We start from the raw sequence: 576,716 nt of genomic DNA, 5'->3' as shown, positions 1-576,716 counted from the left end.
GAGTTGGACACAACTGAAGCGACTTAGCAGCAGCAGCAGCAGCAGCAGCAGCTTTGTTCTTGCTCAAGATTGCTTTGTCTAGTCTGGGTCCTTTCTGATACCATGTGAATTTTAGGATTGATTTTTCTAGTTTTGTAAAAGAATGCTTTTAGAATTTTGTTAGGAATTGCATTGAATATGTAGATTGCTTTGGGTAGTATGAATATTTTAAACATGTAGTTCTTGATTGAAGTCTGTTAGGAGAGAAATCTTTAAAGTCTAAGTTCCAGGACTTCTCTGATGGCTCAGTGATAAAGAATCTGCCTGCCAATGCAGGAGACATGAGATCGATCTCCAATCCTGGAGGATTCCACATGCCACGAAGCAATTAAGCCTACGCACCACAACTATTGACCCTGCGCTGTAGAGCCTGTGATCCACAACTACTGAGTCCATGTGCTGCAGCTACTAAAGCCGATGTATTCAAGAGCCTGTGCTCTGCAACAGGAGAAACTACTGCAGTGAGAAGCCTCCACACTGTCACTGGAGAAAAGCCTGTGTACCAACAAAGACCCAGCACAGCCAAAAGTAAAAACAAGTAAATAAATTTTTAAAAAGCTAAATTCCCCTCTTGACTATGTTGTTGTGGTATGGGAATGTTATCTAGGATCTTGAGACGTTTTAGTAGAAAGCTAATGATATAGTATAAACATAGATTAATAAAAAATGTACATTTAGATATAAATCTTTTATGCTATTGCTATATATTTGCTATATTCTGTGAAGAATGGGCTATAACAGAGTCTCCAAAACTGCTACAGTATCACTGAAACATTTCTGAGACATATAATAAATTCAAGAGGAAATATTTGTTCATGGCAGATGGCCTTATAATTATTTTAAATATTTAGCTAGATGGCTTGATTTCTCTTTAAAATTATTACTGAAGTTATTTTGGAAGAAGGTGGTTAGGTAGAATTCCACCATCTTGGGAGAGAACTTCAGATTAAGTTTTTTTTTTTTTTTTTGTCATTGTTGAAGAAACCATTAATTTTTCCACTTATCCCTTATCCCTGCTTCCCCATACCGCACCCCCACCCCCCATGCATAAGTCCTCTTCCCTCCTTTCCTCCTCCAGAAAAGAGGTGTGGATATTTTGAAAAGGAAGCCTCTTTTTTCCATGCCATGAATTTTGCCCACAATGGGCTAATTGCCAAAGCAGTTGGCCACCTGTGGGAGTAATTAGTCACTTGTCAGTCCTTCTGAGGTTAGTCAATTGCAGTTGCAATTTATTATATGCAGTTTTGCATCCACAAATAACCATGGCTATTAAAACCACCCATAGAGAAAAAAAAGGGTGGACAGAAATTTTTTTTTAAGTTGGCATTTTGCTTAGCATTTATGAATGAAGCTTGGGTAACATTCAGTCCTATTCATTTTATCCCAATCCTCAGAAACTGGAGTTAGGGATACTGAAGAAAATGTATTCCAAAGTTGTCCTATTGGGAAGGGTGGACAGGAAATATGCTTGTGTTTTTTTTGTAATTTTTCTTGATAAAGTTAAAAGATGATCCTTGTTGGTTGTTTTAAGATTTTAGCCTTCTCTGGTACAGATGTGTATAATGTAAAATGAATAACTTTATGTTTAAGGTGATCATAGCAAGAGCTTTGTTCTCATGGATGAGCAGCAATGTGATGGCAGCCATCTTGGTTAACCATTGTGCAGATAACGTGGTTTACTGGTGGGAGAAGAAGGAGATGACAGAGGATGAGATGGTTGGATGGCATCACCAACTCAATGGACATGAGTTTGAGTAAACTCTGGGAGTTGGTGATGGACAGGGAGGCTTGGCGTGCTGCAGTCCATGGGGTCGCAGAGAGTCGGACTGAGCAACTGAACTGAACTGTTATGATTATATCCAGGGGAGGAATTCTCCATTCTAATAATTGAATTCTATATATTGGATTATCATAAAAAGTACCTTATGTGTTCCATAACACCTTATGGAAAAATCCCAATGAATTTTTTGACCAACCCAGTATTTATCAATGGCTACTGTTACCAGTTATGATGCCAGGAAGTAAAGAGTATATAAAAAGATGAGCAAAAAATAATTCAGGTAACTAATGTTTCTCTGTCTCTCTCTCTCTCTCTCTCTCTCTCTGTGTGTGTGTGTGTGTGTGTGTGTGTGTATTAGAAGCAGGGGAAATAAAAAATAGCATGTAAAAATATCAGGATTCTCTTGGGTACAAGGAAAACAGAATCTCACCCAAGTTGTCTTAACAAGAAAGGATATTTTTAGTATTTATTAGTTATTGAATTGAAATGTTTATAATAGAGTGGGATAAATGTGAGACTTTTTTTCCAGGAGCACAACACTGTCACCAACTACCCAGATTCTCTGCATTTCTCTGCTCTGCTTTTCACAGTGCCTGCTTCATCCTGAAGCCATGGTTCCTACCATGGCTATAACAGGAACTGTTTTTCCCAGATGAACTCAGCAAATATCTCCTTGTGTGTCGTTAGCCCAGACTGAGTCATGTACTTATTCCTAAAGAAATTACTGTGACCAAGGGGATGGATGCACTAACTGGCTTAAAGGCCAATATTCTAGTCCTAGGGACAACTCCACTTAAATATCAGTTCAGTTCAGTTCATTTCAGTCACTCAGTTGTGTCTGACTCTTTGCGACCCCATGAAATGCAGCACGCCAGGCCTCCCTGTCCATCACCAACTCCCAGGGTCCACCCAAACCCATGTCCATTGAGTTGGTGATGTCATCCAGCCATCTCATCCTCTGTCATCCCCTTCTCCTCCTGCCCTCAATCTTTCCCAGCAAATATAGTGAGTGAGTAGTCTGAACCTAGGTAGATAGGGGGAGGAGAGAGAGGGATGCTGGTAACAATAGCTATCCACTGCAGACAACAAGAATTCAATTGCTGCAGTAAGGTAGAGATATAGTACACTGTACTGTGTAGGGCAGGCTGGGTGTGCGTTAACACTGTACTGTAGGAGTATTCAGTTCAGTTGCTCAGTTGTGTCTGACTCTTTGTGACCCCATGGACTGCAGCACGCAGGCTTCCCTGTCCATTACCAACTACTGGAGCTTGCTCAAACTCATGTCCATTGAGTCAGTGATGCCATCCAACCATCTCATCCTTTGTTGTCCCCTTCTCCTCCCGCCTTCAATCTTTCCTAACATCAGGATCTTTTCCAGTGAGTCAGTTCTTCATATCAGGTGGCCAAAGTATTGGAGTTTCACCTTCAGCATCAGGCCTTCCAATGGATATTCAGGACTGATTTCCTTTAGGACGGACTGGTTGGATCTCCTTGCAGTCCAAGGGACTCTCAAGAGTCTTCTCCAACACCACAGTTCAAAAGCATCAATTCTTCGGTGCTCAGCTTTCTTTATGGTCCAACTCTCACATCTATATATGACTACTGGAAAAACCATACCTTTGACTAGACGAACCTTTGTTGGCAAAGTCATGTCTCTGCTTTTTAATATGCTATCTAGGTTGGTCATAGCTTTTCTTCCAAGGAGCAAGCGTCTTTTAATTTCATGACTGCAGTCATCATCTGCAGTGATTTTGGAGTCCAAGAAAAGAAAATCTGTCATTGTTTCCCTATCTATTTGCCATGAAGTGATGGGACCAGATGCCATGATCTTCATTTTTTGAATGTTGAGTTTTAAGCCAGCTTTTTCACTCTCCTCTTTCACTTTCATCAAGAGGCTCTTTAATTCCTGTTTGCTTTCTGCCATAAGGGTGGTATCATCTGCATATCTGAGGTTATTGATATTTCTCCTGCAGTCTTAATTTCAGCTTGTGCTTCATCCAGCCTGGCATTTCACATGATGTACTCTGCATGTAAATTAAATATGCAAGGTAACAATATACAGTCTTGTTGTACTCCTTTCCCAATTTGGAACCAGTCCATTGTTCCACATTGGGTTCTATACTTCTATACTGTAGAAGTATAGGTGCCATCAATATTCATGTTCCTAGGATGCTAAAGAACAGAAACATATTTGAAAGCCTTTGTTGCTTATCATGTTATTAGGAATGTGGCCACCTGCTTTATCAGTTAGCTCATGAAATCCTTTGCTTGACTTTAGACTATGACTCTTGCTTACTAAGAGGAAAAAAACTCAGAGACCTTCCATGAGAAATCTGAAGAAAAAAAAAAGTGTATGAACGTATACACATTTGATCCTCATTATTTGCAGATTTAGTATTTGTGAATTTGTCTACTTGCTAAAATTTGTTTGGAACCTCAGAATCAGTGCTTGTGCTTTCACGGTCATTTGCAGACATGTGCAGCATGGTGAACAATCTGAGCCATCTGAAGCCCACGTTCCCAGCTGAGGTCAAGTGAGAAGATGCTCTGCCTTCCTGTTTCAGCTCTCATGCTGTAAACACATGTCCCTTTCACAGTCTATTTAGTGCCACGTTCCTCGCATTTTTTGTGTCTTTTGTTGGTGATTTGACCGTTTAAAGTGGCCTCCAAGCATAGTGCTGAAGTGCTGTCTAGTGTTTCTAAATGCAAGAAGGCTGTGATGTGCCTTATGAGAAAATACATCTGTTAGGTAAGCTGTGTTCAGGCATGATTTATAATGCTGTTGGTTGTGACATCAATATTAATAAATCAACTGTATATTAAGTAAAGTGTGTTTAAACTGAGGCACACATAAAGTAATGTACTGATTGGTTGATGAAAAAGTTGTGATCCAGAGGGTCTCAGGAACTTAGCTTTAATATTTCCTCTAGGAGTAATGGGTTCAGTATTCACTAATTCAGTGCTCACAGTGACTTTGTAGAATATAACTACCGCAAGCAATGGGAATTGACTGTATATATGTGATTTCATTTAAACAAATGAAGAATATCCAATATCCAGGCAAGGATTCAGTCACAGAATTCTAGTATGTAAACACTTTATTGTTAATTCCTGTTAGTTAAAAAAGGAGAGTTCAGAGTTTCTAAGTAGTCCACTTGAGGAGACACATGCAGTCTCTGCAATTTATGTTTCTCTCCACCTGGACTCTTCTATCTGTGTCCTCTCTACCTGAAATGAAAGGTTATGATTTACAGGCTTCCACTGACCATAGCTTCAGCCTCATTCACTGGATGTAATGAACAGTAACACATGATGAAATCCACTGTCTTGTCGAAGACCGCCTTTGTTACCTTCCTTTCCCTAATGCTCCCAAACCAAACTTTGCAAAACTTTGAGCTGCCACTGGAGATCATGAGTTGAGGCCCACTAAGTCAGTTATGATGGGTCGGATGAGGAGGTGTCCTCTGTATCTAGGATTCTGTGTACATCATTCCAGTTGACTTTTGTTTCACTCAAGCTTGGGCTGTGTTGCCAGCAGCAAGTATGCTGACTGAAAACTGTCACAACAGCAATCATTACAATCCGGGAGTTAAGTTTGACTGGAACATATGTCTTCAATTTTAATAGCTCAGCTTCCCAGATGCCCTAAAGGAGAATATTGCCTGAGAAGGAGCTTTTCATGTAAGAATAATTTGTGTTAAGTAGCTCAGTGATCTGTTTGTTAGGTTAGAGCTGACAGTTTGTTTATATTTCTAAAGGGGTATGATGAATGGGGGAGAAGTTGATGCTAATTAGCCTAAATTGTTCCTAAGAATGTAGAGGGCTTTGCCAGTTTCATTGTTTCTGTTTCTTTGCACATTTTAAATAATTGAATGGAGCTCAGACCATTCATCATAATTTCAGGCAAGATGGAAATAAATGAATTTAGCACGGGTCTGCATGTGTAATGGAAGATATCACTTTAAACGGCAATTAGATAAGACATCAACTTGGGGCTAATGCAGACTATTCTAATCCATTTGCATAAAAATATCAAACATGAACGTTTTCATTTATTCCATTAATTATCTCTGTCATCATAGGCGGATACAGACTTTCTTTTTGAAAAATCCATCTATCTCCACTGAAGAAATTGTGCTGTAGTATAAAATTGGGGCTCATGGCTTCTGAACAAAAGATCTGTGGCCATCTTGCTAAGAAAGTTCTCTCTCCTCCCCTGATGTCATCATACGTCTCTCAGAAACCTGTTTGAGGATGGACTTCATGCCTGGCCAGGTAGATAATGAAAAAGGCAGGAGAGAAATATTTTTGAAACTTAGGATTTATATAATGGTTTGAGTTCCACAGTAAGAGTTAATATGCTAGTGGGGAAATATTTTCATTATTTCTCAGGAGTCCTCAAACATGTATTTCTCATGTATGCTAAGTTATATAGTGATATGATGCTAAGCCTAAGCCTACAATGTAACTTCCTATCTGAGTCAATTCAGCATTTCCTCTAGGTAATAAGGTTAACATAAATGGATTATTTTGTAAGAGTATAGGAAAATATATATATTTTGTTAACACACATTTTGAGAGTTAAAATAAAAAATGAAACTAAATTTGGAAAGTCTATGATTTTTTTCAACCTTTTAATCCTCATTGGAGGCCATTCTTTTTTAATTTATGCACATAAAATACCACAGGAAGAGATGGTATAAATTTGTGGACTGTGGAGAATGAGTGAACATTTTTGAATCAGGATCTTTAAAAGGGGTGAAATTTGAGTATGATTAAGTTAGGAAAAAGCCTCGCTTACGGCGGAAGTCGGAGACTCTGTATACATTATGGGCATGTCATGGCTTTTAAAAAGTTATGTTAGACTTCTATACAAATTGTGAAGGAATTTGTATAACCCCAAACAAAATTCTGTGTGGTTCTGAACTTTTCCAAAGTTGAAAAAAAGAGGGAGAAATAATGCTGGTTATTATTCCTATCAGGAGCAAACCTTACTTTCGGTGGGCTGGTTGCTTATACCGCCTGGGTGTTTTCCTGGTCACTAGTTTTCTCGGAAGGAAATGATCCTCAAGCTTAGGCTAGCCACGTTTGTGCATATGTGCCCTATAATTGGCATTTATTAAGGAGACCTTCAGTTTGATGGATGACTGTCAGAGCCGAGCCTGCCGCTTTGAAGAGAGTTGACTCTGCCGAGTTTTGTTACATTAACTCATTAGAACTCTGCACTGCTTCAACCGGCTCTTTGTTTACTTTCTTATAATTAAGATTTTTGAGCAATCGATTTTCAGAGACTTGGCAGGGGCCCACTCCCAACTTGGAGACTTTGCCTGACAGAAAAGTATTCAACAGAACAAATATTCACAATAAGAACCTGTGAGTATTAAAAGTGAGGTTTTTATATTCTCTTTAGTTAGCTGCCCAGTTAATGAATTGCTTTTAAACATAAAAATGGTTTATTAAGTATCTATATTTCATTAATGGCATTATTCCTCAACTTAAAAAAAAGAGATTCCTACAAAAGCAACAGCTGTAGAAATATTTTCAAACCAGGGTATTAAAAATTGCAGCTTGTATGTATTGTGATATTTTAGCAACAGTATAAGCAAGTAATTAAGAAATAATTAGGAAAACAAAAGGTCATCAGAATTTAAAGATATATTTTCAAGAGAAAAAATGCATCATAGATGCATTTAAACATTTTATTGTGAATAATTAGTGCATCCCAGTAGTGTTTTTTCACTTTTATAATTGTGAAAAATCCCCAAAGTTGTGATGACATGTTTAAACTTAAAACTGATATTTCACTTTCTCTTTTGAAACTCCAAAGAAAGTACACATGAAAATGCTGAAAATGAGGATCTTTTCCAATGTGTGTTGGTGAGATGAACCGTATTTCCTGTATGCTTGATGTCCTACACATACACTATCTGGAGAGGCACAAAATGGTGATGTGGTGTTTGTGTGTGTGTAGTTTGAAATCTTTTCAGTTGACATCTATAAAAACTAAACACTTGAGGAGAAAGGATGTGCTTTTACAAAAAGCAAACATGGCTGGAGAATGTTTGCGCTAAGATTTCAGACTCATTCATGGTTGTCTGTCTTCTGACTTGTTGTAACTAGTTGATGACGTGATTATCTTTGAGGTCTCTTTACCAAAGATAGTGACTTGAGGAGTATGCATTCATCATGCCGTCCTGATATCTAGATGAGTCAAAAAGGAAAATAAAGAATGAATGAGGAAGGAAAAATAAACAGCATCTATTTATGAAAATGAAGACTGTGCTGGATCATAATTTATAGGCAGCTCTCTAAGTAATGAGTTCTTAGAGTAATTTTACGTGCAGCGCTACTGTGAAACACTACTAGGTCACTTGACTGATGTTCACAGAAGGCAAGGGAAAATGAAACTTGGTTGTTTTTAGGTCACAGATAATTCAACTTTCTTTATTCTCTTAAAAGAACTTGAGTTAGCAGAAAATAGTTAGACTTCTTTGCCAATGAAGACAACCTTTTAAGTTTCATGATGAAGTTGGTTCATTTGTATTTTATTTAGAGGATGGAAAATACAAGTAATTGACTCCTTATTTGGTCCACAATGTTCAGTTAATGTATTCAAAGTTATTACTAGATTAAAAAAATGAATTCACAGGTCAAAACTTCCTTTATTGTGGAGGAAACTGGCAGTCATCAAAAAGGCCATTAAAAACAGTTTAATGAAGAAATATGTGACTGTTTAAGAAAACCGTCTAGTCTAAACTTAGCAGGAGGGCCATGGGTCCTTTTCCTACTAGGCTGCAACAGTGTAAGAAAATAATCTTGCATCTTTTAGACTTCTGTATAAGTGTTCACTTCAGAAAGTTATTACTTTAGCTGAACAGATAATATACTATTTTACATGGAAAACCTGAAGTTAAGATAAAGTTCCTGCTAATTTTATATTAAAATGTGTGAAATTATATTTTAAACTTTAAATTGATACTTTAGTGGTAACTAAGGTTTTAAATGCTTTTCCCTTTCAACCTAAAAATGATGGTGTCCTGTGTCATAAGCACAGTTCTAAATACTATACATGATTAACATTTAATCATCATAGCCCTTGAGGTGGGTGCTGTTATTACCTTCACTTTAAAGTTTATAAAACTGAGGTATTGAGAGGATAAGTAACTTGAGCAATGTCACACAGCTAAGAAATAGTAGGTTAGGGATTTGAACATAGGCATTCTGACTCCAGAGTCAAGGCTTTTAACCATTCTGCAGTGCAGCCATTAGTTTAAGTTGTTGAAGATCTATACACAAATATCTAAATCCACCAAATTTATTATTCAAAAGACTTCAGGAATGGTATTCCAAAGATTATTTCACTATGTTTGGAGAAACTTTTCCAGAAAGAATATTATGTTAATATACCTATATACATAGTAATATCCTTTTTTCTTAGCTTTCATATCCCAGAACATGGCTAACAAAAGGGTTATAGGCTTAACAGTGTGGTTAGGTTTTTACCATGTGTGGTTGTTGCATTTTGGGAGGGACAGAATCTGACTTATGGCCTACCCAAGCAGTTGTAATATTGAGCCATATTATAACAGGGTTCTGCTTTGTTTTAAAAACACAACTATTATTTTGAGAAGGAGATAGAAACAATAGTAAAAAAAAAAAAATAATCTAGGCTCTAAGAAGTAGTTGCTATAAAAATTTGCCAAGTTTTCAGAAGTGAGTGTTTTGAAGTCTGTTTAACAAAGTCCAGCAACATTTAGGTTCAATAAAGGAGACTGGTTTTTATCACTAAAGTGGAGTAATGAATTCTGGGATAATCTAAGCTGATTAAACTTAAAACATTATACTTTTTTGATAACTTTAAGAAAGAATGTTGGAAATTTGGGTGAACTACAGCTCATAAACCTTGTTGAAGATAATTCAGAGGTATAAAATGCTTTGTGTAATTTTGGGGAGATTTCAAATTCCTAGACAAAGAGATTTTGATTGCCAGACATCTCTGAATTATCTAGCAGAATACAATGTCCATACAGGAAATACTCTGATGAGGAGACTGGTGAGAACCAATGCTTTCATCTCAAAGTAAACAACAGAAAGTGTGTACAAAGATAAAGTGTATGTGAAGACATTTAAGCAGTAGATAAAATTTTGTGTGTTTTTTTATTCACCAAAACTGAATGTGTTCTGTGGTTTGAGTATGTAAGAGTGAGCAAGACAGAGGGGAAGTAACATTCTAGTGAAGGAGACAGGAATAAACAAATAATATGATGTCAGATAATTTTAAGTTATAAAAAATGTAAAGTTGAGTAAGGGGAGAGAAAGTGATGTCTTTGGGGACATGCAGTGGACTCTTTTAAACAAAGTGGTTATGAGAAGGCTTCCCTTAAATACAATTTGAGCAAAACTCTTAAGTGATCTAAATAAATAGTACATTAGTGGCGTTTGTCACCTAGGATAAGTAATTTTTAACATTTCTATCCTCTTTAGATAGAACTATTTTTAGTAATATTAATGTAACGAAAAGAATGATGATAATGGCTAGAGAAAACAGCAGACAATGAAAAAATGTTATCAAGCTTTATGGTAGTATCATGCCAGTAACAAATTAATTAAAAAAATAAAATAAACATACTGTACAAAAGAGGGAGGGAATAATGGATTAGTACTTTTAAATTACATCATTGTATTTTTTCTGTAAAATGATAAAAATAACATAACTATATCATATGCAGTTTGCATTGTTTCACATTATAAATCCTTTTTTGAACAGCTTTAGTGAGATACACATGCCATAAAATTCACCTATTTAAAATGTATAATTCAGTGGGTTTTAGTATACACATAGAGTTGTACAGTTATCTTCACAGTCAATGTTAGGATATTTTCATCACCCCAAAAGAAAAATCCCATTCTCTTTAAAATCACCTCTTGTTTCCCTGTATCACTACTTCTCCTGCCCAGTGCTAGGAAGCCACTAATGCACTTTTGGGGTCTATAGATTTGCTTGTTTTGGACTTTTCATATAAATGAAATCATAAGTATGTTCTTTTGTGACAAGCTTCTTTTGTTTTGCATCTTGTTTTTAATGTTCATCTATGTTATAGCATTTATTAATACTTCATTTTTTAAATTGCTGAATAATATATCATTGTATAGATATACCACATTTCATTTATCTATTTATTAGTTGATGGACATTTGGTTTATTTCTACTGTTTTTATATTACAAATAATGTTGATATGAATATTCATGTGCAAGATTTTATTTGAATATATGTTTATATTTTGTGGAGTATATTCCTAGGGCTCCCCTGATAACTCAACTGGTAAAAAAAATCTGCCTGCAATGCAGGAGACCCTGGTTCAATTCCTGGTTTGGGAAGATCCACTGGAGAAGAGATAGGCTACCCACTCTAGTATTCTTGGGCTTCCCTGGTGGCTCAGATGGTAAAGAATCCACCTGCAATGCGGGAGACCTGGGTTTGATCCCTGGGTTGGGAAGATCCCCTGGAGAAGGGAAAGACTACCCACTCCAGTATTCTTGCCTGGGGAATTCCGTGGACAGAGGAGCGTGGCAGGCTACAGTCCAGTGAATCACAAAGAGTCGGACATGACTGAGCGACTTTCATACTCACACATATTCCTAGGAGTGCAGTAGTGTCTGGTGGCTTACTGGTAAAGAATCCACCTGCAATGCAGGAGACACAGATTCAACCCATGGGTCAGGAAGTTCCCTGGAGAAGGACATGGCAACTCACTCCAGTATTCTTGCCTGGAAAATCCCGTGGACAGAGGAGCCTGGTGGGCTACAGTCCATGGGATCTCAAAAGAGTCAGACTCGACTTAGTGACTCGACAACAACAAAAACAACAGCATGGCAACTCTTGTGTTAAGTCTTTTGAGGAGCTATCATACTGTTTTCCAAAGTGGCTGCATCAGTTTGCATACCCATTAGCAACGAATGAGAGACCTAACTTCTCCAGCACTCCTTGCCAACACGTTATTATCCAAAATTTTGATTCTGTCCATCTTTGTGAGTGTGAGGTGGTAGTTATTTTGCGATTTTGATTTGTATTTCCAACTCATTGGAAAAGACTCTGATGCTGGGAGGGATTGGGGGCAGGAGGAGAAGGGGATGACAGAGGATGAGATGGCTGGATGGCATCACTGACTCGATGGATGTGAGTCTGAGTGAACTCCAGGAGTTGGTGATGGACAGGGACGCCTGGCGTGCTGCAATTCATGGGGTCGCAAAGAGTCGGACACGACTGAGCAACTGAACTGAACTGAACTGAATGGCTAATGATGCTGAACATCTTTTCATTTTTTTATTGGCTATTTGTATGTTTTCTTTGCCCATTAAATTCTTTAAATTTAATTTTTATTTGGAGTATAATTGCTATACAATGTTGTGTCAGTTTCTGCAGTACAACAACATGAATCAGCTATGACATACACAGATGTATACCCAGACACATACATATGTCCCCTCCCTTTTGAGCCTCTCTCTCACACATCCCCCATCCCACCCACCATCCCACGCATCTCAGTCACCACAGAGCGCTCAGCTGAGCTCCTCAGGCTATATATCAGCTTCTCACTAGCTATCTATTTTCCACATGGTAGTGTATATATGTCAATTCTAATCTCTCAATTCGTCCCTCTCTCCTTCCCCCACTATGTCCACAAGTCCTTTCTCTACATCTGTGTCTCTGTTCCTGCCCTTCAAATAGGTTCGTCAGTACCATTTTTATAAATTCGATATATGTGTGTTAATATACAGTATTTGCTTTTCCTTTCTGACTTACATTCACTCTGTATGACAGGCTTTAGGTTCATCCCTGTCACTACAAATGACCCAATTTCGTTTCTTTTTATGACTGAGTAATATTCCATTGTATATATGTACCATGTTTTCCTTATCCATTCCTCTATTGAAGGACATTTAGTTGCTTCCATGTCCTGGCTATTGTAAATAGTGCTGCAATGAACACTGGGGTACATGTATCTTTTTGAATTGTGGTTCAAATGCCCAGGAGTAGGATTGCTGGGTCATATGGCAGCTCTATTTTTAGTTTTATTTTTCAGGACCTCCACATTGTCCTCCATAGTGGCTGTACCAGTTTACATTCCCACCAACAGCATAAGAGGGTTCTTTTCCCCCCACACTCTCTGCAGCATTTATTGTTTGTAGATTTTTTGATGTTGGCCATTCTGACCAGTGTGAGCTGATACCTCCTTGTAGTTTTGATTTGCATTGCTCTAATAATTAGTGATGTTGTGCATCATTTCGTGTGTTTGGTGGCCATCTGCTTCTTTTTTTTTTTCAATTATATTCAGTAGTTTGTTGTATTTTTTAGATTCTACAGATAGGTAATATAATATCACATTTGTCTTTCTCTCTCTGATGTATTTCACTTGGCATTATGCCCTCCAAGTCCATCTATGTTGCTACAAATGGCAAAATTTTGTTCTTTTTTTTAAATGGCTGAATAGTATTTTATTATATATGTATACCACATCTTCTTTATCCATTCATCTACTGATGGACACTTAGATTGTTTCCATACCTTGGAAATTATAAATAATACTGCTGTGAACATTGGGGCACATGTATCATTTTGTCTAGGTGTTTTGTTTGGATATATACCCAGGAGTGGAATTGCCAGGTCTGTTTTTAGTTTTCAGTTGTTTGAGAAACCTCCATATGGTAGTTCTGTTTTTAGTTGTTTGAAAAGCCTCCATACTGTTTTCACAGTTCTTTGCCCGTTTTAATTGCTTTGTCTTTTTTCCACAAACTTTAAACTTTTTATTTTGCACTGGAGTATAGCTGAATAACAATGTTGTGGTAGTTTCAGGTGAACAGCAAAAGGACTCAGCCATACATATACATGTATCCAGTCTCCGCCAAACACCCGTCCCATCTGGAATTGCTTTGTCTTTTTATTATTGAGTTGTAAGAATTCTTTATATATTCTAGATATGTCCTTTATCAGACTTATGATTTGCAAATATCTTTTCACATGCTATGGGATATCTTTTCACGTGCTATGGGTTACCTTTTCATTTTCTTGATGGTTTCCTTTGAAGCACAAAAGGTTTTAATTTTGATGAAGTCCAATTCCTAGTTTTCTTTTGTTGTTTGTGCTGTTGGCATTATCTAAAAAACTATGGCCTGGTGTGGGCTTCCCTCATAGCTCAGTTGGTAAAGAATCCACCTGCAATGCAGAAGACTCTGGTTCGATTCCTGGGTCAGAAAGATCCACTGGAGAAGGAATAGGCTACCCACTCCAGTAGTTTTGGGCTTCCTTTGTGGCTCAGCTGGTAAAGAATCTGCCTGCAATGGGAAAGGCTACCCACTCCAGTATTCTGGCCTGGAGAATTCCATGGACTGTATGGTTCATGGGGTCGCAAAGAGTCAGACATGACTGAATGACTTTAAAAAAAAAAATGGCATGATGCAAGTTTACAAAGACTTACACTTATATTTTTCCTATAAGTCTTACTCGTTTCAACTCTTGAACTTAGGTGTTTGGTACATTTTGAGTTAATATCAGATGAGGGCTTAACTTTATTCTTTTGCATATGGATATCTAGTTGTCCTAACACCATGTATTAAAAAGGCTTTTTCCCCTACTGACTTGTTTTGGCACTTTTGTTGAAAGCTAATTGATTTAGAGGTGAACATTTATTTCTGGACTCTAGAGTGTATTTCACTGATATATGTGATTGTCCTTATGCCAGTACCAGACTGTGTTGATTACCGTTATCTTTGCAGTGAGTATTTAAGCTGAGGTGTGTGAATCCTTCATCTTTATTCTTTTTGAAGACTGCTTTGGCTACGCTGGCCCACTGAATTTCCCTGTGCTTAAAATCTTAAATACAAATCAAAATTCCAGGAAACCAAATGAGATGACAGTTGAAATGAGTCAAGTTCTATTTCTTCATCTTTATAATCATTACCACAATTTACTTCAAGTCTACTGTTTAAATTAAGAAATATGTAATAACACAGAAGTTGGAGACACAAACTACCTCCAATAAACTATGACTGTCCTGAAACTATTGGGAATTTATTGTTGAAATGAATGCAAGATGAATATTTGTGTTTGTGTCTGTTGGGGGCCACCTATATACCTGAGAGTTCTCTTTAGTAACTTCGTTGTAGGATACAATGTTTATTAAAAGACAAATCACAAAGTATTTTGGGAGGAGAGCAGTGTTTTATCATTAACATTGTTTACAATTGCTGGTACATGATGATAAATAAAAAGTAGGCTGACTTTTAGTTGGCTTTACTATTGTTTTAAAATTCTCAAAATTGCCTGTATGCTGTGCAGACTACTTTACCAGCCCACCCTCGGGATGCTACTGAGGAGGAACAAATTATTCTGAAATCTAGAGGAAGAAACTTCCAGGAAGGGGAAACAGAAATGTTAAGGCCTTGCATGAGTTTGAGATCTCTAAGGAACTGAAAGAAGGCCATTACTGTAGCTGAAGAACAGAAGTTGGGGGTGAGGTTAGAGACACTGGCAGCCAGGGTAAATAGTGTTTTATAGCTGGGACTGCCTTGTGACTTGTGGTCTGACCATGGCACTTCTGAGAGTGAAAGAGGCTACTGTTAATTATATCATGAAGGTGAAGGTGAAGGTGAAGTCGCTCAGTCATGTCTGACTCTTTGCGACCCCGTGGACTGTAGCCTACCAGGCTCCTCCGTCTAGGGGATTCTCCAGGCAAGAATACTGGAGTGGGTTGCCATTTCCTTCTCCAGGGGATCTTCCCGACCCAGGGATCGAACCCAGGTCTCCCACGTTGGAGGCAGATGCTTTAACCTCTGAGCCACCAAGAAACACAATTATAGTTAATTAATGGGATTTTCCTAGGAGAATTAGGATGAATTGCCACTTTGCTTAAAGGATATGGCACAGAGTTGTTTTTCAACTACCCAAAAGGACACCTATGATGAGGGTTAAAAATTCTTAAATTCAAGTGAGTAGTAATCTGACCTGATACCATTAGTGTACTGTGAATTAGGAAGACTGATAGTGTATTATGTAGTGGTTTAGAGTAAATGTTTACCAAACTTTAGCATTAACAGCTTATGCCCCACTCCACCAAATTATGATTGAGTAGTTCTGTATTTCTAAGAAACTCCCTGGTGCTGCTGATACTGCCAGTCCACAGAGGACCATACTTTGAGTAGCATTGGTTTAGACTTTAGGGAATGGATTCTAGAATCAGACAGACTTGGTTTGAATTTCAGATTTTTTGGTTACCAACTGGGTGGGCTTGGTAAGTTAAACATTATTTCCATAGCTCTTTTCTTCATCTGGTAAAATAAGGATTATAATAATCCTTGTTTTATATGAGTGTTGTAAAGAGTAAATGGGATAAAGCACTTGTACTGTGTCTAACATTATCACAAGTACTTAGCATATGGCTTCCCTAGTGGCTCAGACAGTAAAGCATCTGTCTACAATGCGGGAGACCAGGGTTCGAGCCCTGGGTTGGGAAGATCCCCTGGAGAAGGAAATGGCAGTTCACTCCAGGACTATTGCCTGGAGAATCCCCTGGACAGAGGAGCCTGGTAGGCTACAGTCCATGGGGTCACAAAGACTCAGACACAACTGAGTGACTTCATTCACTCACTCACTCATATGTTATTACTGTACTTAGAAAGAAAATAATACTCATGAGATAAAACTAAGAACGTGAATTAGTGCCACATTGTGAATCAGCACTAGTAGTATATACCTGCAAATGTATGTATACCCTAGAACAGTGGCATATTACAGGCTCTTCGTAGTAGTTGGCTGAATAAACAAACTGAATCCATTTAATAGTACTGTGTGGACTGAAATAATTATTTCTATCCTGTCACCCCTCTCTTAGAGTCTTTACCTGCTGCTAAGTGTAAGAATAAGAAACATAAGCATAAGAAAATAAGAAAACATAAGAAAATTCTGTCTCGTAGCTGCAAACAGTTTGATGTATTAATCTAGTTAGGGTAGATTTAAACTTGAAATTGATGAGATATGTTGGGAGTTTCTTGGTATTTCAGTATACAATAAATTTTAGACTTATTATACTATCTTCAAATTAGAGGTAGTTGTAGAATTATATACTTTAAAATTAGTTTTATTTAGATTTTTGTGCTAAATTATAGCTGAGTTAAACACAAAAGTAAAAAATGCACCTCCACGATCCTATTTCTAGAGGACAAATGATAGATCAAATTACTGTGAAAAGATACCTAGATAATAGGACCTGCTAATATCAGGTTGGAATGGTTTCTGTTTTGCTCAGTGACTGTGTGATTCCCACAGCACAAAGTAGGTACTTGAGTGTGGGTGGAGAAAGGAAGAAGAAAGGGAGCTAAATTTTTTGAATACTTGTTATCAGCCAAGTACTTCACCATGTGCTAGGAAATTTACATGTACTAATTAATTGCTTAGAGCTATTGTGTGAAATAGGTATCATCACTCCTTTTTCATTTCTGAGACCTGAAGCTTTTAAAGAGACAAAAGGAGAAATAGGTGGAGCCAAATTTCTTCTCCAGGTGTGTCTATAAACACCATTCTCTGTTTTTACTACTGTCTTTGGAAAGGGCACTTCTATAGAAAGTCACCATATGGTTTCCCAGCAAAGTTGCTGCATTGTCATAGTTTCCTGGCTTGTTTCTAACAACAACGGAAGTACCTCAGAGATTCTAGTACAGTAATTGAATAGCATTATTCTTGCTAAACCTTTACGGTTTATCCAGAGTTGATCTAATTCATTCCATTTCATTAGTTTTCTCTTCTATGCAGCATCTTACTTTATGCAATACCCAGTGATGGGATTTGAAGCATGAGCTGAGGGGCTTCCCTGGTGGCTCAGATTGTTAAGAATCCACATGCAATGCAGGAGACCCCAGTTTGATTCCTGGGTTGGGAAGTTCCCCTGGAGAAGAAATAGGCTATCCAGTCCAGTATTCTTACCTAGAGAATCTCCATGGACACAGAAGCCTGACATGCTGCAGTCCATGGGGTTGCAAAGAGTCAGGCACGACTGAGCGGCTAAGAAAAGCACAGCACAGCATTTTTGCTAAGCCTTTATGTTTATCTAGAGTTGATCTAATTCATTCTATTCCATAGTTTTCTATATGGCACCTTCAGTTCAGTTCAGTTCAGTTCAGTCGCTCAGTCATGTCCGACTCTTTGCGACCCCATGAATCGCAGCATGCCAGGCCTCCCTGTCCATCACCATCTCTCAGAGTTCACTCAGACTCATGTCCATTGAGTCCGTGATGCCATCCAGCCATCTCATCCTTGGTCATCCCCTTCTCCTCCTGCCCCCAATCCCTCCCAGCATCAGAGTCTTTTCCATTGAGTCAACTCTTTTCATGAAGTGGCCAAAGTACTGGAGTTTCAGCTTTAGCATCATTCCCTCCAAAGAAATCCCAGGGCTGATCTCCTTCAGAATGGACTGGTTGGATCTCCTTGCAGTCCAAGGGACTCTCAAGAGTCTTCTCCAACACCACAGTTCAAAAGCATCAATTCTTTGGTGCTCAGCCTTCTTCACAGTCCAACTCTCACATCCATACATGACCACAGGAAAAACCATAGCCTTGACTAGACAGACCTTAGTCGGCAAAGTAATGTCTCTGCTTTTGAATATACTATCTAGGTTGGTCATAACTTTCCTTCCAAGGAGTAAGAGTCTTTTAATTTCATGGCTGCAGTCACCATCTGGAATGATTTTGGAGCCCCCCAAAATAAAGTCTGACACTGTTTCCACTGTTTCCCCATCTATTTCCCATGAAGTGATGTTTACTTTATGCAATATCCAGTGCTGGGGTTTGAAGCATGTCTTGCTGACTTGCAGAATTATAGAGACCACTGAAGATATTTTAATTTCTAATTATAATTGTATTTCATCATCCTAGGCAATTATAGAGCAATAAAACTGTCAAGCCAATAATGATTTTGGCATAATAATGTAGCATTCCATCAGTAAACCTTGAGAATAAATAAGACAGTAAGAAATTCCTGTTTGGTGTAACCCTTGAGAGACAGGGATCATTTCTTTGGAGAAGACAGCAGCAAGGAGCAGAACATCAGTGAACTGAGCCCTTGCCCTGAGGTGAGACACTGCAGGTGGCATACCTCTTCTTGGATCATGTCTTCTGTACCAGCTTTGGCACAATTGTGTCATTTTACACAATATATCACTAACATTGCATCTTCTGTCAGTTAAACTATCTCAAGAGGTCGTACCTGATATTTTATCTGATACCAGGGGGAAGCATACCCAAGGGTTAGAAAGAGTTAAAATGGTCCTTAAAAAACCTTCTTCTGATTGAGGTATCACTGTAATACCTGTATAAACTCATGATTTTTCTCATATTCTCAAGGCTGAAGAAGTTCACAAGAGCACCTTACTGGCAACATGCTCAGGGTCTAAGTGGTACTTGGAACTAAGTGGTCATTGGTAGTAACTATCAGCTGTACTCAGGGGATGGGTAAAATATTCCTCCAGCTTAATAACATCTTGGTTTGCCATTTCCTTCTCTATGAATAACTGCCTACTTTTCTCTAAACTAGGACCAAGGAGAATAAATAAAGGTAGTAAATAACCATTTAACAACCTTAGTTATTTGTTTCACTCGACTTCTGAATTAGCCAAAGGTAATTTAACTTATATGCAGAGTACATCATGAGAAACGCTGGGCTGGATAAAGCACAAGTGGGAATCAAGATTGCTGGGAGAAATATCAATAACCTCAGATATGCAGATGACACCACCCTTATGGCAGAGAGTGAAGAGGAACTAAAAAGCCACTTCATGAAAGTGAAAGAGGAGAGTGAAAAAGTTGGCTTAAAGTTCAACATTCAGAAAATGAAGATCATGGCATCTGGTCCCATCACTTCATGGGAAATAGCTGGGGAAACAGTAGAAACAGTGTCAGACTTTATTTTGGGGGGCTCCAAAATCACTGCAGATGGTGACTGCAGCCATGAAATTAAGACTCTTACTCCTTGGAAGGAAAGTTATGACCAACCTAGATAGCATATTCAAAAGCAGAGACATTACTTTGCCGACTAAGGTCTGTCTAGTCAAGGCTATGGTTTTTCCAGTGGTCATGTATGGATGTGAGAGTTGGACTGTGAAGAAGGCTGAGCACCAAAGAATTGATGCTTTTGAACTGTGGTGTTGGAGAAGACTCTTGAGAGTCCCTTGGACTGCAAGGAGATCCAACCAGTCCATTCTAAAGGAGATCAACCTTGGGTGTTCTTTGAAAGGAATGATGCTGAAGCTGAAACTCCAATACTTTGGCCACTTCATGAAAAGAGTTGACTCAATGGAAAAGACTCTGATGCTGGGAGGGATTGGGGGCAGGAGGAGAAGGGGACGACCGAGGATGAGATGGCTGGATGGCATCACGGACTCGATGGACATGAGTTTGAGTGAACTCCGGGAGTCAGTGATGGACAGGGAGGCCTGGCGTGCTGTGATTCATGGGGTCGCAAAGAGTTGGACAGGACTGAGCAACTGAATTGAACTGAACTGAAGCAAGTATTTGGGTCTGGCTAAGCTTAGATAACACTGCTACTGTCCTAGTAACTAGGCAGAAGTTGGGGCAAGTGATACTTATAAATTCTATGTGATGTCTTGATTATGGAGCATACTGGATATATGATGGTTCATACTTTCTTTGTGATGAATGAGCCAGTCACTGCTAAGTTTATAGCAGGTAATGTGGCCTGATGTACCAATGAAGAAAGAAATGTACATACATTCAATGAGTATTTATTAAATAGCTTCCAAGTACCTGGTGCTTAGTAGTAATTAAGACAAATGTGGTCTCTGCCCTCAGAGAGCAAATAGTAACATGGAGGAGACATTGCTTAATATTAAATAGTATATGATGAGTGTTGCACTAGAAGTTAGGGTGTTTTACAAACATAAGTGGGTCCTTGATCTATTTTAGGACAAACTACGTGTTCCAACTGAAAGCATGGTATGTTCTAGGGACGAAAAGATGCTCAGTGTGACTGGAAGAAGACGTGAAACTGTTGCAGGAAGGTGGACCCCTTCCAGGGCCCGAAACTGGGCTCTTGTCTAACACTCGGAAATGAATTGTCCGAGGAGACATGCGTGCTGACAAAGCAAGAGATTTTATTGGGAAAGGGCACCCGGGTGGAGAGCAATAGGGTAAGGGAACCCAGGAGAACTGCTCTGTGGGGTGGCTCTCAGTCTCGGGTTTTATGTTGATGGGATTAGTTTCCGGGTGGTCTTTGGCCAATCATTCTAATTCAGAGTCTTTCCTGGCGGTGCAAGCATCGCTCAGCCAAGATGGATGCTAGCGAGAGGGATTCCGGGAAGTGCACAGACACGCAATGTCTCCTTTAGACCTTTCCTGAACTCTTCCTGTTGGTGGTGGCTTATTAGTTTCGTATTCCTTATCAGGATCTTCTGTCATAAAACAACTCATGCAAATGGTTACTCTGGTGCCTGGCCAGGGTGGGCGGTTTCAATCAGTGTGCTTCCGCTAACAACTCCCCCTGAGAGACTTCATACTCAAGATACTTCTTGGGAGTTGGGGTGGAGGTCTCTTTCTTCTGTAACTTCTTCCTGCTGTGGATGGGTGTAGGCCTGCCTAGCAGAGCAGAAGTCTCTTTCTACCTGATCTAAGTTGGGGTGTTCCATGTCAGAAACCAGCTTCTACCCTTGTAGTAACAGCAATTTAGTTTGAAACTGTTGGCCCCTCTCAGAGATGAAATAGACAAGGGCCAAACAGGAGACCTAACAGGATAGTCATCTCTGGTCCCCGGAAACAGAAGGGAACATTTGGGGTGAGGGTTGCAGGGTTTGTGACCCTTTTTGATTGTTTGGTGGTGAGGCAACAGAGCTGTGCTCCAGGAATCTTGTGTTCAGTCTGAAGTTACCATCCTCCACCTGGGTGGGGGCACAAAGACATTGTTATGCATATTTCCTTGAGTAGGAACCCGGACTCTGTCTGGAGGCTGTACCAACCTTTGTTTCTGCTGTTTCTGTATTCCGCCCCCCTCCCCTTTCCTGATTAGCATTGTTTGAATCCACCCTTTGGAACTCAGGGAAGGTCAAGGAGGCTGAATGAAGCCTATATCCTACAGATAAGAAATGGAGAACACAGAATTGATCTCTACTCCAGAGCCCTACAGAGTTCTGCTCAGTTTTAATTTAGGGAACTAGGCAACTATGACTGTGATAACTTCCTGTCAAAATGGAGCATAGGACTGCCTCAGCTTGGAGTATAGACACTGAATTGGAAGTATTTCTGAGTTCCCAGTTCTAGATCTGAGTCTTGTATGATTAAAATCTCAATCCCTTGGTCTGCCATTTTGGTGTAACAGACCCAATTAGAAGTAGTTGGAGGAGTGATAACCTGAATTTAGTAGACAAAATAAATCTCATTTCTTTTTAGAAGAATAGGCCTGAAACCCAGTCTGGACCTGGCACTTCAGGGAGACTTGTAGCCAGGTAGCCAGTTGCCTAGTTTTATAAAAAGTAAGGTTACTAGTAAGGTTACAATGTCCAGCAGACATTGGTTTGAAATGGTGGCATCCGAGCCTGACACAACTCAGAAAACTCAAGTGTTTAGCGATACAAGGTCTAATCTGAAAGTACACCCATAGCATCACCTAGTTATTTCCCAGGATATCTGAACCATAGCTACTCTATGGTTTTACTCTTTGACTTATAATTGTAAACTTTTCCTTAATAGCCAAAGCAGATTTCACCATTAATGATGTCAGTGTTTCTCTAGGTATGAGAAGATACAAGAATTGGGACTCATAAAATCTTCTCCTGAAAAGATCTAACTATCTGAAGGCCTGTTCTGCCAGTTTTTCCTAGAACACAGAGTGCCTCATTCCTGGTTTTCACCCTGAACTCCTTTCAGGGGCATTAAAAGTCAGCAGTTGCAGTGGTCATGATTTAATCTTTGTAGATGTAGATGGCAAGTGTCAGTCTTCAGTTGGCAGTGCCCATTTTTGCTCATAAACTTGACCATGATGTTGAGGGTGGCATTTCATGACCATTTTATCCCATGGTGCTGAGAATGTCCATTCTCAGTTGGCAAAGATTTTGTTGACAGGCCACTCAATGTGCTGTTACTGGACTAGGCCATAAAACAGTATCCAAAATTCTCTGGACCACCTCTTACTGGCCTCTTGGTCTAGGAAAATATTCCCTCTTGTTGCTTCTTCCCGTATCTAGAGTTATACTGTTGCCAACATCGATCTCATATGGGACTATATATTCTATTAGAGGCCTCAGACACACATTTGACAGTGTAAGAAACAGCAATTTTGTAAAACAAGTGAAATACAAATAACATAGCCAGCAGTATTAGTAAAGTCACAAGTAAGAATTAAGTTAAGAGCTTCCATTAGATGTAGCACAGTATATCTCACGTCATCTGACTTAGTCTGCTCTGTAGAATCTTTATCTTCCAGGGAAATTACATATTGGCACCACTGTCTATAAGGCACAAAGCCCAGTTTTCTAGTGTTACTAGACTGATTATCCTTCAGTTCAGTTCAGTCGCTCAGTCGTGTCCGACTCTTTGCGACCCCATGAATCACAGCACGCCAGGCCTCCCTGTCCATCACCATCTCCCGGAGTTCACTCAGACTCATGTCCATCGAGTCCGTGATGCCATCCAGCCATCTCATCCTCGGTCATCCCCTTCTCCTCCTGCCCCCAATCCCTCCCAGCATCAGGGTCTTTTCCATTGAGTCAACTCTTCCCATGAGGTGGCCAAAGTACTGGAGCTTCAGCTTCAGCATCATTCCTTCCAAAGAAATCCCAAGGTTGATCTCCTTCAGAATAGACTGGTTGGATCTCCTTGCAGTCCAAGGGACTGTCAAGAGTCTTCTCCAACACCACAGTTCAAAAGCATCAATTCTTCGGCACTCAGCCTTCTTCACAGTCCAACTCTCACATCCATACATTACTACTGGAAAAACCATAGCCTTGACTAGACAGACCTTAGTCGGCAAAGTAATGTCTCTGCTTTTGAATATACTATCTAGGTTGGTCATAACTTTCCTTCCAAGGAGTAAGAGTCTTAATTTCATGGCTTCAGTCACCATCTGCAGTAATTTTGGAGCCCCCCAAAATAAAGTCTGACACTGTTTCTACTGTTTCTCCAGCTATTTCCCATGAAGTGATGGGACCAGATGCCATGATCTTCATTTTCTGAATGTTGAGCTTTAAGCCAACTTTTTTGCTTTCACTTTCATCAAGAGGCTTTTTTAGCTCCTCTTCACTCTCTGCCATAGGGTGGTGTCATCTGCATATCTGAGGTTATTGATATTTCTCCCAGCAATCTTGATTCCAGCTTGTGTTTCTTCCAGTCCAGCGTTTCTCATGATGTACTCTACATATAAGTTAAATAAGCAGGGTGACAATATACCACCTTGACGTACTCCTTTTCCTATTTGGAACCAGTCTGTTGTTCCATGTCCAGTTCTAACTGTTGCTTCCTGACCTGCATACAGATTTCTCAAGAGTTAGGTTGGGTGGTCTGGTATTCCCATCTCTTTCAGAATTTTCCACAGTTTATTGTGATCCACACAGTCAAAGGCTTTGGCATAGTCAATAAGGCAGAAAGAGATGTTTTTTGTGGAACTCTCTTGCTTTTTCCATGATCCAGCGGATGTTGGCAATTTGATCTCTGGTTCCTCTGCCTTTTCGAAAACCAGCTTGAACATCTGGAATTTCACGGTTCACGTATTACTGAAGCCTGGCTTGGAGAATTTTGAGCACTACTTTACTAGCCTGTGAGATGAGTGCAATTGTGCGGTAGTTTGAGCATTCTTTTGCATTGCCTTTCTTTGGGATTGGAATGACAACTGACCTTTTCCAGTCCTGTGGCCACTGCTGAGTTTTCCAAATTTGCTGGCAATATTGAGTGCAGCACTTTCACAGCATGATCTTTCAGGATTTGAAACAGCTCAACTGGAATTCCATCACCTCCACTAGCTTTGTTCATAGTGATGCTTTCTAAGGCCCACTTGACTTCACATTCCAAGATGTCTGGCTCTATGATTTAATTGTTTCCAACACAGAGGAGATTTTAAACCTAAATTACCATAGCCTGGTGTTATCTATATAAATCCATCCCATAATTGTTGGAGATTTTTTTTCCTCCTTTGCTGAAACTTTTCTTGTTACTCTGATTGAGCTTGAGTAATAGAAAAAAGCTCAAATTTATGACCAGAGTCAGAACAGGCATTATTAATTGGCCCGATGTGGGGATCCCATCTAGTAATATCACAGTGACCTGAATATGACTATAATTTTTTTTTTAAGTAAATTTTCTCAGGGCCAACCAGTAAGAGTCTCGTAGTAGAGAAATTTACCAAGGTAACCCAGAACTAGACACAGGTAATTGGCCACAAACCCAACAATTGAATTGATTTGTAAAACTAGCATAGAATCAGGCCTATGATAGAAAAGCACTTGATTTATATGCAAAGGTCTAAGAAGTCAAGAGAACATAAATGATCATACGAATCAGGTCCAGCATCTTGGGGAAGCTGTTTACCTCTGATGTCGTCGTCTTCTCATCCTGGTGTAGTGTAGTTTCTCCTGAGAAAAAAGTCCTTCTATCCAGGTTGGAGACAGTCTCTTAAATTATGTCTTTTTCTAGTCCTGGTTGCAGGTCATGAGGCATCTGATCTTCATCCAAAGATAGATTACTGAGATCAGCTTCAGAAACAAACTTAGGGTATTCTTTAAGAATTCAATTAAATTTTACATTAATATCACATAACAGCAAAGAACTATCTAAGATATGAGTCTTATTAGATGCAGACCTCCATTAACAAACTGGGATTTAACATTTTTTGAAATATCTTTTTCTCCCTAAAGTTACCCTCATTTTTATCAAATATAACCAAATTAAGGCTACTTTGTTTGCAAAATAGGTCTGTTCTCACTAATTTTGGTCTGATGATTTATATAACCATAATTGATTATAGACTTTTTATTTTGCTGAAACATTTATAGAGTCTCAGACTGAACTTTTAAAATAAAACAAGGCTGGGAAACTCACACCAAAGGCTTATCACAGATTTTTGCCTAACAAATCTAAGTGAATTCTTCCCTTTTTAAGGTCTCAAAAATTTCTTGAGATTTTTGAACCCGTGAGATAACCTTCCTAACTCATTTGATAAACTTACTGGAAACCTAAGAATTTCCAATTTTTGGAGGAGTCAGATAGAAAATATTATTGTTTTTTGTTTGTAACATTTAATTTTACCAAAGTATTGTTATAATTAGTTTGATAGGAAGGTTTTCCCTACTCCCTGAAAACATAAGATTCAAACCCGTAATTTTTCAGATAGAAACCATAAAATTTGTAAGCATATTTGCTGGTTCATTCAGTCCTTTTGTTAACTTTTGTGAAGTCATCAGCTTTTCCATTAGAATACCAGGACATATCAGAATGTTAAGAACTCTGTATAATTTCTAGAATATCTGTATTAGTAATTTTATCATACATTATAACATGAGCAGATTTATTACTCATTTGATAATCTTTCTCATGTAATTTAACCAACCAAAGAAACACAGTTTAATATATCTCTTTGGGATGTTTCAGAGGCCCTCTGAAGTACCCCAAAGTTAACTAGAGGGTCAAAAGAACTTCAAAAGAATTTGATTTAGGAAGTTTTATCGAAAAGATCAATCAAAAGGGTTTAGAACTTTGGTCAGATTTAGTTGATGGGTGTATCATTTAGCTTGTTGATATGTCACAATGGGCGTAAATACCAAGGCTCAAGGTCTAGTGAAAGTCAGCTCTGTCATCTTGGACCCAACTATTCAATAGACTTCTAACACTTAGCACACTTGGCACAACCCTTAGAAATTTAAGTTATGCCAATTTGGAGAGACTATTTTAGACAGATATTTTTAAAGAATAATTATTCTTAATAGAGTTTATATAAAAGCTCATATCTCATTTACATTTTTTATAAGTTTCTTCACTTGAGGTTATTTCCTTGTTGACAAACTTGTAACAGATATAATATTTCTATTAAACCTAGGTACAATGAAAATATTCTACTTAATGTTAATTACTCTAAGACATGTCTATATTAGATAGGTCAACAAACAAACATTAATATCAGGTATTTAATACTGAATATTTCTCAGTTCACATGAACCTGAAATTTATGGTTTAATTTAGAATTATTTGATTTGTAAGCGCTTACCTTTTTTTAAGCCAAACAAATAGAGCTCATTTACAAATTAACCTCAAAAATATTACCCAGAGACAAAGACATACCAAGACATGTTTAGACAGACACAGTGCAAGATCTAGCTTCAAGTCTTTTTTCCCTTTTTCCTCAGTGTCAGGAGTTAGAGATGGTCTAGATAAGTGTTCCTGAGAGCCCTGGTCTCAAGGCACAGGGAAAGCAAAGCAAGTTCTAACAAAATGGCAGCAGGTCTAACCAATTGGTGGCCAGACAAAGCAAAATGGCCATCAAAAATCACAGCACAGAACACAGAGTTAAAACACACACATATAAACCTGGCAGTCCTCATCAGACACTCCCTTAAATACAAGAATACAGTCTCTCAGGAAACCTCCTATAGAGACACAGAACTTCAGATAAAGGAAAATATCTCAGGTCTTCAAAGATTTCAAAGGCAGGAAAGGAAGCCAGGTTGAAAGAAGAAGGGAAGGAGGCGGGAGAGGGGGGCAAAAGGGGTGGCCTTACAGAAGTTTCCTGCCACCTACAGATACCCAGGCGTTATGGGACTTTACCCTGGGCCTCCAGAGAAAGGAGGACTGGAACTCGACCCTACCAGAAATCAGACCAGACCAGAACCAGAATTCGAGTTCTCTGCTAAGAGGAGGTGATCAGTCTCCAACGCTCAGCTCAGGCTGAGGGCCCTTCGACCAGATTCCTGCGTCCAGGACCGGGGGACTAGAAAAACGGGGAAGGATAGGAAGGGTTAAGGAGAGGAAAGAGAGAGGGAAGGGGAGAGAGGTCAATAAAGTCTCTTGTTCCTTACCCGGCCGGGGCACTCTGCCCAGTTGTCCACATCAGGAGGAGACCAGGGACAAAAGGGTCCCAGTTGTGGCTGCTGGGTCTGGTCCATTGGCAGGCAAGCTGGCCCCTGAGTACCCCGAGTTGTCAGGATGTCAGTCTCAGCGAAGAAGAGTCCCCGCCAGAGTCACCATTTGTTGCAGGAAGGCGGATTCTTCCAGGGCCCAAAACTGGGCTCTTGTCTAACTCTTCAGTGGAGAAGTAGAAATAGATTAGATAGTAAGAGTCTTTTAAGTTAAGGTGTTTAGACTTGATTATAGGAATGATGAGAATTATTTGTGGATTTTAATCTGGTATGTATGATCATATTTGTGTCTTATGGGGATCACTTCAAGAAGGATTACTCTGAAGGCTGTGTGGAGGGAAAATGAATGGCACAGGAGTAAATAGTGGTAAGGAGACTGGTTAGGATACTGTTTAAGCAAAATTTGTCAGAGATAACAATGACTTAGGGTGGTGGTAGAGATGGAGATAAAGGAAATTAACGTGATTCTGGGGAGGCATTTTGACAGGACTATGTCTTTAGTTGGATGAGACAGAAGAGTTGGAGAGATCCTTGGATTAATTATATGGGCTCCCTGGGTAGACTCTAAAGCCACAGGGGAAAAGCTTAGATAGTGAGCAAAGAAGAGCAATGACTTCACTTCTGAACGTGATGCACTGGAGGGTTTATGAGATACTAAGTAGGCTGTTGTTCATCAGGCAGTTAGGTAAGTGAGTCCAAAGAGCAGCAGATATGAACTGAGATGAAATATAGGGGTGAGCAGTACATGGATGCCAACTGAGGCTCTGTAAGTTAATGCTATTAGTTATGCAGACCCGGAATGGGAACAATGGAGGACCTATGATGGAGCCTCAGAGAAACACTGACATTGATTTTTTCAAAATGTGATGGTTTAAAGATAACATTGGATGAAAACATCTTAAAAATGTTTTTAAAGAAAAAAGGAAAGCTTGCAAGCCTGAGAGTTTTCTTTTTCAGAACTGATTTCCCGGTTTACTTGCACCTCAAGTGAAGTCATACAAATTCCAATCAGAGTCTCTTCTGTTGTGGTTAAATTGATTCTTGAACACAAACCATTTTAAAACATGCAATGAAAAAAAAAAGAATAAAGTAAAATCAAAGCATCAAATTATCCATGGCTAAAACTTTTGAATTTAGCGCATAATGAAAGCAACCATAAAATGCAGTGTTGCCAACATTCAGTGACGGCTAAAGAAGAACCTTGCTTCCTTTCCCTCTTTTCACCACTGACTTACAGTATCTTGCCATTTTTAAAATCCTTTAGAGATATGGATCTTTTTGTATTCTCTCTCCCATCTTGATCTCACAGGTGTGTGGCAAAAACCAAGAATAATGGCTCCCAACTTGCTCTTTAACTGCTTGTAAAGGACCTTTGAGTAATTGGCAGAGCCACTCTGCTGTTTTATGTGGACAAACCCATGTCCACAAAACTTTGATTTTTGGTAAGATTGTAGTAGAACTCTTCCTCCTTCTTAAACACATGGTGGACCTATTCCTTATCCTGACATATCATCCAACTTTGTTTCTGTTTTCCCCTCTGGGGAAGATGATGTGGTTTACATTCTTTTAGAAGTCTTGGACACCAAGAATGTTGAGGTCAGCCTAACTGGGGAAGTGAAGGAAAAAATGTCAGTTAACCCAGCCCTGAAACCTCAGGAGTGTGCTCCATAAAGGCCATTTCTCCTTGTTTTTCTTTTTTCCTTTTGTATATTAACCACAAATAACCCATAGCCTTTAAATCAGATTCACAAAAAGCCACCAACAAATGTTTAAGGCATCTCAACAAGGTTTCCAAGAAAGTCTTAAATTGTGTTTGTATGATAAGCAATATATCAACTTTCTTTTTTTACCCACTGTCTCCTATTGATGCAAAATTTACTGAAATCTCAAATTTTAAGAAATCAGGAATGTAGCAGAAGAAATCATTATATTTCTTTAAGGTAACTACTTTTAATGAAATAAATGAATGTGTAGTTAGACAGGGAAAGTCCAAGGAGTGAGAGACCTACATGCCCTCCAAAATAGTTGGATGCTAGTGTTTTTTATGGGCAATTCTCAGTCAGTATAGAGAAATACCTTTCTTTAAAAATAAATTAGAAGACATTTCTAAAATGTGTTTGGATTTAAGTTCTTTTAATTTGGGAAGAAGGAAAGCAAAAACCCAATGGAGTAGATTAACATTGAGGTTATTTTCCTGGCAAATTATAGTGGCTTTTTTTTTCTCCAAAAAAACCTGTGGATTTACTAAATATTACATTAATACTTTCATTTAGATTTGGGGAAAACACACACGCATACTCAAGTATACACATATATGTAAAAGTCCTTTCTTTTCCTTTAGGAAACATTTTTAATATTATCCAGCGGAGAAGGCAATGGCAACCCACTCCAGTACTCTTGCCTGGAAAATCCCATAGACAAAGGAGCCTGGTAGGCTGGAGTCCATGGGGTCGCTAGGAGTCGGACATGACTGAGGGACTTCACTTTCCCTTTTCACTTTCATGCATTGGAGAAGGAAATGGCAACCCACTTCAGTGTTCTTGCCTGGAGAATCCCAGGGACGGGGGAACCTGGTGGGCTGCCGTCTCTGGGATCGCACAGAGTCGGACACGACTGAAGCGACTTAGCAGCAGCAGCAGCAGCAGCAGCAAAAATTATGAATGACATGTAAATAACCAGTGTTGGATGGTATGAGAAAGAATAATACAGAGTTTTGAATATTTTTATAGAGGGATCTGCTCCTGCACACCTGGTCTTTCTTCTGAGGCATACTTCCATGTAGTGTATTACATAGTCTAAAATTCCTTTGTTATTCATGCCACAGAAATTTCCACGGGTTCATATACTGTGCCTGGATGTATAACGTAGTGTGGAGATAGTCAAGTAAAGGAATAGACAAAGGGAAAGCAAAGTAATTCACTTGAAATCCACAGACCTTTACAATGCTGAAAAGTAAGTAAAAGCAGATGTTGTAAAGTTTAGAAAATCAAGACATTATTTTCCTGTTTCCATTGAATTTTTTCTAAACACATTATAAGTAAGCTTTGAAGTAATACAAAGTCCTCTGTTTGTTTTGCTGATAGCATCTTTTGTAAAAAACTTTATCAATGCTTGTTTAAGTTGTAGACTAAATGATATCTCAGTTGGTGAAAGAACTGACTGTATCTCCTGGCAAATACAATACTGCAATGCTGAAATTACTTACAATGTCTGAGTCACTCAGATATATAGATGATTAGATCTTTGGAGTTTAATGTTAAACAGTTCAGTTATTTTGCTATGAAAGCACAAACATGGATCCCCAATATTTCATTATTCATACACTTTGCATTTAATTTTATATTTTATGGAGACTTTGTTTTACTGAGTAATAGAGAGAACCTGCTTTGTGAATCTTTGGAATTATTCTGAAGAAGGTGGCCTCGGAATTTGAAAATAAAGCTATTTGTGTTGCTCTCCTCTTCCCTTCTACTCTTCTCTAATGCAGACGCTTATTAAACTTTAAAAAGTCTTACAGTGTGGCCTCTAGATATGAAGGTTATTTCAAATGAACTATCATCCTTCGATTTGGTTCTGAAACTTAATACCTAAAAGAGCCCGAGGGAGAGTTCATTGCCAGAGCAAGGTGTTTGCCAGCTCAGGGAAGCTCCAGGACAGGTGCCCATCCTCACATGCTCCCGCTGGCCCTCATCATTCGGAGTCACTGAATGTCTTCCAGCTGTTAGAGAATGTCCTGGGCTCAAAACAGCATCCCTGCTGAGGTTATTTTCAGGGTCTAAGCCAATTCTGGAAATGACTGGCTGCTAAAATATGGAACGAGGGAAATCAGTTTCTATCAACAACATAAACCATCATCTGTCTGTTATTACATCCATTCAGCTGGGTCACATATGACTCAATAATCAAATTACCACCCTATATATCTTAAATCTGTATGTTCATTTGACCACCATATGGACATGGAAAAGCAAAAATAATTTAGGCTGTCTTCTCTATATTTTTTTTCTTTTAAATGTGTTTTTCTGCATACAAGTAAAATGCCTGTAAAATTTTGAAAATTATATAATATAAATAGCTAAAATCTCCAGTGGGGGCCTCCCCTCCTCCCTGTCACTTGACATGTTAACAGTTTGGTGTGTTTCAACTACTTCTTAATCATTCATGGAATTTTCTATTGCTGATATTTTACTAATGCAATTTTGGCCTTTTAAAATTAATTTAAGTGAAAAATTAGCTGGATCAATCAATAAAGAACTTCAAAAGTAGGTAAAATTTAAGTGGGAAAAAATAAAGCAGTTTGTTTTGTTTTGTTATTCATGCTTCAAATTTTTTCAAGAAGCATTTGAAACAGTTTACAATGAAAACCAGGGCAAAGGAAAATACAAGCAAGAGCTACTCATAAAGTGTAAATAAGAGAAAGAAAGGGGAAATAGAGAAGAGGGAAATGGTAAGTCAAGAAGTTGGAGTGGTAGAAAGTTGTGCTGCTTGACAAAAACAAAACAAAACAAAACAAAAAAACATTGCTCAACGTTTCAAAGTGATCTTCCTAGTTCTTACTGGGTTGCAATAGGAAACCAGTTCTTTCAAGATGAATTTGCATAGGAATCCATCTATGATCAAAATATGACCCTCACAGGGTCTTTGTAATTAACAATGTCACTTTCAGGTAGGGACGATGCTTCATATAAATCTGTGTTTCTAGGACCTAGCACCTGAAGAAGGCAATGGCACCCCACTCCAGTACTCTTGCCTGGAAAATCCCACGGACGGAGGAGCCTGGTGGGCTGCAGTCCATGGGGTTGCTAAGAGTCGGACACGGCTGAATGACTTCACTTTCACTTTTCACTTTCATGCATTGGAGAAGAAAATGGCAACCCACTCCAGTGTTCCTGCCTGGAGGATCCCAGAGACGGGGGAACCTGGTGGGCTGCCGTCTATGGGGTCGCACAGAGTTGGACACGACTGAAGCGACTTAGCAGCAGCAGCAGCAGCAGCAGGACCTAGCACCATGCTATCCAATTGTTATTTAGTGGCAAGTAGTGTCCAACTCTTGTGACCTCATGAACTTCGGCACTGCCAGATTCCTCTTGCTCATGGACTTTCTAGGCAACCCCTGGAGTGGGTTGCCATTTCCTTCTCCAGGGAATCTTCCCAACCCAGGGACTGAACCCAAGTCTTATGCATTGGTAGGTGGATTCTTTACCACTGAGCCACCAGGGAAGTCCCTATACTGTCTAATAGCAGACCCTAAACACATTTAACTGGAGAAGGAAATGGCAACCCAGTCCAGTGTTCTTGCCTGGAGAATCCCAGGGATGGGGGAGCCTGGTGGGCTGCCGTCTATGGGGTCGCACAGAGTCGGACACGACTGAAGCAACTTAGCAGCAGTAGCAAACACATTTAATAGAACAGCAAATGAATGAAACAGTGAATCAAACAATGAGAGAGTGACCACAGTACTTGTTAGCAGTTTATTTATGATGCGTTTGTGTTCCACCTATGATTGTTTTGTGTTATTATGTCATCACCCATTAAATTCAAAAGCATAATGTTCAGTTCATTCTTTTTTTTTAAAAACAAGTATTAGCAAGTGCCTAGTGGCATAGTTTGAGAAGCTGTAAATATTAAAGTAAGTAAGACAGTTTGTGCTTTCACAGAGCTTATAATCAAATGGGGCAGATAGAGAAATAAAATTTAGAACAAAAAAGAAAAACAGTTGCAATACAGAGAATCAGATAGATAAGTTCAGGATGCTGTGAAAGCCCACAGGAAGACTAGCTATTGCAGACCAAAGAAATGGGAAAGATGAAATCCTTTGAGACCAGAACAGGGCTGTAGGGTGTGTACAGAGAAACATGGTTGAGGTATGTAGCTGCCTTTTGATCTGGCCTAAAACAGGGGTAACACTTAGACTCTTGAAGAGAGAGATGTTTCAGGCAAGATTTGACTCATGTCAATGTATGGCAAAACCAATACAGTATTGAAAGTAAAATAAAGTAAAAAAAAAAAAAAGCCATCATATAGTGAAAAAAAAGAATATTTAAAGTTCTTTTAATTTTTTAAAATTGAGATTATTAGCAAGTGTCTGAGGAAGAGATATCCTTAGCTTTAGACTGAAGGACAGAGGTACACTAAATGTTAGGTAGCATGGATTATTGTAAACTCTGATGTATCTGTTAAGTCCCAGCAGGAAATGGGTCATGGAAAAGGCATAATTGAAGAGAGATGAATGGAAGAACTATTGAAAAGATTGGGTACATTTAAGGAAGGGAGAGTGAAGCACCAGGGTTTGGCAACCTTGGGAAACCACTACCAACCATGGCCATAGCTGAAGCAGAAGGCTGCCTTATAGGCTTTCTGGCCTTAACCAGCAGAAACAGTTCTAAACTAGGCTTGGAGCGGAAGAAGCTGGGAAAGAAATATTCAACTCTCTCTCCCCTCCTGCCTTTGAATTCTTATCAGTATCTCCCTTTGGTTGAACCTAACTGGATGTCAGTAGGCAAAAAGGGAGTACAGTTGATGTAGTTCTTAGAAATGAGCCTCTTGGGAAAAAGGTGGAAAAGAGAGGAAGCAAAGGGGCAAATGAAGAATATGTAGCATAATTAAGGATCTTTATTTCTAATTCAACAATGAAGTGCTGTCCAATTTCATTCAATAATGGATATAAGTTATGAAATATAGAAAACATTGGTTTCAACCTTAGAAAAGAATACCAAGTCAGTAGAAACAATGTTCTTTGTTGTAGAAAACACAGTTTTTCTTTTTTTTTGCAGCATGTGAGATGTTTTGTTGTTGGCAATGCTACAGAAAAAAATTAAAGATTTATTAAATGAGTAAAGTATTAAGTTGTCTTTGGAATAATTGCTCTTTCTTCTTTCCATTTTCTAAAGGAAGATGCTACTTGATTGATTTAGACAGAGGTCAACTGGGGAGATAAGGAGACTGGTTCTAGAGAGGGTTGAAGAGCCAGATTTCTGAGCCTCTTTCTAGAACTTTCTAGGAATTTTATATCTCAGCTGCTCAAAGAGGTTTTTTTTTTTTTTTTTAATGTAGAAGAAAGCCAGGAGTTGATTTGAACACTATAGGTATGCTTCAAGACTATATTGTTGTTTAGTTGCTAAGTTGTGTCCAACTCTTGTGACCACATGAACTATAGCCTACCAGGCTCCTCTATCCATGGGATTTTCAGGTAAGAATACTGGAGTGAGTTGCCGTTCCCTTCTCCAGGGGATCTTCCCTACCCAGGGATTGAACCCACATCTGCTGTACTGGCAGGTGGATTCTTTACCACTGAGCCACCAGAAAGCCCTAAAGTCTAGAGAAATGATTAAGTTCCTTGGTCAACCAACAAGTAATGTGTTCCCAGGAGGCCACCCTAGGTTTTGCTCAACTAAGACAGGTTTGCACTTTATTCTGAACCCATGCCAGAGCGCACAGTAACAGAGCATTTAACCTGGACACTAAGAAAGCCTGTTGGCTTCAGGAACGATGCCCAGGAGAGAGCTTGGGAAACAGGGACGGGCTGTACTGAATGAACCTGGGAACCAAGCTCAAGAGTGATGCCTTGTCCCAGGACTAAGTTGTCACCTAAGTGTGTATGGTTTGTATTATTATTGTTGGTATTTAAAGGTTATATATCTGATGGTAACTGTGTTTTCTACATATGCATGTGTGACTGGAAGGTCTACTTCATAAGCAGTGGTTCTTTTAAGGCTGCTAGACCATTTCCTGACTTCTCATTTTAAACAATATTTCCAGAAACTGTTCTCCTTATGACTCTTGCTCTTTGGTTTGCAGTCAACCAGAATCCTTACCTCAAATAAAACCCTTGCTTGTCCCCTACTTATGACTGAGTGTGGGAGGCTACTGACAGTGCTGCAGTTTCCCAGAATTCACTAATTTGAAGCGGCCTTTAGGACAGCTTTGGAAATCAGAGCATGGGGCCTGGATGAAGAGTGCTCTCAAAATTTGGGACTGGTTTGAGAAAAATATGAAGGTGAAAATACTGTATTAAATAGATTTCAAGATATATTTCCCCCACACGGTAACAGCTCTGAAACTAGGGTATATTGTATAGTTGCTGTAGCCTTACAAAGGGCTTCCCTGGTGCCTCAGCTGTAAAGAATCTGCCTGCCAGTGTAGGAGACATAAGAGAGGCAGGTTTGGTCCCTAGGTCAGGGAGATCTCTGGAGAAGGAAATGGCAGCCCACTCCAGTATTCTTGCCTGGAAAATCACATGGACAGAGGAGCCTGGTGGGCTATAGTCTGTACGGTCTCAAAAGAGTCAGACTCGACTTAGCAACTAACCAACAACAACAACAACAACAAGCCTTACAAATAATTAGCAGCATTTTCCTTTTGCTACGTAAAAACAATGGTGCATTTGATGATGGATGGCCTCTTAGAGTCCTTGAAAAACTGAACCTTGGAAGGATGTTTGTAAATGTAATTTGGGTATTTTTCTATCTTCAATAACTGGAATGTATCTCTGGCACTAAAATGTAACCCCCCAAAACAGTAACCTAGTAATAATTTTGTAATGATTACCAGAAATACTGAATTGAGACATTCTGAGACTGTATTCTGACTCAGAGCCTATGCCATTTATAAGGGTAGGGGTTAGAAAGATGGCTGCATATGAGCCAGGCATTTTTCTTCTTTCCTATGAAGTAATTGGAAAGGAATTGTCTACCTGGGGCTTATATTTAAAAGGAAATTGGAAATTGCTAGCTTATAACTGTTTACCTAGCATTATCCAGGTCTCTGAAAAATAGTATCTGATGGGCACAAGTTGTCTGTATCACTGTCATGATAGTGATGTATTCTGCGGTAGGATCAATGTAACATGCTTTTCCATTTTCATCAATACCATGTAAACATCTTTGCTTTTATTCTCTACTTGCCAAGAAACCTGAATTAGCTTTCGGGGGATTTATGCTCTTGAAGATCTGTTGGACGTTTTATAAATGGGTAATCACTTTGGAATGTGGCTTAATATGAGCACAAATGGACAAATATCCTAGTATCTTCCTGCATGTATGGTCACAGCACTTCATCTTGTCTTATAAAATTATTTGAAAATTGTGCTTTCAAGGAAACTCTTGATGTTTCAGAGCCTTGTGTGAAGAGGCCTTATTCTGGAGACATTGGTATGATGCTTGTCCAGTGAGGAAGGCAGCCCAGGATTAAGAGGCGGTGAGCCTGACAAGGGCAGCTTGCTTCCCCCTCTGTGCCCTATCTTCATTGACAAGCACCATTTCACCCAAAGCCCTTCTTGATTCCAGTGTGGTGGTATGTGGTGATTCCACAAGTGTCTTAATCATTTCCAGGCTTGCTTATAAATTGTTTTAGAATAAACAATCTCTTTGTGCCTCATTATGCACTGTACCAGGAACATGGTGTGCAGTTCTGGTGAGCTCAACGAAGATGTGATTAAAGCAAGCGGATCCAGAGAAAGTTAACTAACACTGGCAGAAGAATAGGCCTCTATATTGATTAATTAGCTTAAATTGGTGAATTCATTCACTGAATATTTTTCCACATGTAGCGTAAAAAGAGGAGGACTCTATTTACAAAAGAAGAAGGTTGAGATAGAGGATGTGATTAAAATCTATAAAATTATGAAAGCTCTGCTTTCTTATTTATAGAATTCTGGTATTCTAGGACTCAGAGCACTCTCAGAAACTTAAAAGAGGTCTACAATGAATAGAGACTTGTGGAATGCATTATCCCAGGATGTGGTGCAGATTGAAAATATAAATAGATTTATTAAAAGCTAGATAAGCTCATGAATAACAGATTGGGGAAACAATGACACTTTGGGGGTATGTCCACAACTCTTAAAGGGGATCAGACATACTCTTCTATTCTATGTCCCTTGGTGTGCCCATCAGAGAAGGAATATCGTGATGAAATGGACCACGGGGAATGTATATATAACAGTTGGTTTAGGAAGGTAAGATAACTGCAAAAATGTGGATGAAATTGGGCTCATTAAATTATCCAGGTTCCAAAGATATGTAAATAAAAGAGCTGCCTGTGACTTCTAGAGCATTTGGTGGAGGACTACCTCTGTGAAAGAGTGTACTTTGTATGCTAGGAGCATCTGATCTTTGTTATCAGAGGAGTGAACAATAATGTGCATATGTTAGACACAGGCAGAATTAGGGATCATGTAACCTTCTGTTTCATAGACCACCATGTTGCTTGTGTCAAGCCTCGTTTTGCAGAGAACTAAGATTTTGCCTGCAATTAATGCATAATAAATGAGACCCAGCCAAATATATATAAAAAAAAGAAATGAAAGTTTCCTTTAAGCTATATCCTTTTAAAATGTTCCTGGAAGGGGGCCTCTATTCTTTTATTTAAAACAAAACGGGAAATGCGGTAGAAATATTTTTGTAGTATATTTTTTTTTTTGCAAATAAATTTTATTGGCATTCTTTGTTGTCTCTCCCAGTATGAATTAGTTCCTTACATGATTTACTTCTGTTTTCAACAAAGAAGGCTGAAACTAATTTAAATTAAAACAGCCTGCAGTTCTATTAGGATGCATGTGGTACTGTTTCTCACCTTCTATCTTCACTGATGATAATAATGTATTTTTTCTTTCGCCAATTTGCTGTCATGTTTTAAAAAAACATCTCCACATGCGTTCATAAGCACATATTTGTACATGCATGAAGGACAGAGGCATTTAAAAATTAGGAGGGTATAATCTATTATTGCCACAGATAATGCTCTCAGCACTTTGTGTTATGAGATGGTGGATGCAGATAGATGCTATTGAAAACCATATCCTTGAGTCTCAAAAATGATCAACTAATATGATCATAGAGTTAAGTATTAATAAGAGAAGCACTTAAGTTTTTTTTTTTTAAAGACTTGAAATGCTTGATTTAGCTCCTAATGTTTTGGTAGTCTCAAAAATTATAAGAAAATTATGTTTACAGATCTTTTCCTGCTGTATGATTTCTTTATGGCCTTTGTATGTCTTTTACACAGAATATGCATGCTAGGTGTTAATAAGAAGTCAATGCCTATGCCTATACAATATATTTTTCAACCGAGGAGCATCATTTGTAACTGAACAGGCAAATAAATTACACTGGATATTAGCATCTGGAAGTGTTTTTCCAGGCAAGTAACTAGTGAGTTTAAGTCAATTAATACAGTTAAATTGCATCTAAAATTAGATGGTACTAAATGATTTCAATATAGCTATGTGATACCAATACAATATGTATTAGTATCAAAGAATGCAGCCCAAACTGAGAGAACAAAACATATATAACTCTTTGTGAAGTTTCATTTAATGAAAATCTACTGCAAGTAAAAACATCATACCTTAATTTGTTATAGTGCTTTTACATTTAAGACACACTTTATTACATGTTATTTTATTTGCCCCACAAAATAACCCTGTGTAAATTGTCACTCCCACTTTATTGACAGGGAAACTGGTCCCAGAGAAAGTACTTTAATCAACATCATAGAAAAAAAAATCTCCTAATGTCTCCCTTTTCTGATCTTTGTTCTTTTTACTTCGTGTTGCTAGAGTGACCTTTCTCCTGCTTAAATTCCTTTGAATACTTAGCATTGCCTGTGTGTTTCTGTCCATATTGTAGTGACTTACTAGCCTAGGCCTCCCTTGTGCCTGTCCGTATTCAAGCCCAGGGTTTGGAAGCTTTTTGTGTAAGGCACCAGATAGCAAATATTTTCGACTTCATGGTCTATACCACAGTTGTTGCAGCATGAAAACGCTCACGGATTATATGCAAACAAATGAGTATTACTGTGTTCTGATGCAACTTTATTTACCAAAAAAGGTGATATCCCAGAATTTGGCCTGCAGGCTAGTTTGCCAACCCTGATTTTAGAATAAAAATGCCTCAGACTATAGGAAGAAATCATCAGAAAGCCTATTTATATTTTGTTTTTAATTCTATCCTTTAAATTTTTTGTGTGTATAATTTATATTATACACAGTATATATGTATATTTAAATTATGTATTGCTTTTTAATTTTTATTTATTATTATTAATTTATTTTTTGGCTGTGCTGTGTGGCATACAAGATCCTAGTTCCCCAACTGTAATATACTGACTTTTAAAATTTAGGCTATTCATAGCACATGGTTGTTGTTGTTTAGTCAGGAAGTCATGTCGGACTTTTGTGACCCCATGGACTGCAGCTTGCCAGGCTCCTCCATCCACGGGATTCTCCCGGCAAAAATACTGGAGTGGGTTGCCATTTCCTTCTCCACTCACATGGTTAATATTATTTTTTACTGTAGGATTTGTACTTGGTAAATGTGAGAGGTTACCTGTCTGCTCTACCAACCTACTCCAAGGCTTCTGGCAATTTTCAGGACATAGTGGACTGTTCTCTGTCTCTGTGCTTTTGTTCATGGTATCCTCTCATGTATTTAGCATTCTTTTCACTTGTTATTCCTTCTCAGACCTTCCCCTCCAGGATCACATTCATTGACGTATATTCTTTTTTTAGTTGTGTTTTAATCGGAGGAAAATTGTTTTACAGTGTTATGTTAATTTCTGCCATACAACATAATTATACATAATCAGCCATTATTATACATATCCCCACTCTCTTGAGCCTCCCTCCTCTCTCCCCTGAAGTATATTCTTTTAAAATTCCTTTATCTGTGGTTTACCAGAAGGAAAATTTCTTCATGTGCCTGAAAACATCTTTATAATAAAGATAATTTTGCTGTGTGTAGAACTCTAGGTTGGCAGTTTTCTCTCAGCACATTAAAGTTGTATTGTAATTCCATTGACTTTTGGACTTCAGTTTTGTTTTTGTGAAGTCACCTGCCAAACTGCTGCTATTTGGAAGTAATCTGTTATTTTTTCCTCTGGCTGCTTTCATTTTTTTGGTGTAATGAAGTTCTACTCTGATGTTGCTTTAGGTGCATTTTATTTACCTGCTCAAGATTCATTATGATTCATGAATTAGGGTTGGTGGCTTTTATCACTTTACAAATATTAGTTATTACTTCTTCAATTTTGTCCCTGTTCCTGCCTCAGTATTTTTATCTTCTCTTTCAATTAAACTCCAGTTAAACATATATTTGCCCTCTCTCCTTAGCCTGTGTATCCTAACCTCTCTTTTATATTTCTGTTTTTTCCCACTGTGGTGTGATTCTGAATAATTTCTTCTTCCCTGCTTTCTAGTGTACTAAGTTTCCTCTTATTTAGATTGCAGTTGAATCTATTCATTGAGATTCATTTTTTACCTTTTTATTGGAAATAACTTCAAACATTTAAAACACATGGATAACTTGAAGAAAAAATAAAAACAGTACAAAGAACATCTGTAAACTCTGCCCAGATAGGCCTATTATGATTGTACTCCATTTGCTTAGTTATTTGTGCTTTGTTGCTCTTTCTATGTTTAATTGTATATATTATATAAATTAAAGGTATATATATATGATAAGTAATCATTTTTATATAGATATACATATGTGCATATATGTATATATGTAAATATTTTTATGAAGCATTTTTTTATTCCCTCCCCCCACCAACAACCATAAATTTGTTCTCTAAGTCTACAAGTCTCTCTGTTTGTAAATAAGTTCATTTGTATTATGTCTTTTAAGATTTCGCATATAAGGGGTGTCATACAATGTTTCTGCTTTTCTGACTTATTTTACTCAGAATGACAAATTCTAGGTTGCTAGATATTGCTTCATCTTTACTTTCTTTTGTTGGGTTTTTACATACTATATGCATTTTTGTAAGCCTCTTTAATTTTCTTTGACAAGATGGAGTCCGAGTAAATAAAAAAATGTGCACAATCATTTGGGTAGTGCGTGTTGTTAGATGCTTTCCTTTCATATGTGACATCTGTATCCATCTCCTGCTACAGCTTTTCTTTCCTGAGATGCTGCAGGAATAGAAGCACTTGTAGCACTTGTATACATCATGGTCCTTTACCCCTGATTACTTCACTATTTGTTTCTGAAGAATAAGGGTATTTTCAAGTAACTACAGTAAAGTTATCTACTTCAGTAAATTTTGCCATGGTAAATTTAAGTTCAACAATTAGAGTATTGGTACGGTGATTCCCTGTTGACTCAGATGGTAAAGAATCTGCCCGCAATGCAGGAGACCTGGGTTTGATTCCTGGATCAAGAAGATCCCCTGGTGAAGGGAATGGCAACCCACTCCAGTATTCTTGCCTGGTGAATTCCATGGACAGAGTAGCCTGGTGGGCCACAGTCCATGGGGTTGCGAAGAGTCAGACATGACTAAGTGACTAACACACACAGTGCTTTTTATCTAATCTACTGCTGTATTCCATTTCTCAGTTGACTCAAGTATGTCTTTGATAGCCTTTTTTCTCCTCCATTTCAGTGTCCAGTCTGGAGTCAGGTATCGTATTCACTTGTCATGTCTGTTAAACCTTCTTTCATCTGAAACATTTCCTTAGTCTTTATTTGTCTTTTATGATAGTTACTTTTTGACAGACTATAGTCCCTATACCCACCTTTAAAGAAAAGGGGTTTGTCTATGTTCCTTCATGGTTAGAGTCAGGTTATGCATGCTTGGCAAGAATACTACATCAGTGATGCCATTTCTTTCTCAGGGTATTGTATCTGTAGGTAGTGGTAGTAATTTTGATTAGTCAGTCAATTTATCTGATTTCTCCACTGTATAATTATTTTCCCCCTCTCTTGCAACTAATAGTTTACAGGGTAACACTTTAAGATGATACGAATATTCTCACTCTGTGAAGGGGAAATGGGGAAGAGTTTCTGTTCAGTGAGTATAAGATTTAAGTTATGCAGGACTGCTGTTCAAGAGATCTACTTTACAACATTGTCCTATAGTTTACAATATTCTCTTGTAGACTTGAAAATTAAGAGGGTAAGTCTCATGTTAAGAGTTCTTATGTCAATTAAAAAATGAACCCTTTGTCTGTAGAAGGTAATAAAATCAAGTAAATAAGTTAGCTGTGCATGTAAAAACAAACAACAAAAACAACAAAACTAAATAGACTTCACCTTATAAAAATTTCCCGCTAGATTTGGCCTTCACTGATGATTCTTGCCTGATCTAATCTTTACTACAACTGTTGCAAAAACCTTTAAATTAGTTTTATGTATAAAATCTATTCTTTTCAGATAAAATCTATTCTTTTTGCTTAGGGCACATATTGATATTTTCCTTTTAAATTTTATTCCACTTTTCTCTAATTTCTTTTAATATGGTAAGATTAACTGTTTTATAATAGATACGCAATGATTCACTATCTGAAGTCTGTTGAAGATCTGTTTCTGCATTTTACTCTTTCTCATGGTACTTTTTTAAAGTGATGTGAGTTAGATCTTCACATTTACTCAAGGCTCATTTTATGGTTGCAGCTTCTTAAGGACTTCCCTTCTAATCTGCTCAGTAAAGACATGTTTCTTTACAGTCCCCTGGAGTTGGGTATGGGATAGGGTGAGTTTACTTCTAGTTCACCCTTTCCTTGAGAATATAGTCCTTCGGGGAAAGTGCTGAATGTAGGGAATCTCTTTGATTTGTCTCCCTACCTTAAAGGACCTGAGCTTTGATTTCTTCTCATCCCAAGAGGTCTACAAATAAAAACTCAAAGTTACCTAGCTGACAAATGTCCTGGAGCAAAATGAATTCCAGAGCTCTGCTCACCTCTCTGAGTTTCTGTTTCCCTTAGATTTTAGCCTGGTTATTCTATACTTGTTAGCTTTTTAATGGGTTTAAGATGTTTTCTACATTGACTAACATTGTTTTCAGTGGGAAGACAGGTTTGAATAACCCAAGTTGTGGTATTCCCTCTTACTATATTCTCTGTATTGAGTGTTCTTCTTCATCTGTTCTGTCCCTCAAACACCTCCTTAGTTTTCACGTATCAGTTGAAGTGTCATCTCCTCCATAACGATACCTCTGAAAAAATCCCTCTCCCGAGGTACAGTAGATTATTCTCTTGATCCAGTTTGCCTTCTTGTCTGTCTTTCCCAAAGAGACTATGATTTCTTTGAGAGCAGGTATCATATCTTGTTCATTTTTGTATCCCTAGGACCTAGTATTGTGGCTGGAAGATTTTTTTGTTCCCAGTGATTAGTAGGTATCTAATGTTCCCAGATACATAGTAGGTATCTAATAAAATTATTTGTTGACAGAACTTTTTCGTCACCTTGGAATTGAAAAAGACAATGGGACAGAACTGGAGAAGGCAATGGCACCCCACTCCAGTACTCTTGCCTGGAAAATCCCGTGGATGGAGGAGCCTGGTAGGCTGCAGTCCATGGGATCTCAAAGAGTCGGACACGACTGAGTGACTTCACTTTCACTTTTCACTTTCATGCATTGGAGAAGGAAATGGCAACCCACTCCAGTGTTCTTGCCTGGAGAATCCCAGGGACGGGGGAGCCTGGTGGGCTGCCGTCTATGGGGTTGCACAGTCAGACACGACTGAAGCGACTTAGCAGCAGCAGCAGCATGGGACAGAATGACTAGGACAGAATATAGGACGGGTGACCTAAACAGGTTAATTCATAGGATGAGGTGTTCGTGATGATAGTAGCAGTGGTGGTAGAATTACTGTGAGTCTGGAAGGGATACAGTCTGGTTTATCTAACTGAACAGAAGCGAATTTGGAATGTTTAGGGGTTTATAATTCACAGTTGTTCAGAGATACAGGCTAGGGAAGAGGATCAGTAGAAATCATAGTTCAAACAGTTCCTGAACCTGAAAGTTAGATGAGGACTCTCAGTGGCACAAGTGGAGGTGGTTTCAGCAAAGGCCTTTGGCTTGCATTCTGGCCTTGAGACTTGACTGTTGTGTGGGACTGTGGTGTGTATTGAGCAACACATGAGCTGCTCCTTAGGGTAAGGCAAACTTCTTTTGGGTTAGCTATTGCACTGAGGGCTAAATTCTCTGGAGAGAGATTTTGCTTCCACCAGGCCTGCTTTTAAAACTTCAAAGTTTGGCTCCTTCTAGCCTGATTTACCTGGCACCTTTCCAATAAGTACCAGTCAAGCTGAAGTATCCCCAAATCCATGATAATTGCTGCTCCTGGCCCTCCCTCCACAACAAATTCCCCAATTTTTGCCTTTGCTGTATTATTTTCCCATTCTAGAATACCTTTCTTTGTATCTGCTCATGGTTCAAGGCCCAACTAAAGTTCTACCTCTCATAAGATATCCTCTCTATTATCTAGCCCATCGACCAAACTCCTATAAACTTATCTAAACTCTCAATATTCTGCATTTAATTATATTCAATTTTGTCATGCTTCTTAATTATTTAACTAGGGTTAATCCTCTTTCCCAGTCTTGATTGTTGACTCCTTAGAGACTATTATATTCACCTGGTGGACCATTCATTGCTCTAATTATAGTACTGGTTATACACTCAAGAAACGCTTTTTGACTTGTTGAGTATAGACAGAGAGCATCCCCATACCTCTCAAATCATCCTGTCCTATGTGTGATAGCATCCTAGAAAATTCTAGGAGTTGGATTGAATAGAGGATCCTTTTTGTTTCATTTTATACTCTTTGTTTTACAGATGTATAAGAGGGGATTATGTGATTTTCCCAGCTTCAGGCATTTAGAGATTTAAGTCTGGGAGTGGCATAGACAGAATTACAGTCTAAGCATTGATTACTGCAGTTTAGGACTTACTCTTCTCCTGACTTTTCTGTGAGAGCACAGGCGTAGCATCTTTTACCCTGTAATGGGTAGTGTACCATGGAGATGTGGTGTTGTTTTCCTTTCCTGACTTCCAGTGTCTATAGAATTTGATTTAAATCAACACATTGGTGAAAGTTATACCAATTGGATTTGTTTAATCCATATGTAGTTAAAATTAAAGAATCACCAAAACAAAGTATTTCATTACTTCTGTTCTGTTTACAGGTTCTTTTTAGTGTTTTATTTAGACTGTCACAGCTACTCTGTACATAGCAAAGCTATCAGTGAATTATTGTACATGGAGTTTCTCCAGGGGGGCCATGCTGTTCTGACCATTTTCCCATGGAAAGTTCTGCCAGCCCGTACAGTGCCCTGGTGCTTTAAGTCTTCTTGTGGAGGTGGCCTCCCCTTAGGCGGTCATTCTGAAGAGTCTTTCAAGAACCTGAAATGTTGCCATTGGAGCGTTTCCCAGAAGGAAATTGAACCACAATTTTTTTGAAGTTCAGGGAACTCTCTACCAGGAGTATGTCATGTGTCTAGACATATTCTGATGTGTTTTTCATTACAATAATGTAATAACATGAGCTGCACCAAATGATAGGGTAAATTCATTAAGACTGTTTTCTTGTCTATTTCTTTCAAAACACTCAGCAAAAAACACTATGAACTACCTACATGTAGCATCTGCTTTCTTTGTTTCTTTTCCCTTCTAATTGCTTTGTACTTAATTTTTCTCTCCTACATCCTCCCCCCCCCTCTTTTTTGCTTCTCATTTTTCTCTGAGTAGGAAAGTAAAAGTAAAAGCTTATCAATTCTGCTATATTTTTCAGCTGATTAGAGAGAAAAAAATCATCCTGAACTGACTAATAGAGAGTCAGGGAATTACAAATAAATCAGCAGTTGCATAAGGGAGGTAATGAAATTTAAAGGAAATTGGGATCTCTACTGCCATGAAGAAAATAAATGAGACAATGTAGAATCATTATAGGAAGACTGGGTGGTCTACAAGAAAGAGGGCAGATTGTGCAAACTGACATTTGAGGAATCGACCTGAATGTTGTTGCTTGGGACCAGTGCTGTTCATTGATGTCATAGCAAAATGTGCTTAATTTGTAGAACACGTGAGGAACCCTGGCAGAAAAGGCAGGCTCTGCAATATAGGAGGGCTTAACCTTCTTGTCTCTGAGGTGTGCTTCCTATTTAGAATAGAAAGTTCAGGGGCCCTAACCTAAGAATCTCCCTGGAATCCCAGCTGGACTGTCTCCGTTCCAGCAGGATCAGAGCACACCTGTAGGAAGAGGGCTTTTCCTTGCAACCACCCACATTGACTTCCTTGTGCATACCCTGGTTTCAGAGATGACCACCACCCTCTCCCAGCTTCAGCTTACAGGGAGAAGAGAGGCTCTATTGGGCAAAACATGCCCTGGCTCAGGTTGTTCTCTGTGGTTTGGATTTCTGGTACTATTGTCTTAACCCACTGATCTTCTTAATTTCTGGGCTCTCTCCTCCTTTACATCCAGATCTCTCTGCTTCTACTCACCTGGTCTAACTTGCTGAATTCTATTCTCTGTTTTATTTCTGACTACAAGTAGCCATATTTGTCCATGTAGTTGTTTCTTCTTTTCTAAATGCCGGGAAACTCAGAGCCTCTAATTCCAAGGTTGCAGCTGTGTGCCATGGGCCAGATCTGACCAACAGTTTTTTTTTTTTTTGTTTGTTTGTTTTTTTAGTATAAAGTTTTTTATTTTTTTAATTTTAAAATCTTTAATTCTTACATGTGTTCCCAAACATGAACCCCCCTCCCACCTCCCTCCCCATAACATCTCTGTGGGTCATCCCCATGCACCAGCCCCAAGCATGCTGTATCCTGCGTCAGACATAGACTAGCAATTCAATTCTTACATGATAGTATACATGATAGAATGCCATTCTCCCATATCATCCCACCCTCTCCCTCTCCCTCTGAGTCCAAAAGTCCGTTATAGACAGCTGCGTCTTTTTTCCTGTCTTGCATACAGGGTCGTCATTGCCATCTTTCTAAATTCCATATATATGTGTTAGTATACTGTATTGGTGTTTTTCTTTCTGGCTTACTTCACTCTGTATAATCGGCTCCAGTTTCATCCATCTCATCAGAACTGATTCAAATGAATTCTTTTTAACGGCTGAGTAATACTCCATTGTGTATATGTACCACAGCTTTCTTATCCATTCATCTGCTGATGGACATCTAGGTTGTTTCCATGTCCTGGCTATTATAAACAGTGCTGCGATGAACATTGGGGTACATGTGTCTCTTTCAATTCTGGTTTTCTCGGTGTGTATGCCCAGCAGTGGGATTGCTGGGTCATAAGGGAGTTCTATTTGCAATTTTTTAAGGAATCTCCACACTGTTCTCCATAGTGGCTGTACTAGTTTGCATTCCCACCAACAGTGTAGGAGGGTTCCCTTTTCTCCACACCCTCTCCAGCATTTATTGCTTGCAGATTTTTGGATCGCAGCCATTCTGACTGGTGTGAAGTGGTACCTCATTGTGGTTTTGATTTGCATTTCTCTAATAATGAGTGATGTTGAGCATCTTTTCATGTGTTTGTTAGCCATCCATATGTCTTCTTTGGAGAAATGTCTATTTAGTTCTTTGGCCCATTTTTTGATTGGGTCGTTTATTTTTCTGGAATTGAGCTGCATAAGTTGCTTGTATATTTTTGAGATTAGTTGTTTGTCAGTTGCTTCATTTGCTATTATTTTCTCCCATTCAGAAGGCTGTCTTTTCACCTTGCTTATAGTTTCCTTTGTTGTGCAGAAGCTTTTAATTTTAATTAGATCCCATTTGTTTATTTTTGCTTTTATTTCCAGAATTCTGGGAGGTGGATCATAGAGGATCCTGCTGTGATGACCAACAGTTTTGACTGCCACATCTAGAGTTTATTTGCATCGTGTGTGTGTTTTAATTGGATTGGTTGCTAATAATGTTTTCAGAACTGAAAACTTTCACCTTAAAATCTGGTGTCCCATGAAAAGTTGAAAGATTTGGCAGCTGATGCCTGGAACGGTGTATGTTTCTCTCTTTAGTTCTCTGTAGTTCCCACCATTCCTGCTTTTCTTATGGGTATTATTATTTTTTAATATAGTAAAGAGAGAAATGGTATATTTTCTTTTATCTCAGTGTTTGTAAATGTTTTTCTAGCAAGATATCCTTCAATCTTGTTAGCTTCCTGATCCCTGAAAAGCATTGACTTGTGACCACTCCTTAGGCCTTGCTGGAGTGGAACTTATGAGGTGTCAGGCCCAAGTTTGGATCCAGACAGTGTTGCTCGATGCTACTCTAGTTTTGGCTGGCCCTCTTCCAGTGCCCTCCCTTGGAAATCCCAGACTAGTTACCTTGGGGCGGCAGTATTTGACGATGCCAGGTTCCATCCACACAGGACCCTGTTTATGTTTGTCAGCTCTGTGAAGACTTCTGTTACAGAAGCTGATGCTTGCAGGTTTGCCTTTGTGGTCATTCTCTCCTGCTGTGTACTCAGTCATTCAGTTTGACTCTCTCTGCGACCCCTGTAGCCTGCCAGGCTCCTCTGTCCATGGGATTATCCAGGCAAGAATACTGAAGTAGGTTGTCATTTCCTCCTCCAGTTTCTCCCAGTGGCAAATACCAAAAATCTATTTCTTAAGCTTTTTTGTTTGTTTCAATAAACCTATCCCAAATGGAGTTAGGGCTGTTTTTAAAAGTGTGATTCTGGGAATTCCCTGGTGGCCCAGTGCTTTGGACTCTGTGCTCTCATTGCCAGTGACCCAGGTTTAATCCCTGGTCAGGGAACTAAGATCCCACAAGCTGGGTGGCATGGTCAAAAACTTAAAATATTCTACTTCATATAATTCTATATAAACTTCTATATATCATATAGAGGTCCAGCTTAGAAACAATAAGCTTTGTCTCAGAAGAAGGGGAAGAATAAGTTGCTAAATAATATATATCACGATAACATACTGAAAGATACTATCGTGTAATAATTAATCACTGCATAGTAGTTAGTAGCACTGACTTTGGAGCCAGACTCTCTGGGTTCATATTCGTACTTTGTCACTGTCTAGCTGTGTGTAGCTGTGGACAAGTTATTAACCTTCTGACTTAGTGATGATGATAACAATATATACTTCATAGGTTGTTGTAATGGTTAAAAGCTGATGTTTATACAGTGTTTGCCACTTAATAAGTACTCTATAAATGTAAGCTGTTACTGTTATTTGAATATATCTTATGTGGTAGGCTCTTGTGTCAGATACAAAGATAAATAAGACACGATCCTTACCCTGAAGAGGCTGATGGCTTAATAAATGAGAAGATACTTAAATAATGGTAATTCATTATTTACCATTATGTAAATGTAATACCACAAATACATGCAGGTTAGAATAGTGACCAGGGAGGAAGGGACCCCTATCTGGAGAGATCATGGAAGGTTTCATGGAGATATTTAACCTTTCTTAAGAGAAGTATTTGAGGGAGAGGGAAGGAGTCACCATTAGTTGAGACACCATGTACATTCATGTGATCCAAGAGTGCAAGGCCAAGCAAGGCTCTTAGGGGCAGACTGACACCTGGTGCTAGTCTGTACACTCCTGCATGGAAAAGGACCTGTCAATTTTAGCAAAACTTGACCACAAATGTGACAGGCCCTCAACAGATCTTGCTATGGTCTTCAAACTCTAATGTCCCCAAAATGTAGTCAGTATTTCAGCTGTTGTTACAGTGCATAACAGAGTAGCATCTTGCTAGTCCAAGTCATGCTCCTTCTAACCAGATAGACCAAAATCCAAGTACCCTAAAACTGGGCAAGGTCTCAGGCATCATCTGGTCTAATCCCTTCACGTTACAGCCAAGAATATCAAAACCCACAGAAGAAAAGTAACTTTTATAAAATGATTGATTACCATACCTGGCAGCCCCGAACCCAAAATAAATATTGAGATGCCTTGATTATTTCACAGAAGTGATATAAAACAAAGATAGCCACTGAAGGTCTGCTTTAACAGTTGTGTACACAAGTTTGTCAAATGAGTTGCATCTCTACCAATTTTAACTCTACCAGAAAAGCAAGGGTCACATTAATGGTAGTAGAGATATAAGGGCTTTGTTATGTAGTAAAGATTGTTTTTTTCATTATTAAATTTCTTACTGTGCTGTGCGCTGTTGCTTCAGTCTTGTCCGACTCTGTGTGACCCTATGGACTGTAGCCCACCAGGCTCCTCTGTCCGTGGGATTCTCCAGGCAAGATACTGCAGTGGGTAGCCATGCCCTCCTCCAGGGGATCTTCCCGACCCAGGGATCAAACCCATGGCTCTTATGTTGCCTGCACTGGCAGGTGGGTTCTTTACCACTAGCACCACCTGGGAGGCCCCAAATTTCTGGCATTTAATAAATATTTGCTGACTTGATTTCAATAAATTTCATTGAATTGAGTGGCTCAGATGATTCACTCCCTGGGTTGGGAAGATTCCCTGGAGAAGGGCATGGCAACCCATTCCAGTATTCTTGCCTGAAGAATCCCATGGAAAGAGGAGCCTGGTGGGCTACAGTCCATGGGGTTGCAAAGAGTCGGATATGACTGAAGAGACTTAGCACACAAAAATAGTACATATGGAGAATAATTTGCCATTTGTATGCTTTAATCATTTTTAAAATTATTTATAGAATTTTGAAAGTTTTGGATGAATATACTATAGTTCTGCTGTTATTTGAATGTGGGAAAGTTCTGGCTATAGGATCCCATGAACATATTCCAAATTCAAAATTGCATTGGTATGATCATTGCTGTGTGGGTAGAAAACTGTTCATATGGAAAACATAAAAAAGCAAACCATTCCAGGCACTATGAGATTTAGGCTGAAGGTTCATCTGTGCAATCTGTGGGTATCTCGGTCTTTGATGTTAATTTGTTAAGATATCAATGTTCTAGATCTTAATATGAATATGCTGTTAAAAATGGAAAATGCACTCAAAATTCTGAAGGAAGCATCCACTGACAAGATAGAATTAAAACTCTTGGAATAAGATGTTTACCAAAGGAAAGCTTGTACTTGTATGAAAACTCAAGTTAACATAAAAAGTGACAACAATGTAGTTCATCATTATAAAGAAAAAAGGAGAATAAGATTGGGTCTACTTCCAATTGTACATGGGTGTTCACTGGACTCAGTCAATGATATAAGCTTTTTATTGTTTAAGGATTATTATATTTTATTTTATTGTTACTAATGTTATTGAGTTAGCTGGGAGAATTTCACAAGATTTTAAAATCCAGTAACTTTTTGGCTGAGGATATGAAAAGGGAGCTAGAAAAATCAAAGGAAATTGCACAGTTTATATGAATATCCTCCGTTTATAACAATTTGTCCTTTTTCTAGCTGAACTTGCTAAAACTTTCCTAACTTGAATTTATCATAAAATTGATTGGCCAGAAAAAAAAATACTTTGCAAAGGGCAAGTAACTCAAGACCCACCTGGAATACAGCTTTAGGTTCCAACTGTCATTGTATCACAGATGAAAGCAAAACAAAATTGCTTCAAAAAAAGAGCTGGGGTGAGGAATGTCAAGACTGCAAAAGTTAAATATAGTTAGGGAGCCTGTGACTAAAGGGAGGTTATTGTAGGCTTGTATACATATTTGAAAGTTCTAAATCCAAAGGGAAGAAAATGGTACTGTGTTACTTTAGATATAGTGGTAACAGTTTAGAGGAGGATCTAGATTAAATCTCAAATAAAAAGTACATTTGTGAAATATATCTTACATGGTCTTTTACTTTCTCTTGAGATATGGTTTAAAAACCCAGCTCTCAGTGTGTGGAAATTTATTTAAATGCTTCCAGGGAGGGGAATGAGAAATTTGAAGTGTTTCTAGTCTTTATGGATTGAGGGTTAAAAATCAATACTATGTCTAGATAAAGATTTTCAGAAGTTTGTACGGGAGAAAGAAAAGCCTGATAGTTTGCAAAGGTGTGATGGATATGGATGAACGCTTGCCCCTCGTATGTAAAAATAAATTATCTTTCAGTGTTGACTTGGCTACAGACTCTGAGTCTGTAGTTGGAGGTCAGTGCACAGCAGGGTGGCCAGAATGGAAGGAGGAAAACTGTGCAGGTCCATTGTGGGTGGACATGGTGGGAAAGAGTGCGAGTCATGTCACAGATTTGGAGAATGCATAAATCACAGAGGTGAATGTGTGTCACTTTATGGATGTACAGATTGGGTATTCTGTTTTATGGAATTTATGTAGTACTTGCTGAAGTTTCATAGTGTCTTCACTTAGGCTGTTACCTAATCTTTTAAAGAACAGAGTGAGATAGGAATCTTTGTGTCTAGTCTGTAGCTCTGGACAGTCATTCATGTATTTGGTGCATTGATGGGGATGGTTGAAAGACTAGGCTTAGCTAGGACTGTCATTTGGATAGCTTACTCCTTGCCCCTCTAGCAGAAAGATCTCGGAGTAGTTGGATTTTTATGTATGACAGGTTAGGTCTACCAACAAGTGTTTCAAAAGGGCCAGGTGGAAGCCTTGAGGCTTCTAAGTCATAGAAATTCTAAGGTGTCGCTTTTACTGCATTCTTTGACCAAGCAAGCCACTAAAGTGAGTCCAGATTCAAGGAGGAAGACGTGAGATGCCACCTTTCAATGCGAGAGGCATTGAAGAATTTGTGGCTACTTCCCAGGTGGGGCTGGGGCTTCCCAGGTGGTGCAGCGGTAAAGAATCCACCTGCCAATGCAGGAGGTGCAAGAGATGAGGGGTTCAATCCCTGGGTTGGGAAGATCCCCTGGGCTAGGAAATGGCAATCCACTCTAGTATTATGGCCTGGAAAATCCCATGGGCAGAGGAGCCTGGTGGGCTACAGTCCATGGGTCACAAAGAGCTGGACAAGACTGGGTGACTGAGCACATGCACACACATAGAGTCTACTCCAGGCTGCACGCCTACATGGAGAAGGCGATGGCACCCCATGCAGTGCTCTTGCCCGGAAAATCCCATGGACGGAGGAGCCTGGTAGGCTGCAGTCCATGGGGTCGCTAAGAGTCGGACACGACTGAGCGCCTTCACTTTCACTCTTTACTTTCATACATTGGAGAAGGAAATGGCAACCCACTCCAGTGTTCTTGCCTGGAGAATCCCAGGGGCGGGGGAGCCTGGTCGGCTGCCGTCTATGGGGTTACACAGAGTTGGACACGACTGAAGCGACTTAGCAGCAGCAGCAGCACACTTCTACATTCCTACCAAGTGCAAAAGAGAGTTATCTTCTTCTCAGTTCCTCCAGATTCTCAGCTCATTGTGGCGTCCTCTTTGAAGCCTAATACTCATTAGCTGTTTTAGACTGAATATGTCCATTCCAAAATTCTTATGTTGAAATCCTGACTCCCAGTGTGATGATATCAGGTTATAAGGCCTTTGGGGGTTAATTGGGTCATGAAGGTAGAGCCCTCATGAATGGTATTTGTGCCCTTATAAGAAGAGACACTAGAAAGCTTGCTTTTTCCCTCTCTGCTTTTCTGTGTGACGAAACAGCTAGAAGATGGCCATCTACAAACCAGAAAGTGAGTTTTTATCAGCACCAAATCTGCAACTTTGTTGACCTTAGACTTTCTAACCTCTAAAACTGTGGGAAACAAATGTTTGTTGTTTAAGCTACTCGGTTTATGGTAATTTGTTGTAACAGTCTGAACTAAGACATTATCTAAATCAGATCCAGATGCTAATGAAGTTACTTGTATGTGATTTTCTCAGGTATAATGTCATTCCCTTTGATCTGAACATCTGTGAATTAGAGACAAATTTATCAAATCTTCCCGAACCCTCACCCCCTTCCCATATAGCTAACATACAGTATTGGCGCAGGCACAGGATGTCTACAGTATACATTTCCATTCACAGAGGGATAAAACAGGAGGTGCATAGCCAATAAGGTCTGTGGCAATTCTGAATTCCAGCTAGGCAGATGTCACCAGTTCATTGATCAGAACTCAGTCCTTTTCCCTGGAAATGATTGTCTGTAGCTCTTGGCATGGACTTTTGGGACTTTGTTTTCACACTGAGTCATTTTTTCTTTTCCTTTCTCTTTGCAAAAGAACAACCTTTCCCAGTCTTGATTCCTGCCAGTAGAAGTTTGGGAATCAAATTCCTTTTTATTTTTTTTCTCTCTTGGATTGTCTTTGTGCCTTTTGGTTGAGGCTGACACACTTTGTTAAAGCAATTTGTGGGCTTCCTGTGTATCAAATTACAATTCGCTTAATTAGTCAAAAGAAACATCTACATTTTATTCCAGAAACTTGCCCTTCTCAGTGTTGAGCTGAATGTCTGGGTGCTGTGGAACAATGGCTTTAAAATAGAAGCCTGTCATCTAGTTGGAAAGGGCTGTGAGGCACACCTTTCAGATTCCTGGACACCAGATCGTCTAGCAGAGAAGGTCTAAGAAGCATACCTATGTGATTCCTAGGCACTCTACTAGGCATACCCTTAAATGTTTTGGAGAGAGTTTTGGAGTCATACTTGACAGCTTTAATCTGAGACCAAGCTTTATTTATTGGACTCTGGATTTGATTTTTGCCCTGAAGTCATTTCTAACTTAAGAATATTTTGCTCGGAGAAAATAGAGATGAGAAACAGTTTTATTTAACCATAGAAAGTTCTAGATCTTCTTTTCCCCCTCAAAACACTTCTTAAAAACCAAACAATTCTTCTTTTAATCTCTTTTGTATTCCACATTACTAAAGGCTGTAATATTGTCAAACTTCCACTGTATCAGGGTGCCCTCCTTTTGCAAACTCCTTAGCATTTTTTCTCACTCTCCTTTAAATCCGCACGAAAGTCTCTCTGAACCTTTTAGCTGTCATTGCTAGTCTCTCTGAAGCTCTTCCAGTTTCTCTGGTCCCCAAATCAATTTTTTTAAAACACATTTTAGGTTTTTGTTACTGCAGATATAAAAATATGTTCCATTTACCTATTAATGCAGAACAAGCTACTCCAAAATTTAGTGGCTTAAAATAAAAACTATTCTATTATAGCATTTCGTAGGACAGGAATTTTTGGCAGCTCTTGGCCATGTGATTCTTTTTTTCCATGTGGCATCAACTAAGATCATTTGGTGATATTTAGCTGTAGATGAGCTGGTTTGAGAGATCTAAGGTGCTATGTATGTGAGTTCATGTCTGATGATGGTCAGGATGGCTGGGAGTCTAGCCTTACCTGGGACTGTCAACTAGAATTGTCTAACTAATGACAACTTAGGGTTCCCAAAGAATGTTAGGACAAGATGGAAGTTGCAAATCTTATGTTGATCTAGGCTTTGAAATCTCAGAATGTAACTTCCATTGTATTTTATTGCATAGGCAAATTGCTAACACCAGCCCATATCAAGGGAAGAGTAACTCATAGGTTCCTTGTTACTCTTCTCAATGGAAAGAGTAACAAAGATTTTGTAGTCATCTTAATCTACCATGCTTATTATTCTAAGATGAACTTTAAAAAAATGGATCATTATCAATTCAGGTGTAAATATATTCAATGTACTTCAATCCATCAAAGCTATTATTTTTAATTGATGTTCAAATTGTCTTATTTTTGACTAATATGAGCCTCCTCAAGTTGACTTCTGGATTCTTTTGACCTGATGCTTAATACCACGTGATAACTTCCATGTTATCTGTTAGATGACAAAATGTTTCAGGCTTTAGATTTCTTCCCTAAACCTAGAGTCAGCCATTTATCTAAGACGTTTTGGTATGTTATAGTAGGAAATAATATTGTAAGACCACAAATTGGATGGTCCCACCAAAAGGATTATGAAAACAGTTAATAAAATGATTTTTACACTTGCTTTCCCCATTTCCTTAATTTGCAAAAAATACTGTACATACATTGTCAGATCATGTAGCCATTACATATGTTTTTTAACCTTCCCTTTTCATCCTTCTTTGGTCTTAGTTCTGAAAATCACTTTATATTTAATGCCATGGGAGGAGGTGAATTCAGGAGTCTCCCATGTCACCATCTTGGATTGGAACCCCCAAAAGTCTTTTATTAAATGTTTATGTTTATTAATGATTTTACTGATTGAGTTCAGAAATTTGAATAACAAATTATCTTTGATGAATACTTAATTTAAAACAGCACAAAAACAAGCATGGAAAAATAAAAACACTTTAAAAGAACCAAGATATTTAACATTTGAAAGGGACATTTAAAACATTAATTCTAAAATCTGTGTGTCATAATCCCTCTCCTCTTCTGAAGAGTTAGAGTTCTGGGGAGTCAAGTGGGTAGATCCCAGAATCTTTAGTTTTAAAACACTCTTCAGGTGATTTTTTTTTTTTTTTTTTACTATACCATATGCCTTGTTGAACCTGTTCCCCAACGAAGGATTAGAACTGGTTCTTGGCAGTGAGAGCAGAGTCTAATCTAATGGGAGGTCCCAATGGGAGACCAGGGAGGAGAAAGCAAGGATGAAGTTAGAGTGTTAATTGACTATCTCCCTCACTACCTCGTCACAGTGGCTGGGCTCTGACCCCGGGAAAAAGACCACAGCTACTATCAGCTGTCAATAGCCCTTCCCATGCAGCTGTCCTCTCAGGATCTGGCCCTCCTTGTCCTTTTAGGTTCTTGGGTGGAAATGACTTCACTTATCCCAGATGTACTACTGGAGGTCTCTGATAGTAAAGAGGTAAACAATTAGATGAACAAAGTAACTAAGATAGTACTGAAGTCAGTGAAAAAGATGGAATAGCCTAAATTGGTAAGTGGAACTGTTATTTTAAATGAAGAAGCCTGAAGAGTAGATACCTCTGTGTTTTCTGAAATAAGGTCAAAATACTTGAAAACTAGGCATATAGGTGGCTAACCAGCTTTTTTGGTTAAGAATCTAAAATTCTGATTTGCCTTATGCCCAGAGAGTGAACCATTCAAACTTTCTACTGGTAGAGGCTTTGGGTTAATATTTACATAGGAAGTTACCTTGGATCTTAAAACTACTTGGTTGGCGCTTCAGCTCTGTAGTACTGACTTTAGCAAGGAGGAGATGATTTTGGCTTGGAAGGTGTAGAAGTTGGGCCAGATTTGTCATCTACTTCTACCCTAAATGAATTAATTCTAATAAAACTGCTTATTTCTTGGGCTTCCCTGGTGGCTCAGTCAGTAAAGAATCTACCTGCAATGTGGGAGACCTGGGTTCAGTCTCTGGGTTGGGAAACTCCTCTGGAGGAGGGCATGGCAATCCACTCCAGTCTTCTTGCCTGGAGAATCTAATGGACAGAGGAGCCTGGCAGGCTACAGTCCATAGAGTTGCACAGAGTTGCACACGACTGAAGCAACTTAGCATGCATGCACACATTGTACTAAATAAGACATGATATTAGCATTAATTGCATCTGGTTTTCTTTTTTTTTCTTTTCAATGTGGCTACTAGAAAATTACAATTTACACACATGACACACAATTGTGTCTCACTGCATATCCTTTCCACAGCATTGATCTAAATGTTAGAGTCTAAAGTATGTACCTTTTAATTGTTACTTTAGTAATTCTTGGATCCTTTGAAATCTGTGATGGAGCTCAATCTTTTTCTATTCATGAATTTTTTTTTTTTTTGCAAGACTTTCTGACTGATTTATTCAGTTACAATAGCTGAAATATCGGAAATTCAACAATGGCAGTTGTTAGTGATTTTTAACTCTGCTTGCTTTATAACCTGTATGGAGATTTAAAACAAATAAAGATTACCTTAACCCTACCCCTGCAGTTTCAGAAAGTTTTGGGGGAAGAGGAAGAGGAGTGGTCCAGCATATATTTTAAAAAACAAAAATTAAAGCAACCCCCCTAGAGGTGAGTAACAGTTGGGAATAGCTAATTAATGAGGCCGGACACAGTATTTGAAGTCAAGGCTGCCAGGGTAAAACTAGAAGGTGTAGCTGCTGTAGTTATGGATCTAAGTGGCTGAACTCTCAGTTCTCACTGGGATTCAAGCCTATAAAAGTTTGGGTGCTCACTATATATTAGATCCCATGGTCCTCTGAAGAACTCTGAGCATGAGGCACCCATGCCAAACCTGTTTTTCACAAATGTGAGCTGAGAATCAGGTCACGTACTTTCTCAATTAAATACCATAGCAGAGTTTTGGACCTTTCTATGGAGATTTTTTAGTGCATCTCCCCTGTCAGAAGTCAGAGGCAAGTAGCCAGTGACATCTCCGTGATTACAGCATTTTGAGTCTACTGAATAGTGTAGATCTATTCAGGCGCTGGCACCTTCTCTTTTAAGGGCAGAAGTACACTTTTTACTGCAAGACCAGGAAGCTATAGAAATTTAGTTCTGCCTCTTCCCCTCCCCGAGTCATGTAACTTTCCTTTGGTAATAGTTGGTTGAGACTCATGACTCAGGTTATGTTGACAGTTGTTTTCCTACCTGTATGTTATTAGAAAGTGGTAGTTTAGCATATTAAAATTGACACAGCCTCTGGGAGAATTTGTATGGCCTACCTTAATCCTGCAAAATCAAAAGGTGTTACTGTTCTCATGAGTTCTTTGTTGTTGTTCACTCAGTCCTGTCCAACTCTTTGTGACCCCATGGACTTCAGCCTGCCAGCCTTCTCTGTCCTTCATTATCTCCCGGAGTTTGCTCAAACTCATGTCCGTTGAGTCAGTGATGCCATCTAATTATCTCATCCTCTGTCACCTTCTTCTGTTCCTGCCCCTGCTCTTTCCCAGCATCAGGGCCTTTTGCAATGAGTCAGCTCTTTGAATCAGGTGGCTAAAGTATTGGAGCTTCAGCTTCAGCAATAGTCCTTCCAATGAATATTTAGGGTTGATTTCCTTTAGGATTGGCTGGCTTGATCTCTTTGCTGTCCAGTGGATTCTCAAGAGTCTTCTTCAGCACCACAGTTTGAACACATTAATTCTTTGGTGCTCAGCCTTCTTTGTGGTCCAAATCTCATATCTTAACACGACTACTGGAAAAACCATAGCTTTGACTATTGGACGTTTGTCAACAAAATGATATGTCTGCTTTTTAATACACTGTCTAGGTTTGTCATAGCTTTTCTTCCAAGGAGCTAGTGTCATTTAATTTTGTGGCTGCAGTTACCAACTGCAGTGATTGTGGAGCCCAAGAAAATTAAGTCTGTCACGGTTTTCATTTTTTGTCCATCTATTTGCCATGAAGTAATGGGACCAGATACCATGATCTTAGATTTTTGAATGTTGAGTTTTAAGCTAGCTTTTTCACTCTCCCCTTTCACCTTCATCAATAGTTTCTTTCGTTCCTCTTCACTTTCTGCCATAAGGGTGGTGTCATCTGTATATCTGAGGTTATTTGTATTTCTCCCAGCAATCTTGATTCCAGCTTGTACTTCATCCAGCCCGTCATTTCGCATGAAGTACTCTGCATTTAAGTTAAATAAGCAAGGTGACAATATATAGCTTTGACGTACTCCTTTCCCAATTTTGAACCAGTCTGTTGTTCCATGTCCAATTCTAACTGATGCTTCTTGACCTGCATACAGGTTTTTCAAGAGGCAAGTAAGGTGGCCAGTATTCTCATCTCTTTAAGAATTTTCCACAGCTTCTTGTGATCCAGATAGTCAAAGGCTTTAGAAGACAGCATTTTTTTTTCCTGGAGGTTTTCCTCGTCTTCCTTTCAGATATTATGTTGAGAAAGGAATGAAAGTAGTGGTTGTTTTTCAAAACAGCCTAAATAGGCTCACAAACATTGTAAACAATGAAAGAACTTTGTGAGTGAACCTGAAAAGAAGTTTTTAAAGAATAATTTTCTTTCTAAAAAGGTATTCATTCTTTGGGTGATTATGGTAAGTTAATTTTAAAGTTTGTTTATTTTTTCACTGAAAAAGGGACAAGCCCATATATATTTATATTTCTTTTAGGAGTGGCATGAAATCCAGCACCTACAAGTCTGTGCTATTAATATATTCTTATTGTTTTTCCTGATAAGCCTGATAAAGTTAATTGGAAGCCTGACATGGAATGGGTGAAACATTGAAAACCACATTTACTTTGCGTGAAATTCAAGAAAGGTTTTGCTTTCTGTCTCCACATATGGATATCAATAAAACACTTTTATTTTGTAAGAGCAAAGCAAATCAAAAGCACAAGATTGCATTTTGGTTTTTAATCAATGTGAACTTCTTTACTGCCCCATTTCAAAACTCTGCTGGGACTGATTTAATACTTCTTGTTATGTTACATATTTTCTTTGTTTCTGGAATGATCGTGCTGCTTGATAAATAATTACTCAGCATTCATTCATTTATTTTTGCATTGCCATCTGGGTTTGGTGAGACCCAGAGCCTCCTGCTTTTGCCTCTTAGCAAAGTTCCAGCAGTGGACCATGGTCTGCTCTTTGCTACGTTGCCACTTAAGGTCATGTTTTTCTTTTTGCTCCCATACTTCTGACTTTGCTCTGGTTTCATGGCAGTTGATTCGTATGGTTATCCTTGTGTTAGTGAACAAAATGTACACTTCAAAATATGTCTCAATTGCCTGGACCAAGTGTCTTATTTACATGTTCCAAGGGTCTGAACTTGACACCCAGACTTCATTTCCTCTAGCCTGCAGTGTGCTCTTCTTAATCTCACAGGAATCGATTTCCAGATTGGTTTAGGGTTAATACAACCCTACCAGTATGCATTTCCTTAGCCTCAATGCCTTTCCAAGTCCTTTGACTCACTGTGACTTTTAGAATTATTGAAGTCTTGGAAGGAAGACTCTAGTTAAATTACTTCATAGTTCCTGTAGGAGAGATCTCTTTGTGATTAGTGCAGCACAGTAGTTGCTTAGAGGCTTTTGAACTGTAATGTCTTAAAACAAACTGCAGTAAGGCCAAATGTTCCGGATACCATTGTCTGGTTTCGCTCCTATTGAAGACAGACCCAGGGAATCTTGAGTGAGTAGGAACCAGGGGTGTCGTGTGGGGAAGGAGTAGTTCAGTGTTGCAGCTAGCTGTGATCAACAGGCAATACACTATCAGTTGTTTTTTCACTGTCAGGTTTTTTACACTATCAGTTGTTTTCTCATTTGTGCTGGGACCTAAAAATTCCCTATCCTGTACAATCTGATGATAGAACTTTTAATTGGGGGTGGGGTGGGGCGGAGAGCAGTAAAGGCAGAACAGTATCATGAATGCACACAGACTTTACAAAATCAATTCAACATCTGCTTCATGGAAACTTGATCTGCAAGTTTCAGTTTATCTTGTTGGTAGTTTGATATTAATTGCAAAGTATCTCTAACAGAAAGTTCAGGATTTGCCATTATTATTAAAATGACTTTAACAAAATTTTCTAAGCCTTTTTTCTTCTAAATACAAACATATTGAAAGATAGTCCAGTTCAGTTACAATGCCATTTTGAAGTTATTTAACCCTCCTGCAACTACCTGCATCCATAGTGGGAAAAAATGTAAGGCCAATATAAGTCATAGTCTCTGACTGTGTGAGAGAAAACCTAGCTAATCTGATTTGACAGGCAATTAAGAGAAGAGATATGCTCTAGCCTTCCTGTTCATTGCAGCAAATCTGGGGAAACCAGACAGCTTCTTCAGGGACGAGGTAGTGCAGCGTGAAGAGCAATGCCTGCTCTAGAGCTCTGGCACCACCACTTACTAACTGTGTGACTTTAAGCAAGTTACTCAACTTCTTTATAATTTTGCTGCCTCATTTGCAAAATGAAGATTGTAGTTTGTTTGTTTTTATTCCTTTAGTCGCTAAGTTATGTCCTACTCTTGTGACCCTGTGGATTGTAGCCATCCAGGCTCCTTGGGATTTCCCAGGCAAGAATACTGAAGTGGGTTGCCATTTCCTTCTCCAGGGGAATCTTCCTGACCCAGGGATTGAACCTGTGTCCCCTGCATTGGCAGGAAGATTCTTTACCATTGAGCCACCAGGAAGCCAAGGATTATAGTACACCTAAGTAATAGGGCTGTTGTGAGAATTGAGTTAATTCATGTAAGGAATTTAGAAAAGGTCCTGGCACAGAATAATCCCTCACTGATGTTGTTTTAGGTACTGAAGTGAAAAACATTGGTAATAAAATGTCAGCCTAACCTTGTTAAGCATATTTCCAAGTATTACTAGGAGACAGCATAATCTCTGTAATTCCTCCATCATCCAGAGAGAAAAGATCATTTCACAGATACTCTAGAGGGAAGAAACTATCACTCTTCAAAAACCCTAGGGGTGAGTCAATCACAGAATCAGATAGAGAACCCAGGTTTCCTAATTCCTGGTCAGGTGCTGGACCATGATCAGGATGAATGATGTTGAACAATGGCTCTGCTGTTCAGAGCCTGACCTTCCAGGTCCGAATGGAGACTCCAAAACAAACAAACATGAGGTCTTGTTTTTGTTACCCTGGGGTGGAAACTGCTTTCGACTTTGGGGAATTAAACTCATTACTTTGAGTTTCTGGATGTTTGGGGGTTTCTTCAAACTGAGTTCCTGTCATTATTTTGTAGTTCTCATTGAAACTCACTCTTTTCACTTTCCAGTTCTGAAATATTAATGACTTTTTTTCCTCCAGCAGTTTGCCTTTCTCATTCAACTATACGTGCCATCATGGACTCCTTTAAATGATGGAAAGTATTAGATTAAAAAAGTAATTACAGAAACATTATAGAATCCATTAATTCTATGATGATGGTTTCCAGAGAGCTTTCCTTCATAATTGTAGTAGTTTACATCACACCTATGTTATACCAAACACTTTCATAGTCCCTAGAAAGTCCCAGCATAGAGATTTGATTATTTAGTCCTTCTTCTTTAGATAACTGCACACATAGAAATGTTTGTAAATTTTAGAATTGTGTAGCTTCAGATTTGAAAGGAGTCTTTGCAGCTCTCACAGACAAGTGGTTTTAAAACTGTATTCCATCTAACTCTTGGCACTTCAGAAGCAACGTGCTATGGAGCAAAGGGGCTAGGGAACAAAAGTATCTTCCTTTTTCATTTCCCCAACTGAATTTTGTAAATGTTTTTATATATTGGTCATCTCTGTAATATTTATTTTAAAGAAAGAAAAGACTTCTCAGTTGGAATCATGTTTGGGGAACATTGATCCAGCCCAGTTTCCCCATTTGCCCAGGAGGAAACAAATGGCAAGTAAATACCTAAATTTTCAGATTTGGGGATTTTGCCACAAATTTAAAAACAATATCAACCAAAAATTGCAGGTCAGTTATTAATTTAAGTCAAGACAAATTTGGGAGAACTTTATTCAGTATGTAATTTCAAGATTTACTTTTCTTTTTTTTCACAAACTTGATGTCTTCCTTGGATTTTAGTGCTTTGTGACTGTACCTTACCTTATTTTAAAGCAATTTTTTAAAATTTATTTTTGGCTGTGTTGGGTCTTCATTGCTGCTCAAGTGTTTTCCCCTAGTTCTGGAGAGGGGGCTGTGCTCCTGTGGTGGTGCACAGGCTTCTCACTGCAGGGCCTTCTTTTGTTTTGGAGCATGGGCACTATAGTGCACAGGTTCTATAGCGCATGGGCTTCAGCAATTGTGGCACACAGGTTTAGATGCTCTCCACAGCGTGTGGGCTCATCCCAGACTAGGGATCAAGCCAATGTCTCCTGCATTGGCGGGTGGATTCTTGACCACTGAGCCACCAGGAAAGCCTTGGACCTTACCTTAAGAAAACCCAATATTGTATATAGAAATTCAAGTTTCTAAAACTCCAGAGAAAGATTCATTGCATTAGACAAAGCCTGTGTTCCTATAAATAATAAAGTCAACATTCCAATGCTACATTGAAAGCTGGTAGTATTTCTAAAACTTGCTTAATCTTTCAGGATCTCTTTTATGTAATATATCAAAATATACTTGCAGTGAAATTTCTGTTGAATACGTGAGTGTTCAGTTCAGTTCAGTCTCTCAGTCATGTCCGACTCTTTGTGACCCCATGGACTGCAACATGCCAGGCTTCCCTGTCCATCACCAACTCCTGGAGCTTGCTCAAACTCATGTCCATCAAGTCGGTGATGCCATCTAACTGTCTTATCCTCTGTCGTCCCCTTTTCCTCCTGCCTTTACTCTTTCTCAGCATTAGAGTCTTTTCCAATGAGTGAGTTCTTTGCATCAGGTGGCCGAAGTATGAGAGCTTCGGCTTCAGCGTCAGTCCTTCCAATGAACATTCAGGACTGATTTCCTTTAGGATGGACTGTTTTAATCTCCTTGCTGTCCAAGGGACTCTCAAGTCTTCTCCAACACACAGTTCAAAAGTATCAATTCTTCAGCACTCAGCTTTCTTTATGGTCCATTGTTGAGACAACTCTCTCATTGTCTATGTTGGTCATAGCTTTTCTTCCAAGGAGCAAGTGTCTTTTAATTTCATGGCTGCAGTCACCATCTGCAGTGATTTTGGAGCCCCCCAAAATAAAATCTGACACTGTTCCCATTGTGTCCCCATCATTTTGCCATGAAGTGATGGGACTGGATGCCATGATCTTAGTTTTTTGAATGTTGAGTTTTAAGCCAGCTTTTTCACTCTCCTCTTTCACTTTCATCAAGAGGCTCCTTAGTTCCTCTTCAATTTCTGCTGTAAGGATGGTGTCATCTGCATATTGGAGGATATAGATATTTTTTTCCTGGCAATCTTAATTCCAGCTTGTGCTTTATCCAGCCCAGCGTTTCTCATGATGTACTCTGCATATAAGTTAAATAAGCAAGGTGACAGTATACAGCCTTGATGTACTCCTTTCCCAATTTGGAATCAGACTGTTGTTCCATGTCCAGTTCTAACTGTTGTATACTGTTTTCTCATACATATGTACCTGCATACAGATTTCTCAGGAGGCAGTTCAGGTGGTCTGGTATTCCCATCTCTTGAAGAATTTTCCACAGTTTGTTGTGATCCACACAGTCAAAGGCTTTAGCATAGTCAATAAAGCAGAGGTAGATGTTTTTCTGGAATTCTCTTGTTCTGGCACATTAGGAGGAAATTGAATATATAAAGAGAAATAGAAGAGAATGATAGATTGAGTATCATAGACCCACTGTTATAAAAAAAATTCACACATGCCGTGGATTACACAATAAATGTGTTTTCCCAAAGACTGAGTGAACAAAACTTTATAAATTAAGTTCTCCAGGGAGATTAGTATATTAATGGATCTTATAATGTGAAAAAGCTTCTTAATACAATTAATATCTTCCTAATTTATCTTCTTTAGAAAGATTTTGCATAGAAATTTTCTTAAATCAAGTTGTATCCAAGGAATATTTCTTTAAGAGTTAGGAAATGTACTTACAACTCAAACTACATTGTTGTTTTCTACTTACAAAAAAGAAACTTTGGAAAAATGAGGGTCTGAGAAATTCCTTTGAGAATTGTTAGACATCTTTTGGAGATGGTCAAATTAAGTTTGTTGTTTTTATTTCACTTGTGAGGTTCTCCACCTAGAAGAAATTGGAGGGTATTTCAGAAACAAGTTTGATGATATCAAGAATAAGAATTTTTCTCCCTAAACATAACTTAATATTTTTGCTGTTCTTGGAAATCAGAATAGACACTTTGCTATGTCCTTAATACAGCTTCCAGCTAGCCATGTGGCAGCTGAAGCAAAAAAATTTCACATTCTGCACTCTATTTGTTTGCCAGCTTTAAAAACATATCAACAAACTCAGAGTATCAAATTCATAACTCTGTTTTTCTATGGCAAGTAAAGGTTCCCCTTAATGTATTATGGGGGAGAGATCATGGAGGAAAAATGCTACAGGGGAAGCACTTTCCCTAGCAGAAATTGCCTAAATCATAGCTTCTCTACTTGATGTGGTAGGAAAAATGAGGACTGATTCACTGAGGTTTTCCTGACCACCTTACACTCATTTACCTTGATTTAATCCAGTTTAAAGATACAATAATATTTGTAGTCTTTAGATTTAATTTGTATTAGGAAGACTTTCCCAGTTTTGGTGGGGGTGCTGTTGAGAAAATTGGGATTCTTAGTCATTTATGCAAAAATGTATCCCAGGTTGTCACCTGCTAAATTCTGCATGATGTGCAAAAAATGGCAAAAGGAATGTTCAATGTGTTGTCTGATTTTTTATTTAGCTGTATATGTAAGCCCACTGCTAGACCCAACCATCATGGTTTGGCTTAAGTCACATTACTATATTTGAAACTGGCAGCACTTTTTTCCTTTTACATATGTGGTTAAATATCAGAAAATTCTGTAACTAGCAATTTTTGTTTCTGCTCAACAGAAATAGACCACATCTAGGTGGTGGTGATAGCTCATGCCCGGGCATCATTAAATAATTATTTTAGCGTTTAGTATGCCAAATGGATTGATTTCTCAGAGACAGCTGGTTATAGAGTCAGACTGACTATGTTTCCAGTTTGTAAGTATGCAAATAATGAGTTCTGAACTCCTTTGTCACAGGCGCCTGAGTTACAAAAAAGTTTAAGGCAAAGCCTGTTCCTTCAGGAATTTCTAAACTAATTAAGGAGCAGAAATAAATGTATGAGATACATGAGCTAATTTTCCATTTAACACTGCTAATAAAGGCTGTGTTTCCAAGAACTTCATTTTAAGCCTGTTGCTCTTTTCCATTCTTTAACTTTTTCGTCCTTCAAGTCTGTAAATATGAGGAAGTGTATCTCCATCTCCAAACTCCTGCACAGTCGAAACCCATGTTTATATCCATCTAAATTCTGTACTTCTTTTGAACTTTATCATCCTCCCAAACCCTACTGTCACTTCTTAATCCATTGTCTATTTATGTAGTTGCTCAAGCCTTAAATATGGGAATCTACTTAACTTTTCCCTATGCAGTTAATGAATCAACAGGTACTTAGAATACTATCAGAACATTGTTAATTGGCTATACCCCAACACAAAATGTTTTTGGTAGTAAAAAAATTACAAAAATAAGGTAAAAATAAAACAATTACTTAGAATTCTATTTCCTTTGTCTTTTTTACTTTCTTTGTGGTCTGTCCACTTCCCCCAGTCTCTGCATCCACCACCTTAGTCTATACCTCCATCCCCTCTAATCTGGGGCTACTTTGATACCCTCTTAATTAATCTTCCTATCTTTGGTCTTGTTTTCTTCTAGCTCATTCTACACAGTAAAAAGTAAATTTACTTATGAATTCAATTGCTATTTAAATGACTTTAATACATATCGATATAATTTAAGCTTCTTACCCAGCACATAAAAGTCCTTCTAAGTAGCTTCCTCTGCCCCAACCATGCCAGGCATATAGAACTACTTGTAACTCTTTGCCCTCACTCTGTAACAAATTTCTGCATATCCACCAAAATCCACCTCAAGCACTAGTTCCTCCAACAGTCTTTGCTGAACTTCTCTTCCTGAAGTCTAATTTTCATGGTCTTTGCTGAGGCCTCAGAAGCCCTATGCTTATCTCCCATACACCAAAAATCACACATTACTATAACTATCAACTTTTTTCTCAGTCTCCATCTTAGACACCATGGGCTTCCCAGATGATGAGGTGGTAAAGAACCTGTCTGCCAGTGCGGGAAACGTAAAGGTGGGGGTTCAATCCTTGGGTCAGAAAAATCCCCTGGAGTAGGAAATGGCAACCCAATCTAGTACTCTTACTTGGGAAATCCCATGGACAGAGGAGCCTGGTGGCCTACAATCCATGGGGTCTCAAAGAGTTGAACATGCCTGAGCAACTGAGCACACACACAGATACTAGACACCACATTAGATCCTTAAGAATTGATACCTAGACTTGAGTGACTCTATCTTCCAGTGTCTACCACAAAGAAGAGGCCCAGTTAACACCTTTCAGATAGGTGTATCCTTGCAATGAAAGACTACTCAGCAATACGAATAAATATACTAATGATACATATAACATGGATGAATCTCCATACAATCATGCCAAGTGAAAGAAGCCAGAGGAAAAGGAGTACATACCATATGGTTCCATTTATGTAAATCTAAAAAATACAAATTAATCTGTAGTGGCTGAAGAGATAGGAATGTGAGGAAAGTACAAGTTAAAGTCGCTCAGTCGTGTCCAACTCTTTTCGACCCCATGGACTATACAGTCCATGGAATTCTCCAGGCCAGAATACTGAAGTGGGTAGCTGTTCCTATCTCCAGGGCATCTTCCCAACCCAGGAATCAAACCCAGGTCTCCCACACTGCAGGTGGATTCTTTATAAGCTGAGCCACTAGGGAAGCCCAAGAATATTGGAATGGGTAGCCTATCCCTTCTCCAGTGGATCTTCCCAACCCAGGAATCAAACCAGTGTCTCCTGCATTGCAGGCAGATTCTTTTACCAGCTGAACTCCCAGAGAATCTCATGGATTTACCAAGGGAATCCCTTGGGAATGGAAGGGAGGGATAACAAAGGAGGATGAGGACACTTCTGAGGGTGATGAATATATTCATTAATATCTTGAATTGTGGTAATGGTTTCACAGGTATATACAAATGTCAAAAATTATCAAGTTGTACTTTTAAAATATATACAGTTGATTGCATGTCAATTATACCTTAGTTAAAAACACTACCAATAAGACAGAGTCAATAAATACTTTTAAACTTTATTGGGATATGCAGTTAGGGACTTGCCAGAGAGGCAGGATCGTGTCTGCTAATATCCCACTCCGTACCTTACTGTCATTCTGCCTCATCTGATGATGACTTAGCAACTGTTCTCTGCTTCTAAGGCAGTGTCAGACTCCATTTTTTCGGGGGTATTGGAAGTAACTAGAACTTCGGATCTTGGGATTATAGATAATATTCTAGAAGAAGCAAAGAGGGGGCTGGGGAAAGGCATGTCCCATGTCCCTGTCATGGTGGGGGAGAGGAGTTGTGTCAATGGCACTGATACTGGAAAACCCAGGCAGGTTGAGGTCTCAAGCCCCCTGGCATTTATGAGTCTTCTGGCACAGGAATCTTTGTCTTAAGGAAAGTGGAAAGGTAGAGACTATGCTAGTCTCTTACTAAGACCGGAATTAAATGCAGCACTGATTTTAGGGTCAGTGAAGACTCTGTTCTACATCCTCCTCCCCCTATAACATTCTTCTCACTTTCTGAGTGAGTGAGTGAGTGAAAGTCACTCAGTCATGTCTGACTCTGAGATCCCATGGACTATACAATCCATGGAATACTCTAGGCCAGAATACTAGAGTAGGTAGCTTTTCCCTTCTCCAGGGGATCTTCCCAACCCAGAGATTGAACCCAGATCTCCTGCATTGCATGAGGATTCTTTATCAGCTGAGCCACAAGGGAAGCCCTCTCACTTCCTAAATATTCTCTAAACTCCTCTCTCAGGAGATACTTTTGTAACAGGAAATGAGGCTTAAAATGGAAAATTCTTAAAAGAGTGAATATATTAAGATTGTGATAATTAATTTTAGGTAAAGTTAAAAAATACTACATCTTGCTGCTTTTATTTGGAGAAGTTAGAATTTAAGGAGGCACTTAATATCTGAAATTGAGAAAGGAGAGAGGACTCTCACAAATGTTGAAAGGAAGGTTGGAAGCAAAAGAAACATTTTTAAAATGTTATTATTTTGCCAGCTCTATTTATTCTTCATTTTTGTACCAACAAATAGAAGGTGAGTATACCCCATGTCACTTCAGAAATCTTGAGTCCAGTGGATGTTACTAATAAGCCTACCTGATAACAAAGGACCATGAGTGAATATTATTTAAGAGATGCTTTGCTATCACAAGCCAAATAGCATGATAGCCAGAAAAGTAATTTCAGACTTCAGTCAGGTAACCACAGTTCTTGATTTTCCTCCATTATAATACAGTGAGCACTGAACTAAGAATTCTAGAAACACACAAAAAGTACTTGGTTATAACATCATTCCATGCTTACAAGGAGCCTTGAGTTTCAGTAAGGACGAGAAGTTATATGCAAATGAAAGAAGAGTCATATAAAAAATATAAACATCTGCAGAATATAGAAACTTCTTTCTAGGCAACTTCTCCTGATATTGTGCAAACAGAATTGTTGAAGGGATTTAGTTGAGGAGAGCCCTGTGGGGTTAGTTTAAGAGATGATTCCTGGCAGCATTCTGAAGAAGGAGGGATGTGAATTGACAGAGATGATCTGTGAAGACTGCTGGGCTGAGGGAATGAAGAGTTAGGAGCAGGAGACTAAAATTCTCTTGAAACATGAAAAATGACAAGAATCAGATACTGGTAAAATGTAGGCTAGAAATGTGTCAGGGGGACAAGGTCAAGAATAAGCAAGAAAGAAGGGAAGAAGTCACCAAAATCACCTCTGAAGTTTGCTGGAAAAAATTGCTAAGTAATAAGACAAAAGAAAAGAAAAGATGGAATATCATGAAAAGGGAGGAAAAAAAGAGATGGAATTCTAGCCTTGGTTGATAAATTGTCAAGTAATGACTTCTTCCATATGGAAGCAATGCTGGTGATTCTAGTCTTCCCTTTTGAGAAGATTCAGTAGTACTAACTCAAAATCAAGTTAACTGCTTTTTAAAAAAAATAATAAAATAATGATTATCATTTAGCAAAAGTAAGATCATGGTAAGACTGTTCTGGGGAACTCAGTGCTGCATACTAAAGAAGATCTCTCAAAAAATCTGTCTGTTACTTTGCTGGAGGAAACAGAACTTAGAAGTCTTGCCAAAGAAGGAGACTGGGAAGGGAAGGTGTGCCAGATTAAAGGACAAAATGATTTATCTGTTAGCAAAACATTTGAAAAGCTTTAAATAATTTTGTTTCACCAAGAACTGAGCCAAGTTTCTCACCATCCCCCCTCATCCCACAACATTGAACTGCCTGCCCCACTTCTCCACATCTTTCTCCCCTTTTGAGATTGTCTCTGCCTTCTAACCTGTCATGATGCATGTACCAGGGCACATTGTAAAATAATTTGATGTTCATTTATGGAAAGAGAAAACATTTCCTAAATCTTCTTTCCAGGCCACCTGTAAACCAGAGACAGGGCTAGCTAAGTAAACAGGAAGGCCACCATCCTCTGCTTCAGAAACCAAACATTCACACAAGGTCTGATTCTCTGGATAGGTGGGTTAGTCAGGTCTGAACATCTGCTTTTCTTAGCCTTCCTCTGCTTTTCCCTCCCTTGATGTAGAATGTCTTTAACTTTATTCATGTGAAAAAAATTCCCTTTATAGAATGGAAGCAGGTTTAGGTGACTTGAGCTTTAAATGGGGGAGGGGGTGGGAAGGAGCCTGAAGAGGAAAGGTATATATGTATACATATAGCCAATTCACTGTGTTGTATAGCAGAAACTAACACAATATTGTAAAGCGATTACATTCCAATAAAATATTTTTTTGGAAAGTATGAGGAAGTGGTAGAAAAAGAAACCAGTCAGATTCACTGATTAAAGAGCATGCAGAAGGATACATTATAGAGAGATAGGCACGTTGGATTTTTTTTTTTTTTTTTTTTTTGATTAACTAAGAAGAGATTTCATTTTGTTGCTAAATGTTGGGTATGTATGATAACAGAGCAGGTGTATTTTAAAACTGCTGGCAGCAATGCGAAAGGCAGCTAGAAACCCACATAGTACATGGGAAGAGTCTGCCTAAACCTCTGGATTTCACTCTGTGTTCCTGATGTGCAGTTGCTTTTGGATTGCAGCACAGCCTTGGCGTAAAATTTCTACTTGCTCAAAGTGTTCCAGAAAAAAAAATCTCTGGCATTTCCTGTTGGTTGGAAGCTGTTTGGCTTTCTGCATTACTATTTAGTGTTATCATTGGCCAAGCACCTTTGCTGGGTAGAAAAATACTGGTGCAAATTTTACTGGCGAGGTGGGAATAGAAGCCATAAAAATTCTCAATTTCCCTTTTAAAAACTTAACTCATTTGTCCAGGAGGAATGAATACAGAAGGACAGGAGATTTTAAACTTCCCGTACATCTGGGTACAGCAGTGTATTTTGACTCCAAGCACAATAAAACAACCTTACTTGCTGGTGGTATATGACATAATGACCCAAATATGTTTTTAAAAAATCATTTATTGCTGTACATAAACAGCGAAGTTAGCGCAAGGGATGATAAAATAACACGGGTAATTCTTCCTTTAGCTGGGAACCATTGGCGGCCCATTAGGATTCCAGATGTAGCTGTGTGTGCTTTTCCATTTGTTTTCCAATGTCTAGTGCTTATGCCCTTGGTACCTTGACGGTGCTTGTCAGGCATGTTGGCTTTTCAGCTTGAGGTCTTCCTTGGAGAAACACACTGATCAGGCTCTGGGCTATAAAGCACACTATTGTCTTGGGTCCAGTTTGTTGAGAATATAAGACCCAGGGCAGCCTCCTGCCAAAGGTCAAATACCAGCTTGACCAAAGTTCCTGAAGTCAACACTGGACCTCCCCAGACAAGAGACACTTCAACTCTTCCTGAAGAAAAAGTGTTTTTGTATTTTTATCACTCTAAATAGCAGAGATTGTTTGAGTTCAATTAAGCTGAAATGCATTTCGATAAATATTTATTATTGTTACTCCCATAAAAAAAAACAGCTTCCTGGGTCAGATGCTTATAGATAAAATAAAAAATAAATTTTATTCCCATGTTTTGGGCATTAAAAAAAAGAAGCAATCTCCCAATCCAGGAGATAGTCTAATAAGTAGTGGAGGAGGACACAGATGTAAAACTGTACAGATAGAATCATTGTGTTTTAGGCAGAGAAAGAAAGCAGCTAAAAATAGAACTGTAGCTAATTTAGCTAGCACCCTCACTGCCAAAAATGCATGTCTGAAATCAGGTGGGTGTTTCTGTATGAGTCACTTAGCCAAATGTAAGATTTATAGTTCAGTCTTGTATATACTCTAGCAAAGATTCAGAGCATCAGTTTATTACAAGGCTACTATTAAGGATGCTTAAAATTCCCCAGCTTTACACTGCTCACCCCAGGGGTCTAGCTTTAGCTAGTTATGATTGGGCCTGGCCCAAATGCTCCTATTAGACAGGGATTTAAGTATTCAACAATACAGTTAGGCCTTTTCTGTGGAGCTGAATGCTCTTCCTCCAGGGGAGCTCAACTCACCCCTCCTGTGTCCAACAACAGGAACTTCCCTTTGCTTCTTACCACTTTTCACCTGTGCCCTGGCTTAGCCAATCGAAGGAAATAATGCTTAAAGAAAACAAAATAAATAGCAGATGGTCGAGTGTACTCTGGGATGAATAAATTACAGTTGCAAAGGGGGCAAAGTGACTTAGTGGATGCACACTGCTGTATTTGTCGCTGACATACAGGATGCTCAGCATGCTGACCTCAACATGTATCAGGCCCACCACCATTAATCATTCCACATAATCCAAGCCAGAAATTTAATGAACCCAAGGGATCCATGACCCCTTGGAGTAGGAGCTGAGAAAGTGAACTAGAGGCAAAATACAAAATACGAAAATGGCTCCAGATAAGATGGCAGTGACTTTACAGTGCCCAAGAAACTCAAGTGATTTTGGACGGACTTTACCTATATAGAATCAGATGGCATACAATCATCTGAAGAACTATGTCCTCTATGGTAGGTTCATTATCTCTAATAAATAATAAAATAATTAGCACCCGCCCCCCCTGCCCCCCGCCCACCGATATCACGTTGTCATTCAGAAAAGTTTTCTAAGTGGTTAAATGGAACCTTTTAGACATCAAATGGTGTAGCACATTCATCATCAAAATAAACCCTGGAGTACCTATACTACAAATTTTCTTTAAAAATTTGCGATTTACATGTAATTTTTGTTAATCAGAAAAGTTTTAATCTGAAATATTTGGCACTCTCCCAGTCTTCATCTATCCATTTGTGATAATTTTTTTTCTCAGTTTAGCTACATCTTTTACAGCTTTATCTCTTATTAAGGGACTAAAAACATATTTCTACACATCAACATCCTCTGAATAGTTCCATCAAGAAATGGTGCCAAAATAAAGAAGGGGATAGAAAACAGAAGTCAATAAATAACAAATTTAGTTTCTTTTAGACCCACTGAATACTGTCCATTAGATGTGCCCCGTTTCTTATAGTCCCTGGAGCGATGAAAATCAAGCAGCTAGACTTTGTTCCAGTAGTTGAATATGTATTCTTTCTTCTTGCTGCTTACTTGAGTTTTTCTAACAACAATTTTATTTCAGTTTCCTCAGAAAATATATTAACATGAAGACTTTGAGGTGGAAGTAACTCAAATGTCCACTGACAGGTGAATGGACAAAAGATAAAATATAGCACATATCTAAAGTGGAATATAATTCAGCTTTAAAGAGGAAGAAATGCTTGTCACATGGATGACATGGATGAGCCTTGAGGACATTATGATAACTGAAATAAGCCTGTCACAAAGAGACAAATTCTGTATGATTCCATTGCTTGAGATTTCTAAGACAGTCAAATTCACAGAAACAGGAAGTAGTGGTTTCAAAGGGCTGAGGGAAGGGGAAATGGGGAGCTGTTGTTCAGGGGTATAGAGTTCCAGTTCTGTGAGATGAAAAAGTTCTGGAGATCCATTGTACAACAGTGTCAATATACTTAACACTATTAAAGGTCTCTTAAAATGGGTAAGCTATTTAACTTCAGGTAGTGTGTGTGTGTTTTTAAACACAATTAAAAGAAAAGATGAAAACATTGGCTGCATTCTCCTTTACCTTTTTTATTGTTGATTACAACAGTCCACTGGTCCACTGGTATACAGTCCAACAGTCCACAGGTATACATTGTGACTTGGTACTTTGTTAAGTTCTCTAAAAAGGAAGTATGTGGATTAATTTTTTAAATAAACACTTTATATTATCAAAAATTGTAATCATTCACTGAATAGAATAGTTCAGGTCAGTTCAGTTCAGTCACTCAGTCGTGTACGACTCTTTGCGACCCCATGGACTGCAGCATGCCAGGCTTCCCTATCCATTACAAACTTCCAGAGGCTACTCAGACTCATGTCTACTGAGTCGTTGATGCCATCCAACCATCTCATCCTCTGTTGTCCCCTTCTCCTCCTGCCTTAAATCTTTCTCACATCAGGGTCCTTTCAAATAAGTCAGTTTTTCCCATCAAGTGGCCAAAGTATTGGAGTTCAGCTTCAGCATCAGTCCTTCCAATGAATATTCAGGATTGATTTCCTTTAGGATGGACTGGTTGGATCTCCTTGCAGTCCAAGGGACTCTTAAGAGTCTTCTCCAACACCACAGTTTAAAAGCATCACTTCTTCAGCACTCAGCTTTCTTTATAGTCCAACTCTCACATCCATAAATGACTACTGGAAAAACCAAAGCTTTGACTAGATGGACTTTGTTGGCAAAGTAATGTCACTGCTTTTTAATATGCCGTCTAGGTTGGTCATAATTTTTCTTTCAAGGAGCAAGCGGCTTTTAATTTCATGGCTGCAGTCAACATCTGCAATGATTTTGGTTGTGGTGGTGGTTTAGCCACTAAGTCGTGTCTGACTCTTGCGATCCCGTGGACTATAGCCTGTCAGGCCTCTCTGTCCATGGGATTCTCCAGGCAAGAATACTGGAGTGGGTTGCCATTTCCTTCTCCAGGGGATCTTCCCAACACAGGAATTGAACCCGGGTCTCCTGCATTGCAGGCAGATGATTTACCAACTGAGCCATGAGGGGAGCAGTGATTTTGGAGGCCCCCCAAATAAAGTCTGTCACTGTTTCCATTGTTTCCCCATCTATGGAAGTGATGGGACCAGACGCCATGATCTTAGTTTTCTGAATGTTGAGTTTTAAGCCAACTTTCTCACTCTCCCCTTTCACTTTTATCAAGAGTCTCTTTAGTTCTTCTTTGCTTTCTGCTGTAAGTGTGGTATCATCTGCGTATCTGAGGTTATTGATATTTCTCCCGGCAATCTTGATTCCAGCTTGTGCTTCATCCAGCCTGGCATTTCGCATGATGTAGTCTGCATAGAAGTTAAATAAGCAGGGTGACAATATACAGACTTGACGTACTCCTTTCCCGATTTGGAACCAGTCTGTTTTTCCATGTCCAGTTGTAACTATTGCTTCTTGACCTGCATACAGATTTCTCAGGAGGCAGTTCAGGTGGTCTGGTGTTCCCATCTCTTTCAGAATTTTCCACAGTTTGTTGTGATCCACACAGTCAAAGGTATTAGTGTAGTCAATAAAGCAGAAGTAGATATTTTTCTGGAACTCTCTTGCTTTTTTGATGATGCAGCGGATGTTGGCAATTTGATCTCTGCTTCCTCTGCCTTTTCTTACTCCAGCTTGAACATCTGGAATTTCACAGTTCACATACTGTTGAAGCCTGGTATGGAGAATTTTGAGCATTACTTTACTAGTGTGTGAAATGAGTGCAATTGTGCAGTTGTCTGAACATTCTTTGGCATTGCCTTTCTTTGGAATTGGAATGAAAACTGATCTTTTCCAGTCCTGTGGCTACTGCTGAGTTTTCCAAATTTGCTGGTATATTGAGTGTGGCACTTTCACAGCATCACCTTTTAGGATTTGAAATAGCTCAACTGGAATTCCATCACCTCCTCTAGCTTTATTCATAGTGATGCTTCCTAAGGCCCACTTGACTTCGCATTCCAGGATGTCTGGCTCTAGGGGAGTGATCACACTATCGTGATTATCTGGGTCATGAATGTATTTTTTTGTATAGTTTCTTCTGTGTATTCTTGCCACCTCTTCTTAATGTCTTCTACTTCTGTTAGGGATAATATAATCAACCATATATATTCCACTTAAAAAATTTTTTTGTTTAATCACTAAGTCATGCCTGACTCTTTTGTGACCCCATGGACTGTAGCCTCCCAGGCTTCTCTGTCCGTGGAATTTACCAGGCAACAATACTGGAGTGGGTTGCCATTTTATTCTCCAGGGGATCTTGCTGACCCAGGGATCAAACCTGTGTCCCCTGCATTGGCAGGCAGATTCTTTACCACTGAGCTGTCCATTACCAATGATAATTTATGTTATAATTATAATTAAATTATAATTACAGTTGTAGTTTTTCCAATCTAGTTTCATCTATTTTTCCACCCTTTTTTCCTCCTGGAATATTTTGAATATTTTGAAACAATGAATAGATTAGGTTTTGCTTATAGGCTTGGCACTTATTTCAGAAACTCAGAGGGTGTTGTTTAAAGATCATGACATATAAAAATATTTGTTATTTAAATGTAATATTTTCTATTGTACCTTCAGTTCAGTTCAGTTCAGTCACTCAGTCATGTCCGACTCTTTGCGACCCCATGAATTGCAGCACCCCAGCCCTCCCTGTCCATCACCAACTCCCTCCAAGTTCACTCAAACCCATGTCCATCGAGGAGGTGATGCCATCCAACCATCTCATCCTCTGTCGTTCCCTTCTCCTCCTGCCCCCAATCCCTCCCAGCCTCAGGGTCTTTTCCAATAAGTCAACTCTTTGCATGATGTAGCCAAAGTATTGGAGTTTCATCTTCAGCATCAGTCCTTCCAATGAACCCCCAGAATGGACTGGTTGGATCTCCTTGCAATCCAAGGGACTCTCAAGAGTCTTCTCCAACACCACAGTTCAAAAGCATCAATTCTTTGGCACTCAGTTTTCTTTACAGTCCAACTCTCACATCCATATATGACCACTGGAAAAACCATAGCCTTGACTAGACGGACCTTTGTTGGCAAAGTAATATCTCTGCTTTTCAATATGTTATCTTGGTTGGTCATAAGTTTCCTTCCAAGGAGTAAGTGTCTTTTAATTTCATGGCTGCAGTCACCACCTGCAGTGATTTTGGAGCCCAAAAAAATAAAGTCTGACACTGTTTCCACTGTTTCCCCATCTATCTGCCATGAAGTGATGGGACCAGATGCCATGATCTTCATTTTCTGAATCTTGAGCTTTAAGCCAACTTTTTCACTCTCCTCTTTTACTTTCATCAAGAGGCTTTTTAGTTCCTCTTCACTTTCTGCCATAAGGGTGGTGTCATCTGCATATCTGAGGTTATTGATATTTCTCCCAACAATCTTGATTCCAGCTTTTGCTTCTTCCAGCCTAGCGTTTCTCATGATGTACTCTGCATAGAAGTTAAATAAGCAGGGTGACAATATACAGCCTTGATGTACTCCTTTTCCTATTTGGAACCAGCTTGTTGTTCCATGTCCGGTTCTAACTGTTGCTTCCTGACCTGCATATAGGTTTCTCAAGAGGCAGGTCAGGTGGTCTGGTATTCCCATCTCTTTTAGAATTTTCCAGTTTATTGTGATCCACATAGTCAAAGGCCTTGGCATAGTCAGTATAGCAGAAATAGATGTTTTTCTGGAACTCTCTTGTTTTTCAATGATCTAGCGGATGTTGGCAATTTGATCTCTGGTTCCTCTGCCTTTTCTAAAACCAGCTTGAATATTTGGAAATTCACGGTTCACATACTGCTGAAGCCTGGCTTGCAGAATTTTGAGCATTACTTTACTAGCATGTGAGATGAGTGCAATTGTGTGGTAGTTTGAGCATTCTTTTGCATTGCCTTTCTTTGGGATTGGAATGAAAACTGACCTTTTCCAGTCCTGTGGCCATTACTGAGTTTTCCAAATTTGTACCTTAATTTCTTCAAATATAAAACTCAGATAGCTGTGCAGTAAAGACTGTGGGGGAAGGTCTGTGATTACAGGAATAGGAATGTTGAATGGGAATGATCAAACCTTCATGACTTTAATTTGGCCCTGCTTTGGAAGTATGAAAGAGGTCTAAAATATTAATTCTTAATGGGAATTCTTTAAGAAGAATATCTATATATTTTTTGAATATAATGTGAGGTAAAATCTTTTTAAAAAATATGTGTTTGTTTTACCACTTGTACCCAGAGCGGAAGAAGGAGCTAGTCTGGGTCATCCACCCATCAGTCCTGTGACCTTGGGTGATTTGCTTCATCTTTCTGGGGCCTTAATCCCTTCGTATGTAAAATGATGGCTTCCTTGGTGGTTAAGACAGTAAGGAATCCGTCTGCAATGCAGGAGACCCAGGTTCCATCTCTGGGTCAGGAAGATTCCCCTGGAGAAGGGAATGGCTACCCTGTCCAGTATTCTTGCCTGGGGAATCAATGGATAGAGGAGCCTGGCTACAACCCAAGGGGACACAAAGAGCTGGATCTGACTAACACTTTCATTTTCATGTAAAAAGATGGCTTTGGAAAGAATAGTTGCTAAGGGCTTTTCTAATTTAAGAATCCTATGATATGAGAGTAGTAGTGAATATTTGCTACGGAGTGTTTCAGTAGATTAAATTCATGCCTGAATTTACTCCAGTAAAGGCCCTACCTTTTGATGTGGTTGCCACTATTCACAGGTTATGTAAGTTGAGATATAGTCTCATACCTTAGCCAAAATCAAGTGAAAAAATACCTATGATTCAAGGTAATCTGTAAATTAGTGTAGAATAGTTGCCAAAACATTTTTTGTAAGATCTATGAAAGTTTTATTGAAGTTGATGTGATAAACATTATTTTATATTCTATATTCATTTTGTTTCTAAATTATTAAAACTTCAAATGAAAATAATCTCTAATGAAATAATTTGAAGCCTAACTACGTAAGGGCTTACGTAGTTACTTTGAACCAAAGAATTTTTTAAAAGAGGAATTTTTTCATTAGAGAATTTAAGAGGAAAAGGAAAAATGTGTGGGAAAGCTGCTTTGAAATGGTTGGCTGTAAGCGTGTAAGCCCTGTGACTGTAAAAAGTAATGTTCACTATTCAAGTGCAAATGGGCAGAAAGTCTTGCTGCCTTGGAAGGCTGTGGATTGTGGTGAACAGCTTTTGCTGGAGTCCTGAGGGAAAGGAGGAAGAAGGCAAAGGGAGGGGCTTAGAGAATGTCAGTCTCTGGAAAATCCATTTCTCTTGAACAGTGGTGTCCTGCTCACCCTCAGAGTAAATGTGAATCATCAAAGAAGCAAAGGAAGTAGAAAAGAGTATCTGGAGTAACTGAGAGCTAGAGGAAGATCAGGACTCCTCTCAAATATGTACAGATTTGAGAGTAAATTTTTCACAGAGGAAGATTCTCTTTCCAGCATAAAGATTCTATCTGGAGGTACTGCTCTGACACTGCTTATGGAAACATGTCTGGGAACTAAACAGAGTTTGACCCTATACTTAGCAGTTAAAGATGTACTGTTTAAGTAGCTCCATTTTCTTTATAAATTTGAGTTAATGACATTTGCCTATCACTTCAGGTTTACACAGTAACAACATCAGGCTTTGTGCTTCTTGAAAAGGAAACACCAACTATGCAAAATTTGTGGGACCATGTGTCCATCCATATTACCCTCCTTGGATTGCAGACAGCTAAGAATGTAGACTGGCTTCTTGTGCCTTATCATTTCTGAAGATCTCAGTGGAATTTATGTTAACTGTCTGAAAAGGAAAAATTAAACCTTCCTGCTAAATACTGCTTTTCCCTGAGTTCCTCTCTAATCCTTCAGTAAACTGTATACCCTGTTGCTCTAGTTCTACAGCACATTTTCTGAATGGAAACCCCAAACATGATATATTCTCTTATTTAAGCAATATTGACCCTGAAGAAGGATTATAATGTGGAAACATTTTAGAGAAGTAACATATGTAACCCTGTTGTTTCTGTTATTCTGATGTGCTGGCAAGCACTAGTTAGAATAATTGGCAAGGGCTAGGAAGAAATACTATTTAGACTTAGGAAAGCTACAAAACTATCCCACTGGAAAGGTAAATATGTCATGTTTTGTGTCCAGCAATAATAATTGCAACAAGAACATCTGAGACATTTCCCTGGGCTTTACACCACCTAATTAATTTTCTTCAAAATATTTTCTCTCTCCCTCTCTCTGTGTTTTTTGTTGGGAATCAGGTTGAATGTATCTAAATGAATTACAGTGCTCTAAAGATGTCACGTTATTGAAGAAATGTTATCCTATAATTTAAATAGTTGTTAGTATCAGAAAATATTTTAATATTATGGGTTTTTTTCATACATTTAAGTATCCATTTAGTGATATAATGGAGATTGACTTAAAAATTAATAGTGGCCAAGACTTACGTCTTTGTTTTCTTCAAGAACTTAACATCTGCGTTAGACACCATTTAAAGCTTCTCTAAGTCATTAAAAAAAAAATTACTGGAGCATCATTTAAAAAAAACTACCAACAAACAACCATTGATTTGTCCTTTGTTATCATAGACAAGCTGAAGTAGAAATAAAGTGTTTAAGAGAAGTGAAGTGAAGTGAAGTCGCTCAGTTGTGTCCGACTCTTTGCAACCCCATAGACTGGGGCCTACCAGGCTCCTCTGTCCATGGGATTTTCTAGGCAATAGTACTGGAGTGGATTGCCATTTCCTCCTCCAGGGGATCTTCCCAACCCGGGGCTCAAACCCAGGTCTCCGCATTGTAGACAGACGCTTTACCGTCTGAGCCATCAGGGAAGTCCTTAAGAGAGGAATAGCATTGATGATGATGATGATGACAGATGAATGAAAAGCAAAAGTCCACAAACAGGAAATGGTATTTGAAGTGACTGGAGTAATCTATCTTACTCTGAGTAGTACTAAACATAAAAGCCTCTTCCTCAAGAATCTTCCTTTGTTGTGGTTCTTTATTGTAATTGTTTTTCTTTTCAACCACTATTGGTATGCAAAGGTTGAATTAAAAAATGTTTTAAATTTACACTATTAAAATAGACTTGTTTGGGGGCTTAAGAAGTAGTTGTTCATTAGTTGCTTTTTGTAAAATATCTATTCAGAAATGATCTTCACAGTTTTTTTGAGAATGGGGATATAATATATCACTTCAGTAAAACTTGAAAAACTTAGCATTTTTAATTTAAAATATTAAAATATTTTCTCAGCATAGATACTGAAAGTTATTACTATAATGTAATTATGTATTGTGTAATTATGTCTTGGAAGATTTAATCAATTGGTATTTGAAAAGGTTTATAGGTAAAGTTTTTAGAAGATTACGTTTCTGGAATTTTTTATACAGTGGAATTTCTGATGCTACAGTAAATTAAAAAGTTGGATGATTTTCATGTGATATCCTATTTCACTAATACAGAACAACCTTGAACCACACTAGAGCAATAATTACTTAACCTAAATCAGAGACCAAGCCAGGCCAAACAGCTGTTTTCATTTTGTTAGGAGATCCATTTGATTTACTTTTTTAGTCAGCTTTCATTACTGTAGAAGACAAAACTTCACTTGAGTTTTTAACCCTGAATTCTCTGCCTTGTTTGCTGCCTGCTGTAAAATTGCATGGTTGAGCTGCCACAGCCGCTGAACACGCTCCGGAGCTACTGTAGTGTTGTAGGGAGGCTGCACTTCAGCTGGGAAAAGAGGAGCTTCCCGAAAACAGATAAAATCTAGGTCCTCCTCGCTGCCCTGTAAACAAACAAAACAAAACTCATTATCCTTAGGCTGACTATAAAAGAAGCCTTTAGGAATGAATTGATATGAGTTCAAATCAATGAACTGATTTGAGTTCCTATAGTAACTTAGAAACTAGAGAAAGGAATGTTCCAGAGACGCAGAGATAAGACATTTGAATTCAAATGAGTTACTTATCGCTAGATTCAGATGTATTAGATATTAAGTCATTACCCCTAAAATTGATCTATTATTTGCTGTAGTATGTCCTGTTTTAAATTGTGAAACCAGTTTTCCTATAATTTCTAAAAATGTGGATGCAGTATTTTGTGGTTTATATCATGCCATTTGTAATTCCGTAAATATTCTGTTCCCACAATCCCCAGTGAAAATGTGAAAAATACAGTAAGTCCGCTACATACAAAGAGATTCATTCCAAGAGCCTGTTCATAAGTCTAGTTTGTTCTTAAGTCTACCAAAGTTAGCCTAGGTACCCAACTAACACAATCAGCTATTAGTACTATACTGTAATAGGTTTATAATGTTTTTCACACAAATAATACACAAAAACAAACACAAAAGATAAAACATTTTAAATCTTATAGTACAGTACCTTGAAATGTACATGAAGTACAATACCAGTTACATCACTGCTGCTTTTAGCCTTGCTTCCAGACATCCTGGACTTGAAATAAAGATACTGTACTACTATACTCTATACAGAACTGTACATTAAAATACACAAAAGCACAACCATTTGTAGAGGATGCACATGACAGTGTACACCAGACACATAAACTAACTTACATGATTGGACATATGAACACATTTGCATCTTTGAAAGTTTGCAGCTTGAAGGTTCCTATTGCGGGGGATTACTGTACTGGGACCTTGTGACACCATGGAAAAAGTAGCTTAAGCCATTTCTTGAGATTACTGTCACTTGGGAAAGAAAAAAGATTACTTCAAACTGTTGGTGCTGATTAAATCTGTTTTTCTCTTCCCTCAAAGCAGTCTGTGTCTACTCCTTAAATAAACAGAACCTGTCAAAACAGTGGGTTCCCTGTGGCTACACAGATTGGTGTAAATAGAATCAGCTACACAGAGACAACTCTTTGATGGTCATGATGAATTCTTTGACATATTTATGCCATATTACAGACCTTCATTTCTTAACCACTTTTATCCTAGAGTCTTCAGTTCAGTTCAGTTCAGTTTAATCACTCAATTGTGTCCTAATCTTTGCGACCCCATGGACTGCAGTACTCCAAGCTTGCCTGTTCATCACCAACTCCCAGAGCTTGCCCAAACTCATGTCCATCAAGTTGATGATGGTATCCAACCATCTCATTCTCTGTCATTCCCTTTTCCTCCTGCCTTCAATAATTCCCAGCATCAGGGTCTTTTCAAATGAGTCAGCTCTTCACATCAGGTGGCCAAAGTATTGGAATTTCAGCTTCAGCATCAGTCCTTCCAATGAATATTCAGGACTGACTTCCTTTAGGATGGACTGGTTGGATTTCCTTGCAGTCCCAGGGACTCTCAAGAGTCTTCTCCAACACCACAGGTCAAAAGCATCAATTCTTGGGTGCTCAGCTTTCTTTATAGTCCAGTTCTGACATCCATACATAACTACTGGAAAAACCAAAGCTTTGACTAGATGGACCTTTGTTGGCAAAGTAATGTCTCTGCTTTTTAATATGCTGTCTAGGTTGGTCACAGCTTTTCTTCCAAGGAGCAAGAAGCTTTTAATTTCATGGCTGCAGTCACTATCTGCAGTGATTTTGGAGCCCCCCAAAATATAGTCTGTCCCTGTTTCCATTGTTTCCCCATCTATTTGCCATGAAGTGATGGGACGAGATGCCATGATCTTAGTTTTCTGAATGTTGAGTTTTAAGCCAACTTTCTCACTCTCCCCTTTCACTTTTATCAAGAGGCTCTTTAGTTCTTTTTTGCTTTCTGCTTAAGTGTGGTGTCATCTGCATATCTGAGGTTATTGATATTTCTCCCGGCAATCTGATTCCAGCTTGTGCTTTATCCAGTCCTGCATTTCTCCTGATGTACTCTGCATATAAGTTAAACAAGGTGACAAAATACAGCCTTGACGTACTCCTTTCCCAATTTGGAACCAGTCTGATTTTCCATGTCCAGTTGTAACCATTGCATCTTGACCTGCATACAGATTTCTCAGGAGGCAGGTCAGGTGGTCTGGTATTCCCATCTCTTGAAGAATTTTCCACAGTTCGTTGTGATCCACACGGTCAAAGGTATTGGTGTAGTCAATAAAGCAGAAGTAGATATTTTTCTGGAACTCTGTTTCTTTTTCAGTGATCCAGTGGATGTTGGCAATTTGGTCTCTGCTTCCTCTGCCTTTTCTAAATCCAGCTTGAATATCTGGAATTTCATGGTTCACGTACTGTTGAAGCCTGGAATGGAGACTTTTGAGCATTACTTTGCTAGTGTGTGAGATGAGTACAATTGTGCAGTAGTTTGAACATTCTTTGGCATTGCCTTTCTTTGGGATTGGAATGAAAACTGACCTTTTCCAATCCTGTGGCCACCGCTGAGTTTTCCCAGTTTGCTGTTATATTGAGTGTAGCACTTTCACAGCATCATCCTTTAGGATTTGAAAGAGCACTGGAGTCTTAGAGTTCCCTGAAAGAGACTTTCATGGTCAAATAAATTTTGTGAACACTTCCATGCATATGTGTTAGTAGCTCAGTCATGTCCAACTCTTTGGGACCCCATGGACTGTAGCCTGCAAGGCTCCTCTGTCCATGAAATTCTCCAGGCAAGAATACTGGAGTGGTAGCCATTCCCTTCTCCAGGGAATCTTCCCAACCCAGGGATCGAACCTGGGTCTCCTGCATTGCAGGCAGTCTTTACCATTTGAGCCACCAGGGAAGCTCAAACACTTCCTTAGAATATCACAATACATGATAGTATATTGTAGTTCTGAGAAACCCAGCAGAGAAAAAACTCTTTTAAACCTAGTTTAATTTAGTGTTTCCCAAACTTATTTGAGTGTGAAACACTGTTTTTTTTTCATGTGACACCACAATATTCCATAAAACAGTTTTTCTTTGGACACTAGTTTACACTGGAGCATATGCCCTTTCAGTTCAGTTCAGTCGCTCAGTCATGTCCGTCTCTTTGTGACCCCATTAATTGCAGCATGCCAGGGCTCCCTGTCCATCACCAACTCCCGGAGTTCACTCAAACTCACATCCATCGAGTTGGTGATATCATCCAGCTATCTCATCCTCTGTTGTCCCCTTCTCCTCCTGACCCCAATCCCTCCCAGCATCAGAGTCTTTTCCAATGAGTCAACTCTTCGCATGAGGTGGCCAAATAGATATTATCTAATTATTTATTCAAATGCATAATATGTGGAATTTAAAGTTGTGGAAACAAGGAGCTCTTTTTTGGTGTGTATTTTTTTAATAACAAAATAATTTGGAGGTCTTGCTGCTGCTAGCTAAGAAAGACACTTGGAAGATTACTAGCTTGGTCAAGGCTCTTCATAAGAACCTTTATTAAAGAGTAATCATTTTGACAAAACCCAGAGAACTACAGTGATGCCTCTACCTTCTAGCCAACTCATAATAGTTAGTGTTGGAGAAGAGTCTTATTGAAACTAATTGAGAACTGCTGATGTGTTGAAAAACAAAGATTATTTCCTGTGGTGCAACAGAGTCTTTACAAAGAACCATAGATTGTATCGCAGATGTTAGTACCTCACAAAGAGGAAAAGTTAGTTGAAGATTGTGTCTTTGTTTAAGAAGTCTAGTCCTTTTCCAAGTCTGTATTTATTGATTTATGGCTTCTCTGGGTCTTTGTTGCTGTTCACAGGCTTTCTCTAGTTGTGGCGAGCGGGGGGCTCCTCTCCAGTGGTGGTGCACAGCTTTCTCATTGTGGTGGCTTCTCTTGTTGCGTGGGGTTTCGGTAGTTGCAGCAAGTGTGCTCAGTAGCTGTGGCACAAGAGCGTAGTTGCCCTGCAGCACATGGGATCTTCCCGCACCAGGGATCAAACCCGTGTCCGCTGAATTGGCAGGCGGATTCTTAACCACTGGACCACCAGAGGAGTCCAGGAAGTCTAGTCTTTAGGAAGATGGCTGGTGTCCTGTGGTGCTTTTCTGTTATCTAAGACATAGACGATTGTGTCTGAGATAGTTCCTGACTCCCTTGGTGAAGTGTAAATGACTGCGTGTTCCATCTGGGGCTTCTTCCTTCACTGTAAGTTCTGATATCTACCACCTAGTTCTGTCCACTCCAGTTTGAATTTATGCACTAGTCCCTTTATCTCACTCCTTTTTGTCCCCCACCCCCTGTTTTTCTTTCTTTCTCCTTTTTCTTTTGTTTCTTTTTGATTTTTAAGGAAACTTGAGCAGGAGTTGCTAAAACTGCATCTGCAACAAGCAAATCAAGGAAGCAGAAGAGTGCAAGTCTCTATCTGAAGTTTACTCTTTTCACAGTCAATTTAATAAAATATGATTGACATTTACTAACAAGTATATTCTACAAGAGTGAAGAGGAAGCCAGGTGAGAAAAAGACTCTTCAATTGGAAGAAATATGAACTATAGTCTTTGTTTATTATTCTCAGCTTAGACTCTTATAAGTTGTTTTCACTTGATGTTGAAACAAATACTTTGGCCTTGCAGCTGGTAGAATCTGAACAAAATTAATTTGCTATTATGACAATTGGATTAATTAACAGCAGAGCATTAGTGATACATCTGATGGCAAATGTCAGGCCATTACTACCATCACCACCATCAATAGCCATATGCCAAAATAATAAAAATAATGTCTTTATATTGTATAGCTTTCCATAGTTTTAAAATTACTTCCATTTATGTTATCTTATGTTCTTCAAGCAGCCTCAAGAATTAGATAATAGTGGAACTATTATTTCTGTTTTAGAAATGAGCAAAGTCAGGTTCAGAAAGTTTTAGTGACTTCCCCTCTGTTATGAAGTTAGAAGGGGAAAATTGAGGTTCAAACTAAGGTTTTTCTGACATCAGTTCTTTCCACTTCTCTATACTGCCTGAAGTATTGCCTATTGTGAGTGCTTACACGCTAAGTTGCTCCAGTTGTGTCCGACTCTTTGTGACCCTATGGACTGTAGCCCACTAGGATCTTCTGTACATCAGATTCTCCAGGCAAGAATACTGGAGTGGGTTGCCATGCCCTCCTCCAGGGGATCTTATCAACCGAAGGATCAAACCTGTGACTCTTGCGTCTCTTGCATTGGCAGGTGGGTTCTTTACCAGTAGTGCCACATGGGAATCCCTGTCTTACTGTAATTTTCATTAAATATTTTGTCTTCCACTAAGTTAAAAGAGTACTCATCCTGCTTTTAAACCTTAAGGGTATATAAAAAAGCACAGTCCTGTAAGTTTGACAGTGCTGATGTCAAATATAGTTATATTTTCAGTGTTGTTTTTTTGCCCCAGCTATTTGCAAAGTAAATAACTGCTTGCAAATTGAAAGATTTAAATTTACAAGTGCAAAGTATTTTCTAAAAATTATGCTTCCTCATGAAACACACAAAAACTTTTCCACCATTTCTGAAGCTAGACACATGTACATAAGGAAATTAATTACAGGCACAGAATGACAAATTAAAAGTATTTGAATTTTAATCTGTTGCTTAGTTGTTTGAGTAACTTTGCTTTTCCTGCTTAGATCAAATACAAATTATCTGGGAAAGGAAAGATGCCAACAAATACATATAGTATAAATAACAAAGCTGTTGGTCTGTTTAAAAAGCCTCATTATTTTCTTCCTCTAATAATCCTTCAAATCCAGTGATGTTTATCTTCATCCCAAAGTTAAATGTTTTGAGAGACCCACCTAACTTTTTGTCTAGAGGATTATGCAGAATTTGTTTGGAGAATCCATGTGCTAAAATTTGAATCAGTTATGCAACTTGCTAACTTTAATGTATAGATACCAGTGACTCACTGTATATCAGTGGGGTGTGGTCTTTGAAGTGTGGGTTCAGTTGTGGGTTTCTCAGAACTAGCTATACTCTGACTTCATCTGGTCCTCTTTGGAACCAATGATGCTCCCATGAGACACTGGCTGGGATTAGGGTGTGATTTTTGTTGTGTGCCCAAGAAGTGTAGGATATATTCAGCATCGATATAAAACAGGTGGCTGAATTATAACACAAAGCACAGGAGAGAATAGGACTGCCCCCACAGAGGTCAGATTTCCATTAGCAAAGCTAAGCATTGGAATGAAATGATGGATTAGTTCAGTTAGGCAAAATCTTGCTTACTCACTTTGCCCAAATTAACACAGTTTTTTTTTTTTTTTTGTCCTCAGTGATCTGGATAATTACTTCATTTCACTGCTATCCTCTGTTTGTGGAAGCCTGGCCTTAACCAGTAATTAACATGGCCTGAATTACAATTTGTCAGTCCAGTTCAATTCAGCAAATAAATTTATGGAGCACCTAGTACATGTTAATTACTATGCTGTGTTTTGAAATTCAGAGGTGACTAAAATGTGGTCTTGTCTCTTAGGAGTTCACAGACTATGCTGGTAGGGAGGAAGCAAATTGTAGTATCGCCACTGTAATACAATGTGTTAAGTGCTGTGTTAGTGATGATGGTCAGGGAGCCTGTTCTCTGAAAGTATGCATAGGAGAAATGTTAATCAGAAGTCAAGGAAGTACTGTTTGAAGTAAGTGTAAGAAGGAGTAGAGGGTGGAAGAACATTCTCATTATTTACATTTGAGATTGTAAATGCCAAACAAGTAGAGAATTAAAGTTCTTGCACACAAAGGCAAAGATAGTTTTAGAAGTTAGTTTATTACATATACAAGCAACTCCTGCAGCTCAATTCCAGAAAAATAAACGACCCAATCAAAAAATGGGCCAAAGAACTAAACAGACATTTCTCCAAAGAAGACATACAGATGGCTAACAAACACGTGAAAAGATGGTCAACATCACTCATTATCAGAGAAATGCAAATCAAAACCACAATGAGGTACCATTTCACACCAGTCAGAATGGCTGTGATCCAAAAGTCTACAAGCAATAAATGCTGGAGAGGGTGTGGAGAAAAGGGAACCCTCTTACACTGTTGGTGGGAATGCAAACTAGTACAGCCACTATGGAGAACAGTGTGGAGATTCCTTTAAAAACTGGAAATAGAACTGCCTTATGACCCAGCAATCCCACTGCTGGGCATACACACCGAGGAAACCAGAATTGAAAGAGACACGTGTACCCCAATGTTCATCGCAGCACTGTTTATAATAGCCAGGACATGGAAGCAACCTAGATGTCCATCAGCAGATGAATGGATAAGAAAGCTGTGGTACATATACACAATGGAGTATTACTCAACCATTAAAAAGAATACATTTGAATCAGTTCTAATGAAGTGGATGAAACTGGAGCCGATTATACAGAATGAAGTAAGCCAGAAGGAAAAACACCAATACAGTATACTAATGCATATATATGGAATTTAGAAAGATGATAATGATAACCCTTTATGCGAGGCAGCAAAGAAGACACAGATGTACTGAACAGTCTTTTGGACTCTGTGGGAGAGGGAGAAGGTGGGATGATTTGGGAGAATGGCATTGAAACATGTATAATATCATATAAGAAACAAATCGCCAGTCTAGGTTCGATGCAGGATACAGGATGCTTGGGGCTGGTGCACTGGGATGACCCAGAGAGATGGTGTGGGGAGGGAGGTGGGCGGGGGGTTCAGGATTGGGAACACGTGTACACCCATGGCAGACTCATGTTGATGTATGGCAAAACCAATACAGTATTGTAAAGTAAAATAAAGTAAAATAAAATTTTTTAAAAAAGGAAAAAAAAGAAGTTAATTTATTGATCAATCAATGATGGAGAACGGGGACTTCATTGGTTTTTACTTTCTTTGCTCTTGCTAAGATAAGTTAGTTCTCCTAACAGGGGAAGTAACTATGAACTCTTAATCAAAGGTGCAGAGAAATTGGGTTGTTTTAAACACAGATATTTTTTTAAAAGATTCCTCTTGAACTTTAGTGATGGAGCACCAATTTAAAACAAACATGATTTTTAAAGCAGTACATGGGTGCCCAATTGTACCTAGGCTTTTTCTTCCATTTAAAAATTCAGTCTGAAGTTTCCTGGCAGCAGACAAGTCTCTACATACTAATCCATGTTAAGGGAAATGTTGACTTTTGGGACACTGTTGGAGTAAATATTGACTGTGAGATGCCTTCCAGGAAACCAGCAGAATCAAAGATTGTTACAGACTATCATTTGGGTTTTCACCAGAGGAGCAAAACAGTGCTGGAGGTATTCTCAGTCCATTGGTAATCATAGCAATCAGAGGCAGTGTTTGAGAGTTGGGATGGTGACCTGGAGAAGTGATACTGGAAAACAGAAAGGATCCTTTAGGAAGTTAAATTGATAATCAGGGTTCCATTATACCTCTTCTTAATAATTACATGCTATTTTTTTTAATATACAAAGTGGGGAAATGTTGACTAACAGAAGCATGTGCTTGGAGTAGTTTGTCTAGAAGAGACTTGTCCCAATCCATTTATTTTCTTATCCCTTTACCTATGACATGAGATTTCAGCATAATTGGACATAGTCAAAGTTATTGTCTGCCACCACAGAACTAAGTAAAGGAAAATATTTCAGATTCCAGGTTTTATTAACTCATAATTGGAGTAATGTTTTAGGAAGATTAATTGGAGATGTGTGCAGAAGCTGAAGATCTGGTAAAATGTCAAAGCAAAGGCGTTTGCACAGAATGAAATAGTAGTAATCCAGGATAGAGGTGTTGAGACCTGGTACTAGTATAATGGTGGTAGAAAAACAGTAAAAAATAAAATAAAAGAAATACAAATGGAAGGACGGACAAGATTAAGTAACAATGGCATGTGGATAGAATAAATGATAGAGGGGTTGGAATGCTGGTCACAGAAATGGCCAAATGGAAAAGGTAAAAAGTGAAAATAGGGACTTTGCTGGTGGCCCAGAGGTTAAGAATCCACCTTGCAATGCAGGGGATGTGGATTTGATCCCTGTTCAGGAAACTAAGATTCCACATTCTGAGGAGCAACGAAGTTCACATGCCACAAGCCTCATCTAGAGAGTCTGTGCACTGCAACTAAGACCCTGCCTGTGGCAACTAAGACCCAGTGCAGCCAAATAAATAAATGTTTTTGTTTTAAAAAGTGAAAATAATTTGAGGAGAAAAGAGAGAAAGTGTTGGTTAGGGCCAGTTGGGGAAAGATTTGCTGAGATTATGAGAGTCAGATAGAGAGAGAGAAGTGGGGCAGAGAAAGAGAGCTCTATCTTATGTTATTGATAACAATAAAAGAGTAGTTTGTTAAACTCAAGTAATGGGGTCTTATATGGCACCGATCTTCAGAAACAGTTTGGTTTGGAATATTGAAATGGCTTCCCTGTCCCTATTCTTCTTCTCCTATTTCAATAAACACTTGGTTCATCTTTAACATAGTATTATTTTCTTAACAGAAGCATTTAAAACCCAGCATGTTGGATTTTTAATGAAATATCCAAGAATCTGTTTCCTACTGTGATCAGTGTTGGTATGCTACGTGCTCAGTCCCTCAGTCATGTCCGACTCTTTGCAACCCCACGGACTGTAGCCCACTAGGCTCCTCTCCATGGGATTCTCTAGGCAAGAATTCTGGAGTGGGTTGCCATTTCCTATTTCAGGGGCTCTTCCTGACATAGATATCAAACGCACATCTCTGGAGTTTCCTGCATTGGCAGGTGGCTTCTTTACCCTTGTGTCACCTGGGAAGCCCCAATGTTGGTATAATATATCTAAGATTCTCTTATTATAAAATATGTTTTTATATAATTACCTATGCTTTACATCCTTGTTACAGTTATTAACCATTATTTTAAGTTAGACTTACACTATACAAAAAATAATGCCAGTCTCTCAAATGTCTTCCACCACATCAGTGGATTTCTAGAGAATTTTTTACTTTCTGAGTAATAAAGGCATCAAAAGCCCTATAGGAAAATAAATTCCCTATGAGCCATCTAATTCTCAGAGATTTATTTTAAAAATAATCCTCACTACCATCTTTGTCATACAGCTTCACTCTATCTTTTAGGTGCTCCATTCCATTCAGAAATCTTTATCTCTAAGGAGGCATTAGTCCAGCTTACTTTATGCTTCCGATACTTTCTTTTGGGCTTGTTAGACTCTCCTGAGAATGCTCTGGGGAGAGACTCTCCTTTGCATGTTCTTTTTCAACCCCTAGTATTTCTGGACCTCCTGTGTTCTGTATCAAGGCACAATAGTTACTGGAGAAAGTTAACAAAAGTACAAGTTGTGTTATAAGTGCTTTTTCTGGGACTTATTCTGGTACCAAACTTTCCTTCCTCCCCCTACTTCTGGCCCTACCAATTTGCAAGTTGTCCCAGCCTAACTGAAGCAGGGATTTAAAATCTGTTAGAGAGCTCAGCTGTTGATTTACAGAGCTGAAGTCTGCACAGAGGAATCATCTGTAATGGGATTCTTTGCTCCCAGGAGAGACATTACATAGCAGAGCTGTAAATCACTGAAGAAATAGAGAAGGAGGAAGGGGTGGGAGGAGGAGTATGCTCAGTAAAAATAGGATGTACTATTGATTAAAGTAGTTGTCTTTAACTTTTTATTTTTGTCCCAAGGAAAGGAAGAGTGGATATTTAAGAAACTGAGTGTACTGTATTTGTTGTCCTAGATGTTTTGATTTGTTTGGTTTACCAGTTGTCTCTTTTTTGCCTCCCGGGATTTATTTTTGGGAATTCACTTTTTAAAAATCTGTGTGACTGTGTATTTGAATCTGATTTACAGCCAGAAGATTTTACAATCAACCCTTTTGCCCTCACTGCATTGTCCCTGAATCAAACTATAATACAGGTTTGATCAGGGTAATGTACAAGGTGTAGTGATATAAAGTTCTAAGTGGAAATGTCCTGAACACATTGCCAATGCAGTGAGACTAGCCAACAGAGAAATAGATGACCTCAGGAAATGTCTGGCTTAACAAATGTATATCTTTAAATTGGAAATCTAATTATTTGCCTTAGATTTGCACTGCTGGGAACCTAATGCAAGACCATGTTAAATAAACTTATTATTTCCGTTTTTCATTTAACCTGTGGGTTGTAGTATGACCAATCTGTTTTATATCCTCAATCAACAGATGATTGTATTTGGTAATAATTTATCAAGAATAAAAATCTGTTTTTGAAACTAATCACCTCATGTTAGGTCTGCCCTTTTTCAAACCCACCATCTGATATTCATTTTGTCTGCAAGACAAACATACTGATGAAAATGCATATACCACAGGATACAGCCAGTGGAATGAAGCATTTCCACTCTTTGTATATATTTAGAACATTTTCTGTTTTCCCAACAGATGGACCAAATTTTAGTATTAAAGAAAAAAATCAATTTTACATAGTACAAACAAATTGAACAAGTACATTGTGTATTTCTAATTACTTTGTAGCAGAATGTCCAGTGGAATTTGGGGTCAAATCAGGTCATATCTAAACTCTGTATTTTGACTTTTTTCATATTTACTAAATTTCCCCCCCCCCCCAGATTACTGGATGAATCTCTAAATGGAAAACACTGAGTTTCATGTATTTTCCAATTAATTTATATTTAATTTAACAACTTTTGCTTATGTACAAATATTTGACGTCGTTTTTCTATAAGTCCAGCAACCTTACCATAGAAGGTTTACAGAAATGATACATGGATTGGATTATAATCCTCAAAAAATTTTTTTTCTTTTTAAATTAGGGCAAATTACTCTGCTCCTGTTCTTATAAACTAGCTATATTGACTGACTTTTATCCAGCACAGTTTTGCCACTGGCTCCTCTGGAAAATTAGCTGACATTCCCAAAACTGCATTACTTTAAAAAGAGTTAACTTTTAACAATATATTTGAATTTATACCAAAAATATACATGCATTTTTTTCTTACTCAACTCTAATTAAAAACTATACTTATTTCACCTTTCATATATTAGACATATTACATATCTTAATTTTGTTAATAAGAAGATCTGGGGCTACAGATTTGTTTTTTAGAAGACACTCTGTAGTCTGTTCTCCATCTAAATCATAAATCTGATATTTTACTCTTCTTTTAAGCTTCCTGTGGCTCCCCAGCATTTATACGACAAGAAAGGCCTCCTTAGTTCTTTAGCATATGGTTGTACCTATCTTTTCAGCCTCATTGCCTTATTCTTCACTTTTCTCTTTAGGTCCCAAATAGAGTTTTCTGGAATTTAAGTGCTTTTGCCCAGCTTCATCAGTTGTCCTCTTGACCTAGAATGACCTTCTTCATTTCCTTTCTTACCACATTCCCTTAAGTTCAGGACTTAATGTCATATTCTAAGAAGTCTTCCATGATTCACAGCTCCCGCTACCAATGCCTCTATCATGGACTGTGTTGCACAGAATGTCCAGAGTATTGGAAAGACAGATGACAGACAAGTAAACAATTTCAACTGTGTCAAGTGATGTAAAAGAAATTAGTATGGTGCTGTGAGAAAGAAAAGTAGGATTAGGCTACTTAATGGTCAAGAAAGAGTCTTAAAAAGTGACATTTAAACTGAGACTGAAAATACAATGTTTTAGGCAGAGAGTCACATACAAAGCTCCAAAGTGAAAAGACTGGTGTATCTGAGCACCCAGAGAAGAGGCCACTTGCCTCAAGTGATCAAGGGTATGATGGCATGAGATAAGGTTGGAGAGCTAAATGGAGGCCAGACCAGGTCAGTCTATACCACTGGAGGCTTTCTTTTTTTTTTTTTTTAATGTCAGTAGACACACATTTTATTGTCCATTGCCAATAACAAATTACCCCAAAGTGAATGACCACTTATTACCTTTCATAGTTTCTTTGAGTCTGGAATTTAGGAATGTCTGGTTCTGGCTTGAGATATCTCATGAGAATACAGTCATCTGAAGGTTTGACTGGGATGGGAGGATATACTTTCAGGGTGTTTTCCTTGTATAATTCTCAAGTTCTTGCTAAGGGAGACCTCACTTTCTTTTCATGTGGGCATCTCCAAAGGGCTGCTTGAGTTGATTTTTTAAAAAATTTTTAATAATTTTAATTGGAGGCTAATTACTTTACAGTATTGTAGTGGTTTTTGCCATACATTGACATGAATCAGCCATGGGTGTACATGTGTCCCCCATCCTGAATCCCCCTTTTACCTCCCTCCTCATCCCATCTCTCAGGGTTGTTCCAGTACACTGACTTTGAGTGCCCTGTTTCATGCATCAAACTTGGACTGGAGATATATTTCACATATGATGATATACATGTTTCAATGCTATTCTTTCAAATCATCCCACCCTCGCCTTCTCCCACAGAGTCCAAAAGTCTGTTCTTTATATATCTGTGTCTCTTTTGCTGTCTCGCATATTACTAAGCTAATGAAAAGAATGCATTTGAATCAGTTCTAATGAGGTGGATGAAACTGGAGCCTATTATACAGAGTGAAGTAAGTCAAAAAGAAAAACACCAATACAGTATATTAATGCATATATATGGAATTTAGAAAGTTGCTAACAATGACCCTATATGTGAGACACCACTGGAGGCTTTTAAGCAAAGGAATATCATGGATATATTACCTTTCTTAATGCTGTTATATAATAGACTGTAGGTGAGCAAGCATCTCAGGGGAACCAGCAAGGAGGCTATTGCACACATTTGGGCTAGGGATAACTTTCAGTTGATCTTAAGATCCCACTATCTTCAGAATAGTTACTAATAGTTACAGGTGACCCTTGATCAACTTGGGTTTCTGCTATGCGGGTCCCCTTACATTTGGATTATTTTCAGCTATTATGTATTAATACTACAGTACTATATCATCTGCCATCAGTTGAATTCAGGGATGCAAAACCACAAATAAGGGGGGGCTGAGTGTAAAGATAGGTGGATTTTTCATTTTTCACCTATTCAGGGGCCAACTATATGTCTCTTAAAAGTTCTTTTGAAACCCAAGTGAAGAATTATTTGGCAATATTATTATTCCTCTTGCAGTAATAATGCCAGTGACTGGAGAAGTAGTCAGTGTTGAGGTGATGCAGGTGGCACAGGCCCAGGGAAAGAAAGTAGATTTTCTCCAAGTGCACAGTGACACCATGGAGGGTTTTAGGAATGGAGTGACATGCTTCAGAATTTCTAAAAGTGTGTAAAAAGTAAATTATAAAATTGCAAAAGCAGAAGATAACAAATATGATAGGAGGCTGTTGTAAAAATCAGAGGAAATATGATGGAGGTATAGAGTAATGGCAATGTGAGATAGCAGAGGGTAGACAGATTCTCAGTGTTTAGGACTAGACTGGATGTGGGGAATATGAAACAGAAAGATGTCCCTGGTTTCTTGAATGAACAAGTAGATAGAGGTGTCAAGTAAATAGGAGACAGTGTTGGGGGCAAGATCAGTAGTTCAGTTTTAGAGATATTAAATTTTAGACATCTGTGCCGAAATAAGATTTTTTTAAGTAGACAGCTAAATATATGGATTTGAAAGTAATGTACATGTATTTATAAATTAAATATCATATTATGAATATAATTTTTTTTTCATTAAAACCAAATTACAAGAATTCTTCCATATCTATAATATAGAATTACTTCATTATTTTTTTAAAGTTGCATGATAGTATAGCTGTATTATAATTTAATCAAAATTTACATATGTGGTAATTATTATATATATTATTACATAATTTTTCAAGTATTTCTATAGGATTTCAAGAAGTAGAATTTATCGATCAAAATGTATACACATTTTGAGTTCAGATAGAAACTGCTGCCCTTGAAAAGAACTGTACCATTTAACCAGGTATTAGAGTGCCAATTTCCGTAACATTGGACTCTTATCAGTTTATGTTATGCTCTACAGTCTGAAAGGGGAAATTGTACTCTCAGTGTTATCTTACTTTACTTTCCTGTTATCCATGATGTTGAGCACTTTTTCATGTTTATTAGCCATTCTATTTTTTGGTTTTCTGTAAAAAAAGATATGAAATCATTCTAGAAATGAAAAAGCAAAATAAAATTCAGATATTTAAGAGAAATAAAGTGAGAATTTAAAAAATGAAGGAAGAAAAGAGGGAAGAAAGGTAACAGAAAAGCATAAAGTAAAGAAGTAGAAGCCTAATTACTATTTGCTTTTTTGTTATAGTCTCATAAGGTGACTTATGAGAATTTTGAAGAGTGACTGGTTGGGGGAGGGTTAAATATTTTATGAAAATCGCATTATGCTTTTGTGTATAAAAATATGTTAATAAAATACTAAAGGTAGGTTTTGGAAGGCATTTTAGAAATCAGTGTTGTTGTTATTGATTTTTAATATTTATTTATCTAGCTATAGCAGGTCTTAGTTGCAGTATGTGGGATCTAGTTTCCTGACCAGGGAACAAACCTTGGCCCCCTGCATTGGGAGCGTGGAGTCTTAGCTGCTAAACCATCAGGGAAGTCCCTGGAAATCAATGTTTTAATGTCTCTTTTAGTTACCTATGTTATATATATATATACATATATATACACATATACATGTCATAAAATATATATTATTATCTATATATTAAGAGACTTGAAAACAAATCTGTAAATGCTCAAGAAGCTTTGATGGCTAAAATAGAGAATGATAATGAGGAGCCCCATGAGGTACTTTTTTCCCTTGGAGTAGCCCAGTGTACTTCATAGAGCATCTGTTCTTTGCAGGCTACTACCATAGTCAGAGCAAACGCAGTAAGAGGTCACCCACAGCCATGTGTATCCTGCCCTATTAATAAAGGAAATGTTGACTAGGACACTGGGGATTAGACACAACTACTTTTCTAAAATGTCATTGAATTGATCTTTATCCGCAAAGCCAACACAGACATACGAATATTTAAAATGAGCTCCTTGCCTCTCAGATTTCAGTAGGATAAAGCCTGGTGTTTCATTTCACACCCATGGAATAGTGGTTCCGAATGGCAAGAAGTCTTTTAAAATCCTATTTGTTAAAGCTTTTATTTTCAAATACTACTCCAATTATTAGGGTTCTTGGAGTATACATTTTTAATTACAAAGCAATTTAACTTTTGTTTAACTAGACTCTGAGCACTATATTCTACGCCTATCCCCCCAAGGAGTCTGATACTGTGCTGTCAGAGTTCCAGGTTCATGGTGGTTGGACCAAGTTGGCATGTCCCCAGAGTACGCTGGCCTTTGGAGACTGCTGCTAAGTCACTTCAGTCGTGTCTGACTCTGTGTGACCCCATAGACGGCAGCCCACCAGGCTCCCCCGTCCCTGGGATTCTCCAGGCAAGAACACTGGAGTGGGTTGCCATTTCTTTCTCCAATGCATAAAAGTGAAAGTGAAGTCGCTCAGTCGTGTCCGACTCTTCGCGACCCCATGGACTGCAGCCTACCAGGCTCCTCCATCCATGGGATTTTCCAGGCAAGAGTACTGGAGTGGGTTGCCATTGCCTTCTCTGTCTTTGGAGACTATTTATGATCAAATCAGTTTTGTCATTTCAACGGTAGGAATGATGAGTTAAACATAGCCTAGCACTGTGGATTCTTGGTGGCGATCCCTAACTTCAAGAGCAGTTGTTTTACACTAAATGTCCTAAGTGGTGGGCCTACTAGAAAAATTGAATCCTTTAAGCCAAATAACTGTTTTTATTATTATTATTATTTTTCAGATTTTATTTTGTTTTATTTACTCCTTTGGCTGTGTTGGGTCTTTGTTGCCATGCATAGGCTTTCTCTAGGGGCTACTCTTTGTTGTGGTGTGCAGGCTTCTCTTTGTACTGGTTTCTCTTCTCTGCCTGGCTTGGGGAACGCAGGCTCTAGGGTGCATGGGCTTCAATAGCTGCCGTACACAGGCTCAGTAGTTGTGGCACGGGCTTAGTTGTTCCACAGCATATGGAATCTTCCTGGACCAGGGATCAAGCCTGTCCCCTCTATTGGCAGGTGGATTCTTATCCACTGTACTACCAGGGAAGTCCCAAATAACTGTTGTTAAAATTGGGAAATTTGGCTACCACACACATGCAGACTTTGTTCTAAAAATGGTTTATGTACTAAATGATGGAATCATGAACTAAATAAGAGTCAGAAGTTGACTAATATTTACCAGTACTAAAGACAATATGAAATGTCTGTTAATGCCTTGAAACTGAGGTTAACTTTTCAGTGATAATTTAAAGTTATTTACTACTTTCTTCATGTACAGCTTATATTACTTGTGGGCATGATATTACTCAACCATATAATTTAGCTTCTAATTTCCTAGTCATCTTATTTTAAGGGTGGAAGAGGAAGAAGTTATAGTACTGAAGTTTTCTTATACTAGGTTAATTGCAAGTGTGATGAAATATGTTAATTACATGTAAAAAGTATACAGCAAGATAACATAAAAAGACATTTGATAGCAGCAGCTTTTAAACTTTATTCCTAAATATTACAGCTGTTCTCTCATTATGCAGTCTGTACATCTCCTAACTTCAGTGGTCATATACAATAATAGACCTTTGGATTTAATATCCTTGACTTCACTCTTCATGCATAGTCCCAAAGTCGTGATGGGTACTAATTTGTCACTTGGCGGAAGCATGGCTTTGCATTTCTTAAGGTGGGTAGGAGCAAATCACTGTGGTTAGAGAGTAAGCCCAGCCAATTACAGTGCAAGAACTTCTCAGGGCAATTTAGGTGTTCCAATTTGATCATTGCTATATGGTAATTCTTGCGAAGAGTAAAGATTTGCTGTATTTGTGAAAAGTAGTCCAGAGGGAAAAAACCCAAGAGCCAAGTGGTGAATATGATAAAAGTGAGAATGTAAAAGCCTCTGAAAAGTGATGTTTATTTATTTCACCATGATTTAGGTGTATGAAGTGAGCTTATTATATACTCCACCAAGAAAGAGAAATGATTTATAAATCTATTCTGGGAATGCTGTAGCCAATATAAGAATTGCTCATCAAATAAGCATTTTTAGCAAAGTTGGAAAGGCCATTGACTTTTGGCATGATAAATATTCACCATTTGGGGGAATAATTGGGTTCTTATCTATAAAGTACTTGAGACAGTATTTAGCACATAAAAACCATGCAAATATTATCTGCTGTGATCATGGTGATTTAAATGATGATGTAATTGTGGATGAGACTGTGAGAGAAAACCAAAGACCTCTATAAGTATTTGCATACATCAGTTATCAAGGGTCTGCTGTGGTGTCTCCCAGTTAATAATAAGTATTCAAAGGTAAAATGCTTGATATGGCTTGATCAATTTATTCTCATCACTGCTTATTTCTTTAGAAGTTCTCATGAATCTCAAAAGCATAAATATCTCCATTACTTTTAAAATTATCTCAATTAGAGTTTCTGGGGGAAAATGTGTACATCTGTGAGTGGTTTAATATGAACACATAATAATTGAGAATTTGTTGTTTTCAGTTGCTAAGTTGTATCCGACTATTTTAGACACCATGGAGTGCAGGACACTAGGCTCCCCTGTCCTTCACCATCTCCTGGAATTTGCTCAGATTCATGTCCATTGAGTCAGTGGTGCTATCTAACCATCTCATCCTCTGTTGTCTCTTCAGTCTTTCCTAGCACCAGGGTCTTTTCCAGTGAACTGGCTCGTTGCGTCAAGTGGCCAAAGAATTGGAGCTTCAGCATCAGTCCTTCCAATGAATATTCAGGACTGATTTCTTTTAGGATTGACTGGTTTGATCTCCTTGCAGTCCAAATGACTCTCAAGAGTCTTCTCTGGCACCATAATTCAAAAGCATCAATTCTTCAGTGCTCGGTCTTCTTTATGATCCAGCTCTCACATCCATGATCTCACATGTCACAAACATGACTACTGGAAAAACCATAGCTTTGACTATAGAGACCTTTGTTGGCAAAGTGATGTCTATGCTTTTTAATACCTTTTTTTTTTCACTTTCAATTTAGAATTTAAGAACCTTTAAAAGGAGCATTTTAAACATTTTAAAAATTGAGTTTAGATATTTCTCTAGGTTCTGTCTGAAAGACTTCCCCTTGCTCTTGGTTGCCTGGCAGATCCCTTTTCTGATCCTTAAGCCTGAGTCCAAGTCCTGCTTCCTGCTGAAGCCTCCCAGGCTCCCTCAGGCTTATGGACTTCATGCTGCCAGTGTACCACTCTCTGCCTTGCTGTGTTACATCCTAAATTGTCATAAATTTGCATTTCTCATGCTAGACAGCAAGCCTGTTGACAAAGAAAGTGGGTCCTTACTAAATGTATGAATGAACCTCAAATCATTTCACATGTGACAAAAGGAGACAAGAGAGACCTAATATTTCAAGCAAAAGACCTGGTGGGCTACAGTCCATGGGGTCGTAAAAGAGTTGGGCATGACTTAGCAACTACACAACAACAGCAATATTTCAAGCAATGCAGATGCCAGGCAGTGACCGTATCAGAAAAATTGTAAGTTTCTCCCTGTCCCCTGGAAAAATATTTTAAATTATGAGTTGATAGTACACAGCAATAGTAGAGGAAACAACTTTTATAAGAGAAATCTTCATTCAGAGAAATCTAGAGAAGAAATATAAAGAGGCTTCCATCAGTCCTTAAATGTTATCTTAGCTTCATTGGTGACAAGGTTGAACTAATGTGGTCAGTTTTTGTAAAAACAATTGAGTAGCTACTGCATTTCAAGTACTATGCTATTGTTTCTCAATGTTTCATCTTACTCAGCCCTCACAGCAATCCTATTCTGAATGTCATTGTATTTTCCCAATTTTCAGATAAGGAAATTAAGGCTAAGAGAAGCAGTACATCCAAAGTCACAGGTAATAAGTGGCAGACTAAAATTTGAACCAGATAGTCTGACTCAATTGAAGTTTTCTACCCACCATTCTATTCAACTTTTAATTCTTACTCACCTAGATGATTATCTGAGCACTGGAGATATTTTTCATGTTATGTCAAGATGTCTTAAGTTGTTAAGACGTACAAAGGTGTGATATATTTCCTGAGCCCTGCGTCTCCCACTATCTGCGCCATGGATTTATGGTTGATTTTGCCTGTCCAATCCTGTGTTCTCAGCATTAACATCTGGACTAGTAGGACCACTGAGAGGACCATGTCAAGACGTCAGTGTGTCTGTAACTTTCACTGAGCATTCTCTGGCTAGGTTGTTGCTTTTACTAGGGGGGGAATTTGCTTAGAGGGCCACAAATGAGTCAGCGTTTTCATTATGTTTAGACACCAACACTAATTCAGAGATGTCACCAATGATGCTAAAATAACATTAAGGGACAAGTGGAAACCGTTTTTTTTTTCCTTCTCTTATCCAGATTTTTCTAAACTAAATCCTTTATTCCTTACTTCCAAGGAAAAGCACCAAGTCTATCACTGAGGTAAATGAATACATATGGGCGCTGATGGAGTGAGATTAAGAAAAAGGAAAGAGAGAAATGAGAACAGGTGTTGGAGAGACAAACAGAAAAGGCTTATATTTGCCTTGCTGTGCACTTGCCTACATCTGGGCCCTGGGTTCCTCTGGCAGGTTTTATCTCCATGCACTTCTGTTTGTAAAGAATTATTCTCCTGGACTAAGATTGTCTTCCATTTTCACTTGTTGTTTGCTGGATTCCTTTGGTTACACAGATGTTGTACTAGAAATAGGAAAATATATGTGCTGCCTCTTGATATAAAATTGTTTTTGTAAACAGTCCTTTAACTTGCCCATAAAATAACTGGGACATAAATCTTTGAGGAAAAAACTTTGAAGAAGGAACAGAACATTAGCACTTAATCAAAGCAGCTCTTCTTTCTCCAGTATCATCTCCTGTACCTCTTTGTAAGGCTCTCTCTGCGTTACACCAGGTGGTTAAAATCACAGGATGCTGCTTTAGCAGGTGAACTGGGTAGATATGGTGAGTAATCATAAGATATAGTTTAAAACTCAATGGTAGAACAGAAAAATCAGATTTATATGTAAAAGTTTCAAGCTTGATTTCCATCACTTTGCTTTCAATGTTTCTATTTTTAATTTATGCAAACTAGAAACACCAATTTGGGTAAAACTGTATCAGATTTTTCCTTTTCATATGTTACCTTTCTGTACAAATGTCTCTTTAGAGTAAAATTTGGATTATATAAAATGGAAAAAAAAAAAAACAAAAATAATGACAGAGGTGGTGCCTTTATATTGACATGGTTCCAGTTGCTGCAGAAGACTATATGAGCTTTGGGTACCACATCTATTACAATAGCTGAAACTCGATCCCCTCTACCCCCACCCCCATCCTGATCCCAGCCTCCTTTGTTGGGTTCTATAGGGACAGGGCAGCATTAAGATTATGTATTTAACCTATAGCACTTTCCCGCAAATGTGGATAAAGCGAGTTAATGCAAGTGTCTAAAATTCTGTTCAGTAATTCGGCAGAATAAACTCTTGTTTTGGAGCAAAGAATACAGGCAATGATTTCTGGAGCATTGACTAGCCTGGCAACTGGTTTGATTGTCTCTTCCAGCGATCAGCTTTGAGCAATCTGAAAATTGTACAGTCCTTTCAGCCTGATGGTTTACTTGAGTGTGGTGAGTGAGAAGTGATGTTGGGAGTTTGAGTAGCAATCATATAGACACATTCTTTAAAATAATTAGAAGTAAATGCAGAAACTTTGAGATGGCAGAGGTTTTAAATGGATCGGTATCTTTTTTTAATGTAATTGTCATACTTTGGTTGAAAAGATGAATGAATATTAAATGAATTAACTCTTCCCTGAAAGTGTGCCAGTAAAATCAAGGTAGATGAATGAGCACTGTGTTTTCACCAAGAGAAATAGATTTCTTAGGCAAGTTATGGTGAGTGGTCTGAAAATTCTGGCTTTTTAATGCCAAAAAATAAGTTCCAGACTATTAGAGGTAATTTTTAGCCAAGGTTTTTGCATGAGTAGTTCTTGGAAGTGCTGCATGTAATCTGGCCAAGCTAGTGTAATGGCCAGTTCTTGGAATAAATAACAACGTGTCATCTCATAAAAGAGTCCTGCTACAACAGATAATTCATACTGGTGATTTGACAACTAACCTCATTACTTTTCAGTAAGTTTTGGTCTGTATCATCTATCTTTCTAATCTGTAAATCACTCTCTGGTGTCTTCACTTCGGTAAGTGATAAAATGACTTGGCATTAGTTGCTGCTATAGAAAAATATGTTTTAAAAAGTTGATTGGTTGCAGGATTATGCCGTTTCTTTATTTTGGGAGATTGTGACAGCTCCATTTTGGGTAGGGTGAGTTGTAAATTTAGCACATATTACTGGAAGAAATGGCAAATTTAAAAATACTTACCTTAGAGTTACCCTTGGTGAGTAATACTATATTTATTATATTTCTGTGATTCCAAACCTCTATCGCTTGTTGCATCTGATATCAAGTTAGTATAGCTATTTCCTTTTTAAAAGGAGAACTAACATAAAATATATATGTTCATTGTAAGATAATTCCAATTGTAGAAGCATTAAAATATGGGGAAAATAGGAATTAAGGAAATTAAGGAAATAATGTTGGGTAAGGCTTGTCTGAGATTCTGGCACAGTGTTTTAGGAAACTAATTGTTGATAATCTTGGACAGTATGTAATTTTGCAGGCTCTCTGCTCTTGCCACTCAGTAAAACAAATTGTTGAAAGATTTTGCTAGAGGTTTCCTTCTTTATTTCATACTGTGTTGGTAAATATTTTCACAGGGACCTTGTTTTAGCAAGTTGTTTAATAAATACATGAATTTGCATGCTGTTTTACATACATATAATATTTTAAGAATGGGGTATGATTTGAGCTAAGGGGAGAAAATTGAGATATTATATTGGGTTGGCCAAAAAGTTTGTTCGAGTTTTTTGGTGGCATCTTCAAATGAACTTTTTGGTCGTCCCGTACTTCAAAACAAAATACTAAAACTAATATAGGAAATTTTTCATGAACATTTGAAAATACTGCAAAAAGCTTAGAAAACTAGGCCAATGACTGTTCTCTATCATTAGTGAGACAAGTGGGAAAGCTACACTTTGAAAATGTGATACTCTGTATATTATTCAGTTATTTAAATGTAAACATGTTTATCTGAACAGTTTACATTGTTTTTCATATACTGGTATTTTTTTTAATACTTAAATATCTTTGGAATAATTGGTGGGCTAAAGCCCAGAACACAGTATGATTTCCATTACCTATCAGTTTTTGTTATTGTTTTTTAAGAAAATTACATTGTTATTTACTCAATAAGTGGATAATGGGCTTTATTTTTTAAGGAGAAAAAAGACAAAATATTCTAGGGATACAATGACTGTATATTTTATTTAGGCAAGGAACACACTGTGTTTTATGCTATAGTTCTTTTCATTTTGTGTGTAATGTGCTTTAATTTCACATGCACTGGTATGTGTAGCTTTGAAAAATTTTAACTTTGAGTCACATCATATATATATATGCATGAAAGGTATACAGTATATTGATTTATAGGGGAAAGTAAATTTCAAAATATACATAAAGCAAATCTAATCCATAAGTGCAGTATTTAAAAATGAAAATGTATGATAACGAGGTAAATGAATTCAATTCTTAACAGATGCTGCATTATGTTTCATAGTTTGTAACAAACCTTTTTTAAAAAAACTTTTGTGTATCATTCTACTACCCAATCATGGCTATTTAATAAAATATAATGGATGGATATCGACATAATTCTTAGGGTATAAATAAGAGAAACTAAACAAGATACCATGTTGGCTATAGATGGAAAATAAGAACCAAAAACAAGAGGTTAATTTTGAAGAGCTGTCTCTGAGCTTCTTGTGGAAGTCAGTTAAAGTGGGATTGAACCTGAAGACTTGCTTCTCTGACCTTTGCTGTCTCCAGAATTCTTTTTATTGTGGTGTGTGTGTGCATCTGTGTGTGCGTGCATGTGCGTGTGTGCATGCAGTGAGGTGCAGATAGGTGTATGAGCAATGGCTACTTACATGAAATAACTGGGGAGCTAATATTCCGGAGGGCAGTATCCTTAGGGGATTTGGAAGTTGCACACACATGTGTCTCATGGAGTGCCGCCTCTGCTCATACAGCTGGGTGAACCCAAAGCAGGGATTGGAAAGGATGGGTATAGATCATAATTAATTCCTTGGTCTGGCCTCTGTCCTTATTCCTCTTTGTGAAATGAGGGCATGAAAAGGTGTTTTAAAATCAGGAAGCACTATAGTGTAATAGTTATGAGACTCAGCCACAGAATCAGCAGATTTGGGTTGAGCCCTGGCTCTGCCCATGCCAGGTTTCCACAGCAGGTGCCTCTGACTAATGAGCTATTTACTGGGCTCAGAAGGGAGGGAGGGAGCATGTGGCCTCCCAGGGGCTCAGCAGCTGGTCCGTCTTCTGGAGGAACCCTCAGCAGGCTAATGGCTGCTCACGCCAGAGGCAAGAGGTGGTCAGAGAACGGGTGGAACAATTCTGGATCTTGTTTTTCTCAGAGGTGTTTACCTGATCATTAGCCATTTGGTGGCACAGAAAATGTTCAATCCATCCATCTTCCTGTCTAGTGGCTTTTTCAGTTACCCCATGAATTATACATTTTCACTGACTTAACACGTAACTTTGGCCCAGGTGCCCTTAAATGCATCACTAACATGAAATGCATGTGTTGGCTCTGTGGTCAGGTTTCAGGTTAGTAGATAAAACACTCTTGACATCTTTAATACCCTTTATAGGGTCTTGTATAAATAATAGTTGTCAGTTGATAGTTTTTTCTTCCAAGCATCGATGACATTTCAAAATAGAATTTGGTGGGTGGCTGCAGGTTGTTTTTGGAAAATAAAGACAAGCTATTTACTTGTTTTACCATCAAATGACTCTTTCATTATTTTGCCATTTAAAAAATGTCTTAATGCCCCATGGAACATGTGGCACCAATGAGCTAATCATAGTCAAAGAAAACACTGATTCTAAGAGTGGTTTGCAGCAATACTCTCTACTTGCATTATGCTTACAGAGGGAAGGATTATTAACACTTATGTTGGTTGGGTTCTCAGAATGCCTGGCCTTGGGTAGAGTGACACACAAAGCTAAGGAACATGTGGCCTGGGTATTGGGACAGTGAAGGGAAGATAATGTTTTGTGGGGGTGTTTCCTTGGAAAATAACATACATTAAGAAAAGTACATTTCTTAACTGTACAGTTTGATGAATATTTACCAGTTGCCTATGACCAGCTGACTAGGAGCAAGAAACAGATGTTACTAGACCATTAAAATCTCCCCTTGTAACTCCTCCCAATTAGTATTAACATATCCCGAAGAAACCATTGTCCTAACTTTTAACTTCCTAGTATTGCTGCTTTTGAACTTGATTTTGATGCAAAGAGCATGCTTACTTTTGTATCTGGCTTGTTTGTTCAACATTGTATCTGTTAAAGTCATTCATGTTACATTCAGTTGTGATCTGTTCATTATAACTGATGTCTAGTGTTGAATGAATAAACTACAGTTTACATTGATGAATATATGGGTAGTGTCCAGTTTTTACTGATTATAAATAGTGGTGTTATAAATATTATTATAAATGTCTTTCAGTGAATATGTGAACATTTCTGTAGGGTATATAATGATGAGAGGGAATTAACTAAGAATCATAGAAATGTTCAGCTTTAGTAGGTACTACCAATTTTTCATCATATGTATTACCATTTAAAAATGCAAATAATCACTGCAGCTCTCTTGTTGCACCATGGTTTCTGAATTATAGACTTAAATGGAAAGACTGTACCAAAAGATTATGGACTAGTCTTTAACTCTAATGCAGACTCGTTTGTACATAGACATATACTATATTCACTGCTGCTGCTGCTGCTAAGTTGCTTCAGTCGTATCTGATTCTGTGCGACCCCATAGACGGCAGCCCACCAGGTTCCCCCGTCCTTGGGATTCTCCAGGCAAGAACACTGGAGTGGGTTGCCCTTTCCTTCTCCAATGCGTGAAAGTGAAGTCGCTCAGTCCTGTCCGACTCTTAGTGACCTCATGGACTGCAGCCTACCAGGCTCCTCCGTGCATGGGATTTTCCAGGCGAGAGTACTGGAGTAGGGTGCCATTGCCTTCTCCAACTATACTCACTATATGCACTATATTTACTAGTATTGTTATATATAGTTTGTAATAGTTTTACCTGAATATTGCTTTTTATCTAGCTGCCTTCAGTTTTCTTCTTACTTTTTACCATGTTTGTACCCTCAGCACCATCACTATATTATAGATACTCCTATTAAGCTCATTTTTACAGACAAGGTACAGAGAAACAGCTTTTCCAAAATTCTATAGTAGGAAGTAGGGAAGAATATGCACTCTTTCTTTACATGTAACATCTTTAAAACAAGATCTTAAAAGTCTGACCAGATATAATCCTGAAGACCAGACCTATATGCAGAGAAAGCTTATAAGCTCAGCAGAGCCATTAATAATTCTGTAGAAGACAAAGCATTTGGATAATTTACATTAAAACATCTGAGATGAAACACTGTAAAGCAGTTATATTCCAGTAAAAAAGAATAACCTATTGAATGCTGAAAAAAAGATGAATATTAGATGAACATATTGTGGTAATCATTTTACAGCCTGTAAACCATACTGTCATGCTGTATGCCTTAAATTTATACAATGATATATGCCAGTTATTTCTCAGTAAAACTGGAAAAACATTTTAAAATATCAGATGAAAAATTTCTACCATATAATATTTACCAATACTAAATCTATACCAACCTCAGTGAGCATAGTTGAGAACCATGGTTAAGAATACAGGCCCTGGAACTGGACTGTCTGCGTTTAAATCCCAATAGCCCATCCAGAGAAACTAGTTCTCTGCAGAAAATGCATGAGACCTTGCACTTCCCTTGTGATGCTTTCTGCTGAGGTCTTGTACTGCAGTTATTTTTTTTTTTTCTTGTGTCTCTCTACCTGACCACAAACTCACTAAGGAACAGGTGCTACATCATAGTTATTTTTAATCCCTCAGAGTGCCTAGTGCATATCTTAATGATAAACATCAATAAGTAATTGTTGCAGGAGCAGTGAGATACTTAGCATTTTATGACATTTACTATTTAAACTGCATCTACTTTCTGAAGAACCAGAAACAACTTGCGAGGAAAAAAATGCAAAATATGGTATTTACATGTTTCATGGCAATTGAGATAAGCTGAGTACACCATTTAGGCAATGACTGACTTAAATTTCTTGTAGTTTAATGCAAAGTGGAATATATGTTGAGTAAAATGGTTCCTATTTTCTAGGAGAAAATAAATATGTATCTTGGAATTATTTATTTATATGTCTTCCTTCTTTCTAGATAGGGCAGCTTGTTGTGAATGGGGAATGTGTCTTATTTAAATTTGTATCCCCAGAGCCAGTCAGTCACAGTGTTTAACATATGGGCAGATGAATGAATGAATGAAAAAAAAAAAAAAGAAAAGAGGGGAAAAAAGGAAGAGAGAAAAGACATTTCTGGGAATTTTCATAAGAATATTGGAATGACTGATACATGTTCGCCATAGCAGTGTAAGAGAATGTAGAGCACAGAGGTTCAGAGCCAGAGCTGGTCTGCTTGGGTATAAATCTTGACTTTTTTCTTGAAGCAAGTTACTTAACTTCTCTGGACATCAATTGCTTCATCTATAAAGGTTAATAATATTAATAACTGACTCTTCAGAAAACAAAGATCATGGCATCTGGTCCCATCACTTCATGGGAAATAGATGGGGAAACAGTGTCAGACTTTATTTTGGGGGGCTCCAAAATCACTGCAGATGGTGACTGCAGCCATGAAATTAAAAGACGCTTACTCCTTGGAAGAAAAGTTATGACCAACCTAGATAGCATACTGAAAAGCAGAGATATTACTTTGCCAACAAAGGTCCATCTAGTCAAGGCCGTGGTTTTTCCAGCGGTCATGTATGGATGTGAGAGTTGGACTGTGAAGAAAGCTGAGTGCCAAAGAATTGATGCTTTTGAACTGTGGTGTTGGAGAAGACTTGAGAGTCCCTTGGACAGCAAAGAGATCCAACCAGTCCATCCTAAAGGAGATCAGCCCTGGGATTTCTTTGGAAGGAATAATGCTAAAGCTGAAACTCCAGTACTTTGGCCACCTCATGCGAAGAGTTGACTCATTGGAAAAGACTCTGATGCTGGGAGGGATTGGGGGCAGGAGGAAAAGGGGATGACAGAGGATGAGATGGCTGGATGTCATCACCCACTCGATGGTTGTAAGTTTGAGTGAACTCTTGGAGTTGGTGATGGACAGGGAGGCCTGGCGTGTTGCAGTTCATGAGGTCTCAAAGAGTTGGACACAACTGAGCGACTGAACTGAACTGAAGAATCATGAAATAGCGCTTTTAAAGGTCTTGGTATATAAGCGCTTGACAAACATCAGCAATTAATTCGTTTGGCATATTTTTATCAGGGCTATACTGTTCCAGGCACTATTCTGTGTGCAAATGCTATAGAATTTAGCAAAACAGGTTTTATGGAGCTTATATTCAAATAGGGTATGGAGACAAAGAACAAATAGCCATACAAAATCAGAGCCTGGTGAGAGCAATGAAATAAAAAAGGATAAAGGCACAGAAGGAATCATGGTGGTGAGATGGCCTCTAGGAGAGAAGAAGTGTGGATGTCCGAGGGAAGAAACCTAGGTGGAGAAGCGGTGAGTGTAGGCCTTGTAGTGTGGAGTGTGCTGGATGTAACCAGGAACAATAAGGGGTCCAGTGAGCCTGGAACAGCAATGAGCAATAAGTGAGATGGAAGGGGTAGGAGGCTTGTAAAGACTTGTATGGTTTGGGGCATGGGAGCAATGGAAGCTGATTTATAATTGTAAAGGATAATCCTGGCTGCTATGTGAGATGAGATAGTAGCAAGATGTCAGAGGAAACAAGGATAACAATTAGGAGGCTATTAAAATAGGCCAGACAAGAGTTGATGATGGCTTAGACTAGGGTGGTAGCAGTGGAGATGGGAAGAAGAGATTAGAATTGCGATACAGATAAATTTATACTTGACTTGATTTGCTATTTGATTGGAAGAGGGTGAGAGAGAAAGAGAAGTGAAGGTAAACACCAGAATTTGGGGGTCCAAGGAACAAGGGCAACTGGAGATGTCATTAACTAAGATGGAAAAGATGAGGATGATTTCTTCTGGGTGCTGGGAGTGATCATAGAGTTTGATTTGAGTATAAGCTTTTATTCATTTATTCATTCACTGTTTTATCAATCTCTGACTCAGTACCAGTACTAGACACTGTACTAGACTCCTGGAGTAGATCACTGGGAAAAAATGAAACAGAAAAGAAAAGATCAAAACTCTCCTCTTTAGAAGTTTTCATTCAACTATGGGAAGCTAATAATAAAATCATAAGTATTATAAATAAGTGAATTTGCCATTACCAATTCACTGCCCTGGTCAGCTCTGTCTGCTTCTAAAGGTGTTGAGTTGAGTATAAGTGGAAAAGACACAACCTTTTCCATTGTGTCTGATGATGCTTTCTTCCAGTTTGCATTTTTCTCCTCATCCCTGTTCAGATGCAATAAATAGGCTTTTTTTGGTCACACAATTCATACCAATTACTATCGCTAGTGTTAATTTATATCTGAATTCTCCATAATGAAATACGCACATGCACGCTTATCTAAACTGAGTATTGCATAGATATTTATGGGTGTGTGGTGGTCTAGTTTAGGGGCGCCAGCTCCTTTCTGCTTAATCGTAAGTTGTTCCAAGTAAGTAATTTATTCCAGAATCATCTTGTCATAGTTATTCTACATCAAATTTATATTTCTCTACTCACACTAAAAACCTGTCTAGCTTCTTGCTCACAGTCAGTCCACTCTGGTGCAGCATTTTCCAGTGATTTCCATATTACTCTAAGTCCAAGAGATAGACCAAAAGAAACGTGTTCCATGATAAAACAAGTTTAAGAAAAGCCATATTCCGCATCACGACCACTTGGAAATTCACATTGTACATGATCATTTTTAAGGCTCTGAGAAGTCTCACAGTTATGAAATTGTTTAACTCTGTCCACTCAGCATATCCAACACTTCCTTTACTGTGAAACAGAAACTTGCTAACATTCTGTAGAACTTGTGCGTCAGGCCTCGAACCTTGGGAAAATGCTGAGTGGGTTGACAGCATCATAGGCAAGAAATCCAGAGAAATGTGTTCCAGTGTTGAGGCTGGCTTTGTTTGTGTAACCTTAGACAAGGCAGTTAACCTCTCTGTTCCCTAGGTTTCCTATTTGTAAAATGGTGATAACAACAGGCCCTCCTAGGCTTGCTTCAGGTTTTACTCATTACCTTTAAGTGTATAAAACATGAATGAAAGCACTTTGCACAAGTTTAAATGAAAGAACAAGTTTAAATAATGTAGTCTTAAATCTTATTTTTGTGTCTCTTCAAACATTTAATTTCCATTTCATGCATAGTCTGAAGTAATACTTATTTTTAACTTATATAGTAATTTTATTTCCAAGTTTCTCTTACCAACAGTCTAATTTGTATGTGCTTTGATCCAAGCTAAGTGTAAACTGTCTCCTCCTATAGGAAGTCATCCTCAATTTGGCCTTCTCTCATTTGTCCCCCTTGACTCCTTTGGTCATTCATTGAGAAAGTCTGCCTCTCCTCTGGTTTGTAGCTCTGCAAGGGCACAGACTACATCTTCAGTACCTGGCCCATTGTAGGGGTTCCATTTATTGAGCTGAATCCTAGATTGTTCCATTTTTAAGAATTACATCATCCTGTTTTCAATTATGGTACCCACAAAGTTGGGGGAGGGGTGCACTCTTTCCTTCATCTTGAGTGTGTTTATCATCAGGATTCCCACAACATAATCCTTCACTGACTTTGCTTTGGTTCTAGTTCTGAGAACAAATTGTCCTGTGGTTCAGAGCATTGCCTGCTTCCCCACCGTGATTTGGGATGTTCTTTCTCTCTCATCCCTAACTTCTGCTTAGTGAAGTCAGTCGCTCATCAGTAGAAGTAGGAACAACTCCAAAGCTTCCTCTTTCTTCTTTCATTTGAATGAACAGCTCTTCATTTTGAACCTCTTTATCCGCTTTTCATGTACTTGTATTTGTCACCACATTTCTGTTTGAAGACACTTAGGAGACAGAGCCCGTGGCTTTGTCATTTCACCTGAGTCTTAAGAAAATGCTGACTTCTTGGCTAATTTCTGACCTTGGTCTCTCTCTTTAATCCCACTGTTTTCCCCTTTATTTCTTCACATGATTGTTTTGGTTTCATTGCTTGTAAGTTCTCCACAATGCCATTTCCTCATACAGGCAGCAGTCTGTGAGAACTTGAGGAGAAGAGAGCAAACATCCTAACAGTATAAAGGAGGAGTAGGATCTACACAGCCAGTGTGATTAATCAACTTCTATTCATTGCTCACAACAATGTATTATTATCCACATTTAGCAGATGAGGAAATGGAGTCACAAAATAGTTAAGTAAGTTGCCCAAGCCAGAATATAAAGAATCCAGGCTTTGAAACCTGGGCATCTGGCTCCAGAGGCCTGTCTTTTAAGCACTGTGTTATTCACTGTTATCATACACAGTATGTCATTAATATCTGATGCTGAGCATCTGTGAGGACCTAATTGAGGCTGGGTAGCACAGCAGAGCCTGGTGGGCTGCCGTCTATGGGTTCGCACAGAGTTGGACACAACTGAAGCAACTTAGCAGCAGCAGCAGCAGCAGCATGGCTTCAATACTATGATCAAGTGAAGCAGATAACTAAGACAATGAAATATAGTAGACTAGGAGATGTAGGTTAGCTGAACAAGAATACTAAGTACAGAGATTTCTGATATTAATGAAGATATTAACCAAGAGACGACACAAGGGATGTGATCGACTGTGAGGGCAGGGAGAGTGGAAGCAGCTATAGCAATAACAGAAACAGAGAGTGGTTGGCAAGGTAGTACCATAGAATGGTAAAGAACTTTTGGAGGCATAGGTTGGAAACCAGGCTTTGCCAGTTTTAGTTGACTTTGTAGGTGGCCTACCTACAGTAATGCTCAAAATGCAGTGGTTGAACAACATATTGAACCTATATGTTGAACAAGATCTGAACAACATGTTGCCTCTATATCATATATTGCTTTCTTAGAGATTTTTCCAAGTGTTTAGAGTCTCTATGCAATTTTCTGATATACTTGGCAAGTATATCAGTGTATTTAGGACAGGATCATAAGCTAATAAAGCATCTCAGTTCCTGATGAGGAGGAAAGAGGTTTGGCATGGTTTGTAGTAGCTGGCATGGAACCTACATAAAAGTAAGTATCCTGTGTTCCTGTTCATAGTCCTACTCCAGGCAAATAGTCTCAAAATCTGACATTTAAGACATATTCTTTCTGTAGGTTTCAGCTCAGTAAATACAAGTCTTTTAATGCTGTGTATGGCTCTAGTTTGCCTTTGGCTTGAGGTTGTTTTTTTTTTTTCCCTACTCAAAGAGATGTATAAATTCTCTGCATATCTAAATCTCTGAGATAACAGATTATATGAATGAAGAGAAAAATCTGAAACAGGTTTTCAGATTTCACAAGGGGCATATGATGTAGGAACCATTTCACTCCCACTCGTCTCAAATTATAATAGTGAAGTGGACTTGAAGGAAAAATCATTTAAAATATCAAAAGCTGGACTGAGAGTAGGAGCAGTCAGATAGCTATTCAGGGCACCAACACATGACTCTCTGTAGTAGTGTGGTCACTTCTATGAATGAGTTGCTTAGGGGGTGACCACAAAAGGTGTGCAACAGTAGCAGCAGATGGTTGCCATACAGCTTCCAGGGCCAGTGATCCTGTTCTCTGCAGGCCTTTGGTGTACAAATGGGGATCTGGTGGTCCTCTTCCCCACCCTGCCCCACTGCCTCCCTGTCTTCCTCTTCTTGCATCCCTCACATTTAGTTTACAACAGTGTTAGGTGAATAAATAGCATCAGCTTGAAGGGGCCAAATTATTAGCCTGCCTTGTGAATCTAGTGTCTTGGTCAGAGCTGTGCACTATTTAAGGGAATATATTAAATGAAAATGTTCATGTATTAACTTGGTGTTGCAAAAATGTAAAACTGAACAGCTTGGCTTTTTATTATGACAAATTATGAAAAGGTAGCATCACACAGACAAGAAAATATGATGAACAGTCGAGAGATTCAGGTTCCACTCTAGAGTCTGTCTCTAACCAACACTGAGCATTGGGCTCATGATCTGAACATTTCATCAACTGCATTTTTTCATTTTGGTTTCTTTATCTCACTTATAATAATGCCTTCCTTAACAAATCTTAATGTCAGGAGTATTAAGCAAATCAGTTTCTTTGGAACACTCTGAAAAGACACATACTTCCAGGTAGAATATATACTGAAGAAGAATATAATGCAACAAAAACTCACAGACTTAACTAAAGCAGTTTTTTTTTTTTGAAAATTTGAAGAATTTTATTGCCCAAAAGAATCTCTCAGTCCAATGTGCTTACTACACTGAGGCCTAGAGAAGTTGCTAAAGGCCACAGAGCTTTGCCTTGATATTTAAAATTGCTGAATGTTTGGAAACCACCTCTCAGAAAATTGCTTGTGAAATAGCAAATGGGAGCAGAAGGAGAAAGTTTTATTCCTTTCGCCTAAAGTAGCCCTTTAGTTGTTTCCAGCTCGTTTTCTTTAAATATGAACTGAAGGCATGTGTTTCTGAGTTTTACTGCCCGAATTTTGCCTTGGTGTTTATTTCAAGTGAAATGTTGCAATCACAACTGTAATTCTCGCTACATTTTTTCCCCAATGAGCTTGGCTCAAAAACCTATACTACTTCTTACACATTATATGTTATTTATTGGAGAAAAGGGAAACCTCAACACTGAACAAAAATAACTAGCTTGAACCAATAAAATTAATTTAAAAATTGTATCAAAGGCTTGGAAAGGCAGGGTGAAACTATATGACTTCCAGTTACTTGATCACAGCCAGATTTGATGCCCAAAGCAACTATAGGGGAATTGTGCTAGAATGTCCTCTTAATAAGCATTCTCTGAATAGACACCAAACTGGGATTATATTATATATGCAAGGATTTTACCAGAAGATACTAGGGCCAGCCTCAGGGGGGAGCTACCTAGCAGCTGCACAAGACCTTCCGTTTTAGAACAATTAATTCAATGCTCTGCTCTGCCAGTCTTAAAATTCATGATTTTTTAACAGAGCGCTCCACATTTTGATTTTGTACTCAAAATGATGTGATTGGTCCTGAAGGAAACTGGTGTGAAATTAAATGGGAAGAAAGCCGGGAGAGACAGAGCAGCTCTGTCTGACCTCTCTGCAGAGCTGGCCTTTGAGGCAGGTGGAAGGAAGGGAAGGTGGTTGGAAGCGTTCAGCTTGCAGTGCAGTCTAAAAGGAATGGTCGGTAAAACCGTCACAAAATGGAGCCTCGCAATAGGCAGTCAGAGGAGCTCAGGGTCTTCCGGAAGCCGCCTTCCTCAGCATGGCTGCCGGCCCTGTCTTGCATCTCACAGACCTTCAACTCCTTGAAGCCTGAACGACCTCTGCTGCTGCTCTGCACTCCGGCGTGGTATTGTGCAGAGGCCATGCTCCCCACCACCCTACAGCTGTGCATGGCTCATGACAGGGCCAGCAGCCATGCTGGGGAAGGCGGGTTCCAGAAGGCTCCAATGATTAATTTGCATTTTTAGAAAACTGGAAGGTAAATAATGCTTTTGTCCGTATTCTCTCTTCCAAAGTCTTTACTATTACAGAATACCTAAAGGCCTTAGGAACAAAATAACTAACAGACCAATCAGATATTAAAATTGCACAAAGTAGGAAAATAATTCACAAATGGAAAATTTAGAATAAGCATATATATAATCCATAATTACAATTAAGAAACTGTGAGATATTTACTCTTTAGTAAAAGTTAGTGTTAAATTTCTATGATCTTAAGATTTGCCAACCACTATTACTATAAGTTGAATTAAATAGCACACTTAACACACTTTGGGAAGTATAATGAGACATCAAAAAAAGAGATCCGAACAGAAGGCCCAGGACAGACCTTCGAGAGTATCATTTCAGACAAACTTGAGAAGCCATTTACCCAGCATTAGGGAAAACGGAAGGAGAACTTCAGTCATTTGCTTATGTAACTATTTTTAAAGACCTAATTAGTTCTATTGAATTATTGTGGTGGAGGAAGGATAGAAATATGAGAACTGGTACAAAGTAAGAGGGAGAATAAAGGCGATAGTGACTAAATTTGAAAATTTCAAGAGCTACATAATCCTCAACACAAGGACCACTTGGTTTAATGGCTTGTTTCCTTTTATTTATTGCTGAACACTAAGCAGGAGGTCCATGGGCCCATGTATGTAAGAGGTACTGGTAGGTTCAGTGTACCTGCCTTCACGGGCCTGGTGCTGCTCAGGGTCAGCTGCAAGCAGATCCAGACAGGTAGGAGAGTGCTGGTCTCTGTGTCTGTTCTCCGATGATTCACCTTATGCCCCAGGCTCACATTTTGCCTCTTGTAAAGTGGATTTACACCTTGTTTCCAGTGTGTAAAGCTGCTTGGTCAGAGAACAGTGGGGATGAGTCAACTAAAGACAGAGTGTGGATACTTATCTTGTCCTCTTCAATGAACATGCACATGAAGAAACGAAATTCATTCTCCAACCATTTTTATTGAATTCTTCACAAATTTCTAAGTTCCTTAGTAAGGACCAGTGAAAGGGAAATGTCTGGTTAAGAAGATGTCTCACAAAGAAATTGATTCCTCCCTTTCTCTGTGCCTTTTGTGCTTCCTTTCTTTCTTGAAGGAAATAAACAGAACAAGATGTGGAATCTTTGGGACCACCTTTAAGATATAATGCATTTTCTTTTTCTGAACTTCTTTCCAACCTGAGAAGCAGGTAACCTAACTGGGTTTGGAGAACAACATCTCCCCCACCCGGAAATATCTGACCACTCAGGTTTAATTTATTAGTCAGTCATCACTCAGGGTATAACTAAGAGAAATCAGTTATTAGAAACTGAAATGTCCTCTTTGAACAGAGCTCATTATCTCTGAGGTTACTAATATTGTGTATGTCTCATTCATCATTATGTGTAAGTGAAAAGCTCTTCTGTTTACCAATTCAATGCAAAAACTCACCTCCTTCCAGTAAATGAAATGTTTTCCTTGTAGACTTATTTTGTTGTTGTAATTCTCATGGAGTATAGTCATTTTCTGAGCTTATGGTAAACTTAGGTGAAAGATTGTCAAGTGGTCACATTTGGGGGATTGATGAAGTGTTCCTGTTCTTCCTGACAAATTCACCCAGAGGGACACAAATTTTCCAGGGAATGTTTTTTTCATATAGAAAGTTGTATTAGTCCCACATTAATTAGTATTTTTGATGAAAATGATAAAATTTATTGTCTGGAAATGAAAATATCAATCTTTCATACCCAATTTGTCCGTTGTGCTTTGGTACAACCTCAATCAAAATGGAGTTAATCAGGAGTGACCTCATAGGGTCACTAACTCTAAAATTAATTCTGGTTTTAATGATATATGTCTCTAATTTATACCTAAAAAGTGTGGACCACCTGTGTTGTTGACTGGTTGTGATCATCTTGAGACCTAAGGGATTTGTATCAGGAGAAAACCCAGACATGCAGGATACATGTTTCTTTAAAGTGATGCTATAAAAATTATTTTCTCAATTAAATCTGTGATTCACTTTTTATTTTGTAAAGCCATAAAACTCATGGCTTTGAAATGATTGAATGTATGTTTGTGATTTGTTTTCACTACCCTCTTTCCTTATTACCCTTCTCCAATGACACCATTCATGTAGCATAACCACAAGCCTTTTAAAGTATATTTCGTAGCCAGGGCCACATTTGGCACTGGGCTGTAGCTTGCAGTGACACAATTTTATAGAAAATAGCAGTATTAATTAGATATATTCTGGTGAGCTAGAAGTAAATGTTTCTGATTGTTGTCTGAAGCCAAACAGGAAAATGTAAGAGCAATAATAAGTATGTTCTCCCTCATTCTGATATACCAGCATAGGCAAATTTTTGGCTGGAAAAGCATAAGTGAGTAATTAGATAATTGCTGCCTTGATTGAGCTTAATAGGAAACATTTCAATTAGGCTAAAACTACATAGAAAGGAAGTGGGTTTTTTACAAAGGGAAACATTCCTTGTCATGCAACTGTCAGCTTGTGCCCACACTAAGAGATGGGATTAAGTGGATCTCTGCAAAGGAAACAAAAAAGAAATGATTGCGGTAATTAGACCTATACTTAAACATTGTGTCTTCTGATAGAATTTCTTGATGATTCTAGCTTCGATAACGCAGCCCCTAGAAATGGCTTGCCTGTAACAAATTACTGCCTTAAATCTGTGGCAAAATAAGTTCCTGGAAAAAAAAGTTATGATTTTCTCATACTACAAAAACTAACATTCTAGAATTGCAGTCCTCTTCTCCAAGCCACCTGCATGCTAGCAAGTAATCAGAAAAGCCATTTGGGGCTAGTTTGCATGGTTAATGGTTTCTCCTTAGCATACCTTGAGCTTATATAGCCAGTTGCTGACTCAGGGCTTGAACCAGATGTAAAAAAAAAAAAAGGGTTCCTTTCTCAGAGTAAGTGACCAAGGAACAGAGCTATTCTTAACACCCTGGGAATAGAGGATATGACTTCTCTGGCCCATCAACATAAGGGTTTTATCCATGGGGAGGTAGATGGTTCCACCCACAGGTGGTTAGGTTTGTGAGGATCGTGTAATTATTGATGTCATTTCATTCCCCCAGCCTAAGGCCTCACGCATATATACGGTTAATAAATTGTCAATGTTTTCATATTGCTTTATATGAAAAAGAATCACTTGATCTCTTGCTACATGAGAAATGGAGAAACCACTGACAGAACACCCAACTACTATACCACTTCTGTAGAAATGGGATATGTTGCCCAGATCTTATAAGGATTTTGTCAAGTCAAACATAGGCCCCACTGAGTCCTGGGCACTGATGTTACTGAAACAACCCCCCAAAGCAGTTGATTCTTTCTGTCTTTCCTGAGTGGCATCCTTCTGCCTCAGTGTTTCTGCTGTATGAGGCAAGAGCCCAGGGTAGGAGACAGCACCTTCAAGAGAACATTAACTTCCTTGTACTGTGGGGTGGCTAAGAGCCTGGACTCTGAAATAAGGTATGCCCAGTTTTAAATTTGAGCCCTCTGGCTGTGTGATCTTGGGGTACGCTACTTAACTTTTTCAAACCTTAGTTTCTTCCTCTGTAATAGTATTACTATTAGGGAATAATAGTATTACTTCCCTTCCAGGGTGCTGTGATGAGGAATTAACGAAGTAATGCTGGTAAGGCCTTAGCACAATGAAGCACTCAAAAATTCTTGGTTCTTTTTGTTACTAGAGGGTGAAGATTGTCATAATAGAGCAAAGTGCTTAAGAAATGCTTTCTGAAGTCAGTGGTGGCATGGCATTGCTTCCATGTACTCTTCTCCAAACCAATAGCCAAGGTCATAATGCCTTGAGTCAAGGCCACCTCTTGCCTGCTTCAGTCTCATACACTACAAAGCTGGTTGTGAAGATGAGGAGCCCAAACTGAGATGAGCTGCAGCGTTGCATCAAGCAGTCCCCATTAACAGTCTTCCCACTTCTGGTCAGTGTTGTTCAGCCATCTGATAGATGGCCCAACTCCAATTGTGGTCAACCTCTCTGTATAGAAAGTAACCCTCCCTGCTCATTCCCAGGTAAAGCTGGCAGGTGTGTGATATTTTTTCCAGTGCTAATGTCTAAAAATGCTCATTGACATTATTAGGACTTTTACATAAAACAGGCTTCAGATGGAGTTAGCTTTTTAAAAGAGTCCATTTGAAGGGAAAACTGCATGCTGTTGGATAGAGTGATTTGCACTGATTTGTTTTCCAGCACATGGGGATGAGAACTCCCATCCTACTGACCATAAAGTTAAAAAGCTTGGGACATGGCTGACTTTAGAGTCTTACAAATCAGTACTTTGCAGTTTGTAGAGTGGCCATGGTAGGGAAGACTTCTTGGGGGATGAGTCTGTGAGCATGTGGTGTGTCAAATACAGAATTCTTTCTGTTTCATTTTTCTCTTTCCCCAAAACCAACCATGATCGGTTAAACAGAAAAGAATTTCAGGCTCTCATTTAGTGTGTAAAGCCTTAATTAGTTTTTCTTTCTTTATGAAGGTGGCCTGCTAAATGAGTAAATAGAAAAGGGTCCACCAATCGGTTCCATGGAGAGAACCGGGGACAGTTCCATAGAGTGCTGAAGACAGTGCAGTTGGGGCTGGGAGGGCTTGTATAGTTGGACAGGCCTTTGCTTTTCTTAAAGAACTGATAGTGATTTTCAGTGTCCCCATTGTTCTTAGACTGTTTATGAACAGTTTTCCTATGGGGAAGTGCCAGCCTGGAATCTCAGGTAACAAATCCCAGTTTTGTGACAAGACTCAGGTGCTGTGTGCCCTGCCAGACAGAAACAGCTTGTCTTTTCTATTATACTTTCTCCTGTGTGGTTCTGCATGCAGTACTATGCCCTTTCTCTAAGAACCCCTTTCACTGAGAGTTCTATTTTATGACAGCAGTTTGACTTGCTGCCAAAGAAGCTGGAAATGAAGGAAGTTTAAGATAAATATCAACGGTGATTTTTTTTTTCTTGGTCACTCTCTCTTGCTCTTTTTTTTTTTTTTAAAGGAGAGTCATATGCTCATATCCTTACTTGTCCCAGTAGAGGGTCAATTACAACCAGTTGGCTGTAAATCCAATCCAAGAAAAACACTGCAAGAAGGAACTGTAGCACTAGATACCAGGGGTCTCTAGAATCACTCTAAATGTTAAGAACATGTCAGCTGTGAACTCAGGGCCTTTAAGCAATATTTTAGGACCCAGCTCTTCCCCACATGGCCCCAGAGGAATAAAAATTAGCAAGGCATTTTTGTATTTGTTTAGATGTTTTTTTCTGGAAACTGTTAAAAGTTAAAACAAAGCCATAGTTAAGACTTCATTAATGACGTGATTAAAAGTTCGTTAGTAGGCTGTCCATAGTCAAAATTAAACTGTAAAAACTGGTTTGTTTAAGGCCTTTTACCACCCAAGTTCTTTAAGATCATCATACCTCAACTATTGCTGACCTAAGCAACAGTAAACATTCACCCTTTTCCCAATATCTAAAGAAGAAACAGTGTATGTTAAGGGAGAAAGTCTTTACAATGATCATGGCAATAATAGCAATTACATTTTAGAAATTAAAATGAGTTTTGGAAATGGCAGCTCAAGGAGAACCTTTCTGACAACAGTTACACCTCAGCCATTACAGTTTCAGCTTTAAAAATGAACAGTTAAGAGAACTTAGTGTACTGAGGGGAACTGACAAAGATTCTGCATTGCAGCAACCGTTGCTCACTTCCTGGGGGAGAGCAAATGGCAAGGCAAGTGTTTTTTGGCCCTCCATCCAGGTGAGAACTGAGATCCAATTTCTTCATCCTGCACATACGTACAGTATGAAATATGATAATTTAAAAATGAGAGCAGTAACGACCCCTTGCCAAATGGCAGTAATTGCTTTCAAAAATTGATTTTTGCATTTTATGAGATGTTTGTCTTCTATCTAATAAGCTTCTTTAAGACATTCTGGCAATGTGCTAGAATTCTACATTTTCGTCCTGTTATTACCAAACTATGTGATATTTAGCAAGTAATTGAACCTCTGTAGGCCTTAGTTCCTAATCTATAAATCAAGGGTGTTTAATTAAAGGTTTAGATGACTATTTCCAGTTCTTTCATTCCAGAATCTATGAACCACGTTATCCATTAAACCTCAAGCTTGGCAGTGAATCAGAATCAGCTTAGGAGCTTTAAAAAAATGCAGATACCTGGGCTCCATCCCACAGAGTTCCACTTTAGTAGGTCTGGGTGAAGCTGTTAAAGCTTAAAAATAGTAGATGTACAACCGTGGGTGAGATTGCAAAAAATAGTTAACTGCTTGCCAGGTACTCCTGTATTCCTGGGTAGAGCAACCTGATCTGATCATTTAAAACATGATCAAGTATCTTGTGAAACCTTTCTGTTTTGGCTTCTGTATCCTGGCTGCCTTCTCTCCTAGGCCAGTCGTTTCAAAGTTCCATGCTTTCATGCTGAATACATTACAAAATGTAAGCATCCCATATATAAACTCACCTGTCATATATGTGGTAGAACGCTGTGTATACTAACTGATGTGTGGAGACTGTGACCTGTATAAGAAGCTTGTTCTATTTTATCTAGCTCATGAAATCGTCTTAAGGGTAGATATTCAAACTGGATGGGAAGGCATAATTAGGGGATAAAGAAGTATCAGGCAAATTTACCTTTAATCCTTGTAATCAGAAAGGCATCAATAGTCCATTCTACAGATAAGGAAAATAAGTCTCATTCAGGTTTTATCTCTCTTAAGATTACGCAGGTAGTAGAAATGGGACAGGTATGTCTAACTCCAGAGCCTGTGGTCTCCCCATAAGATCTTGTGCTGCTAAGAAGGGAAGAAGGCCATTCTGCATAAGCAGGGCTTTTCAGGTGCTCCAAGGTCATTCTTGCAAGGAATATCTAGTTGGAGGGCTATCCATGGTATCCCCAGGCTCCACTCCATAATTCAAGAACCCTTTAACTTGGAACTTTAGGAGAGTAATGGAAAATAATGCTTGAGAATGGTCAAACCTATATGGAAGAACCATGGTAAGGACACGATGAGACCAGCTTTCTTAAACCTATAATTTGTAGCACAAATTGTTATTGTCTTTTTAGAAAGTAATTTGGCAGTATATATCAGGAATCCTAGTTACATTCACATCCTTTGACCTAGAACATCTGCTTCTAGGAATCTGTTTTTAGGGAATAATTATTGGTGTGAACTAATATTGAATAAAAATAATGTTCTTTGGAACATTATATATAATAGGAAAAAGGGGGACAATCTAAATATTTAGTGAAGGTGAATAGTTCACTATACTTAAGTACATCCATATGATGAAATATTATGTAGCATCAAAAATAATGCTTATGAAGAGATTTTAATGAGGTGAGGAAATTTTAATGATATGTGAAAAAAAGATGCAAAACTATATGGTATGATCTCAGCTATGAAAATAAAGGATGTAAGCATTCAAAACCCCTAAATGTTAACAGTATTTATCTCCAGGCAGTAGGATTATAAATAAGGTTTGAAATACTTTTTATGCATTTAATTTTTTTCTAAAATGATCATATATTATTTTAGTAAGTGGGAAGCACATTGAAATATACTTTCAAAAATAATCATAGAGTTTCATTAAAAAAAGATTGGGTAGAAATAGATTAAGGATAGTAGACCAGAGTCCTGAGTTCCAAATAAGTCTAAGCAAACTCACCAAAATGCCATTTCAGTTCAGTTGCTCAGTCATGTCTGACTCTTTGCAACCGCATGGACTGCAGCATGCCAGGCTTCCCTGTCCATCACCAGCTCCTGGAGCTTACTCAAACTCATGTCCATCAAGTCTCTGATGCCATCCAACCATCTCATTCTCTGTTGTCCCCTTCTCCTGTTTTCAATTTTTCCCAGCATCAGGGCGTTTTCCAGTGAGTAAGTTCTTTGCATCAGGTGGCCAAGTATTGGAGTTTCAGCTTCAGCATCAGTCCTTCCAATGAATATCAGGACTTATTTCCTTTAGGATGGACTGGTTTTGTCTCCTTGCAGTCCAAGGGACTCTCAAGAGTCTTCTCCAACACCGCAGTTCCAAAGCATTAATTCTTTGGTGCCCAGCTTTCTTTATGTCCAACTCTCACATCCATACATGACTACTGGAAAAACTATAGCCTTGACTAGATGGACCTTTGTTGGCAAAGTAATGTCTCTGCTTTTTAATATGTTGTCTAGGTTGGTCATAATCCAAGGAGCAAGCGTCTTTTAATTTCATGGCTGCAGTCACCATCTGCCATGATTTTGCAGCCCCCCAAAATAAAGTTTCTCACTGTTTCCATGGTTTCTTCATCTAGTTGCCATGAAGTAACGGGACCAGATGCTATGATCTTAGTTTTTTGAATGTTGAGTGTTAAGCCAACTTTTTCTCTTTCCTCTTTTACTTTCATCAAGAGGCTCTTTAGTTTTTTCACTTTCTGCCATAATGGTGGTGTCATTTGCATGTCTGAGGTTATTGATAATTCTCTTGGCAGTCTTGATTCCAGCTTGTGCTTCATCCAGACTGGCATTTTGCATGATGTACTCTACATATAAGTTAAATAAGCAGGGCGACAATATACTTTGGTAGAAATTCTTCCTGTCTATTTGGGCTACATTTTCCTTTTGTGTCAAATTAGGGGAATAGATCAAAGTAATGTTAATAACCTTTTTATCTTTAAGATTTAATAAAAGACATTCTTATCACAATCTTGCTGTAAAGAATCTCTGTTTTCTAATATGAACAAAAATAGAAGTGTTACCCAATAATTTCTCTTGTCTCACTTTTTTTTCTGCACTGAAATAATAATTAGGCTATAGCAGAGATTCCCAACGTGTTTTGAGGACATTAATAGTTTTGAAACACAAGAAACGATCAATCCAGATAAGCATATGGACACATAAAGACAAATTATAGCTAAATGTAAACTCTGAACTGCTCCACTACTTAGTACACCTGAATCTGGATAAAATAGAAGGCTAACTTTGAAAGCATTCCTGAGATTGCAAGAAGCCAATGGAAGTCTTTAAGGGCAAAAACAAAAGATAAGAAACAAAGATCACCTGAACAAACAAAAAGACAAATAACACAAAAACAGAACCCAAAATAAAATCAAAACAGCAAAGAGTCCCATACCCTCCAAAAAAGTCTTCCACCAAATACTCAGAGAACTGAAGTTGGAAAGGAGAGCAGTAAATGGTGGGATAAGGAGACTTAGACTGAGGCTTGCTGCAGTATGAGACTGCTAACCTACAGTTTCTGAATTCGCCAGGATTCTCAGTGGGGGAGTTTACATGATCTCACACTGGTTGTGCCCTACGCTCCTAGGAGAAGTAAGTGCAAATCTTCCGTTTAGGAAAGCAACCTCACTGTTGCCTTTAGGATTCCCACAGATTAAGTCCTATTAGATGTGAGATTATAAGGATCAACCAAGCAGATAAATGGGGGTAGAGGCCCAGGAGGGTCAGGACATTGGCTACATACAGGGGGGAATGAGCACATAAGTGGATGGATTGAGGATAATGGGAATAAAATGTCTTACTTTCGGAGATGGTTGTTATTAATATAAAAAAGGAGAATACAAAGTAAACCTCGTAGTGTTGAGTTGGAACTGCAAATATTGATGTGAACTCATGACTTTCTATATGTATATAGATATAGGAATAAACATAAATCTAAAAATGTATGTATATAGATAAGAGTGTGTATATACACATGCATATATGTGGTTGCTCTGTCCACTTGAGAGTGCCTGAGAGATCTCAGTAGTAAAGAGCATTGTGCTGTGTGCTTAGTTGCTGTCGTGTCCGACTCTTTGTGACCCCATGGACTGTAGCCCATCAGGCTCCTCTGTCCATGGGGATGCTCCAGGTAAGAATGCTGGAGTGGATTCCCATGCCCTTCCCCAGGGGATCTTCCCAACACAGGGATCGAACCCAGGCCTCCCACATTGCAGGCAGATTCTTTACCATCTGAGCCACCAAGTAAAGAGCACACCTAATACCTAAATCTTGGTTTCTAAGTACTGCTCTCCACTAAAAGGAACTACGGTTCTCTGGAGAAATGGTGCATTTTCAGGGCATGGGGCAGGCATAGTATAAGAAAAGATTAGGATGTCTTATATCAGAAAGTAAGGACACACTCAAAGAATGATGGGGACATGTGAAAAGGACATATATAAAACAGTTTGAAGGGGCTCTCACTGGCCAAATCTGGGACAATTTGAGTGTTAATAATGCTAATGAATTTTATCACATTGAATAGAATAGGAAGCCCGAGTCCTCACTGATATAAATAAATGAATGAATAAATACATAGAGACAAGAGAAAGTTCTTTTTCATAGTAGAATGCTGACTATTAAGTGTAGAAGAAGTATACAATTAGAAAATTATAGCAACCATTATAGTAATAATTAATTCAGTCAAGAAATGTCAATATATGTTAAAATTTGACATCATGTGCCTCTTGATCTGTTTCCTTGAAGTAATGATATATTTAGAATCTGAGTCTTATCATGAGTAAGCATCATAAAAATCACAATTGAAATACAGTCTACAAACTCACCTTTAACCTTGAAAAATGGTATATCATAAAGGTCAAGGAAGGACTGAAGAGCTGTTTGAGATTGAAGGAGACTGGAGAGAGATAGGAGTTAAGTGCATTGTGATCCTTGATTGTCTTCTCTGCTGTAGAGTGCGTAACTGGGGCACTTGGAGAAACTACTGGTATCTCTGGGTGAAGTGTGTAAGGAAATTATTTGTATTATTTTTGCTATCCCTTCCTAAGTTTGAACTTATTTCAAAATAAAACACGTAAAAAAATCACATTAAAAAAATAATCAAATGAGGACTAAGAGTCAGTAAGAACAAAAAAAAAAGAGACAAATCTACAAAGTATTTAGGCATTTGAATTATAAAGATAAAAATATAAAATACTGTTATAAAATACTTAAAGAATTAAAAAGTGAAATTTGAGAAGCACATAAGGAAGGAAAAAAAAGTCTTTCAAAGAACCATTAGGCAGAAGAAGTTTTAGAGGAGAACTAAATTTAACTTGTAAAAATGAAAGAAAAAAAAGTGTTCAATGTACAGGCCAAACAGAAGATGAAAGTGTTTAAAAGGATATTAGTTAGCTGGAAGAAAGAGCTAAAGAAATGATCCGGATGTAACTCAAAGAGGATTGAGAGTAGAATTGAGAAGTTAAGAGATTTGGAGAATGCAATGCCAAAGTCCACTATGCATTTAATAGAATCTCCAGATGAAAGAGTAAGGAGGACAGAGGAGCAGCAATACTTTTTTTAAAAAAGTAATGTTTAAAATAATATTTAGATAGGATCACTGACCCAATGGATATGAATTTGAGCAAACTCTAGGAGGTAGTGGAGGACAGAGGAGCCTGGAGTGCTACAGTCCATGAAGTTGCAAAGAATTGGACACAGCTTAGTGACTGAACAACAACAATATTTAAAACATGAAATACATTACAAATAAAGGTTGGCACTACTGTATACCAAGCAGAAAAAATTTAAAGTCTATACGTGGACATATCATCATAAAACTACTAAACACCAAAGACAAAGAGAAGAACTTACAACCATAGAGAGAAGACAAATCATCTGAAATGAAATGAAAGTTAGATAACAGTAGATTTCTCAATAGCAATAATGGAAGCCAAGAAATAGTAGAATAACATTTTTATAGTGTTGTTGTGTTTGGAGATAAGGCCTTTAAAGAGGTAATTAAGTTAAAATTACGCCTTTAGAATGGACCCTGATCCAAACTGTCTGGTGTCCTCATATGAAGAGGGCACTGAAGCATACAAAAAGACACCAGGGGTGCATATAAATACACACATAGGGACAACCATGTGAGAGCAAAACAGCCAGAAAGTAGCCATCTATCGGACAAGGAGAGAAACTTCAGGAGATGGAGACATTGCCAGTACCTTGACTTTGGACTGCAAGCCTCTAGAACTGTGAGATAATATTGATACATTTGTGTTGTTTAAGCAACCTGTTCTTGGGCATTTTGTTATGGTAACTCTAGAAAATTAATAGCATTAGTCTTCCCATTTATCAAAAGCAATGTTAGGCTTTACTCTTTCTCTCACCTCTCTTTGAGCTTGAACTATAGGTAAATGGGATCATTTCCACAGGACAAGTTGCAACTGGGCATAGGCAAGCCTAGTTTCTTGGAATATATAAGGGTAGTCATCCTCATGCATGTTTTAACTCCATATTCATCACTTGTTTGTGTAGGAGTTAAATTGCCTGGGTAGCATTTTAATTCTTACCCAGTTAAAATGCCTGGGTAAGACCCAGAGCTAAAAGGAAATTTTAAAATGTGACAATACGTTCCTTTGGGGGGCACATTGTGTCATACTTTTTAGTTGACGTACTGTTTAGTTTCTATCTTTCAAACAATATCGTAAGCAATTTCACATAATACCAGTCACTGCAGTTCCTTGTTCACACCATGGTCCCTTAAATAGCCTTCATGAGGTAAATAAAAAAAGAGATAATATTACAGAATCCAATTAATTTTGCCACTATTCTGAGATTACTTGGAATGTATTACCCTTAAGTATATGGGATTAGAAAGGCAGAGGTAATATAAACCTATGAGGATAGGGTTTTTTGTTTGTTTTGTTTACTGCTTTATATTAGCACCTATGCTAATGCCTGTAATATAGTAGGCACCCTGAAATATTTGTGAAATAAATAAATCAGAGCCATACCAAGCAGACTATGTTTTTTTCCTGCAATGTCTAATTTTAGATTAAAAATGAGGGAAAGATGCAAAATTATGAAAGTGAAACCGGCAATACAGACTATTCACTGATAATCACTCAATAAGTATAGGCCATCTAGAAGACTTTTATACATGTTTCAGAGTCTTATACTCAAGACTTTTAAATATCAACTGAAGAGCAAAATATCTTTCTTTTTAAAACTTTATAGATATTAAAGTCTAAGGATATTTAATATTAGATATTTGTTTTGGAGCCTATTCAGCCATACTTTATGATGGTTATTAGCCTTTCCTTTGGCCTATTTTGAAGAAAATTCAAAAGGAATTAATGTCTTTAATGTAAGCTTGGAAAAGTAAACAAAATATGTTTCCTTAAACATGTGTGTGTGTGCTCAGTTTTGTCTGACTCTGTGAGACCCATGGACTGTACCCTGCCAGGCTCCTCTCTCTGTCCATGGAATTTTCCAGGCAAGAATACTTGCTGCTGGTGCTGCTAAGTTGCTTCAGTCGTGTCCGACTCTGTGCAACCCCATAGACGGCAGACCACCAGACTCCCCCGTCCCTGGGATTCTCCAGGCAAGAACACTGGAGTGGGTTGCCATTTCCTTCTCCAATGCATGAAAGTGAAAAGTGAAAGTGAAGTCACTCAGTCGTGTCCGACTCTTCGCGACCCCATGGACTGCAGCCTACCAGGCTCCTCCATCCATGGGATTTTCCAGGCAAGAGTACTGGAGTGGGGTGCCATTTAATTTTCCAGGGGATCTTCTTGACCTGGGGATTGAACCTGTGTCACTTGTGTCTCCTACATTGGCAGGCGGATTATTTACCACTGCGCCACCTGGGACGTTCTTCCTTAAATAAGCAGAATGTTATTTAGTAAACTATATCTATATTAGTCAATTTAAAATATCAATCTACTTTAAAATGTGCTAGACTCTAATGCCATTATTCATGGATTCCTGTGCTTCTTTGTGTGTGTGTTAGCTCCCCCCCACCAAGCTTCTTTTTAAAATTTTACTTTTTGTTTCATGTGTGCAAGCCCAACAAGATGAAAATAGAGTTACTGTGTTGTGATATCTGAGTAACATTTTCCTATTTGGGGACACTGGAAGTTTATTCACTCAAGAGTATTCACACTAAGAATGATACTATGAATAATACACAAGGAATAATTCAAATTCTTAAATGAGTCACACTTTCTGTGATGTGTAACTATATATTTGTGTGATGTGTGATGTATATTTTCTTTTTTTTCTTTTTCCTTTTGGCCCTATCTCAGAGCATGTGGGATCTTAGTTCCGTGATCAGGGATGGAACACATGCCTCCTGTAGTCGAAGCGGGGCTCTTAACCACTGGACTCCTGAGGAAGTCCCTGTGATGGTGTATTTTAAGAGATCTTCCTATATGACATACAGTCTTTAAAAATGAGTTTAAAAGATTCCAAAATCAGTTCTAGGTTCAATTGGTGTTGAACTTTTACCGTTTTCTATAAGCACTAAGATTACGTAATGTTGACAGTAAGACATTCTCCATGTTTTACAAGCACTTTTCAGAATATTTGACTGTACTCTAAAAAGCACAAAATCATAAAGATGTAGAAAACACAGAGTGTTGTTTTGTTGATTTTGTTATTCAGTCACTAAGTTGTGTCTGACTCTTGTGACCCCATGGACTGTAGCCTGCCAGGCTCCTCTGTTCATGGGATTTCCCAGACAAGAGTACTTGGGCGGGGGTTGGGGGTTTGCCATTTCCTTCTCCGGGGTATATTCCCGACTCAGGGATGGAACTTGCATCTCCTGCCTTAGCAGGCGGATTCTTTATCTCTGAGCCACTACCAGGGAAGCCCCAGGGTGTTTACCTGACACCAAAACAATCATTCAGTTCATGAAAAATGCAAAGAGTAAATTCAATTATAAAGAAGCCTGTTGGGTATTACGTGAAGTAAATACTTAGCTCAGTATTATTTTCTTTATAAGTAGTTGTTTTTCACTCTATATACCCAGCATGCTGCTGCTGCTGCTGCTAAGTCGCTTCAGTCGTGTCTGACTCTGTGCAGCCCCATAGACGGCAGCCCACCAGGCTCCCCTGTCCCTGGGATTCTCCAGGCAAGAACACTGGAGTGGGTTGCCATTTCCTTCTCCAGTGCATGAAAGTGAAAAGTGAAAGTGACGTTGGTCAGCTGTGTCCGACTCTTAGCAACCCCATGGACTGCAGCCTACCAGGCTCCTCCGTCCATGGGATTTTCCAGGCAAGAGTACTGGAGTAGGGTGCCATTGCCATTTCCGATATGCCCAGCATACACTTTAGTAAATAAATAAAAGGTAAAGAATAACCCCTTCTTCTGTGACGGTCTCACCCTTCAAGCCAGAAAAAAATGTCAGTGACCTTCCAATTGCTCCATAGATAACTACTGTGGGGTTAAGCACTTGACTAGATCTCCATACAGGCTCCTCCTGTCCATGGGATTATCCCAGCAAAAATACTGGAGTGGATTGCCATTTCCTTCTCCAGGGTTTCTTCCTGGCCCAGGGATCCAATCTGTGTCTCCTGCGGCTCCTGCATTGGCAGGTGGATTCTTAACCACTGAACCACCTGGGAAGCCCATAGGATAGGCCTGGAAGGAATATAATCAGAGCATACACTGTCTCTGCTGACAAGGATAGAGGCTATTTTTGAAAAGGAAATCTCATTGTTTAATGGAGAAATAGTTTCCAGGCCACAGGTTAGGAATTTTTGCTTTCTTGATTGAATTTCTGTAGCCTTCAGTTCAGTCAGTACAGTCACTTAATTGTGTCGGACTCTCTGCGACCCCATAAACTGCAGCATGCCAGGCCTCCCTGTCTATCACCAACTCCCAGAGTTTACTCAAACTTCTGTTTGTGGCCTTAGAGCTTGCTGGATTATAGGTTTGCCTAAGCAAGTTTTTAAAAATACTACCTCAGCAGGTTTTCAAATTATCTCACAATCTCATATATTAATTTTTACTGAAATTTTTAGTTGATTGTTTTCCAAAATAGTAATATAAGCTCTAAGGTAAAAGACTCCATATTCTACTTAGTTTGAATACCTCAGAGGACCAGGTACTTGGCAAATTCTTGGGTTTTGAGAGTACCAGAATCATGATGTCTAACCTGGTAACGGCATAGTGCCATCTTATGGGAAATTGTCTTTTAAAGACCAAGAATAGCTACTTAATAGCAGTGACCAGTAAGTTAGCTAAAAAAGTGAGGATCCTAGCAATGCTGCTGAATGGCTTAGGCACTGACATCATCTAACTCTCTGGGGAAGGGACATTCACTTCCAATCTAGTGGAGAATAATTAAGGAAATGATGTACAATACACAAAACTCAATTTTTCAAGCCAAATAATTGTAATATTCTAGAGCATACTGCAAAGAAATAGAGGAACAATAGAATGGGGAAGACTAGAGATCTGTTCAAGAAAATTAGATATTCCAAGGGAACTTTTCATGCAAAGATGGGCTCAATAAAGGACAGAAATAGTATGGGCCTAACAGAAGCAGAAGATATTAAGAAGAGGTGGAAAGAATGCATAGAGGAACTATGCAAAAAGATCTTCATGACCCAGATAATCATGATGGTGTGATCACTCGTCTAGACCCAGACATCCTGGAATGGAAAGTCAAGTGGGCCTCAGGAAGCATCACTACAAACAAAGCTAGTAGAAGTGATGAAATTCCAGATGAGCTATTTCAAATCCTAAAAGATGATGCTGTGAAAATGCTGCACTCAATATGCCAGCAAATTTGGAAAACTCAGCAATGGCCACAGGACCAGAAAAGATCAGTTTTCATTCCAATCCCAAAGAAAGGCAATGCCAAAGAATGCTCAAACTATCACACAATTGCACTCACCTCACACGCTAGCAAAGTAATGCTCAAAATTCTCCAAGCCAGGCTTCAACAGTACGTGAACCATGAACTTCCAGATGTTCAAGCTTGATTTAGAAAAGACAGAGGCTCCAGAGATCAAATTGCCAACATTTGTTGGATCATCGAAAAAGCAACAGAGTTCCAGAAAAATATCTACTTCTGCTTTATTGACTACCCCAAAGCCTTTTACTGTGTGGATCACAATAAACTGTGGAAAATTCTGAAAGAGATGGGAATACCAGATCACCTAACCTGCCTCTTGAGAAATCTGTATGCAGGGCAGGAAGCAACAGTTAGAACTGGACATGGAACAATAGACTGGTTCCAAATAGGAAAAGGAGTACGTCATGGCTGTATATTGTCACCCTGCTTATTTAATTTATATGCAGAGTACATCATGAGAAATGCCGGGCTAGAAGAAACACAAACTGGAATCAAGATTGCTAGGAGAAATATCAATAATCTCAGATATGCAGATGACACCACCCTTATGGCAGAAAGTGAAGAGGAACTAAAGAGCCTCTTCATGAAAGTGAAAGAGGAGAGTAAAAACTTTGGCTTAAAACTCAACAGTCAGAAAACTAAAATCATGTCATACGGTCCCATCACTTCATGGGAAATAGATGAGGAAACAGTGGAAACAGTGACAGACTTTATTTTGTGGGGCTCTAAAACCACTGCAGATGGTGACTGCAGCCATGAAATTAAAAGACGTTTGCTCTTTGGAAGAAAAGTTATGACCAACCTAGATAGCATATTAAAAAGCAGAGACATGACTTTGCCAACAGAGGTCCATCTAGTCAAAGCTATGGTTTTTCCAGTAGTCATGTATGGATGTGAGAGTTGGCCTATACAGAAAGCTGAGCACCAAAGAATTGATACTTTTGAACTGTGGTGTTGGAGAGGACTCTTGAGAGTCCCTTGGACTGCCAGGAGATCCAACCAGTCCATCCTAAAGGAAATCAGTCCTGATATTCTTTGGAAGGACTGATGCTGAAGCTGAAACTCCAATACTTTGGCTACCTGATGTGAAGAACTGACTCATTTGAAAAGACCCAGATGCTAGGAAAGATTGAAGGTGGGAAGAGAAGGGGAAAACAGAGGATTAGATGGTTGGATGGCATCACTGACTCAATGGACATGAATTTGGGTGATCTCCAGGAGTTGGAGACAGACAGGGAGGCCTGGTGTGTTGCCGTCCATGGGGTCGCAAAGAGTCGGACACAACTGGTGACTGAACTGAACTGAACTGAGAGTGTACTGTAAGAGGGGGGTATTATATTTTATAATTTTACATTACATTAGATTTTATACTCTTTTGGGGCATGAGCATCATCATGAAATATAATTTATTCATTTATGTATATGGATGGAAAATGCTGCCTGCTCTACCAGTAAAGAATCAGACACAACTGAGCAACTGACACACCTATCAGTAAACACAGGATGTTGTAGCCTTCAAGCCATCAGCCATTGCCGCCACCCACAGCTGTGCACCCTTAGGGGATTCAAGATAAGATACAGGGCGGTAGATAGTTATGGTGCATGTCAAAGGAATGATTTCAATCAGCTCAGACTCTTTCATCCTCCCAAACTTACAAAAGCACTAAATTCATGAACTTGAGATGTCTCATTTTCTTTAATTAATAGTAATCTTTTGATATTCTGACTACCTGGTTTTTTATTGCAAAATTCTTCTGTATCCTAGGCTCCTCCCTTATCTCTTCAGAGCAATCCCTCAGAGCTATCTGAGAAGCTGTCTTCCAGATTTAAGTTCTTAGTTTTGTCCATCAAATAAAACTTAATTCTCAACTTTTAGGTTGTGCTTTTTTTTTTCAGTTGACATATACAGGTATTTTTTCATATACGTGTATGTACATTGATTATTTACATACAGATTAAATATTATCCATCTAAATTGTCATATTAGAATTGTTGCTGCAGTTCTGCCACTGCTCAAAACGTTTTGTTATACTCTTGGATTTGTGTTGAGTCACAGAAGAAGACAACTAATCACTCATCTAATACTTTACAGGCACACCTTGATTTTAACCAAATGGTACCCAGCTTGACCATGTTATTGCCCATCATTGCCTCCAAATTTGAATATTTACAAAATTTAAATTAATTCCCAGAAGAAAAACTTGATGACCACTGAGGTGAATAGGAAAATTAAAAAAGGAGAAGGAAAGAAAAAGCTTTGAGGACATTTCCAAGAGAATTCTTAAAGTGCCCTGTGCAAAGGGAATGTTCACGATACATCTTTGAAGGAGACAAAACCTATTTTAAGTTTTGAAAATTAAATATTATCTTTATCTTTTAAGTAATGTCTTCTTTCCCTCTTTGGGAATGATGTGTAATATAAGTAATACTGTCATATGCTGCTGCTGCTGTATAGTACACTGTATAATTGATGGTATCTAAGAAAACAAACTTTATTAAAAGATCCCACTTGCATTAGAACATACAGAAAATCATTTTGTTTTAACATTTTCCTCCAAAAGCTGTCTTGCTCTAAGAGAGCAATATTCTCTTTTCTCAAGAATTTGGGAGGAGGTGGAGAAGGCAGTGGCACCCCACTCCAGTACTCTTGCCTGGAAAATCCCATGGGCAGAGGAGCCTGGTGGGCTGTAGTCCATGGGGTCGCGAAGAGTCGGACACGACTGAGTGACTTCAATTTCACTTTTCACTTTCATGCATTGGAGAAGGAAATGGCAACCCACACCAGTGTTCTAGCCTGGAGAATCCCAGGGACGAGGGGGCCTGGTGGGTAGCCGTCTATGGGGTTGCACAGAGTTGGACATGACTAAAGCGACTTAGCAGCAGCAGCAGCAGTGATAGCTATTCTAGACTTTAAGGTCCCCACCGGGGTCTAGACTTTAAGGTGTTTATGTTTCATTTTTAGGGAGAATATATTATTTCCAGTGGTTTTATTATATAGCAGACATTTTCAGTAAGCCCTGTCCTGAAAATCTTTTTAGTTTTAATTTACTGAAGCACTTAGCGTTTACCGTGTGCCAGTAGGTCTGCAGAAGAAAGAAAATAAGACTGAATCTTCCTTCTCTGATCAGTCAAAATGCCTTATTTATATCAAGAAAAAGAAGAGAAAGTGTTCATTTAAAAATGAGCCAAATCTTCGCCAGATGACAAAACCCAAACCTAAACTGTTGAGGAGAGATTAGGCAATCAATCACTAGGTCAGAAAAATAAACTAAGGAAAGAGGATGGAACAAATACTTAAATGAAAGTAGAAAAAATTGGTGCCTTGAAAGCAAAGTCCTAAATACAAAAGTGTTACATGTTTAAGATGAAATACAAGTCATGTAAACATTTTGTCCTCCATGTGCACAAAGAGAAAATTTACGATTTTGAAAAATTGTGAATAACATTGAGTCCCGAGTACATGTGATCTGGTAAACAGTTTGAGCGGCTGCATGATGATTAGCTGCTGGGGAAATGGTACGCAGGGCCTTGCATCCAGCAGGGAGGCAGGAAGAGATGACTAGTGCTTTTCACGCAAGGCTTTCAAAGCAAGAGGATGAACTCGGCTAGGTAGCAGGTGTGGCCACAAAGCAAGAGGAGCACACCTGAGGTGCAAATCCTCAATGAAACTTGCTTCCTCCTGAAGCTGAGCCTCCTCTGTCCCACCTGGTGCCTGGCAAGTGACTCAGCAATTTCCAAGAGTCCTGGTTTGAATCAGCCTCACCCTGAGGGTGGGGTCCCTCTGGAGCTTGGGCTAGCAGGAGAGGTAAGATGCAAATCCTCTCACCATATCCTGACCCCACTTTTCACGGGCACTTTGCATTTGATTTTTTTTTTTTTTTTTCATCTACAGGCCATGGCTTGTTCTTAAGGAGCCGCTAGTCATTTAATTTCAGTGATGCCTAAAATGTGGGCTAAACAAAATCAAATGATATTGTAGGCAACAGCAGAGAGAAGTTTGGGGGGTAGCTGTGTAGCTATGAGCCTTGTGAAGATACTCTAAATAGGTTAGGGTTTGCCACTGAAGTTCCTCAGGGCCCTGGGGGACATTGCAGCCACTCCTCGCCCAATACTGATCTCACTTTTAGATGTTGTCATATGACATTTATGCAAGGGGGCCCCCACCACTTGTTGGGGACCTGCCTACTATTGTTCCATGGGCTCCATGCATGTTCCTTCTCTCCTGTGCTGCACGACTGGTGGTCTGCTGTAACTGCACAGATGTTCTCCTGGGCTATTTCATGATTATTTTTCAAGTGGCCTCTTAGTCAAAGGATGGCAGGTCAGCACATGAAAACATCTGCTCTTACCATTTTTCTAAGCAAACAGCAGATGGCATTGCTGCTGTCCTTTTGATCTAGAGTGAAAATTCCCAAGGCTAAGGTGCTGGTTTACACTGACACTGCCTGGTAAGGGACTGCCCAAGGGTCTGCCTCCCCCAACAGTACCACTGCCTTCAGCTGTCTTCTCTGCAACGCTTCTATTTAGTTTATTTCTTCCTGAGACTCTACTTCAGCAGGGTGTCTTAAACTTTGATTCTTCCTCCTGTGATTGTTGCCTGATCACCTCACTGGTATCAGCCACGGTCCCCAGGTTTCTTCCGGTTTGTCACCTGTTGGGGTTCTACTCCTGTTGCCAGTGAGGAGACAGAACTGTCAGTCTGGATCCCCTCAGGATTTGGACACTGGATATGTGTGTACCATGGACCAAACAAGGTTATCTGGGAAATCAGTTCAGTCGCTCAGTCGTGTCTGATTCTTTGCGACCCCATGAACTGCAGCACGCCAGGCTTCCCTGTTTACCACCAACTCCCGGAGCTTGCTCAAAATCGTCGATCAAGTCTCTGATGCCATCCAACCGTCTCATCTTCTGTCATTCCCTTCTCCTCCTGCCTTCAATCTTTTCCAGCATCAGAGTCTTTTCTATCAAGTCAGTTCTTCGCATCAGGTGGCCAAAAGTATTGGCCAAAGTATCTGGGAAATAGCTGAACCTGAAACACCTAAGCTTTTTCTAGGTGTTTGTTAAGCCAAACAGACCATCTTAAAATTACATTTTTAACAATTGGACTTGTAAAACTTTAATGTATATGTTCCTTTAAGTTTGTAATCCATTGAACACCTGTTATCTGTACAGTGCAAAGATACAAAAGAAATTTCTTCTTCAACTTTATTTTCTAGATTGAATGCTAATGTGTTGGAAGGAAAAAACCTTACACTTTTTCCTTATTAAATTGGATTTTCAGTATATATTTCATTGTAATATAACCTTAAGTCATCTGCTTCCTCATTCTCTAGCATCTTTCTTTGGTAGGGGTGTTTCTTTTTTGATGTCATCAGTCAAGTTCTTTATGTATGTCTTTACTTCTTCTTCCTAATCTTTTATATCCTGCCAAGAGTTCCAGGAAGCTTCGATTTCCTCATCTGTAAAATGGGGATAATTAAAGTATTTTCCTTATAGAATTATGAGGATTAAATGAGATAATGTATGCCTAGAGAGTGCTTTCAAAGTGGCACTTGTCATCATCTTCATCATCATTACATCATTAGTAGGTCAAGGTGTCAGAAGACTCAGCTTGATTGTTTTCCTTGCTGAAATGTTGGGCACCATTATTATCTCTTTTTTTCTCAATGTAGGAGCCCATTTGATTGCTTTTTACTACTTTTATATCTTTTGTATTCCAGCTCTGCATTAATTGTTTTATATCTCTAGAGAACTATACTCAGATACAGTTCTTGAACTGTTTTTGGTCTTACTTGATATAAATATTTATAGCTTTTTGAGTTAAGCATCCCCAGGTTTATTTCATAATTTTAACATGGTATAGTAATTATCACATTTAAAGATTTATTTTGATCTTTGCCTTTGGTTGTTCACTAAAGAAAAAACTACAGTCACAAGGTTAAACCCTCACAGAAAGAGTGAAATATATTGAAACATGCTGAAGAGAGATCCCATGCCTTTCCATCTACTTCCAGTTTGCTACTTTCTCCTGAGTTCCACCCCCTCTGATCTGCACCGCCTGTGATGATTCAAAATGGCAGGTGTGCACGCATGCTTCCTTGCTTCTCGTGTATCAGATGGCCAGGTTGTAGTAGCTCCATTCAATTTAAATTTTATGCAGCTATGCAGCTACCAATGTCTGTTATGGGCTTCCATGGTGGCTCTGCGGTAAAGAATCTGCCTGCCAATGCAGGAGACCCAGGTTTGATTCCTGAGTTGGGAAGATCCCCTGGAGGATGGCAACCCACTCCAGTATTCCTGCCTGGAGAATCCCATTGACAGAGGAGCCTGGCAGGCTGCAGTCCATAGGGTTGCACAGAGTCAGACATGACTGAAACAACTAAACAGCAGCAGCAATGTCTATTGTATTCTTGCAGATCAGACTTTAGAATGGCCTAGGCTTTTAGGATATGTACTTTTTCACAGCAAAGTATTTGGAGGCTCAGGAAGTAAAAACTTTTAGAATACTCGGCAGGCACCTGAAGTGATTAGAAAAAAGAAATAATACATACGCCTACTGTTTTTCTAAGACAAGTTCTCAAAAGTAGAAGAGTTGTCAAAAATGAAGGTCTTGGTACATGCTACTCTTTCAGAATTATATTAGCAAATAAAAAGGGAGGAGTAGAGGGGATATTTAAGAGAAAGTATGAGTCATGTTCCTAACAAGAAAAGGCAGTCACCAACTTTGTGTGGAGACAGTCCCAAAGCACGTCTGTTAACGTCTAAGTCATTCTAGAAGTTGGGATTACCAAGAGTCAGTAAAGTTTAAATACCAGTGATTAGTTTACGTAACACTGGAAAAACAAATCTCTTTCTATCTTTCAAACAAATATTTCTGGTGAGCCCATCCCAGTGTCCTTTTATTTCACTTCCACTCAACTCTTTTGAAATTTGTCATATCTTCTTATTCAAATGTTGCTCTTTTTTCCCCTCATGTGTAGCCTTAGGAATCAGGCTGTTCCCCAAAGAGGTTTACCCATCCTCAGGTAACTTCTTTCTTAATTTAGTACCACATTCAACTTTGTCCTTGCTAATTCTGATTTGAAAATTCAATTTGCACACTTCCTTTTCTTGCCCGAGTTAGGCCTGATCTTATTCCTTTAAAGGAATTCTCTTGCGCTGTTTCCTTTGCCCTTTCCCCTGAGCTCTTTCAGTTCATTTCTTTGTTTACTTTGTTTCCTTCCAGCTTTAGAACTTATTGTACAGTCCAATTGGATCAATTTAACTACCTGTTACAATTTATTGTACTTTTCGTTTAATTTTCATGGTAAAAAAACTTTTCCTCTTATTAGTTATGTAACATTTCCTGGGAATACCAGACCACCTGACCTGCCTCTTGAGAAATCTGTATGCAGGTCAGGAAGCAACAGTTAGAACTGGACATGGAACAACAGACTGGTTCCAAATAGGAAAAGGAGTACGTCAAGATTGTAAATCGTCACCCTGCTTATTTAACTTATATGCAGAGTACATCATGAGAAACGCTGGACTGGAAGAAACACAAGCGGGAATCAAGATTGCCGGGAGAAAAATCAATAACCTCAGATATGCAGATGATACCACCCTTATGGCAGAAAGTGAAGAGGACTGAAAAAAAAAAGTCTCTTCATGAAAGTGAAAGAGGAGAGTGAAAAAGTTGGCTTAAAGCTCAACATTCAGAAAACAAAAATCATGTCATACGGTCCCATCACTTCACGGGAAATAGATGGGGAAACAGTGGAAACAGTGACGGACTTTATTTTTTGGGCTCCAAAATCACTACAGATGGTGACTGCAGCCATGAAATTAAAAGACACTTACTCCTTGGAAGAAAACTTATGACCAACCTAGATAGCATATTCAAAAGCAGAGATATTACTTTGCCGACTAAGGTCCGTCTAGTCAAGGCTGTGGTTTTTCCAGTAGTCATGTATGGATGTGAGAGTTGGACTGTGAAGAAAGCTGAGCGCCGAAGAATTGATGCTTTTGAACTGTGGTGTTGGAGAAGACTCTTGAGAGTCCCTTGGACTGCAAGGAGATCCAACCAATCCATTCTGAAGGAGATCAGCCCTGGGATTTCTTTGGAAGGAATGATTCTAAAGCTGAAACTCCAGTACTTTGGCCACCTCATGCGAAGAGTTGACTCATTGGAAAGGACTCTGATGCTGGGAGGTATTGGGGGCAGGAGGAGAAGGGGACGACAGAGGATGAGATGGCTGGATGGCATCACGGACTCAATGGACGTGAATCTGAGTGAACTCCGGGAATTGGTGATGGACAGGGAGGCCTGGCATGCTGTGATTCATGGGGTTGCAAAGAGTCGGACATGACTGAGTGACTGAACTGAACTGAACATTTCCTGAATCTATAAATTGTCAGTTTTCCACTCAAGGAGGTTGACTCCCAAACTGACCCTGGCCTCTCCCCCCGAACTCGAATCTGTCTTCCTCCTCGGCTACCTAACCTCAGTTGTATTGGTGTCCCTCCAGTGCTGTAAGCTCGTGATGTTCCTGTGTTTGGTAATGGAGCCACTCAGTTAGCCTAACCCACAGATTTGGTGTTTTCTTTATCTTAGGCTTCCTTTTCTTGTTTCGCATTCACCTGGGTACCACATCCTATAAGTCAGCTTCCGGTGTGTTTCTCCCATCAATGAGCTCAGTTCCATGCTTACATCACTGAGTTCCCTTGACCTTCACTGCTTTTCTCCTCCCGCGTTGCTCCCAACTTAAAACTCATGCCCCTGCCATTGCCACCACCCCGACCACGTGTCTCACCCTCAGCTTTCCTGCTTCCTGCCACTTCCAATCCATCAAACACACAGCTACCAGGCTTCCTAATATGTGGCTTTAGTAGTTTATTTCTGCCCCAGACCTTTCAATGCCTCTCTGCTGCCTACTACCTCCCTTCCCAATCCCTACTGCAAGGACACTGGTCATTTCTTTGAGACTTGCTCCAGGAAGCCATGCTTGGTTCTGCTATATTGCTTCCCAAGCCTGCTGGTCAGTCTCACTTTACTTATTCCTCTTTCCTCATCTGTCATCTTCTGTTTCCTGTTATGGCCTACTGTATTTATTTCTTTTTGACTAGAATTTAATACCCACAAAAGTGACAACCATTGCCTTAATTAGTTTTGTATTCTTCATGGCGCCCAGCATAATACATGCTTGGTACTTGATAAATATATGTTGAAAAAATATATATGTATGTGTGTGTGTGTGTAATTAAATATAATCTCCAATATCTTCATTTACTTGTTTCCTTTTTTTTTTTTAACATAATCTTCACAACTAGTGTGTCTTTACTGTTGTGATACTCCAAGATTCAAGACTTCCCCTTCCCAACCAGGACCTGTACTTTACAGAAGAAAGTGGGAGAGAATAAAAAACCAGTTATTATCACATTTGGATTAATGCTGAAGGAACTCAGAAAGTTCATTTCGGTTTGCCTTGCCTGGCAAGCTTACATATTTACCTGAACTTTAAAAATCTTGAAGAGCTTTATTTGCTTATAAATTTATCTCCTCTGCTAAGAAGCCGTTGAATCCCTGCAGGCAAGGACTGATTGAATATATTCAATGTGTAAATGTTGAATATACAGATGAATGTATAAATATAAAAGAAGCTGGATGTTCTCACATTACTTCTTTTAAGAGTGCTTCAAAGAGTAAAAGATTAGTAATGACTAATCTGTAGTTATTAGTTACCTTTATTTTTAGTCCAGCACAGGATAGCTGCATGAAAATATTAGTTTGAACTGTATGAAACTAGAGATGTTCGAGCATTTTAACAAAAACAGCAATTTCACATGGCTCAACCTATGTAGGTATGGATTGGGACAAGTCTTGGAATCTATAGAACTTAATGTTAGTACCTTGGGTCTGTATATATCTGGTTCTTTCTTCACCCTAAATTGGTTTGTTACTTTACTTTTGACTCAGCCTATGGAGATAAAGTGCTAATTAGTAATGCTAGTTGTTAGTCATTACTGGTAATTATTGGCTTAATTCTCTAGTTACATGTTCATATTCATAATTAGTTGGTTTTATTATACTAGTAATTAAAATATAAAATTAATTGAGTATTTTCGTTTTTTCATGTTGGCCTAAAGGTATATACATGCCATGTCATGACTCTGACTCAGTAACTTTCATGCATGTTGGTGAATTATGCTCTTAGGCTCATCCTCCATTCACTGACTATTCCATCAGCAAGTGTTTCTTGAGCATCTACTCTGGGCATACCACTTCAAATAACATAGGGTTCCTGGCTTCAAGGAGAGATGGTATGAACAGTGCCCGGCCTATAATCTTTGCTCACTGAACAGTTGCTGTGATAATCATTATTATGACGATGGTCATAATCCCAAGTGATAGCAAGCTATACTTTAAGAATTGTTCTTCATAATAATAAAAAATTACTGTCATACGTTTTTTTTCCTTCTGACATTTTTGTGATTAAGGAGAGTGAGAAGAATCTAGAGGTGTCATCATTAAGTCAATGTTCTATTGTGACAATCTTATAGAAGTTTATTTGAATCTTTGCTCAACATCGGCAGAGACAATGGGGTCTGAAGCCTCACTCCTCTTTCTGCTTTTCCCCTGTTGGGAGCTAAAGCACTGAGAAGCATTTCCCCTGTGAGAGCATGGCTCAAAACCTGTACCACCAAAACAGTCCGGCTTGCATATGTCTCTATCGCCTTCCTGGGATAGGCAGTTGGAAGTACAAAAGTGAGTGTGTAGGGCTTCTTTGGACTCTACTACTCAGCTTGGTTGGTGGTAATAAAAACTAGAGTGTGATTTCAGGCCCTCAAGTGTAAAGTAGTTTCAGTGTGATTCAGCCCTTCTTTGCACAACGGTCTTCCATAGCCCACAGAGGAAACCAGACTTCGAGACAGGAAAGCAGGATCTAAACAAACCTATTCCCACTCCTGGAAAAGCAGCTCAGCCCACAAGCCCTAGAACAGGACCCTGGAACTTCAACCTTGGGGCTCAGAGGCCACATATTTTTTATTTCATTAATTAGTTTCTGCTTTGTACATAAGTCATGCTTCCCAAAATTTAATTGTAATTGTTCTGAGATTATTCAGAAGAAAAATGAAAGTGTTAGTCACTCAGTCATGTCCGACTTTTTGCGACCCATGGACTGTAGCCCGCTAGGTTCCTCTGCCCATGGGGATTCTCCAGGCAAGAATACTGGAGTGGCCATTTCCTTCTCCAGGGGATCTTCCCTACTCAGGGATTGAACCCAGGTCTTCCACATTGCAGGCAGATTCTTTACCACTGAGCCACCAGGGAAGCCCTCTTCAGAAGAGGAAAAAGCTAAATTTTTTTCTGATATGCTTTCTTATTTTTCATATTTTTTTTCTGATGCCATCCTTTGATTTTTATGTCTCTGCCACTTCATAATTTAAAAAAATCAAGGCCAAATGAACTCTAAAAGCATGTGTTCTTATTAGACTTATTATTTCTGCTTTATTGAGAAGACTTGACCCCTTGGCTGCTTTATCTTGGGATCAGGCTGTATTTCACTGTATTTTCTTTGATATATGTACAGTAAAATACCAGATCCTAAAATAAAATCCCTTGCTGGGCTTCTTCTCCCTGGGAAAGAATACACTTTATGGCCAGATGGAATGGCATCATGTCTCACTGTTGGGGTAGTACAGAAAAGACAACATCACTGAACGCTATCCATTCTCATTCAGCAGAGGCTCCTTAGTTTTGTCAGGTGCTGTAACTTGGACCCAACACTGAGCTGCAGCTCAGGAGACAAAAACAGTTGGAAAACTTGGGGAAAGGCTCTAAGGGTCAGTGAAATTTACTGTGGGCAGCTGCTGCTTCAAAGCCACTCTCTGTGCAGAAGCCTATTAAGAAGTAGTAGGTTACGTTCCTGCCGTTTCCCCCAGCATGATGGATGATGCTCTGAAAAGAGAAAAGACTTCCTGTTCCATGGAGGCGGCTTTCTCGAGGCTGCCTCACCACGTTTCTCAGGCTCTCTCCGTTCCATTTCTAACCATTGAATTCACTGCTCCACTATGTTTAATAATAACCTGGGTTTGTCAGGAATGACTGACTGTGACTCACCAGTGACTGCTTGTCCATCAGCAGGACCTCCCACTCTCAGACAAGGGACTTAGCTATGCTGTTGGTGCAGGGGAGAAGCTCTGTGAGGGAAAAGAATCAGGTTGCCAATGGTCAAATAACAGAAGTGACTTCAGAGTTTGCTTGACCTTTTTTGCCTTCAGAAGGATTTTCACTTTACCTTATGTTAAGACTATGGAGAAGGAAATGGCAACCCACTCCAGTGTTCTTGCCTGGAGAATCCCAGGGACGGGGGAGCCTGGTGGGCTGCCTTCTATGGGGTTGCACAGAGTCGGACACGACTGAAGCGACTTAGCAGCAGTTAGCAGCAGGTTAAGACGTTATTCCTCCCTGACTTTCTCGCAGGCCCTGGGACTTGCCTAGCTCACTCCTACCTCAGAGCCTCTATATGTGCTGTTCCCTCGACTGTGCAGGCTTTTCCCTCCTCGCTTTACTTCTTTCTTAACTGCTGCTCATCTTTCTATTCTCAGATGATGAGAGAAACGTCCTCCTTGCTTCCGGAACCCCTGCCCTTCTTGCTTAAATCAGAGCTTCCTGCTTGCTATGTCCATAGGACAGTGTCCCTTCTTTGGCAGCACAGTTTCAGTGAGCATTCAATGGATGTCTTTCTCACATTCTGCATTATTAAGTACCCTGTCTATCTGTGTATTTCTCTCTCTCTCACACACACACACACACACACACACACACACACACACACACACACACACACACGCACCCACGATTGCACAATGAATGCCTGTTCTCCTTGCTCCAGCTTCAGGTTTCTCAAGGACAGGAATGGTGGCTGTCAGTCTCCATCATTGTACTTCCATTGCTCACTACCGAATGCATATTTGTTACTGCTGGATATAGTGATGTTTAATTTCTCTATCATTAGGAAAGCAGAAACTTGTCATTATATCCTTTTTATAGGCATAAACAGATACACAACATTCATGGTATGAGGTACCTTTTAAGGGCAAAGCTGAGTTGTTTACTTAGTAACAAGTGTAGCAATCTCTCTTTTTTTGTGAATGAAGAGTCCAGTATTTTCAAATCAAATGAATATATATATTTTCAAATAAAGTTCTCTCTTATTGACCCTATCAAACAATTGTCATCAAGTTCTGGTTATTATTTAGGACAGTCCTTTGCTCTTTTGACTGATATAGACAAAATGCCTGCTCTTCTGAGGCTTATCATCTAAATAAGAAACAGCAGATAAATACCAGGGGAGAAAAAGTTCACTTGGGGAAATGTGAAAGTGAAAGTGAAGTTGCTCAGTTGTGTCCAGCTCTTTGTGACCCCATGGACTGTAGCCCTCCAGGGATTCTCAAGGCAAGAATACTGGAGTGGGTTCCCATTTCCTTCTTCAGGGGATCTTCCCAACCCAGGGATCGAACCCAGGTCTCCTGCATTGCTGGCAGATGCTTTATCTTCTGAGCCACCAGGGAAGCCCTGGTGGAAATGTGAGAGAATCACAAATATGAAGAAAGTTGAATTCTGTCTCCTACATGGTCAGATCTGTGGATTCAAGAAAGATAAAAATGTAACTGACCCTAGGTTAGTGGTGATTTGTTCAGATGTACAACCCATAAATCTTGTGATTTCATTCTAAAATTAACCTGATATTCTAAAGGAAAATAAAATCAAGATTCCTTACAAGATTTTCGGGGTGGCAGCAGGTGTATTTTGTTGACAGTTGTGTTTCCACAGAGCAAAGGCATTAAGTATTTAGGGAAATAAAAATGCACTTGGAGGTTTCCTTTTGCTGTCTAATTTAGAGGCTTTTCATTCCCTGAGAAGTCCTTGCAGAGACTTCTGAAGGAGAGGTCAGGAAGGGAGGAACTCAAGGAATAAAGTTCTGGTCCCCCTGCCTCCTCCCACCAACAGTCCTTCAACCAGAAGGGCTCTGTGTTGAAACCTTCTTTTTAGAATTTTAAAATCTCATTAGAAGAAAGAGTTCTGCCATGATTTGCAGACTTTTGTTTTAACTGCAGAATTTAAGAATTCTTGCTCAGGGTAGATGACAAAAGTCAGTGAATTTGAATGATGGAGGAGAACAATGTTAGTAAGCAGGGAAGTGTGAGTATAATATGTCAACAAAGAGAGCCATAGTCACATATCCTGTAAGAAAAGCAAGGAATTGATAAGATCGTAACACTTATCCACTGATCAGTGAGGACATTAGGTCAGGCTCTGTTGAATCTGCTCCAGGACACACAAGGGCTCTTCTTTGAGGTATCTGAGTTGACTAGAAAGAGACTCTTGAGCAATTCCTTTGATCAACTCAGGAATTTCCTCTAGCATGCCTTCATGTTGCTTAGAGGTTCATTCTCTGTGGTGAAAATAGTGGGAAGTTGTTGGAATGTCTGTAAAGTCTTAGATTGCTGTGCTGATGGGAAACTCCCCTCTTCCCTTTTTTGGACACTTTCTTGAAATGTTTCTTTAGAGATAGCAAATGAGGCAGAGAGCAGAGGAAAGAGAGAGGTCACCTTGAAAATGGAGACTCAGCTCTTTCTCATGACTGTGACACCTCCATGCCATCTACTTTCTTGTTCTATGTGGTTCCTATCCCAAACCAAAAGCATATTTACAAATTGTTCTGATGATTAGGGCTGTCTTAGATAGTCTGATTTATTTTTATGTTTAAATATTATATTAACTAAAAATTAAATGAAATGAAAATGTATTTTAATAAAGTGTTAATATAATATTTTCATAAGAATATGAAATTTGTCATAATTCATGAGAATCTGTTAGAGTGAGAAATAAATTCAGAAGGAAAATATTTCTGGTCTAGTGTACTCCAAAAAATATTGGACTTGCTCCAGAATATTTTGCTTTTATTTTTGATAGGAATAAATAGGAATGCTATAGTTCTTACTTGGAAAGTATGTCTATATATAGATCATGTGTATTTATATACCAAAACCAAGTGAGATTATTCAAACATTGGAATGTTAGAGATTATAAAATTCTCTGTAAATTTCTGTATCTCATGGGGGTCTTTGTTCTTTGTTAAAAATTAAGAAATTTAATGTTCTATTGACAGTCTTTAAACATAACAAATGTTTGAGTCTTAAACATATCAAAAATCATAACCAAGATTCAGCAATCTGGTTGAGGAGAGATTATTTTAAAAAAGAATGAAGCCTAAGCTTTTAAATTTAGTGGAGTGGAAAAGATGGATAACTGTGGAATTATGAATTTATTATGTTTACATGGAAAGTCATGGTGATTATGATATGAAATAATGATGTCCTTTGATTAAAGCATAGCTCTATTCCATAGGTCAGGATCAAAAGGGAGCATTTTCACCTTCAAAGTAATAAATTCTGAGGACTCCAAAGGACCTTCCCTGGTGGCTCAGATGGTAAAGAATCTGCCTGCAATGTGAGAGACCCACGTTCGACCCCTGGGTTGGGAAGATCCTCTGGAGAAGGGAATGGCTACCCACTCCAGTATTCTTGCCTGGAGTATTCCATGAACAGAGGAGACTTGAAGGCCTGTAGTCTATGGGGTCAAAAAAATTCGGATTCCAAAAGAGAAGTAAGGCTAACAAATATTTGGAAAAATAAAAAAAGTCAAGTGAGCACATCTACTAGCCAGTTGATCCCAATCCTTTGAAAGCAACCACGAACATTTAAAACTGACTGAACATGGAGTAGGTAATTGGAAGACAAAGTCAGATCTAACCGGAACCATTCCTTTAGGTAACTTAGAAAAGCCTTTTCTCAATCTATAGAACTATCCACATGGATAGAAAAAACTCACCTAATCATACAAATCAGAACTAAATTGATAAAACAGATATAAGCAAATTGTTACCCTCCCCATCACAAGCAAGTCTATAATTCTGTTATTAGAATAGATATGTCCATATAAATAGTTTATCTTCTTGAAATGCACTGCTAAATTATAGTTCTGGGTAAGCATACTGGCTGGGATTATGTGATTATACTGCAGGCGCTGATTCTACTTATATTTATATTCACTTTTACTTAATACCTGAGTGTATTGTTTGAGTGTTGACAAGGTACCAATAATGTTACTTTGTCCTTTTACTGCACCTCTCAAGAGAGGATCTTTAAGAGCTTTACTCACATTAGTGTGTTATTCCCAGGATTATTATTCCTGGTTTATAACTGAGGAAACTGCTTCCCATGGATATAAGTAACTTGTTCAAAGTCTGCAAAAGAAGTCTCTAATGTAGCTACAAAGCCGCTCCTGATTCCAGGGCTTGACTGTTCCACCCTCGAGATTAACACTTGAAGGAGGTGTTCTGTGATGGCTCTCACCCAGAGAATGGTCATGTGGACTCCATTAAATTAATCAGCATTTGTGAACATGCACGAGTGATCCATTTTGTAGAGTCCATACAGAAGGGGTTTGCTGAGCAAACAAAGTAATAGAAATGTAGAGAAAAAATGGTTAACTTGCTGCACCGAGAGATTGCCAAGCACTTCATCTGCACTGGCTTATACTCAATATGCTGATTATAAACAAGCTATTGATTCATAAATTAAGATGCATATTCTTAGAAACATTTTATTGGCATTTGGTTTGAGTCTATCATAATTAGTATTTATGAGAAGGTGGAAAAGCTATATTAATTTAAAAATATATTTACTCATGTTGGTTTTTCATGGGTTTATTTAGACTAGGAAATTATATATTTACATAAGAAGTCTTAGAAAACAAAGGCACTAAATAGTGTTTACAAATACAGTGAAAGTACAATTTCTAAAAGTGGTTTCAAGGGAGAGATGTGGAAGAGTATTGTGGAATTGTGAATGCAAGCGATCCTGATAGACAAGAAAAGCCATTTTTCACCGAGTGTTTTGAGTGTCCCTCCACTTTAGCTAGCAGCTTTCTTCCCAAACAAAAAAATGGTGATGTTCTATCTATGATTCTTTAGGGCTGTGCTGTATAATGAGAGGTCATCAGGTGCTCCTGGCACTTAGAGCAGGCTTGCAGAGTTGGAGCAAGATTGGCCTGGCTTGAAATGGGCGTAGATGCACTTCTGTGCATATACCTTTGGCAGCTCATTTTGCAGGCAGGGTTAAAGTTTGTAGCAGCTCAGTTTTCCACTGGTGAAGAGTCAAAACATGCCTTCTAACCATGAGGGTGCAGAATACCAGGGAGAATGGCCTGCTTGATCATTCACATTAATTCAACTCTATTTTGATCACAGACCCATACGTGGTCTTATTATATCTTTGTGCCGAAGGCAGATAGAGTTATTATGGTCCCTGCATGAATAATCTATTATTTTCAAATATAAGTTTTCCCATTACTCTGTCAGCCATAAATACCTTCTTTGCTAACATGCTTTACAGAATCACGGTAATCTGGGGAGGGCCATTTTATAACCTCTGTTCACATGATCTAAGCAGCATATTTGCGTGACTTAGGGGAATAAAACAGGAAAAGGGGGAAATTTTAAAAATAGAATAAGCTTAATGGCTTTTTCACTTATCGTTTCTTTAACCAGTTTAATATACTGTGGGGGGATATGCACTAACCTTTGGTTGAGAGGGGGCCTATTTTGTAACCAAAAGAAAGTGGAAAATATTTCTGGAACATTTGGACTTTCTTCCAACCTCTTAAATGACTCAAAAGAAATATGGAATAATAAAATAAAAACTTGAAGGCTGCCAACTCAGGTCTCACAATAACTTTTTTGCCAAAGACTAAAATTACTGCTATTCATATTAATAGTTGTACCCCAATACAGAAAGAAAATTTCTGGCTCAGTCAAAACTGCATATCTACTACCTCCAACTCAAATCCTAGAATCAAGGGAAGCAATAAAATTATAAATTTTTAGAAATGAGTTTCATTGTGTTTATGTCTGACCCCTAAATGAGACTCACCCTTAGAGGCACAAGTGTACCTATGGCCAATTCATGTTGATGTGTGGCAAAACCATCACAATATTGTAAAGTAATTCAGTTCAGTTCAGTTCGGTTCAGTCGCTCAGTCATGTCCGACTCTTTGCGACCCCGTGAACTGCAGCACGCCAGGCCTGCCTGTCCATCACCAACTCCTGGAGTTTACCCAGACTCATGTCCATTGAGTCGGTGATGCCATCTAACCATCTCCTCCTCCATCATCCCCTTCTTCTCCTGCCTTCAATCTTTCCCAACATCAGGGTCTTTTCAAATGAGTCAGCTCTTTGCATCAGGTGGCCAAAGTATTGGAGCTTCAGCTTCAGCACCAGTCCTTCCAATAAATATTCAGGATTGATTTCCTTTAGGATGGACTGGTTGGATCTCCTTGCAGTCCAAGGGACTCTCAAGAGTCTTCTCCAACACCACAGTTCAAAAGCATCAATTCTTTGGCGCTCAGTTTTCTTTATAGTCCAACTCTCACATCCATACATGACTACTGGAGAAACCATAGCTTTGACTAGATGGACCTTTGTTGACAAAGTAATATCGCTGCTTTTGAATATGCTCTCTAGGTTGGTCATAAGTTTCCTTCCAAGGAGTAAACATCTTTTACTTTCATGGCTGCAGTCACCATCTGCAGTGATTTGGGAGCCCCCCAAAATAAAGTCAGCCACTGTTTCTACTGTTTCCCCATCTATTTGCCATCAAGTGATGGGACTGGATGCCAAGATCTTCGTTTTCTGAATGTTGAGCTTTAAGCCAACTTTTTCACTCTCCTCTTTCACTTTCATCAAGAGGCTTTTTAGTTCTTCTTCACTTTCTGCCGTAAGGGTGGTGTCACCTGCATATCTGAGGTTATTGATATTTCTCCCAGCAATCTTGATTCCAGCTTATGCTTCCTCCAGCCCAGCGTTTCTCATGATGTACTCTGCATATAAGTTAAGTAAGCAGGGTGACAATATACAGCCTTGATGTACTCCTTTTCCTATTTGGAACCAGTCTGTTGTTCCATGTCCAATTCTAATTGTTGCTTCCTGACCTGCTTACAGATTTCTCAAGAGGCAGGTCAGGTGGTCTGGTATTCCCATCTCTTTCAGAATTTTCCACAGTTTATTGTGATCCACACAGTCAACGGCTTTGGCATAGTCAATAAAGCAGAAATAGATGTTTTTCTGGAACTCTCTTGCTTTTTCCATGATCCAGCGGATGTTGGCAATTTGATCTCTGGTTCCTCTGCCTTTTCTAAAACCAGCTTGACCATCTGGAAGTTCATGGTTCATGTATTGCTGAAGTCTGGCTTGGAGAATTTTGAGCATTACTTTACTAGTGTGTGAGATGAGTTCAATTGTGCAGTAGTTTGAGCATTCTTTGGCATTGCCTTTCTTTGAGCTTGGAATGAAAACTGACCTTTTCCAGTCCTGTGGCCACTGCTGTTTTCCAAATTTGCTGGCATATTGAGTGCAGCACTTTCACAGGATCATCTTTTAGGATTTGAAATAGGTCAACTGGAATTCCATCACTTCATTCAATTAAAATAAATAAATTAATTTAAAAAAGGTTGGATAGTTACATGGTATTCTATGATCTTTAACTCAACTTTCAAATAATTTCTTGATTCCTTTCTGCATAAAACATATGCTATCACTACCTTTTGTGGTTATTTTCTATTTCTGCTACTTATTTAAATTTGATGCCATTTGATTGTGTTTTAAAAACATTACACCAAGGAATAGCATGGAGCCTAATAGCCAGAAGCAAAATAGTAACACTAGTAACGATTTTTATGTGACACCAATAACTTGGATAGAAAAATAGAGAAAGGACGAGTGGTAGAGACCGGGGAGGCAGTGAGCCACCTTGAAAGTGGCTGCAATTGTCCAAAGATGAGGAGATCTCACATCCGGACTGCGGAACTGGAGTTGAAATACTTCCAAGATGTGGCGTCGTTTATAGGCTGACTGGGGGCTCTAATTCTCCTTCTTTCATTGTTTGTATGGGAAATTATGTTTTAAGACATACAGGAAAGAAGGAACGTGTCTGTCCTGGAGGGAGCTCTCACAGTTGGGTCAGCATTTAGAGTAGAGATTTAGGGAATACCTCTTACCTGCCCAGCTCCAGGGAGAGGATGCTCCTCTTCACTTCTTATGCAGCATTTGTGTGCTAAGGCATTTGTAAAATTTTTTTCCATCATTTGGTAGGACCTGCACTTCCTTTGCTCTTCCCCTGCACAGCTATAGCTTGGGAGTCCGCTGGAGAGCCCACCTGCCTCTCTGTTCCTCATCAGCATTGGAGTGGGGATGGCAGGAAGAGGAATGGCCCTGAGCTTGTGGGTCCAGACTGAGACGAAGGACAGTAAGGGATCAGCACCAGGCCTGGAGCCAAAGTGACCCTCTTAAAAAATTTCCGGGCCTCATATAATAGTGGCCACTTTCTCAGCAAAGCCTTAGAGCAATGTTTTTCAAAGTGTGGCCTAGTTGTTCTGCCTTTATCAGAACAACTAGGAAAGGCATGCTAAAGCTGTAATTTCCAGGTCTTATCTCAAACCTTCAGCATCAGACTTTCTGGGGGTGGATTTTTTCAAGCTCACTTGGATAGTTCTTACCTGAAAGTTTGAGAACCATTGTCTAAAATTTGCTCACCTTAACAGATTGTGATTAGTACAGGGAGGAGAACAGCACTGTTGCTGTCAGAATTCCATTTGAGCAATTAGGCCATCGTGTTCTATACTGTGTGAACCTTCCTTTTTCTGATTATTGGCAAAAAGCAACAGTTACATATAATGAGAGTGGCTCCATGCTTGCAGTGGCTTGGAGAGTGGAATCACCGCTGCTGTTTAGATAGGTGTTCCCACGGACTTTCTTGCTTGTTTTGGCTGTGACTGTGTTTGGTGCTGCTGAGCAGGGCTGTGCATAGAACTGCAGCCCATCGCTCTACATTTCTCACTCAAGAGAGATTTGTTGGAAAGGTACAGGCCAGCAAAGAAACCAAATAATGGTGAGGCCATATTCAGGGAGAGTGGGTCAGAGAGCGAGGGAAGGAAAGGACTGAGGTGGCAGGTTGGGGCAAGGAGGAAAAAGGACAAAAGGAAAGAGACGGCGAGAGCATGACATCACAGAATCTGCATTTTAAGAGAGGAAATTTATATGAAAAAGGCATTCTCACTCTTGCCTGGAGAATTCCATGGAGCTGGGCAGGCTACAGTCCATGGGATTGCAGAGTCAGACATGACTGTGCAACTAACTTTCACTTTTTTTTTCATTCTCAATAAAAGAAATATTGATATTTTATGCTTTAAAAAAACATAGTAGTTTATCTAATATTATCTCTATCCTCTTCTCTCTCTATTCTTTATCACATGACGCCCTGAACATGAAAATCTAGTTCTGTTTTATTAAAACAGATTTTCTCAATCCTGGTTTATTCACCATTGTTATCCTAGAAATTCCACATAACTTTATTTTATTTTTGCTTTGCCTATTTTTTTTTTTTTTAATATCTATTTAGCTGTGCTGGGTCTTAGTTGCTGCACATGGGATCTTTGATCTTTGTTGAGGCATGCAGGATCTTTTTTAGTTTCAGTATATGGGATCTAGTTCCCTAACCAGGATTGAATCCTGGCCCCCTGCATCAGGAGCTCAGAGTCTTTGCCATTGGACCACCAGGGAAGTCCTCCATATGGCTTTCTCAGTCACATGTCTATGTGTGGATAAGTGGTCAAACTACTGAAACGAAAAAGGTGGAATTAGATAGAAATAAGATTCACAAGAGTAGAAATAGGGATGACATTAAATGGCCAGTGAAAATGGATCTTGGTTGTATAAACAGCTGTGTGTATTTTGGATTAAATGATTAGATTCCCATTTTCCCATTTAAATTAAGAAAGAAAAAAAAGACTACCCATGAATCTCTTCACATTAGGCTTTTGTGGGTTTCATACCATCTCATCTCATTAATGCTCTGAACAGTCTGCAGAGAAGCAGGAAGTGAGTTCTTGCCCAAACTGGAGAGAGGGAAAACCTAACAGCTAGAGAGCTTACGTGACCTGCTGGACATTTTATGATCAGCGCATGGCCAAGGAGGACTCAAATCCATTTCTTCTGGCTCTGAGTTCAATGATCTTTCCAATGTGCTGCCTTCTCTTTTAATATTCTAAGGGAAGATAGATGTTAAGACTGCTTCTTGATCACTGATTAAATTATTACTAAATAGGTACTGGAACATCCATCATGGGTTGATCTGTTTATTAGGATCAGACTGAGGAATTGGGATCTAAATTGTGCAATCCAGATTTAGGAAATTCAAACAAAGAGGTGAAGGTGGAAATGAGCCAGAAATTGGGTTGCCCTTCTTTCATTTCATTGTTTTCTATATGCGTTTCAGGTCAGCTGGTGGCCTGTGCCCTTTCTTCTCCATCTCTTTGGCTTTGTGGAGAGCTTTCCTTTCTAAAGGCCCTTAGATACATAGGCAAAACTGGCCATGCTCGTGTTCAGATACCTTTTTCTCAGGTTGTAAAAGCAGGTGAAACACCACCTCCTTCACCTGCAGTCAGTGGGGAATTACAGGGAATTAGAACACTTAAAGACATTTCTCGGGATTTGTTTTTAGAGACAGTAAAGAAAAGAAGGTCCTGGTTTCAGTGAGTAGGACCAGATACAAAGGGCTTGGGATCTAGCAGTTAAATCAGTTGACTCCACTTGCCCTAACTTCATCATAGGATTCTTGATGGAGGAAGGAAGGGAGGGGTACAAGCTCCTATACTGCTTGCTCCTACAAGTCCACTGCCCTCATGCTGTGTGCCCCGGCAGCGTGGGGCACATCTGTTGCAGCAGCAATACTGACTAATAGCAAAACTAAGCCTTAAGCTCATGCCACATACTCTGAACACCCTCGTAAGACATTTTCAACTTATAGTCAAAGCAACCACAAGTACATGATAGTGTTTACCCCACTCCATGTTTGTGTATGGCAGATTCATTTATTTATTGGTAACCTAAGAATTTGTGGGGTCAGTATGCACTGTCTAGCAAGAAAGTTTAAATAAAGAAGACTGAAGCAGCGTGTTGTCAAATCTACCAAGAAGCTGGTTGCAGAAGACCATTTTGGAGTGTGGTCTTGTCTTTGGCAGCGTCCTTCAGGTGGGCTTGGCTCTTTCCACTCCATTCTGATTCGCTTGTGTGGCAGCCCTGTGTAAACTCTTGAAAACCAAGTGGCAACTCTGTGTCCTCTCTCTGGCTCCTTTGTACACGCATGCGTGCGTACGTGCCTATGCACATGCGTGCGTGAGTCTGACAGTGTTATGTGGGTGGAGACTGTCAGTCTCCCATATCTGGGTAAGGCCTCAACACCTAGTAACAAGGCTAGTTTCCACAGGGCATACTTAATGACTCTTAATATCTCCAGTGTCAGGAAGATTGTCTCTGAACTAGTGCTGGGTGTTCATTGCATAAAGGATCATAATGAAACATACCTGCAGGAAAACTTCAAAGGAGTTTAATCTTGGAAATTCCTAAGAGGAAAATTTCTTGAATGGTTTCCTAATTATGAAACTTTGTTCAGACTTATTTTAAAATTCATTGTGTGAAATAAATGTGTGTGGTGATTACATAAGACGGAATGTAAAACTGAATGTTGCCGGAGCTGTAGTTGTCTGTTCTTCTGAATGTTTTCTGTCTTAGGCAGGAGAGCTGAGGAAGGTGGGCATGGTTACTCACTTGTGCCTGAGGCACACAGGCAGTTAGGCAGAGTGGGACAGTGGACGAGTTTTGGCAGTTGGCTGTTCCTGAGCACATGCACCTGGAAATAGCCTAGTTGCATTATCCTCAGGAGTTATATATGTGTATGACAGTAGCCTAATGGCTGGCTGAAATGAGCCTTAAAGAGTAATTTCTGAAGACCTTCTTTATTCTCTGATAGTCATGGCCTATACTATTATGTATGTTCAAGTTAGTCAGTACTGTATTTTATCACTTCCAATGGAAAGAAGAGACTCTTACCTAGAGTTACCCAGAAAAAAAAAAAAAAAAAAAATATATATATATATATATATATATATACACACACAAACAATGAGAATAGAAATGAATATCGTTAAAGAACAAGTTCTATATATTAAATCCATTTTTCCTGACCTGGTCAGAAGTCTCTAATGCTAATTGTTAGAGTGAAATTAATGCATTGATGTTGAAAGAGAAATCAATTAGCAGGCACATTTTTCTCAACAGAAATATGCTGTTTCAGTGGGTATTTATACTGGCAGCTGCGTTTGAAATCCCAATCAAAGTTAAATTTTGTTCAGGCAATGTGATTGGTTTATAAGATTTGGAAGTTTTATGTCATTTTAGTTGGGGCTGATGCAAGATGCTTTCTGACTGTTGGTGGTTGTCTGGGAGTGGGGCATAGAACTGTGGAGCTGGAAGGATCTGTAAAGATTACCTGTGGTGCCCCCATTGCCATACCCAACCACCTTATCTTGTGAGGAAATTAAAATCCATTGAGGTGTTCCCTTATTAAAGTAGCATAGTAGTGACTGAACTAGGGTAGGAACTCAGGATCCAGCCACAGTTAACCTGGTTCACCCCTGTATCAGTTTTGAACACTTCCCTTAGGCATCCCAGTGAACACTAAAGAAGGCCTCTCTTATTCCCAAGGGCCTCTGCAGGTTGCTGCCCTTCTTTGAGTTTCTGGATCTCTGCCAGCATCAGCAGTACGCCTGGGACTGAGGAGGAAGCAAGAAATAAGAGGAGAAAAGAGGGAGGGGGAAGACACACATAGAAGAGTGTCCCTGTTTCTAAAATAATAGGATGGACTTTCTCTAGACTGAAAAGGGTGTCTGATGGCCAAATCCAAGACAAGAGCCAGAAATGCTTTAAGCAGTTGATAGCATCATTTGACTATGCATCCAGCCTTTCAGTGTAGTGCCTTTCAAAAACAACAGAAATTTGGATGAAAAACTTTTATTTCATTTCTATTTGTTTGCATACAGAGTCATGAACTTAGGGGTACCTAATAATTTTTTTTTGCATTATTTGTACGTGTTGCTATATCCATGACTAAACCATGTGACATGATCTATAAATAAAGGTATCTATTTTTGGCCACTCGAAAAATAGTTGTTAGATGATGGGCATTTAGCACAAAAATTTTATAAGTGTCAGGGCTTTTTTGCTTTCAGCTTCAGTGGATATCCCTATGATTAGTGACTTACTTCAGCTGAGACCCTTAGAGAACACGTAAATATTGATAAAAATGGTTTGAGTTTCCATATACTTTAAAACTAACATAATTCCTGTCCAGCCACATAAAATAGGTATGTGATAAATATTTTCTTTGTTGAAAGAATGAATGAATGAGGCGATGCTAGGGAACTAAAAGTGGCTGGCTAAATTAACAGAGATTGGACTGCTTAAAAAAATTTTTGGCAACATTAGCCTAATGTTATTTGGTAGACACAGTAAGGTACAGTATGCATTGCTAACCTCATTAAGTTCCAAATAAAACTCTATCCTTTACACCATTTCTACAAGAGGTTTTATTAGATTTCCTTAACTGGTGTCATATTTTTTTGGCCAGGGCATTTTTAACCAGCTTCACATAAATAAAGTTCTATTTTGTCACCATGTCATAGTAAAATAAACTGCTTGTACTATGCATCCCTGCCAAAGCCAGAGCAGACGGGGCAGGGATATAAATGTGTCAGTATTCGGGGAGAGAAAACACATAAATGCACATGGCGACTCTCTTAACTCTGAGGCTCAGCATGATACTAATTCATTTGGGTGACATTTAGAAAGCTACTCCCAACATAAATAATATGTATATGGTGGGGGGTATCTCTGACAGACACACAGTTGAAAAAAAATGGCCTGAAAGAATGCACATCGGATTTTACAGGTGCTCAGAACATTAATGTACAGTGATGGATGATCTTTTTGCTGAAGGTTGACATAATGTTGAATGGAATGCTTTGTTTATATCTGGTACCAAGTTTATTGACTAGCACCAAAGGGTAGGACCAGGCTGGGATTTGAACAGTTCCCCCCACCTTTTTTTTTGTGGAAACTGTTTTCTATGTCCCACCCCCTCACAGGCAATAGTTCTTAAGTTGTTTCACAGATATCATTCCACAAGATGAATTACTCTCTTTTTAAAAAATATCTTAAGCCTAAGTATTCATTACCAAAGGTGAAATTTTTGATGAGTAAATATGAAAAATTAGGCAGAGAATATTTTTAACACATTTATCATACATCTTTAATCTGTTTGTCATCTCTAATGTGTCCACAGTTAAAATTCCCATGATAAATAGTGAGTTGCTACCGAGAGTGCCTGTAGATAAAATCACGAGACCAACAAGTCAACCAGGCCATTTGAATGACAGCATAGACTTGTCCCCATGGTGCCCTTTCCCATATGGATGAAAACAGAATTAGAATAAAAAATAGGAAAAACTTTTAGTATCTATCCAAGTGATAATTTCCTTTCACCACCAAGTAGGAAATTATCACTATACAAAAGTAATCCCTTTGGGAAAATTTTCCAAGTACTTAGCATAAATTATTCCTTTCATGATGTCAGCCATTATACTAGTTATTATAACCTCTTGAGCAATGCTGTACATTCTTTTTTTTGTGACAGTTGCACCTTTCAAGTTAATTTTACCATGACCATCTTTAGTCACTTTTAGTTTGTTGGCTCATTTGTTCATTCTTTCATTTATTCACTTTATTCAGTAAATATTTCTGGTCATAACCAGAAAAGTCATAACTTTTCTTCCAAGGAGCCATGCCTACCCTGTGCCAGGTTTTTAGGAGGAGGCAAAAATGCATCAGACAAGGGACTTCCAGTGGCTTAAAAAGCAGTAGAGTAAATAGAACAGGTGTGAAAATGCTCCAAATATGAGGTAGGATGTGATACACGTCCTTAGATTGTTGCTGGCAGCACTTGGAGGTGAAGATGCAGGAATGACCATTAGTTCTTTCTGGAGAGCTCTGGAAAAACTTCCTAGAAATGGCAGTATTTGAGGTGGACTTTAAAGGTTGCCTGGAATTTGCACCCCCCAAGAACAGGAAAGCCGCAACAGACACAAGGAAAATGAAGAAAGGTGCAGAGGAAAGGAAGGGAAGGAAAAGTGAAGAAACCAAAGAATGATGGGAACAGAAGATGGGACCAGATCACCAAGGACCTTGAGAGGCCAACTAAAGGGTTCAGGCCTTATTCCTTAGTCAGTGGGGAGGAATTCAAAGTCTTTAGCAGAAACAAACTTGATTAGCACTGTGCTTAGAAAAGCACTCTCCAGAATGGTGGTGGCTATGTTTTAGTCACTAAGTCTTGACCTACTCTTTCCGATGCCATGGACTGTAGCCCACCAGGCTCCTTTGTCCATGGGATTTCCCAGGCAAGAATACTGGATTGGGTTGCCATTTCTTTCCCCAGGGGATCTTCCTGACCCAGGGATCGAACCCACGTCTCCTGCATCTAATACATTGGCAGGCAGATTCTTTATTGCTGAGCCTCCAGAATGGGGTGGAAGATAAAGAGAAGAAAGGTGAGGACACTAGTTTGATGAATGGGAAAGAATTCCTGTGAAAGAACATAGAGAGAAAGAGGGGGAAGTGGAGTGGAAATATGAGGCAGAGGTCACATCAGAGGGTCAGAGACATGTTTAGGGGACTGATGCATCAAGATCAACTTTCAGATTTCACCTGAGGACTAGGAAAGTTAGTAAAAATGGGGGCAGGTTTAGAAGCGGTAAAATGCCAAGTTCATTTCTGGACACCAGTATGATAATCTGGATCTACAGAATCATAGTATACGTATCTTTGAATCCCCAATTTCTAACAAAATGTGGATGCTGAATGAAGTTGAAATGTTATTTGACACACAGATTATCTCATGTGAAGATGTCCAGTAGACAGTTGGAAAATCAGGCAAGTCATAATTTATTTTCTCTCTTCACAGTGCCTGGTTGTAGGATACAGTTAAATATCTAGTAGGTTTTATTTCTTAAGCAGGAGAGTGGCTAAAACACATAAACAGTAAATAAACATTTTTGAATGTTTCTTTCTTATTGTGTCAATTTCAAAAGTGATATGTATACCCTTTTCCCAGTTAATACAGATCACAATATTTGAAATATGTGGTCTTATGATGAGAAAAATTTTATGCCAAAAAACTTGGTGCCAATAGAGAGGTGTCCTCTACTCAGGCAGTAAAGGACACTTCTAGCCGTTTGCTTGCAAAACAAATAAAGAAAATTATTCAAAAGTGTTCACCTCTGTTTGTTTTGCCATCTATTGAATATTAATTTTAGCAGGCATGGATTTATATTTTTCAGTTTGGAGCTAACCACTTACAAACTTTTATATCCTATTTTGTTCCGTCTTGATTTTTCCTTGGTGTTCCATATCCCTAACTTTATATATACTTTAAGATTTCCAACTTGATTTTGCACACCGTTTATGCTGTTTTCATGTTACAAAATAGAAATATTAATGCAATCTTTGTTATTTAGCCCAGCTTTCCATTTACACAAAGTAGCCCAAAAGTATCCCACTGTATTTATATTAAATTCAAGAGCTGATGATTAAGAAACCTCTTAAAAGTTCAAGCACATTGCTGATTAGCAATAGCTTACATGTAGTATGTCATGTTATCATTAACCAAATATTTTCTGACATTCAACCCCTGATAACCAAAAGCAGTGTTTAGACATGGACCATAATGCAGGCAATTGATACTTCAAAAGTAAATAAGTAGAGGTGGAGATAGAATAGCAAAATGATAAAAATCAAATTCCAAAACACTGCTGAAGGGTTCAGTGAAGACTGGGTGGCCACAGCTTGATGATAGATGAGTAACCAGATCTAAATGTTCTGTAAATACCCAGCCATTTGAGAGAAGTCTTCTTGAATATCCCATTCTTCATACCTGAAACATGACAACTTGTAGACTAAGCCCAAACTCTAGAAGGTGTAGTCTTTTTTCCCAAGACCCCAGTCCTGTATACTGGATAAAAATGGGATTTGTTTGTATCATGCTTTGGGCATTTGTCTTTTTAGGATTTGTTGTTATGATGTTAAGGCATCGCTGTTTTTTTGTTTTGTTTTTATGCTTTATTGTGTAAAACACAGAAAAAGCGTAGACTTCCCAAGAATTGTCTGTATGAACTCTAAATATCTGGAAATTGGTGAGACTTTATGAGATCTAGACTTCGTTGGTTTATGAGTTGCTTTTAATCCTGATGTCACTTATTGTTACTGGGTCTTCCCTTGTGGCTCAGTTGGTAAAGAATCTGCCTGCAATGGAGGAGACCTGGATTCGATCCCTGGGTTGAGAAGATCCCCTGGAGAAGGAAATGGCAACCCACTCCAGTGTTCTTGCCTGGAGAATCCCATGGACAGAGGAGCCTGGCAGGCTACAGTCCTTGGGGTTGCAAGCATCAGACATGACTTAGTGACTAAACCACCACATGAAAATTTCACTATGTATTTAGGGAACAGTGGTATGTGATATATAGTAGTAAAATTGAGAAAATAATTCCACCTTTCAAGAAATTTATCCACAGAGATAATAATAGTCATGGACACATATAAATGTAGGCATAAGAACATAAAATAATAGACACCCTCCCCCCCCAAAATTGATATATTGTTTCCTGCTTCAATAGCTGTACTGCCAGGAACTGAAAAGAAGAAGATAATTGTTCATTCTACTGTGATTCTTTTTTTTTTTTTGGTTCAAGTTAACCCTGCTTTCATTGTACCTGAAGCAAGACTATCTGAAGCATGAGCAAAACAAACCTTTGCAGGATTCCTCCGCTTAAGGTGTATGTAATCAGTGAATCATTCTGTGGGGTTCCAGAATACAAATTCTTAACTGGTGAAATCTCTGGAAAACCCCAAAGATTGTAATCAAATCTCTGAATTGATTCGGTGTATTTGAGTGAAACTGTGCTGTACATCCACAATGGCAGATCAAGATTGCTCTCTTAGTGATATAGGAAATACCAGGATCTCTCAGCCATTTATTTCCCTAGTAGGGACAAACAGGCTAACCCATGAAATTGAGAAAGTGTCTTTGGTTTGCCTGACTTTCATCCATTCATTTGTTTATTCCTTTACTGGTTTGTTCCCTTTTTCATTCACTCAATCATTTGTTCATTTATAAAAAGACATCCAGATTCTGTTATCTTAGGCATTGAAGTCAGAAGATGAATAAAATGATTCTTCACCTTGTCTAGTGGGACACACAGAAATGAACAACTATATATTACAATGTAACAACTATTACCATATACTATGGTATAATTACTTCTTTTAATATAATAGAACTAATATGAGCACATTCTTAAGGGAAATGGAGAAAGAAAATACCCTGATAGAGTAGAAATAAGGAAAGGCTTTACAGTATAAATCAGTGATTCCCAAATAATTTTTTCCTAAAAGCATGCCAATCCATAATGGAGTCTTTATTGGTTTGTGTGAAATAAGAAAAGTAAAGAATACATCTTCATAATTAATTTTAATCAGTTTAAGGAACTGTCACTTTTAAGATTCTGCCCTTTCTACTTTTGTGCTATTAAAATGTCCTTTCTGTTTTGTGAAATAATGGTAAGAGTTGGTGATGGTAATCTAAAATTTTTTCTTGCTTGGTAAAGTGAAAACTTGGCAACTCAGTTATTCCTTAAATTTTTTTTTAACTTACTGGTTTGTGAAGTCTGGTCATTTAAGAACCATGTGGACAATATTTGAGGTTAGCTTTTGCTTAGGTTTACCTATTGTCCAAATCCTGACAATAGTTAGAAGGTAGTAAATCCAGAAATATTATATTTCTAATGGCAAGAGAATCTGAAAAGATAATTAGTTTCAAAGAGTGTAAAGTATCCTCATGGGCAGTTCAAAAGACACAGAGTCATAATTGAATAAGCTTTGTCCAGTGTTCCTTTTCTTGTCATTTTGTGAACTCATGGTTGTCAACCGTACTTTACCACAAAATTGACCCTGGTTCCATGTCAGAGACAGACAATTCTGTAGCATGGACCAATGTCTGTTTCAGTGAGATACAGTCTTATAGTAACTGGATATGTTTGTGCTTCCACTATAATTATAACCACTCCAGATTTATCTGCTTCACTGATAAAGAACCGCTGAATTGGATGAGATTTCCTAACACCTACCACTTATCTGAAAAGCTGAGTTTTCCTCACTGTGATCTGCACCCGTGGCAGAACTCTGGAGACACAACCAAATGGTTATGAGTCTTACATCCACAGCCTTGGTTTGTGCAGATAGTAAATGCCCAAACAGAAGGGCCAGGCCCCGTAGTCCTACTTCTCTGAGTCCTGGCCATGTCCAGTACAGAACACTGGACAGAACAGGGGTTAAGAGCAGTTAATGTGTCCAGAATGGAATAATTTTACTTGGTCTGCATTGATACCAAATTGCCAATTCTTATGCAATCACAAGGCAGAGTATTTTAAAACAATGAGAGTATGTACAATAATATACAAAAATATATTAGCCCTTTCTTATACAAGCACACACATAATTAGCTTGCACAAATCTCATACTCATTCCTCCCAAGTGATTAGCCTTGTCTCTATGCCTAGACAGAAAGTATATAAGCATACAGTTAGCATTGTTTTGCTTTTTCTTGCTATTTAAATAAAAACCAGCTCAATTGGATAGTTTTGCAATGGCCAAAAGTTAAGTAGAGCTAGCCTATTTTCTTAGAGAATCATGAGTTGGCTAAAATTTAGCACTGCAAAATATAAAAGGAATGGAGTCCTAAAGATAGCTCTTACAGTTAATTTTTTCAAGAAATCATTTTTTATTCAGTAATGGCATTTGGGAATATTTTAGAGATCAAATAAACTTTTCCTTTCATTTTGAGTTTGAGGGAGCAAGCTCAGAGAGGATAAGTGACTTTTTCAAGAAGGACAGTCAGATCTAAGCTAATACCAATTGGCTTGTTTGAATATTACTATTAGGTTGGTGTAAGTATAATTGCAGTTTTTGCATCTTGAAATTTGCTGTTTAATATTGGAATACATTCTTAATAAATGTGGTTATGTTATACATCATATTTTAATATGCATTTCTTGTTTTATGTTTTTTTGCTAATGACTTACTACTTACTGTTTATCATATTTATTTTGGACAATGGAAATGATGTTAGACAAAAAGCAAATTCAAACAATTTTCTTATCCGAGTTCAAAATGGGTTGTAAAGCAGTGGAGACAGCTCACAACATCAACAACACATTTGGCCCAGGAACTGCTAACAAATATACAGTGCAGCAGCGGTTCAAGAAGTTTTGCAAAGAAGAGAGCCTTGAAGATGAGGAGCAGAGTGGCTGGCCATCAGAAGCTGATAATGACCAATTTGAGAGCCATCATCGTAGCTGATCCTCTTACGACTACACAAGAAGTTGCCGAAGAACTCACCGTCAACCACTCTATGGTTGTTCAGCATTTGAAGCAAACTGAAAAGGTGAAAAAGCTTGATAAGTGGGTGCCTCATGAGCTGACCGCAAATCAAAAGACTCGTCACTTTGAATTGTCACTTCTCTTATTCTGCGTAGCAACAACAAACCATTTCTTGATCGGATTGTATCATGAAAAAGAAAGTAGATTTTATATGACAACCAGCGATGACCAACTCAGTGGTTGGGCCAAGAAGAAGCTCCAAAACACTTCCCAAAGCCAAACTTGCACCAAAAAAAGGGCATGGTCACTCTTTGGTGGTGTCTGATCCACTACAGCTTTCTGAATCCTGGCAAAACCATTACCTCTGAGAAGTATGCTCAGCAAATCGATGAGATGCACCAAAACTGCAATGACTGCAGCTAGCATTGGTCAACAGAAAGGGCCCAGTTCTTCCCCATGACAACGTCAGACTGCATGTTGCACAACCAACACTGCAAAAGTTGAACCAACTGGGCTACAAAGTTTTGCCTCATCTGTCATATTCACCTGAGCTTTCGCCAACCGTCCACCACTTCTTCAAGCATCTCGACAACTTTTTGCAGGGAAAATCCTTCCACAACCAGCAGTATGTGGAAAATGCTTTCACAACCAGAAGGAAACACGTTCCAAGAGTTCGTTGAATTCTAAAGCATGGATTTTTATGCTACAGGAATAAAGCAACTTATTTCTTGTTGGCAAAAATGTGTTGATTTTAATGGTTCCTATTTTGATTAATAAAGATGGTTTTAGTCTATTTATAATAACTTAAGATTCACAGTTTGATACTGGAATTACTTTTGGACCAACCTAACACCCTGCTTATTTAACTTATATGCAGAGTACATCATGAGAAATGCTGGACTGGAAGAAACATAAGCTGGAATCAAGATTGCTGGGAGAAAAATCAATAACCTCAGATATGCAGATATGACACCACCCTTATGGCAGAAAGTGAAGAGGAACTGAAAATCCTCTAGATGAAAGTGAAAGAGGAGAGTGAAAAAGTTGGCTTAAAGCTCAACATTCAGAAAACGAAGATCATGGCATCCAGTCCCATCACTTCATGGGAAATAGATGGGGAACAGTGGAAACAGTGTCAGACGTTATTTTTTTGGGCTCCAAAATCACTGCAGATGGTGATTGCAGCCATGAAATTAAAAGACACTCCTTGGAAGAAAAGTTATGACCAACCTAGACAGTATATTCAAAAGCAGAGACAGTACTTTGCCGACTAAGGTCCGTCTAGTCAAGGCTATGGTTTTTCCTGTGGTCACGTATGGATGTGAGAGTTGGACTGTGAAGAAGGCTGAGTGCTGAAGAATTGATGCTTTTGAACTGTGGTGTTGGAGAAGACTCTTGAGAGTCCCTTGGACTGCAAGGAGATCCAACCAATCTAGTCTGAAGGAGATCAGCCCTGGGATTTCTTTGGAGGTAATGATGCTAAAGCTGAAGCTCCAGTACTTTGGCCACCTCATGGGAAGAGTTGACTCATTGGAAAAGACTCTGATGCTGGGAGGGATTGGGGGCAGGAGGAGAAGGGGCCGACCGAGGATGAGATGGCTAGATGGCATCACTGACTCGATGGACGTGAATCTGAGTGAACTCTGCGAGTTGGTGATGGACAGGGAGGCCTGGCGTGCTGCGATTCATGGGGTCGCAAAGAGTCGGACACGACTGAGCGACTGAACTGAACTGAACTGAATACATTTACTGTTGCAGTCCATGGATTGCAAACAGTCAGACACGACTTAGCAACTGAACAACAGTACATTTTAATTGTTTGTTTATATTTTTGAAAAACAATTCTTTGCAAAAAAATCTACTTCCTGCACAAATATTTAGACAAAATAATTAACTCTGTCTGATGGATAGGTCTGTAGATAAAGGAAAGTCCTATTTCTTTTATTTGCTCCAGTCTGATAACTAGAGGAATTGACAAGGTCTGTGCATTGGTTAGTAAGGAGCTTGGCATTTGAGATGCAGACAGTTGCAAGGATTCAGAGCAGTGCAGTGGAAAAAGTGGTGGAAATAGTGTAACTAATCAGTAGTCCCCAAATTTCCCAAGTTATATATTTTTTAATGTTATCACTATTTTAAGTTACTGTGTTGTTTACACCATGTTTTGGAACACCATTATTGATTCCTCAAAAACAGGCTATTTGTCTTGGTAACTACTAGGAGTTTCTTTGCTTTGTTTCTTTGTTTTGTGATGACAAGAGAGAAGTCAAATTATTTCTCTCTTTGTGTAATTTTAAAGAAAGACATAGTTCATAGTGTGTGACTTGGTTACCAAAACTTTGCCCCTGAGACAGAGAAGGCTGCATTTGTAGGGTTGGGTAGCTGTGGTTGGCTTCAGATTGCCTCTTTTTTTTATTTTGTAGAGTCGAGGCAGAGTATATCAACAATGTGATTTCAGCACCCATGGTGGAGGAAATCTTGGTGTTAGGATATGGAGCCTGGTATTTGGTCTCTTGGAGAGCTGTTGAAGGGTGGGGTGGGGAGCATGGATTGTATATTCCTAGCTGCCTGGTTGAAATATCCTTCCATACTCTAAGACAAGGGTGCAGGGACTTAGGCTTTGATTCTTGGGATTCCCGGTTTTTCCAGAAAATGAGAGGGAATAAGAGGTCCAGTTAGCCCATTTCTTCAAGTAAGAATTTATAAAACAAATCATTTGATTATCCCTTGAAATGAGAATGTAAGTTGGAGGTTGGGCTGTGGGGTTAAGTTTTTGCTGATGCCAAGTCAAGTAATTGACTAGTCTAACACCAGAAAGATCCTCAGTGTTTCCCACACTGCCCTTTAACTAGAATACAGACTTCCAGTGGCCAGGGACTATGCCTATTTATTCACCATGTGTACTTTCTAAAACATGGTAGGAGCTATGATTAGTCTGCTAAGGTGGCAGTAATAAAATAACCGCAGACTGGGTGACTTGAACAAGAGAAATTTATTTCCTACAGTTCTAGAGACCAGAAGAAGTTCATCAACAAGGTGCAGCCGAGTGGGTTTCTGATGGGACATCACTTCCCAGCTTGTAGACAGCTGTGCCCTGGCTGTGTCCTCACATGGCCTTTGGAAAGAGAAAGGGGTCTCTGGTATCTCTTCTCCTTTTTATAAGGACATTAATCCCATCAGATGAGGAGCCCTCTTTATGAATTCATTTAACCTTAAAGAATCTTCCTGCAATGCAGGAGATGCGGGTTCAGTCCCCGGGTCGGGAAGATCCTCTGGAGAAGGAAATGGTAACCCACTCCTGTATTCTTGCCTGGGAAATCCCATGGTCAGAGGAGCCTGGTGGTCTATAGTCCACAGGGTCATAAAAGAGTCAGACACGACTGAGTGACTAAACAACAGCAACAACTTCTTAATGTCCTTCTCTCCAAATATGATCACATTGGGGATTAGGCTTCAATATATGAATTTGGAGGGGGATGTAATTCAATCCATAACAAGGTAATAAAAGTTTATTGGATAAATGAATTGATAAAATAAACGGTAGTTATTCAGCAACAATACAAAGTTAAGGGTGATGTGTGATTTTGTAAAGTATCTTGCAGCAAATTCCATGGTCCAGGATTTTCTCAAATGCATTCTATGGGATGCTAGTCTCCCAAGATGCTCTCTGAGAATAGGATTTACATGGTTTCAACACATTTGGAGAACTCTGTATACTATATCCCTCTCTTGGAGAGTCAGATTATACTTTAGCATAGTAAAACCTCTGCTATGTCAGAAAAGAAAACTGTTAACTGTGTTTAGCCCAGACTTTCCGTCTACATATTGGATATAGAACCTTCCCTCCAATTTTTTTTTTTAAACTGGTGCTATTTATTGCCCATTTTGAAAATGCCTCAAACCCTGCTTAAGGGTAATATCTGTAGGCTCAGAATTGGAAGGGGACGGGAAAATGGAGATTTCTAGTCTATCCTGTTTTCCATTTACCATTTCAACTCAACTTCAGACTCTCAGGACATTGGAATCTAGAAATAGATATTAGTATATAAACTTAAACTTTATATCATGGTAATAAAAATACAAATTGTTTTATTAAGATAAAAAAATTATCTCCTAAATATGGGACTGACTGTGGAAAAGAGAAGGCCCTTTGTGTGGGTGTGTGGCCTAGAGGGATGGTAGAGGGGGGTGAGGGTACGTGTGTGCATGTTCAGTCACTTCAGTCATGTCTGACTCCTTGCAGCCCCATGGACTTTAGCCCGCCAGCCTCCTCTGTCCATGGAATTCTCCAGACAAGGATACTGGAGTGGGTTGCCATGCCCTCCTCCAGGGGATCTTCCTGACCCAGGGATCGAACCTGTGTCTCTTATGTTTCCTGTGTCTCCAGCATTGGTAGGTAGATTTTTTACCTCTGAGTCATCTGGGAATCCCCTGACATAACTTTTATTGTGCTTTAAAGACAAGTTTAAAGCATATTTTTAATTGGTTTGGCTTACAAACGTCTAATTAATTTATGTTAGTTTATGACATGAATTAAAAATCTTCAGTGAAATGCATACTAATAATGATACGTAAAAGGCATGTCTTAGGGTAAGTATAATTTAAAGTTCTTATATCATAGCTCAAACAATGAGAAAAGGGTTTTGAACCTGTGTGAAAGCACTTTTGATTGAGAGACAAGTCAAGTTGTTATCTCTCCTTCATGATACTCTCATGAAGAGAATACTGGCCTATGAAAGAATCTACAGCTCGATTTGGACTTAACCAGAACCCATCCCTCTATCTAAGCCTTGGTTTTCTTGTTTGTAAAATATGGGGATTTGAACTAGGTGATTTGTAATTTCTCAGCCAATATTCACGTTTTGTAACTTTATCCTGTAGATAGTTGTTGCAAACCACATATGTAAGTTCAAATTTTTGAGTAGCCACATTCTAAAAAGAAATTTATTTATTTACTTTTATTCTGGCCGCACTGGGTCTATTTTGCCCTGCAACGTGTGGGATCTTAGCTCTCCAACCAGAGACCGAACCTCTGTCCCCTGCATTGGAAGGTGAATCCATAACCGCTGGACCAGCAGGGAAGTCCTGAGTAGCCACATTTTTAAAAAGTTGAAAGAAACTGATGAGATTGGTTATATTATTTAATATAATTAATTCAAAACATTAACCTATCAACATGGAATCCATTAAAAACATTACTGAGAGTTTACATTGTGTTTTTAATACTGAATCTTTGAAACCTATGTATATTCTACACTCACAGCACGTCTCAGCTCAGACTAGCTGTATTTCACACGCTCAGTTGCCGCTTAGGCCTAGTGGCTCTCATATTTGGCTGCACAGCTGTAGACTCAGAGCATTAGAAAGACAAACTTTTCATCATTATTTGGTACCAGAGAGTAAATTTTCTGCTTCTCAATGTTTGTTGTTTTATTATATACTTCTAGGTGTCTAGTTACTACCATTATCTTCAAGGAGGTTTTCATTAAATTATTGCTTACTAGGTTTTTCTCCTGCCTCTTTTCTGTTTTTCACTATGGAACAGTTTTCTTTAAGTGCAAACTTGTCATTTATGTTAGCCTCTGTGTTGGGTTTGTAACTCACTGCTGCTGAGGATGACAAGCTTAGCTGAATCCATTCATATCCTAATTTAGTGTCAGAACTCATGCTTCTGTAAATATCTTAGGAAAGTATATAAATCTATATGTATATAGCTAACTTAAAAAAACTGTTTTCTGACTTGTATTATTAGACTAACTAATTAGGGTGGCAATTTTAACAAACTGGAGCCTATGACTTAGATATTCTACACACCTACATATGTCATACATAAGGCAGTGCTTAAAACTGTGTATATAGTTGAACGTATGTATGATGTAGTTTTAAAGTCATAATTGCACACTTAGGAACTGGCATTTCTAAAGTGATGTGTCCAAACTTCCATCAGAGTTAAAGCTCCTTCTTATTAATACTATATATTTTTCTGTGCTCTTATAAAATATTCATACTTTAGAGTAATGATGGTCCCTTCTTAGAGGAGAAATAAATATCTAGTTACTAATCCAGCATTCCCTGAGAAGCATTTGCTATTTATTTCCACATACACATCATTTAAAATGGAGTAATGCCTAAAATGTGTTTTGGATGCAGTACTTCTAAGTCCTAAAAATAGTCCCTTCTAAAAGGAAAAATGAATCTCAGGTTACTAACCCAATAAAACCTGAGATGGTTTTGCTGTGTATGTTCACATATATATCGCTTAAAATAAAGTACACCCTAAAATGTGTTTTGAGTGTCACATTTGACAGGGAAAATGTATGCAGGTGACCAGGACTCTGGCTTTCGTGGCACAAAAGTAAATCAGACCTGAAATACCATCAGATGTGTGTGTCTGTATATGAGAGAGGCCTTTCTGGAACAGTCTGTGTCATGCATTTCAGAGCAGACATGGTAAATCATCATAAGCTGAGGACCACCACTGTGTTTATGGAGCAAAAACCCAGCTTTTCTTTGCTGGAGGACAAATGATCGCAGGGCTGGAACGGAGTCATGTGCTTCGGACTGACCAAAGACAAACTATCCTTGAGTCTAGTCTTCTTAATTCACCTGTACGCATCTCACATTATTACTCAGGTGCTAAGCAGGAGTGCTTTTTGTCTGCAAGGCTGAAAGACCCTTTAGTTTAAAGTATGAACCTTCTCTGGTTTACTTTGAGAAAGTAAAATAAATGCTATAGTGGTTGCTAGTTGTAAAAAGTTGTTAAAATACACAAGTTCTGCCCCATTTCCAATGAAATGCTGTGACTTAAGAATGCCTGTTTATTGTTACTTGGTGTGCAGCTGAGCTATGCAGGTAAATGTAATTGGATTCTCTTTCTCGTTCCTTTATGCATTTCATTATCACTTATGGGCTGTTTGAAAAGCCAGAATTGAAACAGCCTAAAGATTAGAGAGCTAAATAACTTTTAGAAACTTTTGCTGAGCATGTGGGGTGCAGTGAGGAGGGTTGGAGGATATAGAATTAAGAAACTTCTCACTATTAACAGATTTTTTACAAAAGAGAAATAGTTTCCAGAATGGGTTTGCTCCAAGACAGTCTGGAGAAAAGTTGTAATGTTATGCCAAATAAACACATATAAAATACTAAAACATAGTCTGAGCATAGGTTGGTTTGTGTTAATAGCTCATTTCCATTATCTGTCAAGTTAGATTTCATGCTCGAGCCATGACACACTGACAGCCTCGAGGTATTAGTAAGATTATAGGGGTGGCCATCTTTCACAGGACTGCTAGGCCAGGCAGTTGTTGAGCAAAACCAACTGTTACTTGGATTTTAATTAATTGGACTTCTGAGAATTGTGACAATACATTTGAAGTCATGATTTATGGAAGAAAAATTTCACCTACTCGGTATTTAGAAGGTCTTTTTCTTAATGTTGATTGTATCAGACAGGCAGATGCGTGTATAACATAGAAGTTTAAGGAGGCACATGTTAATGTTATTGAAAGATTTAAAAATGCACACACTTAGATTTTGTTAGAATTACCATTGCTGTTATTTACCTATGACCCTATATATTTTGGAGAAGGCAATGGCAGCCCATTCCAGTACTCTTGCCTGGAGAATCCCATGGATGGAGGAGCCTGGTGGGCTGCGGTCCATGGGGTCACTGAGGGTCGGACACGACTGAGTGACTTCCCTTCCCTATATATTTATTGGCATTAATAACTGACAAAATATGAGTTTATTTATGGTATACATAGTTAAATTCAATGAATTACATTTAAAGTAACCACACATGCTTCTTTCTTTTGCTTTGTTAAGGGCTAATGGCTAGTAAAGGGCTTCCCTGGTGGCTTGGACAGTAAAAAATCTGCCTGCAATGCAGGAGACCCGGGTTCAATCCCTGGGTCTGGAAGATCCCCTGGAGGAGGGAATGGCTACCAAATACAGTATTCTTGCCTAGAGAATTCCATGGACAGAGGATCCTGGTGGGTTACAGTCCATGGGGTTGCAAAGAGTCGGACATGACTAAGTGACTTATACTTATTTGATGGCTTTAGTAAATACAGAATTTAGAAGGGAGAGGACTTAATTCTTGAATGCACTATAGTTTGAGAGTTGCCAAAGATTTTAACACTGTACTTTAATAATAAACTTTTACTATATTAATACAGTGTGAAACACAGGAGTAAATTGGTATTTGCAAGTGTGTTTCATTGTGTTATTTATAATTATTTATAATAATATATTTATTTATAATAAATAAATATATTATTTATAATAATAACATCATTCTCTTTATTTCTTGTTCTGAATCTAGTATTATCTGTTTATTCCCAACATTCTTGAGGTATTCAATCATTTGTCTGATGCCTTTATCTTGTACTCACACAAGTTTGAGTATCATCACTCTCAGCGTACATACATCACAGGAGTAGAGAGTGTATGGCTAGCTTGCTTACATACATATGTTCAAACTCTCCGGGTTTGAATGGTGAAACTTTTTTTGCCAACTTTTAAAATTTAGTTATGTTCTTCACTATGATAAAATACATAACATAAAATTTGCCATCTCAGCCATGTTTACATGTACAGTTCAGTAGCATTAAGTATTAATATAGTCACATTGTTTTGCAATAATCACTACCATTCATCTCTAAAATTCTTCTTGTCTTATAAAACTGAAACTCTGTGTACATAAAATAATTATTCATCATTCATTCCCCTCCTCCCAGCCCTGGGCAACCATCATTCTAGTTTCTATCTCTAGGAATTGAACTACTCTAGGTAGCTCATGAGAAGGCAATGGCGACCCACTCCAGTACTCTTGCCTGGAAAATCCCATGGACGGAGGAGCCTGGTAGGCTGCAGTGCATGGGGTCGCTAGGAGTCAGACATGACTGAGCGAGTTCACTTTCACTCTTCACTTTCATACATTGCAGAAGGACATGGCAACCCACTCCAGTGTTCTTGCCTGGAGAATCCCAGGGACGGAGGAGCCTGGTGGGCTGCCATCTATGGGGTCACAGAGTCAGACACGACTGAAGCGACTTAGCAGCAGCAGCAGCAGGTAGCTCATAAGTGTAATCATGCATCATTTGTCCTTTTGTGCCTAGCTTGTTTCATTTAGTGCATTGTCCTCAAAATTTATCCGTGTTGTAGCATGTGTCAGAATTCCCTTCCTTTTTAAGGCTGCTGCTGCTGCTGCTAAGTCACTTCAGTTGCGTCCCACTCTGTGCGACCCCATAGACGGCAGCCCACCAGGCTCCTCTGTCCCTGGGATTTTCCAGGCAAGAATACTGGAGTTTGTTGCCATTTCCTTCTCCAATGCATGCATGCATGCTAAGTCGCTTCAGTCGTGTCTGACTCTGTGCGACCCTATGAACAGCAGCCCACCAGGCTCCTCTATCCACAGGATTCTCCAGACAAGAATATTGGAGTGGGTTGCCATTTCCTTCTCCATTTTAAGGCTGAATAAGATTCCGTTGTATGTATATACTACATTTTGTTCATCCATTCATCTGTTGATGAACAGTTGGGTTGTTTCCACCTTTCGGCTGCTGTGAACACGGGTATAGAAATATTTCTTCTACTCCATGCTTTCAGTTCTTTGGGGCCTGTGCCCAGAAGCGGATTCACTGGGTCATATGGTTGAAGTTTATTTTGAATAGGCTAAAAATGAGATATTATCACTTGAGTACATGGCACCAATTCACATTTCTACTTCCTTTTGTAGCAATATTCTTAACTTCAAAATTTCACTTTCTTCTTTAAATAAAGATAACTGTCCTCATTACCCAGTAGTTTTGAGATGATTATGGGAACATTTTAGAGGCAGAATGAATAACCACCTCCTCTTACACTCACATGTAGTCCTTAAAAACTAAAAATAGCAATCTGGATCAGAAGGGAGAAGTTTTATTATTTGGTTTGATTTTGGTTGTCCTAAGAAGGTTGGCTGGGAAGGGCACTCCTGGAGAAAGGAATCTGGAGAAACAAACATGCTTTGGCATGTTCATGACAAAGCATGAGATATTTCAGTTTGAAAATTAGAATTGGTTCACATAGCAAAAATGAACAACGATGGGATAATCAGCTGCAGCCAATGAACCTCATTTTAGGGCACTCAATTTTGGTTCTCTGTTTTGGCTTCTGAAGTAATGTTCATTATACCTGAAAATGATAGGAGATGGAATGGGGTGGGAGAAAGAGAGAAAGATGGAATTTATCATTGCTGTTGAGGCCACTGGTCAACTCAGTGAGCTTAGAAATATGTTACCAATATACAGTGGTTTTCTTGTGGATTAACTAGGATGGGTCACAGTCATTTGTCCATGCCTGTGTCTGGGCGGGCTGCTGGGAGCCCCACCCTTCTGATGTTGGAACAGATGGCTTTCTCCTCAGGCTGTCTGTCTGAGAGAGAAAGAAAATCCTGTCACCATCTGCCATGTAGCTTCATACAAAGAGTGCTCTTCTCCACCATAATGGTTTCCCAAGTCCTAACCATATCTCACATCTCAGCCACCTCCTTCAGGAAGCCTTCCTTGATACCATCTTCCCCAAATCCCCTCCTTGAACTGGACGCAGGTCCCTTCCTCTGAATTTCTATGACGGACTATCTGCGCCCACTGTGGCTATTGTTTTTTTTTCTACTACTTGTCCCCATATCCTTCCCTCGCATTCATGGCAGGCTCTTGATCTTTTCATCCTTGTCCTTGTCGCACAGCTGGGCCAAGATCCCAAATGTGGACAGGCTTCAGGACATGATCCTGGTAACTGATCTCTGGGGACAGAAACCTTTACCTCTGGTCACTCCTAGGCAAAGTTACCTGAAAAAGTGCAGAGATGGCCACAAGACCATGGTTCTGTGATGTGACTGGAGCAGGGTTAGGAAATAGGTTGAATTTAGAATTTCAAAGGAATTTGGGGTGTCCTTCACAGGAAACTTTGCCTTGCCAGTGAACTTGACCATCCATGTGTCCATTTGGGGTCTGTCTGTCCATTCCCCTGTTGGCGCTGTGCCCTTGGCTATCCCAGAGAGAAGGAGGACTCTACTGTAGCTCCACCAATAAACTTGGTGTCTGCCTGCAAAAAATTTCCAATGAATTTCTTATTTTTCTCATAAATTTAGTAGTGATCATATCAAACTTCATATAAAAAGTCAATGACTATTTATTTTCTCAGTCAATTAATCCCATTTGTTGCGAAGAGGTTTCCTAGTCAGCCAAAGGACACTTGCTCACTGGAAGGCCAAGTCGTATGGTCCAGGATATGAGTCCGGTTCTATGTTTTGAGAAACCACCCTGACCTGCTGTGGCAGAGCTCTGAGGTTAGTAGTGTATCTGTCATATGGAGCCAGGGGAGTAATGCTGCTCTGAATGTGGATTGTCCGGCAGTTCCCTGCAGTTTCAGGAGAACCAGAGTCACAAGGGGTCACTGATCTTGTTCTCTCTAGTATTGCAGCAGGGCAGAGAACACCAGGGCAGTACCAACCCTCCAATAGAGTGATACACAGAATAGTCCAACCATATGCTCTGAAATAAACTTCTAGATTTCTAAGACATAAGACAAACCAATTATGTTAGCCAAAGTATCAGTTTTTAAAGTTGAGCATCAGTACTGTAATATAGGATAAGCCTTAGCACCTCATTAGGTGCGAGATGTCATCAGGGTAATACAACAGGATGAAAACGGGTTGCTCTCCATGATTAAAAATGAGGGGAAAAGGTTATTAATAAGAGAGATTGTGTATGTAAATCTCTCTCATCATGTATTAGTTAAAAATTAAACTAGCTTCCTTAAACAGTATAAAACAAGGGCTTCCCTTGTGGCTCAGCTGGTAAAGAATACACCTGCAATGTAAGAGACCTGGGTTTGATCCCTGGGTTGGGAAGATCCCCTGAAGATGGGAAAGGCTACCCACTCCAGTACTCTGGCCTGGAGAATTCCATGGACTGTATAATCCATGGGGTTGTGAAGAGTCGGACATGACTGAGTGACTTTCACAAAACAGTGTAGCTGCTTGATAAAGCAAAGCCGACCTGGAGTAAATCATGGAGTACTTGCACTTTAGTAATCTATGTTATGCAATTATGAAAAGGTTGACTCCTCACCTACCGTAAGATCAGTCTTGATTTGACTTTAGTAAGATTTGATCCTTCTTGGTCTTCATCATAAAATAATTACCAACCACTCCAAGAATAACAAAAAATAAGGAGATCAATGCAGTCCTTGGAATACTGATAGGGACAGTGAAGTAAAATAAATTTCCTAGTGTAGAAAAATATAAGAAAACTTCTCCTTTTGGAAATCATAGAATCTCCCAACGGGAAGAGATCATTGATTCACTTGGGGAACTTAATTGATGTATGACACTCCCCGGTAAGTTTTAGGAATTCTGCCTTTACTTGCTTGCATTGGATTGGGGAGCACATTGCCTTCTAAGGCAGAAGTTCTCCACCAGAAACATACCGTACCCTAGTTCCAAAAAATAAGAGAAGGTAGGGCTCAACTTTAAATATGTCCTTCCCCTAAACATGCTGAGAAGGAAAAACAATTATAACTCCGCATGTAATACTGACATTTGAAAATTCCACATTTAATGTTAAGTAGTGTTTGGTGACTTATGTCCCAAATACAGACAGAACTTCGCAAACAGCCTGTCACCTGAGTTCATAAAAGTTCTTTGCTCGACAGAGAATAGACTAGTGTGACCAGGCTTGGCAGAGTTTATCAAGGGAGGAGAAAATTGCACAATCCTTGTTTTCGCTATGTTATATTTTCCACCACAGCTAGTCATAGTCCTCGCTTCCATCCCGCCTCTCCAAAATTTTTTTAGTCCTTGCATAAAATTAAAATTGCAACTTCTGGCCGTATACTTAAGTTGAATTACCCCAGGTACTTTTCATTTATCTTCTTTTCAGAGGTGTGTGATAGAAGGCATAGATTGAAATAATTAACATGTGTTCTTTTCTCAGCCTGGTAAATGACTCTGCTACTGCCTTCTCCACTAGGTGCCAGCACAGCACCGCTCCCTGCTTGTCTTCATTTCTGGTTATTTCAGCTAATCCTCCAGAGTCCTGAATAACGTGGATTTTGCATGTACGGTGTACTCTTGTTTGGTTGGTTTGGTTTAGGTTATTTTGACTAAATTGAATCAAAAAGAGTCTCATTAGATTGGTTTTCTAAGCCCTAAGAATTTCACTTTCAAAAATTATTCAAGGTATGATGAATTTAAGTTGATACCAGCAGCAAGATCTTTTATTTTTAGTCTAAGCTCTTGCTTACAAGCTCAGTATTAATTGTGGGAGAATAAATAATTGTCAAAATAATTAAAGACTAAGCAATCATATAAATAATTTTAAAGCTGGGAGGTATATATCTAAAGTAATAAAAATAAAATTTTAGATGGTTACTGGTTTTGTTATTCCAGAAGTAGTTTTTAATTTGCTACAGTTATTCCTCTCTCAATGTTGTGTATGTAATTTAATGTGTCATTTGTTTTCTTTCATCCAGTTACATGTTTAAAATTTATTTGAAGTAATTCTTAAACATTCAGAATGAAGATAACACCATATTTACACTCATTCTTTTAAAGTAGTCTATTGGTGATGGACAGGGAGGCCTGGCGTGCTGCGATTCATGGGGTCGCAAAGAGTCGGACACGACTGAGTGACTGAACTGAACTGAACTGAACTGATGTATGTAACAAGCTTCAAAATTACATATTTAAGCACATTATTGTTCACCTACTATCACAGATTTCATTATTTTTAATTAATTAAAAAAAATAAAAACCTTGAATTTTTCAATAATTAGCAACTGTAATAATAGAAAGTAAAAATTATTCTATGAACAAAAGCAGTTATATTTAATTTTGTATATCCTAATCTATGGAAGGAAGCACAATAAAAAATTCCAGGCCATAATTAAATATATACCACAGATCTTCTATCTAGAAAATATCATCAAAAGTGCACATTTTTTAAAATTTTATTTTTTATTAAAATATAGTTGATTTATAGTGTTGTGTTAGTTCCAGGTGTATAACAAAATGATTCAGTACTATGTATGTGTGTGTGTATGTATATATGTATGTACATACACTTCCTTTTCAGGTGTTTTTCTGTTATAGGTTATTATGAAATATTGAGTATAATTCCCTGTACTGTATAACAGGTCCTCACTGGTTATCTATAAAATACAAATTAATGCGGTGAAAATATTTATTTAAATGTTGGAAGCTATATGATTCAATATTTATATCAAAATTATATTAATTTCAAATTTATTTGATGTAGTTATCTTGATAATGTAAGTTTACACTATAGTCAATACTATTGTTGCCATCATGCTTACTTTTTCCTAAATGTCAAATATATAGTCAAAACATTCTCTGTATAATTTTTTGCAATATAATGTTTGAAAATAATGAAAACCATAAAATATTTACTGCCTACACTGTGTATTTAGGCTAACGGGGCAGTTGCATTTCTAAAATGTGAGATGATATTTTTTCCCCCTGTTTTATGGTAAATTATAGAATAGGATCACTATTGTTACTGATCACACACATTTTAGGAAAGACCACTGTGTGATCCCAGAGTTTGGTTTGATACTGCTTAGTATCAATATTTTGAGTAAAGCTTGAATTATTCAAATATCAGGAAGCTTCCAGACCTATGTAGGTATAATACATCCTGCATAATTCTGTTTCTCCATTCTGATTGTTTCTTTTAATCTGTAGAAGTACTTTTGTGACAAGAAAAAAAGGAAAAGAAAAGCAATGAAATACTGTTTAATCTGAAACAGAGGTTCTTAAGTTCAGTCTCAGAAGCAAGATCAAATGTCGTATCCAGTCATTCTATATCTGTAATTCTTTCACAGTACTTTTCTTGAGTTTCTCAGATCAGCCCAAATCCTGGTTGGAAAACTGTATTGTGTCCTTTTTTAGTATCAGACTGTCATAGTATGGTCAGCGTCCTATCCAACTTCAAACATGGTCATCTGTAAGTTTGAAGTTCTTTTTTCCTGTGAAGTTCAATAAAAGATTTCAGTGTTGAATTCAACCCAGACCACAGAATGATTAAATTCATTGTTTTTGATATGTTTTTTTGCATGGGGAGATATTATGTAATTGAGTTGCTTCCATCTTTGCAATTTATTTTCTTTAAAAAAAAAAAAAGGTCAGGCTATTAACTATATATGGCAATTAAAGGAAAGTGCACTGAATGTCCTGGAAACCCAGTACTTTTTTCTGTGTTTGATTTAGGCGTCTGTAAAAGGACACCACTCATGCCTTTATAGTTAAAATGCTGTCATTTCCACAATAAACTCCTATTTTTAGGAGTTTTGGTTTATAACTCAACCGTTAAAAAAAACCTACATTCAAATTCGTGTATTTCTTCTTTTAATCTGAGAGAAAATTTTACTAAAAACTTAGAATCATGGCAGTTTCATCATTTTAAATTTGGAAGAAACCAAATGAAAAAAATGTCAGTGGTTTTGAACGCACTTTTTTTTTTGTTCTTTTTCATTACTTATATGGGAAAATACGTTTTAATATATTCATTCAAAGAGACTGCCAGGGTTAGTTTTTTTAAAGTTGTAAATATGAATTCTCTATCAAGCACATTTCCTTCTGTGAGGGGTTTCATGGCAATATGATTGAAAAGAATATATTCACGTACATTGATTTTAAAGTTTAAACGTTTTTTTAAATACTGAATTTAAGTATAATTATGAAACTTTTACAATAAATATTTTTGTGTATACATTTAAAAATTTCCTGTTAGATTCTCTTTTTATAAAACTGTGTGGGAAGGTAGGTATCTACAGAGCTAAGGTGATTTTTAAAGTCTGCTTCTGTACCCTGTGGAGAGCTACTGTAGATGACCCAGATTTCTTTAGGAAAGTCTGAAGTACAAAATGATACTAAGCATAAGAAAAGAAAACACAATAAGCAGAAATGAGATTTCCTTATTACTTACAGTTCACGTTCTTAGTCACTAAAAGTGTCCATGTTTTCTGTTTATTCATTTACAATTCTAGGTAAGTGTTGCTAACAGTGGCTCATCCTTTAAATTTCCCTGTGTCTTCTAAATCTGTTTTTTCCCTTTTGCTAAATCCATAAGCAAAGCTGTACGTATACAACTTACTTATGTGTGTATGTAAATACTGAATATTTCCCTCTTGAGGAACCTATTAATCTATTTGCTATAAAATACAGTTTCTTAAAACAGCTTCTTCTTCACATACAACAGTGGGAGGCAGATTATTGTGAAAGTGAGAGAAAGGAGAGAGACTGGATTGGTTTTGAAAGACCTGACAAAGCTCAGGTAACCTGGCGATGGTATGTCAGGAAGATTTAGGTGGACAACAAGAAGATTATAGAGATGAGAAAGAGGGGCATAAGTCATGTTTACTCAACAGAATCACTTAACAAAAATTCTGTCCTAACAGTCAATGTACGTCAATATATTCTTTTCAATCATATTGCCACGAAACCCCTCACAGAAGGAAACGTGCTTGATAGAGAATTCATATTTACATTTCCCTCCTCTGGATCCAGCTTACTGGTTTAGGAAGAAACAAGCCGCCCTCCTTTGCTTCCGTGAAACACAGAAACATGGTTTTCTTATGTTTTTCCATAAATGAATCTGACAAATTTAGATATAATAAAAATTGTTACAAGTTATCTGGGAAACAGAATTTTGCAACCAAACTCACTATTAAGCAAACTCTGTTATATGAAATTCCACCTCTACACAAGAGATGTGTTTGAGGGAATTTCATTGATTATACACAGATTCATAATTTAAGTAAATTTAAGTAAAGTTAAGTAAATTCTGTTAATGTATTTAAAACATGATTAGATTTGCAAAAATTTGGTTTACATAAAACTTTAGAAAGCTAAAAGTAGTGAACAAATCTATTATTATGTAAGCACAAGAACATTAAATCTGAATACAATATAGGTTGATCTATTTCCATGATGCAGTGAAAGAAATAAATTTATGTTTAAATAAATTTGTTTTACTCATCATATAAGCCATCTATATATGTATATATATACATATATATATGTGTCTGTATATACATATACACACAACCCAACTTGACTGTTTTTCATCAGGTTCTTGTTTAGAAGTTTATGAGATTAACTGATTGCTTAAAGAGCCAAAAATGTCTTCATGGTTGATCCTGTTTGATCATTAAAATGAGTAAAATAACCAGATGTGATCTTTGTGATTAAAGTGGATTGGCTGTGCAATGATCCCATTGATTGTTGGCAATCATTTATTATTATGTATTGAAAAATAAAAATCAATCAAGCAGAAGAAAGCCAATGTGATCCCAAATTTAGGCAAATGTTGAGTAGGATGCAGAATAGAAGGGGCTGACACAGAGGTGCCAGGGATCCAACCCTCTGCTCCTCTAACACTATCCAGAGTGTGACAGTCTCCAATAAGTACTTTGCCCCAATGCACAAACAAGGTGGTCTTTCCCTTGTGAAGAGATGTGTCATCTGGTATCAAGCAAACCTGGCTAATTAGAGATCTACATCAATAGACTCCTGTGGAGTCTTGGTCAAAGCCCAGGGCACCATCCACCCTGTGCATGAAGATCTGATTTGTTGCCATCCATCTTTAAATCAGATTCTAGGTGTTGCCAGGAGAAGGCTTCTGTAAGAAAGATAAAGTTTAAAAAAAAAACACAATTTAACAGTCAGACCTATATATACAGTTTAACAACATGTTTTCAGGGGTGTTTGAGAAAATAAACCAGGAGTAGAAGACTGCTCAGGCCTACTCACAGCAGTGTCCTGGGCTCTCAAAGGAAACAACAAGCCAGACATAATTGGTCCCTGGGGAAAGAAATAAATTCAAATGATAATAATAATAAAGTGTTCTCTCCAGAAAATGTCTGAAATAATAGGTTAATTTTAAACATAAACATGTTAGTTAACCCATGCTTGGTTAGTATATAGTTTTATTTCTTGGCCATGCATTAGAAACTCAACCATTAAAACATTAAAAAAGAAAAAGTCTTTTTTCTCTGTGCCATGAGTTTTCTCTTCTTTCTGACCTCATGGCCATTGCATTTGCTTTGCTCTCTGCCCGGATTGCTCCTCTGGCACCTTGCATGACCAGCTCTTTTTCCATTTAATAGAGTGTTTTTATCGATGATAGTCTGTCCTCTCTCTGTCATTGTTTTTTGTTTGTTTTCTTCATGATTCAAAATGAAGTTGACATGGTTTCCTTTATTTTTTCCTACTCTCCACACCTGTCCACTCCCAATTAGCTCAAGTGGGTATACCACTTCTTGAGAGGGAGGCTCTTTGGTGGCCCTATTCTTCCTAGGGGCCCCCTACACTGTGGGATGATGTGGGGCGAGATGGGACTGTGTGCCTTCAGCATCCACCCAGTTTGCTCAGACACAGCAGTTTTTACAGTGCAACTGCAGGGTTTTGTTCAGCAACAGGCATTCAATCAACTAGCAAAAGAAAACTTAGCAGTGTTCTGAGACGGAAGCAAATATTTAGGAAATTCTCCTTGCCTTTTTTTTTTTTTTTTTTTTTTGTCTCTCAAGCTGAAATGTAATACCTATCTGTCCTTGTTGTACCAGAGAAAGAGTTCTGACTGTGTCTTTGTACCTCTAGTTACACTGATATAAATGAACCTCAGGCAGCATGAAAATGCATGCAGCAGGGTGGAGGGATAGCATTATGCTTTGATCTCCCCCGCCTTTAAGCATTTATTTTGTTTCTACATGAAAATCAGTTTGTAATTCTTCTAGGATACCAGACTGAGAAATTGTATGATTTTCCTTTTGGATAATCTAAAAGGAGAAAGTGGAAAAAATAAAAGTGATATGAAAACTATCATATTGACACCCCCCCCAAAAAAAAAGCCTCGTATGTATACCTTTATTACTAGTCCTGGTATTTCTGCTGATTAAAGAACAAGAAAAATAGATCTTGCCTTCCACATGTGCTTTGGACAGACCTATGGCTAAAAATCCTTAGGAAAAGATTCCCAGAGTCTTTGGGTGATTTCCATTTAGTCTGAGAAGTTCTGGTCTGTGATTGAGTTATCGCCTTACATTGTCAACACTTCTATCACAAAGCAGTTCCCAAACATGGAAAAAATTGTCAGAGGCTTTGGAAGCTAGTGCAGAGTGGTAGTAATCATTTAAAGGGCTTATCTACCTACCTTGAGCAACACAGAAGCTGAGAAAAGGCAAACAGTACAAACGGTGGCCAGGGTATGGGAAATGGAGACGGGACATGGGAAGGGGGGATCATGAAAAGCATTCCAGTCTGCTTGGTCCTTCACAAATCCTAATGAGATAATAGCTCATCCAGTCAAGCCCATTCCTTACTTTCAGGAAATGCCACACAGGTAAATGAAGAAATTATTTGAAGAGGGATCATGATGGGTGTGGACTGTTTGTGATTCAGCTTGGCAGAAATGTAGATGCTAAAGATTTCTTTAAGCCTGACTAGGATTGATTTCCCCTGATGGGCTTCTCTCAACTTCTGTGGTTGTTGGCCTGAGGTTTGCAAAACTGATGGTACCCATAGATAAAAACCCAGTACCAGTAGCTGAAGGAAATGTGGAATAATTTACCCTAGAGTTACTATTCTACCATTTAGAGACAAATTGTCTCTTTCTTGATATCCAAACCAGGCAGAATTCTACTCTTTAAACTCTAAGGTGGCCCTTTTAAAAACAGAAGATCTAAATGTATTTGTCTTTTAAAAGGAAAGCTTAAAAATGTTATTTTACAGACAGTCGGAAATTTAAAAATGAGAAAGATGAAAAAACCTATGACCTTACTATTTTTGGAGGGGTGTGGTTGGGAGCAGAATCTCAGAATTAGATATAAACCACATTTATTCTGATAGTACTTGAAGGGTGTCCTCCCGCTACTTCCAGGTTTCTTTGCTAGGTTTGCAAACAGTGCTTTATTCTGTTTCAAATATACTGTAGTCTGATATATTGCAGGGGATGGCAGTGAGGAAAGAAAGTGAAGGTCGCTTAGTCATGTCTGACTCTTTGCAACGCCATGGACTATACAGACCAGAATACTGGAGAATATAATAGCCTTTCTTTTCTCCAGGGGATCTTCCCAACCCAGGGATCCAACCCAGGTCTCTGCTTTGTAGGCAGATTCTTTACCAGCTGAGCCACAAGGGAAGCCCAAGAATACTGGAGTGGGTAGCCTATCCCTTCTCCAGCAGATACCCCAGCCCAGGAATCGAACTAGGGTCTCCTGCGTTGCAGGCAGATTCTTTACTGAGTTATGAGGGAAGCCCACAGTGAGAAAATTTGGAGTTAAATCCTCTAACCAATCAGACGTTAAAGAATGACAATAATGAAATAATGTGGATTTATTTCACTAAGACGTTGTGATGAATGTAGATATTAGATGCCTCCCATATGAGCCTGTTTGTGTCTACAAAATAATTTAGTTCTCAGGACTAACTGAGAAAGAAAATCATAGTGTGCACAGTGGCATCATCTTTCACATAGTCCAGGTGAGAGAATCCTTTGAAAACAGTTACCATATTAGAGTCAGGGTTGGGGAACAGAGGGCCCTCTCAAGTCAGGCTCTCCATTAGGTCCCCCCCCCCCCCCCCCCCCCACCATTTGGCGACAGTTTGCTCCATGTCTGGATGAGTTGAAATGGAAAGATGTGAGGAACTGAAATTTAATTATGATTCAAAATTATCCTGTTAGGAGATATCTGTGAAACATTAAGGTGCTTAGCAAGAATAGCATTTGAAATACTATGTAGGCAGCTAGAAAGTCTACACTAGTTCAAGACTTTAGGATCCTAAAAAGTTGTTTGGAGGTGTCAGTGGCAGAATATGGATTTTAGACTGAGTTGAGAGCCTTCTGGGATCTCTTGATTATCTTCCTATTTAAAATATGCTGATAGATTAGAGTCTTGGTGATAGAGTCTTGGGGAGAACCATGAGGTTTTAGCTGCTGATATTTATTTATTCGGGCCTCCCTGTGGCTCAGATGGTTAAGAATCTGCCCACCTGGATTTCATTGATTCGTCAGGGGTAGTGCTAGGTATGGTATGTTGTTTGAAGTATCTTGTGGAATGAAGCTCATAAAAGTGAAAAAGCAAGGCTACTAAGATGGAAATAGTGCCAAGAAAATGTAGGAGGTGCTTTTGTTGTTGTTTAGTCACTAAGTTGTGTCCAACTCTTTTGTGATCAAATGGACTGTAGCCCACCAGGCTCCTCCGTCCATGGGATTTCCTAGGCAAGAATACTAGAATGGGTTGCCATTTCCCTCTCCAGGGAATCTTCCTGACCCAGGGATAAAACCTGTGTCTCCTCGATTGCAGGCAGATTCTTTACCACTGAGCCACATAATGAATGTTAAATAAATCTTTAAGTTTTGGGGATAAAAGACACTAAGCATACAAAAAGTTTCAAAATCTTAGCTCTTCTATTGTGTGTGTGTGTTTGTGTAAAATCTAATTAGAGTGCAAGAGAATTTTAACAATTGTATTTTGTAAACTAAAAGCCAAATTGTGCTATCTTCTTTTCACCTTGTAAGTCTTGGAGAATTAGAAGTTAAGTGGAAATGGCATAGGGACTAGTATCATTAATTTCAGTCAGTGGTTGGTAGCTGGTGATTTATAGCTTTAATATAGATGAAGAGTTAATTCCCAAGGGATTTTATACTTTCAGTATTTTTTATCTCCCAAGATAAAACAGATGCAGATTTGTTGTAAGGGAGAATTTGAATCTAAGAATTTTAAGACTCTAGAATTTGTTACTCAGAAAGTTGTGTAACTCACTAGAATTTGTGGACTTGCTTTTGCTTAGATACTTTAATTATTAGAAAGTCACCTTTCTTAAAAGATTTATTCATCTTTGAAATAAAGTATGTGAGGTTCCCTGGATTATATTTAATAGAAAGGTATAGTTTTGCCTGAGATTTAGTCAGTGGTTCTCTACTTATTTCCTTAAAGATTAATAGCAGTGTAATTTCCACTTTTTATCCAAATAAGCTTCTTTTTAAAACAATTTGGGTTTAAACAAATATGAATTTGAAAAATACTCTTTCGGTGCTTAAAAAAATCTAATTAAACTTTGGTATTTTTCTAACTAATATTTTCCCTTTATTTATTTTCCTGGAAAGCTAGCTTGTAGTCAAAAGCCATTTCTAAAGATTGCTTTAAACGTTCAGCCATTCTTAGCATCAGAGCACCTAATGATGCTAAAATCTTAGGATCCAAATGTCTCCTCACCCATCTCTTCTATTCATTTCCTCTTTAGGAAACTAAAAGAAGAATTGTTGTGAGTAAGGTTAAAAGAAACTCCACTTTGCTCTCTTTTATCCTTTTATCTACAGCACAGAAGCAGAAAGAGAAATAAATACTATGGTATTGCTAAGTCCGTTATTTCCCTATTCATGAAGCTTTCCATCCTGGGACTTGAGAAGGGTACTGAATTGCATTCTGATTCCTCTTATTGAGCTTGAAGATAGTTCTAATATGGAGGTGGATGAAGGTTTTATTAGTTTAGCTTCTCTGTTTGGTATTAGTGCCTACCTTAGCTTTGGGTGCGTGCTAAGTTGCTTCAATCATGTCCCTCTCTATGCAACCCTATGGATCGTAGCCTGCCAGGCTTCTCTGTCCATGGGATTCTCAAGGCAAAAATACTGGAGTGGGTTGTCATTCCTTTCTGCAGGGGATCTTCTCAACCCTTGGAGCAAACCTGCGTCTCTTACATCTCCTGCACTGTCAAGTGGGTTCTTTACCACTAGTGCCACATGGGAAGTTCTTAGCTTTGGGTATATTAGCCAAAAAATGTTCATGAGAGATTGTCTTCTTCTAGGGCCTGGTGACTCAGATGGTAAAGAATCTGCCTGCAATGCAGGACACCCAGGTTTGATCCCTGGGTTGGGAAGATCCCCTGGAGATGGGAATGGCAACCCACTCCAGTATTTCTGCCTGGAGAATTCCATGAATGGAAGAGCCTACAGTCCATTGGGTTGCAAAAGAGTCGGACACAGCTGAGCGACTAACACACCTCCTAGGGCCTGGATATTTTATAATAGAACTTTTGAACAAAACCTAAGTAAAGCTTTTGAGCAGAGACAACTGATTTCCATTACAATCAACCTCTCAAGATTAACAACTGGTTCTGCTGTTGAAGTTGACAAGCATCAAATACCCTGGTGTGCAGGTGTCCCTGTTTTGTCATTGGAGAGCTGGTAGCATAATCTTCAGTGGACGCATGATCCCCAACAATGAGGAGTTTCTCTGAAAGCTGCCACCAGTTGAAGATTCATTTTTAAAACGCAAGAGTGGTCAACCCAGGTAGGGCTCATGTTTTCCTCCCCAGCTTTATAGACACAAAGTAAACATCTTGTAAGCTCTGTCCTGTGCAAGAAACCATCTTTTATTAGTCATGCACTTTTAATTCCAGTTTTAATTTTAGTTTTTAACTATATCTGATTAGGGGTGTGTCCTGATTTTAGTTATTCAGTTCACCTTGCTTTCATTTTGGGATTTAAACTTCCATTAGAATAACTACAGTAGGCTTTTAACTTTAATGTAATTTTATGTAATGCTACCAAATAACAATACCTAATATTTATTTAGTGCTCTTTCTTAAGGCTTGAAGTATTTAATGTGCTTTTACTTATTTAATCCTTATCCTGTGAAGAATATTAGAAGTAGGCCTTATTATCTCCATTTTATAGGTAAAGAAATGGAGTCATGAAGTAGTCAGGGAGTTTGTGAATGTTCTGAGTTCCGAGTGCACTTATGATGATTTTTCAGTTTCCCTGCCTTCCCTTCTCAGGGGACCTTGTTGCCTTGCAATATACTATAAATACATTATACAGTGTATAGTTTTACTATTCTCAGGCCCATCAAGTTTAATGGGGTAGCCTGGCATGGTTCCTAGAGCAGGATCATGTACATGATAAATATTACTTTAGAAGTTGATGGATTTTGGCTTGAACATGCTTTACAGTTAACGAACATAACAAAAGGGAACATGTGCCATTTTGTTTTGTTTCTCTAGCACCTAATGTGGTGCCTGGCACATAGTAGGCACTCAACAAATATTTGTTAAATGAAAACACCTCATTAAAAAAGTGGCACGATGAAGAACCAGACTATTAAGACAAATAAAAGGAAGTACTACTTTACCCAGCAGGAAGTGCTTAAATAGGACAACCTACTCCACCATAAATCCTTTGGTTCTTGTTGAGGATCAGCTGCTGATCTGGGTAGAATGTAGCTCCAACCAAGTGTGTTGACTTATGGAGTTATTGATCCTAGAGCTGAAAGGGCCATTTGAAATCATTTAAGCCTTCTCTTCAAAAAACATTTTTAATAGAGGAGGAAATTGAGGTTGTATTTCATTTTGCCTTTTAGAAACATAAATTACCAAACAGACAAATTTACTTTTAAATTGTTTCATTGAGTTATCTGGGAAAGGGAAAGTGAAGTCGCTCAGTCGTGTCCGACTCTTTGCGACCCCATGGACTGTAGCCTACCAGGCTCCTCCCTCCATGGGATTCTCCAGGCAAGAGTACTGGAGTGGGTTGCCATTTCCTTCTCCAGGGGATCTTCCCAACCCAGGGAGGGAACCCAGGTCTCCTGCATTCCAGGCAGACGCTTTAACCTCTGAGCCACCAGGGAAGCCCTTTAGTTATCTGGGAGGCATATATTTTTTCTTACTTATATGGAAAATTTTGCCAGATTGAGGTGCAGAAAGTTTAACGACTCTTTAGGATTACATGGAGACTCTATGGCATAATCCAAAGGAATTCTATTTTTTGGCTATTTCATAGCAAATAGAGACTATTGTCAGAAACATCTCTTTCAAAATTTCACGTCTCATATTACAAAACGTCTCTAATTAGCTCAAAATACATGGTAAAATTCTCAAAAATCCTTGAAAATTAGTTTAATTTTATTTTGCCACCACCACAGAATGACACAGAGCAGAATTCTGAGAGCATTCTAGTTGCCACTCGTTATATACAGTTAACAAACCTTGTGAATTCTAATTCCAAGTCCTTTAAATTTATCTGAATTACTGCATTAGACTCTTAACCACACCTCTCTCCTTTCTATATCCCTTCTTTAAACAATTTCCCACAACTAAGGTTTCTAACATATAACCCCATTGTTTCTTTTCTGGCTTATATCTTGTGATGACTCCCCATGGCCTACACAATTCAGTATAATGTCCTTCTCAGAGCCTCCCATCTTCTGGCTTCTGACCATCATACCAGCCTCACCTTCTGCTGTTCAGAGTATGAAGCATTCACCACATTGATTGATGTATGCTTCCTGAACTCTCTACTTCTACATTTTTGCGAAAGCTTATCCATCTGCTAAGATACTTTTCTCTCCACTCTATCTGCTGGATTATCCTCATATGTGTTATGGTGACCTCTGACAAGCTTCTTATTTGCCTCTAGTTTGAACTGTGTGCCCCTCCTCAGAGAAACAGCTTTATACTCACAGTTGGAAGTAATATTTATGATTTTCACTGCATAAATGAAAATATCATGGCTTTCAATAACCCATTTATTTCCCTCTAGGAATGTGTAATTGAGGCCTGATATGTGTCAGGTGTCATCGCAGTCTCCCTTGCTTTAAATAAGGGACTCAGGAAATTAACTCAAGGTGCACTGAACTCACAAGTGGAAAAGCAAATGAGTCCATGGGAGTCTGAAGGAGAGATGTCAAAATTAGATAGACAAAATGGCTGAGTCCCTTTGCTGTTCACCTGAAACTATCACAACATTGTTCATCAGCTATATTCCAACACAAAATAAAAAGTTTAATAAAAAACAACAACAAAAATTCAAAATGATGAGAAAAATTAGATAGGCCAGTTCAGGGAAACCTTTCTAAAAAGAGGTGATTTTTGAGCTGAATTTCAAAGAACAAGAAGGAGTTAGACAGCAGAGGGATGCTTGTTATAAGCAGAATGCAAAGGATTTGGATAAATCAGTGCAGAGGTACCTAACTCCCTCTGATGGCTACAAGAGGTTTAATTTGATAGGAGGGACATATGAGGAGATGGTAGGGGATGAGACTTGAGAGGCAGGAGGATGCCTGAACAAAAAGACCCTCATGTGTTAGATTGAAGAATTTAAAATTCATGTAACTGTTACTGAGAGATATTGAAGGATTTTAGATAGAAAGATAAGAGGACTTTGCTGTAAAAAGATTATTAGGATAATAATGTGAAAGATAGCTAGCTATGAAGTGGGTTTAGAGGGTCTGTGGGAAGTGATATTGTGTCATTTAGATGAGAAGTTCAAATGTCATATAAGGCAATGACAATGTGGATGAGGAGGAGTACATAGAATCAAGTGATATTAGGAAGGTAAACTGGAGAATTTGGTGATTGGATCAGGGGCCTGAAAGAATGGGGAGGGTTTAACATGACTCGGTTTTCTGATTTTAGCAACTTGTGGAAAAGTGGTTCCTACTTTATTCTAAAATCTCACTGTTTCTTTAAATGTTCAACAGTAGAATAATGTTAAATGTTTTTCTGAAAACCTGATTATTGGTGGTTTTATGCTGTGTTTTTTAGCTTGCCAGAACTGAATGGCTTAAGATAACAATTTCTTAATATTTTTTCTGTTGGCAATGGTTTGATAAACTCAGCAAGTTGTTTCTCACTTGGGGTGCAGCTAGATGCAGCTAGGGCAGGAGTCATCTGAAGGCTTCGTAACTCACGTATCTGATTCCAGGCTGTAAGGGCTGGTTGGACATTTCTCTCTCAAGAGGCCTCTGTGTGTGGCTGTGTTGGGTTTCTACACAGCATGGTACTCTGAACTTCTTAGAGAGTGGTTGCTTCCTCCAGAAGTGATTGTTCCAAGAAGCCAAGTGAGAGCTGCAAGTCTTCTTAGAATCTAATCTGAGAAGTTATATAGTGTTATATTCTATTGATCATGGTAGTTATAGACCAGCTAAGATTCAAGAGCATAGAAGTGACTCCAACTTTCAAAGAAGTAATGGTTACACATACATGGTTAGCCATCTTGGAGAAAAGCTATGTTATAACCTCTTGTCATAGTTCTTTTTAAGTGAATCAAGGTTTTCCCTTGATTCACTTTCACCATTTCCCCTTAAATATTTTTTTTTCTCTGTCCTAATGGTAAAGGAATTACAGAACCATTTTTTACTTAGGAACACAAGATGTTTTCCAGCATCCAGTGTTTACATGCTGTTTATTCTGTTCAACATGATAGCCAAGCCTGCTAATTCTAACCTATACAATTCCTATCACTTTTCCATAGCCACACACCCCCAAATCTTCTTTTATCTAATATTCTCTAATTAGAAACAGACTTACCTTTTAAGAAGAAAAAAAATAATTGCAATGTTTACTTTTCCCATTTTTCTCCAAGACAGGGATAGTCAATGAACTAAAGCAATGAAAAACACATTGAAAACAGAATATCTCTATAAAAGGCTCTGTTTTAGCTACTTAAGGTGGGAATCTAATTCTCTACCATTTTAATAGGAACAAAAGTCCTATGAACTGTGAGTGGAATATTTTGGTATTCATTTGACAGATATTTAGTATAGGCCACTGTGTCCAGGCATCTTGCTTGGTAGAATTGCTTACTCTTACAAGAATATTCAGAGAAGACGATGGCACCCCTCTCCAGTACTCTTGCCTGGGAAATCCCATGGATGGAGGAGCCTAGTAGGCTGCAGTCCATGGGGTCGTGAAGAGTCAGACACGACTGAGTGACTTCACTTTCACTTTTCACTTTCATCCATTGGGGAAGGAAATGGCAACCCACTCCAGTGTTCCTGCCTGGAGAATCCCAGGGATGGGGGAGCCTGGTGGGCTGCCATCTACAGAGTCGGACATGACTGAAGTGACTTAGCAGCAACAGCAGCAGCACAAGAATATTCTTGCTTGTTTAGAGCAGTTTTTATCTTTTATGAAGACCTTACATGGTGTTAGGTACTAAATTACCATTACTTTGAAGTTTTTGTAAAACATAATGATGCTAATATAGCTACTCCTGATATGTCAATGGAGTCATATGAGACTGTTTTATGGTGACTTCACGATTTGAAAAAATGCTCCAAAATAATAAATTCCAGTTCCATTTTCTCTGTATAATTATTTCTAACAAACCTGCCATTATGCAGGATGAGGGAATTCTTTCTTCACTTCCATTTAAGTGCTGTTGATATTTATAGTGTTAGTTTTTCCTGCAAATAAACTCCTTGAACAACTGGGCAAACTGTTCACATTTCTCCAGAATGATTCTTAGCCAGGAAAATGGGGTACATTTTAAGAAGAGGATTTTCTTTGCAGGGATTTTGTTCTGATTGAATAACCAGATGGAGAGTCACGGATTTGAAAATGTTTAGCTGAGTAGTTCGGCATTCTCGACTGGGTTCCACAGTAGGATGCCAAATAAAAATCACAATTTAAGCTGTTATGAATTAATGAGAGTCTGCAATACACATACCTACTCATTCTAACCCAGACCCTAAACACGCATGCATTGTGGATAAATACGTTGGAGGATAAACACGGATCCATAATGTACAACATTATCCTCCCATTAGTTAACCATGGTGAAGTTTGGAAAAGTGCTTCCATTATTTTTTTAAAAACACAACACTCTACTTACAAGCTTAATCCTACCATAAAAGTTGATTGAAATCTGGCAAAAAATAAAATAAATAGTAATCAAATTAACTGCATTTTATTTAAAAGCAAAGCCATCACGTTTAATGTTTCTGGCATTATTCCTTAAGTAAATTAGTCCTCTTTGGAGTACCTGTTTATTTTTCACATGTGACTATTATAAATTCTTATGCTGTGACTGTTTCCAGGACTTAGGAATTACTCTGAGTTGTTTTAAAGATAAGGGTATCAACTCAATGTTGTCATAATGAGGCAAACTATATCAGGAGGGAAAACTGCTCCCTGGGAAAGATTAGATGCTTTAGGAAGTCAGCATTAATGCTTCTGGGTCTCTGAGGTGTCATTAAGAAGTCAGTGTTTTAGGACCTTAGCTTCCATTGCCTCAAGTCGTGTGCTGGGTCCCAATAATTCCTAATGAAGGCTGGTTTCTACGCAATAAAGAAAATAGGAAGACTTGCCCCGCCCCAATTATTTGCTCATACACCACTCCTAAGGCTATGAGCTGTTGAATCTGTGATTTCAGACACCAGAGAGTTCATTATTAATATTTTTGGGGACAGGCACAAAGCTGGATTCAAGTCAGTTTTGGTTTCTATTTCCACGATTAGGCAAGGATACTGTGGATACTGGAGAAGGAAATGGCAACCCACTCCAGTATCCTTGCCTGGAGAACCCCCTGGGCAGAGGAGCCTGGCAAGTTACGGTCCCTGGGGTCCCAGAGTCAGATACAACTTAGTGACTGAACAATGACTGGATATAGAGAATTTGTTTTAAAAGGTAAAGTGTTTCTCCACACAAACTGTCTCCTGGGGTGGTTCTCCATGCTGCTAGAGTTGCCTGTTTCCTGATCATCTAGCTAGAGGTAGCATCAGAATCTATATAAACAGAGACACAGTCAAACATTTCAAGTGAATGCTGTTGCTGCAGACTCCAATGGGATATTCCTAGCCTTGCTGCAGAATTGTCAATTTCCTTCCTGTTGTCCAGGAAAGTAAAATAGAAAGAAACCCCTCTGTTTTCACCTACCCATCTTTAGACCTCCAGACATAAAGATGACCCTTGGAAGAGGAGAATATGTGATTAAAAAAAAAAAAAAGATTCAGGCTGTTTCTGGATTGATATGGCTAAAGAGCTATTGAAAATCTTCTAATTTATTCAAATGTCTAAAATATCTTATTAATTCAATAATTTTACAATGCTTTTAAAAAAAAGTTGTTAGTGGCATCAATACAACCTAGAGATTTCTCTAATGTGTCAAACTGGAGAACTGAGACATTCCGCAAGGGATTGGTTATTATAACTTTTCAGTTATATGGAATTACTACACAAGTATCCTCTTTAGATTTAGTTGAAAGCAGCAGATAGTCTTTATAGTTCACCTTTTTTTTTTTTTGTAGATGGGGGCACTACACAAACATGACTGTATTCCGAAATATTTAATATATGAGTACCAGTGTAGTAAAGTATCTGCGCTACTGTAGGAGACAGTATTCTAAGCCGTGATCTCTTCCAAGTCCACACTCTTGGTTCTCAGCCGGGTGCTCCTGCGCTTTCATGTGCTAATCTTTATGCATTTCATCACGATGTTGCCTTCTCTGCTTTCTCTTTTACCTGACTTCTTGGTTTTATTATTTGGCATCTCAGGATAAATGTCACTCCATCTGTATCCTTAGGTAGTTCTGAGAAGTTCCCTCCTACTGTTCCACTTACCACCGCTGGCTTAATCTTTCTTCTCCCTCTTCCAACAGTTTTCTTTTGTTCTCCCTCAAATGTCTTTGTTTAAATGTGTTACCTTTTGTGTGTGTGTGTGTCCTAGCTAAGAAATTGTTGCCTATCCAAGGTCAAGTTTTGATACATTGTGTTTTTGTTTTTATTTGGTTAAAAATATTTCTAATTTCTGTTATGGTTTCTTCTTTGTGACATATTTTGAATGGTATTCTTTAATTCTAAATAATTAGGAATTTTCTAGATATTTTCAATCACTCATTTTTATTTTAATTCAGTCCTGGTCAGAGAATGTACTCTTTTTTATTTCAATTTCATCAAAATTATTGAAACTAGTTTTTATGGCCCAGCAAATAGGCCATTTAGTAATGTTTCTTGTACACTTAAAAGACTATATATCCTGCAGTTGTTGAAATGGAGGGGTTTATAAATGTTAGTACAGCCAAGTTGGTTGATGATCTTCACCTCATCGATGTACTTATTGATTTCCTGTCTTCAGCTAACAAGTACATTTGTGAATTTGTCTGTTTCTTTTTTCAGTTTTGTCTGTCATTGCTTCATGCATATTGAAGCTCTGTTATTAGGTGAATGCACATTTAGGATTACTGTGGGAGTCTTTTGTTGACTCTTCTATCATTATAGAATGTCTTTCTTCATTCTGATAAAATTCTTAAGTCTATATTGTCTAATATTATTAACAGTCATTTTTGTTTTTTTGTAATAATTAGTGTTTGCATAATATATCTTTTTGGGTTTCTTTAACCTATCAGTATTATTATATTTTATCTACCAGACAGCATATAATTGGGGCTTACATTTTAATTTACTCTAAATGGATAAAATCTACCATGTAATAGTTTAAACCTTCTGCATTTAATGTAATTATTGATGTAGTTGGATTGAAGATTATTATTCTACTTGTTTTCTTTTTGTTTCAGTTTAATTTTTTCCTTTATCTCTCTATCCTTGCTTTCATTAGGATTATTTTTTACTATTGTACTGTATCATCTTTATCACCTCGTTAGCTTTTCATTCTTATTTTTATAGCTTTATTTGGTTTTAATTGATATAAACCACATATTTAATGCATACAGTTTGATGGGTTTGGACATATACACATACCCATGCTATCATCACCATGGTATTAAATATATCCATAACCTCCAAAAGTTTCCTTGTGTGTGTGTAGTAAGAACACTTAACATGAGATCTACACTATTAACAAATTTCTGAGTGCACAATACCACACTGTTAACTATAGGCACTAGGTTATTTAGCACATATCTAGAACTTTTTCTTCTAGCCAAACTGAAACTTTATTCCCACTGAACAACAGCTCCCTGCTTCCCTCACCCCCCATTCCCTGACAACCACCAATCTACTTTCTGTTTCTATAAGGAAAAGATACTTTTTAAGATATTTTAGATACTTTGACTCTTTTAGATGCTTCATATAAGTGGATCATGCACTGTTTGTCCTTAGGTGATTGACTTGTTTCACTGATTATAATGTCTTTCAGTTCCATGCATGCTCTCACAAATGGTAGATTTTCTTCTTTTTGAAGGCAGAATAATATTCTATTGTACATATGTACTGCATTTCTTTATTCATTTGTCTCTTGATGGGCTGTTGGGTTGTTTGCATATTCTTGGCTATTGAGAATAATGGTAGAATGAGTATGTGAGTGCAGATAATCTCTTTGAGATCCTGATTCCCATTCTTGTGGATATATACTCAGAAGTGGGGTTGCTGGATCACGTGGTAGTTCTATTTTTAATTTTCCAATGAACCTCCATACTGTTTTCCATAGCTGCTACACCATTTTATATTCCCACCAACAGTATATAAGGGATCTAGTTCCCCTACCATCTTGCCAACACTTACCTTTTTTTTTTTTTTTAAAATAATAGCCATTCTAACAGGTAGCAAGTGATATCTCACTATGGTTTTGGTTTGCATTCCCATCATGATGAGTGACTTTGAGCACCTTTTCATTTACCTACTGGCCATTTGCATATTTTCTTTGGAGAAATACCTATTCAAAGTCCTTTGCTAATTTTTAAATTGGGGTTTTTTTTTTTTGGTTCTTGAATTGTATGAGTTCCTTATATATTTTGGAAATTAACCTCTTATCAGATACATGGTTTATAAATGTATTCTCTTATTTTGTAAGTTGTCTTGCACTCTGCTGCTGGTCCTTGGCTGTGCAGAAACTTTTCAGTTTGTTTTAGTCCCATTTGACTATTTTTGCCTTCTGTTGCTGAACTTTTGGTGTCATATTTGTGAAGTCATTGCCAAGATCAATGTCATAAAGCTTTTCCACTATGTTTTCTTCTAGGAGTTTTATAATTTTAAGTCTTTCATTTAAGTCTGTAATCTATTTTGAGTTGATTTTTTTGTGTATGGTGTAAGATAAGTGTTCCATTTCATCCTTTTGCATTTGGATATCCAGTTTTTCCAATACCATTTATTGAAGAAACTTATCTTTTCCTAATCATATATTCTTGGCACCTTTGTTGAAGTTATATGAATGGATTTCTTTCTTGACTCTCTATTCTATTCCATTAGTCTATATGTCTGTCTTTATGCCAACACCGTAATTTTTCATTACTATAACTTTGTAATAGTTTGAAATCAGAATATATGGTGCTTCTAGTTTTGGTCACTTTCTAAAGACCACTGGATCTTTTGTTGTTCCACATAAATTTCAGGATTTTTTTCTATTTCTGTAAAAAAATGTCATCAGGAGTTTGGGAATAACATTGAAATTGTAGATTGCTTCTTTTTTTTTTTTTTTTTTTTGATCGCTTCAAGTAGTATGGACATTTTAACAATATTAAGTCTTCCAATTCATGAACTTGGGATGTCATCCCGTTTATTTGTGTCTTCCTTAATTTCTGTAATCAATCCAAAGTCATATAAGGACAGTTACAAAAAAGATTACAAGCAAAATTCCTGATGAATATAGATACAAAAATCCTCACCAAAATACTAGCAAACCAAATTCAACAGTACAATGAAAGCATCAAACATCACGATCAAGAAGAGTTTATCCCTGGGATGCTAGAATGTCATAACTTACACAAATCAGGAAATATGATATATCACATTAACAGAATGAAGGATAAAAATCATAGTCACCTCAATAGATGCAGAAAATGCATTTGACAAGATTTTATACCTTTCTTGATAAAAATGATGAACAAATTAGCTATTGAAGGAATGTCCTTCAACATAATAAAGGTAGTACATGGCAAGCCTACAGCTTGTGAAAAGCTGAAGAATTTTTCTGTAAGTCATAAACAAAACAAGGATACTCACTGTTGCCAGTTCTATTACATGTAATACTGGAAGTACTAGCCAGAGTAAGGAAAAGAAATAAAAGGCATCCCGATCTGAAAGATAGAAGTAAATTATTTCTGTTTTCAGTTGACATGATCTTTTATAAGCAAACTCTAAAGACTCTACCCAAAACTGTTAGAACTAATAAACAAATTCAGCAAAGTTTCAGGAGACAAAATCAACATATAAAAATAAGTTGCATTTCTATACACTAACAATGAACAATTGGAAAAGGACATTGAGAAACAAAATCCCATTTAGCATTAAAAGAATAAAATACATATGAATAAACTTTTTTTACATGTGAATAAACAACAAAAAAGGTGAAAGACTTGCACACTGAAAACTATAATACATTGATGAAAGAAATTAACAAGACACAGATAAATAAAAAGGCATCCTATGGTTATGAATTTGTTTAATTTTTTAAGTGCTTGGTTAAGGGTTTACAATATGTATTTTTTATCTTAATTTAGTCCACCTTCAACTAATATTGTACCACACTCCATAAGAACCTCACTACAGAATGTTTCCACCTTTTGTGTTCTGTTCTTTGTGCTATTGTTGTCATGCACCTTAATTCTGCATATGTTATAAACCCCAAGGAGCCTCCCCAGTGACTTAGTGGTAAAGAATACACCTGGTATGCAGGAGCTGCCAGAGATGAGGGTTCAGTCTCTTGGTCGGGAAGATCCTCTGGAGGCAGGCGTGGCAGCCCACTCCAGTATTCTTCCTATAGGCTCAGGAGACTGGCGGGCTACAGCCTATAGGGTTGAAAAGAGTCCAACGTCATGTTGGAGTGACTTAGCACGCACGCATAAACCCCACAATACATTTAAACAGTCTACTGTTGTTTAAATGAATAAGGAAGTTTTTAAATTTTATTTTTAAAAAGTTTAAAAATAAGAAAAATTATTTTACATTTACTCCCACATTTATCATTTCTGGTGTTCTTCATTTCCATGTGGAGTTCCAAATTTCCATCTGGTATCATTTTCTTCCTGCCTATAGGACTTCATTAATATTTCTTATAGCACAAAGAGGTACAGGCAATGAATGCTCTAAAATTTTGTTTGGAAAAAATATTTACTTTACTTTTGCTTTTTAAAGATGTTTTTCTCTGGATGTAGAAAGCTGGGTTGTCATTTTTTTTCTATCATTTTTTATCTTTGTTCTTCTTTATATAATGTCTTTTTTGGGACATAAAGATTTTCTCTGTCATTGCTTTACAGGAATTTGAATATAATTTAGCTTTGAATGATTTTTTTCTTTAGCCTGCCTGAGATTTTTTTGTGCTTCTTAAATACACAATTTATAGTTTTCCTTTAGACCCTTGTTATTTTTGATGGGACAGTGAACATTGTAAATGTTACATTGTTGGGTGTCTGGATTTCACTGTTCTCCATTAAAGGGTTTTTAGTTTGTTTTTCAAGTAGTTAAGTTACTTGTGGATCATCTTGATTCTTTCAAAGCTTGCTTTTAAATTACTTAGAATGGATCTAGAGTATCTTTTATCTTACCACTCTTTTAGCTCTGCTACAAAGTTGTGACCCTTCTGGAGTCTGTACTCAATGTTCCCTGCTTTCAGTGATATCTCTCCATTCTGGCTGTTTAAAACATGTGAATATCTTCCAGCCCTATGTGAGCTCTAAGAATATTTTAGCTCCAATTCCCTCATTGGAATTTGCTTGGTCTTGTAGAATTTTATTATGCATATATGCATGCTGTGCTGAGTGTTAGTCTCTCAGTCATGTCTGACTTTTTGTGACCCCATGGCCTGGAGCTCTCCAGGCTCCTCTGTCCATGGGGATTCTCCAGGCAAGAATACTGGAGTGGGTTGCCATGCCCTCCTCCAGGGAATCTTCCCAACCCAGGGATAGAACCCATGCCCTCCTCCGGGGGGTGGGGGGGGGTCTTCCAAACCCAGGGATTGAACCCAAGTCTCCCATGTTGTAGGTGGATTCTTTACCAGCTGAGCTACCAGAGAAGCCCATATTCATCCTACATTTGTCCAAAAAAAAAAAAAAGGCAACAGGACGGACCCTCATGATGATTTTCGGAGCTCCTTCGCTGCGTAGCTGATTCCTCTCTGGCTTTGTATTCCAAATTAGAGCTGCCTTGGTCTTCCTGAACTCTAATCTCTGTCTCCTCAATTGAATAAACTACTGTACTTTGGTTGGATTGCCCCTTCCTACACTGCTGTCTAGAAATTATTTCCAAGAGGAATGCAGAGGCAATCATAGAGATAATTTGCTTCCCTTCTTTCAGGGAAAACAGCCCTGCACTGATACTCATCTATTTTCTGAAAACAGCTGCCCTGTATTTTGTCCAGTTTTCATGTTGTTTTTGTAGGAGGGCAAGTTCATTTGTTTATAGTGGGAGACCAAAATCACAGCTAGAATTGAAAGTTTTCATACTGTAATTTTTAAAGTGATTTTTAAAGTATAGTATGCATACAAGAAGTGCACAAATCATAAATATTTAGCCTAATAAAACTTTCACAAAATGAACACACCTGTATATCACAAAACATAATCAACACCCAACTAGTCCCCCTTTTTCCCCCTTCAAGATATTACTTTCATCCAAGAAAGGATATCCATTATTCCAGAAGCTATTAATACCATCCTAGGTTAGTTTTGCCTTCTTTTGAACTTAACTGAAGTGGACTCATACAATATGTATGGGTCTGTATTCTTTAATTCAATCTATTTAGAAGATTTATCCATTTTGTTTTACATAGCTATCATTCATTCATTTTAATTGCAGTGTACTATTATAGTATAAAATAATTTGCTTTACACCTAATGGTCTAATTTAAAGATGTTACATTTATGAACATTCTTATGCTCAGTTCAGTTCAGTTCAGTCACTCAGTCGTGTCCGACTCTGTGACCCCATGAATTGCAGCACACCAGGCCTCCCTGTCCATCACCAACTCCCGGAGTTCACTCAGACTCCCATCCATCGAGTCAGTGATGCCATCCAGCCATCTCATCCTCTGTCATCCCCTTCTTCTCCTGCCCCCAATCCCTCCCAGCATCAGAGTCTTTTCCAATGAGTCAACTCTTCGCATGAGGTGGCCAAAGTACTGGAGTTGCAGCTTTAGCATCATTCCTTCCAAAGAAATCCAAGGGCTGATCTCCTTCAGAATGGACTGGTTGGATCTCCTTGCAGTCCAAGGGACCCTCAAGAGTCTTTGGTGAATATTTATCTTCCTATTGGAAACATTCCTAGAATGGAACTGCTGTGTCTTAAAGCATGTCCATATTTGGCCATAGCAGACATTGTCAGGTTTCCAAACTAGTTTCACCAGTTAACAGTCCAGCAATATATGGGAACTTCAGTCCCACATCCTCAATGACACTTGGTAATGTTTGTGTGTGTTTATTCATTTTAGCCATTCCAATGGGTGTATTATGGGTCTGATTTGCATTTTCATGATGAATAATTACAGTGGAGAACTTTTTCATATATTTGTTTATATGAAATAACTTGTAAGTCTTGTACCCTTTTTGTCCCCTCGGTTTTTGTTGATATATATCATGTGAATATCTTTCCCCACCTTGTGACTTTCCTTTTCACTTTTATGATTAATCTTTTGGTAAAAATTATGTAACAATTAACGTAGCCTAACTTATTCTTTCTTATATAACACTGTCCGTAACTTTTAAAATCTTATGTCCATCACAAATATCTGAAAATGATCTCCTATGGTTTTCCTTTAAAGTTTTATTGTTTTACTTTTGATGCTTAGATGTCCAATCCATCTGGAGTTGATTTTTGTATTTAATGTGTTATAAGAATCAAGATTCCTTTTTATTTCTGTATGGATATCTAATCGTCCCAGTACCATTTATGGAAAAGACCTTCTTTTCCTTACAGTTCTTCACTGGTACACTAATTGTAAATCCTGTGATCCTTTATGCATAGATGTACTTGTGGATTTAAAAATTCTATTCCATTGGTCTATTTGTTTATTCTTTTGCCAGTGTCACATTATCTTACTATAGCTTTATCATACGTCTTGATATGTGGTAGTATAAGTCATGGGAAATAGATGGGGAGACAGTGGAAACAGTGTCAGACTTTATCTTTTTGGCTCCAAAATCACTGCAGATGGTGACTGCAGCCATGAAATTAAAAGACGCTTACTCCTTGGAAGAAAAGTTATGACCAACCTAGATAGTATATTCAAAAGCAAAGACAGTACTTTGCCGACTAAGGTCCGTCTAGTCAAGGCTATGGTTTTTCCTGTGGTCATGTATGGATATGAGAGTTGGACTGTGAAGAAGGCTGAGCACCGAAGAATTGATGCTTTTGAACTGTGGTGTTGGAGAAGACTCTTGTGAGTCCCTTGGACTGCAAGGAGATCCAACCAGTCCACTCTGAAGGAGATCAGCCCTGGGATTTCTTTGGAAGGAATGATGCTAAAGCTGCAACTCCAGTACTTTGGCCACCTCATGCGAAGAGTTGACTCATTGGAAAAGACTCTGATGCTGGGAGGGATTGGGGGCAGGAGAAGAAGGGGATGACAGAGGATGAGATGGCTGGATGGCATCACTGACTCGATGGATGGGAGTCTGAGTGAACTCCGGGAGTTGGTGATGGACAGGGAGGCCTGGTGTGCTGCGATTCACGGGGTCGCAACGAGTCGGACACGACGGAGCGACTTAACTGAACTGAACTGAAGTCCTCTAACTTTGTGTCTTATCACAGTAAACTTAGCTATTCTAAGCTTTTGCATTTTCATGTAAATTTTGCATCTTTGGGACAAGAATTAGTGTGTCAATTTCCAGAAACATACTGTAATTTTTTCTACTATATTGTCATTTCATTGAGGGTAAAGGATTCTATTTACTTTTGTAACTTTAGAACCCAGTATGTGCCTTGCATGTAGAAAGTGCTCAGTGTATGTTCATTGAATGAACAAATGAAATATCACCTTCCTTAATGGAAAAATCATTAGTACCACTATTGTCTCCTTTGAGTATGGTCCAGACTATGGCTAGGTGAATTTCACACAGAACAAGGGCAATTCTCTGTTAGTCTAGGGCAAAATTCACTGGGCTACAGTTTCTAGCTTGTATATTACTATCTAAACAACCTTAAAGGAGAACTCAATTTTTAAGAATGCATTAGACCTAAAAGTCTATAAGTTGTTTTGTGGAACAGTTGAAAGCAAACAGATCTACTTTTCCATATGACTGACCCTAAATCATGAGTCAATAATTATCAATGTAATTTATTTTCCTAATACATAGGTAGTATGTAACCATATTTATTGAACAAAAATGAGCAAATAACTTTGGTTAATTTTAGAATTCCTTTTGGGTTAAGTGCCATAATATTTCAGATTAGAGCTATGGAATTGCTAGTGCTTCTCTTTTTCCAATTCCGTACATTTTAACTACTATAATTGAAACCCAGACTGAAAAATGGAGGTGAAATACTAAATTTTTCATTTGGTATAGCATTACTACACAAAACATGTTGGTCTTTTCTCTCTCGGGGCACTTCTTCCAGGGACACTTAAAGGAGGTGTGATGAAGTCACTCCTTGAGAATGGCCCAAATCTTTTTAAGATATATGATACCTTCTCAGCATGTGGAGCCTCTCAAAAAATATTTACATTAGTTTGTTTAGAGATTCTGTTAGGGTAGCTTTCCTGATTATAAAGAATATTTAACCTGCCATGATTTTAAAACTATGTAAATATAAACATAGTTAAACTGACTTAAATTACAATATTAAAATATTATATCACATTCCTATAATGTATGTGAACATAAAATTTTACAGGGAGCCTATTTTATAATTCTAAATTTTCTGTGAAAATAAAGCTGTAATTGATACCAAGAATTAGTTTACCTGATTTTTCCCACATATATCTCTGTAAGAGGATAGATATATTGTTAAAGAACACTTCCTGCCATAAATGTAACTAGAAAAAAAAATTTCTTAAAATTAACACAGTATCTAGAAGAAAGGTTATCTGGTTTACTTGCCAAATACACAAAAACTTCTAAACTTGCTTCTTCAGCTGCATTTTATGCATTTGTTTCTATTTATTTGACTGATTTCCAGAGTTAAAATTAGTAATCAGAAAAGGAGTTAGAGAACTGACAAAACAAAATATCTTCAGGACATCTATACAGAATAAGAACTTTTCATGCTGGTGTAATTTCATTTACAGAGAATGAAATTCATTTGGCAAGATCTTTACTTTCATTCATCACATTATTTGTCTTTGTGTTTAAATATGTGATATAATAATGTGGTCTGCGGTCTTTATTAAGGAAACATTTTGATTGCAAATCAAGTGAGTGTATATCTCTGATTCAATCAAAATTCCTACTATCTGTTCTCCTGAGTTATTACAAAAAATTTGGCCCTATGATATTTCCAGTCTTTGGGCATATATATATATACACACACACACACATGCGTGTGTATATGTATTAATATATATGTGTATGTATGTATGTATGTGTATATATGTACACATACATATATTTCCCCCATTCTGTGAAAGAAATGTCAAGGAGCAACATCTTCATTTCAGGAGGTAGAGAAATTGCTTTGGACATAGAAAGGGCCATTATGAAGTTCTAACTTTGGGGTAATATGTTGTCCCAATGTCAATTTGCTATACCTCTCAACAAGTATTCATACAAAGATTAAATTGTACTCAGAAATAATTTGGTGCTTCTAAAGATGGATTAGAGGTTTTTAACCTAAAAAGATGACTCCATAAACAAATCATATTCAAACATGGATAAACAAACCTAATGAAGATATAACCTAATAAGCAATTTCCTAATTCCTAGCATGGAATTAGGTTTAAATCTCATTGAGAAGCAGTTTAAAGCATTTTATCAGATGCCAAAGTGGATTTGGTAAAGAATTTTGGCTTCAAAAGATTTAGAGAGAACTATAGCATCTAAAGTTATAAGAATAAATGTATCTTATCTTTCTAGGGTGAATATTTCTAGGAGCGATGGGAAGAACATGAACTCTGTTTTGGTTTCCATGGTTGGACACTAACTCTTTTTACTGTCTGTTTCTCTCTGTTTTAGTTACTATCTAGAAGTTCTGACTGATCACATAAAACCTCCCCCCTCACCCCCTCCCACAAAAGAGGGCTGTTAAAAAAAAAGAGGAAAAGAAAAATTTATGTGTTTTACACTTAAAAGGATCTTGTGGGCTTTTCCTTTTACAGCTTCTCTCTATTTTACCCCATCTGATTTTTGTGTGTGTGTGTTACTGTTTTTCATTAGTTTTTTTTTTCATTCATTAGTTATTTTTAAAGGTAATAAAGATGTGTGACAAAGTTATAGCTTTTGCATTTTTTCTACATTCAATATTGTATTGGTTTCTGATCATTTATAATGAGAAAGTATGAAATTTATATTAAATTGAAGATAATTTCTAAAAACGGCTCTAGATTTACACAGTATTGTGTACAGTATTTCCATGCCCTTGATGAAATCCCTTTAAAGCCCTCTGTGTTGGACTTTGTCATCCTGCAGTTCTGAAAACAATTCTGATTCAAGTCCAGCCAATTCCCTAGGTCCAAATCAGGAGTCTGTGGTAAATTTTGTTTTTCAGGAAGGATTTAAATCAGCTTGAGGATGACAGCTTTTCAATAAGTTATTTAGGAAACTGGGGATATTTGAGAAATACTTGCTTATCTTGCTGAGTGTGGCATTTTAGAGGAAAATCATGGCATCCACAATCGTTCCTTGATCTCTATAAAGACATGTGATTCTGGGATGGGTGACCCATGGGTCTGACTCAGTGTAACAAGGCTGTTTGTGGACATCTGGAGCTCAAAGCATTGTCTAACATCTGCTATACTGATGTTACGATTTTCTGCAACTTTTTCAGCTCAATCTTTGTAGTAAGTCTTATGCAATAAGAAAGCTGGCCTGAGCTAAGGAACTTATGGGGTTTCCATTTTATATTCCTTTTTAGGGAGTGTACTTCTGCATCATAGTCACTGAAGAAGTCTTTGTCCCTTTCCTGAGGCCTAATGCCTTGATCGCTTTAGGTATTCATACATAAAAAGTAAGCCACAGACTTTGATGATAACACCTAATCATGAAATGGTAAAAAAAAAAAAAAAAAAAAAGTAATAGGATTATGATGCCAATTTTTAGTTTTTCAGTTTTTAATTTGCCCTTAGGTTGTAGTTGACTGAAAATGAAATTCAGATTTCCTAAAACTTCACCTTTATCTGTAAATGTTTTTACTCTTTTCTACTCATGTTACAATACAAATGTAAGGTACCTCCTGGATTTTTATGTAATTAGCATTATGTTTCTTAATTAAGGAAACAATTTTCTTCCTTACAAATAATATTTCACTAATGTTTGATTGGGAACTATCAAATGCCATCAGTTTGCTTCTATATTTTCTGCCTTATTTATTTAGCTTTGAATCCAAAAATTGAAGCATCTTTCAGTGCTTGATTGGTTCATTTATTTATCTAATCAACGTTATTAATTTTCCTCCTATTGTGATAGATGCTAAGATAGAAATATGGGCAGTACGTGGATTCGGTTTTCTGAGGAGCTCACAGTTTGGTGGGGAAAGGAATAGATATGTACAAAATTATTATAAGAAGCAAGGCATAAACAAGGAACTGTGGGAACAGGATTCACTCTCTTTCACAGTGCCTCAGTGGCATTCAGAAGGCAGACAAGTAACTCGGCATTCGAACGCTTGATGTTCAGAGGACCAGGGTCAAACAGGACCTGCAGTTACTTTCTAGGGCCAAAACCAGGAAGCCCACTGAGGTGGGAGAGTTGAAGGTTATAGGCCAAGTCCAAGACAAAGAAATAGCATTTGGATGAGCCTTTGTCCTGTGAGTGGTGGGTAACCACCTAAAGAGGATGTTGTTAAAGTCCAGTCAAGAAATAATGAAGGTCTGGCATTTGGTAAAGACAGTAGAGATGGAGAGAAAGGAAGAGATTTGAGAGAAGTCAAAGAAGTCCCAGGACTTAAAGCCTGCTTGGAAATGAGAGGTAAAGGTATCTAGTATGAAGTCCAGTTTCTGATTTGAATTACTGCCTGTAGAACATATGGGAAAGTCAAAGGAAGAGCAGATTGATGTTGGACTGGGAAGAGAGCTGAAGAATGTGTTCTGGTCAGATGGAGATTTGGGGGCTCCAGAGATATCTAGGTGGAGCTGGCTCAGGAGGCAATTTAAAAGCTGGGTCTGGGCCTTAGAGAGATCCAGTCTGTCAATAAATATTATAATACAGATCTGGAAGTCAACAGTTGAAAGGCAGTAGTTATAAGCTAATTATTTTAATAATTCCTATAATTCTATCAGAGTCTGTGTCCATTTTATCAAACCTAATTTAACTTTAAATCTATACTAGTTAAACAAAATCAACGATGTATATCATATGGCCTGCAAGTGAATAGCATCTTTTTCAATGTTTTGGTCAACTTACCAGCATATTCACATTCCGTGCATGCATGCTAAGTCACTTCACTCTGTGTGACTCTATGGACTGTAGCCCACCAGGCGCCTCTGTCCATGGGATTCTCCAGGCAAGAATACTGGGGTGGGTTGCCATGCCCTCCTCCAGGGGATATTCCCGATCCAAGGATCAAAACTGCATCTGTTACGTCTGTCTCTTGCATTGGCAGGTTGGTTCTTTACCACTCATGCCACCTGGGAAGCCCATATTTACATTATCCATAGTTAAAAAGTGAATTTAAATGAAACCTCAACCAAAACTAGGTTGGAAATACATTGTTTTGTTTTGTGCTAAAACAGCATCAGTAGCTCTGAACTATATAAGCACAAGAGAGAATGAGAAATATTTATATTTATTCTCCTTGACAGTGAGGTGTTAAATTAGTTTTTGAGAGGACACAAGATAAATAGCCAAAATGAGAAGTGAACTCCTCAAGATACAGCATCTGATATCTTTTTCATGTCATTTTATGATTCCTGGGATGCTGTTAGCATTGTCAGAGACCACTGGTATTGAAGACAATCCAGATCTTTAGATCTCTGTTCTTTTCTCGGTGAAATTTTCTGTTGTTTACAATCCAGGAAACACTTTAATAGATTTTTTAAAAGTCTGAAAATGACCTTTTACTTCTTTGTTTTCTCAAATGTTTAAAGGTTTTGAACATTTCTTTTTTGTTTCTATAATCTTTCCACAGAAATCTTTATGGATCTGCTTATCTGAGAAAAGTTTCAGATATGTGGGCAGCAAAGTCCCCCTAGGATATGACTCTCAACTTGACAGATTATTTAGAGATGCTGATTAGGTTACATGGGGGCCATGACCTTCAGGAGCTTGGCCGATTTGTCCTGTGGCTGCTGGTCACTTTTCAAGGTCAACAAGCATGGGGCAGTACTAAGAGGAGCCATCATATAGTGTGTAACTTGGCTAGGGGATAGAATGTTGACCTCTTGTTATTAAAGGGGACATGGGGCAGATCACAGCCAAGGCTGATGCTTGAAAGTGTGATGATGCCTCTAGGATGTCACAGCAGGAACCTCAATAGCTATTCAATTAGAGTCAGATGTTCCACAGAGGAAAGGATGTGGCATGCATCACAATAAGCTGAAGGGCATGATCCTTTCACTTTGGAGAGATCAAGACTCTTACTCAGATGGCCATGTGGTTCTTAATTAGAAGAGTTTGTTCCCTGACAAAACAAACAGTATTGTTTTCTAGTTTCATAGTTAAATGTTCATGGTGGATTTTGCATGATTATCTTACCTTTTGGTTATAGAAGTGGCTAGCCTCTCCTCATGCAACCCTCTCCATGCCTTTCTGCTGCACTTCTGTTGTAATTAAGTTTTGAGAGAGAAGAAAGAGTGTGGGAGTTTGCCCCAGCTAAAGACAGGTTAATTCTAGACATGGCTTTACATGTTGACATTTCCCAGTTAGCTCACAGCTCATAGTAGAATTCTGTTGAAACTGTGCCATAATATACTGCCAGCAAGTGGGAGTGGTGAAAAATACTAGGAAGGCTAGTGACGGCTAAAATAACACAAAATAGTACTCCTGTCATCACCTGTTTCGACAACACAGATCTTAGCAAAAGTGCAACAAGAAGATCCCAGCGTATCTGATAGTATTTTAAGAAGGAATAGTTAGCTTGCATCATCCTGATCATTTTTTGAGTGAAAAAAATAGTAATTATTTTTAAAGAAAATGAAATCATCTTATATTAAACAAGCTGGCCACCGGATGGTTTACCTACCCCCTTTATTTATTTTTATTTAAAATGCTTTGTCTCTATTACTCCTTGCAGTCTGAAATCAACTTTCAGTTTCTTTCCTTCAGGGAAAAGACAATCATTTAGTCCTTTAAAGTTCTTGCTTTGTGTAATAGCCAAATTTTAGGGAAATATAAATTAAAACCACTTGCTATGATTAAATCTGAAACTAACAAATACTTTCATGCATGCAACATAACCACTTTTTTTACTGACATGATTATTTGGTGCAAGATACCCTATTTGTAAAATGTTTGCATTTGGCTCATCATAAAAGGTGTTTTCTTTTTTTTTTTCCTCTCTGAAAAATACCAATTAGCCCTGATTATGTGTTGTCACTCACTTTATGTTCTTTTTCCAATGCAAAGAAAAAATAAACAAAACACAGAAGTTGGTCTTAAATATCAAAGATCAAACAAGATGAAGAAAAAAAATCCATTACCCTATGGACTCTTGGAAATTAAAATATAAAAGTCTCCTGAAATAGCACTGCTTTATGTAATGTTGCTGTGAAGCACAGGCAAAAGTCTGTTTATATTAATCATCCTTTCCTGTAGCTTCCATTGGTAATCAACTGCTGCATTTCATCTGTAAGAGCTTACCTTACCAATGTTTTCTGTCACTGGGTAGTACTGGAAAATGTTTTCACAAACCTTGCGTATACCAGATGGAGACTATACTGTCTCCTAGAGCACTGACAAATCATTTATTAATTATCATTATGGTGATTAAAACCAGTCAAGTATAAGGGATCTGGAAGCAAATTAAATATATTTATTCTAAGTTGGAAGATTTCCTTAAAGTCTTCCTGAGTTTTAGAAAGTTTATGTTCATTTGCTCCTATTCATCTTCCACCAACTGATGTTAATGTATTTAGCTTATAGGTCAAAGATCTGCCTTGGAGAAGTTGCTTGTTAAGGGGGAATCCTTATAGAATTGCAACTGTACCATATTATTATGACTTGTTATTACATGACTTAGCAACAATTACATGTTGTAAAAGCCTAATATTTCTTGGGGTCTTTTGATCCTTCATAGAAGATTCCTCAAACTTTGCTTTGCTGTGATAATTCAGAATATTCTGATTTATTTGATTCCAAATACCCATGTCTATCGAAGACATACTCATGCGCCACTTTTCATTCACCTTTAAATATCTAACTTGGCATATAAGATAATTAATGTTTAACATTTGCTATGATTAATTTACTCTGATGACAATTAAATGATCCATAAAAGGTTCTTCAGACAACATATGATTTACTGTAGACTAGAGAAGGGAGAAAGGGGGCAACAGAGGATGAGATGGTTGGATGGCATCATTGTCTCAATGGACATGAATCTGAGCAAACTCCAGGAGAGAGTGAAGGACAGGGAAGCCTGGCATGCTGCAGTCCATGAGGTTGCAAAGAGTCAGACACAACTTAGCAACTGAACAACAACAAAAGAAATCTCTTCTCTTACACTTTCAAACCCTGGTTCTTCTACTGTTAATGGTGGAAGGGATTGTAAACATCGACTCATACAATTAACTCAATCTTGTCCTTTAAACATTCTTGTCCTTTGAACAGTATGAAAAGGCAAAAAGATAGGACACTGAAAGATGAACTCCCTGGGTGGGTAGGTGCCCAATATGCTACTGGAGATCAGTGGAGAAATAATTCCAGAAAGAATGAAGAGGCGGAGCCAAAGCAAAAACAACACCCAGTGGTGGATGTGACCAGTGACAGAAGCAAAGCCCGATGCTGTAAAGAGCAATATTGCATAGGAACCCGAATGTTAGGTCCATGAATAAAGGCAAATTGGTAGTGGTCAAACAGGAGATGGCAAGAGTGCACATCGACATTTTAGGAATCAGTGACTAAAATGGACTGGAATAGGTGAACTTAACTCAGATGACCATTATATCTACTGCTGTGGGCAAGAATCCCTTAGAAGAAATGGAGTAGCCATCATAGTCAACAAAAGAGTCAAAATGCAATACTTGGATGCAGTCTCAAAAGCAACAGAATGATCTCTGTTCGTTTCCAAAGCAAACCGTTCACTATCACAGTAATCCAAGCCTATGCCCCTTCAGTAATGCTGAAGAAGCTGAAGTTGAACAGTTCTATGAAGACCTAAAAGACCTTCTAGAACTAACACCCCAAAAGATGTCCTTTTCATCATAGGGAACTGGAATGAAAAAGTAGAAAGTCAAGAGATATCTGGAGTAATAGGCAAATTTGGCCTTGGAGTACAAAATCAAGCAGGGCAAAGTCTAACAGAGTTTGGCCAAGAGAACGCACTGGTCATAGCAAACACCCTCTTCCAACAACACAAGAGAAGATGCTACACATGGACATCACCAGATGGTCAATACTGAAGTCACATTTATTATATGCTTTGCAGCCAAAGATGGAGAAGCTCTATTCCGTCAGCAAAAACAAGACCAGCAGCTGACTGTGGCTCAGATCATGAACTCCTTATTGCCAAATTCAGACTTAAATTGAAGAAAGTAGGGAAAACCACTAGACCTCTCAGGTATGACCTAAATCAAATCCTTTATGATTGTATAGTGGAAGTGAGAAATAGCTTTAAGGGACTAGATCTGATAGAGTGCCAGATGAACTATGGACAGAGGTTCATGACATTATGTAGGGACAAGGAACAAGACCATCCCCAAGAAAAAGAAGTGCAAAAAAGCAAAATGGCTGTCTGAGGAGGCCTTAAAATAGCTGTGAAAAGAAGAGAGACAAAAAGCAAAGGAGAAAAGGAAAGAAATACCCATTTGAATGCAGAGTTCCAAAGAATTGCAAGGAGAGAAAGGAAAGCCTTCCTCAGTGATCAGTGCAAAGAAATAGAGGAAAGCAATAGAATGGGAAAGACTAGAGATCTCTTCAAGAAAATTAGAGATATCAAGGGAACATTTCATGCAAAGAGAGTCTCAGTAAAGGACAGAAATGGTATGGACCTAACAGAAGCAGAAGATATTAAGAAGAGGTGGCAAGAATACACAGAAGAATTGTACAAAAAAGATCTTCACGACCCAGATAACCACGATGGTGTGATCACTCACCTAGAGCCAGACATCCTGAAATGTGAAGTCAAGTGGGCCTTAGGAAGCATCACTACGAACAAAGCTAGTGGAGGTGGTGGAATTCCAGTTGAGCTATTTCAAATCCTGAAAGATGATGCTGTGAAAGTGCTGCACTCAATATGCCAGCAAATTTGGAAAACTCAGCAGTGTCCACAAGACTGGAAAAGGTCAGTTTTCATTCCAATTCCTAAGAAAGGCAACAATGCCAAAGAATTCTCAAACTACCACACGATTGCACTCATCTCACATGCTAGCAAAGTAATGCTAAAAATTCTCCAAGCCAAGCTTCAACGATACGTGAACCAAGAACTTTCAGATGTTCAAGCTGGATTTAGAAAAGGCAAAGGAACCAGAGATCAAATTGCCAACATCTGCTGGATCATGGAAAAAGCAAGAGAGTTCCAGAAAAACATCTATTTCTGCTTTATTGACTATTTCAAAGCCTTTGACTGTGTGGATCACAATCAACTGTGGAAAATTCTTCAAGAGATGGGAATACCAGACCACCTGACCTGCCTCTTGAGAAATCTGTATGCAGGTCAGGAAGCAACAGCTAGAACTGGACATGAACAACACATTGGTTCCAAATAGGAAAAGAAGTATGTCAAGGCTGTATATTGTCACCCTGCTTATTTAACTTATATGCAGAGTACATCACCAGAAACGCTGGGCTGGATGAAGCACAAGCTGGAATCAAGAATGCCAGGAGAAATATCAATAACCTCAGATATGCAGATGACACCACTCATATGGCAGAAAGCAAAGAAGAGCTAAAGAGCCTCTTGATGACAGTGAAAGAGGAGAGTGAAAAAGTTGGCTTAAAGCTAAACATTCAGAAAACTAAGATCATGGCATCTGGTCCCATTACTTCATGACAAATAGATGGGGAAACAGTGGTAAGATTGGCAGGCTTTATCTTTTTGGGCTCCACAATCACTGCAGATGGTGATTGCAGCCATGAAATTAAAAGATGCTTACTCGAGTTGGACTGTGAAGAAAGCTGAGTGCTGAAGAATTGATGCTTTTGAACTGTGGTGTTGGAGAACACTCTTGAGAGTCCCCTGGACTGCAAGGAGGTCCAATCAGTCCATTCTAAAGATCAGTCCTGGGTGTTTATTGGAAGGACTGATGCTAAAGCTGAAACTCCAATACTTTGGCCACCTCATGCGAAGAATTGACTCATTGGAAAAGACTCTGGTGCTGGGAAGAATTAGGGGAAGGAGGAGAAGGGGATGACGGAGGTTGAGATGGCTGGATGGCATCACCGACTTGATGGACTTGAGTTTGAGTAGACTCCAGGAGTTGGTTATGGACAAAGAGGCCTGGCGTCCTGTGATTTATGGGGTCGCAAAGAGTCGGACACGACTGAGTGACTGAACTGAACTGAACTGAACTCCTTGGAAAGAAAGTTATGACCAACCTAGACAGCATATTAAAAAGCAGAGACATTACTTTGCCAACAAAGGTCCATCTGGTCAAGGCTATGGTTTTTCCAGTGGTCATGTATAGATGTGAGAGTTGGACTATAAAGAAAGCTGAGCACTGAAGAATTGATGCTTTTGAACTGTGGTGTTGGAGAAGACTCTTGAGAGTCCCTTGGACTGCAAGGAGATCCAACTAGTCCATCCTAAAGGAGATCAGTCCTAAGTGTTCATTGGGAGGACTGATGTTGAAGCTGAAACTCCAGTACTTTGCCACCTGATGTGAAGAGCTGACTCCTTTGAAAAGACCCTGATGCTGGGAAAGATTGAAGGCAGGAGGAGAAGGGGATGGCAGAGGATGAGATGGTAGGATGGCATCACTGACTCAATGGCCATGAGTTTGGGTAAACTCCGGGAGTTGTTGATAGACAGGGAGGCCTGGCGTGCTGCAGTCCACGGGTTCACAAACAGTCGGACGTGACTAAGCACTGAATTAAATTGTCATTTAAAATTCAGTTCAAACATTACTGCTTCTACCTTTGCCTTAAGGTGTTTTCCTTCCCAGGATATGTTTTGGATTTTAATTATCTAAATACAGAGGCTCACACAGTAGCCTTTGTGTCAGGAATTTTCCTTTTTTTTTTTCTTTTTAATATATCATTTTCGGAATCCTAAACTGTATAAGTTAAAATGTCTTTTGAAATAAAAAGGAAAAAAGTGATTTAAAATAACGAAAACTTTGTTTCATTATTAACTGAAGTTATGTTACTACTGTTATTTCTCAATTGAATGAACAGATTTCCTCAACTGCTGGCCAGTAGAAGGGCAGCCCCAGTGGGTGGCTGCTGGGGAGAGGAATGGGAAATGGAGGAAGCCCTCTTTCCACCCTGGGATTTATTCTTTCACCAAAGATACTATGACAACATAGATTAAAAGATATATATTTCTTATTCTCAAAGTCCTCACAGTCCAGTGTGAGTGGGAGAGAATTAGGAAGTAGATTGGTGAATAGAGCATTGGAATTCACTATGACACTTAACATGACAAATAAGATGGCATCTAACTTGACTGGGGTAGTCCAAATTGTTTAGTTGCCTAAGTAGGAGAGGATTGAGCTAATAATTTAAGCATTGATGTTAGCTAGGTAAAGTCTTCGGAGAAGCCAATGGCAACCCACTACAGTACTCTTGCATGGACGAAGGAGCCTGGTAGGCTGCAGTCCATGGGGTCACTAAGAGTCGGCCCACTTCACTAAGAGTGACTTCACTTTCACTTTTCACTTAAATGCATTGGAGAAGGAAATGGCAACCCACTCCAGTGTTCTTGCCTGGGGAATCCCAGGGACAGTGGAGCCTGGTGGGCTGCTATCTATGGGGTCGAACAGAGTCAGCCACAACTGAAGCGACTTAGCAGCAGGCAAAGTCTTAAAATCTTTGCAAATTAACATGTGAGTAAACTGTTACCCATGCATGCATCAAACACTCAACGATAAAGAATCCACCTTCCAATGCAGGAGATGTGGGTTTGATCCCTGGATAGGGAAGGTTCCATGGAGAAGGAAATGGCAACCCACTCCAGTATGCTTGCCTGGGAAATCCCATGGACAGAAGAGCCTAGTGGGCTACTATCCATGAGGTTGCAAAGAGTTGGATATGACTTAGCAATTAAACAACAATAGTAACAACAAATATTAATTTGAAGATAATCTGTTGAACTTGCCTTAAATTATAGACTATATAATTTAAATGGAAGCTAAGAATAGGAACTCCTGAATGCTTTTCTCTTTTTTTAGCTGCACTGTATGGCATGCAAGATCTTCCCCAACCAGGGATCGAACCTGGGCCCCCTGCATTAGGATCGCAGGGAATTAGATATTTTTAATGAAACTGGATATTCAGTTTCAGTCAGATTCTTAGTTGTCAGAATTTACAGTGCCTGTATGGCAGTGTAAAGTACAGCAAAATGTGAGAGAAGACCTTGGACTCTAAAGTTAGATGGACTTGAGCCTTGACCCAGGCTCTGCCGCCTACTGGCTGTGACTTCAGACATGGTTCCTGGTGTCCTCCCAGTTCTTGAACAACCTCATGGTTGTGAGGAGCGAATCTATGTAGACTGCTTAGCATGGTTACCAGCACATAGTATTTGTGCAATAAATGCTAACTATTTGTTGAATGATTTAATATATAAATGAATATTATGGTTATAAATTCTTAGAAGAGTTAGTGAAATAGATCTAATCCTTTCTGCAAATTAGTTCTTGTGGTAAAACTGAACATTCTTGGCAATGGACAGGTAGGTTGTTAGGTTTAATTCCCAGGATAAATTTTGGATTTAAGATAGAAATTTATAATAAGTAATATAGTAGAACACAGAGAAGACAAATTTTATAAATGTGGATTTTAAATAAGTAGTTATGATAAGCATACAGTAAATACTCAAGTTATTTACATATATAATATATATTATATATATTTATGTCTTCAATTCAGCCGCTCAGTCGTGTCTGACTCTTTGCGACCCCCTGAATCGCAGCATGCCAGGCTTCCCTGTCCATCACCATCTCCCAGAGTTCACTCAGACTCACGTCCATCGAGTCCATGATGCCATCCAGCCATCTCATCCTCGGTCGTCCCTTTCTCCTCTTGCCCCCAATTCCTCCCAGCATCAGAGTCTTTTCCAATGAATCAACTCTTCGCATGAGGTGGCCAAAGTACTGGAGCTTCAGCTTTAGCATCATTCCTTCCAAAGAAATCCCAGGGTTGATCTCCTTCAGAATGGACTGGTTGGATCTCCTTGCAGTCCAAGGGACTTGCAAGAATCTTCTCCAACACCACAGTTCAAAAGCATCAATTCTTCGGTGCTCAGCCTTCTTCACAGTCCAACTCTCACATCCATACATACCACAGGAAAAACCATTTATGCCTTTAAATATATTTATGTCTTTAAATATATATTTATATATTTTAAAGGATTATTTAGGAACTTCAGCTCAGGATAGCAAAGTGGTTAAGAGCGCAGATTTGGAGCCAAACTTGATTGGATTTTGCTTTGTCTTTCTATTACTGTATAAAAAGTCACCCTAAGATTTAGTAGCTTAAAACAACCATTGTTATCATCTCTCACAATTCAGTGGGTTGTGTGAACTCACATGGGTGGTGCTGCTGGTCTTGATTGGAGTATTTCGTGCAGTTACAGTCAGGTGGTGGTTGGGGCTGCAGTGGCTAGATGACTTCCTCACACTGCCAGCAGTTGGTTCGGGCTGTTGGCTGGGACTGGAGAGCCTCTATCGTCTTCCAAGTGGCTGGGCTTTTCAGCACAAAGTATACCAGCTGAGCAAACACCACACCAATGTGCAGGCCGCTTATCAGACCCCAGTTGCATAACACATGGTAATGCCTCATTGTTCAAAGCAAGTCACGTGACTAAGCTTGGCGTCAGTGCTAGAGGGCATTCCACCAGGGCAGGAATCCTTCGAGGTGTGGTTATTGGTGACCATCAAAGTAACAGTCTCCAACTGGGTTGCCCCTTAACAGCTGTGTGACTTTGGGCAAGTTATTTCTCCTCCCTGTGCCTCAATTTTCTCATTAATAAAATAGGGAAAATAGGCCTACTGTCTTCAGAGTACTGTTATATTAGTAAGTCAGCAATGAGTTAATGAATTAATACATGTAAAATTCATACAGCAGTTTCTGGTACATAAAAGCACTTAAAGTAAGCCAGTTTTAGTAGTGATGGGGATGATAGTAGTAGTTATAAAAGGAGTAATAATAGCATTAGTAGTAGTAGTAGCCGTAATAGGAGTATAGAAGAAATATCATCTCAGGAATCTTCCTGACAGCTGCTGATTTAGTTTCACTAGAGCTTTAAAAATATCTGATATGTTGTGCTGATTTATTTACACTAGCGCTTAAAAAATATCTGATATGTTGATACTTAGAAAACTAACAGGTTGAGTTCAGTTCCACTGGATCATATTAAAGACTAATGAAATTTCTTCACAGTACAGGGAATAGAAAATACACCCTGAGAGACAGGTACAATTCATTTAGAGAAGCAAATCAGAATATAGAAAATACAATGAAAGGCTCTTTGGTTTAAAGAATTAATTTAAAGAACTCTTCCTGGTTCAGTTAAGAGTTTTACAGTTCATTAACTTCTTAACAGGCTGTTTAGTGAAGAAATAACTATAATTCCAAAATAAGTCACTAATGAGTGCTTAGCACTTCCATGGTACCTCTAGGGGAGTACCACAAATAGAGACAGAAATAATTAATATCTTTAGAGATACTTCCTGGGATCAAAAACACCTACTCAATCCTCCCATATAATAACCTCAGAATTATTTCTCAATTTCCAAATCAACTTCTAAGTATCTTTCTGATTAATTTCTTTCTCCCCATCCCCTCTGCCATACCATTTTCTCAGTTTCAGGTATCAGTCTTTTCTTATCCAAGTTAATGTGAAAACCTCCAGTCTGGAGGCTCACGAGGCCAGTCTCTCTGCCCTAATCCTGCTCTCAGTGCTCACTCTCTGAGAACATGATTGAGATCCTATCACTGCCACACAATGCCTCGTCTCCCAGCACTCTGATGCCTTCTTTTCTCATAGCTGTGAAGTCCAAACTGTTCAACATAATGCTCAAAACCACTATACTTACTAAATGCTTAATAAGAGGTTGCTAGATGAAATAGCCCAACATGGGATCTGTCATTATTTATTTATAATGTCAGTTGGGTTCTTGAAATAAGAATGACTCATAATAGTCCCAAGACTTATACTAAGTATACGTTTGGGAGGAACAGGACTGTGGTCCTGAAGGGCTGTTTTTATGTGGGAGCATCCGTGTGCAGCCTGCCTGAATCTAATACTTTTGGTGTGAGGGCAGTTTTTAGTAGGGATGCCTGCCATGTCTTTTCTCGGTGTGTGCTAGCCATTGTCCCATTGATGGGGGCTGTGACTGGTGTGGAGACCAGAGCCTACACTAAATGTCCAGCTCCCTCTGTGGTTGTCACAGTCCTGTTGGGCACAGGGTCTGCTCTCTAGTTGTTGCAGTAGAAGCCCCCAGATCTGTTTATAAGTTGTGGTGTGCGGTAGGCAGGATTGGAATTCTCACTGGAAGAGGAGCTACTGCGTACTCCTCCACAGGAGCTCTGTGGTGTTGCCTGCCACCTCTTGTGTGGGCTCAGGAACACACTGTTGTTGGCACTGCCCCCACCCCCTCTTCAATTGTGGGAATGCAGGCGATCAGCCTGGATGTCCCGCAGGTGCTGTGCTTGCAATGCCACCAGCATGGATTCGTTGGCACAGATCTGCTGAAGTCAGGCACTGGGATAGCCATAGCTGAGCACCTGGACCTGCTGTTGGAACTACAGCCCGGACTCCGGCTCTGCCTCCAAGAGTGACAAAGCCCACAGCTACTAACCAGGACCTGCCCCTTCCACAGGAGCACCAGTAATCTGCTCAGATGTCCCACAGGCAGGCACTGAGCTCACAGAGCCCTAGGAGGCATGTAACTCTGGGAGTAGCACAGCTGCTGGGAGATGGCTCATCGGCTCAGATTTCAGCCCCATCTCAGCATGTGGGCAACCATGTCAGTGCCTGTGGGCTCCCAGAGCTCGTATAGCAGAGCCCTGTCCACTGTGAACACACCAGGAACGACGCTGCTATGGTGGGTCCCCACCCCTCCATTTGCCCGTGCCAAGCATCACTGCATACATCCGGTTGCCGCTCGGTGTGCTTCCACTTTTAAAAATCAGTATATTCCCACAATTAGTTGTTGTGCTTTATTTGATGGCTCGCCAGATATGGGAAGGACACTGCACATTTGCTTAATAATAAATTTACAGGAGAGGGAAACACTTGTGGATTTTGTTTTTTAAATAAAATTTTAATTTTAGAATAATTTTAGGTTTACAGAAAACTTCAAAGATACTACAGACCCATATATCCCTAAAGTTATTACCTTGCCAGAGTACAATTAAGGAATCAACACCAATGCATCACTATTAACTAAATTCCAGATTTTATTCATATTTCACTAGTTTTTTTGTGGATTTTATTTTTGATGAATAGATTACTAGCTTCTTTTAAAACGTGGCTTAACTACAAAGAATATAGTCTTTTTTTTACTAGTAATTTATTTTCTTTTCACATTAGCGTTCACTTTTTTTTCTTTTTTGGGGATTTACTTTTTTTTAAATATCAATTTTAAAATTTTAATTGGAGGCTAATTACTTTACAATACTGTATTGGTTTTGCCATACATCAACATGAATCCGCCACGGGTGTACACATGTTCCCCATCCTGAACCCCCTCCCACCTCCCTCCTCATCCCATCCCTCTGGGTTGTCCCAGTGCATCAGCCCCAAGCACCCTGTGTCATACATTGAACCTGGACTGGCGATTCGTTTCACATATGATAATATACACATTGCAAAGCCATTCTCCCAAATCATCCCACCCTCGCCCTCTCCCACAGAGTCCAAAAGACCATTCAGTACATCTGTGTCTCTTTTGCTGTCTCGCATACAGGGTTATTGTTACCATCTTTCTAAATTCCATATATATGTGTTAGTATACTGTATTGGTGTTTTTCTTTCTGGCTTACTCCACTCTGTATAATAGGCTCCAGTTTCATCCACCTCATTAGAACTGATTCAAATGTATTCTTTTTAATGGATGAGTAATACTCCATTGTGTATATATACCACAGCTTTCTTATCCATTCGTCTGCTGATGGATATTTAAGTTGCTTCCATGTCCTGGCTATTATAAACAGTGCTGCGATGAACATTGGGGTACACGTGTCTCTTTCAATTCTGTTTTCCTTGGTGTGTATGCCCAGCAGTGGGATTGCTGGGTCATAAGGCAGTTCTATTTCCAGTTTTTGAAGGAATCTCCACACTGTTCTCCATAGTGGCTGTACTAGTTTGCATTCCCACCAACAGTGTAAGAGGGTTCCCTTTTCTCCACACCCTCTCCAGCATTTATTGCTTGTAGACTTTTGGATAGCAGCCATTCTGACTGGCGTGAAAAGGTACCTCATTGTGGTTTTGATATGCATTTCTCTGATAATGAGTGATGTTGACCATCTTTTCACGTGTTTGTTAGCCATCTGTATGTCTTCTTTGGAGAAATGTCTGTTTAGTTCTTTGGCCCATTTTTTGATTGGGTCATTTATTTTTCTGGAATTGAGCTGCAGGAGTTGCTTGTATATTTTTGAGATTAATTCTTTGTCAGTTGCTTCATTTGCTATTATTTTCTCCCATTCTGAAGGCTGTCTTTTCACCTTGCTTATATTTTCCTTTGTTGTGCAGAAGCTTTTAATTTTAATTAGGTCCCATTTGTTTATTTTTGCTTTTATTTCCAATATTCTGAGAGGTGGGTCTTAGAGGATCCTGCTGTGATTTATGTCATTTATGTGAATGTTTTGCCTATATTCTCCTCTAGGAGTTTTATAGTTTCTGGTCTTACATTTAGATCTTTAATCCATTTTGAGTTTGTTTTTGTGTATGGTGTTAGAAAATGTTCTAGTTTCGTTCTTTTACAAGTGGTTGACCAGTTTTCCCAGCACCACTTGTTAAAGAGATTGTCTTTTCTCCATTGTATATTCTTGCCTCCTTTGTCAAAGATAAGGTGTCCATATGTGTGTGGATTTGTTTCTCAGCTTTCTATTTTGTTCCATTGATCTATATTTCTGTCTTTTCTTTGTGCCGGTACCATACTGTCTTGATGACTGTGGCTTTGTAGTAGAGCCTGAAGTCAGGCAGGTTGATTCCTCCGGTTCCATTCTTCTTTCAGGGATTTACTTTTTTCAATCTGAAATTGCATTCTGAATGAAAAAAAAAACAAACATGAATTGAGGATAATACTTTTCATATGTCAGTGTGTCCTAAAACGGGGGTTTTGGGGAGAAAGAATCTCAACCTGTTGAGAGCGAGCTGTGGAGTGCTGAGTGAGGGTTTTTATTTAAAAGACTCACAAGTACAGAATAATATGGTTTACCACAGTATATAGGAATGAATAGGCAACTGACTTAAAGGAGAAGAATCACGTCAGGGTCTCGGTATTGTTGGGGTTTTGTCCCAGGCCACTCTTCTCACTTTCAGATGCACTCCGGGTGATCGTATTCCCTCCCATGGCTTCTATCTGCATTTACATGCCTCCCAAATGTATATCGTCTCATTTGGGTGCCTAGCAGACCCCTCACCCAATGTGTCTCTACCTGGATTCATCTCCAAATCATGGCACCACCATCTCCCATTCTTTTTTTTAAAAAATAATAGTTGTTGGTATTTTACTTGTTTATTTATTTATGGCTTTGCTGAGTCTTTGTTGTGGCAAGGTCTTCGTTGGTGTGTGCTGGCTTTCTCTATTTACAGTGAGTGGGGGCTACTCATTGCTGTGGCTTCTCTTGTTGCGGAGCCTAGGCTCTAGGGTGCGTGGGCTTCGGTATTTGTGGCACACAGGCTTAGTTGCCCCACAGGCAGGTGGAATCTTAGTTCCTGCACTAAGGATTGAACCTGTGTCCCTTGCATTGGCAGGCAGATTCTTAACCACTGGACTACCAGGGAAGTCCCTCCATCTTACATTCTTAAGCCTCATATATCCATTCCTCTACCACTAATCCATCCTTCCCTCCACCTCTCAAATGTCCCTCAAGTCCCTCTAATTCTACCATTTTGTGTCATGACATCTCTTGTTTGGATTATCCAATAGCCTTTTCCCTGGTACCTTGCCTCCTAGGTAAACCATCATCCCAACCCTAATCTGTTCTTTCCCAACAGAAAGCAAATAATTTGATCATGTTAGTTGCCACTCCTCTTAAATCTTTTCACTGGCTTCTCATGTTCCTTAGGATAAATTTAATACTCTTAACATAGCTGGAAGATCCTCTCGTATCTAGTAATTTCCTGTATAATTGCTATATAGCTTCTATATAACTCTCCTCTTTATCCTCCATATAATTGTCCATCTGAGTTTCACAGGACCGTCACTCCATGCTCTATCCCACACTATTCAGTGTATCTGTGACCAACGTATGGCTATTTAGATTTAAATTAATTAAAAGTAAGTAAAAACAGAATGTCATTTCTTCAGTCTTACTAGCCACATTTCCGGAGAAGGCAATGGCACCCCACTGCAGTACTCTTGCCTGGAAAATCCCATGAACGGAGGAGCCTGGTGGGCTGCAGTCCGTGGGGTCACTAAGAGTCAGACACGACTGAGTGACTTCACTTTCACTTTTCATTTTCATCCATTGGAGAAGGAAATGGCAACCTACTCCAGTGTTCTTGCCTGGAGAATCCCAGGGACGGGGGAGCCTGGTGGGCTGCCATCTATGGGGTCGCACAGAGTCGGACACAACTGAAGCAACTTAGCAGCAGCAGGGGCTTCCCTGGTGGCTCAGATGGTAAAGCATCTGTCTGCAATGCAGGAGACCCGGGTTTGATCCCTGGGTTGGGAAGATCCCCTGGAGAAGGAAATGGCAGCCCACTCCAGTAATCTTGCCTAGAAAACCCCATGGACAGCAGAGCCTGGTAGGCTACTGTCCATGGGGTCGCAAAGAGTTGGACACAACTTCACTTTCACTTTCACTTTAATAGTCTTTTATCCTTTCCCTGGAATGCTTTCTAATTCATCTTTCTTCACATTCCCCATTAATGCCTTGTGCTTTCCCACCATCATTTTTAACATAGATGTTATGTTTTAGAGTATAAATGAGGAGAAAATATATAGGATTCCCATATGCCTTCTGCCCATACACACACGCAACACTTTCCACTTATCAACACCCCTCACCAGAGTGGTGTATTTGTTATAATTTGGTGATCCTACATTGACACATCATTATCATCCAAAGCCCATATTTATATTAGGTAGTGTACATCTGTGGTTTTTGAAATATGTATAAGGACGTGTATCCATCATTGTTGTATTATAAGGAATAGTTTCACTGCCACAAGAATCCTCTGTACCCACCACCAATTTTTATACCCTATTCCACCTCCCTGAGATCACACTTCATCTGCTCTCCCAATAATATCTTGTCTATCCTTCAGTAACATCAAACCCGAATTAGACTGTAAAGCTTTTCTATGTCTCTCTCTTCTAAAGTCCTGTGCAACTGCAGAGTATAACTATAAAGTAACCAGGTTTCTGGGTTTTTGTAATGAAGAAGAAATCACTGTTCACATTCATTTCATTTAATCCTGCCTTTGTAACTAGTAGCTTATTTTAAAGCATTGCTTTAATCAAAATACTTTTTGTGACAGATACTCTAAGAATACTCTTCAGAAATACTATATCTTATATACAGTGATTAATTTCATTATTCTGTGGCTGCCTGTTTTTGCTATCTAAGGTGGTATGATCTAGTGGATTCATAATTGATCACCTCTGCATTCACCACTCTTGGTTCTGAATAATGCTTGGTTCTTTCCAGTAATTGGATCTATCTTCAAAATTATCATTTTAGGTTTTTAAAGATTATATACCCTACGCTCAAGGGAATCTCACAAAGTTCAGAAATATTTCAGTAGCAATACTTTCTTAGTATACTTGTGGATGATGAAGGTGATGGCTTCAAAAAGAATAATTCATTTGTGTTGGTTAGTACTGATGTTTGTTTTAGAAAAAAAATCCAAAACCCATATTTGATTATTTCACCTCAGATTTTTACACTTCCTTTGATGATTATCTGGCACACTGTAAGTTTAACCTGGCACATTGTAAGTTGAACCTATGTGCAAATTTTAACTAATATTTTATTTGTTTATATATTGCACCTCTAGATACGTGATGAAAATTCCTAGAAGGTACATTCTTATTCATTATTAGTGTTTTCCACCACACTTCAATTACTATTAATAATAGTTAGTAAATAGTACTTTGCAATTTTGAATGCATACCTGGAGATATGATCTCTTCTTTACATGAGCTTTCCTGGTGGCTCAGAGGTAAAGAATTCGCCTGCCAATTCAGGAGACTCAGGTTCGATCCCTGAGTTGGGAAGATCCCCTGGAGAAGAAAATGGCAACTCACTCCAGTATTCTTGCCTGGGAAATCCCATGGACAGAGAAGCCTGGCAGGCTACAGTCCATGAGGTCGCACAGAGTCAGACACAACTTAATGACTAAACAACAACACATTTCTTTAGGTAGTTCTATGAAGTAGACATTTTCTCTATGATCTTTAATCTTCAGTTGAGAGAAAGTGGGAGTCAGGGTATGAAGCTTGCCATTCTGGGCCTATCGCATGTATGCCAACAGGCAGACCTAAAAGCTATCCAATCATTTTGGGGATTATAGAGGATACAGTGGCTTTTCTTTTATCCATGCTGGAGATGGACTTTTAAGGAATCAATGCAGACCCTCACAGCCATTTTCCTAGTGTTGCTAGAGGTTAATGACTTGCCAGAACCCAAAGTTTCACTCCATCACCCATGCTTTGTAGGCATCTTGGCCATCTACAAACACAGGTACTGTGCAACTTTACTGCAGTTTTTTATTAGTAGTGTTCAATTTTTTTTTCTCTTGATTTAAATATAAATCATAATGAAATTCTCCCAGAGACTGTGTTTGGGGAGAATTTCATTTTCTTTCTTCCATGTGTCTGGGATTTTCTGAGTATGTAGAGTGAATATACATTGCTTTCAAAAGTATAGAAATTAATTTTGTTCTATAATATAGAAATTATTGTTCTACTTGACCAATTTAGATTTCATAACATTTAAAAATGTGTAATTTTTTTTAAAATTTAAATCCTTAAAGTTATTTAAATTTAAGTATCAGAGTGTTATTAGTTCATTTTCTTTCAAATCATAGCAGAATAGCTATCACATGTCAAATATTATCTTTTATAATCTGATTTATCTATCACTACCTCTTTATAACAAACCACTTTATTTTTAATGGGGGAAAGAGTCTCTGCTTTCCGATGGAAACTCAGGTAACTTCTGTGTATTTCAGTTAACTTCACTTCATTTGCATTCTTCTTCCATATTACTTCCTCTTTCTTAAGCCACTCCCTGAACATTCCTCTCATTTTTCCATTTGTATATAATTTGAGAGGTATCCATTTCTCAGGTTTGGCGACAGTTCAGGACCAAGGGACAAGGTCACAGAGATTATAGACTGTTGAATGTGTGACAAGGCGGCTCATAAAGAATCTGGTCAGATGTCCTTCATTTGCCTTTAATTAACTACAGCTGCTTTTTATGTTGCCCGCTGATCTTTGATCTGCTTTTCCCTTCAGACCTCTGCACACAAGGTAGTTAAAAACAAACTAGGAGGCCATTTTAAAGACAAAAAAAAAAGAAAAAGAAAATCCCTCCGGGGTAATCAAGTGACAGTGGAAGCAGCCGTAAGCTGTTAGCTTTATTCATTAGAGAACTTTAAACATGTCAAGAAATAGAATAATGTTCCTGCTGTTAGATCAGCCTCAACAATGAAGATTACAACAGCTTTGGGATGCATGAGTGGGCAAACTTCTTGTGAAAACAGATTTATTGAGGGGCATTTTACTACAGTGGCTTAGAATCTAGCTTACACAGTTTCATAGCAGGAATATTGGGTCAGTATGCATTGAGAATGTTGGTCCTCTAAGAATGGAAGATTTATAGTGCACCCTTGCTCTAACCCAAACGGCCCCTGCAATTAGGTTTAGAAAAACTTCCTATGCTCTATATGGATGGAAAGAATGGCCTCTGTTATACCATATCATCACTTTTGCTGAAGCATCTACTATGTGTTAAGTAGAACATGATCCAACATAAATTTTACTTTGGTAATGACTGTATAAATCTTGAAATCTTTCACGAGTCAAGCTGATTGATGTAATCTTTATTTGAATGAAAATGCCAATATCAGCAGTTTTTTAAAAAGTAGAGTGTTCCTTAGAGTCAACAATGTTGAACAAGAGCTTAAGAACTATTCTGGAAAGGAGTCCATTCTAACCATATCTAAGTGGATTTCCTGTTGTCATTTTTTTCTTTATTATAACCCGTAGCATCATTATTTGGGGGTCCTTAATACATGAGAGAACATTTGATTTGAAAAAAGAAGATCAAGGACTTCCCGACCCTTCATTTTTCACCATGCATGTTCAATTTTTATAGGCGCTCTTCCTCCCTATCAGTTTCAGGGAAAAGTCAGCCTTATGCAATCTCTTGCAACCTATGAAGTTTGAGAAAAACACTATCATATATTTCACAATTCTCTTACTTTAAAAAGTAACATTTTCACTCAGAATAAAACTAGCAGGCTCTCTGAGTTGCTGATTCACTTTGAGTTTTCCCAAATGATATGTCAACAATCTATTTCTCTGTACCTATTGACTTGTGTATGGCCAAATTATGAGTCATGGTCCAAACTTCCCCTTGGCTAAAATGGCTTTTCCTCAGTTGCATCACTTGTCTCTTTTTTTGGATCTTTTAGTCACGTCATGGGTCTTGCCCTTCAATATTCCTGTTAAAGCCCATTCTTTCAAAGGACAAGAATTCACTAATAGAAAAAGCAGTGTGTTTGGAAATTATAGACATTTTGTCCTCAACTACCTGAATGTCTATCCTGACTATTCTGTACTTGAAGTTTGAAAGGACTTTATAAGAACAAAAAAGGGAGCAGGAGGCACCTTGTATATTTTCAAAGCAGAATGATTATGCTTGGTTAAGATTTAGAGTTAACATCTAAAGCCTAGGGATACTTATGATGTGGCCAGTCAATCCAAAGAGAGGAATAGGAGAGCCAGATTCAACTCTGGGACGTGTCCTTGTACTCAGCTCCAGCCACTTGCATCCTTGCAGAAAGATGATTCAGGGCTGCCAGATATTTCAGTTTCTCAAATCACCTGGAAGTCTGATTTTCTTATATGTGAAAACTTCTGATAGGTAAATGTTGACAACCCAATTCATTTTAAAAAAGAACACTATGTGAACTGAACAAGGCACATCTGTAGACTGTTTTCTGGAGGTAGTACCTCAATCTTCTTTTCAGCGCCTACTGCTTGGGCAAGCTACGACATGGCTTTCACAAAGTACATGGAAGATTTTGAGTGGATGACACCGTGTCATCAGAAATGGTAGCACAAACTTATTTAAAAAATAGTGACAGCAAAGTTAGGAAGAACAAATGCTTGTATGGTGATATCTTACTGTGTGCTTTCATACTCTCATTTAGAGGAGTCCTCAGGACAACTCTGCTGGGCTATTAGGACTATTATTTTTATTTCCACTTTACAGAGGAGGATATTGAAACTCAGTGAGAGGTTCTTAATCATTTTAAGAATGAAGAATCTTTGGAGAAATTGTTGAAAGTCACAGAATTCTCTTGCTATAAAATTGAACATTAAAATAAAAACTTAGCTCATAATTTCTGGGAGGTCATGGACACCTTCCTCATTCCAAAGTCCAACCACAGAACCCCTAGAATAAGTGTTCTGTGAAACTTGATACACAACTTAAACCTAGGTCTTCAGAGCGCTCTGTGTGTGTGTGTGTCTTTTTCTGTTACCTGATGCTTCCCTCCTTAGAGAAGCAAATAATTGATAGAGCAGCCACCAGAGTAGAGCCTGCCCAGGCTGAAGAATCATTTGCAAGCCACCACTGCTGGAGTGTTTGGACTCCGAGATGAGGCTGGGACTGGGGAGGAAGACATCAGCAGTTAGAACCCTCCTCAGCATAGTCTCGGGAAAACTTCTCAGTGTTCTCTAAGACATCTCAGAGTTACAGATAGTAACAGCAACAGCAAGAGTGGCCACTCCTCACCCCATGCTTGTGATGCACCAGGCACTGTGCTGAGTGATGAAGTCAGTACAGTTTTTACCTCCCTCACACAGATTAAAGGAACTGCTAAACCAAGATGATCATCCTGACTCTGGCTCTGACACCATTAACCACCCTGTTGTACTGCTGTTCATTGTAGAGTGAGCATATGAGGGAGTGGAAGGTGCAGGGGAGGATGCTTTATTCTGTCATCATTCTTTAGATATGTGTGTGTGTTAGTTGCTCAGTCATGTCTGACTCTTTGCAACCCCATGGACTATAGCCCACCAGGCTCCTCTGTCCATGGAATTCTCTAGGCAAGAATGCTGGAGTGGGTTGCCATTTCCTCATCCAAAGGGTCTTCCCAACCCAGGGATCAAACCTTTGTCTCCTGCATTGCAGGCAGATTCTTTACTGAGTCATCAGGGAACCCCTCTTTAGATATATGACTGTACAAAAATTCCTGAAAGGTTGTTTCTCCTTTTAAGACACAATGATTTTTTTTTCCAGATAGCATGGGCTTAAAGAAAAATATTGTGCATTTAAGAAGATAAAGGAAAAACTTTAATTATACCCAGTCTGGTGGGAATTTTCACACACACACACACACACACACACACGTTGCTGTTCAGTCACTCAGTCATGTCCAGCTATTTGTGACCCCACGGACTGCAGCACACCAGGCTTCCCTGTTCTTCACCATTTCTCAGAGCTTGCTCAAACTCATGTCCAGTGAGTCAGTGATGCCATCCAACCATCTCATCCTCTGTCGTTCCCCTGACATATATATAATCAGTCATTGCTAAACCCTGTTCAGCTGCCAAAATCAGTGATAAACTGTATTATCTTCAGTGTCCCTTAAAGGCCAGTGATACCAAATTCATTTACAACTGAACTGAGTATACAGTATTTCTAACCATTTGGGGAAATAATGCATATTAGATTTAATTTATTCCATTTTCATATATAGTGTTATATGAGTCATGTAAAATGGGATACTTGCCAAATTAAAGTGAGGAGATGCCAAACATGAATAACTTACACAAGACACAGAGTTAATCATATTTTTATGTAGGAAACGTCATTACTCAAGAATACATTGCATTAAAAGAAGTGCATAGCTTTTACTGAGTTATATAAACCCCTGTTAAATGGATAATCTTGGAGTTTATGTAACTAGAATGATATTTGTTACACACAAAGTATATAGATTAATTTGCTATGTGGATGATATTTGAAATAACAACTTAAGCTTCAAATAAACATCCAAAATGGAGAATTTGAATTAAAAAAACATCTTTTATTGTTTATTTAAATGATGGGAAACATAGTCAAATTTTTTGTACCTTTATATACTTGGGAGTAATTTTCACTTAAAAAATTTAGACTTAAAAGCAAGATTTTATATTGGGAATCCAGTTTAAGTTCAGCTAACTCTCTATTGACAATTGTTAAATATTATAATTCCCCATTAACTGGTACACTAATACTCAAAAATAAAATAAAAATTGATATTTTATGGTTTCTTAAAACCTGCTAAGTCGCTTCAGTCATGTCCGACTCTGCAACCCCATAGACAGCAGCCCACGATGCTCCCCCATCCCTGGGATTCTCCAGGCAAGAATACTGGAGTGAGTTGCCATTTCCTTCTCCAGTGCATGAAAGTGAAAAGTGAAAGTGAAGTCATTCAGTCATGTCCGACTCTTCGTGGCCCCATGGACTGCAGCCTACCAGGCTCCTCCATCCATGGGATTTTCCAGGCAAGAGTACTGGAGTGGGGTGCCATTGCCTTCTCCTCTTAAAACCTAGTGAGATTCTAAAAGTATGTGGTTTATCTTAGTATCATTAGTAATATTTTATAAAATTCTATTTATTTTTAAATACACAACTATGTGCAATATATATGTTTATGAAATTAGTTTTAACAGTACATCTCATCCCCTAACCTTTCCAGATAATAGTTTACTATAATTCAAGTTAGCTCAAATACATCATTGTATTGCCTTTGTCCCATATAGTTAAGATTACTGATCCTGTGTAATTACACCACTATAAATGTTTGTTAGCCCTCGCTTCTTACTTTTTACATTTATTTAACTTTTGCTGCTTTTATGTTTATCCAACTTCCTTTGGATCATATAAAAGATTATCTCAACCTCATTTTTTTTCTGAGAGAAAAGGCATGCGATGTGTCTTTAGCTTATCACAGATCCATTTCTAAAACTTGCAAATTAACCTGTTTCCTTTCTTGTCATTCTTTTCTCTTCTCCCTGTTTCCTGCCTTAGTGGTCAGTGCTGCCTAAATTTTTCTTTGGATTTCCATCTCATGATCTAATGCCTTAGGTGCTTTCTTTTTTCCATGAGGCAATGTTTGCACACAGCTGCTCTGTAATGTATAGCATATATTGGCTTGAGAATGGAAATTTCACTTCTGTAAAGTGGTTTGGGATACACTTTTGTGCAAGATGCTATGCCAAACTGAATTGTGGATTGTAACATGCAGCCAAAGTTACCTCTGTTTGCCCCTCCAGGAAGCAGTGTGCAGTTTTAATAACCATGATGCCCTATTGCAATGACTTCCAGAGTTATTATGTAAACCTTTCAAGCAGGGCTTATGTCTTCCCTGTTTCTTCACAACTTTCCTATACAATAAATACTTTCTAAATGACAGGTTTAGGTGAGCTGGGCCTTATCCACAAGTTAACATCTTATGCAGTATATGTATATTTAAAACTTGAGCCATTTCATTTTCTTTCCAAGTTTGCTAATCTCACAGGAATATAGAATAACCAAACCATAAACCTGGGCTCCTAATAGAAAAGTGTTTTTTGAAATGAAGTGCAATTAATTAGTCCCAGTACTGTTGTTACTGGATGGTCAGCAGTGTGGAAGATAAGTCAGTTAATTAGGATTAAAACTTAATGATTTAGATAAGGAAGCAGCTAGAGTGTTGTTTAAACATTCCAAACCCACTCGTATTTTCCAAAGCACAAAGAAAAAGATGTTACAAAGAGATTTTAAAACTCTGAAATTCTCTTTTCTATAGCCCTCCATCCAGGGGTTCACATGTGACCAGATCCCCACCAATCAGATATCCAAACCTCCTTCCCACAGCGATTGGCCTAGGGACTCACATGTGACTGAAGTGAGGTCTGTCAAAGCCCTCCCAGGACCTTTCTGTTGGAGCCAGCAGAGAAGTGTCCTGCTTGCTTCCTGCATCTGAAAGGTGACAGGATGGAAATCAGGGGGTCTCAGAGGCAGTATACCTCTCTGTGTTAGGAAACCTCTGTAGCAGGAGTGAATAAAGACAAGCAGAGGCAAGCAGATGAGGGAAGGGGAGAGAAAGTCTTAGAGCCAAGCATCCCTGCCATTTCTGTCATTTCAATTATGAGCCAATGAATTCCCTTTTTGTGTTTAAGCTGATTTATATTGAATTTTGGCTTAAACAACCGAAAGAGCCCTGACAAATGATTTTGGTTGGAACTGACTACCTGCATGAATAAAAAGCATTGTTTCTCTCACACCAACTCTCCTGCCTTTTCACTGGTAAGGTAAAACAGAAAATGTGAACTCTGTGTTTGTTCATCCTGGAAAACACCACTTTAAAACACAAATGACTCCTTGTAGGAGTATCTTTCAAACTGCGTGAAACAAATACTGAATAAATTAAACCGCAATGGAGAAAACAGTATTGCTTCATCTATAGAACAATGGCATTTTAGATTCTGTGCTCATTTTAATAATTGTACTGTGGTCTAATTGGACCCATATCTTCCATATTAACTTTTAATCTCATGCTCTTAAGTTCATTTTCAATGATGAGTGCTCCAAAACCCATTCCAAGGCAAGAGAAAGCCTTAGGTGTAGCTTGAGTAAACCAGGTGGCACAGTGGTAAGAATCTCCCTGACAATGAAGATGAGGGTTCAGTTCCTGCTTTAGGAAGATCCCCTGGTGTAGGCAATGGCAACCCATTCCAGTATTCTTGACTGGAAAATTCCATGGACAGAGGAACCTGATGGGCTACAGTCCATGGGATTGCAAAGAGTCAGACACAACTTAGCATGGGCATGTGCGTGCACACATACACACATACACACACTCTGTAATTTCACAGTGTTGGTCTGGACACACTTCATAATGCCATTTTTCTTCTTCCTTGGAAACGGGAATCCTCTCTCTTCATTGGTTGTAAGCTGAATTTAGTTCAGAAAAGTTGCCATTTATGAATTCATAACATAGCTAGCAGCTATGTGTTGATGCTATTTGATTCGGCATTTGTATGTGGCAGGGCTTCCCCAGTGGCTGAGTGATAAAAAATCCATCTGCAGTGCAAAAGATGCCAGAGACTCAGATTTGATCCTTGGGTTGCAAAGATCCTCTGGAGCAGAAAATAGCAACCCACTCCAGTACTCTTGCCTGGAAAATGCCATGGACAGACGAGCCTGCTGGGCAGCAGTTTATGGAGTCACGATTCAGATGTGACTGAGTGACTTAAACCACCACAACCATATGTCAGGGTAAAGCTTAACTGCTGTATCAGAGAGACCCAACCATTCAGCAGCTTAAAGAATGAACTATTTCTCTTTCATGTGACAGTTCAGTTCATCAGGGAGTCTTTGCTCCTCATAGTCACTGTGGGACACGGGTCCCTTCCAGTGGTTGCTCTGCCATCCCCTAGGGCACTGGCTGGTCATCTGTAAGGTATAACTTCAGTTACTACCACCCTGAAGTTCCAATTAGTGGGAAGAGGAAATGAGGTAGGAGAGGCATACTCATGGTCTTATGCACTCTGCTTCTCACATGCCATGGATGGAGAATTTAGTCACATGGTCACACACAAAAGATGCTGGGAACTGCCATATTTCTGAGATATCATAGATCATGGAAGAAAGAGAAATTGGATTTTGGTGGAGCTCAGGTATTGTTTCCAGAGATATTGTACCCTTTTAGATTGTGCACCTATTTCACATGTCCACTTATCACATGCCTTACTTTGGTGCATAAGAAAAAAAATGAAGACATTGATCCTTGGAACACCAAAGTATCACATGAAGAAATTTTATTTGTCTGTTTTCAGACTTTTTAGACACCCTGAGAATTCCAGGGTAGATTGTCATGGTTTTACTTTTCATCCATCAAGAGATTCTTTTAGTGAGGATGCATTTTAAATTGCTTGGCCAAAAGTTAGGACTGCCTTCCCTAAAAAAGATGATTCATTTTTAAAATCTTTCATTAATTGCTATGTAACTTTGCTTTTGAACTGTGGTGTTGGAGAAGACTCTTGAGAGTCCCTTGGACTGCAAGGAGATCCAGCCAGTCCATCCTAAAGGAAATCAGTCCTAAATACTCATTGAAAGGATTGATACTGAAAACTCCAATTCTTTGGGCACCTGATGCAAGGAACTGACTCATTGGAAAAGATCCTAATGCTGGGAAAGATTGAAGGCAGGAGGAGAAGGGGACGACATAGGATGAGATGGTTGGATGGCATCACTGACTCGATGGACATGAGTTTGAGTAGGCTCTGGGAGTTGGTGATGGACAGGGAGGCCTGGAGCGCTGCAGTCCATTGGGTCACAAAGAGTCGGACATGACTTAGTGACTGAACTGAACTGAGCTTTGCTTAAGAATAAGAATATGAATGTGTCCTTTTACTTTCTTTTTTTACTTTTTGTCCTTTTTTACTTGAGGACTTAATACTGCAGATTCAAAATTTCTTAAAGTAGTTTTATTGGGTTCGTAACCCATCTTTAGAGGCCTATGTTTATTTGTATAATTATTTTAGTTGATGTTTCCAGTTTTCTACATTTCTATATGATATAATTTGGCCATTAAGTATATTAACTGCTTAAGGTGTGCACATTTTGGTACATTATCGGATCTTAGTTAAATATTTGCCAAACCATAAACCCAAGGAAACCTTGAAGATTAAAACTAAACAAAGAGAATATCTGCTGAATCTAGTTCAGGGAATAGTGAACATCCTTCAGTGTATTTGTTCTTTACATACTTGGTATTACTCAATAATATGACCAACAGTTTGTTCATTCAACGTTTTTATTCAGTATATAGATGGTATACCATATCTTGTGCTAGATACTGGAGACACTGAGGAAGAAAAACAAGCTATTTAGTTACTATTCATAAAAACAGGAACTTAGTAGTTATCTCAGTGTTAACTCCACCTCTTATCCTTCTCTTTCCTCTATTATCCTGACTCCAACAGGACTAGCAAGCCTATGCTCTTTCCACCATATCCTCATCCCCATTCATCCTCACTTCCCTCTACTCAGTTTCAGTTCCAGAGTCAACCATTATAATCATTTTCTGGCACACATTCTTTTCGTTGCCCTCTGTCACTTCCTCATATTCACTTGGCAAAACCTCATTCTGGTTTGCCTATTCTGCCTGCACACACACAGCCAAAATGTGGCTACAGAAAGTGACACTAAAGTCATGACCTCTGGCCTCAAGTGTACCCTTAGTGCTGCCTCGTGATCATACTACGTTTCCCCTTCCATCCCTTCCCTCACTCCTACTGACAACTATTTCATACCTTCTCTCTGCTTTCTCCAACATCCCCTTCCTTATCCTCACCCTCAGTTGATGACCTTGCTTCCTGAGAAAATGGAAAACGAAAGCAAGCAGAAGAGAACCAACACCTAGAACTATGCTAGAATAACTAATACAGTATGCAGTCCGAAAAATTTGATGAATGAAAACCCTCCTGATCATGTACTTGTCTGGCTCCCAGAAAACTGGGTTTAAGCACATTGAATGTTATACAGTAGCAAAGACACATACCACGGTGCTTGTTTGGATGGAAGCCATGGAGGCAGATATTGTTTCTAGTGAGTAAGTTAAGCATATTAACTGATATCAAACATGGATTATTATTTAGATTATATTTCTATGAGTAGTAATATATTCAGTGCTATTACAATTAAATATTTGTGTTATAAAATCTATCTGCCATCATGTTTGTGTAATGTCTCACACTTCAGTATCTAAATACTGTTTTTCAGTTGATACCTATTTTGCTTGAAGGGCAGTTTCATTTTTGCAAGCTTTTCATGTGGAAGTAAAGATTAGCTTAACCCATGCTTAGTGAAAAATTCTGTGTGATTGAACTATATGGCTGACTACATAACTGAAAGCGAATCAGCTTTCTTCTTTGTTCCCCATAAGCCAGACCTTGAAAAAGCACATGGGCTTCCCTTGTGGCTCAGATGGTAAAGAATCTGCCTGCAATGTGGAAGACTTGGGTTTGATCCCTGGGCTGGGAAGATTCCCTAGAGAAGGGCATGGCAACCCACTCCAGTATTCTTGCCTGGAGAATCCCCATGGACAGAGGAGAGTGGTGGGCTGCAGTCCATGAGGTCACAAAGAGTTGGACATGACTGAGTGACTAAGCACAGCCCATAGGGGGATTTATCTAAAATAAACCCCAGTAAGCTGGATTTCATAAAAGCATGGTACCAAGGCTGGTATGGAATAGAAGTTCAAAATAAATAGTTTCTATAGCTATGGTTCTAGGTCATTTGGCAAATAAAAAATTAAGAGCTATTACATAAAGGCAAGCATTAAAACAGTGTGATTCAGTGCAAAACACTTGGCTATATATTAATTAAGGCAATAGTGGCACATATTTTAACAGTTCTGTCTCTTACTCTATCAAGATGAGCAATGAGATTGCAAGAAGTAGTACTAATTCTTCCTGTTTCTGGACTTCTACCTAGTGACTGAGGCGAAGCTGTCTTTAAAGTAACATTTTCCCTCTTCCCTTTTAAGATGCTCATACCCTTGGAGGAGGGGAGGGGAAGGAAGCTGTTTTCCTGGAAGACCGTTGCTCTCATTACCAAATCTCTATGTGGTCTAAGCAGTGGGAAAACAGCATTGTGAATCACATGTGTGGTCGATAGTTTGGTGGGTTGGATGGTTTCCTTGGGTATCAATTCCTAAGGATTCTTTAAAAATTCTGGCATAATATCATAATTTTATTGTTAAATTATCATGAACAGAGAATATGGGCTAAAGGTTGATTTATGGAACCCTTGGAAATTTGTGACAAGCAGAATTAAAGAAGTTGTTGCTGTCATTTAGTCACTAAATCATGTCCGATTCTTTGCAACCCCCTGGAGTGTAACCCGCCAGGCTTCTCTGTCCATGGGGTTTCCCAGGCAAGAATATTGGAGTGGGTTGCCATTTCTTCCTCCAGGGGATCTTCCCGACCAGGGATCGAATCCAAGTCTCCTGCACTGGCGGGCGGATTCTTTACCGCTGAGCCACCAGGGTAGCCCCTGAGTTAAAGAAGTACTTGTAATTAAAAACTCTTCATATACTATCCTTTTTAAATTATTTGAACCTAATATAGATAACATTGGAGAAGGAAATGGCAGCCCACTCCAGTGTTCTTGCCTGGAGAATCCCATGGACTGAGGAGCCTCGAGGGCTGCAGTCCCTGGGGTCGCGAGGAGCTGGACACGACTGGCCAACTAAGCAATAAAGGTAACAGACTTTGTAGTTGGATTTGGGCAGTGTTGTTCTGGTCAGTGTTTAATAACTGGCTCTCTAGAAAGCAAACAAAAACCCTGATCTGTATACTCCTACCATGGCCAGTTTCACGCTACCACTATGATGCCACTGAATACGTGGTTGGGAAGAGAGGTTTAGCATCTGGCCGGTAAGGGCCAGCTTTACTACAGAACTGGAGGAGTGGGCAGGGAGGGCCTGAGCGCTGTTGCTGAGTCTTGTGACAAATAGAAAGATCCTTCTTTCCAGGCAGTTCAATAATAGAAGGAAGGAAGACCAACTGTCAGGAAGTTATCAAACTTTTGAAGAGGCTGGAATTTAATTATTTCAACCACTAAAAAGAAAGGATAATTATGTGATGTAAGTGCTAATTGTTGCTACAATGGCAGCCATATTAATTATAGTACATAAATGTATTAAGTCAGCATGCTGTACACCTTGAATTTACATAATGTTTTATGTCAAATATATTTCAATTTAAAGAAAAAAAGAAATTCTGAGGCAAAGCAATATGTCTTCTTTGTGACTGATAGAGAAGTCCCCAGAATTGGTCAAGTCTCTTCTGAATGGAAAGAGAGGTCCTGGTACTCAGCGGATAGAGTGGAGTCCTAATTTCTACAGCTACCCTCCTGCATGTTGATAGACTTCCAATGTTGAAATGCTAGTCACTGTGAACATTTTTTCACTCTGGATAAGCAAAATACAATGCAACTTTTTCCTAAGTGTATATATATTATATACACATGCAATCGTGAAACAAGTGATACGTCTGTTTCTCTTCACATTTCCTTCGCTTTAAAGACATTCTGTGTGTATGTGCTCAGTCACTTCAGTTGTGTCTGACTCTTTGCAACCCTATGGACTGTAGCCCACCCTGGTCCTTTGTCCATGGGATTATCCAGGCAAAAATACTGGAGCAGGTTGCCATGCCCTCCTCCCAGGGATCGTCCCAACCCAGGGATTGAACCTGCATCTCTTGTATCTACTGCATTGGCAGGTGGGTTCTTTACAACTGGCGCCACCTGAGAAGCCCTTAAAGGCATTTAATACACTTCCTGAGGTATTTCTGAGAAATAACTCCAGAAAAAATGAAGAGACAGAGCCAAGGAAAAACAACACCCTGTGGTGTTGTTTATTATATATATTATAACAACAGCCAGCTGTGGATGTGGCTGGTGATAGAAGTAAAGTCCAATGCTATAAAGAGCAATATTGCATAGAAACCCAGAGGTTATATCCATGAATTAAGGCAAATTGGAAGTGGTCAGACAGAAGATGGCAAGAGTAAACATCGACATTTTAGGAATCAGCAAACTAAACTGGATTGGAATGGGTGAATTTAAGTCAGATGACCATTATATCTACTACTGTGGGCAAGAATCCCTTAGAAGAAATGGAGTAGCCATTATAGTCAACAAAAGAGTCCAAAATGAAGTACTTGGATGCAATTTCAAAAGTGACGGAATGATCTTTGTTCATTTCCAAGGAAAACTATTCAATATCACAGTAACCCAAGTCTATGCCCCTTCAGTAATGCTGAAGAAGCTGAAGTTGAACGATTCTCTGAAGACCTAAAAGACGTTCTAGAACTAACACCCAAAAAAGATGTCCTTTTCATCATAGGGGACTGGAATGCAAAAGAAGGAAATCAAGAGATATCTGGAGTAACAGACAAGTTTGGCCTTGGAGTACAAAATCAAGCAGGGCAAAGACTAACAGAGTTTGGCCAAGAGAACACACTGGTCATAGCAAACACCCTCTTCCAACAACACAAGAGAAGACTCCACACATGGACATCACCATATGGTCAATACTGAAGTCACATTGATTATATTCTTTGCAGCCAAAGATGGAGAAGTTCTATCCAGTCAGCAAAAACAAGACCAGGAGCTGACTGTGGCTCAGATCATGAACTCCTTGTTGCCAAATTCAGACTTAAATTGAAGAAAGTAGGGGAAACCACTAGACCTCTCAGGTATGACCTAAATCAAATCCCTTATGATTATACAGTGGAAGTGACAAATAGATTCAAGGGATTAAATCTGATAGAGTGCCTGATGAACTATGGATGGAGTTTCATGGCATTGTACAGGAGGCAGTGATCAAGACCATCCTCAAGAAAAAGAAATGCAAAAAGGCAAAATGGTTGTCTGAGTAGGTCTTACAAATAGCTGTGAAAAGAAGAGAAGCTAAAGGCAAAGAAGAAATGGAAAGATATACCTATTTGAATGCAAAGTTCCAAAGCATAGCAAGGAGAGAAAGGAAAGCCTTCCTCAGTGATCAGTGCAAAGAAATAGAGGAAAACTATAGAATGGGAAAGATGAGAGATCTTTTCAAGAAAATTAGAGATACCAAGAGAACATTTCATGGAAAGATGGGCACAATAAAAGACAGAAATGGTATGGACCTAACAGAAGCCGGAGATATTAAGAAGAGGTGGCAGGAATACACAGAAGAACTATACAAAAAAAGATCTTCATGACCCAGATAATCATGATGGTGTGATCACTCACCTAGAGCCAGACATCCTGGAATGGGAAGTCAAGTGGGCCTTAGGAAGCATCACTATGAACAAAGCTAGTGGAGGTGATGGAATTCCAGTGGAGCTATTTCAAATCCTGAAAGATGATGCTGTGAAAGTGCTGCTCTCAATATGCCAGCAAATTTGGAAAACTCAGCAGTGGCCACGGGACTGGAAAAGGTCAGTTTTCATTCCAATCCCAAAGAAAGGCAATGCCAAAGAATGCTCAAACTACCGCACAATTGCACTCATCTCACATGCTAACAAAGTAATGCTCAGAATTCTCCAAGCCAGGCTTCAACAGTATGTGAACTGTGAGCTTCCAGATGTTCAAGCTGGATTTAGAAAAGGCAGAGGAACCAGAGATCAAATTGCCAACATCTGCTGGATCATCGAAAAAGGAAGAGAGTTCCAGAAAAACATCTACTTCTGCTTTATTGACTACACCAAAGCCTTTGACTGTGTGGGTCACAACAAACTGTGGAAAATTCTTCAAGAGATGGGAATACCAGACCACCTGACCTGCCTCCTGAGAAATCTGTATATAGGTCAAGAAGCAACAGTTAGAAGTGGACATAGAAAAACAGACTGGTTCTAAATCAGGAAAGGAGTACGTTGAGGCTCCTTGTAACCCTGCTTATTTAACTTATATATAGAGTACATCAGCCAAAATGCCAGGCTGGATGAAGCACAAGCTGGAATTAAGATTGCCAGGAGAAATATTAATAACCCCAGATATGCAGATGATACCACCCTTATGACGAAAGCGAAGAGGAACTAAAGAGCCTCTTGATGAAAGTGAAAGAGAAGAGTGAAAAAATTGGCTTAAAATCAACATTCAGGAAACTATAATCATGGCATCTGTTCCAATCACTTCATGGCAAATAGATGGGAATTAGTGGAAACAGTGGCAGATTTTATTTTGGGGGGCTCCAAAATCACTGCAGATGGTGACTGCAGCCATGAAATTAAAAGATGCTTGCTCCTTGAAAGAAAAGCTATGACCAACCTAGACAGCATATTAAAAAGCAGAGACATTACTTTGCCAACAAAGGTCCACCTAGTCAAAGCTATGTTTTTTCCAGTAGTCATGTATGGATGTAATGAGTTGGACCATAAAGAAAGCTGAGCACCGAAGAATTCATGCTTTTGAACTGTGATGTTGGAGAAAACTGTTGAGAGTCCCTCGGACAGCAAGGAGATCTAACCAGTCCATCCTAAAGGAAATCAGTCCTGAATATTCATTGGAAGGACTGATACTGAAGCTGAAATTCCAATACTTTGGCCACCTGATTCAAGGACCTGACTCACTAGAAAAGACCCTGATGCTGGGAAAGATTGAAGGTGGGAGGAGGAGACGACAGAGGATGAGAGGGTGGGATAGCATCACTGACTCGATGGCCATGAGCTTGAGTAAGCTCTGGAAGTTGGTGATGGACAGGGAAGTCTGGAATGCTGCAGTCCATGGGGGTCACAGAGTTGGAGAAGACGGAGCAACTTAACTGAACTCAACCGGGGTATTTTACCATCTGCCAACCTAATCCACAGCTTACTTTCCCCTGGTGTTTCTCATTGCATTATTCATTGTATTAAGGCCTGTATATAGCAGTCAACTTTCCATAAAAAACCAACAACATATCTGAAAATTGAACCACTTACCTAAGTGCACTTGGAGCTTACTTGGGGTCTAGTATAAAGTTTAATAGCAAGTAAAGGAAAATAAAAGGATAGCTTCCATTGAATTAAAATACCAAACAATAATTTTAAAATATATTACATTGAGCTGAAATTGAGTTTAGTAAAAACTTTGCTTACAAGTGAGATTTTCATTAGTTTAATAATTCTCAGCTTTTCTGTCCTTTCATTCAAAGTGTGATTTTTAAAAACCCACTTGTTTTTAAGCTCTGCCTCAACTTTTCTTCCTTCCTTGTACATTCTCTATCTATCATGATTTCATGCATAATGTTTGCATAAGTTTATAACTCTGAAATATATTTTCCTATATTCTGAAGTCAATGAAATAATCAACTTTATGAGAGCAAGAAGTTTGTGCCAAGGAAGTTACTGCACTCCCTTTAGATTTCTGCTAATGACCATTGCTTGGAGTTAGTTTCTTTAGAAAAATACAAACTAATAGTAAACTTCCATGATAATATTTGCTCAGAATTTTCAAGGAAGTCTGTGGCTTGCCCAAAAGCTTAACTTTTAACAACATCTTTCAAACCTGCGAAATTACATTGCCTATTTAGCCAATTCAGTGTGCATAATATTAATTTGCTGTGCCACAAAGGTAGTACGCTTTAACTGTTATTAGGGGAAAGTATTTATTTGATTTCCCTTTATGAGTCTCACATTGCTTATAATTCAGTAGGGCTACCACATTTTCTGGGCAGGCTATCAAATAGGATGTTGTAATGATTTGCTTGACTAGTAGAATAGATGAAAAAATATTAGTTCTGTCTGTAGCTGTTCTATTTTTGAATTTCAGATTTGCACAGTTTGAGACCATTTATTCCTCGTGGTTTTCTTTAACATTTTTTTAAAATTCTTTTATATTTTAAAGAGTTGAAGATGTCACACAAAATCAGGGTAATGGTTAGGGTACTATGATTTCAGAGGACAAAATAGAAGACTTGGGTTTTATTTTAAAATGCCAAGGAAAGGGCTATAATACAATGCAAAATTTTTTGGCTTTGGTGAAAGGAAAACATAGGTCTTACTTGTAACTGACATCTTGGGATGCTTGAATGCTTCAGTTCTCTCTCTGCGTTACTATTCCTTTTCATCTTCATGAAGACGTTGAGATGTTTTCTGATTCATAAAAAGTTACTTAACAAAAGTATCTTTGGAATAATCCATTCTACTTAGAGGATACATATAAACTCAGTGTTTCAGTAGACTATCTTCCTATATTACACATTATCATGGATTCCTTGAATAACTGAATGAAGTTCTCTTTATGTACACTAAATTCTTAAAACTTCATCTTCTACATATTGTTGCAAAGGAGATCCATCATTGTGGCAGTTTATTATTTTATATAATCCGTTTCTTTTTTCAACAAATATTTATCAAGCAACTACTAGGTTTCAGGTATATTCTAGGTACTTAGTGCATATCGGTGGACAATGCAGACAAAGATCTCTGCCCTGGTGAATCTTATATTCTACTGGAAAAGACAGGAAACAATAAATATAAAAAAAGAAGTAAAGAATGTAGTATGTTAGAAGTTGATAAGTACTTTGGTAAGAGGAAAAAACAGCAGTGCAAGAAGTGTTTGTTTTGTTTGTTTGTTTTTTGATGCTGAGATAGGGAGGAGCAGACCTCTGTATTAGAGGGGTCAGATTACTCAGTGGCCATGTGAAGGAAGTTGGCCACGTAGAATCTGAGGGAGGAGCATTCCAGGCAGAGGGAATGGCTAGCACAAAGGCTGAAAGCTGAGACAGTGTTGGCATGTTTGGGAAACAGCAGAGGCCATTGTGGCCAGAGTAGAATCAGTGATGGGGAGAATAGTAGGAGAGTTGCTGAGGGAAGTAGTGCAGGCCTGGGTTATGTATGGCCTTTCTGTGAGTGAGATGGGAGTCGTTGCTTACCAGAGGGATGACATGAAATGACTTACATTTTAAAAAGGATCACTCGGTCTGTTGGGTGAGAACAGATGGAAGGGGTCCAAAGGTAGATGGAGGGAAACCTGTTAATGAAGTGCTGAAGTTAATCAGCTGAGAAATGATGACCATAACTTAACTAGAAAAAAGTCAAGAGTACAGGCAAGAGAGGAAGTGAGAGATGGTAGAAGTCTGTGTTTCGAAGTAGAGCCAATGGATTGGAAGGGAATTTTGAGAAAAAGAGGAGTCCACAGTGATTCTAAGGTTGAACAGGTTGGTTTTTGTTTTGTTTATTTTGTTTTATTGAATAGGGGTGTTGGGGAAGGAGTTCAGTTTTACACATGTGAATTTTGAGAAAGTTGTTAGATATCCAAGCAGAGATATCAAATAGACAATCAGATACTTAAGTCTAGACTTTGAAAGAGAAGTCTGTACTGGACATGTATTGGGCAAGTTGTCAGCATATAGATGATAATTAAAACCATGAATTAGAATGAAATCACCAAGGGAGTGAGTGTAGATAGAGAACTTGTGAGTGAATTTCATGTATTTGGTATGATTTACTCAGTGGGCTTGTAAAGTTAAATACGCCCTCTTCTCAAAGAACTCATGGTCTGTATTTGACTGTACATTTTCATAAATGCAGGAGATGCTATTCATATAGACTGTAGTATCTGGAGATGAATATTGCAATGGCCAGTATGGGGATGCAGGGAGCAGTGTGGAGAGTCAGTTATGTATTTCTGTATGTTAATGGCCATCAGTTCAGTTCAGTTCAGTCACTCAGTTGTGTCCAACTCTTTGTGACCGCATGAACCACAGCACGCCAGGCCTCCCAGTCCATCACCAACTCCTGGAGTTTACCCATACTCATGTCCATTGAGTCAGTGATGCCATCCAAACATCTCATCCTCTGTCGTCCCCGTCTCTTCCTGCCCTCAATCTTTCCCAGCATCAGGGTCTTTTCCAGTGAGTCAGCTCTTCGCATGAGGTGGCCAAAGTATAGGAGTTTCAGCTTCAACATCAATCCTTCCAATGAACACCCAGGACTGATCTCCTTTAGGATGGACTGGTTGGATCTCCTTGCAGTCCAAGGGACTCTCATGAGTCTTCTCCAACACCACAGTTCAAAAGCATCAATTCTTTGGTGCTCAGCTTTCTTTATAGTCCAACTCTCACGTCCATACATGACCACTGGAAAAACCATAGCCTTGACTAGACATGTTAATGGCCATAACATGATACAATAAATGCTATTCTTGATATATGTAGTAGAGTTGTAATATAATATAATATTAATAATGTAAAATGTAATAGAATTTGTATATGTCATGGGATTGTAGAGAAAGGAAATGTGAGTTGACTCAATGATAAGAAGGTGGAGTTAAATTTAGAAGACTGTTTTCAATGTATCTTAGAACAGATTAATATATAGTAACATTGTGTGTAGTTAAAATCAAAATTAAGACCTGAGCCGAAGGATCACTTGACATTATCTTTTAATGACCTACGTTCAGGTCTACCTTTGGGCACCTGGTTTGTCTTCCAAGATCCCCCATCCTATTGCTAAAAAGGCTACCGAAGCCCATTGCAGCACTCTTCATGGTTGAAGGCAGAGGTGGATGAGGAAGGAAGGCACAGGAATGACAACAGGACCACAGCATTCTAGCTTTCTATGCCTGAGGATTCGGTTGTTAGCAGGGGTGGTGTGTCCCATGGTCAGTCCATCAGTGTGGTCTTGCACTCTCTCTCCATTGTCTCTTTTCTGTGGCTTAGGTTATAAAGGAATGGTTTTAAAAAGTGGGTTTTGTACTTTCTGTTGTAAGCATTATAATCTCCAAAAACAAACAAACAAACAAAAAAACATCTTTTCTGTGAAGTGATGCCTTTAATGTGATTTTCTGTTCCCAGCTCTAAGAATACTATTGAGTCATCCACCAGTGGCTGTTGGCCAAGTAGGTGAGAATTGTAAAAAATGCTTCCAGGTGAAATACACACACACACACACACACACATATATGTGAAGTGAAAGTTGCTCAGTCATGTCTGACTCTTTATGACCCCATGGACTATAGAGTCCATGGACTTCTTCAGGCCAGAATACTGGAGTGGGTAGCCTTTACCTTCTCCAGGGGATCTTCCCAACCCAGAGATCGAACCCAGGTCTCCTGCATTGCAGGCGGACTCTTTACCAGCTGAGCCACAAGAGAAGCCCATATATATATACATATTCACACACATGTATATCTTTAACATTTTTAAGCGGTCTTTACCTCATGACATCAGCCTTGTATCCTACAAATAATCTCAGTTATAAAGTACATATAGGCCACAACTGAATTAAAATTTTACTTAAAAATTGTAAATATTGGGGTGGTCTGGTGGCTCAGACTCCACACTCCCAATGCAGAGGGCCTGGGTTCAATCCCTGGTCATGGAACTAAATCCCACATGCTATACCTAAGACCTAAATAAATATATTTTAAAAATTGTAAACATTTGTATTTTCTGTCATTCATTTTATGAAAACAGGACAAAGTTCCTTGAAGACAATTGACAATTTGACAATAAAAGTAAACTTTTCTGCAAAACTGGAATTGGTGCAGAACATAAATAGCAACATTTCACACTATAAATAGCAACACTAAATCACTGGGCCTAAAACTTAGTTTTATGCATACTGCTGTTCTCTGCTTGTTGTTTTCCCTTTACATGTAAGATTGTTCTCAGTGTATCACTTTTGTACCCACCTTTGAAAGTCTTCATTCTTTTAGGCACCCTTAACTATACATTAGGCTATGTCCCAGCACCTAGCACAGTACCTTGCATGCACACCTCTCTAAAGAACCATTTGTCAGTCTATTAGGTGCTGAATCATTAGTCGCTTTCTCTCATTCACATAGCAGCTGAACATATGTATATATGATCAACAGTACTGCAATTCTTCATTCAAGTACTTCCTGTGCTTTATTTCATGTCATATTTACCAATATTTACCATATTTCTCTATCCTTACTTATTTTTATGATGTTCAAACTAATGAAATAAATCTAGAATAAGCAGCTACCAATTAAAGAATTCATCTGGAGAATTAACTGGCATAATGGCATGTGCAGGAACCCTAATTAGCCTTAATATATTTATTCAACAAACTTTTATTGAGCTTACTGAGTGCCAGCTACTCTGCAAAGTGACAGGGGTGTAAAGTGAATAAGGCAGGTAGAATCTCTGTCCTTATGGAGGTTTTTGACAAGCAAACAGTTGCAGTGCCGTGTAATAACACAAGTCCAGGGTACTGCAGGAGCGTATCAAAGGGCACTTGTAGCTGTTAGAATTAGGTTCAAGGACAAGTGGCACAAAACCCAAATAACAATAGTTTAAAAGAAATAGAAAATTTTTTTTTTTTAGTATTAAGTTTTTTTATTTTTTTAATTTTAAAATCTTTAATTCTTACATGTGTTCAGATTTTTAACATGAGTGTCTCAAGGTAGACCAGAACTCCATGATGTCAGATCTACTTCTGTCTTGTTGCTGGGCTGTGGCTGACCTCCAGGCCCCAAATCACCTCATTGTGCAAGGGGACTTCTCCTGCCCTAGGTCCACATTCCACCAGAAGGAAGTAGGAAAAGAGAGGGGAGGAGCAGTCTCTGTAGCTTTAAAAGACTTCCTAGAAATTGCTCAAACCACTTTCACTTACATTCCCATTGGCCAGAACTTGGTCACGTGGTGCCCTAGCAGCAAGGGAGGCTGGGAAATGATGTATTTATTCTGGGCAATGAGGAAGAAAAACAGGGTGAATGCTAGGGGACAACTAACAGTCTCTGCCTCAGGATTTCTGGGAAAATAATTGTCCAAATTGAGATCTGGGGTAAATAGGATTCTCAGAAGTGTATGTGTGTGTATCCTGACAGGAGGACAACATTCCAGAGAGAAGGAAAAGCTCAGGGAATTGAACACTGAAGAAACTGTTCTTTCACCACAGTTAATCCTTGCATGATAGTGTTTGTGCTCTTCTTCTAGTTGGGCATTGGGTTTTCAGACTTAGAGGTGCTTGGGACTCCAGAACTTCCATGCTGTGATGAGAGAGATGACGTATTTACCAAGGAGAGAGGATTGGAGCATCACCACTCATGTGTTGGCATGTTAATAAATGTGATTGGGAGCAGTGGAAGGGTTACTAGACAGATTATCAGATTGATAGGAGAACATATTAATAGAAGTTAGTATCACTCCTCTATTTAAAATCCCTGCTTGTGCCAGAGCACTTATAAAAATGTAGCTCAATGCTCTGTGATGACCTGGAGGGAGGCTCAAGAGGAAGGGATATATGTATCCATATAAGTGACTTACACTGTTGTACAGTAGAAACTAAGACAACATTGTAAAGCAATTGTACTCCATTTTTTAAAAAAGCAGTCACATATCTTACTCCCATTGAAATAAAATTTTGTTGTACTTAGCCTTTTGCTATTAGCCTCTGTTACCTGTCATGTCCAAAGTTCCAAGTGTTTTATTTGAATCTTCATACCTGAGAAACCAATAGGGTCAAGAAAATAGGAACTGGTCTTTGCATAAGTGTTTATTGAACTTTTCTTTATCATCTTTCAGGTCTTGTAGAAATTTGCCTGATGCACCCTCTCGATGTGGTGAAAACCAGGTAAGGTTCTGCATGAACAAGTTTTATTGACTTTGGCTGATATCCAAATTAAGATCTGTCAGAACACTAAATGCTAGAACTTGTCCTAGGCTGGTAGCTTCTCCCAATAATGGCATTTATATTTACTTGTTAAAGAAAATACTATTTGACAGATAAAATGTGAGCAGTGAAAAGCATTTCTCGATAGAGGTCATCTGAAGGTATGTAATATTTTACTGCGGTCACATGACAACCATAAGGTATGATTTGTGACTTAACTGGTGAGCAAAGGAAATTTATCAAAATGATGTAAAAACTTAACTCTGTCTAGTGAATTATGACAGCAGACTTCCACTTGGCATTGCATATAGCAGATTGCTATTTAATAGTTAGCATTTTGGTGTGAAACTCCAAAATTTCAAGTAAACTTCTTTAATGGTGCTTAAAGAATTTATTCCTACATTTGTTTGTCAGTGCAGAGTGCCATACTTCCTGGAAAATGCATTTGCTCTTAAAGGGAGATACAAATCAGGGCAATGTATTAAGTCCGTTTACCAAGAGAAAACAAAATCTTGTGGGTTTTAATATGATTTGGAGCTTTTTTTTTTTAAGTTAAATCTGTGACTAAATTACTGAACTCTATTTTTTCAAATTAAAAGCTCTGAAACTGTAGTGAAAGTTTCCATTTATTTGCATTGTGTCAATCCCAACAACATGCCTAGGGTGGAGCTTAATAGCAGAAGTGCCATCCAGCAATGATGGTCAAGCAAACCCTTACAGCCACAGTTAGGGAATACTTGATGACTCAGGCTGGTCATTGAATGGACATGTTGCTTAATTTACCTGAAGAGGCAACCAAATCTAGGCTGGTGGCTGAAAGCAAGGGAAGGTGTCTGTGACATGCAAATAATATTACATTGCTGATAGAGATAGAGAAGATGAGAATGTGGCCTCTTTCATAGTCAGCTTTTGCACCTATAACAAAATTACATACAGACTGGGGGCTGTTTTGGAGGTTGGAAAGCTCAAGATCAAGATGCCAGTCAATTTGATTCTTGGTGAGAACCCTCTTCCTAATTTGTAGACAGTCACCTTCTTGCTGTATCCTTTCTTGGTGATGGAGAGAGGAAACTCTCATGTCTTTCTTCTTCAGTTCAGTTCAGTTCCGTCACTCAGTCGTGTCCGACTCTTTGCGACCCCGTGAATAGCAGCATGCCAGGCCTCCCTGTCCATCACCAACTCCCGGAGTTTACCCAAACCCACATCCATCAAGTTGGTGATGCCATACAGCTATCTCATTCTCTGTCATCCCCTTTTCCTCCTGGCCCCAATCCTTCCCAACATCAGAGTCTTTTCCAATGAGTCAACTCTTTGCATGAGGTGGCCAAAGTGCTGGAGTTTCAGCATCATTTCTTCTAAAGAACACCCAGGACTGATCTCCTTTAGAATGGACTGGTTGGATCTCCTTGCAGTCCATGAGACTCTCAAGAGTCTTCTCCAACACCACAGTTCAAAAGCATCAATTCTTCGGCACTCAGCTTTCTTCACAGTCCAACTCTCACATCGATACATGACCACTGGAAAAACCATAGCCTGAAATGTAATAAAATAAAAATAAATAGCTAATTCTAAGAAGAAAGATGTAATATGGTAGAAAAGATAGGGTCAGTTCAGTTCAGTCACTCAGTTGTGTCCAACTCTTTGCAACCCCATGAATTGCAGCACGCCAGGCCTCCCTGTCCATCACCAACTCCCGGAGTTCACTCAGACTCACATCCATCGTGTCAGTGATGTCATCCGGCCATCTCATCCTCTGTCCTCCCCTTCTCCTCCTGCCCCCAACCCCTCCCAGCATCAGTCTTTTCCAATGAGTCAACTCTTCGCATGAGGTGGCCAAAGTACTAGAGTTTCAGCTTTAGCATCATTCCTTCTAATGAACACCCAGGACTGATCTCCTTTAGGATGGACTGGTTGGATCTCCTTGCAGTCCAAGGGTCTCTCAAGAGTCTTCTCCAGCACCACAGTTCAAAAGCATCAATTATTTGGTGCTCAGCCTTCTTCACAGTCCAACTCTCACATCCATACATGACCGCAGGAAAAACCATAGCCTTGACTAGACGGACCTTAGTCGGCAAAGTAATGTCTCTGCTTTTGAATATGCTATCTAGGTTGGTCATCACTTTTCTTCCAAAGAGTAAGCGTCTTTTAATTTTATGGCTACAGTCACCATCTACAGTGATTTTGGAGCCCCCCCCCCAAAAAAGTCTGACACTGTTTCCACTGTTTCCCCATAACACAAATTTCATCATCATGGGGTACCCCATGACCTCATCTAAACCTATTTCCTCCACACCCCCACCAAAGACCTTACCTCCAAATACAATCATACTGGGGGTTAGGGCTTCAATATATGAATTTCAAGGGGCCACAAACATTCAGTCTATAACAACCTCAAGTCACCAAACCCAAACACAGAAAGAAGGAAATCCAACTTATATTCAAATGTAAGGTATGTGTAGGCTCCCTGGTGACTCTGTGGTAAAGAATCCACCTGCCAATGCAGGATGTAGGTCAATCCCTGGGTCAGAAAGATCCACTGGAGAAGGAAATGGCAACCCTCTCCGGTATGTTTGCCTGGGAAATCCCATGGACAGAGGAGCTCGAGGGGGCCTGGGTGGCTACAGTCCATGGAGTCACAAAGAATCAGACACGACTGAGCAACTAAACAATGAGGTGTGTGCACTCCCTGGACCATCTTTTATATAGAGTTCAGAAACTGAAGCAAAACTCATTGTCCTTTCCTTCCTAATGTTAATATTAACCTTCTTTGAAAAGCCGGATTATTGTTATTAAACTCTCAGGAATATATAGTCTTTTTCATTTAATGCTAATTTTGTATATTAGCATTGTGTTCCAATGAGCAAGGAGAAATAAGAATGATTTAAATGAGACATGATATTGACATTATGGTTACTCATTCATTCCTGCAACCCTTCATTCATTCATTTAGCAAAGTATATTGAACATCTGGTGCATGTGGGTTCGAGGTTAGCTCTGCCCTCAAAGAGCTCACAATTTGATGAGTTAATAGGAATCTCATCACAGTGAATTAAAAAATGTCATTTCATGGAACTGGATTTGAATAGGATATTTCTTGAAATATGCCAGTTTATTAGAACTTTGTCTTCTTTTTTATATAGATATTTTTATGGAAAGGGAATTCACTGATTTAAATTTGTCAAGTGCTCTTACCTAAATTCCAGGGACCCTGAAAGAGAAGTCAGTGGGATAGTGGATGGTATTTGACCTACATGACAATAAAAACTATACTGAATACAGACTCACAATCATAAAACAGACTGAAAGCCCCACACTCCTGCAGTTGACTGAATCAAAGTGGAATACGCAAGATTGGGAGCATACATCAGTGGGGCACTAACACCCAAGTGACAGGGAGGGCACAGGACAGACTAAATTATTGCTGCAATCGTCACTGTTATATTGTATGGGAGGTGACTATGCTTCTGAATAAGACAGACTGTAAACTATAAAGGATAAAACATGAAACCACAGAGCATTAGTGATTTCACCAGGTTACTTTCCTTGATGATAGTCAAGGGCATTGGGTTCTAAGTTGTTGCAAGCCTTGTCAAAGTGGGCATGGGTTACACCAGGCCAAACCTCATGGCTTCAGTTTTTTGTGGGCTGTTTTTGCCTCTCATAGGATGTTATTGCTTGAAGAATGGTACAGTGAATTAATCTGAGCATGGAAAGGCCTCATTTTCCCCAATATCTCATGTGTTATGAGTGAAGTCACTCAGTTGTGTCTGACCCTTTGCAACCCCATGGACTGTAGCCTAACAGGCTCCTCCATCCATGGGATTTTTCAGGCAAGAGTACTGGAGTAGATTTCCATTTCCTTCTCCAGGGGATCTTCCCGACCCAGGGATCAAATCCGGGTCTCCCGTATTGTAGGCAGATGCTTTACCATCTGAGATGTGGCAAAATCAATAAGCCTAGTTCTTTCTTTTTGGGTTCTGTTTGTACCTAATCCTTTTCTTTGTCAAATGAAAGATAACAGATTCTAAAAGTGTATTTCCAAGTTCTTTCTTCACAGGAATTTTTTTCATTTTTTTTTTTTTCACTCTGTAAATTACTGATTCTGTTACCCCTGGCTGGAGGGACAGGGGAGGTAGTAGTGTGACCTAAGCCCAAGGGTCAGGACTACCTGGCAATAGCTGGAGAACCAGAGTACATCTGTCTAGTGGTAGCTGGTCTCAGAGGAGCCCCAACCACTGCCAGATTCCGTCTGAGGCAGACAGGGAGAGGGAAGGTCCTCTGGCTTCTTTCTTCTCTATACTGTCTCCCGTCAGTGATCCTAGATGATTAACCCATGGAAGCCTGGGAGGCCCAGCCCAGCAGAAGGTGGTCCCTCTGAGTAATAGAGCAGAGGACAAGGGAAGAGTGAGAAATGGTCTGCAGACAAACATTCAGAACTGATGCACTGTTGTTTTAGTGGGATTTGGAGAAAGAGCTGATATAAACATGCATTTTCTTTTTTTAAATTGAGATGTAATTGACATATTAGTTTCAGGTGTACATAATGATTCAATGTTTGTATATTTTGCAAAATAATCACAATAAGTCTAGATAACATCCATTATGACACAGTCACAATTTTCTTTTTATTGTGATGAGAACTTTTAAGATCTACTCTGTTAGCATCTTTCAAATATACAATATAGTGTTCAGTTCAGTTCAGTCACTCAGTCGTGTTCAACTCTTTGCGACCCCATGAATCACAGCACACCAGGCCTCCCTGTCCATCACCAACTCCCAGAGTTCACTCAAACTCATGTCCATCGAGTTGCTGATGCCATCCAGCCATCTCATCTTCTGTCCTCCCCTTCTCCTCCTGCCCCCAATCCCTCCCAGCCTCAGAATCTTTTCCAGTGAGTCAACTCTTCACATGAGGTGGCCAAAGTGCTGGAGTTTCAGCTTTAGCATCATTCCTTCCAAAGAAATCCCAGGACTGATCTCCTTTAGGATGGACTGGTTGGATCTCCTTGCAGTCCAAGGGACTCTCAAGAGTCTTCTCCAACACCACAGTTCAAAAACATCAATTCTTCGGCGCTCGGCTTTCTTCACAGTGCAAATCTCACATCCATACATGACCACTGGAAAAACCATAGCCTTGACTAGACAGACCTTTGTTGGCAAAGTAATATCTCTGCTTTTGAATATGCTGTCTAGGTTGGTCATAACTTTCCTTCCAAGGAGTAAGCGTCTTTTAATTTCATGGCTGCAGTCACCGTCTGCAGTGATTTTCGAGCCCAAGAAAATAAAGTCTGACACTGTTTCCACTGTTTCCCCATCTATTTGCCATGAAGTGATGGGACCAGATGCCATGATCTTCATTTTCTGAACGTTGAGCTTTAAGCCAACTTTTTCACTCTCCTCTTTCACTTTCATCAAGAGGCTTTTTAGTTCCTCTTCACTTTCTGCCATAAGGGTGGTGTCATCTGCATATCTGAGATTATTGATATTTTTCCTGGCAATCTTGATTCCAGCTTGTGCTTCTTCCAGCCCAGCGTTTCTAAGCAGGATGACAATATACAGCCTTGACGTACTCCTTTTCCTATTTGGAACCAGCCTGTTGTTCTATGTCCAGTTCTAACTGTTGCTTCCTGACCTGCATAGGTTTCTCAAGAGGCAGGTCAGGTGGTCTGGTATTCCCATCTCTTAAAGAATTTTCCAGTTTATTGTGATCCACACAGTCAAAGGCTTTGGCATAGTCAATAAAGCAGAAATAGATGTTTTTCTGGAACTCCCTTCCTTTTTCGATGATCCAGCAGATGTTGACAATTTGATCTCTGGTTCCTCTGCCTTTTCTAAAACCAGCTTGAATATCTGGAAGTTCACGGTTCCCATACTGCTGAAGCCTGGCTTGGAGAATTTTGAGCATTACTTTACTAGCATGTGAGATGAGTGCAATTGTGCAGTAGTTTGAGCATTCTTTGGCATTGCCTTTCTTTGGGATTGGAATGAAAACTGACCTTTTCCAGTCCTGTGGCCACTGCTGAGTTTTCCAAATTTGCTGGCATATTGAGAGCAGCACTTTCACAGCATCATCTTTCAGGATTTGAAATAGCTCAACTGGAATCCCATCACCTCCACTAGCTTTGTTCATAGTGATGCTTCCTAAGGCCCACTTGACTTCCCATTCCAGGATGTCTGGCTCTAGGTGAGTGATCACACCATCATGATTATCTGGGTCGTGAAGATCTTTTTTGTATAGTTCTTCTGTGTATTCTTGACACCTCTTCTTAATATCTTCTGCTTCTGTTACTAACCATATATTACATCTGCAGGACTTATTTTATAACTGGAAGTCTATACCTTTTGACCGTCTTCATCCATTTTCCTCAACCCCCACCTCCAGGCTCTGGCATCTACCAATGTTGTACTCAGCATCTATGAGTTTGATTTTTTCTTTTTTAAGTTCCACATATAAGCGAGATCATATAGCATTTGTCTCTTCCTGCCTAATTTGTTTCACCTAGCTTGATGTTCTCAAATTCCATCCGTGTTGTTGCAAGTGGCAGTTTCCTTTTTTATAGCTATGTAGCACTCCATTGTGTGTGTGTGTGTGTGTGTGTGTGTGTGTGTGATGTATCACATTTTCTCCATCCACTGTCCAGTCATCCGTTGATGGACCCTTAGGTTGCAATCATGCATTTTCAATTCTGTTATGTTTAACAGAAACACACTTTGCATTTTGAAAGATGATTAGAAATTGTAACTAATAAATCCTTTATGGAAAGATTTTAGGCACTGTAGCACATGGCTTCCTGAGAAATCATTTATTTTCCTCTGTATAAGTGTAGCTCTAGGAATAGACCTAATGTGAGCATAGGCTATCATTCTAAGTGTCCCCACCTGAACTGGCAGAGGAGATTTGGCTAAGATGCTGTAAGCAGAGCAGTTAAGTAGAATCAAGGTCTCCTTTGAGATTCTCCCCAGAGACATGCATGTACATTGTTTCATAGTTCTGTTTTTATACAAAGAACTTTGTGTACAATTGTTGTTGGACTCCCAGTTAAGAACCCATAGCTAGAAATGATGAAAGACTTTACTTGTATAACTAGGAAGACTGAAGGTAGTTTAGTTTCTGGCTTCTTATCCTTGAGATTTATATAAATAAAATAAAATAAGTAAAAATAAAATAATCAGTAATATCTCATACATTTCTCATATTGTCTCTCAGTCTCTGTCTGTCCCTCTTTTCCTTGAGCTTTCCTTTCCCTACATGGGCTTCAGTTTTGGAGTGACTTTTCTCACTTGGCACCAGATGGCCTCACTAGCTTTAAGCTTACATGCTCCTTGGTGTTTGTTTGTATTCTCTCTGAGATGGGATTACCTAGTATTTAAGAACTCTGGCTCTAGAGTTAGGCTGCCTGGGTTTAAATTCTGCTTCTTTATTATCCATGTAACATCAGTTACTTCCCTGTGCCTCAGTTTTTCATATCTTCAAATAGAAACAGTAGTAGTACCTACCTTACTGTAGGAAATAAATGACTACACATATGCATAGTCTTATATATAACATACATGTTTATGTATATGGGGCTTCCCGGGTGGGGCTAGTGGTGCAGGAGACATAAGAGATGTGGGTTCAATCCCTGGGTTGGAAAGTTCCCCTGGAGGAGGGCATGGCACCCCACCCCAGTATTCTTGCCTGGACAATCCCATGGACAGAGGAGCCTGGCAGACTACAGTCCATAGGGTCGCAAAGAGTCAGACACGACTGAAGCGACTTAGCACACACTTGTGCATATATGTATATTCATTTCTATGAAAGCATGGTGTTTAATACTGTGTCAGCAGAGGAAATGGGAACTGCAAAGACAAATGGCGTTTATAAGGTAGTCAGGGAAACACTATGGAGAATACAAAATGTGAGAGAGGGGAAATGTTTAATAGGGAGTCAGGAGGTTTCAGGTTTCCAAGTTGGAAGACTTGTGTTATGTGAGCGCTGCATTTAAATTCTTCCTCAGAAGGGTGTTTGCAAGTAGGGAGTCCTCCTGGGTCTGAGGATGGGAAAGCATCAGTTTTATCTGTGAGTTCCTGTTGACGTTACTCTGCACACCACCTTGGGTCTGTGCACTGACATCTTTAGGTAACCCCCGTGGGTTGCACCGTGCCTGGCCTCCAGGAGGGGCCCAGTAAATGCTGATGAACAAACAAATGAATGAGTGTTGGGAAACAATCAGAAATAAGAGCCCTATGAGTTCTGTGGCCAAATTGTATGTCTAGAAGTGAATAATATGCAACTGTGTTTTCTTCATTGAAAAACTGATGATTTCATGAAAGAGATATGGGAAATAAGGATCTGTTGAAATAAAAAGGAAGCGATTACTTGATAAGGATGGTGGGCAAAACATTTCAAGCTTGTAGTGGAGGTTTGATGGGACCGGGTAACAGTGAGATGAGAGGGTTTCCAGGAGACATGTCATGATGAGAGGTGGGTGGAGTGAGCTCGCACACGGCACTGAAGGCACCGATGGAGGACGGGTGACAAGCTCTGAGATGAAAAGTAACGCCTTGGACTTCACCTAGGACAGCACTGGCTGCTTGAAATAAAATGCATTCTAAAAGCTATATTTTTTAAAGTAAAAAAATATTTTATAAAATTAATTTTAACAATATATCTCATCTAACAATATTTTATTTGACCTCATATATCGAAAACATTATCATAGCAATCATATTAGTCTCTGGAAAAATGATTGAAATGTTTTGCATTCTTTTTTTCAATACTCAGTCCTTGAAATCTGATATCTGTTTTACACTTAGAATACATCTACTTATTGACAGTCACATTTCAAATGCTCAATAGCCATGTAGGGTTAGTGGTTATGGGATTAGATAGCACAAGCTTAGAGGGCAATGGGGAAAGAACTTCTTTATGGGGAAAGAGAGATGGTCCGGTGGTTCCTTAGTAAGAAAAATATTCTTGCTTAAAATAGGTTGACAGTTGCAAATAAGCAAGATCCTAGGTGGGAGGGAATTTTACCACATGTGCATTTGATGGTCTGTACTGGTGTGGAAAGAGTGATATTCAAAACCCCACAGATTTACCGAAGTTACACTCCACGGGGGTTTTAGCTTACATCCCCTTCACACTTTTATTCCCAGGAAGGGAAATGGCTCATTGTGCTTCAGGAAGACAGAATTACTGAGGTGTGCATTCTATTTTGCCCAGAGTCATTTTTCATCGTTTTTGTTTTGTTTCATTTTTGAATGGCACATAAATCAGTTGCAAATGAACTGAATTGGCCATCCTATAAAGACTGATCTTTGCAAACATGTCCTGTCAAAGAGATGTGCGGCACATCTTTTGGGGGTTGCTGGGGAAGGCAGGGAGATATAGGGGTGAGGCGGCATCCTCACAGTTTATTGCACAGGCACAGGTACAAGCTGCTGGTGAGTGGACAGGCCGATACACACCTCGGCTTTCATCTTCTTCACGTCAGGACTTATCTTGCACTGAGAAGTCTTATCATACTTCTCCTCAAACGTATTAATCACTGTGTGAATTCTAAGGCCTCACATGGCTTGAAAATTTGGCATCCATGTGTTGTTATATATGTGCTTATGGGGCTTTTACTCGAGCTGCTGAGATTGATTTACATTCTGTCTCTCTCTGAGGCTCCCAAACCTCAGACCTGCTGAATCTGAAACTCTGGGGGTGGAGCCTATGGATATTTATGTTTAACACCCTCCTGGGTGAATCTTAAGCCTGTCTGGTCGTTGGGTCAGCCTTTGGGAACCATGGCTGAATACCCTACAGGCAGTTCTGTAAAAAAAAGTCTTCATGTAAAAAATTCTTTTCGTGTGTGTGTATGTTAACAGTCTCTTTAACCTGTGGTTCTCATTGGTTTTATTTCTGTAAACTGCTTTGTTAGCAATGACGGGAAGTAGAAGAGCAGTTTCCTTGCGGAGCTCATTCTGTGGTTTGTGAGAGTGATATGGGAATATATTATCTCCAGCCAGAGAAAACACACTCTGTCCTACTGAGAGAGGTTACAGGGGCAAAAAATCAGTGCCAGGCAATGGGAGGGGAGTGAGTGTCGGTTGTTACAGAGGGAAGGTGAGCGGCCCTGATGAGTAAAAATGATTTAGAGGTGTAAGCCCACCATAAACTTTATTAAAAAGAGAAATCTGAGGACAGGCTCTGGTGAGAGGCTGCTTGGTGGGGAGCCCAGCGGAGAGCGAGGGACGGGGCTGGGGACCATCCGCAGCCTTCCTTTACAGGGGGCGGGGGGAGAACAGCAGTGAACTCGAAAATGAACACTTAATTTAGAGGTTGGAGAGGGGACACTGAGCAGCCACTGAGGCCAACAGAACAGCAGGGTGGAAACAAGGAATGAAATTTTTCTTCTCCCCAATAGATCCTTAAAAAAAAAGAAAAAGAAAGAAAGAAAAAAGAAAATCCTTTTATAATTGGGAGAGAACAGTGGAAAAAATTCAAGATGGAGTTTAAAGTCGATGCCGTAGAGTCTATAGGTCTAAAAACAATTATGGAGCAGCTGAGAGGGTTATTTCCATATGTTAATGATTTGTCCGTGGTATAAAACATCAAGATCACATTCAGGGTTAGACCATGGTAATGCCTGATTTCTCACCATGCATAGAAATCTGGGGCTAGACCACTGTCATGGCTTGTTTCTAACCATGGAGAGAATGTGTCTGAAGTAAAGCAAGCAAGGAGTAGAACCACATTTTTATAAACTGTATTTTTGTTTCGTCGTTGTCCTTTAGCTAAATCAGTCAATGGCAACTTATAATAGCACAAAATGGTTACAGAATCCTGAAAGGCGTTGTGAGTGTAACTTCAACTTTGCTTTTGAAGTTGCATGAGCATATCAGGATTTCTCTGGGACTTGTTTTATTTAATTGAAATGTCTTTCTGTACTTACTGAGCCAAAGCCAGAAAGTCCTGGGTGGTGGGCACACCACAGATTCACACTGATGCAGTATGTCATTTTTTCCATGCAGTCATCATTTGAGATTTTATTTATTGACATAATCAAATAAAAACTGTGCACAGGATGGATAATATATTTGGAATGGGTAGAGGTGACAATTAATTATGCTCTCCTTAGCATATCATAGGGCAGCAGTGAATATGTGTTAAGGGAATAAATGCTTTAAAATGCCACTTCCCCTCACCTAATTGCTTTATTACAAATTAAATTTGTCACTGCCAGTGAGTTCAGGCAAACTTTAAAAGGTCCCATGTTTGTATAGTGACTTAATTAAAAAGACTAATATAACCTAAGCTTGACCCTAAAACAAGAGAAAATAGTCCTATTTTGTGCACTGGTAGGAATGCTACCTGACGTTCTAGATAGGTGTGGATTTCTGGAGAAAGACAGAAGGATGGAGGATGAGAGCCTGTAACCCCAGAAAGAAATTTCATTAATATTACTCCTGGGATTTTTACTTTGACAATGTTCTACCTCTCTTTGGGAAACAAGGAACCCCATAAGCACATTTATCTACACTGTGGAAAACTCAGGAGGGCCCACAGTAAACAGTTTTGCCCCTCCCTCATGTTCAGCAGTCCTTCCTACTAAACATAAACCCAAGCCATTGGCTAGGTTGGTTGCAAGAGTTTCCTAATCCATAGTGAATGCTACATGCATGTGGGCCTTTGCTGCTGCTGGACAGTTTTAATCATTTCTCCAGCAGCCCAATAATAATGAAGAGTAGATAGAAAGAGAGGCTATCTAAGGACCTGTTGCTTTGAGGCATTGAAGAAAAAATTTGTCTCAAAGATCTTATGTAGAATAATCTTGCTATCATAGGCTAAAATTATTTTTCAGACTTACTGATAAGGGAAACAAATCCTTTCTTTAAAAAGAAAAATCCTCAGGAATTCCCTAGGGGATAAGAGTCCACACTCCCAATGTAGGGGGCCCAGGTTCGATCCCTAGTCAGGGATCTAGATCCTGCATGCCCCAGAAAGACCTGGTGCAACCAAATAAATATATAAATATATATCCCTATATATAATAAATATAAGTATATTTAAATAATAAATATATATATATATATTTAAATCCAGCCAGTTCCTCCTACATAAAATAACAAAGTTCTACTAGGTTAAATCAACTGTAATGCATTTCATAATCTTGAAATGTTGTTTCTAATTTCTTTTCTTTTATCTATTTTGTAAATGGAGGTCTTTTTTAAATCATTCCCCAGAGGAGCATGCTGTTTTTATGACTCACATTGTGGAAATTTTGTTAAATGTTTCATTTCCCCTTAATTTATGTTTTTGTCTAAAAATTTTAAAATACAGATTTGGTATTTGTTTAAAGTACAGCAGCTATTATTCCTCCACTAATGACATGGGCTTAGTTAGAAGATTCTCCGTTAGCTAACACGTAAGGACACTTCTCCTTTCTGCTTACCTGCAAAGGCTTCTCCCATGAGGAGCCCAAGGAGGATGAGGCAAAGCATCTATGGATTCTTCATGCCTGTCAATGGGCTTTTTCAGACATTCTATTTTTTTTTTTTTTTAAGCTGAAAGGTAAATTATTCTTAAATGGCTTTCTTATCTTTGTTACGGGAAAGTGAATTGCTTCTAAAGTGAGTGTCAGCATGACGACTGCTTCCCCTGTTCACCTCCCCCATCCCATCCCTTAGTCCCCAACCAGGGTTTTATCCCACTTGCTTTAAAAGTTTTCAGCAACTTCATTAATCTACTTATTTAGCTAATACCTATGACAGGTTCCCCTATAATGAGATATTGCCTTAACCATGGTTTAGATTCCCATCTTGTATTATTAGAATATCATATGAGTATAAAGTATAGGATTAAAATAAACTGATTTGGGATTATTTTGATTTAAAAAACAAATGGGATTTTTAAAGTTTTTTTAAAACATGCATTCATAAACTTTTCTCTATCTGTTTTAAGTACAGGTTTTGGGGGAAGGAGAGAATTTGGAACTAATAACCATGTCTATTTTCAGAAGCTATCCAAAGGCTGTTTGAGAAAAGCTCTAACTCTAAATGCAAGAAGTACAGTAAAATTCAGAATGTTTGCTGTTTATTTGACTATAGCACTTATTTTAAATGATTTCTAGTTAAACCCTAAGCCACATCACCAGTGAAAATAAAATTGTCTTACCAGGGGTGTTTGCTCCTCACCTGCATCTATAGTCTGTCGTAGAGGGCTGGAATATCCCTTAAAAGTCTTGTGTCATGCAGAAAATATTTGAGTTACTTACTCGAGCTCTTCCTATATCACGAGAGAACCCTGAAAGCATTGAGAAAGAAGCTGCTTGAGAAGAGAAAGCACAACTGTGAGCTGACCCTTGGAACCTGGGGACCTGCCCATGGGAAAGCTCCTTTTGAGCTGAGCGTATAGTGGGAATGAAGAATGACATCAGAATTGCTGGGGTTGTAGTGCAGTTGAAAACTGTGGTTGTTGTGGACATGCTGGAAGATTGGTTTTCCTTTCCAAGAATAAAAAAAAATAAAAAAATTCTTTAAACAAACTTAAATTCAAGGCTGATAATGTAATATCAGAACTGTGAACCTTGACCAAAAATTGATAAAATTGTTTAAACATTCCTGGAAAATCGATTAATTCTCAAAATATTCTTATTGAGATGGCTAAAATAGCCTGTATTGCTTTTTCTTTGCAGTCAGGGCACAGCTGAGATTTAGTTTTGACATAATGAAGAAGTTTGCAAGATGATAAATAGAGCTGTATATTCTCTGGATACAACTCTACATAGTCTGGGCCAAGTTCCTACAGAATAAAATTTTCCCATTTGGGGGTTATTGAATAATATTTTCTCCAGTTTTGAGTACTGAATAAGTTACATACTTTTATAGGAAAAATAATCCAAAATTAAGCTGAATATCCTCAATTTTTGGTAATCAAACTCTATCTGGGAAATGCATTTCTCTTTTTTATAAAAAAGATACGATATGGCAAATGTCTATCAGATCTAATTGAGTACTGCTGGAGTCTCAAGGAAAAAGAGTCTTTAGAATTTAAACTTCTATATTTGTGTCCTTTTAAATTCTGAAAAATAACCAATATACCTAAGGAAAAATTTTTTTTCAGATGTCCTAAAGTGGGAACTGGCTAGAATTCTGACCCATTTTCATCCTAAAAGGATAGATGAACAGAAATGATCCTCTGTAGACAGGCTTTAAGTGTCAGGCAAGAATGTGATTAACAGCTCGGAGAGACATCTAATCAAGCAGAAAGATGAATGCAGGCGCCCAGCATTTTAGTTCAACCCTGTTGGCTCAAGCAGCTGGAGTCAATGGAATGCTCTGGGACTTGATTTCTCACCTAGAAATTAATGCTATTCCCCTAAATGATCTCGGAGGCTTCTTCTAGTCTGATATTCTATGTTTCCAAAGTCAAGTCTTCATTGCTAAAAGTAACGTGATCTTGGTACATGTCCAGCAGTGGGATTTCTCTATTCCTTGAACATGCCAAGCTTTCTCCTGTCTCAGAACCCGTGTGCCTGCTATCCCTTCTCCTGAAATGACTGGCTCTATCTCAGCCTTCAGACCTTGGCTCACTTGTCATCTCCACTCAGAGTCCTCCCTGGCCACCTCATCTAAAGTGGCCTCTTGTGTTTCTCTCGCTCTCATTACCCCATTTATCTTTGCTCTAGTCTTCTGATCTCATCATGTTGATTTCTGTGTGTACTTGTTAACTGTCCAGCTCCCTTGGAATGTAGGCTGAGACCTTCTTTTGCTTACTGATGTATGTATGCAGTGTATAGAAGAGTGTTGGCACAAAGTAGGTGCTAGATAAGTACTTATTGAATGAAGGTAGTTTAAAAATTGATGCATGTATATTTTAAAATTATGTATTTGGAAAAATAAAACAAACAAAAACACTAAACCTGTCTTTTGCTCCAATCATCAGCCAAACTTCACACAAGGGCAATTCACATACTTTATGGAATTCACATATTTCTTTTGGCCACATAACCTGGGCATTTTATACAGCATATGCTGTATTTTCTTCAGTGCTCAACTTGTGGTTTATAGCTTTATATCACAAAGAATTAAAAATGATTTTCATATATTTACTCTGTGTCAGTGAATTTTCCAGGGCCTCTGCACCAGCTGCTCCTTTACTGCTGTTAACACCAAGAAAGTTTCATCTAGACCCAGGATAGCTGTGTCTTCCTCAGTCCTGTCCATTCTTCTCTGCCAAGGTCCAAGGATCTTTTTTCCTTCCCAACGCAGGGATGACCCCACCCACTAGAGTAGAAAGAGGACTCTCACGGGTGATGAGAAGATTGGTGAGAATGATGCTAGTGATGGGTGAGCTTCTAGAGGCCAACCTGGACACTCCTTAAGGAAATGTTTTCAGTGCAGACAATATCATATTTTTACTTGCACAGCTCAAGAGGCTAGTTTTTTTGTCTGTTTTGCTTATTTCTAATGAAAAATGCCAGATGGAGTAGGGAGAGATTATTGCATTGCTCAGTAAATTGGCATACCTCTTTTTGAATTAAAAAAATATAGAAATCTCTTTTCTATCAGGATTTGCTAGGAATCTTAAGCTTTTTATTTTTTAAAGCAACCAGGATTAATAGAGCAGTAGTGTCAAGCAGGGCTCTAGCTCCATTTCAAAACAAAAATTATGCATGACTTCCAAAAGTAATATTTTCTAGTCTCTTCTTCTGGAATCTGAGAGAGGCAGGGAAGGGGAAGAGGAGGGTAGAGGAAGAGGGAGAGGGAGAGAGAGAGATTTATTAAGAAAATGTTAATCATTGCTTCTGAAGTAATAATCTTGGAATAAGTTTTGGCCTTTGGCTATGCTTGGTCCTAAGGATCTCACATTAGCACTTCTGCTTCCTTGTTATTAATACATACTGAAAATTTGAGTAGATTATTTATTTGACTTCTTTTTAGTACAAAACAGATAAACTTTTAGGTTAAATAGGAAAAGAAAAAGAAATGACCTCGAAATTTATCCTCAGGTTGAAAAATTAGAAAAGAACTGTTGTTTTACATTTTGATTTCCCAGAGTGTGAGAAAACTGTCCCTGTCCAGATGCTTGCCAAGTTCTGAGAGAACATTTAAGAGTGTTTTTGGGGAGCACAGGGAGATAGTCGGGGTCTTGTATGCGTGTGTTCCAGGTTTCAAACTGTAACAAGGGAACAGGAGAAAAGAAGGAAGCATTCCCAAATCAAACATAACTCTCAGGAAATGAGCCAGAACACCTGTGAGAGGTCAGGGGTCAGAAAAGACAAACTCAGGGTTCGCTATTTTGATCACATTACACAAAAGAAAATGGTCCTAGATAGTGGACAGAAGAAAACCTGGAATTGTATGGAGATGTTAGGAACTAAGGATTCTGTCATTCTAAAACTCCTTTCTCCCATGACTCTATGATGTTTCAAAAAATATTTTCAGAATTGACACTGAAACTTTCTGGTGGTCTCTTATTGCTTAAGCATCAGGTTGAGAAGTTATTTATCTCTTTCTCGTAACTCCCAGAGGCTCACTTCTGGGAACCCTCGGAGGCGGATTCTTTGGCCAGTGCTTACAAGGCTTTTGGCGGGGTGGGGGTCCAACAGTCAGAGATGGAGAGACATCAGAGCCCTGAATCATGGGCAGTTCACTTCTATGGGGAGAAAAGAGGTTTGCAAACGTTACTTCATGGGACCTCCTAGGGAAAAAGAGGGTGTTTTTTCCATCTCATTTCCCAGCTCCAAATTCTCTGAAATCTGCTTGATTTTTGCCAGGTGTCAAACTATAACCCTCCTTGTCAGCCGCAAATGACTAATGATTAGCCTAATGACTATGCAAAGTTTGAAGCTCACATTCACATTGTAACTTATTGGCTATACTGTGTTTTCATAAATTGTGAAAAAAAAATTTTTTGCCCCCAAAAGCCAATAAAAACAAAGTTTTAGTATCGAATTGCAATATTCATTTGCAGTTGTTGACCCCGTAGGTATTCAGGGAGAAACAAAGTGGGGGCTGGGGCAGCCCATCTTCAGGCCTGTGGTTGGCCAACTTGGCGAGTGATGCCAGTGCCCTTCTCCTGGGGAGAGTCAAGTGATGTCAGCACCGCTGGGCAGAGCAATATTTGACCCTTAAACTCCTGCATATACAGGCAGCTGTTTTCCTCTTTTCGCCATTCCTTGAAGGAAGCAGGAGAGCTGAAATATCTCATACTTTTCTTTTTTCTTTTGCAAATTCCCCTGCATAAAGTCGGGGCTTCCCTGGTAGCTCAGCTGGTAAAGAATCCAACTGCAATGCAGGAGACCCTGGTTCAATTCCTAGGTCGAGAAGGCACCCTGGAGAAGGGATAGGCTACCCACTCCAATATTCATGGGTTTTCCCGGTGGCTTAGATGGTAAAGAATCCGCTTACAATGCCGGAGACATGGGCTCAATCCCTGGGTTGGGAAGATCCGCCTGGAGGAGGGCATGGCTACCCACTCCAGTATTCTTGCCTGGAGAATCCCCATGGAGGGAGGAGCCTGGTGGGCTACAGTCCATGGGGTTTCAAAGAGTCTAACACAACTGAACTACTAAGCACAGCACAGCACTACATAAAGTCAATTTAAAACTTTAATTGAATGATGACCACTTGGTTTGCTGCCCATTTACTCCTAGGTTGCTGTTCTCAAAAAAGCCTTTGCATCATGTTCTTTTCTTTACATTGTGTGTAAGAGGAGCGAGACCTCAACAAGTTTTCTCTATATTTACTCCTGGCCCCCCACATATGCCTTGAGAGCCTATAAAAACAAATCTGCCTCTCAGCCAGCCAGTTGGTAATGGGATCTGGAGCCTTTCCCTGCAAGGTCACCTGTTTAAATAGAGACTCCCAGGGTACTGCCTGAAAGGTGTTTCCATCCTCCAGCCTTTTGCTTCCTGGCTCAGTGTCGTTTAGGAAGTGAGCCTTCCAGTGTTGGTCTATTGCCCATCTCCATGGCAGTTGACAGTAAGAAATCGGGAGACCCAAACCCAGGCATCTCCAGACCCCAGGTGTAAGATAAAGCACATTTTAGACTCTAAAGGCCAACAGTTTCCTTTAAAATTAAAATAGAACTGTGTTCCATTTGGCTACTGGAGTGCATGATAGATACATCAAACAGTGGTAAATGTGTAAAGACCCTGTGGAAATGTGAGGGCTGTAAAAATCATTGTGAAAAAAAGATGCCAAGAGTTGTTCACAGGAATGTAATGGCCTTTTGCACCAGCAGCAAGCTCTCTTGGACAGCACAGCAGACAAGCCTCCCCCACATTACATGAAAAGAAAGCAAGCCAAATATTTGTGACCCTCACTTGTTCTGATTCCACATTTTTGTGTGTGTGGGACATGTTTCCAACATCCAGCATTCCATCTCCATAGATCTCTCTCCTTCTTGCCCCTCGGTCTCACAATTAAGCCCCATTCCTGCCTCATTCAAATTCTAGCCAAATTCACTCAATAAGTGGCTTGTGTGCCCGCCTCTGCTGTGTCACTGTGTGCCAAGGTGTGGGGATCCCAGGGCTGCTTTCCCATATGGATCACCTCCTGTGTCTGGCACAGCTCTCGTCAGCTTTGTATCTTTCCATGGTGGTGCTAGTGGCCCCCTTTTCACTGACTTTTCCCAAATTAAGAAAGGAGGGAATCTTGGCGTCAGCAATTCAGGGAGGTTGTCCCTGCAGCGCCCACCAACCAAAACTAGCAGTCACCAATAGTCCCCCTCTCTTTTTAAAAGCCATGTCCAAGCAGTCAGGACACAAGGGGTATATTGAGATCCAGATCAGGACTGGCCTGACTGCTTTCAAATCAAAGAATGAAGTTGGGGTAGAAACAATATACAGAAGGACAAGCTCAAGAGAGGGAGAGCAAACAGAGCCAGCAGTTCCTGGTCAGGGTCATAAAGCTCCTACTTCCTTTACAGACCAACAATAAACAGAGTCAGTCATCAATCAGTAAACATTCCTCACAGGCAAGTGGGGATTTGTGTTCGAAGACACCAGATTAGATACTGACTTCCCCACTTTGCTTTTCCTTCCCTACCCCCACCCCTCACCCCCAACGTAACAGGGATCCTCAAGAAACCTCTTTCTTCGTGAAGTTAACCAGGGTTTCTCAATCTCAGCTCTACTGACGCTGTGCGCTGGTTGTTTCTTTGTTGTGTGGGGTCTGCCCTGGGCATTGCAAAATGTTTTATCAGGATCTGTGGCTTCTACTCACTAGATGCCGGAAGCACCTTCCTCCCAGTGTGACAGCCCAAAATGTCTTCAGACATTGTCTCATGTCCCTTAGGGAACCAAAAATCACCTTCCACCTCCTTCGAGAACCATTGGCTTAAACAAAGGAACAAATCTGTTGGTCTCATGCATAATAAGCATAAACAGGTTGTTCCACAGATGCGGAGAGACCTGGAGAGTTGGCAGATGTCTTGGCCTAACCCCAGAGTTACTAATTCAGCCATTCTGGGTGGGGTCCAGAAATTTGCATTCTTGATAAGGATGCTGGTGTTGATGTTCTTGAAAACCACAAGCCTGGACCTTTCTGGACTGGCACCTGATCTATCAGTGGTGAGGTAGCTACAGGTGAGTAAGCTACATTATTTGATGTCTTCTCTATGTCTGTATCTTCCTCGTCATCGCCGCCATCCAGTGTCATTTGACTTCGTTTTCCAAGGGTCTGCTTCACGATGCCTCCCCCTTTGACCTTTTTTCCTTGGGAGATGCCCCTAATTTTTCTCAATGACTTGGCCCCATGAAAGCTTTCAGTTTGGCTGTTTGTTCCTCAGGTTTACTTCCTGCTCTTGAATTAACCCATACTCAAGTGTCAGGAAATACTAATAGATACTTCTGGTGCTTGATAATCCTCCTCAAATTTCACAAAACAAACTACCAAGCAGTGGCATTCCAAGAAGATGGCCCACCCAGTTTTAAAGGAAGAACATATTTTATCAGTGACATTGTTCCTAATGGCCAGAGCATGGTGATAATCAAAAGCAAGCCAAAGTATATTATCTTTTAAAAACTCTGCACAGACAATGTAATGCAATTACTGTCATCCCTTTACCTTGGTAGTCTCCAAGGATGGCCTCCCCAGCCTCATGCCCTAGAAAAGTACAAAAGATACCAATTCCCTTCTTGCACTGCAGGTGTCTATACACTGCAGGTTTCTTAGCAGGTGCTTTACTGAACTCTGTGACCAGTCATGGTCCCCCTTTGTTGATGAGATCAAATCCAGATTCCTTAGCATGACATATGAGGATTTTGGGGGAGAATCCCAACTTACCTTTTTCAGAATCCACTGTTTTCACTGACTCTGATGCATACATATGTTCTATCTGTGCCCAACTATCATTTATTCTTCTCTAAACATGGCCAGTAACTACACATAATAGTCATAATAGTAATAAAAGTAACTAGCAAATATTTATTTATTTATTTTTTCTTTTCTTTATGTAGATCCAAGTTCCTGCTCTATATTATTTTTTTCCTGTGCAAAGCATTTCATTTAATATATATATATTTTTTTATTTTTTATTTTTTTATTTTTTAAGTTTTTTATTTTTTTAATTTTAAAATCTTTAATTCTTACATGTGTTCCCAAACATGAACCCCCCTCCCACCTCCCTCCCCATAACATCTCTGTGGGTCATCCCATTTACCATGTGCTATGTACTGTTCTCTACCGTGTTGTCTATTTTAATCCTTCCAACAAGCCTGTGAATTATTATACCCATTTTTACCAATAGGAATCTGGAACTTAGGTCAAGAAATGAGTAAAGGAGAGAGTGAGGATTCAAACCCAGGCAGTCTGACTCTATACATTGGACCTTTCTGGACTGGTACTTTACCACCAATGGTGAAGTAGATACAGATGAGGACAGCAATCACTTTAAGCCTTGTTTCTTTCATCTTTAATTTTCTTTGTGAAGTACTATATGCACTGTTTATATTTGCAATGACTCAGTTCAGTTCAGTCTCTCAGTCATGTCTGACTCTTTGCAACCCCATGAACCACAGCATGCCAGGCCTCCCTGTCCATCACCAACTGCTGGAGTCTACCCAAACCCATGTCCATTGAGTCAGTGATGCCATCCCACCATCTCAGCCTCTGTCGTCCCCTTCTCCTCCTGCCCTCAATCTTTCCCAGCATCAGGAAAGATTTTCCAATGAGTCAGCTCTTCACATGAGGTGGCCAGAGTATTGGAGTTTCAGCTTCAATATCATCCTTCCAATGAACGCCCAGGACTGATCTTTAGGATGGACTGGTTGGATCTCCTTGCAGTCCAAGGGACTCTCAAGAGTCTTCTCCAACACCACAGTTTAAAAGCATCAATCCTTCAGCGCTCATCTTTCTTTATAGTCCAACTCTCACATCCATACATGACTATTGGAAAAACCATAGCCTTGACTAGATGGACCTTTGTTGGCAGAGTAATGTCTCTGCTTTTTAATATACTGTCTAGGTTGGTCATAACTTTCCTTCTAAGGAGTAAGCGTCTTTTAATTTACTCTCCCCCAACTTCTCCTTGGGCAAATTCTGTCGTATTTCAAAACTCAACTCGAATGTAGCTACTTCCATGAATTCTTTTCTGTATCTCCAAATGATATGAGCAGTTCCTTTCTCTAACACTGAATAAAATTCTGTATATGTATATGTTGTATGCATGAGGGCATGTGTGCCATGTGCATGTGTGTCTATAATATATGTAATACACAAATTTTACATCATAGTGTTACTAGATTTTTGTAGTCCTCTCTAAAATGTGAGATCATGTCACATTTATATTTGTACTGCTAGCATCTAGCATTGTGCCCGGTGCCATATAGATATATGTACTAACTGAAGGAGTGAATAAGTAAAGGAATAGTATATCCCAACTTTAAATACTGCTTTCAGTGTACACAGTCCACACCAATCTACCCATTGTCAAACCTGAGTTGAAATGAAACATATACTTCTGATTTATATAGTTTAAAAGATTTTCACCCTACCTACTCTTGTATAAAAGAGGGGAAAAAATGAGACAATATATTAACTGTGCTCTCTAATCCAAGTGGAACAAAAGTACTGGATGTATAATGCAGCAGTGTTTGTTGGAGGGTCTCAGAGGACACCTAAGACCTCTGAAAAATAGGGTGTTGGCTGATGAAAGTCTCAGGGATCAGACCATTAAAAAGCTGTGGCGTTTGTCACTGGTCCAGCAGAACCCAGAGTAGCCAAGCCAGAGCAACTGCAGCCGTCACAGCACGTCCCCCTGTATAACCAGTTATTTATTGGAGGAAGTGCTAGTTTGTTTGTCCACATGGGTAGAGAAAGGCAGGCAGGCCCTGCGTAGAAACTAGGTGCTCAGGATTTGGTAGTAGTCTTGAGAGATGAGAAATTAAGATGGTCCTGGCACTACTTGGCATATTAGGAAATGATTTCTAGAAGTTGGAAATGAGAGCTAAGATATAAAAACAGTGTGCCCTAGCCACACAGCACTTCAGAGAGGGCTAAGTGTTTGTTTATAAGAGAGTAATAAGTTGAACTATGGAGTATTATGCTGAGAAGTGTTCAGACAATCTGCTGTGAAATGCTTTGAAAGTGTTAGTCGCTCATTCATGTCTGACTCCTTATGACCCCATGGACTGTAAACTCACCAGGCGCCTCTGTCCATGGGGATTCTCCAGGCAAGAATAGTGGAGTGGGTAGCCATTCCCTTCTCTAGGGGATCTTCCTGACCCAGGGATTGAACCCTAGTCTCCTGCATTGCAGGCAGATTCTTTACCATCTGAGCCACGAGTGAAGCCCATGAAATGCTTTACTTGAGTACAATATTCACTCACTGGATCTCAGGTTTTGCAATTTTAGGCTTGTCCCTGGGAGATTTTAATGGAAGCAGAGCTCTACCAAAACATTTATCTGGAATATGTGATTCATATCTTATCATTAATTTTCAAAAGAACAACTTAATTAAACTGCTTTCCCCTGAACAATTGTTTTGTGCCAAATTCCTTTGTAATATTCTGTTTTATTTTGGCTACTGAAATAATTCTACAGTATAAGTATTTTGCTGCATTCCAGGTTTTCACAATAAGAATGTCACAATTTGCTAACAGGAATACATGTTCTAACAGATTTATAATTTTCCTTTTTCGGTGCTTGGAAGCTATTTGATCTCATTTCATGTTTTTGATATTCATTATAGTCAAGTTCGGTATATTTGGTTTCCACGTAAGATTTTAGGCATGTTTCCTGTATGGTTTTTTAATATATATATTTAGAGCTGAATATGGTTAGTTGTGTGTTTGTCTTGGAAATATTAGAGTGACAATTTTCTTATCCAAAATTTCCTGTATTATGCCTAATGCCTTATGGTAGACTCCCAAAGAATTCTAGGACCATGCTGTAAATGCACAAACAAAAAAAGCCAATAGGAATTTATAAATTTATGTGAAAGTCAACTTCAGTTTTTCCAAGTTTTTATAATCTTATGAAAATTACATATTTCACATAAGAAATATATGAATTTTTGGCACTCCAAAAGATTCTAGTTACATAATGCTAGGAAATCTAATTGTACTTTCAGCTATTTTAGCCACATAATGCGCAAGAATTACATTGACATTTTAATATGCTGTCACTTTAAGATACACCATGAAGTGTGAACAGAGCACAGGACAGGTGTAAGCAGCTGTGTCTAATTGTTCAGTTTCTTTTTTTTCCCAAATAGCAATTGTATATTTAGGAAAAGACTAGAATCCAAGAAGAGTGTTTCAGCACTAAAGCAAACTAACCAGGTTCGCTTTTGCTGGCTAGTGGAAACGGATTGTACCTTATCTTTGTTTTTGTTGCTGCTCTGGATGTAGGCAGTTTTGCTTGATAGGTTCTTCCTGCTCTGTGCAGTAAAGGGTAGGATCCACAACACACTCATCTGGATAGCAACAAGTGTGTTTCCAGTACTTTTGGCTTTGAGTTAAAGTCTGCAACTGCAAAAATAATCATACGGCTGAGGGGAGGTAAATCTATTTTATTATTAAAAAAATATGTAACAGTGTTTTCTCTAACTCTTCCAAATGTTTAATGTCCTTGGTATCCTTCCAGAGTACCATGTTCATTATTTAGGTATCAGGGAAACCTCCTTAAAGTAGCTGATCTGTCCCAGGAAAAGACTTTGTTTTTAGATGTGGTCATCATATTGGCAAACAAGAGAAAAGCAAACATTAGTATATATAAAACAGCACTTTGTGGGGTTCTGGGGATTAACAACTCAGAGAAGACTCCTAGCTGCCCATGTGGAGAACATACATTAAAATGTAAGTCTTTCTTTTTATTTTTATAGGAGACACAGCTTTCTGAATACCCAGATATTATGCCATTGAGAGTAATAATTTCCATAGGTTTTCCTAGTTCCCATTTTTGTCATTTATCAGTTTATTTTATAACTGATAATGATCAACTGATTAATTCTCCTGACACCCAGAGTGAGCATTTGTTACCCAGAAAATTATGTTATTCATGAAAAATAAGATATACAATTTAAGTTTTAAAGTAGAGTGTATACTCTGTACAGGGATTTGCTTAGAGCTTATCCCAAGCTAACAGGTGTCCCCACTCCTTAAAGTGGCATGGCTGAGAGCTATTCCCTACTCCAAGGTGACTTGCCGTTCTGGGTTCTTAAATCGTTGCTGCTTGATTGTAGAAACTCATGGGTATTGACTTGTTAGCCAGGCCCTAGTTAAGGTAAAGGAATTCTGATCAATTTGCTGAGAATTGTCTCCAGCTGTGCAAGTTTCCGTCCGTAGTTGAACAGAAGCTGACCGAACTCTCCCTTAATTGCTTGCCTCTTTTTCTTCAGCCACTGAAATTAGGTGTGATTGGGCCCTAACAAATCATGTGACACATATGGTTCCCAGGTTATCTTACATAATTTGTGCCTAGTCAAGGGTAAGTTTGAAAAACTGCTAGTGACCCAGCCCCTGTGAGCTTGTTCAGAATTAGAATATTTTCCTTTCGAGATACCAAGCAAACCCCTGTACAGAGTATAAACTCTTCTTTAAAACTTAAATTGTATATCTAATTTAAAGAGGACTGTTGCTTGTCATAACCTTTAATCACCATTTTAACCACTAACATTTCTAGTAGAAGGAAAGAACAGGTAGAAAGCAGGAATCTTTGTCACCTGCCATGGGTCCCTCTGTGTACTCTGTATTATGCATTAAATCTGAATTTCTCAAAGGAGTCCCATGGAGCATAATCAAGACCAAAATATTGCTTCCTAAATAGATGCTAAATCCCCACTCTTCTTTTTCAGTGAATGGTGCTAAAATCCATTCGGAATCTTTAGTAGGCTTTTGTGCCCTGTGCTGCAGCTCTATTAGATGCCTGGAAAGTTCAGGTAATATGGAGAAAGTAATACATTATAACAAAGCAATGAACTATCAGGCAGTTTTTCAAGGCTGGTTACAAGATACTATGGTGAATATCATTTTTGAGAGGTTGAAAATAAAAAGTGTCAAATGTGATTTCTGATTAAATAGCTTCCTGTAATCATAAGCCTTTTTCTTAACAGAGACTGTAGGTGGGGTCTTTCTTTGCATCTTCTACTGCTTTCTGTCGCTGGCAAGCTGAGGTACGAAAGGAATTTCAGCTATAGACCAAGACAGGCCTGGATTCAAATCCTGACTGAAACTTAGAGCATGACCTCACCAATTACTTAACTGATCCTCAGTTTTCTAATCTGCAAAATAGAGGTTGTGATGCCTACCTACCTAATGAAATAGTTGTGTTCAATGCTGTGAAATATGTAAAATGCCATTCCGTTTCTGGCAAAGAGTCTGTTGCAGGTAGTAGTTGTTACTTCTCTGCAAACATGGATTGGTGTGATAAGAAGCCTACATGAATATCTTGCTTGCTTTGTAAGCAGGGCATCAGGATAACTCTATTTAAATAAAGTTCAGGCTCCTCTCTGATCCTCGTGGCTCAGATCCCCCTGACCCTCTGGATGAAGCCCACTTTTTTCAGTTCTGTTTACAAGGCTGTCAAATCTCACCCCTGTGACTTTGTCCTCCTCCTCTCCTGCCATTCTCCCATCCTGAACTCTGTGCTCCAAACACTTCTCTTGCTCTTCCTCTGCACATGCTGGTTCCTCTGTCTCAAAAACTCTTCTCCCTCTTCCTCTTTCCTTCCCCTCCCCATGGATAATGCCCCATCCTTTAGGTCCTTGTTTACGCATCACTTCCACTGGAAGGCCTTCTCCCCCTGAGATGTTAGGGTCAGGTACCCACCTGCTACTCCCCACCCTCATCACCACACTTCATCTGCCAGGTATTGCCAATTATCTGTTCACTTACCTGTACTCACGTGAGACTGAAAGTCCTGTGGCTATGGGAGCTGTATGTCAATTATAAAAATAAATGTGCCCAGAGATTGGCACATGGTTGGAGAACAATAAAGGTTTGAACTAATGGATAGATGAATTAATTAATTAACTGGTGATTTAACAAATAATTCAAAATAAAAGAAGTGCAACTGTTTACAAAAGTCTAAGCTCTTGATTCTGCCTAGTTAATAGAGCATGATAACAGATCCTAATGAGTCCATTATAGTTTTGGCATGAGTTTTAGCAGGAAATAAGCTCTGGGGAACTGATTTTTCAAGATCCATCAGAGATATATAGACAGACTGTCCCAAGTATTAGCATAGTCCAAAGCTTTAGAAATGTCATTTCTATCTTTTTGCACCTTGTATCACTCAGTTATTCATACTAGACGGGCAATCAAGAAACTTTTACTTCGTTGAATTGATATGAAAAATACCATGTTCTTGCTTTCCCTTTAGAATGGTATTGGTAAAATAATTTTTGTCAGCTGGACTCACATTGTTTTGAATTATTCTCAGACTGGTCATGTTCTTATTATGAAACAGATAAACCCTTTCATTGCTGTCATTTCCTTAACATGAGATTTGCTGAATTGGGGTGTCATTTCAAAAATGTGTAATTAATTCCCCTGCTATCCAGGAGAGTCATACTTTAAAAGTACTTATGGGAACATCTCATAAAATTATTCCCCAAAGTCCTCTCCATATCAAATGAAAGGGGAACAAATACAAATGGACATATGGGGACAGGAGGAATGAGAGGAGAACTGTCCAGGGATGTACCTGAGTAGTACACAGCAAACTCAAATTCCTGTATTTTATCTTTAAAACTTACTTTAATGTTACATTGCGCTTCACAATATATTAATTTTGGTATAACTCTCAGAATAAATTAGAACCGCTAAGAGTTGATTTTATGACTTTGCAAATTCCCTGCCTTCCTTAGTTGGAAAAGCACAGAATCACAAGAATATTTTGAGGGATTTACTATGGGTTTACAATGATCAGCTGGGCCTGAGCTAACTAGGAGAGAGAGAAAAAGTTAGGATTTGATCGGGTTACAAAAGTGACCCCCTCAAAAACTCAAACTTAGATGAAAAAAAGAAAAAACAGAGTGGATTTGAGCACATGAGATTCCAAACAGCTTAATTTAATTCAACTCCACAATTGTTTATTGATATCTTAATATGTGGAAAAGAAATGAGGTTCTGTCTGAAACCACTGTGCCACGATCAACTATTAAGGAAGCCACTACCAAAATTAGAAAACATGATCTGAAATAGAAGCTGATTTTCTTAGGCAAAGGACTGGTATTGACTCCATTCACAGGAATCTTTTGTAAGAAAGAGAAATTTGTTGACCATTTGGGGATAAGAATGCATTTCTGCTGCATTTCTATGAAGAGTTGATGAGACCCTGTTTGGGCCAAGTTCTGTTTTGGGGAATTGCATTCCACAAACCTAAATGCTGCGGGCATTCCGTGGAGACCCTGCCTCCTCCCTCTTGTTCTGTCCCCGTGGCAGAGTGCTGCTGACAGCTGTTGGACAGCTGAGGCAATTCACCTCCAGAGTTGCATAATTTGGAAAGTGCTTTGGGATCCATTTGGTTGAAAGGTTGTTAATTATGATGATTTATGACACTGGAAACGAATCTGGTCCTTGACAGTATGGAGGATATACTGAATGTCTCCTTCTTCTGCTTGTCCCACTAGAAAGTCCTTAAGTACAAAAAAAAAGTTTTCATCTTGTTTTGTCTTATGAATAGCATCCACAGTGATGTAAAACAGAATATAATTGACCTTTTGAGGTAAGGTGATAAAAAAGGAGAACATCTGGGTGTTGATGGAAAATATTTAGCAAGCCCCAATGAGTGTCTTCAGTTATAGTGTTTTTCTCATTAGTGTTCCAGGTTAGACACCCTGACTTCCTTCTTCCTCACTGTACACACCCATTGGTCACCACACCCTTTTGAATCTGCCTTGGAAATGTCTCTGAAATCTACCCTCCTGCCCTCACGGCCTTTGCCTTGTTTCAACCTTTATCACCTCCTCCCCAGGGCCTGCCTTCCACTCCTGGTCCACATTCAAACCTAACTTCATACTACTCCCAGTGTGTTCTCTGTGAAACGATAAATGAAACAAAGCAAAAAGCTGAGAGTTTCACCCACTTCCAGATCTGAAAATGTCCTGCAAACACACACCTATGCTCTTTTGCAAAGCCCCAGACAGGCTGTCCTATGGCCCCAGTCTTTGCACCTCAGAGCTGCCTACCTGCTGTACCCTGTGCTAACACCATAGTGACCTTCTGACCTTTGCCTCAAACAAGCCTGTGAGCCTTTGAACATAGAAATCCACCTCCTGGAGGGTCCTCTCTTACTTCTGCTTAGAAAACAGCTACTCATCTTTCAGCGCTCCTCAAATGTCACCCCCTCTGCCCATCCTCCCAGGCAGAAGAAGGTTGACTGTGGTATTTATCACAGTGCGTGACATTCTTCTGTTTTTATATCCATTTCCCTTACTGGGTTATACGTCACAAAGACAAAGACTGTGCCTCATTCATTTTAGTCTCCGCAGCAAACCAAGGAGGTATAGTAAATGAACCATTAAATATCAAATAACCTGGGTTTAGGTTGTAGACATTGCAAAAGGTATAAATCTACTGATGCCTAAGTATTTTAATGGCGTTATCAGATTCACCTGAAAAAAATAATTCTAAACATCTATTTGTTCACCCATTTGTCCATGCATCTATTCATTCACTTCTGGATGTTATGATATACAGACCTAAATTCTTTAATCAGAACTTTTGTACGCTGTTTGTGGAAATGTAAGTTGTTAGAGCCACAACGGTAAACACTATAGAGGCTCATCAAAAAATTAAAAATATTATAGAATTACCATATGATCCACCAATTCCATTTCTGAGTAAATATCCAAAAGAGTTGAAATCAAGATCTTGAAGAGATATTGGCCCTCCTGTGTTCTTTGCAGCAGTATTCACAATAGCTAGGATAAACAACCTAACTGTCCACCAACAGATAAGTGGATGAAGAAAATATGGTAGATACATACAGCAGACTATTATCAGCATTAAAAAAGAAGGAAATCCTGCTATTTGCAAAAACATGGATGGATCTGAAGGATATTATGCTAAGGGAAATAAGCCAGTCACAGAAGAACAAATCAGGCATGATTCCATCTATATGAGGAATATAAAATAGTCAAGCTCAGGATCAAAGACTACAGTAGCAGTTGCCAGGGGCTAGAAGATGGAGGCAGTGGGGAGTTTTCCAACAGGTATGAAGCTTCCGTTTGCTAGGTGAATAAATTCTAGAGGTCTGTACAACATGGTGCCTGCAGTTAATAATATAGTATTGTACATTTTAAATTTAAGAGGATAGATTTCATGTTGTGTTCTTATCACAAAAACCAAGGGACACAAGGAAACTCTATAGGTGTTGGATACATCTAGTACCTTGATTGTGCTGATGACATCGCGGGTTTACAGATGTCCAAATTCATCACGTTGTATACATTAAACATATGCAGTTCTTTGTATATCAATTATTCCTCAGGAAAACTGTCTTTAGAGAACTCTTAGGTACATATAAGTTTTGGAACTCAGGCATTTTTGTATTTTATAAAAGTCGTAGGGAGCATTTACTTATCATATGTACTATAAACACCTGGGTGGGGTGCAGGCAGCACCCCATAATCAAACACAACAATTATGCAACTCAACGTATAACCACTCACACTGAATGGAAGAAAAACTACAGGTAGCCTCACTTCTTTTTAGGTGAGGTTTTGCCACTAAGTGAGTTTTCCATAAACAGGAAAACTATGGGTTTTGAATGTTTGGAGCATTGGGATTTGGGAATTATGGAAGGGACTAGGACCTGTCTATGAATTTGCCTGTTTGATCATTGTTCATCTCCTTCCCTGGAATATAAATTCACTGGGGCCACAGACTTTGTCTTGTTCATTCCTATATCACTAGTTCTAGGACTGTTTCTAATGTCTAGTATGTGCTCAATAAATTTTTGTCAAATGAATGAATGAGTAGTTGTATATATGAATTAGACAAAACCCTGACTTAATATAGGTGCAAATAATGTAAAGTATTGTTTCTAAGCACTTTTTCATAGACTGTGAGTTCTTACTGGTCAGGATACTTTATTTTGTTCATATCTTGTTCTTAGATGCTTTGTGTAGATTTAGTTAGTGCTGCCTTCATGTAAGGAATTATAAATTCCTTTCACAACTAGTAGTTTGAATTTTCTGAGAAAATGAAAATTCCTTTTAGAAAGTTCACTAGTTGCAAACAGAATGATGTGGTTTAGGGGTTTAAAGGTAAACACCATCAGTCACTCTTCACTAGAGCTCTGGGTATAAAGAAGCAAATAAATATCCTAATCACCATGTTTTAGAAATATATTGCCTTACACTCCAGTTTACTATCCATGTCCAGTGCTGAACTATAAACTTTTATTTCCCTCAAACAAACCCCCAAACATTTATCACATTAAAAATGAATCATCTGTTATGCTCCAACCATAAACTGAATAATAAACAGAGGCAGGAATTATGATCTCTGAAAAACTGGAGAAGCGCCGGTGTGCGATCACAATATCCCGCCCCATAAATCTTCAAATCCAGTATTTACATTGAATTCCCAGGCTTGCCTGTCAAGAGAAGGTCTAAAATTCTGGCTAATTGTTTCCACCTAAGAATAGGTGGAAACCAATAGCAGGACCTATTTCTTGAAAGAGGCATTTGAGGCAAATAGGATAATTTGGCCATCAGTTGGATCATACACTTCTACAGAAGTTTTATTTGAAATAGTTCAATTTGAGGCTCTTTTAAATGTGGAAACGTTCTGTGCATTCCTGAAAATCCCAGTGCCTCATACATGGCTTGGTACATTTGAGACTTCTGTCGTGTGTAAGCAAGAACATTCTTAGAATATGATTTGACTTATGGAATATCTGTGTACTAGGTAACTGGAATATAATTTCTACTATATCTTATTCATGTTGATGTGTGGCAAAACCAATACAATATTGTAAAGTAAAAAAAAATAATAATAATAAAATGAATCCAAAGGATGTAAGGTTTGCATCTACCCCCATCAAAGATGCTTTTGGTCTTTACATTTTTCTGTATGGCTTTTTCTGTACTCTGAAAATGATGCATTTTTTTTTTCTTTTTCCCCTCAGAAAGCCATCCATTTCTGCATTACTCTTCTAACCAATTAAGACAGATTTTTAAAAATAATGTAAAACACATCCTTGTTCGCTTCTCTGGGAGGCGTGAGTTTCTCTAGAATCAGTGAAATTGTTAGTTTACCTTCCAGGCTTATGCCCCTAGAAAGATGCAGAAGCTTTTTAGCGGGCTGGCTTTATACAATGTTACATGATTGCAGTAGGTCAAATCTGACATGGCGTTGAAAGAAAGTTTCTCTTGCAGATAATTAATGAAATGCAGCACAAAGCATGCCATCACCTAATAAAAACATCAGCTTATGAGAAATGTTTACTGCCCTTTTCAGAAACTTCCCCTTGGATTGGGGCATATGGAATATTACCTTTCATGCACGACTTGAGTACTTCTGTCCCAGCTAAAGAAGAGATTCTATAAGGAAACTATTAGCCCTTGGCCAGTCTCTCAGGCTCATGATTCAAAATGACCAGCGTTCATTAAAGTTTATTACCGAGCAGCATGAAGTTGCTTTGGATTAGGAGACGGCATGACCCTCTGTCCAGGTTTTTGAATGGTGCTGAAGCTTTTCATTAACCTGGAAGCCTTCTATTTACATGGTTCACAGCCTGGTCTCAGCTCACTTGGAGGTAACAAAGGGTGTCGGGACAGGAGGGCAGTGGGGGGTCCCACTCCTCTAAGGCTTCCATCTGACTCTGATCAGGCCAGCGTTTTAACTCCTGCCTCATTAGGTGTAAGAAAATGAAAATGAGTACTCAGGGGGACCATAGTTCAGATTTGGCTTCATCTCTTCTTCACACCTTCTCTGGGCAGCACAGTTTCATGCAGTTTGCCGGGTTCGCCCCCTTGTTTGCAGCTGGCGTTGCTGGTGTCTGCCTGTCGCCAGCTTCTAGCAAGGGCACATGGAAGGGAAACAGTGATACTGTGTTCACATGTTGTCTGCAGCAGGAGTAGTTCTCCGTGACAGAAGACTTGTCAGAAATAAGAAAACATTCGTGTCTCTAATGAAGGGGAGTTGTAAATTTGGAAGGATGTGTTCTTAAGATGTGACAAGAAAATAAAAGCTAAGTAAATCATTAGTAACCTGGTTATTGCTAGATTAGCATCCTAATAGTTACGATGCCTTTGAAATAGCTGACTTCTTTAGTATTGCACAGTAGTAAAAGCTGTAGCTTTGCCCGCTTATAATGGGACAAATTGGCATTGTGTGCTTCCTGCTGTGACATATGAAAAGGACAGAACATCACCTGTGTTTGTGTTTTTATCAAAAAATGATTATGTTTAACCTAAAGAGCTATAAGGAACCAGTCAGTCAAATCCAAATTGTGGGACATTCTACAGATAGCTGGTCTCTAGTCTGAAAGGTCAATATCTTAAAAGACCAAATAAAAGATCAGGGGACTCTCTTAGGTTAAGGGATACTAAAGAGACATGACAATTGAATATGATATGTGATACTGGCTGCAACAAGTGAACAAACTACAGATGATGTTATTGAGACAGTTGGGAAATTTGAATATTGATTGAATATTGGATAATATTATTATTGTTGTTGTTGTTATTTAGTCGCTAAGTCATGTCTGACTCTTTGCGACCCCCTGGACCATAGCCTGCCAGGCTCCTTTGTCCATGAAATTTCCCAGACAAGAATACTAGAGTGGGTTGCCGTTTCCTTCTTCAGGGGATCTTCCTGACCCAGGGATAGAACCCACATCTGCTGCGTAACAGGCTAATTCTTCACTGCTGCGCCACTGGGGAACAGTTGAATGCCCTAGCCAATATTATTGTATCGATGCTGAATTTTGTGAATGAAGAGATAGCATTTGGTTATGTTGGAGATGTCCTGGTTCTTAGGAGATACATTATGTAGTATTTAGGGGTAAAGTGTCATGATGTCTTCGACTGAATATCAAGTGATTCAGCAAAATGTTCAGGTTACAAAACTATATCTATTGATACACACACACATATGGAGTGAGAGAGAGGGAGAAGCAACATGTGTGGCAAAGTGTTGAAAACACATAACTTTGGATGAATTTTACAAATGAGGTAAATAATATTTACCTCATAGCATTGTTTTGACAATTAAATGAAAATTATGTAAGCAAAGTGATTAGCACACTGATTAGCAAAATGCTGCTATTTCTAACAGTGTTAACAGTAAAGTCTTGATAGCCTGGCATTCTTTAGCTCAGCCATGGAATTTCTGTCATACAATATCCTACCTGATTAGAATTCTCAGACAGCTATTGTGAATGTCTTACTTGACAGATGCATTTTTAAACCAAGGTTCTTTATAAAATTAGCCAGGCTCCAACACTTACAGTACCAAACATGTCCCCAAGTGATTTGTTTCCTCTTAATACCCAGGGGTCAACCCTCTCAGGATAATGGATCATGGTGCATCAGAACTGTAGTCCTTCCTGGTCTTCCTGCCTCCGTCAGCCCAGGTTTCCACTTCGATAGCATCAGGATGGAGTGCCATATGGATGTACCCTTTGATATGTCTTTCTACCCAGTTTTTATACCCTTTCAACTTTGTTTTCCTACTTAGAGCCAGGATTGTGATTTTCTCCTCACTTTATACCACCTTGTACCCAAGCCTCTTTCTCCTTTATGGACACCAAATCAGGTGCTAATAGCTCTAAGTAATAGGAAGCCCTCTTTGCTGAATCAGTCAGGAGTGTAGCCTTACAATGTCATGTGGGGCCCAAGCTCCTTCGCTCTATGACTTCTCTCTCCTTTGCGCCTTCCATCATTTTTGCAAAGTCACCTCATAGTGCAAAGTAGCTGCCAGAACTCTATCTATTCATTCAGCTTCCAGGCAAAAAGACATGCTTCCCAGCTGAGTCAGCCCCATTCAAAGTAGTTTCTGGGGAGTCTTTGCTAATAAATACTGCCAGCATCTTGCCAAGAAGCATGGATGGTTGAGAAATGTAGTCTTTCCCCTGGTCACATTGTTGCCCTAAAATTGGAAAACGTATCAGGAAGAAGAGAGGAAACACTGACTGGATAGGCAGTTAGCAACCTGTTGTTCCAGTGTCTGAACATCATTCACTGAGTCGGACGTTTGAGTATAGACTTTGGGCTGAGGGGGGAATGCATAAAAAATAGGACACATCTCCCATACCTCTTAATCCCTTGGAAACTTAGAAGAGGAGGCGAAAGATGGGGGAAAATTAGAAGAAAATTTGGTGCTAATCTAAATGGAACTCAAAGAAAAGAGAGCCAAAGTCTTCAGGCAAGTCTTCTGAATTTGATTTAGATAAGAGACTTGGTAAGAGAATTTTCCTAAGGAAAGCAAGAGCGCAAGTAAAGCACAGAGGAAGAATGAGCAGGCTAGCTGGCGTGCAGTGCCTCGGTCTTGTTGCTGGACAGAGGGCATGGTTTGGAGAAGAGCAGAAACTAAAGAGACAGATGGAATGGGTATGGATTATGAAGGAGATTGAACCCAAGGCATGTGTTTGGTCCTGATGCACTAGGCACTAGGGAGCCATTGTATTAATAGGTCCTTGAGCAGGATATTATTGAAGTGAAAGTGCCATTTTTAGGAAGTTGTTAGTTGCAAATAAAAGCAGGTGAAGAGGCTTGAGTTAGTAAATAAGTATAGTCTTGTTTTACTATAGACCCTGTGTTAAGAAATCAATGGAAATTGAGAGGAACAAATAAACCTGAAAGATATTTGAAAGAAAAATTGAGCTGGAATGATGATCATGAAATAGAAGAAAGGAAAAAAATACAAGATGACCCTGAGGGGATAGTTGCAAATTCTGGACGATATTGTACATTTGAGGAAAAACTAACTGTAAGAGTGGGTGGAAGAGATATAGCAAAAGCCATTAAGTAATTCTTACACAATTAAAAGCCCCAAATGTATTTCTGAGTGTTAGCTGAGACCTGAGCTATGCTCCTGTGTTTAGCTATGTGTATTTCTAGTTAGAACATACCTAGTAGTTTGCGTTCTTTCGAAGAGTGAAGTCTTCAGAGAGAGAGAGTATACAAAGATCATGTTGATACCTTGAATATACTTTGAAAAACACAAGGCATACTATGTTAAGTGAAGTCACTCAGTCGTGTCCGACTCTTTGCGACCCTGTGGACTGTAGGCCACCAGGCTCCTGCGTCCATGGGATTTCCCAGGCAAGAATACTGGAGTGGGTTACCATTTCCTTTTCCAGGGGAATCTTACTATGTTAATTCTTCATAAAAAGGAAATCTCGTTTACTTAATGTTCCTAAAAGGAAAATAATTAACTTTTAATTTGTGCCACAATAACAATAATAAACTAAAATATGAATCAACACTAACACATTACCAGACAATTTCATTTAAACCTCCAATACGCTTATATTTAGACTCAGAGCAGTAAGTGCTGTCCTTAGTTACACAGCTAAGTGGTCGAGGCACTCAAACCCCAAAACACTAAGAACAAAGCTGCCGCTCATTCTTTTCCGTACTATCCTGCTTGGCTCCTCAGTTCCTCCTCCCTTTTGTCTGGCTCATCAGATCTTCAGATCTATTGAAAAATTACTCATCTATGATTTCTGAAAGTCACAGCTTATTACAATTTAGAAAGATTTTGTAAACCTTGTGGGTTCCACAGTTTTATTTTATAATATTCTGTGGAAGAACTTTTGGAGAGCAACATTTGGACATTCAAAGCCTAAGCTAAGGAAATTGATGCTATCACGCCATTTGAAAGGCGATACATTTCAAGAACGTTTATCTGAGTAAAGGCTGTCCAAAACAAATGGATTCTTCTGTTCTTGTTAGTGAGGCTAGTCAGGAATTTGCTCAAGTTACTCATTTGGAGAGCTTATTTTTTAATGTTGTTGAGAACACTGAAATATTTGGTAGTTAAAAGATCATTCCAACTAGGGATAGCATAACAGTTCTTTTGCTTGAGAAATTCAAAAGGCAAACAAATATATTTGTGGTTGAAATAAACTCCTCCTCTCATTATCCATTAGAAAACTTTCCTATCTCTAATCACAGAGGATGGACTCTCCTGAGTTCTCCATGGTGATTACTTGGATAAATAACATTTCTTTAAAAACTCCTGTTTTGACTTGGTGAATTCAGTTTTCCTTTGACATGTGGCAGTGAAGGCTATCAAAAAATGTTCTTTTGGACTTAGCTCGGTGAACCCATTTCCCTCCTGGAAGGTCACCCCTGTGGTGCCAACTGTGGGATGGTTAGGGCCTGAGTCATCAGGTTACAGTCCATTTCTCGCCAGCTTTTGACCATCTCCCAGAAGCGAACAAGATCCTCTAAATCTCTAGAGGGTCTTTTCTTTTGCTTAGGAGCTTTGTGTCCTAGTTAGAATTGTCAGCATTTGACTGGATTTGGGCAGACAGGGAAATTTGTTTCAGATATGTCATGTTAATGTTTCAGAGCAAAAGGGTGTCATTTGGAATTAAGAGTGTGGCCTTTTACTAAATTGACCTCTAGGGAAGTTAATTTAGTTCCCTTTGATCAGTTCCATTTAAGCAATGGAGGTGATTTACCTGCCAGTTATTGTTTAAACAAAACTGATTGTTTTCATTTCCAGTTTTGTGTTCCTGGGAAAAAATACCCACCTCATAGTAAATATCCAATGAATGTTTATTAAATCCCCCTAGTACAGTAAGGGATTCTCTGGTCAGCTCAGCTGGTAAAGAATCCACCTGCAATGCAGGAGACCCCGGTTGGTTTCCTGGGTTGGGAAGATCCCCTAGAGAAGAGATAGCCTACCCACTCCAGTATTCTTGGGCTCCCCTGGTCGCTCAGACGGTAAAGAATCTACCTGCAATGGGGGAGACCAGGGTTGGGAAGATCCCCTGGAGGAGGGCGTGTCAACCCGCTTCAGTATTCTTGCCTGGAGAATCCCCATGCACAGAGGAGCCTGGCGGGCTGCAGCTCATGGGGTTGAAAAGAGCTGGACACAACTGAGTGACTAAGCACAGCACAGTACAGTACGCACAGATGCAAATAATGTTTCTAGAATTTGGTTTGAGAGATGCGTTCATGTATTAAGACCATAGGGATTTATAATAAAATTTGTCAGTATAATTTAAATGAGAGCCTCTCATGGTTGACTGTAAATGCACCTTAATTAAGGTTTAATAACCTTCAGAAAATAGAAAATTAAGTAAGTGATTTTGGAAAACCTCCAGGGGCTCTTTTAAAGGAGACATCAAATAAAAATATACTAAATATATTTTATGTAGCAATTATGTAGATTAAAGAACTTCATTCAGCTGCATGCTTTTTGGCAGATTATAGAATGCACACTCCACGCAAGTGAGATGCTGAGAAAGGTACTAACCTTGTAATAACTTGAAGTTTCCATTGAGACTACTAGATGTGCTGGGTATAATGTACTTAGCCAATTAAAATGCTTATTAAAAGGGAAAGGTGTGTTTCTTCTGGCAGGTACTGCCTACTAACAAATGAATAAGGCTTCCCACTCAACTTTAGAGATGAACATCACTGTTTCACACTACCATGAACAGACAGGCTAGCTAATGTATCAAATAATATCTCCCTATTACTGTAGCCTGGAATATCAGTTAAAGGAATGTAAATTGCTTCTGACAAGGATCTTTCCCATCTTCTAGCCCCCCATAAATTTGCTTTTTCCCATCTCAAAAATTGATTTTCTGGAGACCAGGCCATCTTTCTGGGATGTCAAACTTATGATGTCATGTCCTGTTCTTTACACCCCATCTGCATTACCTCAAGTCATGCTCTGTGAGTCTGTATTATAGTTCTGATTTATGGAGCAAAAGCTACACAATCTGGTAGAAGAGAGGTGGACAGCCAGAGCAGGTGCAGTGTGTCCTGGTGTAGCTGCCCACAGACCCCAACGGGGCTGTACAGCTGCTAGGACTGGTGTTGGAGAAGGTACCGATATGCTGAACTGCGGCTCTTTTATAATTGGCACTATTTCATTCTTCCTGGAGCCAGTAGGACATCTTTACAGTCCTCTGGGCCTGTCTGTTTTCCATCTGAACTCTACATCAGCAGGTCCAAATCCTCACCCAGAGGAGAAAGCTGAGGGAGAGCCCTGGCAGCTGCGAGCACTCTGCCTACCTCTGGCCATCCCCATTCCTTCACAGTCCTGCCTCTTGAGTCTGACATAATTCCCTCCATGAGTAACCTTGATGTCTGTGGTACCAGCTTAGTTTAAGAACCATGATCATAAAAGCACTTGCCCACGTCAATCTTCCATGGGGAAAGCTGCAGCATACCTGGATCGCTAATCCCTTCATAGACCTGATGATGACCTGGTTCCCCGTGCTCATTGCTAGTGCAAACCTGGAGCCCATGTGCAGGCCCCACTGCCCAGGCATGGGGCGGGGGAGATAGTAATGGGCACTGGGTCACAGGACCAAACTGTTTCTTGCTGATACATCATAAGAAAACTATATTGTGCTTTCCCATAAGGTTCATAGTTTGAACCAAGTAGCATTGTAGCAAATACCAGTGGGTGTCCTAGGCATTCCACATCTCCTCCTGCTACTTATTAGCAAGTTGCAGAAGTAGCAGGTCTCACTGTGGCAGCAGTTGGTCCATTCAACAACAGAACAGCTTCTTAACAAAAGCACTCTTAACTTATACTAAACACTCCTAAATTTTGACTTCATAAATAACAGGAACCACATGTTCTGCGGATCCATTATATTTTCCTTTCTCCAAACGTTGTACCGTGGAATCAGGATATGGTCAGATGGCTGATACTGGTTAGATTCGATTTTGCCAGTAGGAGCTGTGTCCACACTGTGAAGGTATTTGGTCAGATTCTGGAGGGAGGGGATGCAGAGGTAAATTGAGATGAACACCCTACTCTGAGGGAGCTTATAGTCAAGTAGCAGAAACAAGACAAGTGCTTGGAAACCACAATTGAAAGGAGGCAATGGTAAGTGCCATTCAGAGGAGGGAGGGACCACTCCAAAAGAGAGGGGCCACTGTAACCCCTAGCAGGAAAAGATGATCCTCTGAGAATGAAGACTGAGAAAAGTCAACAGATTTGATGCCTATGAATACACATACCTGTTATTTTTTAAAGGCTGTGTTGAGAAAAGGATACTTTTATCTGGAAAATCAGAAATCTCTCTGAGCACATATTTTAACAAGTGATAAGCTATTAAATTTGTGTTTAGAAGATACTAGGTCCTTGTGAGTTTGTCAAGATTGAATTGTGTCATTTGTGTTTTCTGGAGAGTGCCTTTTTTGTGGGCTAAATATTTGTGTTAAGACGTTCCTACCTCTTGGCATTGTGTCTATTCAGAGGCTTTATGACCAAAACAAGGTTTCTGCAGGGAGGCAGGGGCCCTATGGAGATAAAAATGCCTTATGTTTCACTGCGGGAGGTCAAGCTCTCTCAGACGAGTTTAATAGCCGTTCATGCCCTGAGAAGATCTTATCTCGTGTCCTATTGGTTCAGGGTCACTTGCTGGCTCACATTATATTGAAATGTGGGCAGAGAGAGGGAGTAATTTGTTAATGTCATGTAGGATGAACTTGGTTAGAAAGGGAAGTGTACCCGTTTTATAATAACACAAGTGTTTCCTTGCTAATCCCTTGGCAGGTTCATTATCTGTGCAGCCCCGGGCAATGGTTAGCCTATCGTGAAAGTGAAATTTAACCCTCAGCATGAAATTAATCCTCAAAGACTTATGTCTGCTCAGTCTAAAAATAATACATTCTAAGTGATTTTATAATCCCTGATTCTTTCTTTATTGCATAGGTGCTAAATTGTTATCAGGATGTTATAGAGCACACTAGGAAGTTGATTTTTGTTTACTTGGGAAAACTGGACAAATCTATAACAAAGAGATTGATTTCCCAGTTCAAAGTTGCGGTTGTAAACCTGACATAGTTGGATGGCTGTATTTTTAGCCCTAATAGAGTTACCTAATAGAGTTTGTTGGTGATCATACTCATGTTTGCTCTATGTTTTTACCTAACATGCAGGAATCAAAAATTTTTAAGAAATGTGTCGCTTGATGAGGAGGCTCTTTCCTTCAGCTTATTGACATTCGACATGGGAAAACTGGGAAACACTGGGAGGATGCCAAAGAAGTGTGAAAGGTTCCTTGTGGAGTCAGGAAACCTTTAACAAGGGTTTAAGAGTGAAAGGAAGTGAGGCTGTGTCCCTTTTCCTGTTTCACAAGACAGGGCTTTCTTAGCCTTTTTGTGTATCTTTCTTTCCAAGGTGTATGGTCACTTAGGGAGAGAGGGAGAAGAGAGAACAGGATTGAGAAGTGGTGAAAGGGAGCCAATATATACTATGTAAAATATACATACTGAGCATTTTACACACATTGTCTTAATCCTCACTGCAAATGGCAAAGGTAGGTATCATTTTTCCAGATAAACAGAGAAGTTTATATTTCCTGCCCAGGTTTGTGTAGTGGATAACATGGTCAAAATTTGAATACAGGTCTGTATAACTCCAGAACATTTTCTATTTCCACTGTATCACAGAAGCTGATTCTAAGAAATGATAAAAAATTTGGAAAATCAATGAAACCTTCCCTGATTGAAATTCAATCCCCTCCCCAAATATAAGAGATCCTTGAAGTTTACCTAGTTGCAGCTTAGAATATTAATGCTCTTCTCTGCTAATTTGTGATTTCTTTTAATGCAGCATGATGACTTATTTTTCCCATATTTATAAGTTGCCTACAATTCCGTATACTGCATAACTACAAAATTAGTTCGTACTTTCACTCGTAACACTTCAAAAGGTGGTTGTGAGATAAATGCCCAAAAGGCTCAAGACTGGAGGATAGGTGCACATGAAAATTCACAGAATTCTCTATTCTTAGATATTTCAAAGAAATCGAGGGTCTCCTGAAGTTAAGAACTACATGTTGTTTTAATTCAGGAAATGCACAATTATTCAGTTAGGTTCAATCACTCACTCATGTCTGACTCTTTGCGACCCCATGGACTGCAGCATGCCAGCCTTCCCTGTCCTTCACCAACTTCGAGAACTTGCTCAAGCTCATGTCCATTGAGTTGGTGATGCCATCCAACCATCCCCTCCTCTGTCGCTCCCTTTTCCTCCTGCTCTCAATCTTTCCCAGGATCAGGTTCTTTTCAGATGAGTCAGCTCTTCGCATCACGTGGGCAAAGTATTGGAGTTTCGGCTTCAGCATCAGTCCTTCCAATGAACACCCCAGGACTGATCTCCTGTAGGATGGACTGGTTGGATCTCCTTGCAGTCCAAGGGACTCTCAAGAGTCTTCTCCAACACCACAGTACAAAAGTATCAGTTCTTCGGTGCTCAGCTTTCTTTATAGTCCAACTCTCACATCCATACATGACTACTGGAAAAACCATAGCTTTGACTAGATGGACCTTTGCTGGCAAAGTCATGTCTCTGCTTTTTAATATGCTGTCTAGGTTTGTCATAGCTTTTCCTCCAAGGAGCAAGCATCTTTTAATTTCATGGCTGCAGTCACCGTCTGCAGTGATTTTGGAGCCCCCCAAAATAAAGTCTGTCACTGTTTCCACTGTTTCCCCATCTGTTTCCCATGAAGTGATGGGACCGATGCCATGATCTTCGTTTTCTGAATGTTGAGTTTTAAGCCAGCCTTTCCACTCTCCTATTTCACTTTCATCAAGAGGCTCTTTAGTTCCTCTTCACTTTCTGCCATAAGGGTGGCATTATCTGCATATCTGAGGTTATTGATATTTCTCCCGGCAATCTTGACTGCAACTTGTGCTTCATCCAGCCTGGCATTTCACATGATGTACTCTGCATATAAGTTAAATAAGCAGGGTGACAGTATACAGCCTTGACGTACTCCTTTCCCAATTTGGAACCAGTCTATTGTTCCATGTCCAGTTCTAACTGTTGCTTCTTGACCTGCATACAGATTTCTCAGGAGGCAGGTTAGGTGGTCTGGTATTCCCATCTCTTTCAGAATTTTCCACAGTTTGTTGTGATCTACATAATCAAAGACTTTGGCATAGTCAATAAAGCAGAAGTAGATGTTTTTCTGGAACTCTCTTGCTTTTTTGATGATGCAATGGATATTGCCAATTTGAGCACAATTATTAGAAGTCCACCCTTGCTTCATTATCAACTGCCACAATTTTAAGTGATTTTACAGGGAAGGTAGACTTTTCAAAGAATTACAGCTATCCTTGTGTGTTTCCTTACTTTGCCAATATATGTGTATGTACTTAGTCGTGTCCAGCTCTAAGACCCTTATGGACTATAGCCCACCAGGCTTCTCTGTCCATGGGATTTTCCAGACAAGAACACTGAAGTGGGTTGCCATGCCCTCCTCCAGGGGATCTTCCAGACCCAAGGATCAAACCCACGTCTCCTGTGCCTCCTGCCTTGGCAGGCAGATTCTTTACCATTGAACCCCCTGATAAGCCCTTACTTTGCCAAATCCCTTATCAAATTTGTTTTCCAGATATTGGTTCTCTCATGCCTGGCCTATTTTAACATCCTTTTTTTGCTATTGCTTCCTGTTGGTTGACGTTGCCTGTCACTCTGCTGAGGGAGGAAATGAAATTGGTCTGGCACAGTTTTCCCTTCACAGAGCCAAGTTCAGTGGATGCCAATGCCCTTTCCTAAGTAGATACAAATCAACTATTTGATAATTTACTCTCACTTCAGCTTATTGTTTAGATACTTACTTCTTTCTGACTCTACAAGTGTACCTTTTTGCAAATTTCTCAAACGTTCCTCCTAAGCTTTCAAAATCATAAACTTTGTTCTTAGGAGAAAGTTATTAGCCCTTACCGGTATATGCATCAATTCAGTTCAGTTCAGTCACTCAGTCATGTCCAACTCTTTGCGACTCCATAAATCACAGCACACCAGGCCTCCCTATTCATCACCAACTCCCGGAGTTCACTCAAACTCATGTCCATCGAGTCGGTGATGCCATCCAACCATCTCATCCTCTGTTGTCCCCTTCTCCTCCTGCCCCCAATCCCTCCCAGCATCAGGGTCTTTTCCAATGAGTCAACTCTTCGCATGAGGTGGCCAAAGTATTGGAGTTTCAGCTTTAGCATCATTCCTTCCAAAGAACACCCAGGACTGATCTCCTTTAGAATGGACTGGTTGGATCTCCTTTAAAAACTCTGACAGGCTCTTTTCTGTGCTGGTTTAACTTCCCATTTACCCATGATATCACTTTGCTCATTGCCCAGAACTCTCCTTCCCTACATTACAAGTTAACTGCTTCAAATAACTTTTCTTCATTTAACCCCATATCTTCTCCAGCCCATCAACTCAATTTGTATATCCTATCTCCTTTAAGCATTCATTTATATTCTCTCTGTATAAAATTTATTTTAATAGTGCTGCTGACTGATTTTCAAACTTCCTTGTTTTTCATCTATTTTTAGTGTTTTTATGGCTGGTATAGTTTGCTGTGCACTTTGTAGATGGATTGAAAATTTAACTTTGATAGACTTATATGAAAGCTTTACATTTTAGTGAAATTAGTATTTTTTTTCTAATTTTAAGCAAAGTAAAGTTATTCAAATTCTAGTAAATGAGTATTTACTTTATTAGGGTTTACAGATTCTGATAAAATGTTCTTTATTGTTTAATCACACAAATAGAGAGTGGCATCCACCTTGCTTTCTGAAAGTTGTTTCATCATTGTGGAGTGCCACAAGGTGTTCTTTTGAAGTGATGATTTTCATAAGAGTAGAAACAGTCATTTATAGTATTAAAAAAAAAGTAAAAAGGCATAAAGCTGAAAATAGGCAGTAAAAATTTGTTGCAGATAGATTCTTTTGAGTACCCAAGAATGCCTCCTTGTTGGCATTTGTTTATAATTTTGTCTGTTTTTCTACAATTACTTCCAAACTGTCAGCCTGAAGAAAAGCGTGAAAAAGTGTAATAATCACACTTCAGGTCTGTTAAGTTAATACAGAATATTATGGAAAATTGTTTTAACTCTTGAAAATCCCTCTACAACTATAAAAGTGCAAATGAGATTGTCCCTGCTGTTTCAGCCAGGCCTGTGAGCCTCAAAGCAATAGGATATTTATAAGAAAATTCCAGACATAGCAGTACTGCCATGATCCATATGACCCAAACTTTCCAGTTTTCGTCTCTCGTCCTGCCTAAGGAAAAGCAAAGAGGCGTTACATTTAAATTGGAAGTTCTCAAGTCATTGTTATGACTTGTAATGAAGATAAGTGTATTGTTTTATAGAGTCAGTCGGTTGATTTGGAAGAAAAAAGCACTTTTAATTTTCGTTATACTCTGGTGATTTTCAAGTCACTATCTCTCCAAAAATAGCTCCAGCTTCTCTCCAGCACTGTCCTGAGAAACTGGCTTTTTCTATTTTTCAGTGAGGGATTTGGTTTTCTTTTAAGTCTATGCTGACAATTCCTCAAGTTTAGAAGATTCTGATTACCTAGCAAAGACACAGCATGAAAATGACTTGAGCATATCTCTGTATTGATCTTCCTCAAGTTTTATACTTGGAAAAGACTGTACTGGCATCTTCAGCTGGGACTCATATAGCTTGAAGGAAAAGAACATTGTGTATTTAAGAGTCTTTTCAATGTTTCTAATTTGATTTGGAATTTAATTCAGTAGATTCCCATTTGGATTTCTCAGAAAACATTTTTGCCAGCCTTATGTGGCTTCATTCTAAGGGTTGATGCATCTCATGAAAGATTGTTGGAGAAATATCAAGGAGACATTTTCATCTTTAATCAGTTCAAAATTGGCATAATAAAATTAACTTGTGGTGGAAACTCATTTTACTTTAAACCTAGGTAAACAACTGAAGTAAGTGGGGGGACTATATACAACAAGTAACACTAAGCTTATAAGAGGAGAGTTGAATTTGAAATTCAGGATTTCTTCCCAATTTCATACCTACTCTACATATTAGAGATGGTCTCCCGATGACCTGATAATCTACATATATTAGGATACGTGCATGCATGTGTGCGCACTCAGTCGTGTCCGACACTCTGAGGCCATGGACTATAACCTGCCAGGCCCCTCTGTCCATGGAATTTTCCAGGCAAGAACACTGGAGCGGGTTAACATTTTCTTCTCCAGGGTACAGCTGCATGCAAAAAATAAACTAGCATTTTAGCCTAAAGTGTTCACTTTTTAGCCAGAGCTTTCTGATGGAAATATAATACAGCCATACATATAATTTAAAATTTGCTTTTAGCCACATTTTAAAAGTAAAAACTAGATTTTTACTGCAGTGTATCTTTTGGGATCCAATAGTTAAAATGGAGTCCTAGCAAAATGATGCAGTTGTGTTTAATGGGAAAATATTTAATACTTTTTGAGCTCTTAAATTTAAATCTAGATTAATTAAAATAAACCCATTTGCCCAGTTGCACTACCCACACTTCAACTGCTCAATAGCCACATGTGATTAGTGGCTATATTGAACAAGGTAGTTTTAAAATCCACAAGCTTGTGGATTTCACTCAGAGTTCTAATGCTATTTTAATGATCTTTTTGTATGTAGTTACTGTTTAGAAGAAACATGATAAAACAAAGATAAATTGCTTTCTATACATCCACTGAAAATCAGTGTAAATAAAATTCTTTTGTGCTGCACTGATTTCTAGGCACACATTTATTTCCCATGATTTCAGCTGGCCTCTGCTTCTCTGTGTTGGAAGGCTTGCAAGGATGGAGGGATAGAAATTGTGGCCATGTTATCAATCTGTGACTTTTAAAACCACTCTGAACCCCATCATGAACTTCTAGTAAACCTAAGCTTTCCCTTACATTTCAAGTAATGAAATTGATGATGTAGGATGCTGAGGAAGGGTTGGTGTGGGTTCTACCATGTATGGTAAAGGGCAATGGTAGCATTCCTTAAGAATATATTAATTTGGAAAAACACATATCTTACAATATTGACCTTTTTTCATCCTATATAAGACGTGCAACTTTAAAACTAAGTAGAGTGAAAATCTGTATTTTCTCCCATTCTGTGTTTTCCCAGAGAAATGCAAGTGCTTTCTAGATTCCCATTTCCTGAAATAAGAAAAAGGATACAACTGTTATCACCAAAGTCTTAACTAGCGTTCTAGAAGAAAATGGGACTTCCTAAATGGCTCAGAAAGTAAAAAATCTGCCTGCAATGCAGGAGACACGAGACACAGGTCTGATCCCTGAGTCAGGAAGATCCCCTGGAGAAGGAAATGGTAACCCACTCCAGTATTCCTGTGTGAAAAATCCCATGGAGAGAGGAACCAGCTGGCTACAGTCCAAGGGGTCACAAAGAGTCAGACATGGCTGAGCAACTAAGGACCAGGATAAAATATTTAGAGAAAAATAAGCCCTTCGAAGGGAATGTTTGAATTCTGTACCTGGCTATTCACACAATCTTCATAATCCCTCAGGTTGCATGCTTTACTGAGACTGCCTGTCTCCCCACACCCATATGTGAGGCACTTTTCACACTGAATGGAAGTGATGAGATGTTTGGTTTAATAATAATACTTTCCCATTCAATTGGATGCTTATGTAGCATCTTTTGCTGGGAATGAATGGCAGTAGAGGGGCTTCCCACGTGGCACCAGTGGTAAAGAACCCACCTACCAGTGCAGGAGATATAAGAGATGCAGGTTCCATGCCTGGGTCGGGAAGATCCGCCGGAGGACAAAATGGCAACCCGCCTCAGTATTCTTGCCTGGAGAATCCCGTGGACAGAGGAGCGTGGAGGACTACAGTCCATGGGGTTGCCGAGAGTTGGATGCAACTGAAGTGACTGAGCACAATGGCAGTAAAACAATGTTCATGATACCAGAAATATCTGAAAGAGAAAACTATGATTAGATCTTTGGATGCCAATTCTGTATGACATATTCATAGCATATCCAGGTTGGTTGCAAAGTTGGTGTTTTGTTTGTTTGTTTTGCCATAAGAAGTAACATAGCAGTACTTCCGTGGTGATTTCTACTTTTTTCTCCCTTTGTGTTTTTAGGAACATTTCTATTTTTACATGTAAAGAATTGAATTCTAAATGGGGTACTGGGAATATTCACTATTGACAGTGCACGATCCTGTGAAAAGCAATATGTTCTGTCAGTGGTGAAGCAGTCCAGTAGGGGAAGAAGACGCAACAACAGATGATGGCAATCACATAGCTGAAGAGGAGTGAAAAGAGGAAGGGAAACTTTAACCAGAAGACATGAAGATGTACTATTTGGTAGACATGTTCTGGGGTTGCCTGCACGTTCCTCCTTTACAATTTGCCATCACTCAATGGCTCTACTCATGGGGTGGGCTTGATGGCCATGTCTGTACGATAACTCCATCCCTTGGATGCAGCCAGGTGAACCAGGGATAGATTGCTGACTCCCTAGAGAATATTATCTGTGATGTGATTTTGCAGTGAGAAAACAACAGGAAGCAGAACTCTCAAATTGGGACAATTTGAAGAGGGTTTATAAATGGATTCATTATAAAGAGTATGGGCAGGGTATAAGGAAATTACAAGGAAGAATTCAGGATTCTGGGGCTACCAGCAGGAGGAAGTAAAGCTGTTCCCTATGCCTAAATTCAAAGGTGTGTGTGAAGGGAAAGGTTACCAAAACTTGAAAGATGAAAGTCACGAAGAAAGAGCTCCTTGAGAGGAGCAGTGAACTTGTGTTGACAGAGACAAGCCTGAAGAAGTCTCACAGGAAGGAACCAGACAAATAAATGTCCCCAACTCATTTTCCTGCCTTCTTGTTGTCACCTGCCAGGGCTTCTCATTGACCAAATCAAACTGGAAGGCAGAGAATATAGTAGTCTTTTGATGTTATCAATTCAGATCACCTCTCAGGGCAGTAAACAGGGTGGAGAAGAGTGGAGGGTGGGTCTGAAGGAACAGACTAGAGGGATTTGGCACGAGTAGTGGCAGAGAACAGTAAGCAGTGGGCCCGGGGTTTGTGTCCTATTATTCCAAGGCTGGGGTTGCTTCATCAAGGTCAGTGCTATGGAGAGGAAGGAAGTATGAGTAAGCAGAAGGAGCTGTCTGCAGAGAGGACACGGAGAGAGACAGAGACAGTGCAGTGCTGATCTCTGGATCAGTTAAGGCAAATCTAGCTGCAGTAACCAATAAGCCAAATTTCAGTGGTTTACCCCCACCAAGTATACTCATGCTGCTGCTAAGTCACTTCAGTCGTGTCCGACTCTGTGATCCCATAGACGGCAGCCCACCAGGCTCCCCTGTCCCTGGGATTCTCCAGGCAAGAACACTGGAGTGGGTTGCCATTTCCTTCTCCAATGTGTGAAAGTGAAAAGTGAAAGTGAAGTTGCTCAGTCATGTCCAACCCTCAGCGACCCCATGGACTGCAGCCCACCAGGCTCCTCCATCCATGGGATTTTCCAGGCAAGAGTACTGGAGTGGGGTGCCATTGCCTTCTCTGAAGTATACTCATACAGTAGTCCAATTTAGGAGGTTTCCTCAGTGTGTGATTTAATAATCCAGGCTCCTTCCATCTGGTGGCTGTGCACTCATTAGAGCTTGGGAGCTCTCTGCTTCCTTCTTGCAGGTGATACAGATTTGATGTAAGCTGCACAGAGTCGGACACGACTGAAGTGACAGCAGCAGCAGCAGGTAGGCTTGATGTAAAGGTATTTTGCAAGCACCACTCAAAAGAAGCAATAAGATAGAGACTGCAGAAGCCCCGCTCACTTCTTTAAAACCTCAGTCTGGAAGTACCATACATTACTTTTTCACTGAAAAGAACAAGACAAATGACCTACCCAGGATGTACAGAGGGCTGGAGATGTACTTACTCTCTGGTTGTGTAGGTATCTCCCAGCATCAACTTTATACAAGGAATCACTTCCACAACAGCCCCTGATAGATTCCCACATCCCAGTCCCAATTCCCAGGAGACCAGGAGATGTCATGGCACCTCCTTGACACAGATGGTCTCTGTAGTGGCCACTTCCCCCTGATATGATGTGTGTCACATGGCAGTCCTGGTAACTAAAGCCCTTGGTGAAGCCACATTCATTTAGCATAGGTATTGCAATATAAAAAAGGCATCTGTTAAAAAAAAAAAAGAAGGCATCTGTTTATGTCTTCAGATTTCTAGAATGTTTAAATCTGATATTTTAAAGAAAATTTTGTTTTTCTTCTTTATATCTAAAAGTGTGATATGTCGATTGTATGCTTGTTTACCTGTACACATGTAAACTTTCATAAATTGTATAGCTTTTTAGTTCTCATATAGTTAGCTTAAATTCAACCTGACCCAAGTAATATTAAAATATATACATACATATTATGACATACTATACCGTACATACTATTCTGTGATGGCTCAGAAGGTAAAGAAACTGCCTGCGATGCAGGAGACCCAGGTTCAGTCCCCAGGTTAGAAAGATCCCCTAGAGAAGGGAATGACTACCTACTCCAGTATTCTTGCCTGGAAAATTCCATGGACAGAGGAGCCTGGCTGGCTACAGTCCATGAGATTGCAAAGAGGTAGACACTGAGAAATAAACAGTTTCACTCCACTTTCATATATATGACCAATCTTCCTTGCAGAAAGTTCTCTTGGCATTGTATATTTAAAGTTGTGAATATACTGACTTCACCATTGAAAATGCTCATTTCTCTACTTCTTTTATTCAAAAAAGTTGTCTGCATTCAAGAGAATGAAAAAAAATAGGGACTACTTTCCATCTCTTCTATAAATTGTATCAAGATTTCTTCTAATAGACATTTCAAAGTATGGAATTGCAGCTGTCCTGTGATTTTTGCCAGAATCTGACCTAACACAAATGAGTACGAGTGGGCTTAGCAGTTCCAGAAGTATTAGAAGTATTTGTACTGGGAAGTACAGTATTTTACAGTGTTTCTTTCCCTTTCTTTCTTTTTTCATTCCTCCCTCCCTCCCTCCATTTCTCCCTCTCTTTCTTTCTCTCCCCTTCCTTCTTTCTTCCTTCCTTTCCTCTTTCAAGTACCTCCTCTAGTGCAGCACCAGTAGAGCCGACAGAAAGCCATGCGGATTTGGCCAGATTTCTGAAAATATATATTTTTTTAAAAAGAAGTTTTCAAGCTAAACATGCATCTGTGAGAATCTAAATAACAGACACTACTAGTCCATAATGCAGAAATGGAAAACAAACATAAAAAAAAAACTAGAAGGGCATTTTATTTCAAGAAACAAACAAATGAAATCCACCAAACAATAGGGAAGTGGAATGCAGAAGGAATCATTATGACTGAGGTCAGCTGTGCTATGTGTCCTCATTGTGCTATAAATTAATTCTTGTTTGGCTTCCAGGAGCAATAGAACTCTTTATGAAGTCCTTAAAGTGGAGGGATCCCAAAGAAATAGGCACATGGAAGCAGGGCCCTCCTTCCACCAGGAGGAGGGACTCTAGCTGCCCGGGGTGCTCTCCCTCAGAGTGACCCCAGCACCAGGGGAGATACCAGAGGAAACCAGACACTGGCTGTCCCTTCTTCCTCTCAGCAGAGCTCATTCTCAAGGAAAGTTCAAACTCAGCCAGAGGCCACTTATCTCAGAACCTCAGTTCTGACACAGGACTGAGACACAGATATAGAAATGGTCACTGGACAGCCAGCTTGTATGTTTTACAGGGAAGGTACTGATGTCTGTGGGGCTGATTCATAGTATGGCCCCTCCAGCCCTCACTGAAGGGTATGACCCAGCTGGTTTATCTGGTCCTTGGTTCACTATTGGGTATAAGTGATGAATTAAAGGTCATGGGAGGGATGAAGGAGAGAAAAGTAGGAGAGGGAAGCAAGGAGAGTGCTTAGGGGCAGACACACTGATGGGCAAGAAAAGATAGCTCATTGCCTAGCAAGAAGGGAGTGAACAAAACCATGTCAGGAAAACCAAGAACTAGAAAAGCATTATGGGGCCATTAGTGCAAGGACTAGCCTGCCAACAGCTTGCAAGGCTTGATGAGATCACTGTGCAACAGGATGGGAGAGTGGTTTCTATTTAGAAGGTCCCTTCCAACCCCAGGCACTACAAAAATGATGTGTGTGGGGAGGGGTTCCCAGTGTACTGTTCAAGGGAGCAAGCAAGAACACAACAAATCTGGGAATACTTGCCTGCTGTTAATGTTTTAATGCTTCATGTTTGTCTCCTATTAGAATGCAAACATCTGTAAGAAGGTTAGTGTCCAAGTTGAGCAGAGTCTCACACCCAAGTGCCCCATACAGAATAGGCATTCTATAAGAGCTGGTTGGCTTGAATTCTCTGTAAATTTCACTGTATAAAAGAACACTTTTGTTTTTCTATATTCAGTTTTAAGATATCACTTGTGATGGAAGGGACTAAAACTCCAAATGTTTAAGTCTAGTTTTCACACTTTAGAATTCATGATGATTAAATAAATGAGAGTGAGTGGAGTTTCACTGGAGACAACCAAAATGCCCCCTAGCAAAATTCTGAAGGAGGGTTTTTTTTTAATTAATTTATTTTAATTGGTGGTTAATTACTTTATAATATTGTATTGGTTGGTTGAAGGAGGGGTTTTAAATTCACATATTTACTATAGGTTTCTCACATGGGTATCATTTTATGTGAATGTCTTATGTTTAGTCTTTAAGATTTTAGGGAGTCTAGATTAACCAAGATATCTGGTTATCTGGATCTTAAATTGTAGAACAGAGAATTATTATTTAAAAAACTAATTGCTTTAAAAAGTGAAGTTAGCTTTATTAAGAAGCTGCTTAGTTGGAATTAGATCAGCATTTTATAAAATTAAATGACTTGCACTGTCTTGAAGTGCTTTGTTACCTGCCAAAGTACCCATCTATAATTCAACCAAAAGCATTGGTTTTATTAAACATTTGGTTAATTAGTGAAACACGGATTTCTGTACAAGTTCTGTGAACAAGTTAGGCCTTCTCTGGGTGGAAATAATTCACATATCTTTTCTGTTTCTAGCATTCTAAGTGATTATTAATTCTTTTAGCATGTTATTTGATGATAATAATGAAACCACATCCTTCACCAAGGGCACTCTCAAGCATGGGTTCATTGACATAATGGAGTATTCATCCTTAAAAGTTATTAGTTGAGAGAAGGAGAAAGTGAGCAAAAGAATTTACAGAGTTAGTAGATAGTGGCCTTGACAATATTTTCCGGGCACACACTGGGCACTTAAAACACTTGGAAATAAATCCCACAGAATAGATGCTAGATAAACATAGAAAGGGTATTTTTTGATCCAGAATGTATCAGTCCAGCTGTCTACAATGAGAGGGCTGAAAGGAATCACTTGATGTCTTTGCTCTTCAAATAGAATTGAAATTCTTCTACCAAAGATGTCCTTCCCACTTTCCCCAGGCAGAGATTTCTCTCCATCCATAGTGTATATCCCTGGCAAGGAGAGATCAAATTAAGTGGACACAGTTGCCTTTCATTTGGTGACGTGCACGTAACATTATTCCCTTTTTAACAAATGAAAAAGCTTGAGTTCAGAATAGTGATTTTTACTGATCTTTCACTGAGTTAGAGAGACAAATTTCTATTACAACTGACAGACTGCAGGGAAACCTACTCCCTCCAGTCTGATGCCTTTGTAGCTCCAGGCTGATACTTTTCTTTTTCTTTTTTTTTCATTTTTCAAGTGATTTTAACCCTTGAATAGAAGGAACTCTGAAATTCAACCCTGAGATGAGAGCAAAAATGTAAAAATGCAGAGTTAAAAGTGGTTTACAAGTAAGCAGGATTATTACTATTTTGGGGTCATTTTCAGGTCCTGCCCACCTATGAAATCCTTTTGAAAACTGTGGCCTCATTTGGAATCAATAACTCACCCATATCTTGGTAACATATGAGGTCAATCTTGATATAAAAATATAAACTTCCCTTGAAATTTTCCTCAACTTTGATAAGCATATACATGTTTTCTTCATTAATAGCCAAGTTTATTATCTCCATTCTTCAAATTTCTTTCTAGCATAAGCATTTATGCTTATGACTACAAAGAAACCACCCGTACTTTTCATCTTTCTTTCTTTGACATTATTGAAAAGCAGCCTTTCTTATCAATACTAAGTAAACTATAAAATAGGCACATTTGATAAGTTAAAATAACATGGATTGTATATGTTAGGTCTGTAGGGACATCTTCTCTGGCATTCCCCCTCACTGGGACCCAGGCTTATGGTCTCTAATGCATAATTAATTTCTGTCAAGTGGCTATGTTCCCAGGGCCAGGCAAAAAGATTCTGGTAGATTTGACTGTTTTTTAATTCCCTGTTCCGGAAATCTTTTATGAAGGCTAGAAACCAAGAATTTCAGTACCGTCCAGAGCAATGAGCCGAGGTTCAAGAATGCTGAGGTAAGAATGATGTCGTGTGGTCTGCTGTCCTGAGGTGGTAGGTGCTATTGGTGAACATCGGAAAGTTGTGAACCCAAGTTGGGAGGGGTGGAAAGGGGAGGACCAGAGAGAGAAAAAACATAGCTAACTTTTGGGGGGGTGGTTCAAATTTTTTGAAACTGCAATTATTTGGGGACTATGGGGAAACTGTGATACTTATCATGACTGTGGTTATTTTAATATTTGATTGCTGAATTTGATGTAGCCCTCTCTGTGTTCATCACCTTGGTAATAGGTTTTCATTGAGTTAGACAAGGCTGTGGTCCGTGTGATTAGATTGACTAGTTTTCTGTGATTATGGTTTCAGTGTGTCTGCCCTCTGATGCCAGTGTCAGACTTTATTTTTGGGGGCTCCAAAATCACTGCAGATGGTGATTGCGGCCATGAAATTAAAAGACGCTTACTCCTTGGAAGGAAAGTTATGACCAGCCTAGACAGCATATTCAAAAGCAGAGACATTACTTTGCCAACAAAGGTCCGTCTAGTCAAGGCTATGGTTTTTCCAGTAGTCATGTATGGATGTGAGAGTTGGACTGTGAAGAAAGCTGAGCACCGAAGAATTGATGCTTTTGAACTGTGGTGTTGGAGAAGACTTGAGAATCCCTTGGACTGCAAGGAGATTCAACCAGTCCATTCTGAAGGAGATCAGTCCTGTGTGTCCTTTGGAAGGAATGATGCTAAAGCTGAAACTCCAGTACTTTGGCCACCTCATGCAGAGTTGACTCATTGGAAAAGACTCTGATGCTGGGAGGGATTGGGGGCAGGAGGAAAAAGGGATGACAGAGGATGAGATGGCTGGATGGCATCACCGACTCGATGGACATGAATTTGAGTGAACTCCGGGAGTTGGTGATGGACAGGGAGGCCTGGCGTGCTGCGGTTCATGGAATCGCAGAGTCAGACACGACTGAGTGACTGAACTGAACCGAATGGGTTTTATTTCCAATCTGTGATCCATCCCGCTTTTTTCCCAAGTACAATTTGGTTTCATGCTAGTTGGCCACTGTAATGGCCAGCCTCTGTTAATGTACTTGGGAAATATAGATAGGTGTGTTCGGTTGTGAGGTCATTTGTTGGCATTAAGGAGTGAATTTTAATTCAATATAGATATGATACCTACACATATATGTCTTTTCAAAGAGTGGTAGCATTATAATCTAATATTAAGCATAGTTTATAATGTGACTGGTAGTTTACAAAGCAAAATGACTGAAAAACACGCTACTCAAAGTTTTAATTGAGACCAGTTTATGCTTGGAGCATTTTAATCATATAGCTCTGTCAATTAGCCTGTTTTACTGCTTGTGGTTTAACATTATTAGATTTAGGTTGTAATCTCTAATGATCATTTGTCTCTGACTTTTTAACTAGCATATTTTCATTAAAATAAATTGTAGAATTATATTGTCAGTGTACTTAGTTATTATCCCTTAAGTAATAAAAACAACTGGAAGAAGTTGTGCCAGACAGTAGAATAAACTCTCTTATCATGATTCATTTTACAATGTCAAATTTTACCAGGTCCAAAATACTAAGAATACCTTATAATTGTGTAAGATGTATGAAACTAGGTCTATTTCATCACATTAATCAGGACACATAGGTAAATGTTTATTGTAACAAAATTTGTGGTTAACAAAATGATGAGCCATTTACTGGATATTTAAGTGTACTGTCGAAGTGTGAATTGTACAATGTACAGTCACAGGCTATCAGGTTGTAAATCTCCCTGGCTTGTGAAAGGAGACTGCAATTAGAGGTGTCTCGGATCACAGGAAATCACCAAAAGTATAATCAGGCTATCTGGGTTGATCTGATATTTCAGAGAGATAATATTTTTGAGGCTTTGTTCAAAAACTTGTTCAAAATTACATGGCACAGGAGATTTCCCTCACTTTTGTGGCCTTGCCAAGATGTTATTACCTTATCTGTAGTAATTATCTAGGTTGACTGAGCACTCCAGGTTACGTGTTTCTTCAAAATTATAAACTGTTTTATAATAACAGAGAGAAATTTATTGGTCTTCTTTACAATATCATAAACACTAAGCCAAAGCATAGCCCAACCCACATATTCCTAGTAAAGACATTCAGACTTTAAACAGACAAAGGACATCTTAATTTTTACCAGGTAAAGGCACCTACTTCCTATATAAAGAGGCTCCCTCTTAGATGACCGAGCAACCATCAGAAGAAATATCTTTCCCCCACCCCGAACTGTCAGGATAATTTGATGAGCAGCCAAATATGTGAGTACAGCTTTTGAATTTCAGTCTGTGATCACTGCTGAGGCAGAGCCAAACGCATGACCCTTGTGGATTTGTTAGCCTTATTTTAGGGTGTTAATTGATGCCAGGCCTAGATTGTGACTAGATTGTGAACCCAGCAAGCAAAGGCAATGCTTAAACTGCAGATGGACTAAATTCCTAGAATCTCTATTAAATATTGTGTCCTGTCTTATTCTTATTTTATAACTAATTACTACATCTCCCTGTATCTGCCCCCCAGCCCACATTTATTCCATTCCTGAAAGCAGGACCTGTGGTTTCCATTGTTGGGTCTCCCAGACTCTTAACCTTGCCCCTTGTGCTGATGGAGGTCTCGGGAAAAGTTGAGACCAAAATCTGGGTCCTAACTGTAAACCACACCCTTCCAACATGATTAAAGGGCTCTTTTGTTCATCATGGCTAAGGCAACAGTATGTGGATTTTTGTTATATTTAGTCTGAAGTAAAACAAAATACCCATAGCTAAGATTTTTTTTTTTAATTACCATTCACCATCACCAGGGACTTAAAATTAGAACAAGAAGGCTATGGACAATAGAGAAATGTTAGAAGAAAACCTTTCTCCTCAGCACTTGCTAAAGAAAACTGGCAGACTGATCTCCTAAGTCAGCAGCCTCAACTCTCCACCACCCGACGTGGTCCCTTTGCAGGGATGACTGCATGGCCCCTTCCCCCTTCAGTTCAGTGGTTAGCCTTTCATGGGAAGGGGTATTTCTTCTCTTGGGGCAGCTTCAGTGTAAGGTAATTTTTCAGAGTACAGGAAACAACATACTTGGTGGGAATTTTTCTGCAGATGTGCTTTATAGGGCCTTTCTCCAAAGTTTGTAAGGTAGGCATGCACACCTGAATTTCAAATTCTCAGACGTGTCTTTGCGTGTTCAGTAATTTGGCCATGCTCAACCAACCAGTAAGCAAGCAAACATACTCTGTAGGAACAACGTCTTATTTCAGTAAGATAGGCTAATTACAGTGAATTAGAACCTTTATTTAATCTTCCTACAGTTATCCTTTTAATGTGTTCTGTAATTGCAAACCTTTAGTCTGTTAATCTCTGATTCATTAGTGGGTTTCTTAAGTGTTATTAAGGAGCACGTGTAACATTCTGGTAATTACTAATAATCTTTGTTCACAGCACATTTACAAAGATCTCTGCAGGGAGTTTCCTTAGGCTCATCACCACTTATTGTCAGTGTACAAGTTTTATTAGCAGTCTCTCACCCTTATAAAATATGGAATTTGGGGTTTTACAAAGCAAAATGAAATGTTTCTTATCTCTTATGGCTAACAAAGTCCAATGTTAAGTCAGTATGTCACTGTCCCTTCAAAGTCAAGTGTCCTCTAGTGTCTGTGGTGCCATTTTACCACCGAGAAAGGTAAGGAGGGATTCGATTATAGTTCTCACCAGTTTACACTATTTTTTGGCGGCAGCACTGGAAGCAAAACTAGTGTTTCCTAGACAGTGTCTCAGTTTTCCAAGTACCTCACCTCCTTTAACACAAAGGTGTAGTTTTTACGGAGCAGTGCATGATGATAGCATAAAAGTCCACTCAGGGAGACAAGAACCACTAGGGGCTGTCTCTGGTGGTGAAGGTACCCATGCATCCTCACCCTAAACAAAACCGAATCTTTCTGCCTCTTCCTTGAGACCCAAAATCCCTGTAACAGGGGACAAGTTCTGGAAGAGAGCATATCAAATTAAAAACCACAATGTATGTCTGCTCAGTCACTTTGGTTGTGTCTGACTCTTTAAGACCCCATGGATTGTAGCCCACTAGGCTCCTCTGTCCATGGGATTTTCTTGGCAAGAATACTGGAGTGGGTTGCCATATCCTCCTCCATGGGATCTTCCTGACCCAGGGATTGAGCCTGCATCTCTTGCGTCTCCTGCATTGCAGGTGGAGTCTTTACCCACTGAGCCACCTGGGAAACCCAAAAAGACACAATAAGGATAAATCAATGGTGTGAATGCTCTTCTAAGAGCAAGGTAGGAGAGAGCATTAGGATATTCCTGGACCAGAAAAGGATCTGGAGATGATGCTAAAAATAAAACCCACCTTTCTCACTGCTGTGCTTAGGACTGGTGGCAGTGCAAAAGAGATGAGTTAGGATGGCTTTTGCCCAACTTCCAAATTCTCTTTGTTTCCCAGCCCTCAGTTCAGTTCAGTTCAGTTGCTCAATCATGTCCGACTCTTTGCGACCCCATGAATCGCAGCACGCCAGGCCTCCCTGTTCATCACCAACTCCCAGAGTTCACTCAGACTCACGTCCATTGAGTCAGTGATGCCATCCAGCCATCTTATCCTCGGTCGTCCCCTTTTCCTCCTACCCCCAATCCCTCCCAGCATCAGAGTCTTTTCCAATGAGTCAGCTCTTTGCATGAGGTGGCCAAAGTACTGGAGTTTCAGCTTTAGCATCATTCCTTCCAAAGAAATTCCAGGGCTGATCTCCTTTAGGATGGACTGGTTGGATCTCCTTGCAGTCCAAGGGACTCTCAAGAGTCTTCTCCAACACCACAGTTCAAAAGCATCAATTCTTTGGCACTCAGCCTTCTTCACAGTCCAACTCTCACATCCATACATGACTACACGAAAAACCATAGCCTTGACTAGACGGACCTTAGTCAGCAAAGTAATGTCTCTGCTTTTGAATATACTATCTAGGTCATAACTTTTCTTCCAAGGAGTAAGCGTCTTTTAATTTCATGGCTGCAGTCACCATCTGCAGTGATTTTGGAGCCCAGAAAAATAACGTCTGACACTGTTTCCACTGTTTCCCCATCTATTTCCCATGAAGTGATGGGACCAGAAGCCATGATCTTAGTTTTCTGAATGTTCAGCTTTAAGCCAAATTTTTCACTCTCCACTTTCACTTTCGTCAAGAGGCTTTTTAGTTCCTCTTCACCTTCTGCCATAAGGGTGGTGTCATCTGTGTATCTGAGGTTATTGATATTTCTCCTGACAATCTTGATTCCAGCTTGTGTTTCTTCCAGTCCAGCGTTTCTCATGATGTACTCTGCATATAAGATAAGTAAGCAGGGTGACAATATACAGCCTTGACACACTCCTTTTCCTATTTGGAACCAGTCTATTGTTCCATGTCCAGTTCTAACTGTTGCTTCCTGACCTGCATACAGATTTCTCAAGAGGCAGGTCAGGTGGTCTAGTATTCCCATCTCTTTCAGAATTTTCCACCGTTTATTGTGATCCACACAGTCAAAGGCTTTGGCATAGTCAATAAAGCAGAAATAGATGTTTTTCTGGAACTCTCTTGCTTTTTCCATGATCCAGCGGATGTTGGCAATTTGATCTCTGGTTCCTCTGCCTTTTCGAAAACCAGCTTGAACATCAGGAAGTTCACAGTTCACGTATTGCTGAAACCTGGCTTGGAGAATTTTGAGCATTACTTTACTAGCATGTGAGATGAGTGCAATTGTGTGGTAGTTTGAGCATTCTTTGGCATTGCCTTTCTTTGGGATTGGAATGAAAACTGACCTTTTCCAGTCCTGTGGCCACTGCTGAGTTTTCCAAATTTGCTGGCATATTGAGTGCAGCACTTTCACAGCATCATCTTTCAGGATTTGAAATAGCTCAACTGGAATTCCATCACTTCCACTAGCTTTGTTCATAGTGATGCTTTCTAAGGCCCACATGACTTCACATTCCAGGATGTCTGGCTCTAGATGAGTGATCACACCATCATGATTATCTGGGTCGTGAAGATCTTTTTTGTACAGTTTTTCTGTATATTCTTGCCACCTGTTCTTAATATCTTCTGCTTCTGTTAGGTCCATACCATTTCTGTCCTTTATCGAGCCCATCTTTGCATGAATTATTCCCTTGGTATCTCTAATTTTCTTGAAGAGATCTCTAGTCTTTGCCATTCTGTTCTTTTCCTCTATTTCTTTGCATTGATTGCTGAAGAAGGCTTTCTTATCTCTTCTTGCTATTCTTTGGAACTCTGCATTCAGATGCTTATATCTTTCCTTTTCCCAGCCCTAAAGCACCACAAATAATCATGCAATCTAACTAAATGCAAGGTATGTGCTATGCAAATATATCTTCAGAGCAAGTCTTATCACCTACCCTAATCTGACTTTTGGCAACTCAATTGCCACCATTCATATAAGCATATAGATCACATATACATGTATATACACATATATTTATGTGCCTCTGTGTGTGTGTGTGCCCTGAAGCCTCCACTTTTCAGTATAGACACTGTCAGCCAACAGTAGATGAAGATGATAGATATAAAATTTACTTTAGAAATAAAGGCATTGTATAAGTTTGACATTTAGGAATTTTCAAAGAATTCATTCTACAGCTTCTAAGGCAGCAAAATTGTTGTATTTCTCAAGACATATCTTTCTTGTGGTATCTTAGAAAGTGCTCAGACAAACTGAATGCCTAAAGCAGCATTTCTAACCATGCTAAGAATCAGCAACAGACTTTGGTATCACTGACTAAGTCCACCAGTAAGTTAGGGGAAATACTGCAGTAATAGTTCTTGTCCAGTTTAAAGAAAAATACTTTAGTGAGTGAGAACATTCTTTGGCTTTTAAAAATATGCTTATACACTTGCTTATGAACATGGAGCATCTCTTCCTTGCCCTGTGGAAACTACAACAATAACTTGCTTCATACTAACATCTATGGTGCAGGAGATGGTACGGCTGTTTCCTCCCAACTCTAAGAGAGTGCAATACCAGGCTCTCTGGCCCCACACCGCATGAGACCGCTGACTTCTGGGCAATGGAGCATAAGGTCTGAGCCACACTCCTTTCCCTGTGTTTCATTCTGATCTGATATTAGGCACTGAATATTTCTTAAGTATTACTCCATTGTCCAATTTGCCCATTTGGCAGCAAGTTTTCATTCTAATAAAAAGACGTTACTCAAATGGAGATTCCAGATGTGTCTAAGCTGCTTTTATTAGGACAATGGGAAAGTCCAATCTTTTCTTCTAAACACAATCAGGAGTAGTGTGGCTTTGCCTTTGTAATTTTACAAAGAGTTGTATTACGTAACTGGAAAATTGTCTCCCCGAGCATAGAGAGAATTTGTTAGCACAGAACGCAGCTTGGAAAATGCTGATGTAAAGCCTCAATCCAAGAGAGAAACCTTTTAAGTTGCTGAAATGTAATGGAGAGGAAGAAGGAAATTGCTATTTTACATGATTGGCCAAAATGCACTGTAATTATATCGACTTGAAACAGATTCCTTAGAAGAACTGATAACTCTGTGATCAGAATAAGTCATGTGTAGTGGAACTAAATGCAGCGTGGACCTTCTCTGCAGAGAGTAGACTTGCCACTATGTGAGATGTGCAGTAGAAGAGACAGCTGTACTTGCCCTAGCCTGCTTAATGGGACCTTCAGCTGCTTCAGGAGAGTAAGGAATGGTGGGAGGTTTGATGGAAGAATTAGTGTTTACCATGTCTGCCCATCCTTTTGCACTGGTCTACAACATAGCCTGTGGACTCTCCTCCTCATGCGATACTGTTTTGATGTTGCCACTCCTGTTTGTAATGATCACAGCATCACTCATCAGACAGATAGCTTCTAAATGGAACACTCCTCAAAGATTCCACCAACTGTCCTTGCTGCCAGTTTTGAAGTGGGAGGATAAAGTTTAATCACAGGACTTCCCTGTAGCTCAACTGATAAAGAATCTGCCTGCAATGCAGGAGACCAGGGTTAAATCCCTAGGTCAGGAAGATCCTCTGGAGAAGAGAATGGCAGTCCACTCCAGTATTCTTGCCTGGAGAATCCCATGGACAGAGAAGCCTGGCAGGCTACAATCTGTGGGGTCGCAAAGAGTCGGACATGACTGAGTGACTAAGACACACAAACACACAAAGTTTAATCACATATATTTAGCCCGAATATATATTCCTCATTTTCCCTTTTCCCTCCACTGTTTCTGTGTAGTGCTATAATATTTTCAGTTGGCCGCAGATGGGAGATCATCTCTCCTAAGAGTAATAATAGTGTTTATTCAGCACTAGCAAAACTCATTGGCTGACATGTGATACTCCGAAATATATTCCTAAACATTATTCCTTGCATACGGTAATCATCTATTTGTATATCTCCTTCACTTAACTATAAGCTTCTAAAGGGCAGGATTATGTCTAATTTTCTTCAAAATGTCCCAAATAGTGGAGTACCTAATAGTAAGTATTCAAGAATTCATTAACTGAGAATAGTGTATTGGAAATATCTGTTTGGATATTGAAAAAAGAAAGAAATTGAAACCAGTGAGTGAAATACTAAACTTCCAATAGCCAAGTTAGATAACTAATTAATTAAGATATAATTGTACCCTGTGTTTTATTTTTGCATGAGCTAAGAGAGGACCCACCTTGGTATTACTGGAACCCGCAGACATCATAGACAAAGCTGATATCTCTAACCCCATCAGTAAGAGAGGAGCTAAGGTCGATTTTTTTGCCATTAGGTTTCAGTTACTTTGGTCCTTCTGCTGCCTCACAGTTCCTTCTAGGACCAGTCACGTGACTGTGAGATGGCCACAGAGTTAGCTGAAATGCTGAGGAGCAGGAAAAAGCCAAATGCTCTATATTGGTTGCTGACTTGATCTCATAAACACCATCCTCTAACCTGCTCAGGTCTCCACCCACCCTGGGCAGCTGAATGCTACCAGCAGGGTGCTGAAACATCCATCCTAAAGGATATGCAGGAGGTTGTCGTGGTAGGAGATCTTTTCCTTCACACCTCTTAAGAGGCCGTCTTTTCCTCTCTTATTTCCTCACTGGAATGCTTCCTCTTTCTTACTCTTTTTGCCTCTCTGAATCCTACAGGAGCAGCTTCAATCCCTTCTGCTTCCTCAGATCCTTCCTGACTCTGCAGAAAGCAGTAATTGCTCCCTCTGATGAACACCTGGGCAACTTATGCTGATGGTACTTGACATTTTGGATAGTTTTCCTTATATTATCAGTTGTTTTTTCTCATTTATTTATTGTGCTTCTCAAGAGTGAGGATAATTCCCTGGGTTTTTGTAAAATCCATACCATATTATTTCATATGGCAAATATTTAAAAAAAAATACTTGGTAATTTGGGAGAAAAGCATCTAGAAAGGAATTTGACAAAGGTTAATGAACTTCGGGGCTTCCCAGGTGGCTCAGTGATAAAGAATTCACCTGCCAATGCAGGAGGCATGGGTTCCATCCCTGGGTCAGGAAGATCCCCTGGAGAAGAAAACTGGAAACCTGCTCCAGTATTGTTGCCTGGGAAATTCCATGGACAGAGGAAGGAGCCTGGCAGGCTACAGTCCGTGGGGTCAGAAACAGTCAGACACAACTGAGTGAATGAGCACACACAAATCTCTGGGGTCAGAAAGAGTTGGGCGCAGCAGAGTGAATGAGTACACAGGGGTGCAAACTTCAGCAATACTAAATCTAGGACTTACTATTATTGCTTTCTGAGTTGATGAGGATCAAGAGAGGATCATGTTAAATGTATCATTTAAAAAAAAAAAAACAGTTTGATTTAAAGAGAAAAAGGATTACCCAGCAAGCTCACCTTTTTTATGACATTTCTCTTAACCTCCATTCATATTCTGGCATCATTATCTTCACCCAGACTGTCATAATTGCCTTCATCATTGTTCTGCCCTCCATACTCCCATTCTAATCCACCCAATCAGACAATAAATATTTTATTAGGAATTTGTATGTTTCAAGTAATCTACTGAAGAAAGCTGAGCGCCAAAGAATTGATGCTTTTGAACCGTGGTGTTGGAGAAGACTCTTGAGTGTCCCTTGGACTGCAAGGAGGTCCAACCAGTCCATTCTGAAGGAGATCAGTCCTGGGTGTTCATTGGAAGGACTGATGCTAACGCTGAAACTCCAGTACTTTGGCCACCTCATGCGAAGAGTTGACTCACTGGAAAAGACTCTGATGCTGGGAGGGATTGGGGGCAGGAGGAGAAGGGGATGACAGAGGATGAGATGGCTGGATGGCATCACCGACTCGATGGACATGAGTTTGAGTGAACTCCGGGAGTTGGTTATGGACAGGGAGGCCTGTTGTGCTGCGATTCATGGGGTCGCAAAGAGTTGGACACAACTGAGCAACTGAACTGAACTGAACTGAACTGAACTAGAAGAATCAATTCCCTCATTCTAGGATGGCAACTGTCCTGCACAATCGTGTTCAGCAACTCTCCACTTTACAAAGTTAAATGTAATCCAGCCTCACTTGCCAGTCTTATCATATACTGTTCTTTCCAACCACTTCAAACAAAGCAAAATAGTCTCTCTTTTCTGTGATATATGTGTTAGTTTTCAGCTTAATTCCTGGGGGCCTAGAACTATAAAATAAATCACTCTCAGAGGTAGAAGTTGTGATCATATCATAAATCCAACAATCTGAGGAAAGCATCTCAGAGTAGACACTATTAGAGGTATATCTGAGAACTTCTATTTTTAAAGGCTTGCTAAGATTGTGGAGGGATGTACAGAAGGGGGAAGGGCCTTACCTTAGAGTTGGGACAAGAAAGTTAAACACAAGGGGTAGGCAGACTGAAAAAAAAAAACAAAAGTAAAGAGCCAGGATGTAGGGAAATGAGAGCACTTGTCATAAATCTCATTAAACACAAACCCCCAGGTAAGATAAAAAATAATAAGTTAAGACCTTCATACTGGAAACTTTCACATTTTGAAGGTTAGAATTCTGAGATGCACGATCATACCCAAAAAGAAGAAGAAAAAAAAGAGTTTTGTTTAAGCACACATGCTACATGTGGAGTACTGTGGTTCTGTGCAAGTCCAGGCAATCTGAACTACTCCTAATGATCAACTCTGCTCCATTATGAAGTCGTGATAGTAAATGGTATCACGGTATGCCCTGAACTCTTGCTCCAAACAAGAGCTCCTGTCTGCCAGAATGAATTCCGAATTCATCATCAGGATCAAAGTTAGGCCATATTAGCTGCTCTGTATTTTTAACCTTTGTATTAAATTACCATCAAAGAGCACAAATTAAGATAAGAAATAGAGCTACTTATTTGTTTCATATGCATCTTCAGATTTCTGAATTATACATTAAAACAATCTATGACATATGCATGTGGTTTTCACAAAAGAAAAAAGCATAAATGCCTCAGGGTGCATCTGCCTAAGAAACAGATGGAAAAACACACTTTTTGCAGTTCTAATAAAGCACGGAGAAATATCATAATTTTAAAGGCTACAAAAATAAGGTAAAGATTATATAAGGCAAATAAATCAGTAAAATCTATAGCAAAAGCCAGAATATTTTAGGTTAATCTGAAAAGGCTGAGTCTCCTAAGACTTTGAAAAATGAGAAAAGCCATTTGGCGAAATCTTTAACTTGGATTTTTTTGTTTGTTTGATTTTGTTTCTAGGTTCCAGATTCAGAGATGTGCAACTGATCCAAACAGTTATAAAAGCTTAGGAGACAGCTTTCGAATGATTTTCCGCACGGAAGGGTATGTATGGTTCTTCACACAATCTGTGTGTTGATGTAGGCATTTTAATATATTACTACATAACACATTTTCTCATTTTGAATGATTTCTTTTCCTAGTCTTAGTAGGGAAAAATATTGAAAAGGGTGTTTTTCTATTTTTGTGCATATTTTTTCTGATAATACAGTTGAAAATTAAATATGCATATGATAGAAACTCCCTGGAGGAGGGCATGGCAACCCACTCCAGTATTCTTGCCTGGAGAATCCCATGGACCGAGGAGCCTGAGGGGCTACAGTCATGGGGTCACAGAGAGTCGAACATGATTGAAGTGACTCAGCATTCACGCATACATGATAACTACCTCAAAAAGGATATTAATAATATGCTTTATTAAAAATAATTTGATGACTATAGGACAATTTTTAATTTGTGCTGTTAAAGCTTTTCAAAGTTCTTATAACTGGAAATGTCTAAATGTGATTGTTGTTTATTTTGTTTTTTAAATATAATGCCCAAATGTGTTCCTTATTTGCATTCTGGTTTATGAATATTCTATCAAAATGTACTGTTGTCAAAAACTGATGTGTCAAGTTCATCATCCTGTCTATTAGATGATCAGATAAATAGAATATTTTTGTTACATAAACTAAAATTGTCTTTGATGTATAGATTCAGTTAAAGATTCTATCAAGCATAAATAATTTTACAAAGGATTTTAGATTTGCGTTTTGAAGTTGTTTTCATAAGAGAATTGGTTGACAATAATAATTATACCAAAATGATAACAGTAATAATGCTGCTGCTGCTAAGTTGCTTCAGTCGTGTCCAGCTCTGTGCGACCCCATAGACGGCAGCCCACCAGGCTCCCCCGTCCCTGGGATTCTCCAGGCAAGAACACTGGAGTGGGTTGCCGCTTCCTTCTCCAAAACATGAAAAAGTGAAAAGTGAAAGTGAAGTCACTCAGTCGTGCCTGACTCTTAGGGACCCCATGGACTGCAGCCTACCAGGCTCCTCCGTCCATGGGATTTTCCAGGCAAGAGTACAGGAGTGGGGTGCCATTGCCTTCTCCAACAGTAATAATAACAACTAGTATATATTTAGCCTTTACTATGCACTAGGAATTTTCCATATAGCTCTTTGAGGTAGGTTCGGTGAGCATCCATTCAAGTTAGATGGATGAAGAAACCAAGATTCAGAAAAGTTAATTTTCATGTATCTGGTAAATTATGAATCTTGGACTCAAATCAAGTCAACTTTTCCCCAAAGCCCATGTTCCTAACCTTTGTAGTTCACTATCTTTCTTAGCAGAATTTACTGGGTATACTGTTTTGCTAATTGTTCATTTCAGTTAAACATATGTCATTGATGTTCCACGCCAGCATGTTCTTTTGAACAACAGCATAGTAAATTATTTATCTACATACTGCAGCTTGTTAAATTAATCCCCTTTGGTGGCCCACTAGGTTGTTTCCAGATTTTTACTATTAAACAGTACAGTATATATTCTTATACTATTTTTTCACTTTTTTAATTTCTGTTTTTAAAAGTTGCTAGCTATGGACTTATCAAATGAGATGCACACCTTATATCACATATGTTGCCAAATTATCTTCCAAATGTATGTACTGACTTAGGATTTGAGAGTTTTCACTTCTCCACACTCTCTCAAACACTGGACCATATCAACCATTATTTGATATATGTTACTCATGTGCATCTCCTGTTTATAATCTAACAGGTAAAAAAGAAAACTGTCATAATAAAATTCCATTGATGGTAACTGGGGTCAAGCATACTTTTATATCATGGTCATTTTTTTCCATGAATTGCATATTTGTGTCCTTTGCCCATTTCTCTTAGGTTAGATATTTTTATTAATTTTTATTAATTTATTTAACTATTACATAAATTACAAATATTTCTCCTAACTTGCTCTTTGTCTTACAACTATAATATCTTAAACCTTCCAGAAGTTTGTGATCTTTGAAGTTTGTGATTTTGTGATTAGATCTGTTTTCCTTTGTGATATCTGATGGCACATTAAAAAAGGACATCCTCAAACCCCAAGATCATAAACATTTACATTTGAATCTTTAATCTATCTGAGATTTGTTTTTAATGTGCAGTGTGGCATATAGGAATCAAATTTTATCTTCAAATGGTTAGTCAACTGTCCAAATGCCACTGGTTAAAAATTCTATTCCTTATTCACTAATTAGAAATGCTAGTTTGTTTAATTAAATTTGCATGTATTTATCAGTTAAATTTTCTATTTGGTTTCTCCATTTTCTGTTCTGTTTCATTAATATCTCTATCTCTATGCAAGTACCATACTATTTTAGTTATTTTATTTTTAGAGTATTTCAGGAATATGTAAAAACATAGCCTGCAGGGTAAAGTCTAAGCTTCTTATTAGGTGTACAAAGCCCTTCCTAGGATGGCCTCCCTTCTTCTCCAGGCTCATTCCCCATGCACAGGTCTGTTATATTGCAGGCACCACCCTAGTTTACTGAGCTTTTTTCCTATCTCTTTTCTCCCACCCTAAGAATACATTTCGCTAATGGCCATGTCTCACTTCCCTCCTATTCCCTAGGCCCGTGTTTGGCACTAAGTAGAGATATTCGGTAAAGGTATGTTGAACAAATGAATGAAAGCCATCACACCAACATCATGATGATGCAAAATGAAGAAGAAAGATGATAATTCTTGCTACTGACCACTTCCTCTGAAGCGATGAAGGCTTGTTAAATATTTTGAGGTCATCTAATGACAGAGAGGGCGAAGGCAATGGCACCCTACTCCAGTACTCTTGCCTGGAAAATCCCATGGATGGAGGAGCCTGGTGGGCTGCAGTCCATGGGGTCACTAAGGGTTGGACATGACTGAGCAATTTCACTTTCACTTTTCACTTTCATGCATTGGAGAAGGAAATGGCAACCCACTCCAGTGTTCTTGCCTGGAGAATCCCAGGGACGGGGGAGCCTGGTGGGCTGCCGTCTATAGGGTCGCACAGTCTTGGACACGACTGACGCGCCTTAGCAGCAGCAGCAGCAGCAGCAGCAGCAATGACAGAGAATCAGCAAATTCTTGCTGTTCCTCTGGTGATGTGGTACCTGTCATTGATAATATGCCTGCATTTATGGTGATTAGGATCAAAATCATGTTCATTTTACCCAATAAATATATATAAATTTAAAGAAACCATAGTGTATTATATAGTCAGTAAAAGTATCTCTTTCCTGTAAAACAATAATGTCAGCATTACCAGTTCTGTAAACTGTAACAGATATCTCTGAATTGGATGTGGGAATTCCATAGCCAGACTCTTCATTTCAAGTGTGTTTTAGGAAGAATTGGATGTTTCTGCTTTGATATCAAGTAATATAACAAACATACAGTATGTGTGGTCCTTGCATAGTAAAATTGGCCTTTTCCTTCAACTGTAGGTTTAATTGCTTCTAAAGCAAATTGACATTCTTTCTGTAATCCTTTAGATCTGGACACAGTGTTAGCAAAAGTCAGAAAGCTCTTGTCTTAAAGATGGAAATATTTGTAAAAATACAAAAGAAAAAGCTGCTTTTTGATACAGAGAAAGAGCATGTCATAGCTTTAAGTTTAAAAAAGAAAGAAAAAAGAAAACCTTTTAACGCATGCTGTGTTGATTTTTTTCCCTAGTAAAACAGTTCTTTTTTATTTTCTCAGTTAGCTCTTAGAGTACACTCTGCTTTCAAAGATGATTTTTTCACTCAGGTACATAGAGGCCAGTTTGGTCTGTGGCCTACAGAGAGGCTAGTGCTAGTCAATTTGACTGTTTATACAATTAGGAGAATTCATCTCTCTTCGTTCTTCTTATCTAACCCCTCACCCCAGCCCCTGCAACTTAGAAGTTTTGAAAGCTAGTCCTTTTCTGTTGTTTAAAAACATTAAAGTCTGTTAATGCACTTAGAATCTGCAGTCTTCCATTTCTCCACTCTGAGAAAGTGAATTGGTGCTTGTCACCATTCTTAGAGATGCAGTTCCCCACCTCTCAGACCAAAAAATTCACATTTCTACGAGACAATAGCTAAATCTAAATCACATGGATCTGGATCCCTTTACTGCTTCTAAGATTTTTTTAAAGTATAAATACACTGTGCTACTATTAAAGGCATAGTTTTTCAACCCAGTTTTACAGAGGTGAAGTTAATTTGTTTTCTTTTGAAAAGCCTTCCAAATTCTAAGTAAGAATTTCTGTTATGTGGAAGCATCGTATTCACTTCAGTTCAATCACTCAGTCAAGTCCGACTCTTTGCAACCGCATGGATTGCAGCACACCAGGCTTCCTGTCCTTCACCAACTCTTAGAGTCTGCTCAAATTCTTATCCGTTTAGTCGATGATGCCACCCAATCATCTCATGCTCTGTCGTCCCCTTCTCCTTGCCTTCAGTCTTTCCCAGCATCAGGGTCTTTTCCAATGAGTCAGTTCTTTCCATCAGGTGGCCAAAGTATTGGAGCTTCAGCTTCAGCATTAGTCCTTCCAATGAATATTCATGATAGATTTACTGTAGGATTGACTGGTTGGATCTCCTTGCAGTCCAAGGGACTCTCAAGAGTCTTCTCCAACCCCACAGTCAAAAGCATCAGTTCTTCAATGCTCAGCCTTCTTTATGATCTGACTCGCACATCCATACATGACCACTGGGAAAACCATAGCTTTGACTAGACGGACCTTTGTTGGCAAAGTAATGTCTCTCCTTTTTAATATGCTGTCTAGGTTTTTACTTAGATTTTACCAAAAAGGCCATCATTGTAGAAAACTCACAGGAAAGGAATTTGTCACTATTGAGAGCACCTCCATCTTCACCATGATTTTTCATCTTTCTCTGGTTTGGCAAAATATACTAACAGGTCCATCTACTATAATCATGAGCCCAGAAGACACAAAGATTTAGCCTACTTGATTAGGTGCCTTCAAAACCAATAATCTTCATTTTGTAAATTCCCCTGGAAAAGAGTAGCTGGTATCTCTATTTACCATGCGTCAAGGCATCATACCTAATTTCCTTTTGTTTCAAAGTATCTCATGAGAGTTCTTCTAGTCTTTGCTGTACTTGTCATTCCTCTAAAGAGAATGATTGAGATGTTTCCAGATAGGTGAAGGGATTCTAAATTTTGCTTAAAAAAAAAAAAAAAAACAGGACTACCTACCTCCTCACTCTTCTCTGAAAGTATTGCAGGAAAGGGGGACTACTTCCAAGGCCTGAGAGTGGGCTCTTGTCTAACACCCTGAAATGAATTGTCCGAAGAGATGCATTGCTGACCAAGCAAGAGACTTTATTGGGAAGGGGCACTGGGGTGGAGCGCAGCAGGGTCAGGGAACCTAAGGGAACTGCTCTTCCACGTGGCTCACGGTCTCAGGTTTTATGGTAATCAGGTTAGTGTTTGGTTTGTCTCTGGCCAATCACTGTGACTCAGGGTCACTCTTGGTGGCATGTGCATCACTTGAATGAAGCAACTGACAAACAACTAATCTCAAAAATATACAAGCAACTTATGCAGCTCAATTCCAGAAAAATAAATGACCCAATCAAAAAATGGGCCAAAGAACTAAATAGACACATCTCCAAAGAAGACATACGGATGGCTAACAAACACATGAAAAGATGCTCAACATCACTCATTATCAGAGAAATGCAAATCAAAACCACAATGAGGTACCACTTCACACCAGTCAGAATGGCTGCGATCCAAAAATCTGCAAGCAATAAATGCTGGAGAGGGTGTGGAGAAAAGGGAACCCTCCTACACTGTTGGTGGGAATGCAAACTAGTACAGCCACTATGGAGAACAGTGTGGAGATTCCTTAAAAAATTGCAAATAGAACTCCCTTATGACCCAGCAATCCCACTGCTGGGCATACACACCGAGGAAACCAGAATTGAAAGAGACACATGTACCCCAATGTTCATCGCAGCACTGTTTATAATAGCCAGGACATGGAAACAACCTAGATGTCCATCAGCAGATGAATGGATAAGAAAGCTGTGGTACATATACACAATGGAGTATTACTCAGCCGTTAAAAAGAATTCATTTGAATCAGTTCTGATGAGATGGACGAAACTGGAGCCGATTATACAGAGTGAAGTAAGCCAGAAAGAAAAACACCAATACAGCATACTAACACATATATACGGAATTTAGAAAGATGGCAATGACGACCCTGTATGCAAGACAGGAAAAAGACGCAGCTGTCTATAACGGACTTTTGGACTCAGAGGGAGAGGGAGAGGGTGGGATGATATGGGAGAGTGGCATTCTATCATGTATACTATCATGTAAGAATTGAATCGCTAGTCTATGTCTGATGCAGGATACAGCATGCTTGGGGCTGGTGCATGGGGATGACCCACAGAGATGTTATGGGGAGGGAGGTGGGAGGGGGGTTCATGTTTGGGAACACATGTAAGAATTAAAGATTTTAAAATTAAAAAAAAATAAAAATAAAATAAAAATAAAAATAAAAAAAAAAAAAACCAACAAGAAGGATTCTGGGAGGTTGGTAGGACATGGGGACTGGAGTCTACCCTCTCCTTTTAACCTTTCCCAAATTCTTCCAGTTGGTGGTAGCTTGTTTGTTAGCTCCACATTCCTTACCAGAACCTTCTTTTGTAAGATAACTCATGCAAATATTACCATGGTAACTGGTCAGGGAAGTCAGTTTCAGTCAGCAGTTCCCCTAACAAAAGCACCTAGTGACCGTTCTTTCTGACATGAAGAGAAAAGGGAGTTAAACGGAACTTAAGATAGTCTGGTGGCATAGGTAAAGAAAGATGTGAAAATAATGTTGATTTTCTTCAGTGTACCAGACACTGTGCTAGGGACTCTTTTTATACCTTTATTTCAACACAGCACTAGTCTCAACACAATTCAGCATCATTATGTATTTTTGTATTTTGTGTGAGATAACTGATCAGAGGAGTTAACTTGCCCAAAGTCAAACAGGTACTAGTGACATACCATAGTTTTTCCATTACACTGTATCACCTTTCACTAAACACCAAATTCCGTTGTTTATTAAATGAAGACAATGTGGAAGTAGTGGCTGTAAACCTCTAATTTTTAAATAGCTTTTCTAAAACCTTTGATATTCCTACCCTCAAATCACATAGCAATTTAAAGCAGTTTTTATCTCTTCCTTCAAGTGAAGTATGAGAGACCAGTAAATGTTCAGTCAACCAAATCCTGTCGATTTTGAGACAGCACCGCAAACTTCTGACCACTCCAGACTCTTAATCTAATCATTGTGCCACCTCTTGCAGAGAGCGCCATGTTTCTGATGAATTCATGGGTTTCCATCAGTCTGCTCTCCTTCTGCTTGTTCCTTAGTTTTCTTATGAGAAAAATTGTTGGGCATTGGTTTGCCCAAGGCAAATCACTAGGAAACAAGGAGGTCAGATTATGCTTAGTTTCAAATGAGAAACATGTTGATTGCTGGTGCCTTCAGAAATATGGTATTCCTCAGAAAGTATTACTGTAGAAGATATGTGGTTGCATTTGGGGGGCATTTGAACTGTGTTTTGTTTCACGATTTGTTTTCTGGTAACCACTGATGTTGCCCCAAGTATCATCTTACAATCAGACCACTTGGTGATTATAATATTTTCTAGTTAAATGACATTTAAGGCCTCGTTTTATGAGCTCCAGCGTAATTGGCTAATTTGGTAAACTCCAGATGTGTGAGACAATGTGCCACTCGTTTAAGTGCCTTTCAGACGGCATAAATGGCACAGCCCCAGGAGGTATAATCACTCCCTCTTGTTTTCATTAAGAAGGGGAATGAGTGGCTTGTGACACAGACAAAGGAAGCGGGATGTCTACAGCTCGAAAGCAACAATAACCGAGTAAGACTTGGACATTTTCTTTTAACAGGCGGGCTCACTCCAAGGTCTTTAGCTTAATTTGTTGTCAAGGTGAGTCTGCCTTTTATATGGTGGTTCACCTAGTCTAATAGGGCCAGGTGATTTTTAAAGTAACGCTGTAAATAGAAAGACCTGCTCCTATTGAAACCCTCTAAGTAAAATGGTGTCTGGAAACTGTCTCTCACTCGCACATAGAAGTGAGGGGAAGCGTTAGCTCTCAGGAGACTGGAGGAGATAACTCTTCCCACTACCAGAAACTGTAGTTATCTGAGCAATCAGCGTCCTCACCACCTCAGCCAAGTTCCAATGTCACAAGGCCCAGTGGTTGCTGCTGCTTTTTCTCTCTCCTTTTGACCCCACTTCTCATCCAGCAGAAACCCGCTCACCTACCCAGTGCGGCCAGCCTGGCATGGAGCAGGTGATTCTTGGCCTCAGGTCTCTGGATCCTCAGGCTCGTCCCTCTTATCTGATGACAGATCCAGTGGAGGTCACACATCACTGTGGACTCACTGCCACTTAACAAATGCAAAATTTTCATTCAGATAAATAATTACAAACCATATCCCAGGGTCCTAAGCAGAGAATCCATAGTGTAAATAAGTTGTGTGTAGGTCACTGGGTGTTGACTGGGTTTGCAAGCCTGATTTACCCAAGTGAATTCACTCTTTGGTGGGTACTAGACGTGCAGTGTGCCTTCTGTGATGAGTTTCCTGGTGCCTTTGAGTACCTTCTCTTCTATCCTTTTTATTTTACCAAAGCAGCCCTTTCTGGTACCTACTGGACCTCCCTTGGTTTGTTTTCTTTTGTTGCTAGCTTTATTGAGAAATATAATTGGTATATAAACTGTCACAAGTTTAAAGTGTACAACATGATGGTTTGATACATACATTTATTGCAAACTAATCACCACAATAAGGCTAGTTAAAACATCCATCACCTCACATAATTACCATTTTTATGTATGGTGAGAACATTAAAGACCTACTCTCCTAGCAGCTTCCAAGTGTACAATACAATATTGTTGATTATAGTTACCCTGCTGTATATTACGTCCCTTCTCCCTTGTTTTTAAGTGGTGATGAGAGGGAAAGCAGATGGTCCCCATTGCTCTTGCCCCTACTTGTCAGAGTTCAGCCCTGGCCTGCCTGGGCTTCTTAATGATGGCAGAACAAATGTCCTCTTTAGCTCAGAAAAAAAGGAAAACAAGAAAAAACACAGCCAGTGACAGTTTGGAGAGTAAAACTATAGCAGATCTCTCTGGCAAATCTTATAAGTGATCAACCCAGGTCCAGAATGTGGTGTTCAGTAGACTGAAGCTGCTGTGTTCTTCCAAGCTTTCTCCAGTTTTAGAAAAAGAGAAAAGTAATGATCTCAATTCAGGCATGGGCCTACTATTACTGTCTTCTAGTGATTCATGTTCCTTTTAAATATAATTGGTCAAAGATTTAGTATATTATACTCACAAAATTTTAGTCAGAAAGTATATATGTAATGACGAATCTCAACAGCGTATTAAAAAGCAGAGACATTACTTTGCCTACAAAAGGTCCTTATAGTCAAAGCTATGGTTTTTCTAGTAGTCATGTACAGATGTGAGAGCTGGACAATAAAAAAGGCTGAGCACTGAAGAACTGATGCCTTTGTGGTTCTGAAGACGACTCTTGAGAGTCCCTTGGTTTGCAAGGAGATCCAACCAGCCAATCCTAAAGGAAATCAACCCTGAATACTCATTGGAAGAACTGATGCTGAAGCTGAAGCTCCAATACTTTCGCTACCTGATGCAAAGAGCCTACTCATCGGGAAAGACTGAAGGCAGGAGGAGAAGGGGATGACAGAGGAGGGGATGATTGGATGGCATCACTGACTCAATGGACATGAGTTTGAGCAAACTCTGGGAGTTACTGAAGGACAGGGAAGTCTGGCATGCTGCACTCCATGAGGCCGCAAAGAGTCACACATGACTAAGCAACTGAACAACAACAGTATATGTAATAGCTTTTCCCTGAAAGCCTCTGCTAAGAATTTTTAACTCTATTTAGCAATTCAAGTTTGAAAATTTTTCAAAAAGTGAGGAGCTTCCCTGGTGGCTCAGCGGTAAAGAATTTACCTGCCAATGCAGGAGACATGGGTTTGATCCCTGATCTGGGAAGATCCTACATGCTGCAGAGCACCCAAGCCCCTGCGGCACAACTACTGAGCCTGTGCTAGGGAGCCCAGGAGCCGCAACTACTGACGCCTGCATATGCCCGTGCTCCACGACAAGAGAAGCCACTGCAACGAACAGCCTGCAAGCACTGCAACTAGGGAGTAGCCCCCGCTTGCTGTACCTAGAGAAAACCCATGCAGCAGTGAAGACCCAGCACAGCCAAGAATAAATAAATCAATAAAACTATTTTTCAAAGGAAGGGTAAGGAGAAAGAATATTGCAAATCTTTTTAAAAAATAAAGATGTGATATATATATATATATATTCATTAGAATACTACTCAGTCATTTAAAAAGATGAATGATTGCCATTTGCAACATGGACCTTGAGGGTACTGTGCTAAGTGAAGTAAGTCATACAGAGAAAAACAAATACTGTATGATTTCACTTATATGTGGAATATAAAAAACAAACAAAGTAAATAAATGAACAAACAAAACCAAACAAAAACAAACATGCAGACACAGAGAAGAGAGTAGTGGTTACCAGAAGGGAAGGGACGGTGGGCAAGGCAAAATGGGTAAAGGGAATTGATTCTGTGTTGATGGATGGGAACTAAACTTTGGGTGGTGAGCATGCTGTGGTGTATACAGAAGTAGAAAAACAATGTAAATATGACACGTAGAGTGTTATATATCAATGTTATCTCAAAAAAAAAAAATTAAAAAAACAGGCAGTTGAACCACTGGTACATTATTTGGCATTCCTGTTTTACCAGATTATTTTACACTGCTGCTGAAGCCAATAGCTATTAGTTTAAGCTGTATCAGGTTGTTAAGTGGTCTTTGCAATCAAGGTATGGATAGTGAATTTTCAGAGGACTAAGACAGCAGCATCCTGATGCCATGTCCCAGAATTCTGTTTCCTATTCTAAATTAGAGATCTTTTGTTCTGTACACTGAGTGACCTTTAAAATGGTTTCAGCTCCTAAATTTCCCTCCTGTCATCACCATAGATTGCTAGCTGACAGTCACACACCCCCCTCCACCAGCCTCGCACTAACAATGCTTTCTGACTTACTGACTGGCCTTTGGCAAGGATTTAAGTGTTGCCAAAGAGTAAGTGAAAACGTTTGCAGTGATGTCAGCCCGTCATCAAGGTCTGATTAAGAGACCAAACACAGCCATTCTCAGCAAGCAGTGCTGACAAGTAGGAAAGGAGGACCACTTGTTTGGGTGGAAGTAGTTGTCTTTTGGGAAGGTCGGTGTCTAAGTTCAGAGTCCTAGCAGATATTCTTCATGTTTTTATAGAGTGTTAATGGGGAGTGAGGGGATTTCATCATCAGTGGGAGATGTCCATTTGAAAATATTTCCAGGCCTTTATTCTGGATTTCTGATGGGCTAGATACATAGTCACCTTGGGAGGAAAAATATCTTTACAAAAACCAGAATCCTTTTTCTAGGTTGTTAAACTGAACATTTTCAGAGGAGAATGAGAAAGAAAATCTCCAAAAACTCTTCTACCTTTGTCTGATTCTCTTACTGTAGAAAACAACTTAGGTATTATTTGACATAGACAAGGTTAAAGGAGTTAATATTTTATCTTCATCATTGATTTCAGCTAGTGTCTCTGACTTTATAGAATTACATCTTTCAATACGCTATCTTTTTGGTAGGAAGTCTTCGATTCCTAGCAACATGAATATTTAAGCTCATTTTATTTTTCTTAGAAAAAAAGTGACATGGATTTTTAATAGTCTAGAACTCTGTTAAGAAGTTAAAAGCATTGGCAAAATGCCTACAGACTTATGCACACATATATGCATTTAAACTAAATTTAATTGCTTATAGTTTAGATTGTTACATTTTCTGTGTAAATCCCATGGGTCAAATTCCATTGGAGAATCCATCGGTGTGAATCATGACAGGCTTTTACTCAGTTGCTGCTTAGGAATCTGTTTAGTTACCCAGTTACAATGTTCTCAGCCTGTGAATTCTTTGTCTAATCTCATGACTCCAGCTTTACGTCTCCTCCAGCTCTTTCAGGTTGTTTAAAACTGGAAGAAAGGAAAAGGCTCAGGCTCTGTTGTCATAACAGTTGATTATATTCAAAATCACTGTTGCCATTTTTACCCTTTTGTGAAATGTGTCCGTACATCTTACTTATCTTGATGCTCCACAAGAACCCAGCAGCTAGAAAGGTGGGGAGTATGCTGTTTCATTTTCTGGTCAGGAAACTGATAAGAGATGTGAAAAACCTTGCCCAGCATCTCCTAGCTGGTGTTTGTTGGGGCAGGCATTCATCCAAGGCCTTCTGCATCCTGTAGTGTGCTCCCCCTTCTGTCGATGACTTAATAGTATTAGTAATAATAGAAGCAACATCTCAGATTTACACTGTTTCCATTATGAGTTCAAAGCATTGCCACATATCTCACTTGGCTAAAGAGCATCTGGGAGAGATGGTATGGTTGGTTACATTCTACAAACCAGAAAATTTTGGCAGAAAGGAATTTATTGAGATTCCCAGAATAATAGATTGGATCCTAAGATCAGTACTCAAAGAATACAAAGGTTTGAATTTTTGAGGACATCTTAGGCAAATGAAATTAGAAAAATATATATTCTGAAGAGTGTTACCATCATCCCATGAAACCACGATAAAGGCTGTCAACTCAGAACAGAGCCCTCTCCAAAAGGAAGTTACAGTATTAGTTTAGGATTAAGCCTCACTGCATAAACTAACTCTGTTATTTGACCTGTTAGTGACTTTGCCTAACTCAACTTGAATATTGAATAATAACCAGGAAAACCTCATGAAACATGAGATAAGGCATTTAACCAGAGTTCCTTGGATGAATTGTTAGATGGGGTGGAATCATCATATGACTGCAAGATATGTTGAAATATGCGGTCACCAAAACCTAGAGCAGATGACAGCCGTATGCAGCAGCCTAGTTCTCCTGCTGATAAACACTATGTCCATAATTCTCCTCTGGCCATGGAGAACTCATGGGAAAACAAAGCCCTAGTTAGCAGGAATTCTAATGTAGACAGAGTCTCAGTGGTAACAAAAAATGAGGTAAAGTGTGACATGAATTTTGGAAACTGATAGAGTTCGTAAGTTTATGTTAAGTGAATGAGTTCTTTGCTTTCCTTACGTAAAGTTTTTCCTAAATTAGAAGAATCAAGAACCACAATAAGAGACAATGATGTGCTCTGGTGTCATTACCGTTTTGCATCCTTTAAGTTTTCAGTTAATAGCTCAACACGCATTTCAAAATTCAAATTAAATTCCCGGAAATTGGCACTATTTACAAAAGAAACAAAATTAGAAGAGTATTGCAATGTGATCCACTAAGCAATAAGATATATCAATTATGAAAAATCTGAGTTCACATTTAAAATAGAATATACATTAGATTACAAAACGTTTCATACCACTTGTTTGCTCCTTAATCCTCGTGATCTGGCTTCTGTCTGCATCCGTGTTTACAAACTGCTCTCTCAGAAGCCACAGGATTGTTGTTGTTCGATCACTCAGTCATATCTGACTCTTTGTGACCCCATGGACTGCAGCGTACCAGGCTTCCCTGTCCATCACCAACTCCTGGAGCTTGTTCAAACTTGTGTCCGTCGAGTCGGTGATGCCATCCAACCAGCTCATCCTCTTGCCCCCTTCTCCTCTTGCCCTCCATCTTTCCCAGCATCAAGATCTTCTCCAGTGAGTTGGCTCTTCACATCAGGTGGCCAAAGTATTGAAGCTTCAGCATCAGTCCTTCCAGTGGAATCAAGGTTGACTTCCTTTAGGATGGACTGGTTGGATCTCCTTGCAGTCCAAGGGACTCTCAACAACCTTCTCCAACCCCACAGCTCACAAGCTTCAGTTCTTCTGTGCTCAGCCTTCTTTATGGTGCCACTCTCGCATTTGTACTCGACTACTTGAAAAACCATAGCTTTGACCACGATGGACCTTTGTTGGCAAAATGATGTCTCTGCGTTTTAAATATTCTGTCTAGGTTTGTCATAGCTTTTCTTCCAAGGAGCAAGCATCTTTTGATTTCATGGCTGCAGTCACTGACTACAGGGATTTTTGGAGCCCAAGAAAATGAAGTCTGTCACTGTTTTCACTTTCCCCCCATCTATTTGCCATATAAGATGTGCTATTATTTTAGGTACAGTTAGAAAGAAAATGGTTTAAATAACCATTAAACTCCTTGTAGTGATGTGGTGGCTGAAAGTAGAGGGTTTTTAGATTCAAGGGACCCACTGCTGGGTGGTACTGGGTGGGGGGCATGGCAGTTAGGAAAATTCGAAGGGCTGATGATCCAAATGAAGGACAAATAATTTACTCCCATTGCTTAGAAGGTGTCTGTCTTTACTACTGTACTTATGACACTGCCTGACTGAGGTTAATAAGCGTAGGGAACCTAAAACAGTATATATAAAAACAAGGGGGAAGCGGGGGGTGGGGGAGGGATACATTGGAAGATTGGGATTGACATATACACACTACTCTATATAATATACAATAGATAACTAATAAGGACCTACTGTATAGCAGAGAATGCTCCTCAGTACTCTGTAATGGCCTATGTGGGAAAAGATCTAAAAAAGTGTAGATAAATGTGTGTGTGTAACTGATTCACTTTGCTGTACAGCAGAACACACAACGTTTAAAATGAACTGTACTCCAAAAAATTTTGAAAATTAAAAATAAAAACCAAATACTCAGGTCCATAAAAAGAGAAATTAAAAGGAAAGCAAAAGAATGTTTAGAACAGAATCAGAGGCAAATCAAGAGTTAGAATTTTAAAAGGCAATATTAACAGACTTTCGATTCCAGCAACCACAGTAGTTTATATTGGAACAGCTCTCCTGCTGAAAATGACTGTAGACTTTGGACAAAATGCACAGACTACTTTTTTAAGACAATAGAGCGTCTCCCAACCAGGCAGAACTTGTGAGGAGCTACAAGGCCTGAGAGAAGGAAGCCCACGTCATTGACCTCTACATTCACTCCGGCTTTTTCCATAAAGGTGTTGCTGAGTCATGAGGGGAAGGGTTGGGGGAGGCAGATGAGACCATATCTTAGGCAGGGAGAGGAGTTGGAGGTTGGTATTCAGGGCTGGCAAATGGCTGAGCCCTGAGAAGCAAAGAAAGAGAAAAGAAGAGGGAACCGCAGAGAAGTGAACCCAAAGATCTATAAGCAATTTCACCTGGAGGGATTTGCCAACTCCTAAGCTTCCTGTGAGCAGGAAAAAACTCCAAGAAACCCAGCAAAAACAGACAAGAAATGAGCAGAGATTTCAGCGGCCCCATGATTCTGGTGAGACCAGCCAGGTGGAAGAGTTCTTGTAAACACTGAGTTTTCAATTGAAAACCAAAATGTCCACTCTCAAGATAGGGGTTTACCTTAGGAGTAAAACACGAACATTGTTCCTAACAAAGCCTATATCCAGCCCTCAGAAAGATGAAGGTGACCTGCTAGACTCCATCTATCTGTTTGCTAAGAGAAGATTTATTCCTCTTTACAGGGAGATACCACCATCCAGAGGCTCTTTGATTTTTTTAATGCACAATGTCCTGTATTCAATAAAAAGTTGCAGAGTCTTGGGGGAAAAGACTAAATGACCAGATATCAAGAGAAACAGAGACAGAAAGTGACTCAAATTTTGGAATTATCAGACAGGGACTTTTAAATTAAATTTAATTTTTTACTGTAGTAAAACATACGTAAGATAAACTTTGCCATTTTAACCATGTTTAAGTGTACAGTTCAGTGGCATAAAGTATTTACATTTACATTGTCGTGAAACCAATACCACTATCCATCTCTAAAATTGTTTCATCTTCCCAAACTGAACTGTGTAACCATTAAATGATAGCTCTTCGTTTTTCCTTCCTTGCAGCCCCTGGCAAACACATTCTGCTTTCTATGTCTGTGAATTTGACTACTCTAGGTACTTCATATCGGAGAAGGCAATGGCAACCCCCTCTCTTGCCTGGAAAATCCCATGGACGGAGGAGCCTGATAGGCTGCAGTCCATGGGGTCGGGAAGAGTCGGACACAACTGAGCGACTTCACTTTCCCTTTCACTTTTCACTTTCATGCATTGGAGAGGGAAATGGCAACCCACTCCAGTGTTCTTGCCTGGAGAATCCCAAGGACGGCGGAGCCTGATGGGCTGCTGTCTATGGGGTCACACAGAGTCGGACACGACTGAAGCAACTTAGCACACACGCACACACTCATGTTCAGGTCATATTTTGTTTAATTGTATGTCAGTGGACACTGGGTTGTTTTCACATTCTGACTATTGTGAACAATGCTGCTATAAATAAAAGTGTACAAATATTTATTCAAATATTAAAAAGACTGTTTAAAAAGATGTAATAAATATATTCAAGAAAGTAAAAGACAAGATGAAGAATTTCACCAGCGATTTGAAATCTAGTTTTTTTTAATAAAAGACTCACATGGAAATCTTGAAAAATACTATAACAGAAAATAAGAATTCAGTAGGGGGATTTTCAGTCTGCATGTTACATTGTCAGCATGTAACTTGTTAACTGTTTTATTAGTTCTTAAATATTAAAGGGTATGTTTTATCCTACCAGTGTGCAGTGGTACATACTCAATTTTTACAACTACTTGATTGAATAAGTACAGAAATAATAATGATACATATACTTTTGATGAGGGAGATCACAAAATTTTTTGAAAACTCACTTTATGTAACCAAAAAGAAAGTTAAATTTACCAGAAGCTAGGTACTTTGCTAAGTGCTTTACATGCAGTAAATTGGTTAACTCTTACAGCAACCTATAGAGGGGAACTATTATTCTTCCCATTTTATAGATAAGACAGCCAAGGCCAAAAACTTTGTATAACTTGTCTAAGGTTTCATAGGTTAAAGAAATCTGAACCCAGGTGACATGGATCCAGATCTTTACCTACATTATTTAAAAAGAAATTTTTAAAAAAGAAACAGATTGTTCGGCTTTAGCTGACTAGGCTAGTTGCAAATTTTAGAAATAACTGGAAAATTGAGAAACCAAATTGCATAGTGACATCTGCTAGGGCACTAAACTCTTTTTGTAATGTGACCTTTACGTTTTTTCAGATGTTCCTTCTGGAGGACAGGGCACTACTTAATGTATTTTGGCATGAGCTCCGTCATGCATGTTTGACATATAAGAAACACCACCCTAATGAACAGAATGTCCCTCTTTTTCCTGAAACTCCGCATTGCTCAAGGCCACAAGACACAAACTGTGGGTTTAAAGTTGACACTCTCAATTTCCTCCTTTCATGTTTGGGGATCTCATTTGCAGGATGCTGACATTTTACCTTTCCTGCATCCCTGTCTCCACTCCTTCCTCTACCCCATCATCTGTCTTAAATGTTTAATCTTTTTGCTGCACCTAAGAGCATGTTGGCTTTTGATGGCAGATCTCTTCCCCAGTGATGGGACATTCCTTGGGGAAATCCATTTTCTTTCAGCCTTGGCAGGGAAGATCATGCGTTTTGTACATAGAACAAAGGGAGTATTCATCAGGACCTTAAGATTCCCAATATATTTGCCTTCAGCTCTACTTTTCCTCAAGCTCTTTGTTCACCCAGGTTACACCTCTAAGTGCCCCACTTCCTATTTTGATCCCTTATTTCAGACTGTCCAATATAACAGATCTTTCTTTATCTCTCTCCCTTGCTTTCCCTTTCTTTTTTTTTCTTTCTTTCTAGAAAAAAAGAACTACTCATTTCAGACAGAATTAAAGTAAATAGAATTAAAAGAACCATTTTTTGTGATATTGTATAAAATCATATTAATAAGTTTATATTAATTTCTCTCTGGTGTAAGGCCCAGTTCCCTAAAGTTTGCAAAGCTTTTTTATATAGGTGGTGAACATTATGCAAGCTAAGAACCTACATCTTAGATATCTACATCTTTCTATGTGTGTGTGTGTACTCAGTCATGTCCAACTCTTTATAACCCCCTGGACTGTAGCCCCACCAGGCTCCTCAGTCCATGGAATTTTCCAGGCAAAATTATTGGAGTGGGTTGCCATTTCCTACTCCTGGGAATCCTCTCAAACCAGGGATCGCACCCACATCTCTTGCGTCTCCTGCACTGCAGGCGGATTCTTTACCACTCTGCCACCCGGGACTTATGTTGTTTCTTTGCCAGCCTTAGAGTAACACTCATAACCCACCAAGCAAATAGTTTTTAGTGGCTGCCTATGTATACACAGCCCTCTGTTACACAGCACACAGAGTACATAAAAAGAGACACAGCTTTGGCCTTCTAAAAGCTTAATTCTGCAATGCAGTGACTGTAATGAACAAAAATTCTTGTCTCAGTCACATGACTCTATTAGCCTTTGTGAAAAAATTCTTCCGAAAGCATAAATAAACGATAGAGATTTGACCAGTTGGAAAGTCGGTTTGCATTTTCAATACCTCCGTATCTCATAACACTCTTAAAAAGCCATTCTCAGTCACAGGGAAAAGACCCACGAAAGCTGTGAAGGGACTTTCCAGACAAAAGTAAACTGTCCCCATAGGAAATAAAAACCTTCAAAGTGTCCCTTTCATTGGATTTGTTTCTTTTCGTACAACAAATGGACACATCAGACATAAAATTTAATTGAGACACACTAAAGTAAGACCTGGCTTACCTGAATAGGAGAGGTCACAGCATTCCATTAAGGAGACAGCAAGGTGCTAACAACGCATTGACTACTTTATATCACAGTATATTGAACTTCTAATCACCACCAACTATTTAGGATTTCAACAGCCTCCCGTTAAACTCTGCTACGTGATTCTATTTTACATTTCTCTTCCTGTGTGTTTGTTTTAATTTAAGAGCCAGTATGCATATTGACAATTCTTTGACAGCAAAGGTAAAACCACCAGGAGTGTATCTGTTTATTGAGGACTGACAGCTTTATAGCTAACATAAAAATAATCTAATGTTTATTGGGGCAAATGTTTGGAAGGAGGATTACGTGAAACTACCGAATAGAGAAAACCTTTTCATCCTATTCAGACTTTTCAAATAAGGTTTGGGATCAACTACATAAAAACTTTTTGTGTTGATCTCTTTAACGCTCTTCCCTTAATTTGCCCCACTACTCCTCCACTTGGCTACCCCAAATGATGTTTTACAACAGGGGTTTTGAAGTGAATAAAACCTTGAAAGGGAGGATGCTACCGTGCAGAGGTTCCGTGCCGTAGAATTTACATGAGCCATGCAAACTTGCAAGCTAACAGTAAAGCAAAATCTAAACCACATTGCTCATGATATAAACTTTTTCTACTATTTCCTATAAGTTACATATAGTAAGAACTCTAACTCTTTTTTTTCGTGGTTTTTGTTATTTTGAATCATTGTTGTTGGACAAAGGGAACAAAAATAACTTTAAAATGTTTCAGAGCTGGTTTTAAACCGTAAAGGAGTTGTTTTCAGTTTTCCTTTAGCCGAGTATCAACATCATTAGATTGTTATCTTTATTTTAAATGAGACATTTGAAATGTTTTAAAAGTAAATTATTCTTTCTGTAAGTGGAAATATTACCCTTTTGGAAATAATCTATTTAATTGAAAGTAGTTCATCAAACTATTATTAGATTAACAATGCTTGACTTAAGGTGTTTTTTTTAGCTTGACGTTAATTATAATTTGCACTAATATCTCTTTTCCTAACATGTTTCCACCAAAAGATAAAGAAGAATTTTATACTCATTTAACTCACTCTAGTAATGTGTTCATATCAGCTCTTACTACTCCTCTCTTCACTATGCTCCCCCGAACCTCACCCTCGCTTGGTCCTATTTTGCATTGAGGAAAATAAAAGGGAGAGAAAAATTAGGCAGCTTGTTAAAGGTTGCTTGCTAAGGAGTGGCTGCAGAGCTAGAAATGGAAACCAGGTTTACTGAGTCCAGAGCCCCAAGGCAATTAAATTGCGCCAGCTTTTTCCCTTTGAAAAGTCTGCTTATCTCCTGACAAGGCTAATATGTGAACATACAAATAGCTCAGTTTTCAACTTTATCAACAAAACTAACTGTCTCCGTAGATATGGGTAGGTCTTTGGGCAAGTGTGCTATAGATCATATACACAAATAGACCAAAGAGATTATGAGACTGTCAGAATCTTTCAGCAGCTGCCAGGTAGTTTTTTTCAAGGACTCTTATACCAAGTATGCATCTAAGCTAAGGAGCACATCACCACTAGGCAAGTAGTACACTGTTCAAGGGTCAGGGTCCTATTACACCATCTTGGTGTCCCTGGAACCCGACATGGTGCCTGAATCGGAGACAGAATTCAGCCAAAGGCTTGTTGAGCTCCACTGAACTACATTATAATTTTTAACTCTGTTTAAAGATAGATTTGGCCCTTTTTTAAAAAAGGAAAGAAACTAAAATACATTATTTAAAATTTACTGAGTGGAACACATAATTTATTCCTCAATAGGTTTAATTTATTCTTAATTCCTTTCTATATCATGTCCATGGTGATGATGATGATTGCCTACATTTTAAAGCATCATAATGTCTTGCCTTGCAGAAGTTGCTAGTGAGTTGCTAGTTACGGTGTCTATGGAATTTTCATTTCATTCCCAGAGCATCAACACAAAACTGAGAGGCTTGTGGGCCCTTCTTTTGACTTACACTGTGTAGTATTTCTCTTTCTTAATAAATGAGGGAGGGCATCTCCTCCCTTGATCAGACACATTTATAACGTTTCCCGTGACTCCGATGCCCTGGAGCAAGTCCTTCGCATTTAGCATACGCTTGTACTGAGGAGGTTATGCATATGCCGTATGGCATGTATTGAATTCTGTTTCTCTTCCCAGTACCCTCTGGGCTGGTCTGCAATAACTGCCTATTACTTTTCAGGCTCAGCTCTGGGCACTGCCATGGTTCTTTAACTTACTCTATGAGTTTGGTTCCTCTTTGGGGTTGGTGACAGGAATCTTGGCTTGGCAAACAGTCGGCTACCATGTATTGTCCCAGGAAGGGCTGACGGGCTTCATCATGGTGTGTGAGTCACACTGCACAGACACTTCACATACCCACATGCAGTCTTGGGCTTCTGTGATTAGAAATCTAGAGGTTACCAGTAACCACTTGTAAATCCATTCTTCCTTTAAAACCCAAACCAAAAACCTCTAGCAACCTGCTAAGTCTGAACAATTTTCATTTTATTTTGCACTTTCTTGAAGATGTCTGGACCTTCGTTAGAATCTGCTGGGCAAACAGAATTATGGTGCCAGGTATGGAGCCATGGAGCAAAACTCTGCCCGGAGCAAAATTGTGCTCAGATTGGATTGGTTTGCTGGTAACAAATTGACCAAACTGACCACTTTATTTATGATCCTTAGGACCTAATAACAAAGTTAAAATCCATTTTCCAAGCTGTATACCACTCAGCAGCATTTTAAAATCATGTTCCAATTTTGTTTTTTAAAAAGCAGTTTCCCCAACAGCCCCCCTAACAGAAGAACAGTTTAAATAGATTAATTTATGTTATTGTATCTTTAAGGTATTATAATAAGCTAGAGTCATATAGGGTGACCTGGGAATTTCCTCTTTTCTCTTTGTAATAAATAAACTTTTCACCAGAATGGTCCAGTGGCCTCCAACAATGTAAGCATGGTATATGATAAAAACAAATGTAGCGAATGCATAAATTCACGCTAAAAGTAAAACTTAGATTATTTGAAATTTATGAGATTTTTATACTGTTGATTTTTTGGTCAATTCTATGCACTGATCCACTGACATAAACATAGCTTTAGTTTTTACTACTTGATCAAGGGTCTTATTTTACTAGTATGTTTATATGCATCACCAATAAGCAGGTCTACAATTAAATTTTTGATTCATTACATAATCATATTTTCTAACCCTGTTTCAGTCTGAAACAAGCATGTTGGAAATTGGTATTGTGTGTCTGCTAGATGCATTGTGATTAATTAAATTTTATTAAAGGAGAAGTTTCATTTATTAAAGGAGAAGCTTATTAAAGGAGAAGTCTCCTTTCTTCTTTTGAGGAAATAAAAACCATTCTTGGGGAGAAATGAGAAAGTGAACATCACTAACTAGGAAATACTTTTTCTTCCATCCTACACCCCTGTTGACACTCCGCACACCTGCCCTGATTGTATGTGTGGTATTTTATCTCTACCAGACTTGGCCATAGACCTTTATTTTCACATGTTTGCCTAGATGCTTGCTGATTGACACCTTCATCTCTATTAACTATTTATTTGCCTTTGAAGTTACATCATATTCACTTTCCAAGTCTGTATTTTTTTCATAGCCCAATAAAATAAATGTGTTTCATGAACTTCTTTGATTTGTTTCTTCTTGCCAAGTTTTTTTCTAGTTCTTTGCTGAACTTCACAATGAGTATTTTACTCTAGGTGTGTGTGAGTTGATGAAGTTCCATTGTATAAATAAAACCAAGCCAAAACTTGCCACTCAAAAGATAAAGCCAGGAAAGAATAAAGGCCATATGTCAATACAGAGAAAGAGACTGACTGCAGCTCTTTTTTTCCTGCTTGATGTTTACAGTTATTTCTATGGAAACTGCACGTGGCTTTCTGAGGGTTGAATCTGACCCTGGGGTACACAAGTAACTCTGAAAACAGTTGGTCCCTTAACTTTGAGTTTGTCATATATGTATGCTTATCCTTCTCCTTAATTCTTAACAGGAGGTAGATGAGACCATCAGGGTATTCATGCTGGGGGATTTTTTTGTGTCTTTGGGGTGGGGGGAGACAGCAGCCAGTAGAGCAATGTGGGAAGGCTTCTTCTCCTTCAGGCTGACTGGGAGCTAATACAGAATAATGTATTCATATTAGCTTCCTTGTTGCTTAGAATTAAGTACCTGAGGTTCTCCCATTGATTCTGTTTGTTCAGATTTTCCTGTGAGTAACTTTGCCAAAACCCAAAGCAATTCACCTGCCTACCTCCTCTATCCTTGTGCCTCCCTCCACACCTTACCTCTGCTTTCTCTCAGTAAATAACTAATAGGAGATTCCAGGGGGATAATCAGCTCACAATGTCTTTGCCTATATGTTGTCTATTTACATCCAGATCTTGTGCACGTGTCTGTATGCTTAAGGATGATATTTTTATTTTACTGAAATTTGGAAAACAGAACCGCAAAAATCAAGCCAGTATAAGACCCCATTTCAGAGGGTAAAGGCACTACAGGAAGACAAGGATTAGCAAATCAGAACATGAAAGAGGAGTTTTAGGAACAGAGAACCAGAGAGGACTACCTTTAAGATGTGGAGTCTAAGATGGGGAGGTTGTGTGATAGGGCAAAGATGTTTTTCCTTCAGGGAAGTCTTGGTGGTGTTGGGCAGCTTGGCACCATTTCAGCATGCACGATACCAAAACTCAATCCTATGTTGAAAAAATGGAAGTAATAGATATTTTTGTGTTGGTGGACTAAACCTTAGAGTTTTAAATACCAAAATTCACCATAGAGAAAATATGAAAATTACGCTTTTGTTCCATAAAGGTTAATGTATCTAGTGCTTGAGTTTTCAGGGGATCATTAGCTGGATGGTGTCCTTTACTTGCCCTGCAATGGCCTAAATTTTGGACATTTCACAGTTTATTAGCAACTCAAACACAGAACAATTTTTCTATTTATGTAATATTTGGGTCCCTATTTTCATGGGAGAGGATATATTCCAGCTCTTGACTGTGGGTTTTCAATTACCCATGTGGCTTGCCTCCCATTAACAGGAATAATTGGAAACTGGATGTACAGAATACAGATTCACAGTCATAGAAAAACTCTGCTACAAATGTGAATTTTACAAGCCTCTGTTAAAGTGTCTTCCAAAATCATGTTTTTGTGGAGACTTCCTATATGAGACCTCCGATATAATATGCCCTTTATCTCTCACACGTATTTTTCTCTCCTAAAATGTAAAATATTATCCTATTTTCTGCTTCTTTAGGACTAGCATGGGACTCATCACATGAGCCACTGACAGAATTTTTAGTTCTAGTAATAGTTTCATGGGGGAAGAGTTGATAGTCCAACTGTACCTCAGAGTATTTATAAAAAGAAGAGTACTTATCTAATTACACTAAAATTTTTTTCATATTGTCATTAAAACAGAAAGTATGCAATCTCTTTTTAAAACTTTTCATTGAAGTATAGCATAATACAGAAAGCACAGATCTAGCTTCACTGAATTCTCACAAACTAGATACTCAAGCATCCAGATCAAAACACAGCCCACTTTCCACTCCCAGAATCCTCCTGGTGTCTCTCTCTATTCACTGTTGCACCCACCCCCACCATAAGTAAGGACCATCCTGATGTTGACTCTTTTTAATTTTCAAATTTTACATCGTTTTCTCACCAGGCTTATTGGTTGATTTTTGTGGGAAAGCAAAGGGGGGTGGTTAATCCCCTATAGCTGACTTCTTTGCATTGTGGGATTTTCCTAGCTGTTAATTATTAACTTTTCCTTAAAATAAAACTTCCATTGTGTAAGGAGAAAAACTCCATGAGCACAGTACATGTGATATAAATCACTTTTATGTCTGTGAAACAGCTGAGTTTACATTTTTATTACATTGTTTGAAAAAGTATCTTTTCATCTGGAAAGAATCAGTTTAAAATGTGATTGTCAACACAACTAAACCAGTTTCTGTTTAAAATGGCTGCTGGTGGAGCTAACTATAATTAAGCCAGGTTTTTCTTCATAGATATTAGTTGCTAAAACCTAGAAGTTTTCACTGAGATTTATCAAAGAAATTTCTAGACTTTAAAAGGCAGGTAAAGTGTTTTTGTTTAGATGGAGGAAGTAATAAGTAATGAATAAGAATATTAATGTTTCCCTGTGAAAGGTGATTTACTGGTGTAGTTTTAAGTTAGATGCAAAATAATATGTGCATTTATAAAATGTTGCCTCATAGAAATACTTCCGTTTGAAAAAAATGGGCTTAATTATTAGTTAACAACTTATAGCATAATTTTCTCTTTAAAAATTTTTAGGTATCAATAATTCTGAGAGGATCCTTTTAGAAATTTTCTATAGTTTAATTATATTAACCATTCTAATATAAACGCTAGTTTTAATGTCTGTAGACATTTACTTATGTTCACTAACTTCTTGCTATATATTTTGAAAAATTTAGAAAGTAAGTACAAATTTTTTGGTGGTATTTCTTGCTGCATTTAACTTTGAACTCTGTTATTAAATGAAAATTGACATATAGCATGTTCCTTTTATGGCTGAAATACTATCTTTGGAAGATGTGATATAGATTTTGGTTATACTTCCCCTGGTTTCCAGTACTGTGATGCCATTATATATGTAATTTTATAATAGTCCAACTTTCCCAAATCCCTGCTTTGAAAAGTTAATTTTTCAAAGTGGGGCAGTCATCATCGTGCAATTGTGTGTGCTGACCAACCTTTCATCTTAAATCAGATTTCCCAAATCCCATTATTTTGTGGCTTTTCTAACAGAGCACTTATTTTTACACCCTCAAAAGTGTTGTAGACTCTTTTGGAGGACACTTCTCAATAATCCATAATTTAATGAACTCTCTGTTTAAATATGAGCCAAACAGAGACCATTTTGAATATATAATATACGTTCTTCAGGGAAAGGATTTTGTGAACTCACAACACAATCTATGGTTCTCTTTTTTTTAACTAGCTAAAGCAGAATAAGTTCAGCATTTTACCTGGCAAGAGCAGATGTAGTACAACTTCAAAGGCAGAAGGAGAGATAGAGACAGTTTATAGGTTTAAACAGAATATGGCACCGGCCCTCAAAAATTAAGCTTAGAAATAATTGGAGTTTTTGTATAGATCAGAAACACTGATGATGATTATTTATTTTGGTTTGGACAGTTCCTTTGAGATAGTTAATAACTGTTATTCTACCTATTACCTTTGAATTATCACTGTAAATATATTTATATCCTAAGATGCCACCATACTTTAGAAAGAAAATTTAACCTTAACAAAAACACCTCTAGATCCTGGGGCCAACAGATGGTAAATACCACCCCGTGAAGCTGCAGAACTCACCCTGAACGCTCCTAAACAGTGCTTTGTATATACCTTCATCTTTTTATCAATTATTAATTTAGATAGAGTGCTTTTCTCTACTAGAAAAAATATGTATATAAACCTAACTGTCGTAAGATGAATTTTTATATGAACAAGAGGAACATTTTTTTTCCTGCTTAACTTTTAGTTTTCTATATATTTTCTGACACTGTATTTTTATCTGACTCTGCCTCATGTGTGTTTGTGCCAAATGACAGATATAGGGTGTATCGAGTACTGCTCAGTTTCTTTAATGAGGATTGATAGAATTAAATTTTTTCAGGAAGGAAAGGTGTTAGTAAAATGAACGAATAGTGACCACTTTAAATACAGAGGTATATGAAACTCTCAATGGTTTTCTCAAAACAAAATTTCATGTACTTTTTTCACTCCAACACTTGTCCTTTCTTCTCTGAAGATATTTGCTTCCGCCTCCTTGCCTCCACCACCTCAAAAATACTATAAAATACTTTAAGGAAAACAGATTCCCAGTAGCAGAAATTCAGATGACTTCTGTTCATTTCACTGGATTTAATTATTTATGAGATTATCATAGTAATACAATGTCAGTATTAACTCCCAATAATTCAACTTCCTATAATGTTTTTAAAATTTCTGTCACAAAGTTAGTACTTTTTATTCCTATCATAAAGTTAATATTTGCATGTATTATACTTATCAGCCCATTGTAATGAAATTTATTGAAAATGAACAAATAAATCAAATGTTAATACATGATTGAAATAAAATACACTTACAGGAGCAACAAAGAAACATTAGGTAAATATCTTTTTCTTGGAAATCTGTAGATATTTTAGATATTTTGTTTGGTTGCTGAAACAGTAAAATGAGTAAAACCAAATCTTCAAAAATCCTGTTTTCACCTGGAATTTATAAATTTGACAAGTTCATTAAGCCATAAACCCTTGTGGTTGGAAAATTGATCTTTTCTAGGTAAGTAAAATAACTAAAGAGAAAGCAGTGACTTACTTTTCTTGAGGGCCAAACCAGTAAGACAAGTTTAGTTCTCAGGAATATGAGGTCCTCTTAGGAAAAGGAGAAGAAAGATAGATGACAGCAAAACGCATACTTTAAATATTGATAAAATCCAAAGATTTCCATCAGAATTCAAACATAAACACAGACTCATTCCTTAGTTGGTTGTGAAATTAAAGATGCAGCTAAAATGCTAACTATTTTATAGTGTCACAAGAGAATGTTTGGAGCCTTTTTGTTTTTTAACACATACAGATGTGGGAGCCCTGTTCTCAGTCGCCGTGGTCATCCACGACTGAAGCATGGTATCGTGCTTGGGCTCAAGTGATCCATAAAGGGGCTGGGCTATGGGAGGCAGTGTCCCTGGGTGCCTGCCTCGGTGGCTCAGCCTTCCATGACCGCTGCTCTTTGTTGAGAATTGTTGGCAATGGCAGCAGTTTGCAGCTTCAGATAAGAGCCGCCGTTCTCAGGTAGTGCCCTCGATCGGGGCCCTGATGACAGACTGTGGCGGGCAAGTTTTTTCAGGTGCTCTGTTTGCTCAGTAATCCTTCAGTGCCAATCTCCCGCAAAGACTGAGCGGGACCCATCAGTAATGGACATCAGCCATTAAGCTCGTAATATTTGTCATATATCAGGTTTCTGCTTTGTTACTCTCAAGTGATGAATGGATGCTGTTATGCTCTAAGAAAATAAAGCAATGCTGTAAATACATCCAAACTTATAAAAATGGCTGCTCTATTTCTTCCGTTTCTTGAGAAATAAAAGCTGAGTCCCCCAGAGCTGCTAGTCTTTTCCTTTCAAAGTACAGAGAGCAATGTACTTTAAGTTAGTGTTTGTAGTTTGCTTAGGGTCCACATCAAATTACTCTCAGAGTGTCTACACTGTGTTTCACCTTGATTTGATACAGCTAAGTTTATGCGTTGGGCAAGCATTCTGATTAAAACAGGCATGCTTGCAGAGGACTGTTCAAAGAAACCATTTGTTCCTGCAAGAAAAAACCCAAACAGGGAATTTAGGTGTTAAAATAGCGTGAGGCCAAGGCAATTCTCCATCTTAGTTATTCCTATATTATTAGTCAGACATGTTTCTGCATCACAGGAAGAAGTAATAATTTTTTAAAACATCTTGATGTATTTCAAGAAGAAAATGTGTACAAAAATAATATTGTTTTCAACATTTTGTACCCAACATTTGCATCTGTCTTGTAAATATATGAATACAGTTATTTGGAATGATGTGATTTCAGTTTAGTATGGGCTAAACACAGTAGAAATGGGCTGTGTTTTCACTCTTTTCTATATTAGTGTCAATTTCACCATTAATTATTGAGGTTCTTCAAGAAAGTTTATCCTTTTAGAAAATATTCAGAAATCAAATTCCAGAATTGGCATACTAAGTATATTTAAACCCTTCGAATTTCGATCTATTGCTTTCGTGAATTTTTTGGAAAATGCCGTTGGCCCCTTTGCAAAGAAAAGGAAAATCAATGGTGACAGTCCTGAGGTAATACTGTAATAAATGAGGATTTGGCCAGGATTAGAATCCATGACTGCTTACCCTAGCCACCATGCTTTTCATGGCATCTCAGGCTATTCTGGGGCTTCCCTGATAATTCAGTTGGTAAAGAATCCGCCTGCAATGCAGGAGACCCTGGTTCGATTCCTGGATCGGGAAGATCCCCTGGAGAAGGGATAGGCTGCCCACTCCAGTATTCTTGGGCTTCCCTTGTGGCTCAGCTGGTAAAGAATCTGCCTGCAATGCAGGAGACCTGGGTTTGATCCCTGGGTTGGGAAGATCCCCTGGAGAAGGGAAAGGCCACCCACTCCAGTATTCTGGCCTGGAGAATTCCATGGACTGTGTAGTCCGTGGGGTCACAAAGAGTTGGACACGACTGAGCGACTTTCACTTTCAGGCTATTCTGAGGAAAGCCAATTGGGAGGGCTGTTCCCTTGACTCTCTTTTGTTGGCCACTCTCCTCTCTACTGCTTTTGCCAACTTATGCAAAACTCCTTCACATCACTGAGAGCAGGTCCCTGGAGTTACGTGTGACTCTGTCTCATCCAGGCCTCTGAGTAAATGGGAAAGAATACCACCCCAGCCCCTGCCCTGACACTCTTTCATTATTAAGGCTTTCAGTGTTGACTCTGCAACCCTTGAGCAAGAAAACTTATAGCGGACAGGGGCTGCGTGCATTTATTACCACAGGCTCATAATTGTCAGAGAGGTGAGGGGCCTCACCTCCATCGGCTCTAATTGCTATGAGAGCCTATGAGCCTCTACCAATGCCCACAACATGGCCCAGAGCATTTCCTGTACAAAGGCTGGAGCCTGGGGTATGGGCGATATGCCAAGCTACTTCAAAGTTTCCCCACCCCCATCTTCACGACATTTTTTTCAAGGGCTATTTAATAGGATGCAGGGCAGGGGGCAGGTGTAGATCAGACCTCTGTGCTCCAAGAAAAAAGAATTGGAGTGATCTCAGGACTCAAAGGAAGAACTTTGCACAGACATAGTTGGAGGGATTAAACTGTCGAAGAATTTAAGCTCTTCCAGCAGAATGATGTCTCTGGGAATTTAGACGCAAATTAGGAATCTCCTGGAATTCATTTAGTGCCGATTCTCCTGATTACTTTTCAAATGGGGCTGTTCTGATTTGTCCTAATTGCAGAAGTATTGCAGAGCATCTCCTTTAGTGAGTTATCTTTAGAGAAGAAAAGCACCTCTGAATTGCTCAGCATTTATATTCAGGTATTCAGAATTAGGTATTTTTTATATGCCAGTATATTGATTATATTTAAAGAACAATATAGATGCTTGAAACATGCCAAACAGCAGGAAACAGGAGTAGTCTTTAACAAGTGCCTGCTCCGGCGCTGGGTTCTTTGTACACAGTACAATAGGTGATCCCTGAGGTAGAGTTTATTGTCCCATTTTACAAGTGAAAACCAAGGCGCCTGAGGTCCCATAGCTAATAAATAAATCCAGGCATGTCTGATCCCAGAGCCCACGCTCTTGCCTGTACACCAGTATGCCTCTTGAGCATCAAACCCATGGGCAGGGTCTTCAATGACCAGAAATCTCACATTTGTCCCCAAGATGAATATCCTGTGATTCCACATCTTTAGTTTCTATCAAAGTGCTTCACTTCTCAAAGCAAAATTTCAGTATCTGTTTCCAGCTGGTCCTAGGTCACATAATCTGCACATTAAGCACTTAATAAAGACTTGTAAGAGTCTCCCAACTTCACCGTGGTGGGACTTTTATAATATAAACATGCGTTAAAGAAACGAGAGCTCAGACATCCATTTTGCACAGGTGTTACCTGTGCATGTCTGCTCTTGCTTCTTCATTATTCTTCTTGCAGGGTGACTACATCTGGCCCCTTACATGTGCTTGCATCAAAAGAATGCTTTAGTATGGGACCTGAGCTTGCCAAGACAGCTAGCTTCAGATTGAACTTAAATTATGCTGGATGCTGACTGATCTACAGATCTTGCTCTTCACATTACTGTTTTAAACCACAGAACAATGGTAATGCTAATAATAATTTGTATTCCAGAAGCACCTTTTGATAAGAAGCTCAAATAGCTTTGTGTTTATTATCTCGGAAATCCTCTCACTATCCCCCTGTGGCAGATGAGGGAAAATGTGTACATCTTTACTTCCCACATGGAGGAAGTCGGGCACAGCAAGGTTACTCTCTAGATGAGAGGCAGAGGGACGTGTCAGACTACTAAATGCACGTCAGTGAATCCAGCACACACATACTATTGTTTGCTTGTTTGCAAGTTGATTTGACTTGGCCATCAAATCTAAGATTCGAATGGAATCAGTTCCATGGGAAAGAACATTGTGATTGGCTCTGCTCCCTGTTCAGGAGCACCCAGCTTCCAGCCAGAAAGTGAGTTTCCCTGAGCCGTTCCTGTAGGAGGACTGAGTCACATGTTCCTGAGTCAACTTTGCACCCCATGAGAGTTGAGAATCTCGTGGAGACACTGTATTGGACATCTTTCCTTGGCTGCCAACCTTTCTGCGAGCCCCTCAGGTCAGGAATAGTGAGGAGAGATATCATTCCCAAAGCTTCCAAAAGTTCATTTTAGCTTTCAGTTCCAGGGTCACACCCTTCTGTTTCCCATATAAAGCATTTTTTTTTTTAAGACACAAACTGCCAAATATAGATAGTATAGTAAGCATGTTTTATGTACAGGAACTCTGTTTCCTTATCTGTAAAGTGGGAATCATGATAGCCGGCTCTCAGGATAAGATAGCAAGCAGTACCTGTAAGTCACGTTTGCATCCACGTCTCTCCCTGCTCCTGTGCAGGAAAGAAACACTGAGCTGATTCGGCCCCTTATTCTACTACTCTTGTTCTCCTCTCCAGATGGTAACTAGTTGGCCTCAGCTTACAGATCTGTTTCTGAAAGGAAGGGATGTGCTCCTATCTGGGGAAACCTGAGGTTACCAACCCAGTCTAGCTTGTTCTGACTGGGAAGGGTGACGGTAGTTCTAGAAAAGACAGTCCTGCTTAGGGGAGGTCCCAGGCATCTCTCGCACTGACCTAGCTCTCAAGATCTACAGCCCAGAAAAGAGGAACAACCAGGACCAATGTTCTGGTAGCACATGGGTCATCCCAACTGCATGAATGTAGTATATTTCTGTTGCTTCTATCGGGAATGTAAATATTTCTGTTGGGAACTACTGACCTTCTTGCACAACAAGCCTAATTTCAGTTCCAGGGACCCTGGCACTGAAAGCTAAACTATCAGTTAGGAACTGAAAGCTCCTAACACTATCTCTTGTGCAAATAGTTGAATAGTCATGGAGCTCAAATGTGTCTTCTGGATTCTGTGCTGGAGAATGCCCCAAAGCTGGATGTAAACATTCCTCAAATCTGTCATTAAGAGCACGTCTATGGTACCTAGGCCCCTCCGCTAAGGACTAATAATAACTTTCATCAACAAAGTGTCTGACAATCTGAGTAATCTTTGATGGTGCAGGGAGACTTTCAACCAAAAAAGGTGAAAAGAATGTCTAATCCCTTAAAAATTCTTTCATATTTTGAGCTAACTCTCAATATTTTTTAAATTTACTCATCTCAGGAGCATGATACAAGTTTGGGCAGTGCGCCTCACTGGCTGGTGAAGACTCTGAGGTTGGGAGGTGGAGAACAGAACCCAGGAGCTAGTTCTTGATTGTGTCAACTCCTTCTTCAGTCTGGGATTAGTTCTGGGCTCCCTTGGGCCTCCATTCTAATGGTAAAGCTGCATACTTCTTCCCTCCAACCATGGTTTGAAAGTGTCTTTACTGAATCTGGTCTTCTCTGAACAATTAGAACTCATGATTTTAAGTAACACGGTGATGGTGAATTGATCTCCCCATCTACCCCCTGCCCCCAATTTTAAGTTCATGCTCAATTTCACTTAAAATGATTGAGTACAATGGAGAAGGTTTTAGACACTGAAATAGTTTGCATCATCCAAGAGTCAATAAAGTTACCTGATCACTTAATTTCTACTTGTAACTCATAACTTGGCCCTGGAAGGCAATTTTGATGTATGTGGGGAAACTAGATGAGCAATGCTGCTGCTACTTAAACACACTTTTGTGCCTTTGCAAAGGCTTGTGACAAGTGACTGTCTCCTGTGAGAGCATCTTTAGATCATACCAAGATCAGAACCCCTTGGAGTTTTGCACGGCCAATAGGAATGCCAGTGGGCATTATTAATGCTGCTATTGTTGAGAACTCTGTAGGCACCGAAATGAAAACTTGACTAATGATGAGATGCTGTTGCATTAAAAGCACATTCCATGCAGGGCACCATGTGCTAAAAAGAGACATATTCTCTGAGATGTTTTCAATGTGGGCATTTTGATGTACATCCTGGAAACATTACCCATGTATTTATTTCACTCAATAAAACTTGGTAGAACTGACTGCGAGTTTTCTGGGAAGCATGTTGGATCCCTACGTCGGTGTCTGGTTTAGACTGTAAGTTGGTAAAGAGAGCGAGGATGCTGGTTTAATTTGGTGCAACTGCACTATCCTGTGGTTTCTCCCCCTGCTCCGTCCTCCCAGCTCCCAGGCTCTTTTCAGCTCGACACCCTTGAATCCACCTCTCACCAAATCCTGGTTCTGTTTCTGGAACGATTCTTCTCTGCCTCCCCAGTTCCCACTGCTTCACTGTAGTTGCTTTGGCCAGCCTTTCTATTTCCAGTACCCCTCGCTCTTCTTTTCTGTGTCCACTTGTCTGAACATCACTCTCATCATGTTTTCTCTGCTCAGAAACTTCCACAGGCTCCTCACTGCCTTCTCCATGCCAGGTCAGGTTTGATGCTGCCTTACCCTCTTACATCCCTTGCTCTGCTCAAGCATGCTCTTAGAGCTCCTTAAGTGGGTCACTTTGCTGTCTCCACATCATACACTATTCATGCCTTTCTCCCTGCCTTGAACAGTGTTTTCCCCCTGCTTTCTCAATCCTAACTGTACCTGAAAATCTAGATCAAGCCCCACCTTAGTTGAGCCTTACCAAATGACTTCTTCCCTCGCTAACCTTCGTATACGATGTAGCTTTTCAGTTTCATTCACAGGGGATGAGAGCAGGAAGTGGAGTGCACAGGTACTAACCAACCAGCCTGGTTATCAATGTTCAGAAAGCAGGAATCTTAACTTCGGGTTCATAGACCTCAGCAGGTATGAAGCTATCAGCCAGTTTTTGTATGTACATGTGTTTTTTTGGGGGGAAGAATCCATAGTCTTCATTTCTCAAGGAAGATTCTCAAAATAGTCCTTGATTGTTTAGTTGCCAAGTCATGTCTGACTCTTGTGATCCATGGACTGTAGCACACCAGGCTTCTCTGTCCATGGGATTTCCCAGGCAAGAATACTGGAGTGGGTTGCCGTTTCCTTCTCCAGGATGTCTTCCCAACCCAGGGGATCGAACCTGTGTCTCCTGCATTAGCAGGTGGATTCTTTACCACTGAGCCATCAGGGAAACCTAGTCCTTGATAGGAGGGGGAAATAAATGAGGCTAGAGCTGTTGTTCAGAGGTGTGAAGGAAATGGTATGCAGCCGCTGCCCTCAGAGCTGTGGATGTCTTAGCGAGAGCCACACTTATCCCATCGTGAAAGAGTTGGATAGAGTTGTAATTTAGTGCTTGATCGGGTGCAGCTAAAGGCTGAGCCACAGTTCAGAGGCTTTTGCAGTAACTTAGGGGAGAAATCAGGTGGGCTGTGGTGGGTGCAGGTGCTGGGGGAGTGGGAGAGGGGCCTTATGAAGGAACATCAGGAAATAAGAAATTATGGGACTCGGGCAGGGAGGTGGCAGTTAACACGGATGAAGTGATAAAAGACAGAAATGAATCAGCTTTGTGATCCCAAGGGCTTCTGTTGGGGTGACGAAGAGAAACACGGTGTCATCTAAGAGCAAAGAAAGCTTTGGGGAAAGAAAAAGCTTTGGGCAAAGTGTTGGATTGAGCTGGGGGAAAGGAGACACTGAAGTGGACATGTCGTCTGGGTTACCAGAAGCACAAGACAGGAAACTAAGGGAGAGATTTGGGCATTGCCCACATCATCTTGCTTGGGTGCGTCATCAGCCTCATCACCTGGAGGCAGGAGCTGAGGATGCTTGGGTGCCTCAGTTTTCTGAGACAGGATCATCAAGACCTAAAAGAAATGTAGGTCTTGATGAACAGGCCATTTTGCTTTTCTTGTTCCTGAGTGTTGGGCTCAGTAATCCAAATCATGGCTGCACCACTATGTGTGATCAAAAGCATGTTATTCACTCTAAGCCTCCATTTGTCTCTTTCTAAATAAGGGGGTACCTACCTTATCAGGTGACTGTGACATCAAATCGAACGGTATGTATTTGTCCACTTGGGATGTTGTAACAAAATACACAGATTTGATGGCTTAAACAACTGAAATTAATTTTTTTGCCTTTCTGGAGTCTGGAAGTCCAAGGTCAAGGTGCCAGTACAATTGATTTCCGGTGAGAGCTTTCTTCCTGGTTTGCAGATGGCAGCCTTCTCACTCTGTGCCCACATGGCCTTTTCTCTGTGCAACACAGAGAGAGAACTCCCTGGTCTTCTGTGCTCTTAAAAAGACACTAATTCCATCAGATTAGGGTCCCACAGTTATGGTATCATTTAACCTTAATTACTTCACTAAAGACCCTGACTTCAAGTATCATCATATTGGGGGATAGGGCTTCAACATATGAATCTGGGGGGAAACACAACCATTTAGTCCATAACAGTATGTAAAAAGCTTAACTCAGTTCCTGGCACAAAGTAAGCACTCAAAATAATGGTACATCCCTCTGTCCCTGTTCATCTATTCTACAGTGTTTTAATGAGAGTCATCTATGTGTGTGATACTATGCTAAGTGCTGGGCTAAATATGTGAATCTGATAGTGCTCACCTCTAAGCCATTCCCAGTGTAATCTGGAGGTAGATATAATACATTATTAATGATGTATGATGACTGTGTCACAGGAAAGATGGGTGAACTGTTAGTGAGGAGATGACACCTGAGCTGAATCTTGACCAAATCATTGAAATAGCCAGATGAGAAGAGGAGAAAGAATGTTCTAGGCAGAGGGAAGACCACATGCAAAGGGGTGATATATGAGAACACGTGGCATGTCCCAGGCCAGTAAGTAATCTGGGTGTATTCGGGGAAACCAAAGCTGGGGAGGGAGGCAGGGGCAGATGATGAAATAGCTCACACTCTAATCCTGAAAGTCCTGGGCAGCCTCTGAGGGATTTAGGTCAGGAGAGTGACACATTCAGATATATGTTCAAACCCCACTGCTTGTATTCAGATCCCAGCTCCATCACTGACATTCTCTGGGACTCATGAAAGTTACTTAATCTCTTTGTGTCTCATTTTCCCACCTGTTAAATGGAGAAAATAGGCAATGATACTTACCTCAGAGGGTTGCTGGGATGGGATTAAATTGTTCGGTGTGTGTAAAGCACTCAATGTCTGATACACCTGATATGCTCCACACTGTTTTCTCTTATTACTATTTTAATAATAATTTAAAATAATGGCAACAGTAAGGATTCAAAGTGGGAAGAGACCCACAGGGACAGGTCCTTTCGGAAGCAATTGCTATCATGCAGATGAGAGATTGTGACCTTTCCCTGCTCACTGCACTCCAGACACTGTGGCCTCCTTCCTGTTCTCACCCTACCAAGCTCACTCCTACCTTTATCCTTTGTACTCAAAGTTCCTTCTACCCAAAATGTTCCTTCTGCCAGCTCTTTGCAAGGCTGTCTTCTCATCACTCAGTATTCAGCTCATATATAGCCTTTTCAGAGAGATACTCCCTGAGCTCGCTAGTTGAAATACCCCTGTTCCTGATCATTCACTAATATATCAGTCTATTTTCCTTGTCTTTTATTGAAGTCATTGTTATCTGAAATGTTCCCTTGCATCTATTTGTTCATTTTCTTTTTCTTCCACTGGAGGCAAGTTACCTCGTCTGTCTAGTGTTGCTGTTCATGGTAGTGCTCAGTAAGTATTTCTAGAGTGAGTGAATGAGGAAATGAACCTGAGCTAAGGAGACGGGCAGGGGAAGAAGCTAATCTATGTTGAGTCGTCACTGGTACAACATACTTTTCATGTCTTGGAGGCAACCCTGCAAGTTGGTGGCCTCATCATAACATAAAGGAAAAAACTGGAGCTCAGAGACATTTGTACAAATTAGTCTTTCTACACAGCATCCTTTTCTGACTGCATTGGAAAGTCTAGACGTGACGTGTGTGTAGATGGAGCCGGAATGCCTTGGAGAGTGAGAAGAGGCCAAGGTAGAAGCCCAGGTATGCTGAAATGTAAGACAGAGAGGAGGGAGTGAGTCCACTGAAGGGACCTAGAAGGAGCAACCAAAAAGTGGGAAGGACTGCAGGGAGAGGCAGTATCTTGGAAACCTGGGGAGAGGAGAGCTGTGAAGAGTGAGGGAGGGAACCACCAACAGCAAGGGATGCGGCAGACAGCCCAGTGAGGGGAGGACTGGGCAGATGTGGTGGTGGAAGGTAATGTCTTTGGGGAGCACACTTCCAGTTTTACAGGCAGGGTAAGATATAGAGTGTAAAAGCAAGACTCTTAGTAGGAAAGGAAAATCATGGAATCGTTGATAAGTAGCAGGGCTTGTGGAAGGGAGGATGTATTTGTTCCCTAGGTCTGCTGTAACAACGACCACAGACTGCATGGCTTTAAACAACAGGAACGTGTTCTCTCTCGGTCTGGGAGCTAGAAGGCCACGATTAAGGTGTCTGCAGAGTCGGTTCCTTCTGGAGACTCTGAGAAAGAGCCCACTCTGTGCCTAGCTCCGGGCTCCTGGCTCTTGGTGGCTGCCAGCAGTCCATGGCATTCCTTGGCTTGGGGCAGCAGAACCCCAGGCTCTGCCCCCATCTTCATAGGACTTTCTCCTCTGTGTGTCTTCTCATTTTCTGTCTTTTCTAAGAACATCCATCATTGGATTTAGGACCCACTCAAATCCAGGAGGATGTCATCGCAAGATTCTTAAGTTAATTATATCTTCCAAGACCCTGTTTCCAAATCAGGTCACAGTCATAGGTGCTGGGAGTTAAGACTTGGACCTACATCTTTGGGCCACTACTCAATCCACAAGAGATGTCATTTTTTTTTAAGATGAGAGGGATTTATTCTAGGTTTTATGTGAGAAAGGTAATTTCCAGATCTAAACCTCTAGGGAGGCAAGAGTTGATGATGCTCATAGACAAATACAATCTAACAGGATGAGCTATCTCCAGTTTTCTGAGACAGGATGTATGAAGGTAAATAGAGTTAAAGGTGGGGAGCTGGATGTTGACAGACATCCTCCCTGATAACCATTATTGACTCTGTGAAATGGAAGGCAAGATTATCTGCTGATAGTGAAGAAGGAACTTGAGAAAAGTGGTGTGAAGGTTAGAAATAGCACCGGTGAGAACAGAAAAAAGACCAGGAACTCATAGCAGTATTAAGAGTCATTGAGTTCCCAGTTGACATGGGACATACATTTGAAGTGGCACCGATTTTCAGACTGTTTGATATTCTCCAGTGATGCTGGAATCTGAGGACAGCAGCAAAGAAAGCAGTTGGTGGAAGTTCTTAGAAACAATGGATTGAGTGTGATTGCAAAAAGTAAAAAAAAAAATACCAAGAGTAAGGAAAGAGGAGAACCCACTAGAAGTTTCACTAGACTGGAATTTGTGGGAGAGATGAAAGGAGCAGGTCTAGATGAGGTTGAAAGGCAGGTATTACTGAACCAAGGTGGGGAGAGGGGTGGGGCAAGGATGGAAAAATGGGCTGGTGGCACTTAGTGTCTCCAGATATCTCAATTCCAGGTGATGTTAAGCCTAGACCTTGGGAACAGGTTGCTAAAATGAGGTGGTGTTCAAAAAAAATTAGAAATGAGGAAGTCAAAGAAATATTAGACCAGGGCATTTGGGTGCAGGGGGGGATGAGAGAACTAGTCAGTGTGATGACTAGTATTAATGAGAGTGATGTGAAAGAGCTTCAGTACTCACTAAATGTGGGCCACCGGCGCAAATGTTACTCCCAGCCCTTAACAGTGGGAGAAAGCAGGATGAGTACTCCTCTGCTTGGGGACAGCCAAGAAACATATTTATTGGTTGTTTTATTATGGAGTAGAGAAGGTTCTTTCTCTTTCAGTGAGTTTTATATACATACAGTCTTCCAAACCTTGCCTACAAGGTCTATGCTGGCGACTTTGCAGTGCAGAACCCCTAGCTTAGCTCAATATATTGCCCTCCTAGAAATCCAGCTCTGGAAAGCAATGTTTCTTTTTCCACATCCAGAGTTGACTGTTTTTGACTTTCAAAGTCCTTAGATATTTGACAATTTATAAAATTATACAAGTTAGCTGGGAATAGATCTTTTGCAGAGCTCTGTACAAATTTCACATCCCTGGTTCCTTTCAACCATTCTGTGTTGAGTTTCTGCGGGTAAATCTATCAAAGTATTCTGGGAACCAAACTTATACCTGGGTCTACTCTTCCCCTTTTCTGCTGTTGATTTCCTGAGTGGCAATTGTTCATCTTTCACTAAAGCTGACATACTTCTTCTTATAAGTCATTTGGGAATGAATTTCTTTCAAACAGTTATTTGGAAATGAGCAACTGTAGACTGTTTCATAGGCAACTCTTGGCTGAGGAGAGTAAAATCTTATGCGTGATAAGAATAAAGTATGTGAACTACTGTTGTTATATTTATAAAATGTAGCAAAGGTGATTAAAATTATTGCACATGAGAACCATTGGGATCAATTTTAAATTATTTTAAATTTTCATGTAAATATTTTAAAAGTGGTGATCTCTGAAATTAAAACATCAGCTTTTCCCTTTAATTTGCAACTGTTTTTTTAATTAAGTTCAGTTCAGTTCAGTTCAGTCGCTCAGTCGTGTCCGACTCCTTGTGACCCCATGAATTGCAGCACGCCAGGCCTCCCTGTCCGTCACCATCTCCCGGAGTTCACCCAGACTCACGTCCATCGAGTCCGTGATGCCATCCAGCCATCTCATCCTCTGTCGTCCCCTTCTCCTCCTGCCCCCAATCCCTCCCAGCATCAGAGTCTTTTCCAATGAGTCAACTCTTTGCATGAGGTGGCCAAAGTACTGGAGTTTCAGCTTCAGCATCATTCCTTCCAAAGAAATTCCAGGGCTGATCTCCTTTAGGATGGACTGGTTGGATCTCCTTGCAGTCCAAGGGACTCTCAAGAGTCTTCTCCAACACCACAGTTCAAAAGCATCAATTCTTCGGCGCTCAGCCTTCTTCACAGTCCAACTCTCACATCCATACATGACCACAGGAAAAACCATAGCCTTAACTAGATGGACCTTAGTTGGCAAAGTAAGGTCACTGCTTTTGAATATACTATCTAGGTTGGTCATAACTTTTCTTCCAAGGAGTAAGCGTCTTTTAATTTCATAGCTGCAGTCACCATCTGCAGTGATTTTGGAGCCCCCAAAAATAAAGTCTGACACTGTTTCCACTGTTTCCCCATCTATTTGCCATGAAGTGATAGGACCGGATGCCAAGATCTTCGTTTTCTGAATGTTCAGCTTTAAGCCAACTTTTTCGCTCTCCTCTTTCACTTTCATCAAGAGGCTTTTTAGCTCCTCTTCACTTTCTGCCATAAGGGTGGTGTCATCTGCATATCTGAGGTTATTGATATTTCTCCCAGCAATCTTGATTCCAGCTTGTGTTTCTGCCAGTCCAACGTTTCTCATGATGTACTCTGCATATAAGTTAAATAAGCAGGGTGACAATATACAGCCTTGATGTACTCCTTTTCCTATTTGGAACCAGTCTGTTGTTCCATGTCCAGTTCTAACTGTTGCTTCCTGACCTGCATACAGATTTCTCAAGTGGCAGGTCAGGTGGTCTGGTATTCCCATCTCTTTCAGAATTTTCCACAGTTTATTGTGATCCACACAGTCAAAGGCTTTGGCATAGTCAATAAAGCAGAAATAGATGTTTTTCTGGAACTCTCTTGCTTTTTCCATGATCTAGCAGATGTTGGCAATTTGATCTCTGGTTCCTCTGCCTTTTCGAAAACCAGCTTGAACATCAGGAAGTTCACGGTTCACGTATTGCTGAAGCCTGGCTTGGAGAATTTTGAGCATTACTTTACTAGCATGTGAGATGAGTGCAGTTGTGTGGTAGTTTGAGCATTCTTTGGCATTGCCTTTCTTTGGGATTGGAATGAAAACTGACCTTTTCCAGTCCCGTGGCCACTGCTGAGTTTTCCAAACTTGCTGGCATATTGAGTGCAGCACTTTCACAGCATCATCTTTTAGGATTTGAAATAGCTCCACTGGAATTCCATCACCTCCACTAGCTTTGTTCATAGTGATGCTTTCTAAGGCCCACTTGACTTCACATTCCAGGATGTCTGGCTCTAGATTAGTGATCACATCATCATGATTATCTGGGTCCTGAAGATCTTTTTTGTACAGTTCTTCCATGTATTCTTGCCACCTCTTCTTAATATCTTCTGCTTCTGTTAGGTCCATACCATTTCTGTCCTTTATCGAGCCCATCTTTGCATGAAATGTTCCCTTGGTGTCTCTAATTTTTTGAAGAGATCTCTAGTCTTTCCCATTCTGTTGTTTTCCTCTATTTGTTTGCATTGATTGCTGAAGAAGGCTTTCTTATCTCTTCTTGCTATTCTTTGGAACTCTGCATTCAGATGCTTATATCTTTCCTTTTCTCCTTTGCTTTTCACCTCTCTTCTTTTCACAACTATTTGTAAGGCCTCCCCAGACAGCCATTTTGCTTTTTTGCATTTCTTTTCCATGGGGATGGTCTTGATCCCTGTCTCCTGCACAATATCACGAACCTCATTCCATAGTTCATCAGGCACTCTATCTATCAGATCTAGGCCCTTAAATCTATTTCTCACTTCCACTGTATAATCATAAGGGATTTGATTTAAGTCATACCTGAATGGTCTAGCAGTGTTCCCTACTTTCTTCAATTTAAGTCTGAATTTGGCAATAAGGAGTTCATGATCTGAGCCACAGTCAGCTCCCGGTCTTGTTTTTGTTGACTGTATAGGCTTCTCCATCTTTGGCTGCAAAGAATATAATCAATCTGATTTCGGTGTTGACCATCTGGTGATGTCCATGTGTAGAGTCTTCTCTTGTGTTGTTGGAAGAGGGTGTTTGCTATGACCAGTGCATTTTCTTGGCAAAACTCTATTAGTCTTTGCCCTGCTTTATTCCACATTCCAAGGCCAAATTTGCCTGTTACTCCAGGTGTTTCTTGACTTCCTACTTTTGCATTCCAGTCCCCTATAACGAAAAGGACATCTTTTTTGGGTGTTAGTTCTAAAAGGTCTTGTAGGTCTTCATAAAACCGTTCAACTTCAGTTTCTTCAGCGTTACTGGTTGGGGCATAGACTTGGATAACTGTGATATTGAATGGTTTACCTTGCAGATGAACAGAGATCATTCTGTCGTTTTTGAGATTGCATCCAAGTACTGCATTTCAGACTCTTTTGTTGACGATGATAGCTACTCCATTTCTTCTGAGGGATTCCTGCCCACAGTAGTAGATATAATGGTCATCTGAGTTAAATTCACCCATTCCAGTCCATTTTAGTTCGCTGATTTCTAGAATGTCAACGTTCACCCTTGCCATCTCTTGTTTTACCACTTCCAATTTGCCTTGATTCATGGACCTGACATTCCAGGTTCCTATGCAATATTAAATAAGAGGATAATTGAGAAATTTTATATTATTAAGGAGAGAAAGGTTTCGAGAGTTAGTGTCCTCAAAGTGTCCTCAAAGACAAACAGATAATGTGAGTTCTTACTGTACCTTTAAAAAGTTTTCCTTTAAACCTAGTCTTTTGGGACTTCCCTGGCAGTCCAGTAGTTAATACTTCACCTTCCTGTGCAGGGGGTGCAGGTGTGATTCCTGGTCAAGGAACTAAGATCCCATATACCTCGTAACCTTAAAAAAAAAAAAAAGGTAAAAAAAGAGGCAATATTGTAATTAGTTCAATAAAGACTTTTTTAAAAAGTCTTTTAAAAAACTCAACCCTTGTTAATAAGATGTGTATAGTCATCTGTTCATCTTAGAATTTGGAGTCCAGAACATATTGTTCTCAAAATCTATCTAGCAAGCTGTCAGTTCTTTTCCTTTTACTGGTTTACCTGAAGTAATCTCAAGAAAAATATTGAGAAAACTTTTCTGTTGCTTTCTGAGTCTTTTTCCAATGTCACATGGAATAATGTCTGATAACATGTATACCAAAGCAATTTATAGAAGCTAACAATATAAGCAAAGAAATCAAGAGCATCCATGAGGCGACTACTTCCTGTACTTGCTGAGTAATGGATGAAACTGTTAGAATTTACAGATGTCAAGTTGCTGCTGCTGCTGCTAAGTTGCTTCAGTTGTGTCCGACCCTGTGCGACCCCATAGACGGAAGCCCACCAGGCTCCCCCATCCCTGGGATTCTCCAGGCAAGAACACTGGAGTGGGTTGCCATTTCCTTCTCCAATGCATGAAAGTGAAAAGTGAAAGTGAAGTCGCTCAGTCTTGTCCGACTCTTAGCGACCCTGTGGACTGCAGCCTACCAGGCTCCTCTGTCCATGGGATTCTCCAGGCAAGAGTACTGGAGTGGGGTGCCATTGCCTTCTCCTGTCAAGTTGCTACTATATATAAAACACTTGAGAAGTATTAGGAGAGCAACTACATCCTTTTTGCTCAAGAGCTTATAGTCTAGTACAGAAATATAGATGGCAAAAAGGTGACATGCATTATTAGAAGAGAACAAAGGAAGACTCAGAAGATCTGCCATAGAGGAAAGGAGAAATTTGAGCTGGTATCTGGACATTCCCCTCACCTGTTCAGTAGAGGTAGGCATATTAAACCAAGACATCTACCAGTACCATCAGACGGACATTTAGTGAAGTTCATGTTCATTCATTACATAAAGCATCAGCAAGTAACAGTGACTCTTCACCTCGTCACATTTCTATTTTTCCCACTGTAATCTGTGTATGTATGTACATATAATATGTATGTATGTATCATGAAATGTTAAAAACATGTGCTTTCGATTCAGAGACACCTGACTGGGCAAATTACTTAACTTCTCTAAGCCTCAGTTTTCTTGACCATAACCTTAGATGAGACAACCTTAGAACTGTTGACAGCCTTAGAATCCTCCACATAGGATTATCGTGACGATTACATGAAATTGCACACCAGCAGCCATCTGGTAAACATTCAGTAAATGGCACTATTATATTTGCCGTTAGCGTGTTGCTTCTTATCAACACAATGAGATTTTGAGCTCCTTTAGGACAGGGACTGTTTATTTTTCTTCTCTCATAACTTATTCCAAGCAGCTATAGTTTTCGAGTAAATACTTAATAGACGTACAGTGTTTGCGCTTTTAAACTCTGCAACATATTCCCTCTGAGACCCATGCAATCTGAGGATGAGCCATGCAGGGTGTCTTTTTCCATCACATATTCTATTTCTGATTTAACACTTATATGTCCATCAGGGGTCTTTCCAGAGGAACATGAAGTGATAAGGCCTTTGTGACATGGGTGCCTTCGAGGGTGAGCCTTGTATTGCAGCAGTGTCTGGGAGGACTAACTCATCACTCACAGCTGGAAAGACATAAACATTCCACACCATTGTTTAGCCACCCAGTGGCTGGTAGGTGACTATTTTTCTTCTCAAAATCTGTCATCATGCATGCAACCAGGCAAAGTATTTTAAGTTTATTTTGAAAGAACATGAAATCCTCAAGAATGCTGGTAAATGTGAGATATTTTTTCTCTAACCCAGTACCTCAGCACTAAAGAGACCTTTACCCAGCTTTTCTTTCTGAATATGTTCAGCCATCTCCCAGTTTCTTAATTCATAATGCCCATTTACCACCATGCTGGTGCATGGTGAAAACAAGCAAAGATCATGTTGGCAATTGGCATGTTAGCTTTTAAAAATACATTTCACTTGTGTTCTACTGTGCTTTGAATCACAACAAAAGAAGACATCGTTAGTGATCGTTACCATTCCAGCAGGAGCCTGGGTTTCTCACCCCAAATTATGTAACACTGAACTGCCAGAGAACTATGCAGGAGACCTTTGGAATTCACAGATTTAACACTCTAGGTTTTGAATATTTGCAATCGACCATGAAGGTTTGTGATGTGTTAATTGGCAGTTTTTCTGAGGTTCAAATTCGAATCACATGTACTTTGAAGCCAGTGTTGGGGGTGACTGAGGAGCTAGTAAGCTAGCCTCGCTGGCCACTGCAACCCTCTCCAATCAGACTTTTTTCTTCTCTACTCCTGACCTAGGTAGTAACTCTTGGGGTGATTAAAAACTTGGTTTTAGTGAAAAAGAGAAATAGTCATCATATGAAGGATAAAGTGAGTAAATCTTTCAAAAGTTGCCTGGTTTCAGAAGATGATATGCTTTGGGAATAAATATGTCTCAAAAAACAAACAAACAAAAAACCCAAATTAATTCTTTAAAACATGAGGAACCTGTGCAAAAATCTTCATATTCACAGATTTGGAGGATTTTTTTTTGTTTTGGGTGTGTCTTAGGATTTATCCCTTGCAAATATCAAGGATTTCAAAACATGAAGTTTGGAAGGTCTGGATGAGATTTTAAAATACTAAAAATAATTCCCTTGCTTTGCTTCTGGTACAGTTGAAATATGAGTGCTGAGTGCCAGGCTGCAAGAATTCTCTCTCTTTTCACAGCTCACAAAGGTTCTCAGTGGCATGACTTGCTCCTGAAGGAGCCCAGGCAGCATGTGAGCCTTGCTTTGTGGCCAAAGTGTGGCCTTGAAGTGGCATGTTCTGTGAAATGTTAGGGTTTTACAAGCTCTCCGTTCGCCTGGCTCTGAGGAAAGTGGGCCCCACCTGATGCTGCTTGTGGATTCAGACATCAGCGCGTCAACAGCTCTTACCAGAGGATGATGAGGCCACTGGGCCCAAACACCACACTGTGTGTAATAAACTGTTCTCTGGTACCCTGCAAAATAAGAAGACAGAGATTTTGGTAAAGCTTAAATGTATTCAATTTTAAAAGGGTATTCTTTATTAATACTTTTATGTTAAAATGTTCTTTTTTAATAAATTGATAGAGATGGTAGATTTTTTTTAGGTTTCTTACTAAGCATGATTGAAAGTTGGCAGTTTTATCCGAGTCCCCCTACATTTTTTGAAATCTTGCTTATCTTGTTCTAAGGTTTATCAAGGAGGAAACTTCTCTAGAGAGCACAAGTTTTTCTTCTCAATCGGAATAGATTGTATAGATCAGGAATAGAATGTACAGCCCCTGGGCTTTCTGTGCAAGAGCATCTGAGTCTTTAGGTCACACCTGAATCCAGCTCTTCTGTGCAGTGTTTCATTGCTACTCAAGCTATTAGACCAGCTGTGTTTACATATCTTGAGCCATTCAGAGTGAGTGATCTTTGTTCTGATAACAATGGAAGGAGTTGTACTTTGAATTCATAAGCTGCATCAAAAAAAAAAAAATTCATTCTTGGCTATCATCCAAAAATGACAATTGCAAAAAATAAGATTGAATCAGTGATTTATTTTTGTATATTTTCTTTTTTTGTTGTTTTGGTTGTAGTGTTTCTGTTTTTGTAGAACTCATATAGTACTCAAGAAATGGTGAGATTTACAAATTAAGCAAAATTTTAGGTAGTAATTTTTTTTTAAGTTTATTAAAGATTTAAATATAGCAGCAGACTGAAAACCAGATGGGCTGTCAAATAGCAAAACTTGAGCTAACAAGAGATTATTCTTGAAGACCTACATCTTCACCTGTTGTTTATCACAGTGGAATGTTGACATATCAGTTACTGCTCTGTGAAGTCAGAATCCGGCACCTTAGACCTGATCCCCAATAAGGGCCTTTAAGTTTAAATTTGAGCATAAGGTGGACAGCAGAACATAAGGTAAACAGCATCTAAATAAAACAGATATGCAGGAAGTCAGGACAGTTTCAGGAGAAACAATATAGCCAACCAATTCTTAAGACTGATTATATATATAATATAATTACATATGGCAAAGTGAAACACAGGCAGCTTCCAAATCTACCTATCCTCCCAATAAAGGCAAGGTAAGTAGGAAAGACATAAGTCAAATCTGATTTCCTCATAGAAATGGTTATAATAGGGGATTATATGCCTCACCAAGAGCCTGAGGCCTGAAGTTTTCTAGAAATCACCACAAATCATAAATAATCAACAACAAATGCTGTGTATACATGGTGTAATGCTTTCTGAAATAGATATAAACCAAGCAGGGCAATCCTTTAGGTCCCAGGCATAGAGACAAGCTCTGTCTAGACCAGAGGCCCTTGACTTGGGGGCGGATGAATTCTAGACAACTCTCTGAACGCATGTAGCTGCTCTATTCAGAGACAGTCTCTGACCTGACAGGAAATGTAGATTTTTCATTCTTTAAACAAGGCACCATGCCAGGCCCTTTGAGGAGGTGACACTAAATAAGGCAGAAGACAATGGTGGCCCGAGAAAAAGTCTGAGAGAGAGAAGTCTCCGTTAAAGAGCTGTAAACACAGCAAGGACATAGCAGTTTACGTATTTCTGTGCCGCTTGAGGTTTTCTGCTGAGAGATGTGTTCAGTTTCTTTGTCATGAATTCTGTTTTTGTGGGGGAAAATGGGTCTACATATTTTGAAAAGAATTTTAAACTACTAAGGAAAGTTTAAAAATCTTCATATACCCTTGGGAGGAGAAATACGTAAACATGGGTCATCCAAAGATAAATTGCCATCCTTGTTAATAAGTATTTGGATAATATGGAAATAATGTGATGAGAGCAGTTCTCCTTGGGATTTTTAGAAATTTAGCTCTGTTTTGTTATCACTGGTATTTCATTTTAAAATACTTTTCCAATCTTGATAGATGAAAAAATTTCCAAATTATGAATGACCTTCAAAAACGTATATAGTTTCAACAACAGTAATACTTGAAGGGCAATGGAAAACTCCTTTAAAGAATAATAATAACAAATAAATAAAGAAGGCAAGAAGAAAACTTTTTGGTGGTAATGGATATGTTTATGGCACAGATTGTAGAGATGGTCTCATGGCTGTATACCTGTCTCCAGACTCGTCAAACATGTACAGCTTTCTATATGTTGATCATACCTCAATAAAGTGTTTTTTTAAAAAGGAAAGAGAAAATAAAACTCCTTCAAAAACTATCTCTTCCCTTTGTGAGGATACTGAAGAGAGAGGGAGAAATATGCCTGCCTAAGGCAGAGGAACCAGAGATCAAATTGCCAACATCCGCTGGATCATGGAAAAAGCGAGAGAGTTCCAGAAAAACATCTATTTCTGCTTTATTGACTATGCCAAAGCCTTTGACTGTGTGGATCACAGTAAACTGTGGAAAATTCTGAAAGAGATAGGAATACCAGACCACCTGACCTGCCTCTTGAGAAATCTGTATGCAGGTCAGGAAGCAACAGTTAGAACTGGACATGGAACAACAGACTGGTTCCAAATAGGAAAAGGAGTACATCAAGGCTGTATATTGTCACCCTGCTTATTTAACTTATATGCAGAGTACATCATGAGAAACGCTGGACTGGCAGAAACACAAGCTGGAATCAAGATTGCTGGGAGAAATATCAATAACCTCAGATATGCAGATGACACCACCCTTATGGCAGAAAGTGAAGAGGAGCTAAAAAGCCTCTTGATGAAAGTGAAAGAGGAGAGTGAAAAAGTTGGCTTAAAGCTCAACATTCAGAAAAAGAAGATCATGGCATCTGGTCCCATCCCTTCATGGCAAATAGATGGGGAAACAGTGGAAACAGGGTCAGACTTTATCTTTTTGGGCTCCAAAATCACTGCAGATTGTGATTGCAGCCATGAAATTAAAAGATGCTTACTCCTTGGAAGGAAAGTTATGACCAACCTAAATAACATATTCAAAAGCAGAGACATTACTTTGCCAACAAAGGTCCATCTAGTCAAGGCTATGGTTTTTCCAGTGGTCATGTATGGATGTGAGAGTTGGACTGTGAAGAAGGCTGAGCACCAAAGAATTGATGCTTTTGAACTGTGGTGTTGGAGAAGACTCTTGCAAGTCCCTTGGAGTACAAGAAGATCCAGCCAGTCCATTCTAAAGATCAGTCCTGGGTGTTCTTTGGAAGGACTGATGCTAAAGCTGAAACTCCAATACTTTGGCCACCTCAGGCGAAGAGTTGACTCATTGGAAAAGACTCTGATGCTGGGAGGGATTGGGGGTAGGAGGAGAAGGGGATGACAGAGGATGAGATGGATGGATGGCATCACCAACTCGATGGACATGAGTTTGAGTGAACTCTGGGAGTTGGTGATGGACAGGGAGACCTAGCGTGCTGCAATTCATGGGGTTGCAAAGAGTCGGATGCGACTGAGTGACTGAACTGAACTGAACTGAACAATTGCCAGGGAGAAGAAAAATTTGTAATTGTTAGAAGTGTGATAGAAATGTTAACTAGAACCAAGAAAGAAAATGAAGACAAAGGAATCTTGAGTCACATTATCTAAAGAGCCCCACTGTTACACTTTCAAGTAAATCTGTTTTATCCGGACATTTAGTAACACCCTATCACCATGTTCCCCTTATCCTCAGCTGCAACAATGCCAGGGGACATCACATCATGATACCACATTGGTTTGTGAAGAAATATAAAGAAAATCTAGCATGTAGGTTTTTATCACCTGGAGCAATCATAATACCTTGTTGTTTTAAGGTCCTGTCCAACTAAGTCCAGTCCAACTCTTTGTAACCTCATGGACTGTAGCCCACCAGATTCCTCTGTCCATTGAATTCTCCAGGCAAGAATACAGGAGTGGGTTGCCATTTCCTTCTCTAGGAGATCTTCCTGACTCAGGGATCAAACTCACATCTCCTCCATCAACAGGCAGATTCTTAACCACTGAACTATCTGGGAAGCCCAATTATAATACTAGCTACCATTTGTTGGGTACTTCCCCAGGCATGGTGCTAGGCTTGTCCTTTCATGATCCGTTTGTCTTCTAAACAATATTGTCTTCATATCTTCTAAATATGGTTTTTATTTATCTCATTTTACAGACATGGAAGCTAAGATTTAGAGCAGTTAAGTCACCTTCCCATTATCATAGAATCTGGAAAGATTTGAACCCATGTCTGTCTGAAAGCAGCTTTTGGTCAACTGAGAGCAATTTGTGTCTCCTTGCCGCACTCAGAGGGACTAGGGGTGCTGGGCTTCCCTGGTGGCTCAGAGGGTAATGAATCTGCCTGCAGTGAGGGAGACCTGGGTGCAATCCCTGAGTCAGGAAGATCCCCTGGATAAGGGATTGGCTACCCACTCCAGTATTCTTGCCTGGAGAATTCCATGGACAGAGGAGCCTGGTGGTCTACATACAGTCCATGGGGTCACAAAGAGTCAGACATGACTGAGCAACTAACAGAGATGCCACAGCCACAATTAGAATGCTTGGGAAAGTCAGAAGCAGTGACTGTGAAGTCAGAATAAGAGTCAGGCAGTGCTACTCTAAAAAAGAGGGGGTAGACATTAAGATCATTTTAATCATTCAGTTCAATTCAGTTCAGTTCAGTCGCTCAGTCGTGTCCAACTCTTTGTGACCCCGTGAATTGCAGCACGCCAGGCCTCCCTGTCCATCACCAACTCCCAGAGTTCACTCAGACTCGCATCCATCAAGTCAGTGATGCCATCCAGCCATCTTATCCTCGGTCGTACCCCTTTCCTCCTACCCCCAATCCCTCCCAGCATAAGAGTCTTTCCCAATGAGTCAGCTCTTCGCATGAGGTGGCCAAAGTACTGGAGTTTCAGCTTTACTATCATTCCTTCCAAAGAAATCCCAGGGTTGATCTCCTTCAGAATGGACTGGTTGGATCTCCTTGCAGTCCAAGGGACTCTCAAGAGTCTTCTCCAACACCACAGTTCATTAATTCCTTAAAATTAATTAATTGGTAGTTAAGCCCGAGTCAGTTTACTGATCCGGGTTTTTTCTTGGTGTTTTAAAGCCATCAGCACTAACAGGAAAAGACATGATTGCTTCTCTCCTGGTTCATTTGGCCCCTAACACTGATGTTAGGTGCATCTATTTTGCTCATTCTCACCCTGAGACTGGCTCCTTTTTACCACCTTCTCTAAGTCAACAGCTTATTGGGCCCTTCCTTCTCTGATGTTTAAAATACAAAGCCCATCCCAAATGCACTGAAGCCATTCAACAAAGGCTGTTACTGGTGGGTGATTCCAGGGCCACAGAAAGGGGAACAGTCAGTTGGAATCCTGAAAATTCTTAGAGTGCAGCTCTGCAGGCAGCTACATGTTTTTCCACACTGCAGATTTCAGGGAAACAGTGCCATGGTAGTGGGCCCAGATGCGTGTCAGGATTACAGCCACTTCATTTCAGCGGTATCTGCAGCACCAGATGTCCAGTAAAAAAGGGTTAAAACTTCAGATCCCAAGCCTGTTTTGCCACCTCCTCACAAAGTGCCCTGGCGAGACAATCCTTTGTGATTACCTCATTATTCATCACCTCCCAGCAGATACCAGCGGGCTTGATTTGCTGGGCTAGAAATCCTTGTGGGTGTCATGTGTCAGCTAAACAGGCTTAGTTACAATAGAGCCTGATTAGTTTTCACCTTGGCCTCATAAAATGTGGCATATGTATTAGCATAATGGATTAGGAGGAAAAGAGCATTCCCTACAAGAAGTGAGTAAGTGCAGCCCTGGGATTCACACATTTGATCTTGGGTGTATTTGACTCACTCCAACTTTTCAAGATTTGATGGCTCCTTTTTCTCCTAAAAGCAAAACAAAACTAGTTTCAGATTCTCACACTTTTTACTTTTATACTGATTTTCCCAAAGTTCCACACAGAATTTATAGATTTGATCGTCATAGTCTCTAAGGCAAATTGTAATACCACAATCTATTGCTTACTCTAAGGAGAGGTACTCCTGGACATAGACTTTAAGTTTTATATACATGCAACCATCCTGTGAGTTCAGAAGAAAATCAGAATAATCCCTCTCAGTTGATTTATGCAGGTCCCACATGCAGATGTAGAACTTTTTTCTGGCCAGAATACAGCATGGTAACATTTCTGCTTCCAAGTCCATTCCATTTTTTTTTTTAATACTACCTGTATAAAAGCCATTTTACTAAAGCATTATGAGATACAGCAGATAGATTTTTTTAAATTCCTAATCTAGGAATATGAAGTCCACTGAAAGGTTAACAAGCACAAGAATCACTGAATTTAAAACAATAAGAAAGAAAGCCCGGAGAGCAAAAAAAAGAAACTAATATTTAAGTGTCTCCAATATTTGAGATTCTCCAATATGCCTGATGTTTTGTTATATTTGTGTATACTTATAACAATATAAGTGGTAGCTATATCATTAGAAGGGCTTTCCAAGTGGCATAGTGATAAAGGATCTCCCTGCCTGTGCAGGAGACACAAGAGATGCAGGTTCGATCCCTGGGTCAGGAAGATCCCCTGGAGTAGCAAATGGTAACCCACCCCAGTATTCCAGCCTGGGGAATCCCAAGGACAGAGGAGCCTGGCAGGCTACAGTCCATGGGGTCGCAAAGAGTCAGACACAACTGAGCATAGCATGCACGTGCGTGTGTGCGCGCGCGCACACACACACACACACACACCATTAGAAATACAAATATCATCACCCAGTATTGGCATGTTGAAGGCATAGACTCCCATTCATAGATACCTACTGGCTGCCACACACTATGCTGAATGCATTGTGTGCTTTATTTCGTATAATCCTCATGCCAGTCCTACAAGGTCCTTCTCATTGTTGTTTAGTCACTCAGTCGTGTCCGACTCTTTTGCGACCCCATGGACTGTAGCCCGCTAGGCTCCCCTGTCCATGGGATTCTCTAGGCAAGAATATTGGAGTGGGTTGCCATTTCCTTCTCCAGGGGATCTTCCTGATCCAGAGATTGAACCCACATCTCCTACAGGTGGAATCTTTACCACTGAGCCACTGGGGCTTCCCCTAAGGTCACAATTAGAGATGAGGAAATTCACTTTGAAGATTATATAACTTGCCCATAGAGTAAGTGACAGAACCCGGAGTCAGTCTCTGGTTGGTGTGACTCCAAGGCCTGATCCTTTACAACAGACACTGAAACGTAGATTCACTGAAGTCAAGTCAACATGTGGGTATCTCAGAGAGTCTGGGGCAGGCAGAGGGAGCAAAGATTCAGAGGATGGAAAGCCCGGAGTAGATTCAAGGAACACATAACAGCCCACTCTTGGTCAGAGCTTGTGAAGACAAGCAGTAGGAGATACACTAGAAAAGGGCTTAGACCAAATGAGAGAGGTCGTGGAACCCAGAGTGAGAGTGGGCCCTTCCTAGGGTCAGCAATACTTAGCCATCAAAGGCTTTTGAGGAGGAGAGCCACAGGACCAGATCTGTACTTTAGGAACATTAGTCTGAAAGGAACGTACAGTTCAGACCAATATCTTTCACTTTTCTTTGATCACAACCCATAGTAAGAAATACATTTAGTATTGCAACCTAGTGCATGTATATTTAAAACATGTTTTGAATTGAAGCAAAATTATGTAAAATAAATATCTTTACCATATGCAAAACACATACTTTCTATTCTGTTGTATTATATCCTTTGTTTCTTATTTTAAAAAATAGTACTAGTTGTAATTGATTTTCATGACTCAGCAGTGGGTTACAATTCACAGTAAGAAAAACAAGGGTTTAGATCATAGTTGGGAGAGATGGAACAAGGTGGGGAAACCGATGACAAATTCTGGCAGGAGTGGAGGCTAGACCCAGGGACATGGGAGGGGCACCTAAGAAAAGATATTTCAGAAGGGAATGACTTGGCAATTCAGGAGGCTCTGAGGCTGCTGATCATGAACAGAAGTTGAAAAGATGGATGGAGAAACTGGCTTTGGGTGGGATGAGAGTTTGATTTTGGATGTGCTGAGTTTCGGGTTCCAGGAGGTATCAAGCAGACAATTGAGTAAGAACCTATAGGCCAGGAGAGACTCTGAGGCTAGAGTATCCTGTATTGAATGTTGTATGTTGAGTTTTATGTATCAAGTGTGGTATTTTGAGTCTTCTGTACTGAACATTGTATGATGAGTATTCTGCATGAATGTTGTGTGTTGAGTATTGTGTATTGCCATCTGTACAGAGGAGCAGTTTAAGTTGAAGAGAGTAAACAGGGCTTCCCTGGTGGCTCAGTGGTAAAGAATCATTCTGCCAATGCAGGGGACGTGGGTGCAATCCCTGATCCGGGAAGATTCCACATGCCGAGGGGCAACTAAACCCGTGCAGCACAACTTCTGTGCCTGGGCTCTAGAGCCCAAGACCGGCAGCTGCTGAGCCACGGGGCCCCGAGAGCCTGTGCTTTGCAACTAGAGAAGCCACTCCAGTGAGAAGCTCCCGCACCACCACTGGAGAAACAACTGGAGAAACGGCAGCTAGAGGAAAATCCGCGAAGCAGCAAAGACCCGGCACAGCCAAAAATACGTAAATAAAAACAAACGTTTAAAAAAGAGAGAGAGAGTAACTAATATCTGAGTGAGAGAAGGGGAAGTCCAAGGACAGACCCTTCTGAGCACATATGTTTGGGGAGTAGCAGCGGAGAAGGATACACAAGGGGAGCCAGAAAAGTCGAGACGCAGAAAGAAAACTCGAACGTTGCAGTCGGTAACTTCTTCCTGTTTTTGTTTTGTTTCTCTTTTCTAGTACAGTCTGAGCTTTGACAGGCCACAGCAGACTGGACCCAGACAGTAAAGGGTGATGAACACAGTTGGCTTCTCCTCTCTTGCATCTAACAGCAAAATCTTTGGTGCTTGTACTTTTCCTTCAGCCCTCAGGTTCTAGTCATCTTCTGCTGTGCAACAAATTATTCCTAAACACTGGGGCTTAAAACAACCATGATATTTTCTTCAACCTTTTGCGAGCCATGAGTTTGGTCAACTGAGGGTGGGAGCTAGATGATTCTTTCCAAGATGGTTTATTCACTGGCAGGTCCGGTAACTCAGCATTTACGTCTTTCCACATGGGGTCTCATCCTCCAGGACCTCTCCTGAGAGCATGGTGGCCTCAAGTCATCAGACTTCTGACATGACAGTGCAAGGTACCAAGAGCAACCATTTCAAAATACAGGAAGGGGATGCTTCCTGTGCTCCCAAACTGGTGCAACATCACTTCTACCGTGTTATATTGGCCACAGTAGTCACAGAGCCCAATGAGAAGGGATACAGACCCTCCTATTCAACTAGTTCCCAAAGTCTGTACAAAGGGTCTCAAATGTGCTTAAGAGCAAGATGGCCAGTTACTTTGTAGCCCGCCACATTCTTCCTTTCTTCTTCATGTTCCCTGCAACGTGCAAAACCATGTGCAATGGCTTGTCACGGACCCTGCAAGGAGGCCTGCCATCAAAACAGTTCAGCAGCGCTGTCGCCCATTACTGAGAAAGTTCTGGTCTTGGTTGCCCCTGCTGGTGGAGTGCTTTGTGTTAGGCCACTACCTCAACTATTAGGGCTCCAGATATATCATAGCCATGCTGGGTCCTGTGCCAGAGGAGCGCGCGCACGCATGTGTGTGTGTTTGTGTGTTGGCGTGTGCATCTGGAATCACTTTTGTTATTAATACTGTTACCTTGTTCTCCAAGCAGTGCAGCTCATGGACATTGTATATGAAAACCACTCTTCTTGGACTAACTTTTTTTCCCATCATTTAATAGGAGTCCCCAGGACTCACCCCCCAGTTCCAACCCGGGGCTGGGCCTGGGAAGCAATCTCAGTGAGAGACAGCACTGACCCAGGCTGGGGCATTGTTATTGGGCCAAGCAAAGGTTCCTGGGTGGTTGCTCCCTTGGGATGCCTTCAGTCCTTAGAGGCTCCACCGTGTCTATGGCAGTGAATGTGATGGGGCTTCTTTTTCTGATCTCAATATGCCCCACTGTGTCTGGCTCCTACGTGAGCACCACTTTGAATCACTTTGGCCACACCCCAGCAGTGAGCATAGACTATTTCAAGCTTGCCACTCCTACCTAAGTACCTGAGGCAGTCTAGCAAGCATTTCTTATCCAGCACAAACAGCTCAAAGTTCTTCCTGGTCTCACCTCCAGTGGGGAATGACTAAGAGACATATAGTTCTCATTGAAAGCATTCATCACCTTTCTAATAAATCAGTTATTTGTTAATAACAGAATATCCTCTCCCTCCCAATGGACTATAAACCCTACAAGGGCAGGGGAAAAGCTCCTGTGATTCACCTCAGTATCTCCAGCACCACCCGAGCACAGCTTAGCAACACCCAATAAATATTTGTCACATGAACAAAAGAATGACAAGTGAATGAACAAAAAAGCAAATGAATGTTCTCTCTGTCCTAAATACTTGCAGAGAAAAACCCAGGTCTGGGCCTCTGCAGTCCTAATTCAATCTCATCCTAGAACCAGTATGCCCATTTTTTACTCTATGTTTGGAAGCCTATATTGAATATAATTTAATTAGCATGTCTCCTTTGTTTTATAAAACTACAGTGTTACTTTTTAAAATTCCCAGATTTAATCTCCTTGCTTTGCATGGTTTAATGCAGGCTTTTAAAACTCTGCATTAAAACGACAGAGATAATTATCACATGATGTTCACCTTATAGTAAGTTATAAACTCATGTGTTTGCATTCACGTAACTATGAGGGTCTGTGTAATTTAGGTAATGGGTTTATTTTGGCTACATTGTCTAAGTATGTTGGATTAATTCAGTGACATATTCTTAAACTCTACTTTATGCTACAGAGATGCAGTAATACTAACATTTATTAAGGGCTTACCATGAACCAGGCAAAGGTGTAAGCTCTTTATAAACATTATCTCAATCCCCATACCAGCTCAGCAAGACCAGCATAACATCTCATTTTACAGATGAAGAAGCTAAAGCTTAGAAAGATCCATGTCAAGGTTACACAGCTGCCAAGTATCAGAGCTAGGATTTGAACTAGGACCCAGTTACAGACTTTAAAGGCTTGATAACCACATGTTAGATTAGAATTGATTAGAGTTTAGACTTTTCAAGCTGAGATGAGTCTGCAATATTCAGGGAAGTCTGAGGTTCCTAAATACCACCTTGATTGTGGTGTTACACATGTAAATTTCACATTCTTGCTGTGTGTGTGACTTAGAACAAGCCTCAGAGCTGCCCTTCCCAGGGCAGAGACCCAGTTTCCATTGAGGGCCGGGCCAAGCACACAATCTTCAGTGAAAGGCAGCACTCTGACCCAGGACCCCTCTCTCCCCTCCACTGGTACTGCTAACTGGGCTCCATTTCTTCAGCTGGTAAAAATGGAATTAAGAAAATCAAGTCTCTTATCATGAAAAATAGATGATATAATATGTATAAAATTACTAACTCAGTGCCTGATATGTAATAAGCACTCCAATATGAATTTGTATTAATAGTATCATTTTTGCTATTGAGATAAAAGTTTTCTGAATCTATTCTGTACTGTCACTGGCAGAGAGAGCACATTGGTTCTATAAGAAGTCTAACTAGCTGTTGCCTTTGCTAAGTTTATCACTCATGGTACCTTCTTGCACATGCAAATATAGCTTGCATGTTATTGAAATCTACCTATAATCCCTTATGATACCTACATTTTGACAATAAAAATGAGCAGATTTGAGCTATATATTTTCTCCTCTCTCATCTATATGTCAATTTTTTTCATCTTTTAAAAAATATTTATTTATTATTTACTTATTTTATTTCGGCCTGTTTGAGGTCTTAGTTGCTGCATGTGGGATCAATCATGACAACATACAGCCTCTTTGTTTCTTCATGAGGGCTTCTGTCTAGTTGTAGCATGTGGGCTCAGTAGTTACTTTGAGCACTTGAGCTTAGTTGCCCCACAGCATGTGGGATCCTAGTTCCCTGACCAGGGATTGAACCTGTGTCCCTTGCATTGCGATGCAGATTCTTAACCACTGGACCACCAGAGAAGTCCCCATATGCCATTTTTAAGTGATAGTATAAACAGACATCTGGCAATAGGAAGAACAAAAACAACAACACAACAAAAATCCTAAAAAGTATCCATACAAGATGAATAGTTAGCACCTAATAACCAGAATTCACTATATCCTTGAATCCTGATCTGTTATGCATCGATCTGTATATCTTTGTAGCTGACTTGATAATCTGATCAAACTACTAAATGCTGTCGTAGTTCATATTTTCATGTATCATTTCTATTTCTGTAGATCAATCCCATTTTAATTGTTAAGTCACTTCTATGCAAACATACCCTAATGTTGGTATATCAGAAGAGTGATTCACAAACTAAGCTCTTAAACTGGCTCCTTTCCAACCAGCTGTGTGACCTCTGAGAAGTCAGTTAAGATTATTGGTTTGTTCTTTTATTTACACAATGTAGTTTATGATCTCTGTGAACATTTGTGCAGATTAACTGATTTTCAGTAGTGGTTGCAAATCATTTTAAAATGCTCATTAGCAGGCTGTGAGACTTGATTGGGTCAGCTTTAAAATGAGCCAGCTCTATAAAGAGAGCAGCAGACATTTTCCTGGTTTGCCTCTCTTGAGAGAGAGGCACAGAGTTGCTGCACCTTCAAGGAAGCTATCTAAAGTGAATGCTGTCCTGTAGACATGTCTGGCACAAGGCAGGACACTAATGTGATATGTGCTCAATAGGAGAACAAAAAAAGGATGAGAGAGAGTAGCAAAGTCACACCCTGTGGGCTGCCGTGCCAACCTAAGCGAGAGAAAAATGCTTCAAGGCTTCTGTTTGGATGCACAAACTGAATGGTGACATGGTATATCTAACCTTTCAGAAGATGATGGCCAGGGCCAGAGCCGAGCCCCAGAAAAGCCCGAGATGAAAGGGAAGAGGAGCAGCTCTGTGGCTGTAATTAAAGAGATGCCTTTAAGCCTGGTCTAGACATCTAGCTGGTTTTCAAGGAACAGACTCTGCAGTCTCTAAGAATGTGCCAGCGACCTTGGCAGCAATGAAAAATAATGAGGCAGAAGCCATTTGATACCCTTTTTCCTTTCCTTTCTTTTCTGTCTCTTCTTGCTTTCTTTTTTTTTCTGCCCCTTCTTTTCTCATCTCTATGATCATCCTTCCTCCATTCCCCTTTCCCTCTTTCTTTGGGAAGGAGCTGAGTATTCTCCAGAAGTGTTTTCTCCTACACACACACGCTGGCATTCCATGTCATTAGTAGGTATGGAAATGAGAGACGGAGTTAGATGGGAGGTGAAAACATTTTCAAAAATTAACGAGATTTAAATGGGTTGGTGGTGTAACTTCAAAGTACTAAAGCATAAATTGACAGACCTTAAAGGAGAAATAGATAAATCCACGATCATAGATATTTTAACTATTTTTTTTCCTTTGGCTGTGCTGGGTCTTTGTTTCAGCATGCTCTGGTTGTGGCACATGAGCTTCTCTAGTGATGCATGGGCTTAGTTGCCCTGAGGAATGAAGGGTCTTAGTTGCCTCCTGCCTCCTAGGGATTGAACTCGTGTCCCATGTATTGGAAGGTGGATTCCTAACCACTGGACCACCAGGGAATTAGAAACCATTTTAAAACACTTTTCTGAATAACTAGTATAATTAGTCACAGAAAGTTTAAATGAAATATTCACCAGAAGAACCAGTGGCTTATAAACGAGATAAAATATCATGAACCTCAGTTCAGTTCAGTCGCTCAGTCGTGTCCGACTCTTTGCGACCCAATGAACCGCAGCACGCCAGGCCTCCCTGTCCATCACCAACTCCTGGAGTCCACCCAAACACATGTCCATCGAGTCAATGATGCCATCCAACCATCTCATCCTCTGTCATCCCCTTCTCCTCCTGCCCTCAATCTTCCCCAGCATCAGGGTCTTTTCCAATGAATCAGCTCTTTGCATCAGGTGGCCAAAGTATTGGAGTTTCAGCTTCAATGTCATGAAACTAATGGAATAAAACAGTGCTGGATAAAGAATCAATATGTAAAAAAATTCAGTTGCATTCCTATATAGCAGCAATAATCAGAAAATTAAGCTCTAAAAATATGGCATTTATAATGACTTCAAAAAAACATTAAATATCTAGAAGAAATCTAACTAAATAAAGATGTGCAAGGTTTCTGCAATGAAAACTGCATTAAGAGAAATTAAAGATGACTTAGCTAAATGTTCAATGCTGGGAAGATGTCAATTCTACCAAAATTAATCTATAATTTCAATAAATTTGTCAGATGGTTAAAAAAATTGAGGTAGCTGTTTGCTCTGAGACATCTCTAGCTAAGCCGTTCCCTGTAGGACAGAAAAGCTGTAGGTGCTTAGATGAACCCTGGTGTGCTGATGTGGAGTTGATAGCTCCTCCCCAGTGACAGGCAGGGAATGGGCTTAGTTTTGTGTTTAATTTTAATTTTTCACTCCCAGAAAATTTGAGATGATTTCATTGGGGCCAAGCTTCTCCTTGCCTTCATAAGACAATGCAAGAAAAAAAAAAAAAAGTAGAGTTTCTTCTTCAGATATTACCATCTACATGGCCTTTTCTTTGACCCTAGTTTCATAAACCAACATGGTAATAATGTCACAGTAATTATTTAGTCGGACTTCCCCACTGGCTCAGCAGTAAAGAATCCACCTGCCAGTGCAGGAGACGTGGGTTCAATTCCTGGGTCAGGAAGGTCTCCTAGAGAAGGAAATGGCAACCCACTCCAGTATTCTTGCCTGGGAGATCCCATGGGCAGAGGAGCCTGGTGGGCTACAGTCCCCGGGGTCACCAAAGAGTCAGACGTGACTTAGCAACTAACAATAACAACAAAGTAGTTAGTCATGCCTAGTAAAATGTGAATTGGGCTGACTTTGCCATGGCTTGCAATTATGTGGAACAAGCATTGAGAAGGGTCCATCACTGGGGAGGCAGCCTTTGCTGCCCTGGATGTAGTGTCCACATCTCCCGGGTACATCACTGGTGCACGAGTCCTCAGTAAGCGGCCAGTGAGCAGCCAGGATCTCTCCTCACTCATCCAGGTTGCACACATGCCTGGAAAGATGTCCACTGCATTATTTACCGAAATGACGTAAGGAAGCAATTTCCCAGGCGCTCAGCAATCTACTTTTGTAACTGCTCTGCTGCTGCTGCTTAGTCGCTTCAGTTGTGTCCAACTCTGCAACCCCTATGGGCTGCAGCCCCGCCAGGCTCCTCTGTCCGTGGGATTCTCTAGGCAAGAATACTGGAGTGGGTTGCCATGCCCTCCTCCAGGGGATCTTCCCCAACCAGGAATCGAGGCTGGGTCTCCTGCATTGCAGGAAGATTCTTTACTGCTGAGCCACCAGTCACTGTCATTGGGAGATGAGAGTTATATGCTGTGAGGGGGAAATGAGGGATCTTTTTCTACCTGTATTAACCAAGTTGCTCTTCGATCCTGGCCTTTCCCCCTCTGGGATGTGATTTTCTCCCCTTAAGACATAAATGAGGTCATCTTAAACCAAACAGCAGAAAGAGATCATGAAGGCTATGGAGGCTCACTTGGAGCCAAGGGGTTATGTCAGCAACGTGAAACATTTAGAGCTTATCTGTGGAGAGTTTTAGGGAATCAGGGAGATTGAAGACAGGAGTAAGCATTTCCATGTCAGCGCGACAAAATGTCCTTCTAAGAACTTTGAAATGGAGATGATGTTTACAAGGAAAGGGTCTCCTGCCTTTCTGAGAAGGAAACTAGATATGCATTTTAAAATACTTTCCCTGGATTTAGATGGCAACCTTACTTTCATACAAAAGAGGCTGAGAGTAGGAAGGCTGCCCTCGCCAAAGTGCATGTTCAGAGGGAAAAGAAAACATTTCTGAAGGGATGTGTAAGGCAGGCCTGCTGGGGCAGGTTTCCGCTCAAAGGGATCTTTGCAGGGTTTTCAAAAAAAATCCTACAGGAGCTGCACGTTAGGGGCTGGCAGGTCACAGAGGGAATGCCAGGCCCTGAGTCCTCTCCCGGTACAGACGATGCTGGGACTCAGGGTGTCATCTCAGAGCCCAGACTGAACACAGGTTCATAATGAGAATGTCCCCTTGTCTCTCGGTTGTTACCCAAAGCTCTCTTCTGCCTCCTTTGGCATGTAGCATGCTCCTTCCAGAAGGGAAGTGGATCAGCCTTTGGTGAAGCTCATCCATTCACTTGGTTGTTAGTCTGCTTCTACTCAGGGCTGCTCTCCTCAGGACCATTGGTGGTTTTAGCAAGACCAAAGAATTAGGTCCCCTCACTGCCTCACAGTATGCGTTTAGTTCTCATGCAAGAGAGTGTCGGGTCTTGAGAGCCTTCAGGATATCCAAAATTATTTCTCTTCTTGACAGAAATCACAGAGGGAAGTTATTGCTGGATTTCCCCCATCTGGGTTAACCAAACCCAAGTGGATGAACTTCATGGTACAAGTCTAGAACCTCCTTTTCCTTTTGACCTAGCTAACCCAGAAGAAAGGAAAACTTGTCTTTCTACTTGAGCAGTTTTGCCTTCAACACAAAACACTTTCCAGTAGCTCCATACATGCCCGGGGAGCTGACATAATTGGCTGTGTTGGAGCTATCTGAAATATAAACATCAAAAACACCCCGCCTCTCCCTGGGTCGTGCCCTATGCCTGGAGCGAGAGTACTGGAGCCAAATGCTCAGGTTCATCTTGACTAGACCTGCCTGCCTGGGAGTGTGGTTTACACACTCAAAGCTGACTGCTCCCACAATGGGCCACCTGAAGCCTGAGCAGCAATGTAGAAACTCAGGCAGGTAATCATGTGGAGCCCCAAATTCAGGGGAAAGACTGCCAGAAAGGAACTGGGCCCTAAGCTGAGGTTAGTCACCAGGCAGACCTCCCCTTTGTGAGGGCTCTCTGCTGAACTCTGAAACACCAAGTTAAGAACTGAGCATTAGCTGAGGGGCAGTGGTGTGCAGGACTCCCAAGGCAACCTGCATTCTTGTTGGATATTCACTTTTCTGCCACTCAGTGGAAAAGACAAAGCCTTTCCATTAAAGTGTTCATTCGCATCGCCTTTAGTCTTGCAGTCTCTGAAGAAGATGCCTTATGCCATTGTTGTCGTTCAGTCGCTCAGTCGTGTTTGACTCTTTGTGACCCCATGGACTGCTGCATGCCAGGCTTCCCTGTCTTTCGCCATCTCCCAGAGTTTACTCAAACTCATGTCCATTGAGTCAGTGATGCCATCCAACCATCTCATCCTCTGCTGTCCCCTTCTCCTCCTGCCTTCAATCTTTTCCAGCATCAGGGTCTTTTCCAATGAGTCAGATCTTTGCATCAGGTGGCCAATGTATTGGAGCTTCAGCTTCAGCATCAGTCCTTCCAATGAATAATCAGGGTTGATTTTCTTCAGGATTGACTGGTTTGATCTTCTGGCTGTCAAAGGGACTCTCAAGAGTCTGTTCCAGCACCACAGTTCAAAGGCATGATTCTTTGGCGCTCAGCCTTTCATATTGTCCAGCTCTCACATCTGTACATGACTACTGGAAAAACCATAGCTTTGACAATATAGACCTTTGTAGGCCAAGTAATTTCTCTGCTTTTTAATACCCTGTGGTGATAAATGCTTATTTGACTCATTTCACCACCAATGTGACTCTCAAGGAGCCCAGCGAGCTGGTTTGAGGGAAAAGAACCTTTGGACTGCAAGAAATTTTGCTTTTGCTCACAAAGTCTAAGTTCTAGCAAATGCTCGTGGTGACACTGGCATCAAAAGGCATATGGAATTAACACCACGCCATTTCTGGGTCATGCCATCAAATTTTGACTATAAGCAAAATCTAGACACCATATGCATGTCCATAAATATTGAGACTAGCTAAAAATAACTGTAGTGTATTCATAATATTGGATGCCTGGCAGCCACAAAAAAAGAATGAGGTAGATTTTTTTTAAGAACTAATATGAAAGATATAAGAATATATATTAAGTATAAAAGGCAAGTTATATATCAATATGTATATTATGATTCCTCTTATGTTTAAAAACATATACCTGAAGGTACATATGTTTGATATGTGTGGAAATTTTAAAAAAATCTCCAGTGGAAAATGAGTTGTCAAAGTGTGGTCCACAATGAGTACAGAAATTGAGAGGCCTTAAAAATGTTACAGCAAATACATGCAAATGTATGTGATCTGTTGAACTTAAACTTATTTTTTGGATGGGTTTTTACTTTATATGCCTTTGGGTGATTTTTGGTAATTGTTCTAGTAATTCATTTTTATTGTGTTTTCAAAAGTATTGGTCCATGAGGATTGGAGATAAGGAAAATTTATTCCTTTACCTCAGAACATCTGGGAAGCACTGTTCTAGGAATGTGAGCAAGAAATCCTATTTACACGTTTACTTCACACTTGCCATATTTATGTATTGTTTGAGTGAAAAGTCAAACCTTGAATTACTTTTATGATTAAACATTTGGAAATGCTTAAATTTGGGTCTAAGAAATAATACCAGGTCCATGTTCTTATCTAGCACACCTTTCCCTGACATGTTCATCCTAAAGCTTCAATCATAGCAACTCTTGAGCCTTCCTCCTGTTCAGAAATGGCTCAGGCTTCAAAAGAAGCATTTCTTTGGCAGAAAGGCCAAAGGCTTCTAGGAGAAATGGGCAAGCAGTGACCAATCAAGAAAGACTGCCTGTATTTTGCAAAAGAAGTTTTCCACATCCATGAGCACAGCTGGAGTGAGATCCTCTCTCACAGATGAGAGCACTAACCTCATGTCTCATTAAAATCTCCTCACTGGATTATAGATCCGAAATCCTCTGGGGAGCCTTGTGAACCACGTAATGTTTCTTGCTTTGCATCTTCAATTATGCATCTTTGATTTAGCTGACAGATGTGAAGCAGTGTTCATAGCCAGGCAATCCCCTGGTGACCACACATGTGCAGAGGGAGGCGGCAAAGCGCTGTCTTGCAGCTCCATCTGGCACCGACCTCCAGTCACTCAGAGCTTTTCTTCATCCACTTTCCCCCAGCCCCCACCCGCCCCTCCTCTGCCCAGGCCCTGGCATGAATTGGGTGGACACACCCGCTTTTCCTCAAGCCCCTCTTCCTTTTGGAGGGGCTCCCAAGGCAAATGGAAATGGTATGCCAATCTGAAAGACCACTTCTTTTATTATGGGATGGCACCACCCCAGCATTCCATCAAGCTTTTCAGTGTAGAAATCAGGCCAGATTCTGGCCTTATCCCAAGACATGGTTGCCAGGACCATATAGAGAAACATCTGGCTGGACAGTTGGAAGCCCTTGGCTCAGCTGTGCAGGAAATCCACTTTCAGCTCCGAGTTCCATGCTCTCATTTGCTGTCCCAGTAAAGATGCCAGGCCTCTATGCAGAATCCACTTGGTCTCCAAAAGGAGAGGGACATCTCTGAGGCCGTCACCAAGAACATCAGCTGGTAGCTCTATAGAATAGGCATGTTGCCAAGCAAGCTGCATGGGAGTGGGATGCATAGAGATCAGTGATCACCACCAGTCAGCACTGACAGAAATGGAGAGAAAAGACTCCCACGCGTGTGAGTGTGCCTATGTGTGTGCACACTGTTATTCATGGTTTGCTCTCTGTACAAAATGCCCACTTTCTGAATACAGTATTGGTTTTTCATGATGGATGGTAACTGAATTCTACTCAGATATCATATGTTGCTTCCTTCAGTGAGCAAGAAACTTTGATGCCTGTGGCTGGATGAAAACTGTGCAGTATCAGATTTTTCTAAAATGTAGTCAGATAGCAGATTTGTTCCCATTCATTATTAGTCACTGTACATGGGTATGTTTTGGACTGCTTTTCAAGGGTCAAGACTAAATGACTTTCTCTTTTATTTCTGTTTTTTCAGAATTATATATAGGAGTTCATAGTTTTATATTTAAAAGCTTTGTTTTCCTACACTGTTGTTTCCCCAGCACTGGTAGTTTTCATCATAAATACCAATTTTAAAGTTAACAATCACAATATTGAGTGTGTATTTTTTTTTAATTCAATTTCCCTCACCCCTCAGCTCACCTAGTAAACCTATAGTTATGCCTCCTTGGCTACACATTCTGCTATTGATGGTGAGAATTTTTCTAGGAAAACTATTGAATTGGATAGGAAAGTATATAAAGAACTAACAGATGAATTAGTAATACCTTTGCTACTTAATTTTTCCTTGCATTATAGTTTTCTTCCTTTTTTCTGGAAATTATTTTAAGTGCCTACAATGTGCATGCTATATGGTGTGAGGCAGCGGACAGCCCATTGGTTTCAGGAATGGAGCATCCTGGGCTTCAACCCCATTTTAATTACTTCTTAACTATGAGGATGTGGATAAGTTACTTAGGCTCCAAGTGTCTATTGTTCCCCTTACATCTGTAAATAAAAAGATAAAATAAGATTGTGTATGTCAGACAACTCTTGTCAAATCTTACTTCACTCTGCTTTAATGTGCTTGGAACTTATTTATGTCTTTATTCATCCCCTTTTCCTTCTATCATGATCTCAAGGAAGTAGAAAAGTGATGTTTACAGCAGTAGATGGTATATACATGTATGTGCATTTGTGTTACACATATAAGCAACAGAATGACATGGATGAAACAAAGCTCAGTTGGACTTCTGCCATAGGAGTATAACATGTAAAACAAGGAGATGATGATCTTGCTCTCTTGTGCCCAGATCAGCCCACAGTAAATCTGGATTTTGGTTCAAGGAATCCAGGGTGGATTGATAAGAAGTCAGGAGCCTTGCTGTATAAAGAACTGAGGTATTTTAGTTATTGAAGAGAGGCATCAGGTGCTCAGTACCATGTTCAGATATTTGGCAGTTCCTCAAGAGGACTGGTGTTAAACTTATTTTATGTGACCTGGTGTGTTAGGATTCTCCAGAGAAACATAATCAGTAGGATGAATGGATAGATGGACAGATAGGTAGATTATACAGAATGGGGTCACAAGATTAGGATATGCAAGTATCAAAACTGCAGAGCCAATGTCCCACTTTGAGTCCAAAGGCTGGAAACAGGAAGAGCTGTTTCTCAGTTCAGAGGCCATCAGGCAGAAGAATTGTCTTTTTGGGGGGGGAGGCTCACTCTTTTGTTCTCTTCATGCCTTCAACTGATTGAATGATGCCTACCCACATTATGGATGGCAATCTGCTTCACTCAATCTCTTCCTGGCCCAGTCAAGTTACACATAAGATTAACCATCTCACCTGCTGAATAGAATCAGATGAAGGTCACCTAAAAAATGGAACGGGGCTCTCCAACAGCAAAGTGATCCCAGGATCAGATGGACATTCTGAAAGGATGTAGGATCCTGGCATTTCATTCAGTTCAGTCTCTCAGTCATGTCCAATTCTTTGTGACCCCGTGGACTGCAGCATGCCAGGCCTCCCTGTCCATTACCAACTCCTGGAGTTTACTCAAGCTCATGTCCATTGAGCCAGTCCTCATCCTCTGTCTCATCCTCTGTCATCCCCTTCTTCTGCCTTCAATCTTTCCCAGCATCAGGGTCTTTTCAAATAAGTCAGTTCTTTGCATCAGGTGGCCAAAGTATTGGAGTATGGACCTAACAGAAGCAGAAGATATTAAGAAGAGGTAGCAAGAATACACGGAAGAACTGTACAAAAAAGATCTTCATGACCCAGATAATCATGATGATGTGATCACTAATCTAGAGCCAGACATCATGGAATGTGAAGTCAAGTGGGCCTTAGAAGGCATCACTACAAACAAAGCTGGTGGAGGTGATGGAATTCCAGTTGAGCTGTTTCAAATCCTGGAAGATGATGCTGTGAAAGTGCTGCACTCAATATGCCAGCAAATTTGGAAAACTCAGCAGTGGCCACGGGACTGGAAAAGGTCAGTTTTCATTCCAATTCCAAAGAAAGGCAATGCAAAAGAATGCTCAAACTACCGCACAATTGCACTCATCTCACATGCTAGTAAAGTAATGCTCAAAATTCTCCAAGCCAGGCTTCAGCAATACGTGAACCGTGAACTTCCTGATGTTCAAGCTGGGTTTCGAAAAGGCAGAGGAACCAGAGATCAAATTGCCAACATCCACTAGATCATGGAAAAAGCAAGAGAGTTCCAGAAAAACATCTATTTCTGCTTTATTGACTATGCCAAAGCCTTTGACTGTGTGGATCACAAGAAACTGTGGAAAATTCTTCAAGAGATGGGAATACCAGACCACCTAACCTGCCTCTTGAGAAATCTGTATGCAGGTCAGGAAGCAACAGTTAGAACTGGACATGGAACAACAGACTGGTTCCAAATAGGAAAAGGAGTACATCAAGGCTGTATATTGTCACCCTGCTTATTTAACTTATATGCAGAGTACCTCATGAGAAACACTGGACTGGAAGAAGCACAAGCTGAAATCAAGATTGCTGGGAGAAATATCAATAACCTCAGATATGCAGATGATACCACCCTTATGGGAGAAAGTGAAGAGGAGCTAAAAAGCCTCTTGATGAAAGTGAAAGAGGAGAGTGAAAAGTTGGCTTAAAGCTCAGCATTCAGAAAACAAAGATCATGACATCCGGTCCCATCACTTCATGGGAAATAGATGGGGAAACAGTGGAAACAGTGTCAGACTTTATCTTTTTGGGCTCCAAAATCACTGCAGATTGTGATTGCAGCCATGAAATTAAAAGACACTTACTCCTTGGAAGAAAAGTTATGACCAACCTAGATAGTATATTCAAAAGCAGAAACATTACTTTGCCGACTAAGGTCCGTCTAGTCAAGGCTATGGATTTTCCTGTGGTCATGTATGGATGTGAGAGTTGGACTGCGAAGAAGGCTGAGCACCAAAGAATTAATGCTTTTGAACTGTGGTGTTGGAGAAGACTCTTGAGAGTCCCTTGGACTGCAAGGAGATCCAACCAGTCCATTCTGAAGGAGATCAGCCCTGGGATTTCTTTGGAAGGAATAATGCTAAAGCTGAAACTCCAGTACTTTGGCCACCTCGTGAGAAGAGTTGACTCATTGGAAAAGACTCTGATGCTGGGAGGGATTGGGGGCAGGAGAAGGGGACGACCGAGGATGAGATGGCTGGATGGTGTCACGGACTCGATGGACATGAGTCTGAGTGAACTCCGGGAGATGGTGATGGACAGGGAGGCCTGGTGTGCTGCGATTCATGGGGTCGCAAAGAGTCGGACACGACTGAGCAACTGAACTGAACTGAACTGAACTGAACTGAACTGAACTGATATCCTTTAGGATGGACTGGTTGGATCTCCTTGCTGTCTGAGGGACTCTCAAGAGTCTTCTCCAACACCGCAATTCAAAAGCATCAATTCTTCGGTGCTCAGCTTTCTCTATAGTCTAACTCTCACATCCATACATGACCACTGAGAAAACCACAGCTTTGACTACACGGGCCTTTGTTGGCAAAGTAATGTCACTGAACTAAATCCAAAGCTGGATGATGACAGCAGGGACACTGTAGCGAGAACTCCAACTTCAGAAGAGAATGCTAAAGGCTCTGAAGGGTCCTAAGTCCAGATGCTGTGGTTCTGTAATTCCAGACTCAACATAGCTTTGCTTCTGGAGGGTCTTCCCTAGTTATTTGGTTTTAAATCTTCAGTGTCATCACAGTGCATGCTATGCATGAAGTTCCCTATAGGGATAAGAATGGCTCTAAAGAGCAGGAACTATTTTTAAAATTAGTTTTTAGAACATCCCAAGAGACTACCTTGGAAATCAGGGCTTCTTTGATGATTACATGAAGAGTAAAGCAAAAGCTTGGGCTTCCCTGGTGGCTCAGTGGTAAATGATCCACCTGTCAGTGCAGGAGACACAAGTTTGATCCCTGATTCGGGAAGATCCCACATGCCACGGAGCAGCTAAACCTGTGCACCACAACTATTGAGCCTACACTCTAGAGCCCACAGGCCACAACTACTGAAGCCCGTGCACCCTAGAGTCTGTACTCTGCCACAGGAGAAGCCACAGCAACAAGAAGCCTGTGCACTGCAATGAAGAGTAGCCCCTGGTTGCTGCAACTAGGCAACTAGAGAAAAGCCTGTGCAGCAGCAAAACCCAGCACAGCCACAGATAATTAATAAATAAAAAAATAAAATTGTTTTTTATAATAAAAAAATAATAAAGGAAAAGTTCATAAACTACTGCCTTAGATTCTTTCCCAGGAGTTAGTGATTTTTTTCCTAAAGCTATTTCTAAAAATTTCTCTCCCCTCCCAGTAGGTTGTACCTCTTTTAAATATAAGCCCTGTTAGCTTAGCAGGTATCTTCTCAATGATGCCTTCCCTAGAGACCCATCCAGAATCAGTAGCCTCCTTTCATTCCATATAGCAACCAGTTACCCTCCTGTTTTACTTTCTTTATAACTTTCTACTCTCTAGCATCATATTTTTATTGTGGTAAAATATCCATAACATAAAGTCTACTGTTTTAATCATATTTAAGTGTATACTTCAGCAACATTAGGTATATTCATATTGTTGTACAGCCATTACCACCATCTATCTCTATAACCCCTTTTATATTGCAGATGTCACAGTCTGCCCAGTAAATACTAATTCCCCATTCCCCACATCCCCTAGTCCCTGGGAACTACCCATCTATTTTCTGTCTCTATGAATTTGACTACTCTAGGTACCTCATATAAGTGGAATCATAACAGTACTTGTCCTTTTTTGTGTCTGGCTTCAGTTAGCATAATAATGTCCTCAAGATTCATCCATGTTGCCTCATGTATCAGAATTTGTTCCCTTTATAAGGTTGAATTATATTCCATTGTATGTTTATACTACATTTTGTTTATCCATTCATATATTGATGAATATTTGGGCCCTTGTAAATAATGCTGCTGTGGACATTGGTATACAAACAGCTGTTTGAGTCTCTGCTAGTACTTCATTTGGTATATCCAGAAGTGGAATTGCTTGATCATATAAAAATCTGTATTTAGCTTTTATGAAGAAAAAGCTAATGCTGTTTCCTGCCGTGGCTGCACCATTTTACACTCCCATTAATAATGCACAAAGTTCCAGTTACTCTACATGCTCCCTAAGGCTTGCTATTTTCAGGCTTTTTTCATAACAGCCATCCTAGTGGGTGTGAAGTGGTATCTCACTGTAGTTTTGATCTGCATTTCTCTAATGATTAGTGGTGTTCATCTGATGTCATTTTCTTCATCCGTTTGCCGCCTATTCATTGTCTGGCACCCTTAGTAGGACATAGGCTCTGTGAGGCTGAGAATTGTATCTGACACGTTCACTTCCTCATCTCTAACCCAGAGAGCCATGGCTAGAACATAACAGACACTCAGTTATTTGTTGAAAGAATGAAAAGATGGATTTATGTGAGAGAAAAATACATCCTCCGTATACAGAACCCAGATTAATCTTTAAGAACTCAACTTTTTGCATGAGATAATAGTCAATGTCACCTTTCCATTATTCAGTGTTCCTTGGAAAATGGATCTCGCTATCTCATGCACTTGATACTTGACAAAATTATAGCATGTTTCCTGTTTCAATGACCAAATTCCATGTACTGTTGGTAATTAGTACTACGCATATAGTAGGTGTTCAAGAAATACTTGCTGAGAAATAAGTGAATGGTCTTGAAAATGATAACTAAATGGTAACTAAAAGTCCTCAGTGATCAATGGAAAGAAATAGAGGAAAGCAATAAAATGGGAAAGACTAGAGATCTCTTCAAGAAAATTAGAGATACCAAGGGAATATTTCATGCAAAGATGGGCACAATAAAGGACAGAAATGATATGGACCTAACAGAAGCAGAAGATATTAAGAGGTGACAAGAATACACAGAAGAACTGTACAAAAAAGATCTTCACAACCCAGATAATCATGATGGTGTGATCACAAACCTAGAGCCAGACATCCTGGAATGCAAAGTCAAGTGGGCCTTAGGAAGCATCACTACGAACAAAGCTAGTGGAGGTGATGGAATTCCAGTTGAGCTATTTCAAATCCTGAAAGATGATGTTGTGAAAGTGCTGCACTCAATGTGCGAGCAAACTGGGAAAACTCAGCAGTGGCCACAGGACTGGAAAAGGTCAGTTTTCATTCCAATCCCAAAGAAAGGTAATGCCAAAGAATGCTCAAACTACTGTACGATTGCACTCATCTCACACACTAGTAAGCTAATACTCAAAATTCTCCAAGCCAGGCTTCAGCAATATGTGAACTGTGAACTTCCAGATGTTCAAGCTGGATTTAGAAAAGACAGAGGAACCAGAGATCAAATTGCCAACATCCGATGGATCATCAAAAAAGTAAGAGAGTTCCAAAAAAACATCTACTTCTGCTTTATTGACTATGCCAAAGCCTTTGATTGTTTGGACCACAACAAACTCTGGAAAATTCTTAAAGAGATGGGCATATCAGACTACCTGACCTGCTTCCTGAGAAATCTGTATGCAGGTCAGGAAGCAACAGTTAGAACTGGACATGGGACAACAGACTGGTTCCAAATAGGGAAAGGAATACGTCAAGGCTGTATATTGTCATCTTGCTTATTTAACTTATATGCAGAATACATCATGAGAAATGCTGGGCTGGAAGAAGCACAAGCTGGAATCAAGATTGCCAGGAGAAACATCAATAACCTCAGATATGCAGATGACACCACCCTTATGGCAGAAAGCAAAGAGCTAAAGAGCCTCTTTTTGAAAGTGAAAGATGACAGTGAAAAAATTGGCTTAAAACTCAACATTCAGAAAACTAAGATCATGGCCTCCAGTCCTGCCACTTCATGGGAAATAGATGGGGAAACAGTGAAAACAGTGACGGACTTTATTTTGGGAGGCTCCAAAATCACTGCAGATAGTGAACGCAGCCATGAAATTAAAAGACGCTTGCTCCTTGGAAAAAAGGTTAGGATCAACTTAGACAGCAAGTTAAAAAGCAGAGACATGACTTTGCCAACAAAGGTCCATCTAGTCAAAGGTATGGTTTTTCCAATGGTCATGTATGGATGTGAGAGTTGGACTATAAAGAAAGCTGAGCATAGAAGAATTGATGCTTTTGAACTGTGGTGTTGGAGAGTCCCTCGGACAGCAAGGAGATCCAACCAGACCATCCTAAAGGAAATCAGTCCTGAATAGTCATTGAAAGGACTGATGTTGAAGCTGCAACTCCAATACTTTGGCCACCTGATATGAAGAATTGACTCATTGGAAAAGACCCTGATGCTGGGAAAGATTGAGGGCAGGAGGAGAAGGGGATGACAGAGGATGAGATGGTTGGATGGCATCACCGACTCAATGGACGTGAGTTTGAGTAAACTCTGGGAGCTGGTGATGGACAGGGAGGCCTGGCGTGCTGCAGTCCATGGCGTTGCAGAGAGTCGGACAGGACTGAGTGACTGAACTGAACTGAACTGAAGAGATACGTAACCCTTTTGGACAAAGGAGCTCCAGACACTTAGTGGCTTTGGTGGTAATTATGAATGTCAAGGCTTTGATGGAAAATATAAACATCAAGTGAAGTGAAAGTCACTCAGTCGTGTCCGACTCTTTTCGACCCCATGGACTATATAGTCCATGGAATTCTCCAGGCCAGAGTACTGGAGTAGGTAGCCTTTCCCTTTTCCGGGGGAGCTTCCCAGCCCAGGGATGGAACCCAGGTCTCCCCCATTGCAGGCAGATTCTTTACCAACTGAGCTACAAGGGAAGCCCAAGAATATAGAAGTCGGTAGCCTATTCCTTCTCCAGTGGATCTTTCTGATCCAGGAATCGAACCAGGGTCTCCTGCTTTACAGGTGAATTCATTACCAGCTGAGTAATTCACAGGTTTTTCCTTCAAGTAAGTAATCAACTTAGAAGCTAAATTTGTAGCCCCACTCTCCATGCAGTGTCGCTTCTCTGAAAATCAGTTCCCCGCAGAACCCAGAGAAGCCTGCATTCTTTGTTGGTTCATTCCCTAAAGCATAAGGAAAGCATTTTCCTACATTCTTCAGCTCAGACAGCCATAGGTGTGGTCCTGCTTGCTTTACAACAGGGGCTACTTCCTGTTGTACCTGTTCTACAGAATGCATTACTATTGGGGAGTGAAAGAAAAGTACCCCCATTTGAATTTTGTTTTCATATTTAATCAGTGAAACATGCTTTTTGCCAGCCAAGATTTCTGCAGGTCTTGTGGGAGGTGGAATGAAATATTAATCTCTTCTGAAAAGATGTGGGTAAGATAATAATCTGCGTTTTGCATGTCTCAGTGTTGTTTCTAAATAAACCAAAGAGGAAACCAAGAGGTAAGAACAAAGTTCCTCTCAACTAAGCATATCTTGGAGGGAACGCAAGTTGGTCCCCTATTTAGCAGTCACTGATGGTAAGAATATCTGTAGCTTCCTGGTGTTGGAGGCCAGAGATGGGGCACAGCTGCAATTAACAGTCTTTGGCTCAAAAAATGAGTGCGTTCTAGATCTGAACGCAGAGGAAAGTGAGGATGATTTCATGGCCTTCCCAGGGGAATAACTTGATAATGGAAATGAGTATTTGGCTGGCTTCCTAAGAGATAACTGGTTAAGAACAGCCCCAGATCATTAATCTTATAGGGAAGTTTTTTTTTTTCTTTCTTTCTATTTTTCATTATGTAGTTCCTGAACCTTCTGCATCAGAATTGGGGGTGGTACTAAAAATTCAAATACCTGAACCTCAGCTCAGACCTACCAAATCCAAATTTCTAGAGGTGAGGCACAAGAATCCTATTTTTTTTTTAGAAAAGGAAAAACAAAATCCTCTCTCAAAACCCCCCTAAAGTTTTATTGGCTAAAATTAAGTTGCACGCTCATCTCTCATACTATTACGAGCCAGGAGAATAAGACCAGATGATTTACTCCATCATGGCAAGGCTGGAGAGAGTTCCACATGGCCGCAAAGGTGTGAACCCTAGAATTAGGTCCTGCTAGCACGGAGAGTGATGGAGTGGGTTTGGCGGGTAAAAATACCATTTGCTATCGTGGCTTACAAGCTGATGAGGGATAACAACTCACATGAAATCTAGGCTTCCTCAGTTACTATTTCTTGAATTCTACTCATGTTCACTGGATCAAATGCCCAAAACATTCCTCTTTGGTAGCCATTTTGGTGAAGTCTGTGCTGTGCTTAGTCACTCAGCTGTGTCCAACTCTTTGTGATCCCATGGACTGCAGCTCACCAGGCAAGAATACTGGAGCGCATTGCCATACCCTCCTCCAGGGGATCTTCCCAACCCAGGGACTGAACCCATGTCTCCCACACTGCAGGCAGATTCTTTACCATGTGAGCCACCAGGGAAGCTCTTCGGTGAAGTCTAAGTGACTCCAAAGAAATAGGGAAAAATTGACTTTTGGTAGGAGAGTGAAAGAGATTGATCTTGGAAAAGATGCATGTACCCCAATGTTCATTGCAGCACTGTTTACAATAGCCAGGACATGGAAGCAACCTAAATGTCCATCAACAGAGGAATGGATAAAGAAGATATGATATATATATATATAGATATATATAATGGAATATTACTCAGCCATAAAAAGGAATGAAGTTGGGTCATTTGTAGAGATGTGGATGGACCTAGAGAGTGAAGTAAGAGTGAAGTAAGTCAGAAAGAGAAAAACAAATATCATATATTAACACATATATGTGGAATCTGGAAAAATGGTATAGGTGACCTTTTTTGCAAAGCAGAAATGGAGACACAGGTGTAGATAACAGATATATGGATACCAAGGGATAATAGGGTTGGGAGGAAGTGGAAGATTTGGATTAACACATATACACTACTGATATTGTGTATAAAGATAATTATATAACATAAAGATAATATACTGTATAGCTCAGGAAACTCTACTTAATGCACTGTGGTGACCTGAATGGGAAGGAAATCCAAAAATGAGGGGATATATGTATGGGTATGGCTGCTTCATTTTTCTGTACAGTAGAAACTGACAACATTGTAAAGAATCTATACTCCAATAAAAATTAATGACAAAAAAAGAGAGAGATTGATCTTGAAATAGTGAAAAATGCCAGGTCCAGTTTTCTATTCACAACTCCACCACACTGGTCAGGAGGAATATAATGCATTTATTCTTTCATTTAACAATTATTTACTGAGCACCTGTTGTATGTCCCCATATTAAACTGGGGGATACAACAGTAAATAGACAAAAATGCCTGCCCTGTCCTCATGAAGCTGGTATCTTGGTAGGAGCAGCAGGCAGTAAATCAAACAAGCAGGTAAACTATAAACATGTTTGAAAAGGATAAATTCAATAAAGAAAAATAAAGCAGGCCGAAAGAACAGGTAGTGTGCCAGTGAGGGTGTTGCAGTTTCATCAGTAAAGAGAAGAGAGGTGAGGTCAAGCCTCATTGAGACTGTAACATCTGTGCAGTTTAAGGAAGTGAGGAGTGAGACATGGGGATAAGTGGGGGAGAGGATCTCAGATGCGATGCTGCAAATGTAAACACCCTGGAGTGGGATCATGCCTGCTCTGAGGATTAAGGTCAGTGGGGCTGGAGGGGCGTGAACCAAGGAAGGCAGAGCAGATGAGGTGAAACGTGTGACTCAGTGTGTAGGAGCAGACTGTCTGGGGCCTTTGAAGGGATTTTCGTTTTGTCCTGAGGGAGATGGGCGGACACTGGCAGGATGGGAGCGAAGGAGTGACATGACCTAACTTTTATCCTAATGGGACTATTCTATCATGGCTTTGAGGATATAGAGTATAGAGAAACTAGTTAGGAGACTAGCACAAAGGTTCAAGTGCAATATGATTCGGGCTTGGGCCAGGGTAGTAGAGATGAGTAAGAGAAAGACAGATCTCAAATGTGCTTTTGGAGTTTCTGGCCTGCATGACTGAAAAGATGGACTTACCGTGAAGTGATTTGGAAAATATTGTGGGTGGAGCAAGTCTGTGGAGGAAGAATCAGGAGTTTCTTTTGAACATGCTAATTATGAGATGCCTCCTAGATATCCAAGTGGAGGTGTTGACTAGGTGACTGGATGAACTGGAGATGGATGGCAGTTAACAGAGTAAGGATGGTAGTTAAAGTCATATGGCTGGATGAAATCACCAGGGAGAGATAGATGAGGTCCAGAAACTAAGCCCCAGGGTTGGCTTCTGCACTGTTTTTCAAATGTCTTAAATTCTATGTAGTTTATCCAACTTGTAGTTTTCTAGAACACTGACTGAAAGAGTTAGTTAAGAAAATAGTTAACCCTTAACTATTCACTGATAATAATGTGATAGGAAGGAAACAGTTTTTCAAAGTGACCTGGAAGACTGTGGACATCCATAAAGTAAATCCAGGAAGTTCAGTTACTACCCATTCATCTTGTGTTTAAATCAGTTAAGTAAGAACTCAGGCCCTTTTTTAAAAAAACTGGTGCAGAAGACTGTGGATGACAAAAGGGGCTGTAAACTCTGGCTCATCTGTTCCTTTGTTCAAAAGCCTGCTAGCCCCTCTCAGAAGCCAAGCAGCACCTGGGGCCCAAGTACTGGAGACACAGGCAGAGCGAAGCACAAGAGTCAGGGGATGGAATGACATTTCTCACCGACCTGACTCTGACCCTGAGGACACCGAAGTCAAGCACAGCATTCAGAGGTGGACTGTTTAGATTCAAGTAGACTTTCATTCTTACAACAACTCTCCCACTTGGTGGTCTCAGTCACTAAGTTGTTTCTGACTCTGTGACCCCATGGACTATAGGCTCCTCTGTCCATGGGATTTTCCAGGCAAGAGTATTACAAGCTGTTTGACTAGTAGGAAAATTGCTTAAGTTCATTAAATCTCTGTGTCCTTCTCTATAAAATGAAAAGAGTACAATCTATTTCATGTAAAGTTGAATGGGATAATTTTGTAAAGCATCCAGCACAGTAATTGCTGATTTTGTGTCTAAAGTTTCTGTCAGTAATCTCAATTCCAAGCTGTTAAAATACTATTACTTTGGCGCCTCATTGGATGAACTGAAAGTCTGCTAGATCAGACTATAATTTGTAACCTACAGAATGCTCTGGTCCAAGGCTTTGTTCTTTGGTAGGGTTTGGACATAGAACAACTGACTGTTTCCAAATGGGGAAAGGAATACAACGAGGCTGTATATTGTCACCCTGCTTATTTAACTTCTATGCAGAGTACCTCATGTGAAATGCTGGGCTGGATGAATTACAAGCTGGCATTAAGATTGCCAGGAGAAATATCAATAACCTCAGATATGCAGATGATACCACTCTAATGGTAGAAAGTGAAGAGGAACTAAAGACCTTTAGATGAGAGTAAAGGAGGAGAGTGAAAAAGTCAGCTTAAAACTCAATATTAAGAAAAACTAAGATCATGGCATCTGGTCCCATCACTTCATGGCAGATAGAAGGGTGAAAAGAGGGAGCAGTGACAGATTTTATATTCTTGGGCTTCAAAATCACTGCAGACAGTGACTGCAGCCATGAAATTAAAAGACGCTTGCTCCTTGGAAGGAAAGCTATGACAAATGTAGACAATGTATTAAAAAACAGAAACATCAGTTTTCTGAAAAAGGTCCATATAGTCAAAGCTATGGTTTTCCCAGTAGTCATTTACAGATGTGAGAGTTGGACCATAAAGAAAGCTGAGTGCCGAAGAACTGATGCTTTCAAACTGCGGTGCTGGAGAAGACTCCCTTCGACTACAAGGAGATCAAACCAGTCAATCCTCAAGGAAATCAGTCCTTAATATTCACTGGGAGGACTGATGCTGAAGCTGAAGCTCCAATACTTTAACTACTTGATGGGCAGAGCCAACTTATTGGAAAAGACCCTGATGCTGGGAAAGATTGAAGGCAAAAGGAAGAGCAGCAGCAGAGGATGAGATGCTTAGATAGCACCACTGACTCAATGGACATGAATTTGAGCAAAGGCTGGGAGATAGTGGAGGAGAGGAGCCTGGCGTGCTGTAGTCCATAGGGTCACAAAGAGTGGGACACCACGTATGGACTGAACAGCAGCAGCTAGGGCTGGGACAGCTGTTGAGTTGCATTTAACTCTGGTACCACTAGGGGGCACCTCAAAAATTAATCTGGCCACTACTGTAATAACTAGTGACTAAAAACAGTTTATGTTTCCCTTGTGGCTCAGCTTGTGAAGAATCCACCTGCAATGCTAGAGCCCTAAGTTCGATCCCTGGGTTGGGAAGATCCCCTGGAGAAGAGAAAGGCTACCCACTCCAGTACTCTGGCCTGGAGAATTTCATGGACTGTATAGTCCTTGGGGTCACAAAGAGTTGGACACGACTGAGCGGCTTTCAAAAACAGTTAATGCATTTCCAAATATGACTTTTACTTTGGGAGCAGCCTACTTAGTGCACAGCATCTTTGGTCTCAAACACGTATGCATTGGTGGTGGCAGAATTCCACAATGGGGTGTGAATTCCTGAGGCCCTAGGTCACACACTTAAGTAAGGTTCCATTTGTAAAGGACATCTCTGAATTCTGAGGCTTTTTGCCCCAGCTGTGGTCATATGCAGCCTTGCAGCTAGACCAAACTATAAAATCAGGCAACTTACAACAATGTACTAACTTAGTTCCATAAGCAATTGCAGAGGGAGCTGGCATTTTAAAAAATCTCGATTCTGGCAGCTATCTTTTGGAATTAGTTTACTCACCTTTCGTGCCAACAGTTTTTCATGCTACGTAAACAGCTAACACACAATTGACCTAGCATTCCAACCCAAGGAGTGTGGCTCCAGAGCCCACATTCCTGCCCACTACATCACTTTGCCTTTCCTGACAGGTAGAATCAAATGAATGCTAAATGCTAGAGGTTGGTGATGAAGAACAGGAGTGACCATTGTCAAACAATTTATAACCTGGATTAAATATGCTAATCATGTGAATAATAGATACTCTTGTTAAAAATATGTGAGTCATTCAGACTGTTTATATGGATACCAAGTCATGTCTGCAAATATGGACTATACATATACATATATGTATATATATGTATATGTATATACATGACTTTACCAGGTGGCTCAGTGGTAAAGAATCCACCTGCCAATGCAGGAGATGCAGGTTCTATCTTTGGGTTGTGACGATCCCCTGGAGAAGGAAATGGCAACCCTCTCTAGTATTCTTGCCTGGGAAATCCCATGGACAGAGACGCCTGGTGGGCTACAGTCCATGGGGTTGCAGCAGAGTTGGACATGACGTAGCAACTCAGCGCACGTGCATGATATGTATAGACATATATGCTTAAGTATATACATTTCTTATTTGAATGTCAGTGTATTCAATATAATGTTATCTGCATGTTGCTATGTGCCAAGCACATATGAAGACAACATCTTGGTCAAATATTGCAAGCAGGTGCGATATCAAGCTTTTTGTCTACCATCTCAGAGAAGGCTTCCTGGAGAAAGTTAAGGTCTTAGTTGATTTGGGGAAAACGGAACTACTCTGTTATTAACATTTGACCCCAGAAAAAGTGTTTAGCTTAGCGCTTGGTACAAAATATACTGAAAGAGTAAGTGAGTGAACAAATGAATGGTGACTTCATGAGTGGGAACAACAGAAATTAGAAACAGAGGAAATAAGAAAAGGGGGATGGGTGAGTGGCTGGGGGGACTAGAATGGAGCAAGGAATTTCTTCAGCAGGACTTGATTAGCAGAGAGCATTCTTGCCTGGAGAATCCCAGGGACAGGGGAGCCTGGTGGGCTGCCGTCAATGGGTTCACACAGAGTCGGACACGACTGAAGCGACTTAGCAGCAGCAGCAGCAGCAGGGAGCCGGCTGGCAAAGGACTTGTTGACTCCACAGTCAGGTCCTTTTTTTCCTGGTTTTCAGTCCCCATCCAAGAAATAGAGTTGTTTTGGTTTTCGTTTCTTTTTTTTTCTTTTGCGTTTTTTCTCAGAGTTACCATCCGCATGAGTGAAAGACTGCTCTTACATGATTCTTATTTTCTAATGGAAATGTGTTCATCTTTATAAGCAAGGTAATCTGCTGTCACTGAAAATTACTGTACTTTTTGCATATTCAGTTCTAAATAAGTCTCTTCACTTATAGATTAATGCTGCAATTAATACCACATTCTAGCCATATTATTTACCGTATTAGTTGCTTCTCAAATATCTTTCTTGCTTTTTCTTTCCTTAGGGTTTTCCATCGGGGTTCTGGTTCTTATATCACGCTAATGCCTTCCCTGTGCTGCATGCTTGGTGCATTGAGCATCCTGCCAACTTTCCAGGGAATGGAGCCATGGGCCTACCTCCTAAATGATACTGACAGCTAAACTAATTTTTCATATCTTAGAAAATCAAGGTTGTAGCTTATTTTAGACCCATCAGCAAAGTTTAATTGTGGTGGTAAAATCATACTGAAAGTTCAGTTAAAAACGTGTGTCGAGGAAAACTTTTAAAGAATTCCTCCATATAGCATGTAATGAAAGTGGTATGGTTTGGGATAACAAATAGATCTGAGGACCACATGCAGAAACTCAATTCACTTAATTCTCTAAAATGAAGAATAATAACTATATTGTTTGTGCCCAAAGACCTGATAGGAGTTGAAGCAAGGAAAACTTTCTTGAGTTTTATGTTAGAATCTTAGCTAAAACTTTCTTTATGCTTCTTGCCCTTCTTCAAAGTTCAGTTGCTGCTTTTGAAAGAGGAATCTGTGTCACTTACTCTTTGTAAGCTGTTTTCCTTCTCCTTTGAAGGCTACCTAGTTTTCCCTCTCTCCTTTGCCTAAATGAAAATGGCCCCAATATGCATGCAATTTCGAGAACTTCAGATTGCAGACTCTACATAATTCAAATAACAGAGCCATGGAACTGCAGTCTTTCATTTGGATTCTGTGAACCGCTGAAACTTGCAGAGCGTAAATGATGTCAGAATTCTGCCCTAAAGGTGTCGTGTCAAGGCCAAAATTCTGCCCTGAGAGATGGGACCCATCAAGCAATGGAAGCCATGCCCTCGTAACCCAGGGCTGAGTGCCACCCTCATTGTTTTAATTACAGAGCTATAGCATGTGGGTAAGAAACTTGGATTTGACAACAGCAGAAGAAAGAGGATATTGTATGCCTTCAATCAGCTTTGTATTAGAAGATCTTTAAAGGGGAAATTATGTGAAAGAAAGGGGGAGGAAAAAAACAAACTAGCAAGATCCCTATTTCAATATAATTTGGAGAAAATGACTGATTTGGGTTGGTCATGTTGCCAGAACAGATGACTCAAGGCTTCCAAACAAGAAATGGAAATCAAGAGGATGCCTGAAGCCTGAAAGAAGAACAAATTGTGAAGATATGATTGACTGTAAGGCTTCAAAATCAACTGTACCAAAGATGAGCTTGGATCATTGCCCAGAACAGAACTGAATGGTGATGTTCAGTTAGGTCCTGACTGTTGAAACGAAGTAAAATGTAGTAATTGTGCTCTGTTAGGTACACAGACACGTTAATGCTTTCCAATTTCCCCAACTGGGGATCTGGTGTCACTTTCCCCGTCTCTCCTATTTCATGCTTCACCGATGAGTATTATTGCTGCTCTGGACTTTCACTGAATGCCAGGTTTTTGGCAAAGAAGTGGGATCCAGGTGAAAACGCCCGTCTCTTGCTGCATGTGAGTATGCTGCAGGTGGCTTTGAAAATGGCTTTTCAACTTTGAAGTCATTTCTTTAATTGGCCTTTTCAGGCTTGGAAGAGGTGCACTGCTATCCTGGCTGCCGAGCCCAGGTTATGAATCTCAGCAGTTTGGGCCCCCAAAATCCTTCATCTCCAACAACCAGGGAAAGCCTGGTTTCCCCAGGCAGCAGATTTGTACAGTGATCTTTTCCTCTCTTAGGAAGGGAAGATAATTTATTCACCATTTCCTTACACTCATTTCTCAGTAATCTACCAGTTGTTTTATGATAACCTTTCTGATGGACAACGTGGTATGACTCCCTCTAAAGGTCACTGGTGAAGCAGCTATGCTGTTTCCCTTTCTCCTTGGGAACTGCAAAGAAGAAAAGATTCCATGTTGTGGCTTCTAAGGCCCAAATCCTGCTTACCAGGCTGGCAACTTCACAAATTTCCCAGCCTGCCTATAGGAGTAGTCCAGCTCTACAGTACAAATTGCTTTCAAACAAACATTTTCTACATACAAAATTAGAAAAATAACAGCAAAACCAACAAAGAGGTGACTCAGAGAGAAAAAGGAGGGGCAGAAGGAACATGTCATTTTTCCACTCCTTTCTGGCTTCTTTATCTGGGTTGAATTTTGAGAATGTTAAGCCCTCTCCTGTCTACCCACTATTAACCACAAAGTCTTCTGATTTCAGTAGCTGACTTAAAGCAGGTAACTTTTTTCAGCCATCCAAATGGACTAAAGATGTTGTCAGGTACAAGATGTTTCATTAAGGATCTATCTGGTCTCCTTGGGGGGCAGGGATTCTAAAGTTTGGGCCCCAAAGAAGGTAACCTAAGATTGGTCCCTACTAATGAGAGACAGCAGGAAGGCTTCCTCCAGGGTTTGTAAATGAACCACCAACTGGAACTCAAAGAAAATTCTGGATTTCCTTGATTTGTACAATCAACATCTTTTTATTGGCTTGTCTACGACCTTGGAGCCACCCAATATGTTAAATAACTTCACACGTTAAAAAAGTGGTGGGGGAAATGAGGGATAAAATTATTTTGTGGGGCTTGGCATAAATCTGTATTTCAAATAAACTATGTGTGAGCTGTGTCTTTGAGAAGAACACGTGCAGTGCAGTTTTGATCTTCACTTTATAGATGTACATAAGTAATACAAGGCCTGTTTTGATCATACAATTAAAAACAAATGTGATCCAATGTTGTAATACTCTGTCTCCTTGTATTCGTGAATAACAACTCTCAATCAAGATGTGAACCATCATGATCTAATGGTTTCGAAGGACTGGAACCCCATCCTCATTTTTGCCTGTGAACTTGCCCACATTCTGTCTTTGGGGTGGGGGCTCTCTCATATGTAATCATTCTAATGGGATAGAGTTTTAGTGTATGATATGGTTCCTGAAAGAAAGAATCTAAAAACACTTTAAAATTGTTTTTCACAGTCTCCTTCTAAGTGCTTTGCTTAACATTTAACAACTATCTTCATTATATTATGATTTAAGAATTTGGGAGTTTTTCAAAAATAGGAATGTTAAAGCTATTTGTATCAGAATGCTTTTAGCTGTAAGTTAACAGAAGATGTAACTGAAAGCGCTCAAATAGTAAAGGTTTATTTTTAATTTCATGTAACCAGACATCTGGAGGTAGGATGCCAGGATTGGTTCATTGAGCAGTCCGATGATGTCATCAAGATCAAGGTCTTTTCTTTTTGCTGGACATCCTGAGTTTGTGGGTGGTGATATTTCACTTGACCACAGTACACAGGGATATCATGCAGTGTGGACAACATCTAGTGAAAAAGAGGGTCTTTTCTTCCCATGTACTCTTTTCCTTAGGCCAGAAATTCAAGACTTCCAGCATGCATCCCTCCCTCTTTGCTGGTCCAAGAGGCTAGGTTTGGGTTGTATATCCATGTTTAACCTCCTTGCTAGGAAGGGAATGGGACCACCATGATTGGCTTGAAGAACTCAGCTTCACCCCCTGGACTGGCAAAGGGCTCTCTTCCCAAAGTGCAGGGAATGGTGAATACCTGCACCTCCAGGAACAAAGACGGTTGAGGAGGGTATCTGTTAAATCAACAGCTAAAAGTGCTCCCCACTGACTTTTTGGACAACGCTATTTTTATTTTAATATTTAGTATGAATATTTCATTGTTTTATCATATTGCTAAACTTTGCGTTGTCTTTTCCCACACAGAATTATCCTGATATTTGTCTTAAGGGCAAAACTGTATCCTATGGGGAAAAAATTTATCCTAGAGCCTAAGTTTTTTTCTCATCTGATTCACCTAGAAAATATTTTATAAACAACCCAAAAGTTTTTCCAGAAAATAATCTTGTTCGTCTCAGCCCAGATCTATCAGTTATGCAGGAAGTGTTGCATTTGACTTTAAAAGAGAATGGAAGTGGAATAGAAATCTGATTTTTAACTGCTTCTCCTAAAATAAGAAATGACAAGACATTTTTGCAATAGAAATGACTTGACTTTTCAAATGTGCTTGTTAAAATAGTTTTAAGAAAAACTGCAGTACCTCTACATTTCAGTGGACAAGCACCAAGGACTGTGGACATGGACAAGAGGCTGGGAGGACAGGGTTCATCTGCAACATGAAGAAAATAATCATTCCTGCTTCAAAGGAAGGATTATTGTGACAGTTGAATGACATTAAAATATGTCCACATGCCTTCATATATTTATTCTTAACAGAGTGGTAAGTCCACATTAAGCATTCACCAAATTTGACTATTTTTACTTATAACAGTATTAATAAAAGTTGATACACATCCAAGCTAACATTTTCCTACACAGGGTAGTTAACATCAAACTCATAACTTTTAGAAGTAACAACTTTGAGAAACAAAATATGAGGTCTTCCGTACAGTTCATACTGCAGTTTTATAGGAGGTCTTGAACTGGTTCTTGTGTCTCTTCTGAAGAGTTCCCCAGTTGGCTTAATATGGGTCAAAACTTAAAACCGCAGTAGTGGCTTTACTGTCTTCTCAGCAGACATTAGAATCTCACTTTCCATTCATTCAGGGAGTAGATGAAATGTGTCAATCTGGTTCTTGAGAAGTAAGCAGGTTGAAGCACGTTGATATGAGTGTTGCAAATCTCTTAACTTCCTTGCTTATTGTCCTGATAAGCTATGTGCCCTGTATTTCAAACCAAGACTACATGAGCACAGAAAAAAAAAAAAAAAATTGGCAGAATGAACAGTGCATGTGAGTATAAACATCAGTTTTTTAGCCAAAAAGAGTATCTTCCTCATAAGACATTACCAGTCCTTTCTGTTTTTTAGAATCTGTATGTCATAGTTTTACACTAGGAAAACTTCCAGTAATTATCAATCAAGTCAAGAAAATAAGTCATCAGCTTAAGGCCTTGCCCACATTCTCTTGCTCAGACTTAAAAAAAAAAATTGTTGAAGTATAGTGGTTTTACATTTCTACTGTACACCGTAGTGACTCAGTTACATATATTTGTTTTCTTATTCTTTTCCATTCTGGCTTATCACAGGATATTGAATACAGTGCTTCACAGTGAGATGTTGTTTATCCATCCTTTATATACAGTTTGCCTCTGCTAATCCCAGGCTCCCGGGGCTTCCGTTCCTTACCCCCTTTCCCCTTTGGCAACCACAAGTCTGTTTTCTTTGTCTATGAGTCTGTTTCCATTTCATAGATATGTTCATTTGTGTCATATTTTCAACTCCACATGTAAACAGTCTCATATGGTATTTGTCTTTCTCTTTCTGATTTACCTCACTTAGCGTGATCATCTCTGGGTCCGTCCATATAGCTGCAAATGGCATTATTTCATCCTTTTTTGTTACTAAATAATATTCCATTGTCTATGTACCACATCTTCCTTATCCATTCATCTGTTGATGGACATTTAGGTTGTCTCCATGCCTTGGCTATTATAAATAGTGCTGCTATGAACATGGGGGTGCATGTATCTTTTCAAATTATAGCTATGTCTGGATATACTGCTGGATCATATGGCAACTCTATCTTTATTTTTTTGAGGAACCTTCATACTGTTTTCCATAATGGCTGCACCAATTTACACCCCCACCAATTCCCTTTCCTCCACATCCTTTCCAACATTTGTTATTTGTAGACTTGTTAATGATGGCCATTCTGACTGGTGTGAGGTGGTAGCTCATGGTAGTTTTGATTTGCATTCTTGCTCACATTTTGGGTGTGACTCTTTGAATTGGCCCAAGTGCCGCTATTACCTGACCAAAGGCTCTTCACAGGAGAGGCCACAGTACGGAGGAACAGCAACAGTCACTTTGACTGTAGAGGCCAATTTCTGGATCCAGGACTTTGGTTTGTAAGTAAATAAAGGAATTTATTATGGATATTCCTGGGTATCTCAAAGAATCAAAAGCAAAGGGAAATGTCAGTATTCAAGACGGGTCAAGATGTAATGAGGCTTAAAGAAATCCTGGCCACAGAATCACACTTAGAGTACCAGAACTTCTGCATCTTGCTCCTCTGTCTTCCTGAATGACGGCTTCCTTCTTCCTTATCACTGCAGATTGACTTTCCCTGAATGACGGAAAACATGACTACTGTTAATAGTCTAGCCTTATATCTTAGAACTTCAACCACACAGAGCAAGGCTGACCTTTTCAGTTCCAATTCCAAAACCCTGGAGAAAAACTCTATTTGGATCAGATTAACAGGAACAAAGAAATGGAGTACCATTTGGATCCATTCAGCAAGTTGCCTGATCAACCACTGCCTAACAAGCAGTATCATATTATACTAATATATGGGTTCTAGTAGTTTAAAAAAATTGGGTGGGACAGTTCTCAACAGAAGAGTTGCCAGCCTGGCTATTCCATAGATACCCACTATTGCATGGATATACTGTAAAAATAATGCAAGGAAGTAGACGATTCTCACTTCTCATTTGTCAGCAAATGCTGCCTATGGTCCTTGAGAATTTCCCATTAAAGCTGCTCATTCACTGTTAGAGAGTTCAGGAGGATGAGCTGCTGGAGCTGGTGAGGAGCAGGGGACGACTGCATACGATAGAGCAGAGCAGGGAGAGGGCACATGGAAGCATCCCCAACATGAAGCAGAGGGCTCTGGGCCTCCCAGCTCTTTTCAGATGAAACCCTTATGGTGGTCCCGACTGCCTCTCTTCCCTTCTGCCTTACACCTCTTTTTAATATTTTCTTTCATCATTTTTAAAATGAAGACCTTCTGTGTTGCTTATAAGACTTCTGACCTCCTTCAGCAAAGTAGTGCTCCACTTTAGGCAAAAGTTTAAAGGAATGCAGAGTGTCTGTTTTCAGAAATGTGCTGTTCTGTGTCTTTTTGTTCTTTTTCTTAGAATAACAAAATCTGAGGATTGGAGTAAACCAACCTTGAGACACATCAAGTCCTTGCAGTGTTGTGTACATCTGTCTCTGGCATCCATGATGAGTGGTCATCCACACTGCTTGGTCACATTCCAAAGGGAACACACCACTTCTCAGGAGAGTCCAGTCTGTGTTTAAATAGGTCTGACTGTTAGAAGCACTTCCTTGTACCAAGCTTCTACTGAGCCCAAAATGTGTCTTTCTCTGTTGCTTCCATCTGTTGGTCCTAGTTCTACCACCTGGAAACCAACAGAAAAGTCTAACCTGTTTCCTATATCCTCACTTTTCAAAAGATTCATCAGATGTTTGTCCCTAAGATCTTTCTTCTCCAGCTGAGCTACTGTTCGTCCTATATCTATTCTCTGTTGCATGGAATTTCAAGTACCTCTATTAACAGGGACACTCTGTTCCAGAAGCTTTCTTTACTTAAATGTTCTTCTTCATTCCTGCCCACCCCCCATAACCAGGCATAATCTTCCAGGTGCGAAAAAAGCAGCACAAAAAGAACAGAACTAATAATGTTTTTTATTATAAATATAGAACTTCTATTCAAGAAAATCACATTTATCTTTTAGGAAGATCAAATCTAGGCAGAGTCATTCTCATGCTGAAAATTATATAATAATTTATAATGAAATTCAAATTAGAAAGAGTATTAAAATTTTACAAGTAAATTTCAGGCCTCAGTAGTCGAAATGGAAAGGAAGTGGGGGAATTCATGAATTCCCGTAGTTCTTCAAAGCACGTCTGCTTTACTTCCTTTATATTAACACAAATGCTAGTGCTATTCATTAAGTCAAAAACAGCAGGCAGAGTAAGCCCGCGTTAAGGGATCATTTGATTCCTTTCTTTCTCTTCATAAAATCTGTAAGATTAACAAATATTTGTGTTCTGTTTACATACACACGTGCAGATGCGCACACATACACACAAGACACACAAGCACTGTAGGGAACACCAGCCCTCAAGGGACTAACAATTAGAAGCTGTAAGACGAGCCTTTGGCTCCCTTCATTGGAAGGCGCTGTGTAAGCCAGTGTGTTGAGGAAGAGTAAGAGGTTGCCATCTTGGATTGAGTGCCCCAGTGGGTTAGTCTGAATAAACTCTTAACTTTTTTGTTCCAGAGCACAGCTAGAAGCAGAACCCAACTTAAGGGTGCTGGAGTGAAGTTTGATGAGTTAATCAGAGTCCAGTCTTCTCTAGGATATTAAGTGGCTGTCCTAAAAGAGGGACTGGTTGAGTCCTACCTTTATCTGTATCCACTTACCGGTTCACCAGGGGAATTGATTATCTCAGAAAATGATGCAGAATATTCTTTCCTATTGAAATATTTTCATACTATATGTATATTTACACTATACCTTCATGATAATTCAGTTTATGAAGAATCTGCCTGCAGTGCAGGAGACCCTGGTTCAATTCCTGTGTTGGGAAGGTCTGCTGGAGAAGGGATAGGCTACTCATTCCAGTATTCTTGGGCTTCCCTTGTGCCTCAGCTGGTAAAGAGTCCATGTGCAGTGTGGGGACCTGGGTTCGATCTCTGGGTTTGGAAGATCCCCTCGAGGAAAGGCTACCCACTCCAGTGTTCTGGCCTGGAGAATGCTGTGGACTATATAGTCCGTGGGGTCACAAAGAGCTAGACACGACTGAGCGACTTTCACTTTCATACCCTCATAGCATATATATGTGTACATGAGTGTGTAAAGATCCCAGGGCAGACAAATTTAAGATTTTGAATCTTAAATTTTAATGAGAAATATGATGATATGGGGTGGGAGGTGGGAGGGGGGCTCAGGATTGGGAACTCATGTACACCTGTGGTGGATTCATGTCAGTGTATGGCAAAACCAATACTGTATTGTAAAGCAAAATAAAGTAAAAATAAAAATTTTAAAAAAAATTTAATGAGAAATAAATGGTGACTTTTTATAAAACTTATAGGCATATGGCACTCATTCTTTTTTTTCCTAAAAATGTCTGAATATGTGACCACATGTCAATATTGAAAACAACAGCTGTCCCATGCCCTGTGAGATTGCATGTCAGCAGGAGAGTTTGGTGAGCTCCAGTCCATAGGGTCACAGAGTCAGACACAACTGAGCATGCATGCACCACCTCCAGGAAAGTTTGATACTTCTACTGCCAGGAGCATGTCTCTGTAATTAGCCCTCCCTGACCTTCTTTCATCTCCATCAAGGAAGTTAAAAAAATTATGACTGATTTGGGACAGGGCTAAGAGCCCTTGTTCCACAGCCATATAGTTTGTTAGTTTCCCCTATGTTAGTAAAGCTAAAATTGAGGGTTTCATCACCTGGTTAGCCTCTGAAGTTTTAGTCTAGTGGGCTCAGGTGTAGCCTTAACTTCATTTGGTGACCACAGGGAAGACATACAAAATGGTAGAGAGCTCAAGGCTACCAACCACACAACTTATGAAATGAAGATTCATTAGATTAAGGAGGGTTGAGTTTATCTTTAAAGTACAACTCATGATTATCTTTAGCAGCTTACCCAAGGGGTTCCGGTCTCAGCATCATTTATTCCTCTTCTGAATGTCATAGAACATATAAATGTAGAATTCATAGTCTCTCCGCTTTAGCATTAAAACAAAGGAAGATTTCATGACTAATGAGCTATACTGAATAGTTGGGAATACTTTAGATAAGTTGCTTTATCCATCCTAATTCCCTTCCTTATATGTGTGTGCTTGCATAGCCACTCAGTCATGTCCAGCTGTTTGCAACCCCATGGACTGTAGCCTGCCAGGCTCCTCTGTCCATGGAATTTTCCAGGCAAGAACACTGGAGGGAGTTGCCATTTCCTCTTCCAGGGGGTCCTCCTGACCCAGGGATTGAACCTGCGTCTCTTGCATCTCCTGCATTGGCAGGAGACCGTGCCACCTGGGAAGCCCTCCTTACTTACATAAATCTTTTCATTTCTCCAATAGGTTGTTCGGTTTTTACAAGGGGATTCTGCCACCCATCTTGGCTGAAACACCAAAAAGAGCAGTAAAGGTAAGCAACATATGCCTTCCCATCAAGTGAAAATGGACTTAGTGCTTCAGCATTAGCACATCCAACAATGAGTTATGTGACATTAATGGGAATTAAATGTGAAATACTGAAATTTTTATAAAGAAATCATATTTTTATCATAATTCGACTTGGTCATTCTCTCAAATATTGCTATATTGGTTTGTGGATTTCTTTCTCCAGGTAAAAGCATTCCCTTCTAATGGTGAAGTTACACAGAAAGCACAGTGGTAAATGAAATTCATGTAATCAAACCACAGCAGCCACAAAAGAGCTTGGACTTTTTCTCAAGACAATTCATAAACTTGCCTTTGGAGCAATAATTAGTAAAGAGAGAGAGGAGAGGAGGGAGGAGAGGTAGAAAAACCTTCCCTAAATCATTCTCATTTTATGTACAGAGTGAACTAATACATTATATTTCTTTGTGTGTGATTCTTATATAACCCATTTATTTGGTGTGCTAACTTCATTTTTCCACCCTGGTCTCCTCTGTTGAAGTATTCTATATTTGTTTTTACAAAATTACTAGCAATACTTCCACTACATTGATTTCCATTCTTTAACCACAGAACTATGGAGTTTTTTTAAGATTTTTTTCTTTAATGTAGACCATTTTAAATGTACTGGATCTGTTACAATATTGCTTCTGTTTCCTGTTTTGGTGTTTTGGCCACAAGGCATGTGGGATCTTAACTCCCTGACCAGGAATCAAACTCGCAACCCCTGCATTGAAACATGAAGTCTCAACCACTGGACCGCCAGGGAAGTCCCTTCTATGGAGGTTTATGTACTCCTTGTGTTATGCTCCGAGCCCGTATCTCCGAACCGACCGAGATAGCAAGTCCACCACAGTACTGCAAACGCAAGAAGGGAGTTAGTTTATTCCTAGCGCGCTAGGGCCCAAGTCTCATCGCACACAAGGGAATCCGACAAGAGCCCCGAACAAAGGAGTATGGCGGCTTATATACAGGCAGTTCTTTGTCTCAGTTACAGGAGTAGCTGGCGTTACATGATTGGCCAGGCAGGATGAGCACATATCCTGTCTCTTTCTGGTAAACATGACTCAGGTCCTAGAGACCGTCGTTTGGTCCCTAACACTTGCTGGTTCAGTATCTGGATATGAACATGGAGATCTAGCAGGACCTCCAGGGGAAGTGAAAGTGAAAGTCACTCAGTTGTGTCCAACTCTTTGTGACCCCATGGACTGTTCCCTTCTCCAGGGGATCTTCCCAACCCAGGGATCGAACCCAGGTCTCCCACAATGCAGGCGGATTCTTTACCAGCTGAGCCACTGGGGAAGCCTCCTGATCTAGCAGGACCTCCAAAGGAAAAAGAAATAAATCTGATCATGCTTTTTTCTAGGTTCTTTCAGACAGAAGTCCTGATCACAGTGACTCTGATGGCATTGTCCCCTCCCCCACACCACCACCATCACCAAATACAGCTTTGTCTTTCCATAATAAAGATAGCGTAAACTTAAAGACTTCCTTTCCAACTGATGACATAAAGCTTTTTTCTCACACATTACTCAATTTGTATGCCCAACATTCCTGAAAGGTAAGAGAAAGCAGCTTATATGCTTATACTCAGTTAATCAAGATGACTGGGTTAAAAATTATGATTTTTAAAAAACCAACATATATACACAGACATCAAAGTTTTACTCATGTGAAAATGGAGATTTAATAGGATTTCATTCCGGTCTAGAGTGCAGAAAGCAAAGCTTTAAAATGTTTTTCCTCTATAAATTCACCTCTTCATTGCTATAGTTTTTGTGATTTTATATTATTACTTCAATACAAATTTCATTATAAGGATCTGAATCGCAATAGAGAATCTGGAAAAAGTTCACCAAAGTACGCAAGAGGGCTGAATTGAATTATGAAATGGCTTCACTTGATAAAAGATTGCCCAAGTAAACAAACAGAGCATACTTCCTGTTCAAGGAAAGTCACTTTGTCTCCACGGAATAATATATTCATTTGTTCAGAGTTTTACATGTATAAATAAAGTAAACTGCAATTACAGTTTTTCCTGGAATACTTTTCCTTAATACTATATGTTGGAGACAATTTAAGCTTTTAGAGGATTAACGTTTATCAATGTTGAGCAGTCTTTTATGGGAGAAAAAAAAAATTGAGCTTTACAAAACTGAGCTAGTCTCAACTTTAAAAAAACAATGCTCCCTGCCAGAACAATGGTTAACAGATGAACTTTTGGGCAACTGGATATGGTGTATGTGTCCCAGACATCTTGTTTCAAGTAGATTTTACCTTAAAATTATTGAGACATATGGTAAGTATGTTGGCTTTTTAAGTATGACTTCGAGTTAAGTGTATCTTTGCCAGATGGATAGCACCAGTTTTTCAACACAATTTATGAAAACATTCCTTTTATAGATATTTATCTTAGGATTTGTGAGGAAAATGATCATCTGATTGCAACGATTTCATACATCATAAACTGCTTTATTGTATGCCATCACAGTTTACTTTGAAAAAATATTCAGGCCATAGATATATACACACATGTATACATATGTATATATGGTCTCTGAAATTATGTATATATATGTGTATGTATAGAGAGAAATAGATAAGGTCTAGAAACAGATAATTTTTGTCTGTACTTTATTCTTTGAATGAATTTCAGCATTAAAATAATAATATTCATTGATGCTAAATAAATGAAACTCCCCTTCACAAATAGAGACAGAATTAGTATTGCCGTTAGCAAAAGGAAATGAAGACTCTGAAAGAGACCAGTTGGTTGCTCAGAGATGGCAGGCACTGCGTGCTGGATTCCAGGATCTAGTTTTGAGCATCACAGGTCTGGAAACACCATCAGTTCATGGTCAGACTCTCAAGGACTGCTTAACGCCAACCAAACTCACAAAATATTATATATTGTGAAGTCTTTTTGTTCACCACTGTATCCTTTACACTTATCACAGTGCCTATGAGTAGATGTTCCATGGATATTAGATGAATAAATGAAACATGTGTAACAGGAACTTCCCTGGTGGCTCAGTGGTAAAGAATCTGCCTGCAATGCAGAAGACCCAGGTTCAATCCTGGGTTGGGAAGATCCCCTGGAGAAGGAAATGGCTATCCATGCCTGTAGAATCCCATGGACAGAGGAGCCTGGAGGGCTACAGTCCATGTGGTCACAAAGAGTTGGACACAACTGAGCAAACAGCACTTTCACTTTCATGTAACAAGAAACAGAAAGAAAATTTATTACTTTATAACAGGAGAATTCCTGTCCTGTTCCCCCAAATTCCCACATCTACTATTCAGAGTTTCCAAAAGGCCGAGACTTCCATTTCCAGCCAAGATGAAGTCACAGGGACCAGATTTACTCTGCTGCCTGAAACAGCAAAAACAGAAAATGAACAAAATATATGAAACCAGAATATTTTTAAGACACTGGACATGAAACAAAGAGGGAGAGTCATACCTGAGATGCAAAACAGATGAGATGTGCCCTGCAAATTGCCCCAACTCACTGCCTTGAGTTCTCAGCTCACGAATACACAGGAAAAATCCAGTTGACTGCATCAACCATTGGACTCCCTGGGTTGAGAAAGAGCTGAGAAGCTAGGAGGGAAAGGCATCTAGAGTTCGCAGGACAGAGCACCAGACAAAGAGAGATCTGCATAGAGAGAGACACCTAAGATCTGCAGAGGGACACCTCCAGTATCCAGCTGACCAGGGCACACATGAGGAAACTAGCGAGGCCTGGAAAGACTGGTCAAAAGGATTCGCAGGAACAGTGCTGGGCAGTCACACAGGACTGGGAATAGTGCCTGTTACCACCAACCAAACTGGGAGGCTTCAAAATGTATAGGGCATTGAGAGCGATACCCAGAAGGGTTTGCTTCTGTGATGGGGAATAGTCAGTCCTAGTCTGGGCACTTCTCAAGGCCTACTTGTTAAAAGTATGACCCAAATGGATCAGACGGTTTCCCTGTAATGTAACTGCCTCTCAGAACAGATGATCTGGGAGGTCAGCTTAATCATCAGATTGTTTAGTGAGCAATGAAAGTACCCTTCAGAGGGCTGGGTCACCCAGGTAAACCGTGCTCACCTCCCCTGTCCAACCACAGCTTGACACTTCTCCAGGGACCACACAGCCTGTCCTCCAGGTCCAACCCCTCTCCCAATTAGACTACCAATTTAAAGGTTCCAGTAGATAGATTATGTATACCATAGTAATTTGGATTTCAGATTTTACATTCAAGATTCCCAAAACCCTGACTGACTATAAAGGTTTTCTAAACTCTTTACTACACATTTGCATGACTTTGAATAGGTAACATTACTACATGTTGTTGTTATTGTTCAGTTGCTAAATCATGTCCAACTCTTTGCAATGCCATGGACTGTAGCACTCCAGACTCCTCTGTCCTTCACTATTTCCAGCGATGCCATCCAACCATCTCATCCTCGGTCAGGCCCTTCTCCTCCTGCCCTCAATCTTTCCGAGCATCAGGGTCTTTTCCAATGAGTAGCTCTTGACATTAGGTGGCCGAAGTATTGGGGCTTCAACGTGTTGACTCTCCTAATTTCATCCTTGAAGAGTGTAATCTCATATCTTATGTGATAGGGTAACTTTATCACTTCTCTGACTAAATATTATGGAGGCAATAAAGGATTAGTGCTGCATAGAAAGGAATTAAAACAACAATTAATCTAGTTCTTAAGAATATAGTCTAGTATAATATCTTTTAAATTTTACACATGGGAGACAGTCAATAAATATCTGTTGAATGAATGAATATTTTTAGCTAATAATGGGTTGCACATTGTAATGACGTTACATTATTTTAATATTGTTGGAAATCCATTTTAAAAGATTTTAACTTTTCCTTTCTTGAGATATTGTTTTATTTATATTCAGTAATTTAGACTTTGATCGCAAAGGTAGAAATTAAAACAAGTTTGTTTTTTTTAAGTTCAAAGCACTATTTCTTTCATAGAATATGTAATATATATTGTTCATTACTTTTGGTTTAATCTATTAGCAACTTATCACTGATCTATGAGGCTTCTTTACTGCCAGGAACCTGAATTACTTCATCCCAGCCATAACCAGAATCTTCCAGGCAGACTGCTGATGAGTACCAACCAGCTAGTGGTAGCTTCTCTCTTTTTTCTTTTTTTTTTTTTTAACAGTTATACAGATGGGAACATGAAAAGCCTAGAATTGCTCCAAAGTGTAGACTTGGAATTCCCTGTGAGAACTGCTTAGAGTTACAGGTCAAGTCCAGAATTCCCTGGTAGCTCAGCTGGTAAAGATTCCACCTGCAATGCAGGAGACCCTGGTTCGATTCCTGAGTTGGGAAGATCCCCTGGAGAACGGATAGCTACCCATTCCAGTATTCTTGGGCTTCCCTGGTGGCTCAGACAGTGAAGAATCAGCCTGCAGTGCAGGAGACCTGGGTTTTATCCCTGAGTTGGGAAGATTCCCTGGAGGAGGGCATGGCAGCCCACTCCAGCATTCTTACCTGGAGAATCCCCAAGGACAGAGGAGCTTGTTGGGCTACAGTCCATGGGGTCACAAAGAGTAGGACATGACTGAGCGACTAAGCACAGCCCAGCACATCAAGTCCATGTTCCCACACTTCTTCAAGATCTCTTTGGTCTATCATTTCTTTTCATGACAAAAAGTCAGAAAGGAAAAATGCATACTCACCCTGGAAGGGAACAAGGTAATGAGGCATTCTGCGAGGTCCATCCTCTCCCAGAACTTCCTGAACTCACATGGACCCCTTAGAGCATGTTTCCAAAATATAGGCCATGACCTGTGAACTCTGAAATCAATTTAGTGGGTCACCAGAAAAAAATTTCTGATGAAACAGAGTAGAAACAGAATGCATTACACATAGTGAAGAGGTAAACATTGTTTTACGGCAGTGTTTTGTTCCAGTTATAAATGTGAGTGTGTGCGGCATGCATGTATGGACCTGAGTTGGGTAAATAATTTTTACTTAGATTGTGGTCAAACTCTGTGGGAGAGGGAGAGGGTGGGATGATTTGGAAGAATGGCATTGAAACATGTATAATATCATATAAGAAACGAATCGCCAGTCCAGGTTCGATGCAAGATACAGGATGGTCGGGGCTGGTGCACTGGGATGACCCAGAGGGATGGTTCGGGGAGGGAGATGGGAGTGGGGTTCAGGATGGGGAACACGTGTACGCCTGTGGCGGATTCATGTTGATGTATGGCAAAACCAATACAGTATTGTAAAGTAATTAGCCTCCAATTAAAATAAATAAATTTAAATTTAAAAAAAAGTTTGAAATCTTCTGCCTTGAGGAACTCAGCTTCCAGGGTCAGGGAAGGCAAGAAGATTTCAGCAGGAAAAAAATTCTAGCACAGAGAATCTCTTCCCAAACCACTAAAAATCATGGCTCAGCAGTGAGTAGTGCAGTATAGTGGTTGAGAGCAAATTCAGGCTTTGGAGTCGGACGTAGTGAGAAACCTCAATCCTTTGACTCCCTAGCTGCAGGACAGATATCTACAAATGGGAATCATGATTGCGATATAACCTGTCATATGGATTAAATGCAGTAGCCTGTGCAAAGGTCTTAGCATGTTTCCTGGACCACAGCAGGCTCTCATGAATGATCCATGTCAATGAGGAATCTATGGTTCCTTTAGTCCCAAAGTGAAAAAAGGAAATGGAAACTAAGATTATCTGAAAGTCTCCTGTGTGCCGGGACTGTCAAGAAATCTTCCTCAAGTCCTTTTACTTAAAGACTACTCTAGAAGTGAAGTCTTGTGTCCTCGAGGTCAGAAAGGTCAAGCTATGCTTCCAGAGTTCAGTCAGGATTCAAACCTAGGACTGCTCATGTCAAAATCCACATAAAGTGATTATCAAAGAATTGTTATCATGATGACCATGAGAAGAGAGAAAAACCTAAATTATTTTTTGAACCCAAGACCATAACCCTTGTCCTTTTAATCATTTCTAGTACATCTTTCATCAAAACTGTGGTGGCTCCTGGTGTTACTAGTTGAACATCAGGATAGTTTCTGGGTTATTACCACCCACTAGATGGTTATTACCAAGAAGGCAGGGGTTTCTCCTTGTTTATGCTGCATCCCCAGTGTGTGAACCAAGAAATATTTGTCAAATCAGTGAAAGAATGAATTCCTGCTCTATGGACGTCTACATCCATAGGTGATCTAAAGGACCATAGCACAAAAATCACTCCTGAGTCTTTAAAAGAATCAATCTGTCTGATGATGTAAAGACCCTTGAACTGCCCAAAGATTCATGAGAGCCATGTCTACACGTAACTACCTCTTTCTACCAACAGAATATTATCTGGCTTTCAAATCTACATTTTTTTTCTTGCTCCATTGTACCGGGTTATAAAGTAATAAAGTAGAAGACATTTAAGACCATAAAATGCCCATGCCATTTCTGTAGTCTTGAGAATCAGACCCTAGCAGGACCTAAGAGTGTGTTTTATCGGTGATTTTGGCAGGGTACCTAACAGAGAATCCAGGAGCAAAGCATCATGTTCAACCAGATTGTTGTCCAAAATGCATAGCATAGAAAGAGAGGAGAAAAATTTATTTGGGGCATATTATACAAAGTGACTGATTAGATTTGCCTCCATAGAAATCCCTTCACAGAGAAAATTATATTAAACATCAACTATTGAAAGAACCAACAAAATCTTCATCATCATCAACAGATTTTAAAGGGAAGATTAAACAGCTGTCTTTCTTCATTCAGATTGAGGACAGTTTTACTTTCAGGCAGGGGACAGATTAGATGTGTCCTTGTTGGGTCCTTTCCTAGTTTATCATGGCATCTTCATCATTATTGAGTGTTTAGAAATCCCATGGAACAGTAGAGATACACAGCAATATAAATGCAAGTTACAGCCTAGAAGTGGGTGTCTTTTATAAGGGGGTTAGAAAATTGGGCATTCACTGGGAAAGCAGGTCATAGAGAAAACATAGGACACCGAAGACTTCGGGTCTCTATGCCTATAATTTTGAATCACTGCCATAAAAAAGAAGTCTATTGATGTCTAGGGAAACTGAAAATGGTCATGGTAAATGGCAGCTGTATGGTTCATTTACTGCTATAAAGGATTCCATCAGCTCTTCTGTAGGTTATTATAGCTGCATTTAAAAATGTGAATGTTCAAATAAGATTCAATAGCAACTACCCGAGACTGGATTAAAAACTATGTTCGATGGTTTATCATTTTTTAAGTTGCTAGTGAATATAATGATTTACTAAAGAAATTTGAGTCAATTTAAAGGTTTGCTGCAGGAAATTGTTATAAATCTCTGAGTTTGGTTTTGTTTCACAGTTTTTCACCTTTGAGCAGTACAAGAAATTGCTTGGATATGTGTCTCTGTCACCAGCATTGGTAAGTGAGAGTATTTATTATACTTAAGTGTGTGTGTTATTTCATAAAGCAAAATCTGGAAACAAAAACCCTTTTGATTCCCCAAGCTCAGCTACTAAAATATGAATTTGAGTTATTCAATGTTCAGCTACTTGTTGAAAGCCATCTTCCTAATAACTCACAATTTAGCTATTTTATAGCTCCCAGTGATGAATTTATGATAATGATGATATGTGTGGAAAGGCCCATATGAGACATGGTCAAGAATATAAAATAAAGGGTACATTTGTCAAAGACTCCTTTAAACCCCAAAAAATGCATGTGTTTACATACATACTACACATATCTATTTATGTGAAAGTCAAGGTACCTAAAATTATTTCCTAACAGGTCACTTTTCCAGCTTTTGCTCAAGCTGTAGTAAGTCTAGGACTTCAGGTCACTCTGTGGTCAGATGCACTTGGAGGGGCCTTTTATAGTTGGGGAGAATAGTGATCTTACAATGTCAGATCAACTATTACATAAAAGTCACTTGGTGATTTGAACATTTGTAGATACCACTCCTGTCTTTCTTAGTGATTTTGTTGCTTTTCACAAAACAAGTTAAATTATATTGGCCAAGTATGTTGTATGAGTACAGCGAGAACCCCAGAAAGAGCCAGTGCAATAATTTCTCCTCAAAATCTGCAAAACAAGACTAAACTAAACTAAATCTACCTTGGCCCTCCAAGTGACAACATGCTTTCCAACCTCTACGAATGTACCTTACAACATACCTTCCATCCTCCAGTTTACCTGGCAGTTTACCAGCCAACAGGGCCGCATTCTGAGCTTCAGCTCTTTAGTTACTTTGCATGCTCAGATGCTTCAGTGTCCAACTCTTGGCGACCCTATGGATCCTAGCCCACCAGGCTCCTCTGTCCATGGGATTCTCCAAGCAAGAATACTGGAGAGGGTTGCCATGTTCTCCCTCCAGGGGATCATCTGGATCCAGGAATTCAAAACTGTGCCTCCCACGGCTTTTGCATTGCAGGGGGATTCTTTACTGCTGAGCCACCGGGGAAGCGGTAATTCACTGGGCTTCCCCGGTGGCTCAGCGGTAAAGAATCTACTTGCAATGCAGGAGACGCGGGTTCTACCCCTGGGTCTGGAAGATCCCCTGGAGAAGGAAATGGTAACCCACTCCAGTATTCTTGCCTGGGAAATCCCATGGACAGAGGAGCCTGGCAGGCTACAGTCTGTGGGGTTGCAAAATAGACATGACTGAGCAACTAAAGAACACCAAAGAGTGATTAAGAATTATCTGCTATTTAAAAAAAAAAAAATCATACATGCTCCCTTTCTAGGAAGGCTCCAGTTAAGAAACCCAATAGTGTTGCTTTGTGTTACGACAAGGAAACCTCTGGTCCAGGCTCCTGCTTAAACAAAGGGGCTGTGAGGAGGCCTCTCATGGAAGAAGTGGTAGCATGAGTCCTAAAATTAATTAATTCCTCAGTGTCTTCCCTGAATGTCTCCCTTCACTTTGGAAACATCTTGTTAAAAAGAGGATGGTTTCCAGAGGGTCAGCTGGGTGTTCCTGGGTAGAGCACCTGTAGTATGTGAGAGACCATGCTTCTCTCTTGATAACTCGAAAAGAAAAGCATTTGGCCACTCCAGATCCTTTCACTGGATTCATGCAAACTGTATACAGTTTTTCTCTTTTCTTGAACTCATTTGTTTCAGTTTCTCTTTGATACAGCTAGACACTTAAACAGCCGTTGAATGTCCCTTGGTGCTCTCCCGTGAAAAGCCCGGGAGGCTGGGAACCTGACAGTTAGCGCTGTCTCTGGAACAACCAGAGTAACATGATATGCTGATAGCTGATCAATTCTTTTGACAAGGGACGCTGAACACTAGTTCTGACAGCAAATGTAGCTGAGTTTTATAGAAGAACAAAAAAGTGAATTACTTGGAAGGTTGCATGTAGTAATAAAAACCTGAACATCTGGATTTTAGCTTTTTTCAGTCAGAAGAGTTTGGGACTAGTATTTTTGCTTTCTCTTCTGCTTTTGGCTTCCATGATGGGAGTCTGAGATAAATGAATAAAGTATTTGGTCTGTTACCCTATACAGATATGTTTAAAATTGTGATGAAGGGGCATTAAAAGAAAAATTGTTATTCTCTCCTGAAATCTGTGTAAAATCTTGTTCTTCCTCTTTGTGCAACAGTGACAGTGGTTTTTAGTAACAGTAACAGCAATTTACAAGAGGCTTTCACACATGATTTTGACCTTCATAATAATCTTATTAAATACAAAGATTAGATATTATAGTCTCCATTTTACAGATGAGAAAACTGTGGCATAAAAAATTCATTGTTTTTTTTTTTCATGAAAAGGCATTTTATTTTAAATATAGTAATGTGTACACATCAATCCCAAACCCCCAAGTTATCCCTCCCCTCTTCCCTTCCCCTCTGGTAATAATGTTTGTTCTCTAAGTATGTGAATCTGCTTCTGTTTTGTAAATAAGTTCATTTGTATCACTTTTTTTTTTAGATTCCAAATATAAGTGATATCCTATGAGATTTGTCTTTGTTTGACACATTTTGCTTCGTGGTAATTTCCAGGTCCATCCATGTTCTTGCAAATGGCAGTATTTCATTCTTTTTAATGGCTGAGTCATATTCCATTGTATGTACCACATTGCCTTTAAAAGATTCATTTATACAGAGTTGCCGCTGACACACGTGTTGTTTTTGTGTGAATTATGAAAAGGTGCTCCTTTCTCCTGACTAATGGCTTTCCAGAACTCCCACTTGGCAAACAGGGTGCAGGGTGATTTCAGCCTCCACATGCACCTATGTGCGTAAACTACTGTACATGGCAGCTTTGGTCACACAGCCAATAAGATGGCAGAATCACAACCTAAACCCAGACCCCCTGGCCCTGGATCCTGCCCTGGTTCCATCTTGCCTCCCCTTCTAAGGATATAGAACATTGTTTTCTCCCTTTTCTCTTTTAGTCTCCTATTACAGACTCCTCCTAATAAGAGCTTCTGTTCTTTACTCTTCATTGGCTTCTTTCTTCTCCTAGTTGTATATAGTATAACTTCTCCTGGAGTTTGAGCTTCAGCACTAAAGAATTATTTTTTCCAACATCTGTTTGAAGGCTTGAAACTTTGTTTTATTTTGTTTTCCTGCCAAGTGTGTGTGTTTTTATAGTTGTAGTTATTTAAGTTTCTGAAAAAAACCCTTCAGCATTCTATTCAGAAGAAAATTCTAAAAGTTGTTCTTTCCTAGTGCAGAAATTCTTAACAGGTAGAAAATAACTCGAGACACAGTTACCTTTTGCTAAATGTTCTAGATTTCATTTGAGCCCTTCGAGACAACCTAGCAATTTCTGACCTCAACTTTTATCCCTCAGCTTCTAGGTCTGGAAGAATAGGGCTCAATTTAAAAAAACAGATAAAGGAAGAATTTTAAAATGATTTTTTGTTTCTTAACTTCCTAGAATAGTGACTCTAAGAATGTGGCTATATATTTAAATATTTTCAACCATACTCTTTGGTTACCTGAAATTTACTTTTTATAAACATTTTATTGCTGATTCTGCTCCTTGAATTTTTTATATGCTCGCTAAATGTGTTTAAGCAGTTGTTTAAAAACGAAGCTCTCCTTTTACTAAGTCAAACTCTTAATTGTTACATGCGCAGATGTTTTAGTATCCACCTTAAATACATAAAACAACCTTGCTTTTCATTAAAGGACAAAGTCATTGTTGATGGGGCTTTGACGTTTTATTTTGAATTGTTAGGATGTGGTTTGTGGCTTCTGTAATTTCTGCTTCACGAATTGTCAGCATCGAATCAAGATCTAAAGCTGTTTAGTAATGGTATATGGTGCATTTATGTGAGTTTCTCCATTCTCATTATAACATTCAGCTGCATAGTGTAATGAGTAAGATGTTTAACCTCATACACATGATAACTTGTTTTAAAGTATTGATTGACTTAATTTTTCTAGACATTTGCTGTTGCTGGACTGGGATCTGGACTAACAGAAGCCATTGTGGTCAACCCTTTTGAGGTAGTAAAAGTTGGCTTGCAAGCCAATCGGAACAAATTTACAGAGGTAATCATTTAACGTTTTCCTATTGTTGAGGGAATGTAAAAAATTATTTTTCAGTATATAGTATAAAATTATGAACCCTTCTCCTAGCCACTTGTTAAAGCCATACTAGCTTATTGTTAAGGAAGTAGCGTAAGAAAAAGTCAAACTTCTTCCACAGGAAAGTGCTAACAAAAAAGCACTAAAGTCTGATGGACAAACACGTTTAGACATTTTTATTTTAGAGTTGTAATGAAATGTATAATGACTTATTTGGAAATATTTTCTCTACTTTTAGCAAAACCTCTATTTCACATTTTACTAGAATAGACTGTAGCAAAAAAAACCACTGAGGTGATAATATTGTTGTGCTTTTTTAAATAAAAATTATGAAATCATTTTTTCAAAATTACTTCATTCCCTACTCCACCCACTGCCTTCCCCCAAAGATTCTGATAATCTGTCAAGCTTGTCTTTTGGTTAAATCTGAATGAGCGGGTTACTAAACCTGAGTAGACGTCACCACTTGGACAATGATGGGTCTTGACATTTAATCGCTGGTACATGATGTTCCATGAAGACAGCTTCCCTTGGTCTGTGCTGCCTTCACTTCCTTCCAGTTGCCTAATAATTCCCTTTAAACCACCAAGTCCAATTGCTCTTCTTTTATTCTTTTGGGTGCCAAGCCAAAGGTAGGAAAAAAATAAGGAGATTGGCAGTTCAGGTCCTTTCTTAGCATTTGAATTTACTTCCACAACTGGGTAGCATGTGGTATAAATTGGTCTAGAGGTTCTGCTGACCTGAATTTCTCTGTAGAAAAGCTCCCCTGCCTACCACTTAAGCAGCTGCTAATGGGTGGAGACCCCGCTCACTCCCACCCCACTTCCTGTCTGCTGATACTGCCTAAGAGCTCTCTGGCAGCTTCCTGAGCAGAGCTATGGGAAAGAGAGAGAGCCCTACTCACCTTAGCTGCCAAGGCCTACGGAGGACAGGGCTGGGCTACTACAGCTCCTCAGATGAGGTCAGTCCTAATTAAGGGAGATTTTTTTTAAGTTTCAAAAGGTTGTCCTAATTGCAGAGATACACAGCACTTTAGAAAAGGCTGAGAATCCCTGTATTGCCCTACTCTGTTTCTGTTTTGCTTTTTCTCTATTCTTCCTTGAATGATGGGAAAGATGGCAGGGACCAGAAGGAAATAAAAAGAAACACTTCTCCAATGTCCTATCAATATGGAGCATTTAAGACAGCCCCCATGGAATCTGCTCAAGGAAAATTTGATTTGTTAGACAGGGAGAATTACCAGCTAGGAGAATTGGAGCTCCCCATTCAGTGTCCTATTTTACCTATTGGGAAGCATGTCTTGGGGCAGGAAGGAGTGAGCAAAAGAATACACAGGCCTTCCAACTGCAGTCCTTCATCAAGACAGCGTGTAAGTAGAGAAACACAAAATGGGACAGAGCACCAAGAAGCATTCACAGGAGTGAAAATAACGAATTATCATAGCATGCCTACTCTCACCTAATGTTCTTTTTCTCTGCTCTGCCTTCAAGGAGGTTCTGCACTGAGGCCATGTAAGCCCTGGTTATGTTGTGCATGTGCCAAGGCCTTGCTAGAACACATTAAATGCCCTTGCAGCCCGACACAAGAATGCTGCATGTGCCCGTGCTCCTGGTTCATTGACCGAGTGTGGTCTGTGTAAATTGTTGGTGTATATGCAACTGTTTTTTTTAAGTTGGGGAGAGAGAGGAACTTGTTTGGTGTTGTTTCTTTTGCAGAATTCACTAAACTGCATTCAGAATTCATTTACTTAGACAAAATACAATCTATTGGGTTCCTTATAAAATGTTTGTCGTATTACATCAACTAGTCAGAACATAGTAACAGAGGGATCACGTAGGTCACAGGTGTCAGCATTTATTTCCAGCAGTTATCAGGATTCAGTAGCTGATCAGAGGTGACACTTTGTAGGCAATATTGATCAAATTGAAAAGCAATGCATAGTCACCCAACATAAAGTAATAGGGCTATGCCTATTACCAAAAAAAAAAAACTGAGAGAAAGAAGTGACATGATAAAAACAGCATATTTCAGATCTAGTCATTTAAAACCAACTACCCTTTCAGAGAAGGCAATGGTACCCCACTCCAGTACTCTTGCCTGGAAAATCCCATGGGCAGAGGAGCCTGGTAGGCTGCAGTCCATGGGGTCGCAAAGAGTCGGACACGACTGAGCAACTTCACTTTCATTTTTCACTTTCATGCATTGGAGAAGGAAATGGCAACCACTCCAGTGTTCTTGCCTGGAGAATCCCAGGGACGGGGGAGCCTGGTGGGCTGCCATCTATGGGGTCGCACAGAGTTGGACACCGCTGAAGCGACTTTACAGCTTAGCAGTGCCATTTTGGGCAAGTGCAGATTGAGAGCAAGAGGAGAAGGGGATGACAGGGAATGAGATGGTTGGATGGCATCACTGACTCAATGGACATGAGTTTGAGCAAACTCCAGGAGATAGTGAAGGACAGGGTAGCCTGGTGTGCTACAGTCCATGGGGTCACAAAGAGTCAGACACAACTTAGTAACTGAACAACAGCAAATGTGATAACATATACAAAGGTCTTAACAGAGTCTAGTACGTTATAGGCACTCAACCAATAACAATTTCTAGATGTAAATTGATCCTATAAACCCATAAGGTTTGAGAAATAGATTTATCTTGAGATATGTTCCAGTTAATAGTAACAGCCCACTCCAGTTGTGGGTGCAAAAACAGCTTACTGGGCAATGGTTCCCTTAGGTCATTCCCAACTGACAATACAATCCATTTAGCTGAATTCTTAAGGGAAGGCAGCCCAGTTTCAGTACCTACTGAGGTCTTTAAACTCAAAGGAGGTCTGTTATCATAAACAGTAGTAGTTGGCTATCTGTTTACTGTAAATAACTTGCATGTAGCAGCAGAAGTTTGAGAGGAAACTAAAAACATTTGAAGCCACTTTGGAAAGAGTTCTACCTCAATCAATATGTTCTTCCTTCAGAAGAGTCATATCAAGTAAGCATATATTCTTCATCATGTTTCATGGTCACCTCACCTGGAGGTTGTGAATGAAGCTTATTTTCAGCCTTTTCAGTCAATTACTAGCTATGATTTAAAAAAAAAAAAGAAGAAGAAGAAGATACCCCATGCCGAAGGCAAAGGAGAAGCCCCAGCAAGACAATAGGAGGGGCGAAATCACATTTAGAATCAAACCCCATATGCACCAGAGAAGTTCGGAGGGCTTAAACAAAACCTTGTGCACGCCAGGACCTAGACCCCACAGAGATTAAGCTAGACCAGTCCTTTAAGTGTTTGAGTGTCTCCCATGGAGGCACGGGTCATCGGTGGCTTGCCACATGGGCAGGGGCTCTGGGTGCCGCAGATCTGGGTGACACAGCATGTGGCCTCTTGGAGGAGGTCTCCATTAACCCCACCATAGAGCTGCAAGCAGACGACCCACACACTGCAGAATAATTATACCAAATAAATTCTGGCACTGTTAAGAAAGTTCTAGGACCCACAACAGATTTCCCAACCTGGGGATCTGGCAAAGGGACTGAGAATCTCCAGGGAATTTGACTTTGGAGGCCAGTGGGATTTGATTACTGTACTTCCACAGGATTGGGAAAACAGACTCTTGGAGGACAGAAACAAAACCTTTTGCAAAGCAGGACCCAGGAGAAAGGAGCAATGACCCCACACGAGACTGACCCAGGCTTGCCTGTGAGTGTCCAGGAGTCTCCGGCAGAGACAGAGGTGGACAGTGGCCTGCTGCAGGGTCAGGGGCACTGAATACAGCAGTGCGTGCGCAAGACCTTTGGAAAGAGGTCCCCACTATCTTACTACCCCTGCCACAGCTTGGTCTCAGGTCAAACAACAGGGAGGAAACACAGCCCCACCCAGCAATAGAAAATTGGATTAAAGATTCACTGAGCATGGCCCTGCCCATCAGAACAAAACCCAGTTTCCCCCACAGTCAGTCTCTCCCATCAGAAGCTTCCATAAGCCTCCTCATCCATCAGAGGGCAGACAGAATGAAAACCACAATCACAGAAAACTAATCAAATTGATCGCTTGGACCACAGCCTTGTCTAACTCAGTGAAACTATGAGCCATGCCATGTAGGGCCACCCAAGATAAACGGGTCATGGTGGAGAGTTCTGACAAAACGTGGTTCACTAGAGAAAGAAAGAAAGAAAGAAAGTGAAGTTGCTCAGTCTTTCTTGTGTGACTCTTCATGACCCGATGGACTGTAGCCTACCACGCTCCTCTGTCCATGGTATTTTCAAGGCAACAGTACTGGAGTGCGTTGCCATTTCCTTCTCCAGAGGATCTTTCCAAACCAGGGATCGAACCTGGGTCTCCCGCATTGTAGGCAGACACTTTACCATCTAAGCCACCAGGTCCACTGGAGAAGGGAATGGCAAACCACTTCACTTATTCTTCCCTTGAGAACCTCATGAACAGTATGAAAAGACAAAAAGATATGCCACTAAGAGATGAAATACCAGGTCAGTAGGTGCCCAATATGCTACTGGAAAAGAAATAACTCCAGAAAGAATGAAGAGACAGAGCCAAAGCAAAAACGCCCAGTTGTGGATGTGACTGGTGATGGAAGTAAAGTCTGATGCTGTAAAGAACAATATTGCATAGGAATCTGGAATGTTAGGTCCATGAATCAAGGTAGATTGGATGTGGTCCAACAGGAAATGGCAAGAGTGAACATTGACATTTTAGGAATCAGTGAACTGAAATGGACTGGAATGGGTGAATTTAAGTCAGATGACCATTGTGTCTTCTACTGTGGGCAAGAATCCCTTAGAAGAAATGGAGTAGCCCTCATAGTAAACAAGAGTCCAAAATGCAGTACTTGGGTGCAACCTCAAAAACAACAGAATGATCTCTGTTCATTTCCAAGGCAAACCATTCAATAGCACAGTAATCCAAGTCTATGCCCCAACCACTAATCCAAAGAAGCTGAAGCTGAACTGTTCTATGAAGACCTAAAGACTTTCTAGAACTAACACCCAAAAAAGATGTCCTTTTCATCATAGGGGACTGGAATGCAAAAGTAGGAAGTCAAGAGATACCTGGAGTAACAGGCAAGTTTGGCCTTGGCATACAAAATGAAGCAGGGCAGAGGCTAACAGAGTTTGGCCAAGGGAATGCACTGGTCATAGCAAACACACTCTTCCAAAAACACAAGAGATAACTCTACATATGGGCATCACCATATGGTCAATACTGAAATCTGATTGATTATATTCTTTGCAACTGAAAATGGAGAAGCTCTATGCAGTCAACAAAAACAAGACCTAGAGCTAACTGTGGCTCAGATCATGAGCTCCTTATTGCAAAATTCAGACTTAAATTGAAGAAAGTAGTGGAAACCACTAGACCATTCAAGTATGATCTAAATCAAACCCCTTATGATTATACAGTGGAAGTGACAAATAGATTCAAGGGATTAGATCTGATAGACAGAGTGCCTGATGAACTATGGACAGCGTTTCATGACATTGTACAGGAGGCAGTGATCAAGACCATCCCCAAGAAAAAGAAATGCAGAAAGGAAAAATGGTTGTCTGAGGAGGCTTTACAAATAGCTGAGGAAAGAAGAGAAGCTAAAGACAAAGGAGAAAAGAAAAGATATACCCATCTGAATGCAGAGTTCCAAAGAATAGCAAGGAGAGAAAAGAAACCCTTCCTCAGTGATCAATGCAAAGAAATAGAGGAAAACAATAGAATGGGAGAGACTAGAGATCTCTTCAAGAAAATTAGAGATACCAAGGGAATATTCCATGCAAAGAGAGGCACAATAAAGGACAGAAATGGTATGGACCTAACAGAAGCAGAAGATATTAAGAGGTGGAAAGAATACATAATAAGAACTGTACAAAAAAGATCTTTATGACCCAGATAATCATGATGGTGTGATCACTCACCTAAGAGCCAGACATCCTAGAATGTGAAGTCAAGTGGGCCTTAGAAAGCATCACTATGAACAAAGCTAGTGGAGGTGATGGAATTCCAGTTGAGCTGTTTCAAATATTAAAAGATGATGCTGTGAAAGTGCTGCACTCAATATGCCAGCAAATTTGGAAAACTCAGCAGTGGCCACGGGACTGGAAAAGGTCAGTTTTTATTCCAATTCCAAAGAAAGGCAATGCCAAAGAATGCTCAAACTACTGCACAATTGCAGTCATCTCACATGCTAGTAAAGTAATGCTCAAAATTCTCCAAGGCAAGCTTCAGCAGTACATGAACTGAGAACTTCTAGATGTTCAAACTGGATTTAGAAAAGGCAGAGGAACCAGAGATCAAATTGCCAACATCTGTTGGATCATAGAAAAAGCAAGAGGGTTCCAGAAAAACATCTATTTCTGCTTTATTGACTACCCCAGAGCCTTTGACTATGTGGATCACAACAAACTGTGGGAAATTCTTAAAGAGATGGGAAAACCAGACCACTTTACCTGCCTCCTGAGAAATCTGTATGCAGGTCAGGAAGCAACAGTTAGAACTGGACATGGAACAATGGATTGGTTCCAAGTTGGGAAAGGAGTACATCAAGGCTGTATATTGTCACCCTACTTATTTAACTCATATGCAGAGTACATCATGTGAAATGTGGGGCTGCATGATTCACAAGCTAGAATCAAGATTGCCAGAGGAAATATCAACAACCTCGGATACGCAGATGACACCACCCTTATGGCAGAAGGCTTAGAAGAACTAAAGAGCCTCTTGATGAAAGTGAAAGAGAAGAGTGAAAAAGTTGGCTTGAAACTCAACATTGAAAAAACTAAGATCATGGCATCCAGTCTCATCACTTCATGGCAAATAGATGGGGAAGCAATGGAAACAGTGACAGACTAATTTTGGGTGCTCCAAAATCACTGCAGATGGTGACTGAAGCCATGAAATTTAAAGACACTTGCTTCTTGGGTGAAAAGCTATGATAAACCTAGATAGCATATTAAAAATCAGAGAAATTACTTTGCCAACAACGGTCCATCTAGCCAAAGCTATAGTTTTTCCAGTAGTCATGTATGGATGTGAGAGTTGGACTATAAAGAAAGCTAAGTACCGAAGCATTGATGCTTTTAGACTGTGGTGCTGGAGAAGACTCTTGAGAGTCCCTTGGACTGTGAGGAGATCCAACCAGTCCATCCTAAAGGAGATCAGTCCTAAATATTCTTTGGAAGGACTGATGCTGAAGCTGAAACTCCAGTACTTTGGCCACCTCTTGTGAAGAACTGACTCATTGGAAAGACCCTGACACTGGGAAAGATTGAAGGTAGGAGGAGAAGGGGATGACAGAGGATGAGATGGTTGGATGGTATCGCTAACTCAATGGATGTGAGTTTGAGCAAACTCCAGGAGTCGGTGATGGACAGGGAAGCCTGGTGTGTTGCAGTCCATAGGGTTGCAAAGAGTTGGACACAACTGAGCTACCGAACTGACTGACTGACCAGCTGTGGGGAAACACTAAATGGATGAGTTGCTTGTGGAACTGCCAGAGGGCTTGACAACGCCATTACAAAAAGCAGAGCAGTTTCTCAGGAGGCTTATTTCACAGGAAGGTAACTCTTGCTGTTCCACCAATACTGTGAGTTTCTCAGGCCTTGGTTCTGCGGCTCAGCCTTTCTACCTCCTTGCCTTATATTTTAACCACCATGGATTCCGACACAGGAATCGTGAATTTTCCTAATTTGTCAGCCTAGGAAACTTGAGTACACACGGTCCTTTAAACATAAAAATTTTCCCAGAAGTTGTCTGCAGTGGAAGACAGCCAGGGTAACAGTAGTCAATATTACTCTTAATATTACACTGAAAGTATTGTGGGCAATGGTAGACTGATAAAGATGGAGCAAAAGGACTGCCATGGTCCCAGGTGTGCAGAGCACGGTCTAGAAGGAGCTCGTGGGGTGTGGGTAGATGTCTACTTGGCCTTGTGGAGAGGACATGGCTGGCAAAGGGCCAGAATGGACCCCCTGAAGCATGGGGTGCAGGAAAAGGGCCCCTCTTGCTGGGGTCCAAGGACAGTATCGGCTGAGAGCAGACTGCCAGCGCTGGGTTCTCAGAGCAATTGTAGGTACCTTGCTGGCTTCGGCTCCCTGTTTTCCCCTCTCTGTGGTCTAGGGCTGATTTTCTAGCCAGCCAGAGGTACGTTATCCATAAAATATGCCTTCCCTCCCGGTTAGCCCTAAACTATTCTAGAAATTTCAAGGAAATTGTGGTTAATTCGGTTCCTGATATTTCCCTCATATCCTTCCAGCTTCTGTATAAAGTATTGCAGTAGGTGTGCTTGTCTTGCCTCCACTTTTAAAGTTACCACCATATCAGTCAAAGACTATAATCCCTGCCACACTTCTTTCAATTCCAATACCAGAATCTTGGCCAGCATCTTAAAATTCACAGTGAATAAAGAAAACCGGTCTCTAATTTAAATATGCTTGACCTTCTGTGGGGAGCAAAGTAATCACAGCTTTGTCATGCTCTGGTTTGGTTCAGTGGGTGTAAAAACATGTTCAGATAAAATCGGGATAGACCCAAATTTCCCCCCGTCCTTCAAACTAAACCCAAGCAAAGTGTTGTTCTGGTTTGTAGTCTTTTTGGCTGAGGATTATACTTGCCAGAGGATCTCTCTGTTGGAGAGGGTTTGTATACCCAGTCTTGCCAAAAGTGTGACTTTATAGCTTATTGTCCTTATAAGACCCTGCTCCCTCCTAACTAGTGTATCATTTTTTCTTTTCTGTACACATATAAGAAGTCCCCTATCACTTCTGCTAAGCCAAGTGGTGTTTGACTGGCATGCTCTCTGCTAGCCTGGAAAATGTGAATTTCTCCCCAGGAGCAAAATCTTGTATGAATTGTTTCCCAGTTTTTCTCTCCACTTTGAAATCTACTTCAAAGTTATTATTTGGCTAACGGGTTATGTTTTCCTTCCCTTGAGGTCTATAGGATTTGCCTCTGATGTGTGGATGGGGCACAGGTTTTCCTTGTACTCTGTCATTTTTATCTATGTTACATATGAGCATAATCATTCTCATCCCAAGTATGAATCTCAGCCTTTAGGAAATTGCAAAAGCCTACTTCACCTCTATTTAGTCTTTGAAGATGTTCAGCTCAAGAAGAGAATAGTCTTCCACCTAAGCTCTATGATGAAAGTTAAGGATCAAGGAACTGATAGCAAATGGGTCATCAATGATAGACTCTAAAGATACGGATTTTTTTTTGAATTAGTTCAGGCTTTGATTCTGGTTTGGGATAACACCATTAAATATAGCTCTATACACTGTATCCTGGGAACTTAATAATCTGCTGTGGTGGTTTAGTCTCTAAGCATATCTGACTTGTTGAAACCCCATGGACTATATAGCCAACCAGGCTCCTCTGTCCTTGGGATTTCCCAGGCAACAATACTGGAGTGAGCTGCCATTTCCTTCTCCAGGGAGTCTTCCCAATTCAGGGATTGAACCCGTGTTTCTTGCATTGGCAGGCAGAGTCTTTTCCACTGAGCTACCAGGGAAGCCTAGTTATCTGTTAGAGACCAGTTAGGTCAGGTACAGTGTCACAAAGTTTAGCGATTATTTTCTTCGTAGGCAATGAACACATGCTTAAGCTTAGACACAACACAAAGTGAATAGGATGATACTTTGTGATCCTCGCTTTCAAGAAAGAGAGGAGTTGAGTTATATAGAGAGCGAACGTGTGGCTCTGTTTTCAGATAGTGTGAGAAGCCAGCTTCAAGGGCATGTCAACATTCGTGATGATGTATTGAGTTAAGTTCAAATTTTTCCTGCATTACTCTGTGAAATCCTGCCTGGAAGCTGTTCAGTACCTAAATTATTTCTTTCCAGTCTATGATTCTTGTGGGCAGAAAAGTGAATTATGTATATGAATCCTTTCATATAGTTATCTTTCAGCAATACCTAAGGCAGCAGCCAAGTTGCCTCTCTATTATCATTTACAGAAAATAGATCTCAGTCTTAGGTTTGGCTGTGCCAGAAACCCTAGGTTTTTGCTTTCAGAATTGAGACTTTGAAGTAATGATAATAGCTACCATTTACGGAGCATGCATTAGACGCCAGATACTGTGCTAGATGCCTCTCATGCTTCTTCCTTTATTTGAGTTTTAAAATTTATACAATTTTTATAAATTAACAAAGTAACTTTTTTCACAAATTATGCAATACAGAGCTGTATTGAGAAAAAATAATTGATGATTTCTGTCACTACCACCCTCAGTCCAATCACTCTGGTAACTTCTGTGGGTCCTGCCACCTTTTCCAGTGCTCATACACACCTGATATCAAATCTTCCCGTTACCCTGTAAGGTTGGTCACTTTATCTCTATAGGGAGTGGAAATAAAACCTAATCAGTTATTAGCTCCAATGAACTAAGCGCTAACGTAGAGGTCTCCTTCAAGAAACAACACTGTTTTCTTTGGGATAAAGAAATCTGGGTAATGAAGATGCTTAAGGGGAAATCACAAATGTTTGGGGAACCATGAAAAAGCAAACGGGTCCTTCCATGCTGCCTGTGCCCACAGTCCAGTCTCCTTCCATCCTGCTCTCCCAGAGATGCTGGGGCAAAGCACAGGGTCAACATCTCATCACCTGGAGGCCCTGTGTTCCTCCAGACAGTTATTGGGCAGCAGCATGGTGTTGACGTAGCTCAGCATCTGGAAGAGTTTGTTTAAAGCAAATTATTTTCCACTCACAGATTGTTGAAAAATAGGCCTGCTCATCAAATCTAAATTCTAGAAAGAATGTAATTATATTTTGGATGTCTTTTTGTCCATAATCATGCCCTAGTAAAATAAACTGCAGTGACGAATTAGTGTAATACCTAAGCAAAAAGGGATGTGTAACTGTGGGGTTTTTGAGCCCAGTTCCTCTTCTTTTACATTTTGTTCTCAAATAAAAGGAAGGGGCTTTTATTTTTTTTCTTTAATTTATGAAAATGCTTCAAGACTTTGAGGAACAAAGGGCTTACGTGATCTTCTATCTCCTAATTGAGCGAGGGTATTTTTCCTACCTAAGTGTAGCAACTGGATCTCCTCTTTTTAACAAAGCAATATTTTTCTTAAGGCCAGATATGGACACTCACTTCTTTGTATAAAGATATCCGGTTTGCTTTCTAGTCATGTGATGAAGTCCAGTGCAACATCCATATCCCATTGGCTCTAAAATGCACCCGAGTTCCCCTTACCGTGGGAAGCAGGTAAGAGACGCATGTGGAGTATGCTGTCTTTAGACACGGTGTGCCTAGCACTCTTCTCTCACTTTAGAGAGAGAGGAAATCTCTCTCTGACACACACCCCATGCCTGTGCCTACTGGCCATGCTCTGATAACTATTTACCAAAGGAACAATGCCTGAAACCTCTGTCCGTGATCTCACAAGGTAATCAGAGCCAACTATGGTCAGTCTTTGATGGAAAAACTCCAGGAAAAATATCTCGGGCTGCCATAAGTCATCTCAGTGATATGTTGGTGATTCTGGGCTCTCAGGAAGGAATCAGTGCCCTAGGGTGGTGCCAGTGAGCATTGTTTAAGCACCAGATCTTCTCTTTTACTTTAGTCTTTTAAGAACTTTTAGGCTTCCCTTGTGGCTCAGATGGTAAAGAATCTGCCTGCAATCCAGGAGACCCAGGTTCAATCCCTGGGTTGGGAAGATCCCTTGAAGGGAATGGCTACCCACTCCACACTTTTCTTGCCTGGAGAATCCCCAAGGACATAGGAGCCTGGTGTTGCAGGCTCCGTGTTACCATCCATGGTGTTGCAAAGAGTTGGATATGACTGAGCAACTAATACTTTCAAGGACTTTTAATTTTTAAAAGAATTTTTTATTGAAGCATATTGATTTCAAATATTACTTCGTGCTTCAGGTGGGCAGCATAGTGATTTCGTATTTTTACAATTTATATTTTATGAAAAGTTATTACAAGATAATGGCTGTAATTCCCTGTGCTGTACAATACATCCTTTTTGCTTATGTATTTTATACATAGTAATTTGTATCTCTTAATCCCATACCCCTAATGTTACCCCTTCCCCTTCCTTCTCCCCATAGATTCCCATTGGATTGTTTCCTGTATCTGTGAGTTTGTTTCTGTTACATACATTCATTTGTACCATTTTTTAAATTCTACATTTAAGTAATATCATACATTATTTGTCTTTCTCTGTCTTACTTATTTCACTAAGCATGGTAATTTCTATATCCATCTACTTTGCTGCAAATGGCAGAATTTCAATCTGCTTTACAGCTGAGTGATATTCCATTGTGTATGTATAGCACATCTTTTTTTAAATTGAGGTATATTGATATACAATATAAATTGCAAGTATACAACATAGTGATTCACAATTTGTAAAGGTTATACTCCGTTTATAGTTATTATAAAATATTGACTGTATTCCTTGTATTATACAATATATCCTTGTAGCTTATTTACCTTTTACACAATAGTTTATACCTCTTAATCCCCTTCCTCTATCTTGCCCTCTCCCCTCCCCTTCCCCCACTGGTAACCGCTAGATTGTTCTCTGTACCTGAGTCTGTTTCTTTTTTCTGTGTTCACTTTTTTACTTTATTTTTTAGATTCCATATATAAGTGATAGCACTTTCAGTCTTTCTCATGGCCGAGTAGTATTCCATTGCATTTGCTTGTGTGTGTGTGTGTGTGTGTGTGTGTGCGCGCACGCGCGCGCCATATCTTGTTTATGCATTCATTTGTTGATGGACACTTAGGTCATTTCCATACCTTAAGCTATTGTAAGCAATGCTGCTGTGTACAAGGGGTGCATGTATCTATTCGAATTAGTGTTTTGTTTTTCTCAGATATATACCCAGGAGTAGAATTTCTGGGTCATGTGATAGTTCAATTTTTAGTTTTTCTGAGAAACATCCATACTGTTTTCCATACTGACAGCACCAATCTACATTCCCACCAACAGTTTATGAGGGTTCCTTTTTCTCCACATCCACTCCAGCGTTTGCTATTTGTGTTCTATTTGATGTTAGCCATTCTGACAGGTATGAGGTGATTTCTCAGTGTATACCATGTCTTGTTTATCTACTATTAGTCTGTTGATGGATACAGGTTGCTTCCATATCTTGACTGTTATAAACAGTGCTGCTATAAATATTGGCATGCATGTATCTTTCAATTTTTCATTTTCATTCTTTCAGATAAATTCCCGGGAGTAGAATTGCTGGGTTATGTGGTAGTTGTATGTCTAGTTTTTGACCAAACTCCATACTGTTTTCCATAGTATTGCACCAATTACAGAAATTCTATTTCATAGTTTATAATCATTATAGAATATTCTCATGGATAGATATAATATTTTTCAGTATATCTCTCCAAATAAAAAGCAAGATAAAAATATTTTTGTTTCCAGAATATGAGCAACGTACCATCCTAGATAGTTAACACAGTGCATGGTACCTTGTAGGGCTCTATAGGTGCTTGTTGAGTAAATGAATGCATGAAAGAACAGGGAGTTCCCAGAACTAGCAATTGGCAATAGCTGACATCAGAGTTAGTCTCTGAGTTCCTTCAAATGGGAATACTTCTGGCAGGTACCAATGAACTGAAGATTTTTCTAAACCAATGTGGAGAGCAGTGTGATATGGTAATATTAGCTACATTCTGACTCACTTATTCTTCCACACTCGCAGCTCTGGTGCAGTCAATGAAAAGTATATCTAGGAAACTTAGAATGCAATTTGGCCCACAGCTGGTAACTAAATATGAAAATTGTAGTGAATCTAAATATTGGGAGGAAACTGAATTGGTGGGTGACCTGCTGGGTTGGATAGTATTGGAATCATTTGGCTGATGATGCTAATCAGTCACCATTTTGTTTTGAAATGGAAGCCCAGTAATCAAATAAGTTTAGTAAAATTCCTTGTGTTTACAGAGATCTAGTCAAAATGATTCTATATTTTCCTATTTAAGCATCCTAGTGGAAGTCAGGTTTTGCCTTTCTAATTAAATATTTGCTTACATGTGTGATACAATGTCTCTGAATGAAACAAAAAGGGCACTTCTAATTCTTATGAGAATTAGAGTTTAAATTTTTCTTTATCTCAAGGTCCCAAGTTGCCATAAATATATATTTGTGTTTTATCTATTACCTGCATCAGTTGGATTAGCAAACTCTGAAAATCTTACAGCATATGTGTAACAAGAATGAGCCAGCAAGGATGACAGCACCATTGGTTGAGATGTAGAATTCTGCTTAAGCCATTTTTCAGTCCTTTCCCCTTAAAATATTATTCAGTCCGTGGTTTCTCACCTGTAAAATATAGAGAATATACCTGCTGCCCATCTTACAGGTTGTTAAGAGGGGCACCCGTATATGTTCATAAGACAAAACCACGCAGAGTATTAAAACGTAAACTTGGAGTCTGCAGGGCTTCAGTTTGAGCTCTGGAACCTCCACTTACTCTGTGATCTTGAGCAAGTAGCTTAATTTCCTCATCTGTTAAGTGGAGATAATGATAATACCCACCCCATACACTTGTTGAAAGGATTAAGTAAGACGATATACATAAAGCATCAAGCATCTATGCTAATGGCTGACACTAATGAGCAATTCTTGTGTTGCAGCTACCTGGTAACCTGCATGTATGTGCCCTCTAGAGTGTAAATACACTGTGCGAGGTGGGGGACCAGTCAGTGCGCTTCTCCATTCTCAGAGTCTGCTCCCGTGTGATGGCCTTGCTTCTACTGTCCATAGACCTGTCCAGTGGACAGTTCTTACTGAGGATGTTTACCAAGTGGTAGGGAAGAGACCAGTTTACAGGATCTTCTGCTTCCTGGGTTGAGGAACTATCCCTTGAAAGAGATCTCTACCCCAGGAGTAAGTATGGTTGGGTCTCAGAGGAAGCAGTCCTATGATCTTGCACTCTGGATACATTTCTGTAGGACTTTCTCACAAAGGTTCAAGGCTCTGCCAAAGGAAACAACAGCCAGAAGGAATGAACAGGAAGAAGCTAGCTTCCCCTCCCTCACATCAGCCTCCACCTTTTGATTGTCACTGTCTTCAGCCACCAAAAGGAATTACCTGTTATTTTACTATGATAACTAGTTTTATTATTATCATCATAATTGCCATTATTATTAACAGCTAATGTATAGTAAATGCTTACACAAGGCAAAGTTCATTGACTTATTTATCATCCCAGCAATCCTATGAGGATGATTCTATTGTTATCCATGTTTTACAGATGAGTAAAGTGAGAATAAACCAGAGAATAAAATACCTGCTTAACCTGGCAAATGGTATTGCTGGGACTCAAAGCTAGGACAGTCTGGCCCTGACCCGTATTTCTAACTACAGTACCACCCTCTGATTTGCTTAATTATTCACAACTGAGTTCAAATTCAGCAAAGCACTTGAGTCAAAATCCATGTGTTACATTTTCCCATGTCCACCTAACACCCAAACCGGTGGAAATCAGGCAGTTAGCCATCAGTAAGTGTTATTTGGATTGACATATCAACATTACTATTTATAAAATGGATAATAAGGACCTACTGTATAGCACTGGGAACTCTACTCAGTACTCTGTAATGACCTATATGGGAAAAGAATCTAAAAAAGAGTGGATATATGTATTGTTGATTCACTTTGCTGTGTAACAGAAACTAGCACAATATTGTAAATCAACAATACTCCAATAAAAATTCATTTTAAAAAGACCTGATAGAATTCCTCTCTTTTAATTTTGATGGCTTAGCACACTAGAGTTTAAAATGATTAAAAACATCTTTGTTGTTTTTCAGTTGCTAACTTGTGTCTGACTCTTTTTGACCCCATGGGCTGCAGCACACCAGGCTTCCCTTCCTTCACTGTCTCCCGAAGTTTGCCCAGATTGGTGTCCATTGAGGTGGTAAAGGTATCGAACCATCTCATCCTCTGCCACTGTCTTCTCCTTTTGCCTTCAATCTTTTCCATCATCAGGGTCTTTTCTGATGAGTCGGCTCTTTCCATCAGGTAGTCCCAGGGACGGGGGAGCCCGGTGGGCTGCTGTCTGTGGGGTCGCACAGACTCAGACGTGACTGAAGCAACTTAGCAGCAGCAGCAGCAGCCAAAGTATTAGAGCTTCAGCTTCAGCATCAGTCCTTCCAATGAATACTCAAGGTTGATTTACTTTAGGATTTACTGGTTTGATCTCCTTGCAGTCCAAGGGACTCTCAAGAGTCTTCTCCAGCACCACAGTTTGAAGGCATCAATTCTTCGGCCCTCAGCCTTCTTTATGGTCCAATTCTCATATCCATACATGACTACTGGAAAAATCATAGCTTTGACTATATGGACCTTTGTTGGCAAAGTGATGGCTCTGCTTTTTAATATGCTATCTAGGTTTGTCGTAGCTTTCCTTCCAAGCAAGCATCTTTTAATTTCATGGCTTTGGTAACCACCTGCAGTGATTCTGGAGCCCAAGAAAATAAAACCTGTCACTGCTTACAATTTTTCCCCATCTATTTGCCATGAAGTGATGGGACTGGATGCCATAATCTTAGAAAACGTGTTAATCTGTACTTTCAATTAAAGCCACTGGTTCCTCTGTTGCTGAAGAATCTAGATGATCTCTAAGCTCCCCTTCTCCTGCTCTCAGGTGCTGAGAGTGGGTGGGGATGGAGAGAAAGCTTAGGCCAGCAGCAGGAAGAACTGGTGTTGGCCAGTCTGGACCCAGGCAGCCTCACTTCTGCCCTGTCTCTCCCATCCCCAGGAGAACTGCCTCTTTCCTTTCCTCGGCCCTCTAGGCTGCCTTTCTCAGAGCACAAGCACAGTGCCCAGAAGCCTGCTCAGCACCTTCAGAGTCTTTCCAGCAGAAACGAACTGTGGCTCAACTTGTCCTCAAGTCTTTTTTGAAAACCAAAATAAATAATTTACGTTGATAGTTAGTGTGCCAGAACACAAACAACAACAACAACAAATCTCATTTTGTAGCAGAGAGAATGAATTTTAACCTGAGATTTTTCGTTTTCCTCCTCTATGAAATGCTTTTATTGCTTTAAGATGTGTTCCTTGTTTTTTTTTTTCCCTTCATGTCACAAAAAAAGGGCTTTCTTAGGATTAACATATTGTCATTAATCCTCTTAAATGAAAAGAAGAAGTTGAGTGTAGAATTGTAGCTAGAGTTTCTAAAACATTTACCAGTAAAAGCTATAGGATTTTACTCTGTAAACAAACTCATTTAAATGTATCAGGTTAATTACCTAAGCTACAAATACAAGTTGGATGAAAAGCCTTGATTGAATTTGTCCTGTTCTGTTTGGCTGACAAAGCCTTAATTGCACATGGTAAGAAAACACTTTTAGTCAGTAAGTACATCAGACTGCCATGACCACTCCAGCAACCTGCTCCAGTGAAATTTCAAACAAATGTCGTGTCAGTGCTTGCCTTATAGGGAAAAAAAAAGAAAATTAAATGCTGAACATTTCCCCTTATTTGCTATTCAGTATTCAAAATTTAAGAGGGAGAGATATCCTTTGTGCTGTACCTCCAAAAAAGGAAACAGTCATTCAACCTTATTTTAAAACTCATGTGAATTGTTGTCATTGTAATGTAGTGAATTATAAACCTCAGGGCAAACTGCAGTGATTTCTTTAGCAATTTCCAAAAGGAGCATAGACTGGATTCTAGCAGTCAAGGTATTTCAACCTTGAGTAATCAATCAAAGGCTAGAAAGAAGTAAATTAAAAGTAACCCAGTCCTCTCAACACCGCTGATTTATCATTTATCACAGCAAGTGTTACACACACTGATTGCCCACTTTCTTGAGGAAGTCTACAATCAACTGCTGTTTATCTGTTAGGTTAGATTTCTAACCTAACGCCAGTTTAAACTATTGAGGCAATGGAATCAAGACTAATTGTAACATTTGCTTTAGAAAAACATAATTAAGAAGGTAAATATACTGGATTCAGGAGCCAAATATACATTCCTTTTGGATTATGCACAGTTATGGATTTCTAGTTTATCTTCATGGTTAATCCCCTCCATTAGTGTGGATGATCCAGAATTGGATGCAACTATTGACATGTTGAAAATGATGCTAGTCATTATCTGACATTAGTTTCACTAATTCCACCAAAGGTATTTTTTCTTCGCCAACAATCTTCCTTTTAAGTCCTGTTGTCATGCGTGCAATTTTGTTTACATTTGGGGTTTCCTAATTTTAAAAAGCATGAATCTAGGCATGATAATTCATGTTTGGAGGAGGAGATCCCTAAAATTCTGGGCTTGAAGGGAAGCTGAAATGGTAATTTTCTCTGTTTCATGGTCCCAAAGATGACCTTTCTGGCTTTGCTCCTCTCTCCTGCAGCAACCATCCACCATGAGTTACGCAAGACACATCATTAAGAAGGAAGGTTTGGGACTCCAAGGCCTCAACAAAGGATTTACAGCAACTTTGGGACGTCATGGAGTTTTCAATATGGTTTATTTTGGCTTCTACTTCAATGTCAAAAACATTATTCCTGTCAATAAGGTACCTATTTCATAGGTTCAAATCCTGGAGGAAAAATCCTATCAATGATGGTAGCTACATAGGTAGAGTGTTTATCCTTCCAAGTCACTGTGCTGAACTCTTACATCTGTTACCTAGTTTGATCCTCACATCAACCTTGTTCACTGAGTATTGTTATCTTTATTTTGAATTCAGAAACTAAAACTTAATTAGAAAGCTCAAGTAAATTGCCCAGAGTCACATAATAAAGAGCAAAGCAGACCTCTGAAATCAAGTCTGACACCAAAATTATTATTCTTGAAGAATACACCATTATACCTGAATGTTTCACATTTATCACTAATAGGAATTTCTATAAACCGTTATTAATTAATTTTTATCTCAGAAGTATAACTTTCTTAAAGTTGAAATTTTCATAGTCTAAATACATTTTGAGTTTATAAAAGAAAGTTATCAGCCTAAAATTTAAATCTTACATAGATAGTAATTTTAAAATTTACCTAAGTTAATTAGTGTCGGAGAAGGCGATGGCACCCCACTCCAGTACTCTTGCCTGGAAAATTCCATGGACGGAGGAGCCTGGTAAGCTGCAGTCCATGGGGTCGCGAAGAGTCGGACACAACTGAGCAACTTCCCTTTCACGTTTCACTTTCATGCATTGGAGAAGGAAATGGCAACCCACTCCAGTGTTCTTGCCTGGAGAATCCCAGGGACAGGGGAGCCTGGTGGGCTGCCATCTGTGGGGTTGCACAGAGTCGGACATGACTGAAGCGACTTAGCAGCAGCAGCAGCAGCAATAAATTAACTCTTCTAGGATCATTCACTTTTGACATGAAATAACAATAATAATTTTTAACAGTAACTCATATATTTCAGCAGCCTTTCCACTTTGATAAGATAAAAGTAGCACACCATGTTATTTAAAATGAGCCTCTTTTACTAGAGCATCACAAACTTTTCTCCCACCATCATATTGCTTGCCTGCAATCAAAAGTGTAATTCTGGAAGCACCAACTGGGGAAACATTTTTCACATGCAGGCATTTTCCCACAGGAGTTCAGTTCTTCATTTTGCCTAGTACAAAAGTATTGAAGAACTTTTTATAAAGCATAAAAATATTCCTAATATGGCTGTCACCTGATTTGGTAAAGTAATGTTAGTTGTACTTGTTTTTTTCCAGTTATCCCTTTTAATCTAGGTCAGTACTTTTCTCAAAAAGTGAAAGTGAAATTCACTCAGTTGTGTCCAACTCTTTGTGACCCCAAGGACTATACAGTCCATGGAATTCTCCAAGCCAGAATACTGGAGTGGGTAGCCAGTCCCTTCTTCAGGCGATCTTCCAAGTAATAGCTAAATCCAAGGCATGTTCCCAATTAACCTTCCATTGATGTTGTTTCACTCATTAGCCAAAATTGTTAACCAGGTTTCACTGTATTTAGAAATCTCACTTATTTAGCATAAGCTCATGTTTTGTTCATCTGAAATCAATGCATAACCACAGAATATATAGATTTCCCCATTGAGTGACAGTTCTGACACCAGTGGTCCTCAGTGTTCTTCTCCTGTTGAGCTCAGGAGAAGAGGAATAAAGTGCAATAAATACTTTGGCCCTTGATGACATGAGAGAGTTCAACTCTCAATACATTAAAAAAATGCTTTTAGCAGAAACAGGCTAAATAATCTGTGGAACCCAGGGCAAAATGAAAACATTCAAAAATTAAGTCCTTTTGGACTCTGTTGGAGAAGTCAAGGGTAGAATGATTTGAGAGAATAGCATTGAAACATGTATATTATCATATGTGACTGAATCGCCAGTCCAGGTTCGATGCATGAGAGGGTGCACAGGGCCGGTGCACTGGGATGACCCTGAGGGATGGGATGGGGAGGGAGGTGGGAGGGGGGTTCAGGATGGGGAACACAGATACACGCATGGCTGATTCATATCAATGTATGGCAAAACCAATATAATATTATAAAGTAATTAGCCTCCAATTATAATTAATTAATTAATTTTTTAAAATTAAGAATTTCAAGAGACTTCCCTGCCAGTCCAGTGGTTAAAACACTATGCTTTCACTGCAAGGGGCATGGGTTCTATCCCTGGTCAGGGAACTAAGGTCCTGCATACTGGCATGGTAAGGACAAAAAACAGAAAAAAAAAACAAAATTTCAAGACAGCAACCATAGTGTCCCAGGCGGTGCCAGTGGTAAAGAATCTGCCTGCCAGTGCAGGAGATGCAAGAGACTCTGGTTTGATCCCTGGGTTGGGAAGATCCCCTGGAAGAGGAAAATAGCAACCCAGTCCAGTATTCTTGCCTGAAAAATTTCATGGAGAGGGGAACCTGGTGGGCTACAGTCCATGGGATTGCAAAGAGTCAAACACGACTGAGCATGCATACAAAAAATTGTGGAGCAATAAACCAAGCATGGGGCTCCTCTAAGTGCAGGCTCTGGGCAACTGCACAAGTCACACACTCATGAAGCTGATGTTTTTTTAAACTCTGAGCTGAGTGATTCATGCAATGTGGGAGAAATGTCCATACCTCTTTCTCTAGCTATCCAAAGCTATTTGCTATTTGAAGCAAATAGAAATTACACATAATGAAATGAATGATATAATTTACAAATATTATATAAATAATATATATTTCATTAAATTTATTTGTGCATTATTTTAATGCATATATTATCACAAGAATATGAATTTGGTTATATCTAAGGAAGAATTTCAGAAAGATCAATAAGATTTACATATGATTATGTGTTGTGTTGTTTAGTCATTCAGTTGTGTCTGACTCTTTGATACCCCGTGGACTGTAGCCTGCTGGGCTCCTCTGTCCATGGGATTTCCCAGGCAAAAATACCGGAGTGGGTTGCCATTTCCTTTTCTAGGATATCGTCCTGACCCAAGGATCAAACCCAAGTCTCCTGCATTGATGGGCACATTCTTTACCACTGAGCCATCTGGGAAGCCTGATTGTATGTTACTAATGCTTTTTTAAAAAGTCCACAAATACAAACTTCATTTAACAATTAATCAATACACTTAAGTTATTAAATTTTACACGTTGTGAAAAAGCAGAAGCTTAACATTTTTTTATTAGTTAAAAGACATCATAGTGTTCTGAAATTATGGAAAGAGCTCATTGATCTTGCTAGTTTACAGGGTTCAGATTGTATTGGCCCTTATAGGCCACACTAAGGATTTTTCTGTTTATCTGAAGAGCACTGGGAAGCCCACAAAAGATTTTAAGCAGGGGAATTACATGATAATTCTGGCTGCAGCGTGGAAAATGGGTAGAGTGGGGTAGTGAGCAAAAGACAGAGTATAACATCGAAATGATTGGTATGTGCAATGCAGGGGTCATGAACTAGTGTTCATGGTGAAGACAAGAAGTGGATCGATTTGAGGAATGTCTAGAAGGCAGAATCTGCAGGATGTGGTGATGGAGTCTGTGTGCAAGCTGATAAAAGAGTGGTGGGTAGGGATGATTCCTAGGTTTGGCGTTTGAACAACTGGAAGGATAATGGTGCCATTGATTGGGAAAGAATACCATTGAAAAAGAACAAATTTGGGGAAAATATTATTTCCTGAGCCTGAAAAACTGATTTAACCACATTTGAACTCCAAAGGACAGACATTGAGGCAGTGGTTGCATGTGGACTCTTGAGAGGAGGGCCCTAAGATGGAGACAGACACCCAGACGTCATCGGTATCCCCAAGGCGAGCGTACTTTTTTTAAAATTTAGTTTCTATTGGGGTGTAGTTGCTTTACAGTGTCGTGTTAGTTTCTAGTGTATGTACAGCAAAGTGAATCAGCTCTATGAATACATGTATCTCCTCTTTTTTGGATTTCTTTCCCATTTAGGTTATCACAGAGCACTGGGTAGAGTTCCTGTGCTATACAAGTTCTCATTAGTTAGCTATTTTACATCAGTAGCATGTATGTGCCAGTCCCGGTCTCCCAATTCCTCCTGCCCTCCTTCCCCTTGGTATCCATCTGTATCATATATTAATGCATATATGTGGAATCTAGAAAGGTGGTATAGATGATCTTATTTGCAAAGCAGAAACAGAGACACAGACACTTGAACATTCATTTTCTGGGGAATGATCAGGGGCCAATCACTTTAACGCTTTGAGCATCTGAGTATTTTAAATCTGTAAACTGAAAACCTAAGAGTGTTCTTTCTACCTGACAAAATGGTTTTGAGGATTAAAATAAACGGCAAGTGACGTTTGTGAATTTTAAGGTGCCATGGAAGTGTTAGGTGTGGGGTCTGCTGCTGACAGGGACGGGGAGGAGTAGAGGTGGCAAGGAGGGTAGTGTGAAGAGCTTTTCCCCAGAACTGTTCCTTTTGCACCTAAATGAACACTGTGGGTTTCGTTGTGGGTTTTGTTTTCTAGGGGTTTTTCGCCCAGAACAAAGTCACTGATTTTATGTGTCCTGTAATCTAAGCCTGATTCAGAACTGGGAACCCAGTACTCTTTAAATTTAAACCATAATAAATCAATGCTTTGTGCAGGGGAAGGTATGATAATCATTAAAACATGTTGAAGAACGTCATCAAGTTGTTAACCGCGAGGAGGAGGTGGTGCTCCTCGAAGGCTTTTTTGCATCTGCGCTCTAGGCCGGCTCCAGCCATACGCTCCGGACAGTTTGTTTACAGGATTGTCATTCCAGTTTCCTCACCCAGAAATTGTTCATTCTGTTGTCCCAAGGGGATCTGAGATTTTACCAACTCTGACTGGCATGAGATAATTCTAGATTTTTCTTTAATATTTTCTAAACTTTATAAACTGTCTACCAATATTTTCCATTTTCAAAGTATTTGATTTTGTAAGAAACTGTCCATATGATCATATCTGAGGAGTGGAAATCAAGAGCCGTGTGTGTGTGTGTGTGTGTGTGTGTTAAGTGGGGAAGAGGGAACAGCGAGAAAAAGCAGGGAGCTGTGCAGAAAAAGTACTTTTTCTTCATAGCATTCTGAGGTGTTGGAAGCTTCTACAAGAAGCCTGTATAAATTTTATAATAGGAAATAAATCAGTGAAAATTTTAATAGAATCTTATAGAGTACCTAGTTAACTTTTTCACATTTTATTCAACTCTGTGTCTGTTACAGAGTTAAAATAAGAACTTGAAACGGTGAGTTCAAATAACTCGGGTCAGATATCCACCCTGAAGTTTTTAACTTTAGTTCTTCAGATTGATGATCTCTGGTAGAGTCCTTTTTCATGTTTCACTGAGATATCCTGACCTCCTATGACATTCTGTACTACTAAAATCATTTTTGTAAACTCCATGATTTTGCCTGATCCTTGTCACAATAACTGCCATTTTCAGGTGAGGAAATAGAAACAGGAAGTAAAGGCCCAGAGGTGAAAGTTACTGACATAATCTATCTGAAGGTATACAGCAGGGGGCGGAGAAGGCAATGGAAACCTACTCCAGGGTTCTTGCCTGGAGAATCCCAGGGACAGAGGAGCCTGGTGGGCTGCCGTCTATGGGGTCACACAGAGTCGGACACGGCTGAAGCGACTTAGCAGCAGCAGCAGCAGCAGCAGCAGGGGGAAGGAAAGAGCCAGAGGGAGAACTCGTCCTGCTACGCCTTGTAGCGCTACATGTGCAACTCACCTTGACTTGCGGTGCACATAAACGGTCACTTTAAAATGGTTACTAAAATTTAAATAAGTGAACTTGGTAGACTATCCAGTCAGTGTAACCAGATTCCACTTTTACCCCATTCAGACCTGGAAACTGGTCCTCCCTTTTCACTTAGTCTCTGATCCATAGAAACAAAGAATTATAACACATAACCCTGGAAGAACTGGGCATTACCAGTTTGAAAACTTAGATATTCCTATAAGACAGTGAATAGATGGCTACAATAGAAAAGTTTGCTTTGAATAGAAAGTGACCATGGAATTCATTTAATGGCAACATTCATTTTCATCTTTCAGTAAATGGAATGCAATGTCAGTATAAAGAATTATCCCTTCTCAGAAAGAGGCCATCACATCTCAAAGTAAAGCCTTTTAGAAATACATATTGATTACCTTAAACACTGACATCTTTTTAAAATATTGATGAAGGTAAGCTTTCATTGCAAAACCAATTTATTTCATTTTCATTCCTAGATAGGGTATTCAGAGCATTTGTGATGGTGGCACACAAATGGGATTCCTAAGATTTAAATGTTACATTGCTTTGATAACTTTTGTCTTCTAGTTCCATGTTTACTGCTTTTCCTATGTTTCCATAAGTAAAATAATGATAAGAGTACAAACTGCTGTCTAAAGCGCATGGCTGCCAACAGTATGAACTGCTTTAGGTTTGCATCCTAATTAAGCGTGTTTGCAGGTTGTTTTGCCAAAAACAATAGACCTTTTGTGTTGAATTCTGCCATGATATAAATTACATGTGTGGGTTAGAAATATTCTAGGAGAGAACAATTTTTCATAAGCTCAATCTTTCTTACTTAATAAACCATTTAGACCTGTCCCTGTGGTCGTTTTACTACGGACAGCATTAAGTCAAACATTTTATTTTCTCATAAGGTGTAATATTCATAGAAGATTGCCTTTTAAGCAACACAAATGTTTCTCTTTTGATTTTTACCATTTTCTTTGTTTTGTAAATTCTGTAGGAAGTCTGAGGGTGGTGCCAGACACACTTCAGTTTATCAGAAGAAATGTGGGAAATGTGTTGGTTTCGTGATTTAGAGCTCTGCCCTTCCCTAAGGTGTGCACTGAGCAGAATGACAAATGCTCCTCTGGGTTCCAGAGGAGAACTTAGACAGAGCTGTTTATATTTTGAAAAGAAGAATCTCAGTAGGATTAGATCATAGTAGGATTTAATTTATGACCATTTATTTTTCTGATTCTCTCTTACTTGATCATTAGTCTTACCAATCATCCGGTAATGGGAAGGCCAAGAGCATTAAAGTTTCATTAAGAACAACTCTCCTTTCTGGTAACCACTGGGGTAAAACTACAAGTATATATTATCTAGAAAATTCCAGGACATGTGACAAGATTCTGTGGTAAGAAGTGGTATCTTTCATTGGCAGTTTTCACAGACTCCCTTGTGGGGGGGGGCGCGCGGTGGCGGTGTATGTGTTGTAGGGGGAGGAGGGCCTGGGGGAGGGGAGCAGGGCAGGGGTTCAGGCACTTTCTTAAATAAACCTCAGGCCCAAAAGTTTCCCGTCAGGTACCACCCAAGTGGATGGAAATGAGGTGCAAGTGGCTTTAGATTCTCAGTGGGTGCCTTCTATTCATTCATTCCAGAAGTGTTCATGGCACATCTATCATTGGAGACCGGGCACCATCTCACTGTCAGCTCTGCTCCTGCCTTAATGGGGTTTACATTCTAGTCGAGGAGACAGAAGATAAACAAGTCATTACACAGGGAACTGAATTGTGGCAACTATCATAAGTGGCCATGAAAGACAACTGCGAAGCTGCGGGAATTTTTAACCAAAGATCCTAATTAGACCCATGGCAGGGTAGGGTGAGAATATAGGAAAGGCTTTCCTTCAAAAGAGATGTTTAGGCTGGAGCTCAAGGATGAGGCTTAGTCAGGCCAAGATGAAGAGGATGAGCAGACACCAGAGAGAACAGAATGTGTGAGTGCACAGAAGCAGAAAGAGGCATGGGTAGGAGGAGGGTGGCTGGTGTCGGGTGACCCGGGGCAGGGAGGCAGTAGAAGCTGCAGAGGGTAGCTGGCCAGAACGTTTGAGTCATGGTGGTAAGGCAGTTGAGTCCCCTTCAGTGATTTAACTGAGGGGGCATGTCCCGTTAGTGCAACTAAATGGGTATGGGAAAGTCTCATGTATCGAAGTCCAGAAGTAGAGCCTCATGAAATAAACTTGGTTCAAAGACATCTTCTTGATCATGTGCCCGACTCCACCTCAAAGCATATCAGTGTGTCCTTGTCCTGACTTCTCAACATTTGGAATTTTGTTTTGGGATCCTGGTTTGTTAGTTTTCCTTGGTTTTCCTTTGGGTCAGTGCTTTTATTAAGGCAAGGAATAGAATACACAAAAACAGAAAAATCCTACTGGGTTCCCAAGGAAACATATTAATACTTTGCTGCATTTTGTATGATAATACTCAGTGATATAATTGACTCTCAGAAGGTATTATCTCTCTACATTTATTTATAGAGAGATACTTATAAATAATAGATATTAGAGGTATGTATATATGTGTCTGTATATATATATATATATATATGTATATATGAAATAATGAAGTGATAACTGTTATTCTTAAACCCAAACCCATTTTGACATTGTATGTATTTTATAATTCTGGCTACGTGTGTAAGACCTTTATTTTACAATTATTTTACAAATCACAGCCCTTTAAAAAACAGTTATCTTAGGAGGGGAAAGGAATTTTCACGGCTATTTTCTGAATGGCTACATTCAGATGCTGAGTTAACAAGACTTTGATTTCATTCCAAAGCCCAGAGCCCTACAAGGACAGGATCTTGGGAATATTCCACATTCCTTAAAGAATGCTTATCAATTAAACCATCTCATTTTAGTGACCTTCTGTGGACTGAGGAGCTAGCATTTCCCCAAATTATCTCACATGAAGAAAAAACAAACATTGTAATAGATTCTTCTGATAGCCATGAATGGAAACAACTGTAACTTTTAATTAAGCTCCAGTAGAGTTATTTTCACTGGGGGACAAGACAGCATGATACCATAACATTGGGGGGAAAATGTTTTTGTCAAAGTTTATGAACAAAACAACAAAACAGAGCCAAGATTAGAGAAAATGAAAGGTGCATACTGAGAGCTGACTTTAACTAGTTGACTTGGATCCACTGAAACTAACAATATCTAACATGCAAATTTCTTCTTTTAAAAAAAAAAAGGCAGTTCACTCTCACTCAATCTGCCTTCTTGCTCAGTTACCAGGAGGCAACCATGATTTCAACATACCACATCATTTTCATGACAACTGCAGCCAGCTGTGGGAAAGGCAGTGCTAAGCTGCTATTATTTGCCTTGTGGTTGTGCAGGTGCCTAACCAGCATGTGTAGGTACCTCCTTTGCAATTTGCTTCTGAGACCTTGGTTCTTTGTGTCTTATGTCTTTACAGAGGAGAGCTACAGCATTTATTAGACACCTATGATGTGTCAGGTCCAGCACACCTATAAACGTGAATGAATGTGACATGGCACAGCCTGTTCCTTTAAGAGGCTCTGGGCTGTGGAGTGAAATTTATTACCAGACTGGGTTTTCTGCTGTGGATGAGGATACATCCACATGTATGGGGATACATCATGAGCTTTACGTTTGTATTACCTCTTACCTGTGGCCTTGACAAATGAAGGACTCCATCATGATCACCCTTCAATTATTGATGATGATGTGCTATGAAAGGGATAGAATCAAGCAGAAAATTAATGTGACCATCTGTAAAGTTATAGAAATAGTGAAATGGATTCTATTAAAATTGGTTTTGACCACATGTTTATATGTAATCTAATTACTAATTGATTTATCAAAATGTTCAATTCGTTTTGAATTGCTCTTGTTATGATCATAACATTCACATCATCAGAAAGTTTCCTTACCAACTGCAGGAGGAGGGAGGTGAATGAAAGAGTTCTTCAAAGAAATACTTTGCAATACCCGGAAAATCATGCGACTCCTCATAGGACTAGCATATTGTCTTTAATTTTCTTATCCAAAGCATTTTATAGCATTCTCTTTTAGTCACTTCTAAACAGTAATTTTGGTTCTTCAAATGGCAAACTCAGTTTAGCAATTTTTGACAAGCAACATGAAAGCCACTCTAGGATCATCCAAGGCCAGTCCTGAACAGAGAACGATCCTGTCAGTGTGCCCCTTCTACGGTTGTCTGAGGAAGCAGGGTATAGTGACTTTAAGCTGAGTTGTTAGGAACTCTGTAAAAATGACTCAAACTAAAATCAGAGAGAAACTCAGATTTGGTGTGGTACCAAGAGGAATTAAAGGGTGAGTGAATTGCAGCAAAGGAAATGTGATTTGGGTTGACATGAGGTAGGAGGAGTCTAAGAGTGGGCTTGAATGTATATATTCATGCTGAACTCCCTTAAATGAGAAGCCCATCACTGCAATTTGCTCAGCCTTGCCTTGTAGGAAGCAGCAGGCTTCCTGGCCAGTCTCCCTCACCACCCCTAGTTCTCACTAGCTAACAAATGCTGCTTTTCCCATCTTCCTTAACCCCCTCCATCTGGCATACCTCTGTGTGGAATGTCTTCTTGAAGATGCCAGACCCTAATCATAAAGGCCTGTGAGATGGGTGAAGGTTCTCTGTTTATCAAGCTAGCAGCCAGTTGGCCAGTCACTAACCAAGGCATCAGAGTCCCTGCCAGGGAAGGTAAAAAAGAAGGCACATGCTTCTCTTGATCAAGATATTTTCTGCCTCTCTGCATTTTAACTCCTTAAGTGCCATTGGTTTAATTTATTGGTACAGTCTTTACTATTGTATGTTTGGATTAGATGGTTAAATTAGTTACAAATAGGTAGTGTGCTGATTGTTAACTATTTTGAGTCTTATGTTCCCACTTGGTTGTGGAACATTACTGCCACCAATGTTTAGGGATCACTTAGTGCCTTTTGATGAGAGTGAAAGAGGAGAGTGGAAAAGCTGGCTTGAAACTCAACATTCAAAAAACTAAGATCATGGCATCTGGTCCCATCACTTCATGGCAAATATAAGGGGGAAAAGTGGAAGCAGTGACAGATTTTATTTTCTTGGGCTCCAAGATCACTGCAGATGGTGACTGCAGCCATGAAACTAAAAGACACTGCTCCTTGAAGGGAAAGTTATCACAAATCTAGACAGTGTATGAAAAAGCAGAGGCATCATTTTGCCAACAAAGGTCTGTGTGGTCAAAGCTATGGTTTTTCCAGTAGTCATGTTTGGATGTGAGAGTTGGACCATAAAGAAGGCTGAGTGCCAAAGAATTAATGCTTTTGAACTGTGGTGTTCAAAAAGACTCTTAAGAGTCCCTTGGACTCCAAGGGGATCCAACCAGTCTATCCTAAAGGAGATCAGGCCTGAGTGTTCACTGGAAGGACTGATGTTAAAGCTGAAGCTCCAATACTTTGGCCACCTCATGCAAAGATGCAATTCGTTGGCAAAGACCCTGATGCTGGGAAAGACTGAAGGCAAAAAGAGAAAGGGATGGCAGAGGATGAGAAGGTTAGATAGTATCACTCAATGGACATGAATTTGAGCAAACTCTGGGATATAGTGGAGCACAGAGGAGCCTGGTGTGCTGCATTCCAGAGGTTGTAAAGAATCGGATATGAGCAACAACTAAACAACTCAATTAGTGTCTCTTGTCAAGCTGTGGAGTCTATAAACAGTATGTCCTGTCAGGAAAATTCATTCATCTTCCCAGAGGCTGGTAAACACATTTCTTTAACTCTGCACTTACTCCAAGATTGCAATGTGATGAAAACAGCCAGAGAGTTCTAATAAGAGACCTGAATATAATTCCCAATTCTGATACTTACTAGTTAGCCATGTCTCTTTGACAAATTATACCTGTCTCTGTGTCTGTTTTCTTATTTGTGAAATGAAATGTTAACATTATCCTTAAAAGGTTTGCAGGGGAATTAAATAATGTTTGAAAATTATGAATGTTGGACTTTGCATTGCTGTCACAAAACGAAGTCAATGCATATAATAGCCACTAACATGGCAGGGAACTCAGCTCCAGTCTCATATTTTATGAGAAAATTAGAAAATATTTAGAGGAAAAGAATAAAACTCATCTGTAGATAGGGAAATACTACTACTACTCAAATATTTGAGAGGAAGTATAATTTTTAACCATGTGGAATAAAAGGTTATTGCAGTAATGGCTTTTAAGTCATGAGGAATTACATTGAGAATGGTGACAGTTGATTGCCCTTGCAAGGGAGCAAAAAACTGGAGTGAAATAACTTAGGCATATGCATGAGGAATGTGGGTTAGGAACAAAGGAACTTTACTGATTGATGACAGTTGGAACAAATTATGGAAGTTAGTTGAAAATGCTTAATAACAGAATAGATTTATCAACATTAATATCCATTTACATAATTAAGATGTGATCCATCAAAAATATTTTACTTAGGCTAGGTAACCTTTTTTACCAAAATTTTTTAAAATTTACTTTATTATGGTAAAAACACCTAACAGGATATCTACATACAACAAATTTTAAATGCTTGATTTATTATTGTTGTCTGTAGGTAGTGTTGTACAGCAGATCTCTAGAGCTTATTCATCTTGCCTAGCTGAAACTTTATGCCTGTTGATTTGTAACTCATTTCTACCTCCCGCAACCTCTAGCAACCATTGTTCCATTCTTCAATTCTATGAATTTGACAGTTTTAGGTATCTCATATAAGTGGAATCATGCAGTATTTGTCTGTGACTAGCTTATTTCATTTTACATGGTACCCTCAAGGTTCATCCATATTGTTATATATTGCAGAATTTCCTTCTTTGTAAAGATGAATAGTATTCCACTGTATATATATACCGCATTTTTAATCCATTCATCTGTCAATGTACATTTTGGCTGTATACATATCTTGGCTGTTGTGAATACTGCTATGATGAATTTGTTCTTGTTGTTTAGTCACAAGTCATAGCTGATTCTTTTGCGACCCCGTGGACTGTAGCTTGCCAGGCTTCTCCGTCCATGGCATTTCCCAGGCAAGAAGATTGGAGTGGGTTGCCATTTCCTTCTCCAGAGGATCTTCCTGATTCAGGATCAAGCCCACATCTCCTGCGCTGCAGGCGAATTCTTTACCACTGAGCCCTCAGGAAGCTCCAATCATGAATATAGGAGTGCTAATATTACTCTGAGATTTTTATTTCATTTTTTTTGGAGAAATACTAAGTGGGGTTACTGGATTATATGATACTTCTATTTTTAATTTTTGAGAAACTTCTATACTGATTTCTATAAAGCTTACATCATTTTGCATTTCTATCAACAACGTACAAGTGTTCCAATGTTTCCACATTGGAGAGTTTGGTGAGGTTGGTGTCCTCACCAACACATGTGTTTTGTGTTTTATTATAGTAGCCATTGTCACACATGTGAAATGAGATTTCACTGTGCTTTTGATTTACGTTTCCCAGATTATCTGCATCTCCCAGATTATTAATGACATTGAGCATTTCTTCATATGCTTGCTGGCCATTTGTAAGTCTTCTTTGGAAAATGTCTATTCAAGTCCTTTGCCCATCTTTATATCAGGTTATTAGTTTTCTTGGTATTGAATTATAGGAGATCCTTATATATTTTAATAGTAACATCTCTTCATATGTATGGTTTACAAATATTTTCTCCCACTCCGTAAGTTTTTATTTTACTCTTTTGTTTCCTTAGCTGTTCAGAAGTTTTTTGATGTAGTCCCACATGTCTATGTGCTTTCAGTGTCATATTGATGAAATCATTGCCAAGACCAATGGCACCTTTGTTGAAGATTAATTGACCATTTGTGCTTGGGCTTCCCTGGTGGCTCAGACAGTAAAGAATCTGCCTGCAGTCCAGGAGACCCAGGTTTCATCCCTGGGTTGGTAAGATCCCCTGGAGAAAGGAATGGCTACCCACTCCAGTGTTCTTGCCTAGAGAATGCCATGGACACAGAAGCCTGGCAGGGTCACAAACAGTTGACACAACTGAGCGATTAACATTTGCACTTACACTTAGTACATGCTTGGGTTTGTTTCTGGGCTTACTGTTCTGTTCCACTGGTCTCCATGTCTGTCTTTGTGTCAGTACCATGCTGTCTTAATTAACTGTAGCTTTGCAATATATTTTGAAATTAGGAAATGTGTTCCTCTTTTATTCATCTTTCTCAAGGTTGATTTGGCTACTTTTGGTCTTTTGTGATTCCATATGAGTTGTATTTTTTTTATTTCTATGAAAAATGCTATTGAAATATTTACAAGGAAAAATATCAATAACCTCAGACATGCAGATGACACCACACTTACGGCAGAAAGCGAAAAACTAAAGAGCCTCTTGATGAAAGTGAAAGAGGAGAATGGAAAAGTTGGCTTAAAACTCAACATTCAGAAAAATAAGATCATGGCATCTCGTCCCATCACTTCATGGCAAATAGATGGGGAAACAGTGGAAACAGTGACAGACTTCATTTTGGGGGGCCCCAAAATCACTGAAGATGGTGACTGCAGCCATGAAATTAAAAGACATTTGCTCTTTGGAAGAAAAGTTATGACCAACCTAGACAGCATATTAAAAAGCAGAGACATTACTTTGCCAACAAATGTCCATCTAGTCAAAGCTATGGTTTTTCCAGTGGTCATGTATGGATGTGAGAGTTGGACTATAAAGAAAGCTGAGTGCCAAAGAACTGATACTTTCGAACTGTGGTGCTGCAGAAAATTCTTGAGAGTCCCCTGGACAGCAAGGAGATCAAAACAGTCAATCCTAAAGGAGATCAGTCCTGGGTGTTCATTGGAAGGACTGATACTGAAGCTGAAACTCCAATACTTTGGCCACCTGATGCGAAGAACTGACTCATTTGAAAAGACCCTGGTGCTGGGAACGATTGAAGGTGGGAGGAGAAGGGGACGAGACGATGAGATGGTTGGATGGCATCACTGACTCAATGGACATGAGTCTGAGCAAACTCCAGGAGTTGGTGATGGACAGGGAGGCCTGGAATACTGCAGTCCATGGGATTGCAAAGAGTTGGACATGACTGAGCAAGTGAACTGAACTGAACAGGAATTGCATTGAATCTGAAGATCATTTAGGGTAGTATGGAAATTTTAACAACACTAAATCTTCCAATACCTGACCATGAACTATCTTTGTGTTTGTCTTTTAAAATTCTTCACCAGTGTTTTGTAGTTTTCAGTATATAGGTCTTTCACCTTCTTAGGTAAGTTTATTGCTAAGTATTTTATTATTGTTGGTGCTATTGTAAATGGGATTACTTTTCTAATTTCCTTTTCAGATAGTTCACTGTTAGTGTGTAGAAACATGAATGATTTTTATATGATGATTTGTATCCTGCAGCTTTACTAATTTATTAGTTCTAAATGCTTGTTATAGTCTTTAGGTTTTTCTACATATAGTGAAAATGTTAGTCACTCAGTCGTGTCCAATTCTTTGACACCCCATGGACTGTAGCCTGCCAGGCTACATGAAATTCTCCAGGTAAGAACATTGAAGTAGGTAGCCATTCCCTTCTCAAGGGGATCTTCCCGACCCAGGGATAGAACCTGGGTCTCCCACATAGTAGGCAGATTCTTTACTGTCTGAGACACCAGGGAAGCCTTTCTACATATAAGACCATGTCATATGTAACAGCAACAATTTTATTTCTTCTGACTTTGATGCCTTTTATTATTTTTTCTTGCATAATTGCTCTGATTAGGACTTCCATTACTATGTTACTATGATAAGAGCAGGCATCTTTGTCTTGTTACTTAGATCTTAGAGAAAAGGCTTTCAGTTTTTTACCAGTGAGTATGATACTAGCTGTGGGCTTTACTTATGTTGGGACTTTATTACATTGAGGTACTTTCTTTCTGTTTCTACTTTCTTGAGAGTTTATCATGGAAACTTGCTGAATTTTATCAAGCGCATTTTCTACATGTATTGAGAGAATCATGTGATTTTTTAAAATCCTTTATTCTTTTAATGTGCTTTATCATATTAATCGATTGTCCTATGTTGAACCATCCTTTTATCCCAGGGATAAATCCCACTTTGTCATAATGTATGATCCTTTTAACGTGCTGTTAGATTTGATTTGCTAGTTTTTTTTGAGAAATTTTACATCATATTCATCGGGGATCGTGTCCTATAGTTTTCTTGTCTTGTGGTGTCTTCAGCTTTGATATCAAGATAATGCTGGCTTCATAAAATGAGATGGATGTGTTCCTTCCTCTTCAATTTTTTGTAAGAATTTAAGAAGCATTGGCATTAACAGAAGAATTAATGCTTAGTAGAATTCACCAGTGAAACTATCTAGTCCTAGGCTTTCCTTTCTTGGGAGATTTTTTATTGTTAATGTAATTTCCATACTAGTTACAGGTCTATTCAGACTTTTTACTTCTTTGTGATTTAGTCTTGATAGGTTATTTATTTCTAAGAATTTGTCCATTTCTTCTAGATTATCCAGTGTGTTCATATATAATTGTTCACAATAACCTCTTATGATCCTTTCTAGTTCTGTGGCATCCGTTATAACGTCAGTTATAATTTCTCTTCTTTCATTTCTGATTTTGAGTCTTCTCTCTTTTTTCCTTAATTAGTTTTGCTAAGGATCAATGCAAAGAAATAGAGGAAAAGAACAGAATGGGAAAGACTAGAGATCTCTTCAAGAAAATGAGAGATACCAAGGGAACATTTCATGCAAAGATGGGCTCGATAAAGGACAGAAATGGTATGGACCTAACAGAAGCAGAAGATATTAAGAAGAGGTGGCAAGAATACACGGAAGAACTGTACAAAAAAGATCTTCACAACCCAGATCATCATGATGATGTGATCACTAATCTAGAGCCAGACACCTTGGAAAGTAAAGTCAAGTGGGCCTTAGAAAGCATGACTATGAACAAAGCTAGTGGAGGTGATGGAATTCCAGTGGAGCTATTTCAAATCCTGAAAGATGATGCTGTGAAAGTGCTGCACTCAATATGCCAGCAAATTTGGAAAACTCAGCAGTGGCCACAGGACTGGAAAAGGTCAGTTTTTATTCCAATCCCAAAGAAAGGCAATGCCAAAGAATGCTCAAACTACCACACAACTGCACTCATCTCACATGCTAGTAAAGTAATGCTCAAAATTCTCCAAGCCAGGCTTCAGCAGTACGTGAACCGTGAACTTCCTGATGTTCAAGCTGGTTTTAGAAAAGGCAGAGGAACCAGAGATCAAATTGCCAACATCCGCTGGATCATGGAAAAAGCAAGAGAGTTCCAGAAAAACATCTATTTCTGCTTTATTGACTATGCCAAAGCCTTTGACTGTGTGGATCACAAGAAACTGTGGAAAATTCTTCAAGAGATGGGAATACCAGACCACCTAACCTGCCTCTTGAGAAATCTGTATGCAGGTCAGGAAGCAACAGTTAGAACTGGACATGGAACAACAGACTGGTTCCAAATAGGAAAAGGAGTACGTCAAGGCTGTATATCATCACCCTGCTTATTTAACTTATATGCAGAGTACCTCATGAGAAACACTGGACTGGAAGAAACACAAACTGGAATCAAGATTGCTGGGAGAAATATCAATAACCTCAGATATGCAGATGACACCACCCTTATGGCAGAAAGTGAAGAGGAGCTAAAAAGCCTCTTGATGAAAGTGAAAGAGGAGAGCGAAAAAGTTGGCTTAAAGCTCAACATTCAGAAAACGAAGATCATGGCATCCGGTCCCATCACTTCATGGGAAATAGATGGGGAAACAGTGGAAACAGTGTCAGACTTTATTTTTGGGGGTTCCCAAATCACTGCAGATGGTGACTGCAGCCATGAAATTAAAAGATGCTTACTGCTTGGAAGAAAAGTTATGACCAACCTAGATAGTATATTCAAAAGCAGCAACATTACTTTGCCGACTAAGGTCCATCTAGTCAAGGCTATGGTTTTTCCTGTGGTCATGTATGGATGTGAGAGTTGGACTGTGAAGAAGGCTGAGTGCCGAAGAATTGATGCTTTTGAACTGTGGTGTTGGAGAAGACTTTTGAGAGTCCCTTGGACTGCAAGGAGATCCAACCAGTCCGTTCTGAAGGAGATCAACCTTGGGATTTCTTTGGAAGGAATGATGCTGAAGCTGAAGCTCCAGTACTTTGGCCACCTCATGAGAAGAGTTGACTCATTGGAAAAGACTCTGATGCTGGGAGGGATTGGGGGCAGGAGGAGAAGGGGACGACCGAGGATGAGATGGCTGGATGGCATCACAGACTCGATGGATGTGAGTCTGAGTGAACTCCGGGAGATGCTGATGAATAGGGAGGCCTGGCGTCCTGCTATTCATGGGGTCGCAAAGAGTCAGACACGACTGAGCGACTGAACTGAACTGAAGGGTTTGTCAGTTTTATCTTTTAAAAAACCCAACTCAATTTCATTTATTTTTTCTATTGTTTTTCTAATGTTTATTTCTGCTCTAATCTTAATATTTCCTTTCTCCTTCTAACTTTGGGTTAGTGTTCCCTTTATTTCCTTGAACTATAAAATTAGATTGTTTGAGATCTTCCTTTTTTTAAAAAATATGGGTGTTTATCACTGTAAACCTCCCTCTTAGTACTTCTTTGCTGAATCTCATAAGTTTGGGTATGTTGTGTTTTCTTTTTCATTTGGCTTGAGGCATTTTCTAATTTTGTATTTTGGGGTTTGTACAATACTCTGCCACAGTCTCTTAGACTAGTTTTACTCTTTTTCCTTCCTTTTCATTTTGCTCCTCTGACTGAATTATTTCCAATAGTCTGTCTTTGTGTTTGCTGATTCCTTCTTCTGTTTGATCTAGTCTACTACTGAGTTCTTCTAGTGAATTTTTGATTCAATTATCGCGTTTTTCAACTCCATGATTTCTGTCTGGTAATTTTTTATATTTTCTATCTCTTCATTGAAATTCTCACTTTATTCACACATGTTCCTTTGACCTCAGTGAGCATCTTTATGACAGTTTTTTTGAATTCTGTGTCAGGTAAATCATGTAATTCTTTTTCCTTATAGTTGGTTTCTGGAGCTCTATCATGTTTCTTAATTTGGAACATCTCTGCCTGATTGTTCATTTTCCTTAACTCTCTTTGTTGGTGTCTGTGCATTAGACAAGGCAGTCTTCATAGACTAGCCTCATGCAGGAGAAGACCGCCACAATTCAGAGTGGCTAGAGATTCTGGGGACCTGTACTAACTCTTTCGCTCCTCAAGGAGAAGCAGGCAGCTGTCTTTTTTGTCTTCTTACTACGTACTGAGCAAGAGGAGAGATATGGCCTCTAGCAGTCCAACCCTTCATCTCAGCTCGCCCCAAGGTGGCTAGACTCTACTGGAGCCATCAGAACTCCAAGACAGGCAAGGAATATACCAGTTCTTTATACCAGTTCTTCTCATTCAGCCCCAGAGAAGGTGGACATGCAAATTAATCCCTTCCCTCCCCTAGGAGAAGCAGGAAGTTAGGGAGTCTTCTGATTATATGGCAATATACTAGGGGCAGGGACTCTGGTGAGAGGGTGTGCTGAATCTCCCTACTGAATTCTATAAGTCTGTTCATGTGGACCCAGGGTACAAGAATTTTCAACTAATTTCTAGATTTCTCACACAGAGAATCTGTCCATGAATTGTTGGGTTTGTGTGAGAAAGGAGAATTCAAGTCTTCCTGCTCTGCCACCTTGTTGATGTCACTCTTTAGGTTAGGGGACATTCTCTTGTGATTTTATTTTCTACCACTTAAATCTTTGTTGGACTGAGAGGTGATCTCCTTGACTGTTGAAGTGGAGTACATTCCTGAGAGGCAAGTGTATGTCTCTAATTCTGCTGTTGGTATCTGGCAGTCTCAGAGCTTCTCAGTATTTTGACTTCTTCACTTCCAAATAATAGAATAATGGCTCTTTTTTGGTTAATTTAAAATTATATTCGTTAGTAAGATAGACAGTTTCTATAAGCTTCAGATGCCTCATCTACTCAGCAATGTTGTGAGGCTTAAATATACAGAAAGTGCTTAACACAGTGCCTAGCAGGTTGTGTGTTATCATTATCATCAGCAGCTTTTTCCAATTTTTAATAAAATAAACTAACAGGGCAAAATGACATCCCAAGTAATATGATAATCAAGCCAGAAGGCTAGGCATTCAGCTAATGCACAGCAACTTGTAACGTACAATAAATGTAGGTTGGATGAATATACAACAAATGAATGGTGAATGAGAGGCAATATATAACATAGTGAATGAATTGTAAGAAAACAATTCATAGTGAATGAATTGTAATAAAATGTAATGGTTGGAAGTCTGAAGAACTTGAGTGCAAATCCAGGCTCAACCTCTTAAAGCAATGCGGTCTTGATCAACTGGCTTAATTCTTTAAGTTTCATGTCCTAATCTATAAAAAGGGGTTATGTACCTAATTCATAGGGTTCTTATATATGCTTTATACATTTTTTTTTGCATATAAAATTGTCTAGAAATAAGTAACTATTATTAACAGTACCATTAATTCTCTTACTGAAAGTTATAAAAATAGCACAAATATCATAAGGTATATTATTTTATTACTTCTGTTTATTTTTACCATTTTATTGTTATTTCCTGTTGTGGTTATTGACAAGAATGGTTTACTGATTGCCAGTACAGAATGACCCATTCGAACTATGTCATAGGTTTCACTCAAACCGAACGACCTCACAGATGTGCATTCTTGCTTTGGATGAGCTGGGGTAGGAAAAGGTGAACAGAGTTAACAGTGTTGCAGTCAGTTATGCAGCCTTAAAGAAACAAAGACCTGTTTCCATCTAGCCAAGCTTCCCTGGTAGCTCGGCTGGTGAAAAATCTGCCTGCAATGCAGGAGAGCCCAGTTCAATTCCTGGGTCTGGAAGATCCCCTGGAGAAGGTATAGGCTACCCACTCCAGTATTCTTGGGCTTCCCTGGTGGCTTAGCTGGTAAAGAATTCACCTTCAGTGAGGGAGACCTGGGTTCCATCCCTGGGTTGGGAAGATCCCTTGGAGAAGGAAATGGCTACCCACTCCAATATTCTGGCCTGGAGAATACCATGGACTGTATAGTCCATGGGGTCACGGAGTCATATACAACTGAGTGACTTTCACTTTCATTTTCTTTAACTTTATCTAGCCAAGGATCCAAAAAAAGGAACCATAAGCTTCAGTTAAGCAGTGGTTCTCAGACTTACGCATCCATCAGAATAATTTGGAAGCCTTGTCTAAATAGGTTGTGCTCCATCCCTAGAGTTTTGGGTACTGTAGTCCTGGTAAAGCCCAAATTTTCATTTCTAGTAAGTTCCCACATGATACGGATGGTGACAGTTAAAGGACTACACTTTGAGAACCATTGAGTTCACCGATACGGTTGAGGTATGAGTAACCTGACTCCAGAGTGGGAATACTTGCAGAAATATTTTCACTGCAGTGAATTGCCTGATAACTCCCATGAAAATGAGGGCTTCCTGTTTTCAACCCCAGTGTTTTCAACACTGCATTGTCCTTTTCTTACTTTATAAATTTATTGGTAGGAAAAATGATTTGATGAAGTTGTTTTTAACTTTTATATAAAATATATTGATATTTTCTCCAGAAAAATGCAAATACACATACACAGAAGCATTGCTTGTAGTTTCCGGAGGTTCTCAGGTACCTCCCCACACAGCCCACCTACCAACCCATAAGAGTATCAGTAGAAAAACTATCCCCTTAAGGAAAAGTCTTGGGTTCACTTGGATGTAACAAAAATTTTCTTCTTATACTTGGATTTGCACTCAAGCTCTTCTTATACTTCTTCTATACCTTTCAGTTCACTCATTTGTAAAATAAAAGTAAAAATAATAGTCCTTACCTCGAGTGATTAATTGATATAGCACACTGAAGAGCCTAATTTGAAAACCAAAACCACTAAATATTACCTTTTGCCCTCTCTTTATAGTCCTGCTACAACAATCCTCATTCTTGAGGCAAGTGGATGCCTCTCCCCAGTAGAGGAAAGATCAGGAAGTATAAGAAAAAGAGCCCAAAGAGTAATATTTCAAGACTTTACTCAATGCTCACTGCATTCTTTTGCTAAAATCTGGTCACAGGTTGCCATATCATGGTTCTCTCTGTGAGTCACTGAGTAATGGGGTCTGGCAAGCCCAGGCCTGGCTCCATGACCTGAGAGTCTCAATTCATTTGCCTGGAAATACTCCACTTTGCAAATGTCCAATGCCTTGTCAAGTCCCCATGTTAATGCTTCCTGGCAGAAAGAAACGTGAAGTCCTAATAGGGGCTTATTTCCAGGGTAGAAGATACTGAGCTTTGAGAAATAGTGATTAACAGTAAAGCCTGATCCTCACTGTTTCTACAAAAAAAAAAAGTGCAGAGATAAGCTAATCAGCAGACATTTATTTAGCACTTGCTGTGCACACTTGCAGTAGGTGACACAAAGAGCAGTAATATATGTGCCTATGCAGTGTCAGCTCGCAGTCCAACAGGGATGATGGCTACAAACAAAAGCCAGACACAAAGAGAAGTGTAGCAAGAACAATGATCGCAACAGTGCTTCAGGAGCACAGGAGAGGGAGAAATCAGTTTCAGTGGTGATCCACAGAAGTCTCTTGGGCAAGCTGGGATTTAAGCTGGACTGTAAAGAGTGGGGCTGCTGTCCATGAAGATGATGGTGAATGGTATTCTAGGTTGTGTGAACTGTTTGAAAAAAGATGTGGAGTTAGAAAAGTATTTGGTAGAAAATTTGCATGATTACGATTTAACCAGCCTGACTATACTATGGGTTGGGCATACAGGTGTAGAATTGAGGCTCGAAAGGTTAAGTTGGAAGCATTTCATGGGAAAGAAAGCAAAGGCCAACAAGGAGTTTTGACCTTTCTCTCCGTGGAGTGGGGAAGGGTTGAGGGCCTTTGAGTAGGGAGGCAGATCTGTTTTTATAAAAAGAGAACCTGGGTGCCACTGCGAAGAACAGGTGACAGAGGCAAGAAGAAAGCAAGACCTAGAAAGTCACAGGCATGAGCTAAAGCCAGAGAAGTGAGAGTAGCCAGAGGGGATGAAGGGGAGGGACATTTGAGGGGCTGCCTTCATCCAAGGCTGGCTACGACATGCAGCAAATAAAGCAGAGGGGAGCTGGCCGGGCTCTCCTTGGCGCACCTGATTCCCAGCCAGGTTGGTGCCTCTTGCAGACCATAGGCTCAGAGGAAGAGGCTGGGGGGCCCAGAGGCCTTTGGTGAGGGGTACCTCCTGGCTATCTGCAAAGACTTCTCTCCTCCCTAGAATGCCCAGAGGGGTAGCAATTGGCCATCTGCTTTGCCTGTGTGGAATAGCAATCAAAACCAATGGTTCTCAGACATGGGCCCTCTTTCTGGCCAGGTGAGAAGTCCTGAAGTTCTTTTAAATCAACGTTCTGGCACTTTCCCAGGTGATTCTGATCTGGGAATCTAAGGTGGGTGTGAGGTGGGGCTATGCATCCATATTTTGTAAAGCTCCCAGGTGACTCTGATGCACAGCTGGATTTGGGAACTAGTGTGGGACCTTACCAGAGAAGGCGATGGCACCCCACTCCAGTACTCTTGCCTGGGAAATCCCATGGATGGAGGAGCCTGGGAGGCTGCAGTCCATGGGGTCCCTAGGAGTCGGACATGACTGAGTGACTTCACTTTCACTTTTCACTTTCATGCATTGGAGAAGGAAATGGCAACCCGCTCCAGTGTTCTTGCCTGGAGAATCCCAGGGATGGCGGCGCCTGTTGGGCTGCCGTCTCTGGGGTCACACAGAGTCAGACACGACTGAAGCGACTTGGCAGACTTGGCAGTAGCAGTGGGACCTTACTGCTGAGCTGGGAAATGTGTAGAAACCATGGGTTCAATGTAAGTTTGTGCTAGTGAACACTATGATGGCTTGAAGACCTTAGTATTTGGTCCCCAACACTGTCTCAAACATAATGACCCTCCCTGAGTGTCTCAGACACCCCTCCCTCCTCAACTCCAATCCTCAGCAAACACATCAGGAGGGGGGCAGAGCTGTGTGCTTGACAGGATCCCCTGATGTCCCAAAAGGTCTGTGTGCATACAAGTCATCACTTTCACCTTTGTCCTTGGCCATGTCGCAGGGGCACCATGAGGGTCTCATTACAGGTGTTAGGAGACTTTAGAAAACAGGCTACATAAAAACACTATCCATTTTCTGCCAGGCTCATACAATAGCCATAGCACTTTTATTATTGTTGTTTTTATTTTTCAGAGAAACCATACAGTACAAGGGTAGGGTAAAACAAGGGTACGTGTTAAACGTGTCCCCTATGTCCACTGGGCTCCATGGGATGCAGTGGCCAGTGCATGGTCAGATGCCAGAACTGGCCCTGAATCCACCGCCCTCCTGAGCTCGTTTTGCTCCTGTGCCAGCATGGAGGAGGGTAACATAAAGGCATTTTTCTCTCCTTGTAAAAGAGAAGAAAATGGGGGAGGGGGAATTATTTAAACACACCTCACTCATACTGCAATCACGGCATTGTTTTTCCTGTTGAAACACCCTGTTGGTTTTTAAATCCCTTTAAACCTACTCGGCACCTGTATGGCCCAGATCCAAGAATTATTATCGAACCCCTCGCTTTTTATATTTAAACACGTAGGAGTTTCTGTGATGGTATCTGGCTCTTGGTTTCATTGAAAATTTCAGGGTTTCCAGAAGTTTTCTTCTTTCATCAAAGCTAGAAGCATGCAATTCTCAGACCTGATTTTTTTTTTAATTAAGCAGAGAATGGTTCCCCCCTTAAGTTCTCCTGCTAGATAAAATAGCATCATGGCATGACCCGGTGTTGTTCCTCTCTGAAGACCTTTCTGAAGTACTAACCAAAAGAGAGGGCAGGGGGAGGATGGGGGAAGTCTCTGTCAGCAACTTACGGTGTGTGAGATGACCTTTCTTTAGGGTAAAGACTGAGGCTGAGAGCAAAATGAGAACTTCCCGGCAAATTCATTATGTGAGCTCGCTGGGCACAAAAATAGGCTGAAGGAAAGCAACTTCAACATCAGACCTAATTAAATACTTTGATGTCAGAAAGCAGAGCAGGCAGGGGTGGAAAATCAAATCAGACCAAAGTGAAGGACCTAAATTCAAATGGAAAGAAGAAATATTTCTCCCTCTCTCTCTCTTTCTCTCCTTTTCTTCCTTTGCCATGAAGGAAGAATACGATTGAGGAACAATGGGCTATAAATTCTTCAGCCAATTAGTCCAGTGACTTACTACTATTTCTAATGCACAGAATGTCACAGGCTATTTTGCAGCCTCCCCAAGTTGGTTTGTTAATAACAGGAAGCTAGCACTTCTCAGTACAGTGGATCAGCTACACGTGAAAATAAATGCAAAAAACCTGGAGGGGAATAGCAGCAGACCGAGAGTAGCCTTGATTTAATTTAACATTTGGGGGTCCACACACAAATGAGCATTTTAGTAGGCTTCATGGTGGAAGTTGCTGTCATTTGTAAAATATTCTGGCCAATTAGCTAATAGTGTGCTTGGATTTCTCCTGTTTTGATACAGTAATACTAAGTACATTGTGAAGCCCAATTATACAAATCATCCCCATATGCCATACCAGTCTTTCTTTATGAACTGTGTTTATAAATCCTGTGTGAGGAAATGTGTACTTCAGCAATTTAGACCATGTGTAAAAACATAGCCAATGGGATTGTCAAGAAAACAAGTTCCAGCCTAGGAAATCCTAATGTGTTCCGCTGGAATAACAGGAGGGTGCCAGGCAGCGCAATGCTCTGCTTGAATACATATTGCTTTATCGTGTTTAACCGATTTAGGGGCTTCCGCTTCCCTTTCTGTTATTTTCTTCTTCTTTTCTTTTAGGATCCAACCTTGGAGTTTTTGAGAAAATTTGGGATTGGTCTTCTCTCAGGCACAATAGCCTCAGTCATTAACATCCCTTTTGATGTTGCCAAAAGTAGGATTCAAGGGCCTCAGCCAGTTCCTGGAGAGATCAAGTACAGAACCTGTTTTAAAACAATGGCCACGGTCTATCAGGAAGAAGGGTAACACATTCTTATTTTAATAAATGAGCAAAACTAAAGCATTGCTAAAACTGTATTGTACTTCCATTTTGATGAGGGCCATTAAGCCCTCCTGCATTGGGTCTGTGTCTGAGAAGCTTTAGGGAATACATGAGGAACTTCGTGAGATAACACAGTAATGAGATGCTGGCAAAAACCTTCTTACACCAAGAAACATGAGCCACGATCATTCAGTATGCAGTGTGTTTGTCCTAGAATGCCAAGGTGAACTTTCCGCTTGACAGTTTGCATAATACGCTACTGCATATAATATGCCTTGTTCCCACATGGGCAGGAGAGTGAGTGTCCTCTGACTATAAACCTAATCAAAATGTCACCTAATTATATTCTCCTGGGAGAGTTAAACATGAGAGTTTTGTGAAAGTAGTTTTCTTTTAAAGTATGCGCCTTTTACTGCTGGTCTTTTTTTCTTTTTAAGTCTTGTTTTTGTCTCTCCGCCCCTCCTCACCAGGTCTCATTCTCAAGTAGGCAAGTAATGTTTTACAATTTTGATCTAAACTGCATCATATTTCTTTTTGTGAAGACTAAGTCTTTTAAACTCAATTACAAGAGTCATTTTGTCCATATACACAGCTGTCTTAAAAGTAAGGCCTGTCTTGAACACAAAAACTATCTTGCTGATGAAAATCCTATTTCTGATGGGACGAGATCAGCATACCTTGAGTAATAAAGAATTAACTCTTTCCTCTCATCCAATTTGCTGCAGGGAATACTTGGGCAGATACTATCTGTTTGGAGATTTGAAATTTGTTTTCAGATGACTTGTTTGGGTAAATGCTGGGTCAACATCTCTATAAAGTTGAGGTGCAAATCCATTGCATGTTCAGAATAAGAATGTTTGTGCTCTTTCTCTTCCGGTTCTAGCATTTTAGCTTTGTATAAAGGCCTGCTTCCCAAGATTATGAGGCTCGGACCAGGTAATGATGTTTTCATTACTTATATCCTTCCTTCTTTATTGTTCTAGTATCCCTTTTCATTTTCTTATTTGTGTCTATCTGTAATACAATAAAAGTTTGTCACACTGTGAAACACGGAAACCTTAAGAATAAAAAGTTGTGTAGCAGTAAGACACTAAGGGAGTCCATTAGATGTGTTGGACTTTTGTTATAAGGTATTATTTATGGCCTTGCTGGAGGCTGATAGAAGCCAAAGCCCAGCTTAAGTCAATAGGAAAGGATCCACAGTCAGTTGGAGTTTGAGTGGTTTCTGGCTAAAGGCGAGGATTTTCACTGAGTAAGGGACCAGCCCAATAAACCTTTCCCTGGTTCTAGTTCATTCTTGCTCCTGCCTCGACTTCGCTTGACAGAGAGAAAAGCAGGAGGACTACTCCATGAACAGCCTGGGCCACTCTCCTCGCAGTCGCCTCTGGGGAGGGGAGCGGGGGAAGCGGCAGCCCGGTTCTCACCTTCCTGGCTCCTGTCGGCGTGATGGTGGAGGGGATTGGCTCGGGGCCTTACCTCAGGATGCCAGCCCACAAAAAGCCGGCTGCCATTCCCACAGGGAGAGTCAGCTGCCTCTATGTAAATAGATAAGAAAGCAACTGCTGCAGACTCTACCACCTGGGCAAATAGTCTTGGATTATAAGCAACCTTGTGAATAAGTACAGAAGTGTGCACTAGACCACACCGATTTTTTTTACCAGGCCACACTCACCTACTTAGACATCCGGGTAATCTTCCCCCAAACCTTTGCCTGCTCCTCCCCCCCTCCCTGGCCCCTTCCCTTTGAACACCCGATGTGCCCCTCCCTGCCACACTCACACAACGCGCATATTTACGTTGAAATCTCAGCCTTTCTGCCAACCTGAGAGAGAGAACAGCAGTCTGTAAATTGAAGCCGGTGAGCAGTTCATGCTGTCATATATTTAGAAAACACTTCTACAATCCCCAGTCCCTCTATCCCAGACTTCCTAGGCATTTAAGCATGGGTTTTTGCTTCACATTTGAGATTCAGACGTCTTATGGGTCCATGTATAAAAATGAACTCAGTCATAAAGAATATTGGTGATTTTGTGGAACTCTCTCTGCAAGAATGTGGTGTTTTTCCTTCACCACACAGTAAAAACCTGCTACTTAGACCTAGTATTAGAGAAAATCATAGGACTGACCCTCCTCCAGCATTCTCAGGAGGCCATGGGCCTGAAAAGGGAGAGTGATCAGGGAGAGTTTAGCTAAAATGGTAATTGACTGGAACCTCAATCCAAAACTCTTAAATAATCTGACCCCAAGTTTTGTTAGAGGCTTACAAATGTTCGGTTGGCTTTTTAAATGTTTTTGCATGAGGTGTCCTGCGTTGCTATGGTGTTAAATCCAATGAAAAGGGTTGTTGTGAACATACTGTCCAGGCTAAACAAAATTGTGAATAACTGGTCTCCACTGTCATCCCAAACATGCAAGTCCTACCAACCTCAAAGCAAAGAAAGCTGTAGAGAGGAAGGTAAGACTTAAAGATAAGAGTTTTGTTTTGTCTTGTTTTTGAGAGGAGAGACAGTAAAAAAGAAAAGCTGGATGAACCTGGAATTCTCATCCTTCATTCTGGAGAAACATCCCAACTTATATACAATTGTAAAGGGTAAAACAACTTAGTTTTATAAGTCTTAGCAGCTCTCTGTGGCTAATGATCAGGATCTCCCAGGATAGGAGAATCTTAAAGTCTGTGGTTCAGACTCCAAATATCACTAGGCTGAAAACTTACTCAATTCTGTGTGTTCTTGTCTTACACTGCAAACAGTTAATAAGAGGAAATACAGCAATTACATACGTATGACAGCCCTCTGTAGTTGCATCCCTTTTTGTTTGCCAGAGCTCCAGGAGGGCTACAGCAGCCAAGATGGGGCTAATAGAGTATCTTCATGGGTTAAAAATGAAAATTACAGGCAGATAATTATCTTTGGCATAAGGTTACACAAACATGTGCAGCCTGTAGATTAAAAAAAAAAAAGCATATGGCAATGCATACAAAATAAGATGAAAATCAAGTTCTATTTCTTTCTGTCAGAAGTCGGTTTTCTGTTCACATAGCCAAGTCTTCTCTAAGATGTGCTCTGGATATTTGTCCACATTTTGATTTTGTAATACTGTTCACATAGACACGAAAGGACAGAGAACATCTTAAAGGGCACAGGATGTGTGCTGTTTACCGCATCAGACAGAATACAAAATCATTCACATACACGTGCTGCTAACGTCTAGGTATCCAGCAGCCTCAGTGTTTGTCTTCCTATATCGTATTCCTGTTGACATATTATATAGCAAGCATCTTTGCAGCCAATTATATAACTCTTCCCTTCCCAGATAAATGATGGGTCTTATGACACTCAATACAACTACCAGATTTTCAAGTGCAATCCATAGATGAAAGGAATGACGGCAACAAAAGGAGGTTGAAAGCTGGCTACATTTTGAAATACAGATTTTAGAAGGACTCAGAAGCTATTTTTAACATTACAATCCAATTTGAAAGCTGTAAGAGAAAACCAGGCTCATCTATCAAGCACCATCTTAGAAATGTCCTTGTTGAATGCAGCTATAACAATGCTCATTATAAACTGGAAAAAATAAATCCTTTGCCTACAAATGACAAATCCGAAGGTTTCTGTTCACGGGAAAGTCACATGCCCTTACATGACTAAATGTGTATTTATTTACTTTTAAAAATTAAAAGTGCCTGAAAAAGAATCTGATGAGAAATGATGAAGGTTACAGAAACTCATGGGGAAAAAATGTATTTGGAGGCTCAAGATGGTCTTGATTTTGCTCTGAGAATTTTCCACAGTAGTTTTCTGAAGTCTATGCATTGGAGCTTGAGAACTGATGATTCTGAATGGCTTCTGCCTGATAGGCTGCATAAGACTCAAGGGGATTCAGAAACCCAGTGGGAAAGACAGCACAATTTCACAGGGTTAAAAACTGCTCTTTTCTTTTCTAGGTGGTGCAGTGATGCTGCTGGTTTATGAATACACCTATTCATGGCTTCAGGAGAACTGGTGATTGCCTACGGTGTATTTTCCCCCCTTGTGAAAATGGATTTTCATTACACAGCACCATCAGGAGGCGAGAATATCTATCAGTTAAGCCCATACAATGATAAATTATAATTATATACTTAGATACAATTGTAAAGGGTAAAACAGTGTGCTCAAGAACAAAATCTATTTGATACTTGAAAAATTATCTCTAGACAATTTGAAACTGTTGTTTTAATCATATCCTTAAAACTATGAGGAGAAATTAATACTGTGAAGCAATGAACTATATAAACTGAATATAGAAAAGTAGCATGGAAATTAGATATATTCCATAAAAACAATACAAATTTTATGACCTATGTTCCTCTTACATGGCTTTGCAATAAAAATTCATTGTATTGATGATTATTTTTTCCCAAAAGGTAAAGAAGTGCTTATAAGTGAAAAAAGATGCCAAAATTTAAAGTTTTTATAAGGAATTAAATTCTTCCATAAATAGTATTTAATCATATACATGGAAAATGTTTCTGAAGGGTACTAAAATGGCCTTTTTAAAATTTCATGTAAAATGTGAATTGTTGGTTTCCTTTAGTAATAATATACATCTCATCTGTATTTTCCTAAACCTACTTTATATTTTGCACTGTTGGTTAAAGCAGATCATATTTTAAAATTATGATATTTGAAGTCTTTTGTGACAAAGATAAAACATGAAACTATATTAAACTACTTTTCTTCACATAGTTCCCTTTGAAAACAAGTTTTAATGCTGAAATATGTTCATGTTGAATCACAAATCTGAACTGCTCCTTAGGCCTGTTTGTGCTGTATTTGCATCAGATACCTTTTCTCAGAATTCTTACCTATGCCATTTTTTTTCAAAGGATGTTTAGAATAAACTACATTTCTAGTTTACTATTTTTAAGTGATGGTTTCAGATGTGAAGTCTACTAACTTCAATGTTAAAATATGTATTATGAAGGAGAAAATGTTTCAAAAGAGAAGTACATTCTTGGCATTTCCAAAGATGCCTGTACTAACATGCACTCAAAAAAAAAAATCTCCTTGACGTTGATGTAACGAAGCTTAATTTTATATCTGCATCCTGAAGTGATGCTCCTTCAGGAGCTTGAGTCAACAAAAATATCTGCCTGTTCTAGGATGACACCTGTTCTTAACTATAACCAGGACATCTGTCTACCATGAAGCTGTGTCACTAAAACATTTTGAAAAAAAAATGAAAGATAACATGGTAATTATTACTTTTTATTAATTTAGAGCATTTGAAGTATAAAAATAAAGGCTTTTGACATACTGTATATACATACACAGCCTTCACTTGTACATCCTTTCCAACGTGTTCTTTAATTTATATTTCAGCCCAATACTTAATAAGAGGGTCATTAAAAGTAGGACAAAACAAGAGAAGTAAGAGTGTGTCTGTTGTCCAACTGCATTCTATCCTTGCAGGTGATTCTATCTCTTGCATCCTGTGAGAGAGAGCACTGCCTCCACAGAGGCCATGAAATTGAACCTTTAACCTCTCCATGTGGATAGGATGGAAAAGGATATCTGAAGAGTGCATTTGCCAGGTTAAAAACATTTTTACCCCCTAAGAAACAGAGGAAAAAAGTCAATGTTAACCAATAATAATAATGTTTTTAAAAATCGAACAACCTCATCTCCCCTCCCACTTTCCTTCCCTCATTTTTAAAAGTAGTTTTAAATCATAGTGTGCTTTGAATAGCAAATTGTATTTGGGCTTTCTCTTATCTTTTAAAAATTTACTCCATGTGAATTCACCATTGCTAAGAAAAGGCCTCTGGGGGGAAAAAAAAGGAAACCTTTTATAGTATTAATATTAGATTTTTAAAGATACAAGAAATCAGGAAAAAATTATAAATAGCCTATTAACAAGAGACTTCTTAATTTAGATGAGGAAAATAACATTTAGTTGTATTTCCATACAAATTATTGATATATTTTAAAGACTCCTAATAGCCTCCTAAAAACATCTGATAAGGAATAATTCCGTACCTTGTGTCAGTTTTTCTGCATGCCAGGAGAGTCCTTGTACCGTGTGGTTTTAAAGTTTCCACCAAATATTGGACTGGTATTTTGTTCCATTTGGTTTATAGTTCTATTTTCTCACCAGACTGGGAACTCCAGATGTCAATAGGAGTTTTACAAGATCAAAGGAAGACTATGGCCCTGAGAGTTCATCTGCTCCTTCTGCTTATTCTTCTCCTGAAGTTATAATCCTCTGTTTGTAGCACTGAATTTCGGTTGCTTTAGAAATAAATGTAGTTCAAAGCTCTCTACAAGATATCTGCTGCTTGAAAAAAGCAATTCCTCGAACATAACTTGTGTGTCAGAAATCTGCTTACTGTTTATATCATAGTGATTTGAAAACCTGGCTAATCTAGCCATCTGAGTTTTAAATGAGGCCATGAACCCAATGTGACAGAAGTGGGTTGCCCCGTGGGCTGCGCACAGCCCAGACAGGAAGAAAGCAAAACCACCTAACATCCATATCTAGTGATGGGCCCTGCTAGTTATTGCACAGAATCAACACCAAAAAAAGAGCCCCACAATATATTAATTTTCCAATAGATGAATTGTACCAACGTTTTAAAAACGTATTTTCAAGCCTATATTGCCAAGCAGGAAGAACGTTCAAAACAGAAGAGATTAAAACTGTAGATTTTTTCCCAAGAAAATCAGTTGTTTTAAAATATGAAACATAATCACATGCTCTCTCTTACACACACACAAACATATACCCCCTCAGTTCTATTATTAACATTAAAGTGAAAAGCAAATTGGTTTCAAAAGATCCATCAGTTAAACCATGTCCTGTAGCTCCAGAAATGAATAAAGGGAATTTTTAAAAATTAAATAGCATCTGTATTTCTAATACCATCACCAGTTTACCTACACGAGACACATGCTTCTGTACAACAATGTAAACTTCACAGCAAGCCGTTTTTACATTCATTAGAGCGGAATTTTTCCATTTTCTTTAAATTACAATGTAATTTTGGGCTGCGATTGCTGAACACACAGGTAAGCCAACAATAACAGTACAATTTAGTTTCACAGTGGTTTTCTTTAACATAAAGTTCATTTTAAGTGTCTTTGCAAAGCATTTCACATTAAACTTAAGTTTCTAAGTGACTTCCTTTAGAGCCTCGTTCAGATATTTCCACCCTCTTGTCTTTATATGCTTGGCATGTGTATTGTTTGACTGGGATACAGAATGGGAGACTGGCTTGTTTTATCTGTGTTTTTGAGTCCTCTGTTGTAGAAAGAAAATGTCCTTCATGAGATGTCGAAGCCTTCACTGCACACACAAAATCTGGGGCGAGTCCAGGCCCAGGAGCCTGAGCAGCCCACCACCAAACAGAGACAAAGACGTTGCCGGAAAGTCACCTTTGCAAAAAGAAAGGGAAAAAAAGAGAGAGGCGGTGTGTGTGGAGGGGGGGCGGTGGGTAGTAATGGGGAGGGGGTTATCCCATGGAATGAAAACACAAATGCACCATCCAGAGTCCATATTTACAAACTAACAGAAAATATAAACATTATTGTATTTGGAACCAAGTCAAAACACCAGAAGGAGCTAAATTCAGATATTGCTTAAGTTATATATATATTTTCCAACAAAATAGGTCATCTGTTAAAAATAAAGGATCACTCAAGTCAATTATTGATTGGTTTCCTAATGATGAATTAAGGCTTATTTTATTACCTTATTTGATTAGAGGATGTAGCATAACTTTTTCTATATGTATTTTCTTTTATTGATTTTGCAGAATCTCAACAATTGCACGTCTCAGAAGTTCAGGTTGATTTAGAATAAATATACACATGTGGTTTTACCAAAGACTAGTTTGAAAAGTTCCTTAAGCCCTTTGAGGGGTGCAGGTTTCTACGTTAAGAACAGTGCGTGGGCAACACGAACGTCTCATCAATCCCGAACATCGCTTCTGTTTTTTAAATCCTAAAGTCATGTCAGGCTTTCTGTGAGAGAGAAGTTATGGCGAGAAATATTTAAGTGTCATCAGCACAAAGGAGGTGAGTCCATAAAGCCAGCTTTCCGGCAAAAGGGTTGGAGGGCAGAGGGGTGGGATCCGAGACCAGGGAAGGCGGGGAGGGTGTGCCGAGAGGGAGACTCCTGGGGGAAGCTGCTGCAGACGGTGAAGCTGCTGCAGACAGAATCTCCCATCAGAGCGCGGAAGCTGTGACAGAGTGGCTACCTTCTCGAGCTGCCTGCATTCCCTTGAATGCCAGCGACGCAGGAATGTCACAGTTGTGGGGGGAAAGTGGGGTGCCACTGGCATGTTGCCACCCATGTCCAGCAACATAACCAGAAGGAGCAGCGCTGTAGGTCATGTAGGGCGACACTTGGGCCGGGGTAGGATAAGGAGCCATGCTGGCTGCTGACACAAAACTGCTTACAGCTGGGAGACCGTTTGGTGCCTAAAAGGAGTCGGAAAAGACAAGAGGTGAAAATAATCACATTAGAGTGGCTGACTTTTCCCCAGTTCTTAGAAAAACGCAGAATGTAAGTTCTGAGTAGTAACTGACAATATTCTGACTCTACCTTCTAATTTCTTTTTTCTAAGATTTGACTCTGTTTATATTCTAAATGCATTCAGTCTTGCTACTTAAATGTATTTTTTCCACAAAGATTTTGAGGAGGCTAAAACCAGCAAATCCACAGTATTTGCTTTTGCTACTTGGAATTATAGGAAGGAAACACAAGGTGAGGAAAGAATTAATTGTGATTAAGTACTCTTAGAATCCGTTCAGCTCCCTGTCTGCCTTTGTCAGCTTTCCCCCACACTCCAGTTTTGTTTGGCTCTTTTGTTGAGATCTTTGTGAAGGGCCTGGTTGGTGTACTTTCATTTCCAGTAAAGAAGGGCAGAGTGCGGGCTGTCATTTTAGAAACTCAAAATGAGCATGACCTTTGTTGAATAAAACACGGCCATATTTTAAAACATCACGTTGAAAATGCCTATTGGACAAAGGACATGCAAAGATCAGGCAGTTTGTCTATAAGGGTTTTTTAATGAAGATGAGGGAGGTATTTTTTTCCAGAGTTATTTTATTAGAAAGGAAACTGTCAGAATATGAAAGGATTACATATGCATGGTTTTGAAATTGGAAAATTTGCTTGCAAAAGTTTTACGGCTCTGTGATCTGAAGTTTTAGAAGCCACGTGGATAAATCTCTTGAAATGAATTTAAATGTAAAATCTTAGTTTGCAAACAAAACACAGCAACTCTGGCAGGCAAGTCTGCCTAGAAACCTTGGCATGCGATAAATTATTGTTGGTATCGTTACTATTAACAACACCAAAAACACCCTGATTTCTAATCCTGATTCTGGCATGAATACTCAGCACCCTTCTTCAAGTAACTTAATTTTCCCCCTTCAATTTCTACATTGTTTAGAAATAAGGAAAATGCTATTTCCTGGTGGTGATCTGAATAAATAAACATATCGCCATATTTCCTAATGAAAATATAATGTAAATAATAGAAATATAATTCATAAAATCAATCAATCCTTAGAGGTAAGAAAAGCAGACATATGTTGGATACTATTTCCAATTCAATAGCAACATAGAAATTGTTTTCCACTGTAATTCATTTGGTTATTATTTTTACTTCCATGTCTATGAGAACGCAACAGTGGGGGGGTCTCAAAAATTATTTTCTCAATGTAGAGTAATGCATGGAGTAAAATATATACATGGATGTGATTTAACACTGCTTGTGAATTTCTGTCAAAATAAGAATAAAAGTAGAGGGGTTAACTTTATGTAGTTGGTTCTATAAGAACACACACCTCGTGTTCTTTTTTTTTGTCAGAGTGCTTGTTCTTTGAAAAATGGGGAAGAAGAAAGGAAACTGAGGTTTCCTGAATCTGTCTTATGTCTCAGGCACTAAGAAATACCCAACGTATTTTATCAAATAATTAGAACTGATAAACTGTAGCTCATTTTAACCTGAGTTTATAATAATTACAAGATAATTTATAATGAGTAAAACTCTATGTTTAATTGCAATTAAAATGTGTTACAAAGGATGATGTTCTGATTTTTAAGAAAGAAGCCACTGCACATCATTGTTGAATATAAATGAAATCTTATCCTCTTTTTATACAAGAGAATATAGATTAAGGAGTTTAGCCATTTACCCTAGGTCAATCAATCAGCAAGTCCATGGCCATGTGTTAAAAGAAGTCATCACCCCTTCTGATACAGGATTCTCTGTAGCAAATCATACTGTTTATCTGGGACAATTAAAAGATACAATTTCATTTCAAACCAGAGCATCTTTTCTGGTAAAAGATTCTTTCCTCTTCTAGAACCTGACACTCAGTCTTAGGCCCTAATTCTGTTTCTTAACTTCTAAAAAAACACCTCTTTTTCCTGCTTTCTGAGAATGGCTCATTAGAAAATGGCTTAAAGGACAAACACTTTAAGGCTCTCTCAGCAAATGAGTATGAAGATCAAGAACTGGCAACCTGCAGAAGAAATTTAGCATTGCAGAGATTATATTTCTGATCATCATTATCTAGAATCTTCCCAATAAGCTAAAAGAAATTAGTTTGGAAAGGAATTGCTCCAGCTCAATTATGGAAAGGTGTCTGCATCTGTATCTGGTCTCTTCTATTCTAGCATTAATTAATATTTTATACACCAAGAATCATAAAATAAGAATGTTAAGACTAAAGTGTTAAGGTTAAAATTACTTTAAAACTAATCAATACTTTTGCTCAACATTTGACCAATACATGGGTTAGATATGTAGTATTATACAGAAACAACATATTATTTAGCAACACAGCAGAAAAAAATGTATTGGTGAATTCTGTTTTTCATCACAGCTAAATTTTTCCTATTCGTTCTTTTTTCTTTATATATTTTTTTCTATCATTCAACTTTATAGATCTCTGTGAAATACTTGCTTTATCATATTCCCCTTTTCCCTTTCCCTTCCATACATCCTTGCTGCTAGAACCACTGCTCACTGATGTTACCCCTTTATTGGGGGCGCTTCAGCTCCTCGAATGTCATGTCTACAATCCCTGACGTGGGTCCACTTCTTTTTACCCAGAGATGTTCTCCTAAGAAGCCAGGCTGGAGTGGACGCTCATTTTAGATAATGCTCCTAGGATTTGTGGGAAGTCAAAACACTGGATTTAAGCTCACGTTACCATCAGGTGCCTTATTTATTCCATAACTACATTTGTTCATCAACTGTAAAAAAAAAAAAACCACGAATAATTATTTCCAGATTTGTCCATTTTCTATTAAGGTACCAAATTTATTTTTTATGTTAAATATTTCAAAGTTCTCTAAAATCTGCAATATTTTTAGAGTCATTTTAGTGATGCAGGCCCCACTATACTGCAGAAAGGAAGGTTGGGAAGGGAACCTCAGAGAAGTTTGACCTCCTCATCGTTAGAAGGAGGCAAGGGAATGCTCAAGATTTTGCTTTAAAAAAAAAAAAACAGAAATCTTTAAACAGTATAGAAATAGCTCTTAGCTTTCACTCAGGTTAAATTATGACCTAGATTTGGGGTGGAAAAGTTTTGTCTTAATTTCCCTTTTTACTTTTAAAGTTCATATTAAAAAAAACTTTTTAAACGGCATAATCAAGATGAGAGAACAAATATGCTTTAAATAAAATGTACCTGCCACCGTCACCATTCATTCCAGTGACCCAATAAACACATCAATTTTCTCACTATTTATTTTGAAACATGACATTAGTAAAAGATATAAATCTCTACCAGGTAAAGTAATTGTTATTTATGAAGCAATAATTGAAAGAGTAAAATTTTCCACCATAAAGGAAAACAACTACAGGTAGCATTGATGTTTGTTTATTCTTTCCAGTAAAAGAGTACATGACTTAAACTTCCCAAATCTGTTTAATGTTTTCAGTGAAGGGCATGTAATTAATCTGAAAAGCTAGTTAGGCTGAGTAGAGACTACCAAATGTACACCATAAATATCATGGGAGCAAACATGCTAAATTACTCTATTTAATTGGATTGTAAATATGATTTATAAATCGACCAACATATGGAATCCCCAGGGAAGAGTAAACAAATTTTCCAAATGAAACCCCAGCAATGGGCAAGTAATGGAAATCTCATTTCTGAAAATGACTTTACCTAAAGATTCCATAAATAAGACCTCAATCCATCAACCCCCTTTTCATGTGGATCATGTGGATCTTCCATGGAAGCCACGAGAATCCTTTCCTCTAAAGAACTGTACAAGGGTCCTCCCTAAGGCAAACTATCTTCAACCTAATTTTGAGAATGAGATTTACTAATGCAAAGTAAAATAGACCAAATTGTATACCGTGGAAAAAGTAAGTTCCTTGTTTTGTTGAATGTTTCCAGAAAAAGACAGATTTTATCCCACTGACATTAAACAAAAGAGTCCAGGAAAAAAAATATGTTAATATGCAATGTATTCTAGTTACGGTTATCACAAGAGTGAATGAAAGTATGACTTTTCATTGTGTTCTAAAATGTTACACAGATTTGCCAGTTTTAAAAAATATTTTCAAATGACTATGTTGAGAAGCTGTATTGGCAAAGAGTTAGACTATAAACAGTCTGAGGACAGGGTCCTGCCTTTAATCATCTCACATCCCTACAAAATGGGACACATTATAGGTGTTTCATCATCACTTGTGTACTTAAGTTAGTGCAGCCTTTTGAAAGCAAACAATGTGATGCTCTTGCTTTTAAAAACAAGAAAAAATAAACAAAAAAACTAGGCACCCTTTATCATAGAATAAGCAAAATGAGTAAAGCTGTTGAAAAGGTACATAAAAGTTGTAACCTAGCTATTTCATTATTTAATTTATGGTCATTGCATTTATTCCCCTCCCCCCACCACTGCCCCCAGAGAAAGGGGAAATGCATTAGTTTCCAAACACTCACGACCAGGAAAAAAACTGGTATGACAACCGTCTGGCAACTAGAGGTTATAGACAATTCCTCAAATTCTGGGAGTTGTCTACTCAACATTTTCTTTCTTGAAGAAAATGCAAATAGTAGTGCCAAGTCTTTAATCCACAATCTTTCATCCACTCATCAGCGCTACCTGGTCCTTCTCTTATGATAAAATGAGTTTACCCTGGCTTTATAATAAAGTATGTTCAGCCACAAACAGCTGTGCTTCACCTAGAATTTCCACTTAGGTATCATAAGCAAGAAAAAGCTTCAGACCTGAAAATAACAAGATTCTCTTTTTGTGTGTGTGTGAAGTCATTTTTCTGGCTGCTATTCTACCCTTAATTCATTATGCAATAACCTAGTAAAATAAATCTGACGAAATGAAATGACAGTTGTAAATATGATTTCAACATCCATCCAAAAGGATCTTAATTATATTTAGTTATCACATTGCAGATCTAATTGTCTCTAGGTAATGGAAAGCTGCTATTTTAAATGTTTTTCTAAATTTTATGTTTCCAAAATGTTATTAAAATTGATGTAGCCTTGAAAAAAATTCAAATAGCTTTTTTTGGTATTTCATATGACATGTTTTACCAATACATAATGACTAATTTTAAAACATAGTTAAAAGCTAGCCAGATCAAAGAATATTTTTCATAGTAGATAATATGAATTTCAAAGACTATTAACATTTGCCTGAAATTGATTCTCTATAAAATTATAAATTATTTAGTACAAAATAACTTTATTTAATATGAAGAAAAATCCAGGGCAACTTCATTATATTTAAGAACAGTATGTCTACAAGGACAGTCTGTCAAATAATGCACTAGAAAATTATACTCAGGCAATACTATATTTTAAATATAATGTACAAATGAATGTTTCATAAGAATTTCAGATTAATTTATGTCTCCAAATTAAACTCTTTTCACATCTCATTTAACTCTGAACTTTTTCTTAAGTTCAAGTATTTATAGACTATTCTCCATTCCTGATATCTCAATTTGTAGCTAATTTTATATTAAACTTACTGTCTGAGTTGATTTCACTACTCCAAAATAAAGATACTCAAAGCTTATAAATCCACCATTCAGATTACTTGAATCAGAGTACCAGATATTCCCTTTTTTTTTTCCCTTGAGAAAGTATGCCTAACAATACAAAGAAAATTTCAACACCTATACAACTGCTTATGAACTCTTTAAAAAGAATGAGGCAGTAATTCACTAAGTACTATATAAAAGGGTAGATATAGTCCAACCTCATGTTTCTCTATGTTTTCTTTGTTGTTGAGGTTTTTTTTTTTTTTTGCCATGCAGTTGCATTCAAGAGAGTTTTATATTTCCAACAGAAAAGAACCAGCCATTAGGATCCAGAGAAACATTATTGTCATTGAGAGTTAAATGAGATTAAAGAGTTCAAGCCCAACATTAAATGTAGGTGAAAAAAAGTAAAAATAAATATCCTTTTTCTTCTATCCTCAAAGATAGACAATAAGGATTTCTGAATGGCACTATAAAATATCAATTGCAGTATAACAGTAATGTGTACAACAAGTTTGAATATTCTAATTTTTTAAAAACAAGATAGATGTGTGCATAAGGTTCTAATTACTAGCAATTGGGCAACTTTCTTTGCAGTTTAAGCTGAAAACAGAAACTAGATTACAGTAATCAATAGAATCTATGATCAATTGTTGGTAATTTTACAGGTATATTCTGACAAAGGATTATGCTCTAAGTCCTATGATCCTGAACTCTCAATTTCCTCCTTTATTAACTACAATGAAACTGAGATCATATAATAGTGTGCTATTTAATAACAACCATAAATACCATAAAAGTATTATGGGCAAAAATCTTGAGAACTTTTTTTTTTGTCAAAGACTTTCAATTTTTGTTCATAACACAGAGAAAAGTGTTACCCAAGTTTACGCTAGGATTGTAGAAAGATACATATGCTGATAACATTTTGAAAAATAACCTTAATAAAATTACCCTTCAAATATTTGTAGGAGAAATGCATATATAAATATATGGAATACACACACACACACACCTTACATTTCCAAGTTTGTTGATGAGCAAATTTTAATGTATAACTTTACCCTCAAGGAAATTAATGTCTAAACTCCAAAACTGCTCACAAAATGATACATTCTAAGTATATGTGTCTACTTAGCACACCTTCAGCATTAAGCACTATTTTGACAGCTAGAGTAGCTGCTGACTGAACTGAACTGAACTGACTTAATTATGCATGGAAATTTTTCAAGTTTTGAAATTTTACATCATTTATAGTATCTTACAACATGGCAATGCAGAAGGTTAGCAGACTGCCATTAAGAACTTTCCAAATGAAAGTTTGATACAAATGTCTTTTTGTTCAAAAAATTTTTATTTTTTCTCAAGCATTTAGAACAATGCTTATTGGCCACTTGTTTACATTACTCATTCTTATAAACCTGATCATTTAGTGATTTGATAGTCACTGCATAAAATGTAATGGATTTTTAATGTTCAGAAAATACAAAGTAGATTACTTAACACTGTTCTATCTTTATTTTAAATGGACTGGCTTCATTTTGAAGTGTGTGTATTAACTAACCATTTCTAAACAAGATTAAACGCTAGGTCTATAATTCAAGGGAGTACAGATAAAAGTAACCCTAAAGATTCTTGGATTATGGCACTGCTTTATTTATAAACTAGGTTCATCAACTCTATGAGATTTTTTTTTTCAGCTCTATACTTCACAATGTTATTTCAGGAAATGATGACCTAATAAACATTACTGAGCACCTATTAAATGCTTACTACTCTATATGCTGGGTGCTTTATAGACATGCTATTGTTTGTAACAAAATACCTTGACACTTTCTATGAACTCCCTGATCAAAGTATATTGTGACAAAATAAAAAACTGCTTGTTTTTAAATCAATCTCTAAGCGCCATTTCTATCCATAGGCAATATTTAATGAATACTTAAATATTTAATGAATATTTAATGCCTATTCTAGCCATAGGCAATATTTAATGAATACTTATGTGCCCCCTGGTTGTATTATCACATTGAAATTTCACACTGCTTGAGGTTGGGCCTATTATTTCCCTGTTTTATAGATGAAAAAAACAGAGACTCTAAAAGGTTAAATAACTTGCTTAGGTGGCAGTGGTGCCATTGAACATAAAGCCTCTTCTGTACTACCTGCTGTTTTGCAGAAGGTGGTAATGACAAACTTTCTTATCATTTCTCGTTCGCATGCTTTACAAATAGTCAGGAAAGGGACCCTCCTTCCTTGCTATTTTCTGTGATATTTGTCATGGGAGAGCTACTAATATCTACGGCATTCTGTTTTAACAAAATAAAGGAGGGAGGAGAAAGTGGAAATGGTGTTTGTTAGAGAAAATAAAGACTAGGATTTTTTTTTTTTCCCAAGTGAATAAGAGTTACAAGTTCCATTGAGTGGGAAAAACTGATTAGATGAAAACATTGAAAGTTTTAAGATTTCAAAATAATAAAACGAAAACTGGATATTTTGAGACTCTGGAATAGGAGTTTGGCATGAATAAATTTGCAAACCTACATAGGTCTGTTCAGAAAGAAGGTCCGGCTTTGTTGTTTGGTTTTTTGAGAGCTTGGAACTCCTGACTCCACCGTGGTGATGAATTTAGACTCAAAACTCTGGGGCTTTTGTTGTTATGGTTGTTTCGCTTTTCTCAAGGAAAAGAAAAAACAACAACAACAACACGGGGTGTTTTAAGTTTTCTTTTGGAGAGTCGAGGGAGGGACAGAGGGAAAGAAAAATTAAACGGTCGACAGCCAGTCCGTATAATTTGAGGTTTTCTCACTAACCTCCCTGGGGAGATGACGACGTGACCTTTAATCGGGGCGCGGGAACTGTCTGAAGTTTCTCTGGCTGCCCTCTACTCGCCGTCGCGGGGCCCGCCACGCGCGCCTGTGCCCGCGGAGCCGCGGACCGTCCGTGCGGGAGGAGCCGCGGCGCCGCGCCCTCGGGCGTGCAGGCCGCTCGCCGCGCGCAGCTGGGAGCCCACGGCCGCTCGCCTGGCCCCTCGGAGACGCCGTCCCGTCCCGGGTGAATGTGGCCCCGACTCGAGCCGCGGAGAGGGCTCGGGGCGCAAGCCGTTTGGCCAACAGGCCCCGAGGCGCTTCCGGGGCCGCCGCTCCGGGGCCCCGGCCGAGGGGTCGAGGCCTCACCCCGCCCTCGCGCGTCTGGGCGTCGTCCCGCCCCCGCCGCCCTCGCCCGGGGCTCGTGGCCGTCACGGGGAGGCGGCCAGGGCCTCCCCTCGGTCGAGGCTCCGAGAGGAGCCCGGGCCTCCGTCGCCCAAACCCCCGCGGCCCACCCGGCGGGGCCCCCGCCTCCTCACCTGCGCGTACTTGGCTTCCTGCTCCAAGGCCCCCTTCTCCAGCCCGTTGACCGCGTGCGGGGCGGCGGCGGGGAAGTTGCTGCGGCCCAGGCTGCTCCACTCCTCGACCTTGGGGCTGTGGTAGGGGGAGCTGTCGCTCACTCCTGGGGGGAGGAGGAGAGGCCGTCAGGCTGGAGGGCCGACCGCGCGCCCCCTCCTGAGACCTGCTCCGAACCCGCGACCCGCGAGCGCCGGGGCCGCGACCTCGGTCGGCCCCCTGCCCTCCGCCTCCAAGGGGTGCGGGGCCCGCCTCTCCGGCCGGCAGCCCAGGGCCCGGCCCAGGTGACGCCTCGGAGTAGGCCTCTCCCCGCTCTCTGCCCCACGCCCGCGGGAAGACATTTTTTTTTTTTTCTCTTTTAACCGGCCTTTGATTACCTCCTCCCATCCTCGCTCCCCTGGGGAAACGAGTGGAAGGAATCTGAAGTTTCCCCCGAATTTTCTTAAATCGGGGAAAGAACGCGTGAAACTGGACGCCCCGTTCTCCCCAGTACTAACCCAGGGTCGACTGGGGTTGACAAAAACCTGACACTGGTGCGGGAGAAAGGGTCGTGCTGGCCTAACTATGCCTGTTCTGGCGCTCAGAAACGTCCAGAAAGTGTTCACTGTGCTGTGCGGATCTCGTACTTAAGTCAACAGATGAAACAAAAGACCTGTAAAGTCTTCTGCAAACAAATGACTAAAGGATGCCCACAATATACATGCAAAGCATGAGTGCATAGGTGTGTGCCTACCTTGTGTGTGACTACCCTTCGTGCTCTATCTCTACACATTAAATACTGAGGTTATGTGCATATGACTCAATAAACAAACAGTACAATTACCACTGTAAGTGCCACCAGTGTCAGAGGTAAGGTCATAGGTTTACTTTTTCAAAGAAACAAAAGGTTAGGAAAATTAAAGAGGAATTAAGTGTTTTGGAAAAGAGGTAAAGCTGTCAACTATGCTTTATGCTCTTTATAGAGCCGCAAAGAAAATTATATGATGTAAACCGATCACCACAATACCAAGAGGTGTGCATGTTAAATCATCGGCACCTTTAAGTGAGCAAGTACAATTTTAAAGAGAAGATATTTGAAAACTAGGAGCAGTTTGTCTTTGGGACCCATGGGTGGAGGACGGAAGTTTGACAAAGCTACTCCTACGATCTTAAACACTTCCATCTGATACTGAGCTTCAAAGCAGGGCAATCATTTTGAGGAAAGATCATTTGTAGAAATAATCATTTTATATTCACAGATTTGTCAGAAAACAGGTTGTTTAAAGCTGGCATCCAGAATCAACAATATGTAGAATGAAGAGTTGCTTCTCTCCATAATCTAATACTTTTCCAACTGACATCTGGTCTGATTGTAGGTTCCCTAGGGAAGAAAGGTTTTCTTTTCAACTCTGTCAGTCTTTTTTCACTATGCCTCCCCCTCGCCAAAGAATTAAGATTGTGTTCCAATTTGCACCAGGAAATAGTATTTTGGCCCAGAACTGCCAGTCTTTCCTTGCCTTCCCAGACAAAAGGCAATCGGTGGGCACAAGCCTGAAGTTATCTTAAGAAATTGAGATCCCCCTGCGCGCCCCCATTTCTGCTGATCTCACACTTTCCCATGAACAGGGGCTTCCTTTAAATGTCAGTGAGGTCAGTTTATCCTATAAATCAAGGGCAAACTCTCTCCAACTAAAGCTCCAGCCAGCTCCAAATAAGACAAAACTGGGCCCTTAGAAGGATCCTGTAAAGTCACAGAAAACAAGAAGATGAGAAATCAGGGCTATGGTTAATTATTTAAAAAGATAATTGTGCCAATGTGGTGGCAACTGAGAAAGGCAGGAAATAATTAAATGAACTATTTCCCCTTTTCCTATTTAATTTCCCACCCCCAGCTCTTTTTAAAGTTTTGGTTGAGAAATTAAGAAGATAGGCTCTTTATCTCTGCATTATTTAAATTCTGCGTCTAGGGCATTTTTGACTTTGTTTTCTCCCTACTGAGAAAGAAGTTAACACTGTTTTGTGTTTTGTTTTATTCTGTTTTAACAACGCAGTAAAAGAAAACAAACTCGGGTCTCCTGCGGAAGCCCGACTGAACATAACGGCGCGGGGAATCATCCTTAGCAGCAGAATAAGACAAAACACGCAAGGTCAAGGGTGAGAAAGGAAAGGAACAGTGGGGTGGCACCACTGAAAACATGCAGGGACGGGATGTCCACTAGCATTCCCTGGGACTGGCGGACCCTAAAGAGAAGCGGCAGGCGCGGGGAAAACGGCAAAGAACAGAAGAGAGGCCAGCGTGGAATCGCCGTGCATTTTCCCTTCATTATAGCGGTGGTTGGCGCCACTTCCTAGGATATATATGTGCTAAAATCTGTTAAGGTAAAAAGTGTCCGGTGGCGGGGAGGAGGAGAGCGGGAGAAAGAGAGAAATAAAGCAGAAAATTAGTCCCAGAATGAGCAATGCTCTAACATGCAAGTTACTAATAGTAACTTCGGGACCTCCGTTTCCGAGGAAAATGAAGTGAAGCATAAGAATGAAACCAATTAGGTGACATTTGAACTTCCTGCCTGAGCAAATTTGGTCTGATTGCCAGAATGCAAGAAGAATACTGCAATGTCTACAGAGTCCCCGACTCCCCCAAACAAGCCGCCCGAAGCCGCGTCTGCAGCCGGCAGCTCCACGCCCGCTCGGGCCTCTCAGGCTGCGCCCCAAGTCCGGCCCCGGCCGCGCTCTCCAAGTGAGCGGGCTGGTCCGAGGCTGCCGCGGCGCGAGAGGCGGGGGAGGGTGGAAATGCGAACCATGTGTTGGGGATGGGGGATGTTATGGATCTGGTAGTTTGAGATGAGGCAGTAGACTGTGTGTGGCAAGGAAACGAAGGGCATGAATTTCACGTTAATGAGATCAGGACACCCCCTGGGAGGACTCCTGACGTTTCCAAAGGGAAACGTCTCAGGGGGTGGGACAGACGCAAGCCCCTGGAGGCGCAGATGCGGTAACCCCTGAGAGGGTGCGGAGCGAAGCTCTGCACAATCCCATATCCGGGCCCCGGGCCCTTACCTTGGTCGGTGATGGAGCGAATGCCCAGGATGTCGGTGACGGAGTGCGAGGAGGGCCAGGTGCGCGGCATGGCCACTGAGCCGGGGATGGCTGGCACCCCCGGCGGCGTGGGCACCTTAGCGGCGGCCGCCGTGATGGGGCTGGGGTACGAGTAGATGTGGTTATAGGGTAGCGCCGGCTGCGGCGCCGGTTGGTGCTGCTTGTAGGAGTCGTAATGGCCCTGTTGGGCCAAGTTGCCGATCTTGTTGCGCAGGATGCGGCTGATGGAGCTCACCGAGGGCACGTTGTACTTGTCACACACGCCGTCCGCCAGTAGGCGGTCCCTTATCTCCCAGGCGAAGATGCCGGGGTCTCTCTGTTTGTAGGTCCGGATGTGCTTCACCACGGTGGGGGTGGTGACCCGAGGCTTGCTGCCCCCAATGGCTCCTGGCAAGATCGAGCCTGTCTCATTGTAGCGAGCCAGGATCTTGCTGACGCAGCCGTGCGACACCCGTAGCTGGCGGCTGATGTCACACGGTCGGATGCCCAGTTGGGCCAGCTCCACTATGCGAAGCCGGATGGCGTTGGGCAGCGGCCTCCCGTTCACGAATACTCCTCCCAACTGGTTTACCTCCCCAAAGGCTGGCTCTGCAAAACGAACACACGGCGCGCGGGGACGCGCACCCACAGTTTGGGACAACCGCTTGCCACTCGGCCTCCGCGCGCGTCAGGGGGCAAGACGGAGGCACCCGCCTGGGACTAAGGACCCGGGCTTTCACCAAACCATACGGTCCCCAAGCCTTGAGGAACCGCGGTTGAGTCAGACCCTCCTCCCTCATTACGGCAGTGCCTGCGGCGGATACAAGCAAATAAAGTGGTGAGACGCAGGGCCTCTCCGAGTGTTCAAAAGCCTCCGAAGCAGGCGAGGAAGTCGGTCTTGACGCTGCAAAGCGGCTCCTTCTCGCCCACTCGGCGCTAATGTCCTTGGGCCGCTCCCCCTTGATCCCCAGCGCCCCGCCTAGGGACCTGCGCAATTAGACATAGTCTTTTTTTTTTTTTTTCCTGGTTGGCTTTTTTACCCTGTGTACGCGAAACAAAATTTGGTCCGCCACCGGGGCGCGGGGCTTGCTGATGCCACCGCTCCCTAGTCTTGAAATCAGAAAATGGCATCAACAGCAGCAACCCAGTAGCCAGCGTTCAGACTGAACTGCTGCGAGCCGCTGACCCTTAGCGTGTTCCTACAACTTGTAGGAACACGAGCAAAGTCAATAAGGAGAGTGTGAGCGCTCAGTGGTGCGCGCCCTCCCTCCCTCCCTCGCCCGCTCGCTCCCTCCCTCCCTTCCCGACTCTGACAGCGTACCCCGCCGCCACTCACCCATTGCTCCGAGCAGTACACCAACCGGGCCCCAGTTCCGCACTCCCAGAAAGAAACTCTTCGTGTGGCCTTAGTGGCCCGTCGTGCTGCTGCCCCGGGCCGCCGGTGCCTCCGCGTCTCCCCGGGAGGAGGCGGCGAGAGTGCAAAAGGAAGGAGTAAAAGGAAGTCTGTGCCCCGCTGAAAGAGGCTTGAGTTCTGCATTTCAATCTAAGCAGCAACGTGGGCTGGGCTGAGCGGGGCCGGGCGGCTCCGTCTATCACTCACTAGGGGCACGCCCCCAAAGAGGAGGGCCCGGAGGCAACCTGCGTGATGATTGGTTTGGCCCGTTGAGCGACAGCACAGTCCGGGAAAGTTCTTCCGCTGTCTCTTTCAATCTCGCTCTGCACCTGGGTGACTAAATACAATGAAAAGAGGTGTTTGACACCTTCCCAGGGGCAGCGCAAACAGCAAAATCGGGCTCTTAAAAATGCTGAATAAGCAATCGAAAGCTTCTGGTCTGAATACGAGAGACTCGAAGGGAGAAGGGGCCGAGAAAAGTTCTTTGGGGGGAAGGCAGACATCTCAGAATTTAAGTTAAAACTCTAAGTGGGAGGTGAGCGCCACCGTCTTTGATGGTGGCCATGGTGAGGGTTCTTAGAATAGCCTGTCATGTAAGCTTCAAGAGGTTGTCAAGAGAGGATGGCTGTTACCAGCGGATCTTACAGTACTGCATCCTACGCCGGGAGACCAGAGCGCAGGTGTGAGAATGTAGGCCGTCGGAGAGACAAGGAGCGCAGGGGAGACCTAGCCAAAGGGTCGCAAAGAGTCGGACACGAAACTGAGCGACTAAACACGAGCAGGAGCCAGAGAAGGAGGCCACTGTTACCTCCAGGTAGACACCGCTCTCCTCGCCTGGTGACTAACTCCCCACAACAGACTCTAGAGAATTCATCCAGGAACGCGGGGTCAAACATTAGCCTAGGCTCCAAGCAGGAACGTAATTACACGCGACTACAGCGAGCGCATAGCCAACTTCAACCACTGACAGGCACGGGGCACTCTCTGCGGAACCCAGTGCGCTGGAGAGCTCAGCCATGTTGCTGGTTCGCTGGCCCTTGGTGCCAACGACATTCGCCGGTTTTCCCCCACCAATGAACCACCGCAAAGGGCTTGTGTTTAAATATGAAACAGACTCGTTCCTAAGAACGTGAACACCGAACCTGCACATGCATGTATGTGATTCCCTCATCTCACTAGCTGCCAGAGGCCCTGCAGTTAAGCCTACCTTCCTAATTCATGCTAAGTCTAAGGTAAAGTGTACAGTAGTCTTTTTAGCAGTCAAAGTTATTCACATTTTGCGTATGGGTTTATGGAGAATGCGAATCAAAATTAAAACCAAGGCGGGAAACATTTTTAATGAACCTGGGAGTTTGCACTGCTGCCGGGTCGAGGCTATTGACACTGCCTCTTGACAGCCATAAGGTTACCTCCTCTGGTGCGCAAAAGTTTCAGTCCTGAGGGATGGGCTCTGGTTTACACATAGGGAAGGTGACTGGGCCCCAGTCTAGGCCAGTAAGTGACAAGAGCCCAGGAAAACTCATCATCAGCAGTGCTTTTTGAAATGAGCAGTAATCTCCAGATCCTCACACTTCCATAGCAGGGGTGCACTCTTAGTTGAAATGTACAGGTATGAAGGATTTGAAAGATCAAGGAACAGTGAAGTCAAACATCCTTAATTCTTCACAACCAGCTTCTTGTGGAAAGTCCCACAACTAGACATACTTGAACTTGTCTGCCTTTGCGGTTGTTGTTTCTGTTTCAGTTGTTTAAAATCTCCAAGTTTGACTTGACAGCGATTTCACCAGGGTCTGATCCCCCAATACCTGTTACGTGGCATCTACATGTAGTACAGGTATTCTACAACTCGGAGGGCCTTTGTGGATCCCAAATTTGAAAAGCAGCAGATCGCTGTGGGGCGATTTGAGTCTGCGACATCTGAGGGGAGCATACGATTTTGCCTTAAGCTTGTGCGAAGGAATGAACGTGCTGGTCATCTTGATCCAGAGTTCCTCTGACTCCTCTTCCCTCTCACCACATCGAGTAGCGACCCCTGCGCAGTCTCTATGCCCAGTTCAGTGAGGGCTTCTCGGACTTTTCTGGGCTGTAATGTCGATAAACATTAGAAGGCCGATCGCCTTCTAATTGGCCAAGATCCAGTGCCGCAGTGTTCTTCTTTACAGGGCTTTAACAGTTCTGCAGCACCAGCCTGGCATGATCCAGAAACTCGTATTGTTGGGCGCTCTGGCTAGGAGGACCTAACACGCAACACCCTCTCGTTCGCCCCCAAATCCCTCAGTTTCCTCATATTTCCCCGGACTCTCCAACCGGTTTGGGCTTCCCTGGTGGCTCAGACGGTGAGGAATCTGCCACAATGCGAGAGACCTGGGTTCGATCCCTGGGTCAGGAAGATCCCCTGGAGAATAAAATGGCAACCCACTCCAGTATTCTTGCCTGGAGAATTCTCCGGACAGAGGAGCTTGGCGGGCTACAGTCTATGGGGTCTCAAAGAGTCGGACATGACTGAGCGACTGACACACACGCCAACTTTGCTGCTGCCTCTCCTCTTCCACCTGTGGTCGCGCGCGGTCTCGGTCCCCTGCTCCGCGTCTCTTTCGGCCCAACAGGCCCTCTAACGCTGGCGAGAGCGGATCTTCGGCACTCTCAGCTCAGCGCATTCCCGAGAGCGAGAGAAGGATCTTGTTCGGGAGCACTAATTCTCAGCGGCAACCTGAGGCCGGGGCTCGGGGGCAAGAGGAGTCGAAGCTTCAGGGGGCAGACAGAGGCGCCCAACCCTAGATGAAGGAGCTGATGCAGACTCCTCCCTCCCCACCTCCCTGCCCGGACGCACTCTGAGCACTGTGGCCAGGTAGCCTGAGACCCGGCGAAAGACAGTGACCTAAAACGGAAAAGAGGGTTTGGTGGTGTGGGGCGAGGGGAGAAAGAGAGAAACAGTAAGGGCCAATAAGCCTCGACTGATGATGAGCGTAGGGATGCAGAGAAAAAGGAAGGGTCAGTTGAGGTCAGCGCCCTCTGGTTACTGCCCCCTCCGAACCCAGGAGATCACACAGAGATCGGAAGAATTTCGGCGAAAGAAATTTAAGACCAAAACACAAGTAAGTCCTGCCGCTGACACAGGCCGGGAAGAAGCCAAAAGCCCTTCCCAGGGCGCTGTCTAGTTCTCAGAGGAGCGACCCGTTCTCCGGGTAAATATTTACTCAGTGGGAGACTAGAAGCTGGCTGGACGGGAGCGTATGAAGGAGGGGGCTTCGAGGGGTGGAGAGACTCCGTACGCTCGACACTGGCGGGGACAGACCTGTGCACGGGCCCGAGGGGAGTCGGGGCCCGGGAACTTCAGAGACGGCCGGGTCCCGACGCGCGGCTGGGGAACTTAGCGCGCCCCTTTGGCTGGACTCCTTCCCTGCCCTTGCGGGCCCCGGCCAGATGCCGTAAAATCTTCATAAATCTGTCAGCGGTCCCAGTGCTTCGGGCGATCACCTGCGGCGTGCCTCTCCTGGCACCAGCGGGGTCTGGGAAGAGATGCGGGGAAGGAACTGGAATCTGGATCCTTCCGAGGCCGCCCCCGCGTGGCCCTGGCAGACCGCGCCCGGACCCAGGCGCCACAGGCTGTGCGGGGAGTGGGGACCCCCCGGCTCTCCAACCCGGACCGACGTCCCGGGCGGCTCCGCCGCGCCCCTGCTTCCCGGTCCTGCAGGTCAGCGACGACCGCAGATGGGACGGGAGCGCGAGGGTGGGTTGAGAGGGGCGTGTGTATGTGCGGGAGAGGGGTCCTGCTATTCTCAGGCGCTTTCAGGGAGACTAGAGTTGCCGACGAGAATGTTAAGAAGAGATTCCTCCAACTTGCCCCTCTGTCGGGAAAAGACAGGACCAAGAGTGAGGCCCAGGCAACTACTGCCGCCTCTCGCCCTGCCCAGGGGAGTTTCGGGGATCGAAAGCAGCCAGAGTCTGAGCTCGGGGATGGGTTTTAAAAACACAGTTACTTCTTCCAGTCGTCTGAGGGAGAATACGGTAGAGGCAAGATCTCCGATCCTGTTTCCCCACGGGAGCTCCTCTTCCTGGTAAGTGAAGGACTGCACGCCTCGTAGAGAGAAAAAGAGGCCGGACTTCGGTCCTCTCCAAACTGCGGTGCCAACGCCCGGGCCGCGGGTTCCAACCCGGATCGGCCCGATGCTACGTTCCGGCCTGGTAGGGTCAGCGGCCGCCCCTCCGCCCACTGGACCTCCCAGTGTCTGCGGCCGCACGTGGCAGCCGGAAGCGCACCGGGTGCTTAAGGAGAGGGAGGGTCCACCCTGGGCCGCGGGCTGGACCGTATCTGAGCCTGGGACCGCGGGCGGGGTCGGAGGCGGCGGCTAGAGGGAAGAGCCAGGGGGTGTGGGAGAGACCGCCTGCCCGGGCGCTCAGCCTCAGCCAGGCCAGGGTAGTGGTGGTGCTGGTGGTGCTGGCGGTGATGAGGGGAGGGGGTGTCCAGGCACTGACCTGCCAGCCTGTACTTCGCCGGGCTGTGGACGCATCCGGACGCACCCGCCCAAGTAGAGGCCGCTGGGGCCCCCCAAAATTCTCCGAAAGTCTCTAAGGCCTCCCCGCGTTCTCGCTGCCTTCCGGCTGCTGGTGCTCACGGTTCGAGACCCTTTCCCCAGAGGGCAGCAGCCCGCGGGGTCCTGCGGGAGCGCGGAAATCCCGCCGCTGGCCGTGGGATCCGCCTTGGGGCTGCGAGCGCTCCTCACCCGCTTTCTCCTTCCGAGGGCAGGGGAGGGGCTTGTTGCCGCCTGAAACCCGCTTTTAATTCTCCGCCTGCCTGTTTCCGATCACCCGGGGTTGGTTTTTCTGTTTGCACACTCCTTCTGTTACAATAAAAACAATCGACATTTCTTTTCAGTTTCCCCACATTAGCGTCACTCAGTAATTGTTCTCCACCCCTCTTCCCCCCGCTTTGAAGGCAAGCGGGATTGCTGGTGCCCTCGCATTGGAAGGTTCCTGAGTATATAAGCAAACCTTCCCTAAAGACTTTAAAGTAAAAATAAATAACGGCCCGGGAAATTGCTGTGACCCCAACATCACTTTCTGAACGCAAATTACACCCATTTTTCAGTTTTCAACAGCGGAATTGTTTTCAGAAGGACGGCGCGTTGCCCCCATGTGATATGGTTATATTTGTTTATTAAATCCACAAATGAAAGAGAACACATTTGGGGGGCAAGGGGCAAAACTCTTGGCTGCATAGTGGCAAGTGCGATCAAGGATCGGATCCCCGCTAGGGGCACGAGCAGGGCGGAGTCCAGCAGAGACGCCGGGCTCAGCGTCCTGCCCAAGGGACGCTTCGACCTGCCTGGTTCGAAGCATCTGTAGAAGCCACAGAGCTCGTTGACAAGGACACTGTCCGAGGTTACTCTACAGCCTTGAGCAGCGCTGGCTAAAGAGAACTGCTGCTGCCTGTGGGAAGAACAGGCCTTGGGGGTCTTTAAGAAGGCAGTGGGGCTGCCTCCTAGTGAAGACCCGATTGGCCTAAAGGTTCCTAGAAAAGATAAACAAGAACCAGGCCGTGCCTGTAAGCCTAGGTTTCGGATCTCAAGCACATACAAACTCTTCGGGTCCCCCACCAGGGTCCAGGTTTTGTTGAACGCAGCGTGGTTGGGGTTGCCTGCTGGCTTCAAAGGACTGCAATCAATGTGCTCGCCAGCCTTGGCGCTAAGCAACTGCGTTCCTCTCGTTCTCAGGGATGCAGAGAACCCGGACTCGCTCACTTCTCGGTCCTCTCGGCGGCGGCGGGGGGGGGAGGGGTGCGGTGCAGTTGCCACAGTGTCCGCACGAATTGCCTCGGATCCCGTGCAGCGGATCCCGTGAGTCCTCACACCCAGGCAATGGACAGGGTGAGGGGACCGCCTGGCGCCGTACGGTCGAGATGCGGGATTTCCAACCTGTCGCCTTCTCCAACCTAATTCTACCACTGATCAGCCCCGCGCTGACCTCGAGAACGGAGACTCACGCTACACTGTCCTTGCATTCCCTCTCCGAAAACAGGAATCCAGGTTTAAGAGCAGAAAGTTAGGGTCGGATTCGCGAAAAAATTCCGGCTTTCTTTGAGTCCCTAGCTACCTTTCTGCAGACAGTCGCCTCATCATAGCGCCACCTACAGGTGAAGATTTGCTTGCGCTCGCTCAATTTTTACCACGATTGGGCAAGGTTGAAAACCCACGAAACTGTCATAGCCCGAAAATTCTAGTTCTCCCTTCCAATTCCTCCTCCACCCTCAACTCTCCACTGAGTTCCAAACCTCCGTACCTTTCCCCATCATGGTCCAAGGCAATCCTGAGCATCACTCTTGTCATGATTCACCGAGAGCCCATCTGCACGGTTCGGGCTGGATCCTCTTGCTGTCCCCAGGAGGTACTCGGAGCCCTGGGCTGTGAACTGTCCGTGCACTTGGGCGGGAAAGCCTGAAACTGCAAACGACTCCGCGCCTCGAAGGGGAGTGTTGGGACCACCCTTGCCCAACCCATCTTACTATTTGCTCAGGCTCCCAACGTCCAAGCATTCACGATAAACTTACAAAGGCAGTATTACCGTCTTTCTTTTTTTCTTTTCTTTTCCTTTTTTTCAGGGAAATCAGAGACTTGGGTTATATAAGAGCATACAAGACACTTAAATGAGATCCCACGGTGTATAAACCCCACTGTGACTCAGTGTCGTCGCTCTCCGAATTTCCCTCTTCTTCGGGGGCAGTTCACGTCGAAGCCCCAAGAGAAGCCCGTTTACTGTAGGTGTCTGCCCCCTCCACGACCTCAAGGAGACAACCTGTCCCAGGCCGCACGCGCAGAGAGCCTGCGGGAAAGAGCACCCGCATGGATGACTCCTCACTGTGGGCACGGACCCCGCGCCGGCCGAGGAGGTCGGGACTGACCGGGCGAGAGCGGGAGACCGGGATCAGTCTTGATGCGTACTCTGTTCCCCAACCCCACCTCCGGCCCAGGCTAAAAAGCAGGATTTGGAGGCGGAAACAGCAGCGACCGCGGGAATCCGCAGCGTCCCCGGGGACCGCCCGGGCGGAATCGCAGGGAGACGCGCACAGCGAGGTCCAGAGGAATGGGGAAAGAGCTGCTCTTCCCTGGGATTCGTTCCCCGGCTGCCAGGATGCGCCCATCTGGTTCCCTGTGCGCTCACAAATCTATCTACAGGCAGAGAAATCCACGCTCGGCTTTCCTGGGAATTCATTCTGTCGTGCCCCTGTGGGTGTTTCTTTTTAGGACCACTATAGTGGGGAAAACCGGGAGGAGCTGAGATAAAATAAAATTAGAATTCGTAATTGACTAGTTGGGCCCAAGTGAGTGGGAAATAGACGTGGCAGCTCGCCTCGCTCGCTCGCGGGAGTTCGGGTTATAATTAGGTTTTCCTTGCTCTGGAGTGCATCTTGGAGTCCGGCTCAACTCTTTTCGTCATCTTAGATAGAGTGGAGAAATAAATCATTTCATAAAAATAATAATGATAAAAGGACTTCAGCGCACATTAGGAAAGGTGGTAACCAGAAGAGAAAGCCCCCACGTTGTTATGGGCAGGGCTCAAGTTTTTACTAGCTTGGGGAAACGCTGTCTAGCTGTGGCCCTCACATAATTGCCTCTGCCTTTGTCCCTTGAGTGCGGATTAGACGCGCGGGGCCGAGGAGGGTGAGGGGCGCGGGGGGGCGGGGGAGCGGGTAGCGGCGGACAGGGAGGACGCCTCCCAGCCACAGACCTGGTCTGCGAAATCCCTAGCTGGTGCTTTCAGGTTTTGGAAAGAAACTGCAATCCACACTAGGATCTGTACTGCAATCCACACTAGGATCTGTCTTTGCTAGGACCACCAGAGCTCTACAGGCCAGGAGCCTTTTCCTGCGGCAAGACCTGGTATTTCAGCAAATCTTCAGCGTGGGGCACAAAGGTCCTACACCGCAATCTTCCTGGCTGTTCTGGGTCCTCCCCACTGGATAGGCTCAGGTAGGCTCCTCGACTCGAAGGCTGTCGGTCCCAAGAGGCCCACTTGAAGCATCCAGGGCACTCTCTCGCTTCCTCCCCTTGCCAGTTCACGGTCTGGTCAGTCTAAAAACTCGACCTTCACCACGATTAGCGAAAAGACCCGGCCTCTCACTTCCTCCCCTATGGCAGTAGCATATGAGACCAGTTTTGTGGGAACAGGGAGGGTAACCACCTCTCTGCAGACAGGACTGCAGAGTAGTTCGTGGGAAATTGAGGCTCGATCTAACAACGTGGTTTTCGGTGAGTACCTAGAGGCTAAGGAAGAGAAAGCTAAAAAAAGAAATAAAGTAACCTCTCAAAAGCTCCTGTTTTCTAAGCTAAGAGATAACACATCGTGCGTCTTTGTAAACAAACTTCAAGAAAAAAATTTTTTTCTGAGAAGAGAAGTGGATAGGGAACTACTGCCTTTATATGACTGACTTTTTCATTCAAATGATACGTTTTAAAATTCATATAAATTAGTCCAAATTTTTTTCAAGAAAACCCAAGTAAGTGTTGTTGTACACAAGTATCCTATGTGCAAATGTGAAAAACAATGAAGGGGTTTTTTTTAATGCTGTTAAGGAATCTGCACATTTAAAAGCGACTCACACATTTTGAAATGTGTGCAAAGATGTTTAAGCACCTATCTTTTGTGGATCTATTTTGGTAGTGCACTTAATAAAAATTACTTTTTTGGTAGGGACTTTATCCCAATCCCTACGATTTTGTGTTATTTCTGTCTGACCTATAAAGGCATTACAATTTTGGTTCTGTTGCTGAATCACCTCCAGCCTCTAGGAGTCTGGGGGGGCAGGGGAGAGGACTGCACCAACCAGGGATTAGCACCAGAAATGCTGTGATGTGAAGACTCCAGGAATGCAGCTGCCATTCTTGATGGACTCTAGGGTGTAGAAGGTTGGGAGAACAGGCGGGTTCCGTTTTCTGTAGGATCAAGAAGTGAACCCATGACAGTGGCTGGGCTGGAAGCCACTTCTTAGAAGGATAGAAAGCCAAGGTCATGGCAACAAGGGACCTTTAAAAAGCCCCCAACCCCTTCCTGCAGGACCAGAGGTGTGAACTGGATGTTCCGGTGAGCTGACAGCATAAATTCCCTTGGGAGTTTTTATTGGTTGAACAATTCTTGCATAGTTCCTTTTGGGAGTACATTCTGCCTAGCTTCATGGAGATACCTCTTTCAGTGGGGGGAGAAATAGTGATTCCATTACTCAACGTAAAAAAGCCTTCAAAAATGACAGCTTAAGGCTAAAAATTTAAACCCCCGAAAGTCAGGAAATAAAAAAGTTAAAATTCTTTTAGCTGGATTAAATCACCCTTGCTGTGCAGGCTTTACAATACAGGGTACTTTTACAAGCCTTCCTTGAAAGGTCAACCAAGCACTGTCACTGCTGTGTTTAAAGGAGTGTGGTACTTAACTGGGTAGATTTTCCATTTGCAGTCTGAATGTTTCATGCCAGTAGGTTTCAGTGCTCACTTGGTAGGTGTAAGTGCTGCACTGCATGTATTAATAAATGGATTTAAAGATTAAAGAAAGCAAACCAACTTGTAGGTAACAAAAAGCCAACTCAAAACAACAGAGAGAAAAGCTTCAAGTATCTACATACCTCTCAGATCTCCCAGATACTCAATCCAGAAAGTTTTATCATTCAAAACCAGCTCTATACATTTCTTCAACTCTGATATAAAATTAAGTCCTCAAGTGGTAACCTGTGTGAGTACCTATTGTTTCTTCAATTTTTATTTTAGAACTGAAAGTGTGTATCCATCCACTCTTTTCCCCAAGAGAATATACAGTAGAAAGATGTGTCGTTTAAATTCTGTGCTGGAAGTTCAGACATTGCTAAGTTACATATGAATTATGACTTCCAGAGTCTTCTCTAAATTGTCCTCTTTCAATGAAGGTAAACAAAAAATATACTTTGAAATTAGACTTTTTATATTTTAACTGTGAAACCAAAAAAAAAAAAAAAAGATTTTCTGTTTCTCAAGAGTTCCCTTCGTCAAAAAGGACCAAGAAAAAAAGAGAGAGAGGGAGAAAAGTGAACAGAAATTAGAGAGTTAACTCCATAAATTTGTATGTAAGATGAACCACAACTTGTGTGTTTCATCATGGAACTGCTAAGTCACATGAGGGTTTTGAGGGGGATAAAGGTATTAGGTACATGGAGGCATTATTATTCCTGTTAGAGCAAATTAGTTTCATTGTGGAAAATATGCCCTTGGGGTAAGATATATTAAATTATATAAGAGGAATGAATGCTATTTGGATGATGCTACATAAAAGCTGTGCTTTTTCCTCATAAGGGAAAGTTTCTTGTGTCAATAGAAATGATGAGGGCAGAGCTATGCAGTCTGTACATGTCATCTGTACAGGACTCAAGGCATAATTGGGGATTTCACAATCCTACCACCCAGCTGTCCCCCAAACTTCAAACAAATATATTTATAAGCCCCCACCTTGCCATGCTGTTGAAGACATACATCTCATTATGTAGTTAAGCCTTAATGAACCAGATCACCTAGGAAAACAAGGGTGGGTGGAATTTGAAGGAGTACATAGCATCTTGGGAACGTTTTCTATTGACCTCTGTGTCTCTAAACAGAGGAGAATATAAGACAAAGAACTGTGTGCATGACGTGTTGTCCTTTTACAATTTTTTTGACATGAAAACTATTTTAAAAATCCTTGGGTAATTTCCATGCCTCTTCCAGAATATGGTATAAGGGAGAGTTCAGAAAAGTGAGTCCAAATGGGTGCTTCTTTGGTAAATATGCTTAAACAGAGCTGAATGGAGATCATTCATATGAATGTGAAGTTAGGTGACATTACCCAAGAGAGTCAAAATGACCTTTTTGGATGAAGAATAGTTGTTTTGAAAAGGAGGATAGAATAAGAGAGAAATATTTTCTATAAAAGATTAACATAGATACTTTTCTCCTTTATATTAATATCAGTCTTTTAAGGCATCTAGGAAAAGCAAATGAATAATGGGATTAATAGCAGAGAGATATTAATACAAACATTATAAATTAAATTCATTGCTATTATTGTTACAACACATTGATAATACAGTATTGCATTTGTGTGTATCTCAACAAATAAATTTAATGAACTCAATTATAAGAACAGCTTGTCAACTTCTCTCTGAGTAAGTTATCTCTTATAAATGCAAGAGTCTTTTGAAAATGTCCTAAGCTCAAAGATCTGCATTTAGATCTCTTATGTGCTTCTCAAGTCCAATAAAAACATCATGTTCAGCCTATGGACTGCTTCACAGGTCCACAAGGTCACTTTCTTCTATTCTTCCTGGAAGTCATTGCTAAACTGGGAAAATAGAATCTTTCTTTTGATGCCTGGCATCACTATGCCTGAGAGTATGAAATGGTAACCCAAATTACTGGAACTTGTACCCACCAACAAGGGAAAGCTGTGGATACCAGGAAAATTTGCCCTTTAATTAGTACTGTATCCTATACTTCTCTCTCCAGCTCCACCTCTTTCCCTTTCTCTGATACATGACTTTTCTCTCTTAAACACACACACACCCTTTACACTCTCTAGAAGAAAGCAGCATTTCACATAAGATTTTTATTTTAAAAATGTTCTTTTCTAGTTAAAATTCCATGAAATCCCTGAAATATTTTAAGGCACACCAGGAAACTAAGCATAACATTGCCAAGATGAGTTCCAGTGAGGTCATAAAGCAGTTAGCGTTCTTCATATTAGATTTCTAAACCACCATAAATGCATATATGCCTGGGTCTATCTTGGTGCTTATATTTTAAACAATCCATGAAAAGTACATCCAGACTGTTACATGTTTGGGGAAAATTAGCACACAGCTAATACAAGGTCAACCTTTGCCAACTGTGCATGCTTACAAATCTCTTTACCCTAAAAGCAGGTAGACTGACCTTAGTTATACAACATTAGGAGAATAGCTGCCTCAGTCAATCCAAATTGGAATCTGGACAGAGAAACTATTCAAAATTATCACTGTTTTGTGGCTGATTCTTCCTCTGATCAGCAGTGTAATTCTGGTACACTTGTACAGTTAGTATACTTTCTGGTACACTTACACAGTTGTATTGGAAACAATGATGACAGAGCTTGAGCTAGTTACCTCCTGGAGCTTTCCTGGAGCACTACTTCGAGTTCTTTTCTGCAGTATAATTCAAATTGCTGATCTCAGTTAAAGTAGATGCATTCTTTTAAGCTCATGATTTTGTGGTGGGGAATTCATTATTCATCTGACCTTTCAGTAACTCTAAACACAAATTGATTGTTTTACACAATTCTTTCTTCAGGTCACCTGCCAAATAATGTGTGGCTATTTGCTTCTTCTCCTCCCACCCAGAGCTCCCCTCCTCTCCCCTCTTCTTTTTCAGCTACTCCTCCTTGTGTCGCTAGAATGTTATCTGTAAAACAGCAAAAACAGCCTAATCTGTGCCCTCAATGTGGATTTGGCACTATTGGGGGGAAGACAAAAAATTTTTTATACTGAAATTTAGTTAACTTACAGTGTTGTATGAGTTTCAGGTATACAACACAGTTATTCAATATTTTATACATTACCAGTTCATCACAATGATAAGTATAGTTACTTTCTGTCACCATGAAGAGTTATTACCATGTTACTGACTCTGTTCCCCATGCGGAACATTATATCCCTGCAACTTATTTATTTTATGACTGAAATTTTGTCATAATTTCCTTCCTTCACCAGTTTTGCCCATTCCCCTATTCATCTACCCTCTGGCAGCCAGAAATTTGTTCTCTCCAACAGAGTCTGTTTCTAGGTCTGTCCATGTTTTGCAAATGGCAAGATTTCCTTCTTTTTATGGTCGATTAATATTCTACTATATATAATGGAATTTTTATATAAACAAGATATGAGGTGTATATATATCTATCTGTGGACATTTAGGTTGCTTCCATATCTTGGATATTCTGACTAATGCTGCAATGAACATAGAGGCATATATATCTTTTTGAATAGTGTTTTGGGTTAGTGTTTTTGGGGGAGAAATAGCTTGACACAGAATAGCTGGGTAGTATGATGGTTCTCTTATTAATTTGTTTGAGGAAGCTCCATGTTGCTTCCCACAGTCGCTACCCTTAGGCTTCTTACACCTAGGTTAGGGAGTAAATACACTTTAACAACTGTTAAAGGTATCTCACAAGTTCTTCCAAAGAGGAACAACTCTCCATCCTAACTAGAACCTGGATATGTGCTAAAAACAGATGATTGAACAAAAACATTGCTATTATTATCATCTTTTCTACAATAATAGTCATAGAAAATAACAAAGTGTGAATTTCACTGCTTTGTTTGTGGGGATGAAGGTCAGAGTGTCAAACTGCAGATCTTGGGTCCTCAATAATGGGCCACTGTGTCTTGCCTCCTCAATTTCTTTTCCCCACTTATAGGAAGGAACAAAATAAAATGTTTTGTGGAAGTTTATATTGAAATGAGGTCAGGTAAACTAATGACTGCTTGGTATTTTATGGTAGGTTTTATAACCTTGGAGTTGCCATAACTTTCAAACGATCATCAATAAAGTTTTATTGCGAAAGGGTCGCCATGTGTCTGAATGCTTTTGCACACAGTAAAGGCCGGCTGCCCCATTGGCTTAGCTCAGCAGCCCCTTTTCACCACAGTCGTAAAGTCCTCCTCTTTTTATTGAAGGTTGAAAAGTCCTCAAGTCTGCTCTCCCCCATCAGCTGGCAGTTCAAGGACTATATGGAAATTATTTATTCATGATGAAAATGATGTACAGAATAAACAACGTCTAAAATTAGATTTTCAATGGACTTAAGATAAATGGCAGTGGGATGTGTGTGTGTGTGTGTGTGTGTGTGTGTGTGTGTGTGTGTTGGGTGGGGGGGGAGGGGAGGGGGGCTGTCTTTGAATGCTATGCCATGGCTATCTGCATACCCCAGAGAACAGACATTAAGTAGGTGCTTACAAATGGATAGTGGCTCTCAAAGTCAAAGTAACTAGTTACTTGAGACTCTTCTGGCCGACCAGAGGATCTTAATGGTTTAGGAGACCTCACATGTCGTCCTATTCTGAACTGTCCCAAAGGAGGGAAAAAAGGTTGAATCAGGATTCTTGCTTGTGGGACTGTCCCCAAACACATTCCCAGAAACGCTCCCGAAGGTCGAACCAAGAATTACAATCAAATTCACAGCGTCAGCTCTCAGGTTCAGGTTCAAGTCCGCCACTACAGTGCTTCCTTGTCTGCTATCAACTATTCTGTGGACACGACACCGAGAAAAATGGCCTGGCATTTGGATGAAGAGAGCTGTAACGAAAAGTTGAAAACGAAGCGTCTGCTGTAGTGCGCTCTTCAGACTGCTATTCTCCTTCATACAAGGGTGAGGGTTGTGACCCTGGGAAAGAATGGCTGGAGTTTGATCAGAACAGTGTCGGGAGGAGAGGCAAGATGAAACCTGGACAATTGGCCGCACGCTCTAGTCCCATTCCGGGTCCCTTGTCTAGCAGGCCAGCGGGTGGGAAGGCCCTCGGTTCCATACTTTCGTTACCGACACGTGCAGGTCCTCCACCCCAGCCACCCCCAGTCCGCACGGTTGCTCTGGGGGGAAGGGACTGGCGAATATCGCCCTCTCCCGGATCTCTGGAAACTCTCCAGCGCTCTGAATTGGCTCCTTCTCAGGCTCGGCGTCCCGCAGGCGCAGCGGCGGGGGACCTCCAGCCCAAAGCGACCGCGCGGGCCGCGAGTCCTCTTCCCGGGAGCCTCCGACGCCAGAGCCTCGGATCCCGGAACCGGGTCCTGAACCGGATCTGCGGAGCTGAGGGCCCGAGCCCCCGCTGAAACCTGTAGCTTGGCCGCGGAGAGATGGTGGCCACACGCGTCTTTCCTCCGGGGGAAATGTGCCCCAAAGCTGCTCGGCATTTCGCTCACGGCTGCTGCTGCCGGACCGATGTCTAACTGCGCCGCAAGCGGGAAACTCCGTAGACTTTTAGGACTTAGGAACTGACTGCTCCGAATCTCTAAAGATTTTTTTTTTAAATGGTGTTCGCGAGCAGATTTGGGGCTTCCCACGGCAGGTGGATGTCGTGGGGGAATTGGTTCCCAGTCACCAACCGAGGTGCTCCCACCAAGGCATAAAGAGCAGCCGTGGCCTAACAAAAGGATCCTGGGTCATCAGGGCGGGAGCTGGCCCAAGTCGAGGGCTCGCGGGTCCCGGGCCCCAGCGCGCCCTCTGTGCGCTGGAGAGCCGCAGGGTGGGGTTCCGATCGCCACGCGCCAAAGCTCAGCGCGCCGGAGAAGCCGCGCTGCCGGGGTCCGGCCGCAGCACAGGCCCGGGCCACCGACTCGCTCCACCTGGTGTTTGCGCTGCCCGGGTTCCGCTGGGGAAAGGCGGGCAGCTGCGGCGCAGCGGCGGGCTGTGGCGCCACCTCCCGAGGGAAGCTCCCAGGAAGTGCGGCTCCTGGAGGGAGAGCGAGGGTCCCCCGCCTCCCAGTCGGCGCGATTTCCCCTAATAACTCGCCGAAATGCCTCCAGAAACGCCTGCGGTAACAATGACTAAGCCGTTGGTCAGTGACCTCCGCAAATGGCGAAAGGCAGGCCCTAGCTCCACGGGATGCTCTACATAGACTCACTCAGGCGCCCGGTTCCTGTGCCCCTGCCTGAGGAAGGCGTAGAAGGCGGCAGCCTCCCGGGGACGCGACGACCTTCTATCAGCTTCCAAGGGATATAGGACCCTCCTCACGTTCACCAGGGAGAAGGAAATGGCAAGCCACTCCAGTACTCGTGCCTGGAGAATCCCATGGACAGAAGAGCCTGGTAGACTGAAGTCCATGGGGTCACAAAGGGTCGGACATGACCGAGTGACTAGCAAGTCCACCAGAGCCGGGTCCTCAAGGCTCCAGCCAGAAGTAATAGGAAGAGATGGCTCAAGGTGGGGGTGTTGGTGCCCCCCACCCCACCGCAAGGCTCACACCGGGCTACAGTGCGGTCCAGCCATCTGGAAGAGATCCAGCTCTGCTCACGGGACTCAAGCAGAGCCAGCCGGTCTGCGGTCACTTCCGCACCCTCCCCGAGACTACCCAGCCTCTCTGCACCACCGCGGAAAAAGAGAAAGCGTTTCCTTTCCACTTCCACCAACTTGGATAGGAATTTTTGAAAGTAATATTTTTTTTAAAAAAGAGATTAAGTCAGAAGATGGGAACAAAACATTGAGAAATAGAGAAAGAAGAGTTTTCAGAGTTAGATTTCTGACGTCAGTTACACACATGTACACACACATACGCCTTCCAGAGGCACACTCCTCCTGAGTTCCTTTTTCTAGCTTCATCCTTGACTTATTTTAGAAACGTGGGCTTCTCTATTAGTTAGTCCTTGTCACTAGAACAGGACCACACCAGAGCAGCGGTAAGTTCTCTTTCAGTTCAGTTCAGTCGCTCAGTCGTGTCCGACTCGTTGCGACCCCATGGACTGCAGCATACCAGGCCTCCTTGTCCATCACCAACTCCCAGAGTTTACTCAAACTCATGTCCATTGAGTCGGTGATTCCATCCAACCATCTCATTCTCTGTCATCCCCTTCTTCTCTCGCCTTCAATTTTTTCCCAGCATCAAATGAATTAGGGTCTTTTCAAATGAATTAGGTCTTTGAATCAGGTGGCTGAAGTATTGGAGTTTCAGCTTCAGAATCAGCCCTTCCAATGAATACTCAGAACTGATTTTCTTTAAGATGGACTGGTTGGATCTCCTTGCTGTTCAAGGGACTCTCAAGAGTCTTCTCCAACACCACAGTTCAAAAGCATCAATTTCTTTTTACACATGAGCAATTAGCTACTGTACACCCATTGATTAAAATCAACCAAGGATGGCTGTGAAGGGAGAATCTCAAGGTGGAATCCCAGGCTGAATCTTCCTGTCCAGGTTTTCTCTGGTGAGCTGCTCTGGGTCATGTCCTTGGTGTAATGATCTTGCCATCTTACCACTGGCCTTGGGAGGTGTTGCTTCCCTTTTAAAGCTCTGGCCAAGGGGCCCCGGTGCTCATCATCATTAATGTAGAATGGCACACATGTATTCAGCACATATTTATTGAGCATCTGCTCTGTGTCAGGCCTTGTGTGAGCTCTCAGGGGTACAATAACAAAGAAAGGCAAGGCCTCCTAACCGGACCATTTGGCTGATAAATACTGCTCTCAGCTTGGGATTCTCTATAGGGCTGGCTCTTTTCTCTGGGAAAAACAATTTTTTTTTTCTCCAAGTGTCCTCAAATACAATTTTCCTCTTTGTAAATCAAGAAGAGGGAGGCTGCAAGACAAGTGGATTCTCCAGCCAAGCTGAAACCTAGCTTTCAAATTCCCAAACCCAGGTGGCTGGGCATCTACCACTTGTTTGGATGATTCAGCCAACATGATGTGGTCTTCTTTTTAATAACTTAGGTAAGACAAGTGGGCCTTAGGAAGCATCACTATGAACAAAGCTAGTGGAAGTGATGGAATTCCAGTTGAGCTATTTCAAATCCTGAAAGATGACACTGTGAAAGTGCTGCACTCAATATGCCAGCAATTTGGAAAACTCAGCAGTGGCCACAGGACTGGAAAAGGTCAGTTTTCATTCCAATCCCAAAGAAAGGCAAGGCCAAAGAATGCTCAAACTACCACACAATTGCACTCATCTCACACGCTAGTAAAGTAATGCTCAAAATTCTCCAAGCCAGGCTTCAGTAGTACGTGAACCGTGAACTTCCTGATGTTCAAGCTGGTTTTAGAAAAGGCAGAGGAACCAGAGATCAAATTGCCACATCCACTGGATCATCGAAAAAGCAAGAGAGTTTCAGAAAAACATCTACTTCTGCTTTATTGGCTATGCCAAAGCCTTTGACTGTGTGCATCACAATAAACTGTGGAAAATTTTTCAAGAGATGGGAATATCAGACCACCTGACCTGCCTCTTGAGAAACCTGTATGCAGGTCAGGAAGCAAAATTTAGAACTGGACATGGAACAACAGACTGGTTCCAAATAGGAAAAGGAGTATGTCAAGGCTGTATATTGTCACCATGCTTATTTAATTTATATGCAGAGTACATCATGAGAAACGCTGGGCTGGAGGAAGCAGAAGCTGGAATCAAAATTGCTGGGAGAAATATCAATAACCTCAGATATGCAGATGACACCACCCTTATGGTAGAAAGTGAAGAACTAAAGCGCCTCTTGATGAAAGTGAAAGAGGAGAGTGAAAAAGTTGGCTTAAAGCTCAACATTCAGAAAAGGAAGATCATGGCATCTGGTCCCATCACTTCATGGCAAATAGATGGGGAAACAGTGGAAACAGTGGCTGACTTTATTTTTCTGGGTTCCAAAATCACTACAGATGGTGATTGCAGCCATGAAATTAAAAGATGCTTACTCCTTGGAAGGAAAGTTATGACCAACCTAGATAGCATATTAAAAAGCGAAGACATTACTTTGCCAACAAAACCGTCTATGGTTTTTCCAGTGGTCATGTATGGTTGTAAGAGTTGGACTATAAAAAAAGCTGAGCGCCGAAGAATTGATGCTTTTGAACTGTGGTGTTGGAGAAGACTCTTGAGAGTCCCTTGGACTGCAAGGAGATCCAACCAGTCCATCCTAAAGGAGATCAGTCCTGGGTGTTCATTGGAAGGACTGACGCTGAAGCTGAAACTCCAATACTTTGGCCACCTGATGTGAAGAGCTGACTCATTGGAAAAGACCCTGATGCTGGGAAAGATTGAGGGCAGGAGGAGAAGGGGACAACAGAGGATGAGATAGTTGGATGGCATCACCGACTCAATGGACATGAGTTCGAGAAAACTCTGGGAGTTGGTGATGGACAGGGAGGCCTGGCGTGCTGCGGTTCATGGGGTCGCAGAGTCGGACACAACTGAGCGACTGAACTGAACTGAACTGAAGACAATAATATCAAAGGCAGTGAAATGCCCAGACAGAAAAAGAGATACCCCAGACGGTGGCCCATAGCTGGTGGCTCATGATATCCTTGTAACAGAGCAGACCCTGCACATGCAGGCACCCACTCAGCAGGGCAGGAGCACCTCCCTGCTCCTCTCCCTGCTGTCTTCCCTTCCTTCTTTGCTAGGGCAGAGAACAGTTTCCCCATTCACACAGCGTAAACTTTGGTAGCTTACTAGAGATTTTCCACAGGCCCACCCAAACAAATATCTGCAGGGGACCTTCCCGAACCCTTCAATATGGAATTCGGAAAAGTCCCCAAGACCAGCCAAGAGGGAAGGCTACGGACAAGAGGCCACAGCTTTCCCGCAGAGCCCCAGGGAGCAGGAGGGTTGTGGTGAGTTTGACTCCAGGCTTCATCCTTTGAACCTTTCCCTGCCTATCTTTTAAGAGACCTCACTTCAAACCTTTCCTTGCCTATCTTTTAAGAGACATCACTTCCTGCCCCTAAATGGAAGCCACAAGCCACAAGCCCTTGCCAGGTCAGTAAGCGTAATATCCTTTTTTGATAAAGCTACTAGAATGAGGGAATGCTTACATCTGACATTTGTACATTTTGCAGTTTTGTAAAGCACTTTTACATGATTTATTTCATTTATTAATCGTGATATGCTTTGATAACCTGCATATGGGGAATTTGAGGCTCAGAGAAACACTGCAGTTTTTATTGAGAATGGAAGGTAGCAGAGTCAGTACAGATATAGATTCATATTCAATAAGGCATTTGACGAAGTTCTGTATGGCAGCCCTGGAGGCTAAGATAGAGGAATATAATTGGTTGAATGTATCATTCATTCATTCATTCTGCAAAACAAAAGAGTTTTTCTTTTAAGCATATTCTATATGTGAGGAGCTGGATCTGTATGTCAGGAGCTGGACTCAGTACTGAAAACACAAAGACAGAGACGACCCTGTCCTTAGGGAGCTCACAGTTAAGTGAGGAAAGAGACATGTCAGAATATAATGGGCAATAATAATGCTGTAGTTGAGTTAGACACAAAATGCTATGGGAATGCAAGAAGGCACCAGAGCTGATCTTCAGGCCTGTTGGCATGCTCTCATTTTTGTTAAAAACACGACACGTAGAAAGAATAGGAAATTTGAAAGAAGACATAATCTGTATATAAAAATACTTTACATTGACAGGAATAATTGACTATGGCTAAGATTAACAAATGTAACTATAAAATTCTATGTTCAGATGCAAAATAATTGGATGGATGTATGAAGGGACTGTCAAGGATGGCAGCATAGTTAAACTCAGGGTCATATTAACTGTTAGTTACAAGCTTGACATGAACCCAGAATTTAATGTTCTTGGCTCGTGCTAAAGAAGTAGAATATCCAGCCTAAGGTCGATTATTCTGCTCCAGTGGGGCTGCAACATATCTCAGTTCTGGTCTCCACACAGCTAAGAGGGAGGTTGACATGGCAGTGTCTGTGCACAGGAGACTCCTGGAGTGGTGAGAGGCCCTAAGCCAAGTCTAGTAATGGTTGATGGAAATGGGGTTATTGATAGAGACCAGAAGACTGAGGAAAGACAGCATAGTTGTCCTCAAATACCTGCAAGGCTGTCATACAGAAAAGATGTTGAATGTATTCTTTTGAACTTATGTCAAAGGAATGCAGTCAAGGTTTTCTCAGTTGGTAATCCAGAGGCTGATGGAGCAAGCCATCCTCTATGAGTCTGACAGTCCATGAATGGGGACCATGACTTTCTTACTCTCCTGGTAACTCCAGTCTCTTTCTTTTGAGGGCAGCCAGGAAATTTTGTTGTAGGAACAAATGAATGAATTATTCCATGTGACTCAGAAGGACAGAGCTGAGATTCAAGGACAAAAGTGTGAAGTTGTGTGACAAATGAAGTCAATTGCTGTTACTGTTCAGTGGCCAAGTCATGTCTGACTCTCTGCAACCCCATGAACTGCAGCACACCAGATTTCCTTGTCCTTCACCATCTCCCTGAGTTTGCTCAAACTCATGTTCATTGAGTCAATGGTGCCATCCAACCATCTTATCCTCTGTCACCCCTTTCTCCTCCTGCCCTCAATCTTTCCCAGCATAAGGGTCTTTTCCAATGAGTCGGCTCTTCGCATCAGGTGGCCAAAGTATTGGAGCTTCAGCATCAGTCCTTCCAATGAATATTCAGGGTTGATTTTCTTTAGGTTTGACTAGTTTGATCTCCTTGCTGTCCAAAGGACCCTTAAGAGTGTTCTTTAGCACCACAGTTTGAAAGCATCCATTCTTTGACAGTCCGCCTTCTTTATGGTCCAACTCTCACATCCATACATGACAACTGGAAAAACCGTAGCTTTGACTACACAGACCTTTGTTGGCAAAGTGACATCTCTACTTTTTAATAATCAATCTAGAGTTGGCATAGTTTTTCTCCCAAGGAGCAAGTGTCTTTTAATTTCATGGCTGCAGTCACCATCCACAGTGATTTTGGAGTCCAAGAAAATAAAATCTGTCACTGTTTCCACTTTTTCCTATTGATTTGCCATGAAGTGATGCCATGGTCCATGATGTTAGTTTTTTGAATGTTGAGTTTTAAGTCAGCTTTTTTACTTTCCTCTTTCACCCTCATCAAGGGGCTCTTTAGTTCCTCTTTGCTTTCTGCCATTAAAGTGTATCATCTGCATATCTGAGGTTGTTGATATTTCTCCCAACAATCTTGATTCCAACTTGTGAGTCATCCAGCCCAGCATTTCGTATGATGTACTCTTCATGTAAGTTAAATAAGCAGGGTGACAATATACAGCCTTGACATACTCTGTTCCCTATTTTTAACCAGTCCATTGTTCCATGTCCAGTTCCAACTCTTGCTTCTTGTCCTGCATACAGATTTCTCAGGAGACAGGTAAGGTGGTCTGGTATTCCCATCTCTTTAAGAATTTTCCACAGTTTGTTGTGATCCACACCATCAAAGGCTTTAGTGTAGTCAATGAAGCAGATGTCTTTTCTTTTTTTAAATTCTCTTGCTTTCTCTATGATCCAATGAATGCTGGCAATTTGATCTCTGGTTCCTCTGTCTTTTCTAAATCCAGCTTGTACGTCTGGAAATTCTCAGTTCACATACTGCTGAAGCCTAGCTTGAAGGATTTTGAGCATTACCTTGCTAGCATGTGAATTGAGTGCAACAGGGTGACAGATGAAATCAATTAATTTGACTATTAGTTAGGATCATCAATGTAAGTAAAGATGCATGCTTCAGATTTTTAATTTCAACCAGCACTCACCTGTTTGGAAAAGAAATTTTATTGTCATTAAATTTTTTCTTCATAAAGGATGTTAACTAAAGAATAGGTAAATGGCCTTACTGGCCCTTATTAGGCATTCTAGCTCCTTGCTACTGGAGGACATACCATTATGTAGGTTCTTCCTGAGAATGGGAGGAACATAGGGAAGGCCTCAGTTAGTTTTCATTTGATTTTAGCTGTGATTTCAACCTATAAGTAGTGGTCCCAAGCATACATAGGTCCTTTAGGAAAAGAGTTGTTTAGGTTTGGCTTTGTTATCTGTTAATTCAGTGTATTAAACCATTTTCAAAGGGACAACTTGCATCTTGTATAAAAAAGATAGCAATAAATGCTGGTTGGGGAACCAGAGAAGAATAAGTGGCCCTAGCGTTCTAGAGAATTCAGTCTGTAAACCACAGGCCTATTTTACCCCAGATATTATGGCCATATGCCCTGACCAATCCACAGGATGAAATTCAGGTTGGGTGAAATGAACTTCTAGCTCTTATTAAACCCCCACCTGTCGATTTTATACTCATATGTTGCTACTTTCTCTATACTGGTCTTTATTCAGAGTTTTAGCAAATAGTATCCCTCTTAACCAAATACGTTGTAGTTGGCCAGTAGATCTTGGGGGCTTGCTAGTTCTTATGCTTATGAAGTCGGAGGAGGGGTGATGAGGAATGTTCCTCAGTTGCCAAGGAATGTCTAATCCCTGACTTACTTAATTTCTCCATCGTACCAAAGTCAAGAAATGTGTCAGACATCAGCTCCCCCACTGTCTGTCTCCTAAAGCAGTACCATTTTCTTTTTATTGAGCATCTTAAAATGCTTGTGGGTTAACATTACAGTTGAAGGAGAGAAAGAAAAGACATCAGTAGCTCCATTTTCCTGAGGATTAAGTATGTTATTGTCCTCTCCCTCCCATCTTCCCCAATGCACAGAATTAGTTATCAAAATAATTGCTCAGATGCTGTTTAACTGTCTCAGCAATGAGAAGGCACACAGTAATAAAAGCTAGTAAAATAGTAATAAAAGCTGGTATAATTAGGATGTCCCCTGTGCCAGGCATTGTGCTAAGCACATAACATTTCTTATTTAATCCTTACAACAAAGCCATGAGGGACAGACTCTGGTGAACTTCTTGCTATAGATGAGGAAACTCACATGCAGGAAAGCTAAGTAACTCATTTGAGGTGACCTAGGTGTTACACGGTAGACTAATAATTCAAAGCGTCTTCATCACCAGGTGAAGTTACCTTGTTTATTATTCTTTACTGATGCTGGCATCATGGAGATATGGAAAGCAAAGAAGTGCACCTTGTCTTTTAGCCATCATTTTATTTAAAAATTTATTGTTGTTAAAAAATATTTTTGCAGAGTTCATATTTTTTTCAGCTGGTTTCAATTACTCAGAATAGAGGACGCATTCTATAATATGTAATTCTGTCCAGAGAGTGTTGGATGTGATGAAATAATATCCAGGCTGATCACATTTTGTATCTGTTTTCTGTCTTGGCGATCATCACAGAGTGTCAGTGGTCTTCAGAGAGCCAAACCGCTTATTCTTCTGAATCCTAAAATCTGTGCCTTTGGTTTATTACTAATGGGAATAAGAGCAATAATAGAGAACACTTAACGCAGTACTTACCTTATGCCAGGCACAACTCTGAGCACTTTATGTATTTAATCCTAAAAAAACCTACACAGTAGGTATTATCATTATTTAGTCCCATTTTACAGGTGAGAAAACAGAGGTAATAAATATCAAATAGCTTAAGTTCACACAAGATACATTTTGGCACTTTAGGGATAGACCCAATTGTGTGTGGTGGGCTCAGGAGAGAGAGTTATTCCATTTTTAGAAATTAAATGAGGCAATTGCTAAACTCAGCCATTATTTACAACCAAATTATATAAATTTAAAATTAAATTGTTTAAAAACAGGTAAGAAATGTTTACTATTTATTACTTTCTAATTATATTTTTGTATTTTACTATTATCACTGTTTGGGTGGTTATTTGTGTCTTCTATGCACATATGGTAGGAATACCATATAATAATTTATGTTAATATAATGTTGTGCTACCATTTACCTCTTTCCAACTCTATGTTCAGTGACATCATGTTAGTAGCTTTAAATTTGCTATGGTGGGGTATTTGCACTACAGAAAGCAGCAATTGGTTCAAACAGGGCTTTTCGTCCCCAAGAGAGCCAGGTCTATATTATTAAGTAGACCTCTAGGCCCAATGCTATAAGCACAGAACCTGAGAAATCGATGTGGAAAGAGATGAAGTAAAATAATATTTTAGAAGTGTGGTTTCCAGTGACTGACTCCCTGATTTGAATCATAGCTTGATCACTTACTGGCTGTAAAGAAAAAAAAAAGCTAATTCATCACCTCAGCATCTTGAAGTCCTACTCTCTGCTAGAAGCTAGGCAGGGTAAAAGTTAAATAAAGGTAGTTTAAAAAACATTTTACAGTCCACAAGATAGAAAAAACTTACAGTTGACAATTAACTACACCCTCTAGTTTTTAAATGCCAGTAGTTGCAAAATCTCTACTAAATCTTCCCTATTTTAGAAGTATTTAAGTGGCAAAAACTCCAGGTTTTAAATTAAGAGTTGTGTATAACATAATTTCTTGATGACTACAATAGATTGTCTTCTTGAAAAAGAAGAAAGAGTCATCCAAACATGTGACTGTGTTGGTTTACTTACTGATCTAATTCATTCATTCTTTCTCCTCTGTGCAGGTGTAAGAGGGCAAAGAGATGGACCTGACAAATGCCTGTTAGTCAAGGTCTTACAGCACATGGAAGGAACGGCCATGCAAGCAGCTAATTACAAATAATGGAATGAGTGCAAACCTTTAGGATGATAAAGAATGTCAAGTTTACCCTGAATAGACAAACAATATGCTAAACATTTCTAAGAGAAGCTATAGAAAGACATGATTAGTTCTGACAGGCTAAAATCAAAGGAGTCTATACATTAAGGATATTCTCACATTTAAGTATTTGTTGGTTACATATCACTGTGGCAGAATCATATGACTGTTCTTAAGGGAAGGGTGTGTGTGAAGGGGTGTGCACTTCTTGGGATTTTCATTCATTTTTGTTTTGTTTTGTACTGCTTTACTGAGAAGAGAACTAAATTAAGCACAATGTAAGATACCCAGTCTGTAAGTGATCATGAATTATGTGGGGTTCATCGTAAGTAGGTTTGGGCTTGGGATTTAAGAGAGCCAGATACAGGTCTGGATTTTGTCACCAATTGCTTTGGGAAACCACATTCTCTCTCTGGATCATCTGTAAAATCTGAGGCTTAAATAAATGATTCATAAGGACCCTCTAAGCTCCAATGCCTTGAGATTATCTTGGGAGAAAAATGGGGGGAAAGGAGATGTTTTGAAAGACATTTTTATCCTGTAAGGTCCCTAGATTTGACTACTAATGTCGAGAATGGAGGAAAATATGGAGATGTTGGAGATCAGGGTTACTATCCAGGCTATTGCTTAGGTGTTCCATCAAAAATTTTTTTTGGATCTAGTTGTAATAGCCTGGATCAGGATGCACCTGAATCATGCTAAGACAGGGACGCTATAGAAGAATCCAATGGTTAGCTATATTGTAACTAGGTCCTAATTCTTTGGAACTGTACATTACATTTATACAGGAAGGCTACAGTATGAGTTCTTCTCTAAATGCAAGGATTTGGAAAACCTGTCTATTAAGTTATTTTCTCTTATTATCGCTTTTCTCATATAGAATGACTATTTTCACTTAGACCTCAATTTTCTTAAAACTTTAAATTCATTCCTATCCTTTCTGTCCCTTCCAGCCTCCCGCCATCCAGCGCACATCTCCCAGGACTTATGATGTGTTGCCGCTTTCAGCTATGGGGCTTTACTTACACACTGTCCCAGAAGACCAAACACTTGTGTGAACAATATAAAAGGTTGCCGATGACTCTTGTGATCTTCCCCCTTTTTCTCCCCATGTGGAACACTTATTGGTTTCAAAGAGTTATAAACACACCATTGTTCTTTGTGTCTTTTGTGAATATCTGGGAAAGAGCTGTTTCAAAAAAGTACACCCTTAACATCTCTGGTGTTGGAAATGCTTAGGGGTCAGAGTCAAGCATGGGTGCACATGTGCAGCTCACACTGTGAGATGAGAAAGGCCTCTTAACTAAGTCTCACGTGCTATTCAGAACTAGTGCTGTTTTCTCTGACAGAGGAAGCCTTAAGGTTTCCATCAGCTATTTGTCAGCAACAGCACAGAGATGTTAATTCGGGTGCATTGTTATAATCTGAGGCATGAATGTGCTGTGTCTTGACCTGCAGATATTCATTCATTTCCCATGGTGAAGTTGAGAAATTAAAAACGCAAGGTGTGCACATGACATCTGAGTCTACCTAGACCAGTGTGAATTTGGAAGAATCCCAGTGGTGTGACTCACCACCTTAATTCTCCATGTTACTTATCTATATAGCCTTTGTATTTCCAAGAGTAAAATTGTTGACTGAGAGGAGGGAAGATATGGAGGGGAGGAGCCATTATGTTGTTTATGAGTTAGATATTGATAGAGGACAAAGGGACTCCAAGATCCAGGCTCAGGAAACAGAGACTGGAATTCTAAAATCAAGTCTCATTATTACAAAAGCAGTACATATGGTAACAAATTAGAACACGAAAATAAACATAGATTTAAAAATTAAAACACTATGTATAAAGTAGATAAGCAACAAGAATTTACTGTATCACACTGGGAACTATATTCAATATCTTGTGATAACCTATAATGAAAATAACCTGAAACATATTATTATACATATATCATATATATATAATATGTTTTAATAACATTATATAAAAATGTTTTAACAATGTATTATATATGTAATATGTTATTATACTTCGATTAACAAAAATACTATACTTCAATTAACAAAAATTAAAACATTCCTACCAGAGAGAACCACTATCAATTTTCAGTGGTTGATATCAATGTTCAGTATATATTCTTCCAGATCCTTTTCTGTATGTCTATGTGCATGTGTTTCCTAAATGAGATCACACTGTTCTTGCTGTTTTAGCCAACAATCTCTGCCTTCCTGGGCTTTCTGGGTGGCTCAGTGGTAAAGAACCCGCCTGCCTACGCAGGAGACACAGGAAACCTGGCTTCGATTCCTAGATCTGGAAGATCCCCTGCAGGAGGAAATGGCAACTTGCTCCAGTATTCTTACCTGAAAAATCCCAGGAGCCTGTTGGGGCTCCTTGGGGCTGCAAAGAATTGGACACGGCTGAGTGACTGAGCACACACACATTTCAAACGTAAATATAAATGTGATCTCAATTATATCAGCAGGCTGGTAACATTTGGGTTACACCTGGAAAGATGTTCAAGATATATAAGCATAAAGCTGGTGCATGCTCATGTTTTGTTTTGTTTTTTTATCACACCACATAGGCATATTTAAAATAAAAAGTAAAATCTCCCTTTCCTTAATCCCCAGTGTCCTCCTATTCTACTAACAATGTCTGTTTCTGCTTCTAACAGTTTTCACTTTAATTTAAAAATATATAATTATTCTTCCATTCCTTATTTTTTATCAAATTCAGGCATATACACTGGCTTTAAGGTAAAAAATGTGAGAAATTTGTAATTTGAATGTCTTCTCAGCTCTCCTTCTTTTTAACTCCTATTTTTAAATTGCATTAGTATTTATGCAATTTGTTATTGTTGTTCACTTGCTAAGTTGTGTCCAACTCTTTCTAAGCCCATGGGCTGCAGCACACTAGACTTCCCTGTCTTTCACTGTCTCCTGGACTTTACTCAAATTCATGACCACTGAGTTGGTGATACTATCTAACCATCTCATCCTCTGCCACCCACTTCTCCTCCTGCCTTCAATCTTTCCCAGCATCAGGATCTTTTCCAATGAGTCGGCTGTTTGCATTAGGTGGCCAGAATATTGGAGCTTCAGCTTCAGCATCAGTCCTTTCAATGAATATTCAGGGTTGATTTTCTTTAGGATTGATTGGTTTGATCTCCTTGCAGTCCAAATGACTCTCAAGAGTCTTCTCCAGCAGTGCAATTCAAAAGCGTGAATTTTTTGGCATTCAGCCTACTTTATGGTCCAACTCTCACATCCATACACGACTACTGGAAAAACCATAGCTTTGACTATATGGACCTTTGTCAGCAAAGTGAAGCTCTTAAACCATAATTTAGTCTTATGTCCTTTTTCAGAAGGTTGATTATACTATTAAAACCAGTGTGAAACATTTATAAAATTAATACCTGAGTACAGATCCCTCTGGGCATCCCTGGTGGCTCAGCGGTAAAATATCCACCTGCCAAGGCAGGAGATGAAGGTTCAATCCTTGGGACAGAAAGAGCCTCTAGAGAAGGAAATGGCACTCCAGTATTCTTGCCTGGGAAATCCCATCGACAGAGCAGCCTGGCGAACTGCAGTCCGTGGGGTTGCAAAAGAGTCAGAAACGACTTAGCGACTACACCACCACCACCACCACAAATCTCTCTAGAGATGCAAATGTAATCCTCAATTTCGAACATTTTTGTCCCTCAAACAAGAGCCTTCTGCACACCCTTGTCTAAGGGCTCACCTTTAATGTTCTTTTTCATGTCTGTAAACCTCCTTGGGTCATATCAGGTAGCTGCAGCTTCTTATATCTCATGTTTTCTTCTTTCTTGGCTTAGTTTTAGATTTTGCTGGGTTACCTCAGAAGTAACTTTTTCTTCCTGGCTGTGTGATTACTAAACATACTGAATTCTTACATAGTAGCAAGCACCTTTCTCTAGCCCTCACACTTGAAATTTGGCTGAGTCTAGAAAACTACGTTCAAAGTAGTTTCCCTGAGGACTTTGGAGACACTCCACCACTGCTGTCTGGAGCTCCCTGATGCTAGTGTGAGTCTGCAGTTGGGCTGTCTGCAATTGTTCCTTGACAATTGCTACAGGCAGGTGGGCTTTTCTGCAGGGTGGAGGCCTTCAGAGTTATCCACTCCTGGGCGGCTCTGCCTCTTTTTTGAGCTGCTGTGGAAGTACAGATCTATCTCCAACTTGATGTTGCATTTGTTAGCCCCCATCTTGTTCACCAGTAGCCCCTCCAGACATACTCCCTCCTTCTCTGAAAGACAGAAGCGGCCTCATTAGCCATTCTATTTAGAGAAGGAAAGAGAGCAAGCCCCACCACCGCAACTGTCCCAAATGCAGTTCTTTAACATCCCAGACTAACTTGTCAATTTCAAATTAGAATCATCTAAGGGACTCCTCCTTTGTGTCTGAATTTGGGCTATTGTTGCCTCTAGGGTAACTCCTCCACTTACCATTTGCCTTTTCTTTTCTATTGATTAGAACCCTGCAAACTACTGAAGACCCTTGGTCTTATTTTCTTGTTTTTCATTGCTGTAATGGTTCGAATTTTAAAAAGAATCTTTTTATCATTTCAGTGGGACCTCTGGGAACAGAGAGGGTCGATGTGTGTAGAAATGCAAGACGTGTGTTAACTGAAACATACCGAAGAGTGTGTACATACATGCACACACATACAGAGAAGTATTGGAATAATAGTTTCGTAGTTGAAACTTAACAGTGGGTATTCAGTAGTAGGAAAATGCTTATTTATTTAAATAAATTTAAAAAATACATGCTTATTTACTTTTATTAATTTTTTTACAGTGAGCATGATTTCCTTTTGTAATGATAAAGAAAGTGAGGTGTGTGTGTGTTAAAGAAGGAAATGATTGTTTTGTTATATACATATAGAGAGCAAGGGTATAAGCCTACACAGGAATGGTGGTTTTCAGCTGGTGTGAAACTTCTCCTTTTCCTCCCCTACAGTGCGGTGCAAGCTGATTGCGTGAGTCCTCCGTCGCTCAGTCATGTTCGACTCTACAACCCTATGGACTGTAGCCCACCAGGCTCCTCTGTCCATTGAATTTTCCAGGCAAGAATACTGGCTGCTGCTGCTGCTGCTAAGTCGCTTCAGTCGTGTCCGACTCTGTGTGACCCCATAGACGGCAGCCCACCAACTCCCCCGTCCCTGGGATTTTCCAGGCAAGAACACTGGAGTGGGTTGCCATTTCCTTCTCCAATGCATGAAAATGAAAAGTGAAAGTGAAGTCGTTCAGTCGTGTCCGACTCTTAGCGACCCCATGGACTGCAGCCTTCCAGGCTCTTCCATCCATGGGATTTTCCAGGCAAGAGTACTGGAATGGATAGCCATTTCCTTTTCCCGCGGATCTTCCCAACCCACAGCCGGAACCTGCGTCTCCTGTGTCTCTTGCGTCTTGTACGTCTGATGGGTCTCCTGCTCTGCAGGCAAATATTTTATCGCTAAGCCATCAGAGAAGCCCTCTCTGGCTGATTACAGGTATGTTACCGTTACATCAGTCCCTCAGCAGAATCAAATCAAGAATATGAACTATTTACTCTGCACAATGCTCGGCAATGCAGCCTAAAGGGGCTGCTCCAGATGAGGGTGGGCCTCAGGAGGAAAGAGCAGCAAAGCAGCAAGGTCCAGCCTGCTTTGTACTAGAGGGTCCCCCAAGAGACCAGGTGAGTTCTGGGCCTCTTTCCAGGTGTTCTAATTTCTGAGACTATAAATGTCATGTTACCCATTTAATAGGATTCCAAAAGGGCTTCTTGGCAGAAAAATATGGGAACTACTGTGGCAGATCAACTACAAAGACAAACCAGTTTATTGGTTCAGGCTTCAGAAGAAACACTAGATGAAACTAAAAGTTGCTGTAAGAAAAATGTGATAAATCTAGTATTACTTAAAAGCTTCTAAAGCACTGGCAAGTAATGATAATAAGTTGCATACCTCTTTCACATGCACAACTTCTGCCCCGCGACTTCAAAGAAGGCTCTTGGAGTCCAGGGAGAGATGCACTACTCTGCTCAGGAGATATTTATGGGGCTGTTATGGCGCCTAGGATGTTCCTATTATACTCACTATTCGAAGCTCCAGGTTTCCAGGACCACAGAAAATGAAAGACTTGAGACATTTTAAAATGGGATGTGCTTTTCCCTGTAACACAGATGATTGGGTTTGCACTGTTGTCATTTAATTTTGAACTCGGCATTAATTCTACTTTCAGGATGCTTCACCCACGTTTAATACAGAGAGACCAAATTAGAAAGGGCCTTTGAGCAGCCTTAAGTGGAGTAGCAATCTAGTAACTAACTGATTCATTTCATAAATGTCACCAGACAAAGAATAACATGTAGAACTTTCACAGTGGAGCTTAGCAGGATAAATGAAATTGGATAACGTGGTGTGGAGCAGAGAGGGCCCTCCCTTCTATACATCAAGTCTGGGGGATCCTCACAGCCATACTCTCTGACAAAAGGTCAGGGAGGAGCTGTGCTGCTGGGGGAAGCAATGTACAAAATGCCCAGAGGTGGTGGGTGAAGGAGAAAGTGGTGACATTGTCATGGGGGTTGGGGGGAGCGCTGCCCAGTGTGTGACCACAGCAGGCCCTCTTCACTCTGCTCTCAGCCTGCGATAGTGCAGGAAAAAATCCATAAGGAACACAATTTTGAACACTGAAAGGTTGAGTAAATCAAGATCAGGATATTTTAAGAACACTTCTGGGGAACTTCTAAGTTTACGAAGAGATAAGGCTTCGAGATAAGTCTTGTCTTTTCCCAAGACTATTGGTGCTTCTGCTTTAAATTCTGAGAGTAGTCAGTGATTTCAGACATTAAAAAGAGAGACCCTCGCTAAGGTGGTTTGATATTTATCAGGCGGGGAGACTACTGATGGCAGCTGCGTCTATAAATATAGGTGGATAATTTGTGGAGACTGTGCAAGTAAGGCAAACTCTTCCACTGTGTCACTCTCTCAAAACCTGAATGCTATTTTGATATGATTCTCCTGGAAGCTGCTTCACACAAATAACAATAACGACATGTATTCTTTGTATTCTTTTTGATAATTATCCAAGTCTTAGATTCTAAGACAAAGGGTCTCAAACTTTAATGACCATAACTGGAGATCTTATTAAAATGTACATTTCTTTTTGAAAATTGAGGTATAATTGATTTACTGATATTGGTTTCAGGTGTACATGTAGTGATTCACAAATTTTAAAGATTATACTCCATTTAAAATTATTATAAAATATTGGCTATATTCTCTATGCTGTATAATATATCCTTGTAACTTATTTATTTTATACATAGTCGTTTGTACCTTTTCATCTTCTACCCTATCTTGCCCCTCCTCCTTCCTCTCTTCCCACTCGTAACCACTAGTTTGTTCCCTGGGAGTTTGTTTTGTTGTTTTCATTCATTTGTTTTATTTTCTTAGATTCCACATGTGAGTGATAGCATACACTATTTGTCTTCCTCTAATTCCACTAAGCATAATACCCTCTAGATCCATCCATGTTGTTGCAAACGGCAAATTTCATTCTTTTTTTGAATGTCTGAGTAGTATTCCATTGTACATATACCACATCTTCTTTTTCTATTCATTTGCTGGTAGACATTTAGGTTGCTTCCTCCACTCCAGTACTATTGCCTAGGAAATCCCACGGACAGAGGAGCCTGGAAGGCCCTAGTCTATGGGGGTGCAAAGAGTTGGACACGACTGAGCGACTTCACTTCACTTCACTTCGCTTCCTTCTCTTGGCTACTGTCACTAATGCTGCTATGAACAGTGGGGTACGTGTATCTTTTTGAATTAGTATTTTCACTTCCTTGAGATATATACCCAGCTGAGGGATTGTTGAGTCAGATGGTAGTACTATATTTCATTTCTTGAGTCATCTCCATATGGGTTTCCATAGTTAACCAATTAATATTCCCACCAGCAGTGTGTGAGGGTTCCCTTTTCTCTACATCCTTGTCAATATTTGTTATTGGTACACTTTTTGATGGTAGCCATTCTGACAGGTGTGAAGTGATATCTCCTTTTGATTTGCATTTCTCTGATGATTAGCAGTGTTGATCATCTTTTCATGTGCTTGTTGGCCATCTGTATGTCTTCTTTGGAGAACTGTTTATTCAGGTCTTCTGCCCATTTTTAAATCGTTTTCTTTTAGATAAAATGTAGATTCTAAATCATTAAGTCTGGGGTGGAGTCAGACCTACTGCAGTTCTCACAAGCTCCCAGCTGTTGCCAACACTGCTGGTGAAAGGCCTAGACTTCGAGTCGTGACCGTGTAAGACAATGCAAATTACCCTATTTCAGCAGCCAGTCAGTCCTAGATAAGCAAAGACATACATATGTCTAGTTTAAATATACAGACTCAAAAAATGCATTACTAATTTTGATCTACTGAGTCAGAAGGCATTTGTGGAAGAATTTGACTACTTTTACCCTCCCTCCCAGAACTTTGCAACCATACCAAAGCCAGATACCCAGTTCAAGTCTAGCACCCATGACTTTAATGAAATCTTATCACAAAGAAGTGAGTTTGGAAACTTTCTTTCCTATGTTCTTTCCCCACACCAAATTTAACTCAAGTAGTTAGGAAAGTATTTCCACCTCAGTGAGTTTGGTAATATATTTTGTGTATCAGGTGAGAGAAAAAAATGAGGGTAATGCTGGCTATAAGATCAGTCTGTATATGCACATGTTTGTGGAAGATTTTCGTTTCTTTTCTTTTGTTAGATAACTAACCTTTTGATTATTTAGTATTTTATTTTTTATAAGTCCAGGTGTTAAGCCATTTCATTCTTACATATGCTAAAAATCATGGGCCATTTCTTCTAAACTCATATTGCTATTATCATACCTAACAAAAAATCATCAGTATTTCTGTGGTATCATCCAAAACTCAGACAATGTTCAAATTTCCACAGTTATTTCAGAAACTCTGTTACAGGTGGTTATTTAAAGTCTACATGTGATTTGGTTGTTATATCTCTCAGGTATCTTTTAATACCCCCTTCTTTCTTTTCTTCTTCATGCCATTGACTTGTTAAAGAAATCAGATCCATTGTCCAACAGTCTAATCTGTTAGATTTGGAATAAAGGCACCTACCCACTTAAGAGAATGCCTTTGAAGCACATAGACCCGGATTTCCTACTGATGGAAAAACAGGGGTACAAAGACTTTGACTGATGTACCTTTAAAGATCTGAAACCAAATCCTCATCTCCTAATTTCTTATCTAGTTATTTTTCTACTGAATATTCTTGACTCTGTCTTAAAGTATATGTATGGTGAGATATTGTAAATATTTGCGGTTTAAAAATGTGGTCTTCTACTTTGCAAGTCATTTGCTTAAGAAACTTGACTAAAGTCTTATGAGGATAAGGTCAGGTCTTATTCACCATAATATTTGTTGAGTGTGACAGAACCTGGTGTCGTTTAATGCTCAAGAATGATGTCTGTTGAATAAGCGAATGAATGAATGAGCATGTGTTGTGTTTCACCAAAGTGTAATGAAGCCTTGAGTTCGAGGAGCACTTTATCCTCTAAAATCTCTACTGGCTCTCATTTATTTATGCAACAACCACATAAGACAAATATTGCCACCCTCATTTAACAGAGAGATGGACAGAATCTTTTTAGGTATATGTAAGGTATAAATCGTAGAAGGCAATGGCACCCCACTCCAGTACTCTTGCCTGGAAAATCCCATGGATGGAGGAGCCTGGTGGGCTGCAGTCCATGGGGTCGCTGAGAGTTGGACACGACTCAGTGACTTCACTTTCACTTTTCACTTTCATGCATTGGAGAAGGAAATGGCAACCCACTCCAGTGTTCTTGTCTGGAGAATCCCAGGGACGGTGGAGCCTGTTGGGCTGCTGTCTATGAGGTCACACAGAGTCAGACACGACTCAAGTGACTTAGCAGCAGCAGCAGTAAGGTATAAATAAAAGTGAAACTGGGTTCCAGATTTTGACGAAATAAAAACTTTTCTTTCGTCAGCTGCCTCTTTATACAATGTCACCCACTCTGGTAGGGCAGATACACAGAATACTTTGCAACTTGCAAAGCCTCTTAGCCCCCTTGGTCTCTTCAGCAAGCATCCAGAATAGAAGCAGTTATCACAAGACTGTAGATGAGGTAACTAAGCCTAAGCCACATGACTACTAACAGGAAAAGCCTAACTGGATCCCAGATTTTCTGACATCAACTTCAGTTTGTTTCTACTTTATAGCAGATTACACCCCTCCCCTGTCTGTCCACTGCCTTATTTCACTGTCAGACACAGGTCCGTCATCTTTTATAGCTCCCTGAGTACATTACTATTCATACCTTTCTGGGTGGCCAAGATATGCTATGGACTTGTTCATTTATCACGTCTTCCTCCTGTTTATCATTCTAACCAGTTTCCTATTATTGCCCTTTTATCTCCCTTGATACAGAAGCAGAGTTTTCTCCTTTGTGTACCTAATTCTATCCTCTTAAGTAGATGAGGCCCAACAGCTGACTGCCCAGACACTGAACTGGTCAATTTTCTGATGCCCCTTATTTCTAACAGGAATCCAGAAATGAATGAACTAGAGTGTTTTGCTATTTGTCTGGTGTAAAGTATTATGCATTTAAGGTGAGTAGCTTCTTGGGGGGACTGATATAAAATAATTAATATTCCCAAAACAAAGTAAAGGGGAAAAGTAGCATTAACAAACAGTTTTCTTTTGTTATATAATTAACCTTTTAACCACGTAGATGTTAATAAGGTGGTGAAAACCTGGCCGTTTGGAGAATACATTAATCACTTTGGGCATCTACTTACACACACACACACCCCTCCCTTTTATTTTTCCTTACAGTGAAACAAACTGCTCACCAGTCATTTAAGATTATTTTTTTCAGGGCTCATTTTTAAGAGATTCTGTTTAAAGGGTTTGGATACATCTACTTCTTCAGTTTGGTCTTGAACTCGGGTCTCAGTAATATGAGAATATAGGATTTGGGGCACCTACCCCCACTACACCTTTAGAAAATTACTTTGAAACATTTGGAAATTTTGCATCGGTGGGTGGATGGGGGTGGGTGGGAGCAGTTTTATTATGCACGTCCTTTTATGGGTTGTGGCCAGATATTTTCAATATGCTATTATCCTAGTTTTATGGAGTTCTTGGACCCTGTTGGTATAAACATCTGGGAATAAGTGGTTGAGTGCAAGCTGTATGCTGTTGTGCCTGGGAAGAAATACATTTGTGTTACATTTAAATTTTAATGAATTATTCACAAGGGAAGTAATAACTTAAGTATACTAACTACGCATAAGCCAAAATGAGGGATTTTTTTTTTTTTTGAGGGATTTTTTAAAAAAGATTTTCTACTGGCTGATATACAAATGTTTCTTTGGGTATTATCTATGTGCATATAATCAAATCATACAGATTCTTGTCTTCACAAATGCCAGGTCTACCTGGAGCTTTGGAGAAGGAGGCTAATTAGTGAATGAAGGAAAGATTCTGCCATTTATGTCCTTTCAGTGGGTAGACTGGGATGGAACTTGAAATTGAATTTCATGGTACTCACTCTTTGAGGGGAGAAAATCAACATGTCTATGATCAGTTCCTCTTTTGAAAATCTTCTTGATTGTTCTTTCTCAGACTTCAGTACTTTAATTACATAACTCTGAGAATGTTGTTAGTACTGAGTCCTTTTTTCCTTTTTTACCTTTGCTTTCTCCCTCTCCTCCTCTACCTTTTTCTTTTCTCAAACTCTCTGTGGAAAGCTCTCATATGTCTCAGCTTGTAGGGACTGAAACCAGACTCCCAGGTCCCTGCTGAGTCCCACATAGTCCACCAGTGTGAATTCCAGCTCTGCCAACCAGCCTTATTTCTGAGTTGAATGTGAGCAGTGATCCTTTTTCTGGAGGCAGGATAATCCCTCTGGTCCCAGCTGCACTAATTGCCCGAGGAACAGTATTCTCCATGTTTGCACTTTGCCTGGAATAGGCTGTCTAGAAGTCTGTGAGGATGGGGCTGGAAGAAAGAGCTACTCCTCTCCCTGGCAGCTACAGCTGTAACTGGGAGCTCTCATCACCTAACAGGTCCCAGAGTAACAGCAGTTCAGGTGCTTGAGGCAGAATTGAGCCTGGGCTGTATCCAGTTTTGATTTTGCTCTACAGATTGAAATTGATTCACGACTGAGGAAAGCAAGGAATGGCAGAGAGGGGAAAAAGAGGGGGCAAGGGGAGAGAAAGGAAAGGAGGGGAACACACGTGCATGTTCAAAACCCTAACAGGATTGGGTGAGAGCCATCAAGTACCTGGTCCGCGGCAATCGTAAAGTCTGCTCTCACCATCAGCGGTGGGGCTTGGCATCTGGAAGTGATTTCAGTCTGTGATTACCTTTGGACGGCAACGCTTGTTGGTTCTTTACTAACAAGCAAGCACAGACCCAGAGCAAGCCTTTCATGCTAACAAGCAAACAAGCCATCAGGCTGCAGATTTCAAAACCAGAGGCAGGAGGCAGATGTGAAGTGGGTCAAAATTCTGCGGCTTCTCAGAGAAAAAAAACAGTTGAGAGAGAAAGGGGAAAAAAGTGCCTTTGTCCTCCTTAGCCCCTTCCCAAAGCACATGGAAAAGTCAACAGTTATTTCATAGATCATGTGTCCACCCATGTATTTCTAAACTTTTGGAATGCAACGAACACTGCCTGGGGCAAGCAGGAGAAGACACTTACTCTGCTCAAGTCCAGATTATAACTTTGGTAAGCAGAGTGTCTGTGGGCCATCTTCCGTCTGAGACACTCAGGGCCTTGAACCCAACCAACAAGATATCAGACTGTATTTTCTTTCTGTGTGGATTCCCTCAGAAATCACCCATTCAAAATGTAGGCAAAGATTAAGGAGGTGAAATGTGAAAATTCAACTCCTCTTCTCCCAATCTATAGTGTTTTGTCTCCTAAAATTTCTGCAGTAACCTATTCTTGAGATGTTGTATTTTTTTTTTTGAAATGCTGTATTTTGATGCCAACTACCAGCATCAGATATCCAAAGACTGATTATAACTTACACCTATTGGTATCATAAAAAACTCCATGGGTTTTTAGCATTGACTAGCTTTTGTTAAATTTTATAGGGAGCCAAGCCAAGCTTTAAGAGCAGAAAGTCTGAAACAAAATACATTAGATTAAAGAACAGCAATGGAATAATAATGATGACAAGCCCCAGGATTTCTTTAGTACATATCATGTGCCAGGCACAGTGCTGGGTCTTTATGTGTATGAGTGTGTATGCTGTGCTCAGTTGTGTCTGACTCTTTGAGAACGATAGACTGTAGCCTGCCAAGCTCCTCTGTCCATGAGATTTTCCAGGCAAGAATATTGGAATGAGTTGCCATTTCCTCCTCCAGGAGATCTCCGACCCAGGGATCGAAACTGCATCTCCTGCTTTGGCAAGCGGAGCCACCTGGGAAGCCCCTTTATATGTACAATTATTTTCATTTAATCCCACCCCAAACCCAGTGGCATGAGTTCTATTATTACCCCTCCGTCCCTAGATGAGGAAATGGAGCTTCAAGGAAGTTACTTGCCCAGAGTCACACAGCTGGTATAAGGTAGAACCAGAACTCAAACCCAGGGGGTCACAGGAGAATGTGGAGAAAATACACTGCATGTATGTTTCAGGCTTACTCTCCTCAACAAACTACAGTATAACTCAACTCTCCCCAGGATATGTATTTGGTTTATGTCCATGGTGCAGGTGTGTAACTACATCAGTGCTTGCTTTTGTAGGAAGATGGTTGATACAATTATGTGTACTTTGCCACTTATTAAAAGAGATATACCAGAGTTCTGTCCAGAGGCATATGACCATTACATCACTGCCTATACCCCCGTGGGCCCCAAAATAACAAGGCTGGATTAAAACGTCCAAGGATCCTTACTTTCTGGCATTCAAGCCCTGTGGATTTCCTTCCCCTTGTGTGTGAGATGGATCTGTTTCTAATACATAAGATACAGCACAATTGATGGGCTGTCACTACTGAGATTGGGTCACAAAGACTGGCTCTCTCGCTGGTTGACTCTAAAGGAAGCCCGCTACCATGCTGTGAGAGGCCCTAAGGAGAGACCCACTTGGCTAGCGAGTGATGTTTCTGGCCAACAGCCAGGAAATTCAGCTTGGAAGTAGATCCTCTCCCAGTTAAGCTTTGAGAAGTCTCCAGCCCCAGCTTGACATCTTGACTGCAGCCTTGTGAGACCTGAAATCGGAGGCACCCAGCTAAGCTGCTCCCAGATTCCCGACAATTAGAAACTCAGATAGTAACTGTTTGTTGCTTTAGATCATTAAGTTTTGGAGTAGCTTTCTACACAGATAACCATGTATGCTTACTACAGGTGAAGGGAGGACAGTAAGCCTGCCTCTTGTGAGTAGCCTCTGGGCGAACTAATCGAGAACCTTGGTCCAAGGAACAGGGCACAGAATGTTTTCTTCAGGCCATTTCCTGTCACTGGAACACCAGCCCAGCTGGAGCCAGGATGTGGCTTCAGGAGCAGCCTACTGTCTCTTTGTTGATGGGTGAACGGCTCTGCTTTCTTCCAGCCTACTTATTATATCAGGACTGATTGTGCTGATTAGCCCAGGGCAAAGTGAAATTGAACTAAATTTGTAGCTTTTGAAAAAAGAACCAGGTCTAAGGCAGAGGAACTCACTCAGCAAATAGAAGCTTAACAGGCCCTCATCCTGCCCTCAAGTGGCTCCCAGGCCCTCACACACAGGTGTGAGTCATCCTTGGCGAAGGCCTGCAGCCACGTGACTGTTCATGATATGGAGGCACCACAAAACAAGTCAGCCAACCAAAAAACAACACAAAGAATTAGATTCTTTATTCAGTCTCTCGGGGTAACATGCAAGTGGGGAGTTCATTCTTTTCTTTTTAAAGGATTCAAATAATTTTATCATGTTTGAAATTCACAACTCCAAGACATTAAAAAAATATATATTATTGAGTCCCATTTTATAGGCAACCTATACTTATCTAGATGACTAGCCCAAGATTTCACAGGTTTCTTTTTTTAAAATTTACTTTACTGATGTAGAGTTGATTTATAATGTGTATTAGTTCCTGGTGATTCAGAAACTAATACACATTTTATATATATATAAAATAGTTTGGAGAACAAGATGGCACAGGAGGAGGTGGACATGGAATACATCTCTCTCCACAGATACATCAGGAATACACCTTCAGACACAGAACTGCTAGCAAAACACCAGCTGAGCGTGGATAAGAGGTGGTTTCCTGTGGTGGTTTTCTTGACCAGTGGAAAACAATATGTAGAACCACGCAAAACTTGGTAGGATGAAGGAACTAAGGGGAAAAACAGGAGTGTTAATAGAACTGGGCCTGCCCTCGGCGGGTGGGGGAACGGAAGCAGGGGTCTGATCCCCACATTGGGGCAATTGTCTGTGTCAGAGGAGAAACATCTAAGGCTGAGAGTGAAACAGCTGATCTGTGGCAGCCTAAATGGAATGAGAATCAGACAGTCCTTGCTGCAGCTGTACATACCCCGAACAGGAATACGGGTCTCATAGAAGGCGCAGCAGCTGGGAACTGGAGTTTAGGGATTGTGGAGCAAGCCCAGGGCGAGGGCTGCTGTTGACTGCAGGCAGATGGATTGAGGGGATGTGAGGGAGGAGAACGTCAGCATTCTAGGAATCAGCAAACTAAAATGGACTGGAGTGGGTGAATTTAACTCAGATGACCATTGTATCTACTACTGTGGACAGGAATCCTTTAGAAGAAATGGAGTAGCCATCATGGTCAACAAAAGAGTCTGAAATGCAGTACTTGGATGCAATCTCAAAAACGACAGAATGATCTCTGTTTATCTCCAAGGCAAACCATTCAATATCACAGTAATCCAAGCCTATGCCCCGACCAGTAACCCTGAAGAAGCTGAAGTTGAATGGTTCTATGAAGACCTACAAGATCTTTTAGAACTAACACCCAAAAAAGATGTCCTGTTCATTATAGGGGACTGGAATGCAAAAGTAGGAAGTCAAGAAACACCGGAGGTAATAGGCAAATTTGGCCTTGGAGTACGGAATGAAGCAGGGCAAAGGCTAATAGAGTTTTGCCAAGAGAACGCACTGGTCATAGCAAACACCCTCTTCCAACAACACAAGAGGAGACTCTACACATGGACATCACCAGATGGTCAACACCGAAATCAGATTGATTCTATTCTTTGCAGCCAAAGATGGAGAAACTCTATACAGTCAACAAAAACAAGACTGGGAGCTGACTGTAGCTCAGATCATGACTCCTTATTGCCAAATTCAGACTTAAATTGAAGAAAGTAGGGAAAACCACTAGACCATTCAGGTATGACCTAAATCAAATCCCTTATGATTATGCAGTGGAAGTGAGAAATAGATTTAAGGGACTGTATCTGATAGACAGAGTGCCTGATGAACTATGGATGGAGGTTCATGACATTGTACAGGAGACAGGGATCAAGACCATCCCCATGGAAAAGAAATGCAAAAAAGCAAAATGGCTGTCTGAGGAGGCCTTACAAATAGCTGTGAAAAGAAGAGAAGTGAAAAGCAAAGGAGAAAAGAAAAGATATATGCATCTGAATGCAGAGTTCCAAAGAATAGCAAGGAGAGATAAGAAAGCCTTCCTCAGCAATCAATGCAAAGAAATAGAGGAAAACAACAGAATGGGAAAGACTAGAGATCTCTTCAAGAAAATTAGAGATACCAAGGGAACATTTCATACAAAGATGGGCTTGATAAAGGACAGAAATGGTATGGACCTAACAGAAGCAGAAGATATTAAGAAGAGGAGGCAAGAGTACACAGAAAACTGTACAAAAAAGATCTTCAGGACCCAGATAATCACAATGGTGTGATCACTCACCCAGAGCCAGACATCCTGGAATGTGAAGCCAAGTGGGCCTTAGAAAGCATCACTACAAACAAAGCTAGTGGAGGTGATGGAATTCCAGTTGAGCTATTTCAAATCCTGAAAGATGATGCTGTGAAAGTGCTGCACTCAATATGCCAGCAAATTTGGAAGACTCACCAGTGGCCACAGGACTGGAAAAGTTCAGTTTTCATTCCAATCCCAAAAAAAGCAATGCCAAAGAATGCTCAGACTACTGCACAATTGCACTCATCTCACATGCTAGTAAAGTAATGCTCAAAATTCTCCAAGCCAGGCTTCAGCAATACGTGAACAATAAACTCCCACATGTTCAAGCTGGTTTTAGAAAAGGCAGAGGAACCAGAGATCAAATTGCCAACATTTGCTAGATCATCAAAAAAGCAAGAGAGTTCCAGAAAAACATCTATTTCTGCTTTATTGACTATGCCAAAGCCTTTGACTGTGTGCATCACAATAAACTGTGGAAAATTCTGAAAGAGTTGAGAATACCAGACCACCTGACCTGCCTCTTGAGAAACCTATACGCAAGTCAGGAAGCAACAGTTAGAACTGGACATGGAACAACAGACTGGTTCCAAATAGGGAATGGAGTACGTCAAGGCTGTATATTGTCACCCTGCTTATTTAACTTATATGCAGAGTATATCATGAGAAACGCTGGGCTGGAGGAAGCACAAGCTGGAATCAAGATTGCCGGGAGAAATATCAATAACCTCAGATATGCAGATGACACCACCTTTATGGCAGAAAGTGAAGAGGAACTCAAAAGCCTCTTATTGAAAGAGGAGAGTGAAAAAGTTGGCCTAAAGCTCAACATTCAGAAAACGAAGATCATAGCATCTGGTCCCATCACTTCATGGGAAATAGATGGGGAAACAGTGGAAACAGTGTCAGACTTATTTTGGGGGGCTCCAAAATCACTGCAGATGGTGATTGCAGCCATGAAATTAAAAGACGCTTACTCCTTGGAAGGAAAGTTATGACCAACCTAGATAGCATATTGAAAAGCAGACATTACTTTGCCAACAAAGGTCGATCTATTCAAGGCTATGGTTTTTCCTGTGGTCATGTATGGATGTGAGAGTTGGGCTGTGAAGAAAGCTGAGTGCTGAAGAATTGATGCTTTTGAACTGTGGTGTTGGAGAAGACTCTTGAGAGTCCCTTGGATTGCAAGGAGATCCAACCAGTCCATCCTAAAGGAGATCAGTCCTGGGTGTTCTCTGGAAGGACTGATGCTAAAGCTGAAACTCCAATACTTTGGCCACCTGATGGGAAGAGTTGATTCATTGGAAAAGACCCTGATGCCTGGAGGGATTGGGGGCAGGAGGAGAAGGGGACAACAGAGGATGAGATGGCTGGATGGCATCACCGACTCGATGGACATGAGTTTGAGTAATCTCCGGGAGTTGGTGATGGACAGGGAGGCTGGTGTGCTATGATTCATGGGGTCACAAAGAGTTGCACATGACTGAGCGACTGAACTGAACTGAACTGAGGGAGGAGATCGTGGTGGGAAATGCTGGTGGAGGAAAGCCAGGCAGCCATGGAAGCAAGATGATAGTGCTAAGTTACATGTAGCGGGTGGAACCATCATCATAACCTGTCTCTCTCCCCACATGCCAGCATCGGCAGCTGAACAATAGAGACACTGGCTTATCAAACGTTTGATGCACTGAACTACAGAGTAGAACCCCACTCAGAGTGCTCTTTTAAGTGACTGGTGCGCCCAGCTATACAGTAATATCCCACTCAGGGTGCCCCTTTAAGTGACTGATTTGCTGATCTACAGTGTAGGACCCCAGCCAGGGGGACCCTTCTATGTGCCTGATGTGCTGAACAACAGAGAAGGACCCAAGCAAGGGAGCCCTCTAAGTGCCTGAACGGGTGAAGCTATGGAGAAAGACTGGCCAAAGAGGCCTTCTGAGCACCAGCTACAGGAGGCTCAAGAAAAGACTCTGATAGGGCCATAACTCCTGCGGTGAGGCAGTCCATGTCCCTGCACACTTGGTGCTGCCAGAGTCCCTGCAAGCCAAGCAGCTGTGCCACCTTCACACGCAACTCTTACTGGGGCAGAGCTGCCACAGGCAAAAATAGTCTTGCATCTATGTGCGCAGGGTCACTTTGGTCGTGTTTGACTCTTTGCGACCCTGTAGTCTGTGGCCTTCCAGGCTTCTCTGTCAGGAAAGGGGGCTCTCCAGGCTAGAATACTGGAGCATATTGGCCAATACTGGTTGCCATACCCTTCTAGAGCACTATATTTCCTGCTGCCCTAGCTGCCAACTCCCCTGAGTACCTGGTGCTGTGAGAACCCCTGCGACCCAAGTAGCTGCACCACCTCCACACCTAGCCCTCACAGGGGCAAACCCAAGTCCTCCTGGGCAGCTTCAGGAGCAAACCCTAGTGGACAACCCATGTGCAGAGGCGGGAATAAAACCACAATTGAAACCCAGGGGCAGTGTGACTAAGGAAGAAGACCCAAAACCTTCCCACCAGCTGTACAAGCTGCAGATTAAATCCACACAATCAACTAGGCAGACTCTGTGTCTATGGAATATATAAAAGGACATTGAGAGCTCCCACAAAAGAAAATGCACTAGTTCTGATAGCTGTGGACATTGGAGGCAAGAACACACAGGAGCAGGACCAGATTAGAATCTGAGTTGCCCCCACAGCAGGTCCAGAGATCAGCACAGTGTTAGAGGGCATCCTAGGCAGGTGAGATGGACTACAACTCCCAGCAAGGGAAAGGACTCTGACAGCTGTACTCAAGAAAAACATTTATTACTCTTATGGTTTGATTTGTTCCATAGATTCTTTTGGATTTTCTTTCTTTTTTTTTTTTTTTGTCCTTTTTTTCCCCTCTCTGTTGTAGTTGTCGATTTTATTGGCACTATGAAATCTAATTAAGCTTTTGAGCTTTTTTTTTTCCTCCTCAATCACATTTTTTTTATTGTTGTTATAAATCTCTGCTTCTCCGTTGAGCTTTTTGCATTTCTTTGGAGTTTTCCTGTTTTAAAAAAGATTTCTCTCATTTTAATTTTTAATTTTTTAAACCTGTTATTATTTTTTATACCTTTATTCCTTTGTTTGCTTTTCCTACTGTTTTCCCCTTCAGGTTAGTCTTTAATGTATATAAATCTTCTTTATCTACCTCTGTTTAACTTTGCATATCTATTCTTTCTTTCTTTTCTTTCTTTCCTTGCCTCTCAACATATTTGTTAGTTTTATTTTCATAGCTTTATTCCCCAATTGGCATCTTGTTTTAATTGTGTTTTCCAGTTTGTGCTTTAGTTAGTTTTGTTCTTAACTGGCAGATATGATTTTTGGTTTCCTTTGTTTGCCAGGTCAGTCTGTTGTACTTTATGTTTGTTGGACTGTTTTTATTTTGCTTATGGGTATATATGTATATGTGTATATTAAGTCACGCTTTTTATTTTGCTATAAACCTCTGCCTCTATGTTGGGCTTTTGCAGTTCTGTGCAGTTTTCCTTTTTTCTTTCTTCTTCCTTCTTTTTCTTTTCTCTTTTTTATAATTTTAATTTTTTTAAATCTGGCAAGGATTTATAGGAAGCTTATTAGTCACAGTGAATAAAAAGCCATGAACAGAAGAACTGAGATCTCCAAATTCTGCCATTGGGCTTACAACACTAGTTAGAAGCTGATAAACATTAAGGATGCCCCAAAGAGAAGCATATCAAAGTCCCATCTTACCCCAACCAGGATACCCACAAACATGGAAACAATGCCCATGCTCTCAGACTGCTTACCTGGGCAATAGGGAAAAAAGACCCTCTCAAGCTATAAACCAACATCAGGAGATTCCTGCTCTTCAAGCTATAACATGGGACACTGGTGCATGACAGACAACTCCAAGCTGGGCAATTTGACAAGAATGTTGAAAGATGACAGGGAGAAGAAGCGAGCAGGGACAAGTATTTCTAGTTGGAGACCCTCCTGATGGTTAATACAAACACAATGCTGAGGCTTCAAAAAGTTTACTGCAGCCCAGGAATAGTTTCCATTTTAAAAAACAAGTCACACAGTAATCCTGCCACAAAGCAACAAGACACTGGAGATCCCATGTCCACATAAACTGGGAAGGCAGGCATTATCCATGGCTTCCAGATACTGACCAGCCCAAGACCCAATTTCTGTAGGGCCCCAGAGAACCATGATTGTCCCTCGGCACCCACACAACCCTTCCTGGGGGTGTGGTGTCTTCCATAGGCCAGGTTTCTGCAGCAAGCCCCAAAGACAAAGCTTGAAAGAGGCTGTGGCAGCCAACTCTCTTTGGAGCCCCATCTCTCTTTGTCCTTCCCAGCAGGATATACTTTTCACCGACACAACGCCTCTGTGAGAGTCGCGGCCAGCCCTTAGGAAATAAAGTGTGTCTGTGGGGTAACCTGATAGACCCTGTGGTTGGCTGGATTGGCTGATGCTTCATAATCGCAGAAGGTCACCTCATGTCAGCGAAGCTCAGTCCATTCTCCTCTCAGGCCAATATAAAAGACCTTTGTGGTATCGGCTCCAAAGTTTTTTGAAATATGAATTGAGAGAGGATAGATATTTGGAAAATGAGACATTTTTGTAGCATACTTTAATTCCCTGTAAGATCTGGGTTCAGACTAAAGGTCTGATCCAGCTCCCTGTCTGTATCATCAAAGGACATCTGTGGAATGTTCTTATACAGTCTCATCTCAGAGGGGTGTGAGTCATCATCTTCTCCCATTATAATGATGCCTTTGAGCTTGACATTGCCTGTAAATGGAATATTAAACAGAAGCTGTTCATCTGCATCCTTTTCAACAAACTTGGAGCCATCTGTCTGCTCCTCCTGCGGCTTGAGGGCAAGGAGGCCACTGCCCTTGCAGCTCTCATTGAGGCACTGCAGCCGCTCCAGGTCGATAAGCAGGTAAGGGCTGTAGGCTAGGCTGTGCTGCTCTGGCCATTCCTCCCATTTGGTGGCACCTCCCATTTGGCGGCGCAGCGGCATCCGGCCCTGCTGTGGCTGTGGCAGTGTGACATGGTGACGCCACTGCCCATACGTCACCTTGGCCCTGGTGCTGCCACTGCCACTCCCCACCATTCGCTTTGTGCTCTGACCTAATTTTAATTTTTTTAACCTATTATATTTTTTTCTACATTTATTCCTTTGCCTTTCCTACTGTTCTTTTCCCCTTGCAGTTAATCTTTAAAGCATATAAATCTTCATCTACCTCTGTTTAACTTTGCATATCTATTCTTTCTTTCCATTTCTCTCAACATATGTGTTAGCTTTATTTTCATTGCTTTATTTCCCACTTGGCACCTTGCTTTAGTTTTGTTTTCCAGTTTGTGCTTAGTTAGTTTTATTCTTAACTGGTAAATAAAATTTTTGATTTCCTTTGTTCACCAGATCAATCTATTCTACTTTATTTTTGTTGAACTGTTTTGACTTTGCTTATGGGTATATATGTATACGTGTATATTCCATTACTTTAATTATTATTTGCTTGATTTTGTAACTGTCACTTGTCTGAGGTTCATCTTTGGTTTATTGTTTTGGGGTATTTGTTTTAATCTCACTTAATGCCATAACAAACCACTTGTGGAATCTTCTTTCCTGACCAGAGGTCAAGGCCTGAGCCTTTGGATTGGGAGCACTGAATCCAAGACCCTAGACTCCCAGGGAACTAACCCTAGAGAGTATCAAATAGTGAGAACTCACACAAAGGAAACCACTTGACTACAAGGCCCAGCATCACCCAACCACCAGTAGCACCCTGTGCAATTTGCTTCATCTAAACAAAAAACAAAACAAAAATACCAACCCAATAAACAGCAGACAGGATTACCACCTCACTCAGCCTTGCCCATCAGAGGAAAAACAAACAAACAAACAAACAACAACAACAACAAAAAAGAAACTCAGCACAAATCTCACCCTATATGAAGCTTAAACAAACCACTGGACCAACCTTAGGAGGGCAGAGACCAAAAGGAAGAAAGAATTCAACCCTGAAGGCTGGGAAAAGGAGACATCAAACACAATAAGTTAAAAAAAATAAAGAAAAGACAGAGAAATACTACATAAATAAAGGAACAAACCAGAAACACAGAAGTCCAAATAAATGAAGAGGAAATAGGCAAGCTACCCGAAAAAGAATTCAGAATAATGATAGTAAAAATGATCAAAAACCTTGAAAACAAAATGGAGAAAATGCAAGAATCAATTCAAAGACCTAGAAGAATTAAAGAATAAACATGCAGAGGCAAACAACACAATTACTGAAATTAAAAATACTCTAGAAGGAATCAATACCAGAAGCAGAAGAACAAATCAATAAGCAGGAAGATAAAATGGTGGAAATAACTTCTGAAGAGCAGAATAAAGTAAAAAGATGAAAAGAACTGAGGATAGTCCCAGAGACCTCTGGGACAATATCAAATGCACCAATATTTGAATTATAGGGGTCCTAGAAGAAGAGAAAAGGAAAGGGTATGAGAAAAATTTTGAAGAGATTATAGTTGAAAATTTCCCCAACATGGAAAAGGAAATGGTCGATCAAGTCCAAGAGGTACAAAGAGTTCCGTATAGGATAAAACCCAAGGAGAAGCATACCAAGACACATACTAATCAAACTAACAAAGACTAAACACAAAGAAAGAATATTAAAAGCAGCAAGGGAGAAGCAACAAGTAACATACAAGGGAAACCCCATATGCTTAACAACTGATCTTTCCGCAGAAACTCTGCAGGCCAGAGAGAATGGCAGGATATATTTAAAGTACTGAAAGGGAAAAATCTACAACCAAGAGTACTGTACCCAGCAAGGATTGCATTCAAAATAGATGGAGAAATAAAAAGCTTCACAGACAAGCAAAAGTTAAGAGAATTCAGTATCACCAAACCAGCTTCACAACAAATGTTAAAGGGATTTATATAGTCAAGAAATACAAGAGAAGAACAAAGATCTACAAAATCAACCCCAAATAATTAAGAAAATGGCAATAGGAACATATATATCAATAATTACTTTAAATGTAAATGGACTAAATGCTGCAAGGAAAGGACACAGACTGGCTGAATGGATACAAAAACAAGACCCATATATACGCAGTCTACAAAAAACCCACTTCAGACCTAAAGACACATATAGACTGAAAGTGAGAGGATGGAATAATATATTCCATGCAAACGGGAAGCAAAAGAAAGTTGAAGTGGCAACCCTCATATCAGACAAAATAGACCTTAAAATAAAGAAGACTACAAGAGATAAGGAAGGACACTATATAATGATCAAGGGATCAATCCAGGAGGAAGATATAATAATTGTAAATATCTATGCACCCAACATAGGAGCACTTCAATACATAAGATAAACACTGCAGCTGCCGCAGCTAAGTCACTTCAATCATGTCTGACTCTGTGTGACCCCACAGAAAGCAGCCCACCAGGCTCTGCTGTCCCTGGGATTCTCCAGGCAAGAACACTGGAATGGGTGTTTTCTTCTCCAATGCATGAAAATGGAAAGGGAAAGTGAAAGTGAAGTCTCTCAGTCGTGTCTGACTCTTCGCAACCCCATGGACTGCAGCTTACCAGGCTCCTCCATCCATGGGATTTTCCAGGCAAGAGTACTGGAGTGGGTTGCCATTGCCTTCTCCAAAGACAAACACTAACAGACATAAAAGGAAAAATTGACAGTAACACAATAATAGTAGACTTGAACACCCCACTCACACCAATGGACAGATCATCAAATCAGAAAACTAATAAGGAAACACAAGTCTTAACTGATACATTAGATGAAACGGATCACATTTATATCTTCAGGACATTCCATCCAAATGCAAAAGAATGCACCTTCTTCTCAAGTGCACATGGAACACTCTCCAGGATAGACCACATCTTGGGTCACAAATCAAACCTCAGTAAATTTAAGAAAATTGAAATCGTATCAAGCATCTTCTCCGACCACAACACTATAAGACTAGATATCAATTACAAGAAGAAAAAAAAACTATAAGAAAGACAAACACATGGAGATTAAACAACATGTTTCTAAATACAACAAGTTGCTGAAGAAATCAAAAAGGAAATCAAAAAATTTCTAGAAATAAATGACAATGAAAGCATGACAACTCAATACCTATGGGATGCAGCAAAAGCAGTTCTAAGAAGGAAGTTTATAGCAATACAATCCTACCTCAAGAAACAAAAAAAACATCAAATAGATAACCTAACTTTCCACCTAAAACAACTGGGAAAAGAAGAACAAAAAACCCACAAAGTTAGTAGAAGGAAAGAAATCATAAAGATCCAAGCATAAATAAATGAAAAAGAAATGAAAGAAACAATAGTAAAGGTAATAAAACTAAAAGCTTGTTCTTTGAGAAGATAAAATTGACAAAACTTCAGCCAGACTTATCAAGAAAAAAGAGAAGAATCAAATCAACAAAATTAGAAATGCAAAAAAGAGAAGTTACAACAGACAATGCGTAAATATAAAGGATTATAAGAGACTATTATGAACAACTATATGGCAATAAAAAGGATCACCTGGAAGAAATGGACAGATTCTTAGAAAAGTTCACTCTTCCAAGACTGAACCAGGAAGAAATAGAAATTATGAACAACTCAATTACAAGCACTGAAATTGAAGTTGTGATCAAAAATCTCCCAAAAAACAAAAGCTCAGGACCAGATGGCTTCACAGGAGAATTCTATCAAACATTTAGAGAAGAGCTAATGCCTATCCTTCTGAAACTCTTTCAAAAAATTGCAGAGGAAGGAACACTTCCAAACTCATTTTACGAGGCCACCATTACCCTGATATCAAAGCCAGACAAAGACAACACAAAAAAAGAAAACCAATATCACTGATGAACATAGATGCAAAAATCCTCAACAAAATGTTAGCAAACAGAATTCAGCAACACATCAAAAAGCTCATACACCATGATCAAGTTGGGTTTATTCCAGGGATGCAGGGATTCTTCAATATACAGAAATCAATCAATGTGATACATCATATTAATAAATTGAAAGATAAAAACAATATGATCATCTCAATAGATGCAGAAAAAGCCTTCAATAAAATTCAACACCCATTTATGATTAAAACTCTTCAAAAAATGGGCATAGAAGGAACCTACCTCAACATAGTAAAGGCCATATATAATAAGCCTACAGCAAACATTATTCTCAATGGTGAAAAACTGAAAGCATTGCTCCTAAGATCAGGAGCAAGACAAAGGTGTCCACTTTCACCACTATTATTCAACATAGTTCTGGAAGTCCTAGCTACAGCAATCAGAGAAGAAAAAGAAATAAAAGGATCCAGGTCAGAAAAGAAGAAATAAAGCTCTCACTGTTTGCAGATGACATGATACTGTACATAGAAAACCCTAAAGATAGTATTAGAAAATTACTAGAGCTATTCAGTGAATTTATCAAAGTTGTAGGATACAAAATCAATACACAGAAATCATTTGCATTTCTGTATACTAATAATGAAAATTCAGAATGAGAAGTTAAGAAATCAATCCCATTCACCAAAAATAATTAAATGCAACAAATGAAGTTAACAAATTTAATGCAACAAAAAGAATTAAATATCTAGGAGTAAACTTACCTAAGGAGACGAACTGTAGACAGAGAAGTATAAGACACTGATGAAAGAAATCAAAGATGACATAAACAGGTGGAGAGATAGTCCATGTTCCTGGGTAGGAAGAATCAATATTGTGAAAATGACTGTACTACCAAATACAATCTAAAATTCAATGCTACCGCTATCAAATAACCAATGGCATTTTTCACAGAACTGGAACAAAAAAAATTCGCAATTCATATGGAAACACAAAAGACCCCAAATAGCCAAAGCAGTTTTGAGAAAGAAGAATGGAGCTGGAGGAATCAACCTTACTGACTTCAGATTATACTACCAAGCTACAGTCATCAATATAATATGGTACTGGCACAAAAACAGAACCATAGACCAGTGGAACAAGATAGAAAGCCCAGAAATAAACCCATGCACCTATGGGTATCTTATTTTTGACAAAGGAGGCAAGAATATACAATGGGACAAAGACAGCCTCTTCAATAAATGGTGCTGGGAAAACTGGATAGCTACATGTCCAGAATGAAATTAGAACACTTCCTAACACCATACACAAAGATAAACTCAAAATGGATTAAAGACTGAAATGTAAGACCAGAAACTATAAAACTCTTAGAGGAAAACATAGGCAGAACACTTGATGACATAAATCAAAGCAAGAACTTCTATGACCCACCTCCTAGAATAATGGAAATAAAAACAAAAGTAAACAAGTGCGACTTGATTAAACTTAAAAGCTTTTGCACAGCAAAGGAAACTATAAGCAAGGTGAAAAGACAACCCTCAGAATGGGAGAAAATAATAGCAAATGAAACAACTGACAAGGGATTAATTTCCAAAATATAGAAGCAGCTCATGCAACTCAATACCAGAAAAACTAACAACCCAATCAAAAAGTGGGAAGAAGACCTAAACAGACATTTCTCCAAAGAAGACATACAGATGGCTAATAAACACATGAAAGATGCTCAACATCACTCATTATTAGAGAAATGCAAATCAAAACTACAATGAGATATTGCCTCACACCAGTCAGAATGGCCATCATCAAAAAGTCTACAGACAATAAATGCTGGAGAGGGTGTGTAGGAAAAGGGAACACTCTTGTACCATTGGTGGGAATATAAACTGACACAGCCACTATGGAAGATGGTATGGAGATTCCTTAAAAAAAACCAGGAATAAAACTGCCATATGACCCAGCAATCCCACTCCTAGTCATATACTCTGAGAAAACTAAAATGGAAAAAGACACACGTATCCCATTGTTCATTGCAGCACTATTTACAATAGCTAGAACGTGGAAGCAACCTAGATGTCCGTTGACAGATGAATGGATCAAGAAGTTGTGGTACATATACACAATGGAATATTACTCAGCCATAAAAAGGAACACATTTGAGTCAGTCCTAATGAGGTGAATGAACCTAGAACTTATTATACAGAGTGAAGTAAGTCGGAAAGAGAAAGATAAATATCATATTCTAACACATATATATGGAATCTAGAAAAATGGTACTGAAGAATTTATTTACAGGGCAGCAATAGAGAAACAGACATAAAGAGTAGACTTATGGACATGGGGAAAGGGGAGGAGAGGGTAAGATGTATGGAAAGAGTAACATGGAAACTTACATTACCATATGTAAAATGGATAGCCAATGGGAATTTGCTGCATGTCTCAGGAAACTCAAACAGGGACTCTGTATCAACCTAGAGGGGTGGGATGGGGAGGGAGATGGAAAGGAGGTTCAAAAGGGAGGGGATATATGTATACCTATGGCTGATTCATGTTGAAGTTTGACAGAAAACAACAAAATTCTGTAAAGCAATTATCTTTCAATAAAAAAAAATTTAAAATAATAGTTTGCATCTGCTCATCCCAAATTCCTAATCCATCTCTCTCTGTTGGCAACTATGGGTATGTTCTCCATGCCTGTGAGTCTGTTTCTGTTGTGTAGATAAGTTCATTTGTACCATATTTTAAATTCCATGTATGTGATATTACATTGTATTTGTCTTTCTCTGTCTGACTTACTTCACTTAGAATGATAATCTCTAGGTCCATGTTGCTGCAAATGGCACCTGTTGATGGGCATTCATGTTGTTTTCATGTTTTGACTATTGTAAATAGTCCTGCTATGAACATAGGGCCATATGTATCTTTTCAAATTATAGTTTTGTTTATATATATATATATATATATATATATATATACACACCAGGAGTTGGACTGCTAGATCATATGTCAATTCAAGTTTTAGTTTTTTGAGGAACCTCCATACTGTTTTCCATAGTGGCTGCAGGAGTCCATTCTTAATGCACTAAAACATCTTTAGAATCGCCTCTCTCAGTTTCAGCCACTCTCAAATTCCTCCTCACTACTGGCAGCTGCTCCTCCTCATTCCCTCTCAACTCCCAATTTAGGACTTCTCTTGTTTTTGTTTTTTAAAAACTTAAATATTTTCTTTTTAAAGAAAAAATTATTTATTTACTTTTGGCTGCACTGGGTCTTCACTGCTGCTTCCAAACTTTCTCTAGCGGCGGCCCTTGGGAGCTACTCTCCAGCTGTGGTGTGCAGGCTTCTCATTGCGGTGGCTTCTCTTGTTGCAGAGCACAGCCTCTAGAGTGCGTGGGCTCAGTAGCTGCAGCTTCCAGGCTCCAGAGTGCAGACTGAGTAGCTGTGGCACAGGGGCTCAGCTGCCTCATGGCATGTGAGATCTTCCAGGGCCAGGGATTGAACCCATGTCCCTTGCATTGGCAGTGGGTTCACCACTGGACCACCAAGGGAGGTCCTTGCTCCTGCTGCTGCTGCTGCTAAGTCGCTTCAGTTGTGTCCGACTCTGTGCGACCCCAGAGACAGCAGCCCACCAGGCTCCCCCGTCCCTGGGATTCTCCAGGCAAGAACACTGGAGTGAGTTGCCATTTCCTTCTCCAACGCATGAAAGTGAAAAGTGAAAGGGAAGTCACTCAGTTGTGTCCAACCCTCAGCGACCCCATGGACTGCAGCCTTCCAGGCTCCTCCATCCATGGGATTTTCCAGGCAAGAGTACTGGAGTGGGGTGCCATTGCCTTCTCCGAGGGAGGTCCTTAGGACTTTTTAAAACCAGCTTTTTCCCATGCCCCTCCCCTTCATTCTTGTTTCTTTCTGATGGGCATCTTCTTGTCCACAAGTTACATGCCGGCAGGCGGATAGGGCCATACTGCCTGTGGATTGTTTTGTTTGGCTTCTGCTGCTGCTAAGTCGGTTCAATTGTGTCCGACTCTGTGTGACCCCATAGACAGCCCACCAGGGTTCCTCCATCCCTGGGATTCTCCAGGCATGAACACTGGTGTGGGTTGCCATTTCCATCTCCAATGCATGAAAGTGAAAAGTGAAAGTGAAGTCGCTCAGTCCTGTCCGACTCTTTTGGCTTCTACACCAATCCATATTTGGTTTAATTTGATAAAGGGTTAGATCTGACCACAAGGGGGCTCCCTTCTGGCCTGGCAGAGTGGAGTCCTGCCTCTCACCTGCTTTTGCTTCACAGGCCCCAACTCTCTGCCGCTTCTCCTCCACCGGCCTCGCCCACTGCACCCCTGCCTTGCTCTGCCAGCATTTCGCTCTGTGTCTCCTGCTCCAGCTTCACACCCAGCTCCCCACGCTGACTCCGAGATGGAAGAGAAAGGAGTGTGCTCAGTGGAACAGCTAGGATTTTCTTTAGGGGGCAGAATGCAGGAAGGAAAAGAGGCAGAGAATATACACAGGATAAAAAAGCTTGTCCCTGTTAACATGTAAAATTGCAAACTCTGATAAATACCGTGAAGCAAAAGAGCATAGATTCTTGTTCAGTTCCTGCCAACACCAAGATGATGATTGCAAAGCCTGTGTCCTTAACCCCTGAAGCTGCACGGCCTCTGTGGAAGGAGTCCCGTGGGCCTGGGCTGAAGGACATCCAGGGTCTGCTGCACCCGTGTCAGCACTGCTCCAGTGACACAGGGAACCTGGCTAGTGCAGCCCGTGAGCCTTCGCTCTGCGGAGTGTCGTGGCTCTGCTCTGTTTTAAGAAGGAAACCAGGAATGAGCTGATGGGTTTGTTCTGGCAGCAAGATGCGGGGCTCGCTTAGGAAAGGAAGACCAAGGTTTATTATGATTGGGTGAAGCCCTTAATTGCCACTTTGGATGAAGCTTAGTTTTAAAAATCCATATTCTGTAGCCAAAGGGCCTCTCCTCTTACAGAAGTACTATGGCTAATTAATGGCTGGGCATCTTGTAAGAGGCGGCTATTTATTTTTAGTAAAAGCTTCTTGGAATTTTCCTGACTTCTGCCTCCTTCCATTGCCCTTGGCTGCCAGAAGATGTTAACAGGCCTAAGTAGGGCTGAACTTTGCTCATGGCCAGTGAGCCTTTTCCCAGGATTCTTCTATTTGGGGGAGGGAATGAGCATGGCTCTGGCTGCTCTCCAGCTGCCCCCAGCTGGTGGCCCAGCTGCTGAGGCAAGAGCCAGAACCGAGTGGTAGGCCCTCCAGTTCCCCTCTGGAGATGGTAAGCTTTCCCTTCCCTGGCTTAGATGCCAAGAAGGGTGTGGAGAAGTCCATCAGCCCAGTGACGAGGGGCTGAGAAGTCAGGCAAGGCTCTGAGGTATTGGGATATCCCTGGGTGTCTCGCTGTTGTCCATCCGGGTTCACTCCTTACCCCCCTCTTGCAGCTCAGGACCTGACAAGGCTCACCTGTGTGAACCAACCACAGCTCCCCTGCTCCCTGGCTTTCTGCCTTCCCTGGGGTTTGGCCAGTGTGGAACACCAGCAGGAGATGGAGGTGGATGTGTCATTCCCTGGCCCGGTGCCATGGGGCTATAGCTCTCGTCAGGAGAGGCTCTTCACATAGCTTGCTCCGTTCAGATTCCAGAAGCCAGGTTCAGCTCTTCCATTCAGAGCAGGGGCAGTAATGGAACCCCACCACGGCTAGCCCATTGCTGCCCACACCTTGACAAAGAGTTTGCTTACTCAACCCTCCATTAACCTTGTTTGAGTGTGCCCTCTGTTTCCTGCAAGAACATGGACTGATAACCAGATCTTCCAGAATTGCCTTTCCTGGGGAGCAGTGAGAGAGTCAGCCAGGACGGGCCTAAACTGCCGTGTGCAGACAAAGCCTTGTGCAGGCCTGTGCTTTTGCCCTCCTTCCCCTTCAGCCTTTCTCTTGTAATGCAGAAGGAGCCCCTGGAGGACATGGGCCTCACAAGAAAAAGGCTGAAGGGAAAGGAGGGCAAAATCACAGGCCTGCACAAGGCCTTTTCTTCTTCCATCTTCTTGGATGGCTCTCTATCACTTGTCTAGCTTCTGGCAAATTAGGAGATGATAGCAAAAACATATGGATTCTCAAAAGAACTGGCCTGTGTGTTTAAACCATGTTCAAATGTAGGTTTATTCCAGGCCTGAAGGGTTTGGTCTCACCAGAAGGTTTTGGATTTCAAGGCAGAAGGCTCTGGAGGGTAACATGAGTAGATGGAACCACACTTAGCAAGGAGAAGGTTTTTACTTTGGCATTGTACACCCTTGTTTGCTTGAAGGAGTAGATTTTGGTGTCCTTTCCCTCTGATAAGTAGCCATTGTCACGTGAGGCTGTCACACATGGGCCTTATGTTAGTTTCTTCTGAGATGTAAAACTCTTTCCTATTTCTCTCTCATGTGCTGTGTTGTGCTTAGTTGCTTAGTCATGTCCAACTCTTTACAACCCCATGGACTGTAGCCCACCAGGCTCCTCTGTCCATGGGGATTCTCCAGGCAAGAATACTGGAGTGGGTTGCCATGCCCTCCCTCTTCCAGGGAATCATCCCAACCCAGGTATTGAACCCAGGTCTCCTGCATTGTAGGCAGATTTTTTACCGTCTGAGCCACCATAATTCTTGGAAAGAAGCACAGGGACACATATATACATGACATTTTAAGGGCCTTTGAACCTTTCTGTGTGTATTAAATCCTTGCCTTCTTAGTTCAATAAAGACAACTTTAAAGTAAGGTGTTATAGGAATGAACTTTTCAGCCAACCTAATACTTCAAAGAATCATGTACAAAGGCCCTGAGGTGAGGCTAGAAGGTGAGGGGTAAAATAAACAGAAACAGATGCATTTAAAATTACTGGTTTCACAAACTCTTCCAGAAAATAGAAGAGGAATAAATATTTTGCAACCCATTTTATTAAGTCAGTATTACCCTGATCCCTGAACTAGACAAGAACATTACAAGAAAATCACTGAATGAAAACCGTCATAAACATCTATGTAAAATCCTTAACAAAGTACTGGTAAATCAAGTTCAGTAATATATAAAAATAATAAATCAGGATGGTCAATTAAGGGAGATTTATCAAAGAAGTACAAGATTACTTCAACATCTGAAAATCAGTCAATGTAATTCACCATATCAGTAAGCTCAAAAAGAAAAATCATATTATTGTCTGAAACAATACGGGGGGGGGGGTAGCATTTTATGAAGTCCAAAATCTATTCATAATGGATACTTTATACAGGCTTGCAATGGAAGGAGATGTATATACAGGTGGCACAGTGGTAAAGAATCCACTTGCCAATGCTGGAGACAGAGGTTCAATCCCTGGGTCAAGAAGATTCCCCTGGAGAAGGAAATGGCCACCCACTCCAGTGTTCTTGCTGGGACAATCCCATGGACAAGAGGAGCCTGGAGGGCTACAGTCCAAGGGGTCGCAAAGGGTCGGACACGACTGAGTAACCGAGCACATCCAAACCGGAAATAGGGAATCAACAAAAGGCTGTAGTTAACGCAATACTTAGTGGTGAAATTCTGAATGTTTTACCTCAAAGGCTGGGAACAAAGTGGAGATGTCTGCTCTCATCACTTATAGTCAAGGTTGTCCTGGTGGTTCTAGCCAGAAGTAAGGGAAGAAAAATAAATAAGAGTCATATATCTTGGAAAGGAAAAAGGAAAACTGTCTTTATTAGTAAGTGACATAATTATCTACATAGAAAATCCCAAGAAATCATAACAATTACTGAACTGCTATGTAAATTTAGTGAGTTGAGACAACGCAAAGTCAATATAAAAGATGAATCATATTTCTCCGTATTATCAATGAGCAATTGGAAATTGAAGCAAAAAATACAATTTCTGATACCATGAAAATGAAATGCTCAAAGATAAATTTAACAAACTATTTATAATACCTGTACATTGCTGAGAAAAATCAGAGAAGATATGTAGAAATAGATCTATACACTGTGCTTTGGGATTGGAATTCTCAATATTGTTTAAGATATCAGTTCTTCCTCAAATTGATCAACAGACTGAACAAGTCCCAGTGAAAATTCCAGGAAGCTGCTCCTTTTTAGAAATTAAAAAGCAGATTCTTAAATTTTTATGGAAATGCAAAAGACCTAGAATAGCCAAAATAATTTTGAAAAAGAGGAACAAAGATGTGGTGTTCATAATATCTGATTTTAAGACTTAATAAAAAATTATGGTAATAAAGGCAGTATGGTATTGGTATAAAAAGGGACGTGAAATATCAATAACCTCAGATATGCAGATGACACCACCCTTATGGCAGAAAGTGAAGAGGAACTAAAAAGCCTCTTGATGAAAGTGAAAGAGGAGAGTGAAAAAGTTGGCTTAAAGCTCAACATTCAGAAAACGAAGATTATGGCATCTGGTCCCATCACTTCATGGGAAATAGATGGTGAAACAGTGGAAACAGTGTCAGACTTTATTTTTTTGGGCTCCAAAATCACTGCAGATAGTGACTGCAGCCATGAAATTAAAAGATGCTTACTCCTTGGAGGAAAAGTTATGACCAACCTAGACAGCATATTCAAAAGCAGAGACATTACTTTGCCGACTGAGGTCTGTCTAGTCAAGGCTATGGTTTTTCCTGTGGTCATGTATGGATGTGAGAGTTGGACTGTGAAGAAGGCTGAGCGCCAAAGAATTGATGCTTTTGAACTGTGGTGTTGGAGAAGATTCTTGAGAGTTCCTTGGACTGCAAGGAGATCCAACCAGTCCATTCTGAAGGAGATCAACCCTGGGATTTCTTTGGAAGGAATGATGCTAAAGCTGAAACTCCAGTACTTTGGCCACTTCATGCGAAGAGTTGACTCACTGGAAAAGACTTTGATGTTATGAGGGATTGGGGGCAGGAGGAGAAGGGGATGACCAAGGATGAGATGGCTGGATGGCATCACGGACTCGATGGACGCGAGTCTGAGTGAACTCCGGGAGTTGGTGATGGACAGAGAGGCCTGGCATGCTGCGATTCATGGGGCCACAAAGAGTCGGACATGACTGAGCGACTGAACTGATATCAATAGAAAGTTAGAAATATTTGGTTGGCCAAAAGTTCATTCAGGATTTTCTGTAAGATATTATGGGAAAGCCAGAATGAATTTTTTGCCTAACTGGTAGAGGCACACATGTATGCATGCTAAGTCACTCAGTCGTGTCTGACTCTCTGCAACCTCATGGACTGTAGCCTGCCAGGCTCCTCTGTTCATGAGATTCTCCAGGCAAGAATACCGGAGTGAGTTGCCATGCCCTGCTCCAGGGCATCTTCCTGACCCAGGGATCGAACCCGCGTCTCTTACATATCCTGCATTGGCAGGCTGATTCTTTACCACTGGCACCACCTGGGAAGCCCATAGTATAGTCAACTGAATTTTGACAAAGATACCAAGGTAATTGGGTGAAAAAAAAGGACTTTTTAGAATATTGTGCTGGACAGTTGAAAAAATTGGACAACCACATGTAAAAACCACAAATTTCAACCCTTACCTTGCATCATGTATAAAAGTCAACTTGAAAAATTGAAAGCATTTTCCCTAAAGTCAGGAATAAGACAAGGGTGCCCACTTTCACCACTACTATTCAACATAGTTTTGGAAGTTTTGGCCACAGCAATCAGAGCAGAAAAAGAAATAAAAGGAATCCAAATTGGAAAAGAAGTAGTAAAACTCTCACTGTTTGCAGATGACATGATCCTCTACATAGAAAACCCTGAAGACTCCACCAGAAAATCACTTGAGCTAATCAATGAATATAGTAAAGTTGCAGGATACAAAATCAACACACAGAAATCCCTTGCATTCCTACACACTAATAATGAGAAAATAGAAAGAGAAATTAAGGAAACAATCCCATTCACCACTGCAACAAAAAGAATAAAATACTTAGGAATATATCTACCTAAAGAAACTAAAGGCCTATATATAGAAAACTATAAAACACTGGTGAAAAAAATCAAAGAGGACACTAATAGATGGAGAAATATACCATGTTCATGGATCGGAAGAATCAATATAGTGAAAATGAGTATATTACCCAAAGCAATGTATAGATTCAATGCAATCCCCATCAAGCTAGCAACGGTATTTTTCACAGAGCTAGAACAAATAATTTCACAATTTGTATGGAAATACAAAAAACCTCGAATAGCCAAATCAATCTTGAGAAAGAAGAATGGAACTGGAGGAATCAACCTGCTTGACTTCAGGCTCTACTACAAAGCCACAGTCATCAAGACAGTATGGTACTGGCACAAAGACAGAAATATAGATCAATGGAACAAAATAGAAAGCCCAGGGATAAATCCACGCACCTGTGGACACCTTATCTTTGACAAAGGAGGCAAGAATATATAATGGATTAAAGACAATCTCTTTAACAAGTGGTGCTGGGAAAACTGGTCAACCACTTGTAAAAGAATGAAATGAGAACACTTTCTAACACCATACACAAAGATATACTCAAAATGGATTAAAGATCTAAACGTAAGACCAGAAACTATAAAACTCCTAGAGGAGGACATAGGCAAAACACTCTCCAACATACATCACAGCAGGATCCTCTATGACCCACCTCCCAGAATATTGGAAATAAAAGCAAAAATAAACAAATAGGACCTAATTAAACTTAAAAGTTCTGCACAACAAAGGAAACTATAAGCAAGGTGAAAAGACAGCCTTTAAAATGGGAGAAAATAATAGCAAATGAAGCAACTGACGAACAACTAATCTCAAAAATATACAAGCAACTCCTGCAGCTCAATTCCAGAAAAATAAATGACCCAATCAAAAAATGGGCCAAAGAACTAAATAGACATTTCTCCAAAGAAGACATACGGATAGCTAACAAACACATGAAAAGATGCTCAACATCACTCATTATCAGAGAAATGCAAATGGAAACCACAATGAGGTACCATTTCAAACCAGTCAGAATGGCTGTGATCCAAAAGTCTATAAGCAATAAATGCTGGAGAGGGTGTGGAGAAAAGGGAACCCTCTTACACTGTTGGTGGGAATGCAAACTAGTACAGCCACTATGGAGAACAGTGTGGAGATTCTTAAAAAACTAGAAATGAATCAAGTTTTAAGCCAGCTTTTTCAGTCTCCTCTTTCACTTTCATCAAGAAGCTCTTTAGTTCCTCTTTGGTTTCTGTCATAAGAGTGGTATCATCTACATTTCTGAGGTTATTGATATTTCTCCCATCAGTCTTGAATTCCAGCTTGTGATTCATTCAGCCTGTCATTTAGCATGGTGTACTCTGTGTGTAAATTAAATAGGGTGACAATATACAGCCTTGACACACTCATTTCCTAGTTTTGAACCAGTCTATTGTTCCATGTTTGGTTCTAACTGTTGCTTCTTGATCTTTATACAGGTTTCTCAGGAGGTAGGTAAGGTGATCTGGTATTGCCATCTCTTGAAGAATTTTCCACAGTTTGTTGTGATCCACAGTCAAAGGCTTTAGCATAGTCAAGGAAGCAGAAGTAGATGTTTTTCTGGAATTCTCTTGCTTTTTCTGTGATCCAAAGGATGTTGGCTATTTGATTTTGGTTCCTCTGCCTTTTCTAAATCCAGCTTGTATGTCTGGATGTTCTCAGTTCACATACCGGTGAAGCCTAGCTTGGAAAATTTTGAGCATGCTAGCATGTGAAATGAGCATAATTGTGTGGTTTTGAACATTCTTTGGCATTGCCTCTCTTCGGGATTGGGATGAAAACTGATCTTTTCCATTCCTGTGACCACTGTTGTTTTCCAAATTTGCTGGCATATTGAGTGCAGCACTTTCACAGCATCATTTTTTAGGATTTGAAATAACTCAGCTGGAATTCCATCACCTCTATTAGCATTGTTCGTAGTGATGCTTCCTAAGGGCCATTTGACTTCACACCAGGATGTCTGGCTATAAGTGAGTGATCACACCATCATGGTTATCTGAGTAATGAAGATCTTTTTGTATAGTTCTTCTGTGTATTCTTGCCACTTCTTGTTAATATTTTCTGCTCTGTTAGGTCCATACCATTTCTGTCCTTTATTATACCTATCATTGCATGAAATGTTCCCCTGGTATCTCTAATTTTCTTGAGGAGATCTCTAGTCTCTCCCATTCTATTGTTTTCCTCTATTTCTTTGCATTGATCACTGAGGAAGTCTTTCTTATCTCTCCTTGCTATTCTTTGGAACTCTGCATTCTTATGGGTATATCTTTCCTTTCCTCTTTTGCCTTAACTTCTCTTCTTTTCTCAGCTATTTGTATGGCCTTCTCAGACAACCATTTTGCTTTTTTGTATTTCTTTTTCTTGGGGATGGCCTTGATCACTACCTCCTGTACAATGTCATGAACCTCTGTCCATAGTTCTTTAGGCACTCTGTCTATCAGATCTAATCCCTTGAATCTATTTCTCACTTCCACCTTATAATCATAAGGGATTTGATTTAGGTCATACCTGAATGGCCTAGTGGTTTTCCTTACTTTCTTCAATTTAAGTTTGAATTTTGCAGTAAGGAGTTCATGATCTGAGCCACAGTCCGCTCCTGGTCTTGTTTTTGCTGACTGTATAGAGCTTCTCCATCTTCAGCTGCAAAGAATATAATCAGTCTGATTTCAGTATTGACCATCTGGTGATGTCCATGTGTAGCCTCATTATTTAATTAGACTTGATTAGCTGTGCTCTAAAAACTCAGAATGTGTGGTTAGGCAAGGAAGAGGTCAACCTGAAGTTGATATGGCTATTTCATTTATAACTAAGCATTTTTCTATGATGGCTTTAAGGTAAATTATATATAAACAAAAGGATAAAAATAATCAAAGGAGCCTATGACAAGGAAATGGGCAGAAAATTATAATATTAGTACCAAGAAATGCATATTCTGAAGATCTTGATAGTTGCTATGGATGAGTCACACAGTTTGACTTTGATAATACAATATAAAGAGGGAGATACACTGAGTTTCAAGATTCATTCTTTCCACCAGCTACAAACAAGCTAGGTGGTGAGGAAAATGCATATTCTATGATCTTGGTATGTTGCTAGAAATGAGTCACTAATTTGGCTTTGAAATTTTTAATAATTCAATGTAAAAAGGAAGATATGCTTAGCTTCAAGGTTTAGACTTTCACTAACTACCAACAAGCTAGGTCATGAGAAGAAATACTTATTTTCCTTCACCCCAGAGACCTCAAACAGAGGAAGCACAGTCGTGAAGTGGATGGTTTCCCAACCACAACCCCCATAACCTCAGAAGTGAGTTTCTTATAAAATCCCTCAGTGTTGGCCAAATCATAGATCTACACCTCTGTAAAAAGCAGGAGACTCACATGGTTTGAAGTAATCCTAAGGTAAAAATTTTAAATATCTAAGGGAATGTTTGTGTGGCTTTTCAAGCCAGCCCTTCTAAATAGTTCTTGGAACTTTTGGTAAGTGTTGGAGAGCAGAGAGTTCAAAATTGTAATTTCTGGCAAGAATTTCAAAGGTGAATATTTTGCTAATTAAAAGAAAAGACAGTCACAGGCTAAGAGTAGAGTTAAGATCCTTTGAAAATTAAAGAGTCTAACTGAAATCCACCTCTGCAGAGCAGTGGGGTAAGGGACAAACTACGGGCAGGGAAGAAAATACTCCCAAGAAGCAGTCCCACAGCCTGCTCTGACACACGGGGGAACAGGCAATTGAGATCCAAAGTTCTAAGCTATAGTGTGAGGCTATAATGATTTTAGTCTGGAATAATTTCAAAGCAGATGTTAGCAATCACCCACCATGGGCACTGAAAAAAATCTCAGTAAAATACACATAGCATTGCTAATTTTAAGCAGTGTAGGTTCTGGTCAAACACTTCAAGATGAATTAGTTGCAAATCAGATTCTCAGATAGTAAAATGATTTGACCAGTGGTAGAGAATTGTTGGATGTAAGCCACACGAAACAGAGCACATCTGCCAAGGATAACGAATTTGGTTTGGAGAAGTTGATCTTTCTTTCTGGTAACATTTAGATAACAGGGTTAAAAAAATTTTTTTGAGACTACTTCTAGTACATGCTAGAAAAGTCTCTGGAAGGGAGCTGGACTGGGTCAATCGAGAGGGGCTCAGCCCAAAAAGGCTACCTGGAGGGGTGAGGAGACCCCAACAGAGACTCACACTGAAACTAGGAGCTGGAAGGAAAGCTGTTGGGCGACTTCACCGGAGGAGGTATCACCCAAGTCAAGATTTCCAGTGATGATCCAGAATCAAGAAGCACCAGGCAAGAGAAGCAAATCACCTCTGGAAACTCTGCACCCAGATGGTACTAATGTCCTACTGCAACTGTATCAGTTGTGGATGCTGTTGTGTGCTCTTGGATCCCTCTTTAAGGACCAAGATGCTCATTCACCAGCTCACCATTGAGTCCTTCTCCCGAAATTGCTCTTGGCAGGTTTTATCCTCTCCTTGAAGCAGCCTGAGCTCTCTTCCTTTATAAGCAATGCTGGACCCTCTGGTATACCTGAAGACCATCCCAGCTTCACAACCCCCTGTGAGACTGGCTGAGACCTCTGTGCAACCACATTTTGGTGTACCTTCTCCCTTTACATATGGACACAAAATTTCATGTAGAGTTTTTTTTTTTTTTTTGATTGTTTGGAATTTATTATCTTAAAAATGGTAACATTTGTTTAAAAAAATTAAAAACACAACAACTTAGATTCACAGTAACAGGAAAAACAAAGTTACACAATTAAATAAAAACAACTCACAAAGAAACACACCACAACTTACAACAGCACAGGCTAAAGGCAAACCCGAGGCTTCATGAAAGGAAGGCCAGGGGCAGACAGGTGGGATGTTCCTGGCACAGCTTTGGCCTCTGTACCATGCCTGGGGACCCACTTGCTGCCTGCCCCTCACCTTCTACCCCAAGCTTAACAGCCCAGGAAAAGTGGGATAAGAAACTCTTTAATTCACTGGTCAGGCCTTCAAGGCCATGCTGAGGACCCTTTCAGGAGAGGCTAAAGGATTCCACTGTCCCACAGACTGACACCAAGAGCCATCAGGAGGCTGTGGTGATGGACCCTGGGAGCTAGATACACACACCTAAAAGCAAAGCATTCCTTGGGGGTCCCTGAGTGAGAGCCCTGTGCCCCTGGTTTCTGGGGTTGGGAGTGTGCACAGCTCACTTCCTAAGACACTTGCACCACCTCCACCAGGGTGCCTGGCTGCTCTGCTCCCTTATATAGAGTTTTGAAGGGGCCTTTGACTCCCTGAAGGTGAACTGAAGGTTAAGAACCTGTCTTACAAGGTAGAAAGATAACTAAGATCCCTGATACAATGACCCTAACTAATTCTACCAGCAAGTGGGAATTGCTGGTAGAACAGAAGTTACAGAAATCTTGGGAGAAGATGACCATGCTTTTTAATACATGTATGTATAATAGAGATAAAATTCACATAGCATAAAATTAGCCATAAGCCATTTCAGAATGTGCAGTTCTGTGGCATTTAATACATTCATGATACTGTGAAACTATCACCTTTATCTAGTTACAGGAAACTTTTATTACTTCAAAGTAAGTCCTGCATCCATTAAGCAGTCCCTCCCTAGTTTTTCTTCCTCAGCCCCTGGCAACCACTGGACTGCTTTCTGCCTTTATAGATATAGCTATTCTGGATATTTCCTATAAATAGAATCATACAATATGTGGTCTTTTGGTCACATATCTTGGTCTGGCTTCTTTCACATAAACTTGATGTTTTCAAGATTCATATACATTGTATCATATATCAGTACTTCATTCCTTTCTATGTCTGAATACTGTTCCACTCTATGGATTTTCCACATTTGTTTATCTATTCATCAGTTGATGGACATTGGCATTGTTTATGGTTTTTGTGACTATTACACAAATAGAATTGTTGGACTACTTGGTAACTCTATGCTTAACTTGTTGGGAAACCGCTAAATTGTTTTCCACCATGGCTGCACCATTTTAAATTCCTATCACCAATGAGTGAGAGTTCCAATTCCTCCATATCTTTGCCAAGATGTGTTATTTTCTATTTTTCACTATGGCCAACCTGTGGGTATGAAGTGATATTTAACTGGATTTTGATTTGAATTTTCTTAATGAAACTCCAGTACTTTGGCCACCTCATGTGAAGAGTTGACTCATTGGAGAAGACTCTGATGCTGGGAGGGATTGTGGGCAGGAGGAAAAGGGGACGACCGAGGATGAGATGGCTGGATGGCCTCACTGACTCGATGGATGAGACTCTGAGTGAACCCCGGGAGTTGGTGATGGACAGGGAGGCCTGGCGTGCTGTGATTCATGGGGTTACAAAGAGTCGGACATGACTGAGCAACTGAACTGAACTGAACTGAATGACTAATGATATCGAGCATCTTTTCATATGCTCGTGGGCTACCGGTATATTTGGACAAAATGTCTAATCAAGTCATCAGCCCATTTTAAAATTAGATGTTTGCCTTTTTGCCGTGGAGCACTAAGAATTCTTTATATGCTCTGGATACCAGACCCTTAGCAGATATATGGTTTGCAAATATTTTATCTGATTCTGTGGGTTGTCTCTTCACTTTCTTGATAGTGTCCTTGAATGAACAAAACTTTGTCAAAGTTCATCTTATCTTTTTTTTTTTTCGCTTGTACTTTTGGTGTCATATCTCCCCTTGTGGTTCAGCTGGTCCATTTTTACCAGCAATGTGGGAGACCTGCGTTCAATCCCTGGGTTGGGAAGGTCCTCTGGAGAATGGAAAGGCTACCCACTCCAGTATTCTAGTATTCTGGCCTGGAGAATTCCATGAACTGTTTAGTCCATGGGGTCACAAAGAGTCAGACATGACTGAGTGACTTTCACTTTCACTTTCACTTGGTGTCATATCTAACAAATATTGCTAAATCCAAGGTCATGAGGATTTACCATTACATTTTCTTCTAAGATATGCAATGGCAGAGCTAGAAAAGTTGATGTCCCAAATAAAGCAAGTCTTGCAAAAAATATTAAAGATAGCTAATAGGGAAATTGATGTTGAGAGTAAGGAAATTAGTCTTAGAGCAAGAAAGAGCAAGGGTGATAGGCTAAATATGGGGTTGACCAAAATGTTCATTCAGGGTTTTCTGTAAGATGTTACAAAAAAATCTGAGTGAACCTTTGACCAAGTAAAGATATAGCTTGTTGTTGTCATATTTATGAAGATCAGACAGAAATATGAACTCCTGATTGTTTCCATCTCCCTTATCAAGGAAAATGATGCTCAGACTGAAAAGACTGAATTTTCAGTAGCACAGAGGCATGTTTCAGCAGGAGAGCCTGGATACACTGCAATAACAAACAATGCCAAAAAGACAACAAAGGTTAAATTCTCATTTAGGGAAAGTCCTTTACAGGTTCAATCAGTTTTCTAGGCAGCTGTCCTCTGTGTGTTGACTCAACATGACAGGTGACTTTGGTCCTGTGGCACTGTGACTTTGACCTGTGCTTCCACACGGAGATTGAGGGGCACAGGGATTCTCTGAAATGTCTCCACATGGAAGTGGTGACAGTCTTCACTTCCTCTCACATTGCCTTGGCGGTAGCAAGTCACAGGGTCCCTCGCTTTGAGGGAGTGGGAAGGGACAGTCCTGAGCATATGGAACGAGAGGAGCTTAGGAATATCAGTGAGCAGCAGCAATGCCCAGCATAAGGTGTCTCTACCTCCTTTCTCAGTTCTGCTACAAACCTACATTTCCTGACACTTGGAACATGTACAATAACATATGGTAAACAGAGGGTTCTCATTTGACCCTGTAATTCTGAATGGATGGAAACTCTTCTGGAGCTGCTGTGGTTTGATTATTCCTCCACTTGGTCCCCCCACCCCCCCCCACCCCCGCCACCACAGTGTCATAGTCTACGTGGGTAGAATGAAAGGACCATGCCAGGGCAAAGGGGGTAGGTCTTGGGTGGGAGCAGGGAGGGACTCTGGGAGCTTAAAAACAGAACACATGCCCAGTAACAGAGAACAGGTTCTTTCTGACACACTTGGTTATTTACTATTCTCTGTTCTCTGAGGATTTAAGAATGCTGTGCTTTGGCTAAACAATGGAAATCGCTGTGTTTCTAGGTTGTCCCAGAAACTGCTTTATGGGTAACTAGAAAAGTCAGATTCATGGGCAATCCTTTAAGAGTTTTAATAAATACTAATAATCTCTTAAGATTAACCACTGGGATATCCTTTATGACTGTGAACAGTGAAGAACATTTTTCAGCTCTGCATATCTCTCCCCAGTGCACCATCCACTTCCTGATACAGTAGTGCCCAAAAAGTTTTGTGGAGTCCCTACTGTGCCTGACTTCACACCCTGCAGAGGTCTGGACCCTGGAGTGGATTAGACTTTGAAAAAGGCTGTAAATCAAGTGAGGAGGGATCCTGTGTCTCCTCTGCAGCAGTAACCCTGAAAGGGACATTGCATCACCTCTAGGAATCCTAGAACTGGCTTCATGGGTCTTTGAGTTTATAATAAGTCACTATCAACAGTTGGATTTCTGGCATAAAATTTGAAATCAGTCCCACTCAGGGTAAAAAATATCAACTGAACTGGAACGTTCTTGCCTTTAATGGAGATTTTGCCAGCGTTAAGATACAACTGGTAAGAGGCATTCTTTCCACTTTTCTCTAAGTTGCAGTCCACCAACTAGCAGATTGCGTGGATCAAAGATTGGCTGTAGTTCTGAAGACTCAGAACTGAACTATAATTCCAAAACAAGACTGAAAATGGGGCTCCTTTGCTGACCGGGCTGGAGAATATCCACTTAGTGGCCCTATGTTTCCTTGGCACTTTCATAGCAGAATTCTTGTGTTGTCAGCTCAGTAGCAGTCTTGCTGCACAGAGGTTTCTTGGAAATGACACAAGAAAAGAGCCTGGGATTCTTTTTATAAGCATTGGCCGCAGAAATTAGAACCAATAATCCTCCCTGGTGCCACTGCACAACTTACTCAGAGGAGACACATCTATGGAATGGAGAATCCTTCAGAAAGATTGGCCCCTTCTTTTAAAAAAATGATGTGGGGTTAACTTCCAACAGCCAAAATCTGTAAACAGGAAGAATGAGGAAAGAATTCTGGAATAAATGGTTGAATTGAACTGAATCGTTTCAGAAGATGTATGAAACAAGAATGGAAAGAATGAATAAATATGTTGTCCCAAAAGACAAAAAACTGCAGGGATCTGGTCGGCTCTAAATCTCAAGCAGGCTGGGCCTTCGTTTGGTGGGACTTTCGCGTTAAATTCATGCAGATTTCAGGTAGAGCTCTAGAGGGCAGCAGAGATATGGTTTCCTTGATGAGGAAGGTCACTTTCAAAACTGCAAGGTACTAACATTTTTTGCATATGGTGCTAATTTTTGTTTTTGCCTGATGTGTGTGTGTGCTAAGTCACATCCAACTCTTTGCAACCCCATGGACTGTAGCCCACCAGGCTCCTCTGTCCATGGAATTTTCCAGTCAAGAATACTGGACTGGGTCACCATTTCATACTCCAGGGGGCCTTCCCAGCCCAGGGATGGAACCCACATCTCTTGCGTCTTCTGCTTTGGCAGGCGAGTTCTTTATCACTGTACCACCTGGGAAGCTCCTTTTGACTGATGTCTGGGTTTAAATAGAGTCTAGACTATTATAGAAACATGGAAATTTAGGCCTTAGAAGGCTTGCAGTATTGTCAGTTTAGTTCAGTCCTCTTATTTTACATAAGAGGACCTTGGCCCCCCCCCAAGGGGTTAAGTGATTTTCCCCAGGTCATCTAGTGATAGCAGCAGTTAAGACTGTCCCCCGCCCCCCGCACCTCCAACAAACTCACAAATGTGTTCTCTCTTACATTTAATCAAGATTCTAGAAAGTATTTCTCCATTCATTTGGAGGCTTGAGTTCAAACACACATTCATGTCCTATTAAAAAAGGACTGATGGACATTCCTAAGTCTGAAGCTGGTGCTTTTTAAGTGCTGTAATTAACTCAACTTAGATTTTTCCAAAGAGCCAGATCAATTCAAATTTCCCCTGCCCATACTTCCAGGCTTTGGACTCTAGGTGGCAACATAGGACCTTTGGTTTGCTTTCCAGGAGCAGCGGCAGTCTAGATAAATCCGTTGAGGAAGAAACTTGATTAGTGGCTCTTCTTGACCCCGGTAGACTAATGGCATTTTCTCTTGGCTAAGCTGACGATCAGGGCTCAGATGCTCACTTCTTAGATGCTAAAATTATTTTCACTATGATCCTCTCACAGTGACTTATTTAATAGATCAGACTCCCTTATGTCATCTGTTTGGCAGGGTCATATCTAGAGATTAGAGCATTTTTATTGATTTTTAAACTTCATAACATTCAGGTGACTGCTGCCCCTCTTCACCGAACAGCCCCTGCCCCTTCCCCATGTTCCTCGGCCCAGTCTTAGCTACCTCCTGCTCTCACCCTGGTGCCCTACCCAACCGTTTAACTCAGTGGAATCAGCTTTCAATGGGCATAAGGGACCATCCCGAAAGAACAAAGTTTCAGAGAATGGTCTGAGTTGGGAGAGTGGCACTTCATCTATTTGTTTTCTGGATCTATAACATCCCTAGAGTAGGTTTTCTTGAGAAATGGTCTCAGAACAACATGGGATGGTTGGAGAAATGCAGAATTGCTGGGCCACACTCCGGACCTGCTGTGCCACAATCTCTGGGGATGGCTCCTGGAACCTGTCTGTTAGCTCCTAAATAGACTGTACAGTGGGCACAGCGGCAAAGAAGCTGCAGTTTGGGGGTGGGGGAGGTTTCTGAACACCTGGTGGTACCATTTCCATCTCTTTTGCTGCCTCTGGTTTACTGGCCTGGTACCAGATTTTCACTGCTGAACTTGAAGGCTTAAAGTTCAGGAATAAAGATAGACCCGCATTTCCCAGTACCTGCTCACCCCTTCTTTCCCCTATCGTAACCTGACTCCATAACACCTAAAGACACATAACCAGAAAGGTGATGTGGGATGGAAAGAACATGAACTTTGGAGCCACAGACAACCAGGATTGAATCTTGACTCAATTGTCAGATGACTTGCCCTGCAAGGCTTCAGTTTCATCAGTTAACACAGTCACGACTGTTTGGATATAGCCAACTGTTAAGGTTTAAGGAATATTTTCTTCCAGTATTTTTTCGCATTTTCTTCCCTCACTTTAAGTTTTGAAAATATGGTTTTAAATTTCATGATAAATATATTATTATTAAAGATACTCAAATGATACAGATGTGATTAAAATCCCCTTTAACCTTCCCAATCCAAAAGCCTAGCTGAGTAGGATTGCGCTCTGTGTCATTTCAAAACATGCTTTCATGAAGTGATGTCAGATTTTAGGAGTCTTTCCATGTTAGCCCATTTAAATCCATTTAGTCCTTTTGAACTGCTGCAGGGCACAGCCTTTTTTCTAGGACTACAGAGTCTTAAAAAATTGTACACATAATTTTGCATACTACTTTCTCCATTTCACATATGTGGTAAATATTTTTCTGTCTCATTATATGTTCTTCAGAAAATACGATTTTAATTATTTCATAGTAAAGTGTTAGTCACTCAGTTGTGTCCAACTCTTTGTGATCCCATGAACTGGAACCTGTCAGACTCCTCTGTCCATGGAGTTCTCCATGGCAAGAATACTGGAGTGGGTTGCCATTTCCTGCTCCAGGGGATCTTCCTGACCCAAGGATTGAACCTGGGTCTCCCACATTGCAGGCAGATGCTTTACTGTCTGAGCCATCAGAGAAGCTCTGTACATTTAATTTTGCATACTACTTTTTCCATTTCAAATATGTGGTAAATATTTTTCCGTCTTATTATACATTCTTCAGAAAACACGATTTTAATCATTTCATAGCATTCCGGCATACATACTAAAATCAATAATTCTCCAATTATTGGATATTTAGGTTGTGTTCAGTTTTTTGTTTTTTGTTTTGGGGCTGCACTATGTCGCATGTGGGATCTAGTTCTCCAAGCAGAGATAGAACCCATCCCCCCTGCGCTGAAAGTGCAGTCTTAACTGCTGGACCCCAGGGAAATCCCATTTTCAATTTTTTATCAATTGCTCCTTTTTAAAGATCATCTCAGTGGCTCCCTACACTCATCATTCCCACTGCTCCCTTACTTAGGGATTGTTTTTTTGCCATAGCTGAATAATTGAGGTCCTTAAAAAGGGGCTGATGGAATCAAGGTCATTTCGTGGTTTCTGCACTCACCTTAGGAATGAATTGCTCTATGAGTGAAGATGGATGTTGAATTTTAACTTCTTAAATTTCTGTTGAAACTCCACTCTCCTCAGCCAAATAACTGAAGCGAAATGAAGGTATCTTTCCAGAACTGTTTACTTTGAGCAGGTGAGCATTTTCACAATTAGAAGGGAAGCTTGCAATCAGTTTCTTTAATGGAAAAGGCTCTCTTATAGAATTAATCCACGCATGGCTCAGAGGAAGTAAGACTCTCTGAAATTGATTGGATTAAAGGGGCTCCTTAAAATCAGAAATACTTGGCCCGTTCATCTCCTCTGCTGGGTGATTGACAGAGGTCTATAAACCATCATCCTTCATGGGAGGTACTTGGCACAGGATCCATGTGATTTTAGAGCTTCTGGATTAGAATCAATTAAATCCAGAAATAGAAATGAACCGCCATCATTATCCCCTGAATAATATCCCAACATCTTCACTTGGCCCACTCCAGTGTCAGGCAGGAGTTATAGACAGGCTTGCTGCCCCGGAAGGGGCAGACCTACTTGCAAATACTGAGAGTAATGATCATAAGAAGATGCACTGGGTTTTAAGTGAAACTTGAACTTGAATATCTGTTTTGCCCTTTGAAGAATACAGGAGGAGCAGAAGACAGCCTCTACCCTTGAGGACATGTTAGTCGAATATTACTGAACCACAACAACATCAAAAGCACTAAACTAGAAGCCTTTACAGGCTCAACAAAATGCAAGTGACTAACCGCATTGCAGATTAAAATAACATTAGAAGGAAATGAATAGCATTACTGTTTGCCAAATGTACAGATCATGTGAATATTCCAAGTATTCAGTGTTTCTCCTAGAATTTCAATGTTCTTTGACTCAGAAGAGCTTAGATAATTTGGGGCACAATTTAGGTTGTAGGATTTCCATTATTTAACATCTGCGGTCTTCAGGAGTGTGATAAGAGCCTTCGTTCTTTAGGCCGACAGGAGACTGGTCCTCTCTTTTATGTTTTTCCATCTCTGTCTCTTCCCCTCTAGCCCTTGACAGACTCACCTGGTCCAAGGAAAAAGAAAACCAGGACTTCGGACGCTCAGGATTTATATAGCACCATTACTTTTGGCTTCTGTGATTCTCTAACACCCTCCATGGTGTTGGAAACAGGACTTGTCAGCTCCTTTTTAGTGAGAGAAAGTGAGGCAGGAAAGGGTAAATGGCTCCCTGGCCACCCAGCAAGACCACAGCAAAGCCAGGATTAGGACACAGGCCTTTTGAATTCCATAGTAGTTCCCCTTTCTCTTTACCCCTCTTTTACATTTTGGGCCAAATGCTTGCTTTCTTTCTGGTTAAAAGCATCTCTTTCACTAGTTTTTAACCACAAGTCAAAAAACCTACCCTTTGGCCATCTCCTGGGTGGAACTTTGTTTTCAGTCATTCACTTCTAACTGCACGGGGTGATAAGACACTGGGTCTCCCGGGGAATTTGTGCTGGGAACCTGAGGGTGAAAGGTCACCCCCTTCTCCAGCCCCTGTTCTTCCTTTGGCGAGTTGTCAGGCAGCCTCTCAACCATTGATCAATCAACCCCGACGGCAGACTGCCTACTGCAGCGCTCGCTGACTCTGTCAAAACGGGAATCTTCCTCTTCAACCCATCTGGCCTCTCCCAGCACCTCCATAACGGTATTTTCCCACCATTCTTCTCTCATGTTTTCCTCCTTTTTTACTCCCTGGTCCTTACAGTCACACTGACTCTAATCTCAGGATTTAGTCACCAGCTTTTTGCTGACCAGGGGAGGTTTCCATGGATTCGCACTCAGCACCTCATCTAGTGCAGTCACCTCACCCCTATATGTGGATTTTTGTGCATATGAGATAAACAGTGGATCAATCCATGGAAAAAGGCCATAGGCTTTTTAGAGCCAGGAGGGGCTATAGAAGTCATCTGATTTAACAAACTTAGTTTTACAGATAAAGAAACTTAGGAAGAGGTTAAATGACTCTCCTAGGTTATGTAATTACTGACATAAATACTATTAACCAGATCTTCTGATATCCAAATTTCTTTTTCCTCCCATGAAACCATCCAAACCATCCTTCTTCTACTTGTTATAGCTCCTTTTTAATGATATTTGTCTAATTCCAATCATTTTTTAAATTTTAGAGATAATGGCCTATTTTTCATTTAATTAAGACATTAAGTATCATCTTTCAGATAGCAAAAACATGTTATATCTCATACAGTATTTTACCTCCTAAACATTAAAGTAATGCATGCTCAATGTGTAAAACTTGGGAAATAAAGAAAGGATACCTATGGAACAAATAAAGAAAAAAAATTACCTAATTTTACCAATTGGAGATAAATTACTACTAATGTTTTAATATATTTCTTTCTAGTTTCATATACTTCTTACAGTGTTGAAATCATGCTGTATATAGAGTTTCATATTCTAAAATGTTTTGTTTGTTTACTTGTTTGACAGATCATAAGACTTTAACGTGTCAAGAAAAATTCTTTGTGTAGATGATACAAAAAGCTGCATGTAGTCTATCTTTGATGATAATACAGTGCTCTTAAACATGGGACATCTAGGCACATCCCAACTTTCTATATTTAAGGCAATGTTGCAATATATTGGTATGCATACATGTTTCTATACATATTTCTTATCTTTCCTTGGAAAAAATTGCTAAAAGTGGGTCAAAACCTATTTACATTTTTAAGGCCTATGATACATTTTACTCAATTACTTTTCAGGTAGGTGATGCCAACTGACACACCTACCAACAGGCTTTGTGGTACTTTTTAGGGTATTTTTCCCAAAATGTATCTCATTTTATTATCAGTTCAGTCTTGACAGGTCCACAGTCTAAAGTAGTTGCTGCCAAACATCAGCTGTAAATTAAAATTGCCAACCAGACTCCCAGCCCCCGCTGTGACTGTGTTCGTTTTGACTGTTGGGTCAGCAGCATCCCCACTCTGCCCTGCAAAGAGAAGTTGGCTGCTTTCTGACTATGTACACGTTACTGTGTTAAATGTATCAGAAAGCCTACTGAGTGACAGATGGTAGGCCATGTATGTGTGCTCAAGAGCAGAGGTGAAAGACAGGGTTTGTGGCCTCGGGTAGTTCTAGATGTGGAAGGGGAGACAGTCATGGAAGCCAGCAGGGAGAACAGAGTTTTAGATGCTGCTGCTATGAAGGATGTCTGCACCAGCTGTGTACAGCCCAGCCCAAGCGCACAGAACTCAGCCTTTGCAGGCACAGAAAGCATTTAAGTAGATACAGAACTTAGATTGTACCTTCAAGGGCAAAGAGGTGCCAGATGGGAGACCTGGGGTGTCAACAATCTGCCCAGTAGGAAATACCTGAAGCAAACTGCTCACGGTAGAGTCACCTTCAGAGACTGGTGACCTTGGGACAGTTACTTAACTTCTTTATACCTCAGATTCCTCATCTGTAAAGATACCACTAATATAAACTATTTCATGGGGCTGTGAAGGACAACTGAGATAACATAGGTAGAAAACTTCTTGGTGCATCGTCAGAGCCTCCGGAGATGTCATACCATCACCACAGTCATCATTCCGGGGGAAGCACTGAGGCACGATGAGGAGGGCATGGTGGGAGATGTAGGGTTGGCAGAAGAAGGGTCAGTGCACAAAGGCCTTTCTACTGTTTTGAATAGCACCGTTTTTACCCCAACAGCTGTAATTCCCTCGTAGCTGTCTGGAGTTGACTATCTGAAAGCAGGAGGCTGAATGGATAATCTCCATGGGTTCCTTCCAGCTCTGAGATGTGATTCCCACCCAAGACCATACGGATTCAGTCTCAGTCCTGGGAACACCATCTCAAATAACACAACCCCCTCCACTTAGCTTATCAATAACCAAAGGAAGGTATCTTTCCTGCCTTCTGGGGCTTTTAATGATTAACGTCTACCCAGTGGGAACAATTATTTTAATATCGAACTATTTAGTTAGAGAATAAATTCCTGGCAGTGGAGAATGTGTAAAAAAGATCTAGCCAATTTTTTTTTTTTCCCCTGAAAAAGATCTTAGGGACTTTCACCCACTTTGTGGCTTGGTTTTACTGGAAGGAAATGTGAAACAAGATGGACTAATTTTGTCCGGAGAATAGAGCCTCTCTGCTCACTTTCCCTCTTTTCTCTTGCAGCTTAAATTTAAGCAGCAGGACGACAGCCACGGTCTGGCTGCCTGCCGCATTGGTGGCCCTGCCTCCCCAGTTGGGTTCATCTCGGATTACCTGGTTGGTTGATGACGTCAGCCCAGGTACTGTTCCCTGCCCACTTCATTCCTGTCTGCCCTCACCCCACTCCCCGGCCCGTTCATGCTCCTTAGCTATGCCAGCTTCTACGAGGACAAATGTGTCACCAGAGAGTACATTGTTTTCTCCTTGGACAGACAGGCTGGGAGCTGGGAGAAAGGGAATAACCATGCCTCCCAATTTGCACAGTTGTCCCAGCATAATTGTCATAGTGCCTCTTTTCTTTCTCTCAGAAGTGTCGTGTTTGGATAATAAATTATGTGCAAATTCTATGGTCACATATATATCAGACATTCAGTCCCTCAAGGTCAGGGACTGGGTCATTTGTTATTATTAAATCTCCAGCACACAGCCAAGGAGAGGCAGCTGATAGTCTTCTGTACTCTCTATAGTTTAACCTTAGATGACTGTCCTGCCCTCTGAAAGGCCCTGGGATCTGAACCTGTTTTTAAATGATCTGTACAATGGATATGATATTATTTACTTTCTAGAACTGCAAACAGATAAAAGGAAACAGTGATTTTATGTCTTAGAAATTTTGAAACATTATGCAATGTCATTTTCTAGAACTTAACACAGCTTTCGTCACATCATAGTAAGCATTCCATAAGTGCTTGTTAGTTGAATGAATAGAATGAATAAACTTGTAATAAATTAGCAACCCTCAGTGGGGAGAGGATCAATTCTACTTAAATTGTAATGCTATACATAGCAATCAAAACTGATTTACAACCCTACCCTGAAGCTGATCTATAGATACAATAGCAAAATGAATGTGTCCCGTAGGCTTACTGTGAGGACTCATTGTTCAGTTGCTAAGTCGTGTCCAGTTCTTTGTGACCCCATGGACTGCAACACGCCGGGCTTTCCTGTCCTTCACTGTCTCTTGGAGTTTGCTCAAACTTATGTCCATTGAGTCGGTGATGCCATCCAACCATCTCATCCTCTGTTTACTAGAAAGGAAATAAATTATTAAAAAATATTAGGGATGGTGGTAAATGAGACCAAAGCATGACTGAAGGTGACCGAAGGAGTCAGGTTCCTACAAACTGGCCCTCTCTGTAACCTCAGGATTCACCAGTAACTCCAGTATTCTTGCCTGGAGAATCCCAGGGACAGAGGAGCCTAGTGGGTTGCCGTCTATGGGGTCGCACAGAGTCGGACATGACTGAAGTGACTTAGCAGCAGCAGAGAAGGGTGGGACCTACTATACCTGGCTTTCTGGTAAAGGAGATAACCTTTATACAGTACTGAGCCAGGCTGGTGATTCAAAGTGGATTTCTTGGTTCTTGCTTAACTTAGGAGCAGTTAGAACCCAAGGGAAATTCACAGCTTATGCCAGTGTGGAAATTCCTCTGGCTGGGTGCACTTTTATGACCTGACTTTTTCACCACTAATGTGAACTCATCTTCTTTTTCTGATTGGAAATAATCTAACTAGTTCTGATTATCTAATTCAAATTTTTGGTCTTGCTTAACGGAAGTCTGTAACCTACTCCTGTGCATGTACTTGGACTTGAGGGCTTGTTTTCTCACATCTGAACCACTGTCATGCTCTGATTTCTCTTGCTTTGATTTTCTCAGGGGACCAATCAATAAAGGTCTTTTCAGAGATGATCTGGTCTTCTCTTTCCTGATCCAGGCAGGTTTCCAGGTTCTTAACTCAGTCATTTGGGCAATGCATCCTCCTAAGAATCAGAAGTCACTAACTAGTGTCACAGCAACACGGCAAAACCAGCCAAGCTGAAGCGGCACAGAAAACATTCCTGGACAGGTCTGGGAGCGTGAGACAGCCAAGACAGTGACAGCATGCATCTGGGCACTGTGATACCTCTAAAAATGCATGGCAAAGGTATAGCATTAGAGACACATCGTTCAGATTTGTCTCCTAGTTCTGTCACTTAATGGCTGCTTGATTTTGGACCCCGTCATAGTATCAGTATTTATATCTGTAACACAGACATGTCATGAAATATAACTCCCAGGATTATGAGGTCTGAATGAGCTGCATGTTGTAAAATGTTTAGCACTATGCTTGACATACTTCTTTTCTGGAAGCGTGAAAAGAATTGCATACAGAAGGCAGTGATTGATCCCTCAACTCAAAGGAAGGCTGCAGAGAGAGATTTAATTCATCTGAGGAGACTTGTCCACACTTAGTGGTACAATAGGAGCAATAATGTCCTTGGAGAGAGTCTTAATATCAAGGAAAGACCATGAGTTTTTCCTTGTCAAAAATAGTGGAAGAATGCAATGTTTGATTCACTGAATAATTTGGTTAAGAGAGAGTTCTTAACCAAATCACATTGTTCTTTACATTATGGAAACTCTATAAATATTCCTTAAATATACTATATGATAATATGGCATATATCACATATGAATTCTCAGTTTTTCAAATAATATCCTGTCTGTAATATCAAAACCATGCAACATAAAAATCACTCTTAAAACAAGGATAATTCAGATAATATTTCAAGATCCTTTCATTTTTACTGAAGGACGCTGGTACATTACTTTGCATATTAGCTTTCTTTGAGTGTAGTGAGGAAAGAATAAATTTCTGTTGTTATAAAGCACTGAATTTGTGGTAACTGGTTATGGCAAGCCTAGATAGCTAATGCATTAGGCAATACCTGAGTGGAAGTTTTGATGTCCACATTATTACTTGTTCTCATAAATATAGAAGTTATATTTTAAGGAGATATGAATTTCGGTCCACTTGGAAGCATACTCATTAAATAATTCTACACTTTACAAAATAATGATATCTTACTGAAACATTATATCAAATTATAGTACATAAAACAATATGCTAAATACCTTGAAAGAATTCACCATTAAACATCCATGTTCAATGAAAACAATTGTAAGGCAAGTCATCATCCCTACATAGTAAATTTCCAGGAGCGAAAATAGCAGACTAGTGTGACTTCTTCATTATTTCTGAGCCACTCACCTTCACTTTAAAACTCTTGCTCTTTCCTTGGTAAACTAGCTATTATCTGGACCTGCTAAAACTAACAAACTTAAGTACCATTTTGAACAAAATGCTTTTTCCTCCTGTAATGTAAAAACTTAGCATAAAACTCTAAGCATGAGAAAGTTCAGGTTGCCTTTTATTTACAGTCTTTATGGAGCAAATAATATTCATATTTTGAATTATGCAAATAAGCATTTACATGATAAATCGTAATTGCTCTCAGACAGCTGTTTATAATTGGGTAAATGAGACACACTTTTAAATTGTCTAAATACATACTTACCCATGTTTACATATTTATACACTAGAGTATAACTGTTCTGAATCAGCTGTTATCCTCTATTGTGTCATATACAGACCAAGGGAAGAGAACTTTTCATACAAACAGTGAAATCCCCTTTAATTGGTCTGAGATCAGAACCAGTCCTCTTAAATTAAGCGTGACCTCTCTCCACATACCCCTAGCCTGTGGCATCCCACAATACCTCAAGCAGGAAATTATTTTACATCACTTTGGTTGGGTGGGAAATTAATCCCGACTCAGATTCTTGTCCCATTAGCTACACCTGTGGCAAAGAAGAAAGCTGTTCCTTCTAATGAAATGTTTCTAAACCTTAAAAGTCCAAGTGTCTAATAGTTAGCAATGTATTCTGGTGTCCATTTAAAAACTTAAGTATTTCTTCTGAAAATACAGAAGAACTAGAGAGCACAGTGCCTGTCCTGAAGAAGCTGACAGTCAAATTAGGGAGATGAAATGAGCACTTTGAAATGTTCAGGAAGCAATTAAGAGGATAAGCAGATGGTGTAGACTGTAAGAGCTAAAGGAGTCTAGAAAAGAAAAGAAGGCAAGAGGACATACAGCCTGGGGTGGGGTGGCCTGGATTTTCAGGACTCTGGAGCTAGCCCCCTCCTCCCTGCAGAGTGGATGAGGACTGTCCAGCCTCTGGAAGGCAGCCGGAGATGTGGAAGGCAGGACCTGGGCAGTCCAATGCACATATTTCTTCCAGCACACTCACTCACAGCCCTGCAGGGAAATCAGAGGTCCTGATGTGAGAGAGGCAGCCTTGTGAGAGAGGCTGCGAAGCACCCTTTTCTCCTCCATTTTTCCGGGTAGAAGAATTCTATGCACTGCCCCCTTTTAAAAAAAATCTTAATGCATTTCCCCTTGTTTCTTAAGGCAGTCAACATTTGCCCTGTTTCTGGTTCCTCTCCTGGCAAATGCATTTGTTTCTGATCCATCTGATTCTGTTCTTATGTGGTGTTTCATATGTGCTGAAGAGAGAGAATTTTTACTGCAAGATGCTTGGGCTGAATTGAGAGGACTCAAATGCTACTTCAGGGATTCACACACCAGGAAGAATGAAGCCTAGAGACTGGGGGAAATACACCTGAAGCAGCTACAGAAGCACCCAGAAATGAAAACATTAGGACTCTAAGGATAGAAGCCAAGCCTCTATCCTTCCATTAAGTACAATGAGAGTGTTTGCATCTTGAGCGGATATCTGAGAGCCATAGCAGCAAGCAGACCTGAGCCTGAAAATCTGAAACTGGAGGATCTGGGTAATGCTGCCGAGTTTAAGGAAATCTCTTCTATATGTGGCTTTTTCCTAACTCTGTTAGGAGAAGAAACGCTACTTCAGGGACTAGTAATGCAGGATGTGCTGAAGTAGAAAGAACCCTAGATGAGGAAAGTCCAGGCTCCAAGCCAGACTCTGGGAGACACTGGGCAAGTCACCCTCTCTCTCTCCGTGCCTTAGTTTCTTCTTCTGTGAACTGGATAAAGTTCACATCAGCTCTGTGACTGATGATCCTAAACATATAGCCAAGCTCCCCATTGGCTATATGAGGCTAGAATGCAGCCTCCCCACAGGAATCCCTCCTCTCAACAATTCATTATTATCACAGCAACAACACCACCATTAACTGAGCACCTACTAACTATGGTAAGCACTGTTCCAGGCGCTTCACACAAAATATCTCAGTCATCTCAATACCTATAGAAATGGTCACTTCCATTTTACAGGGGAGGAAAGTGAAGCTCTGAGAAATCATGAAGCTTGACCTGGGTCACTCGGGTATTACTGGGAGACCCAGACTTCAAACCCAGGTTTGGTCTGTCTCTGATCCCAAATCTGGTGCATGTTGGAAAGAAAAATCAGGTTGTGTCTTCTGCTCTAGGCCTTATGCTTGACCATATCAGCCTCAGCACCAGCTCAGTGCACGGTGCTTATGACATAATTATTGTTGTTGATCAGTCACCCAGTCATGTCTGACTGTTTGTGACCCCATGGACTGCATCTTGCCAGGCTCCTCTGTCCTTCACTATCACCTGGAGTTTGCTCAGATTCATGTTCATTGAGCTGGTGATGCTATCTAACCATCTCATCCTCTGTCGCCCTCTTCTTCTTTTGCCTTCAATCTTTCCCAGCATCAGCATCTTTTCCTATGAGTCAGCTCTTGGCATCCGGTGGCCAAAGTGTTGGAGCTTCAACTTTAGTATCAGTCCCTCTGTTGCAGGAAGGGGGACCCCTTCCAGGGCCTGAAACTGGGCTCTTGTCTAACACTCGGAAATGAATTGTCCGAGGAGACACATGTGCTGACAAGGCAAGAGATTTTATTGGGAAAGGGCACCTGGATGGAGAGCAGTAGGGTAAGGGAACCCAGGAGAATAGCTCTGCCACATGGCTCGCAGTCTTGGGTTTTGTGGTGATGGGACTAGTTTCTGGGTGGTTTTTGGCCAATCATTCTAATTCAGACTCTTTCCTGGTGGCGCACGCATGGCTCAGCCAAGATGGATGCTAACGAGAGGGATTCTGGGAAGTGGACGGACTCGCGGTGTCTCCTTTTGACCTTTCCCGGACTCTTCTGGTTGGTGGTGGCTTATTAGTTCTGTATTCCTTATCAGGATCTCCTGTCATAAAACAACTCATGCAAATGGTTACTATGATGCCTGGCCAGGGTGGGCGGTTTCAATCAGTGTGCTTTCCCTAACACCTCCAGTGAATATTCAGCGTTGATTTCCTTGAGGATTGACTGGTTTGATCTCCATACAGTTCAAGAGACTCAATAGTCTTCTCCAGCACTACAGTTTGAAAGCATCAATTCTTGGGCACTCAGCCCTCTTTATGGTCCAACTCACCCATGTCCATGACTATTGGACAAACCATAGCTTTGACTATATGGACCTTTGTCGGCAAAGTGATAACTTTGGTTTTTAATATGCTTGTCATATTAAATGCTTGTTAAGTTTGTCATAGCTTTTCTTCCAAGGAGCAGGCATCTTTTAATTTCATGGCTGCAGTCATGAAAAGAAAGAAAGCCCAAGAAAAGAAAATCTGTCACTGCTTCCACTTTTTCTCCTTCTATTTGCCATAAAATGATGGGACCGGATGCTGTGATATCAGTTTTTTGAATGTTGAAATTTAAGCCAGCTTTTTCACTCTCCTCTTTCACCTTCAGCAAGAGGCTCTTTAGTTCCTCTTTACCTTCTGCCATTAGAGCGGTATCATCTGCACGACTGAGGTTGTTGATATTTCTCCTGGCAATCTTGATTCCAGTTTGTGATTCATCCAGCCCAACATTTCACATGATGTACTCTGCATATAAGTTAAATAAGCAGGGTGACAATATATAAGGAGTACCTTGTGGTATTCCTTTCCCAATTTTGAACCAGTCTGTTGTCCCATGTCAGTTCTAACTATTGCTTTTGACGTGATACAGCTTTCTCAGAAGACAGGTAAGATAATCTGGTACTCTTATCTCTCTAAGAATTTTCCACAGCTTGTTGTGATCCACCCAGTCAAGGGCTTTAGTGTAGTAAATGAAGCAGTAGATGTTTTTTCTGGAATTCCTTTGCTTACTCTGTGATACAACAAATGTTGGCAATTTGATCTCTGGTTCCCCTGCCTTTTCTAAACCCAGCTTGTACTTTTGAAAGTTCTCAGTTCACTTACTGCTGAAGCCTGGCTTGAAGGGTTTTGAGCATAACCTTATTAGCATGAGAAATGAGCACAGTTGTCAGGTAGATTGAACATTCTTTGGCACAGTTCTTTGGGATTGGAATGAGACCGTATATTTGTGCATTACAACTTTAGCAAAATCTCTTCCTCATGAGGGCCTTGCATGATAATAAGGCTGACTGGGTGGGCAGCCTTTCGGTGGGCAGTGTGGAGGGTTATCAATTAGTGTAATTCAGCGGACTCTAACTGGTGCCCAGTCACTCTCATTAACAACCTCTGGATCACCACCAGCGTGGCTGCTGCCCACAGCTGCCAGAGCGTCCCCCTCCTGCCTCTGGGATATATTTGGAGGAAGAAAACGGGCTGTGGATACACGCAGGGCATGAAACAGGACTAAGACAATCCTGGCCACCCCGGCTGCCTCCTGAGCAGGACTCGGGGTAGCTGGCCTGGCCGTTGGCTCCAGGTCTCTGTCTCCGGAAGTGACTCGGATCCCCGTGGGTGGTCGCTCCCATGGCCATTATGCACGTGCGGCTTTCTGCCTGTTGACATTAGGGGATGTGCCCCCACCTTCCCTTTGTTCCATCTTCGATTTAAGACCCATTTGTTCTCACAGGCTTTTAACTGGTTTTCAATCTATGTTCATTGCTAGGGTGAGTTATCTTTTTCAAAAAATGCAACTTGCAAAGAGTGTCTGTACCCCCAATTAGCATTGTTAAGCAGTTTGGAAACAAATACAACTTAGACAAGATGAAATAACACTCTGCTAGTCACTGAGAGATGCTGCTGAAACAAATCACAAAGGATTCCTGGAAATTAGTCTCTGTTCCCTACAAGGACTTTTGAAATGCGGCAGGCCTTCTGGTCCCTTAATTGGCATCTGAACAAAACCACCCTTTCTCCTCTATGTGCTACTCCAGAGGTGGTAAAACCCACTCCCTGCCACTGGCTGGCCCTTTACCCACCTCCAGTTGGTAAAAGCCAGGGCTGGATGGAAACGGGTGATCACCAAGCTGACCAGACACTCTCTTGTTCTCTTTCTTTTCTCTTTCCTCACTCACTTTCTCTTCCCTTCACCCAGTTGCTTCCACCTCCATTCATGGCAAACGTCTCCATTCCCTTTTGAGACACTAGCAGTTTCCCTTCTCTGCTGCCTGCCCTTTGGGAATGTTCTTGCAACCAATCCGTTGTTGGGGGAATCAGGAACCTACTAAGACTTGAGTAATAGAAAATCTCTAGGATTTGGCTTCTATAGGATTTGCATAATAGAAAATCTCAGTAGTAGAGAAATGAGTGTACATGATAAAAAGAGATATTCATGTATTTTACCTAATGGTTCTATAAAAAAAATGATTAAGAAGATAATTCCTGAAACCTGAGTGGCTTTATCTTTTATTACAGAAAGAACCAGAGGACTAAACTCACCAGAGATCAGAGATAACCTATCAATTGCACCGCATAACCCCCCTGCATTCTGGCACCTGCGCTTTCACAAAGTTCATCACTTTTAATAGTCCTTTTAATAATATGTAAGAAATAGAATGTATAGCTTGTAGGCATACATATTATTATTTCCTTGATTTCCCCCCTCTAAATTTGCTTTACAGACCAATCCTTTTCCTTAAGGAAGAAAAGGTTTTTTTTCTTTTTCTTTTTCTTTTGAAGTAGACAAAGCCAAAGAGCAACTAAAATCCAGTGTGTAGCCGTCCATTGCTTTCTTCCACCACAAACCACCTAAACACACCCACGCTCCATTGCCCAAGGAAGGAAATGAATTCCAGTTACATATCCAAATCTATGTATGCAGGTCCTGATGCCATAGCCATCCAAGAATTTATATCAGTCTAGTTTTTGTGAACTGCCTTGATGTGAGGAGCTGGTAAGGAAAACAAGCAATAGAAACACAGAGTCAACCACAGGTGGTCTTTACAGTTGGTTCATGAGACCATGGACTGAGGGAAACTGGACACAAATTTTGTGGAAATTTTATATTAAATGAGAACTTGACAAGCAGATGGAATGGGAAAAAAATACAATGTAAGTTTTGTGAAGCACTCTTTTAAATTTCTTCAGGTTACTGTTGTAAAGCAAAATGTTATATTTTAAGGATAAGTCAACAACAGTTTAGTATAGATCTTGTTAAACAAACCAACAAAAAACTCATTCAGCAGGATACATTTCTTTCCTTCAGTTAATTAAAGGTCATAAGCAACTAAAAATATATATTAAATTTCCTATCTTGGAGATACGCAAGCTGTCATTAAAAAATCACCTAAAAAAGTTCAGCTTTACTGTACATAGTTATATTAAATACACAGCATACATATTTTAGTATTAGAATCCCTTAAAGTCACTTCTTAGTTATTTCCTAACTTGAGTATGTCCAATTCATGAGTTTTAAGATTCAGAGCAAGTTAAATTAGAACAATAAATTTCTCAAGAAATTCCAAGCACCCTTCCTCATATCCTGTTTTTGAAATAAAGCCAAACCTAAAATGCCCAGTGTTGAGCTTTGTCATTTGTATATTTGTCTGATGGCTCCAGAGGTAGTTTCCATGGTAAGCTCCCCGTGCACAAGAAGCAGGGTGAGTGGAATGTCTCCTGCCAATGAAGAACTTTTCACTGACAGTGATAAAGGCCGAGAACCTCCTTCACACAAATGATTGAAAACCAGAACACGAAGGACATTTTTATTTTGTTTTGTTTCCTTTGTGTGGTATCTGACTTCAGTGCAAATACCCATTTAATCAAGAATACAAAGACTGCCACCTTTGCTGGCTAAGGGAGTTCCAGAGACTGCAGTAAACATGTATAGCTCTTTTCCTTTTTTCGTGAGGAAATTCCTGTGAGGTTGTCATTTCATGCTCCTGTTGTGCACTTTTGCCTCCTCTTAGAAGAGGGAAAAAGATTTTTCCCAAGGAACATTTCAGAGTAAGCTAAATCAAATCTGGAAAAACTTGAAATGCTTTAAAAGCTGACATTTATCTATTGTCATTTAAAAATATATATATAACTGACATATAACATTGTATTCGTGTTAGGTATATAATGTAATGATTTGATACATTGCAAAATGACTACCAGAATAAGTTTAGTTAACAACCGTCACTACACTTAGTTACAGATTTGGTTTTCTTGAGATAACTTTCAAGAGCTATTCTCTCAGCAACTCTCAAATATACAAAACAGTACCATTAACTATAGTCTTCATGTTACACATTACAGCCTCAGGATTTATTATTTGTCTCACAACTGGAAGCTATTGTCATTAATTTTTAGAAATATAAAGACTCCGGGGGAGAATATATGATATGAAGCCCCTATTGACTGGAACTTTTCGGCTCAGGCATTTTTTTCTCTTTGAGTTGATGAGATCAAATTGAACCTATAGCTCTAAGCTAGCACAGGCTCTCTTTCTCTTTCACCTTTGAATCATTCTTTTCTAATACCTTCTATTACAATAGACTCTCGTTCTCCTCTTTAGGTCCTCTTCATTCTCTTCCCTAATTTCTTCAGTTCTAGGGATATCACAGTCTATCTGCCTTCAAGTCTCTCCTTAAGCTTTGCTTCTTCTAGGCAATCTGCCCTGTTACAAGGGTGAGGGCACATTGCGAACATTCTCAAATGTATGAAATATGAAGTGATATTACTAATGCTATCCTCATCACTGATAAGAAAATGGAATATATGATTCTGAGAGACTGTGGTCCTTGTTTTCAGCAAGTATTAACAAATACTCTCCCAGAATAATAACTGGTTTAAAGTTTGAATTGCTGTCAAATAAATAGTATCTCATCTTAATAATGCAACCCTTTAAAAATCCCTAATAGGAGACAAAGTAAAGGTATATTTAAAAAGACCTCATAATTGCTTGGGTGACTTACGGAAAAATAATCACCGACTTGAATTGAAGTGCTGGTGGTTATATGCATACCCTGTAGGCAGGCCTCTCTGTGATGTACCAGGGCAAGTATTACAAAATGTCCCTGGGGTCAGTCTACTCTGTCAGTGTCTGGGTGTGACATTAAGTGTGACTTAGGACCTAGACCTTTAAACACAATAAGAGTATGATATAAATTACATCTATATCAGTCAAACAAAGGATTATAAGTTGTTACCTTTTTAAAAAGAAAAGATTAGATAAAATTGAGCAGTTTAGCTCTGGACAAATAAGATTTAGCACCCTCCACAACATGTAGTATTATTTTTATTCTGACAATTTACACTCCATGCTATCATAGCTACTCTTATACCATGGAAAGGCATGAGAAAGACCAGACATGTTTAATAAACTAGTTTAAAAATAAAAAGTTATTTGCTGGCTCTTTAGGAAATGGAGACTATAATGAAATACATTTACTTTTTAATTCATTGAACCATTTTACTCCCTACATTTTTTTCATGTATATAACTAAACAAAGATAACTCTTTAAACATATTTGGAGAGAAAAACTTTTCTTCTAGTGATCAAGCACAACAATAAAAAAGTCCATGTAAAGTCAATATTTTAAGGAATTTAAGGTGGGATCTTTCAAATCTTGTCATTTGACATTAAACAATAAAATCTAAAGCCCATTTCAAAGATGTACTAAATTCCCAATCTGAAAGTAATTGCTGTTCCTTGTCCCATGTGTATATATCATCAGCACAACTAAGAAGGAATTGTAGCCAGGCCTGGACCACCGCCAAGCAATTGATTATTAGTCATTAAAAGGGAAATGTTTACTTATTCATGGCAAGTAGTTTTTAGAAGGAAAGGCAAAGAGGTCTGATTTTAAATGCTGCCTTTTCTTTCCATCCTAAGACTGATGAAGATCATTCACTTTTTCTTGGAAATGTCAAAAGCCCATTTTTATTTTCCTTTTGCTATTTTAACCAGAATACTGATAAAAAGGGGGAGAGCAGTTGCTATGAGGCAAAGAAAAATGTCCTGGCAGTTGAGGGCCCTCCATCTATCAAGGGGAATTTGCAATGTTGCCTCTTTTCAAGACTGTATAGATTTGCAGGATTTTGTGAAACACTTAACCAAAATGGAAGGATTTAAAAGCAGAATGCAAGATATAGATGCAATCATTTTTTTTAAATCAAGATACTTTAGTTTTATTTCAGAATTTTCTAGTCTTAAATTCTCAAGCACGCAGCAGTGATGACCATCTTGGCTAATACTTTTGAAAGGGTGATTAGTACAGACTGCTTAAGTATACTCACTATAGCACAGATGCTTTAAGATTAAAAACTCTTACTGGGATTGAGATGTACTACATCCAATTACAGGGAAACAAATACTTATCTAATTAAATAATAATATTCACAAGCTATGTTGAGTTTCAAAATAAGTTCAAGTGTCCAGAGCCCTGAAGACTATTTTAAAACTGGAAAAGAATAGCCAGTCATTTGTTTACCAGTGATTTCTAGGATATTTTTAATATGTATAAAACCTAATATCATTATGACCTTTTTTCTAATGACCCAATATCAAAATTATTTTCTCCCCCCATGTCTTTGAGCTTATCTGATGCAAAGAGGCAATTTTAAAAAGCACCCGCATCTAATAATTTTGGCTCTCCCTTTTTCTGCATTTCTTCAGAAGTCACAGTTTAAGTGGAACTATCTCCTAGAATCCTCCGGCTCTGGCTCTTGGAGATAATTTAGGTAAAGTCCCAGAGAAGAGCTGAAAGGAGGACTGGACTAGTGCAGAATCCACGATGAGGTAGGGAAGTTACAGTGCTTTCCAGAACCAGGAGGTACAGTTTCCTTGGGGTATTCAAAACACAGACTGGGGCCCAGGAACGCTGTTCCCAGATCGGGGAGGTGAGGCTAGAAGTAACATTTGGAGCTAATCCCAGAGCTAGGTCCTTCCTAGAGCACAATTGCTGGATGGGGGATGTATCTCCTCTTTGGGAGCCAAATACTAAGAGTAAAAGCAAATATTTGATGCTGAAGAGCTCTTAAGAACTGAAGAGTGCCATTTGCTTATTTCTACCCATCAGTGTGGGCTTAGGATGTTAAATAGATTAAAAGGCTAAGAGAGGTCAGTCACTCCAGGAAAGACGCTTCTTTTGCTTCTCTTGACTTGGTTCTCTTGGCAAAATTGTTATCTACCTACCCCTCCCCACTCTTGTAGGAGGTCCTTGGGAAACTCAAAAGATGTCACATCCTCTTCTAGAACATTCTGGAAAATGTGCGGCCAGGATCCTAGGGATGAGAGGTCTAGAAGGGTAGGAAGACCAAAGTCCGCTAGTTAATGCGATGAAGATAGTTTTAGAAAAATTCAAGAGATATGTAATCATAAAACTGGTAGGGTCCTTAGAAATTACTAAATCTACTCTCTTCCGTTTCGGATGAAAAAAGAGCCTCAGAGTGGTGAGGTGATTAAAGCTTGCTAGGGACGGAGCTAGGATGCCAATTGGCTTCCAGGTCAGAGCTTCTTCTACCTGACACAGCCTCCAAGTTCAGCCTCGAATTTGGGAGTCCGTCCTAATACTGGCCTAGGACAGTCTTTGTCGGTACCTTCCTTCCACCTCTCCCAGGAGAGGGGCTGACAGAGGTTTCTAGGCATCGGGCGCCAGCCAGAGAGAAGGCCACGCGGCCCTGGGTCAGTCTATGACCTGCCCAACCTCTAGGGTGCGGAGCTTAGGTGCTGGGCACTGTGCGCGCAGGGTTTCCGGCTTCTGCCGCTCTCTACCCCCAGCTCCCTCCTCCGCCTTAGCTCGGAGGGGACAGCCAAGTCATTTCAATTTAATCTTCTTTAAAAAGACATAACTAATAAATCTATTGCCGAGACCTCGGAGAGACGGCCAGCAGAGTGGATCGTGCTCCCAATCCCATTGAACTCTATTGAAAACCATGACAACACAGGACAAGCTCCGATTTATCCCGGCGCGCTAAAGCGCATTGTGAGCAGGCGTCAATCACGCATTATTTCGGACTGAACAAATGCAAAATCTTGACTGGAACAAATGCTTCCAAC

At 40.0% G+C, this 576,716-nt stretch overlaps 2 protein-coding genes and 1 pseudogene across 2 annotated transcripts; 1 reads left to right on the top strand and 2 right to left on the bottom strand.

The window, feature by feature from the left end:
- Positions 1–105,052: 105,052 nt before the first annotated feature.
- Positions 105,053–467,680, top strand: SLC25A21 (solute carrier family 25 member 21). Its single transcript, XM_052659966.1, has 10 exons — positions 105,053–105,113; positions 250,281–250,329; positions 315,928–316,011; positions 406,629–406,695; positions 415,059–415,118; positions 419,100–419,207; positions 437,573–437,737; positions 463,279–463,460; positions 464,364–464,416; positions 467,427–467,680. Exons 2-10 carry the CDS (start codon positions 250,301–250,303, stop codon positions 467,486–467,488), a joined length of 810 nt encoding a protein of 269 aa, XP_052515926.1. The 5' UTR covers positions 105,053–105,113; positions 250,281–250,300; the 3' UTR covers positions 467,489–467,680.
- Positions 467,681–471,690: 4,010 nt separating this feature from the next.
- Positions 471,691–486,354, bottom strand: PAX9 (paired box 9). The gene is given in 7 exon segments (XM_052659532.1): positions 471,691–471,945; positions 480,853–480,995; positions 483,926–484,569; positions 484,571–484,930; positions 485,280–485,456; positions 485,544–485,673; positions 486,264–486,354. Coding segments are annotated over 7 exon segments (1,800 nt in total).
- Positions 486,355–531,786: 45,432 nt separating this feature from the next.
- On the bottom strand, positions 531,787–532,438 carry LOC128066950 (PITH domain-containing protein 1-like; annotated as a pseudogene).
- Positions 532,439–576,716: the final 44,278 nt, after the last annotated feature.

The sequence above is a fragment of the Budorcas taxicolor genome, chromosome 21 (assembly GCF_023091745.1).
Source record: "Budorcas taxicolor isolate Tak-1 chromosome 21, Takin1.1, whole genome shotgun sequence".
Classification (NCBI taxonomy): domain Eukaryota; kingdom Metazoa; phylum Chordata; class Mammalia; order Artiodactyla; family Bovidae; genus Budorcas; species Budorcas taxicolor.
This window is presented reverse-complemented; position numbering and strand designations above follow the sequence as displayed.

Excerpts from the sequence above, each read along its gene's own strand:
- SLC25A21 (XM_052659966.1), top strand. The coding sequence starts at position 250,301 with ATGCACCCTCTCGATGTGGTGAAAACCAG. Across the intron at positions 250,330-315,927 it reads CTCGATGTGGTGAAAACCAG|GTTCCAGATTCAGAGATGTG; the intron begins GTAAGGTTCTGC and ends TTTTGTTTCTAG. Across the intron at positions 415,119-419,099 it reads TGTCTCTGTCACCAGCATTG|ACATTTGCTGTTGCTGGACT; the intron begins GTAAGTGAGAGT and ends TAATTTTTCTAG.